General features: G+C 51.4%; 3 protein-coding genes across 3 annotated transcripts in view; 1 reads left to right on the top strand and 2 right to left on the bottom strand.

The window, feature by feature from the left end:
- Positions 1-45,741: 45,741 nt before the first annotated feature.
- On the top strand, positions 45,742-400,783 carry Sorcs2 (sortilin related VPS10 domain containing receptor 2). The gene is made up of 27 exons (XM_051200383.1): positions 45,742-46,334; positions 193,853-193,920; positions 266,847-266,946; positions 345,462-345,626; positions 351,256-351,329; positions 354,155-354,219; positions 356,538-356,656; positions 359,822-359,911; positions 366,415-366,594; positions 371,276-371,422; positions 373,379-373,481; positions 374,671-374,747; positions 377,658-377,749; positions 378,447-378,554; positions 381,141-381,261; positions 382,044-382,177; positions 382,735-382,863; positions 384,715-384,886; positions 389,438-389,624; positions 392,449-392,582; positions 393,150-393,273; positions 394,250-394,362; positions 394,649-394,774; positions 396,005-396,104; positions 396,565-396,667; positions 398,457-398,560; positions 400,381-400,783. Exons 1-27 carry the CDS (start codon positions 45,861-45,863, stop codon positions 400,443-400,445), a joined length of 3,474 nt encoding a protein of 1,157 aa, XP_051056340.1. The 5' UTR covers positions 45,742-45,860; the 3' UTR covers positions 400,446-400,783.
- Positions 213,327-215,082, bottom strand: Psapl1 (prosaposin like 1). The gene has a single exon (XM_051200382.1). The coding sequence runs from the start codon at positions 215,041-215,043 to the stop codon at positions 213,469-213,471; it is 1,575 nt and encodes a 524-aa protein (XP_051056339.1). The 5' UTR covers positions 215,044-215,082; the 3' UTR covers positions 213,327-213,468.
- An 11,021-nt stretch (positions 400,784-411,804) lies between the features above and the next one.
- Positions 411,805-438,935, bottom strand: part of Afap1 (actin filament associated protein 1) — a 66,901-nt gene continuing 39,770 nt past the window's right edge. The window contains exons 10-16 of the mRNA XM_051200429.1: positions 435,736-435,881; positions 428,421-428,538; positions 423,297-423,411; positions 419,457-419,621; positions 417,910-418,100; positions 416,501-416,665; positions 411,805-414,091 (exon numbers count right to left, since the gene is read on the bottom strand). Of these exons, the coding sequence (XP_051056386.1) occupies positions 414,065-414,091; positions 416,501-416,665; positions 417,910-418,100; positions 419,457-419,621; positions 423,297-423,411; positions 428,421-428,538; positions 435,736-435,881 (927 nt within the window). The 3' untranslated portion in view covers positions 411,805-414,064. The remainder of the gene's footprint in view (positions 414,092-416,500; positions 416,666-417,909; positions 418,101-419,456; positions 419,622-423,296; positions 423,412-428,420; positions 428,539-435,735; positions 435,882-438,935) is intronic.

The raw sequence follows: 438,935 nt of genomic DNA on the forward strand, positions 1-438,935 counted from the left end.
TCTTCTATGCCCAACATTTTGATAGTGTCCACCCTTTGTGTTTTTGTTTCTTTGGTTGATGCTAAATTCGAGACTACGATGATGCAACCCTATGTATTCTGTCTGCATGGCGTCCATTACTGGCCTGAAACTTGCCAATTCAGCCATGCTGGCTAGCCAGCAAACCCCAGGGATCCCGCTGGCCTTTCCTCTCCAGTGCTGATAGTATACACACACGACACCATTGCTGGCTTTTTTTTGCCCAGGTTCAGGTCCTTGTGTGTGACTGAGCCACCTCCCCAGCTCCCACCCTGTGTCTTCTATGGGTGGTAGAGTTTGAGCTCCAGGCAGCCATCTGATCCTATGTGAAGAAACCCAGCAGTTTGGCCTGGAACAGAGGGAATGGCCATCCCTGGGGCAACCTGCAGAGCTGTCAGGGGTCGTAGGGTAGAGCTGGACCAGTCAGTGTTGGGGAGTACTCAGTGAGATTGAGCCTAACTCAGTCCCAACAGTCTGGAAGCTCTGAAGGGCAACTGAAAGATCAGCGCCATGGGTGTTCCCTCAAGGGCCTGAGGTAGGATGGGAATAGGCAGCCAGGGTATAAAGAAGGAAGGTTTTCTGTCTTATGGAGGCTAGGCAGGAATTCTCAGAGTTGAGTCAGAACCAGCTCCAAGCCTCCCCTCCCCCTCCCCCCCCTCACCTCCACATAGGAAAGAGCTGCTGTAGGTTAGGGAGTGGCCCTAGTGGCCAGATTATAACCAAAGAGCCAAAGACTTACTGCCTATCCTTGGGCCTCTGGGGGCGTGGACTCTCCTGGACCACTCTATTTGGTTTGGAAATCCTGCTTCAGGCTCCTTTTACCTGGCTAATAGCAATGGCCATCTTTCTATTTCAGTCCCAATCTGGCTGTCACCTCCTTTGGGCAGCATTGCAGGATTTGCCCACTTTGGTTTCTGCATGTCCCCTCTCTGCCCCGCCCCCCTGGCATGGTCATGCTGGGAGATCTTTGCCTTCACCTGGGCTGCAGGCAGCTGTCCCAGGGCTCTGGTGGAGCTGTATTTCCTTCTGCCCTCCCTCCTTTCTGATTCCATGCTGGTAGCATTCACCCCCATGGCTTTGCTGATTCCCCCATGCTGGGATAATTGCAGAGCGGGCAGGGGGCTGGCAGAGCCTGATGCCCTGTTATGTTCAGCCTCCTTCTGGGCCTCTCCTTGCCTTCAGGTCCTCCAAGCCAGCCTGATTTACTGGACTTAGTGAGCCTATTTGCCAGGTGTCTGGCCCTGTCTAGGGTTTGCCTCTAGGTGATAAACGGGCACAGTGGGGCTCAGCCCGAAGCCAGCCAATGCGAGCCATGCAGCCTGGCTGCCTCTGCTCTTATTGCAGACTTCAGGCAAGAAAGCATTTAAAATACGAACTCCCGGCCCTAATTTTTCTTTGTTCCTGGCGTTCTCTTCACAGAAATCAATTCACGAAACCGTGTTCAATATGCTCTTTAGCTGGAAAGATGACACTCCTTTGCTTCCTCGATTTGTATTCCTCCTACCTTGAGGTGACCGTGGCATGGGGTATGTCCTCTCAGGGCTCAGGACGAACAGCCTTGTACCATGCTGCTTTGCGTCACTGGGGGAAGTCTGGTGTCCTTGGCTTGTGAATATTCTGAGTGACTAATATGGTTCCATGTGGCCTTTCTGGGGCTTGCTGAGAAGCTGTTGGAGACCCTGCCAACATGGTGCTGCCTGAAGAAGAGCCCAACCTTTCTGCTGCTCTGCACTGGAAGCCCAAGGCTGTTATAGGGGTTGATCAGGACCATGTTTGTGGCCCAAGGCTGATCAGCCAAGGGAGCTGGATAGGAAGGTGAGGATTAGATATTCCCAACCACTGAACAGCCTTCCCTAGCTGTCCTAGCCCCTCCCACAGGGCCCCTCTCATCCTCTGAGCTGTTTTTGTTTTGTTGTTTGTTTTGTTTTGTTTTGACAGGGTTTCTCTTTGTAACCCTGGATGTTCTGGAACTTACTCTGTAGACTAGGCTGGCCTTGAACTCAGAGATCTGTCTGCCTCTGCCTCCCAAGTGCTGGGATTAAAGGCATATACCTGACCTTCTGAGCCATCTAACTGGGCTTCTTTTGGGGCACTGGATAAGGCAGCCATAACCTTTTGAACCTTGGGCAATGCCTTGCGCCAAGTGAGCTAGTGCCCCCTTTCTATTCCAGTGGGTAGTCACCCTCTGCATGCCTTTGCCTGTAAGCATACATGTGAGTGCATGTGTATATGTTTTCAGTGTGTGCTCTGTGGGCATGTGAGTGAAGAAGTCCATATGTATGCTCTGTATAGGGACATGTATGTCTGAGGTCACATACATGTGTGTCCTGTTGACAAGGGGTTGTGATGGTTAGGGTTAGCTTTAATAAACAACATGACAGATTCTAGAGTCACTAGGGAGCTTCCTTTGGGCATATCTGGAAGGGGGATATCTTGATTGCAGTAAATGAGGTGTGAAGCCCCTCCCACCGTGGGCAGCACCATTCCTTGGCCAGGGGCTCGGGCTGTCTATGTAGACAAAGGGAGCTTAGTAGCAGCAGCATTCATCCCGCTCTGCTTTCCAACTGAGGATGTGAGATGAGCAGCTGCTTCAAGCTCCTGATGCCTTGACTTGTACCTTGATGGTACGAGACTCCATGATGGGCTGGCTGTACCTTGAACTGTAGTGGAAACAAGACCTCTCTCTCGGGTTGCTTTCATCATGGTATTTCGTTGCAACTGATGTGGACCCATCAGCTCAGACCCTGTGCCCTGCATCACTGTCTTGCTTCACTCCATATGCCTTCCATTGGACTGTGGGGGTGATGGGGATCCTTGCATATAGAAAGAAGCAGGAGCTGGGAGACAGCGGTGTTCTGAACTCTCAAGGTTTGGTGGCCTGCTGTGGCAGAGGAAAGGCTGAACCAGTCTCCTCTGCTGTAGCCCTGTACTCAGTAGTCACGTACACAGAGGACCATGCTGCAGCGTGGGCAGAAGGGGCTTTAGTGATTTAGTGATTTAGTGGTCCCTTCTCCTTCCTTTGCTCCCTGCTCTCTTTCCTTGAGCTGCGCTCAATATGCATTCAAGTCCCTGCTGTGAGATCTGCTCATACCTGTCCCCACTGTGGTCTCTCACAGGGAGCAAGGCCAAGGCTATTCCATTCATGTACATACATGTGTGAAGGGAGCAGGGGTGGGGAGGAGGCAGCCTGCACAGTCAGGAAGCAGCCCTGAGCGCCCATCATTTCCTCAGTTCCTAGCTGCATCATGGTGTCATCTCGCCCACGCCTGCTCCCCTCTAATCTGGACTCACCTGCTCTTTATAGCGCTGTTGAAGACCAGATGCAGTTGTGGCTGCCTGAGATCTTTGGAAATAGCATAGACCTCTTTGTATTTCTGTTTTTTATCGAATGCTTCTCATGTAAACAAAATGATCCTGTTTAAACATTAAAAAGAAAAGAAAAAAAAAAAAACCCTCACCAAACTAGAACTCTCGCACTGAGAAAAGTTGAAGCAAGTACAAAGTTATATGCAGTCTTGCTCTGTGTCACAGGGGCTGCTGCTTGCAGTAAGTCAGTTACAGAGGTAGAGACAAGACTAGGGGAGTCTCAGGCTGGGGAGGCTGGGCTCTTCCTGGGTAAGTCATGCAGCCCTCGGAGCTTGGTTCTGTTTGTTCATGGCCAGGCTGCCCGCTCTACCTACACACTGCTGGGTAGGGTGACTGCAGCCATCTCTCTCTCTCTCTCTCTCTCTCTCTCTCTCTCTCTCTCTCTCTCTCTCTCTCGGGGATTCATGATGAAGAGGCACTGGTCTGCTGATCTAGCACTGGTCACAGCTAAGGTTTTGCAGTGGCCCCTGTCAGGATTCCAGGGGCAGTTTTCATGGTAAATAAGCCATATATTTTGGGCTTCCCTACCTGGATTGCTGAAGGCACCTAATGCCATCCATGCTGTGTATTTCAAGTCATCTGTCCCGAGACTTTTAAAAGTTGTAATAAAATACACATAGCATACAATGTTCCATCACAATGTTCTTCTTTTTTTTAAATGTCAGTTCAGTGGCACTAATTACATTCATATTGCTGTGTGACCGTTACCACATCTGTCTCTAGAACTCTTTTTGTGCCCCCCCCCACCTCTTTTCTTTTGAGACAAGATCTCATATAGCCTAGTCTGGCCTCAAACTCAGTATGTAGCCGAGGGTGACCTTGAACCTCTGATTCTCTTGTGTATCTGGTTCTCCAGAGCAGTTCACCTCACTGACTCTTCTCTACACAGACAGGCTCCTCAACCATCACGTTCTGTGGTCCTGGCACCCACCATCACACTGAACTGTGACTCTGACCCAGATACGCTCTCCGAGCTCTGAGCATACTGTGCAGGGTCCTAAGGAGTAGCTATGAATACCAGCCGGTCTTTCCAGATGGGGAAACTGAGTCATAGGAAGTCATCCTGTTTGCCATGGAACGAGCTTGGAACTCAGGCATCTGTAGCCCTGGTTACTGAAATGCTCTTGACAGCTGCCTTGGCAGTGGCTTTCTGTATGGGTGCCAGGAGGCAGCGACTCTCGGTGGTCCCATTGCTGGAAGTGGATGGCTCATGTCATAGGGAGATGCGGACTGCCACTGGGTGCTGCTGAACTGGGCTTGCATCCGTCTCTCTTGCAGACCAGTGCTGCTGGCTTCTCAGCTTAGTTGCTTGTGGCAGTTTTTCCTGGCAGGCCAGGATCCAAGGTTCCCGGAACTCAGTTCGCGGAGCCAGCAGGCATCCCCCACCCTCGTGATCCGTGCACAGAATCGGGGAGGTGCTTTGGTGCCAAGAGCAGTCGTTCAGCCCAAGGATGGGCTGGTTCTACGTGGGGGGGGGGGCTGGCAGCCAAGGGGACTCACATGAGGGAAGAGAAGCAGGCTGGGTAGGGCAGGGGAGACCAGAGGCTTGGGAGAAGGTGGGACACAGGTCTGTATCTGCTGTAGGAGACAGAGGCTCCAAGTATGCTTCATCTGTTAACAGCTCGCCTTTGAAGAACTCTGTGAAATCTACCACTGAAGCGCTTTCCAGCAGGGAGGCCTCTGGTGTCTACAGGATGTAGTTTATACAGGCTTTCACAGCACACAAAGACAGCCTTCTGCCTGCTGCTCAGCACACAGGGCCCTCCCAGGCCTTAACTCTGCGTCTCCCACAGGCTGAGAGCTACGTTTGTCCCAGCAGTGGTAGGCCCTGGGCTTTGCAAATGGCCCAGAGCCAGAGGCCTGGCTGGGGTTCTGTCCTGGGCCAGGCTGCTGGCTTGTGGTTTGAAGTGGCCTCCACAGCTGGAGGTCTGCATGGGAGTGTTAATGAATAGTTTTTTTTTTTTGTATCCCCTCACATTTCATCTCCTTTTACTTCTCCCGAGACATCAGGACCCTGACTCTGTCCTACACAAGCTCTCAGGCCTTTATCTGGTTGGTGTCTGTGAAATTTTGAGCCCATGGGAAACCCAAGACCAGGTAAATCAGGTGGACTGAGTGAGCCAGGTGGATGGAGTGGTGGCAGCTGTGGCAAAGGCAGCTTTATTTGGAGATGGGTGTCAGGACTGTGGGCGGCATCCATGTATGAGCCATGGAGGGGATGCTGATGCCATACAGGGATTTCTTGAGCTGGCAACGCTTGTGCTGAGGTGAGCAGAGGTAGGGGATCCAGTACAGAGGAGGGGACCTGGATACCCCAGCAGGAGTGAAAGGCAAAGCAAAGCCAGGCAGCAGGCAGGCCTGGGCAGACACAGGCTGGCTTTGAACCTACAGTGCTTTGCAAGATCTGCCCCTTCTAGGAGCAAGATGGGCCATAATGGTTTCTTGAGGTTTAATTTTAGTCCTTTTATTGATATGTATTTCTCATACAGTGTACTTCACCCATTGGGAATGTGCAGTTCAGTGGATGGCAGAATGTTCATAATTATGTCCTCATTACTTTTGTGAATAAACTGGATCTCCTCCTCTAGGTTTGAGTTCCCAACCCATAGCAACTATGAATCTGCCTGTAGGTTTGCCTGATCTGGGCACATCATAGAACAAAGACTTCTGGGCATGCATGGAGTGTGGTCTTCCCCTGGGCCATGGAGTGCAGTCTTCCCCTGGGCCATGGAGTGTGGTCTTCCCCTGGGCCATGGAGTGCGGTCTTCCCCTGGGCCATGGAATGCGGTCTTCCCCTGGGCATGCCATGGAGTGCGGTCTTCCCCTGGGCCATGGAGTGCGGTCTTCCCCTGGGCATGCCATGGAGTGTGGTCCCTTTCTGCAGTGAGGTCTTTTGTGACCAGCTTCATAATACATGAACATCATATTTTCATGGTCAGTCCACACTGTGGCGAGTGTTAGAGCTTCAGCCCTTTCTGTGGCTGGCTCATGTCAATCACCCTGATACTCCTGAGGCTGTGGCAAGGAGGAACATGACATTGAGGGCATGGCGGGTGGGGGTAGGATTGCAAAGGAGAAGAAAAGAAAGGCAGACTTGGCAGGCTAATGAGTGGAAAACTGTACCTTTGAGATCATTTGAATGGCACAGCCATTTTAGAAGAGCTGAGTACTGGTTTCCCCTAATGTGTGTGTTGAGCCTCGTTTCTAGAATCATTACTTAGGGATTAGATAGGTAATGTTTGTGCAGGACACAATGTTTGAAATAAGCAAAGGAGAGCTCCAAGGGTCCAGTCTCCTCCTCAGCCTATCCCTGGCCATCAAGACCGTTTCCCTGTAGACACCTGTGGCTAACTGGGCCATGTAATCATATTTTCACCAGCCCAGCATCTCTCAGCTGGAAAGAGGGGTTCTATACGGTCTGTGGCTCCACCAGGCAGAGCTGAGTTCCACAGAACCTAGCACCTTTCAGCACAGGTATTTTTTTTAAAAAACCTGTGATGGGATCACGTCCTGGTGAACCTGTCTACATGGTCAGCTTTGTGTGGGGCTACTTATGAAGTGAAGAAGTGTTCATTTTGGCTCATGCTTCTGGGGGCTGAAGACTATGTGGCGCCATTGCTTTGAGGCCAACACAGTGTATGTAGAGTGAACACCCACATGTCAAGCCAGGAAATGAAGAGAATGTGAGGAGAGGTATCCCATGTTCTCTGATAACCCGAGGACCTCCCACTGAATCTCTCTTCCTAAAGATCCTCAGTGTCTCCCAATGTTCCCATCCTGAGGGACCAAACCTTTGCATTTAGACCTTTGAGAAACACCCACCCGAGGCTGAGTACCGTCAGGTCAAAAACATAAGCTGGAAGGACATTTACCACACCCTACCTAAGGGATGCCATGGCCTCAGAGCTCAGAGCTGTCGATCACTGATCATTCCCCTCAGGACCTGATGGCTCCCAGGACCTGCAGTATCTCAGGAGTGTGCCACCGCATGTCTCCATCCTGGGAAAGCACTCAACTTCCAAGGTGCAAGTGCAATTCCTATCCAGCATACATTGCTGCTGTACCATTGTGGAGACAGAGAATTTGAGCCATGGCAAAATGGAAACTGATGGTTGAAGTGTCAACTTACTATAAGCTAGAGGTCTGGAGGAAGAAGTGCCTGCATCAAGTTGGCCTGCGGTACTTCTGTGGGATTGCCTTGAATGCCTCTCCCGAGGTGGGAAGACCCATCCTGAATGCGAGTGATACCATCTCACAGACTGGTTCCTAAACTGTGAGCACGGAGAAAGCAAGCCAAGCGCAAGCAAGCAAGCAAGGACCCGTGCCTCCCCTGCCCCACAACAGCTTCTCCGGGCTGGTGTCCAAGAGTGCGGCTCTGGTTTTTGAAGCATTTCACTACTTCTTCCCCTCAAGGCCACCTGCTTCCTGTCGCAGCCTTCTCAGCTGGCTCTGCCCACACTGGGTCCTCTCCACCAGGGAGGTCTCTAAGTATTGTCTCCTCTCAGCAACTTGTCTTAATTGTCAGTGTCCGTCCCTCAGAGCTAACTACTATCCGATATAAGAAGCAAAGCACCCCTTGGGAAATACGTCACGGAAGTGGACATTTGTTTTGGGATGCACAGAGGCCCCCTCCACATAGTAGGTACCTTTTTACCTTGTCAGGGTTGGCTGTTGCAAGGCGGAGAAGGGATCTGAATATTTTATTTACGTGTATGCATGTGCACCAGAAGAGGGAGGGCATCGGATCCCCTGAAACTGGACTTACAGACGGCTGTGTGAGAGCTCTATGTGGTGCCGGGAACTGAACCTGGGTCCTCCGCAAGAGCAGTAAGTGCTCTTAACTGCTGAGCCATCATCTCCCCAGCCCCTAGGGCTGGGATTTGAAGTCAAGTAGTGCCTTGGTTAGGGTTTCTGTCGCTGTGATGAAACACGATGACCAAGGCAACTTGGGGAGGAAAGGGTTTCTTTCAGCTTACACTTCCAGGGGAATCAAGGCAGGAGCTCAAACAGGGCAGGAACCTGGAGTCAGGAGCTGATGCAGAATCATGGAGGAGCGCTGTTTGCTAGCTTTTTGTGACTTGCTCATCCTGTTTCTTATAGAACCCAGGACCACCAGCCCAGGGATGGCACCACCCACAATGGTCTGGGCTCTCCCTCATCAATCACTAATTAAGAAAATGCCCTACAGGCTTGTCTGCAGGCTAGATCTTATAGAGGCATTTCCCCTCTTCTCAGATGACTTAAGCTTGTGCCAAGTGGACATAAAACTATCCAGCGCAGTTAGTTTGAGCAATTTTGCATGCAGGCTACCAAATGGGCATATGCAAAAGTACTTGGGTGGTATTGGCTCCCAGTAGAAGCTTTAGAGATAATGTCCAGCGGAAAGTTGAAGTTGTTAGTTGAGGCACTCATCTCTTGATAGAAATGCCTTCCAGTTTAGGCCACTACGCGGGCCTGTGAGAATGTGTGTACAGCGCCAGCACACGGTGCAAGTGCACTAAAAAGGGAACCCAGGAATGGAAACATTGCTATCTCCAAGGAGCGCAGACTCCCATCCAGAAGGGCTCGGTGGAGCTTGCACACAGGGGCACCCGGTGGTACTCCTTGGCCTGTAGCATCACCCTCTGTCTTGGCCCCTCTCCCCAGTGCTTCCCCATGCTCTGCCTTCCTCCAGCGGTGTCATCCTTACCCCACCAGTGACAAGGGGCTATGAGCAGAGGATGGGGCAAGGCTGCTGAAACTGCAAGACTTGAAACCGGATGTTTCCACAAGAAAAGGAATGAAAAAACCTTGGGAGTTTTCTTTTCCAAGAGAGTCGGTCAGCTGCAGCCCTCCTCGGCTTCTCCGCACACCTTCCCTCTGAGATGTGGTACAGAGAGACTAAACTGGTCCCCAGAGCCCGAGCATCTGCAGCCCACTCCTTTCATCATTTTTCTATAGAGTCTCACACTTAAGCTCAGGCTGGCCTCAGGCTTGAAATGATTCTCCTGCCTCAGTCTTCCCAGAGAGCTGGGCTAAACAGAAGGTGTATGCCACCATGCCACCTTCCTTCCTTCCTTCCTTCTTTCTTTTTTTGAGACAGAGTTTTTTTTGTGTAGTCCTGGCTGTCCTGGAACTTGCAGGATGGCCTGGAATTAACAGACATCCACCACTGCCCAGCTACTTTCTGGTTTCTTTCTTTCTTTTTTTTTTCTTAAAGATTTATTTAGCTGGGTGGGGTGGTACACACCTTTAATCCCAGCACTCGGGAGGCAGAGGCGGGCGGATCTCTGTGAGTTCCAGACCAGCCTAGTTCCAGGACAGCTTCCAAAGCCACAGAGAAACCCTGTCTTGAAAAACAAAACAACAAACAAACAAACAAAAAGAAAGAAAAAAGAAAAAAGAAAAAAAGAAAAATAAAAGGGGGGGTTATGGTTTATTTATTTTTTAAAATGTATACAGTGTTCTGCCTGTATGAATGTATGCCTGCATGCCAGAAGAGGGCATGAGATCTCATTATAGATGGTTGTAAACCACTATCTGGTTGCTAGGAATTGAGCTCAGGACCTCTGGAAGAGCAGCCTGAGTATCCTTCATGCCCTGCCCAGAATTCTTTTTTTTTTTTTTTTTTGGTGGGGGGGTAGTAGTTTCAAGGCAGGGTTTCTCTGTGTAGCTTTGTAGACCAGGCTGGCCTGGAACTCACAGAGATCCACCTGCCTTTGCTTCCCAAGTGCTGGGATTCAAGGTGTGCACCACCACTGCCCAGCCAGAATTCTTTTTACTAGCATTTATGATTGCTATGAAGAGGCCTTGTGGATGATGTAAAACACGGCGGCTGAGGGCCTCACCTTCCCAGCCTCCTTCCTAGTGTGCTTGGGACCCTTCTCTGCAGGCACCTGCAAAAGTGGAACCATGTGGGCTTGGCTCAGCCTTCTAGGCTGGTGTGGAGAGTCCCCATTACCTCCTTGTCTCTGTGGTATGCAGAGACTGGGCATCACAGGTAGTAGCAATGATTTTTTTCTGGCTGGGTTTAATGCCAGGTTGTAGGGGCCCAAGATAGACTCTGGGTGGGCATATAAAGGGGGGGGATGCTGGAGATTATGTTATAGTCTTACCTTAACTTTCATCTGATAAACGGCAGGCTGTGGAGTTGAGCAGAATGAATGGGGACCCCTCACCTGGAGAGGCTCCCTAGACAGGTATTTTAAGAGAAAACTGATGCGGAAACACAGGGAGGGCTTTGAGAACCCCCAACCCCAAATACAGGGTCTGGAGTGCGCCTGCCTTCCTACACCAGCACGAAGCCCACAGCCTGTCTTTATGCACTGGCTTTGCACAGTCCCCTGGGGGCCAATGAGGCTGGCATTGATTGACAGCCCTAGCAGACAGGCTGCAGTCAGTCTGAACCAACACAGGACCTAATTTGAAATTCAAATTCTGCTAAACAGAAAATTAATATGAATCTCATGTTTTCTTTTAACAGGCCCAGCTGTGCCTCTGCCAGCCTGGCAGCCCTACACAGTCCTGTTGCCCCCACCTATTCACACTTTCTGCTGAGTGAGGAGGAAGCGTCTCCTGTCTTTGTATATGACATGCGAGTAAGAAGAATTCCAACTTGGAACCTCAACACAACCTCGACCCAGAACCCAACACAGACAGCCTCAACCCAGAACCCAACACAGACAACCTCAACCCAGAGCCCAACACAGACAACCTCAACCCAGAGCCCAACACAGACAACCTCAACCCAGAGCCCAACACAGACAACCTCAACCCAGAGCCCAACACAGACAACCTCAACCCAGAACCCCAGCACAACCTCAAATCCAGAACCCAACACAGACAACCTCAACCCAGAACCCAACACAGACAACCTCAACCCAGAACCCAACACAGACAACCTCAACCCAGAACTCAACACAGACAACCTCAACCCAGAACCCAACACAGACAACCTCAACTCAGAGCCCAACACAGACAACCTCAACCCAGAGCCCAACACAGACAACCTCAACCCAGAACCCAACACAGACAACCTCAACCCAGAACCCAACACAGACAACCTCAACCCAGAACCCAACACAGACAACCTCAACCCAGAGCCCAACACAGACAACCTCAACCCAGAACCCAACACAGAAAACCTCAACCCAGAACCCAACACAGACAACCTCAACCCAGAACCCAACAAAGACAACCTCAACCCAGAACCCAACACAGACAACCTCAACCCAGAACCCAACACAGACAACCTCAACCCAGAACCCAACACAGACAACCTCAACCCAGAACCCAACACAGACAACCTCAACCCAGAACCCAACACAGACAACCTCAACCCAGAACCCAACACAGACAACCTCAACCCAGAACCCAACACAGACAACCTCAACCCAGAACCCAACACAGACAACCTCAACCCAGAGCCCAACACAGACAACCTCAACCCAGAACCCAACACAGACAACCTCAACCCAGAGCCCAACACAGACAACCTCAACCCAGAACCCAACACAGACAACCTCAACCCAGAACCCAACACAGACAACCTCAACCCAGAGCCCAACACAGACAACCTCAACCCAGAACCCAACACAGACAACCTCGACCCAGAACCCAACACAGACAACCTCGACCCAGAACCCAACACAGAAAACTTAGCCCAGAACCCCAGCACAGACAACCTCAAATCCAGAACCCAACATATCTAGCCAACTTCAACACAGAACCCCAACACAGCCAACCTAAACCCAGAGCCCAACACAGACAGCTCACTCAAAGAAAGTACAGAAAGGGTACCTAGAGGCAGCCTCCTGGTTTTGCTTGGCAAGAGGCCTTGGATTTAGAGCAGCCTTGGTTGGGGCCCCTGGGGTTGCCAAGAAGGTGTGCTCTGTGGGCAGAGGGAACTATGGCCTGAGAGCAGAGCTGAGGAGGCTACTGGGCCCCCACAGAAATCAAGAGCTTCCTTTTGCTGAAGATTTTTAGTCTTCTTTGGTGCATACTCTGCTATCGCACATCACTCCTTACTCCTGTGGCACAAGGCTATGACTAGGTTTCTATCTCTGGTCGACCTGTCACCTCTCTACTCTGCCCCTTTTAGAACATCCCAGCCACCTCCATACTCAGTAACCCTCAGTGACTCCATTGCCCAAAAGGCAAGATGGCATCATAATGGTGCACATGGGCTGTGAGCTCAAATCTTGACTTGGCCATTTCATCAGCAGAACCACAGCTGCTTTGAACTTGTTTGCTAATCTGTGAAGGGGGATTGGAGAGCTGTTGGAGTCAGGTGTGGTGGTATATGGGAGGTACTGGAGATGCTGTATGTGACAAGCTGTCCTGCTTTTGCATTTGTTGCTGACCTGGGGCCTGGCCACCTCCTGGCACTTAAGACAAGGGCAAGGGCCCAACCCTGGCATTCCTTTGTGTCCTCCTATCTGGAGTGCCTGTGCTTGGCTTCCAGGGTTCTTCTCCGGGGAAGGGCATGTCCCCACCCAGCACTTGTCAGTCCCTCTTCAGCGCATGAGGACAAGGCTGGGCCAAGTTCATCTTCACTGTCATACTCTGCCTTAGCAAAAGCCTGCCTCATGTTGAGATGGGGAACCTTGGGGCTCTTAAGTCCTCTATAGCGAGCTTTTTGTTTGTTTGTTTGTACCTTTTAGTTTGTCTTAGGAGATCCCCCTGGAGATAGATGCTCAAATCCTAGCTTCCATGGGCCCTGCTGGTATCTCAGTCCCTAAAGCAGGGGTATGGTATTACCTGCTGCTCATCCATCCCATCTTTGGGACTCACCAACCAGGGCCATCCCTATTGTGTTTGGGCCCTGAGTGCTAGGCCTGGTATGACATGAGGACAGGTATCTGTTTTCCTTGGCAGTCTTGGTGCAGATGAACTGGTTGGAAGCAGTGTCTATCTGCCTGGAGGGCTTTGGGAAGCGGGGTTAGGACCAGAGCCTCCTTTTTTGCTTGTTCCCAGTGATGTTCCATGCCTGGCACACAGCAGTGCTCATTGATGAGTAGGTGACAGGTCAGCGATGTCTCTCAGAATCCTCCCTCACCATCACTCACCTGTAGAGGATGGAATGGGACCGCATAGTGTCTGGGTGTGGGCAGAAGTACCAGGTTGCTGAGACTTCTAGAACAGTGTAAAATGAAACTACTCTGGACTTCTTGCCTTGGTCCTTGATAGACAGAATGCCTCTTAACATTTCCAGCAAGCAATCAGGAGGGGCGGTGCTCTGAATTCCTGCTCACTTTGGTTGTGAACCATCCTTGCATTTCAAGGATTCTTGGCCATCAGACATTTGTACAAAGTAGGATTATGCTTGCTTGGCTATGCATTCTCACCCATGTGTTTTGGTATTGATATTGGCTGCATCGTGGTTGTAATTTTTCCCCTAGTGATTTATTTCTTGGGGACTCACTCCTTAGCGTAGTGATGTCAGGAGGTAGTAGGTCCTTTGAGAGGGTCAGTGGGAGGCTGATGGTGAGTGTACCCTTGGGAGAGATTCATGTAGTTCTGCTGGGGCCTTGAGAGAAGGCTGACCCCCCTCCGTTCTCTGGTTTCCTGCCCCATTCTAAATGCTCCCTCTCCTGCACAAGCTGCTGCCACGTGTCATCGGCTATGAGGCTATCACTAGATGTCAAATCAATAGTCACTTAACCTTGGGCTTTCCTAAATAAACCTTTGCTCATACCTAATTCAGATGGAGGTGTTTTGTTACAGCGACAGAAAACAGATGGATCCAAAGTTATACCAGTGTTTTCGGGGGTGGTAAATACTTGCCACAGGTGGCATTTTTATTAACCTGAAACTCCAAGTGTTTAAAAAAAGATATGCCTTCTCTGAATCATGTTGAACTTTGTTTTCCGGAAGAGGAAAAACTGGGGAAGTGCTGCTGGCAGGACACTGACATAACTCCTGGAAATGCCATTTAGAGGCCTCCGAGAAGGGGAGGGGCTTTTATTTTGTTTCCTTCTGTTATTTTAGTTTGAACTAATGCAGTTTTGGGGGAAGGGGCATGTGGCAGAACTCTGCTTTATGTGTTCACATGCAGTTTGAAAACACAAACTCATTCTCTGCTCTCTGTGGAGCCCTAGGTGGATAAAGGCATGTCCCACTGTAGTGTGGCTGGGGAGGGTGGAGCCTGGGCTGCTCTCATCCAGCAGCCTTGAAAAGAAAACCTGGGGCTTCCAAGCTGGCTCAGTGCACAAGGAGTCTGGCACGCGTCAGGTTCCAATCTGCATGTCCAGCACCCACAGAAGGCTGAACCTGGCAGCCAACAGCTGTACTCCCAGGCCTGGGAGGGTGAGACATGAGGACCTCCGAAGCCTGCTGATCAGTCAGGCTAGCTTAATCAGTGAGCTCCAGGTACAGGGAGAGACCGTTTAAAAACACCAACAACAAAAACAACAACAACAAAAAACCAGGGTAATGGCTGGGAAGATGGCTCAGTGGTTAAGAGCAATGGCTGTTCTTCGAGAGGACCTGGGTTCAATTCCCAATACAATTCTAAGGGATTTGATGCCATCTTCTAGCTTCCACAATCATTGTTATGCACATGGTACCTGGGCATTCATGCAGGCAAAACGCCCAGATACATAAAAAAGAAAATATGTATAGAAATAAGATAGGGAGCGATGGAGGAAGGGACCTGTCGATGACCTCTGACATCCCTATGCATGGGCACTCATGCACGCACTCACATGTACATACATGTAACATACACCTCGGGAAAGGATAGCATGAATTTGTTCTGATGGTTGAGTACCATGAATGTGTGGTGCACAGCTCTGTCAGAGTCAGCCTTGTGGGAATCAGGGTCAAAGGAAAAAGTACAGAAATTAAAGCCCAAACCAGGAGGAACCCTGAAATACCACCCTTGGGTACCAAGAGCTACAGAGGCCACTGGCAGCTTTTAGGTAGCTGTATTCCAGAGCTTCCAGAAGGGAGCTGCTGTTGTGTCTAGAACTTTCCTACTTGGTTCAAACATTTACTCTTGGGAGCTGGGGGAAGAAAGAGAGTTGGAATCACAGGGGTGGGTGTGGCGAGTGTGTTCTCACAGGCTGCATGCTGGAAGAGTCTTTATTTTCATAAAAATGGTGGTGATGAAAACTCTTAATTTAGGGAGATAATTATGGTAGAAACACAAAAGGAAGAAGTGTGCACATTGTATGATACAGGTGCAAAAATTTCAAATAAAAAGCTTCCAGGAAAAGTTGACAGAACTGTTACCGTGTCTCTGCTGGTGGTGGGTACAGCTGAAATATTTCCATAGCTAATATTTGTGTCTCATTCAAGAGAAGGGGTTGGGGTTGATAACAAGATGTTGCTTTCTCCCAAGTCCCTTCACATTCCTGTGAGGCAGGTGTGAGTCCCAGGTAGTGAATCTGGGCAATACCATTCTCAGAGGAGGGAGACATCTTTCTCTGTGAAAGGTCAGCAGAGGGTCAGGGAGAGCACCTGACTCCTCTGTCTGCTGGCTGTGACACCAGGGTACTTACTTCAACTTCCCACTAGGTTTACCTATCCGTAAAATGGGCTTTGAATGTCTGAGAGGACCTGTTTATTGCAAGGTGTTGGCAGGCAGTGTGCACCTACAGCTATGGTGCTGTAGGGTCTGTTCTGCAGAGAGATGACAGATAGAGGTAGACGCAGAACATTCTTTTGACCCTGCTTAGCAGGAGGCGGGGCAGGCCTTGGCAACCAACCCTGCTGTCACTTGGAGAGAGGATTTCTTTGTAGGGTCCAACTCCACACAGCTCTTCCCCACATCCTGCTCTGGCTGTCCAGAGGCCCAGTTTGAGTAGTAGCATTTCCACCCTGCGTAGAGTTCAGTCAACAGCCTGGAGAGATGAGAGATAGACTGTCCAGGAGAAGGGAGCTCTATTAGCCAGGCCTTGGGATATGGGCCACCGTGCAGCTCCTCTCTGTGTTCCAACCACCCTGCATAGTTCAGGGTTGCGGCCTCAGGGTGTGTGGGCTGCCTCCTTACAGGAAACCTCTGCAGTCCATCTCCCTGTCTCTTCTCATGGTGTCTGCACACCATCCTCCAGGCTATCCATGGAGAACTCCAGGACCTGAGGACCAGGGCAGTGTGGGTGCTTGAGTTCTTTATGACAGGTGGTGTGGCATTTGCACAGGGTTGTGCACCCTTCCCACAGATGGGAAGTCATCTCCAGACGACACAAACCCTGTAGCAATGTAAGTGCTGCACAGACATTTGCCACATTGCTTTGTGTTGGGAACCATGACCAGAAAGATGTCTGGATGGACATATTCGCCATAGAGGCAGTTTTCTTTTCTACATGTGTTTATTTAGTGTGTGTGTGTGTGTGTGTGTGTGTGTGTGTGTGTGTGTGTGTGTGTGATTAAACTCAGGTTTTCAGGCTTGGCAGCCAGCAATAATAATCCTTATTATTTTAGATCTTTGGTTGAATCCATGGATTCACTAGATGCAGAACAGTCAACTGTATACACATAAAGACACACACACACTATGCACACATACAATACACATACCATACACACACTGCACACTTATATACTATATATACACATGTATACATATACACACACTACACATATGCATACACTGCACACAAATATGTATACACATACACTACACACACTAAACGCACATATTCTACATATACACACTACACATATAACACCCACACATACTATGCACACTACACATATACTAAGCATACTACACACAGCCTAAATGCACACACACACATACAACACACAAACCATGGACATACACATTATATACACACACACACACCACAGTAAACATACACACACACAACACATACATGCACAACATGTCCACACACCATGTTACAAAGTGACCAAGAGGTGTAGATTATGTCATGGTAGGAGGACCACTTCAGTTCTTTCCTTACTACTCAGAGTCGGACCTAAAAGAACATTATGGATGTTGAGTTCTGGAAATTTCTGTTAAATAACTGGTCCGAGGATGACAGAGGGTGACTGAAGCTGTGGAAAGTGAACCTGTGGCTAAGAAAAGATTTCGGGCCACACCCCTCTGGAGAGGCCCCATCAAAGCCGGCCTGTGACAGCTGGACCTGAGAGGCCCCACACCACAAGAGTCCAGAATCTCTTGGCAAGTGTCCCCTGGATTCAAGGGCCTGGCTTCTCCTACTGTCCATCTATCTATTTGTTAGTGACCGCAAGGAGCTCTGCTCCTGCAGGAAATTCCATCCCGGAGTTGGAAAGCTGCATCTTACATTTCCAGTCACGTGCTCATTTCTGAGCCGTTCTCTCTTCTTCGAGCTGCTGTGGATCAGCCCTGTCCTGGAATTTCTCCAGTCCCTCCTGCGATCCCCCTCCCCCTCCCACCGCACCTCTGGCTGACACTGCTGCTCAGATCTGCCTTTCCTAATCTCTGCTCATAAATCACATCCCGCCATTAATCATGCTGTCTCTAACAGCAATCCCCCTGTTTCCTCCTGTGGGTAACAATGCAGATTCTCCCTTCCTGCCCCCAAATGGAGACAGATTCTCTGCCACTGGTATGGGTAGAGTGGCCATGGTCTGCGCTCACCCTGGGTGGGGCAGGAAGTCGCTCCAGCAGCCTTCCTTGCACTGAACCATCCAGCCCTGTGCAAGCACAGCTAGAATGCATATGCAGATACACGGGAGCAGAAGAGGCTTCCCAGTCAGTCCTTACCTGCATAGTAGGCCCCACTGTGTCCCAGCCCATGTCAGGCGCCCACTGTCTGAACCAGGGTCCTGTCATTATCTTCCTTCCCAGTCATGGACCCTTCCTACTTTAGTGAGAGCAGTCCTGCCTCAGGCACATTGACCTGCCTAACTGTGTGAAAGCTGGTTGAGGGCCCAATGCTCAGCCTGCCTCTTGGGGGCGTCCTCACCGCCTTCGTTTACACTCTCCCCCAGTCAGGTCTATAGCCCAGATATGCTGACCTGCCCCTTGCCTCTAGAGTCTGTGTGGGCTAGGCCCATTTTTGAGTCTCAGTTCATCCTGAAATAAACGTCAGCAATGACGATGACACTCTGTTGCTGCCTTGCCTCTCCTTTGTCTGTCTGGCACTGAGTTAAGTACACATTTGACAGTCACAATCTTGCCAGCCCTCTCTATAACCTCGGAGGACTTTTGTGGCGTTTGGCCTTCCTCTTTCAGATGGGAATACAGGTACAGAAGGTCTGTGAATGTCTTACAGCTCATACTACTGGGAGCAAAGGGTTGCTTGCCTGTCTGATATGGTATCTCACTATGAAGCCAAGGCTGGATTGGAACTCACGATTCTGCCAAGTACTGAGATTACACATCTGCGCCGCCATTCCTGGCCTGGCGCTAGGGTTTAAACCAGGCCTGCCAAAACCTGCGGTCTGTCTTCTTGCTTACTATATGTGGGGGCCAGCTATCTTCTTTTCCCTCTGCTGTGTCTGCCATTCACACCTGTCATGTCTTCACGTGGACAGTGTTGAGTGTTATCAGCCTTTAAACCCCTTACTGGTGAGTGTGGGGACTCCCTTGACTGTGACACAAGCCACCCTCAGGTCGGGAGATGCTTCTGTTAGGGTGGCTCTCTTTGGCTCTCAGTTCCCAGAGGACCTAAGAAGTAGAGCGCTCCAAAGGGTGGGTCTCTGAGGTTAATAATTTAGATGAGGTCATCTAATCCTCAAGAAGCTCGGGAGGGAGGGGCCAAGATGATGCAGAGTCAGTCCTACAGCTCACAGGCAGACCGCAGAAGGTTTTGCTGATGTGGTTTGGAGCCGGGACAGTCCTCGGGGCTCTTGCTTTACCCCTGGTCTCCTGCCCTGCCTCCTACTCCTCTGCAGAGGGAGCTAACTTGGCTGGTTGGATGACTCCCCAGCTACTTGCATCCCGATAGGAAGGTTGGACTTGGGGTAGTGAGGGTCATTCTTCTCACTCTCTGGATCAGTGACAAGGAGGACAATTGTGTTGATTGTCTTAGGTTTCCCCTAGACTCTGTCACTTGAGGCCATCTCCACCCAGTCACCATGCACTAATAGCTGCTATCTAGTGCCATCTCTGTGCCTAGTGAACTTGTGCCAGTGGTTGTCATTTGTGGCCATCCTTCTACACACTGACTGTACACCACAAGATACCAGCTTCTCATCTCAGACCTCTACTGGTTCAGAATCAGGGTAAGAATATGGGGTCTGTTTGATGGTCCCTCCGCATCCACAGCTCCCTGAACAGGCTCTGAGTCTGGACCTGACCCCAAAGGTCATAGAATGGGGTATCCAGAAGCATCCCCAGTCAGATGTGACAGGTCACACCTTTAATCCCAACATGGTACAGGCTGACACAGATGAATCTCTGTGAGTTCAAGGCCAGCCTGATCTACACAGTGACCTAGGGGCCAGCCTGGTATACATGTGAGTTTGTGGCTAGTCAGATCTAGAGTGAGGCCGTGTCTCTAAACAAATGAACAAACAACAACAAACCTGTCCACCACAGCTTGAATTTTTATAGTAAAACATCATCATCATCAACAATAACAAAAAACAACCCTGCAGACAGGTTGAAAGACTAGAACAGTGTGCTGGTGGGATTGATCAGCAAGTAAGGCATTTACTGTGCAAGCTTGATGACCTGAGTTCAATCCCTGGAACCTGTGCAAAACTGAAAACATGAAGCTTTCCTCCAACCTCTACATGCATGCTGTGGCTCATACTGCTTCCCCATCTCTTTTTCTCTCTTACACACACACACATGCATGCATGCATGCACGCACACACACATTCATGCAAGGGTGTGCTCTTGTCTGCTGAATACTTTGAGTCGGGCAAAGACATCATGGCACCTCCCTCGTAAATACTTTGCTGCAACTGCTCACAGGGTGATGGTCCCATGGCCACAGGCTGGTCATAGCAGCCAGCAATCTCCAGATGGAGAGAACCTTGGATGTGTGGACATGTAGGGAGGTATAGTAAAAGGTCCTGGTGAACCATTATGCTGTCTTCTTGGAACACAGGACTCTGCGGAGAAGGTCGGTTTGTGGGCTGCAGCTTGGTTGCAATACTGGCTGAGCAGTTTGTACAGCTTGTCCTGGGGCTGAGATACTTTCCCTCTGTGATGGTTCTGTGACCTTCAGCCTGGGTCAGCTGCCTTTAGAATGGCATTATTTTGTCTGTGTTAATAGTGGCCATGTTTCACAGGTAGCCCAGGGCCCCTCCCTTACCTGCCCTGAAGCTAACTGGTTTCCCTTTCTCCCAGAGTGTGGTAACCCGCTGCTGTTACTGTCTTTTCTTTATACTAATGATTATGGATCCAGCCTGGGGAGCCTCTCCCCATCAGACATCCTTGCTATTTTAAAAGTTCTTATTAATTAATTACACTCACCATTTAGTGCACTGCTCCAGATCCATGCAACCATGTGTGCTCAGTGCATTTCAGGCTTGGCTCTCCTTGGTGGAAGCGGCTTGGGGTCCAGGGTCTTGGCTGAGTGGTGAAAGGCCTGAGTGACCCACTATCCCATCAGAGACACTAAGCTGAGAGCAAATGGCTGGAGCCACAGCCTTCACTGATGCAGCTGAGATCCCCAGACCTGGCCTCTCTGGGGTGTTCTCCTTTCTAAAGACAGCCACCACCCCGTGCTGGTGGACAAGACAGTCTAACCACACACATTTGGGTTCCCACATCTAGAGGTGGACAGCCATTTCCCACCATGCCTCTTGGGTTTATTGAGCTGACACTGTCCCTGGTTAGGCCACAGCTTTCCCCATACTTGGGCCTCTAACTGGACCTAGCGATGGCTAGAACGCCCAGGCTATGTAGTCCCACCTTGCTTCTGTCCCTCAGGTGGGGCACTCATCATTCCCTGAGGGAGGAGAGCATGCCTGAACCAAGGCATGCTTTCGGAATGCTCTGGAATGAACTGTCTACTCTGGGAGGGGGCAATCTGGCCTTGTTTCCTAGTCCTTGGACCCCATCTAACTCATCTTGGCCAGAAGTGGCATTTAAACAGGGAAGAAGGAAGCCTGGAGGGGATGATTAGGAGGGTGCCTCTGGCGTTCTGGCTGTACACCCCTGCTTACGTGTTGTTGGGTGCGGGTTCCCAGGTAGCAGAAGGAAGCGCCAGGGTTCAGTGTCCAAGCCTTCCCATTGTGCTGTCCGGCTGTGTCACTCTGGATGAGGAAGGTCTTGGGGTCTAGTTTCCTGGTTCCTGGTGATAGTACCTGCCCCAGCCTTCAGGCTTAGCATGAATGAAGAGATGGGTAGGAAAGAGCTGGCCAGAATTTGCCATGTGCTTTGGGTTTGTCTTTGTTTATGTTTTTTGAGTTTTACCAAATAGAATAGTGAAATCCGCAGTACATGGTCACTGGACCCATTGTAAATAGCTAACAGAAGTGGGAGGGGCTTACCGTAGCCTTGCTCAAGTTTCCCACAGCTGTGACTTATATAAGGTCCACCTCAGCCACCGGGGACCTCAGCCTCCCCTCCCATGACACAGGTGTAGTTGTGAAGTCAGGGGTAACTTGAGGGGGTTAGTTCTCTTCTTCCACTGTGTGGGTCCCAGGGATCAAACTCATGTTGTCAGTCTGTCTGGCAAGTGCCTTTGCCTGCTGCAGGTCAAGGGTGGAGAGGTGTGGTAAGGGGGGTTGTGGGTGCCATGTGCTTCCTGAGACTCAAGTGGTACTGAGGGCATCAGGGCATGGAGGGACATAGCCAGACACTGAGCTGTCGGTGTGTGTCCCGAATATAGACTGAGCATGTCCCTTTTGGGTCTACTTGGAGTTGCTGTGGCATCGTATTCCAGGTAGGATGAATTATAAAGAGCATCTTCATTTCTTTTAGTTCTGGAGGCTAGGCAACCTGAGGTTAAGCGGCTGACCACATCTGGTGAGAGACAGACATCTGGTGAAGACCTTCAACCATGGTAGAGGACAGAATGACAATAATGTCCATGCATGAGAACAAGAGGGTGCAATTCAATTCTGTATCGAATCTTTCCTGCAGCCAGAGCTCGTGGCCTTCACATCTCTTCAAGGTCCTACCTCCTGGTCCTGGGGTCTTCAGAAGAGGTGGGCAGAGTGGATGGACCAGAGCCATCCCTAAGGGCAGACTGAATTGGTAGTGACTATTGAAGCCATGAACCTCTAGCTAGCACCGACTCACTTTTCATTTATAGGTGCTTTAAAAGGAGGATGGGGGGGGGGATAGAGGGATGGGGGATGGGCAGGCAGAGCCCAGGGAGGTTACAGAAAGGAGAGTCTGCCTCAGATCTCTCTCCAGCTTCTGGGGGTGGCATTTCTGAGCTTGGAGAAGCATCACACTAACTTCTGCCTTCATCACTACGGGTACTGGGTCAAGCTCTTCCTTCTATGTGATATCAACCCAGTTGGATTAGGCTCGCTTTTCCCCAGTATGACCTGTCTGAGTTAGTGACCTGCATCTACTCTGTCTCTCAATTCTGGGCTACCAGGGACAAAATTCCATCCATGACAGGCAATTTAAAACAGTGTGTATGGGCCTGGAGGAATGGCTTGGTGGGTAAGAGCCCCGGCTGCTGTTTTTCCAGAGGGTCCACGCTCAATTCCTACCAATTATGGCCTCCACACACATGCTGCACAGGCAATTAAAAACAAATAAACAAACATTCCTGAATAAAGAAACACTTTTTTAAAAAAAAGCAGCCAAGTGGTGGTGGTGCACGCCTTTAATCCCAGCATTTGGGAGGCAGAGCCAGGTGGATCCCTGAGTTTGAGACAGCCTGGTCTACAGAGTGAGTTCCAGGACTACTACACAGAGAAACCCTGTCTCAAAAACCAAACCAAAACCAATTTTTATTACACATATTTATTTGTGCTTGTGTATGTGATGGAGGGGCACATATGTCACAGCGTAGTTGTGGAGTCAGAGGACTACTTGTAGGAGAGTTTTCTCCTTCTGACTATTGACATGCGTGTTCAAGGATCAAACTCAGGTTGTCAGGCAAATGCCTTTACCTTCTGAGCCATCTCACAGGCCCGTGGCAGTTCCTGTGAGGAGCCTCAGTATTCGATGAGCATGTCACCTCTATGAAAATGGGACACTGCAGTGTCCTTGGTCTTTTCACAGAAGGAGGGAGAGGAAGGTGAGGTGAGGACCACAGTTCCGGTCTGTTGTTACTGCTGCAATTGGAGAGGCCTCCGATACCCAGAGTTCTCGTCTGTGGAGACTAAGTCCTTGGCAGTCACTACGGGTCCATCTTTAGGCCAAGTTAATTCACACAATTGGGAATGGACTTTGTATCATGAGTAGGGCAGAAAACCTGCTGTTACTGACCCAGGATAGCCCAGCCCAGGACTGGCTGCTGTCTCAGGCCGCTACTGACCCAGGATAGCCCAGGACTGGCTAGGACATGGCAGACCATGGGCAGGTGATGTGGCACAAGGGCCTGAAGTGTGGGCAGCTGCTTCAGGTACCGTAGGGAAGGTGAGGTAAGAGATGGTGCTTGTGGATGTCCTTCACTCTGGCAAGGACGCCACACGCTCCTGGAGTCTGATGGCTTTCACCACAGTGCTTCACCTTAAGAAGCCCATGGAAGTCGTGAAGGTCTAACTTAAACAGCAAGCAGGTACAGGCCTTTTGAACCCTTCACCTGCAAAGGGACTTACTCCGGACTGGAAGCTACTGGAACTCTAGGGGGGGGGGACCAGGTCAGGGGTAAGGGGAGGTCAGAGGCACAAAGTTAGCCTGGTTGAAGGTCATGTTTCCACCAGGAGTGGGGACTGGAGCTGAAATCTGGTCCCAGGGTGCCTTGTTTCCCATTAATTGGTGCTGAGTTCACCTGTCTGACCTGAGAAAGAGCAGCCGGGCAGGGCAGCTCAGATTCCACCCAAGAGCACATCCTCTGGGGACTGTGAGTCCTGTAGCACCTCTGGGGAGGGGCAGCCGTTTGCCAAGTGGACCGTGGTGGCTCCTGTGGCTCCTCTATGCCCTACGCCCATGTAGTGTGGCTGTCTGACTCAGCTCCCAGGCCTCATCTATAGCCCAGGAACTCATGAATCAATCATGTGGGAGTGGCCTGAGGGTGCAGTGTAGCTGCTGGAGAGCATGTGCCATGGTGATAATGTAAGGGGCGTGGTCTGGGGACAGTGAAGCAGTACTGCCCCCCCCCCCCTTTTAGTGGCTCTCTTTCCAGCATTTCCTCCTTGTCCTTGAGGCCTGCAGAGTTGGGTCTGAAAGTCCTCTGTGGAGATCTGAATGAAAATGGGCCCCATAGGCCCATAGGGATTGGCACTATTAGGTTGCGGTGGCCTTCTTGAAGGAAGTAAGTCGATGGGGATGGGCTTTGAGTTTTCAGATGTTCAAGCCAGGCCTAGTGTCACTATTGCCTGCGAATCAAGATGTAGAACTCTTACTACCTCTCCTCTCTAGCACTGTGCCTGCCTGCATGCTGCCATGCTTCCTACCATGACCATAATGGACTAAACTTCTGAACTGTAAGCCAGCCCCAATTGAATGTTTTCCTTTATGAGAGTTGCCAAGGTCACGGTGTCTCGTCACAGCAATAGAAACCCTAACTAAGACGCCCCCACTCTATCACCAATTTGCCTATCTATGTCTGGACCTCATGTAAATGTGACTGCTGGGTCCAGAGTTGCACAGGCTAAGTTCTAGTGTCAGGTCTGATGCACGACTAGGGAGTCAAAAGCAACTCAGGAAAAAAGGGACTCATTTGGCTCAAAGTCATGGGTAACGGTCCATCATTATAGGGAAGTCAAGGTGGCAAGACTGTGATGGGCAGGTCACATCTCCAGTAAAGGAAAAAGAATGAATGCTCAACTCACCTTATATATACTTTTATATAGCTCAGAATCTCCTGCCTAGGGAATGGTGCCACCCACTGTGGGCTGGGCCTTCCCAAATCAATTAATATCACTAACATAATCCTCCACAGACATGCTCAGTAAACTCCATGGGTATGAGGGCCGTGTTCAGGGGAAGTGCTCCTTTTAGGTAGGTCAGGGGGTAGTGAAAGCTAGGAACTGATGCCAGCTGTAGGCTCCCCAAATACCAACCCCCTAAAAAAACCACTTATGGAGATGGTCTGTTTCCATTTGTGCTCACAGTCTGAGCTTATAGGTGGGGACCAGCCAGACCATGCTGAACTTACTTCTACAAGAGCCTTCCATGCTGTCTGTGTGGCCACAAATGGGAGCAGCAGTTTGCAGAGATAGACAAGCACGCACCCAGGAACAGCAGAGCAACAGGACCTGTGTGAGGCTGCAGTGGGAATGGGGAACACAGCCTATGAGAGAACAGATGTCGGGGAGGACTTCCTGGAAGAATGGGCATCAGTTTTAAGAGACGGAGGGAAATATCCAGAACCAAGGAAACATGAAAACGAGCATTGTGCAAGGTAGGATGCATGATGCTCCAAGTGATGTGGTGGGAGCCCGTTTGGTCCCTTCTTGTGTCCCATAGGACTTACTGGTGGTCAGTCCAGAGAAAAGACAGTGTTTTCCCATTGAGCTACAGCTTCCTAAGGCAGATGGTTAGGGCAGGGCTGAGCCCGGAGGCTGCATTTGCACAACTGGCCTCTAACGTAATTTATTACTCCTAATGGGGGCTTAAGCAGCAGCAGCAGCAGCAGCAGCACTCTGGAGGCTAAAGGCTGAACCAAGCCATAGCAGCGGCCTGAGTCCTAAGCAGGAAGGCTCTCTCTTGAGCTTCTAGGTGGCTGCCTTCAGGGAGAGATAATGAGAGGAGAAATAGAAAGAGGAAGAGGGGGAGAAGAGGGAAAGGGGAGAAATAGAGAACGTTCTTTGGCGTCTCTTATTAAATATTTTTATTTTATTTTTAGTTATGTGTTCGTATGTGTGTTTGTGTCTGTGTGTGTGCGCATGTGAGTGCAGTTGCCAACAGAGGCCAGAGGGGGAGCTGTAGTTACAGGAGTTTGTGAGCTGCTCTCTGTGGGAGCTGGGAATTGAACTCTGGCCTCCTGGAGGAGCAGTGCTGAGTCATCTCCCCAGCCTGGTGTCTCTTCTTATGAGGGAGCTAATCCCATTACAGGGGCTTCACCCTTATGAACTCATCTAGCCCTGTTCAGTTCACTTGCCGGCAGGCCTACCTCCAAATGCCTCAGCATGTAGGATAGAGCTTCCGGGTGTGAGTCAGGAGACGTTGCCTCAGTCTTCGGCAGAGGAAGACCCTTCTGGCCTGCTTGTCTCTCAGCCTCTCAAGTGCATGAAAGTCAGCCTTCTTTCATACTTGTAAAAAATGTGTTGATTTTGCTGGCTGCAAGCAGCCTCTAGGAGACACAAGACCCCAGCTCCCCCTCCCCTGGCCCTGTCACACTGATCACCAGCATGGATGAAGGGAATTGTATGCCACGAAAGACCTGTGCTTTGGAGAGGATAAACCGCCCTCTAAATGCACATTATTGTTATTTTTATTACAGGCATCAGAGCAAAACCACTGGTTCAAAAGAGCTAATTTAGTTAGATCAGGAATAAGAGCTACTTGAGCTGAAAACTCATTCTCCTTGGTGATATTTTCTTTGGTTATAAATCAAGAGAAGGGCTTTTAAAATATTTTTAGTACAAATATATTTCAATCACCCGGTCAGTCACCTCTTAGCCCGGTTACTGAACAGGGGCTCCTGGGAAGAGAGAAACTGGCTGGCTGTGGAGTTCTGCCATCTTCCCTTCCCTTCACACTGTATTTGATTTCATTGATCTGAAAAAGGAGGAAGGGAAATTACTGGTTTCTGGCAAATGAGGTGTTCTGCAGGTGGCAGAGGGCTCTGTAACACAGCTGACCTCAACCTGGAGTTGGACATTATTCTGGTATATCAGGTGGGGACTCCATGAACGTTCCAGCATCCAGCATGACCTGCTCTAGCCTTGCATTAAGGTCAAGTGTCCAGGAGGAGGCTAAGGACCTTAAGTCATGATGGGTAACCATGCCACATGGCTGCTGATGTTCCTAAGTCCATGACTGACATTGCTAACGCAGGCACAGCTTCCCACCAAGCCTTGATCTCAACTGGGAGCTCCTGACAGATATTCCTGGTGGATCAATCTTTGGAATAGTTGATCTTCGTTGTCAACTTGATTGGATTGTGATGGTGAGACACCTGGGGGAGTGGTAAAGTACTTTTCTGTGTGCTTCTGTAAAGTTGTTTTTGAGCTGAGTGTGGTGGCACAGGCCAGAGGCAGGCAAATCTCTGTGAGTTCAAGGCCAGCCAGAGATACACAGAGAATCTCTGTCTTGATAAAAACAAAAAACCAAAACCAAAACAAACATGTTTCTGATGTCCACTGATGTCTACAGCACCGGAGTGGGCTGTTGGAGGAGGCAGAACTGTGGACCGTGGGCCTGGCTGGAGGAAGTGGATACAGGGGTGGGTGTTGTTGTGCTTGTGTCTTGCTCTGGCCCCTTCCTGTTATTCCAAAGTGTCTCCTGATGCCACAAGGCAGGGCCCCTTCCTGTTATTCCAAAGTGTCTCCTGATGCCACAAGGCATGCTGCTTCTCTGCCCTGATGTTTCTTCCAGCTGTGATTTCCTTTCTCACCATGGCCCAAGTGATGGGACCAACAGCCATGAGCTGAGACCTCTGAAACCAAGAGGCAGGACAAGCTCATCCTCCCCTGAGTCTGTGGTCAGGGAAGAGGCTGCCTGGTGCACCCATCCAGCCTGGAAACACAGTGGGACCAGTGAGGAAGAGCTGTGAGGACCATAAGGGCAACCCACCTGCTTTAGAAGGCTGGGGAGGAGGGCTGCCTGGCTGGCTGCTGCTATGCAGTAGGACTGCCTCAAACAAACAAGAAGCAACCCAAAAGTTATAATTAAAACATACACACCATAAAACCTTCCATCCAACCATTTTCCAGCAAGTGGTCCGGGGCATCAGACACATTCACACCGCTTGTGACCATCACCACCTTCTCCAGACCTCCTGAGGTGTGTGTAACAGCAGCTCCCCAGCCCCTCTCCAGGCCCTGGCATCCACCATTTTTTTTCTCTGTGTCAGATTTTGTCTCCTAGGAGGGGAATCCTGCAGAAGTTGTTCTTTGGTGAGCGACTGATGTCCCAGAGTGCAAGGTCCCCAAGCTTCACCCATTAGAGCCTCCTCTCTTTGCAAGGCTAGTGACATCCTACAGTGTGCGGGGGACACATTTCGGTTCACATTCACCTGTCGGCAGGCACTCAGTTGCCCTATGACTCTTCATTCTTTGTCCCCTACAAAGCCCCTCATGGGTGAAGATTAAGGACAGTGGGTTTTGATGTCACTGTGCAAGAGGGCACCAGAAACACCTGCTTCTGGCCTGCTCAATGCCACACAGTGGCGGCTCCTGTGGGATGATTCTGCACTTCCCCAAGAATAATCCAAGTGGGGAGTTCCCCAGTCACAGATGTGGGAGACATTGTCCACCAGAGAATCACAACAGTTAGTATCCGCTGTTTGTCCATCCATCAGTTTGTCCTTTAACCCATTTGTCCATCCATCCACATATCCATCCATCTGCCTGCCAATTCATCTATCCGTCACTCACCTGTTCATTTCTATGTCTGTCATCATTATCAACTTTTATCTGTCAATTTATCTATCGTGTATGTATGTATGTATAATATCTATCCTTCTGTCAGTCATCTATCTACCTCCTTACTTTGAGAATGATATTCATTACAGGAATCTGCTCATGCAACACAGAGGCTGTGTAGCTCCATGAAGTGCCATCTGCAAGCTGGAGTACTTACTGGAAGAGTCAGTGATGTGGGTGACAGCCTGAAAATAGGGAGTGGTTGATGTAGACCCCAGTTGGGTTCTGAAGACCTGAGAGGTAGGAGTGCCAAGGTCAGAATAGGTCACAGGTGGCAGGGATGATCATCCCTTCCTGGTCCCACCCATCCTATCCAGCCCCCTTTTCCTGGAATGCAGTCCTCCACCCTGGAGTGTGTGTGGCCGTAACCAGTTCATGCAGAAACACTACGACAGACCCTCAGGAACCATGCTAAACCAGCAGTGTGCATTCAGCAGTCCCTGTCACATGGACATGAAATCACCTGTCACAGGGGTTCTGTGATGATGTGGCAGATGATGTCCTGTTATCATGGAACTCTGTTAGGAAGTCCCACCAGGAGATGCCCTGCCCTGAACCTGGACCTCTAGTTGGCTGGCTCTGAAAAATACTTCTTCCAGCTGTGTGCAAACTTCTTAGGTTCTTTCAATTAAGGTAAGAAGCTGCCTCCATGGGAGGTTTGCCTTTTCAAAGATTATGCACACCATGGGAAGCAGGAATGGAAAGGCAGCTTCTGTCCATCCTGAGTCACTTTATGTGGGAGCGTGCCACCTTCCCGGTGTTTCCTGTCATTCTATGAGTGCATTCGCACAGGTGGCCTCTGCTGGCTGTGGTGACAAGAGTCTCTTGAAAAAGCAGCAGCAAAGAGCTTGCCAAAAGGAAAAGATGGCACAGGCCTGGTAGATGTAGCCCATAGCCCACTGTGCCAAAACAGCATTTCCAGAAAGGATAAAATCATTTGCCGTGAATGCCTGCTGGTCTCAGGGAGGATGCTCTAGCTGATGACTCAAAGACTTGCTGAGGTTTGGACCCCAACAGTCTGGTTCCTCTGCTAGAACCCACTGATGCTGAGTCAGCGTGGGGCTGGGGTGCAGGGTCCTACCTTTCTTTCCTGTGATTGCATCGCACATGACCACAGTGTTCTGTCACAGTAGAGAAGGCCACAAATACAAGGTCAAAGTGTGGGCAGGCCAGTTCCTTCTGCAGCTGTGAGGAAGGCTGAAGAGGCCTCTGTCCGACTTGTGCTGCGGTGCTGTTGAGGGCTGTCTGTGTTCCTCAGACTGTAGGCATGCTACTCCAGCCTCTCCTGCTCCACATGGCCTTCCCTCCAAGGCTGCTTCTCTCATGCTCTCCTCTCTTTCTGCATGTATGCCGTGTGATGTTCATGCATCTATTACAGGAATGCATATATTATGCGCATTTGGGGGGGGACATACCCTTTTGCAATTTCCATCTGCAAGCATCAGGTGATTCTACTATCCTTATGCGCATCTTGCTGTAGGAACATGTGGTGCTCTGAATAAGAATGTCCCTCATAGGCTCATGTATTTGACTGTTTAGTCATCAGGTGTGGCCTAGCTGGAGGAAAGTGTCACCTTGTGGGTGGGCTTCGAGGTTCTCAGTAGCCTAAGCCAGGCCCAGTGGCTTGCTGCTCATTCCTGCTGCCTGCAGATCTGGATGTAGAACGTTCAGCTCCTTCAGGACCATGTCTGCCAGTGTACCAATGCTTCCCACCATGCTAATAATGGACTCTGTAACTGGAAGCAAGCCCCAGTTAAACGCTTTCCTTTATTGCTGTGGTTATGGTGTCTCTTCACAGCAATAGAACAGTGACCAAGACCAAGGTCTAGGATTACAGACAGGTGCTTCCGCATTGAGCTTCATGTAGGGTCTGGGGATTCAAACTCAGGCCTTTGAGCTTGTGCATCAAGTGCTTCAACACAGTGACCCATCTCCCTAGCTCTTTCTTCTGTGTTTTATAAAGCTATGTGTCACGTCGGGGGTTTTGGATCCACCCTGAACCAGGCTGTTTAGATTTAACTTTGGGATCCCCAGCATATCTTATTCACAAGGACCATGCTTCCAGATAATGGCATATTCCCAGCTTTTGAGGGTCAAGGTGGGGATGCATCTTTGTGACGGACACATGCCAATCACTGTAGAAGACAATTGCTTAGAATATCTCTCAGAATTGAAGTGGTATGCCATTAGCCAATGACCAAGGTGAGACTCAGAGGGTAGATGTCTTTGCACAAGGGACCAGGAAGTTCAGGACCCTGGGCATGGGTTGTGGAGGCCGACTGGGAGATGGGGAGGCAGACGAGAGCTATCGTGTGATGAGGGGACTGAGGACCAGCTCAGAGGGCCAAGGATCAGGGTGAGAGTATGACAGAGTGATCCCAGCCGAGTCTTCAGCGACAAGCTGGCTCAGATCTGGAGAAGCTGAGGCCCTGAGCTACTAGAGGTCGTGTGAGGGTGGGGTGGCTGAAAGCTGTGGAGTTCAAGGTGAGACTGAGAGCTGGTGGGTTATGGAACCTGGCACAGGGTACGTGACGTCTTAGAGCCTGGCTCTTCTCATCTGGGGGAAGGAGTGATAGGAAGTGCCGAGGGCTACAGGAAGGCAGGGCCATGCTGACCTTCCAGTCACCAGGAGCTACTGGTGTGGTCATTCCATGCTGTCCAAGATAGGGCAGACCCACAGGAATGACAGTTAAACAACGGTGACAGCTGGAAGCACATTTCTGTCTCTAAAAAAGACTTTATTGAGATATCACTTACACACCATAAAATGCATCCCCTTAAAGTGTGCCCTTCACTGAGTTTCGGCCAGTTACAGCTGGGTGGAGCACCCCACAGTCCAGCTGAAGAGTAGCGCCACCCCACGTCATCCCGTTTGCGGGCAGCCACTGCTCCGGCCTGGCCCAGAGCCATACAGCACTGTGTCTGTAAATTTCAAATAGATGAATCATACACCGTGGGATTTTTCTGTCTCGTTTGTGAAGTGCATCCCTGCTACAACCTGTCCAACTAGTCAGTCCTTTTAGGTGGTACCCGGTACCTGGCACTTGACTGCATGGGGCTGCTGGGCTGTGCCATCCTCAGATGCTGCTTGAGGGTCTTTCTGAGCCATTGGGGATGACTGCTAGGACTCTCATGTGTGGTCCCACCATGCATGGCTAGTTTCTCACACCCCTTTAACAGGGGACTTTTAATGTCTCCCGCTTTACAGACAGATGAGCAGAGGCCCAGATACCACGTTGTGAGATACTCAATGTGAACTTTCTAAAAGCCACCATGCCTCTCCAAATCGCTTGTGCCATTACACGCTGCATCAGCCATGTATGACATCTTCCTTATTTCATCTCAGCAGGGCCAGGGATTGAACCCAGGGCCTGGTGCTTCTCAGGCAAGTGCTCCATCACTGAGCTGCATCCCCAGACTGGAAGTGCTGTCTTCACTAGAGTTACTTCTTGAATATGGGGACTTTGCAAGTACTAAGGATGTTATCATCTTTACTCTGTCGTTAGCATTTACCTGGGTTTCTGTCTTTTCTCTTGTGTGTGTATAGGGGGGAGAGACAGGGGGGAGGGGGAGGGAGAGAGAAGGGGGAGAGAGGGGGGAGGGGAGGGAGAGAGAAGGGGGAGAGAGGGGGGAGGGAGGGAAGAGGAGAGAGAAAGGGAGAGGGAGAGAGGGAAGGAGGAGAGGGGGAGAGGGAGGGAGGGAGGGAAGGAGGAAGGAGGAGGGGGGAGGGAGGGAGGGAGAGAGAGAGGGAGGGAGAGAAAGTCTTTAGTAGTGGTGGCTGTCCTGGAATTTACTATACTCTGTAGACCAGACTGCCCATAAACTCACAGAGATTGAGCTGCCTCTGCTTCCTCAGTACTGGAATTAAAGGCATACACTACCATGTCCAATTATGCTCATGTTTTGTTGAGTGAAATGCCCATTTAAATTTAAAATTATATTTAATGCATGTTTGTATGTGTGCATGTATGTGAGTGTGTATATGCAAGTGTGTGTGTGTGTGTGGTATGTTGTGCTGTAGGAGTTGGTTTTCTTCTTCTACCGTGTGGCTCCAAAAGACTGAACTCAGGTCATCAGGCTTCATGGCAGGCTTCTCTACTCACCGAGCCATCTTGCTTGCCTGAAATTTCTTTTCTTCTTCCCTTTTCTAAATCTTCTTAAGTTTTAAGAGTTTTCTGTAGAGTCAGGAACTATTTGGTCCTTTCTGCAGTGAGTTGTTTCAGCCTTGGCCAGAAATCATTTCCTCAAAACCCACCTTCTGGAAAGCCCACTGTCCTGACCTTCAGGAGTGGGCCACGGCTTAGGGGCCACGGCTTAGGGGCTTAGGGGCCAGCCTGCACTGGCCTTCCAGTTTTGCTTTTCTTTTTAAGATTGTTTTGACAACTCTAGATCTTTTCATTAACAATTCAAGACTAGATAACCAAGTAAAGAGCTATTAAACAGCCTACAAAACTTTGACAGAGATTGGGTTGGTTTTATATATCAGTCTGTGGGAATCACCATCTTCATAATACTGACACTTCTAACCCAGGAGCAAAGGCTGTCAGCCATCTCTGATTTCTCTCAGTGATGTTTGTGTATGTCCATGGGATTCCTGCTCTTCTTTTGTTAAGTTTCCTTCATTTTGATGCTGTATGAAAGAAAACAATCTCTGCACAGTAGCATGTTTGGGCTCGTTTTTATAAAAGCACAACTAATTTTCATGTATTGCTCTTATATTGCACAACCTTACTGTATTAGTCACTTTTTTTATTGCTGTGATAAAACACCACAACCAAGACAACTTATAGAAGAAAGCGTTTATCTGGGCTTATGGCTCTAGAGGACTAGAGTCCATGATGGCCAAAGAAGCAGCAGGAGGCAGACATGGTGGCTGGAGCAGCAGATGAGAGCTCATATCTTGAACCACAGGGACCAGAGAGAACGAACTGGGGGTGGTGCCTGGGGACAGAAACCTTAAAGGCCACCCCAGTGACTTCTTCCTGCAAGGCACACTTCCTAAACTTACCCAAACAGCACCCCAACTGTTGAAAGACCAAACTTTCAAATGCCCGAGACTATGGGGCCTCTATGTTACTAACCTCATTTAGTAGTTCTATTTATTTATTTTTTCCTAAATGAGGATCTTAGGATTTTCTATATGAAAGATCAGCTTAGCTATGAGAAAGATAGTTTAATTTGCTATTGAATATTTATTTTGCTTTATTGTCAAATAAAGCATCTCGTGGTTCATTGACTAAAGCTGATGAACACGATACACATGTCTGTTTTTGATCTGAGGGACTAATATTCATTTTTCTTTTCACTGGTGAGTATGAAACTGGCTGTGGATTTTTATCAATGCCCTTTACCAGGCAGAGGAAGTTCCCTCTGTAGATTAAATTAGAATATCTTTTGTCAACAAGAGCACTGACTTTTACATAAATCTTTTCTTTGAGATAGATGTTTCTTCTTAGTTGCTGCCCTAATGCTAAACATCCATATTTCTAGTTAACTCTCCCTGGGCAGAGTCCTGATGAAGTGCTCATTGGGTTTGCAATATTTTTTTTTTCAAGGACTTTTGTCTTCATTTAGCAAAGGGTTTTTGCTGGGTTTCCTGATGTGTGCTAATCAGGCGGTGATGAGAATGGTTTCATTTTTACTTCCTGAAAAGTTGCAGGTGTCACTATCTACTTTTTCCTTAGATATTTATCAGAATCCATCAGGGAAGCCATGTGAGTCTGGCTTTTAATTGTGGAAAGCGTTTAAATTGTCAATTTCTTTCTTACTTGTCATCTTAAGTCAACTTGGATACCTTGAGTAAGTCCAGAAATTCACTTGTTTGTCTTAAGCTGTTTAATTAATCAACATTAAATTACTTATAGAACTCGCTCTTCCTTTTTCTTTCTCTCCAGAGTATTGCTATGCAGCTAATGCTAGTCTCAAACTGACAATCCTCCTGCCTCTGCCTCTTGGTTGTGTGATTGCTAGCCTGCCTGACTGCCCTTGGCTGTCTTTATAGAACTTATGACTCACCTATTTTCTGTTGGGCTGGTAGTGGTGTCTCCTTTTTCAGTCCTGTTATAGATTTTGTTTGTGTTTCTCTTTCTCTCCCTTTCTCATCTGGTTAAAAGTTTATCAATTTTAGGATATTTGAATTTTAAACATTCCCCTTTGGTTTTGTTTTATTGATTTCTCTATTTTCTGCTTCCTGCTTCTGATACAAGTGTTTAAAGACAGAGATTTTTTCCTAAGCACTCTATAAAATTTCATATACTGTATTTTATATCCATTGAAATTTCTTCTAATTTCTCTTATGATTTTTTTTAACTTGGCAGTTATTTAGAGGTGTGGTTTTCATCTTTGGAATTGTGGCCCTTTGTGGCTGCAGCATTGTCAGAGGCCACGGCTCTCATGAGTTCAGTCTTTTTACATTTGCTGAGGCTTATTCACACTCTCACATTCTCAGAGGATGACCCATGCATGCATGAGGAGAATATACCTGCAGCCGTGGCTCAATTACTGTGGGCTGACAGAGGAAGTGCTCTACTGTTTTCTTGATGATTTTTCTTACTTGTCTCATAAGTTATTGAAGAGATAGTTTGATTTCGGTAAAACTGACCATGCCTTCTAATTCTATTAGTTCTTGCTTTGCATAATTTGAATGTGTTGTATTAGGGGTGAATGTGTTTATAATTTTTTTCTATCTTTTTTAATGTTTTGACCCATTGGCCATTGGAAATTAATCCCTTTGTGGCTAGTAGTATTCTTGTCTTTCAGTTTATTTTGTTAAATATTAGAATGATTGTAGTTAGTGCTTTTATGACATATTATAGTTCTATTCTGCTGTCTCTGACAGTCTTGTGTCTTTGAACACAGTACATGGCATTTTTAAAAAATATAACCTAGTAATACCTTATTTAATTTTCCAGCTTTACAATCTCTGCCTTTGTTTGGGCCATCCATATTTAGTGTGTGATTTGTATCACACTGTATTTATAGTCACCATTTTTGTATTTATATAGATCTCTTATTTTTCTTCTATGCTTTTTAAGCTGCTTTTTTGTATTAAACATTTTACAAAAGATTATACATACATACATACATACATACATATTCTGCTTGTTTGCCTGAATGCTAGAAGAAGGCATCAGACAGATCTCATTATAGATGGCTGTGATCCACCATGTGGTTACTAGGAATTGAATTCAGGACCTTTGGAAGAACAGTCAATACTCAACCTCTGAGCCATATCTCTAGCCTATATTAAATATTTTTTAATGTCCCATTTTACTTCTTGCTTTTTAAAAAGCTATATATGATGACTAGTTTTATGTCACTTTGGTACAAGTTATATATTTGAGGAGAGAGACCCTCCATTGAGGAAATGCCTCCGTAAGATTAGGTTGTAGGCAAGCCTGTAGGGCATTTTCTTAATTAGCAATTGACGGGAGAGTGCCCAGCCCCTTGTGGGCGGTTCCATCTCTGGGCAGGTGGTACCAGGTTCTGTAAGAAAGCAGACTTAGCAAGCCATGGGAAACAAGCCAGTAAGCAGCGCCCCTTGCATGGCCTCTGCATCAGTTCCTACCTCTGGGATCCTGTCCTGACTTCTTCTATGATGTATAGTGATCAGGAAGTGTAAGCCAAATAAACCCCTTCTCCCCAGGTTGCTTTGGTTGTGGTGTTTCATCACAACAGTAGTAACCCTAACTAGGACATTCTTGAATAATCTGTGAACTAAAAGCACTTTTAACGTGTCAGATCAATGCTAACTTTTAAAGGTTTGCTTTGGCGTGTCTCTCTTCTTCCCCTTCTATGCGCTAGACTTGTTGCCTGTCTTTAATTCCGGAGCAGCCTGGAATTGAGAGTATTTCACATCAGCTTTCTCAGTTACCATTCTTAGCGCTTCCTCTCTCTTCTTGTGGACTGCACTCAGCTCTCCCCAGTCTTCCTGTCTGATGGACTTTCAGCATTTATTTATTATCTATTTATTTGTTTTTGGCAAAGCATATCTACTAACAAGAAATTCTACCAATATTTTTTAATTATTTCTTTAAAACACTATTTTTTTTGTTTCTCCCCCCCCCACTTCCATTTTGATAGGATAGTGTTTCTGGGTATTGATTTTTTAAATTGAGTTTTTTTTTTTTTTTTTAAACAGCTATTCTACAGCCTTCTGTCCTGTCCCCTGCCCATGAAAGGTTGTTAATTATATTATTGTTCCTCAATACGTGATGAATTGTTTTTCTCTTGCTTCTTCATGCTTTTCTGTGTTTTTTGCTTGTTTGCTTGTGGTGCACTTATGCAGTCATTTATTTAGCTTGTATGGAGGTAGTAAGATTGCTTAGACATTTAAAAGTTAACATCAGCCTTAGGAAATTTTGCCTTATTTCTTTTATGTATTTTTAGCACCGTCTTTTCTCTCTGCTTATCTGGGTTTTTCTTACTTAATGTGTTTGTGTGTGGACACCACCTCACAGGCAGCCAAGGATGATCTGTTTTCTTTCCTGTTTGGTCATGGAAAGTCTTTATTTCTTCAATATTTTTTTTCTGATCTTTCAGATCTGTTGTTGAAGAAGTTCAGCGTGTTTTCCATATTACTATATTTTTCAACCTTAGAAATTTTGTTTTTTTAATATTGTTTTTCCTGTATTTATTGAGACCCAATTTATTGATTTATGGCTGTCAATAACAATCTCTATTTTTGTTGGTGTGTTTCTTGCGAAGTCCCATTCCCCCCTACTTTATCTTTCATCCATCCATCTATCCATCCATTCATCCCCCACCAACTTATCCATCCACCTGCCCACCTACCTTCTCATCCATCCATCCATCCATCCATCCACCCACTCAAAATGCAAGTATCTGTTATTGTGAACAAAAAGTTGGTACCCTATGACTCTATAGCCTCAGACTGGGGACATTTTGCCTAGCCTCCCAGGTGCAGTTTGAAGACATAGCCTATTCCTGTCCTCTACTTTTTAGTAGAGAAGTTGTTCTTGAGGAAAAATGAGTTTTAATCAATCCTCAAACTGAAATTGTTCAAGCTACGATTTTCCACCAAATTTTCATGATAAAAATTCTTAAACCTGGAAACAGTTTGAGTCAACATCAGTTTCGCTTAGAGTAATTGATAGCAAAACTTGTGATTTCTGAAACGAATCTCACAAACGAGCACCGAGCTGCTGCTCAAATGCCCATGAGAACGGAGGGTTCTGGAAGACTCCCCCAGAGAAATCTAGAGTGGTGGTGAGACTTGGTGGTGAGCTCCAGAGCTGTAGTGTGCCTAGACGTTGCCAAATGCTCCTGGCTGCCAGTGTGGGAAGCAAGAGGCTTTGCACTAATTCCCCAGTCATCTCCCAAAGTACCTAGACAGCCTCTGAGTCCTCCCTGCTTAGTCTTCCCATTGGCCTCCAGGAGTCATGAGCCCCTAGACACAGCCTTGAGGAGCTTAGTGTGTTTTCTACTTAGTCCTCTCATTGACGTCCAGCAGTCACAAGTCTTCAGCCATTCCCAAAGAGCTCCTGAGCTCTCCCCAGTGGTATCACCGCCTGCATGATGTCCCATGCTCTGTGCCTCTCTGCCTCCCATGCTAGCCCCAGCCTGTGCGATGGGAATGATGCATGGACTCCTAGCTTCTGGAACATCTTGGAGTTCACCGGCTCTCTTTTCTGCCATCTGTACACCACAGGTTCTAGAAGAGAAAGCTAAAGGTAGAGGCGGGATCCTTGTCTCTTTCATTGACACCTGACTTTGGGAAAGGATTAAAGGAGCTTGGGTTACACACTGAGACCTGAGGCCAGTTTGGCAGGGCAGTCTCCCCTGGCTGCTTCCAGCTTATCCCTCCAGGAAGACTCCCAGACACTTCAGGGGCCACAGAGACACACCGGCACCTTCTTCACATAGGTGTGCTCTGGACAGAGGGCGTCACCATGCCCTCAAACAGCAAAAGGCCCCCTGTGTGCTTTCTCATTCTCACCCTGTGTAGCTTAGGTTCCGGGGCTCCGCTACCCTCTTCTCCGCATGACTCTCCTGCTCACATCTCATTGTCCCTAGCCCTAGCCCTTGTCCTGACTACTCTGTTCTCTGTTCCCTCCAGCCTTTAGAAGCTACCAGAACTCACTTTCTGAAACGTAGATCTAATCGTGTGATTGCTATTTGCAAAAACAATAGAAGGTTCTCTTTGATTTCTGAATAAAGCCTAGGCACCTTAGACTGTGGAGACCTGAAGGCTCTGGGCCTGTCTTCCTGGAGGCTGCCCTCTACCAAGAACCCACTGTTGCTTCCTAGGCAGCCTAGAGCCTCCCTACCCACTCCTGTGCACCTGTGTGTGTGGTATAGTGTGGCGTGCAGTGTGTGTGTGTGTGTGTGTGGTATGTATATTGTGTTGTGTGTGTGTGCGGTGTGTATATTGTGTTGTGTGTGTGTGTGAGATGTGTGTGTTTATGTGGTGTGTATATTGTTGTGTGTGTGTGAGATGTGTGTGTATGTGTGTGGTGTGTATATTGTGTTGTGTGTGTGTAGTGTATGTGTGGTGTGTATAATGTGTTGTGTGTGTGTGTGCACAGTGTGTGTGTGTGTGGTGCGTATATTGTGTTGTGTGTGTGAGATGTGTGTGTGTGTGGTGTGTATATTGTGTTGTGTGTGTGTGTAGTGTGTGTGTGCGGTGTGTGTGGTGTGTATAATGTGTTGTGTGTGTGAGATGTGTGTGTGTGGTGTGTATATTGTGTTGTGTGTGTGTGTAGTGTGTGTGTGGTGTGTATAATGTGTTGTGTGTGTGTAGTGTGTGTGTGCGGTGTGTGTGGTGTGTATAATGTGTTGTGTGTGTGTGTGGTATGTGTGTATATTGTGTTGTGTGTGTGTGCAGTGTGTGTGTGTGTGTTTTGCTTCCACTGGGTCCTGACTCATCATCCAAGACCTGCACACTTGTATTTTTTTGGGCACCAGTACTTCAAGGGCAGAATAAACCCTTCTTCATCTTCCTTTGGACACACTCAGCACATATCTCCATAATGGCCCGTGTTCTCCAGGAACAATGGAATCAAGCAAAGTCAAATAGGGTTTTAAGTTGCAGCACCTTGCAGTCCTTAGTGTAAAATCACATGATTTCTTAAGATGGACAGAGAGTTGGCAGCAATTTCTGTCTGAAGGGGTCCCAGGGGCTGAGGGTATTTAGAACCCTAAGAAAACCAAGTCTCTTTTGACAAATGGGGAGTCAGAGACCCAAAGTATGCAGCCGGAGAGACTTGGAGATGCTGGAGAGATGAAGTATGTTTATGTTGGACGGTACAGTAGGGTGATGGTGGTAGTGGCAGGATGTGGGTATGAGTGTGGGTAGGGAGTGGCTACTCTTATGCAGAACATGGTGCCCAGTTACTAAATGCTTGCTTTGTAAATGAATGTGTACTGTGACGGCAGGGCGAGTGTCAAAATGGACTGACATGGACTCTACCTCATACGGACGTCAGTGGGACAACCTAGGGCTATCCCACTATTGTCCTAAAGGGGACATTTTAGCAGCCCACATGGCAGTTACTATTTTCTAAATGACTTTTGTAGCATGGTGCAGAAACTCATTTATATGCATAATAAGTGGAACTCCCCTGTGATTGGAGGCTGGGCCTCTTTAAGAGGCAGATCTAGTAGACATTCCTTAGGCAACCTGGGATGTGTCCTGGGAAGTGATGGAGGAGCATGTGTGTGTGCGAGCATGTGCGCACGTGCATGTGCATCTCTCTCTCTCTCTGTGTGTGTGTGAGCATGTGCATGTGTTGGAGGAGGGGCACTCAGCCCCTCTCTGCTTCCGGGCTTGAACTCTGTCCCTTACTGTTCTTCCTGGTCTGAGTGGCTGTCAGCATGTAAGCTCAGGAAGGCAGGGATTTTGCATGGTTAGTCTCCTGCCACCCTCCTGGGGCCCCAAATGGTGCCAGGCACACAACAGTTGCTCTGTAAACACTTGGTGAATGGAAGAAATGAACCTGTTCCCTTTGCAGTGTGTTAACCATGCCTCTCATTAGCACCAGGGGCTGGCTGGTCCACAGAGGTGTGTTCCAAGGGTCAATCAAGCCTTTTAAAATTCACCACAGCATAGAACGACAGGGCCCACGTTTCTCCTGTTTCTACTCTTTATTGGCTCACCAAGGTGCCTGTTCTGTGCCACACTCCGGCTCCTGATCGCAGTTAAGGATCTGACCCACTGCTGTCCCTGCTGCCTTGCTCTGTTGCCCCTGACAACCTGACAAGGAGATGTTACACTTGATCTTTCCGCCTCAGAGCTATCGCCTTTTATCCTTAGGAGTCCTAAGGAGATGTCTCTGCTACTCACTACTGCCAGAGACAGCTGAAAGATGTGGGCAGTGCCCTAGGGGCTTCTCCGAGGCCGAATCCCTTGTTTCATGTGGCACTCACTCCCAGGTCCCTTGCTTGTCTCTGAGATTGGCCCCACTTGAGGAGTTTCACAGTTTTAACTTCTCACATGTATGAAGACTACAATATCACCTATAGAGACCTTTGGCAACTTAAGACAGCTGTGACTTTTTAATGAGCCAGTGCAATGATTAGTGTACAAAAGAAATAGTATTCCTTCTCTTTCTGGGACACAGTGTAGTCACAGGACTGGCAAGGGACAGGGTTTGCCACCAGAAAGTCACTTTTTGGAGCACAGTAGAATCCCAACGAGAGTGTTCCAGGCCCTTAATATTTACTATCTCCTGAATCCTTTAGCCTTCTCAAGCTATCCTTTATTTTACCTTAAACTTTGTTTTTCTTTTTCTATTTTTCTGAGACAGGGTTTCTTTGTGTAGCTCTGTACACCAGGCTGGCCTTGAACTCAAAGAGATCCACCTGCCTCTGACTCTCGCGTGCTGGAATTAAAGGTGTACACCTCCACCATCTCCTGGCTTACCTTAAACTTTTGTTGTATTTGTCTTCTTTCCCTCATTTCTCCTTTGTTTTCTTCCCTTCCTCTATTTCCTACCCCCTTTTTGCTTTTTTTGGGGGGTGGATGGTTGGGTCTTTCTTTGTAGCCCAGGTTGACTTTAGATCCTCTATCCAGATTCCTTGATGCTGGAGTTCCAGGCCTATACTGTCATCCCCATCTCCCCTGACTTCTTATAAGAATCCATCGCTGGGACCAGTCATGGTGGTGCGTGCTCTTGATTCCAGCCCTTTGGAATCAGAGGGAGGTGGATTCCTATGAGTTTGAGGCCATCTCAAATAGTGAGGTCCAGGCCAGACCCGTCTCGAAAGAAGAGGAGGAGGAAGAGGAAAATTCATGACATTAATCAGGGTTAGATCTCATCATTCAGACCTAGGGTGTGCACGTGTCTGACATCCCATCCAGCCCTGGGGGAAATGGTGGGGACAGTGATCTGCACTGGGGACACAGTCAGATCACCCCAGGAACTTAAGGTGACTGAATACTGGGGCTCCAACCTCAGAAGACACGAGGCTGGAAGCCAGACCCAGGTGTTGGAATGTTCTTCAAGTTTCCCAGGCAAGCCTAAAAAGCAGCCTGGGTCACCGGGATAGGTTAGCTTTCAAGTTTGGGGTGTTTGAGACCTATCAGTGATGTGCTAAGACCTGGGCCTGGATCACACCCGGCTCTTTTGTTTTTTCTAGGTCTGTGTGGGGCCAGGAGCCTGCATTTTTCACCAGTGCCCTGAAAACACTGCCCGTGCTCACCCAGGCACTGCACTTTGAGAAGCTCAGGCTCAAGGCAGGCTGGGTCTGTTTGACAGCTGAGACATCTGAGGACCAGCTGCAGGTGGAGTACCTGGCGAAATGGGACACTGGATAATCAGGGTCCCCGGCTCAGTTCCATGTGCGCTTCCTGTGGAGACACGTTCCCTATGTGTGAGTTTGGCGAGCGAGTCCACCTGGAGCCAGGTTGGTCTGCAGTGGACATTCAGGACCAGATCTGGAGGTCACTGCTGGACCGACTCCCAGACTCTTCCTTCCCTTGGAGTACTTGCTTAGTGTCACTGTCGGTGAAGCTGTGAGGTTCCCGGAGCAGGATCAACTTTTGATCCTCTCTGGGGTGTGGAGCAGGGAACAGAGCTGGTGGTGAGGTGTCTGGGGAGGCTCCGTTTTAGGGCCTCTGTATTTTCAATACCAGCAGCCTTATGGCCCTGAAGAGAATTGCATTTCTCTGATTCCCTTGGAGGGCCCGTGCGGAATCATAGCTCATGTATGTGCTCGGGCCCTGAGACTCTTAGTAGGCTTCAGGAAAGGCAACCCATTAGCCCTTTGTGTGCTGAGCCTCTGGCCACCCTGACATACATTGCTGACAGTGTTCCCTGTTTACGGTAGCTGGGGACATCAGACTCGATGCCTAGAGGTGGCCAGTCAGTTCTCTCTGCTCTCCTACTTTCTTCTTGCATCTGTGAGCCCCCAAGTCTTGGCTCTGGGTCTCTGAGGAAGGTGAATGCAAGCAAGCGGGAAGTTCCTAGAAGTGGGTGACAGGTCTCTGCAGAATTTTTCTTTATTCTCTCCTCTGTTCCAGCCCCCACATCCTCTCTCTTAGCTCTCTGCGGCAGTTGCCTCGAGTCTATGTGCCTGTCTTCATGGCCAGTATGGCAGCTATAAATCAAACCAAACCAAACCCAAAGCAACCAATAACCTCGCTCCCCTGCTTCAAACACTCCAGCCACACGCCATCAGCCCCTGAATACCAATTGGGCTACTCCTGGGCACACTGTGGGATCACCACTCAAGGGCTTCCCCCTCTTCTGCTACGACAGGACAGCACCTGTCATGGCTGGGGCTGGCTCCATCTTGACACCTGCCACCTTGGTTGACAGTTCTACGTTACCTCAAAATAAGTGGAACATCCTCCACCCCACTCCCTTCACCCTTCATCACACAGCAACTTTCTTTTTTCCCCAGTGCAAGCTGGTAGCTGAGATATTTAGTATCTGTCAGTCCTGCTGGGCCTGAGCCTCCTCTCCTTCATCTTTGTCCCTGGGTCCAGCTACAGCTGTAAACTGAATGACCCCAACAGCTCTAGGTTCATGGAAGAGATGAACCAGCTATACTCTTCCAAATTCCTTTAGATTCTCTGGAGTAGAGGCAATAGATTGTTCTGGAAGGAGCACTGGCAGGACATCACACCTGTATTCCAGGCCTGGACTATCTCCTCTATTTATTGGGGGGGGGGCTTGACCAAATCTCTGTGACCTATCTCAGGTCTGGCTGACTCCATCCTCTGGATCTGAGTTCCTGAAGGGAGTAGTATTCCAGAACCCCATTCCCAGGTGATGAGAGGTATGGGTGGTTTGGAGGATGCTACATCGGATCAGAACACCTGGGTTGGAATCTGGCTCCTGACATGCACCGGCTAGGTGACTTCAGGCTGTAACTGAATGTCTGAGTGTGTTTCCTCATTTGTAAATGTGGACAGTTCTATCCACTGTTCTGGCCATGAGATGGCATATGATAACCTGCAGTGGTAACCTACCAGGCACAGAAGCCCCCAAGAAAATGCCCAACACACAGTAGGTATTTAGTAGTCTGTCATGGTGTGAGGTTTTCTCTTATTACTTAGAAGCTTTACAAAAATATTGAAATACAATAAAGCCAAACTTATTCAAAGCTGGAGGAGACCACAGCAGTGGTGGCTTACAATTATGACTTGCAGCCCCCTCCCACCAGCTGGGAAAGGCACCATGGGAGTCAGTGCATTCCCTGCTAGTTTTCCATCCTTCTCTGCCACCTTCCCCAGACACTGACAGCTTTACCAGCCTTTCTTTGCTAGGACCAAATGTTGACACAGCTGTGCACCCTCCCTTCTTGCCTGGCTTCTGACGTCAGCTCCTGAAAATTTCAGGTTGGAAGTTGAAATCAGGGTGCAGCCCGAGCACGTTCCACAGGAGGAGACCTTCTTGGGCACCTGACAGGGGCTTCAGTCAGGCTCACTGCTGGGCACAGGGGCAGCTCTGACAAAGTGGCCTCTGGAGAGCAGGAGCTCCTGGAGGGGGCGCTGGAGTTTCAGCCTTGCTGGCAAGTTCAGACTTTGCTGGATACTTTGTCCTCCGCTAGATTTGGTTCTCTGAAGTGAAGACACCCAGCAGGCAGTGGAGTATGACCTGAACCCTGAGCTTGAGAAGAGAGGGGGCAGGGCTCATCTGCTCATCATTTGGAGGGCTCTTGCTTTGTACCCTCCCAAGCTGGTCTGAGTGGCAGAGGGGCTGGCAATGAAGGCTGCTTGCCTGGACATCGAATTAAAGCGGCCCGATGACTTTGGCTGGGAACTTTGTTAGCCTAGGCTGTCTGGTTTGGACCTCTCTTTGTCCTTCTCTTCTGGCTACCCCTACACAGGTATAGTCTTCTGCTCAGGGGCTCCCCCTGGGGGTGGGAGATGAAGCCTGTCTGAGGTACTGCGTTGGCCTTGGGGTGACACCCCAAGTCACAGTCCTCAGCTGCTTAGAACATCTCTGGTTTTCATGACTCTCAGGTATCCATTCTCCCTGACCCTCTCCAGCAGCGTCCAGAGGAGACGCTTCTGCTGATGGGCTGCTCTGGAGTTGTTTGGCCTCTAACCAGGCTACTTGGGTGTGGCCTATCTCCCTTTGTTGCACCCCGTTGTGCCCCAAGTGCCTGGAACTCTGGCTGGCCAAGTGTAAGTGCTCCGTAAACGTCCTGAGAAAGGCAGGGAGGATGGAAAGAGGGAGGGAGAAGAGTATCTAGGGTGAGTCTGGGAGTCACTGTGAAGGAAGGAAGGGGTCTTGGAGGTGTGACTGTGCTCAGGACATCCTGGTCTGGCCCGGCCCAGCCCAGAGCTGCAGCTCGCGTGCGGCCGGCAGGTGGCGGTGCTCTCTTGGCTGCGTGGCGGCTTTGAGTCCCCTCCTCCCGCGCTCCCTCCCTCCTGGCTCCTTTCTCTGCGCTCTTGCTCGAGCTCCAAGCGCCCTCCCGCTCTCTCGGCCGCGGTGTCGCCCGCAGCGCCCCGCTGCTGCTTACCGGCGACCATGGCTCCCCAGGGAACCCCGAGCGCCCCGAAGCGTCCTGGCCTCACCGTGCCGGTCCTGAAATCCCATGCTCCGCCGCCGCCGCGCTGGCCGCGCTTGTGGCCGCTGGTGCTGGTGGTGCTGGTGCTGGGGACTGCCTGCGGGGCGGCGGGGAGCTCCCCCCAGCCCGGGCGCCTGGGTCCCAGCGTGCAGGTCACCCGGCTGCTGCACGCGGGGCACACGGAGTCCGGCGATCGTGAGGATCCTCAGGCACGAGAATCCGAGCCCAGCGCCCCGGGTCATGGTCCGGGTCTTGCTTCGGATCCAAGCTCAGATGGCGCCCCAGCTCCGGGCAAGGGGCGCTGGGCGCGGGCGGCGCCGGTGGCCGGTTCGGCTTCCCGCGCGCAGGTCTCGCTCATCAGCACGTCGTTCGTGCTCAAGGGAGACGCGACACACAACCAGGCAATGGTGCACTGGACAGGAGAGAACAGCAGCGTAAGTGACCTCCTTGCGCCCCCGGCCCTTCCCGGACACCTCTGGATACTCAGGGAGACCACCACAGCCCCCCCCACTTCCGGACCACCCGCGGTCACCCCTGCTGGGCATTCTTGGCCACTTGGGGGACTCGGGTCACCTCGGGGGCGCCCCTACAGGCTTCTGGCTATGGGTTACTTTTGGAAGGGTCCTCAAATTTGCGAGATTCGTTCTTTCTCAGGTGGCATTTCCGAAGATCTGGGTACCCCCAAGCGTCTCTGGGCTACGGGGAAGTCCCTAGAGTCTTCAGGATCGGGACAGCATGACTCCAGGTTCTTGAGGGACACCTAGCTCTGTGCCGCGTGGATGGTGGGTCGCCCACACACTGCACTGCACCCAGCGGCTCCAGCGTGCACCCCTGGAATTGCTGGTTCGGGAAGTCCCTACGACCCGATCTACCCCCATCTTGGGGGCCAGGATAACCCTGTCAGTTCCATACCCTGTTATAAGACTTTTAATTCTAGGTTTGTTCCTCCTCGTGTGTCCCATGGCCATCTTTGGTCCACCCGGACCTAGGACCTAGGGTGTTTAACGTCATTTAACGATGTGAGATCTTTAGCGCTGGGTGCCCACTCCCTGCCTTTCTCCCATATCTCTCCCTGTGGCTGGAGACCTCCAGTATCCTTACACACCAACATCTAGGATCTAGCCTCTCCCGTTCCTGTTTTGGTGGTGTACCTCAGGGGCTTTGTTCATCCTGGTTAAAAGCCACAGTCACTCTGTCCCCACTGGGCAGTCCCAGGTGTATGCACGTCAGTTCTGCAAGTTTGTGCTATCCGGGAAAGTGTGTTTCATGAAGAGGGAGGTAGGAATCCCTCCTCACTGGCAGGCCACTGTCCACTCACACTTTCCACGTGTCCCCCACCCCCAGTAGCTGGCTCCATCTCTTTATCTCCCAAGTTTGGGTGAAAATACATAGGACCAGAATTCCTGCATGTACTGGAGGTGGGGTGGGCAGGTGTCCTCTCTTGGTTGTTGGGGGCTGCAGACACTTTTACCCCTGTTCCTTCTCCTAGCACACTTGGTGACTGCTAGGAGGTTTCCATTTGTGCTGGAGGACGGACAACCAAGTGGCGTTGGCTGGCTCCAAGCCCAGTCCTGCTGGCCCCTCCCCCACTGGCTGTCTGCATCCAGGATGCAGGTGTTTTCACTTGTGCCTAGTTAATGGCATCTGGGGAAGACTAACAGCCCTCAGAGGGCAGAGCTAGTGCTGTGGATGCAGCTGGCCAGCAGGGGGCAGTCAGGGTGCTCCTCCCAAGGGCAGGGAGGTGCCCTGATGCCCCCTCATCTGAACCTTGAGCAAGGCCTCAGACTCTAGTTATGTCGCTGGTCCCAGTCATTCAGAGATGGCTAGTAACTAAGTTAAACGGTGTCCCCTGTGCCACAGGCTGTTCTTCAGAACTGAAAGGCAGCCAGGAAACCAGGGACTGAAAACGACTGCAAGGGACTGGGAGAGTAAGCTCCATGGGCTTGGAATGTTGAGGTTGCTGATCCAGCTAGCTTACTCTTCTCACTCTGTCACTTAGCTTCATGGGAGGAAGGTATGAAAGAAGAGTGTGAGACACTGGGTGGGTGGGGCTTGGACCAACTACCTCTAGGATAGCTTGGTGTCCAGTTGGACCCCTTCTAGGCTCAGAGCCTGGCTCCTGAGTGGCCTCCTTGGAGAGTTGAGGATGGAGAATGACTGGCCAAAGAATTGGGAAGAAGCCTTGAGGGACCCTCTCCTGCAGCCATTATGACGTAGGAGCCGGCATAAGATGTGGACAGTAGGGCACAGCCTGGCACTTAGCTGACACCCAGCTGAATGTGTGTGGGACAGCATGGACACAGTGCCTGGAATCTGACCTGAGCCTTCTCCCTCCTCCTCCTCCTCCTCACTCACTGCACTCAGCCCTGGGCGGTAAGGAAGATGGGATGGGATTCTTTCCAGAAAACCTGGCCACCCGTGGCTGGGATGCTCTGAGAGGTTTTCCCTTGCCTGAGAAAACCTAGGAATGGAAAAAGATAGGTGAGGGCTGCCCCTGAGAGCTGCCTCAGTAAACTGGTCCCTTTAAACATGGCTCTCTTAGGTCTGATTGTGCATAGCACATTCTTGGCTCGTGAAGTGTCTTGGAAGCGTGCTGCTCCCTCCATGCTCAATGTGCAGCCACAGGGTCAGAGACGAGAGCCAGCACTTGGCAGCTGGCTGTACCTCTTGCTTGAAGCACCACCTTTGCAAGCTTGGATGAGAAAGGAGCAGACCCAGGGACTCTTTGCTGAGTGCTGTCTTTATGAAGTTGCCTTTCTGCTGCTTGCCCCTGCCCTCTGCGGATTCTGATTGGGTCCACCGAAGAGCATTTTGCTTTATCATGTCAGGTGCTTTTCAAAATAAGAGCTCTGGGGGAGGGGCATGGGCTCTCAGAAATGGCAGGAGAGCACACCCCGATAAGGGATGGGCTGAGGGACTGCAGGACGAAAGCTGGTTCCCCGACAGTCCCTGTCGCTGCAGCTCTGGGGACATATGTGAGCTTCCCTTGCAAAGTCTCAGTTCTTCCTGCTCCCATGGAGATAGGGAAGGGGGCTCGCCTGGAAGTTCAAACAGGGCCTCTCCAGCTGACGTCTGGCTGTGGCAACACATTGTTATGTGTAAGATGAGTGCTTCATGGAAACGGTCTATGGTTGCCTCTTGATACACCCAGATTGGGCTGTGCATACAAAGCCCTGCATCTCCACTGCGGTTGGATTATACGAAGGCATGAAACAGGCCACAGTGCTGGGCTCCATCTGAGGGTGGCGGTTTCCTGTTAGCCTGGCAGGAGTGTGAGGTACTGTTTTTTTTTGGGGGGGGGGAGAATTCCCCCGGGCTCCTTCCCACAAGGCTCTTGCATCGCAACTTTGACTCAAGGTTCAACTTGGACGTGAGCTTCCCACAGCCGGGACCCATCTCTGTTCCTCAGACTGACCATTTGCCTCTTTCCCACCTGCCTCACCCTGTGCTGTGTCTCCCAGGGGTGGTGGTGAGTGTTCACAGCTAATTCTGGGCAGAGTAAGCACACCCCACCCCACCCCAGGCATTGGTTGGACTTCCCACCTGTGTCATTTTTGTGTAAACGCAGAGAGCGCAAGCAAGCGTTGGAAGGTCAAAGGCAGCCTATTTGCCTCGGTTCCTTGTATAGAAGTATCATGGTCTCTGCTTTAGTTGTATGGGCATTCTGCCATGACCCCTGCACATGTCAGATTTCTTGAGGGCAGGTGCATTTGTTTGCTCTAACTTTGTGACAAAGGACCGTGACAGTGTGGGCCATGGACAGCAAGCTCCTTTTGTCCCTTTGTTTGCACCTGGGATGGGATTATTCCTTCCCGTTGGAACATCAATTTGGGTAAGGCCACCTCGACAGATTCATTATGTTGGAATCAGTGTTAGAAACCCTACTCCAGATCCAGTCAAGTTGGGAGGTCCGGGATTAGGACTTCAATTTATGAACTTTCATAACACAATTTAGCCCCCCCTCACCCCCCAGGAGCAGGGGGTAGAGGTCACATCTCACTTGCCATTATCTGAACGTGTCATCTGGCGGGAGAGGTGAGACGGACTGATGGACGCAAGCGGGCAGACGGTTGGAGAGCATCATCAGGGAGGGCAGCATAGAAGAGGCGGCCTCAGGGCTGGTCCAAAGGGCAAGCAGGTGGAGCAGATGAGAGAGGGAGAAAGTGCTAGCAGGAGAGGCAGCCTGGTGAGACCTGTGAGGTAGGAAATGGAAGGTCATGGAGACACTGAATGCTCTGTGTGGAAGCAGAACCCTGAGGAGATAAGTTGGGAGGAGGGGGAAGTTTGTCCCTGCCCCCCCCCCCCACTCCCCAGGTACATGGCTGTCGAGCCTGTGGCAGTGTTGGGTTGGTGGATAATTAAGTTTGGAGCCTGCTGGGCTGGGTGTGTCTCGGGCTCGCCTTCTGGCCTTGGCCCCTAGGACAGATGGGGGAGATGCTCTAGGCCTCTGTCTTCACCCAGGAAAGATGGACTCGCAGGTTAGTAGGTTTCCATGCAAAATGCGTAGATCAGAGCATGGTGTACAGCTATGACACTCAGCCTGGGTGGGACCAGAAAGGCCACAGGAGGGGTGCAGGGCTGAGGCTAGAGGGACTATGTGCTGTTTAGGTCGTGCCTGGGCTGTGTTGGGGACACTGAGTCTGAGGGAGGTGCCCAGGTGAGGGTGAATGGGGGCCTCTCACTTTCTTCAATGCTGGGCTCTGAGGCCCCAGGTCTGTGTCCGCCACCCACTGGTACCTTCTGGCATCTGAATGAATGGGTCCTTCTGACTTACAGCCTTCCTATAGCTGTGGCTTTGTAGTGTCCTAGTAGAAGCATCTCAGTGGCTCCCGGGCATTGCAAATTCCTGAGTTCAAGGTTCCGGGTAGCCAGTCCCCCTTTGTTCTGGGGCTGGAGTCTGGCTTCCCATGGAAGCTGAGACTGACAGCTTGTAGGCGCTGAGCGTTTGTCTTTGCAGCCACTACCAAGGTGTCCCGTGGCCACCCAAGTGAGACAGTGACCAAGGATGCTGTGGCTGATGTTGAGTGTCTGTCACATGGGCTGTCAGGAGCTTGGCACTGGCATGCAAGCCTGTCAGGACCTTAAGTCTAGTGTCTGGATGAAGAATGAGGAGAGAGACAGAGATGGCTGTGCCGTGTGACAGGTGGCAGTCACAGAGCAGTGTACTGTGACACAGGGTCTGTGGAGCAAACCACAGGTGCATACTCTTGAGCCTCCTGCTCTATGGTGAGGATACCCCAGGGTCCTGTGCTGAGGGTGTCCAGGGTCTCGTGCTAAGGGTGCCCTGGTTTCTGTGTTATGCAGAGTGGCATTATATGGAGCGCTCACAGGTGCTGAAGGGCCCTTCTGGAATCTGTGCGTGAGCATGATCATTTGTATACTGTATAGCTTTCTTCCCAATTCGGTGGTGGTGGTGGGTGCCCTGGTGACACCAAGAGCCATTCTTGAGGGCAGGGGAGGGAGGCATGCTGCCTTTTTCCTTGGGCCCAGGCTGACACTCAGGAAAGCCTGTGGGATGACACCTTCCTATGCAAACAAGAGCCCCAGGGCCTGAAGTACATGGAGACTGAGTCGGGGAAGATGAAGAGACACGGATGGGGTTTGGGAAGGCTGGGACTGGACAGCTCATTTCAGCTATGGAGGAGCCTGAGGAAAATTAATTGACCAGGTCAGTGAGCCGGGTGTGGGGAGCAGCAGAGGTCTGGATGGGAGGGGCATTTGGGGCTGACGGGACTGCGGGGCTCCTCCACTCCACAGTGCACGCCACCTGAGCTCTTCACAGACCTGGCTGGGGCTTGAGGGGGGCTCTTGGCACTGGTGGCCCCACCCACTTCCATCTTCCCCACGGGCACCTTCTTTGACTGGAGGTCAGCGGCCTTCCTTTGCATTCTCCTCCAAGGTCACTGTGGGGTCAGGTTCTCCTGCACTTTGTGTCACCTTCTCTGGGCACCTCAGGTCTGATCTGTTCTTGTCACTTCTCAGAATCCCTTATGGTCCCAGCTTCACTTACCCAGTACTACCCATGGACCTAGTTCTCTGCTGGGCAACCCAGAGTCCAGAGTCTAGAAGACCTGCCTTCGCCTTCGTGTGTGTGTGTGTGTGTGTGTGTGTGTGTGTGTGTGTGTGTGTGTGTGTGTAGCATCTAGGGTGACTGGGATGAATGGAGGGTTCTTGCCTTCAGCTCTTGTATGCAGGGCATGTATGGCCAGTAAGGCCACAGGAGACATGTTTGGGAAGCTCTCATGCTCTTCTAGAATCACTGAGCTCTAAGAGTTCGAATTGTTTGAGAAGGGAATGCCATGTCTGCTCCAGGCTTTGCAGAGTGGGAGCTGGTGTGAGCCACCATGTGGTGGGCCCTATGGCAAGCGATCCCAAGGGTGGGAGGCTGAGGGTGTATTCACTAGTGCGAGCCCCTGTGTGGTGGGGCTCATGCCCTTCTTTCAGGCTCTGACCCCGGGAACTCTGCTCTTCTGTCCTCCAGGATGTCCACTTGTCCCCCGTTAACCCTGGGCTTTCATTCCTCTCCACCCTCAGTCAGAAGCCCATCCCTCCAGGGCCTGCCCTGCTGAAAGTGTTTACCCATGCACCCATGCGTTCTTGGGTCTCGGTTTCCTCATCTGTAACATGAGCAGTAGTGCCAGGTGAGTTCCAAATCACTACCAACTATGGGCTCTGTGTATACATTTAGTTTATTCATACTTTACATATGTGGAGCGCAGGATTGAAGAGAGGGAGAGCTTGCAAGGCCTAGTGCTGGTACCCACAGCTCCCTCTTCTCAATGTTGCTGTAGGTGCCGGCCTTAATGCTCTAAGGCTCCAGTGTGAACTCCAGTATCAGGCCCAGCCAGGCTGGGTGAGGATAGAACATCTCTGAACCTGCTTCTAGTTGATAAAGCATGGATAACAATTCATGTGTCAGGCTGGTAGTTGGGCCTGGGTACCTGTGTGGAGCCTGGGCAGCATGGGGGGGGGCAACCAGCATGTTGTCAACACCTTCCACTTTGCGGTTTTCAAAGACCTTGGACATCACTTCCTTGTTCTCTCTTTTCTAGCAACAGTGTCGGTCCCAGCTCCCAGGAGCTGTGGACTCAGCTAATATTTGCAGAGCATTTCGTGTGTACCTGGCAGGGTTAACTGCCAGGGCTGCCCCATGGAACTCAGTGAAGCAAAGGCCTTGCCTGCCGAGATGCTGAATTGGGACAGAATTCTGTCCAGAGTGTCCTCAGGGCTGTGTGAACACGTGGGCTGGGGAATTTGGTAAGACTTCCTGAAGGAGGCTCAGATGGAGCCACTCTGAAGGACAAGGAGACCTGGTCTGAGGTGGAGACTGGGAAAGTGGGGATACTGAGGCCGAAGGGAGGTGAGGACCTTAGAAGTCTGGAGAGTTTGTGGGTAGAGAAGGGACATGTCTGCCACCAGGAAGCCTGGCTCAGAGGTGCCAGGACAGCCCTTCAGCAAAGTTCCTGACGCACTTCACACACCCACTCCTGCTTTAATGAAGGGCCTCTTTAGCCTGTAGTTGCAGAAGGTTCCAGAACTCATTCTAAAAGGGTCATAAATTAGCTCGTCTGCACAGCCTCATAAATTAGCTCATCCATGCACCCCCTCAGGGTTAGAGTGCAGTCTGGCTTGCACAGGCCTCTCCAGAGTTGCCGTTACTCCACGATGATGAATTTCCAGTCAGGCCAGGACTTGCCAGGGGGTGATGTAAAGGCGCACGCACAGACTTGGAGGGCCTGGAGAATCAGCTGGGTGCCTGAGCTTACACACTGCCTTCTGGTTGGAGCCCTCTTGGACCCATTCTCTAAGAGGGGATTCTTTATTGACCTTGCCAAGCGCCCACTTCTGCTTTATCATCTTGATGGGTGCTCTGGGGGCGTAATGGTGTCACCAGGACTGCTCCTCAGGTACAGGGATCAGGGCTGTGCTCTGTCCCTCAGGACTTCTAGTCTGTAAAATGTAGATATCAATCTATGTGTGTTAGGCTGGTTTTCAGCCTGGGCATCATGGACATCAGCAGGGTGCACACTTATATTGGGTCATTTCATGGCTGCTTTGGCTATGGGAAACCCTTTCTGGGTCTTGGGTGGGTGTGATCTGGATTGTGGGTGTGAACAAGCCGAGGGATGGTGGGGATGAACATGCCCCACACAGCAGGTCCATGCAACCACAGGCCTTCCTGGATCTGTCCCACAAGGCTGGAAACTGAAGACGCAGGCATCTGGCTCCCAACCCGTGTAGGTTCTGGGTGATGGTGATGGCAGGTGCTGGGCCTTTTCCATGACACCCTGGGATCGCTGACACTTGCCAGTCCACAGAGTGCTCATCACCCTGAATCCAATTAAGCTCCATTCATCATTTGAACATCAACTAGTGCTACCTGAGTGAGAGTGGGCCCTGGAAAGCTAGAAATATGAAATAAGAAGTCCACCATTCTTTGAAGGTGGAAAAGCCCCTTCCTAGTTTGTGTTTCTGTAGCGGTTGGTTGCTTATTTGCACAGAAAATTACAATCATTTAATTAGTTTCTTCTCACTCGGGTCTCGGAGGTCTTAAAATAACAGCAGTCTCCTTTCCTTACTAATTTTTCTGCAGAAGCAGGTGATTTGCTCCATTGCTGAGCTAGCCTCAACTTGAGCACAGCACTGCTCTTGTGGACGCCATTTCCTGATGCTCGTGGACCAGGCCAAGTGCAGGAGTCGAGAGTTCTTTTTGAGTTTGCTTGCCCTTGTGTATTCGTGAAGTAGCAGACTAGATGCCATTGCCGGGGCTCAGAGGAGAGGTGTCCTCTGCTACTGAGGCTCACCTCCTGCCTCTGCCTCCAATAGAGTTTGACCTTATCGGCACATTCTTCTCTGTTTGCATAGAGCTCTGGATTAGGGACAATAAAATGAGCCCCTTAGAGCCCGCCACTAATCAGCCTGTGCCCCCTCATTGTATAGATGATACATACTACCATATCATTTACAGCTATGACCAATATGCATGCAGTTGTCCTTAGGGTTTGCTGGAAATAGCCAGTAAGGGTCCCAGGCATGGTTTGAATTTCACTAATCTTGAACACAAGCCTTCTGGCTCTTTCTCTCTCTTTTAAAAAAAATATAAGAAATATTTTGGGGCCAGTTGGGTGGTTCAGCAGGTAAAGGTGCTTGCTATCAAGCCCAAGGATCAGGGTGGGATCCTTGGAACTCATACGGTAGAAGGAGAGCCTCTGACCTCCACACATGTCACAGCACGCATGAATGCGTGCGTGTGCATGCATGGGCGCGCGCGCGCACACACACACACACACACAATGTAAATGAGAAGTGTGAACATTTTTTAAAATAAATATTTTTTATTTTTCTTTACTGTGGTTTGAATTGTGGTTATATAACGTTATCTCGTTGTACCTATTTTTAAATGAACAGCTCAGCAGCATCAGGGTACTTGTGTTGCTGTGCAACCATCCCCACCATTCATTTCTAGTATGTTCCCCAGCTGAGACTGTCTCTACTAAGTGCTAATTCCCCCAGGTCCAGTAGCCATCACTCTGTGAGTTTGAAAGCTCTGGACCTCGTTGGAGTGGGTGCTACAGTTATTTGTCCTTCTGTGACTGGCTTGTTAGCCTCATGCCCTATGTCCCCTTTTGGGGGCCATGTAATACTCCATTGAGTGGATAGACCACATATTGTTTCCATTCATCTGATGATGGATGTTGAATCATTTCCACCTTTGGCTATAGTGAATGAAGCTGTGAATGCAGACCCATAGTAACTAACTGTTTAGTCCTGGTTTCAGGCTCTTCAGGTATTTTCTTGGATATAGAACTGCTGGGTCACAGGGGGACTGTTTCGTTTCTGGACTGAGCATGAACTTGCATGGTCGTAGCAAAGACCCTTTTGTGCGGTCTTGAATTTTGACATCTGTCAGATTGGTGTATGGCAGCCATCTTTAGAGAACCTTGAGACTACCACGGCCTACCCGTGCCCTGGAAGGAGGATGGCATAGCTGTTGCTGGAGCCAGGGTATCTCTGAGACTCAAGACTGAGGCTGCTGGCGAGCCCAGGGAGTCTATGTCCATCCCTTGTGTGATACAGAACTGGACTGGCGTGGTGCTGGGCCAACATAGGCATCACCATTCCTGAGGCGGAAGTGACCTCCAGGTACTGTGGAACCTGCAGGCCACATTTCAAGTTCTTGCTTCTTTCTTTTCTTTCTAGCTTTTAGGCATTTTTCCCTATTGACTTGCTCATTGACCAGCTAAGTAATTCAATTTTCATTCCGTAAAAATAAAGCACTCAATAAAAATCTCTATGTTTTTCTCAATTTATTCTCATCAATACCTCTTAACCCTGTTGAAGTTTGTGTCTAATTTACCATTTGATGGCCTAGCAGGGCATTTGGGTGTTTGATCCCTGTAATCCAAATACCCCTCTCTGTGATTTGAGGCAGCTTCTGGGTACCCTCCTTTCTCAGGCCCTGAGGGGAGGCCCAGCACACAGTGTAGATTTGCTGTCTTGGTGGACCCCTCATCCTGGCATGGGGGAATCCTACCTCTCTGCCATGGATTCCACACACCTCATCTCTGGAGAAATGTGTGAGGGGCTCTCTTGAAATGTGAATTTTATAGTTATTGTAAAATGGATAGGTGTAAAGGAGGCCAACTCCTCGTGAAGTTATCAAACTACAACTAATTTCTTTGAAAACATTTGACAAAGAGGGTGGGCCAAGAGTGGGAATCATGGAGAACTGGGCCGGCTGCCCTCCAGTGCGTGGTAGATGCTCAGTTAAACCCTCCTTATGATGTGATGTAAGAGGAGACCACTGACCCAACCCAGAGGCCCAGCTACTGAGCTCCTGGAAGCACAAAGGAATCTCCATCTTGTGCTGCAAGGCCCAGGGTGCATCTCTGCAACGGGAACAGCCAAGAGGAGCCAGGCTGTGCAGCTGGACTACAGTACAGGCTGTGCCCATTGCTGGACAAACCTCAGTACTCCTGCCTGGACAGGTCAGCCAGGAGGCAGGGTACTCAATGGAAAGGAAACGCTGACTCCCAAAGAAAGTTGTGTCATTTAAATAGTGCCCTTGTTCTCAGCCCCATCTCACTTACGAAAGGCAGAGCCAAGCAGAAAACCCAGGGGACATTGCCTAGCCTTTGACAAAGAGAGTTGACAGAGATCGGAGTCTGTGGGCAGGTGATGCTGCTGGAGAGTTTTCTGGAAGGAGCAAATGAGAGGATGCGGGTCTCAGGGTTAGCAGGGAAGAGAGACCTTCCACAAAGAGCACTTTGCTAAGTCGATTACTGCCCACCTATTCAGTCACCCTCATTCCTTCTGGGACACTGTCCAGGGGATACCAGCTTTGGAAGTCTGGGGATCCCTCTGGGAAGGAGTCCCTCAGATGACCTCTGTGTTTGTCTGAGGCCTTGGCTTCATTCTGTATCTGGGAATTGATACACTATTTCTAAAAGGCAGAAGAGGTGACCTTCTGCTTGTGGGTGGGTGGGGGGCCCTCCTGCCTCTTCCGTCCTGGGAGTCACCCCATCTTACCAAGTAGCCTGGGTTAGGGGGCCTCCTGCGTATGCTCTAATGTGTTAGGCTGTGATGTTCCTGATGGCCTTCTTGATGGGAGTGGCTCTCAGGAAGGGTTCTCTCCCCTGTATTACTGAACATTGTCCCTGGAACATCAGGGTAGGGGCTGGCCACCTCGTTGCCAGAAATCATAATTTTCTGGCTTTGTAAAACAGGGGTCCACGCGGTTCCATTTTCTTCCCATTTCTGGAGTTGCCCACTTAAAACAAAGGCCCCCGGCCCCTTATGAACCACTCATCTCTAGGGCCCATCTCTGAAGAGAGCCTTTCTCGTTGACATCTGGTTTTTCACAAGTTTCCCTAGCTGAGTTATTGCTGGAATGCTACCTCTTAAGAGCAAGCCAGAGTTTCTCTCCCTGTCCTTGGAGGCGGGAGTAGAGGCCTGGCAGTGGTCAGGAAACCTGAAACCCCATGCTTCTGGGGCCAGTGTAGGGAGGGACAGGACCCCTGAACTTTCCAGCTCAGTGCTGCTCCTGCTCCTTTGGGCGAGGCTCTGGGAGGCAGCCACGGGTATAGAGGAAGCTGTGGCATTGAGGTGGCCTCTCTCTGGCCTGGCTGCTCCAGCCTGGCATTTGGTTCTGGCCACTTGTGAGCTGGTGTTGGTGGGGACTTGATGCTGTCTGTCCATGTGGTATGGCAGGGAGACCTGTTGTCCTTCTTTTCCAGGGCAGGGGAAAGTCCTGCTCCTAGTGTGTTTCTAGAAGCCTGTGTTTGTTGTCATTGGGACTATTGTTTGCTAGAGACTTTGAGCATGGACAGACAGGAAGAACAGTGCTAAGACTGATACACTCTTTCTTCCTAGATACCCTCTGTGTCAGACTTGGTTCAAGGGCTTCCTGAGCTCAGAGATGCAAAGACCCTCCCGGCTTCTTGCTTGATGCAGTCTCTCTCTCTCTCTCTCTCTCTCTCTCTCTCTCTCTCTCTCTCTGTGTGTGTCTGATGGGCTGGTGAGCCATCCACAAGAACATGGGAGGTTGCTCAAGGGCTCTGCAATGGGCTGTTTTTTAGCATACATGACGTCACAGGCTTCCTCTTGGATGTGGCTTTTTAGCTCTTACTGTGTGAGCTCCAACACAGGTCACTTGGTCTCCCCGCCAGCCCTGCTGCCCATGCTCCCCATGACTCTTTCTTCCTTCAGGAAGGCCCCGTGCTCTGCTCCCAGGCTTAGCCAGCACTGCTCACTGGGTTGGGTGAGAGGCAGTGAGTGGCGCTGTGCCTGGGACACTTGCTAAGCATGGCAGAATTGTATGTGTGTTGCTGCCTGTATCCCCACAGCCATGAAGCAGGCGACTAGGTGGCAACTCTGCTCTGCCTCAGTCCTGGGGGCCTGCCCTCACTTCCCCGGGTTTCCCTTCATCCTGGCCTTTGCAGGACTCGCCTGTCTTCCCTGGGAGCTTCTCTCTCTGATCTTGTCATGGAGCCTGTGGAGAGCTGCCTCATCTCTTGCTGGCTCTCTGGCTTCTGAGGGACAGGAGAGGGCTCTGAAACTAACGGGGAGCAGGGTGCACAGTCCGTGTGCCCGGAAAGGGGATGCCTGCCTGCCCCTGCAGAGACAGCCCATCTTCCTCCCTCAGTGGCCCTGCAGCCATCTTTGTCTGTGAGCACATTTTGTCACCCTTGTTGTGCAGTTGTGCAGCCGCTATGAGCTGTTGACCTCATGAACTTTGTCCTGTTCCTCAGCAATGTGACTGACCAGGCCTGGTCGACGTGGTGGAGGCCACCCGTACCTGGCGCTGTGCTGAGTGACCGTCGGCCACCGACACACTGCCCTCTCACCCACCCTGTCACTCCCAGTCCCCCCTCTGTGAGGATTTGGGCTTGTGTCTGTCACCTTGGTCCTCTAGGAGTTCTCTTAGGTTCTGACTGTTCCACCATCTGGGTGGCATATTCTGGGGTCCTTAGACTCTTGTGGTCCTGAAGAAAGGACTCTCTCTGGGAAGCCCTGAAACCTCCTTTGCTATCAGAGGGCTAGCTAGCTGGCCCGCCTACCCTATAGTGCTTAAGGGCCTCTGCAGTAGGGAGGCCGGCCCTTCATGCTGGAGCCAGGACGGACTGGCTCTCTAGGAGTAGTGGCTGCCTCATCCCTCTGGAGCCGGTCTGTGAGTTCTGAGACAGTACCAATCTGGTTTTTCTTGTCTCCTGACTCCCTTCCAATCTGTGGGGTCAGGGCTGGGCATGACTGGGGAGGGAACCCAGTGTCTCTCCTGACTCCCTTCCAATCTGTGGGGTCAGGGCTGGGCATGACTGGGGAGGGAACCCAGTGTCTCTCCTGACTCCCTTCCAATCTGTGGGGTCAGGGCTGGGCATGACTGGGGAGGGAACCCAGTGTCTCTCCTGACTCCCTTCCAATCTGTGGGGTCAGGGCTGGGCATGACTGGGGAGGGGCCCGAGTGCCAGGTGAGCCCTCCAAGCTGTTAGTCTGCTCATCTTTGTTATGCCTGGGCTTGACCTAATTTGACTTTGACCCAGACAGTAAGCGCTAGTGATGTGTTTGGAGTAGCTGATTCATCCATGAAGCTGTGAGGGATGTCCTGGCCAGACCCTTCATAAGGGGGTTGGTATCTTCCTAGCTGAGGTTACAGCCCAGTGGGAGGGGCCTGTGGTGACCTGGGCACAGGTCAGGAGGAGCTTCAGGGAGGAGGCTCTGGGGCAGAAGGCCAATGAGTGTGTGTGTGTGTGTGTGTGTGTGTGTGTGTGTTTCTGCAGAGGATGATGTTATAGAACCCTGCTTACCATAATTACCCACCTGCCTTCTGTCTGCTGGGGTCCATGTTGCTGTTGCTGACCTCTGTCTGCTGGGGTCTGTTCCCTTGCTGTATTGATGCTGGCTCACCGGTGACCATTATGACCATCCTGTTTGTCTGCATCAGGGACCTGGTGCCTGGCCTCCCTGAAAACAGGCATATGAGGTGTCCTCCTTATAGAGCTACTGTCAGGGCTGCTCTCCATTCCTTTACCACCTGTTTGTTGGTCCTCGTCTAGGAGCCCACGGCCATGCAGCCTTTTAGTGGGGCTTAGTGAGTCCAAACACCGTGGTGACCACAGGACATTGAGTAGACTGTGGTTAGCTACACTTTCTCCGAACCCTACTGGCTAATAGCAGAGTTGAGTCATGGCCACAAACTCTGCTCAAGAAATCTCGCGTTTCTGCCTATTTTTCTTAAGGCAATAAATTCAATACTGAGGCCCCATTCTATTGCAAGGAAAAACAAAACAAAACAAACAAACAAACAAAAAAAAAACAAAAACAAAACCCAAATCCCCTCTCTGAAGGAGTCTGGAAGCTTCTAGGGATGGTGGGGGTGAGGAGGGAGGAACTTAGAAGGGTGTTTCCTCAGGGCAGGCAGTGACTTGTGGTCATCCCCTTACACTCACAAAGGCAGCTTTTGAAAGGCTGTGGTTATTCTTGTGAAATTCCACCAAGTACAGACACATCCCAATGACCATTAAGAAGGAAGCAGGTGTGCTGAGGTGGGGGCCATTTCCAGAAGAGGCCATGTGTGGCTAAGACTCCATCCCTAATCCTCTAGTCCTTAATCCCCTTTATTCTCTCTCCTCTGGAAGAATTTGAGACAGGAATTTTTATGCCAGCGGAAGTAGATAATGACTGCTCTCTGTTGTTGGTGCGCATAATTCTATCAAGATTGTCCCGTCATCTGGGTGCGTGGCCCCGAGTTCCCAACAGCTTCCCATCCATGTGGTGGTGTCTGTGTATATATGTGTGCGCGCATGCCTGTGTGTGCGATTCTTACAGAAACTGAAGATGGATGCAGAGTGCCGGTTGCCTGGTGGCCCCTTCATCTCCGGGATGCTGCATTCTATCTCTTGGTTCTAGAACCTTCCTCTTCTTCCAGTGTCTGCATTCCACACTCTTGAGCCTGACTGGCTGTGTTCTTCCCAGTCAGGTTGGGTGCATACTTCCATTTCCTTCTCTGCTGGTGTGCCTTGTAATGTCCACAAGAGCCCTTGGTCACAGGAGTCCAGCCTCTGCTAGCTGAAGTGAGGGGTTGGAATTCTCTCAGAATGGAATCGCCCCCTGTGCTGGCTTCAGGCATGTCTGATTCTAGGGGCTCTGACGGAGGCTCCAGTCTCGGTCTCTTGAGCTTTCTGGACTCTGTCTCCCTGTGCTTTGCTTCCTTCTCTAAGCTCTAGGTCACTTTGTGGGACTCAGGCTAAAGATGGCTGCATCTCCCAAGCTTATCAAGAAGTTTACAACAGAAGTTCTGGCCTTGCTTAAGCCTTTCTTGTTGGCGAGAATGCTGGGTGAGCAGTCTGGACTCACAGACCCACCCTGAAACCACTAGCTCGGATTCGGGGGGTGGGGTTTTGTCTCCATACATAGATCAAGTATTCCCAGTGGAGCAGGAGGGTGTGCTGAGCAGGATACTCTGTGGGTAGAGGGGGGAGTCAGAATGATCTCAGTAACCACCTCTATTGGCTTGTTTACTGAGGGTCATTGCTGCTGTAAGATAATGCTGCCCGGCCCCAACTACCCTGCGTCAAGGGTGTCAATCCTGGACTGTGACTCTTGCTTGGAATGGTGACTCAGGAGGCCCCACAGTATCCTTCACACTTGCATTTTGCAGTGTGCCCTGGTGGTCCCCAGATGTGGTGTCTTGGGGTCACTTGGCCCAGGTTGAGGACATTGACAGGTAAAAGAAACCTGTCTGCCTGGTGTCTCTGTCCTTTGGGTCAGCATACTGTGGATGCACCGTGGATTCACAGATCAGAGGGTGAAGTGCATGTGAGATGACATGAATGCCCAAGGGGACCTCTGTTTTCTGGTCATGCAAGGCAGCCCTATCAGAAATCTTTGGGCAAATGTGGCAGGAAATGTGATTGTCATATCTCTGGATACGGGGACTTCAAGATCACCTCTGTTTATCATCATACATTGATGATGTATTTCAGCAGCTTTGGGTACACCCCAAAAACAGAATCCAAAGAAGTGGAGGATCTCTGTGTAGGGTTAGGGAAGAGTGGCCATAAGGTGTTCTGGAGCCTGACTGGAGCTCCCATTGCAGGGCTGAGAAAGGCCTGTTAGGAGATGGGGGGCTCATCAGGGTTCTGTGTTCGAGACTGAACAGGCCATCAACCAGGTCTGGTCTTCCCAGGCTAGCACCTCTCCATAGGGACCTAGAGAGTCTGGAATACCCCTAGGACAGCACTTCAGGCTCTCAGGAGACAGAAGAGCTGTGAGGTTTCTGCAGTGAGGGGTTGTTTCCTATGCCAGGAAGCTGCCTGGGAGGTTTTGTTTGGGCGCCTCCAGTCTCCAGCCTGGCATTAGTGATTGCTGAAGTGTTTATAGGAAGTTGGAGTGGAGGTGAACCCCAGATGGGGATCTTTATGGAAAGCCAAGAAGGCAACCAGGCTCTGTCCATGGCTCTGCATGCAAGAGATAGCTGGAAGGCAGATCCATTCAGCAAACACCATGTGGGCACTTGCTATGTGTGTGGTGGTTTCCGGAACAGTACCAGGGCACTCACAGGCCTTTAGAGTTTCCAGGGTACTTGGAGGGTGACGGCTGGGATACCCCCAGACATGGGCGGCTCACCCCCTGCTGAGTCAGCACATTCCAGTGTGTTTGGTCTTTGCTGAGAGGTGAGGTCAGCATGGAGCTGGGCTTGTGCAGGATAAGGAGGCTGCACCAGGGCCGCTTGCACAGGGGATTTGAGAATGCCTGGAGCTGGCAGGAGCCCACAACTCCTTACCTGTGAGCATTTCTATATAGGAAGGTCAAGGGAAGGTGGCATGGACTCAGTGCGTGATGCTGAACTCTGCCGAGTAGTTCTGGGAAGAAAGCAGATGTTAAAGAGAGATGGACTTGCTCAGCCTTGTAAGCCTTGGCTTCCCACCTCATAGAACACCTAGGTCATAGTGGATCCACCTGGAGCTGGGGTGTGAACTCTGCGGCTTGAGGCTGCTGTAATGGCCCACACAAACCACTGTTAAAATAATGCAGGTTTGTTCTTGTCTATCCTGGACAACACAAGTCAGCCATATTGAGCCAAGTGTGTGTGTGTGTTTATTTGTATGTTTGTGCTTGTGTGTCTGTATGCTTATGTGTTTGTGTTTATGTGTGGTTGTGTGTATGTGTGCATAGAAGTGTATATATATGCTTGTGTGCATGTGTGCGTACATGTATATGTATGTGCTTGTGTATATGTGTATGAATATATGTATGTGCGTGTGCTTGTGTGTATATATGGTTTTGTGTGTGTGTGTGTGTGTGTGTGTGTGTGTGTGTAGGATCTGTTCAGCTGCCTCATATACTCCAGTTTCTGACCTTTGACCTTTCCTCTTATTCATTGCCTCTCTGCTCCTAATGTGACAGTGGCAGGTCTCTTTCTCATGATAACCTTCCTGGATTCCTCAGGGAGGACCCTGTGCTGACAGTGGACAATCCTGCCTCCCTCATTAGAGGAGCAATGCCTGACTCTGGAACTTGGCTGCTGGTGTTTTTCTTTCTTTCTTTCTTTCTTTCTTTCTTTCTTTCTTTCTTTCTTTCTTTTTTTATTTTTTGGGTGGGGGGGGGGTTCCTGTCATCCTCCAGTACAGCAAAAGGGGGAGTGACTGTGGACTCTGGGCTCGTAGCTTAGGTGATCTGCCATCAACATTGCAGCCCCTGTGAGGCCTTGGTTCTGGTGCCGTGTGTGTCTTAGACTCCTCCAGAGGCTTCCTGTCCTGCTAGCTCAGGAGTGGGCCGTCCTGTCTCACTGAGGCCACCTTCACCCCTCTGCAGCCTCCTCCTAACCATTTCTGGCAAGCCCCTACCCTACTGGCTGTTTGTTTCACTTTCTAGCCCCTGGCTTCCCTGCTGTTGCCCTTCTTAGGTCCTCTATGCTAGAGACAGCATGGCCCACCTCAAGGTGCAAGGACCAGTTCCTGCCATGGCCATGGGCACTGTGGGACTCAGCACATGGCTGGGGCCAGGGCTGTGGTGAAGAAGGGGGCAGGTGAACCACAGGAAGGAGGCTTAAAACGATTGTAGTGTGTGTGTGTGTGTGTGTGTGTGTGTGTGTTTGGTATGTATGTATGTGTGTGTATGTGTGTGTGTGTGTGTGTGTGTGTTTGGTATGTATGTATGTATGTATGTGTGTGTGTCTCTGTGTGTCTATATGTGTGTGTATGTATGTGTGTTTGTATATGTGTATATGTGTATGTGTGTGTGTCTATATGTGTGTCTATATGTGTGTGTCTATATGTGTGTGTGTCTGTGTGTATATATGTGTGTGTCTATATGTGTGTGTGTGTCTGTGTATGTGTGTATGTGTCTCTATGTGTGTCTATATATGTGTGTGTGTCTGTGTGTGTGTCTCTGTGTGTATATATGTGTGTGGTCTATATGTGTGTGCGTGTCTGTGTGTGTGTGTGTGTGTGTGTGTGTATGTGTGTGTGTGCGTGCGCGCATGCGTGCCCATGGAGACCAGAGAAGTGTGTGAGAATCTGAAGCTGGAGTTGCAGGTGATTGTGAGCAGCCTGATGTGGGGCTTAGGAGCCAAGCTCAGTTTGTGTAGAAGAGTGGGAAGTACTCTTAACCATCAGCCATCTTTCTAGACCCGTGTAAAAGACAAAGCCACGGACTAGGCCTGCCACCTTGAAGCCTGTCTGTCCAGCCTCCACCTGTGGCCATGCTTCAACTCCATAGAACATGAAGTGCAGCTGGAGGCTCAGTGTCGCCTACTTGTCCACACTGAGGCCTTTGGGCTGCTGTGGCATGTAGAATGGCAGGTGGCTCCTGGGCTGGGGAAGGGAATGGCCTCTGCACCTGCCACAAACATGTCCAGAGCCTGTTGTGAGTGTCCTTGGGTTACTTCCTGCTCACTGTGTGTGATAAACATAGAAACAAGGTAATGAGACAGTACCCAGTTGTTAAATATGAGTCAGAAGGGTAGGGCCATTGTGGCCCAAAGGGTCAGAAGGGCATCAAAGACAATGGGGGTTTTTCCGTGGATGTATGTGCTTTGGGATGTGCAGTTGAGAGCCTGGGAGAGGGGACATCTGGCTGGCATCACAGGGACAGAGGTCAAGCCTTCCTCTGCCACAGTTAACAGAACGAACTTAGGCAGGTGATAGCCTCCAAAGCCCGGCTTCCCTGAGTTTAAATTGGGTCCTTGGTGATGTGTGAGCCACCCAACCAGCCTCCAGAAGCCAAGGTCTTGCCCTGGATGTTCCTGTTCCCAAGGACATGGCTAAGCTAAAGGTCACAGTGACAAATGGAGAAACCCTGGTGAGGCCAGGTGTCCCCCATCTGTGTGCCAGGGATGGAGCCTAATGGCTCTCCTAGCCTCTGCCTCAGAGCAGGGAAGTGTCAGATGCAAGTCAGCTTTCACTGTTAGAGACCAAACTATTTACCCAGAAAGCTGTCGATGAGGCTACGCCCTACCCTAAGTTCTTCTGTGTTGTGTAAATGTGAATTTACCGTTATTCAGTGAATTCTAAGATTGTGGAAGGGCACACACGTTCATCTGTTTCTGTCACAACAAAATCTCCGGAGGATTGGTAGGCTGAGGAGTTTTTCTTCCTTTGCCTTTAACTTTTCATGGGCATTAATTATAGATATTGACTCCAGCCCGGGAAAATAATTCCTCTCTCCAGAGACTGAAGGCATTTAAAGACAGTTCCCTGTTGAACCCATACAACTCACATCCTGTGTGGGGTGGGCACGTGGGCCCGAGGAATTGAGGACTGTTTGAGGACAGAACTGTCCCTGACCCCACCATCTGAAGCCCTGAATGTCCCGAGGTCCTTCTGTACTGCTCTTGTCCACACTCTTAGCAGATTACCAACACTCAGGGTGATGAGGCCACATCGTCGTGATAGTAAGGGCATGCATCTCATTCCCTGTAGCCACCCGAGACTCATCTGATGGCTTCAAAACAAATCCATCAGCAATATTTAGAGATCAGCTATCACCCCCTCCAATTCCAGAGGCAGAGTCTGAACTCACTGAATTGGATCCAGGCTGCACACTGGAGGCCCTGATGCTATTGGGTTCTGGTTGGTGGGGGGAGCTCTAATGTGGAGAGGCCCAGTGCTGAGGGCGCAAGCTCAGTGCTAGGAGCTGTCCTAAAGCAGGAATTAGAGCTTAGGGACAGTAGGTGACAGCCTTTGCTGCCCCCTCTCCTGTGTGGCACATGTTAGTTATGATGAGTCATCTGTCCATCACCTAATTCTGTTTTGTTCGCTGGTGCCTAGTTGAAGGTGCAGTGCATAGTAGGGCCTTGGGGACTGATTGAAGGTGGGGAATGAGTGTGGAACAGATCGTCAGAGCGAGAGGAGCCTGAGTAGTCTCGTGTTGCTACGTGGTGACTTTTCAAACCAGTTTTCTGGAATGATCAACTCATCATCCACTTAGATGAGTAGGTTTATTCAGGCAGGTGGATTGGCTCAGGGGCAGCAGGGCTGTGGATATTCCCCGGTTCTGGAAAGTTCAGCATGCAGAGACTTGAGTCAGGTGCTATTTCTGTGGGTGTGGTGTGGCTGCTGTGGACACTTGGATGTGTGTTCCTTCCTGCCGCAAGCTTGGGCTCCAAGCAGGGGCAAGAGACAGGGAGGTAGATCCAGTGACACCTTCCTGCACATCCTGGGTTGCTCTTTTTTGTTTCCAAACTGCTGTAGAAACTAAATGATTAATTAAGTGGCACCCACACAGATTTTTTTTTTCAAGAATGGTTTTTTTAAACAAAGCAATGCTCCAGTGGCTTAGGGGGTGGGGGGAGAAAAAGCTTTAATGGTCTTAATAAATCACAGTTACATGCACAGATGCATTAGGCAGAAGAGGTGCCTGATTAAGCATCTAATTGTGTTGACTGAGCTGGCCACGCCCCCAGAGGGGTGGCCATATTGCCAGGGGGGTCTTGTGAGCAAACCACTAACTCCTCTTCTTATTTTCCTGCTTGTGGCAGAACCCGGTGCCACAGAGGAGTCGCTCCTGACCTCTGGCAGCCACCGTCTGGTGGCTTCTCAGGGCTTTACACCAAGGTGGATGTGGAAACTGCCTTAGCTCTGTCAAGGGGTGGGGTGTGCAGCCTCCACCTCTGTAAGCATGGCCAGAGGCACAAGGACTCTACAGTGACAGTCTGTGTGGCTAGCCTTTCCTCACATCTCAGGTCTGTGATGATCAGGCCTAGCTGCGGTTGCCAGGCGGTGGAGGCGCACACCTTTAATTCCAGCACTTGAGAGGCAGGGACAGGTGATCTCTGCTGAAGTTGGAAAGGCAGGTGCATTAAGGGCAGTTTCATCCGGAAGAGGGCCAGCAGCTTTCTGGAAGGGGAGACTCTCGTGGAGCCTTGGGTGATAAGTGACAGCAAGCCCCCAGTCTCTTCTGAGGGAGCGCTCAGGCAGGGTCTGTCCTGCCTCCCTGGAGCCTGGCTCTCACTGGGAAGCACTGCCACAGACCTACAGACAGTGACATAAACCAGTCACTGCTGTGTGGGAAAATCTAGCAGTAACAACCTGAAGGATCTAGAGTAGTCAGGGTAAGATGTGGGAAGGGGGCATTTCAGAGCCAGAGGCTGGGATGCGTGCGTCCCACTGGGCAGTGGCAGTGTCCTGGTCCGGCAGTCACCCTCTAAAGCATAGCTCAAAGCTCATGCCCACATTGTAACTTGCACATGAACTCTGTGCTATATCTTAATAGTCCCAAGCTGCCAGCAACCCTAATGTCCAGCTGCAGGCCTGTGGATAAACTAAACGTTGTATAGCCACATAACAGACTCTTGGTCATGGGAGGGAGCAAAATACAAATGCTCACTAAAACATGGCTGCACCTCGAAAACCTTATGCTAAGTCCCAGGAAATCTCAGAGTCTCAGAAGGCCATACATTGTTGGATTTCCTCCTTATGAAATAACTATCCCGGGGGAAATCTATGGAGACAGGAAGTGGACTGGTGCTTGCTTTAGCCTGAAGGAGGTTGGGGGTCGGTAGCTAAGGGTGAGGCAGTGGAATGCTCTGAAGTTGGAGTTGTGTGTGGGGGGTCTGCAGGTGTCCTGAAAATCTTGGGCTATACCCTTGCATGGATGAGAGCAACACCGTAGTGATATCTCTACGAAGCTATGAAAAGAGAGGAATGAGGGGAGGTCAAAGGGTGGTGGGAAGGGGCCACCTGCCGAGAGATGCATGGGCAAAAGGAATGGGCAGAGTGGAGTTGGCATAGCAACAGCAAACACAGTGGTAGAGTACCTAGGGCTGCTGGGTCAGGGGCCCTGCCGAGGAACTGCGAAGACCATTTTCCCTCCATCTTACCTCTGCTGCAGCTCTCCGCTGGGAGAGCCCGAGTCTGCTGTGGCTGTCTGCCCTGGGTCTCTTGGCGTGGCTCTCCACCATGAGGTCCGTTCATGGCTCTCTGCTATGTCTCTGTCATGAACTTTCTGCTGTGGCCTCTCTATCATGGTTCTCTGCCTTGACCCACATGTGTGCTTTCTCTCAGTGCGGCAGGAGGCTTAGAAGTCACAGAGAGCCACTTCCCTTATCAGATGCCTGCCTAGGTTCCAGGAGGAGGATGCTGTTCCCTCGCCAGTAGAGTAATACCACCAAATTTGGGCTTCACCTAAATAACACTATAATGAAAAAGTGTGGCTGTGGCACGTCTGAACCACAAAGAGCTCAAGACCTTTGAGATGACAGCACCCCTGACCTCTGTGTGACGGAGATCTGAAGTGCCCTGTGGCTAGCCTGAGGTCACAGCTAGAGTCTGCCCCAGACCTGACCCCTTGGCTTCCACACATACACCCAGAGCTGGGATCCAGGGCAGTATGTGATGGGGCATGGAACATTCCCTGGTGCCGGCTGCAACATCTCTGCTCAAGGGTTAAGTCTGGTGGAGGGTCGCCTGGTACAGAGATTTATGAAGAGGATTTATTGCTAACAGGTGGAGGATGCAGGCATTTCTGGAGACCCAGAGACAGCCTGCTAGATGCCTTGCAGATAACGAAACGGAGTGACCCCTTCCCTTGAGACCCACTAATCCAGAGGCCATCTGTCCCATGAGTCATTACTCTGGTTAATATGCAGGTTGCAATGTGGAGCTGCCATTGGCCACAGCACACAGGGAAGGCAAGAGACTGGTCCTGAGTTCAGTTTTCCTCTGTTTGGTATTTTTGGTGGGAGTACCCCCACTCCCCAGGCCATGCCCTGGAGGACATCCTGGGACTTCCGGGTTTGGCTCTTTTCTGTTTCATTTTCCCGAGCTGGTCCTGTCCCTGGTTCTCAGAGGTGTAACGGAATGACATGCTTCACCAGGGGATGATTCATGGACAGGGGAAGGGAGTCGCCGTCACTCTGTTCAGGCTCAGAAGCCAAGCATGCCTGTTTGGCACCTGAAGCTAACCAGACATGAGCTGTATGCTCACTCCTTCAGACTGTACAAGACTGGCTCCAGCCCTGAGTCCATCCCCTGTCTGAGGATGTCCTCCACACCCTCCGTGCATGTCCTGGGCCTAGCTAGTGCTTACAAGCTGTACACCGTGCTGTTGGGTGGAGGTGAGAAGTGTCACTTTTTTTTTTTTCTCGGACTCTCTGGAAAAGTGCCCGCAGCACCCCACGGTGAGAAAGAAGGAGGGTGAGGGCCTGGTTAGAGTGGGTGGTGGCAGGGCACTTTGGATGTTCTACATGGCCATGGAGGAGGAACCTGGGACCCCTCACTGCAGGGAAGCTGTGGGGACAGGGGACAAGCCTCCTGTGTCTGCACCTTCCTCATTGTCACCCTTTCTGTCCTCGTAGTCTGGGGCTGATGTCCAAGACAAAGGAGAGGCAGGTCCAACGCCTCCCAAGGTCTCCTGACTTCCAGATGGCATCTTCTCCCTGGGCCCTTACAGCATCATCCCTTTGTCCTAGGCTTTTATGAAGATGTTGGTCACTGGAAGTAGGTGTACCCTTGTGACCCGTTACCTCAAGTCCTTGATAAAGACTCTGTCTGGTTCTGGGATACAGGAGAAAGCCAAGTCTCCTGTTGTCTTAGTTACTTTTCTATTGCTGTGAAGGGACACCATCACCAAGGCAACCTAGGAAGCATTTAATTGGGGGGCTTGCTTACATTTTCAGAGGGGGATCCATGGCTAGCATGGTGGGGAGCATGGCAGTAGCAGACGTGGTGCTGGAGCAGTAGCTGAGAGCTTGTATCTAATCCACAAATTGGAGGCAGAGAGAGCGGAAGGGGGGGAGAGAGAGAGAGAGAGAGAGAGAGAGAGAGAGAGAGAGAGAGAGAGAGAGAGAGAGAGAGAGAGAGAGAGAGAGAGAGAGAGAGAGAGAGAGAGGGAGAGAGAGAGAGAGAGAGAGAGAGAGAGAGAGAGAGAGGGAGAGAGAGAGGGAGAGCATGGAAAGGGCTTTTGGAACCTCAGAGTCCACCCACAGTGACACATCATCCTCAAGAAGGCCACACCTCCTGGTCCTTCCCAAAATAGTTCTGCCAACTGGGAACCTGTCACTCAAATGTCTGAGTGTATGGGAGCCACTCCTGTAACGTGTGAGCTGGGGCCCGGAGCCAGGGTGGGCCTGAAGCCTCAGACTTTCCTTGTCCCCACCACACGCTGATTCTGTGACCAGCTGGTCCCTCTCCGTGCTTTTCACCAAGCACCAAGCGGCAAAGTGGTGATGCTGCCCACGCAAGTTGGCAGTAAAGGGGTCACAGTGAAGGCAGGAGCATCACCCTGAGCTAGCTCGAGGGTGAGGACCCTACTCTATCACCTGGGGCAGGCAGCTGCTCATAGGCTGTGTGGCAGTTCTGTGTCGAGGGCTTTGGGCTAGCCACACTTTAGGCACACTACTTCTGTGGTGGCTACAGACTCACTAGGCTGGGGCCAACAGCTACCCACTAGACTCTCTGTATGACCCAGGGCTACCACGCAGGTCAAGAAGGCCCATGGATGCCTCTCACAAGCGCTGGCACCCATGCAACGGGCTGGATATCTACCTGCCGCTCAGGTCAGGGCCAGCCTGTGACACAGCATGCTCTGAAGGGGCTCGGGGTAAGGCCCACCCTGACTCATGCATTGCCTGTCTCCAAGCTCCTTGGGCTTTGTGTCTACTTTGGTTTCGTCCCTTGTGTCCTCGCTGGGCCCCAGGTCAGGTCTGCCCATGGAAAGTTTTTCCCTTTTGCTCTCTGGGATCAGGAGGCAGGGAGCCTCCTCTCTATAGGTGGTCCCATTCTGTTCCTCCTATTTCCTCCCTCCAGGATCTAGCAAAAAATGGCTACCCCCCAGTGATAGACATCCCCAACCTGGAAAGTTCACAGTGCCCATCTCCCCTGACCCTCCAGAGGGAGAAGGAGTCTTCTTTCTTGAATTGGGGCTGAGAGAATTTCTAGAAGAAACTTCCCTGTATGGGAAGATTTTCTTCCAGCTCAGACCACCCTGCCGAAGGTGACTGACTGGTCCTCCAGCTGCTGGAGGCTGTGATGGTCCTCTTGGGAGCCTGGGCTCCTCCTGGCCTCCAGGCTGGATCTCTTTGCTTACTCCAAGGGTACAGAGGATGGCTGGCCATCCAGGTAGATGGTCTAAGGGCTACTGACAAGGTTGGCTGTGGTGTGGCAGCAAGAAATGCTGTCTTATGGTCACATCTTCATTAGAGTGGGAACAGTGTCACCATGCATCAGTCAGGATCTCCAGTGAAATGGGACTTCTGGAGGTAGGCGGGCAGATAGTGTGACATCTACATCAACCAGAGAGTTGTCTGTATGGGCGTCTGTACACCACATGAGTGCAGTGCCTGTGGAGGTCAGAGAAAGTGTACGATCCCCTGGTAGTAATAGAGTTACAGATGTTGTGAGCTACTACGTGAGTCCTGGGAATCAAACCCATGCCGTCAGAAAGAACAGCCAATGCACTTAACTGCCAAGCCATCTCTAGCCCCAACACCAATGTTTTTATATTTGTGCGTGGAAACCTTTTGTGGGTAGTGCCATCCTTGGGCAGGTGGTCCTAGGGTATATAAAATGCCCCCAGAATCCCTCCCACCTCCATTTCCCTAGCAGTGGCTTGCGAGCATGTGGCATGCTGCTTGCCGCTTTTGACTTGGGTCTGGGGATGGCGCTCAGGCCTTCACACTTGCAAGATAAGCTCTTTAGCAACTGAGCCATTTACCCAGCCCTGTCTCTACTTTCCTATAGCCAGGTTCACAGGGCCTAGGAACCTGTGCTGCCTTCGTCACCCCACCCAGGGGCTGTTAGAGATGCCACTGCTTGGGTCCCCTCTGCACTCCACAAAGGTTTTAGGTGTCACAGGGACACTCAGGTTTGAGAAGCCGAGTTTAGATGCTGTGCTAGTTAGCTTTTATGTCAACTCAACACAAGCTAGGTCATTTGGGAAGAGCACTTTTTCTTTTCTTTATTTTTAATTAATTTTTATTTAAATTAAAAACCATCTTATTTTACATACTAATCCCGGTTCCCTCTCCCTCCCATCCTCCCATTTTCCCCACCATCCCTCCATCTTACCTCCCCCATCCACTCCTCAGGCATGGGGGATCATCAGAGTCTGGCACACCATTAGGAGCAGGACCTAGGCCCTCCCCCTTATATCTAGGCTGAGAGTATTCCTCTGTGGGGAATGGGCTTCTAAAGCCCATTTGTGCACTAAGGATAAATACTGGTTCCACTGCCAGAGTCCCCATACACTCCCTGGGCCCCCAACTGACACCCACATTCAGGGGGCCCTGGTTTGGTCCTATGCTGGTTCCCCAGATGTCAGACTGGGGACTGTGAGCTCCCACTTGCTCAGGTCAGCTGTTTCTGTGGGTTTTCCTAGGATGGTCTTGACCCCTTTGCTCATCACTCCTCCCTCTCTACAACTGGATTCCAAGAGTTTGGCTCAGTTTTTAGCTGTGGGTGTCTGCTTCTGCTTCCATCAGCTACTGGATGAAGGCTCTAGGATGGCATTTAAGGTAGTCATCATTCTCATTATAGGGGAAGGACATTTAAGGTAGCCTCTCCAATATTGCCTAGATTCTTAGTTGGGATCAACTTTTTGGATCTCTGGACATTTCCCTAGTGCCAGATTTCCCTCTAAACCTATAATGGCTGTCTCTATTAAGGTTTTTCTTTTCTTGCTCTCCTTCTCTCTTCTTCCCCCAACTCAACCTTCCTGATCCCTCATGTTCTCCTCCTCCCTCCCCTCGTCTTTCTCCTCCCTCCCTCCTCTCCCTCATGCTTCCAATTTACTTGGAATATCTGTCCCTTTCCCCTTCTGGGGGTGGGGGTGTCCTAGCTCTCTGTGGTACGTTTACCCGATGGAGTGCTACTCATCGGAAAAAAAAAAAACAATCAAACAAAAACAGTGCCATCTTGAAATTCGCAGGCAAATGGATGGAACTAGAAGAAACCATCCTGAGTGGGGTAACCCAGTCACAGAAAGGCAAACATGGTATGTAGTCACTCATAAGTGAATATTAGACCCAGAGCAAAGGATCACCAGCCCACAATCCACAACCTCGGGGGAGAGGTACTTTCAATCGAGAAAAACGCCTCTGTGTGATTGGCCTTTAGCTAAGTCTGTAGTGATGGATGTGGGCGGGGCTGTTCCTGAGAAGGTGGTCCTGGCATGTACAAAGGCTGAGTGACTCAGAACTGAAAGCCAGTAAGCAGCGCTCCTCCATGGCCCCTGTTTTAGTTCCTGCCTCGAGACCCTGCTCGGACTTCCTTCGCTGATACACTACAGCCTGAGAGAACTCTCTTCCTCCTCAGGCTGCCTTTGGTTGCGGTGTTTTATCAAACAGCGAGAGAACCCCTAGCAAGGCAGGTTCCCTAGCAAGGGCACAATGGTAGCTTGAGAGGGCCATGCTGGAGTCACTATCCCATGTGTCCTGGGATAGCTCAGCATGGAGAAGGGCTAGAGGGCCACGGGCTGTGGGCCTTGGGGGTGCCTTTGGGATGTCCTGTAGGGAGTCGTAGGGAGAGGCCTCTAGCAAGACTGATGGGGGATAAGGGACAGGGAGAACCATCTGATAGGCGGGAGGAGGGTGGGCATAGCTTGGGGAGGCTGCTGTGGTCTGAGGCAGTGCAGGGTCATCCTTCTGGGCTCCTCTCTGGGTGCTACTGGTTCGCTACTGGTTCCAGGGGCCCGTGTCCTGGTGCGCTGGTTAGTGAGTGGCAGGTGGCCTCATTATACCACAGCCTGGGCAGCTCTGAGTGCCATTCATTCTTTTATCATCTCCACAGCCCCCCAGGGTTCCCATCCAAGCTCTTAATTTGCTTCTCTGCCAAGCCTCATGGCCCATGACCTTTAGACTTAGCTGCTTGCTTGGATCTGGATCTGTGCTGGGGCTTTGCATAATGTGTAACCCCCCCCCCCCAGCCCGCACCAGCTGCCATGCCTCTGCAGGGGGCTGCTCCGTGGTGAGCTGACTGCCTGCTCTTCCTCGCCCAGCTCTGAGTCACCATGGGCCACCATGAACTCCATTGGTAGCAGTGCTATGGGTACACCAGGCACTGAGCCCATGCCCACCCAGAAAACCGAAAGGTATCAGCCAAGCCAGGTACAAAGTCCAGGGTGGGCAGGGTCCTGGTGACTCCCGCTAATAGGGCCACTCCTGAAATGGCTCTGTGCCAGATCCCACTCTGCTCCCTCTGGTGCAAGTTAGCTGAGCCCGGGGGCCCTGACTCTATTGCATCTCCTGTGCAATCATGGCCTCCCTGACCGTTTACCCAGCTAGGATCAAGTATGGCCCTTTTACCCCCGGCAGTGAGAAATGTCCCCAGGTGCCTGCAAGGAAACCCAGCATCAAGGCAGTAGGAATGGCCTGGCAGAGGCATGGCCAGGTGAGCTGCGGGCAAGGGTAGGTCCAGGCAGCCCTGAGTCTGGGCAGGCTTCTGTGCTGGTCAACACAGACACTGCAGTATTGGCTGAACTCTGTTCAGCCCCTTCCCACCTTCTGCCACTTAAAGAAGGAATCCCAGAGGTCTGTCCCTGAAGTAAGCCTGTCCATGGCTGTCACATGTCAGGGAAAGGGGGTACTCAGTGGGGAAGTGGCTGCTCTGGGCCAGGTGGGTGTTTGGGGACAGGCAGGTGTTTTCCTGGGAGAGCAGGATGTAAATTCTTAGGGCTGAGAGCTGGGCTGCATGTTGGGATAGACACAGGTCCTGCTGGCCTCCTCCGGGCCTCCAGTGACACATCTTCTCTGAGCCTCAGTGCCACTTGGGGATCTAGATTCAGAGTGTGGGGGAGGTGCTCACTGAGTGGATGGTGTCGCTGTGCTGGCCTTTCTGGTTATTGCTCTTGATTCTGCTCTCTCTACCAGTGCTCAAATGCATCTGGTGGGCTCTCAGTGGGTGGGCAGACATGGACCTGGTGAGAGGTCAGGCTCTGGCATAACCTGCGGAACAGGTCGTGAGTCTGGCCGTGGTGAAGACCTTGTTTCCAGAATAGGCAGTGAGGACTCCCAAGAGTGGTAGTCTTGCTAAGGTCACTCCAAGGCCAGGCCTGGTCCTTTCAGCCCCAAGGTCCATGTGCTTGCAAAGATATCTCTGGTTGCCTTAGACATGAGGTATGTGGGCAGTCCTCTGGGTGACTAGAGAGAGAGGGGAGGTGTTCAGGGTCTGGCCTTTGTTGCAAAGTGGGTAGGTTGCACCACTTGGGAGGCCACCTGCAAGGTGGAGCCCTTGGTGGCAGGCATGGGAAGCCCAGGTGGAAACAGAATCTTGCAGAGCCAAGAGGTCCCTGGCTGGATGCCACAGCCACAGTTTGTGGCAGGCTGTGTTGTCACTGCCGTAATTGAGTTTACAGACAGGCGTAGGCACTGCTGAGCCCACAGGAGTGATCACACATCCAGAATTCTTTCCCGGGCTCCTGTCTGTGTGAGGCATCCATCCAGGGTCTGAGGGTGTGGCAGCAAGAAAACCGTTAAGATCCTGTTCTACAAAGGATCTAAACAAGACGCTTCAGTAAACACACACTGGTTAACATGCACCTGTGCACTGTTATGTGTATGGAGCCACACATGTATACGCATGTATCCACACATCAGTGTGCACCCGTGTGCACAGTAGAGATGAACCAGGAAGCGAGTCTGTGGACATGGATGGAATTGCATCTGTAGGGAGTTTGTAGACATGGATTGAGTAGGCATTTTCAATAAGGGGCCAGAGGAGGTCTTACTCTAAAGAGATCAGGGGATTCTGTGAGGGAAGAGAGGAGTTGGGGGGGGGGACCTGGGGCCCAGCATTCCAGATAGCAGGTCAGCAGGTACAGAGACCCTGAGACAAGCATGCATTGTTGGTAAAGGCACCCAGCATGACATCACCGTTGTGAGCTGGTGAGAGTGGACAGCAGGGCAGACGGCCCAGGTGAGGGGCACTCGTGTGAGCATGCTAGCACCCTGGCTTCCACTGCTGCCCAATAGCCATTGTGGTTTAAACTCTAATCCAGGCTGACTGTCCCCCAGGAGGAAGATGCTTCTAGTATGGAGACCTGGCCCTGGGGAACCTGCACAGTTTGGCTAGGGGCCAGACTCATCCGTGAAGGGCAAGAGGGCTATGCCTGGTTCAGTTAGCTCACGACGCTAGTCTCTGTGACACACAGTTGCCTCTGTGACACACAATTGCAGATAGCTATATTTAGTTCCTGGCAGAGGCAACAGAGGAGTCCGGGGCCTCAAGTCCAGCCAGGAACAGAAATAGAAAGTTCTGCTGAGCTACAGATAACAAGATGATTTCCACCGTTCCCTTTAGTAAATCCAACTTTAACAGAATTGATTGCAATAAAAATAGATGGCCTTTCACGATGCTGGAGAAAGCCTGCCATCCAAAGGGATTCCTGCTTCAAACAGTTTTCCTTTGTGGTTGGGAAAAGGGCTTTTCTTCTAGCAGCTTTGTGGGCCAACAGCAGATCTCTCTAAAAGAGATACCCTTGGCTGCTGGCCTCTGCCCACCATAGCTCTTCCTTCCGGGAGGACCCCACCCACCTCTGCCTTTCACAGTCATGGCAAAGAACATCTAGCCTGAGCCCAAGACCCCATGGCCTGCTTCCAATCTCAGCACTAGGGCTGTTAGTGCATTATCTACCTAGCCAATTCTCACAAACACCCGCCACGGGCAGGTGCTTGCTCTGGGGCCTCTCCTGGACTGCATGAGCAAACCTGTGTTCATGTCACCATCCCTAGACTAGTGAGGGGAGCGTGTGTGATTCCGTGTCTTACTGTTGAACCTCTGCTTTTCCATCTGGGGAGTGAGAATAACCTCAGCATGCTGAAATCCTGTGCAGGAAGCCCATGATAGGAAGATGAACCCTAAAGGCAAGCCACTCATATCTTCTTGTAGGAGACTTTCTTCAAGGCTGGAATCTCTGTAGCCCAGGCTGGCCTTGCATCCATGATTTCTCCCATTGTCCAACCCATTTTCTTCCCTAGGCTGGGATTGCAGGCATGGGCAGATAGATCCAGCCCAACAATACATTTTCTGTCATTACTAGAGAGCTGGCCAGTGGAAGGAAGTAAAGGGGCCAAGACTAAACTCCATGTGGTCCCAGCCTCAGCATAGCTTCTCAGGATCTGCAGGAAAGGACGGGATGACTAGGCTGTGTTCGCAGGAGCAAGATGAAATTATCGTTATGGTGTCCTTCCATAAGCAAGATGACCTAAGAAGAATAACTGATTTTTATTAGGTTTTGGATGCAGGCACTTGAGAGAAAAGGACTCAATGAGATGTAACTGGAAGAGGTTTGAGGTGGAGGAGAGTTGCTGTGGAGCCCACACACTGGCCCTGGGCACCAGCTGCTGCCCTCCTAGATCCCAGTTTGCGTGTACTCATGACAAGTCACAGGTGTGTTGTCCATGACCCTCTCGGGAAGCCAAGGCCCTGGCGGAGGAGGTAGCCATGCAAGAGCCACAGCCAGAGCATTCCTCGCAATGGCCACTGAGGGGTGCCGTTAGCACAGACAGCTGGGTTGTACTTGGGACTGTAACCTGGTGTGTGTGTGTGTGTGTGTGTGTGTGTGTGCGCGTGCGCACATGGGGCTGGCCTTTGTGAAATAGACGTCGGGCTAGGGCTGGCCTTGTGTCTGCACCATTACATAGCTAAGCTAGGTGTGAAGGCTCCCTGCTGAGCCTGCCTGGATTTGACCCCTTTCCCTCTGTTCAGCTCTGTGCTTCAGTCTTTGGAGGAAGTGACAATCTGCACTCCATTACTAACAGCACAGACCTCTCAGCTTCCCTCTGAGGTCCACTCTGGCCCTGTGGCCATACTCTATACGACTTGACCTGAGGTTCTATACCAAGGCACCTCCTCTCTGGCAGTATGGGGTTCATGTCACAGGCACCCCATCCTTAGCCATCACCATCACCTTCTCTTGTTCATTGAGGGTCCTTGTTGGTGTGCTCAGCCTGCCTTCTTCCATCCTTCCTGGCTTCTTTCCTCCTTCCCTCCCTCCTTTTTTCTCTCTCCCTCCCTCTTTCCCTCCCTTCCCTCCCTCCCTCCTTCCCTCCTTCTCTTCCCTTTCTCCTCCCTCCCTCCCTCCCTTCCCTCCCTCCCTCCTTCCCTTCCTCCCTCCCTCCTTCCTTCCTTCTCTCCCTCCCTCCTCCCTTCCTTCCCTCCCTCCCTCCTTCCCTCCATCCCTTTCTTCTTGTCCTCATGGGCGGAACCCTTCTCCTTTCTAGGAAGTAGACAGAGAAGAATAGTAACATCCAGTTCACATTCTCCTCTTTATTCAGTCCAGAACTCCAGTCCATTGGCTGGTGTCCCCCACACTCAGGGTAGGAGGGAGAGAAGGAAGGAGGGAGGGAAGGAGGAAAGAAGCCAGGAAGGAAGGAAGAAGGCAGGTTGTTAACCCTCTCTGCCATACTCACAGGCACCTCAGAAGCTCATCTCCTAGGTGACTGTAAATCCTGCCAAGTTGACAATGAAGATGAATGATCAATAGCGACTCATCCTCACTCTCCAGAGCCCAGCACTGAGAGACCCAGGACAGGACAGAAATCACAAGGCCCCTTGCCTGTGAAGCCCATCTACCTGACCAGAATCCTCCAGGCTCCTAACCAATGGCCACCCTAGAGACCCGCATCTCCTTCTGCTTTTGTCTCTTGGGAGGGATCTGTTTTCTGTCAATCTTCTTGATCTGTACCCTCTCACTGTCTATCCTCAGGCTGCAGACCCTGAGGTTCTCAAGGGACTTAGTGAAGATAGTAAGAAGTAGAAGCAGCCACTTCGAGGGGCAGGGATGCTCTTAGGGCAGGAGCCACCCTTGACCCTGGAAGCAATCACGTGCTGCTTGTGAGCCATAAAGCTGAGGCTAGGCTGAGAAGTTCTACCAAGACCATTGGTGCTTTCCCACGGTAGGAGAGCCACAAAGGAGCCAGGAGACTGCCCTTTGACGTTTTGTCTTTTGAAGTGACAAGCTCAGAGACCCATCAAAGAAGGTGAGGCCTCTCTGTCTTACCCATCCCTGCCACTGAAACTGCTCTGATAAAGGTGGGTATCGTGCGGTTGGCTTTGTGTCTGGCCCCTATGGAAGGAACGGTGGCTTTAGTGCCATAAAAAGGGACCCAGTGTCCTGATAAGTGTGAGCTCTATTTTCAGCTTTGAGGCTTCAAACTATGGAGACAACATGTGTTCTGGATTGTGGTAGTGGTTCTGTTCCCATAGGGGGCCCCTTACTCCAAAGGTAGGTGTAGCTCAGTCAATAGAGCACTTTAGAATGTCTGAGGCCCTGGGTTCAATCCCCAGAACTGCATGAACCATGTCTGATGGAGCATACCTTTTTACTACAGGAAGGAGAGGCAGGAGGATCAGAAATTCAAAGTCATCCTTAGCTATATAGCTAATTTGAGGCCAGCCTGGGCTACACGAGACCTTGTTTAAAAAGAAAAGAAGACAAACAAACAAACAAAAAAGCAGAGAGTTAGGCCCAAGTACCTGTATGCATCTCTGGTACCACAGAGCTTCCTGTGTCCTGGGAGCACGGTGTAGTGGCCCCAGGTCTGGCCCACGGCCATGCACAGGCTTCACCTATTCTGGAGGAAGGAGAGGGGAAAGCCCGCCCAGCCCAGCCCAGCCCAGCCCAGCCCCCCTCTAATCAGGTTTTACCTCTTTAAGAAATGTTTCACCTGCAAATTACCTTGACGAGTCTTTCCTGGGGACTCATAATTTGTTTGATACGTAACGTGGTGTCAGTCGGAATGAAAGATAAACTCTAATTTGCTGGGAGCTCCGTGCGGCTGGAGTGAGGGTAATTAGAGTGATTTTCCTCTCACGATGCTGTGACACCCTCCCCCTCCCCCTCATCATGGAGGTCTGCATCAGGGCTGGAGATGCAGGGTGCTGCCTCCAGGTCTGGCCACTCCAAGCGGTCTTCCCTGGTCCAGGCTGATTCTGCAGCCTGAGGGGCCACCCTAATGTGGCCTTCACCTCTCAGTTGTGGCTCATTTAGACTCTTGAAGCTGCAACTTGTAAATGTCTCCCTGGAGGGGTCTCAACCAGGTTGCTGTTTGCAGGGCACCTCTATGGGTAGCGGTTGACAGGGAAAGAACATGTTTTACAACCGCCTTGATTCACAGTTACCAGATGCTCCGCTGACTTCAGTTTCAGATAAACAATGGACAATTCTTGGAATAGGAACATCCTAGATAATTGCCCAGGGACAGACTTAAACTAAGAAATTATTCAGTATATTTGAACTTAAAATTCAAATATCTCATGGGCTAGATGTTAAAAATGATTCATTGTTTGTTTAAAATTCAAATTCAAAAATCGCATGGGACACACTTACCTAAAAACAATTCTTAGGAATCTGTTGTTTGTTTGAAGTCCAGTTTTGCCTGTATTTCTTGTTTTCGTTGGTTATCCTTGCAGCCTGGCACTTAGCAGCCTGGACCCATTGTTCCCTCTGCTGCTGCCCCAGGGTGGGGTGGATCTATCAGATTTGATGCTCCACTACACCGATGTCCCAGGGTAGCTGGAAACACTGTGACACCGTGTGGGGTCCCGCTGGCCTCACCAGCTGGAGGGGTCCAGCTCGGCCCACATACCAGCCCTTCTCCAGTGCCGCCGAAGCCTGCCTCTTCATGACTCTTTCTTAGTGCTCTCTGTGTCACTCAGGCGGGTAGCCTGCTGTAGTCTGGCGGGGCCAGGGCTTGGTGAGCCGAGGCTGCCCAGCCTTGTCCCAGCTTCTGCCTCTCTTTGTATCTGTTGTGGGTTCTGGCTGGTGCCACAAAAAGAGCCATCTGTTCTGCCATGAGCTTTAGGGTTTCCTGGGCCGTGATTTTGTTCCAAATGCCTCTTCACGATGACAAGTGGATGGGGGAACAACTCACTCATGGGTCATCGGTGAGCTCAGAGATGCTTGCGTTGTCTGCGGGTCAACTGGGCTGAGTGAGGTCTATGTGGTCTACCCCGATACTCAGACGCAGCAGGACAAATGACAACTGGCTTCGGCGGGTTCAGCTGGGCTGTCTGGGGCCCCAGCAGTGCTGTTCTAGTTGACAAACCTGTTGCCATCTTGGGGTGATGGTTCCTTTGGGCGGTTACAACTCCGAGCCCCCCCACCCTGATCGTAGGTTTCTATCCACTCTCTGTGGCTGGGTCTCAGGGGAAGGTTAAATGCATGCTCCTCTCTTGAATGATCCCCGACTCTTCATGGACCTGCACTTCCATCCTGTGCACCTCTCCTCTGTCTCCTCCCTGCCTCCTCCTGCACCAGCCAAATGCACCTTTCCTTTCTTCATCCTGTCTTTATGGGCAGATGTCCTTTCTCTCTTCTGTTTCTGGAGTCTGCTCATGCTGGAGACCCAGTTCTGACCCCATCAACATGTGGGTAAAGCTTCCCCCAGCACCCCAACAGATTGCTCTGCTCTTCTGCCAGGACCCCAGCTGGTGTTTTCTTGGTCTTGTATCCGAGTTAGCTGCATATGTCTTTTTTGGCATCCCAGGAGGCAGGCCCATGCCGCATCAATCCCAAGTCACCTCAGGGTCACTTGACTTGAGCTGGAGCCTGATGACACCCGTAGGACAGGATCATCCAGGAAGCCCAGGGTAGTGGCAGCAGGCACTGTGAGATCCAGAAGATTCCACCCTGGGATTCTCTGAGCAATGCTGGCAGCAGCTTGTCTCTCAGCATCTTCTAATGTGTGATGTCTGAGGTCCTCTCTCAGGATGCATGTTGGAACCTTGCTCCATCACTGCATGGAGAGTTTCCATCCTGCCAAAGTGGAGGCTGGCCTGGGAGATGGCAGCAATTGGAATTGGTGCATGCTGGGAGGCTGGAATTCAGTGAAAGGGGTGTGGCTTTTCCCTAAGAGACACGTAGAGGAGGTGTATGATTACACTCAGGGGTTGGTCAACCCCAGTGAAGAGACTAGGATCAGCAGAGAGGAATCCTGTGTGGGCAAAGCCCAGGAAACCAGGCACAAGCTTCTAGAATCCTCTCACAGAGGAGTCACACAGGACACATCTAGTCCCCCTGGCCAGGGACTTCGGGAAGATGCTGTGTTCAGGTTTACCTTCTGTCCAAAATCTAGGCTCTTAGAAGGAAGCAGGTGCTGTCATTGTCTATAGAGCCAGCAGGAGCACAGACACTGTCCCCAGTTCAGGTTCTTATTGCCTGCTAAGCACCAGGGCTCCCTATGGAGAAAGGACACTTGCTGTGGCTGCTGAAGGCCTTGGTGCCCATCCATGAAGCCTGCTTTCCCATTGCCAGATGCGTGCTCCTTTCTGGGGCCAAGGCAGGGCTGGCAGAAAGGGGGATTCTAGTGTGTGCTGGGTGTGTGCCGGGGGGTTTGTTGGGTGTGTGGTGGGTGTGCTGCAGTCCATGGTCTGGAAGAAAACACCCGCTTTCTGCAGTGTGGAATTGACCCACTCTGCTGAGCCTCTGTTCCCACTTGAGTCCCTGTGTTGGAAACGAGAGCTTGAACGTCCAAAACACATGGACAGGACCTCGTGAGAGCCAGCCCCTCCTCTTGGCATGCAGAGCGGGCCCTTTGCTGGCCTTGGAGCTCGTGGCACCCCAGCAGTCCTCCTGAAGCCCTGCTGTGGAGGCCCTTATTATGCTTAGGGAGTCTCTCACTGGAGCAGAGATGCCCCATAGTCCCCAAGGACAGCCTGCCCTTTCCATGGTGCCGTGCTCCTCCAGTAATGACTCTCCATCCTTGATAGAGGCCCCATCCCCCTCCTTGCTCCTGGCCACCACACTGCATGTTAATTAATGGTGGAGCCGGAGGCCTGCCAGGCCCTTTCATTGCCTTGCATTCCCAGGGGTGATGGAGAGTAGGGCGAAGGCCTGGCCCCGCATTCCTGGCTCTGAGCCCCAGGGCCCCATTGAGGCGCTGGGGAGCTGTGAGCTCTGCAGACCCCCTTGGAGATGTTGCTGGGACCACCTCCCTCCTCTGCCCACCCATACCCACACTCTTGTTAAACACTCAAGGAAATCCTTTGGAGCAATTAGGGAAGTGTGGAGCCAACACAGGCTGCCCCGGCAGGCTTCATTCTTAGTGGTGGTGGTGGTGTGGGGACTGGCAGTGTTGGTAAGGGAACTGGGCCCTTTAATATGCAAGGCAGAACAACTAGGATGCCAGAGCCAGGCTCTGCCCCTCCTTGGCCAGCTGGGTGGGAAGCCAGGGGAAGAGAGGGAGCAGCCATGGGAACCCAGGTGGCTGCACTCGGGTCCTGCCATCTCAGCAGCTTTGGACAGGTGCAGATGGCCAGAGGGGGCTGGGCCCTGTCCCCTGGAGAACCTGATGAGGTCTCCACTGTGAGGTGGGCTGGCGGCTGAGCCTGTTCTTCACCTCACTTGGAACCCTACAGGTACCTGGGGGCAGCTCCCTTCCGGTTTGCCATTTGACCCCCTGGCCCCGTAGCTTCCCAACAGGGACTCCTTTCTGAGAAGTGAACAGAAGGACAGCAGTGACCCTGCTCCTGCTGGAGTCCTGCCAGAGTGGTGCCAGGGCAGCTCACCAGTAGCTTCACACCATACGGTTGTCACCCTTGGTCAACACTGACAGAAGCTGCGGTCAGGTATAGATGGCTGGAGGAAGTGCTAGCTCCTTCAATGGCCTGGCACTCTGCGGCCCAGCGCAGGCCTGTCAGGGTCTGACTTCTGAGCATCTGGTCACATCAGTCAGGGCTCTACACGCCCTCCCTTTCCCTGGAGCAAACTGCATTCCTGCCTCTACTCCATAGCTGCCAGCATCCGGTGTCATGTGACACTATCTGGCTCTTTCCTTCCTAGTTGGTACTCTGAGAAGACATGCCTGGTCTCCCCCCCCCCCCCAGGTGTTTCTAGAAAACCCATCTCACTTGCAGCTTTTGGTGACAGCCAGTCTTGCTAGTAGCTCCAAACCAAGGCACCGTGTCTGGGAGTCAGGCCTTGATGTACCCATCCGAGGACTAATGGGATCAGATGTCCCTTTGGGTTCTGGGCAGGGCAGAGACAGCCTGCATTCCCACACCCTTGAAGGTGCCTTCCCTAAACCCAATGGGAGGGCACCTCGTGTGTTCCCTGAGGCTGGGGCACCTAGCTCTAAGAGGGCCCAGAGGGTGTCGTGTTGAGGGTCAGAACTCTCCAGTGCTGCCCATCCCACAGCCATACTCCTTCCCTTCTGGCTCTGCCCCAGTGGAGATGTCTCCTGCCCCAGCACCCCAGAAGCCTGACACTTGCCCTGCACCAAATGGCCGTTCTGGGGATCAGCAGACCTACCTAGGGCAGAGCCATCTGCAAAGCTGGCAGAAGTCAAGCTGGGCCAGTGCAGAAATGACTCTGGTGAGGTGCCGGGGACCCTAGTTGTTATCTAAGCTCCTGTCACCAGTACCATTCATTCATACTATGGCAGGGGTGGGCAGAGGCCATGGTGTGTAGAATGGAGGGCATGGCCTCTCTGTCTGGGTCTTGTCTGATAAAGCCTGTCGTGGCTGCTAGGGATTACCGAGTGAACGCCGACCTCAGTTTGGATATACTTGCTGGTGGCTCTAATGTTTCTGGACAATGAAATCCTTACAGGTCTGCAGTGCAACACTTGAGATTCTCAGAATGAGAATGAGAAAGTCATATTCACCCCCAAACTTTTCTTCTGAATTTCACAAAACCCATTTCCTCCACACTTGCTCTGTGGGTTTGGGAACTGTGCACGGCCTGTGAGACAGAGCGAAGACTCAGACTCATGAGCCTTCAGCAGTCACTTCCTATGTGTGTTTTTCTTGGCACATTTGTGATGGGCACGGTGTTAGCAGAGATGGCAGGTGGCTCGGTGCCCCATTTTGTTTAAGTGTCATGGAGGCTGGAGAGGGAGCATGGCCTGGAGGCCAGGAGCAGTCTGGAGGAGTCAGGCCAAGTAGTAGACTTTGACCCTGGAGGACCATTGTGGGAGCACTAGATGATGGTGGGGTGGGACTTCTTGAAACTGAGGTCAGACAACCACTGTTGATGGCTGTGTTACCCAAGGAGGGTGTGACTCTGGCCGACCACCTGAAATGCTTGGAAAGCTAGCTTTTCCAGAGAACGTGCTCCCTGGGAAGGGTGCAGGACACGAGGACAGCCATGGAGGCCTAGGTACCAGGAAAGGTTTCAAGGCTTGTCCAGGCACAGTTCAGCAGCCCAATGTGTGAGAGCAGATTTTTTTTAAAAAACCACATCCTCTGAGTGAGGGCCGGGATGCACAGGCCTTGTTCTCGGCAGATGAAGTGGAATGCGTTTTCTACAAGAAAAGGCTGCAGGCATTTGGTCCCCTGGCCTCATGTATCCCTATCACTGTGGTCAGTAGGCTGTGGTATTCCTGATCCAAAGCTGCATGGACCCTTGGTTCTTCACAGTGGGGAACTCTCAGCTCTCCTGGTGAGGTTTCAAGAGCCAGCGTATTCCAGCCAGTGCATTGACAGTCTTAATAAAAACAGCATGTACGTTTGCCTGTTTCCATAGAGACCTCCCAGGATTTATGTCCTGGGGATGTGTCTTGGACCCTGTGGAACGGCTTCTTCCTGACATTCCCGCAATAGTCTGCAGATTTTCTGGGCAGATGTGGTGCGCGTTTGTATCACCGGAAGAAAGAATGGGCTTAGTGGGTACCAGGATGCTCGTGGTAAGAGTGCTTGGTGCTAAATAAAGAGGCCAGAGTCGTAGGCAGTGGGACCAGCAGGTTCTCTCTGTTTTGCTGTGGAATGGTGGAAACCTATGCTTCCATCCAGGACAGACAAAAACTAGGACGCCCGATCAGCTTGGCCTGTGGGAAAGCCAGGGTGTGCTGGGGCAGGAGCAAGCACAGAGCTCTTGTCTCTATAGCTGAAGACTAAGTGGCTGGAGAAAGACAGAGCTCATTGGACACCAGTTCCTTCATTTACAAAATGAGATAAAATTCTAGAAAACTAGGAGTGAAAAGTGAAAGAGCAGAGGTAAAGAAGAAAAGAAACTGAAACAGGAATCCACTTGTTGACAATCTTGGTTGTTACTCATGGAAGGGGCTGAACTGATTCAGTCAGGTAGAGAAGAGGCGGCTGGGAACCAATAGGAACCATGGGACCAAGGGACACACATTAACACAGAAGCAAGGGAGAGGCTCACAGGCTCGCTCACCACATCCCACTGTTCTGGATGGTCTCTTCCAGGGGAGAGGAAGAGGGGTAAGGCTGTCAGGAAGAACGGTTTGCAGCCTAACAGGTCGTGGATAGCCTAATGGCCAATGCAGCGCCACTTATAATATGCAAGAACTCACAAGGATTAGGTGGAGTATCAAAAGAGAGTCCCAACAAGAGAGGAAAGGAGGTGAAGAGTAGAAAAACCTGCCATGGGGCAATGTAGGAAAAATAAACAAGAATTCAAAGGGGAAACGTCACGTCACGTAAATCAAGTTTTGAAACTGTCTGCAAGCTTATACACATAAGTCAGGGATTCTGCCCCTGAGTGCTAAATGGGTCAGCCCTGGAAGGATGGCTAATGAATCACAGGCCACTTAATGACTCTAGTGAATTAGGGATCGCCCACGTTCAGAATCAATCTGTGGGCAGAAGCCAGGTGAGACTCAAACATGAGTGAACCTCACAAAGCGATGGCTACTAACACCTCGGGCACAGCTTGCCCATCTTCTCAATGGCACCAGGATAAAGAGGCAACAAAGTCAGCGGGAGCAATGCTGGCCACAGGCAGGAAGAGTTAATGTATTGCTGGGGGTCACATGCACATGGCAGACGAATAAACACAACATTGGAAATGTATTACTTAAACGCGCAGGACAAGTTCCTGAAGAATTACAATTTGAGCAATAAAGCCTTTCTGTGAACAGAGATGAATAATGAATATCATTATATATTCAATTGCTTTCTGTAACTAGGGGCATTTGTTACTTGAAATAATCATCTTTTCTAAAAATGTAAACAACTACTGAATTAAAAACTTTAAGGAAAAAAAAATGGGTCCATTAATGTGATAGACTTCCATTGTGGCTCACATTAGCCTTAGAGCAAGAGTGTGCTAGAGTTTCCAGGGGTGGATGTGTGGCTTCAGGTGTAGCTTGATCCAGGGCCCAGTGATAACTTTGAAGCTCTGTCTCTTTTGTTTGTTTGCTCAGCCTTTGGGGTCTGCTATATGAAGGACTTTTGTTCTGAGGGCAGTAAGGAGTCCACACACGCACGCACACACACACACACAACACACACGCACACACACATGCACACACACACACACATACACACATACACCACATACACACCACACACACACACACACACATACTCACACACACGGCACACACATACACGGCACACACACGGCACACACACACGGCACACACACGGCACACACTCACACACTCACACACACTCACACACACACACACATACACACACACACACAGCTGTTAGGGGTCCTGCTTCATGGAGTGCAGGGGTTCTTGTGATCTAAACACTGTGTTGGTGTGCTTGGGAAGAGAATTTGGCCTGAGGATCAGGGCTGATGGTGCTTCTGGGAGGGAGACCCCCCCCCACTCACCTTGGATGCCCACTGATGCCTTAATAGACAGCCGGCAACAGTGGGAGAGACCATCCAAACAGTTCTGGGATGTGGGGAGCCACCCTGTCAGCCTCTCCCTTGCTTCTGTGTTAATGTGTGTCCCTTGGTCCCATGGTTCCTGTTGGTTCCCAGCCGCCTCTTCTCTACCTGGTTGGATCAGTTCAGCCCCTTCCATGGGTAACAACCAACCCCTGGTGGTGAAGAGGGCAAGAGGTGAGGGGTGTATTTACCTTGAACCGGAGGTCATCTGGGACATCTGGGATCAGTTCATTTATACCAGCATGATGGCTTCTGTCCCCCTCACCTTCTGGCTTCCTGCTAAGCTCCAACATGTGCTCACACCCTTACATTTACAAGATGGCTGCCATACCTCCTGGCCGCATGCCTGCATTCCAGCCCTCAAACAGGGGAGGCTATGGAGGGAGACTTTCCCACCCAGCGGCCTTTGCTTATGTCTCATTGGTTGGAAGTCGTTACATGGCCTTCCTAGAGCAGTGTTGCAGAAGGCATAGTAAGCAGCCTGTGTGTTGCCTTTTGGACAAAGTCTGATTGTGGTTCATGGATGAAGGGCATCTGGGCACTTGGGCAGCCATACTCTTGCAGAAGGCTCACAGCACTAACAGTGTTATCCGATATGTCTACAGCCTGGTCTTGCTATGTAGAGCATGTCTCCAGTTGTCTGCAAGGTGGACTAAGAAGGCTTTGAGGTACCCTCTTCTTCCTAGCAGCATTATCCTCTGTAGGAAACCTGTCCTCCTCACCCTGAGACACCTTCTAAGATGAGACCCCTGCCTGGGAGGCCTGGCCCTTGTGGATGCAAAGGAGCTGACCAGCTGAGGCGCAGGCCCAGAGCGGGCATGGCATGGCCGCAGCCTTCCTGTGCTGGCCGAGGAAACAAAGGCCTTGAGCATGAAACTCTGGGGAGGTACTGTGTGGGCAGAAAATAGGTAGTCATGGAGACAGAGGTGTGATGGCAGGCCTGGGAGGAACAGGGCAGGGGCACGGGGCCTGCAGGTGTGTATGCTCAGAGTGTATGCCAGGGATCATGCCAGTGCTCCTCACCCCTGTCCTCTGTCGTGTATGCGTGTGGACAGGTGACTGTGGAGGCTGCAAGCCAGTCTGTGCTGTTGTTCTGCAGGAGCCGGCCACCTTGTTTGAGACAGGTCTCCCATTGGCTTGAAGCTCCTACCTGAGGTTCGCTGGTTAGCCAGTGAGTGAGTCCAGGGACCCATCCATGTGCCTCCCAGCACTAGAACTATAAGCACATGTCATCATGCCTGTCTTTTTATCCAGGTTCTGGGTTTCAAACTCAGGTCTTTATTCTTGTGTGACAAAGTACTTTACCTGCTGGGCCATATCCCCAGCCCTGGTTGTGAATAGCTATATGGATGAACCTTTTCATGGAATATATATTTTTATAACGAGAAGAAAGGACTGGAACAATTTTACTTTTGACACTAAATGTTTTCCCAAATGACCATGTACTAGGCAGTCCCCTCGTGTCCATGACAGCCCAAGTGACTGAGCGGTTTCTTAGCTGGGATACCTGAGGGAGATGGGTGTGGCTGGTACATGCGAGCTAAGACCACTGCAGTCATGCCAGGCCTTTCCTCACCCGTGCCCTGGATAGAAGAGGTTTCTATAAATCAAAGACAAAAGTCCACAGCTGGCCCATGGCTCATGGACATCATTCTGCCTGAAGACTTTGAAACAGGTGTATGGAAATACCCCGGTAGCGCTGGGTTTCAGCATCACTGGTCCTGACTTTATCAGCATTCTGGACATAGACTCCAGCAGCTTCAGCCTGGAGTCCCCCTTCTAGCTAAGACCTGCAGCTTTCCCAGGCCTTGAGACCTCTGGAGGACCGATGAGATGTGTAGTGTAACCCACGACACATGGCCTTCCCTAGCATCAAGGTCACAGGCCGGCCATCCCCAAGCATGAGCTATTCTGTACTCCCTGACAGGGTTCCATCTGAGTCTGTGGTGCAGCCTGGCCACTGTTTACCTTAGCAATGTCATGATAGAGGCACAGGGCTTCTGTCCAGGAAGACAGTAGTGAGGACCTCCAGAGGCAGATCTGGGAGCCATCAGAAGCTGACCACAGGTGTAGTGGGGAATGGCAGGTGTGTGGACATACCTGGGGACCAGTCAGGGCTACTCCAGGGGACCGTGGACCTGAGGTAGGGTTTCCCTGTTTTTGAATTTGTGGGAGATGCTGGAAAGCATTTTAAGGGGGGCGTTTTAGTGTGGATATTGACAACACATTCAAGTTAACAATACCCCAGACAGAACTTATCAAATCTGCGACCATTCAGCTTGAGCCCTGGATGGAGCCAGAAGCCATGGGATGTATTTGCTCTTCCCCAACTTTTCTGTTCTTTTTTGGTACTGCTTCTCTAAGGCAGGGGTTCAAGATGAACTGCGTATGGGGTACACCCTCTAGTTTGGAATCAGGGGTGGGGCAGGATAAGGCTTGAGTATTCGGAACTTCGCTTCAGACATAGTGGGGATGCTCATGGACAGGGAGGGCCAGGAAGAGTCAGCCCCTGGGGATGTGGGGGTGGAGGCTCCCTTACCTGGCATCTTACCTCACAGGAGATGGAGGTACAGAGATGTCTGGAATGGGGGCAGGAGTTGGAGGACAAACACCATGATGGTGGACTCAGGGTCCATTTGTGGGAAGAGTAAGCGGTTGAGGCTGGCCATCATGGGGGAATGTGGGAAGCCAGGAAGAGAGGTTGGGGTCTTCCCCTTGGGGTTCAAGTGGTTCTTCTGTTGAGGCCCTAGCTTCCCCCCAGGTTGACCTGCTCCTACCAGAACTGTGCCTGTCCTCAGAAGCCAAGGAAAGTGACCCATCTTTCATTAACATTCAGTAGGTAGGAGCTCATGGGGCCTGATCATCCCGGGAGACTTGAACTCAAACCTTTCAGAGTGGGACATAGGAAAAGCCTCTACACCCTATGTGGAGCTGTGTCCCTAACTTCCTGCCAACGCAGGCATGTGAGGAGGGCTGGCTGAGAAAGGATGGTCTTAGCCCATTGTCAGTGGCAGGTCCTGATGTGACAGACTGAGGATTGCGTTTGCTGTTGAGGGGTTCTGGCAATGTCTCTTGCTGTGTCCCAGACTGACAAGGAGGGGCTCATAGACTCCCCACTGAAGGACTTTTGCATCCTCTCTGGTCTCCTTTCTTCCCTAGACGCATCCAGGACCTCTCTACCAAGGTCAGGAACCAGGCGAGACAGCTTTTGGTGTGCTCCTGTGTGTCTCATGGGTTGAGACTGTGCAGTTGCTGGGACTTGCACCATAGCTAGGTCCCAAGGTCACTGTGGTGACCTTGAAGAACAATTCTGGAGGAATGTGAAGGCCAACTCTGTGTTCTGTCTGGGTGAATTCTCCTCAAGTTCTGACCCAGTGCCAGCTGCTAACTAACCTCTTCTAGAAACTTCTTTATGAATTCTTCTTTAAAAAAGATTATTTATTTATTATGTATACAATGTTCTGCCTGCATGTATGCTTGCATGACAGAAGAGGGCCCCAGATCTCACCATAGACGGTTGTGAGCCACCATGTGGTTGCTGGGAATTGAATCAGGACCTCTGGTAGAACAGCCAATTCTCTTAACCTCTAAGCCATCTCTCTGGCCCTCTTTATTAATTCTTAATCTATTTTTTTCCCCTAGAGACATCTTTTTTGCTTGTCATAAGGGGCTTAAGGAAAGGAGCAAGGGCTGACTTCCTGGACACAGTAAACTGAGCCACGGGAAGGTTAAGCAGTTTTCTGTGGCTCACCCAAATAGCAGTGGCTGGGCTGAGCTCTGAGCCCAGGCAGTTGCTTCTGGAGGTCATAGCAGCTGCTGGTGTGGCCAGCACCTTTTCTGAGAGCAGCCAAGGCTTTGGCATGAGTAACCACCGAGGGTGAGGTGACAAGGGCTTCCTTGGATCAGTCTGCCATATGGTTCCCCATCCTCGCACTGTTCCAGATATGGCTCATGTGGCAGGGTCTCCTTCATCTTTCTCATAACCACTGGCAACTTTCGGACGGCTCCGAGTGGGCCTTGGGTGTTTACTTGCTGAGCGAGGGTGCCATCTCCAGCCACTTCCTCAGAATCATGTAGGATGTGGACATCAGCGGAACTATAGAGACAAGACCTGGACTGCCACTCAACATGCAGTGTCATTTGCCCCTCAGAGCTCAGAAGAGAATGTGAAGGGAAGGAGCTGGGAAGCTAAACTCACTGAGATCTGAGAGTCCCTGACTAGGGACAGAAACGTCCAGCCTCAGATTCCGCATGGCCCAGGAAGCAGTGGAGGTCATTTGTCTGGCCAACACCTTAAGCTCTATGTTCTGTCCATTTCGGTCTTTTGTAGATAGAAGGTATCTATTCTGTTTTTGAATGCTAGTTTTTACATGCATCCCTTTCATCCAAACTTCAGGGGCCAGGAGAGCCAATGAGGCCTTTGTGATGAGCTCAGGAGGAGATGGGTCTCCCAAGTGGCCCCCATGGGGCGCCATGAAGGTCATATGTGTGCCATATTTAGATACTGGGCCAGAGAGACTGTGTGGCTTCTTGAGTCAGTGTTTGTTTTTGCCAGGGATGGCCCACATGGTTGAGACCCTGGGGTTGCACTCATGCAGTGCAAATCACGCCATGGAAATTTATTTCCTCTCCTTGCACCCCCACCTCATCCCTGGTTTATGAAACATGCGGTTCCTTCTTTAAACAATCCCTCAAAAGCTCTGACTTGCAAATTAGCTCCTTGAGTGATCAGCTGTATATATTCTGCATTTAATAAACTCAGTTATTAAAGAAGAGGCAATTGCTTATTCGATTACCATGGATGTGGAGGGAGGCTCTGCAGAACACTGCTGGAGACCCAGGGCTGAGCATTAATAAAGGAAGGAAGACACCCTTGAACTGACCTTGGCCTTGGCGCATTCCCTGGAGGCAGAGAAGGAGCCATACGGCCCAGCAAAGGTCCCAGGCCCTTGCAGGGTTTTTGGGCACCCACTCTCAACTTCTTCCTTTGTATGGCTGTCTGTGAGCACAGACTGAAGATGCTTCTATCTGACTTGTGCGGATTTGGGGGATTTGCATTGTGTATGAAATACAATTTGCATTTCACTCCAGAAAAAAAGAACATTGATAAATATATTTTATGTGTATACAAAATATATTTGGGCAAGGTATGGGGGTCCTTGGAAAGGAGGTGCTTGTAAGGAAAGTCGTTTTATAGAAATGGTGTTAGCAAAGCAGAGGGAGGTGATGCAGACTCCAAGATCATAGCAGGAATGCACGGTCAGGCATCTCCATCTGCTCCACCAAGCCAGCCAATGCTTTTTCCTTTAGGTCATCAACCAGCTCCCAAATCATGACACAGAGACTTATTATTAGTTTTGAATGCTTGACCTAAGCTTGGGCTAGTTTCTGGCTAGCTCTTTTAACTTAAATTAACCTTTTTCTCTTTATTTACCTTTTGCTGCAGGGATTTTAACCTCCTTTCTGTATGTTTTAGTTTTACTGCTTCTTGTGTCTGCTGGCCATTGTGTACCTGGCTTCTGGCCCTGAGCATCTTCCCTCACTCTCTCCCCTTTCTTCTGCCCTCTCTCTCTCTCTCTCTCTCTCTCTCTCTCTCTCTCTCTCTCTCTCTCTCTCTCATTCCCTCTCCTAGATTTCTCCTCCTATTTATTCTCTCTGTCTGCCAGCTCTTCCTATCCTTTGTCTGCCTAGCTATTGGCTGTTCAGCTCTTTATTAGACTTATCAGGTGCCTTAGGCAAAATGAAACAAATACAACCCATCCTTACATCATTAAACAAATGCAGCATAAACAAAAGTAACACACCTTTACACAGTTGAAGTAATATTCTGCACCATAAACAAACTCTTCGCCTAGTTAAAATAATATTTCACAATAACACACAGCTATGAAATCATCATTGAGGAGTGAAACACAAGTCCCTACCATAGCTATCATCTGTCTTCTGATTGGTTCTGGTTGGAAGCACGTGGGTCTTTCTATTCACCTGCTCTTCTATCATGTATCTTTTCATCCTTCTATTTACATATCTACCCACCTTTTCACCATCATCCATTCACTTACTTATACACCCATTTCCAACAGTCCATTCCTAAAATCCACCTGTTCACTCATCTGTCCACCTATTCATCACCTAACCATCCATCCTTCTAACTGTCCATCTATCTTCCTACCGTTTATCTACTCATCATCCACTATCCAGCCCCTCCATCCACTGTGATAGTGCCTTCCATGGTATTCCTCAAGGATGATTGCCTGGCTGTGTGTTCTGAATTTTATGTGCTTGGAGAAGGTTTGTAGGCCCCTTCTATGCTGGAATTGTGGGGCTGGTGAGACTCCACGGTGGACACTGTGAGCCATTGCTTGTGCTCAAGTCTTCACTGGATGTCGATGTTAGGCTGGTCATTGGGCTTGCCAGGGCCACCAGGACCTGTGTCCTTCCTGCTGTTGACCATGGTATCAGCAAGCTGGTAGAGTGCCTCTTGCTCCCATTCAGTTACTCACTAATTCTCACACATATACTTGAGAACTGGTATATGCCAGGTCTTGAGAACTGGTATATGCCAGGTCTAGCAGGGCTCAGAAGCTCCCAGGCATATGGGGGCAGACAAGCAGAGAAACATAACTACACGAGCCACACACCAAGACTGAAGGAAGCCAGAGAAGCTGTGGGGTTCAGGGATGGAATCAGCAGGCTCCTCTGAGGAGATGCCATGTTGGGCCTTTCAAATTGCTACCTAATACTGCAAGCATGCATCCCTTGCTACAGAACAAGAAGGAAACGGTCCCAGCTTTCCAGGCCGTTCATGTCCTTCAGTCTCATCCAGGCCATTGACCGTGAGGCTGTGACCTCGACTGTGCACTATGGCCAGCTGAAGGGTGTCCCTGAGCTCTGAGGGAAGGAGGCCCAGCGGGCAGGCTGGCCCTCAGAACTGAGGGGAGCTTCTCTCATGAGGCTTCTCCAAAGACCCAAGCAGGTGCGTTATGCAAAGAAGTTGAAAACAAGCATCCATGAATTGTACACCCTGCTTCTAGGAATAAGGGTGGGGTGTCAAAGGAACCAGCAACCCAAAAGTAGCAATGGCGTTTGGAGGCATCATGAAAGGACAATCCTCTCCGTCCTGCTTCTCACAGGTCCCATCTTGTCCCCAGACAGACATTTCCCAGCTGATGTGAGTCACACACTCGCAGCTTCGAGACCATCATCTCCTCCCGAGCACATTCCCACTACACCACTACAAGCTCCTACCGCCTTTCCCCTCTCAAGTGCAACAGAGAGTCCCGAGGCCTGGGGTTGCTGTTCCTTCTAAGACGCTGAAGCTGAAGCACCCATAGGGGTAGAAAACAGGAGATAAAAATGTCCTCATCAAGCCCCCTGTGGATCCTGGCTCATGGTTTAAAGGGCTTTTCTGCCTTTCAAAAGCACAAATTTCTTTGTTAGGTGTATTCATTCACAAAGCAACAGGTTTTCTCATGACAGTCTGCTCAAACGCCTGCTGCAGTTTGATCACAGTCACCTCAGCACCCTCTCCTGTCCTCCTCTTCCCAGTGTGTGTGTAATACCTAAGTTCCCCATGTGAGAGAAAACTTGTAATGCTTTCTGTCTGAGCCTGCCTTATTTCACTTAACATGGGGATCTCTCATTCCATCAAATAGAATAATACATTTTCCTCCTGCAAATGACATATTGTCTTACCTTGCTATAAAAATCTATTGTGTATGTATATCACATTTTGTGTTATGCATTCTTATGGCAATGCCATCTGTTCATCTTTATCTTCTATTTTTTTTATATATAGTGGAAAATGGAATTTATTTCAACTCGCAGTTCAGATTATAGACCATCATTGTGCAGAAACTCCAAACAGCTAGTCACATCACATACACAGTACAGAGCAGAGAGAAACAGCTGTACAGATGTGTACTTGCTGGCTCTCAGCTTGACTTCTCCACTATTATACAGTTAAGGACCCTGTTGCCTAGGGAATGGTGCCGCCCACAGTGGGCTTGTATTCATCCTTATCTTTGATGATCTGAAATAACAAGTTAGTTGGCTGAGGCTGAGTGTCTGGACAGGAAAGACACAGACAGTTTCTGCTTTTCTGTGTGTGGACCTGTCAGTGAAGGCAGGCCAGGGTTAGGTGTCGTCTTGGTTAGAGATGACAGTCGAGCCAGAGTGCTGTGAGTGAGGAAGCTTAGAGGGAACATAAAGGAGGCTCCACCCCATCCTGGGGGTGGGGTGGAGGAGAATCCGGGAGGGGGCTTCCAGAAGGAGGTGGCACTAAGTGCATCTCGAAGCTGTTGTGATAGTGTGACCCTCAGAGATAGCAGCCCATGGTCAGGGTGAGACGCAGAGTATAAAGTGAGGGAAGGGAGGTAATGAGGGCACATTGGGGCTGAGGAAGAGGGTGGGGCTGGGGGAGATCCTTCGGGGTCTTGAAAGCATACTGATGGCAGCTGGTGGTTGACGGGTTATTGGGACTAAGAGAGGAGGTGGGTGAGGTAATGGCAGCACAGTCATAGTTGCTGTCACTGGTCTCACCTCGGAAGAGTCCTGAGGGTTGCTTCTTGGTAGAGCTGACCCCCTAGTGTCGTGGGTGGGACAGGGAAGTGGCCTACTATAGAGGAAGCCAGCTGCCCTGGCTGGTCACAGCTAGAGGTGTTGCTGGGGGCCTGCTGTTGACCACAGTGGACACTTGATGGCGTTGTAGAGGATTTCAAGACACAGTCTTCATGCTAGCCCCTGCCACCTGTGAGAGGGACTAATGCTGAGATGTGGTCTTTACAGATGGAGTTAAGTTAGAGACTTTTCAGTGGCATCATCTGAGAAGGAAGATGGGAGAACCACACAGAGCAGGCTAGGTGGGGCATAAACCCGGGCATGGGGCTCCAGTCCTCAGTGAACCAGAGGCTGAGGAAACGTCGAAGCCCTGAAGGTCTGAGGCCTTTGATTTCCTACAGACCACTGCTGGTCCTTGATCTCTCTCTCTCTGTCTGTCTTTGTCTCTCTCTGTTTCTCTGTCCCTGTCTATCTCTCTCTCTCCCTCTGTGTCTCTCTGTGTCTGAGTCTCAGTCTCACTGTGTGTCTGTCTCTGTCTATCTCCCTCTATATCTCTGTCTCTCTGTGTCTCTGTCTATCTGTCTGTCTCTCTCAGAACATGACGCCCAGGCCCTGGTCCCCCTCCCTCCACCTCCTCCCTGAGTGCCAGGATTACAGGCTTGCTTCACCTAGCCTTGCCCTGCCCCTTAGTTTCTTCCAGTAATTCTGAGTTGAGACTCTGGGCTCCTGACCTGCGAGATAAAGACATGCCTGTGGCTCTCAGGCTGTGTGTGTACTGTCCTGTCCTCAGCCCCAGCAACTAGTGTGCTTTTAAATCACAGCCAGATATCTGCCATGTTCAGGGACTCCACCCACAAGCAGGGCTGCAGTACAGATTGTAGGGGCTGAGGGCATATGTGTGCATACCAGAAACACATGTGTACAGGCTGGCCTGTGGTCCTCAAGTGTGGGCAGGACTCTACCCTGCTCAGAATTGGGGGCAGCCCACCCCCTCAGCTAGGGTTCCACCTCCATCTCCTGGAGTTGGATATTTTTAAAGACACGTCTGGCAACTAATTGTTGCTGAGAAAATTGTGGCTTAGAACACTTAACCTAAAATTAAAATGTGCCGTTTCACTGGCAAAGGAATCTTCTCGGAGCCGCAGTTCCCCTTGAAGCCACTGTCAAGGAGGTGAGGACCAAAACAGTTCCCTTTCACTTTAACTAGGCGCTTACCAGATGTAATGTGAGCAGAGGGGCCTCCAGACTGGGAGGAAGTCAGGGAAGGAGAGGTTCCTTTCCTGAGTTTTAGTGCTAAACCCCATGGAAAAGGAAGTTCAAGGGCTCAGTGGTTTCCCTTCTAAACATAACATGCACCGAAGGGGTGGTGGTAACGTCTGTGCTCTCCGTCATCCATCCGTGCATCCATTTGTCCGTCCAAGCTAGATGGTAGGCTCATACATGGAGAAGTGAAAGACAGCCCTTGCTGAGGGTTGGGGCATTTCCAGGACTCCAACTGGTGGCCGCTGGACATCTTTCTAGTCAACATTGTCCCCACTTCGCCTTCGGGACATTGCTCCTCTGCTCAGAGCACATCCACCATTTTTCCATTCCCTCAGAGAAAGAGCCAGAGAGCCTTAGTGGCTTACAGGTCTCTAGGGATGGAGTCCCTGTATCTTTTTGTTGCATCTCTTTCCTCTGTCTTTCCTAGCCTCACTGACCTCCCCTCTCTACTGCTTCGTGAGCCGATGGGACACCTGTTTTTTCTTGGATCTGGAAATGTCATTTCTTACACAGCCCAATGCCTTCCCTCCTCATCTCCTTCAGGTCAATGATGCCACCTACTCGAGGATGTCCTCTGGCAATTCTTAAATGTTGGCACCCAGGACCTCATCTGATGCATCTTCCTGACAGTGTTTGCTCAAGACAGTTATTCCCAGCGGGACACTGGGTGCCTAATCGAACCTCCGTCTTACAAATGGCTCCTCTCCAGAGCTTATGCTCTTCGAAGGCAGGGCTCCCCCTGCCTGGTTTGCTGTGGCCTCCCCCACAGTGGCTTTGGCAAGTGATAGGAGATGAAGAGATGGCAACCCCGCAAGAGACCCGAGGTCTTGGGAGAAGGAGCTGAGTGTGGGTAGAGGTTGGGGAGTACATGTTTTAGGACCAGGGAGAGGTGGATCCTGGGTGAGGCCAAGATTGCTACAGAGGTCCAGGGGTGGGGTGGGCTCTGGGTGTTTAATGAGGAGTCCTGGTCCAGCCTGGTCCAAAAGCAGCCGGGAGGTCTTTGATCTTCTTCTTCTTCTTTTTTTTTTTTTTTTTTTTTAATTTCAAGACAGGGTTTCTCTGTGTAGCCCTGGCTGTCCTAGAACTCACTCTGTAGACCAGGATGGGCTCAAACTCACAGAGATCCGCCTGCCTCTGCCTCCTGAGTGCTGGGATTAAAGGCGTGCACCCCGCTGCCTGACTCTGGTCTTCTTTTAACTTATGAAAATTACTTTTTAATTAATTAATTAATTAATTAATTTTTGTGCGTGTAGGTCAGAGGGAGTCTCTTCTTTCGCTCTTGGGGGGGGGGTCCTGGGGATGGAACTCAGGTCATTGGGCTTGGTGGCATGTGCTTTTACTCAGTTCAGCTCTTTGGCCAAGTCTCTGGGCTTTCAAGCCTTTGGAAATGTGCTCATTAACAAGAAGCTGTATGTGAGCACGTGTGCCCAGGCTGGGGCAGTCAGAGGCGTTTGAGGATCGCAGATGACACTCTAGATAACTTTGGATGGGCCCTGTAATCCTAGGTAACGTGTATGGGCCCTTCATTCTGGCCACTGAAGTCCGTTTAAAAGTCCTCTGCTCTCATTTCTAGCTGCAAACGCAGTGGTAAGTGTGTCATGGCTAGGCAAGGGAGGGGGCCAACAATAGAGGAGATGTGGTCTTGCTTTACAGTTTTAACAACACCGGATTTCATCTTCACTGGCACTCTCAGATGTACTCTCAGACCACCATTATTTGACTGTCATCGAGGACTGGCATTGATTAAAAGCCACATCTTCACTTCAGAGAGATGAAACAGGAAAATAGCGCAGGTCCAAGAATCAATCGTCTGTGAGAATAATGGACCATGCAGATACCGCCTGGCATGATGGCTTCTTTGTAAATGTGGGCAGTTGTAGTTTACGTTCTGGAGAGCCTGGGGGACCTTGGCTCGTGTGCACAGGGGCCACCGTGGAGGCCAAACCTCTGTGTGTTTTCAGAGAGCTGGCCCTGAGATGGGACTCGAGACTTCCAGCTGATACACGCTTAGAGAAGTCCTGCCATCTGGGGCCCCCAGCCTGGGATAATGGCAATCAGATCCTGTGCGCTTCAGGGTGTAAGCTGAACTCCTGCAGAGGCAGGGAAGAATGCCCCCTCAAGTAGAAGCCTGCAAAAGTTTCCAGAGTATTCGAGAGTGCTTCCGTTCCAGTTTCCACCATGGCTGAGGTTCTCCAAGACCCTTCTCTCTAATCATTTCTACTCACCCCGAGGGCTGGAACTTCCCACCCAGTGAGCCCTGGACTAATGCAGCAGACTTGAGGGGCTGTGTGTGGATAGCCACAGATGGAGACAGGAGTATCAGGCCTCCTTTTTAGGATTGAGGAGATCTGTACCCCTACCTGCTGCTTTAACTGGCTGCTAGAACAAGTATTTCCAGGGTGTGGAGGAGGCTCGGTGTTTTAAATCGCATCTGGCTGCCAGCTTCTGATGAGAAGCCCAGCATCCCTTATGAATATTTAGGAGGATGCAAAGCAGATGTAAATGTACAATGTAAAACCATACCCTAGCTGACATGGCCTGTGTGGGGGAGGCCAGAGGGAGGTGGGGGGGGGACCACATAGGAGCCTTCTCTCCTCCACTCAATCCTCCCCCAGCCTCAGGAACTCCATAAAACCCCGTGCGACATCTTATCGCCAGTCTGATGGGTGGTGGTGTTTCCCAGAGCAGACCCTAGGATGAGACATGGATTTGAATGCAGGAGTGAGGTAGATGGCCAGCTAGCCCAGTGTACAGTGTCCCGTCAGCAGGCAGCTGCAGTTCAGGTCCAATGGAGACTGGGACGCAGTGGGAGACAATCACAGGCGAAGTTCTACCTGGGGAGTGAGAAAGTTGGGTTGCTTACCCATCTGCCTCCTTCAACTTTGCTGCTGGGAGACTGCTCCCCTCTGGCACTTGGGTCCTGCCCAGGAGGGGAGACTTGGAAACTCAAGGCTAGCATGTGGAGAGAATCTCTATATGGAGCCAGAAGCTTCTAGAAAGGAGTGGGGTCTAGGTCTGTGAGTAAAATAGTGAATCCATATTGTGTCTGTGAAGACCAGAAGAGCACACGTGGAAACACTGGCCGCAAATGCCCGAAGCCTCTTTCCCAGGTTGCCCTTGAACTAATGCTCTTTCTGCCTCCACCTTCCTGGTGCTGGTTTGACAAGCTTGCCTTGCCTTGTCACGATAAATGTCAACTTTAACGAGGGCCGAGAACCCACTCGTTCTGTCTGGTTGTGATTTTGTTCATGGCGTGTTCGCACCTAGGCAAAATACAAGGAGGAAGGGGCAGAGGCTGCTCTGGTGGGGTTTTGTCTTAGGACCCTGGCTCGCCCGTCTTGTCTCTGCCTCCATTTCTATTGTCACGATCATTTGTCGTAGGAGGCAGAGTCTAGGAGCCCCACGCAGGAGGTCTGAACTGTGCATTCTTCTGATTGTCATCTTCCACAGCCCTGACCTTCCTCGGGGAATGTCACCTGCAGCCCAGGGAGCTTGCCCTCCATATGGACAATGAGTAGATGGCCTGAGACTGTGAAGTGAGGTGCTTTTTGTGTGTATCATGTTCTGATTACATGGTTATTGGAACGGGCCCCTGTGAATGGGGTCTATGCACCTGAAGACGGAATGTTTTATTTTCCAACAAAGTCCCCCTCCCCTTTCCTCATCATGTGCCAGGGTGCCGTGGCAGAACCAGAGATGTGTGCCACGTTGGGCAGCGAAGCCATGACCCCAGGAACCTCAGAAGCTAACAAATGAGAAGATGTTGGAGTTGGGGTAGACAGTTCTAGCAAACTGCCCCTTCATATTAGCAGACCCCAGCTCTCATGGGCCATTCAGGATTTTCTGGGTGGGCTCGAGGGGGGTGCAGGTGGCGGTTATTAAAGGGGTTAATGTGGATTTGAAGTCATCTTGGGTGAAACTGACTCCTTTCTTGGGAACCATGTGGCTGGTCTCTGCTCTCTGAACTCCATGCATCCTATGCCCACAGAACTCAGAGTGGATCCCTCCATCCTCCAGCGGCCTGGAAAGATGAGACACAGTAGTGTTCTGAGCACTTGTTTCAGGAGTGAGCTTGTTATAGTAATGGGGGTCACCAAAGGGATGGTGTTGGGGTATCTAACACAGAGCCAAGATCTGGTAAGCGCTCTCCGTACATCTGCTCTGGGTAGAATAGACGTAGGCAGCATCCCTCACTCAATTTCTGAATGGAAGTGGCTCTTCCTTGCCTCCCCATTGACCTGGACTCCGTTAACTCAGCCCTGTTCCTTCTTGTGGGCTGCCATCTTCTCCTGGCTTCCCGGTACACAGTCTCTGCTGCCCAAAGACAGAGTGGTCAGATTGAAATGAGAATCCGTGTCACTTCCCCATAGGCAGCTCTGAGTTCCAGGCGTACTGTCTGTGAGCCATCAGAGTAGGGCCCCTTCATCTGTCCACAGAGCTGAAGGCAAGGGCAGGGTTCACTCATAACTGCACTCATACTCTCATAGCGGTTCAGCTCAGCCCACTTGTTCCCGATCAGGCTGGCTGCATGGAGATGCCGGTGGCATGCAGTCTTGGATCTGGGTCTCTGCTCCAACAGTTCTACGATTCCTGCTTCTCGTGTGTATTTTCCTGGTCTCTGAAATTGGAACTCTAGTGTGCACCTGTGGGTGCACACAGGGAGCGCTTGGGGAGCGCCAGATGCCTAACCCTGACGAGTTTCATTTCCCCCCTTTTTAAAGCCATGTAACACATGCTGGCCTCGAATTTGCAATAATCCTCCTGCCTCTCAGCCTCCTAACTGCTGGGATTGCAGGTGTGCATCACCACACCTGGATCACTGACATCTGTAAATGCAGACACATTGTGTTTAATTCTCACTTTTGATGGCGGCCTTTCCAAAACGAAGCATATCATTTTCTGGGGACAAAGGAACAGCTTCATCATGGCTATGTATGTTCTAGACTCTAGAATCTAGAGAGCCACGCTCAGGAGTGTGTCTTCTCATTCGGAAGAGAGAGGAGGACCACAGTTGGTAAGCATTTGATGGACAGTGTCCCTGGGAACCAGCAGGTATCCTAGAAACAGATAGCAGCAGATATGATTGTTGATCTCTTCTTAACTTGAAGTCATCATTAGATGCATGAGGCTGTAAGGATAAGGGATGCTGCAGATGGGTGTGACCCTGGCGTGTTTTTCTACCAAATGCACCCGAATAAAAACTAGCAGTCAACTGTTTGCTCAGTCACCCAGTGCCTGTCACATGCCAGGCACGTGCTGGGCTCCGGCCAGTTGCTGGAATTATCTGGTTGTCAGGGGCAACTGGGCCATGTCAGGGGCTACTTAGCCAGTGCCACGGGTCCCATGCTTCCTGGAGTCACCAGAGTGCTGATTACAGACATCTTTCCATGTACAGTGATGTGGCCATGCTTCTTGTTATCACGTCCTTATGCTGCTTGCGTACTGCTTTGAGTTTCTTCTGGTCTCCCGTGGCCTAGAAGCCTACACTGCTAAGTGATACTGTTGTGAGCAAAGTAGGGCATTGTACTCTCTGAGCCATCAATAATGGACACTTTCCAATGGTGAAGCTAGGAAGCTTTGGTGTAGGACTCTGTGACATGTGCTCTGCTTCTGGCCAGGATCTGATACCTGTGTCTGATCCTTCCTTCCCTCCCTCCCTCCCTCCCTCCCTCTCTCCCTCCCTCCCTCTCTCCCTCCCTTTCTCCCTCCCTCTCTCCCTCCCTCTCACCAGGGCAAACACTATGGCAAGAGTCTAGGTTACTGCAACCCATGCAGGTGGAAGGCAAGATCAAACATGTCCAGGTCGTTTTTGACCCCTAGGTTTAGAGCATGTGGAGTGTCAGGAAACAGCCTGGTTCTGGGATGAGACCTGCCTGCACAAGGGTGGTGACACTCGGTATTGCCAGCTCTTTGTGTGAGCCAAGCAGACTCTTATCTGGGCTCTTCCCATCCTGAGATCCTCATCGCAGACAGAGCTGAACCCTCAGCCACAATAGCGACACTGGCTGCAGGGGCCCTGGGCAGTGTAGACTGTGGGTTCTGTGAGCAGAACTTGCCCCGCCCTTTTCAAGAGAAATCAAGAAAGCTTTACGGAAATGTGAGATGGCATAGATAAAGCAAGTGTGGCAATGAGGAGGAATCAGACCACACTGGTGGGGACAGGCTCAGCGCATGTCATGTTGCCAAGGCCAGCCAGCCACAGATATGAGAGCTTCTTTGTGGCTAAAGCAAGGACAGGCAAAAGTGAAGAGTTGCTCAAGGAATGCTCCCTGGACCCCAGTGGTAACTGAAGGCTGTAGGCCCATCAGATAGGCCTGTGATGGACACAGTCTGTTCCATTGAGCTGTTACAGCACCTCAGATGCACTTTGAGGGATTAATTCTGGAACCTGCTTCATAGGTGGTGTCTGCAGAAATCAAGACCCCAGTTCAAGGCCATTCTTTTTTTCTGCTCCCGAGGGTCTGGTCTGTGCAGGCCTTAGCAGCCAGAGAGGCACATGGGAGGGGGTGGGCTCCGCGAAAGGCCACCCACGGAGCCAGCTTATTCCTAGAACAGGAAGCATTTTGAATACTCAAAACCTGTGAGTGACATTTGTATCCACAGTTGTTAGTTAATAGGAAAACTATCCACAGTTGTTAGTTAATAGGAAAAGATGAAAACAAAATTAGGAAGAAATATCTGTTTATGTGCATTCCTGCCCATTAATTTACCATGTTGTATATCGTGACTTTCAGCTGAATGTGTAATCTCCAATGCGGGACTGTTCTAGCTAGATCCTACCCACAGCTGAACTGAACTTCAAACTCCTTGCCTTTCTTTCCAAAAGGAACCAACCAGGCCCAGTTTCTGTAGCTGTGCTCTGTAGCCCAGCATGAAGTCAGTGCCTGACACCCAGGCTCTGTGCCCTATCTGACTCATAGAAGGTGCCTGACCAGGGCCTTAGAAATGAGCCAAGGAGGAAATAATAATTGAGGCCTCTCTTCCGTCTCCCAGGAGGCTGCTCTGAGAGCTTCATTAGTGAAGTGTGTAACAGCCCACACACAGGTCACTGGGCAAAATGCGTATTGTTCAGAACCTCAGTCACATAAAAGAAGGCATGTTGACCAAGACCCAAGAGGGCTGTGGTTTCTCTCTGCTTTTACCTGTCAGTCTCATGGGTGGAATCAGAACTTCTGGTCACTCTCATGAGAGTACCCCTCATTCCTGCCATCCAGCTGCTGATGCCATCGGAAGCCATTATCTTTACGTAAATGTTCCAAGGCTCTGTGTGGCAAGTGTGAATCTTTTTGGGGTGTCCCGATGCCCTTGTTCTGGGGACTTGGGTGCCTGCTTCCTCCAGCAGTCACCTGCACCACACCTGAGCTCATTTGCCCTCAACAGGCCCTTCCTGTCTCTCTGCCAACTATATCAGGCCACCAGGCCACCAGGCCACCAGGCCACCAGGCACAGAATTTTCCTGCACCCCCTTTCTTATAAACCTAGGGCATTTTCACTCCTATACTGAGCTGCCAGCAGGGAGTGAGGGAGTGACTCTACCTTGATGGCTGCAAGGAGTAGCTCTCAGGGATCTGGAGTCAGTTACTGTGTCTACTTCTTCCTTCTTCTGTCCTCCTGTCTGTCTTCTGGGATCTGTCCGTGTGTTCACCCTAGCCCTTCCCATATGATGAAAGCCAGCCAATGGGAAGGAAGCTCCCTGGTCAGAACCTACTTGACTCCTCCTCATCCTAAGCGTGCGTCTTCAGCAATGGGGTCTCACTGCAAATTTTGTTGGGCAACTCAATGTGATCTTAAATAGTGTCCCAGACTCCTGGAGTGGTCTCCAGGATACCCCCAGTGTCCTCATGGACTTGATAGGCCTCACAGGAACGTGGGGGGGGAACCTTAATTGTACTTGCCAGAGCAACAGAGGTCCAGGGATAGGCCCTAGAGTCGCTGAGGTCAGCGGGTTCCAGATGTGGCTCCAGGAGACTTCCTTGTTCTTCTGGGCCTCTGGACCCTGTGCTGTGCTGGCTACAGCTTCCTCCGCTGATGTTTTACCCATGCTAAGTGCAGGACTTGGGGTTTCTTGGGGGAATGTCACTCCTTGCTTGGTAGTAGACTCAGACTCTCATTGGGAGGAAGTACCTAGAAGAGGAGAACCTTCATTCAGATGAGGAGAAACAGGGCTTGCCGGGCAGAAATGATGGCTTTGGTTGCAGATCTTAGGATAGGACCACCAGGCCTTGCTGACTGAAGGGCCTCCAAGTGGGTCTCAGGCTTCCAGGAGCTGAGTTCTGGCCCTTCTGCACAGTGGGTGCTTAGGCTGCAGACACTCCTGAGCAGCAGGGACCAGTTCAGAAGCCAATACGCAATGGCTGATGCTATCTGAGTGTCAGGCGCAGAAACTTGGAGCTGTGTACCCAGGAACAGGCCAGAGGCAGTGACCTTTGCTCCATCCAGTTTCCAGGAGTCTGGGGGGAGGCTGGCAGATGCAGAACTCTAGTTCATGGTCTTGTCAGAAGTGGGTAGGTGGGTGGGTATATCCCATTCTCCTCTAGAGAGATGACCAAGTTTCACAATTTTATAGACAATATAAAACCAAAAATCTTTTAAACAAGCTACTACAGTGAGTGTGCTTAGTAGGCAGAGTGCTTGTTTTCCAAGTGAGGAGCAACCTGAGTTTGGCTCTCAGAGCTGGCATTAATAAATTGCATGTGTCCCATCTCTGTGCTGCGGAGACAGAGGCGGGCAAGGGTGGTGGTGGTGGTCACTAGGGCTCACTGGCCAGCCAGCCCAGCCTAATTAGTGAGGTCAAGCCAATGAGAGACCCTGCCTCAAAAATCAAGGTAGACAGCTTCTGAGGAATGAAAGCCCAAGTTGACCCCTGGTCTCCACATTCATGCTCACACATGTACACACATAGCCACCCCTTCCTCCCTGCTGCCAAGAAAGATTCTCTGACGCTGATACTGGCAATCTTTAATTGACACTTGACTGGGAGGGAATACAGTAGCCTGTTGGTAATTTAGGAGTGTTGATTCAACATTGCAGGAGGCCTGGATTTGTGACCTTACTGACTGATTCCAAGAGTCGAGGACATCAGGGCTTTGGTCTCTGAAGGTATGGTTGCTGCTTCTGCTGGCTTAAAAATGTTTTCTTGGGTGGCTCAGTGGTTAAGAGCACTGGCTGTTCTCTCAGAGGACCTGGGTTCAATTCCCAGCACTCACATGGCAGCTTACAACTGTTTGTAACTCCAGTTCCAGTGGATCTAACACCCTCACACAGATGTATTTGCAGGCAAAATACCAATGTACATAAAATAAAAATATTTAATTTTTTTTTCTTATTTGGAGGAAAAGTTTTTAAATTGTGCATCAAAGCTGTCGCTCAGCCACCTCCAGCCTCTTCCCACAGCTATGTGCATCCCTCTGGATCTGGTGAGGAGGAGGGGTTGTTGGGAGTGCTAATCTGGACCACGACAGCAGGGTGCCTTTATGAAAATCAGTCCCTGCAGTGGGCCTCATCTGATGGTTTTAGAGAGAGTCTTGAGGGTTCTGTAGTGCTAGAAGACTCAAAAGCTTGGGACTAATGAGTGGCTAATCTACGGAAATCCCTGGGAATTGGCCCAAATTATCTGCCATGTCCTCAAGATGCGTCCTGATGAAGAAACCAGCTGAGCCGTGAGAACTTGAACCTTTTGTGCTTGCCAGTGTGTTGGGTGGGGTCTTACAGTGTGATGTCCTGCTGGGATGGGGCCTCACCTTTTCACTTTGGATGTTGTTAGGGGCAGAGGGGACTGAGGGCTCTGGGCTGCACGCATATTCCCAGCTGCTGTGCACAGTGCCCACAGATGGGATGTAGACGGAAATGGGAATGTGGGTCCCACTCTCTCGAGGTTGGGGGTCAGAGCTCAGTGGTGGCAGGGCTGGAAACTGGGGACTTTCATCAGCCTGCCTTCTGCCTGTGCTTTCCCTTCTTCTGAGGTCACCGTCCCCTGGGACTGGGCCCTCTGGCCACTTCCTCATCAAGTCCTCACAGCCTCTTCATAGATCCCGTCTCTCGGCAGTCTCTTGGGAGTTGGGGGGCAGGGTATGGTTCTGTCTATCACAGGGGCCTAGGCCTAAGCCGTTCTTGAGGTCCCATTGCCCAGGCAGGTGCCCTCCTACTTCAGGAACCTTCCCTTCTCTCTCTGGGCTTGCATGCTGCTGTAACATACCGAGTGTCACTCATTCCTCCCCTCTGGGGGTGCCATTGACATTAGATTGGGAGATAGTGGGGTAGAACTAACAGTAGAAAATACCTGCCCAGTCTGTTTGTGTATAGGTGACATCCAGTGGTCTTTCTCCTAAGAAAACGAGATACAATGAAGGTAGCCTGGGGGGAGGGGGAGGGTGCAGTTAGGGACCTTCTGAACGGTAAGGTCCCCCCTGGGTCTTCACAGGTGTAGACCCCTCATCGGGACACCCTGCTCCTCCTCTGCACATGTCCTGGTCCGTAGCAGGCCGGGCCTGCTGCTCACCCTTTGTTTCATACACCTGCCACTCGCCCTGGCGCCGAGTGGAAGTGCAGTAAATATTCATTGGCGGAATGAAGCCTCCCGCTGCCTGGAACGGTGCCGGACACCGAGTGGGCACGTGATAAATGCTTGATGAATTGGATGCGTTGAAGTCAGCAATGTGGATCAGGGGCTGCAGTTAATAAAGCCCTCACAGACCTGGGACATGAGTGAAATATCACAATTTATGTAAAGCTTTTCATTATAACTCTGCAGGGACGTCCCTCCAGTATTAGCATTTTCCAGACTCTCTTATCAGCCGCACTTCAAGGATAAAAGCCCGAGCTGCAGAGGCAGCGTAGGAGAACAAACAAGAGCTATTTGCACATCCCAAATAGAGAGGGCAGTGGGCTGGATCTTTACCTGCCTCACCTAGGCAACGTTGCTGCTTAAAAGGAGGACAAACTCTCTTTAAAGGACCAGGGCTGTGCGTGTGTGTGTGTGTGTGTGTGTGTGTGTGTGTGTGTGTGTGTGTGTGCGTGTGCGCACATGCGTGCTGAGAGTGGATGTCCTGCTCTCTATATTATTTTCTTGAGACAGGGCCTCTCACTGAATCCAGAGCTAGGCTGGAGGCTGTCAGGGCCTGGTGATCCTCCTTCCTGTGTCCCCAACAGTGCTGGAGCTTCAGAGGATATGACCGTGTGTGTGTGTGTGTGTGTGTGTGTGTGTGTGTGTGTGTGTGTGTGTATACTGGGAATTCTAAGTCAGGTCTTCATGCTTGCTTAGCAAATGTGTCTAACCACTAAACCATCCCCTAGCCCCTCAATGGTATTCTTTTTAATGTCTGCTGTCCTTACATTGGGACAATCCTACTTTTCCCTGTGGCCATCTGGAGAGGGGTGTGTGCAGAGGAGGCAAACAGCATCTTCTCATCCTAGTATGTAGATTGTTTATCCTGGCAGTCCTGTGTTGATAGAGAATGCATTGAGTGACACATGCCAATCATCCTGACTGGCTGCCCAGTAGGGGTAGGGAAAGCAGCACTCAGGTATACAGCTGGCTGAGATGGGGACAAGGTGTTTGGGAGACAGAAGATATTTCTCAGGGGAGAACGTGGGAAATAGTTGTGCCTTGCTGGGGGAATTGAGGCCTGGCCTTGGCTCTTGCCATTGAGGAGAGTGCTGGAATCATTCCAATCTTTGGGGAGAGAAGTGGGTGGATCCCCTCTCATCTTGAATCTGTTCCTCTGCCCCCTCAAGGCTGCTGTCAGGGCACCTCCTGAGCCCTGTGGAGCACAGAGGTCCTGGCAGACTTGCCAGTCTATGGCAGGTTTATCCATAGTCAATTGCTTCTGGAGGTCTGGCTGTCCTGGAAGGGAGCATCCTTCTGTCTGTCCACAGCAGGACACATGGGAGAAAACCGCACTGGCTTAGGTGATTGGCAGCTCTCCAGCTCTCTTTCCTCCTGTTTCTGATCATTGTGGAGGGAGAGGAGGCCTAGGCTGCATGGGGAACCAACAACTAACAAAAGGGGTCAGGGTCTTTGCTGACGTCTTTCTGCTTGCTCACATCCAGCCGCCTTGGTGGAGCTGGGAGGACTGGATGAGGTCCTGCATTTGTGGCGGATGAGGTGATGAGGATGACTCTGGCACAGAGCCCGTGCCCTGCTATGAAGTTTGGCAGCATGCGGCATGGGTTTTCAGAGGCACTTATTAATTAAAATGGAAAACAAGGAGGAAGGAAGCTGGTCTACCTAGATAGCCATAGCTGGGTTCTCTGTAGTTCCTCCTCTGGCTTTTCCTGAATGGTGATGACTAAGGTTTTCTTGACCGCACACCTTTGTTTCCCTACTGACTCCTCTCTCAGCTTGATGTTACACACTTTCCCTTTGCCTTTCCACAGTCCCTGGAGAAGCAGCTTTTAGTCATGTCCCAGATTTCCACCGAGTGGATATTCGAGAATGTGTTGGGTTTGCTGTGGTTATTTTCAATTCCTTTTGAGTTGAGGTGGTGTTTCTTCAGCAGGTGGCCCTGGACAGAGGGATGAACATTTGGGGATCCAGGTGAGGCTTACCTCTTGTTTTCTGTAGGGTTGTTGGACAGCTGACTTGGCTGGGACAGCAGGCTTGTCCCCAAGAATGCTGGGCACAGGCCAACATTTTGGATTCTGGAACAGGCAGCCTCTTGGCAGGAGGCTGCAAATAGTGCACAGCACATGGCAATGCACAGCTGGCTTTGCATGCACCAGGGCTCACACATGCGGGCTCATTTCCACAGCTTATGGCATTAGCTTTTTGTGCAACGCTGGCACCCTGTCTAGCAGGCCACATTTGGAACATGGCCCCACTGGGATTTTCCCCTTCGCCAGCCTGGTCCTAGAATCACATCAGCCCCAAATAACATGCAGAGACATTGTACTAATTATGAAACTGTTGGCCTGTTACTAGTGTTTCTTATTGACTACCTCTGTCTTAAATATTGACTCATATCTATCAATCTAAGTGTTTCCACATGATCTTATAATTCTGGAGAGAGGGTCCAGACCATTTACTTCTCTCACATCCTACATCTTGACTCCTCTTTACTACCCCTCCCAGAATCCTCCTTGTCTCCTAGTCCCACCTATCTTGACTTCCTATTTGCCAACAGTGCTTTCTTTATTCATTAACCAATAAGAGAAACATATTTACAGAATGATATCTCCCATAATCTCCTCTTTTCTGTCTAAATAAAAAGAAGGGCTTTAACTTTAACATAGTAAAATATATAACAAAACAGTTATCAAATAAGAACTACAGTTAACAATATTTAGTCCATTAACATCAGGAATTAAAGAAATTATTCTATCACCTATCCTATCTTTGTGAGTTTAAAGTCTTATATGTAACTTATCTTTAATCCTAAATAAGGAAAACTATAACCATAACTATCTGTCTTCAACTCCATCAAAGACCACAGAAGGATAATATATAAATTCTAGAACTGACAGAGACATCTCACTACCTGGTCAGTCACCTGAAGTTCTTCTGTAATGTTCCATCTTCAGCCTATAGGCCATAGTGTGTCTGGAAGACTCCTCAGCAAAGCAGGAAACTTTAAACTGTCCATCTGTGTTGGAAGTTTGTCAGTCACTTTTCTCTGTGTCCTGCAGAATGTCTGGCAGACTCTTCATGAAGTAGGAACCCTGTAGCAATGTCCATCTTGTTTTAGCAGTCACTTTTCTGTAGGTCCTGCATGTCCAGTTTATACAGCATAAAGTCAACCAGTCCAGACAAGAGCAGTTTCTTGCCCAAATGGCTAGCCTTGCCATATTGGGAGTAAACTCCATAACTAGTTTCTTTGATGTCCATCTTCCTTTCTGACGCAGATGGTGTTGCCAGGAGCAGTTATGTCTCAGTTAAGAAAAACCCAAACAATTTAAATGCCATATTCTGTAGGTCTTTGAAAGGTTTGAAGAATGTCAAGCCAATTGAAATATATCTCCTAACCTGTGATCCTGGATAGTTGAGTCAGTAGAGCATCAGAAAACCTAACCAACCTAAGTATAAGTTTTGACTATTATAGGTAATAATCTATAATTTGTACTTAATTATACATCACATTTTAAAATGAGCTATACAAACACAATACCTAAACAAGAGGAGAAATATACATATCACAAAATTGACCTTAAATTTGTATCAAAAATGAAAATCTATTCCAAAGCAAAGTATTCACTTCTATACCATAATCTCCTTTTACCTTTAAAAAGAGATTGGTTGTGATCATTGACCATTTAATAACCAACCCCATTTAAATGACAACAAACATTTGTAAATAATATTTGGGAATGTGGGCGTTGTGTTCTCCAAACTACTTCCTGCTGTTGGGGATCCTAAGAATACCCAGAAATCCTGGCTGTAGTGGTCTGTAAGCTTTTCTTGTTCCAGCTGTTTTGAATGTTGGATCACCTGGGCCACTGCTTCAGGGGGTCTGGCTTGATCAAACCATGTTAGTCTGGAAGGAATCCACAACTTTTCATTTTCTATAGAAACATAAATAAAAATCTCTTTTCCAAAATAACATATCCTTATACTTAAATTTTGAAGTCAAGGCATTTTTAAAATATGTAAGTTGGATTAATTCAGCAGCATTGATAATCAAGTGTATTTTAGCAGTTGTTGCTCCTTCCTTAGCAACTGAGCAATTCAAAGACAACACAATAGCATACAGTACACAGACTTTTTGTGTACTTTCCATTTTCATGGGGCTTTTTTATTACTCTATTTCTTTTACTTCTATCTTTTTTTTTTTTTTTTTTTGAGACAGGGTTTCTCTGTGTAACTTTGGCTGCCCTTGAACTCACTCTGTACACCAGCCTGGCCTTGAAATCACAGAGATCTGCTTGCCTCTTCCTCCCGAGTGCTGGAATTTAGTGTCACCATACCCAGCTACTCTTCCTTCCTTCCTTCCTTCCTTTTTTTTTTTTAACTGCATTATCCTGTTTCTTTTTGTCTCCCAAGCCGTTGTAATATTTTAAACCTTTAGAGGTTTATCTTTATCATAATCTGTCTTTATGGTAAATCTTTATCTTTTTTTCTGGCCATGAGTCTTTTATCTGCTAAACAACAACATTGCTTTCCAACATGGCAGGGGTACATTTACCACCATCAGTGAGAGCTGTGCTCATTGCCTTGGTCTATGCTGCCATCAAGCAGCATGCTGTTGGCTTGGAGACATGGTCACTGCCACTGCCAGCTGCTCCCTGCTTGTACACACCTTTCTTATTTGGTAGCAGGGCCTGTTAAAAGAGCCCCATGGTTTTTAGTGGCTTATGTCGAGTCAGGAAAACTCCTTTAAAGGAGCCACACAAGGCTCTGCTTGTCTCTAGCAAAACAGAGCCCAACCGAGAAAAATGTTGCTACCAAGAAGCTTTGCTTGTCTCTATTCTTTTGTTTCTAAAATCCCTTTTTAAACTTTTGTCAAGTTTTAAGTGGAAGTTCTTAGTACCCACGTTGTAGGCCCCATTTTGTTATGAGCAGTTTCCTGCCAGCCTTGTCCCAGAGCAGCGTCAGCGCTAAACAAAACACAAAGAAACTGTATTAATTATGAAACTGTTGGCCTGTTACTGTGTTTCTTATTGACTACCTCTGTCTTAAAATATTAACTCATTTCTATCAATCTTTTCTTACCAGAGAAAGGGTCCAAACCTCTAACTTCTTTCATGTCCTACATCTTGACTCCTCTGTACTACATCTCCCAGAATCCTCCTTGTTTCCTAGTCCCGCCTATCCTGCTTTCCTATTTGCCAACAGTGCTTCATTCATTAACCAATAATAGAAACATATTTACAGAATGACATCTCCCATCTCTCTCTCTCTCTCTCTCTCTCTCACACACACACACACACACACACACACACAGAGAGAGAGAGATGGAGAGGGAGACGGAGAGGGAGAGGGAGAGGGAGACAGAGAGAGAGAGAGAGAGAGAGAGAGAGAGAGAGAGAGAGAGAACTGTAATGTGTGGGGCTGAGCAGGCCAAGGATGATATTGTGCTGTGATAGGAGAGGTACATGAGGACAGGGAGGGCTTTTGTTGGCAGGTAGGAGGTGGGCTTTTATACAGGAAGTCTGAGCAAAGGACTATTATTGATGGACAGATGGGAGAACCAAGGGTCCTCTTGGGTAACAGGGTAGTGGTGAGGAGTTGGAGGGAAAGAGGAAGCGTGGCCCAAGGGATAGCTGAGAGGAGACACAAGGGCCATGGGTAAGGATTTGTCCCGCAGGAGCATGGCTGTCTACTGATGATGTCTGAGAAGTCACTGCATGCAACTTGGCCTGATCCATCTTCGTTCTGCACAAATCAATAAGCAAAGCAACAACGCCAGCCCCATTTCCTGGTTGTTTATGTCCTACTATTGCCTTGGTCCTTGGCACTACCTGGCTGTGTAGAGCTTGGGCGCCTTAAGAGGGGTGCTGATATGTAACAGCCCACCCATCCTGAAATGCTTGCCCTATCTCCCTTTGTCTTACATCAACTTCAGCACCCTAGATGAAGACCCCAGAATGGGGTGCTTGGTTGTACAGCCTGAGCCTTTCTTTTTTATTTTTATTTATTTTTTTAAAGTTTTCTTTTACATTCCAACCTCGGTTATCCCTCCTACCCCTCCTCCAGTTCCCCCTCATACTCCTCCCATTCCCCATCCCATCCCTACTCCCATCCATTCCTTCCCATGGGTAAGGGCTCCCATGAGGAGTTAACCAAGTCTGGCACATTAAGTTGGGGCAACACCAAGCTCCTCTCCCATGCATTAAGGCTGAGTGAGGCATTCTACCATAGGGAATGGGCTCCAACAAGCAGTTCATGTACCAGGGTTAGATCCTGGTCTTACTGCCAGGGGGACCCTCTGTCCAAGCTTCACCACTGTCTCCCACATATGGAAGACCTAGTTCAGTCCCCTGGGATCTCCACAGCTTTCAGTCTAGAGTTTATGGGTTTCCACAAGCTTAGTTTAGCTGTCTCTGTCGATTTCTCCATCATGATCTTGACCTCTCTTGCTTATATATTGCCTCCTCCCTTTCTTCAACTAGATTCCTGGAGCTCAGCCTGGTGCTTGGTGGTGGATCTCTGCATGTGGGTCCATCAATTACTGGATGAAGGCTGAGCCTATCTTTCCATGTGTACTGTTAAGTGTGCCATGGTCCTAATGTCCCGTGGAGGCCTTGGGCTCTTGGTTCTTCTCTAATGAAGATCTCCTGTGTGCCAGGCTCATCCCAGTGGTTGGTGCACTGTGTTTTGTTCTGTGACATCTATGGATGGGAATCTGGGCATCAAAGCATCAAAGCCTGTGGATTTGCCCTCATGGCTCCCCTAGTGGCTGGCCCCCATGGGCTTTTCTTGTCGGTCTCTGCTCCTGGGATCACTTCCTTTGTCTGTGCTTGGTTCATTTGTTGTGTTCGTTTCTCTGCTGGTGTAACTGAAAAGGAGCCAGTGCACCTGCCTGCTGTTGAGAAGAACGAACATCAGAACTTGCCACAGCAGCTGGAGGTTATGGCTTGGCACTCAGCCCACCTGGCACTAGTTACCCTGGGGAGGACATGGTTGCACTGGGTCAGGAGCCAGTGAGAAGTGATAGGAGATGGCTTGACCACCTGCTGTGTTAAACCACTTGTCACCTTCTCCACCAGGAAGGTAAGAGTGGATGCCACCTCTCACTTGAAGGTGGGGAAACTGAGGCATCAGTAAGTGAAACCTCTGGCCAGGATCTGAAAACGGCAGGCCCAAGTCTGAAGCTACCTTGCTCTTGCCCAGCTGAGCTAAGAGGACAGATAATGCCCACATTGCTCAGATGGGGAGGCAGAGACTGGCTCCAGGCCATGTGCGCTGCGCCTGCCCCAGCCAGCCTTTGGAGAGATGTAGCTGTGGAGGTTTCCAGGCCATCATAGTAGCCTCAGCACTGAGCAGGGAGCACCTTTGTCAGGGAGCACTCTCCTAGTCCCCGGAGCCCACCAGCACCTGCTGTGGCTCCATCTTCCTGCTGTTTGACCCCCTTGACCCAAGCATCCTCCTCTGCATCTTCTGCTTCCTGCCTTTCCCTCTAACTACAGCTCCTCCCACCCCTTCTCATCCTTCCCTTTCCTCCCCCTCCTCCTCTCTTCCACAGAGCAGTCCTCATGGCCACCCACACAATGAGGCCTTTGTGAGCTGGAGTCCCAGTGAAGGGCAGGGACATGGCGGAGGCCTGATTTTCATGAATGATCAAATGCTCAGCCCTGCCCACTGCAGGCAGCAACCTGAGCTCGGGCGGCCAGCCGGGTGGTTTGCTTCAGGGCTTTGTGTAGGGATGAAGAGCCCCTGGCTAGAAGCCATGTTGCCTTGGCAGTGAGGAGGAGGGACAGGGATGGCAGTTGGGGCCTGTAGGACAGACTGAGTCAGCTGGGCCCCAGAGCCATGAGCCCCTCTGTGCAGGGTGGGCCAGGGGCCAGGACCCTGGTCAGAATCTATGGGTAGGAAAGGTCAGGCTGGCCTTAGGTGAGAACAGGCCTACTATGTGCCATTCACAGCATTCCCACAGCGGCCAGGAAGATATCGGAACCTTGTGAACACAGTGCCAGCATGCGGGGTGGGTTGTGGTTGTCCTTGGAGACGGTCTCTCCACCATCCAGAGGACTCATTTTCTGCCCAGGGCTTTGGTTTCCTTATCTGTCTGGTGGGCATCTCAATCCTGCTGTGCCTAGGTGTTGTGCAGGTTGGTCAGGGTGGGAGACATAAGGTCCCCAACACACAAAGCAGTAAACTTGAGCAAAACATGACAGACCAGTGCTGGTGACGCTGTGCCCCAGGGCTTCTCTGGGGGTGGTGTGGCCCTGCCCTCTGCAGGTCTGTGTGGGACTCCTCCAGAACAGCCCTTTCCAGCACTGGGCTTCATACTCAGTGCCTACCCTGTAGGCTCTGGCTACAGTGACACCTGCTGGTGGCCAGGCTGCTCCTAACCTTGTGGCTTCTGGATGCCCCCCCCCCCCCCCCAGCTACCCAGGAGATTATCTACTGAGCTCTCCACAGGGATGTCCCTGAGGAGCCAGGGCCTTCTGTCCTGAATGGGTGATGGTTTTTCTTTCTAATGGCTTGTCATTGATGGACCTCATCTAGACCATGGTTTCTCTCTCTGATAGTGTGTCAGAAGCAAGCCTTAGTGTGGAATGAGCCTTGCATTTGGCTGGTTCGCTCCAGTTGTTAACAGAGGCTTGTGAGCCAAGTGTGGGCAGCTATGGACAAGCTCTGCCTCTCTTTCTCACAGCCTGTGGGTGGGACCTGTAGACTTGGGGAAGCCCTGGGACCCTGCAAGACTCCCATTTCCCACCCCACCGCCTTTCTTCATCAAGGGCACCTGGCTCAGTGGTGGCTTCTACCTCTTCACTCCAGCTTCCATCTTGAATTGTCCTGTCTCATATCTGAAGGGTCATGGGGCCTCAGGGACCAAGCTCTTCTCTCTCTGAGTCAGGGGGTCACTGGGCTTTCTCCGCATTCCATCACACGGGCAATGATCTTGCATTCAGTGCCCATCACTCAGCTACTTGCTTACACCGCCAGTGTTGGCTTAGTGGCAGCTGTGCCAGGCACCAGACACAGCAGCTGCCACAGGAGGAGAGGCCCCTGTTAAGGTCATTCAGTTCTTAGGAAGCTATTTATGTGCCGCAGTCCAGGGTTCAAGGCTGATGCTGGTGGCCTGTGGGGCATGGAGTGAAGAATTCTCTGGATCCTCCTCCCCAGGGGTGGCTGGAATCCTGAGATTCTCAGCCTTGAGGAGCCCTGCTGTGTATGTGCCTTTCCGCAAGAGGAGGTGAAATGAGGCTTCTTCCCTCACATTCCGACTGGCCCCACTGGCTCTTGAATGCCCCGAGGCTTGCAAACACAGGAGGATGACAGTTCCTCCTTGCAGGGCTCCAGGCCTGTCTTCCTTACCTCAGTCTCTTCCCTCCTGGGCCCCTGAGACCCACAAGGAGCAAACGACCCACCTAAGAGATAGCTCTTGAGTTGTATAACAAAGTATGCGGGCAGCCTGATTGTGTACACTGCACTGTCCACACCGCCGTTAGGCTTTCAGCGTGAGGCGTAGTTCCAGTCACTGGTTCTCATGTCTAGTCACATCCCCATCACCTAGCTTGTGAGCTCTTCATAGCAGACACCATCTTGTGACCCTATGTGTGGGCCATCACCTGCAAGGGTGCCAGGTGCTGACACTGAGGAAAGACCATCCGAGTGTGGTGACGATCTTTTCGAGAAGCATCGGGTCATTGCCGAGTCTCCGTGGTATGGGCTTGCTGGGCACACTCCTGCCACAGGCCTTGATATCTGCCTTTTAATCAGCTCTCTTCTAGTAGCCAGGTGTCTGACTGGCTTTCTCCCCAACCCGTCAGCTTCCATTTTAAAATGGCATCCCCAGCCTGGCTGCTGCCCAGTTACCTTCTGTTTTTCTTCGTGATGCTTGTAGCTGGACCCGGCTGTGTCTTTTACTGATTGATTTTTTTTTTTTTTGTCTTCCTTCCCCAGCAATGTAAGCTCATATTGTCTGTTTTGTTCTCTCTTGTACCTGCAGCTTCTAGAACCCTGTCAGCACATAGTGGGCAATCAATAAATATGCCTTGTGTAAATGTGCACGTGTATGTGCTCCCTCCACCCCCAGTGTGTGTGTGTGTGTGTGTGTGTGTGTGTGTGTGTGTGTGTGTGTGTTCCCTTTGATGGCTATGATAGGAATCGTGTACAGTATTTCATAGTACCAGGGAACACAATTCCGTCTGACTGGCGCTTCTGAACTCCCTGATCAGCCATGACTAATCTCAGCATGTGCCTCCTGCTGTGAGAGGGCCCCAGACCCAGCACTGGGCCCTTTCCTTGGCTGGAGAGGGTCTCCATGCCCCTGGGCTGCGGAGGTGCCTTGGTGCCATGATGGGGTAGTACTGTAGCAGGTGCTCCTGGCTAACCCTCTGCAATCACACACGAGAGCCCAGACAGGGTAATAAACAGCAAAGCTAATTTGATTTTCCAAAATGAGTGTCCCCAGAGGACTTTTAAAAATGGAGCTGGCATAGGGTCAGGGAAAGACAGCCACTGCGGGGATTGGTGGCTCCAGAGGGAAATCCAATATCTCAGTCACCGAGGCAGTCCCAGCTTCATTAAGTGAGGGATGGTGACCTCTTAACCTTGTCAAGAACCAGAGGTCGTGGCTTGACTCATGGCTGTCCCCTGCTGGTGACAGTGATGATGGATGGATAGTGAAGGCCAGGGCTTCTCTGCTTTCTCTGGTTCTGCCTGTGCGTGTGTGCGTGTGCGTGTGCGTGTGTGTGTGTGTGTGCGCGCGCGTGTGTGTTCACACGCTTGTGCATGAGCACACACATGTGTGCTCTGCTGCATGTGTGGAGGTCGGAGAACAACCCTAGGTGTCAGTCTTTGACACTTTGCTTGAGGCAGGGTTTTTTTGTTGTTTGCCCCTGTGTACTCCAGGCTAGCTGTTTCAAGACCTTCCAGGAATTCTCCTGTCTTCCTTCTGTCTCCATGTTAGTGTTCCGGTATTATAGACATGTGCAGGTTACTGTGTCTAGCTTTATGCGGGTTGCAGGATCCGTATTTGTCCGCCCCTGGCTTTCCCTTTTCTTTCCTACCCTCTCCTCTTGTTTGTGTGTGTGTGATACATGTGTGTATGGAGGTCAGGGTTGACATCGGGTGTCCCCCTCAATCACTCCTCACTTTAGCTTTTGAGGCAGGTCCGTCACTGACTCTGCAGCTCACTTACTTGGCCAGCTTGACTGGCTGGCTAGTCCAGGGACCTTCCCATCTCTGCCTCTGACTCTGGGATCGCAGGTACATGCTGCTGCAATCCACTTTCTTGCGCAAGTTCTGGGGATCAGACGCAGGTACAGATGCTTTAACAAGAAGCGCTACACTTTCTGAGCATCTCCCAGCCCTGCCTTCTCTGGAAAGGAAGCAGTCCCGCAGCACGCACATCTGCTGCTTCCTCATTCGCCTACACACTCAGTTGCTTCCTGCCCTGCAAGGGGTGGATGGCTATCACCCTGGATGCCGCCGGTTCCCTCAACCAACACTTGTCTTGTTTTCCCAATTCTGTTTTTGTCTACCCCTGAGACCCAGTTCACTGCCAAGCTCAAGCTCAATGCAACTTACTTTTTTTTTTCTCTAGTATTTTGCATTATTTATTTAGGGATAGGATCTCAGAATGTAGTCAAGCTGACCATGACCTTCACACCACCTCCACCTCCCTTTCAACATTAATTTCTGCCATTGGTGGTGACCTTAGTGCTCATTAAGCTCCTTTGGGAAGTAGGTGCTCATTCATTTTAGGGGCTCTGTTAGTGGTGAAGGCACCCGCCAGGGCTCTGAGCAGCAGCATGCAGCCAGGATGGAAAATATCTTCCAAGACGGACAGCTCAGGCTGGACCAGAGCTCACTGTTTAGGTGGTTATATCCACTACAGTCCTGTCCTGAGACATGGATGACAGACACAAAAGGGGAAAGCCCCAAAACCCATCCTACACACATGGGTACGATCTTTCCAAGATGTATGTGCCTTGGGCTGTCCTCATGTGTAGATGGAATCTGATGCCAGGACAGCACACAGAACATTTACTTACTAATTCTCATTTAATTCTTCATTTGTTCCAGAGGCGCCTGTGAGGCGTCTCAGTGCTGGAGGCAAATGGCCAGAGCAAATCTTGCCTTTGTGTTTTGTTCTTTTGACCTCACATTCTCGTCTGTGTCAGATGTTTAAAAACCAAGAGTGAGGGCTGCGGAGATGGCTCAGGGTAAGAGCGCCTGCTGACCAAGTATGATGACCTGAGTTTAAAGCCCCAGCACACATTTTTTTTTTTTAAAGCCAGGTGTGACTTTGTAGAAAGCTAAAACACCATTGTTGTGGGAGTATGGAGACAGGAGGATTGCTGTGGCTTGCTGGCTGTCAGCCTAGCTGACAAAAAGCAAGCTCCCCCTCCCCCCAAAATGTAACAGAACAGGACCCCTGCCCTTCTTTGACCTTTCCAAATGTATTCATGGGTGAATGCACCTGCAAACACATGAATACATAGATCACATACATAGAAACACTCATATAATGTGTGGGTGCATGTATGTGTGCATGCACACCAAACCAAACTAAATAAAACACAAGAGGCGACTGAGAACTGTGCAGGAAATCCTCCAGTCCTCTGTGCCCGGGAGGGCAGGGTCCCAGTGGATGCGTGGGGAGGGGGGTCTTTCCCTAGTTCTTCCCTACCCTCTGTGTCTCCAGCCATTATTCGTCTTAGCATCCCTCCTAGACGCTGGAGGGCGGCTGCAGGAAGGGAAGCTTGCTTTTTCTGAGTCCAACCAGTAGTGCAGCGTGTTTATTGAGTCAATAGTAGTCAAAGACTGGACACTCACTGGGTCCTTGTCATACACATACCTCAGTCCCAACATGCATAGCGGTGAGTGGGAATGGGACGCATCCTGTGTGTGTTCAGGAGACAACAGTCCCTCTGAGCTTTTCTTCTTCCTCGGATAGGTGCACCTCCGGCTGAGAGGAGAGAGTGGGGGCCTGCAGGGCAGTGGGGCTGGGAAGCCTGCTTCTCAGGAGGCACAGAGCAAGCCGGAAGATCCCGGAGGCTGTTAGGCAGAGGTCAGGGCCCCGTGACGGACTGGAACTGCCGAAGTCAGCAAAGTCTGGGCTGGGTGTGGCTCAGTGGATGCCTGAGGTTTACATTCCCAGAACCACTCATACAAAAGCCAGAATGACTCACTGCTCATTGGATCCTTTTGTTCTCAACCTGAAGTCATACAGCTTTTGTGATGGTGCAGCTGAGTCAGTCTGCTGGGGAAATACATGGCTTTGCCTTAGAGACCTGATTCTGACCAGTGGAAACCCAGGAGGTGCCCCTGTCTCCGATTCTGTGACCCTGACTGGCAACGTGGGAATCACACTGACCCAGATAATGAAACGACCTTGTTTGTCCATTTTATTTTATTATATTGAGGCAGGGCTCGCCTTGTAGCTCAGGCTGGACTAGAACTCTCAGTCCTCCTGCTTCAGCCTCCTGAGTGCTGGGATGGCGGGTGCACCATCACACCCAGCTTCTTATCTCATTTCTACTCTGTTTTCCTTCAGGACTTCCTTCTGCTAGAACCCACCCTGTCAGGAGGGGTGCCTACCAGTTCTGAAACTAGATGTGGAGGTGGCCTTCCATGGCGCGCCGCTGCCTGGGGCATCTGTCCCCTTCTTCTCTTCCCTGTAGGCAGGGGTAGGACACATTTGTCTGCTCTGACACCCAGCACCTCGGGTTGGAGCAGAGTGCAAACATGGTTCTGGCTGGCATGTGTGGTCCAGAGTGGGTGTCTGCCTGGTGTCTCCAATCAGGGCTCTGGGTCTCATCCACTCTCAGGCCTTGGTGGCTTCTGGAAAAGCGGAAAGGGGTGGGGCAGGTGTGGAGGTACCCTTGGGGCAGGCCTGACTGTGCCCATGGTGTGTTTCTGGGTTGCGGTCTTTGACCGACAGGGTCTCTCATGGGTTCCCCAGCAACCCTTTGCTGGATGAGCGCTCATGGGTACAAAGATGGATAGAGGGATCCCTGTGTTCTGTTTTGAGGCTGACGCTGATGCAGTTCAGACAGAGCAGGCTCAGAACAGGGTAGCTGGGAGGTGATGGGAAACATTGACAGAAACACTGGAGGCCTGTGGCTCTGAATCCACAAAGGGTGACCACTATGTGTCACAAAGGATGTGTCTGGTGCTGTCCGAGGGTATCTCCCTTAGTGATACCTGTAGAGCTTCTGGCATACCACAGTAAGGTGTGGGTCCTGGAGGTGGTAGGCCTGTGGGTTCAGGAAAGATGGCAGGAGGACATGGAGGGACTTAGAGGCTGACTGTCCATGGGGACAACCAAGCTTTTGGTGTGGGGCAGCTGGGTCAGTGCGTTGACAAGACAGGATCTGTATTCTAGTGTGGGGACCTGAAAAAGCTCCGCTTGCTTCTGTTTCTTGAGACATCTGATTCTTAGCTCTTTCTCTGTGTAATGGGGAAACAGTCTGAGGGAGACTAAGCACTTTCCAGGCCTGGGTGAGTTGCAGGGGCTGGTCCGCTCTGAAGACCACATCAGCCGTACAGCCCCTGCATTCTCTCCCCGCCCCTCTACCAGAGCCTTTCAGAGCTAGACAAAGGCAGTGCTGTGTTTGGGAGGGCCGCTCATGGTCCCCAGGGTGCATTCCGGAAGACCCTAAGCTTGACCTTCCTCCCTTAACTTCCGAGAAGTCTGGAGGTTTCTTCCATAACAAATTCATCCAGAAAAGGAGAGACAACCCATAGCTGTGCTCAGTTTTCGGCCCAGCTCCCAAGCCATTCCCTGTGGGTCTATGCTCAGAAGCGTTTCTCCTCCGTAGTATACAAGGAGACTGAGGCCCAGGGTGTGACGGGCCTGTCTTGGCCACGAGGGACCAGGGCTAAGCCCTGGGCTGTGCAGGCAGGGTTCTTCCTTGGACTCAGCTCTCTAGCCTCTCCAGCATTTTCCATCTGCGGGAAGCAGCTGAGGGTGGCTGCTGACAACTGTTCTGTAAACAGCCAGGGAGGACAGCTTGGTGGGGGCTGCTGCGAGGCTGAGAGCAGGATCGTGTGTTTGTGTGTGCACGTCAGCCTGACTGTGTGTGAGGGAGTGTGTGTGCATGTTTCTATGAGTGTGCATGACTGCATTATGAATGAGTGTGTGTGTGTGAGCATGCGTGTGCATGCGAGGGATATATGCTTGCCTGTTGGTGGGATGAGAGCCTATGTGTGAGTACGTACATGTGCCTGTGCGTGTGCATGGTCGTGAGTAGGGGGAGAGAGATTTGACCCTGTCTTTGCCGTCCTGGGGTACCTCTGCAAGCAAACTGATGCAGCAGGACATGGGTCCTGCTCTGTTCAGGACTGTGGTCTCCCCCAGGCCCTTTCATCTGTATCCTTGGGGTCTGACTTGACTCTGACCCAGGCTGAGTCCCTGCCAGATTCCCTGATGTCGTTGTATTCCACAAGAAGAGGCCAGTGCTTACAGACCTCCTGATGGTGGGGTCCCTCCCAGGCCCACAGCTCCTGCTCTAGGCTTCTTAGCAGCCCGCAGCTTCTACATCATCTTACTCAGAGACCTGTGATGGTCCCTGGCGCCGGTGCTTGGGAGAGACTGGGTGATGTTTGGTAGCGCCGTGGCCTCCCTGCTCTGTAGGTTGTTTCCTCTTTCTTGCATGTAAGTGAGGAAGCTGCCTTAGAGAGGCGAAGTGATTCACCCAGGTCCCCCTGCACTGGGGGACCTGTGGGTGATGGCAGTGAACTATCGGGCTCCTAACTTTGCTCTTCTTTCTCAGCAATGGGAAACTTGGGGTTAGAGTGCCTTGGGGGGCACCTGCTAGCCACACGGCTGTGGCCCTTCCTATAGTAGAGTATATCTCCACAGGAGCCAGTGACTCGTGGTCTATGTGGACATGGGTGGAGTACCTAGATTCGCATAGACCTCAGGACAGCTGAGACAAGAGCTCTTCGTCAAAACTGTCACTATGGGTGTGGTTGAGCCCGCTACAGGCCTATGGCTCCAGCCTGTGGCTGAGCTCCTTCCAGGGTACCAGGAAAGAGGGGACCTTCGGTGGCTGCACCTGTCTCCTTTCCCAGGAAATTTGCAGGAAAGATTTGGCCCATCTGTGTCCTCGTACAGCAAATTCCCTGTGCTGGCCTGGTCTGTCTTGATCCATCTGGGCAGTAGCTCTGCAGGGCAGGGAGGTTGCCCTTGTGGAAGAGCTGAGGATCACACGCAAGAGAGAAAACTTCTATAGGGCAAGAGAGGCCATGGTCTTGTCAAACGCAACACCGGGCCTCTCCCAGTCGCTGGCCCCAGAGACCATCACCTAGGGGCTGAGGGAGGTTCTGGCTTACAGAGATTCAGAACACTGGGAATTATGGGGGGATTCAGGACACTAGGAAACTATGGGGGGGGATTCAACTCCAAAACCTGTGGTTTTCTACTTTAGAAGGAACGTAGACTTGGGGAGCAGAAGGCAGACCCTCAAATGCAAGGGTACTGCCTCAGGCCCAGGGCACATGCTATCCACACAGCCTGGCTTTAGCAATGGACTGCTGGTCTGCACAGGGGAGAGAGCTTGGGGAGTGGCTCAAGTAGGGCATGGCATGCCGCGCATGTGTGCCGTCCTGGGTGTTATACCCTTCCACAGGTAGAGACAGACGTTACATCGCTTTGCACAATGGGGAAAAAGGATTTCTATGCATTTTATAAGTTGACTTTTGCAGAAGATTCTATTGTAAGCCTGGGATGGGAATCCCTGCAGTGTACTACCCTCTGCCCCCCAATCCCACGTTAGCTCAGCCCGCTGTGCAAACCCTCCCGGAAAAGCCCCATAGCAGAGCTGGAGCTGAGCCCAGAAGCTTTTCCAGGGTCCTGACCTTGTATCTAGGTTAGCCCTCTGTGGTCTTGAGAGATATTAAGCTGCAAAGAGATTTTTATCAAGAAATCTTGGCCAGTCACCCCAGAGGAAAATGTGAACTGCTCCTCGCTGTGAACAGGGTATGGCTCATTGAATTTTGGGGTCACACCGCATCTTCCAAGACAATGTACTGGCCTTAGGCAGCTTTGAAAAAGAGGAAGTTCTTCTTTTTTTTTTTTTTTTTTTGAGGGGGTTATTGGGAAATACAACAGGTCAAATGTTCTCACAGCATGCAATGGGACTGAATGTTGGCACAAGCACATGCCCTGTAGCTGTCACTTCAACAGGATGAATGTGACACCCCGAAGCCCCTCTTGTCCTGTTGATCAGCCCCTCATCTTCCCAGGAGTTCACTTCCTGTTGGATTTTGCCTGTGTGTGTAGCACATGCTCCTTGTCTGGATCATGCCACCAAGCATCACTCTTCCATGTCATGGGTCATGACATGGACCCATAAACATGTGTCCCCTTGATTTTTCCCACTTGGAAAACTGTGTTTTCCCACTTGTGTGTGGGAGGTAGGCACTCGCACTATGGCCGGGCCTGGGCTGTTACAATTACAGCCACCATGAGTCTTCCTGTGTATGTCTTGTGGGGTCATGGGTCTTCATTTCTTTGGGTAAATGCCCAGGAGAGATGGCTCAGTCATGTTGGGACTCCATTTCATGTTATTAAAAAAACAACCAAATGGAGAATTTTACATTAGCAATACCAGTGGGAATTCCGGTCCCTCCCTGGCCTTGTCCTGCTGGGTTTGGTGAGAAGAGGAGAGAATGACCTTGCCCTCAGTGTTCTCTGTGGCTTTGTGCAGGTGGACAACAGGCTAAAAGTCTGTGAGGTGCAGGGGTGAGTGTTGGATGAATTTTGATTAATTGTTAAAACCTTACATGGCTGCCCGTACAGGATGCCACAAATCTGTGATCATAGCACTAGGGAGATGGAGGCAGGAGGATTGCCATGAATTTGATGCTAGCAGGGGCTACAGAGTGAGACCTTGGCTCACAAAGAAGAACAAGGGAAGACATTGTATGCAGAATGCAGGGCCTGGGGACCCTGTGAATCAGCCTTGCTGAGGCCTCACCTTGGCCAGCGTGACTAATCCAGCCATAACATCCAAAACCAGGAGTCAGAGTTGGGGATGGAGGTGGAGGAGCGGCTGTCCCCTTGGCTCCCTTGCTTTGTCCTCCTCCCCACCGCGGGAGGTCTAGGGTTTTGAGTGAGTGTCCGGGGCTCAAGCCAAACCTCTGCTAGCCCCAGGATGAGTGCTGGCAGGCAGGTTGCCATCTGAGAGCATCAGCCCTGACCCTGATAAAGGCACTGAGGGTGGTCTGCTGGTGCCTGGGGTGCAGCAGGTGCTCCGATTGTGTGTTCTGCTTCTTGTGTTCTCTTTCTGGGCCCTGGTTGACTCTCCTGAGGAAGCTGCCTGCCTGTCTGCCTGTCAGATGGAGGCATAAGGGTCCTTGACCTGGAGGAGCTCAGAGTGGATCAGGGAGTCAGATGAAATGACAAGGCAGTCAAGAAGGTGCCGGGCGCTCCCCTTTCTCATGCTTTTCTTCCTCCCAAGGGGCTCTCCATATCTCTTATAGCCATCTTTGCGGAGCAGCGTCCCTCTCTCTTGGTGAGCATGCGTTTTCACACCGCTCTACCTCTGTTGTTGTTAATGTTCATAGCGTCTCTCACCAGGGACTTGCTGCAGGCTCTGTGTTTGCACTTCTTTATCCCCCCAGTGTGGAAGAGAGAAAGCAGACCCCCATGCCCCCATCCTCCTGCATCACCAGCAGCCACCTCTCCACCCATCCACCAGCCCCTCTGTTATCTTCCCATCTATCATTCCATGCATCATTTTGTCCATTCCTCCCTTCTGCCCACCTTCTCTCTTTTCCCCTCTTCCCTTCCCCTTTTCCCTTCTCTTTTCCATCCTCCCTCCTTTCTTTTAATTCCCATACTCCAGCCCGCCCGTCCATCCACCCACCCACCCATCCATCCATCCATCCACCCACCCACCCATCCACCCATCCATCCACCCATTCACCCACCCACCCATCCACCCATCCATCCATCCATCCACCCACCCATTCACCCACCCACCCACCCATCCATCCACTCACCCACCCACCCATCCATCCATCCATCCATCCACCCACCCATCCATCCATCCACCCACCCACCCACCCACCCACCCACCCACCCACCCATCCATCCATCCACCCACCCATTCACCCACCCACCCACCCACCCATTCACCCACCCACCCACCCACCCATCCATCCATCCACCCACCCATTCACCCACCCACCCACCCATCCATCCATCCACCCACCCACCCACCCACCCACCCACCCACCCACCCATCCATCCATCCATCCATCCATCCATCCATCCATCCAGATAGTACATACTTGTCAGGTAGCTCTAGTATGCCTGACACTGTGCTGCAGGAAGGTACAAAAAGATGTGAGTGTTTTTGCTGTGCAGTGTGGATGGGTTACTTCCACAAACACAAGCCAAGGACTTAGAGCGGCCTTGGTGAGTGCTTGGGACAGCCAGCTCTTGACTTCTCATGAGTACCAGCACCACGGCCCTAAGCAAGTCGACTAGCTAACGTTCCAATGCCTTTGCATGGACTGGATGAGAGGGGGGATTCGAGGTACTTGTGTCAGCTTTTATTATTAGCTATGAGGGCCGACAGTGAAGTTTGAGTGCTGAGATAACCTCCCATAGAATGAAGGAATGTGTCTCAGAACACAGAGTTCATGCATGGCTCTCAGTCATTCCGCATGTAGGTACCAGCCTTTAGCCCTCAGGATCAGGAGATTAGGGGGATGTTACCCCCCCACCTGCCCCTCCCCACAGGCTTGTAGAGTTCCAGAGGACAGATGGAGAGTCACCACTGCCTTGAGGTGAATCTCCATGGCTCACAAATTCACGATGGCAGAGCGGGTAAAGGCACTTGCTGTCATACTTGAGGAGCTGAGTTTGATTCCTGGGGCCCACATACGCGGTGGAAGGAGAGACCCGACTCCTGCAAGTTGTCCTCTTACCTTTACATATGCACTGTGGTGTGTGCTCTCCTCAGAACACAAATGAAAAAGACATTGACTGGCCGTATATGCCTGGGGTTGAAGGGACTGGGGGCCCAGCCAAGACAGAGCTGCCAGAGGCAGGGAGGGCACCGAGTGCCACATGCCTGAGCTCTAGGGCTTCCTTTGGGGGCAGTGCATGGAGGGACCTCTAAACACAGACCTGGGGATAAGGAAGACAGTGGTGTGTGAACACAAGAAGATGGGGATGTGTGGTCACATCAATATGGCAAGGGTTTTAGTGCAGACTCGAGTCTTGCTGAGCCTGCTGAGGATGGACTGTGGAATGTGACTGCTGAGTTATGTTTTAGGCATGCCCCTGTGGAGGCTCCCAGCATCCTTTGCCTGCTGCCCTAGAGACCTCACAGCCTCTGCTCCCACACCTGGTCACCCACCTTCCACTCTGGCCTTGAAGCCTCTACTCTCTTCCAGTTTTTCCTTCCTCGTGGTGTGGCCCGTGGATCATCTGTCTTCCCAACTGTAACTTCCTCAGCCCGCTTTCCCCGGGCTCTGAGTTAAGTTCCTCTTTTTTTCATAAGCCGCCTGGGGGACCATGGCATGTAAATGTCACCTGTACCATCTGCAGTTTCCTGGAAGCACAATCTGATGGCGGGGTGGGCTATCAGACAGCAACTGGCAATCCACACACCCCCTCCATTGCCCAGAGGACTCACTGTGTACCAGTAATTATGAGCAGATCTGGGTCCCCCCAGCCCACAAGTCTGACCCCAGGACTTTGGCACGTGATGTACTTGGGGATGAGGTCTTTACAGAGTTGGTTAACTAAAATAAAGTCATTGCGGTGATCTCTAATCCAAATGATCTGTGTCCCTATATAAAGAAGAGTCAGGCTGCAGACACATAAAGAGGGAGAGGGCCGTGTGAGAACAGGAAATGATGTCATCTGCAAGCCAAGGAGAGAGGCCTCAGGAGGAAGCATACTCAGGGCTCCAGCTTCAGGCTGTAGGTGTGTGCAGTGTGACCCGCCCACTGAAGTGCTTAAGTGCTTTGTTACACAGCACTGCCTGCTGCTGCACCGGGGCCTGAGGCGTGTGACACTTAATGAAAGCAGCTGTTAGACAGCCTGACTGCACACCAGCCCCCCTCCAGAAGCTTCCCCGGATTAGCCTTCTATTCTTCACAACCCCCTACTGAGGGGAAAAATCATGATCCTCTCAACTTGCAGTGAAGAAACAAGCTCAGAGAACTTAGGTCTCTCCTCACAGCAGAAGGCCCAGTTCACCATTGCAAACGCCCCCCTGGCCGGCTCCTCACTTGTGTTCCCGGACACCCCACACTATTGGGTGCATGGCAACCCCGCTTGGTGTGGAGCAGCCAGTGGAGGCAGCCCACTGACAGCAGGTGGGTGGGTTGAGGGCTTCCTTCCTTCTGTGAGCTTCTGTGGGGAGATGTGCTGAGCAAGGATGTAGGTCTTAATTCCTAACTCAGCTGTGCTAGGTGAACGCCCCTGGAGTTGGCTGCATGGCTGGAAGTCTGAGAGATTGAGAAATGACTTGGGTGAAAGGGAATGTCTCTGCCCCACAGCCGGTTTGTGACTAGCGTGCAGGGACCCAAGCTGGGAGCGGCTCTCCATAGCCTGCCTTGAGCAGCTGGCTCCTCTGCCCCTCTTGCTCCTTATTTATACGTTTGCAAACACACACGGCTGCACATGCTTGCCTGTCCCAGGGGGAATTTAAGTCAGTGTTGTTGCTGAAGAAAGGTCATGGTCGTCTGGGATGATTCCTGCTATCTAGACACAAAACACCCCGGCTTCCTGCTAGGGCTCTGCTCATGGTTCAGTGCTTACAGGAAATTAACCTTTCTGTTTCCATCTTTAAAAGTGTCAGGATGCTGGATTCAGTCTGCATGGAGCCCTGGAGCCCAGGTTACCCTAAAGCCCCAGGCATTCCAGACACACAGCTGGGTACTGGTGCTTTATTCTGCAGGCACTCACGGAGTACCTACCTGCCTTGTTCTGGTTGTTGGTTAGTTGTGGGGACATGGAAGGGAGCAATCCTCCACCTCTGGAGTAGAGGAACAGCTGCTCAATAAATACCCAGCTGCCTATGAGATAAAAGCTCAGAAAAGAGAGGTGAGGATGGTATCTGTGACCCTGCAGGGTTCTTTCTAGCCACTGGACCGCTTTCTTCTGGTTTCTCCCCTTAGTGGGTTGCAGGTGTCCTGCCCCTTGTTAGGTCAGGGTATGGGGCTGTTTGGGGAAGATGCCTCCGGCCCGGTAGAGTCCACTGAGCACATGCACGCAATCAGATATGTCCAGCTTTCCTCTTGCTGCTGGAATTAGGGGACGAATTTTTCCGTCCTTGGCTCCTGCTTTGCCCAGGAGATGCAACTAGAACTGACCCCTCGGGTTGTGAGGAGGGTTAAAGGAAACCTTCCAGAGTCCAGCGACTGGCACGTGCGAACTAGGTGTTGTCTAAGACCATCCTGCACATCAGGTATTTACATTAAAAGCCACAACATAGCAACGAAATTAATTTTATTGTTGAGGGTTGCTACAATGTGAGGAACTGTATTAAAAGGTCTGAAGGGTCAGAGCATCAGGAAGGCTAAGGAGCACTCTTCTTCCTACCAAGTCTACTGAGCCTGGACAGCTGATAAGCAAGTGTGTGCAGTCACAGCACCGCCATGGTGAAACACAGGTCACTTGTGTTGTCCCCATATCTCTGTGTGACCCCCTACAACTAGTGACTTGGGGCTTGTCCCTTTGCAGAATACATGGAATGAATGGTGTGCATCACTGGAGACTTCTCTGACTGTGCTTCCCTGGAGACTTCGCCTTTTCCATAGTCTCTGCCTCCTTCATCTGTTCCTTAGTCGTGTGTGGAAAAGCCACAGTTTGTTTCTGACACTTGTCACCTGGTTGTTCCTGTTGCTGGGAGGTTGGTTAGGGGTGTGGTTGGTGTTTAGCTTGTGCTGTAACTGTTGCAACTGATTGGCTGTGTGCGGGAGAAATACCATCCGTGCCACACTTGGGAAGGATGGCACACCTCCCTACTTCATTGGCAAGGTCCCTTCTAAGTGGGTCAGGTTGGACCCTTTGATTTGTGTTGTTAGACTTGCATGGCATTTTTCAGAATTTACAAAGCAGCCCTGATGCCACCTCTCTCCTGTGTGTGCTTCTGTATACCTGTATGTACACACCATATGGATGTAGGGGCCAGAGGAAGATTCTGGGTGTTCTCTTCCATTGATGTCCATCTAGTCCCATGCGATGATATCTCACTGGACCTGGAGTTTGATTTTTTTTTCAGCTAGTCTGGTGGCCAGTAAGCCCCTGGGATGCTCCTGCCTCCACCCTCTCCCCAGGGCTGGAGTTGTAGACATGCACAGCCACACATAGCTTTTTACATGGATGCTTAGATTCAAACTCAGGTCATCAGGCTTCTGTCTTAAGTGCTTTTACCCATTGGGCCATCTTCCCAGCCTCCATTCTGGCTTCTCTTGAAAACAGAAGTGTGGATGGTTATGGAGGTTTGGCATTGCCTGAGAGGCCAGGGGTCAGCTGGTGCAATGTCTGGCTGCCCACCCCTGGCCTAGATCACTGCTAAACTCTTGCATTTCTCTTATTTCTTCAGATGGTTGAGCTGTGGCATCTGGCTACTCAGTTGTCACGGGGGAGATGTATATGTTTATTAAATATGGATTCCTGCCATAGCTGTGAGAATTAAACCAATAGCAAGTTTTGCTGGAGGACTCAGCTTCCGGGAGCTCTTTCCCACACATGATGGTGGCTCTAACAAGGGGTGGCTTTTTCTTGTTCCCACTGGACTATGGCTTAGCACAGGAGCAGGGTGTGCCTGTCACCAGCCATAAGTGTGGTTTTAAAGCTATGGACTGTGGCTCTCCTGGGAGAGGAGGCATTTTACCACTGTGTAGGAAGGATGGACAAGAGGCCTGTGATATTACCTGCTGGGAAGATTCACACTTGACATTTTATTTTGAGGCTGAAGCTTTTCTGTTGCCAGATGGCTGGAGCAACAGCTGACACTAGCCAGACGGCTGCGCAGGGACTGAGAAATGCAAACATCCACACATTTGCACATTGTGTGTGGGGGTGGGCCATGGTCGATGGAGTTGGCCAAGGCTTTGCTGACCCCTGAAGGCTGGGCCCTGGGTTACCATCAAGTGCTTGTGGAAGCTGGGAAGGGGCAGAGTAGAATTGTGAGTGGTGGGCCAGGAATGTCCTACATGGCTCACCAGGGTCACTCAATTCTGAGGGCAATTTTTGATCAATGGGCAGAAGCATGAAGACAAGGGGGCTGAGCAGGAGGCTAGTGAAGACTGCTGGCCTGTGTGTGTGTGTGTGTGTGTGTGTGTGTGTGTGTGTGTGTGAGAGAGAGAGAGAGAGAGAGAGAGAGAGGCTAGTGAAAACTGCTGGCCTGTGTGTGTGTGTGTGTGTGTGTGTGTGTGTGAGAGAGAGAGAGAGAGAGAGAGAGACAGACAGGTAAGAGAAAGAGAGAGAGAGACAGACAGGTAAGAGAGAGAGAGACAGACAGACAGACACAGAGAGAGACAGAAAAAGGGAGACAGAAAGACAGACAGGTAAGAGAAAGAGAGAGACAGACAGGTGAGAGAGAGACAGACAGGTAAGAGAAAGAGAGAGAGAGACAGACAGGTGAGAGAGAGAGAGAGAGACAGACAGACAGACACAGAGAGAGACAGAGAGAGGGAGACAGAAAGACAGACAGGTAAGAGAAAGAGAGAGAGAGACAGACAGGTGAGAGAGAGACAGACAGGTAAGAGAAAGAGAGAGAGACAGACAGGTGTGAGAGAGAGAGAGAGACAGACAGACAGACACAGAGAGAGACAGAGAAAGGGAGACAGAAAGACAGACAGGTAAGAGAAAGAGAGAGAGAGACAGACAGGTAAGAGAAAGAGAGAGAGAGAAAGAGAGAGAGAGGAACACTGTTATCACTCTCTATGATGGAGTAATATGGGAGCTCAGCCAAGGCCATGGTGAGGACATTTACATGCCCTGGAAAGTGTAGCATGAGTGATATTGGCAGATGGACCTGCAGCCAGGGCCAGGAGGGACTGTTGGATTGTCATCAGTGGGGCTTGGGAGGTTGTGGCCTGTCTAATGTATGGCTTACAGAGATACTGACCATTTCTTAGGCCCACTGACTTGTTCTGACTCCACCTGAAGCAGGTCTAGGACTCTTAAGCTAGGAACCATACAGAGCCACCAGACAGGCTGAGTTAGAACCAGCTGCCTAGTTTGGAAATCCAGCACTGTCTTCAGGGGTGGGGACAGACAGACATGGACACCTAGGCCCGAGACTGGGATGATGATGATGATGATGACGACGAAGAAGACACAGATGAGCTGGCTTCATACCCCACTCATCTTGGTGTCGTTCCCTCCCATCACCCCCCCCCCCTTCCTCCTTCCCTCTCTCCTGAGCACAGTGCAGCAGGGCCCATTCCTTCCTGTGTTCATTTCCTTTCTCTGGATCCCACTGAGATGCTGTCTGTGATGCAAACCTGCCTCCCCCAACTTGAGATGCTGCCTCCCACTTCCACCAGTGCTCTTCAGGGACCACTGGGGGGGGGGATGCTGCTGATTGACTGACTTACAAGAAGGATTCGGTGATGGCAAGAACAGGGGCAGTGGCCTCTGGAGGCACGGTAACCTGCCCATCTGCACACCGCCCTCTAAGCCCTGTCTCTGCCAAGGATGCCCCCTACACACAGGGGAAATCTGGTGCCCTGAGTTCCAGTGGGCAGGGCTGTTGACATTCACAGCGTGTGCCGAGGAAGGGCTGAAAAGCTGGCCCTGAACAGAGCAGGCTGGGAACATGAAGGGCATAGACTGGACAAGGCCATCGGCACACCCAGCCTCTGGCAGTGCCCCCGCAAAGGGCACGGGTGACGTCGTTTCTGACCTCCGCAGTGACCTTAAGGGCGATCTCCCTTTACTGTCCTCCTTGAGCTAGTTTTCTGGTGTTGTAGCAGGGGAAGGCCTTTATAACTGTGTTACTAGGCAAACATCACTAAGGAAAGAAGTGGACTATCACTTAGATATTCATAACAGTCTACCTCACAAGTGTATGTGTGTGTGTGAGAGAGAGATTAAAATAACAAACTGTGAGGGAATTAGTGCAAAGTGCACATCATGGCAGAGGGAAACCAAAGGCCGCTAGGTGTGGCGGTGAACACTGACCGTCCACTCAGTGGACACCCAAGAGGCTGAGGGAGGAGGGTGGCCACAAGTACGAGTAAGACTGTGTTAGTTATTGTCTCCAGGCTTTGGTAAACTACCTGGCGAAAGCTTCTCAAAGAAGGCAGGGCTTGCTCTGGCCCATGGCCTGAGGGTGTGGGCTAGCGTGGTTAGGAGGCTGCGGCAGTGCCCGGCTGTAGCTGTGGCAGGAGCTTGAGGTCCAGCAGCTGGGGGGTGGGGAAGATGACTGCTGGCACTCAGCTGTTCTTCTCTTCTTACTCTGTCCAGGTCCCCAGCCTGTGCGATGCCGTCACCCTCTTCATTTAACTCAATCTAGGAACTGCCCCACATGAGCCCGGAGGCATGTCTTATATAGGCAGTTCTAACTATAGTCTGGTTGACAATGAAGATTAAGGCTCACAGTGGTGCTGCCTCAGGAAAACAATAACAATATAAATATAAAAAAAAAAACCCAAACAACTAAAAGCAAATAAAACATGAGGAGCATCCTAGCAGCCCAGGGGATGTGAGCACTGACTTGGGGTGCAGCAGGCCTTAGCACCCTGCTCAAGCGGGTAGGTGGCTGAGCCATGGTTTCCTTTAGATCCCAGTGGGGAGTGAACTACACCCCTGGGCTTCAGTGTGCAGGGGCACAGGTGTTTTCACACCTTGGGAGGACTCCTGCTTGTCTACCTGTGAGGAGGCAGGATGCTGGGGCTGTGGGGAGGATCTGAGAGACTCTTTGAGGGAGCGGGAGAGACGAAGCCATCCCTGTCTAGGGGTCAGTAGAGTCACTGCTTAACAACTCCTGGTATCAAGAGCATGTTTGCCACTTCCATGCTAATTCTGCTCGGAAGGAGGAGCATGAAGCCTTGCCCCCTAGGATCACTGGGGGCCATGGGAAAACACAAGATCAAGGCTAGGCGGGATGTCATCCTGGCAGGGGCCATTGTTTGAAGGACAGTACTCTTGATGCAGGTGTATACCACATGGTCGGTGGTGAGAGCCGGGTAATAACACTGATGCCTCCCTGGGTACCACTTGAGCTACACGGCTCTGCCACCAACATCTTGATGCCTGTGTGGCAGATATCCAGTAGTGGCGAATTGTTGCAGGTTTGGGAAGCCAGAAGCACAGATGACAGGCTGGGATTCAAACCCAGGCAGTCTGGCTCTAAAGCCTGTTCCTTTTCCACTAAGCCAAGCTGCCTTGGTGTAGTCCTTGGTGATGGTGCTGGGCTCTGTTCTCCTCCTAACCGTGTCTCTCGGTGACAGCCAGGTGGATGCTGAGTGCCTGGTGGGGCAGCTTGGAAGTGCTGAACCTTGAGGGCAGATGCACAGCACTCTCCAAAGCATCCTTCCCAGTGGGTTCTCCAGTGCTCAGATGAGGCTAGCAGGAGTAGGAGGGGCTGTCTACTGCTCTCTACCCCGCTAGCCCAGCTGTCATAAGGGACAGTTGCTCTGAGTCACTTCCCCAGGAGCTCTTGACAAGAAGGGCGTGCTTCACGTCCTGGAGCTCTGTCTCCTGTGCGCTTTAATTACAATGGAAAGGAGAGTGGGTCCTTGGGACCTGGGCTGTCCTTGGGGTCCATCAGCATGCCGAAGTCATCAGGAAATGGTGGCCATCTCATCCAAATATCGAGTTCTGTTGTATTTAGAGGGGGGAGGGAGGTAAAAAGGCAAAGCTTCCGTGTGAAGACAGGCGCCAGCAGTGCGTGCCCTGTCTTCAAGCAAGGGCGTTCTTGTCCCTCTTAGGCTGTACCGGTCCCCCATGGGTAGCAGTGCGGTGACTGGGCCCTTGCACCCTCCCACAGGTTTGATGCTGCCTCTACGGAGTTGCTGGGCTTTGGGGAAGCTGTTCTCTGGAAATAGGAACATGGAGGGCCATATCCCTGTCTTAAACAAAGTGAATCTGTGGCCAGAGCAAAGGGCCAGACCATCGCCCAGTGCAGAGTGCAAGTGCAGTCTTGTGTGTCCCTCCCCTTGGGTCCTCTCAGCCACTCTGGGATGGCTGGGCCCCTTTAAAAGGAGCAGGTTCAAGAGGAAGAGGACTGGAGGGAAAGGAGGGGTCATCTTTGACTCTTCCCTCAAACACTGACCCTGTAAATGTGGATGGATTTGACACCTGCACCTCCATGCACCTCAGTATCCCCGTCTGCAAGACGAGCTTCTTGCAGTGATATGTAAATAGGATGACAAGGAAGAGAAAGCATGAGGCCCTGCACATACAAGGTCTACGAAATAGGTGGATGGATTGATTTATGAACAGATAGACAGATAGTAGTTGTGTGTGTGTATGTATGTATGTATGTATGTATGTATGTATGTATGTATGTGTGATATGTAAATAGGATGACAAGGAAGAGAAAGCATGAGGCCCTGCACATACAAGATCTACGAAATAGGTGGATGGATTGATTTATGAACAGATAGATAGTAGTTGTGTGTGTGTATGTATGTATGTATGTATGTATGTATGTATGTATAGATGTATGCAAACTGACACTAAGGGGCAGCCGAGGAGTAGCAGGATTTCTCTATCTGAGAAGAGAGACTCCTGCAGGTTCTTGGGGTCCTGGCAGGGCACGCTGAGCTTGCATGGGGCCTGATTGCCTGGAGATGACTTCTCAGTGTTCACTGTGGACGCAGTTGAGGTTTCCTGATAACTAGTGAGCTCACCACACTGGGCTCATGCATGCAGCACTGGAAGGCCCTAGGCAGAGCTTGTTGGTTCACTCATTCTTGGTAAATCAAGTGATCCTTCAGTCTCCTGCAGCCTGCATGCTGGGACTTACTCCCTGCCGTCCTCATAGACCACCACATCACCACTCTTCAGGCACCTGCTCCATGCTGGGTGGGTTCGCTGGAGTGGGGGCAGAGAGTGGGGACCTGAGCATCCCTGGGCGAGGATGGAGATGAACAGGACAGCCTTCTTAAAGGTTTGGTACACCAAGAACATGGGGCAGAGAAACGGGGGGGGGGGGAGTTCCAGGTAGGGAGTCAATGGTGACCGCGGCTCAGAGGCAGAGGCAGATGAGGAGGGGCTGTATTCTGGGAGCTTGCAGAGCAGCCTTTATCTCCTTCTCAAATCAAGTGTGGGAGCTGAGAGCTCTGCACAGCACGGCAGGTTAGCAGGGTGCGTATGGTCCCAGGGGAGGTCTAGCAGGGTGTCAGAACCCAGCCACAGTGCTTCCTGAACGGCTTCCTTGATTCAGTTTGCTCCTGTAAGATGAGGATGGAGTCCCACCCCCGTGTGACACTTCAGCACCCTCCCCCTTCAATGTAATACTTCAACAGTGTCATCCCCAGCAGAGCCCAGCTCCACCTGCCTGTGGCTGTCACTGGCTGTCACTTCTCTTCTCCTCCCTTCTATCTGATCTGGGTATGTCTTGCCTGCCCATGGCCAGTCTTTGGCACTGGAGTTGAGCATTGGCAAGTTACTCCATCAAGGTTTGGGTGGAGTCACCATCAACACACCTGAGTGGCACCAGGGCTCAGCAGGAACTTGCTGCCTAGGCTGAGGGGACACAGATCTACCAGTCAGGACAGTGGGTTTCCTCTGATGTGCTGGAACTGAGTGCAGGTTGGCAGGGAGGGGCTGGGAATGGTGTGCAGCTCAGTTCTGCTCATGCCCAAATGTCATTTCCGCCCCCAAAACTCTGCAGCCATTTATGCCCTGCGTGTTCCTCTGATCACCATAGCCCCCTCCTCTGGGAATGGGACATCAGATCTTGGTGGGATACAAGGACTGGCCCCGTGCTCTAGGTGACCTGGGCATCACGGTGGATGATTCTGTCTCCATTCCCTGTCCCCACCAGAAGTCATTGCTGACAGAGTGGACACTGGGCAGTGGTGGGGACTCGAACCAGGATCTGGGTCTCTGGAGTCAAAAGCAGACAGATACCATGAGACACTGCAGCCCTTCTGCTCAGGTTGTCCATAACCGAGGCCGAGGCCCTGGGGGGGGGCAGAGCCAGCTGGCCTCCAGCCAGACCCCCTGTGTGGACTGCCCTCTGTCTCTTCCCATTCAGAAAACACTTAAGGTGGACATCTTCATGCTCCACAGAACAATGTGGGGCCACCCAGGACCCCCACTGTGGGAGCCCATCTAGTATGCTTCCCTTACACTAAACCATATCCACACACCTTCTTCTCTGGCAGGTGCTCGGACAGGGTCTTCCTGAGGTCTAGTGTCCATGATGGGGTTAGCCTCCTCAACACAGGCTAATGTCTTAGTCACCTTTGAACGACCTCTAGATCTGGGACAGCCAAGGGGCTGGAGAGGTTAGACCTGGGCCCTGGCCAATGGCCCGTTGGACATCTGTGGACCCAGTGTTGGGCAGGAAGTGCTCTTCACTGGAGGTTGAAGGGCAGGGCATCTAGTGTGGGTGGGTCTGGCATGAGGCCAGCACATCCCTGCTTGCTTGTGAAGGGCCTATTGATGGGCAGTGCCCTGGGCTGGATGAAGGGCTTTCTGGCTGTCCCCTGACTCCCGGGGCTCTGCATCATCAGGACACAGTGGCCTCTGAAGGAGTGTGAGATCAAAGCGTGGGCGATCTGGCTCGCCCGGGGTTTGGGGCGGCTCCCTTGCTTCATATCTGTGTCACCCCACTCCTGGTACTGTCTTCATGTAGCCTCTTCATTGCATGTCTGTCCTCACACTGCTTTATAGTCTACACAGTCCCTATCCAGTAGAGAATGTCCTCACCCTATCTCACCACTCTATTTCCAATCGAATTCTCACTCTGGGATGGCGTGGGGGGGGGTATCCATGTGGGTGTGGTGGTTTGAAAGAAAATGGCCTCCAAAGGCACGGTTAGGAGGCGTGGCTTTGTTGGAGGAAGTGTGTCACTGTGGAGACAGGCTTTGAGGTCTCATATGCTCAAGATACTGCCCTGTGTCTTAGATCTCTTCCTGTTGCCTTTGGATTAAGATGCAAGGACTCTCCGCTCCAGCGCCGTGCCTGCCTGCATGCTGCCATGCTTCCTACCATGACGATAACGGACTAAACCTCTGACTGTAAGAAAGCCAGCTCAATTAAAGGTTTTCATTTAGAAGAATTTCTGTGGTCATGGCATCTACTCACAGCAATAGAAACCCTAACTAAGACAGTGGGGGACCTACCCGGCTAAAGGACTTAGCCCCCACCTGACATCCCAGGCAGGTCCCATTTGGTCTCTTCCCTTCACAGTTGCTTCTCCTGTGTCTCCTCTCCCCATGCTTGCTTCCCTATTCTGGAAACATCCAGTGTCTCTCCAGGCATGTGTCCTGGCAGATGCGGTCCCTGAGGTCTCCTCTTACTTCTGCTGGCCTCTAAATCTGTCCCCTCTGTCTTCTTTGGTGAAGCCTTCTAGGAGGGTTCCAGCGAGTACGATCTCTACTGTGGCTTTTCTGGAGTTGTTGATGACATTTAGTAGTTCCCTTCGAGGCTGGGAACTTTCTGTTCCATGTCTCAGCCACCTTTCTTCCCTACTGCAGAGGGTGTGGGATGCCATGTGCCAAGCAAGTGTCACCACTGCTTGCTCTTGGCCACTCTAGGAAGCAGCATTGTCATCATTCTTGTCTTAGGAGGAGGACAGGCTCTGAGAGCTAAAGCCACTCACCCAGTACTTTGCAGTAGTTGGAGCTCAGATCTGTGCAGGTCCCCATGGTGGGTGCTCCTTGGCTGTCACATGTAGAAGTCACAAAGCTGCTTGGCTCATCCTGGCCCTTGGCTCATTGGCTGGCTAAGGTTCTGGAGCCAAGAGGCCCTGGGCAGACTACCCTTGGTGATGGCAGCTGGTCAGTAAGGTGTATTCCCCCAGGCCCATGTAGACAGGGGGCACTGCATACAGTTAGGAAGGCCAGTCAGGAGGCACTGGAGGCTGCCACTACTGTGCCTGGAAATCTGGGGTCCTCTACCTGTCTAAGCAGGGGGCCCAGATTCAGCTTCTCCTCCACAGGGATTCCAGGAGGGCCTGAAATTCTGAGCTCTTTTGCAGGTGGCCTGGGGCTCAGAGGCAAGTCACCAGGCTGTCTGTAATTAGCCTACATGGGAAGACCCGCTAAGGCTGGAGGAATGGAGCTGGGAGGGGCATCAGGCAGAGTCAAAGGGAAGAAAAAACTTATAATGCGAAGAGGAAGACTGCTCAGCCATACTACAGCCCCCGGAAGTGCAGCCTTCCCAGATGCTAGGTGATGTAGTCTTTTGTAAAGACTTTCAGGTCAGAGCTCCTACCATCTCCATTTCGTGGAAGAACTGAAGGCATGAAAGGTAACAAGCAGCCCCAGACCCAGTCAGCAGCTTGGAATGTCTGTGTTAGTGCACAATGTAGGGCGGTGGCTTCTGCAGCTCTGGGAGATAGCCCAATCCCCTGCCTTTTCTATCGTCCATGGACCCCTGTCCTACTCATCACTCTAGCTACTGGCTTTGGAGGCCATGTGTCCTCTCTCCTCTTCATTTACTCTCTCTCTCCCTCTGGAGATGGAATTCCAACTTATGTGGATAATTTGAGGTAGTCTGCCTAGCTCAGACCCTCAACATGAGCAGGTGTGCACAGTCCCTTTGCTGGGTGAAGTGACTATTCAGTGTCTCTGGGTTAGTGCACATGTCTTTGAGATGTCCAGGATGCAGCCCGGGGACACTTCAAGCCTGGGGACTCTGCATTTCCCCAGAAACATGGCGCATATCTAAGTTGTGCCTACCACATATGCCTTGACTCAGGGAGCAGCAGAGACATCTTCTGCTAATGGAGCATCCTGGAAGCCTCAGCCAGGACTTGTCCCCAGCTCTCTCTCACTCCTCCTACTTGGCCTGAAATCTAGAAATGATGTCAGAACTTAGCAGTAAAATCAGAATTGGAAACACAGATGATTGCTATCATGGGTAACCCTGCTTGCCTCAGAACTTTGTGGAGGTTTCTTTTGGCTCAGGAAACAGATACACAGAGGGAAAGAATGCTCTGGAGGCTTCCCAGAAGTCTACAGTGATCTGTGGAGCCTCTCGGCCCCCAGATGTCCCCTACCATGTTTATTTCACTGGGCTATTCTTGGTGCGGGGGGGGGGGGGGATGAACCATGTTCTGTCTCTGTTCCCAGGGCTTGGGTTCCTTCCTGTGAGCGAGATAGACTGAAGTGGTGGTGAAGGCAAGGATATCTAGTGGTCGGTGCTAGGCAGGGCGTGCAATCAAGGCAAACTCTGACATCTGTGCTGGGGAAGCCTGTGACAGCTGTAGGGAGCAGGGAGGAGGATGGAAGGGATGGGTTTCACACTCAAGCCCCAGCTTAGCTCTTTAACACTAGTGCTTGGACCAGACTCTGTTTTCCCATCAGTAAAATGGGGAGCATCTTCCTGAAATGAGTGTTTGCTGAGGGTTTGAGTTAGCATGAAACTGCTGACAGGGGGCAGGCACTTGGAAGGAGTTGTTAGCATAGGGTGGGCAGTGCCATCAGGGCAGGACAGACACATAGCCTGAAGAGAATGCAATTGACAGGCAGGTGAGCAGCTGTCCTGTGGCGCCCACGTCCCTGCCCATATGGGTCCTGTCTCGAGTTGGCGTTTGCTTTGGGAGTTCGAGGAGAATTTGATCAAGACCTGGAAGCCCACATCTGTCTCTGGGATGTGTAACCCCTTCTTCTGGGGTTAGCATTAATTAGTAGCTAAGGTTCTTCCTCCCCCATGGTTTTTCTTTAATCTGAAGCTTAAAGGAACTGGCCATGCCTGTAGGTAAAGGTGTGGTAGTCCCAGGCCTAGGGCTTAGGCTGCCTTGTGGATTGTGTTTGGGTGAGAGACACTTGCCTGGGAGACTTGGTTCTGCCTCTATCTCAAGAAGAGCAGACTGAAGTCCAGAGAGAGAGAGAGACAGAGAGAGACAGAGAGACAGAGAGACAGAGAGAGAGAGGAGGGAGACAGACAGACAGAGAGACAGAGAGAGAGAGGAGGGAGACAGACAGAGAGAGAGAGAGAGGAGAGAGACAGAGAGAGAGACAGAGAGAGAGAGAGACAGAGACAGAGAGAGACACAGAGAGAGAGACAGAGAGAGGGAGAGAGAGGAGAGAGACAGAGAAAGAGAGACAGAGAGAGAGAGAGAGAGAGAGAGCCCCCTCGCGTGGCTCTGGGTGCCTAGTGGCTCGCTCAGCTCGAGCCCAGAACTTAGGTCTCCACGATGGCTGTTTCCAACCATCTGAAAGTAATAAGGGCGAAGCGAGGGATGAAATACCTTTAACATGAAGTTTTATCTTGTGGTTTGTGATTCTTTTGCTCAGAACACTTCTCAGTGTGGAGCTGGTGGGGGAAGGGCCAAGGAAGCATCCTCCTTGCCAGGACCTCACAGGGAGTGGCCAGCTTGAGCCTCTGAAGGCAGGCAGCTCACAGGAATGTTCCATGACCCCCCTGCCCCCAGCTTCTCAGGCTGGACTCCGTGCATAGCTGGGTGCCTTTCTCAGATCAGAGCTGCTGGGTTTAGCTCTGCTCCCAAGCCTTCTGTGACTCCATCACCTTAGGACCTGGTGTGGGCTCAGGAGGCTGCCTGGGGTACCGAGCTCCTAAGTGAGGGTCTCTTTGACCTTAGTGCTCCTTGTTTCAGCCCTGCTTTCCCTTCTTCCTCTCTCCCTGATGCAGCACTGGGAGAATCCTGTGGTTCTGTCACCTGCCCTTGGCACTGGCTACTCCTCACCCCTGCTCCTGCAGACTCCAGCACATTCTATGGCCCCTATCACCTCTGATAACTCCACATCCAGAGCCTGTGCAACTCTCGTGGCCATGCGCTCTGAGGTCCAGGCCATGATTGTTTGTCACTGTGTTCCCAGGTCTAGTACTCCATGTATGTGGCTGGTGGTGACTGGGTGTCATTGCTGAACCTTTATTTGAGGTCTAGGCTCAACTCTCAGATGGGTAGGATATTTGGATGGGCAGGGTCCTGGATGATGCTGGTATGGTGGAAGGCCCAGGACTCAGTGAGGAAGGGGCTTATTTTACAGCCGTTCTGGGGAGGCTGTGTGGAGGAGGCACCATTCGACATTTGGGCAGGTCTTGCTGCATGAGGAGGAGTTGGCCAGGGCCATTCTTGGCAGGAAGAATGGGAAGTGTTCCACTGCTGGGGATTTGATGGTAGCAGAGAGCAGTGTGTTTGTGCCTGGGTCACATGGGCTTCAGAGATGAGGAGAAGAGAAGTTCAGGAGGTGGACAGAGTTGACCAGGCCAAGCTTTCGGAGGGAGTGGTGAGCCATAGAGTTCACAGAGAGCACCCATCTCTCGCTCGGCTCCCGCAATGCTGCCGCAGCACCCAGCCGACTGTGGCCGGATGCCCGTTAGTAGTGTGAAGCTCCATGTGCCTTTGTCCAGGCACACCCTGCAGGTGTGGTCTTTTGTTCCTCTAGCTGTAGACCCTGCAGGTCTTTAGTTTGGCAGTCTCTTTTCAGGTCTCTACTTGTGCAGGAAATGAGAAAGTGATTTTGTTCCAGAACTTGCTTTGGGACCCAGGGGAATCTTGGAGGAGGGGAGCTTTGAAATTTTAAGCATTTTGCAGAGAACGCAAACTTGCCAGAGGACTGCCTCAGGTTCCTTCAGACGGACAAGTAGAACACTGCCTTCCAGGCCTGCCTCTGCTTTGTTCCGGGTGGCTGGCCCATGCTTCCCTCTTGTATTGGATCTTTGTGCTCTTCCTGGACAGACCCCAAGGACCAGCCTTTGGGCGAGACAGCTTAGTCTAGCTTCAGAGAGCTTAGATAGTCACTCTGAGCCCCAGGCCCCAAGTGTCTTTGACTTCCTGAGAAGCCTGCCTTAGGCCTTGTCCCCTAGGGCATCTAAGAGTGAAATGGGGCTGGGTTGTAGGGGGCTGAAGGCTTCTCAACTGCCAGGAGGAATACCTGGCCCGCCACGGGATGCTTTGGGAGGCCAGGGCACTTGGATGCTAACTGCCTATGACTCTGCTCTGCCCTCTCCTGGTGGGGTTTGGCCATACACTTGCTCTCTGATTTGTGACCTGTAGGCCTGACCAGGGCAGCTGTGCAATGTATGCTCTAAGGCTTGCTTGCCCACCGGGTGTCCCAGGCAGGTGGCGATTGCCTGGTCCCACCTCCCAGTAGTGCTGTTCCCTGAAGGAACTAGATGAAAGATGGTGTGACTCTAACCTGGGCAGCTAAAGTCCTCTACCCCTAGCCTGGCTGCTTCCTGACCTATATGCCAAGGCTGCTTCCCATAGCCCCAAGCCCCCTGCCTGAGATTCAGGGAACAGCTGTTTTTATTGTTGGGAGGTGACGGTGCATGCTGGTGAGTTGGTGACACCGGTTCTATGGGAGCTAAGGACCTGTTCTCTTTCCCCAAGACCCCATCTTCTTCTAGACATCTTCCTGGCACCAGACCTAGGCCAATAAGGATAAGTGAGCAGGCCATTGTCCTCTTTCACGCCAAGACACTACCTCCCTGAATCTGCCATCTTGTGCTGTGGCCGAGAGCAGACATGGTGGCTGCGCCCAGTGGACTAGTGAGGTTGGGCTCAGGCCTGGGAGGGCTGGGCACTGCTTCATAGACGTGTGTCTGAGTGTAGGTCTCATGTGATCTCAGAGCCACTCTGAGTGCCACAGTGGTCCCCATTCCCATCTCATGTGAAAATGAGAGACTCTTACTATTCAGCAGGGGCACGAGGGTTTGTGGATCCAAGTACCTGGTATACTGAGGGTTTAAGAAGTAATCCTGGCTCAGCAGTGAGCATCAGAGATCTATTATGCCCTCCCCTCGCCAGCCTGAAGGCTCCCAGGGGAAAATCACAGCCCCCACCACACAAGCCCGCAGGTTAACCAGCTGGTCCCTGTGCTCCTTCACGGCTGGGCATGCTCTGTGTTGGGCTGAATGACAAGAAGACAACCACGCATGGGTCCCCAGTCTGTCTGAGAAGTGCAGTCCAGTGGCACAGGGAGACGGCAGGGGGTTTGTGGTGACTAGAATGGCCAGTGCTGTGGGGGACATGCAGGACAGGGGAGATATACCTGAGACCGCGGTCTTCGGTCTTGGGTGCTTCTGGGAGCAGTTAGATGTAGGACTGCTGTGCAAAGGCCCCGAGACACCGGAAACCTGCTTTATAGGAAGAGCTGTGAGAGACCAAGCCACAGGGTGTGATCACACAAGAGACTGCACAGCCCCAGGAACACCAGGAAGCCCAGCTACCCTCAGTCAACATGAGGAAGGAAGACCTCGCTCCCTCTTGGGGGTCACACATTCACTGTGGGCCGCCCTGGCCTTCCTCACGGCTCCCTGGAGGCCCCTGTGTCTTTGCACACTTGAGCCCTAGCTCGGACCTCCCCTGAGCTGTAAGCTCAGGGCTCATCTGACTTCCAGCCTCTGAGGCATCCGGGCGATGGTTCTGGGGAACTGGGTCCCCCACAGCTGCAGATACACTGTTAAAGTACAGGACTCAGCACCTGGAAGACATTGGCGAATGAACGGATAGACGAACGAATGGCTTGCCGGGCTGGATGCCCCGTGACGGACAGAGCTGCCAGCACTCTGTTCCAAGTCCCCCTGTGCTGGTGGGGAAACAGCAGTGCCGGGTGGGATGAGGAGAGACACCCTGACTCGCCCTCCAGTGCTCACTCAGGGTGCTTCCTGCTCCCTCTGCTGGCCCCGCCCCCTCTCCCCCACCCCACCCCCCGCCGCAGCTAGCACATAAAATGGTAATGCTCTCATTTATTCTTTAAAAATTAATCTAAAAATATTTTATGCAGTGTCTCGATCACAGTTGGGAACCATTTAATTAATCCCAAGTGGTGGGACACCAGACAGCTGCCTTAATTGGTTACAATTCCTCTGGCCCACACGGCCTATTTCTAAGCTGCGGTTCCCACCTGAAAAGCATTTCTGCAAGAGTTTGGGGGCACCTGGCCCTTCCACAGGCTCACTTTTGCCTCTGCCTCCTGGGATTCCCTCTGCTGCTCTGGGGCCTTCCAATGGAGTTACAACTTACGCACCTTTGAAGTCTCAAATGTGATCCTGGGGGCTGGCAACCCCGACATTTGTTGGGGTCTAGATCTGAGTTGTGGGCTTCATGAAGAAGTGGAGACACCCTGCCGGGGAGGGAGCCAAAGTGTAACTTGTTGGTGTCCTCCAGGGGAGGGAGGCATGGATGATTGGCAGGTGTCTTTCAGGGGAAGGGAGAGGCATGGATGACTGGCAGGTACCTTCAGGAGAGGGTAGCCATGCATACACATCACTTGTGATATTGTCTATGTCCTACTTTAGAAAACACAGGGAGATTCTGGGGAGTACCCCAGCCCATGTTACAGGAGTCCCTGTCTGAGTGAACGGCCATGTTTACTATTCACATGGCCAACACCCATTGACCCAAACCCCTCCCTCCTCCTGGTGGGGCAGAGTGGGAGTCTGTAGTTGACCAGGGAATGGAGCCACCATCCATTTATGGACAGAGTGCTTCCTTCATGTCAAACCTTAGCCTAGAAATGAGGAGACTCAGCTTTCAGGGGCTGATGGGAGGTAATGGAGGTGGGCCTTCCTTTGCATCACCACCCAAAGGGATCTGAGCTTGGCTAGCTGGGTCTGAAGGCTCAGTGCAATCTCCAGAAAGGTTCATTGGGACTGGTGTTGGGCAGGGCCAAATGGTTGCATGTATGTGTGAGCATGTGAGTGTGTGTGTGTGTTTCCTTTTGTTTTAGAGACAGGTCTCTTGCTGGCTCGGAGCTCACAGGTTAGGCTAAACTGTTGGTCAGCTAGCTCCAGGGGTCTCCGTCTCCATCTCCCTGCTTCTGGAATTATAAACACATGCCATTGCGCCAGCCAGGCCTTTTAGAGTGGGGTTTTGGGATTGAACTTAAGTCCTGTCCTTGTGAGGCAAACACTACAACATGAACCATCTCTTGAGACCCCCAATAGTGTCTTGTGCCCAAAGCCTGGGGTTCCAGCCTCTAGGAGCTGCTTCCTGGTCCCCAGTGAGGATGGGCTTCTGCCGTTCCGGGGACCATGTGGATCTTTAGTCACTGCTCTTATCTTTGCATTTAGAGTCACTGGAGCTGGACCCTTGCTCCATTTTCCACATGGCCTCACATACTTTGTAGCCACCCCGAGACCCATCCAGCAGGAAATTGCCCTTTTCCATCCCTTGGTGGAGGGAGCCCAGGAGCTCTCATGCAGCCCTTGGAGATAGTGGGTCTGAAGTGGCGTGAGCCTGGCAGGAACTCTGGGACCCAGCCTGTTGTGCGAGCTTTGGGCCCAAGAAGAAGGCAATAAAGTTCTTTAGCCTTCCCTACCCCAAAGGGTTTCTGCAGTCCTGATAATAAGGTGTCCCTATCAAGTGTGGTATACAGTAATACGCCTTCAAGAACGGCCAAGTGGCTAACTGGCTGTTCATATGGTCGGTAATTATAACCATTGTCAACCTTCCCAGCTGTGGGCAGGTTTCGTGCTAATTGGATGTCTCCCATTGTCAAACACAGTTGCCAAGGTTGAAGCGAGTACCCTGAAGGTGGCTACACCATTTCCCTGGTGCCTATGAAACTTCTGCCTTCACTGACCAGCCCCCAGTGCAAGATCAAGGGATGTCAGGTGGATGTGGGTCTGCAAGGGGAACTGTGGGGCAGGGGGCAGAGTGACAGTTCTTTACTCTGTCACTATGGTCCTGGACCTGTGCATGTTGTGCCCTTGAGAAGGAGACGTGGGGTGGTGCTCAGCCTGCCTGGCTGTGCCTTTGCGGATAGGATGTTGCATTTGGACTGTGATGGGTGGATCTGTGGCCATGCCACTGCACCCAGGGGTTTCTTTGGCCTCACAGAGGCTGGGCACATGTGGTTGTATGTGGCAGTGCCAGCCTGTGGTGCCAAGGGAGGCACTTAGGCCTTTGGAACAAGACTTTTGAGGGTTCACTTCTGGCCTAAGATCCATTATGCCAAAGCAAGTGACACATCCGACCTCAGTTTCCTCTCTGCCAAGGTGGGGTATGTACCCCCACTCCACAGAGCTATCCAGTACGTACCTGGGCCTCTGGGTGGTGTCTCCATCAGCTCCTAGCTTCTCTGCCTGCATAGGGCAGTCACTGGGGGCTGAGACTGTGTGGGACTAGTGGCAGACTTCAGAGCCCAACATTGCTGTGGTTGCTTTCCATCTGGGTAACCTTGTTCTTAACCACCTGCCTCAGCCTCCCTGTCTGGAAACCAGACTCACGGGGTGTCAGGATGAAGTTCTGGGCTAGGTGACACCTCACTGGAATGCTGGAAGGATGTAGCTAACACACAGTATACATTAAGCACTCAGACCATGGGCTTCCAAACCAACCCTAACCCTAACCCTAACCCTAATCCTAACCCTAAGATTCTGAGATCCCCAAGTACAGTCCCTTGGTCCTGCACATGTGACAGCCACCTACCTGCCTTTAAGGCTCTTTGTTGACATGCCTTGGGATGGTAGTTAGGAGAATATAGCAGTTCTCTGGGGCCTAATGCTTATCACAGGTGCCCAGAGTTCCATTCCCAGGCTCCCATGTCAATGTGAACATGGGCATGAATGCATTTGTCTGTACATCCTGAAACTCCCTACCTGGTCCACGTACATGAAGACAGAACCATCTATATCCCTAACCATTTTGACCCAATTCAAAACCAGGCCTTTGCTCTCTCCTTACCCCCAGGATGGTCTGGGATTTAGGTCTAAGCACCCCACCTGCAGAGTCTAGCCATGTTAGCACCCCATCTGCAGAGTCTAGCCACGTGAGCACCCCACCTGCAGAGTCTAGCCATGTTAGCACCCCATCTGCAGAGTCTAGCCATGTTAGCACCCCATCTGTAGAGTCTAGCCACGTGAGCATCTCACCTGCAGAGTCTAGCCATGTTAGCACCCCACCTGCAGAGTCTAGCCACGTGAGCACCCCACCTGCAGAGTCTAGCCACGTGAGCACCCCACCTGCAGAGTCTAGCCACGTGAGCACCCCACCTGCAGAGTCTAGCCATGTGAGCACCCCACCTGCAGAGTCTAGCCATGTGAGCATCTCACCTGCAGAGTCTGGCCATGAGTCTTCTTTCTGATACTAAGCAGTCATTCAGACACAGAGGGCCATGGCTCCCTGACAGGCTAGCCCAGTACCCCATGGAACCTTCTAGAAATGAAAGAAAACCAGCCACCCTTTCTAGGCCTTCATTGCTGCTGGCCACTGATAGAAGAAAGGCTAGACAGAGAGTCAGGGACCATGGGCTTCACAGCAGTGGGCCTGTGCCTTAGTTACCTGGGTCCTCAGAACAGCACCATGTGGCCTTCCTTTGGGGACTGAGGGTTACAAGGAGGTAAGGGGGCCTGACCATTCCATGCACCCGGGGAAGTTCAGTGGGCAGAGAGCATTTGAAGGTGGAACTGTGTGACTTTGACCCACTGAACCCATTCCAAACTAGGGCAGGAAGCCAGGAGGAAAGGCCAGGCTGAAGGGAACTGGTTCATTTTTGGAAATGAGGCCTAGTTGGCAAAGCTAAGAGAAAATTCCAGAGTCTGCCTCCACTTATCACTACAGACAGACTCATTGCTTATCCTCATAGTCAACATATGGTCTGCCCAGCACTGTCCTGGAGGAGGCAGGAGCAGAGGAGAATTTAGAAGCTTGCGCTTCCAGACCCACAGGGGAAGTGGAGTCACGACACTCCTGAGTCTAGTTCTCTAAGCTCCCCTAGGCATCTCTTAGCTCCTCAATGAGGGTGGGGCTGGAGAGAGCCCCTAATTGCTGGCTGTTTATAGTGAATTTCCGGCCAGGGACTTGGATAGACATTGGGACAGGGATAGGTAAGACTTTTTACACTGTAATAAATAATAATAATAATAATAATAATAATAATAATAATAATAAATGTCATCACTTGCACTAGGGACCGGCTTTCCAAGCAAGTCCCTGAGGCTGTGGAAGCTTGCTCCCGAGGGACGACAGCACTGTATTTATTTCTTCTCTGTGCCTGATGTGAAACCTTAAAACTCCACAATGTCGTGGTACAGGAAGATTGAGTGGTGTGGAGCCCATATTGAGTGGAGAAAGCATGGGTTAGACACGATTTCAGAGCAGTGGGAGAGTACTAGCCTGCCTCTTCAATACAGAGTTATGTGTGTTTCGGGGGCAGTCTGCCAGAGCTTTGCCGGCAGCTACATCAGTTGGCAGAGGGATGGCAGCGCTCAGTAAGGGGGACTTAGGGTCCCCCTCCTAATGCTCTGCAGAGCCCCATCAATGCTGGTGGCTGGCAGGCTAATCTGAGGTGAGTCCCAAGATGTCTCCAGTCCTCAGTTTCCCATCCGTGACTTACAGTGACCTGAAAAAGTGGATGATCATGACATTGCTCTTCTTAAAATCTTGGAGTGATGACCTGATGCTCTCCAGGAATGCCAGCAAAGCTCTAAGATCTCCCACGGTCCTGTTCTACAAACCCAGGCTGCCCTCTGGCACTCTCCCACCCATGCTCCAGTTCCCAGCATCTTCCCATCTATCAATCCTCTCCCACCTCTCCTTCTCTTGCTCCCTCCACGTGTGGTGACTTCTTCTCCCTCAGCTCCAGCCAGTGCCTCTTCCTCAACAGACAGCCCAAGTAGGAAAGTCGTCATCTCTGCCGACAATCTCCAAAGATCAGCCTTTGGTTTCAGTGATTTGTCTTTGTTTATCTCTGTTCAGATCTTCATTTATTTCCTCCGTCAGGTTTGTGCCTCTTCTTGAGGCTTCTTGAGGTAGGCTTTGGTGGCTAGAATTCATTCCTCCTGTCTCTCACACGTGTCGAAGCTGCGCATCTCCCTCTCAGGGCTGCTGTGGCTGCATCCCAAACAACGCCGCCCGCCTGGCTGAGTTTCTCCTTCTAGCTCACTCTTTGGCTTCCTTTTTTGACATCTGGGTTTATTTAGAAATCTTTTGTTTTCAAATGTTTGAGGTTCCCCAACTTTCTTCTGTTGCTTGTTCTTATGTTAATTCTATTATGGTTCAAGAGCACCGTTTGTGTGATGTGATTTAACTCTTTTAGATTGATGGAGACCATGTGATCTGACCAAGAGATGGTCCAGGTGCACTTGGAGAGTGTGTTCTGCTGTTGGGGAGAATACTCTGTGAATGTCTGTTAGGTCCAGTTGGTTGATAATCTCACTCAGTTTTATATTTTTACTGATCTTATGTCTAGCTATTCTAAATCATTATTGATAACTTCAAATTGACAAGTTTATTTTTTTCCATTTTTTGTTCTGTCTACTGTGCTTTTTGTATTTGGGGACTATGTTATTTAGTGTATATGTATTTGCACTTACTTGCCAAACCCACAACCATGATTTTTCAAGGATTCTCCTCTGTTGTAGATATGAGGTCATGTCTAATCCGCTCAGTTTTTTTTTTTTCCTGGCCAGAACCTAACACAATGCTCCCCTCTTCCATGTAGTGAATCTTGTTAATCAAATGTAATCTCACAGTCATAAGGGGCAACATATTAATACTAGTTATTTTATTACATTTTTATTTGTTTGTTTGCTGTACTGTGCTCACATGTGGAAGTCTGGGGACAACTTACTGGAGTCAGTTCAATCCAGCATGTGTATCCTGGGGATGGATCTTAGGTTATCAGGCTTGGCAGCACACACCTTTTATCTGCTGAGACATTGCATCAGCCCAACATTGATTATTTTAAAGCTGAGCACGGATCCATGATGTGCTATGTACATGTATTTTAATGTTATTGGATTGGAACATCTATTTGAGGTGGATCACCTGTAGGAGGTGGATCACCTGTCTGAGGTGGAGCATCTGTAGGAGGTGGATCATCTGTCTGAGGTGAAGCATCTGTAGGAGGGGGGATCACCTGTCCAAGGTGGAGCATCTGTAGGAGGTGGATCACCTGTCTGAGGTGGAGCATCTGTAGAAGGTGGGTCACCTCTCTGAAGTGGAGCATCTGTAGGAGGTGGATCACCTGTCCAAGGTGAAGCATCTGTAGGAGGTGGATCACCTGTCTGAGGTGGAGCACCTGTAGGAGGTGGATCACCTGTCTGAGGTGAAGCATCTGTAGGAGGTGGATCACCTGTCTGAGGTGGAGCATCTGTAGGAGGTGGATCACCTGTCTGAGGTGGAGCATCTGTAGAAGGTGGGTCACCTCTCTGAAGTGGAGCATCTGTAGGAGGTGGATCACCTGTCTGAGGTGGAGCATCTGTAGGAGGTGGATCACCTGTCTGAGGTGGAGCATCTGTAGAAGGTGGGTCACCTCTCTGAAGTGGAGCATCTGTAGGAGGTGGATCACCTGTCTGAGGTGGAGCATCTGTAGGAGGTGGATCACCTGTCCAAGGTGGGGCATCTGTAGAAGGTGGGTCACCTCTCTGAAGTGGAGCATCTGTAGGAGGTGGATCACCTGTCTGAGGTGGAGCATCTGTAGAAGGTGGGTCACCTCTCTGAAGTGGAGCATCTGTAGGAGGTGGATCACCTGTCTGAGGTGGAGCATCTGTAGAAGGTGGGTCACCTTTCTGAAGTGGAGCATCTGTAGGAGGTGGGTCACCTGTCTGAGGTGGAGCATCTGTAGGAGGTGGATCACCTGTCTGAGGTGGAGCATCTGTAGGAAGCGGATCACCTCTCTGAAGTGGAGCATCTGTAGGAGGTGGATCACCTGTCTGAGGTGGAGCATCTGTAGGAAGGGGATCACCTGTCTGAGGTGGAGCATCTGTAGGAGGTGGATCACCTGTCTGAGGTGGAGCATCTGTAGGAGGTGGATCACCTGCCTGAGGTGGAGCATCTGTAGGAGGTGGATCACCTGACTGAGGTGGAGCATCTGTAGGAAGGGGATCACCTGTCTGAGGTGGAGCATCTGTAGGAAGGGGATCACCTGTCTGAGGTAGGCACCCATGCCTATACCAGTTTTGCTTTTTGTTTGAATTTGATTTGACAAAATGGCTTGTCTGCCTTCCTGCTTGGTTTCTTGGATCTGTTTGTGATGGACTCCCTAAATTCTATGTGCACCAGCTGTTGTGAATATAACTGAATAAAGCTAAAGTAAAAAGCACCTACTATGTGCCAAGCACTCTGTTGGGCCTTCTGTAAACCCCTGTCAGTCTGTCTCTATGCAATGACATTTTCTTATGCCTTTGCAGATGAGGGATTTGAGGTCCGGAGTGTGGCATGTTTGGCCAAGACCACGCATTAATCACATAACAGCTAGAAAGTTCATCTGGGTGTTTAGACCCCACCCTTAGTTCAGCATCTTCATTTCCCCTAAGCAACTCAGATGTCACTCTCAGTGTGTGTGTGTGTGTGTGTGTGTGTGTGTGCTCTGCCTTTGACATTAGAGCTCCCTGACTTTAAACCATGGTATCTAAAACAAGGAGAAACTCTGTAGTAACTATATTTTGAGGCAAATTAACCTTGATAAGATCTTCAGTGTCATGTATTAGACTATTTCCCTTAGTAATGCATGAAAACTGTCAAACCCGGTATGATTGCACAATTAGCGAGATTACACATGATGTAAATTTTGATTCATGATTACAGTGTCTGTGCTAATAGATTTGCGATTAACACCCTCAAACCATGCTGGTTCAAAAGGGCAGCTTCCTGTGAATCGCTCTGAGTGAGCAGCAGCACCAGTGAGCCCGTGACGCATGGTGGGCATGGTTTCTGCAACATCTAACGATTTCCCAAGATTAGCAGTGAAGAGGGACTTAATTAAGGATGGAGTAGGAAAGCTGATGTGAGCCTGTGGTGGGTCACCCCGCCTGCCTGTCGGAGTTCCTGGGGGAATGGCTCTGCGCAGGTTCCCGTCCTTCATTCTACCTGTGCTTCATTCTTCCATCCCTGCCGACTTTCTAGCAAGAATTATGAAACTGAAGTTCAGGCAGAGCTCATACTGTGAGAGGAAACGGTTCTGTAAACTTGAAGAATAAGGATGCTTAAATGTCGGCTTATTTGTGTTCTCACAAGATTCCTTGTGCTGTTTACAGGAGACCTTCTTTGTGTGCTCATTTATTCTGCTCTCCCCGTAGTGTGACTCTGTGCCACCCCCGTTTCATGGAAGAGGAAAATGACTTCCAGAGAACAAGCTCACATGGTTTGTTGGGAATAGTTCCCTGTGGGTCTCTAGCACATGTCCCCCTACCCTGCTGTCACACTGTGAGAAGCCAACTGTTCTGGTGTAACAACCTCACCCGGACAGAGCGTGTTTGCAGTGTGATCCGACATGATTCCTGGTTGCCGGAACTTCAGGTGTGTCCCACAAGTGGTCGGAATGTCACCCTTTCCGTGCTAGCAAGGAGTGAACCACATAGCTGTGGGTGGAAAACTGGCTTCTCACCCTGTGGCTGGGTAGGATGGGCTATCAGATGCCATACTAAGGGGATCTGACCATTTGTGTTGTGGTCTGTGCCTCAGTCCCAGTAGATGGGTCCCTCTGAGGGCCATGCAGCATGGCTGGGCATGTGGTTCTCACAGAGCCAGATGCAGAGACTGCTGGGTGAATTTTGAGGGGAGGGGTGTTCAGGTGTGATTCTGCAGTCTGGGATGTAGGGAAGCAGCAGGTGTGTGGGGGTGAGGGTTTCTTGCATGACAGTAGCAGGGGCAGCAAGGAACAGGCATTAAAGGACTTTCATTAAGGCCCCTTGGCAGCCTTTCTAATAAAATACCACCAGTCATAATTGCCCTTTTAAATTGGCCATGGATAACTCGTGACTGTTAATTGCTGCCATAATGGCTGTGCTCCCTGGCATAGTCAGGCTCACGTAGGAGCACACCCCAGGTGCGGCTCCCTCCACCAGGTTCTTTCTACATGTCCCCTGCAAGTTCGAATGCACCCTGCCCATGTCTACCCTTGGTGTGCTGTCTTTATCCCCATGGCTAGGGAAGTGCTAGAGTGACCTCCTTGGACGTGTGTGTGTGCGCACGCGCGTGTGTGTGTGTGTATGTATGTGCGTGTTCATGGCTGGTGTTCTGTGTCACTGTGCTCAGGACATGCTCAGGCTTCCGCCAGGAACAGATGGCTCTAATCCAGGTGCAGATACACCCCTCACCTGTTGGAAGTCTGCTGTGCCCACTCCTTACTTCTCCATGGTGTCTGACCCATGGCCGCGCAGGAGCCCAAGTGTAGCTGTGAGCACACAGCTTGTTTGCTGTTTCCTGACACATTCTCTGGATGTAGTACTTCAGGGGCATTCTCAAATGCAGTCTGTACTAAGTCAGCATTGGGGTGACCGTCGTCTGTCACCTGACTATGGCCCCGAGAGCTGGCAGCACCCCTTCCCTCCTTCTCCCTCTTCCCCAGCATTGTCCCTCCCCCCTTTCTCTGTCCTCCCCTCTCATGTCTTTTGGACTGGCGTATTTGTCCCTTTTCCTTTATTTCTGCCTGCCCGACTCCCTTGATAAATGGGTTCTGGGTCACAGTATTCTGACCAGGGCTTTCTGGGAGAGTATCTGTGGGACATGGGGGGGGGGTTTAAACCATTCCTATTCCTCTGCAGTCAATGTCCTGATTAGCTTTAACTGTCAACATGGCAAATCTAGAGTTACCTGAGAAGGGAGTCTCACCAGCGCAATTGTCCAGACCAGACCGATTGTGGGGCGTTGCCTTGTTAATTAATGTGGGTGGGGTTTGCCACTGTGGGAAGCACCATTCCCTAGGCAGGTAGTCCTTGACTGTATAGAGAGCTAGCTAAGCACAACCCGTGAGTGAGTGAGTGAGTGAGTGAGTGAGTGAGTGAGTGAGTGAGTGAGTGAGTGAGTAGGCATCATTCCTCCATGGCTTCTGCCTTCAAGTTTCTGCTTGAGGTCCTGCACTGTCCTCCTTCAGTGATGACTGTGACCTGGAAGTGTAAGCTGAAATAAACCCTTTCTCCCCTCAGTCGCTTTAGGTCAGGGTGTTTAACACAGCAACAAAAAGGCAATTCCAAGAGTCATAAAAGCCCGGTTCACCCTACCTTATCAACCCATTCACTTATTTATCTACTTATCTACTCAGCCATTATCTGCCCACTTAACCAAAACATTTATCCACTCATTGCTTATCTACCCACATGTTTATCCATCCATCCATCCATCCGCCCCTCTACACACCTATTCATCCACCCATCTATACACCCATGCATCCATCTATTTAGCTATCTACTCTCCCACCAGCCCTTCCTTCCTTCTTTCTTTCCCACCTCTACCACACACAAACACTCTCCCATCTACCCACCCATTCATCCACGAGCCCATTTATCTACTTGCCCATTCACATATCTACTTGTCCATCTAGCCATCCATCCTTTACCAGCCCATCCCTCCCTCCACACATCTGCCATATTCAACCACTGTTGCACCCATTCCACACATCCACAACCATCCCCACAACCCCACAGACCCTTCCACATCCACCTACCCATCCACACAATTTTCCATCCATCCAGCATTGCCCAAGCACCTGCTATGAGCAAGGTGCTATGGTTTCAGTGATGATGTGTGGGGTGGGGTCATTGCTCCTTCTTCTGGATTCTCAGCCATGGTTGTTTTAAAAGTTCGGTGTGTATGCAACTCTTTCTGCCTCATCAAATGCAGGGCACCTCTAGAGCTGGGTCAGGCATTTATCCCCTCAATTCAGTGCAAAGGTGCCAGTTTTTGTATACTAATTTGAGCAATGAATGACATGGCACCATATCTTAGCTGTTCAGTTTTTATGTGGCCTTGGAGGTGATCTACACTTTGTAGCCCTATCTACACCTTGGGGCTTGGACTCTGTCAGTCTCCTGGTTCCTCTTCCATTGTTATCCGGTGTGTCTTGCTATTTGCTTTCAGGTGTGAGCTAGGGCTTGGCATGAACATCAGCATCTTTCCTGGGCTTAGACTCAGGGGAGAAGCCAGTGGTGGGTCTTAGAGCTTGTGCATGTGGTCCCGAAAGTCTATGCTACCTCTGCAGTGGCCTGGGCACAGTTGCTTGTGTCCGCCAGTGAGGCCCAGGCAGATGGATACGGTGCATCCTTAGGGCCATTTCAGAGACTCCCAGCTGTCCCAGTGTGAATGGTAGGAGGGGCTGGGCTATCTTAGGGAGCAGGACACTGAGGTCTGTGGGTGCTCAGCTGCAGGACTGTGACTTCTTGGATTCTCTGTAGGCTAAGACAGGCACGAGGGCTGCCACATGACCTCCTTTTCTGAATTAGGAAGTGACCGAAACATTTAGCCTCTTGCTCATGTGGTTGGTCTCCTCCATTCTAGAGCCCACCACACAGTGCCAGCATGGAAGAATGGTACTGCAGTGGTAGTCCTGTTGGGAAGGGGTGGAGGGGGCATCAGCTAATACAAGGGACCTAAGGATGCAGCTGCTGACAGGCAAAGGCTGACCCTCAGAACAGGGTGTCCCACAGGTGTGCAGGGCCAGGGTGCTAGGCTATAATTTCGACACCTTACCAGCCACTGTGTGAGCTGGAACTTGGGGACTTGGTAGGGTGTAGGCAGGACCCTGGTTGGCTATGGAGGTCATGCACATCTCAGCCTGGCCTGTGCGGGGATTCCCTGGAGGGACACTTACAGGGGCTCTGGAAGTCAGCCCATTGGTCCAGCACAAGGCTTGGCAAACTCAAGGACATGGACATAGGCATGTGCCTCCGGGCCTCTGCAGTGGACTACTCTGAGCCTATCAGAGCCTTCTCCTTGTCCCACAGCACTGGGGCTGCAGGAGGACCTGGGCCTGGCAGAGCCTCTGGAGACTGCCAGGGGATGAGGAGTCAGAGCCAAGCAGGATGGACTTGCCTATGCTCTGAGGAGGCTGACACAAGTCCAAATGTCATCATTAGGATATTGGATGGGGAGTGTCCAATTGGCAGTGAGCCTATTCTGGAAGGGTCTCTTTGGTGAACTCTCCTCAGATAAATACTTGAAGTCTGTGAAGCTACTTAAAGCTTGCTTGTGACAGGCACCTCTGCTTCCTTCATGCAGCCCTGCCCTGTGCCACCCACCATGCTTATTTTGCTCCTGGAAGCTGTGACTTCCAGGGTCCACAGCCCTGCTTTCTCAGTGGGGACTCAGGTCTGGCACCAGCTTTGTGCCTCATCACTAGCATGATTTGAGGCCCTGTTCCTTGTTATTCTCAGCGTGGCTTCCTCTCCTCATGCCCTGCTGCACCGGGATGCTCTTGGGAGAACCCTCACAGTCCCACATGAGCCGAGGACAGAGGCTGCCCTGCCCTGACTCAGCACATGGACAGGCAGCAAGGCACGCCTGCCCTTGATCTGGACATGCACCTGTGCTTGTCAACCTGTGACAGGCACGGAGACCTGACTCTGCTCTGTGACCCCATAAAGATTTCAGAGGGCACCCAGGAGCTTTACAAGCTTGAGCAGAAAGGAACAAGAACAGATTAAAGAAAAAGCTTGTCTAGTACCAGCTGAGAAAGCATCAGGGTGGGGTGGGGGGAGAAAAAACCCTGTGGTCAGCAGCTGGAATCTCGGGCTGAAATCCCAGTTCCACAGTAAGCACGGCCCATACTCATCCTCATCCATAGGTCGCCAAGCTACTGGTTCCTTTTCCTGTGGGCTAGAGGCATTGCCAGGCTCTCTTACATTTCAGAATGACGTGGCTTTTAGAAGTTCTTTCTGGATCCCGATCTCATTATTTGTTTCTAGAGAATAAAAAAGTGATAGAAATACACAGGTTTAAAAAGTCTATGTTTTGCTGACAATACCGGGATCCAGTCTGTAAACACGTCCCCGGACCTGTATTTCATCCTGTTGGCGTAATTCTGGACCTGGAAAGCATTCTGGACTCAGAGGGAGGAGCTTACGCCCCACACTGATTCCGCCCCAGCTGTTTTCCCACCCCGTATGATTTGCAGGTTCTGGTGTACAGGGTCCCCTTCCTTCCCTAGGCTCAGAACACATTCCGCTAGAGCCCTTGGAGACACACAGTTCTGCCACATTTCCTGCGCGCCAGAGGGGGCTGCCCACGGTGACTAAAGGCCCCATGTTAAGTATAGAGTGTGAGTCTGGATGTTAATGTCTTCATTTAGGCTCCCACCAGAGCCTGAGCCTGGCGGGTGGGGCTCCTGCAGAGGCGATGATGTTGAGACCAGGCTGCCTATACCTTGGCATGCTGACATTCCCGGGGTTTCTGAGACCCACACGTGGGAAGGTCATAGCAGAAGGTTAGCAAGGAGGTGAGCAGTGAATTGCTGTAACCCTTGGGGACTGGGCCTCTCAAGTTCAGAGCCCAAGGCTGGGTGGTAGACCATCAAACCATACTCCGGGAGGCTGGAAAATGCCGTGTGCTGCCAGCCCAGGAGGACAGGAAGCAGCCGTAGTGTTGAACACTTAGTATTTCTTGACTCCTGTCTATCATTTCTGTCTGAAAGAGATCGGGAAGCCAGGTCCCAACCCTATCTGACCCTGCTTTCTCTGCCCCCCATCCCCCACTCTCTGGCTGCTGGATCCTGCCCATTCTGGACTTTATGTCCCAAAGAGTCTGCTGCTGCCTCCGGGCCCTTTTACTTTCTATGTTCCTGGACCACTGTCCCCAAACCTGGCAGGACTAGCCTCTTCTTGTCGTTCAGGTCTCACTCCTCTTCAAAGAGGACCTTTCTCATCTGTTAGCCTGAAAACACCCATCCCTGGCCCTTGGGGACACTCACCCAAGAGACCCCCTACTCTGTTGAGTCTTTCCCCACAGCTTGATGTTCTTTGCTATAGTGTGTGCTTTGCTGATAATTTGTTTTGGTTTTTTCATCTTGGCCTCTATTACTCTATTAAAATACCAGAAACTGGTATTTTACACAACAGGGAAGCTCTCTTTCATAGTAGTGGAGGGTGGAAGTTCAAGCTCAGGTTGTCAGCTGACTTTCTGAGTTGGCTAGTGCTCTCGGGCTTGCTGGCCACCACATTCCTGCTGTATTCTCACACAGTCTACTATGGTGTGGGCATGGAGAAAGCTCTCTTCTCTTCCTGTAAGGGTCCTGTCCTCATGGCCACAGCTCCAAAGGCCCCACCTTCAGATACCGCTGCATTGGGAATGAGGGCTTAAGCATAGGAAGGGGGCTGGAGCAAGCCTTTGTGCATAGCAGTTTTTCTGTGCCTGGGATAGAATGCAGGGCAGGGAGCTCATGTTTCCCCTGCAAAGCTGTATCTTTGGGGATTAACAGGCATTCAGTACATGATAATGGTCTGCTAGGGGAATGAATGAATGTGTCGATGAATGAATGTGCTGGGATCTCTATAGAGGCCCCAGCCTGCCCCAGCCTGGACTCAACCTACAACAACTGCTGGCCACCTGCTCTCTACACAACACTTGCCAAGCACCATACCACACGTTTATGTCCATCATTCTCCATCTTCCCAAAGAGTAGAGGAGAGATCAGAACATGACTCTGGTGAGGAACTGCTGTGGAGAGGAGAGATGGCCATAGGAAGGATCACAGGGCCCAGTGTGTCTCCTCTTCCTGTGACCTGAAGCAGACAGACCTGCCAGTTAACATAAGCTCTAACTAGATTGGCAGCTGCTAGCTTCTGAGTCCCCGGTGGGATGTAGGCTTTTCCTCATGAAGGGAAAACAAAGGGACCATTCTCCCAGGTCCTCAGAGTTTAACAGAAACAACTTCAGTTAATGGAGCGCATGTTGGTGACTATGGGCTAGAGAGCAAGCAGCACGGAGCTGGGATGTCTGAGAAGGGATGGAGTAAAGTCTGGTTCTGAGGAGGGCACTACCACATGCTTACTCACTAATGCTGCTGCTCCCTGCTGTAGTGGGTGATGTAGTGATGATGCAAGATAACAGAACGATGATAATAGTGATGATGAGCGATGCAGTGGTGGTGGAATGATGCACGGTAATGTTGCAGTGATGGTACAGCAATGATGCAGTGGTAATGGAGTTATGGTAGGGTGATGATGATGGGGTGTTGGTGGGGTGATGGTGGGGTGATGTGGTGATGGGGTGATAATGACATGATACAGTCATGTATGGTGCGGCAGTGAAGTGATAGTGTGATGTCCAGTGATGGAGTGATGGAGTAGTAGTGTGGTGATGATGGAGTGATGATGCAGGGATGATGGAGTGATGATGCAGGGATGATGCAGGGATGATGGTGTGGTGGTGGAATGATGATGAAGTGGTGATGCAGGGATGATGGAGTGATGATGGGTGATGATGGAGTGGTGATGATGGAGTGGTGATGCAGGGATGATGGAGTGATGATGGGTGATGATGGAGTGGTGATGCAGGGATGATGGAGTGATGATGGGTGATGATGGAGTGGTGATTCAGGGATGATGGAGTGATGATGCAGTGATGATGGAGTGATAATGGAGTGATGGTGGAGTGATGATGGACGATGCAGTGATGATGCAGGGATGATGGAGTAGTAGTGCAGGGATGATGGAGTAGTAGTGCAGGGATGATGGAGTGATGATGGGTGTTGATGGAGTGATGATGGAGTGGTGATGCAGGGATGATGGAGTGATGATGTAGTGATGGTGGAGTGATAATGGAGTGATGGTGGAGTGGTGATGCAGGGATGATGGAGTGATGATGGGTGATGATGGAGTGATGATGGAGTGGTGGTGGAGTGATGATAGAGTGATGATGCAGTGATAATGCAGGGATGATGGAGTAGTAGTGCAGGGATGATGGAATGATGATAGGATCATAAGATGATAGGATGACAGCTTCTTACTTTCAAGGTAGTCTAGCCTACCTAAGAACTTGGAGTAAGTCTAATCCTTGTCTTGGTTTTCAGTCAGGGCTTTCTTTCCCCTTGTACCCCGGCACCACTATAGAATGGTGCAATTCTTGTGAAAATCCAGATGGCCCCAATCCTTCAAACGCTGACATCCCCTGAGTGGATGGTTCAGCTGCAAGCAGCAAGTGAGCATCTGAACCAACAACAGCTTCCTCTAGTTTGGACATTCAAGGCCTGTAGAACCTCCATTGGTTCTCCCCGGGTCCCTGAGACAGCACCGTGTACTCTGTCCCCCAGAACAGAATAGGGGCTCTGTTTTCCAGGAACACACCAGTCTCGAATGTGGAGAGTGTTTTTCTCATATCTGTGAGGACATTGACTGTGATGTGGGGAGGAAGTCCTACAAGAGGAGGGCCTGATGGTGATGGATACTTACAGAGCACTTGCTGCATACCAGGCATTGTGCTCACCTGACCTCAGTCCTGAGGAAAGCCTTCTGGTAGATCTGAGCACTCTCATTAACCCAGTTGCAATGAGGAAACTGGGAAGCCCCAAAGCCACACCATGGAGAGGCTGATAACGTGCTAATTGTAGATAAAATCCCACCTTCCAGAGATGGGGTTGTGATGGGACAAATAAGCCAGTCTATCCTCACTCCTGAGTCCCCAAAGCCCTCCTTCCTCTTCACAAAGGTTGTGTTTCAGTCATGTAAGTGAGGGGCCCCATTGTACATGTCCTACCCACAGGTGATGGTTCTGGAAAATCATGGAGTAGCTCTCACTTCTGTGTCCACTGAACGTGTAAGGTGCTAAGAATAGCAAGTTATTGGGGCCGGGGTGTCTCTCCTCCTGGGCAGCCTCAAGTGAATCTTTCTTTGGAGATGGAGATGTCGAGTATCCTCTCAAGCTGTGAGCCAGCTTTGGGTCTCAGGGATCCTGGTCTGTTGCTCGTTTCTTGCCTACCAAGCCCTAAGAGCAGGCATGGTGAACAGTTGCCCATCTTGTCCTTTTCTTCGGCCTCTCAGGTTCCTGTTTAACGAGCATTGGGTTAATGGATTAACTTGGTGGCAAGTTCTTACCCGTTTTCTCTTCTTCATGAGTTACCTTCCAGGGTCAATTCCCTCTGTCCTCGCTGGAACACATACCTGGGGTTGTCATCATGGTGAGGCAATTGTTTGGGCTCATGATTTTCAGGATGCAGCTGTAGTTGACCCTGTTGCTTTGGGCTGTGAGGAGGAATCACTTCCAGGTGGGAGCAGGTAGCTGAGCAGAGCCACTTGTCACGCAGCCGGGGAACAAATGAGATTAGAGGAGGAGAGCAGGGCTCTTCAAGGCCCCAGTGACCTGAAGTGCTCCCTTCAGTCCTCACCTCTTAGTGGTCCATTTTCCTCCAAATGGTGGCACCCTGGGGCCCCAGCCTCCACTGATCAGGCCTGTGGCAGACTGTTCCAGATCCAGTTACTGCAGAGCACCAGTGGATGCCTCTGATGTCCTGGTGCTATGGTCACAGCATCACCAGGGAGGGGTCGTTCTTTGGGGAGCAAGCAGTTTTGAGGCTCAGAGCTGCCCAGGCTTAGATTCTAGGACCTAGTTGGGTGATCTCTCCCAGGTACCTTGGATCATTCTCCCTGGATATGGCTTGGTGGGCACGGGGCTCTTGGATGCCACGCCCATGGAGAAGAAGGTTCCTGTGTCTCCATCAGCTCTGTGTAGGATGACATCACTCACCATGCCGGGGTTTCCCTCAGGAAGTCAGCGCAGGACTGAGGCTACAGCCCAGATATGTCACTGTGATGCATGTCTGTCACGCAGAGGCCTTGAGACTCTTTAGATGAGCTTGTGTCTCACCCTGCCTCAGCAAGGAGCTGGAGGCTGTGGTTGGGCAAGCTAGGGTAGGGCGTCCCCCCCCCCCCCGGTGTGTGTGTGTGTGTGTGTGTGTGTGTGTGTGTGTTTCTCCCCTGGTTTTTTTTCTGACTTCATTCAGACTGGATGAAGGCCATCCTAGTGGCCTGACTTTACCTTACCTCAGAACCCACTGTGAAGCCCTATTGGGCAGGGAGGCACTCGCCCTGCACACAAAGTTTGGAGAGACAGGCGCAGTTGACCAAAGTTACTGGCAGATACGGGACCTCTGGTTTCTGAGTCTGGGTAAGGGTCGTTTTGACAAACTGGAAGGTAAAACCACATAGGGTCAAACACCACCTAAGTCCTGTCCACTGTGGTTGGCCCCTTTGACATAGCGGTTGAAGGTACATGTTCTTGGGTCCAAAGACTATGAACTCAAATTAAAGAAGCCCCACGGCCCGGTAGGAGACCATCTACAAGTTACAGCCTCTGGGAGGCTACATTATGGCACCGCCATTGCTCCTGTGCTCATCATGTTCTGTCAGAGTCCCCTGAGCCTATCCTGGATGAGCTAGACCTGGGGCTTGTGCACAGTGAGAACCCGATAGGCTGGCACTATTAGCAGTGACAGCATGTTCAGGTCCCAGGGTGGAAGGAAGGTCAAGGGCATGCAGTTCAGCTTCCAGGTGCCCCACGTGAGAGTCTCTTGGTCTTGTCCACTGAGCTGTGTCTGCAGGCCTTTGGCACCCACAAACTCCAGGCTCTACAGATGGCAATTTATTTTTAGAACAAGCCACTCAGGACATGGGCTCGGGCCGCTTGGCTTGTTTAATTGCCTTTGTGGAAACAGAGGCTGTCACGGGATCTAAAAATACTCAGTCCACTTCCTTGTCTGTGTTGCTGTGTTGGAAGGCTCTGTGGTATTTCTGAAGGCCTGAGCCGGAGGACTCCTATGGCTGGCAGAAACACCTCTGGCTCTGACCTCTGCCAGCCGCTGTGGGAGCCTCACTCTGCAGGAACGGATTTGCTTCCCTGCTGAACATACCCCATTTATGACTGCAAACATTAATGTAACTGGGATGGAAATCAGGTCAACAGGACGAAAAATAGCTCTTGAACCCGAGGGAGACAGAAGGGCCCAATGGGCAACTTCCACTGAGAGACCACTCCTCTAATGTCAGGATGACATCCCCAGGGGCTTGTACTGTGGCAGATAAGATGGGCCCATCTGGGCCAGAGTAACATTTGCTTCTGTGTGTGTTTACCCAGATAGGAGCCAGGCAACGCTAACAACAGTTGTAGTAATATAGGTAATGGTGGCTGTAGTTTGCAAGGGCAGGGCTATAACAGCCACGGTACTGCTTCGGTGGGCACACCATTTTAATGACTCCTCACAGTGTTTTATTTCAACCCACACTCATGAGGGGTGTAATTATCTTTTTAATATTCTCACCATTAATTGACTATTAAATGTCGCTGCTCTGCCTGCTGTGAGCCTGGCAGGAGACAATGTCAGTTCAGGCTTTCTTCACAGACCTGCCACGCCATTTTGTAGATCTTACAGGTGACTCCACAGTGTGAGACATGCCCCAGGTATCCCAGAGGGACGGCAGTGGGGAAGAAATGTGACCCTTCCTGACTGACACGACCGCCTCACTGTAGTCCTGTACAGCGCTGTCTTAGGGTTGCTGGGAAGAGACCCCATGGTCACTGCAATTCTTATAAAGCAAACATTTAACTGGGTGGCTCACAGTTCAGAGGTTCCGTCCATTATCATCATGTTGGGACATGGTGATGTGCAGGCCAACATGGAGCTGCATAAGTAGATGAGAGTCTTACCTCTTGCACAGGCAACAGGAAGTAAACTGAGTGTCACACTGAGGGAAACTTGAGCAAAGGAGACCTCAAAGCCCACCGCCACAGTGACACAGTTCCCTCCAGTAAGGTCATACCTACTCCAGCAAAGCCACACCTCTTAATAGCGCCACTCCCTATTACTCCCAATTACTCTAGTGGGTCTTATCTCCAGGTCCTTGCCAGGCCCATACCATCCTGAGCCACTTTCACGATCCCTAAGTCCTAAGTGGGCCTTGTGTGCTCCTGCAAAGCCACCATTATTGTCTTTAGGACGACATCAAAGTCACAGACTGTGGTCCGCCCTTGCCTCACTCCTTCCCTCCTCCTCTCTCTGAATTCCTCCTTAAGGTCCCTGCCAAAAGGAGCAGAATGACACTTCCTGCTCCAGCATCAGCCTCCCAGAGCTCCTAGTGAGTGGCCATGGGACTCTGATGTCAGTGAGGTCACAGCCCTGCTTGTAGCGGCAATACTCTCATGGACCAACTGTACCCCTTCTGGGTGGGTGGCCGGGCTTTCACCTGTACCTCCTGTTGTCATTTCTCCCAGATCTGTAAGGTGACAGCTGCGCAATCTCCCGAGCCTGGTGGACAGCCACATGGCCCCAGGGAGCATGGAGGCCTGTGCTGTAGAAGAGTTGTCCCATTTCCTGTGTTGCCTGCAACTCCTGCAGGAATAAAGATGCAGTGCAGAATCCATGGAATGGCTGTCCTGTGGCTTAGGAGGTAATCTGCAGCTCTCTGGGGATCCTGCCAATCGGAAAAAGGAAAAGGGTATAAGGAGTGGGCGCTGGCTGGCATCTATCACAGCTTGTATTGTAGAGAATCTAGGCTAAATCTGCCCAATGTTTAATCTCTTAGGCTGTGGTCAAAGCTCCCTTGGGGACAGGGCATACACCTTACTGATAGCTCATGGGTGAATTGTTTGTGACCTCTAAGACAGGAGGACAAAGGAGATGAAAAGCTCCTGACAGTCTTTGAGATGCCAGGCTCTTCCTAGATGATGCTGTCTTCTCGTGCTAAGATCTGTGGCACAGAGTTGTTGTCCATTCAGCTAAGCAGTAAGTGGATGTGTGTGGGTACCCGGGGCTATAAACCTGGGATCTGAGATCAGGTGGGTCTGGCATCAGAGTCCTTGAGTGCTAAATGAGAGCTATAGTCCATGGGCCCATGAACAGGAAGTCACAAGACTAACCTCAGAGTCACTGCACTCTTGTGGGCTTGTTCTGCTTTTGTCCTTGAAGGTGGCTCTTAGGTAGGCATTCAGTAGTACATGGTATTGGGGCAGTGCTAGATAGCATAGGTGTGTACATAGGTCTGTGCTTAGTGGGGAATGGTTCTGAGCACTTGTGTTTCATGGCACCTGATTCCATAGATGCTGAAGGGCATTCAGTGTGTGGTCTCCTGAGCAGCTCTCAAGGCTGTGGATGAAGGATGAGGACCCTGGACCCCAGGAAGCTGGTGGTGTATCATTGCAGCAGGGAGGGACTGAGCTTGCATGGGGCAGAGATGCTCCTGAGAGCCCCTGTTGACATCTCCCAATCGTCAGTCCTCAAACCTTAGAGTTTTGTTTTTTGGATTCGTTTTCAGTTTTGCTGGGGATATATATGTGTCCTGTCTGGATCTGATGTTTCATTTTTGTTCTCTGACAATGGGGCATGTGACCCTCTCCAGGCCTCTGGCAGTTCCTACTCTCCCTCAGTAGTCAGCTAGTCTTGGCAGGAGTCTTGGGTGGCTGCCTGATTGGGAGCCGAGGGCTTGGGTGAGTACAGCAGTGCCCTCTTTGGATGCTTGGCTTTGACCTTCATGTGACCTCATGGGTGTGGGTCTGTAGAAGTTGGAGGTCAATAGTTGGCAGAGGGGCTAGTGTCAGGCACACCTCCCCATGTGTTCCCAGAGTGAGCTCACTCCTGCCCATGAAGATACGGGTCCTGAACAACTCAGCAGTCAAATGTCTGGCTTCCTCTTCACTCTCTGTCTGAATAGCTGGGTACTGGGCCCATGGACGCTGAGTGTGGGATGGTGCTGACTCTCTGGTACCTCCTGTCTCCTTTGGTTTGCTTCTGACACTGTCCCTGAGTCTTTTTGACTCTTTTGAAAATGAGAGCACAGCTCCTGGACAGTTCTGTTCCTGATCTGTCTGGTTTCCATAGTTCTTACACCCAGATTCTGGACTCTTCTGCAATTCCAGCTCCCAGGTAGCAGACCCCAGTTAGCAGACCTTCTGTCTCTTTTCCTGGAGTGTTTTTATCTGACTCTTATCAAATCCCCTCCCTCCAACCCTCCCCCCATACTCCCCATCAGCAGCTTCATAATTTAGTGAACAAAATACATAATTTGGAGGTAACTTCATTAGGTTTAATTGTACCACATGGATGCCAAGTGGATTTTAAAAACGATGATCGATTATGAGTTCCCTCATGGAAATATCATCAACATAATGGCTTTGAAAATGCGTCCGTGTCTCCTGTGACTGCTGCCCCCATTAATGTCACCCCTTGTCAAGAAGGAGAGAGGTGCTCTCATTGCAAAGTGAACGCCTACAGCTGTTACCCAAATTAGCAGTGCCTCTTCCGGAGCACGCATAGTAGACAGGCCGCTGCCATGCTGAGGGAGGGCACATACCTCCTGTTCCACTGCCTGGCATGGGCTGGATGATGGAAGGGTGGTGGCTCCTGCCTCTATCGCTGTGGTACCCAGGAATTGATTATATGAGTGACATTTGTTTGTAAAGAGAAAACTGAAAGACTGCTTGTCTGACTCTGACATCACAGCCTGAGATACCCCTCTTGCCAGTCAATGGCTGTAAGGCTCCTTAGCCAGTTCTTCTCACAGGGAAGGGATCAGGGAGTACAGGGAGCAGCATGGGTGGAGGCCGGTGTCATAGTGCTAGCTTCCATGATGGACTGAAGCAAATGCTGGGACACAGACACTGTCGGAGAACAGGGCCTGCGTCCTTGGCTAGGAGTGGCCTTGTCGAGGGAGTTTCAGGAAATCCATGGCTCATCTGTCTAATGGGAGTGTCAGTGCCAAAGGAGCTCTGACCTGCATCCAGGTGTCTGGGTTGGTGTTTGTCCTTGTCACCAGCTGGGGTCTTGAATTGCATGGCTAATGTCTCTTGTCAACTTGAATAGATTAAGGATCACCCTTGGGCACTCCTGTGAGGATGTGGCTCTATCTCATGGGCCTGGGTGCCAGAAGGGATAAGGACAAAAGGGGGAAGACAGCTGAGCGCCTGTCTCCCTCCCCTTTCAGCTTGTACATCTGCCCAGATGTGAGCAAGCAGCCTCGTGGTTCCAGAGATAGGAGCTGGTCCCACAGCTAGGCCTTTTCCACAGTGATGGAGTATACGTATATTTAACTCCCGATCCACAAGATGAAACAAACATTTCCTTCCTTCAGCGGCTGCAGGCAGCTAACCACTCTGTCATCCTCCACCACAAATACCAGCACCGCTGTCACTACCACCCCCACCACAATCAATACTACCACCACTGTGGCCACTACCATCAATAACACCATCACCACCAATACCATTACCGTCACCACCACCGTCACCACGAACGCCATCACCAGGATCAACCATCAGTACCACCACCGCCATCATCACCATTGCTACCTCCGTGTCCTCACCATCGTTACAATCATGACCCATTACCATCCATAGCATCACCTCTCTCAATTATCATCGTCATCACCACTATCACCATCAGTATCATCAATACTGTCACTACTGTCATTACCACCATTATCATTGCTATCATCAGTACCGTTTTCAACACCACTGCGCTTGACTGTGAGCACCATTGGTACCATTTCGGCAATCAGCGTGACCATTTCTACCACCAGCACCGTTGTCAACACCATGACATTTACCAGCACCCCTGCCTGTCATCTTCAGTATTGCCACTATCGACACCATCAGTCAATACTGTCACCACCGTCACTACCACCACCACACCCTGAGTGTTCACTAAAGCAGTTGTGACCTATGTGCTGCCAGGTGTATGGCGCCAGCCGGTCCTGGGAGGTGTGTGGTTGGTTTGATTTACCTTTTGGAATCATGGCTTTGGTTGCGGCATGGCTGGTAGAAGGGAAGCCCAGATGTCCCTCATGACCATGCCCTGGGGCTGCTGTAGTCCCTGTGAGAGGGAGGGGCTCTACTGGAGTGGAACATCAGGTGGATGGGAGCAAAGGACTGCACAGGGCTGAGGGAACCCCAGTGTGCGGTTGGAGGGGTCATGTCAGGGGGGTTAGGGGTTTGCGGGAGGAATGAGATGGTTCAGGCTGGGATGAATGTCTGGTCCAGGGCATCAGGTGCCATCAGGCACTCTGCTTTTGATGTAGGAGGTCAGTGACTCTCAGACTTCCTGAAACCCACAACAATTTCACGCAAGGGTCTTGGGGAGTGCTGGTGTGTTAAGACAAGATATGGGGTACGGTGTGAGGTAGCTGCCTGCACGCCCTCCAGACTGAGCACGCGGGCGTCTGCCAGTCTCAGAACTGGCGTGAGGCAGCTTGCAGGCTGCAAGTTCCACACCCCTGTTTGTGGTTGTTCCTCTCACCAGAGCTGCTCTAATGAGAAACGCCACACACGCATTTCACAGACACCCCAGGAAGAGAGGCCACTCACCTTCTTGGCAGAGAGTCAGATCAATTCACAGCCAACCCTTCCTTCTGTCTCACTTGGCAGGGGCCAGGGGCACCACTGCTTGGACTGGGCTTTCCCCTCCCCCACCACTGAGACTGAACACCAGCATAATAAGCCCAGAGGCTGTTGGTGGCTTGGCATCTCCGGGTGTAGGATGTGGGCTCACCGACCTCATTCTGGTTGTCATGGTGGCAGCAGCAGGAAGTATACACAGTTCTATGTCAGAGCCCCAGAAGCTGGGTAGGGAGAGTGGGCAGGGGCTCCAACCCCTGCCGCCACCTTCTCCGGGTGTTTCTGTCATCTGTAGACGGGCAAGGGAAGCCTGGGAACCTTTCGGCACCTTCCTCTTGGTCCTTGTTCTCCTGCTTTCTCTTAACCTAACCCTCTTATTTTACCTGTGTGGACAGCACTAACCCACTCTAGGCTTCACCTGGGGACAGTGGTCTAGTCAGACCTTCTGAGGACCAGGTGGCCTCGTCTTCTCAAGCATCCGTCCCTCATGCCCTCACCCTGATGACCTCTGGTAAGTTCATCCCATGCAGAGACAGGCCTCCTTACTTGGTCCCATGAATATGTCTCACCGTGAAGAAGACCATATGTGGGCGTGTGTGCCTGTGTGTGTGTTGTCTACCCTGAAAAGAATCAGGCATCACCTCAAGGTGGAGGCCTGTCTGTTCTCTCCCGCATCTCTAGCAGATCTGGGCGCACCAGAAACGCTGAGGGGTTGGTCAAGAAGCAGAGTTATTTTCTCTCTCTATTCTCCCACCATCCATCTTCTCAGCATCCTATTGGGCAACCCCTCAACCTAGCCTCCAATGAGAGAGGAACCGGGGAAGTTCATGGGAGTTCATGGGCAGGTTGATGGGGGCCTGCCTTGGCCAGAGCCTCAGGAGGGAGCATCTTCAGAAGCAGGAGTAGTTCAGTGTATTGAGGTCCCTAAGGGGGACTCTGGATACAGTGGTGAGCACTGCCCAGTGTCTCAGAGGACACGCCCTAAGGGGAGCCTGGTGATGGCAATGACACCATCACAACTGTGTGAATGGAAGTATAGAATTTTCTGCAAGGGAGGTGCCATATTTGACACTGACCTGACAATTCAAGCAAAGCCATCGGGAACACCACAACCCTGAGTATGTTTAGAAATGAGAGATCCAGTCAACTCAGTAACAATGAAATGCTGGGTATCAGACCTAACAGCCTGAGTCTGAGTTCCCACTGTTCAACCTTAGGCAAGTTGCTTAACCTCGCTGGGCTTCAAGTTCCCCATGTAAGCATTCTTATTTAGGCCTTAGTGTTTGTTGTTAAAAGCCTGAGGTGGCAACTTTTCCTAGGGACGCCCACCATACCAGTGCATGGGTGAAGCAGAAGAGGGTGTCTAGGTGTGTCTTCAGGGTCCTCCCCTGGCTGTCCAGACTGACCATTTGCGGGGGTGACGCCTCCTGGCACAGGGAATGCTGCCAGCCTGCTCCTGAGTTGCTGCCCTTGGCTCTGAGTCTTGCTGGGAAATTGCTCATTACTGCAGTGGTGAGAGCATGCATTGGAGTCGCCGTTTATTTTTAAATAAATTTGGGGGAGTGGGAAAACATAAAGAGATGGTTTCAAAAGAAAGGCCTCCAGGCATAATGGAGATGCTGGCAGGGTCCCAAGCCCTGACCCCAAGTCTCAGCTCTGGAGATCCCTTCCCTAACAGCCCTGCTCTGCCTCATGTTGCCTGCCAGTGGGTTTTCACTCTGGGTGTGGGACTTCCCAGCCTCCGGGCTTAGCCTCTGGCCCCAGGAGGCTTGGGTCCTTTCTTCCCCAGGGTTCCTGGCCATCCTTCCAGTGCCTAGCTTCTGCGTCCCCCGGTCCCTGGTGGTGGCGATGGTGATAGGATGGACACATGGCCCAACTCTGGTCATGAGAACCAGGGACCGGCTCCAGGATGGCTGATCACGAGGACCACCTTGGACCCGGAAGCAGCTACTATGTCTGAAGGGTCCCAGCGTGTCGGCAGGAATATTACATGAGTCAGGCCTGTCCCTTTTCGCATAGCCAGAGTACTGAAAATGGAATTGGCTACCTAAACCACGGGGCACTGCTCACAAGCCTCCCTTGGGGCTGTGTCTGCTGCAGAGGTCACATTAACGATTTCCCAATTTCCCAGGGTAAGAGAGGTGGGTGGGAATAAACCCACTCTAGCCTTACCCCCTACAGGGCTTGAAATGTCCTCCCCTTTCAGCCCCTTCCCCAGCCTCCATCTGTCTGCTTTGCTTGGCCTCTTCCCCTGTCCATCATGCTCTCTACAAAGTAGCCCCCACCACCCCACAGTGGCCCTTACCAGGGCACAGCCCCTCGTCCTGCCAGGAGATATGGGTGCTGTGTGAGCTTGGGCAGTGAGCCCCCTCTCTGAGACTCTCCCGATTTCCTCACAAGTGAAGCTGGAGCAACAGCTTCTCAATGTGGGGGCAGCTTAGAGGCTCAGCACACCCAGGGCCAGCTCTTCCAGCTGTGATTTCATGGCAGACCCTCCACATCCTACCGCCCGCGAGCCTTCCCAATGTCCCGGGCAGGTCCTCTATTCTGACTGAGGAGCCAGGTTCCCGGCTCTTCCCAGAGCAATGTGCAAAGCAAGCCCTCAGCAGTCACTAGCTCTGCCAGCAGCTGGGCCATGTTCTCTGTAACCCACAGCCTGACCTCCGGTTTCAGCTCACCCTGACTGAGCAGGCTTCAGCCTCTCTGTAGAGTTCTCTGAGCTCCAGTGTGTGAATCCAAGCAGAGGCTTGCAACACCAGCCCTGGGGGACCTGCTTTGAGCCAAGATGGCTCTACTTGAGGAGGAGGAGGGGAGAAGTGTATTCAGGGGACAGCTGGGTTGCTTGGGAACCTCATCATTACAATTCCTCGATAATGAGCTGTAGAGAAGGTGAGAGCGGAATTAACTCCAGAAGACACAATTAGGGTCGTCAGCAGCCAAATTCTTATTGAAAAACAATAAGCAGATGTTGCTTGAGATTTTTCCAGAGAGAGAAAGAAAGAGAGGGAGAGAGAGAGGGGGGAGGGAGGAAGGGAGGGAGGAAGGGAGGGTCAGAGGGAGAGAGAGCACCCCTGAAAGAGCCTCTGTGTGTGTGTGTGTGTGTGTGTGTGTGTGTGTGTGTGTGTGTGTGGGCGCGCACCATGCTGCGCTCTGTGCTGAGGTGGCTTCCTGAGCTGTTTCTCAGGTGTCCCCTGTTTCCTTTGCTAGGGTTCCTCTGACTTGACACTGCTATTGCTCCCTTTATTCTCCTTCCCACATCCCAGCCCTTCATATCTCCAGGCTGTCTTTAGCCCCCTTGGCTTCCCAGTCTACTTGTGTTCCAGGCAGCCATGGCCGATCCCACCCCACCAACCTCAGGGCTGCCCATCCAGGAAGTTGTTCTCTTTGGGCCCTGGACCTCTGATGCCACTCTCCCCCATGCCCACACTCCGAGAGCTGCACATCCAAGCCAGGGTTTACCCAGATTGGTTGTGTAATGGGCAGGTGATGTCCCCTCCGGCCCTTTGGAACTAACCGCATGTTGGAAGCACCAGGGTTCTTACAGGGCTGCCAAACCCAGCATGGAGCCCTATCCTTCTCAGCAGCCCAGAGCTAAGGTGGCTCTGCCCTGCCCTCCCGGGGACGTGCCACGCTTGCCTGGTTTCCATGGAGATGTCAGTTTCCCATGCCAACTGTCTTTGGGAGGATTATGAATTCATTATTTCACATGTAGGTCTTGCACTCCGCCTCCTTCTGCTTCCGATTTCGATGTCTTGGCGAGAACTTTATTCATTTATCATCAGATGAAGAAAAGCACGGTTGAGTCTGAACCCAGGCTGTCCTTTCTCTTGTGTGTGGGCCCACAGATGGTCAGTAGTGTAGATCTCGGGGCTCCGGAGCTGCGGGTTTTAATGATTCTCAGTTGAACTGAGCTGCTGTGTAGCTGCCTACACAGAGCCTGGGGAGCATGTGACATGGAACTTCGTCACTTTGGGGCCTTGCACCCTGCAGAGGATGCTGTGTTGACTTCAGCTCATCAAGCCTCAGTTTCCGCGTGTGATGGTGCTCCTGACAGCTCCTTGCTCAGCTGCCGTGATGGTTGTGCAAGATGCCAGAAATAGGGTGCCTGCATGCTGGAGGGCTGTGGGGGAGCAGAGTCGGCTCTGGCTGGAGACTGTGGGGCTGGTGGGGGAACTGAGCACAGCTGCCCAGTGCTGGCATGTACCACAGGACAAGGGGCAGGAAGGGGGCAGCATATGGGCAACCTTGCTAAGAGGACATCAGAGGAGACATCAAGGAGTGGACTTGGGACTCTCCACATCGACACCTGTTGTTAGAGACCTTGGCAGGAAGACGTGGCTGGTTTGCTCCCGCTCTGGACACTGCAGAGGCCAGATGTGCTGAGGTGTGGGGTTTATAAGCTGGGTGTTTGTAAGTCAATGTTGATGCAATGACAGTACCCGTTATTTGATGGAGGTTTGTTGAGGTGTAATCAGTATATACTAAAGCAGGCCCTTTGAAGGTATTCCTCGGTAAGTTTTGATCATGTGACATGAGCCCTGACACCGTGCTTCTTCCCCACGGCTACCCCCTGCAGCCCAGGACCTCACCCTGTGTATCCTGCACCTGAGACTCAGTCTCTCACTAAAACATGCTGCCTTTCCCAGAATGCTGTGCAAGGGGACTGATGCGGAGTGTACTACCTTCTGAGCCAGGCTTCTTCCACACTCACCGCAATCATGCACGTTAGTCTGAATTTTATTTCTGTAGCAAATACCCCTTTAAGGAGAAAAGGTCTTTGTTGGCTTGTGGTTTCAGCACAGCTCAGCCCATGGAGGCGGAGCATCCTGGTGAAAGAGCTTGCATCATAGTCAGAGGACATGCATCATGGCAGAAGGGCATGCTAGAGCAGAGATGCTCATCTCATGGCCACAGACAAACAAGGATCAGGGGTTCTAGAATCTTCTTTGAGGGCATGCCCCTCAATAACTTCACTTCCTCCAACTAGGTCACAACTCCTAAAGTTTCCTCACAAAATGGCCCCACCAGATGGGACCACAGCTTTGATATCTGAGCCTGTGGAACACTTCATATTCAACTTGTGATGCTTGCAGACCACCCGTGTGGTGTGTGACAGGAGTTTGTTCCTTTGTGGTGCTTCATGATCTTCTGACACACAGGCCAGCGGTTTCTCCATCATTTCCCTGACTGAAGGACGTCTTTGCAGTTCCTATGTTCCTTCCAGTCATGTGCAAGCTGTATGTGAACCCTTTGTGTTGACATACATTGCTGTTTCTCTTTGATGAATACTGGGCGGGGTCACTCAACTTCATAAAATAATGCCAAATCGATTCTAGGACCGTTCAGTCCCAAGCCCGGGTCAGTAGAGTTCCAGTTAACCTCCCTGTAGCTCCCTGTATTGTCAACTTTTATATTTTGGACATTCTTGGAAGTGTGAGGTTTGCATTGTGGTTCAATTTACATTTTTCCAGTAACTAATGAAATTGAACACATCTTCCTGGCAGTATTTGCCATCTGTAGGTTTTCTTTGGCAATGGGAGCACTCAAACACGGGACCTTGCTATTCTCCCCATTAGACTGGCCTGTATGTATATCTGTGGGTGTATTTTCGTGATTGACAATTGATGAAGGGGGAGGTCCAATTGTTGAAGGCAGATACAGCCCTTTCCCTGGACGGTAGGACTGATGGACCGGTGGACGTGCAATGTATGAGAAAGGGAGATGAACAAGCTAGAGAGAATAAGCCAGTAAGCAATGACCCTCTGTGGTCTCTGCTCAACCCATGGCCTGGCTGTCCAATGATGGGGCAATGCCCAGTTACCTGCAGTGAGTAAACTCTTCCTCCCCAAGTTACCTTTGGTTAGTATTTTATCTCAACAAAGAGAAGCTAACAAAAATACTTCTCCGCCCACCCCCCCCACATCCCTTTGAGGTACTGGGGGTGGAGTTCAGGCCTCCCAAGTGCTATCTAGGCACATCACACTGAGCCACACCCAGCCCCTCCATCTCATAAGTACTCGTTATCAGGTCCAAAAGAAACTCAGGACCAATACCTAAATTTTTAATAGTGGTAGATCTAATTTATTCATATGTTTCCTATTGTGTTGTATGCATTGATGTCTCAGCAGTGACTCTTTGACTGACTCAAAGTTGCCTATTTCCTGTCCACCATACTCTAGAAGCTTGATAGTTCCACTTTATCTTTGGCTCTGGGGTGCATTCTGAGTTCCCAGTTATCTGGGATGTGGTGTGGGGACTGGGAGTCTTGTTCAGAGTGGAACATTTGGACATTTGTTTAGACACTGTGTCAATCAGCCTCACAAGATGAGGCAAGGCATGGCAGAGGGGCAGTATGGACTCAGCCAAGCTTCTGTTGGGGCCCAGGCTTTTCCAGTGTGTGTGTGGGGGGCTGGGGGAGACCTGTGTAGCAGTACCCCTTTCTGGACGAGGCCGGCTTAGCCTGGCTCTCTACTTCTTCCCACAGTGGTGATTCACTGCAGGCTACCACCAGGGCCCTGGTTTCTCAGATGGTCAGGAGTTACACTGTCTGGCCAAACTACCTTTGTGGGCCCCATGGTGACCTTGTCCCTGCCTGTCCTGAAGTCATGCATTCAAGAGCAACTTTTGACCCTATTACTCCTCTGACATGGGCTCAGGTTCCTGAAGGTTCACCAAGCCACACAATTAACCTACCTCTGCCTGCACTTGTCAGTTTAGACAATGGAGACATCCTGAAGGCCCAAGCTGACTACGGGCCTGGAGAGACTCTGTGTGAGAGAGGCTTGTCTTCTTGGGGGGATTTAGTCACAGGTAAATCTTCATCTGGCTCCTCCCAGAGAAATGTGCAGCCAGCTCCAACTGTCACCAGGGCTTCTGGTACAGTGACAGGGACAGAATGTGAGGAAGGCTCTCGTCAGTGCCTAAATACCTAAGCCAAGTGACTGTAACCACTTGAAGCCAGGTCAGGAAGCAACACTGCCTCAAAGCAGGAACACATCTTCGTGCAGCTGTCACAGATACCACCTCTTCTGCTACTCAATCTTTGTTCAGGTTGCAGGTAGCTTGCTTGCTGGAGAAAAGCAGGGATGCACAGAAGAGTGAGAAACTGACTCATGACAGCCAGGAGCCATTGCTTTCCGTGCAGAGGCAGATGCTATTCTTGCCTGTGCTTTTCACACTCATGTCTGTGGATGCACACACGCACACACACACACACACTTCTTTGGGCTCTGTGGATGTGTGCATGCATATGCGTCTGTGGGTCTCTGGGGAGGTGTGCACACACACACACATCTGTTGGGGGTTACTATGGAGATGTGTATATACATATGTCTGTATTGGTCCCTTTGGAGCCATGCAAGCACACATGTTTTTAAAGTTACCATAAAGAGATCATGTGCCACATTCCAGTTCAATAAGTACTTACAGCTGTCTGCTGGACCCTGGCTCTGCACTAGGGCTGGGAACGGACATGGTTTGTGTCTGCAGAGATCAGGAAACAGACAAGTAAACAGACACTTTAGAGTCCGTGTGGAAAAAGGGAGGGAATGCCATATATACCTCCAGACACTGTGGCAGTTAAGTGTTTGTGCTACAGTTTCTGGAATGGCCCTCAATTGGGCTGGTCCCTGGCTTGTTATTATAAATGCAATGTTGTTATAAAGTGCAGTGAGCAGACTCCAGCCTGGGATGCTAACGAGCAGATGTGTCGGCACAGCCCCAGAGCTGCGATGTGATGGCGGTGACGGCTCAGATCTCTGCCGAGGGTTCTGGTTCTAAGGAAGGGGTGCATCGGAAAGTCACATGGCCCTATGCCCTACAGGGTCTCCAGAGATGCCCATTACTGGCTCCCGGATGTGTGCCTCGGCCACATCTTGACACACGTGAAAGTAATTTTTGCCAAATTTGCACCATCATTAATTTTCAATCATGGCCAATTTTAGACTCGGCTCTTAATTCAGGTTTTTTGTCTTTGTCACAGTGATGGAGAAGGCTCTGTTTTTAGCCACAGGGGATGGCGATGAGGCCCTCCCTCACCCCCATGGAGGAAGACTCTCTGCCACAGCTGAGACAGAGCTCATCAACTCGGAAGCTTGCCAGGGATTTGATGTGATGTGTCTGCTCTAGAACAGTTTCCTCCATCCAGGGAGCCTGTGGGTTGATGGTCTTAGGATGCAGTTCAGCCACACACTTGGCCCCTGCAGGACCATCTGCAGTCCTTCCTCTGGAAAACGAGACACTGTGCACACCCTGGGGAGAGCTTGTAAAGTGGATTTCAGAAAGGAAAATGTTTCACGTCCAGAAACTTCCATCCTCCCCACAGGAGTTGTCACATGCCCCGTGTTCACTAAGAACATAAGAGCATGTTTTCTCCTGGCTCTGGTTATAACCAGATTGATATGAATGGCTTGCAGCAGCCAGGGTCACCGTTGTTGTTTATCACAGATGTGCTCTCATGAAACACACAAATAATGAAAGAAGTGGCTCTCTCCATTGTCACAAAAGGAGACAGATGTGGCCACTGAAAGTCACCCTCTGTACCCTTGACTTCAGCTCTGTGGCTGATGCCCGTAGCCGATGGGTCCTTCTGGGGAACTTTCTGGCTTTGCTGTCTCCCTGCTTCAGGCACAGCCTTCTCATGGAGTCTCTCAGAGCATCCCCAACAATCCTGGACACTCCCTGGAGCTACCCTTATCTCATTCCAGTTGCCCAGGAAGATGGGAGCCAGTCTGTCTTGTCCATCCTATATGGCTGTTAGAGGAGAGCTCACCCCATTCCCCTGTGCAGCTCACCATGAACAGCCCCAGCAATTCCAAACGAACCTGATTGAGGCAGTCACTAAGAAAGACCTGTGTCAGAGCCCCCTCTTTTCTGAACCTGGTACCCCCTTGTTTGTGTCTATTGTGTATGCAATGCACACGTCTCAACATCTGAACACAAAACATATGGTTGGCATGAGGTCCTGCTGGCTTCTGATCCTGTGCTAGGAACAGTGGCTGAGAATTCAGGCTTGCTGTGAGTGGAATCTCCTGTACTACTGCTTTGGGGTTCAGTGGTTCAGTGGTAGAGAAGATGACTGCCACAAGCAAGGCTTGATTCCTATCCCCAATAATGCACAAACAAACGTAAGGTTATTGCGACATGCCCGCCATTTACTTTCTGGCTTATTGGTTTATGACATCTTCACCAAGAGATGGAGCAGCCTAGAGGGAGGTCAAGGGTATTAGAAGGTTTTCATAGTGTGGACAAAGGTGCAGATGCAGCCTGTGTGGTTCCACAGGGGCTAACGGGTCAGCTAAACTGTCATCTGAGATATGCAAACCCCAAGGCTGCTTGGCTGGCCTGCTGTGGTGTAGAGTGGAGCTGTCTCCATCCATAGGAGAGCTGTAAGGGGCGCTAGCTGCCCTCTCAATCCTCCTCCCACCACGGGCAGGAGGATGTCCCAGCTGACTACTTCATAGACACATTGCTCAAGGCTCTGGGAGATTGGCGCTGTTCCCACAGCCACGTAGCCAGGGGAAGCGGAACCTTCTAAGCCTCTGGATTCCTTTTCTAAGCAGAGACAGGGGACTCAAAAGAAATATGTTGGATTTACACCAAAACCCTCTCAAGTGCTACATTCCTCTAGGCCACACTGTGCTTAGAAAACATGCTGCAGACAGCTGCGGAGACCTGCTCTAGAAATCACCAAATGTTGTTTTAAAAAAACGCCTTAAAATATCAAGTCTCGGGTCTTCAGAGCACAAATATGATGAGTCTTCTTCTACTGCCCAATATGCCGGCTCTGTCTGTCTAATAGGCTGCTCCGAGCCCCAACTGGGGACACGCTGGAAGATTACTAGGCCTCTAAGGCTCTCAGCATTGGTGACTTGCAGAAATGACATGAACATTGGTAGGACCCAGGGCCTCCTCCCTGACCATCCTCAAAGTGGCGGTGACATCGCAGAGATTGCAAAAGTCACACTGAGCAAGGACCACAGAAGTCTGTCCTCACAGACATACTCCATACTTGGCAAAGCCTAAGGGCTCAGGGCCTGGCTTCTCTGAGACTGGCTGCCTGGTTTGTGAGCCCTGCCTCTGACCCCAGAGATGTTTTGTTAAAATGGTGTCATTCTCCAGTGTATTAGCTATTTTGTTATTGTTGCTGTTGTGACAACAGCAGCTTAAGGAAGGAAGGAAGGGTTTATTTGGGTTCGCAGTCCATTGTTTCTGGGAAGGCGTGGTGGCAGGACTTTGATGTAGCTGGTCACATAGTGTTCACAGTCAGGAAGCAGAGGGAGAGATAAATGTTGGTGCCTGGTTCACGTCTCCTTTATATCCAGTCCAGGACCCCCACCCATGGTGTGGTCCCTGCCCATATCAGTCTGTTCTTCTCTCCTCAGATACGCCTCTTTGGAATCATCTTCACTGACACGTCCTGAGGCCTGTCTCCTAGGCGATTCTAGACCCCATCAAGTTGATAGTATTAAATACCATGCCCCGTGACTGGGCTTTTGGGGTGTCAGGCTTTCTGAAGGTGCTGACGCTATGAATGTTGAGTCTCCCTGATCTCTCATTGGCGGATTGGCTAGTCACACTCCTTTTCCTTTCTTGTGATGATGTAAAAGTTTCTTACTTAATGGAAAGAAGTAGCTTAATGAAGAAGAAAGCCTGACAGCTTTTTTGCTACACCCGAGAGTGCCGGCTTCTAACAGGAAAGCCTGGTCTTGGCTCATGATTTTGGTAGTTGCAGTCCATGGTCAGTTGGCATTGTTGCTTTGGCCTGAGGTGGCATCTTGGTGGGAGGGAGCACAGATAGGAACAAAAGGGCTCACCTCATGGGAAGTATCAAAAGACAAAGAGCAAGGGGCTAAGATCCCATCATTCCCTTCAGGAGTGTGTTCTAATATTGTGTGTGTTCTAATTCCTGAGGGCTCCTCTGCCCTTCAGAGGCCCACCACGGGGACAAAGCCTTTAATATGTTGGGCTTTGGGAGGTATTCAAGGCCCAGACTACAGTAAAAGTCCCACAAAGGTACCCCTCCTTGGCAGTTCTGCTACAGCTGTTCGTTTCAGGGTGTTTCTGAATGTCAGATTCTGGTTGAGCCATTTGTCACCCAGATGTGACTGATTCCGCTTGTGTGTGGACAGGATGGCCACTTTGATGTCCTGGGCAGCTGTGTGGGCATCCCCACAGAGTGGCAGCCAGTCAGACACAGGACGAGGAGGCGGCCTAAGAGAAGCATATTATTCCTGAGGCTGCAGGCAGCCTTTCCCAGGAAGTGATGTCAGGCCCCTTGTGTAAGTACAACTGAAATAGTCCCTCCTGCCAGACCCCCCTGTACCCATACTCCCCTCCTCCCGGCTTCAGGGGACATCCGTTCAGCCACCCCTACATCCACCATGGCAGCATTTTAATTTCCTCTTTGGAAGCTTTTCCCAGGGAGCAAGGTACCTCTAGCTCCCTCCCCCAGACAGCCTGGAGAGGCACAGCCGTCCATGGCTTTCCTTCCCACCGCACTGCATAGCTTCGGTCTCAGTTACATGCAGCCTGGGTACCTGGACTCCAGAGGGAAGACTGGCAACTAAGAACCACAAGAGAAGTCACAGAAAGGCCCAAAGAATGGGACTTTAGGGCCCTTTTATAGCTCTTACAGTCCCAGCCCAGACTGAGCATCTGCCTCAGTTAGTATCCAAGCCTCATCTTCCTGAGCATGCCAACGGCCGTTGCTTCAACTGACACTGCTTACCCCCTCCTGCCCCAGCAAGCTTAGCCTGCCACTATCCAGTGCCAGGCCCATCAGCTCTGACATGACATCTTGCTTTCAATAGAGACTATCGGAGGCAGTGAACATACGGCCGTCTGGTGGGATCTGGGATCTGGGGTGGGGGGGCACTGAGAGCTAGTTAAAGAATTTCTGCTTTCAAAGTAAGCTCAGCAACTAACCCACCTGCCAGAGATACCCCAGGCATTTCTACTGTTGAAGTATCTGAGCAGAACCAGCACCATGGCTTGTCCAATTACTTCTCATTGCCAGAAATAGATCTGAGAAACGCCAGCTCTTTCAGGTAGGAGCCCACGAGCGAGCATCGTGTTGAACAGCAGAGGCAAAAAAGAAAAGGGGGGAAAAAGAACCATGTAATTTCATTAGTAATTTTTGCTTACAGTGACTATTAAGAAAGAGTGATGGGTGAATTAAAACTCAATCAGGTTATGAAAAATGGAGAGTAAATAATGTTTGCGAAGGATGGCTGCGGTGGGAAAGCCTGCGGAGACCCGCCCATTAAAACACACATTATCCCTTAAACAGAGTCAATGTAGAAATGCAATTCTCTACAGATCAGTAACGCTCATACATTTATTTTCTGCTTGCTGATTTTGATTTATGGGGTCCTTTCCCAGCTCATTCTCAGCTCCTCTTTAAAGTGCTGGTTTTGTGCCCGTGAAAGGCGGGTGACTGATGAGGGGTTAGGCTCTGAGTCATCTGAGCTCCATGGCCTCCGCTGGACTCCAGCATCTTCCCAAGGGTCTGTGGAAGGAGCAAGAAGGGTCTGTCACTTCCCCTTTCATCTGGAGCCAGTTCTTGTTTAGGGACAGTAGAAAGGGGATGCAGATTTGGAGTTATCAGTTGCCAGTGGGGAGAGTTTCTGGGTGCATCACCTTGGCAAGGTGGGCCTTGGTGTTCCCGCAGGAGGCTATCGGTTTGTTGGGCTGACGCAGCAAAGTGCCCAGATGTGGCATAGCAGCAGGCGTGTGTCCTGGGTCTCACCTCACTGCTTGGGGGCTGGAAACCGGAGAACACAATTATTCGATCAATTCCAGCCTCCGTTGGCTGTATACATCACTCCCTCTGCTTGTCGTAGAAGGCAGCCACTGTTTTGTTTTGGATAAGGATGACTGCCTGTCTAGGAATTTAAGGTCATTTTACCTTGAGATCTTAAGTAACAAACACAAGGACTCGAGACCACACTTAGGTTCTGGGCCAATAGATTATTTGGAGGCATCACTGAGTCTACCCCATCTAAGCATTGCAGGACTCCAGATAATTGCACTATGTTGTCCTGGCAAAACTGGGGAGCAGGTCCCCAAAGTCATCCCAGAGAGGGACCCTGAAGTGAGCCCTAGGATTTAGAGAGGTGCTGGTGGGTGGGACAGAGGGAGCAAGCTTAAAGTTTGCTAGGAAAGAATCTCAGGCTTGGAAGGGTGGGTGTGTTCAGGTGAACGTACATCTGTTCATCCTCATGCTTGCATGACTGATCTTGGGGACTGTGCCCATGTTCGTTCAATTGTTCAGTCCCCAAACCTTTAGGGTACTTGTGTCGAACGCAGGGATGTCCCCAGGAGCCTAGCAAGGAGCTGAACAGGATAACCCTTACCTGTGCGGGAGGTGGCCCTTCTGCCATGCTGGCCTGCTTCTCTGAACCATGTTGCCAACAGTTTTGCACTGAGTTTGACTCGGAGGAACTTTGAAATACAGTCCCACCACCCTTTCAAACCAGAGCTAGCATCCATGCGTGCAAAGATGATGGAAGCCTCATTTAGTCCTCTTCTGGAATGGTTCATTATCACAGAGTCATCACAGGTGACAGTGTGGCCCTGATGCATACTCAGCCCGGGTTCCAGGCAAAGGCCACACAGGAGTGAGGCCTCCCGTGCTGCTCACCTGCATAGGCCGCTGTCTAGTGCTGGGGCTGAGTGGAGGCGGCTCTGCAGAGACTAACCCTTCATGATGGGAACATGGCCATAGCAGCCACTCAGTTCGTTACCACCTGTCCTGTCCTCAATTTCTCATCTGGCAGAGGGCACTCTTTCCCTTCGGCTGACGGCAGCCAAAGGAGGCTGCATGGTGGTGAGATGTCAGGCTAGAAGCCCAAATCTCCACCTCTGGGATGTGTGCCTTTGGCCAAATAAACCTCCCTTATTATGCCCAGCTTCGCACAGATGGGGACAACGTGTCTCACAGGGACGAGAGATGTGGAGGTTTAGGAGAGGTGATGCCCATGCAGGGGGCTCAGTAGGACCTCCATAAGGAGTTGGCATGAGGAGACTTGTCTAGCTATGTGGCAAGAAGAAGCATCCCTGATGTCCATGTTCTGTCCAGTTAGTGAGCAGAGCTAGAACCTGGTGTCCCAGCCACACCACCTACCTGGAGGCCCAGCTAGCTAAGCGGAGGGGCCTCTTCAACATCTCTCCTTAAACCCCTCTAAGATGAAAAGTGACCACAAGGTGAGTTATGATAAATACCAAGGCATATCACCTGGCCCGGTTGTGTATCTGGTGCTCCCTAAGACCTTGCCTGAGGATTGAAAGCTCTTTTTTCACACCAGCTCCTGGCTTCTCTCTGAGGAAGGGCAGTGAGTACCAGCTGGCTAGGTTACAAGGACCATTCCTGTTCCTGCTTCTCCCTTCCTCTTCTCTCATCTCCTGTCAGCCAGGGGAGACTGTGCTCCGAATTCCTGGAGACATATGTGATGGGCTGGGTCCTTGAGTGGGATGGATGGGGTCCAGATGGAGGGTGTTTTCCTGGCACACAGGGTTCAGGAGGCCTTTGAGGACAGAGCCCTCCTGTGTTTAAAGCACTCTTATTTTTCCATCTGACTGGTGTAGCTTTTTAAAGTCCCTTCTTACAAACATTTCTTTGAAATGATAAGAAAACAGTAACAAGTTGCCAAAACATTGTAACAGAGCAACTGAGCTCTCTTCTGTGGCTTTCAGTTGGTGAGCTAGCACCTCTGCCTGGCCTTCTAACGCGGCTGGATTGCCCCCACTCCCTCCGAAGCATGGCTCCTCTCCCTAGTAAAAGAATGCCCAGCTGATTTCTCTTCAGTAGAATTGATTTCTTCATAGAGGAGGAATCTTGGGCAGGTAGGTAGCAAGACCTATGCTGCATGGCTGGCTGCCTATTGGCAGAGGGTGTCTGGGCTGTTGGGAGCACAGGAAAGGGTTTCAAATGGGGTAGAGTGGTTGGTCAGGCTGGGAGAGCCCCAGGGCTTAATCCAGAAAACTGATATTTGCTTTCTGTGGTCTGACTGTAGCTCTGTGATCTCCTGATGGGGCTGGGATGGATTCTGTCTTGATGCCTCGGCTACTTCTGGGGAGTGGGAATAATAACTGATCCATGAGCTGGAACTAACTGCCTTAAGACAATGCCCACACCTCAAGCTTGGGCTCAGAAATCTGGGTTCTTCCGGAGGTTTCCAGTTGCTCCTACCTCAGCAGTCAAAGCCTGGGCAAGGTTAAGATGGTCCCAGAGCCCATTAGGCCACGAGGACTCCTACCTCAGTGTACCCTCACTAGACTGACCTCAGTTCCTCCCCAGCAGGCTTGCTTCACAGGCACACCAACAGAATTTGAGTTCTCATGTGACTACCATCGGGGGAGAAAGGAAGCTAACATGTATTGATTAGCAATGTAATGCATTAATCTAGACTGGGTCTCCTCTGCCATGGCCGTCAGTGTCACCAGTGGGAAAGAATGTCTTCTCATGCTTTGTAGACCAAAGAGACAGGCAAGAAAGGTTACTGCTGGTCTCATCCATGGGAGGACCATACACTGGAGGGTTCTTGTCTGTTACCTATAAGACACACACACACACACACACACACACACACACACCACTACCACCACCACCACAGAATGGAGCTGTAAGGGAAGGTCCTCCCTTCCAGATGCAATAAGATTGTTCCCAGGTGGTCCTGGGCCAGACAAAGATCACCTCTGCATCATCAGAGGCTTGCTTGCTAGAGGATGGAGAAATGAGGGTCGTGGAAGGAGGCAGCCTGCTGGTTTTATTTAGAATTTTCCTTTGGAATATGGGTATGTGAGTAGTGGAGTGTCTGCTTGAATTCTGCACACACCTCCAGGAGCTGCTTGGAAGGTTTTTCAAGGCCTCTCACAGTGGTCCTTCCTCGTCCCACATTTTAATGTAGAAGTGACATGGTTTGGTGTTCAGGGGTTGCCCACTCGTGCCCGTCTTCACCCAACCTATGAGTTCCCCTCCTGATGCTCCCTTGATTGCCAGAGGAGAGTGCTCTCTCCCAGCCCAGGGCTAGAAGTGGGCTCCTTCCGGTCTTCAGCTGGAGCTGCTGAGAACATCTGTGTTTCAGGTAGAGGGACATCTGCGGACTAGCTCCAGATGTGGAGTTAGCATGTCAGAGGACAAATGGGCTTGAGATTTCTTTAGCTGCTCTGGTTGTCCCCCGGCAGATGAAATGATTCCAAGAGAGGACCATTCGGTAGCTGTAAGAATAGCCTGTGTGGTTGAATATGGTATTCCTGATGAGTACTCTTGGATCTGGCCAACTCCTGCCACACTGAGTGGATGGGGACACTGAGGCACAAGCAGGCTATGCGTGTGTCTTACACCAGGGATGGTCATCTTTGACCTAGGACAAGCCACTGACCACGGCCTCATAGATACCAGAGTCAATGGCACACTAATGCCTCCAAGGCCTCCCACACGTGGGGCCTCCAGAGTGATGGCCAGCCTGCCTCATGCTGGAGGCGGGGGCTCATTCTGGGGCTGGAACTCTTGCTTCCTGTACCAAGCCGTAGCTACCTACCTGGCAGGCTGTGATCATTTGCACAGTAGATACTCTGCCATCTGCAGAGCATGGCTGTGGGCCTCTGTAAGCTTAACTAGGCTATGTCTAATTCCCTCTGGTCCAGAGGGGCCTCCTGGGAGCCAAGTAGTTCCAGAGTTTCTGATTTGCTGGGAATTTAGGGCAAGTGCTCTTGCTGGTTAGTGTAATCAAAATGGTCTCAAGTCTGTCCCTTCCCTAGGGACAACACTTCACAGGGTGTCACCGCTCTGCACAACCATTCTCTGAAGGTCCAAAACCTTTCGATGAAATCACCATGGAGCAGGAACTCCATTTTAGAGACTTGAGTTGTGGTCTTCTCTAGCCTGAACAGCCACAGCACAGAAGAAGTAAGCTTCAGCATTGTGGGACCTGGGGAACGTGTCCTGTTGAGGACCAAGAGAGCCAGACCTTTCTAGAACAGGGTGGGAGGTGTGGAGCCTGGGTCAGCTCAGCCCGAGAGAAGCGCTTGCTCCCCCAGGAATCAGGAGCTTGTGGCTAGTTGCGGGAAGCGCCCTCGTTAGGAGGGTTCCACAGCCTCTCCAGAACACTGTCAGGACTGTGGATGCGGTCACTACTCTGTGCCCTGTGACGCATGTGCAATCACATACACCCTGGCCAGAGCCCTGCTTATAATCTGCAAGTTAAATACAGAGGCAGAGTTGTCGTCGCTGGGGCCTGAGATTCAGGCACCATAGATGTGGCCTCTGGCTGCCTTTCCCTGTCAGGGTCCCTATGCCTGGAGTGTCAAGACATTTTGTTGGATGACTCCTTGAAGTTGTCCTGCCCTCATTGTTAATGCCGCCATCCTTTTCGCTGGTCCCCTCGCTCGGATTCCAGCAGCAGTCTTGCTGTGTGACCTCAGGGATGTGCTTTCGTCTCTGCTTTGTTTATTATCTGTGTGGTGAGAGTGGTTACCTCATCTGGTCATGGGCTGTGTGGGGTGCATGTCACACACGGAGTGGAGGAGACAAGCATTTACTTAATGGCGTTAGAAAGGGTTTCCCACAGCATGCTCCCCCACCCCATCAGCATCTTCTCTCTCTGGGTGTCTTCCATGGGGACCTGTGCATCGTACAGGAAGATGGGAGTGCAGATCCACCCGTGGCCTTGGGCTGAGCCTCTGACCCCGAGTGTGTGGGTTCTAATGGAATGGCAGGAGATCCCCTATCCTAGAGCCCGCCTCCACACCCGGGCAGGTTACAAGTAAGGCAGTGTGGGAATGCCTCACCCGGAGCTGGTCTTGTTCATCTGAGCTGGTTCTTAGGTGATTAATTTGCTCAGCAGTTATTGATGTACTGGCACCTGGCGAGGCTCTGGAGACAGTGTGGGCCAGAGGCAGATGTAGGTCCACCCCCTAGAGCACCCAGCCTGTGGGAAGTCTTCTTGAAGGAAGGGCCTTAAGAATGATGAGGAGAGGGAGGCACAGGCACAGAGTAGAAGGTGTGGGGCCTAAGGTAGTCATGGTAATGAGGTCTTGGTAGAGAAGCTGCCTGTCAGAGGCTGGTCTACCAGCCAAGCAGTGGCAACGAGGATGGACGAAGAGGACCAGGCAGGCTTCCAGGGAGACACGAGCTCTGACCCCGGTGAGGATGGATGGAACTTAAGCACTGGGACAGCTTCTGAATATGTGTGTCTGAGGTGTGGCCTGACCAGGATCTGCACAGACAAGTAGATCTGGGAGGCCTGGTGACTGATCTTGGGCTAGGGGGAATGAGACCCCAGGCTAGACCACACCAAGGCAGGCTGTTCTACTTGGGCAGGAGGATCTGCTAATTCATGGGGCCTCCCTGGTAAATGGACCACTGATCCTGGCCTCTTTTGTTGTGATTTCTGGTTCTGGATCCACAAAGCCCCTTTCCTTCCTCTTCTCCTTCCCTTCCTGGGGTGGGGGGGGGGAGTCACCCTTCTCCTCCCTCCACCTTCCTGGTGCCACATGGTGTCTGTTGATTGGCAGTGAACTGGGCCTGAGAATTCGTTGGCTTTCAACCCCCTTCCTTTGTGATTATTCTTGGCTCCAGGAAGGCAAACTGCTTCTGAACCCTGCTCTGCTAGCTGTTCTGAAAGTGTGGGGGGCAAGGGCCTCCCTGGTTTCTGGTCCTAATGGCACCGAGGAAGCAGCATGCACATTGACAAGCAGACAGGTGATGGCCACATCTAGAGCCGTTCTTAAGGTCTGTGGGTTCAGATGCAAAGTGCTGGTTTCTTGGTTTACTGTGTTGGGTGAAACCTTGGGGTACAGCGGGGACAGAGTCAGTGTCACATGACACTGAGACCCTTTCCTGATGCTCTGGGGCTTTCCCTGCAGCAATCTGAGAATAGCTGGCCTGGCAAGCCAATGCTGATGGGGTAGGAGGAAGGTCTCGGTGGACTTGCTGACTGACCCATGACAGCCACTTTGCAAACCCCAGAGCCTCAGTGTCAGGTTATTTGGAAATGAGCCCCATATTGGAGGTGGGGGGCAGGCTCATAGGGCTTAATATCTGGCTTGGGTTTATCCCTTAACAGCAATGTTGGCCAGGTGCTGTTCTCCATGGGGCTCCCAGATTGGTGGTCTCCAAGCCTCCGTAACTGGATGTCATGGTTAGATTTCAGTGCCATGGAGGACCACCAGAATCTTTATGGCCAGTGCTGGGAAAGTCAGGTCACTAGCATTGGGGACAGTGATGAACAGTGAGCCCAGGGAAGCCCTGGGCTTGGGCGTGATGTGCGTACTGTGTATGACGTCACGTGTGTTTCTTAGATTGGTATATCAGTCTCCTAGGCATTAAAAGGGATGATTGTAATCGTCTCTCCTGTGGTCAGTCAGTCAAGGTCAAATGGGCTCTGCATGGTCAGAAAATGAGGTACCCAGCATCCTTGAGATAACCACAAAAGGGGGCCAGTTCCTAAGACCCAGAAGATCAGAAGTGAGACGAGATGCAGGGTGACGATAAAGGTGACTAGTGACTGTTGCTCCATCGGGGAGCTGTTTTTATTTCCTGCTTGGTGGTTCCTGCCATCTGGGCAGGGCTTCTGTGGGCCAGGGGTGTGGACAGCCCCTGTCAAGAGAGCGTCAACATTCCTTCTTCCTTTCTGTGCAGATGAAAATGCCTGCAGTTGTGGGAACTCCACCCATGCTGTAGCCTGTGTCTGGGAGTTGTAGCCAGGCCCCCTGAAGGGTGTGTTACAATTCTGAGGTCCTTGAAACCACATCTGATAGAAGTTTCTGAAACTGCTTCTGGCCCGACATCGAGGAGCCTGTGCTTGCTTGAGAAGACTTGGGACTGAGACCCAGTCTGGACCATAGCATGGATGGTTTGGCAAGACATTTGGATTCTGTGTTTTGGTTTCTCAGTCTGAGTGACGGGAATACAAATTAGACCACCTTAGGGGCTCTGTATGTGAAAGGGTACAGCATTGTCAGGGTACAGCCATGCCTATGGCTATGGCTGTGGGCATTCTCCATTGTTTTGTCACCATAGAGCAGGAGACTGGGGTGGGTGTTAGGTGGTGACTTTCTTTCTTGCAGGCAGTCCCAGATCATCTAAGTAGCCTCCATGTTGCTGTCCCTAGCAAGATGATCCCAGGCTTCCAACTTGGAAGCCCAAACTTCCACTGGGCTATAAGGGGATGGTGGCACAGTGACTCAGTCCTCCAAAACAAGGATTGAAGGGCATGTCCTCTTCATGGAAGTGGGGGTGACTTGTGAGTATGCAGTCAGAGTTAAGAAGACCCCTGTCTGTCATCATTGTATTGATTTTTTTTTTTTTTTTTTGCTACTTAGGACCCAGCAGCATGGTGTTTACATAGTGTGCCCCATGACCAGTACTGTCCAGTGCTCACATTTATACACAGGATAGGACTATGAGCTTTGTATGGTGTATTCAAGGAGCTGAACCTAGTGTAGGGGTCCGGAAACCTTCTTAGAGGTGTTATGGTGCAGACAGAGGTCTACAGGCTAATGGAGTGACCAGGAGATGGAGTAGTATCTTATTTACTGTTCTATTGCTTGGAAGAGACACCATGACCAAGGCAACTTATAAAAGGAAACATTTAATTGGGAGCTTGCTTGTAGTTTCAGAGGGTCAGTCCATAGTCATGGTGAGGAATCTAACAGCAGGCAGGCAGACATGATTCTGGAGCAATAATTGGGAGCTTACATCCTGATCTACAGGCTGGGTGCAGAGACAGAGAGCGTGCAATCACAAGTCTGGGCCTGGTGTGGGCTTTTGAAACCTCAAAGGCTACCCGCCATGACACAGCTCCTACAACAATGCCACATCTCCTAATCCTTCCCAAATAGTCCACCAACTGGGGACCAAACATCCAATATATATGAGCCTATGCAGTCCATGCTCATTCGAATCACCACAGATAATGTAAGGGCAGAGGGTGCCAGGCAAGGCACTTACACACAGGACAGAGTTGTATACAAAGGCATGGGTATGGCATGAGGCGTAGTCTTGAGTAGAGACGGCCCCTAGGCGGGATGAGTGGACCCATCCCCAGAGATAGAAGCTGAACACAAAGATGGAAGTTCTGGGGAGACTGCCCACCTCTCAGCTTCTGTGCCTCCAGGGACCTGGTCCCAGAATGGAGGGTGAGCCCCACCTGGTGGCGTTGGGCTATGGACCAGGTCAGGGTGATGATTTTATCCTGGGCAAGTGGGTAAAACTGACTTTGAAGTCCCTTCCAGCTGTCACACTCCAGTTCCTCAGAAGCCCTCTGGGATAGCAGACTATATGACATATAAACGAATAGGTAAAGACCACACTTGTCTCCTGCCCAGCCAGGCCCTGTCACTGCCTACCTCTTCTGTATTTGGAGGATCATCTTTGACTGGGCAGGCCATGCGCTGACGGGAGGAAATCGCTTTGTTCAGAGGCAGAGCCAATCTTGCCTTCTTGACAAGGCTATGCTTTTCTCTTTAATCATCGCTGCCTCTTGGCTATAAGCTGCCCCAGCTCACCGACACCCTCTCCTTCTGTCTCCCCGCTCTAATCATCAGGGAAAAACAGACACCTGATCAGTCAGCCTCTTGGGACCCGTGCCTGGAAAGTTCTGCTCCTGATGAGGGAGGAGCAGAGGGGTGGACATGGCCAGTATGGTAACTCCAAATTAAGGAGGCTAAGGACTTCTGCCAGAACCAAAAGTGCCTAGGTTCACCTCCCAGGGTTCCCATGACAACAGGACTGTTAGGTGTTGGTAATATGGACTGGCAGTGAATGAAATGGAGTTTGATGTAGGTGAGAATCCAGCCACAAGCAGAGTAATTGCCAATCAATCTGACTCCCCCTGAATTTCCTTCCTTCCTTCCTTCCTTCCTTCCTTCCTTCTTTCTTTCCTTCCTTTCTCCCTTCTTCCCTTCCTCCCTCCCTCCATCTCTCTCCCTCTCTCCCCCCCCCTTGTCTTATATGCATGGGTTTTGAAGATCACCCAGCCGGGCGCTTTGCAACATATTTGTTTCCATTCTCTGAGTAGTTGTATTTTCTTAGCTACTCTGTCATGGGCCCCCTGTGTGTTGAATACTTTAACAAATAAAAGTGTCAGCTGGTGATTTATAGACCCCTCTGGGCTGTCACCCTCCCCTCCCAACCCCTGTCATCACTCTGCAGTCCAGGACAAGGAATGGCAGCACAGCCTCAGGGGCTGGCTTCTCTCTAGGTCAGCCACATCAGGCAGAGATTTCCGTGGCTTGCAAGGGCAGCACTGGTGCATTGGTGCAATACAGCCCTGCCTTCAACATCTTGCCAGATACACTTGGTGCTTGTTTTGTTTTACTTCCTTCATTGCTGTGACAAAATACCAGACAAAAGAATAATAACGGAGGGTGTGTTTCAGCTCACGATTGCCGGGCACAGTGGGGGGGCATCATGGTGGGGCAGGAGCATGAGGCAGCTGTGGTGGCTTTGCATCCACAGTTAGGAAGCAGAGAGATAGATGCTGATGCTCAGCTCACTCTCTCCTTTTTACCTAGTCCAGGGCCCAGCCCATGGCATGGTACCACCCACCTCATGGTCGTCCCACTCAGTCTAGAAAAACCATCATAGACCTGTCCAGAGACTGCCTCCTAGGCGATTCTAGATCCTGTCCAGCTGTGGTAATCGTCACAGTGTGCATACTGGGACCAGAGCTTCGCTGAGTGTTTGGCCACAGTCTGAGCTTGTCTGAGGCTGAGTTTAATGATTTCCACAGAGTGGCGGCTGAGTTGGGATGTCTTCAGACCCACTCTAAAGAGAAGAAGGAAGTTTCCAAAGCAGAAGCAAGGCCCTGTCTCAGTGTTATGATACACGGCTGTCAGGCAGTGGGTTTTGAGGGATCCTTAGCATTGGGGTGGGAAGTGTCACAGTCTTCCTGTCTCAGAACCTGGAAACCAGCTGATGTCCACATTTTCCTTTCTGTTGATACCACAGGTCATCTTGATCCTGACAAAGTACTACCATGCAGACATGGGGAAGGTTCTGGAAAGTTCTCTGTGGCGGTAAGTCAGCCCGATGGGTTTTTCTCTTCCTATACCTGTGTGCCATCGTCTCCCAGGCTGAGGATGGAGTCCCACCCAGGCTCCAGCAGCTCCCTCCCAGTATTGGGCCCACCAATTTTCAGTGACTGGAAAGACATAATGGAGACGTCGAAAGCGGATTAGGAGTTTCGTCAGGGGGACAAAGGGCTCTGGCAGATGGACAACTGTTTGGAAGGCTTCATTCCTGGCTCTTTTCTGTCTCTTGTTTTCTCCTGGCTCTTTTTGCCTCCTCCCCGGAGGAGGAGGCTGGCAGCGTGAATCCAGGTCACTGCACAAAATCCTTGGCTCTGTTCTGGACTCTATAGGCAGCTCCCAAGCCCCCCAAAGCTCGGGCTGGCCTCATTGTTGGGGTAGTTTGCTTTCTTTCCGGCTTAGCCAAAGAACTGTAAATAAATAACCCACCCAGGCGGGATATCTCTTTATATGTGAAACATGAATTGGGCCTAAGGACATCAGCCTGTCTTTGATGTCTGAGAGGAGAGGAGGGAGGAGGCTGCAGAGACCATTTTGGCCATTATCATCGCCAGCCCTGCTCGGAGCACGAGGACCTCTCTGGGCTTCGGGTGGGAGTCTTTCCTCCCACGGGAATTTTACCACTCCAGTCACTCTTGGTGTGGGATCATTTTGCCTTCTCTGTGTTTTTTTTTTTTTTTCCAGTAGTGATTAATTCATTTTAATTTGGGTTTGAAAAATACCTGCCAATTGGGGCCGTTTGTTTGTTTGAGATAGCGACTCGTTCTGTATCCAAGGCTAGCCTGGAAACTCATCATGCAATTTCCGGTCTCTGTCTCCAGAGTGCTGGGACCAGGCCTGCATCCCTGTGCCAGCCTCATCAGAATGGCTTGCAGGAAAAGCCACTTGCAATGCCTGCCATGGGATTCTCTTTTGTTTGGGCTTGCTTGTATCAGAAAGACTTGACACCCCACTTGTCACAGCTCTGTGGCATGTTAGGAATATGCTCTGATGGCGCCTGGAATTGTTTTGTTCTGTTTTCTTGTGATGGCAGTGTTTCCTAGGGCCACCTGTACTAAGACCCCTTGAGTTTTTGTCATGCCTCTCCAGCCTTTCTGGGCCAGCTCCTTCAGGTAGGAACTCACCTCTTCACACACCAATCTGTTCCTGCAATGCTGGGAATAGCGGTCAGGAACGGGCCACACTCCTGTGTGGAGGGTAAGCTCTCAATGTACCTTGCTGCTCTGGCACTTGAGGAGGGTGAATACTGCTGCAGAATGAATTAGACCTTAAATCCCATTGGTGGGGCTGGTGGGGTGGCTCAGTTGATAAAAGTGTTTGCCGCCAAGCCTGACAACCTGAGCTCAATCCCTGGAACCACGCAATAGAAGTAGAACTCTCACGCTGTCCTCTGACTCCCCGTACATGTCCCATAGCACACATAATAAAAAATGCATAGACGAATAAACACAAATTCTAGCAGCGTTGGCTTCCCTGGGGATTAACTCTAGAAGTCTGGCTTGGAGGTGTTACCTGGGGAGGACAAGTGTGGAGGACCTGGGGAGGACTTCTACCAGGTGGAGTGTCTCCTTTTACTGCCGTATGGTTGGAGGTAGCCTTCATTCTTCTTGTACGTTAAACAAAAATCCCCAGACTTTGGAAACTGGCAGTTGGGCTGCTCTGTTCCCCACCCCCTCGGATACCTTCCCTAGAGATTTCCAGAATGCTGGCTCCCTCCACTCTCAGCTTGGCTAAAGGAGCAGGAAGTGGAAGTCTCTGGAACAGAGTTTGGTGTTTGGAGAGCAAGCTGCTTTCCTGGGGGTAGTCAGGCTTTTGCAAGGCACTTGCAAAAGGTGTAGGTGTAGGTCTTACTAACTTTGGGACCTCTTGGGATATGGAGGACAGAGAAGGCTACCTGGGGTCAGGACTCCTGAGTGACAGGCTCTGAATTCTTCAGAAGCAGATGGGGAACCCCAGAGGCCAATCCACCCCCAGGGTCAGGCCACTTCCTTTACAGAGCCTCAGTTTTTTATCTGTCTGAGATGGGTGAAATGGAGGGGAGAGAGGTGGTGAGGTGGAAGGAGATGGCTTATAAAACATCCCTAGGACGATGTTGTCTAAATCTGGATTTCCCGCAAAGCAAAGCAAAGCAAAGCAAAGCAAAGCAAAGCAAAGCAAAGCAAAGCAAAGCAAAGCAAAGCAAAGCAAAGCAAAGCAAGGCAAAGCAAAGCAAAGCAAGAGATTTTAATTTTTCCCCTTCCTTTCTCCTTTCTCATCACTGTCTCTCCACGCAGACGTTTTCTCGGCTTGATTAAAAATGCATTCAGAAGCACTAGTCATTTCCAGAAACTTTCCCCATCTCCTCTGCTGGTGCAGTGACTTTCTGTGTTTATATTATGCTTTTTTTTTTTTTTTTTTTTTTTTTTGTGCTGATGCGCTTGCACAGACTTCATAGTCTAAGGAGACTTGAGCTGAAGTTTTACATTCCTTTCTCTTTGCTCAGAAACCAGGCTTCCATTTTGCACACTGTTCTGAAGCCTGCACTGCCATTACTTTTTCTGGCTGCTTATGGGCCTTTGAGCGGAGTCTGTCTTTGTGCTCTGATCCAGGGAGGGTCCTGTGCTCACAGCTGCCACCCGGGGAGGGGAGGGTCCAGTGCTCCAAACACTAGTCTGACAATATATCTAAACTTTGCCAGTTTGTCAGTAACCCAGCATGCACTTGATTCCTGGTGGTTTCCATGCTATTCTGGTCACATCTTCTCATTGGAGTGTCGTCATCTGCTCTTATCTGCTCCCACAATGGGACAGAGCAAGGAACACTGATGGGCCCATAGCATGCCCGCTGGCTCTTGACTGGGTGCTGCCTACCTGCTGTCTGCATTTGAGGCCCGTGGAATAGATGGTTCAGGTGCCAATGCCTGGGGAACACATATTAAATGGGGTTATTAAAGACACATTTATTGAATGCACACTGAGCCTCCCAAGAATTCTCCCGTGTAATCACAATAAATACATTTTTAATGGCAGGTCTGGTATTTACGTTCTGGAAAGGGCTCTGGGAAATCGAAGCTGAATGCATTTTTAATTGTTCTGTGTTTAATGGGCCTCACGTCAGCTGCATCTCCCTCATGGCTTCCTTGACCCATCATCAGCGCCCTCTGTCTGTATCCTCTGCCCATCTTGGGTCCTTAAACAGTACAATGGGTTGGGAGAGACATTCTCACCGTAGGACATGTTGGCAGGTGCCAGGAAATTGAAGTCACATGTCTCTTCCTCCTCTGGGCTCACAGGTCTGGCTAAGGCCCCCTCACTCAAGCCGGAGTCGCCCATCCTTCAAACTCCGGGCACATTGGCTACTGTGCCACCACTGGAACAGTTGGCCACCCTGGGGCACTTAAAACAACAGCCATGGGCTACCATAGTCCTGGAGGTCAAAGGTTCAAACCATGGTGTCAAGAGAAGCAAAAGGAAAGAGAATTTAACAGCAACATGCTCTGTGACTGTTGCCCGCCCTGTCCTCTGGGAGAGTGCTGTCCAATGCTTCAGGACCCCACCCCATCCTTAGGCAAGGCACAGCAGTCAGTGTGGTGAGTGGTTCCTGGAACTGAGTGGGTCCCAGGACTCTGGGTTCTGAGTGTTAAAGCTGAACCAACCCATTGGACAAATCTGTCCCCTGAAATGCACTGAAGAGCAGCCCCTCAGGAGGCCTGAACAGTACTGTTCCTGGGGCTGTGTGTTCAGCCTTCCCATCATCATTGTTCCCAGCCTTTTAAAGCTTGCTTTCCTAATGGCCTCCCACACACCCGTGGTTTCAATGGAGCACCCCGCTAGTGTGTTCTTAGCACCCCGCAAGTGCATTCTTTACGTGTGGAACACACACCCTTCAGGCCCTTCAAGAACCAGTATCGACCACCTGGGGGTGCTGTTTACTCCAGTGAATGTGCCTGGTTTCTCTGTCCAGGACTCGGGACCTAAGGGAAATGCAGAAGGATGTCAGGCTCTGAGGCGGCATCTTTGGCAGCATTCTTACAAGCTCTAGGAAATACTAATGCTGCCTGACCATGCCTGGTGGTTCTGGCGCATCCAGGAGGCCACAATGCTGAACAGCCCTCTGGTAGAATATGGTCAAGCTGGATTCTTGTCCACCTAGGTGTCTGTCTGTGTGTGCTGCCTGCTGTCTGGCATGCACTTAGCATTGCCCCTCAGTTCTGACTCTGTCCTCGTTCAGTTCAGCTCACAGTTTCCCCCTAAGAAGCTGCCCTGCCCTACTCAATGTACAGAACCCCTGCCCCAAGGGTGGTTGTTCTTTGTAACATCTCTCATTGATGTTTTTGTGTTCTTGCTCATATTACCTCTGCCATTACTAGAATCCAAGTCAGTTGAGCATGGAGATCTGTCAAGTCCATATGGTTGATCTCGGGATGCCATAACCGAGCACTGGCCTGAATGCATGGGTGGATGGGTGGACAGATGGGTGAACTAATGAATGGGAGGTGATAGATAGATAGATAGATAGATAGATAGATAGATAGCATGTAGGGGTGTGTGTGTGTGTGTGTGTGTGTGTGTGTGTGTGGCCAGCTAGATTAAATGACAGCTGTGTATGTAGGCTGGTGAGTGGATAGATGGATGAGCAGACAGATAAGGGATGACTGGATGAGTGACAGTTTGGCTTTAAGAAACCACTGCCGGGACCCTGGAGATTCTTTATGACTATGAGGTCACTATAGGAGAAGCCAAGAGCACTGAGTTGTCTCCAATGTAGTCAAGCAGGGAAAGGAGGTAGGGCACATTCTGAGCCAGGAGAAAGCTGACCATGGTCTACCTTCCCAGTCCTGCCCTCCATCCTGGATTACAGCCTCCAGGATCTACACTGAGGGTGGCTGTTGGGTCAAGGTGAGCTTGAATTAGCGGCACGTTTCCACGACCCAAAGGACTATGTACTAGAGCCACCTCTGTGGCATCCCAGAGGTGCATTTGACCTTGGTGCCTGTCAAAGGGGCAGCCAGGAGCAGCCTCTGCAGCTTGGGAGTGAAATGATCCAGGTTTCCGCTCCAGATGACTTGGTTGGAATCTGTCCTTTTTGTTGGGGGTGGAGAGCATCCCCTTTCTCCCGGCTTCTCTTTAATTATGGAATCTTTGACATATGGAGAAAAGTAAAACACCAGCCTGGGGACCGATGGCAGAAGTGGGCTAGGGCACATTTAGATGCTCCATCATTTCTCCCCTGCCTACCTCTGCTGTACTTGGTCTGATGTCCTATGTCAGGGGATGGGGAGCAGGCACACTGCCACAGGTAGGTAGTGGAATTAGGGTGTCATTTTCATCATAGCGGAGTCTCACCAGCTCTGCCAGTACCTAGCTGCCAATCGTTTCCTCTCTACATGAGAGCTCGCACTTAAAGAAAACAATCCTAATGAAGCCAACCCTTTGCCCTTCTGCTGCATCCCTTTCTCCTCGCCGCTGTCCACCTGGACGTTATCTCCATCTTGAGCTTGGGGTGGGCCATTCCAGTTTGCTTTATAGGTCACCTATAAAGCAAAAAATTCACCACACGCAACAACACATAAATCACAATTTATATCGGTTCAAGACAATGCGTGTGTCTCTCTATAATCAAATGCCTAACCGCTGAGCTTGTTTTAAAAATTGATATGAATGGCATTCTTTTGCTTTGGGCATTTGATTTATATTCTCAACTTTATTCTGGTAATTTCCCCATGTTGCACATGGATCCTCTCTGATGTGTGCATTCTCCATCATGGGATGGTGATTTTGATGTCTAGGGTGTTTGCTATTCCAGTCAGGGCCCCAGCAAGCCTGGGAGCCATAGTGAGTTCCAGCTGCCTCTCTAGGCAGGGTGCAGGGCCGGCCGGGTTTCTGCTCTCTTCACCTTCCAGCGTGTCAGTGGGGTGGCTAGCTCCTCTATACTTTAATGTCATCAGACTTCACTTGTTTGTACTCAGGGTCTACAGGGCTGTGACTCAGTGTCCTAAGGTAGCAGGTACCTTCCTGCGGTCACAGAAAAGCCTCTCTCTGTGACTTAGCTACAGAGCACTGCTGTACCCTCTGCTTCTGCCAAGTTGCTTAACTCTTTTCTAGCCCTGTTCTCTTCATGAGAGGGGTCCAAGCCATCTCCAGGCCCCCAAATGTCAAGATGCATCTCCTCTAAATGTGGCCTGTCCCTCATCGCTAGCCCTGGAGCCTTTGGTCTTTCCAATACCTACAAAGACAGTCTCTCCTAAGAATGTTTGTCTTGTCATTGGTTAGGTTTCAGCGTGCCAGTCTTCTGATAGTGAGCCTGTGGGTGGTGTGTCTCTAAGCAGTGTGCCAGTCCTAACTTAGGCGTCATTTTTACAACCCTGGGCCGGCTGCGTGTTAGTTGCTTCAGGCAGGGCATGGCGAGGGACCACTGCGATACATTTGCCATGTAAGTGACACTGAAGTTCCAGGAGCAAGGCGGCCACCAGAGCATGTCCCAGGATTTTGCTCACCGATACCTGCTGGAATTTCCTGGGCCAGAGCAGGTCATAGGGTCACTTGCAGCAGTGAGAGAGGGGCATGGGACCAAGTGTCACAGTGGCAGAAGACCCTGCTGCGAACATTGGCAAGCACACACAGGGGGAAGGAGGAATGTTCAGCATCTCTCTGCACACGTCCTGCATCCCCAAGCAAAGGTCTCAGGCAACTTTCCATCTTCCTTCATTTCACATCTTTCACTTTTAATTCACTTCACTAAAATGTTTTGTCGTTGATTTGTTTAATTTAAAAAATTTAAATGTAAATAATCAAGTTTTGTTATATTGTGTCTTTGTTCTGTTGATTGATTCCTGGGATGGGATCCGCAGAACACGTTGTGGAAATCTGTTCTGTCACTTGCTTTCGTGTCCCACGAGATCCAGGGTTCAGGTTCTTCAGACCATGTCTATTTCCCTGGAACATCACTTCATTGGTATATCATTACGTTTAAAGCCAGATTTGAGTCTATCTTTCCATAATATCTCCCTCACACCTTGTTTTCAAAGTCTGAACCCAGGCCTGACATACACAGCGCAATGCTGCCCCTGAGCGACACGCAATGTATATTTTCATAGTCTGTGCCCAGTGGGAGGGATCAGAGCTTTGAAGCTCAATGGTTGGACCAAATGCTCCCAACACTCTTCCCTATTAAGAAGAGTGAGTCTCTGTGGAGACAGAAGCCATGCAGTGTACAGTCTGGCTTGTTGGTCCCAATGGAAAGGTGGACAGAGCTAGAGACAGGGTATTTGACCTGCCCACAGACAAATGGACTCCTTTGCTATTTCTTAGTGATGCCAGGAATGCTGATGGGTCCTTGTTGGCAGGGAAGGCTGAGAGAGTGCAACCTCAGGTCCCAGGGAGGAGCACTGAAGGGCAGCCTGCTGTACCCTTGGTGGCATCTGGAGGGCACCAGTCTTACACTGTCGGGCTGGTGTTAGGTGTCTCAGCATCCTGTGTGCCAGGCTTTGGCGTGCTGTGTACATGCACACAGAAGTTGGTTTTGACCTTTGCTGAGTCCCTGTCTCTCCTGGTGATCTCAGGGGCTTCCTGTCCAAGGATCCCAGTGGTTCAATCCAGACCTCTATCCCACAGCCATTACATAGATGGCTTCTACCCCAAAGATGGCCATTGACACAAAGATGGCCTCTGAAACAGTTATTTATAACATTTATGAATTTTCTAGGGTTCAGAGATCCCTTCTGTCCCTAGTGGCTCCAGAATGTGGCTTCTCATCAGCCCCTGTGCATACAGAGAGCTGAGTTAAACAAGCCTCAGGGGCAGGTAGGGATCTCAAGACAGACCTTGACTTGGAAGCTTTTGAGTCTAGTCAATACACACACCTATAATCCCAGTACTTAGGGAACCGAGTTGGCATCCAGACTGAGTTGTGCTGTGAGGGGCTGACCAACCAGGGATGAGATTTGGGCGGTGAGAATGTATGAAACTTTAAGGATATCTTTCTGTGTTACCTGTCCCCCATAGCCTCTTATCCATCCATCCATTTACCTAACCTCCTTCCCTCCCTTCCTACTTCACTCCTTCCCTCCCATTCTGCCTCCCTCCCTCCCTCCTTCTCTTTCTTCTATCTATGCTCTGCCTCTAACATTGGTTCTCCATCCCTCTTATCATTCCATTAATCTCCCCTCTATCATCCCTCTACCCCTTTATATCCATTCATCCATCCATTTCCTCACTTATTCTTCCACACAGCTCCCCATCCATCCATCCATCCATCCATCCATCCATCCATGTATCATTCATGCATCTTTCTACCAAACTATTGGTTCACCCACCATTCTCCATTCATCCATCTAACGATCCACTCACTCAACCATCCATCTACTGTGGTTTGAATGTCAAATTTCCCTCACTGGCTTGCATTTCCTGTTAATTCTCTGCTTCCTGTGTGTGAATTCAGTGTGACCAAGTGGCCTCCTGCTTCTGCCACCATTCCTTCCCTGCCTACTGCAATGTCTTCCCCATCATTCTGGACTCCCTCTGGAACTGTAACCCCAAATATGCCCTTTTTCCATTAAGTTGCATTTGTAAGGGTATTTTATCACAGCAACAAGGAAATAGCTAAGACAGTATCAATTCATTATTAACTTTCTTGTCCACTCTCCCGTCCATTCACTCATTCGTCATCCATCTACTCTATCCATTCACCTACCCTTTATCATCAAATATCCATCTATCCCTCCATCATCATCTACCCATTACCATCATCCATTTCACACATCAGTCATTAATTTGCCACCCATCTACCCATCGTTAATCTATCATTGTCCATTCATCACCCATCCAACCATCCATCTACTTATATATGCTTACTCCACCTTTCCATCTACCCACTTATCCATTCATCATCTAATATCTACCAGTCCATCTACCATCCATCCAACCATCATCCACTCCATTCATCATCCATTCATCTTTCATCCTCCATCATCTATCCACTTACCCACACATCATTAATCTAATCTATTCAACATCTTCCATTTATCATCCAGCCAGCCACCTATTTACCTATACATATATATTTCATCTGTCTACCCACATATTCATTCATTATCCAGTATCTACCAATCCATTCAGCATCCATCTACCCACCATCCATTCCATTCATCCTGCATCCTCCATCTATCCACCCATCCCAGCATTAATCTGTTCATTTTCATTCATCATATATACATGCAAACAACTGTCCATCTATCCATGAATCCATCTATCATCCACCCTGCCACCCACTCATCCATTCATCATTTATCCATTTAGACTTTCAGTTAGAGTAAACCATAAGTGGCACCCAAGACTCCAAGTGTAGAGTCTGTAGATGAAGAAACCACACAAGACAACATGATACAGACCCCATCGAGGACTTAGGCAAGCATGGAAGCTCTAGACATGGCACTCTACTGGAGAAGATGGCCATTATGAAAGGCTTCCTGGAAGAAGATGGTCTTCTTCCCCAGGTTAGCCCTGCCTGTATAGTGCCCAGCCCAGTTCCTCCTCGTCCTCCCTTATGGCTCTCCTGCAATCTTCTGTCAAGTCTATGCAGCCATCTATTCTTCAGTTAGCTCAAACTACATCACAGAGGAATGCTGGGGGCAGTACTGGCTCTGGAGGGTAATGACAGCATTGTGCTGTCCTCTTCTGGCCAGACCTGTAGTACAGCCTCTTAGCAGGACCTGACCTGATGATGCTTTTTTTCACTGACTTCATCCTGGCCTTCAGGCTGCCTGTCTTTCATCCATCACCCTCCAGAATCCCAATATTTGACCTAGCTCTGGTGGACTGGGATGGCCACCCTAGAGTGGTGCTGTGCTGTGGCCATCCCATGTACTGAAAGAGCTCCCAGGAGAAGCTGTCCTGCAGATCAAAAGCATGCTCCGCAGGCAGTGTTTGCCTTCCTAGTTATTTGCAGGGACCCTGGTTTCTCATCTACTGAGATGGCAATTGTTCCAGGCATTTGAACCCCACATCCTCTTAGACAATGACTATCTTGAATGCTCCTTTGAGAAGAGAAGACAGTACTGGTGGAGAGGTCTTGGTGGACTGACTCTCAGACCTGAGTTGAGCCTGAACCTCCTTAGACATCGAGACGTTCCCCTCTGGAGTCGTCATTGCCTGCCCCCTCAGTTGGGGGTCTACCTGCAGCCTCTGTTTCTTCCCCAGAAGCCCTTCCCAGTCTCTTATCTCACTCTGAGTGGTCAGGCACCTCCTCCACATCTCCCAGGATGGTCCTCTGTACCTGGTCTTCCTGTGTTCTCTGCTCTCTGAGAATCTCAGAGCAGAAGTGAGTCCAGAGTCTTACTGAGCTGAACAACACCCACAAGGTGTCCCTCTGGCTTTCAGCAGCACCCAGGCCTCTCTGCTCCTTTACACAGGACACTGGATGAAGCTATGATCATTTAGGAGGTCTTTGGGCTGGGTGTTGACAGATTTCTCTCTAGAAAATTCTCCATCAAAAAAAAAAATTCCTGCTAAATATAATTCATAATCATCACAAAACTTCTGAAAACTATAAAAAAGATGAGGTGTAAAAGCAATCCCTGTGTTAGTTCCACCCCATGAGATTAAAACTATTAATATCTGAGATGAATATTCTCTCCAGGCTTTTAAAGATGCAAATATATACATGTTTTATAAATGTTGAATCCCAAAGGAATTATGTATTAAACATTCTCTTATGTGCCGACTGTTTTCACAGCCGCTATTTTTAATGGCCGTATAATACACCCTGATCCAAAGAAGGTATTATTTATGTGACCCAGCTCTCAGTTTTAGACGTCTTGAGTCATTTTCAGTTTTTACTAAGGTGAAGTTTGAAATGTGAAGAGCTGTGGCACCTTCCCTGCACGCATTGCCCTGCATCCTGGAGTCTGCTTAGGATAAGTGTCTGAGAGTGGATATTGTCTCTTGCATGTTGGGGTTCGGGGTGCTGGGGTTTCGATGTGTCTGAGCATGTGGCAGGTTTGTTAAGGTTGCTGTTAGTGTTACTGGGGGACCTAGAAACTGAAGATCCCTTTAGACATGAAGGTAAGTGCAGGCTCTACCTCCCTCCTGGTGTGGCTGCTATCTCCTAGCTAAAGCAAGGCTTGGCAGGATGAGGCGCAGTCATATTCACGGTTCTGCAAACCCTGCTTGAGGACAGTGGCTTCTGAGCCCGAGAACCTTCATTAGTGACTTTTCTTAATGCTGTGACAAAAGCAACCTACGGAAGGGCCTGTATCATAGCTTGAGGATACAGTCCCTCATGGTGAAAATTTGTAACAGGTGGTCACATTGCATCCAGTTAGGAAGCAGAGAGAGGGGTAGGAAGAGAGGCATGCTAATGTTCAGCTCCTTTTCTCCTGTTACTATGTCCAGAACCCCAGTTCATAGAATGGTGTTGCCCATATTCAAGGTGGGTCTCCCCTTTTAGTTAAATCTTCCTGGAAATTGCCTTACAGACATGTGCGGAATTGTGTCTCTTGGTGATTCTGGATCCTGTTGAGTTGAAAATGGATGTTAGCCATCATGCCTTGGCTGTGTCAGCAGCCTGCTGCCTACAGCACTGAGCTTGCTGCTGCTGCACGGGATGAGAGAGGTGACCCTTGTCCTCCATCAGGTTAGCCTGGGCTCACGCACAGACCTGGACCAGGGATCAGGAGGGTGGAAGGATGCAGGTTCAGAACTTGCACAGCATCACTTCTGTATGTTTTATAGTTAAAGTAACTCACAGAGAAGAAAAGCCCGAATTCAGGGTAAGGTTTGCTTACCCATGGAGACTATTGCAGATGGATTTCACACCAGGAGGGAACTAACTGGAGCCATTTTTGCCAGCAGTGCTGGGGTGTTAAGAACAAAAGGTGTACAGCAGTGAAAAGTTGTTTCTAGACTTCCCTGAGGGCCCAGGGATAGTGCAGAAAGGCCTGAATGGCAGAGAAAGGAGCTAGGACTCAATCCGGGCTGGTTTTTCTACTAAGCAGGGTTTCCTTATGAAGACCATCTGGCTATGGACATTGAAGGTCCAACTCTGAGCATTGATAGAGAGCAGAGGTGCTAAGACTTGGGTGGCCTCTGAGACCCACAGTAGGGAGCCCCCTATTGAGTCTAGACCAGGGATGGCTGGGTCTTGCCTGTCTCAGTTTCTATTGGAGCTTAGGCCACTGCTCTCTCAGACTCTAATGTGGTCTCCCTGGGGTGTGTGTGTGTGTGAATTTCTTGAAGGGCCTGTTCTTTGAGTGCACGGGCTGACTTCTCCTAGGGTAGTACTCCATCTCAACTGCTCTCCACAAAATCTACTGAGAAAAGTCTTGCTAGAACTGAGAGTAGTAAGCTCTTCTCCAGTCAAAGGCTGCCTTCACTGTCCTAGGTGCCTGACAAAGATAGGAGGGAAGGGTAGATGTGGGCAGAATAGAAGCTAGACTCAGAGGTGGCATGCTGCATCTAGTCCAGGAAACTGTAAACCAGCAACCCAGAGGCTTAGCCAATGGTGTTGTGTTTTGTTCATGTGGAGACCACTAGAGGAGTTGCCAGCTAGTGTTGTCTGATAGCTCTCCTCTAAGCATGACAAGGACCCAGGTTCCTTCCATATTGTGGCTCTACACACTTTGTACTCCCGACTAGGCCTGGGCATCTAGTCTCTGCCTGCCTCAGGCAGAGGAGTTCAGAATACAAGAAGGACAGTTCATGGAAGGCCCTGCCCTTTTGCCTCAGCCTTGGTCATATGTCTGCTCTAATGCAAGGGAAGGTCAAACACATAGAGCAGTGTGCACAAGGGGATGGACTTACTGTGATCCTCACCATTCCGGGGCCATAGTAGCCCTGTGCACATTTGGGTAAGCAGACCCATGTGCAAAGTAGTTGGTCTATGGACTGACTGTAAAGCACTGGGAAATTTCTTCTTTGGTGCCCACCATTCCCATCTTCACAGGGCCGCAACAACAGTCCCCTTCTCTTCAGGGTCCTATGACCTCTGATGCACCAGGCCTGGCTGAGCAGACCCAATACCTATGACCAACTTAGAAAAAGTGCCTCAGGCTCTGGTTTTGTTGATGAAGCAGGTCAATGGGTATCTGGAGGACCTGGAGAAATTTGAGAAGTTTCTCCCTTGCCCAACCAGAGGCAGGTGTCATGGGTCATAAGTGTTCAAGAGTGACTGGGACAGTGGCTCTGGTCTTCTCTAGACCCAACCTCATTCCTTCTCCTAGCTCAGCCAAAGCCATTGCTTGCAGCTTAGAACCCCTCACCAGCTAAACTCACAGCAATGGCACCCCAGGGAGGGTGTTGGAATTCAGAACTCGCCACCTGCCAAGCCTGTGTGGTATGTGTGATGGCACATGGAGCTTAAGTAGCTCACAGGCTTGGCACTGAGCCACTTGCTGTCTCTGTGCCCACCATTCTGATGACAGCAGGGGGCTACCTGAGCTTTGCAATGTTGTACCAGCAGATGGCCGCCATCACTTCTGTTTGGCATTGTCTCCCTCTGTGGAGGAGTCTTCTCTGGCCCTGTTCCTGGTTCTCTTACACATGCAGGCTCCACTGCTCAGTGCCTTCCTCATCCATGCTGCATTTGATTTAAGATTCTGCTTAGGTCCCCAGTGGAACTGCTGGCTGGAGGCCTCTGGAAAGCAGGGTCTTTGTTCCAGGGAGTCCACCCACAGCTCCTCCATTTCTTCCAGGCAGCCAGAGCCCAGGCTCTCAGATTGAAGATCTAGTTCAAGTCCTGACTGTAGTAATAATATGGCCTTGGGAGAGCTGCTAGTTGCTCTGCACGCATGTGTATGGAATGTGGATGAATGTATGGCCTTTGTTTGGGTTCCACTTAATGGGTGTAGAATGCATAGGCCAGTGCCTGGCTTCAGATGATTCTGACATCATTTTATCATTCTTTGAGAAACACCTGTTCCTTAGCGATGGGACAGAGGGACCAGGTTTCCAACTCTTGTAGATCTCTCTATATGGCAATGTATACCTCCAAAGTGACAGGATTGCTCTTCACTGGGTGCTGGGGGTAACATGTGACAGCCATAGTCCTAGCCCCCAAGTGATCCAGAACCTCTGCCACCATTTCCTGTTACCGCATTCCCATCACCTCTGTGGAGACAACTGCTATGTCCTATCCTTCCGGTCCTTTGTCTCCTCTTTGACTTCCTCACCACGTGCAAAGCAGGGTACCCTGTGGACTGGCTTTGGGACCCGTGGAAGTCTTTATCTGTTGGTGCTCAGAAATCCCATCTTCACTGGGGCACAGTGCTAGCCGCTTTTCTGCAGATTCTCACGTGTCACAGCTGGGGTTGGATCACTTTGTGATATGCTGAGTCCCATTTGTCCTGCATCTCAGTCATCAGCCTGTGCCAGAGGCTTTCTGTTCTGGAGCTTGGACCTTCCTGTCCAGCCCCGGCAACCCCCACCTGGACACCTGCCCTAGCCAGCCATAGCAAGGTCCTCACGCTCCCATCTTGCCCCAAGGCCAAATTCCAAATAACAAGAAAGCCCTTCATCCCGCCCAGCTTGGAGCTGACCCCTGACTCAAAGGTCCATGTGGCCCTTGGACACACCCCTTAGGACCCTGAACCTCCTGCCCCCAGTTAGTCCTCCAAAGGCAGGTCCCTCTCACTCTAGCTACTCCTCTTCCCTGCCCCTCCCCCCTCATCTCTGTTCCGAGCTCTCTCACCTCAGCCTGACAGCAACTCCTGAGATGCTGTCACCCGTGCTGTTTTTTTTTTTTTTTTTTTTTTCTGTACTGAGTTTCTTGTAGTCTCCTGGGATTTACATACAATGCTTAAGATTTTGTATTATTTTGACATTATTTTAATGTCATTTTCCTTTTCAAATGCCATCGTTGGCATTATTTCTCCGCATGTGGCTCATCTGCCTTGCATGCTAAGTGGCAGGCTTGAGGGAACAATAACCCTCCCCTCCCCAGGCCCCATTGTCCCCATCCCCACCCCCTGTGCTTTGAGGACTGCTGACCCAGTGCCAGTGCCAGTCTTCCCAGGTGCATAGAAAGCCCCACCTCCTCGCCCCCCTCCCCTCCACACCCTGGCGGAAAGCAGGGCAATGGGATACTTCCTTCAATCTAAGACCTGTTTTGTGTGGATAGCCCAGCCCTCACCCACACTGAGCACCCGGCTTGGGGCAACGCTCAGGAAGCCTGGGAATCCTATGGTTCCTTCAAGGTATGGCACTTTCGGTGGCTCTTCGTGCCTCAGGCCCTTGGGAACAGTGGGGGCCTGGACAAGTTGGAATCTCCCGCCTGCAGTGTGTAGCATTGGCCAGTGTCAACTCAGTTCCCTTGCCATGGTCAGCCTCAAGCTGTCACGCCCTGCCCCTGAGTGCAGATTGGGTTAGAGGTGCTGCCTTCATCCTCCCCACAACCACAGGACCACAGTAGCTCTCTGCTGTTTAGGAGTTCTGAAATTTCATAGGCTCTTCTAGATCTGTGGGTGGTAGTCTGACAGGGCGTGGTGGGTCCCATAGACTAAATGGAACCTTTCCAGCTTTCCCCACGAGCTCTGGCCTCCTGGCTTGTTACCCTCCCTAACCCTGCTATGGTCCTGAGCCATTCGTGAGCAGCTGCTGCTGGACACTGAGGGGCTGAGCTGGGAAGTGGCGCGTCTGTGGTTTCTGAGTGCCTGGCTTTAGAATGCTGTTAGCTCTGAGTCTCTGGTTCCATGCCCCCCGAAGAAAGCCCCAAGAAGAGGGGTTTCCCCTGTCAGGAAGGCTTATGGGGCTCCATCTCTGACTCACTCCCCTGAGCCTGGGAGTCCATTGACTCAGAAGTGTCCTCTGACCACTGTTGACTTCATACCTTTGTCTGCCCTTCCTGGATGCCACCTGATCTCAGGGCTGTGGACTGTACACAGTCCTCTGTGCCGAGGGAAGAAGGGGCCACGAGGGAATATTGAGTGGCTTGCTTTAAGTCTCCCACGGTGTTGATTACACCACTCCTGGTGGCAGGCCCAGCATGGGCACCTGCAGCAGCTCACACAGAACCTCTGTATTAGCATGACTTTCTCTAGGGGAGTCTCAGCAGAAGTCAGCAGGGCAAGGGGCATGTGTCATACACAGGCACCAGGAGAGGCAGTCTGCATTCAAGATCCTGTAAGTGCTTCTGCCATACTGTCACAGTGAGTGGCTCCCATTTCCCTGTGGTGGGTCACCCCGCTGGTATGTGTTGAGACCAGTACTGTAATCTGAGTTTGAGAGAATCATGGCTGTGAGGTCTCTGTAGAAGCTCACAGGGGATGCTGGCATGTGTGCTGTCCATGTGTGCAGAATAGATCTCTGATCTTCAAAGACCTTCTGCCACCCCTAGGCCCAACTCAGGCAACCATGGAACCTGGATGCACTGGTTCAGGCGTGGTCTCCGGATTCCAGGGCGGCGTGGGCCACTCCCTGGGCTTGCTTCATCCCTTCAGATGCCGGCACTGCATTCTGCCAACCTGTCAGTCAGCAGGTTTTCAGGCTTTGCTGTGTTCCTCAAATCCCTGACCACAGATCACCATGAAATGACCACAGTCTCCAGAGTCCCTTAGGGCTGGCCTGGGTGGTCTTGGGCAGTGTCCTAAGTGACTTTTCTGAGAAGGGATCACTGGATCCAGGTCCCAAAGGATCCTGCCTATAAAAAAAGGTCACTCTCTCTTCCTGCCCTTCTCATGACTTTCTCCCCTTGTGGCCTAGGGATTGCCAGCCCGAGAAACTGGTTTAAATGCAGTGTGACTTTCCCTTGTCTTCCAAAACTATTCCTGCTGTCCTCAATAAATGGTTTGTGTGTCACCTTCCCAGGTCAGAAGCCCAAGTGTGTCTAGTCCCTCCCAGTTCGGTGGAGGCCTCATGGGCAGCAGCAAGGCTTGCCAGCTGCATGTGGGTGCCTAGGCCTCCCTTTATAGTGGGTGGAGGGTGCCCAGGCCAACCCATAGGCATGTTTGCTCTGGCCAGCAGAGGATTTCAGACTTGCTTTATGGAGCCTTCAGCATAAACACACAGGAAACCCTGAGAGTCCAGCCCCACTGGAGGGCATTGGAAGGATCAACAGTGGTTCAGTGTTCTCACAAGGACATCCCTCTTGGGCTGGCTTGTGGCATGGGGGAACCCATCTCCATCACATCTACTTTTGCTACTGTCCCGCCATTTTGAAGAATGTTTTTTAGCAAATGAGCCAGTTGCCAAACCCTGATCCTACAAGGAGTTTGGAGGCCATGGTCCCTGACAGAGTTCCTATCTGTATAGATCTTTGCTTGGTGGTGGCACTTGATGGATACCCATGGCCTGTGTGGTAGACATGTCTGACATCTGTCTACCTGGACAGCCTACCAAAGCCCCTGCTCCCATTTTACCCAGGGCACTGTGGTCCCAACCTCCAGTCACTGTACCCTTAATATCTTGCTTCCCACCATCACAGAAAGGGTCTGCACCACTTTTAGGTGTGGTGAGGACAGCTGCTTTTCTTTTCGTGAGGTCCCTTCTGAAGCAAGCAGCCTACAAGGCTGTCCTGAGCTACCATTCCTGGCCACTAGGTGAATTTGTGGGTTTGATGAAAGCTGTTTCTGTCACCTCTTTCTCTTGTCCCTCTGCCATCAACTATGAGGTGAAGGAGTAATAAAGAGTCAAGAGAGTCCCTGTGACTGGGCATAGGAAGCCTGTGCCCTGCCAGCCACAGTTGGCCGTGAGCCTGTGGGGTTCCTGCCAGGTGTGCGGACCATGGGCATATGGGGACACATTTCATTAGTGGTCTGAGGAAGCAGCTGGCTCCAGGCCTGGTGGTTGTGTGAGAGACAAAGGAAGGGATAAGGAGAGGCCCCACCCAGCCTGTTACCAACTGCAGCTCTGGATTGGAGGAAGTGATATGGGCTCAGAAACAAAGAGGAGATGACACTTACCAACTCCTGGCCTCTGGCAGACCAGGCCTGTGTGACTGGTGATGTCTCTATGGAAATATCAGCTCAAGAAAGCCATGAGATGTCATATAAAACTAGCTGTTAGCAGTGTCCCTCAGGATCACTGCTGGGACAGAGGAGGGACCTCCACTCTGCTCTGGCCCAGAGTTCTTGGGGACATGAATGAGCTTTGAATGGTGACTATGGCATCCTCAAGCTGCTTTGGGGTCTGACGTTTAGCTTCATCCACAAGGCTACATCTGTGCATGCGCTACCCAGTAGGCAGTTTGTTCACTGTCTCCTACTCCCCCAATCAGTGAGGCCCAGGCCTATCCAGCCAAGAGTGCCAGCACACAGGATTCTAAACTTCTGGCTAGTGATGTGCATGATCCTGGATGATGGCCCAGCTCAGAACAGTTGCCTAAGAACCCAGGTGTGGCCCTCAGGAGAGAACCTACTCACATTACCGGGCAGCCAGACCAAGCTAGTCTTATCCCCACCCAGGCAATGGTGACCTCTGCACAGGAACTCATGTGCACATCACAGATGTTTGGGCATCAGCTATACACAAGTGTGGTTCTGGGCTTGAGGTCTTGGTGACTTCACACCCACGGGCTGTCTGTGAGGGACTCATGAGACACTGAAGAGGCAGGCAGTGGGTGGCCTAAGGGAAGCTTCCCACTGGACAAACACCCATGGGAGGCTATGAGGAGGGGATTTTGCTGCCCGGGGGACCACATTCTTCCATAGAAATAAGAACAGCAAACATTATTTGGAGAAAGCTTTTGGTTTATGTAACGCTTGCTTTGCCAGACTCCCCAGAGGCTCTATCAATTCCCAAGATAGGTTTTGCTAATCCTGGCAGGTCAATGGGTTCTAGTTTCTAAGGGAAGGAGCTTAAGGACATCTAGAATTGTCTCAACATCCCTATGAGGCAGGCATGATTCTCCCAATCTACAGGTTGAAAAACTGAGGCTCTGTGGACAAAGGTCCTGCTCACTAGGGTGGGGCTCTTACTGAGGGCTATGTCACAGCCATTCCACACCTCTCAGGCCTTCCCCAAAGCTCACCCATCGGGGCTGTTCTAATTTTAAGCACACCCCAGGCTACTAAGCACCAGGGTGTCTGGAGTCCGAGCAAGAGGACAGATTGAAATGAAGTCTAAATGCCCCTCAGAGATGGTGGCCAATAATCCAGACCTCTCCCCCAGAGAAGTCCAGAGTTGCCCATGTTCCAAGTGCTCCATTGGGAACCAGTCTGAGAACACCCGAGAACACCCAACCCCCACCCCAAGCTATTGATAAGTCACTGGCCTGATTAGTGACAGTCCCCTCTACCCTCCCCTCAGCAACTGCTTTGGCTCACAGCTGGGCGTTCACCCTGCCTGGGAGGTTGCTGACAGCTTTCTCCAGGCCATCAGCAGGAGAGGGCAGCTTCCTGGGGCAGGGGTCAGAGTGATAAGGGCAGAGATGGAGAGGTGAAGCTGTCCAGCCTTGGGAGAGCATGGCTTTGCATGTCAGCCCTGCTCAGCCCCAACTCCCTCCCCAGAGCCTCGGCTTTTCGTCTGTGACGTGGGGGTGGGATGGCACCCACCTCATAGGGTCCCCTTGGGAGGCAGAAGCCTGCAGGTGGGATCAGCCCTAGCAGGCTTTGGGTTCTGGTGGCCACAGTCATGGCTGCTCTTTGACTTCAGAAGCTGGCTTTTTCCACACAAGGCGTTGGCAGTGCTCCAGTGCATCGCACATCTCAGCGGCCTCTGGGCTCTTGCACCAAAAGCTGGGGCCCATGACACACTGATCCGTGCCTAGAAGTGGGACTCTAGGGCTGTGGCAGGCCCCCATCTTCTTGCACAGGTCGTTGGGGTCCATCATGAACCGAAGGCTCTCTATGAGCACAGGTTCATACTCTGCTACGAAGCGGTGGCATTGCAGCACGTAGGGCAGTGGCAGGATTCGGCAGCCTCCTTTGAAGGCGTTCAGGATGTCCCGCTTGGTGCTCTTGCGGTCCAGATTCTGGGAAGATACGCCCAGTATCCTTTTGCACCCCTGGCAGAAGCTGCCATAGTTTTCTTCATCCACCAGCAGGGACGGTGTGGTTGCTTCAGCCTTGGAGATGGACCTGGCCTGCCTTCTGCTGTTACACAGTCTGATGGTCTCACACACTTTCTCTGGGGTGATTCTGGACACAAGCTGTACCAGGTTGGGGCTGTAGGTCTCCACCAGGGTGATGCACTGCTGGACCAGAGATTCGGGCATTATGGAACACACTCGCTCTAGGGCGTGGGTGATGAGGGCTTCTGTGCTGTTGGCCGTGAGCCATTTGTCCACCTCCTGGATCACATTCAAGCACACATCACAGGTCAGGCCCAACTGCATCTGAATCTCATTCTTCCTCGGCAGCTCCAGCTCCAGAGAGGGGACTCCATCCACAGCGGCCACTTGAGCCAGCCGGTGCACAGGCTCTCTCCACTCCTCACAGAAGCCCCCTTTTCTACAGACCTCCTGTGAGGGGAGAATCTGCAGCATCTGCTTAGCAGGGACAAATTGCTGGCGGATGTAGTTCTTGCAGAGGGCAGCCAGGCCAGACCCCAGGGATTCACACTGATCCTGGACAGTTACCTCTGCCAAGGTCAAGTTAGACTCTAGAGCACCCTGGAGCCGGGAGATCAGCTGGATACAATCTTGGCATACGACACCCGAAGGCATCTGCGATGGGTGGAAGCTGAGGGCCCCGTTAGACAAGAATGGAGACGTCATTTCAGTTGCGTCCTCCTGAGTCAGTGGTCTCTCTGAGGTGGCAGTGGGTAGGTGCCTCTGTAGTGGCTCACAGAGGGTGAGCGCGGTACATACCGGAGCCGGGCCAGTGCCTGTGGTTCTGCTGAGCATGCCCAGGACAGCTGGGCTGTGGTTGTCCACCATCCACTTGCACTTAGCTGAAGATTCCGGGCTCGGAAGCCACTCACAGGTCTTCGTTACCGATGCCAAAATGTCAGCCTCTGTAGCATCTGGGTTCATCCCATTACCGGCGGCGGCTGCCACGTCCTGGCACACACTACAGGGCAGGGACCTGACTATGGGCTTGCTCCACACAGCGCTCTGGCAGTACCTCACAGCCTGACACCTCGCAGCTGCCTGCAGGTCCTGACACCATACCTCAGAGCCCTTGGCACACTCCTGGGGGCCCGAGATGGGGCTGGCCTTGGCGGCCCCCAGGAGACCAAATAAGAGAATCAGAGTACCCAGCATAATGCTCTTGGTTCCACTGGCTCCTACCCCTGCTCTGCTGTCCCTATAAAACTAGCTCTCCTGCCTGGCCTGCTCAGCAAGGGGCCCCGCCTCCTGCTCCTCCCCAGCCTGAGTCAGCACCCCACCTGCCTGAGCGCTGGCACCATCCTCTCTGGCTTTTGCCTCTTGACCTTTCCATCTTCAGGAAACATCTACCTCTCTTCCCCTGGATAATCACTATTTTCAAAGTCTTGCTTCTTTGAGAATGAAGTTTCTGTTCTGTGGAACAGAAATAGGGCTGGAATTGAAGAGTGAATCCTAGAGGGACTTTTGTCTGACTGGGCCTCATGGCCATGTGCCTGCCCCAAGAAGCTCTTTTCCCCGGGGCCCACTGTGCAGGGCCTGAGTGGACTGTTGACCCCACAATGCCTGTGTGAAGACTGCTGGCATGCACAGCCTTTCATTCTGGATACGTCTATGGTGGGCCGAGTGTGGGCTGGCCCCTAGCAGAAGCGCTTGAGCGCATGATGTTTGCTGAGGCTCACATACACAAAAGGGTTTTTGTTTCGCTGTTAGGTCATTTGTTATCTTCTGTAATTTTGGAAATAGGTATTAGGCAAGAGCATTGGCTCCAGGCAAACACACAGGTGGCCAGAGTCCCATCCTGTTGATTCTATGGAGGATTCTGGAGCCAGACTCACCTGTTATGATTGACATGCAGCTCACCACTCCCACAGGAGTGAGCAGATCAGGGACCCCGAGGGCTCTACGGAAGCCCTACATGCCTTAGTAGTGTGAGTCCCACACATGGGTATCTGTGGCTCAGATCCTGGGGCTTTGAGTACCCAGAGGAATTCGCTTCCCAGTTATGTGGGGCAGGCATCCCAGCTGCCTTTGCAACAGCTTTGCAAAGAATGCAGATGGTGCCTCCTGTTGCCCTCCTTCTAGGAGGCTGGACTGCAGAAAGAATATGGAATGAGGTTTGCTGAGCCCCTGAAATAACTGCCAAAGACTCTGCTTGCTTTGGACCAGGGGAGGGAACAACAGGCTTGGTGAAGTGGTGAAGCTAGGTTCTCTTAGCTGCTGGGCCACCGGAGCCAGCTGGGTGAGCTACCCAGAGGTGGGGTTGCAGACAAGGTGCTCTTATCTAGATGTGACTGGGCTGGCCCAGCTGACTCACCCTCCAGCACCTTACCTGGTTGCTGTTTATGGAACACCCACTCACTTTGGTTTTGGGGCTCAGGCATTTTTTCAACCCTACAATCAACTCTGTTTGCCAAATGTGCGACCTGCCATTTGACTCAGTTTTGACACCAACTCCCAAGAGTCCATCCAGACCCTGCAGTCAGGGGTTCAGACTGTGTACTGGCTTGGTCCTCTCCACCGGCATTTGTGTATCATGGTTCCTATGGCCCTCTACATGCTCAGGGACTGTTAGGGAGGCTCACAACATGTAGGCAGGCTCTATGCTACTGGTGACCAGCTGATCCCTCAGGACCCAGCTTAGGAATCACCAGGGGATGGTGCCAACATCAAGAGATGGATAGGACATGGGACCTCTGGGTCCTATCTGGGAGCATCAGTCTCCAGCCCCTCTGTGGATTCTCCCTGGACCACTGACTTTTCCCAGAGTCATGGGTGAGGGATGGCTGAAAGCCTCAGTACTACCAGCTTGCTGGTGGGCAGCACTGTCCAGAAGCTGCCAGGGATACTAGCTCATATCACCTCACCAGGTAAATACAAATGTGGGCCATGGAACCACTCAGGAAATACTCCAGGTTTAGGGCCTCTGTTGTAATTCATTTTGATACTGTTTCTAACTTACAAGGCAGGTGGAGAAAGAATTCAGAAATCCAGTACCTTCCCAGGTATACTGATATCATTTATTCTCTCTACATCTGTTTTCTTCTTATCCATCCAACCATCCATCTGCAAAACCAACCATCTATCTACCTGCCTATTCATTTATCCATCTGTCCATCTATCCATTTGTCTACCCAGGTATCTATCTACTTATCTGCTATCCACCCACACACCCATTTTCCATCCATCCACCTAAACATACATACATATATGCATATATACATCTGCTGTCCATCCATTCATTCATCCATCCATATGTCTATCTATTCATTTGTCCATTCATTTATCTGTCCACTTGTCCATACACCCATCTATCCAATTTTCTACCTGCTTGTCCATCTACTTGTCCACTCATATTAATCCAGCTACCTACCCATTTACCATCCATCCGCCTATCCATCCTTCCATCCATCCATCCATCCATCCATCCATCCATCCATCCATCCACCTACCCACCCACCCAACCATCAATCCAACTATGTGCCTGTCCATCCAGTTATCTACCCATCTGCCCATCCAATTTTCTGTATGTCTTTTTATCCACCTGTCCATCCATCCATCCATCCCATCTATCATCTACCATCCACATATCTGTCTGTCCATATGCATAAATATTTACGTGCAGTGTGTCACAACTGCTGTGGGAGGGTGTAGGTGAAGGCATTGTGTTCCTTTGCCCATTTCTTCCGTGTGTCATTCCTAAGAATGAGGGCATTCTCTCCAATAACCACAGCGCATTTATCGAAACCAAGAGCTGCTGTGTTGACCCAGTGTTATCCACCCAACACCCAAGTCCTAGCTTTCCAGGTGCCAGAGGTGCCCTGTTCTGAGAGCTTATCTCCCAGGCCTAGCTCTACCCCAGTCACATGATACACTCATTGCACACATTACTTTGCTCACGTCTGCCGGGAGTTCTGGTAGCCTGGCCTTATCTTCTATCACTCTGCGTCATAGACTGGTATTATTGCCTAGGCCCCTTATTGGTGATGCTTCATGATCGATCGTTCCAGCTGGGTCCTGCAGTGGCATCCTTCTGCACTGCCCTGAGTCCTCTCAGGGCATCAGACCTAGAGGCACTTGGAACACATGTTTCTCTGTACAAGAAAAGCTTTCTCCTTTCTCCATCTATCCCCTTCTGCTTTCGTTTTCTTTTTTCCTTAAAAGAAAGACTCATAGCTTTTGATTTTATTTTACTGTTCTTAGGCCTGGTTTATTGTGATTGTGAACTATCATTCGTGAGTCTTAATCCACTGCCATTGTTGGTTGCTCTTGATGCCCAAATGGCTCTAGTTTTGACTGGAACACATGGAGTTGCCTTTTGTCTCTCCCATTTGTCCTCATCATTCTTTGAGCCCCTCATATCCAGCTATTATATCATCCCGGGTTCAGTTTGTTCTTTCCTCAGCCAGCCCAAATTAATCTTTGCCTCCAAGAAGTATTTAGAAGCCATATCTGAAGCTAGTTGAGCCTGATGTGCCACTGTCATTTCCAGACCCTCATTAACACAAAGAGATACTCCTCCACTTATTAGTGAGAGGAACGTGGAAGGGTGTGTGCTTACGGAACCATAGACACACGTTAAGAAAGTACTATTCACCTCTGTGCACATAGTGTATGTGACATATTTATCCACCCACCCACCCACCCACCCATCCATCTATCCATACATCATGTATCAACCCATTCACCCACTTAACTATTCATATGTCCACCCACCTACTCTCCTCCCTATTTATCCATCCATTCTTCCATAATCCATCCCATTGTCTATCAATCTATCCATCCTTCCATCCATCCATCCCATCATCTATCAATCAATCCATTCATCCATCTTATCCACCCACCCATCTATTCATGTATCAACCCATCCATCCATTTAACCACTCAAGTGTTCACCCACCTACCTACCCATCCATCCATCCATCCATCCATCCATCCATCCATCCATCCACATGCACCCATTTTTGTGAGCCCATTTGCTCATATGCACACTTCTGTGCAGCAGAGCACGATCCAGGTGCCCTCTTTTCAATGTTTGAACCTCCCTTGCCAAGCAGTGAGAAGCCTAGCTCTTATTATCCTTAATGTATCTGCTCACTCTCATTGCTGAACCCCCAAGTGCATTTTAAAAATTCGTTTCAGAAGCACAATCCCATTCCATTGTGTAAAGAAAAATTTGCTAACTGGAATTCTACAACTATTGACAGTGGAGTTTATTCTGCTGAAGAGGAATTTATACACAGCAAAGTACATACATCTTAAGTGGGCAGGTCAGTAAGTGTCAACTGGCACATGTGCTTCTTTAAATCACGCCCCAACCAGGATTTACAGCCCTTGCTTATGCCCCTTTCCAGTTGTTCAGCTCTCCTCATTGTTTCCTACCACAGAGTCATTTCCATGGCTATGATCGTGTGCTCAAGCTTACCACTATGTTCTTCCCATCACATTATAAGACCTGTCGGCGCTGTCTTCGCAGCTGTCTGAAGTTAATTCCCTTGTAAGGTCATGCCAACAATGTGTTCCTACAGTAGTCTGTGTATCCACCCTGAGCTGTCGTTTCTGACTTCTGGTATGGGATTTCTGGTTCCCTGGCACTCTGAACATTCTTGGTGGGATGACGAGGGCAATGCAAGTTTCTATGGGTTGTGTGCCAAGGCTCCTCTCTATTGAGCATCAACTTTCCTGAGCTGTTCTGAAGTGGCTGCACCTGGTGCCCCCACCCGGCACCACTGGTGCCTGTTACTCTTTGTGACTTTGATTTCAGCCCTTCAGAAATGATGAACAAACACTCAACCGCTCCCCCCACCCACCTCACCCTGCAGTTTAACGGGCGCTTGCGGTTGTTGAGGATTTTTAGAAATACTACTTGCTCCCAAAGCTCCCACAACAGCATTTATTTTGTATTCACAAGTAAAAACTGGTCTGGTCTGGTGGCAGCGGGCATGTAGACATGTGGCTGGGGGCCACACTGTGATGAATCCCTGACCTGAAAGCTAGGCCAGAGGAGGCAGAGGAGGCAGAGGAGGCTCGGCTGCCTCGCCCTTGTGGAAGGATTGCTGTGGAATGGTTGGAACTTTCTTGTCACTTGATGAGTAAAGGGCATCCTAGGATGCTAAGCTGGGTGTGACTACATATGTGGCAAGATGCTCCAACTCTCACACTGTGCTCCCTGTGCTCTGTCCAACCCCTGACCTTTGTGGTGTCATTGCTATTGGCCTCCATGCGGAGAGTAAGAAGGAAAAGGAGCTGTGCCGCTTGCTCACTTGCTATTCCCACTCTGCTCTGGGATGATGATGCCACAGTCTATCTTCTTCTGGAATGTGGGTCCCTGGCCATATTGCCCTCCACTCCTCCACCCCAGTCACCCACTCTGCTCTCCTCCTCTCCTCACTTCCTGGGTCTCCCTGTCCCCTTCCCAGGACTGCCCTTCGCTGTCTAGTCACACGTGGACCAGAAGGTGGGATTTCCCCGGACACGAATTTCACACAAATTCCCAGATACCTGTGAGCTGGAGCGGGAGTGGGAGCTGGAGAGGGATGGAGGAAGCATGGACAATACCCCTGGATGCAGAGCGCTGATGAGCAGACACAAAAGGACCTATCTTCCCTCCTAGGCAGGGTGGAAGTGTGGACATGGCAGGAAGCCACGTGGGGTCAGTGGTAGAATGGGGTTTCCCTAGAGTAAACCTTCAGGAGGCCGCATCAGTGGCACAGTAAAGGCATGGGCCATTTGGCCGGGATGGGGATGAGCTGTCCCATGAAGCAGCAAGCAGGGGACAGGTGGGCTGGCTGACCATTAAGCTGTTGCTCTGACTCAGAGGAGTCACGGGCAGGCGAGATTCTTTAGTGTCTCTGTGGTGGAGGGGTTCTGTGGGAGGACAGCACCAGGTAGGAATCATGGCTAAGACCATGATCTGATTCCTCTGGGGATCCATGAGCAAGCCTGTGGGGTGGGGTGGGGAGGGATGCGGGAGGACAAGGAACCTGGGTGGGGTTGAGTGAGCGAGGGACAGAGCACAGAGGGATTCTGGCCTGTGAGAGCCTCTAGTGAGCAGGTCAGTTGAGGTCTCATAGGCAGAGCTGGACCTGTGTATCCACAGAGCCCCACTAACTGCCTACCAACTCAAAGACGGCCGGCGTATAGGGTCCTTACCCACCCCCAGAGGGAGAGAAGGTGAGGAGCAACCACCCCCAGAGGCCCCTTGACTCCTGAGGGAGAGAAGGTGAGGAGCAAGCTGGGATAGCCAGTGGGGTCTGGCTAGGTTACAGTGGAGGCCAGTGGAGGGCAGGCCTCATTGCTTTTGGAGTCTTGCTGCAGCTTCTAAGAGGTCCAGGCCAAGAGGCCCGATGTGAGGCCTGGATTCTTTGCACCACTCCCTCCCTCCCTCCTTCCCTCCCTGCCAGCTCCCCAACCACAGGGCAGAGTCTGGAGCCTACCAGTCAAAGCCTTGTACCCCTAGCTCCCTCAGGGATTGCCGGGCCAGGAGCAGAAGCGGAGGGTACAGGAGTTCCTGCGCCTGCCCGACTGGTTACCACAACCTGAAGTCAAGTATGGTCTGGCTAAGAAAAGAATGTCCATCCTCCCAGTTCCAAGGCCAGAGGCAGAGCTGTCCCTCCAGGCTCTCAGGGACTTCTGCAGATGTTGACTGAACCTGTAGCCAGGCACTCCATCTTTGGACCCATCAACAGCTGGCTTTCTTCTTTATTCCCAGTCATGATTAGAGCTCCAGTGGAGAATAACTCAGGTATGTTCTTCGGTGAAGAGCCCCCCCACTCCACTTCCATGTGGCTGGGACAAGCCCAGGTGCCCAGTACCAGTGAATTATCGTTGTGTGCTAGCTCCTAGGCGGCCACGCTGTCTTCCTCTGAGCATTAGTCTTCCCAGCATAGCAAGAGACTCCTCTAGAGTTTCCTAGGCCACCTCTGTACAGTTCCAGGTCTCAGGTCTGAGAAACCCTCTGACCCACCTTGACACTGAGCACTGGGGGCAACTGAAAGGCCATGCTCAAGAGAAGTAGGTCAGCACATCCCTGGTGGAAGGAGACCTGGGCCGGGCGGCAGGGTCCCTCTTGCCGTGTTGGAAGAGGGAAAGCAGCAGGCCTCAGAGATCATGGTGCTGGGCCTCGGGGATGATAGCCTTTCTCATGTGTGCACCCAACAGTTATTTATTGGGCCTTGATTCTGCACCGAGTGCTATTCTGGGTGCTGTAGATACTTGAGTTAACTAGATGAATGGCAATCCAGACTCATGGGACTTACACTTCAAGGGAGGGAATGGAAATCAAGCAGCAAACAGTGAGTGTGGTAGAGAGTGGAGAGTGGGGGTGGGAACAGAAAGAAATTCCACAAGTTGCAAGGGGATCGGAGAATTAAGAGTGTGTGTGGTTAGAAGTGGCCTTGGTGATTTGCCAATACTTATGTGAAGATTCCAGAGAAGGCGTGGGAGAAAGCCAAGAGGGAGTCTGATTATGTCCTAAGCAGGGAGCCTGGCGTGTACAAAGGTCCTGAGGTAGGTGGTGCAGGAATTTCAAGGAAGCAGAAGTCTGGGAACGCAGCGAATGGGAGGAGCAGGAGGAACCAGAATATTAAAACCACATACTAAGGATTCTGGCTGGGCCTCTGAGGGAAGAAGGGGGCACTGCAGGAATTCCAGCAGAGCAGCGACATGACCTGAGAGGGAGGTTAGCCTCGGGCAAGGGTGGCAGCTAGGAGATCCAGCAAGCAGGAGTTAGAGGCAGTAGGGCGCCAGGGGCGGCATGGGCGTGGCTGGTGACCTTGAATTCCAAATCTGCTGGTGGCTGAATTTGCTGTTTGGTGCTTTAAAACTGGGACAGGAGAGAAAGCAGCATTGGAGGCAGCACTAGGTACTTGGCCTGAGCTATGGAGAAAACTTGAGGAGGAGGAACTTAGGCAGACAGAAACACCTGTCCTGGGTGTGCCATTGCATCACCCAAGGGAGAGCAAGTGCCTGCTCGGGGTGTGGTGTGCAGGAGGATGGGGGAGCACGGGGAATGGGGCCACACTGTGGGAAGGAAGGGTGGGCGAGGACAGGCTTGCAGTTGCTGCCCCACCCCACAGGAGGAGCACACTGGACTAGGGCAGGAAGTGGGGACAGGGGGCTAACATCATATGGGCAACAGCCTGTGGGACATCAGCAGGAGCATGGACCTCCTCCCCGAGGTTAGGCCTCGGCAGGGAGCTGGGTCCAGAAACAAGTGTGGGATCCCAGTCTCCCGTGGCAGTTGAGGTCCGTCTGAGGCTGGGCTACTCAGGCTGATGACGGGGAGGAGCCAGATGAGGAGATGCCTGGGAGCCTTGGAGAAACATAATGCTGTAATACGGATGAGTGAGGGAGTGGAGGGCATGGTTTACCCTTGAAAGATGGGGGACCTCAGCCAGGTAGAGGTCAGTGAGCAGCCATGGTTGGGCAGCCTGGTGTTGCTGTAGAAGCCAGCTGGGAGGCAGAAGCCAGGGAGGCAGTGGTGGGCAGCTGGGAATCGGGAGCCTTTCTCCCAGATGTTGTGACTGCTGCCAACCACACACGTGCCTTACTCACGTCTCTCACATGCCCTCTAATCAGGGTCACACCTAGAAGTGCTGAAGTTTTCATTTCCTGGGAAGCACAGCATCCTGGGTGGGCCGGGCGGACCATTTAAACTTCCACCCTGGCCTGGGGCAGGGCAGGGATGAGACTGGCTTGCCAGGTGTTGGGAAGACACTGCGAGCACAATCCTAGGCCAAGAGCCAATGCTTGCCTCCCAACTCTCGGGGCTTCTTGTCTTTCTCTTCTGGCCTCTGGTCTTCCTGTGCCCCCCCCCCTCGGTCCTCTCCTCTTCTTTCTTCCTCCCCCATGGTTTTTAGTACTTGGTTACATTTTCCTTACAGCGAGAGAGGGTGTCCTGTTGAGGGATGACGGATGGAGAGCCGAGGCAGAGAAAGGCAGGCTAGGTACAGGTGAGCGGTCCCTGAGCATCCACACTGTTGGGCGAGGCTAGGGTACCATGGGCTACGCTGCTCCCAGCCTCCTGCCAGCCCCCTGTCCCCAGGTGAAAGGCCTTTCTTCCATAGAGCATGGGTGTGCTGTGACAAAGTCCATACACAGCTAACAAAGGCCTGTCTTCTCATTCTGAGACTGTGTCCCTGATCATGGTGACCATGTGCTTTCTTTGTCCCCTAGACTGCCATAGAGATCCAAAGCATCCTGGCATACAGAGGGCCCTGAAGATATCCCGGGACCCCTGGAGTAGGGTGTTTCTGAGTCCCAGCCCCATCTTCACCCAAACAGCTCTGCCCACGGGGCATGATCCTGCTTTGCAGCCTGCACAAACAATCCCTTGGTGGGACCTTGTGTCCGGGGCTGCTGGGATTGCAGAGGGGGAATCTGCTTCAGCTTTGGAAGCTATCCTGATGCTCTGGTGTTCTGCTATGGATGCAGCCTCATCTTCAGCCTTCTCTTCAGGCTTCTTCTCTGGCTGCCACAGCAGATACTGACAACCCAGCCCACCCTCCTGCCCACAGGCTTGGGAGGGTCTACCTGAAACAGGCATCCACTGAGGTCACCAAGGGAAGCCTCAAGATTGTTCATGCAGTCTGGGAGGGGGTTCTGTTGGGGGGGCATCAAGAGTAATCAAATGACCTCAGGCCCAAGGAGGCAAGTCCTGATCCTCAAGGTCCCAATCACACTATCCTTCCTTCATCCAGCAGGACCCAGAAGAGCAAGGACTTTCTCCAAGGGTACAGGGAGCCCCTGGGACTAGTACAGGTGTGCTGACCTGGCATGCAGGGCTTAGCTGGGAGGTAGAATCAGGATGGGGATCACATACCTGGGCACAGAGGTAAGGGGGCGTCCTTTATTGGCTGTAGGTGGCTTGGCTCTGTCCCCGAGCTAGACCCCGGCATACTCTACCCACATGTACACATCATCTGCAGAGTGCCTTGAAATCACTAAGAAGGTGCTGAGTTTGGGAGCAGAAGGTACCTCTCTGAGGAGAGGTCCCAAGCACAGGTGTGACAGTCATTGTGGGCAGAGCTGTCACCTTGTGGACCCTGGGAGACAGTGTGGGCGTTCTACCTGAGGGAGGAAGAGTTGTTGCTACCACACCCCAAGTCCTGTCCATCCCTTGACAAGCTAAGAGTCTGACTTTGAACCGCAGCAGTATTCATGGCTGGGGTACCTGAGTCAGGGCAGAAGGTACCCCGATTCTGAAACCATGCTTTCAGACCTTGAAACCCTGTCTGCTAGGCACCTCAGTTACTACCCCTGTAATCATGGCTTGGGGTCCCAAGATAATGTACCCAGAGAGGTCACAGTGTGACCTCTGCACAGGGTTGGTGAGCAGGAACTTATTAACAGGCAGTGTCCAAAAGCCCTGCTTTCTGCGAGGCTTTCTGTGGGACAGAGCCACACACCTGGCTCACCAGGTCACCAATGCATCAGTGGGACTTGGAATGGAAACTGTCCCAGCTCAGAGATCAATACTTGCAGTCAGGTGAGTGTTTGGAGGGCTTGGGTTAGCTCTGCTGCTCCCTCCACCCTGGCCTATAAAACCTTTTAGAAAAGCCAAGAACATTCCATTTCTTCTGACATTTCCCAGGAGGTCTCTTTGTTTTGAAGGCTGGCATGGCATCTGGAACAGCTGGACGGTCCTTGGAGGAGGGGGAGGAACAGAGGCTTTTGTCTGGGGACCTCTTTTTAGGGCTCCCATAAGGACTGTCACGGGGTGGTCCCAGGCAGGGCGGTGCACCTTGCTGGGGTTTGATGTCACCAGGCTCCAGCTCATGGGACCCAGCCTCAGTGTGGTTCATCCCCCTCTTTATCCATCATTTTGGTAAGCTACAGCTAGCGAAAGCCTTGTGCTAACTCATCACCCTTTCTCAGGGATCACTCAGCTCTGCATGAGCCCCAGGCAATGCCTCTGTGGGCCCATTTCTCAGACAGAAAAGTCCATTCCCACAATGGAAGCACGGCCCCACCCCTTACATTGTACCCCCAGGTACCCACATCTGCTGCCTCTGTGGCCTGTGCCTAGAGTGTTCAGGCTGCCCCCTGCTGCTCAGGCTTGTTCCTCTCACACAATCCTGTTTAGGACCTGCCCACTACAGGCTTCATAGCTCCCTTCCTGAGGGACTCCATACCCCAGCTTTCTGCTATTGTGGCCAGGTGAGCTGATGCCAAATGCATGGGAGCTGAGGGACAGCATCTCAGGAGCCCTCCAGTGTCATCTGAGCTCCACGTGGGTTTCCTCCTCTGAGTCCTGGTCTGCCTGGTCACCTTCCTGGGGCGCCAGGATTTCTTCCTCTCTCCCTTCCCTTTTACTTCCTCTCTCTTCTTTCTCTCCCTATTCAGAAGCTCAGAATAACGGGGCAATTTGAAGTAGGTCCAGCTGCTAGGGCTTCAGTTTCCATCCCTGCCTAGGAGGCAGGCCTGCCCCCTCCTTCACTTGTCCCCTCTTCTTGGTGGCAGTGGCCAGTGTTCGTATGAGTATGCATGTGGCTTGGGAAGAGATGCGGTCATGCTAGGTACCTGGGCATGGAGTCCACGAACCAACGGTCTCTACTGAACTGCCACAGTCTAGCTCCGTGCCAGCGCTGCCTCCCCTTCGCCTTCCTGGTCCGTCCCCTAAGGCCACAGAAGATCGGCCTTGTGATGTCCCCTGATATCTGTGGCATTCAGGTTTCCAGGAATCTGCAGCCATCTTGGTGGTTCCGCTAAGCCACTGCCCCTCACCTGGACCGGGATCCTCCATGCCTCCCAGCTAGGTTCCCCAGAAAGGCTGGCAGGGGCAACAGGAATGAGCAGGAACTGGGCAACCATCTGGGATCTATTTATTTATCGTTGATTCATTCAGTCATCTTTGTTATATCGCCCTGAATGGCCTAGTACTCGCCCTGTAGTCTAACATAAACTCAAACTCATGGCAGTCTTCCTATAATTGGGACTTCTGTGGGTCCATCATGGCGCTGGCCAACTGCTACCCATGGCCTCTGTAACTGAGCAGCGTTATGGACACTCCTGGATGGAGGGATCTTGGTGCCTCCTGCCAGGCCATGTTGTAAGCTTGAGTCTCAGCCACGATTCTATGGGGGTTGGCAGGGCCCAGTGAAAGGCACTGGGTCAGGGGCCCCTTGAAGGGTTACTGGCACCCTGGCCTCTTTCTCTCCTTCCTGAAACAAATGGCGAATGTGTTCACTGTGTCATGTGCTCCCACCATGATGCCCTCACTGCCCCTTTGAGGGGCCTAGAAGTGATGCTTGGATTGTGGACCAATACCTCTCAGTGTTAGCCACACAACCCTTTCTCTCCATAGGCTGCTCATCCCAGGCATTTCTTAGGGAGACCCAGAGCCGACTGACACAGCAAGGGAAAGCTGACTGTGGTTAGATTACTTCCCACCTGTGGTCCATGCCTCACTTGCTCCATGGTGGTCAGACCCACACTCAGCCACTGAGAAGCCGGACTGGATGATACTCACAGACCCAGGATTGGGGGCATGTTCCAAGGGCACCCAAAGAATGCAACTCTGTTTTATTAGGACCCATCTTAGTGGTGGTCAGTGTAGCCTTGGGAGTACACATCTGATGTCCAGACACGAGGGTGTCACCCCCTTTAAATCTCTGACATTTCCTCTATTAGCCATCATGGCCCTACTGTGGCCCACTCTGTGGAGATGCATTCAGGGCTCTCAGGCACCTCTGCCCATTCATAGTCCCAGGCCTCTGTTGGTGTCCAGTGTCATGGGAGCAGTTGTGGGCTTGCTGACCTTCTGTGTGCAGAGCAGTGTTTGGTGACTTGAGTTCACTGAGACTTGGGAGTTCAGATCTGGGAAGCAATACACTGCCCTCCCCGATTCTGGCTGCTACGTGTCATCAGTTTTCCATGGTCATCTGATAAACCAGTGAAACATGGTTGCATTTTCACATCCGCTGCTGTGATCCTGCTATGAACCTGCAGCAGCCATCCAACATCCACAACAGCATGTTTAACACACGGGGCTAAGCCTGAGCTTTGAACTTTCCGTGTGGTTCTCATGTGGCAGTCTAGCGAAGGCACCTCATTGTCACCCAGGGCTTTGATCTTCCCCCTCCCTCCTCCAGGCTGGAGGGATCAGAAATGCCCAGGCTGAAGGCACTTCTCAAGTATTCCAGAACCTTCTTCAGGATGCCCTGCCAGAAATGTCAGAGGAAATTAGCAAGAGATGATGTCAGGCTTAAGGGAGCAACATTCAATCAGAGGCATCATTCTCTCTCCAAATTGAATTATTCATCATTTCCCGGTCTTAATAAAATAATTACTGCCTTGACTTCGCCCTCCCTTCAAGGAGGTCTTGCTTCCTATCAGACTGTGAAAAGGGCTAAGGAGGAGCCCCGGGGGTGGGTGGGTAGCAGGGGGCCACTGATGTCTCCCCCATGACCAGCTCCTTCATCCAGACCCTCCACCATCCCCTCGTGACCAGATGTACAGTCGACTCCAGCTGCCATCCTGGACACTGAGACCCACCCCTGTATGATGGCTGCGAATGCCTAAGATGAACAGGGGAAATGTTGAATGGCTACAGTCAACGTTCCAGGAACTCAGGGACTGACGACGGATGGTGACAGGATGAGATGGAAGAGGGAATGGGATTCTAGTGCTATCGCATACCAGAGGGTCCTATCAGTGGCCTTGCTGGGGATGCTGTGGCACACACCCTGTCCCCATGGTTGTTGGCCATCCAGGATTACATCCCTGACACTCAGGCAGGGTTCTTAGGTTCGGTGCCTCTGAGTCCATGTCATGACCCCACCCATGAGTCCCCGGAGCCTCAAGTCCCATGCCCCATGTCCCCAGCCCATGTATTGTGGCCACTGTCCCTACTCCCCAGGACGACCCCTGGGGATGCTGCTCTACCTGCCTCCGTTTTTCTGTTTCTGGTGGCAGTAAGATACTCCTGGCATCTGCTGGGCTCCCCAACAGGCTCACCTGTCTGTTGTTCATGACTCTGGTGACTACAAGTGACCTTCTGGAAAGGGCAGAGCATAGGCTCGGGAAGACACTGAGGCCACCCCTGGAGGGCAATGGACTCTGCACCCTCTGGATGCAGTAATTGTGTGAGATGAGAGGATGAAGACATGGTCTGACCTCTCTCCTTGCTGTGATCAGAGACTGGAGAAGCCCCATGAGGAAGAAAGGCTTTATTTTACACTGCAGTCTGAGGGTACAGTCCAAAGGCTTGGTGGCAGAAGTAGGAGACAGCTGGTCACCTGGTGTCAGCAGTCGGGAGACAGGGAGATGAGCCCTTTTCTCCATTTTGTTCAATGTAGGATGTCAACCTGTGGAAGGGGACCGCCCACAATCAGGGTGGGCCTTCTCTCCACATAACCCTATCTGGCTGCACATGCAGACACCTCAGAAGCCTGTCTCCTAGCTGATTCCAAATCCAGTCAGGCTGCCAATACCGAACAGCCATCACAGGCAGGGAGCCCAGAGCAGCCAATGGGGAAATAGGGAGCCTACATTCATCCCAGCTCACTATCCAGGGGGAGGGTCGCGATTCTTCGGCCTCAGTTGCTTCCTTTGCAGAATGGGTAGAAGACTATTGTAAACTAAGGTCTAGCTTCGGTGACTGGCTGTGGGGCTGAGTGCCAGCCTTTGATTCATGTTCTTGCTGGATGGCAGTGAGATGGCCATAGCTGGTGTATAAGAAATCAAACAAATGTGGCCGTCCTCAGCATACCCCGGCATTCTGCCTTCCTGTGCACCGGATAGGTCCCTGCAGCTACATGCCTGCTCTTGCTGCGCCCTCAGAGACTCCAGGGCAGACCCATTTCTCCTGGGTCTTTTGGAGTGTGTTCAGTGACAGATCTGACATTGAGGGGAACTCAGTGAGTCAAGGTCACTGTTGATGCCTGTGTCTGCCTGGGACAGCTGTTGAGTGGATGGATAACTGCATGTAGTGGGCACTCACGGATTCTAAGGGCTCCTCACACTATCCTCATGACAACGCCTCATAGCAAATGACCTACATTCCAGGACCTCAGTTTCTCCCTATGTAGAATGGGCAGAAGGCAAGCATCATTACCTAAAGATGGGGATTTCAAGCGTGGCTGAGAGTGCTGGCCTTTGTGATTCTTGCAGGATAGCAGTGGGACAGTGACCCAGTGAACATTCAGGGAAACTGAGTCACTGGTAATAATTGCTTCAAGACTGAGAGACATAGGCCAGGTACCTGGCCAAGGATACTGGTCTCCAGACTCAGTCTTGACATCATGGCGGAGCACCTTTCTGAATGAAAGATCGTAGGATTGTGGGCTCTGAAGCCCTGGTCTCTGTGTCATTAGGATGGGCTGAACAGCCTGTTCATTCAAAGGAAATAAGCTTTCTGTGAGGGACCGAGGTTTGAGCTTAGGATGTATACTGCTGTTGCCTGTGGGGCAGTTATTTGGCTTCTAAAGCTCAAATCACATATTTTGAGTATGGATCGATTGAAGATATTCCCACACGCCGTGTGTGTGTGTGTGTGTGTGTGTGTGTGTGTGTGTGTGTGTGTGTGTGTGTGTTGGGATCCCTGGGGTGAGGTAGGGGAAGTCTTGGTCCAAGGGTTTCAGGGATGAGCTCAATGGGGGTGGGTTTACACCTTGTCCTAGCTGGAACAGTATACATTGGAGACTGGCAAAGCAATTTGTTGTTTAACTTTGGGGGATAAGATCAGTGATTTGTGCTTATTGAATTTAGAAATGGTGAGAAGGAGAGTTTGGCAGACCTGGGGAGATGCTGTCATTCTCATTCTCTGCCCTGGAGTGTGGCTGCATGAATACAAATGGCCTGATTAATCTTTCAGTGGGGGCATCATGCTCATCAGCCTGCCACAAAATCTGCCTCCCCATGCTGCACTAGAAGCCTGGGAACAGGCAGGAGAAAATCTCCAGCAGGCGTCCCCACCCCTAGGAGACCCAGAGCTCAAACAGCGCCATGTATGGGTGTCTAGGATCTTTATTCGGTGTTTTGAACCAGCATTAACTCATTGATCAATGATGCGTGCAAGCTTCTACCCTGAACCACAGTGAATTGGGGATGCCACGGTGAACTGGTTACGTTTGTACAAATTGGAACTTTACAGACTAGAGTAAAAAGGTGTAAACAGCTTCACTGTCGAGTGGCATTAGAATATTGTAAGCTGACCAATCCCCAAGGAATAGTCATGAGTGGGAAAGTTGGGGAAGGTTCTGCGGGTTGGGATAGGTGAAACTTTAGTGGCAGTCTACCGGATGTTCACTAGGGGAAAAGCGCCCTGTCGGAGAAGGTACAACCAAAACCCTTATGTCCTGAATGGCTGGAGCTGTTTAGGAAACAGAAACACCAGTTGGTTGGGGTGATGAGACAGAGAGTCTTGAATGCCTCACTTACAAGGGGGACCCGAGTCTTAACAGAAGGCAGCCATTGGAGGGTTTGGGGCAGAGGAGGGTCATGCAGGTGGATTGGTAGTTCGGTGTACGGGTTGTGTGGATTATTGTGGCACGAGGAACAGGCCTTTGTGAGAGTCACTTCCTTAGGAGTACCCAAAACTGTACTCTGACCATGTACTCTGGGGTTGGTGGGAGGCTAAAAGCTAAGCAAAACCTGAGAGAGAGAGGTAGATGGAGAGACAGATAGATAGACAGAGATAGAGGCTGGCCAGTGAGCTAGCCTGATAGCCCAGGACAGGGAACCTGGAGCTGACAGTGACCCACCCATGGATGTGTGTAGCCCAGACACACGATGGACCAGTGCTCCAGGTCGGAGTCCTGACCATGCCATTCATTTTCTGCAGGAACCAAGTGACAAAGGCACACAACCCTGGACTCGAGGGCCAGTAGCTTCTCATTGTGCGCCAGGCCTGTGTGACCCAGTTATGCTCTCTGAGGCCTGACGCATGGGCTTGTGTGTCTGTGTGTCACAGCGAGGCTGGAGGCGGATGTTGGCTTCCCTCCAGCTCAGAGCCCTTCCATCACCAGCATTTGCCCTCCCAGCTCAGTCTCTGCTCGCCCCACACGTCTCTCCTTTGAATGCAGCAGAGTGATGCCAATCTCTTCTCTCTTCACAGTGTAATGGTGGTGGCATTCTGGCTCCCCCAGGGTACCAAGGAAAGGTGTGACATCTCCCCAGACAACCAGCACACAGACTTCCCTCTGCCATCATGAGGATGGGATGGCAGCATCTTCAGGGAGCTCAGAGCTGGAGTTTTCTCATTTCCGCCGATTTTAACGTTGCTGCCATCCCAAGGGCCCTGTGCTCCAGATGAACAGGCGCTTTTCAAGTGTGTGTCTTGTTCTTTTATAAACACACATCCTCACTGTAGAACATACAGCAAACACTGAAAGTTTACCCACAATCCCACTCACAGAGGGGGAGCCGTGTACTTGAAATGACATTGGCACGCTTTCTGCAGACCTGGTGGGTGTAAGTCATATGGAAACATGGTTCTCAGCTGCTGAAGCTGTGTCCACAGGCCATGACCCAGGAAGGCCACCAGAGCTCTTCCTATCTTCAAGTTAGGACTCAGTAGAACAAAAAGGTCAATGCTATCCAACTCCAGAATCCCTTTGAAGAGTCCTTAGTGCCATCCACCTGTATGGGAATGTCATGACTATGCCCTGAGCTCAGGGCCCAACATTATCCTCTGGGGACAGAGCACCAGCTTGTGACATCGACTGCCAAAGTAGATGCTTCACCCCACATTCTTTTAAGTCCCTTGCTGCTGGGGCACTGGGAGCCTGCCCCTGGTGCCTCCCACTGTGAGGGTGTCTGTTCTGTGGGACCAGAAATTCCCTAGCACGGCAGGTGGAACAAAGCTAGTGTCAAGTGACTCTTTCCCAGAGCTGGCCCATACCCCTGGCTTCAGGAGCCAGGTCTGTGCCGCTAAGCACAGATCCATTGCAGTGTGAGCATCTTTCTATCATGTGCTCAGGGTCTTCAGTCCTCCAGGGCGCTGCCTCCCACCCATGGGCATCATCTTGAGTGAGTGTTGTATGGTGACTGGATTGTGGAAAGCTGGATTGTAGACTGTTCTCACAGCCAAGGATTGAGCCTGAAGGTTGCACCTCAACCTTGCAATTCAAAGCAATGCTATGGACCTCTCTCTCTGAAATTTGGCCTATCTCTGTTGGAATCCTTGATCTTTCACTGAGTCTCTCTGTGACCTGGGACAAGTCAGTTTGCTTCTCTGAAGTATAGTGTACTCATTGGTAAGATGGGAAATCGCCTACACTCCCTTGAAGCGTTGTGAAGGTATATTTGAGTGTTACCTATAAGTGAAGATGATGGAATCTGACAGTGGGTGTATCTTGGGCTTTCTGTTGCTTTGAAGATACACCTTGACTACAGCAACTCTTATAAAGGAAAATGTTTAATTGGGGCTGGCTTACAGTTTCAGAGAAGCATGGCAACACGCAGGCTGACATGGTGCTGGGGAAGGAGTTGAGAGCTCTACATTTTGATCCACAGGCAATAGGAAGTGAACTGTCCACCCTCCCAGTCATAGCTTGAGCATATGAAACCTCAAAGCCCGCCCCCACAGTGACACACTCCTTCCACAATGTCACACCCCCTCCAACACTGCCTATGGACCACACATTCAAATACATGGGTCTATGGGGGACATACCTATTCTGACCATCACTGGGTGTTACGTGATGCATTGATGGTGGCAATAACGGTGATAATGGTTATACTGGTGGGGAAGTGGCGATGATAGTGGTGGTAGTGGTGGAAGGGATACTGGTAATGAAAGTGATAAAGACAACGATGATGGTGATGTCGTGATTGTGGTGATAATGCGAATTAAAACCAGGGTCTGAATGATAGTGAATCTCACAGCAATGGTTCTCTCAGTGCCCCTGCTGTGAGGCCCGGAGAGAAGGTTCTGATTCTGAACTGCGGGTGCATGAGAGGGGAAAATGATGCATCAGACCCACCAAACAAGTCCTGTTCAGAATTCAGGCCCACCCTGCTCCCAATGCACCTGCGTTCCATCTCACTCTTCCAGCCCCAAGGCTGGTGAGTCAAGCACATTTCTCCCCAGTCCTGGCTGCATACTGTATCCCTAAGAGCTCTGAGTTTAGAAGACTTGGGCCTACCTGGTGACTCAGACAATGTCAGGTTACAGTGGGGTCCTTGTCTGTTTGCAAAAACCCCAGGTGATCATAGTCTTCATGAGGCTTGCAATTCCTGCCCAAAACTTGGCTTCTTCTCACAGGGTTGCCTGCCAATGGACCCTTTTCCTTACCCCATGTCTATGGGAAGATCACCACTCCATCACCCATAGACCATCACGGTCCATTCATCTACATGCCCATTCACCTACCCATTTGCCTGCCCATGCTCTCATCCATCCGTATGCTTTGTGGAGACAGTAGTGCAATCATATGGACTCAGTGCTTCCCTAAGCCTCAGCTGGGTGGGCTCTGTAGGCATCTCAGGCAGGGAGGCTGGTGAGGCAGAGGACCAAAGTGAAGCTATATCCTACAGAGGGAGCGGTGTGGCAGAGTGGAGGTCTGGGGTCCCGCAGGAAGTGATGAGCTATATTTAGGAGGCAGGTGATCCTGCCCTCATCAGATGGCTCCTCACACCTGCTCCCCCACGTCTGCCTGGCCACAGCTCATGTAGTACACTTCTGCCACAAAGGAGTTTCTCAGCCTTCCTTTTGAGAGGGTACAGCGTTTTCAGGGAGGGTCTGGGGCCTCTGCTCCCCAGGTGTGACCTTTTCAATCAAGTCCTGGCATTGCCAGGGCTCCACTGATGAATCCACGAGGCCCATCACTGTCCTCCTGGCTCTTGTGTTTAAAATAGTGATTGCGGCTGACCCGAAGTGGGCCAGGCAGCTGGGACACCCAAGGAGGGAGTGTGGGGTGAAGCTCATTGCTTCCTCCCAGGAGCCCTTCTGCCTTGAACTCGAGTTCCTAGAGCATCCCATACCAAGCTGGCAGCATCATCAGTGAATGAGAGGAAGTCTGTCCTCTCAGTGCTATGAAAGGAGATCTAGTGTCCCATGTGTGAGATAGGTGGTCCTCACATGCTGCTCTCCCTGGCTGATCACCATGCCCATGCTCTCATGTCTGGCATGTGGAATAGAAGTTGTCACTGTGCAGGGTCACTGTACAGGTCACCATCCAAATGTCACTGTCTCCCCCTGTTCCAACCCCATCCCTTGCAAGCTCCATAGACTGTAATATCCAGCCTTTGGAGGGAGATATGAGATCCTGGACCCTGAATGTATCTACAGCAAAGGGGTACTTGGCCTTAACTCAGGGCTACAGTCGCAGAACACTCTCAGATGCTGGTCCAAATTGCTACAGGGAACAGTAGGCCTGTGAAGTGTCCCAGGACAAGAGAGCAGGGTCTAAGCTGATTAACAGAAGCACCTTCCCACCCTGCCTGTGGGAACACTCTGAACAGGCTTCTAGAAGGAAGTGGCAGCCAAGTGACCTGGTCAGGAAAACATGGTAGCAGAAGTCACACAAGGTGGTGGCACGTCCTTCTCTGGTATGAGGGCCCCAGAGTACCGAGAGTCCTCTGAACTGGTTAGAAGGACAAGAGGTGCTCACACACCTAGGGACCTTGGCTTCATGCTGAAACCAAGCCAGTGCCCACCCAACAGCCCAATAGACACAGAGTTCTTTCCTACCCAACCTAGTTTGTGGGGGGGGGGGATGGTTTGATCCATTAAACCACACCATTAAAAGGGGCTGTGCAGAGAGTAGCTCTCTCTCTCTCTCTCTCTCTCATTTTCTCTCTTGCTCTGTGTGTGTAGGGGGGTGCTGAGGTCATTGCTGTGACCATTAGCCTCCCACAGTGAGGCAGTCACAGTCCAAAGCCAGCTTTGAAGGGAACTGGCTAGGATGAGCCAAATCCAACCAAGCTTCCTCAGCTCAGTCTCAGAGGAACTTCCCCTAGCTCTCACTAGTGATGGGGCCCATATGCTGACGAAAACATTCTAGCATTGCTATCAACTATAGATTTACACCCTTGATTCCTTTAGCAAGCATGGTGCTGAGCCCCTGGTGTGTGGTGTATACGGTTTTCATGCTAGGCTTGATGGACAGCTTGCCAGTCATGTTCCTCCAGCCTTGGGGTCAGCTGGCTGTTATTCTGGACCATAGTTATTCATTTTCATGCTGTTAATATATAATAGTGGCATGTGTACAATGGCTAAACAACAAGTACCCACTGACATTCTGCTAAGGGACTATAAAGAATGGGGACACAGCCAGGTGCCATGGCAAAGAGTCTGCAGGTGGTCAAGGGATGAGCAGGGAGGAAGGCTGTGTGTCCCACAGAGACCCAGCCTAGAGGGAGGCATGACCCCTGAAGAGATAGCATCAATGCAGGATGGGATGTCAAAGGGTGCATGTTGGAGAGAGCTAACCTCAACCCAGGGCATTCCAGACTATTGGCTTAGCCCATTGAAGCCAAACATTTGGCGACAAAGTGTCCTTGGAGCCTTCTAGAAGCTTAGAAGATAGGAGCCTAAGGCTTGTAGTGTGGGGATCCTGTCTAATAACACTGGAAGATAACGGGAACCCAGGGTAGAAAGCAGATCACCAAAGGCCCTGAACAGTGGTGCCATTCTAAAGGCGGTGACGGTGGATCTGGTATGAACGACGCTTCAAGTGGGACTGCTGGGTAGCAGGCCATTCTGCGGTGGGACAGGAAGGGGCAGATTCTGCTTGAGGACACCAAGGACCTGAAGGCAGATGGAGTAGGCTGGGCTCCTGGGTTTGGTGGCTTCCAGGGATGGTGGGTGTGTCACTACACCTGCTGTGGCTGCTCCCAGATGCTTCTCAAAACAGTACATGATGGTACCACTGCTTTATTTAAAATCAGGCATAGCAGTCCATCCTTGTCATCCCAGTGAGGATCACTGCCAGTTTGAGGCAAACCTGGACTACATAGTGTTTTCCAGGACAACCTGGACTACAGAGTAAGACCCACCTAAAAATGAGCAACTAAACCAGCAAAGCCCCCTCTGCCACTCCCCGGGAACTAGGCATTACTTAGGTGCTGATGTACTTTGGTTGGTTGATAGCTGCCCCTGGGAGGCTGGAGCTTCTAAGTGGTCTCTGCTCCACGCCCAAGTCTCTAGGTCCTTGGAGAGCTGCTCTGTGCTCGCTGCTCAGGGCTCAGGGCTCAGTGTTCCCTAAGCATTCAGCCTTGATGAGCATATGGTATTCAGTGTTGGATGAATGACTGAGTGGCAGAATGAACGGGAGAGGGACAGGCTTGCCAATGGATGGGAGGCTGTGTGGGAACTGGGTGGCTCTAGGGCACATGTGACTCTGGTTCCTTCTCTCTCAGCCTCTCATCGTGTGCTGAGGGGATCCTATTTGGGACTACCAGAAAGTGCCTGCATAGGACCCCACTCTTCACTAATGGATGCACCATTATTGGGTGAAGAGGCACAGAGGTTAGGACTGATGATGTGTTCAGGAGACACAGCTCTGACCACAATGTTCTTTTGAGAAACCAAGTGAACACTGGAGCAGGGCAGAGAGCATCCTAGCACCAGGGCTGGGCAGGTGAGCTACCCAGCAAGGATGGCAGGCTGAGGAACAGGGCCACATCCCAGGGTGCTGGGGTGCTGAATGGGCTGTCTGTAAGGGAGGCAGGTCCATCCATTTATGGCAGAAGATTCTGGCCAGAAAGGTGGCTCTGTGTGACAGCGCCGTGGGCTTTACCTGGAAACATAGGGTTATCTGTCACAAGGTGCCAGAGTCCCGATTAGATGTTGGCAGCTCCTGGCCCTTTGTCCTGAAAGGGTGACAGTGATAACAGTGGCTGAGAGAAGTCTAGGGTGGTATTGAAAGCAGGATTGGACACGGACATACTGATTTTGAAACCCTGCCAACCAGCCCTGGCCTCCCGTACCATAGAGCCAGGGTGACTGCACTCAGAGCATGAACCCCAGACCCAGCCAGCTGGGGATACCAAGCCATCCAGGGCTACATGCCAGTCATTCTGGCTGTGACTGAGACGGTGGCTGACACAGGGTGAGAGGGCATGATCCAGGCCTCAATTATTCAGAGCCGTCTGTGCCTTGCCAGACTGTAGCCTCCCTTTCAGTGGAAAGAAAAACACTTGGATCTGGCACATGGCAATAGGATTTTGGAGATGGTGTGGGTGGCATTCAGGAGCATGTGTTGCCATGGCTGCCAGCCCATGTCCCCCAAGCCAGTCTGTTATTAGCAGTAGAGCCCCTCTCCATGTTCTACTTGCTTTGTAGAGTACAGCTTTGATGTTTCAGTGTCAAACAAACGGTCCCTTCTTGGTCAACAGGTGTCATGTGGATAAGGAGAGAAAAGCTGAATCAGGAGAGGCCTTCGGAGCGAGACTAGATGACCATGTCCCCAGTCCCCTTTCTTTGAGACCTAGGGACCCACCCTCCTCCCACGAATAGGAGTTTCCATTGGTCCCCATGGAAGCCTGTGATCTAAATGGTGTCTTTCCTATCCCCACCCCCACACGCGCCAGCAGACATCAGAAACATCTCTCAGCTGTGGCAAGGACTCCTTTTGAGCCCTGATGGTAGAAAGGTTGCCATGGAGATGCTTAAGTCATTGTGGGTTGAGAGGGAGATTCCAGGGGTGGGGGCAAATGTAGGATGCCTCCCAGTGAGAGTGGTTTTCACAAGTGACCCATATCCCATGGTCACAGCCAGGTGTTGTGTTGGATCTGTCTTGTTCTCCCTTATTTACTAGTTACCATCCAGGCCCTGTCTTCCAATGAGAACTCACCTCGTTATGTGGAGAGGGTTGTTGTGAAAGCTCCTTCGCCATCACGGCCACCAGGCTGTCAGGACCCGGCCTCATCTGAAGCAGGCTCTTTGCAGTTGGAATGCACTTTACTGAGAAGGGTAGTCTGAGGTCCCAGGGCTCGAGTCCTTAGAAGGGGGACACTGAGATGCAGAGGGCATCTCACAGACATGCAGGCTGCCATGTAGCTCCAGATGACTGGATATAAAGACCGTTCCTCTTAGCTGAACACAGAATTGGACTTGCTGCTGCCAACCTGTGGCCTCCAGAATAAAGGTTTATTGGACTTGGGGGTGTTGAACCAAAGACAAGTTCTATCTCAGTTCTAAAGACAGAAAGTCAGTTGGAAATCAAGGTAGGTTGGGCTGGGCTCCTCTGATAGTCGTAAGGGAAAATATTGCTGTCTCCCTGAATCTTGGTGGCTCCTGTGTCCTTCCCTGTGGCTTCTCCTTTTCTGTCTAAGGACTCTGCTCATTGGCTATAGAGTAACTCAGATAATCAAGATGGCCTCACGGTTAAAGTTCTCGACTTCATGACACTAGGTAAGTTATGCACAAAGCGTCCCCTCAAATGCTCACATGCTGAGGGCCTGGTCCCCAGCTGGCCACACTGCTGAGAGGTGATTGGATCTGGGGGCGCTATCTTTATCATTAGGTCAATCTATTGACCAGCTCAGAGCTGAACGGATCCTTAGGAGTGGGACCTGGAAGAGTCTACCACTAGTGAAGACTGTGCTGGAAGGGTATGTCTTCACCTGCCTCTTCCTGTCTTGCCTTTTCTCTGCCTCCTGGCTGCCAGGAACTGATCATCTTTGTTCCCTCATGCTCTCCCACTCCCATGATGCTCTGCCTGCCTCTCCACTGGTGGAGCCGGCCAGCCATGCAGGGAACCCTCTGAGACTGAGTCAAAGTAAATCCTTCCCGCCTTCAGTTGCTTTTTGAGTATTTTTGTCACAGTAACAAGGCTGTGAAACACATGTTGGGAGCTGGGATGTGACTGCAATGGGCCGGGGGTCAGTCAGTATCAGACACATTCTAAGCACGGGGAAGGCCAGATACTGCAGTCTCTCTGTCACCCTGGGTCTTAGAGTGCCCTAACTCCTGCTTCCTGGAGGACCAGCACCAGGGTCTTAAAGCATGTGTGCTGCCCTTTGAGATGCCATCTGTGTGTGCACAAGGGGCCGCTGCATGAACCATTCCCCAGGCTGGAAGTTCACTTTTACTGTGGAGCCCACCAGTGAGATCCAGCGAGGCGCTGCCTCCCTTGCCCATTCCTCTCAGTCCACCCAAGTCAGCACAAGGGTTGGGGGGGGGTACCGCACTGCACACAGGAAATGGGACCTAGGTGAGCCTAGGACATACATGGCCCCCTCCCCCCAGGGAGTGGCAGGGCATGATCTAGAATTCCTGGGCAGGTTTCCTCTTCCTACACAGTGCTCGGTGCCCATCTGTCAGCTACCTGTGGGCAAATCCAAGGTGGAACCTCAGAGTAACTTCCCTTTCATTTGCCTCATTGGTAGAGAGCAAACTGTATACGGCTTGCTTCCACTGACTTGTGTCTAGAGACCACCACCCTGCTGAGATATGGCCTGCAGAGCAGCTTTTGCCAGTCACAGTGATGGAGTGGCCCTGCTCCATGCAGCTCAGAGCCCCTCTGTGGTACCCCCCTCCTTCCCCCCCCCCCCCCCCCCCCCCCCCGCTGCTAAGCCATACACTTCTCTGCATCTCTTTCTCTCAATTAAGTCCCAGTAGCTAGGAGCCCAGGGGCTCTGGCTGTGTGCGCTCTGAGTTTTAATTAGGGGTCACTGTGAATGGTGTTATTTTCCAGGCTGGCTTTGCTATGATTCTATTAAAACCTCCCTTTGTAGACATCAGGCCTTGCCCTAGTCTGTGCAGGGACAAAGAAAACCGGATTCCAGACAGAGCTGCTGGCTCAGCAGGGGGTTGCAGGCTTTCTTCCTTACTTCCTTTTGCCTCAGGTGGTGTAGCCTGGAGGTCATTGATATAGGTTTTGACCTTCGAGAATGCTTGGACTTTCTACCATGTAGACTCTGTGATGAGAGGGGTGTTAAAGTTAAGGTAGCAATAAGTACAGTAATCAATTAGTGATGCCTGCCCGGGTCCCAGGATAGACTTACAGGTCTGTTTACTATCTCGTATCAAATCCTTCAGTCCTGTCACCAGGAAATCAGTCATTTCCAGACCCCCCAAAATCAGCAAGACTGCAGAAGTACCACAGCTGTTCAGGATGGTGGCCAGGTCACACGTGGCAAAGGAGCATCAGAGTCCAGCCTGAGGCTGTGGGTAGAACCCTTGTATCAGCCCCAGTCTCAGAGCTGGAGGAATTGGGCTGGGAGAGGAAACAGTTGCCTTCATGCTCTGCCTTGTACCCTGTGTGAAGTAGATGCTCTACCCTGATGGTCAATCCCGCTATCATGACCTCTTACAGGCCCAGGAGCAGCTTTTCCTGGAACACAGACCCCCTTAGGGGATGTCCTGCCTCCCCTGCCATCATCCCCACAGCTGTTGGGGATGCTTCCTTTACATCTTCAGGGACCGAGGCTCCCTGGGGCAGTGGGAACAGTGGCAGGGGGAAGGCAAGGGCACACAGTGTCTCTGTCCCATGGATATTTGCTAATACCAATACCCTCTTGGGTTTCCTGCTTCCTGAGTTACTTAGGTGGCATCCTTGCCTCTTGTAAATCTGCTTCGTAAATGAGCCAGGAATGGGATGTTTAAGTCCTCATGCATTAAGTCCACTGAGTGCCACTTGGCTTTTTCATGTAAGTGGTCACTAGCTTCACCTACATATTTATGCTTTCCTTCCCATCCTCTTCTCTACCTACCATCCATCCATACACCTATCTACCCACCCCTCCACCAATTGTCTATTCCTCCATTTATCCATCCACCCATTTACCCATCCATTCATCCATGCATCCACCCACCCACCCATCCATCCATCCATCCACTCAATTATCTATTCCTCCATTCACCAATTTACCCATCCACCCACCCACCCATCCATCCATCCACTCAATTATCTATTCCTCCATTCACCCATTTACCCATCCACCTACCCACCCATCCATCCATCCATCCACTCAATTATCTATTCCTCCATTCACCCATTTACCCATCCACGTACCCACCCATCCATCCATCCATCCACTCAATTATCTATTCCTCCATTCACCCATTTACCCATCCACCCACCCACCCATCCATCCATCCACTCAATTATCTATTCTTCCATTCACCCATTTACCCATCCCCACCCATCCATCCATCCACTCAATTATCTATTCCTCCATTCACCCATTTACCCATCCATCCACATCTATCTACTCAGCTATCCATCATTCTCCTACCTCCTTTCAACTTACCCAGTCATCCATCTGTCTACCATCTATCCATCCAACATCTATATCTATCCACCCATCTGCCTATCTACTTGCCTAAATGTCCATCTATCCAACTATCTATTCATATACTTATATAACTATCGATATCCTTTTACTTCCCCCATACATATATCCATCCACTCACCCACCTGTGTATCTACCTATGTGTCTATCACTCAACCGTGTACACACTTATCTATTGACCCACTCATCCATCATTCACTCACCTACCCATCTACTAATCTTCACACACATCTATCCACTGCATCATCCATTAAACACTCATTGGTGTACCTACTCACCCACCTACCAACCCATTATCCCATAGCTGGCACCATGCTAGTGTAGTGATGCCCTAGAGCCTGGTCTTCTAGCTGGAGAAATCAGGCACTAATAAAAAAACTGCTCAGAGAGATGGGAAAAGGGGAAGATCAGATCCTGTGTTTCTTCTTGGGCTGGTAGTGGAGGGTAGGGGTCTCTGACATGTCTTTCTGCTGTGCCAGGAGTGTAGTTAAATGTGTGAGGCCTTTGTGGGCAATCCTCACCGTGGAAGACACAGACCAGGGCGTCCCTGAGACTAGGGAGCTCTCCACCACAGGAATACTCCTATCTCAGGATATGGTATTTAAAAAGCATCGCCCTAGGGTTGGTGCTGGCATCCCAGAATCAACACTGCAGGAGACTGCATTGGAAATCAGAGACTGTCTTTCCGGAAGGAGGAAGTGGGAAGGATCAGCAGGGGTGAGGGAGAGCCATGCAGACAGACTGCTTTGCAAGCTCTACAGCACCTAGCTTCCTCCTGATTCCCACTTGTTGATAGGCAGGGCCGTGGTTCTTTCCTCGGTCCAACAGCTTCTCTGTCTGGCTGTCCCTCTCCCTCAAACTGACTGTCCCTCTCCCCCCAGCTGTCCATCCCTCTCCCCTGGCTATCTGTCCTTCATGCCTGGTTAGCTGGACCTCCTTAATTCCCCTTTTTGCCCTTCCAGAAACTTCTGTTTTTCCTCAGCTTCCCTGGAGTATAAGCCAAGGCCACCTTCTCTGTGTACCCACTTGCTGTAGGAGGATTGAAAGGGTGTGATCTGGGGGCGGGGGGGGGGGGGTAGCAATGTGTGGTGCCAGACTTGAGCAGGGCAGGCTGAGTGTAGCTCTAGCCATTTCTATCTGGCCTCTGGCCTCTTGTGAAAGTGGACACCCCCAAACTGTGGTGGGGCTGAGACAGGGGCATGGAGGGACAGGAGTTTGGCTCCTATTCCTTGGAAGAACCAAGGCCTCATCCTCCCCCTTCTAGCCAGTCTGAAACATTTTTATGCTTCTAAGGGAAACTTCAGTGGTCAGGGACCTCTCAAAGAAGGGGTGGAAAACAGGCAGAGACTCTTGGCTTGGGTATTCCAACAGGGTGGCTGGTAAACTTGCCCTGAGTTACAGATTCCAGGGTCTAGGAACAGCTTGTTTCCAGGCTCTCCTACCCCCATCTCAGCCCTGAGGCCATGTTGTATCCATCTCTCTGGGGTTGGATGCTCAGATCCTATACAGCAGTGACAGTCCAAGGCATGTGGTTCTCTGTTCATGGCTTACATCAGCTAGGTATGTCCACATTGTTGTAAATGAAGGGGTTTCTTTATTTTCTGTGGCAGGGTGGTGCTCTTGCGTATTAGCGTCTCCCCCATGTATTTATCCGTTCACTTTCATAGGTTCCATGCCTGGCCCCTGTGACCAGAGTTGCAGTGAGGAGGGCTCTTCAGCACATGGCTTTCAGCTCCATTTTCCTCCTGCTTGTGGGGTGGCAGATCACAGGTGGCTCTATTTTTAATGTTTTGGGAGTTCCCCCCCCACACACACTGTTTTCCATAATGCAAATGGCTCTGTAAATAATTTATTAGGAAGCCCCTCCCCAGCTGTGGAGCGTGTAGCCTGATAAGCGACCTGAAGGAGCCAGCTCTCAAAATGTGCCTGGGTGTTTTATATTATTATATGGGTTCTGAAGGCTTTCTGCATAATACAGCCAGACTTTCAGAAGGTAGGGTACAGGAGAGAATGGATGTTGTGTGTCACCATCTTTTCTGCCCCTTGGATGAGGGAGGATTAAGGAAGTCCATGAACTCTCGAATAAAAGGATAGCATGTTTGTTTGGGGAGCACACAATGAAGGTAAATAATCTCCACAGCCTTCTTCCCTTGGAGGCGCCAAATGCTATGATGCAGGATGCTCAGAGCATCACCTGAGAGGGGGGGGGACAGGGAGAGAGAGACCCTTCCTTTTCCTTATAAGAGATCACATTCACTGAAGCCACACCCTAAGGATGGTACCCCAAAACTATTGGCAGAATGAATTCCCACTGCACCTTGGGGAAGGCATCCTGGCTCCAATAGCCAATAATCCTGGGTTCCATTGGCTCACGGTCTAGATGATGGAGGCTCCCTTAGGAGTCTGTCTGTAGCTGGGGACTCAAGGCTCAAGGTTCCTTCCCTATGGGGCACAGACTTCCATGGTCACTGTCACCTGTAGCAGGTATGGGGGGGGGGAGGCGGGAGGACTTGGGGCCTGGCTCAGAAGCCATGTGTACATGCCACTTCTGATGGTACGCCACTAAAAGGGACGCACTGAGTCCCAGGAAGCAAGCTCCATGAATTTAGAAAATTCAGCCACTGTGCAGCCCAGAGTGAGGGGAAACTGAGTTCACCATTGCTGTGCCAGGGGCTGTCTCCTAACACCACACATTTGGGAAGAGGCTTCCCTGCACATACCTGGGGACCCAGGATTCAATCTGTGGAAACAGGATAGCTGGACTTCAGTCGTCAGCTCCGGGTCTCTTGCCTCAGCCTGGGCTGTTGGAGCAGGACATGCTCAGGATTTCTCACATCGGCTGCTGCAGGGTTCAGGCCAGCATAGCCCTTGCACTCTGAAGCAGAGCTGACCTGTGGTACAGGGTGCTGGTGACAGGCAGACTGGAGCCACTAGGGCCACCTCCTTGTTTCTTGTAGATGCCATCTCTCTAGCTGTGACCCCAGGCCCCACCATGACTTTTCTTGAAGCAGACCGCGGGTTCTGTCTTGTCCTTTTCCTGAGGAACCCCCTTGGGTCTTGGTAAGAATGTGAAGACTCCGGGGTCAGGCAGGCTGGGTTCCAAAGGTCCCCACCTCCATGTGGCTGTGAAGCCCTGCACAAGCTTCCCTGCTTCTCTGGGGCTGTGTCCTCCATGGCCAGGTTGGGGGGGGGGATCATATTCTGCTCAAAAATGGGTGGGAAGTCTAGTGCCCTCCCTGTACCGACTTCCTGATTTGCTAGGGTCCCGCCAGGGCTTGCCATCACTTCCTCTGGGGGTCTCCAACACTGCCCCCTTGAGGGACCCTGCCACTCCCCACTCTGTTGTTTACCCTCCTCCCACTGGTCACTGGAGTGTGACCTCTGATCCAGCTAACTAGGGTGATTGGAGTCTCCCTTGCCCATGACCATACCTCACTTTGGCCCAGGCTGGCCGCTTTGTCCCCGATCAGCAGAAGTATAGGGAAGGCTCAGATCCTCTTAGAACCTTGGGTTATATAAAGCAGGAATCGTCAGGATGGCCACCATTTTCCCGTAGGGAAGGAAACTCATGCATAGAGAATCGGCAAAACACCAAGCCTTAGCGTAGTGCACCCTCCCCCATTAGCCCAAAGTACTCTTACTAGGCTCAGGGAGGGTGCATAATTTGCCCAAGGTCTCCCAGCTAACAAGTGGCAGACCTTAAATTCACACTCAGGTCCCTCTGACTCAGTGGCCTGTGCTGGTCTAGTCCCTAGGCTGTTGGCTCAGGCTGGCCATGGTAGTCATTTGAGATGATCTTGGGCTCCTAAGAACCATCAGTAATCAAACGCCACAGTCCCAAAGTAAGTGCCAGAGTGTGGGACACAGTAGCTGGTACGAACTGGTTCAAAGCAGTTTCTGTACCTGAGAGGCTCAGTGTTTTACTGAGGTCACCCAGAAAACCATGCAGCACCTGCCTGGGCCTGGCAGAGACAATGTGTAGACAGCAAATGCAGGAGCAAGGGCCGGAGTAAGACCATGGGTAAGGGAAGGGTGAAGCTGGCCATAAAGGAAGCAGCCAGACTCAGTCAGAGAGACCCTTAAGTTCCAGGCCAACGATCAACTCTGAAGTCTTGAAATGGAGACTGGGCAGCAGGTGGGTGAGAGTTTGGAGCTGTCTTGAGAGCATGCATATCTCGCTTCCAGAAGGTTCTTTTAGTACTGTGTGAACTGCATTCTGAGAAGGAAAAGGGGGGCATGGAAGCCATTGCCACATGGTATTGCTATGGCTGCCTGCCTCTGCACCCATACCTCACTTACGCTCCTGGAAACCCTGCACCCTGTCCTCCCTGCAAGCTGAGGTGAGGAAGTGAGAGCCTAATGGGCCACCAGATGTTCGCCATGGAGCTTATGCCCTGGGGTGTCACGTCTCTCACTAGTTTACCTGGAGGACTATGCCTTTTAAACCTCACACGGTGCACATGTGTCCAGCTGTAGAGCGACAAGGGCTGACATGTGGATGTTATGCTGAGGTCAAGCCCTTCTCTTCATACCTCCCAGCTCCAGGAATAGAACTTTCCGGAAAGCTGCCAGAGTCTCCCACTGTATCCCTGCCCCTGGCTCAGGGCAGCTGGCCAGTGGCTCTCTGCACGGGAGCTAGAAAATTAGCAACTTAATTCTGGTTGTCAGGAAATCAGAGAGGGAAATATGTGTTTCCAGGGGCTCATTTTCTTACAAACCCAGCATGATGAAAATAAAGAGAAAGGCCGAATCCCAGGGAGAAAGGACACTTGCTAAATTTATAACAGATTCATTATTCATGGGTTGGACCTGAAAAGGCCACAGCTCCGGAAAGCAGCTGGGCTGAGCGGGGAGGGTCCACGAGGACCCCATGAGCCTTCCCTGTGGAGCAGGGAGAGCGGACACGACCGGATGAAGGCCCTGCAGGCTGTGGATGGCACGTGGCTTTGAGGATGGCCCAGCTCCATCAGTGGGGTAAAAGTGGCTTCGAAAGGGATGGCCACATGCTTTGCATACAGAGCTTGTGTCCCCCCTGCAGTTTAGAATTTGTACACTTGCCTGGCACGGAATAGGGAAGCAGAGAGCTATGGAGTTAAAGTCACAACAGCACAGCAGCAGAAGACATGGAGAGGATTTGTCTTTGGATTGCCATGATAAACACAGTGGCCAAGAGCAACCTGGGGAGAAAGGGTTGTTTCAGCTTACAGCCATCATGAAGGGAAGTTGGGGAGGGGAGGATGGGGGGAAGGGGCCGGGGGTGGGGGGGACTCAAACAGGAACCCGAGACAGAAACTGAAGTAGAGGCCGGGGCAGAGCGCTGCTTACCGGCCTGTTCCCCATGGCTTGCTCAGCTGCTTTCTTATGTGCAGGACTCTGTGCCCAGGGTGGCATGGCACACAGTGAGCAGGGCCCTTTCATATCTAACATTAATCTAGATAATGTTCTACAGACTTGTCCACAGACCAGTCGGATGGAGACATGTTCTTAACTGAAGTACCCTCTTCCCAGATGAACCCAGCCCGTGTCAAGTTACCACTGTCTGAGGTCCCTTAGACTGCCCAGGCCTTCTAACTGAGACCCGTCTTCAGGGAGTCTGAGTCACTCCAGTGCTATCAGTCTGGGGGTCCATTAGCTCCTCCTTGTTCAGGTCAGCTGTCTTTGTGGGTTTCTGCAGCCTGGCCTTGTGCCCATTTTGCAGAGAGGGAGGAGTGATAAGAAAATGGGTTCTGTTTTTTAAAGGGGTCCTTTACACCTGCCTGCAGACTAGTACTCGTGGAACCCTGGGCTGACCAGAGTACTGCCTGAGTACATTCTGCTAGGTGACAGGGGCGGCCCAGCGTAATGCCTGAATCCTTACAAGACCTCCAACTCCTTTCAGCTCTGTTGACTGCAACACACTTCCCTTAGGCTGGTTCCACCCCCTGTTAGCGGCTCTGCTCAGCGGGTGTCCCGTGGCTCTGGCATCTCCAACATCTAGGGGTTCTCCAACTCAATGCTTACCTTCACAGCTTCATGCATTGGGCTCTAGGCCTCTATGCAGGTGACATCCTGACAATGCCTGGCCTCAGTGGCTCTCCTTAGTCAGATTCCATAACTCCTTTCTTGTACCCTTGACTCCAAAGCTAGAACCATACGGCATAAGCTGCCACAGTCTGCTGCTTGCTAGAGCTAGAATACAGTCTCCCACCCACCCCCACATACATTCCACCAGCTTTCCATTTTTGATGGTCTCCTTCACTGCCTAAGTTCGGCTATCCTGGAACTTGCTTTGTAGGCAAGACTGGCCTTGGACCTGCCTCTGCCTCCTATTGCTAGGATTAAAGGCATGCACCATCACACTCGCTTGGCCTTAAGCTTTTCTTTAATTCCTTTTACTGTTCTTTAATTTCTTTCCACAAGTTTGAAGCTTAGCTGGGTGGGGTTTTACCCTGAGGTCACCATTCCCTTTATTATATTTGGCATCAGGTTTTTCTTCAAAATTTTTATCCCCTTGAGCAAGGGGCTTGACTTCATTACACTTTCAGATGCTCCCTTTCTCTTCAAACTGTACCTTTTGCATTTTCCTTGCTCAGCTTGCTTCTTTTTATTATAGATCTCTGTAAGTGTAGCCGCTAATAACCGAGCAACACAGTCAATACTAGCCTGTCTGGAAATCTCCTCTGCCAAGGCTGTTAATCCATAACTCCTCAATTCAGCCTTAGGCAGATTTTTTTGGGACAAGGGCTGAAGCCACAGTCATCACCAAAATATCATAAGAAAGGTTTCTAGGCGACATACTCATATTCTTCTCTGAAACCTCTCGAGTCAGTGTCAAATCACCCTCAGTACCACTGTCGTCGCTCTTCTACTAGGATGGCCCATGAAGCTTCATGTAAAGCTTTCCTAATCCAAAGACCACATTCCTCCAAACAAAAGCACCATCTGGCTTACCACAGTGATACTTCAGTCTCTGGTACCAAGTTCTGTCTTAGTCAATGTTCTGTTGCTGTGGAAAGACACCATGACCGCAGAAACTCTTATAAAGGAAAGCATTTCACTGGGACTGGCTTACAGTTCAGAGGTTTAGTCATTACCAGCAAGGCAGGAAGCGTGCTGGGATGTGGGCAGATGTGGTACTCAGCAGGCAGCAGGAAGAGAGTGTGAGCCGCCGGGTCTGGCTTGAGCATTTGAAATCTCAAAGTCCGCCCCAGTGACGTGCTTCCTCCAACAAGGGCACACCTCCCGATATTGCCACTCCCTATGAACAAGGGGAGTCATTTTCATTCGAACTGCCACACCTGCCTTACACGTTTTCTCAGAACAATTGCAATGATAGCCCTGTCTTCCTTGCTACTGAGGTGGGGAGGTGGTAACCAGAGAAGTGGTCACTCTGCTGGCCCTCCCTGGACTGACACCAAGTAAAGGTCAGTCTCCTCCCAGGTGCATCAGCTCCTCGGATGGGCCAAGGGACTGTCAGGGGCTGAGACAGGGGTCTGATGAGTTGTACTGTCACTACCGAGAGAACGCAAAGTGAGGACTTCCCTAAAGTCTCGAAAGCTGAACTCCTGCCTTGTCACACACTACCACACATGCCAGCAGTTTTCATCTTCTCCCAACTTCCAAGGGTAGGAGGGACCGCATCCCCACTAGACAGATGGGCATAGTAAGCACACACCAGGGTGGCTGTCCCGGCTCAGGCCTCTAGCTGGAATTCCCAAAGGGAAGGATGGGGGCTTTATCCCAACCTTTCTATCCCAGATGCTGGGGACAGCAGAGCCTCTGTGTGATCACTGGGTGTGTGTGACACAGGTCTTGGCCCTGCTACTGCATTACAACTCTCCTGAGAAGATGAGGGGAGGCCTGCTCAAGGCTGTGTTCTTTGACTATTTACTTGACAAATAAAACTGCTTGGATAATATGGGGGTTGTCTGCGCCCTACTCTATGGCCAGGGCTTGAGGACCAAGCCCCTGGTACCTAGATGCACACAGGACATAGTATGTTACCACTCTCTGGGGCCCGGGCCATCTGCATGGACTGCCTGCCTCCTTGCTCTGAGCCACTGAGGCTCTGGGCCATATGAGGAAGAATCTGTGGCACGGGCCAAGTGTAGAGCCAGAGACACAGCAGGATGCACCCTGCAAGAACCTGCTGGTGCAGCCACTGCCAGGAGCTAGGGATGGAATAGGCCCCAGCCTTCCTCAGGCAAAGAGCCTACAAGCTAGTGTGATGCCCTAGATGGATACAAGCTGATAGGACCCAGCAGAGACCTTGTGCAGCTGGGCTCAGAGTGGCTGTGAGCAGCTCTCCCAGTGGGTCCTGAGGCTGAGATGAAGAGCCAAGCTGAGGCCAGGGCAGGGCACTGGGGAGGAGCTACAGTTGCTGGAAGGTGGACAAAGTAAGGTGTATGTGCCTTCATGTTCATGCATGGGTGTGTATGAACGCACGTGTGGATTTGTGTGTTGCAGGAGTAAACATGTAGCGAATACATTTTTGAGTATGTATGTGTATGTGAGTACTGTCCAAGAGTGACATTCTGTAGCATGCACCATGTAATTCCCAGGCTTAGTGGCAGAGGGAGCTGGGCCCTGAGTGGTTCGGGTGTGTCTTTAATCCTGGAGGCTGAGAGCGCTGTGGATGACATTGTCACACTGGTTTCTTCTCAAGACCTATGGACATGGCTGGTGTGCTGGTGGCCAGGTAGCAGCACCAGGAGCAGATGAGGACAGCATTAAGGACAGTGTGTCAGAGACAGGCAACAGATACCGAGACACATTCTCCAAGATGGAGACCCTGGGACTTTATCTGTCTGATTTCCACGCACCCATCTGGGATGCATCCTGAGTGTGATTGAAGCAACAAAGCCGAGAACAAATAGGACTGTGCTGGCAGAGGTGGCTCAGTGCTTCGGAGTCCACACACTCATGCCCAGGTGAATGGAGGAGGCAAGGGCAGGTGCCCTGGGTACATCTATAGAATCACAGTTCTCATGTAGCACTATCCTTTAGCCATCTTGTGAAGAGTTGTAAGGCCCAGCATGCACTGAGCATTGTAGGAACCACAGGGCACAGAGTGAATACCACGCTCAAGTCTATAGCTTCCTGTGGACTTAAGACCACCCTGCCAGTATACGGCAGACAGTGTCCAAGTGTGAGCACAGCATTCTGGGCCCCAGGGCTGCTCAGCCTGTGCGCAAGGCTGCCCTTGAAAGGCAGGGATAAAGCTTTGCCTTCATTACTTTTCTGTTGTGGGCAGCTTATAGAGGAAGGCCTTACCATTTCAGAGGGTGAGCCCATGGCCATTGTGGTGGGCAGTATGGCGGCAGGCAGGCAGGCGTGGCTCTACAGCAGTAACTCAGTTCTTCTGTCCTGATCCATAGGCATTTGGGAGGGAAGGAGGGAGAGAGAGATGGGGGGAGGGAGGGAGGGGGAGAGGCAGGGAGGGAGAGAGAGGACTTTGGGAATGTAATGTCATGGCTTTTGAAACCTCAAATGGCTATATGTGCCTATGCAGCCCATTGTCAATCAAACCGCCTCAAGCCTGGAGAACCTAGAGCAGCAGGGACTGAGGGAAGGCTGGAAGCCCAGGCATCCTTGACCATGGCGTTTGTTCTGTACCACTTATGAAAGGCTCCAGCAGCCTTGATCCCTGTCTTCGTGCATCTGTCCCTTAGGCTAACTCACCCTTCTCTGTCCCACCTTCTGACACATGCAAGTTGCCTTGTGTCCCTGGGGCCCAAAGTTCAGTCTTGAGATGGACGGTGATGGGGGAAGACCTGGTTTCCCCAGCTTGTATCCTGGAAGAGCCCACCGGGACACCGAGCTCAGTCCTTGTCTCCACCCGGAGGTAGCCCTGGCTCAAAGCAGGAAGGAAGTAGCATCTGCAGAGAATGTCAGGAGGATCCTAGTACTCCCTGTGTGCACCAAGGGCCTTCTCAGAGGCTGTCAGGTGCCTACAGATTTGGGCTAGGTATTAGCCTGATTGGGATGTAAGAGTGCCTGTAAGAGGGGCCCTTCTGAGCTGTGGTACCCTGTGATAACAATAGCAGGCTGCTGCTGGCAGCCAAGATGAAAACCAGGCCTCCTGCTGGGTCCTAGGGCACTTTGCTGCTGGCATGGTATTTTCAAACTGGGCTGTGAGCAAGGCAGCAGATGTGCCTCAGTTTCCCTGTGGATAAGGTGAGGCTATGGCATCTAGCACCGTGTATTTGGCCTCTGTGTGTCTCCAGACGGAAGTAGGGTGTAGGTGTTTTCCATTTTTGTTCTCCTATCTAAGTCTGTCTCCACTGGGGAAATCCTCCCCCACTAAGGCACAATTAAATTTCCCAAATTAATTATGTAGCCGACAGCAGGATGGGTGATTTCCTAATTCCCACTGTAATTACACGGCAGGAACCGTCACCCCAGTCTCCCTGGTGGGCGTGGGCTGTGCAGCGAGCATGGCATTTGGTCTGAACCTGGCTGGGCTGTGCACTTGCAGGGGGCGGTGGGGGGTGGGTCTTCTGCTTATGGACACAAAGTTCCTGGCCTGTCCCACACTGCTGTCTCAGCTCTGTCCTACTAAGGTCACATGGGTCCAGGCAGGGAGCTTGTGGAGCTGTGCTCATGAGGCATTCTGAAGCGGCTAGGATGGACCATCAGAAGTGGGAGATGGTCCCTAGGCTGTGTGTCGGGACTCAGGATGCACCTGGTGAGAGCCAGCGGGCCTGACCAGGGAATATGTGTTTGCAAAGCCAGGACTAGAAGCAAAGTTCAGATTCACGGCCAGGTCCCCTGCTTCTCCACTTATGGGGGTCCTGTGCTCGGAAACCAGCTAGGAAGACAGGCAGCCAGCCTGGTATTCAGTGGTAATGCCCAGATGCCTGGGACCTTCATTACTTTTGTGCCATTGGTCCAAGGACAGAAGACTGTAAAGTCATCAGGAGGTCAGTGCTGGAGAAATGGGACTGACTCAAATGTGGCTTCCTTCCTTTGGGGCATCTGGCTACTCCTCCATCTCCCAGTGTGTTTGTTCACAAAGCTCTACTTGACTTTAGGTTTAAAATTATACTGCTGGGACTGGAGAGATGGATTAGTGGTTGGGAGTGTGTACTGCTCCTCTGGAAGAACTGAGTTCGGTTCCCCACACCCAAGTAAGGTAGCTCACAAGTGCCTCTAACTCTGTCATCAAGAAGATCTGATGTCTCTGGCTTTGGTGGACTACTGTACGCATGCCCTCACTCACACACACACACACACACACACACACACACACACACACACACACACACACACACACACACCCCTACCTGAGAAGATGTGGCAAACACACACAGCAGCCCATGATCACCGTTAATGTCAATCAAAGGCCAAGCGTCAAGGGGCTGCGGGAAGTCCTCTGCCTCCTATCTCCAGCACACAAATCAAAGAATTGACTTCTCAGGATGGACAGAGAGCCACAGGACAGAGAGGCGGCCTTGAGTTTAGAACTGTGATGCTCCCTGCTGTGCTGGAGCAGAGAGACCAGGAAGGTGGGGGACAGTCCTGCAGCTCATGAGCCTGGCCAACAACCAGGGACCATACTCAGGGAGGGTTGTGTAGTAGGACCTGAAAACGCAGGGGCACCTGGCCCCTGCTAGGGATGCTTGTGTTTCCTTCTTCAGCCCTCAGCCTCCCCCAGAACCCTCCCTCATTAGAGCAACAAGAAATTCCCAACGAGTTGGTGGAGAGGTGGTGGGTGGGGTTCTCTGCAGAGCAGGGATGAGAGAAGGGGATGGGAGCGGACAGGCTGCTTCGTGGGGATGAATGTGTTGCTCACAGGACACTTCCATGTTTACTCTTCTGTGGCTGTTGTGCTCTGGGCAGATGTGAGACCAGCACTCTCCCTTGAGCCACACCCCAGCCTTTAAGTCTATTCTTGGCCACACACACACACACACACACACACACACACACACACACACACACACACACAGAGCCAGAGGACTTGGACACTGATGCCATTTTCCACATAGGAAACCGTGAAACTCCCAGAGCGACAGTGAGGCAGGCCAGGGGTGGTGGCAAAAGAGGATGGCATTGTAGGATGGCTCTAGGATGACGGTTGACACACTGAGCCTCCCATGCCATGGGCATCGCAGCATTGCAGTGAGTGGGACACACTGTGGCTCTGGTCTCGGGCAGGTCCTGGCAGGAGAGGAGCTCAGAGCAGCCTTCGGGAGGAATGAATGCATCCCCTAACCGCAACGCCACCCTTCCAAGCCACAAGCCCTGGCAGGCAGCACCACCAGGGACCATGGAATTACATCTCTCTCAAAACTCTCCTTTTTTTAATTTTAATTGCTGTGACGGGCATAATCCCGCTTATCTCCGTCCACCCTTGACGGTGGATTTACTGTAATGAACTGTAACTGTGCCTCCTCTGATCTCTGAAGGCTGTTTATTTTCCAAGTTAGCGTGGGTTCCATACTGGAGGACAGTCTGCTGCTGGCCTGGGAAGTGGGTTCCCACAGCGGTTTGCTTTCTTCGCAGTCACTGAAACTCAGGCTTTTCCCTTTCCTTGGAGCCCCGCGAGCAGGCGAAGTTCCCTCTGCTGTGTGGTCAGAGCCCTGCCTGAGGAGAGCCCTGCTGTTGGCCTCAGGACAGACAGCAATCCTGTCTTGCCTTGCTGCACACAGTCTTGCTGCATGGTGTCCTCCTAGCTAACCTCTCCTAGGAGGACATGGGACCCATTTTAAGACCGTCTAGGTTAAAGCACAGAGTGTGCCTAATCTAGATGTCTCGAACCCAGAGGATGATGCAGAAGGGTGGAGAGGAGCAGGGGCGGAGCTGGGGGGGGGGGAGATGCCCAGCTCCATCCGAAGCACACTCAAGAGAGGCAACAGGTGTGTGCAGTCCCATCTCCAGGGCCTTTACAGTTGCTGACTTTCTGCCTTGGTACCCACCATGCATTCCAGTCTCTGCTCTGTGTCACCTCCCTGGGAAGAGCTGTTCTAGTTTCATTCTGTTGCTGTGACAAATACCATGACCAAAGCAACTTAGGGGAGGAAAGGGTTTATTTGTCTTACAAGTCACACTCCAACACTGAGGGAAGCAGGCAGGAACTTGGAGCAGAAACCATGGAGGAATGCTGCTTTCAGGCTTGCTTTCTGGTTCACCCACAGACCCATGCTTAACTGGCTTTTTATATAGCTATCACTGTCTACCCAGTGTGCTGAGCCTTCTGTGTCGATTAGCAATGGAGACAGTCCTCCGTAGCGGGCAGGCATGTGTCCTGGGAAGTCTCTGACTGGAGGCTCACTTCACTCGGTCCACTTGGTGACTCTGGGGAAGGCATGGTTCTCCTCATTCCACAGCAGAGGTTCCTGAGGACCAGAATGCTGAGTGACCTGCTCAGGAACACTGAGGCCTCTGTGGGAGTATGGCATAGCCCTGGGATGCTCGTTTCCACCCAAGAAGTACCCCGCTGTCTTCATGCTGCAGATGCTGATAGGCCTTGGGCTTCCCAGGAGCCCAGGAATGTGTGCAGACAGTGCTCTGTGGGAAAGTGAGTGCTCCCTCAAATGAACAGGGCTGCGCTCAGAGGCACAGCCTTCCCTGGATGTTTCAACTCAGGCTGAGTGCTCCTCACTGTCTTACCTTCCCACGGGAATGTTAGTCCCCAACACTGTCTCCTCTGGGAAGTAAATACTAGTCATGAGTGAAGGCCATGGGAGGTAGGGATGAAGTTCCCAGGCCCAGGAGCCTGTGGTCAGTATGCTGTCTTTCCTCTTCCATTGTTGTGGGCTAGCCTCTGGCAGGTGATCACAAGCCTGGCCATTCCTAGGAGGCACTGATGTTGCCTTCCCTATCAAACCCAGAGGGGTAAGCACTATATACTTCTCAGCCTACCAGATCAGGGCCAATGGAGATAAACTCTACCTGGCCACTGGGGTCGCTGACACCCCCTCTTTGAGACTCTACAACATCTGGTGGCTTTGGCCCTGGGGGTCTGCCTCCTCCTGTGGGCTGGAGGGTGACATGGTCTTGGCCTGGGTCCCTGGAGGCATGCCCAGCTTAGGTTGGCAAGAACAGCTGTGAAAGCGGGGACACCACTGCGGGATGACGGCCCGTGTGCCGGTGAACAGCAGTAGCAATGTCTGTGCCAGGAAGACGAGCCAGGCGATTCCTCGGACAGGGCCTCATTCTGCAGAGTGCCAGGGGGCAGTGTCTTTATAAAAAGTCCCACGTGTGTCGTTTAAAGCCTGTGGGACATCACGGGAAGCTCAGACCCTTTCCCCATAGAGGCTAACTTCATCCTTGGTGACCAAGCAAGTGATGTCGCCTCCTCATCTGCATGGGAGGAACACACTGTCGGTCCTCAGTCACAGAAGGGGTTGGGCGGGGGACACTGTCCGAAAGGTCTCAAGCCATCACAGCAGCACTGGAGTTAGCTCCACTGGGTTCTCGTGTCTCCTCATTCTGCCCTTGACACTTCCTGCCTCAGCAGCTTCTTTCCTGCTGTTTCCGGCCGACACCTCTGCCCTTGTGTCCTCCTAGCTGCTTTTCCGGGGCAGCTAGCCTGTCTTGTGAGGCCCCAGGACCGTCCTCATTGGACCCCTGAGAAATGCCCACCCAGATTCCTGACCCATCCCCTTTCTCTCAGCCCCCGTGAGTCCTCTGCCAGGTCCCCAGGCCCCAGGTTCCTCATACACCTGAAGCATGTCTGTACGCTCAGGTAAGACCTTCCTTGAGCCTCTGGAAATACCCATACTTTCTTGAGGTCCTGGTAAGCCTGTGGTTCCCGCCTTTGGCTATGGAGAGTCCCTTACATCTCCCCAGGCTCCAGAGGGTCCCCACACCTTCACTGGGACCCTGAGATCTCCTCTCTGGCTCCATTTCTTCTTATACTCGGCCTGTACATGTGTGGCCCTGGAGGCACACATGTCTGTCAGGATGACAGTTGACTCTACTGAACAGAGGGTCCTTGAGGCTCCTGCCTAGCCAAGTTTAACACCCCTCCCCCAGTGCTGTCTGTGAGGAGGCCTGGGGGGGGCTGCATGGAGGTGGAGGGGCCTGGGTAGTGACGGCCACCCCTGAGATCTTCCCGCAATGTGCAGTCATGCCCAGTGGCACCTAATACCTCTTTGCCCGCTGCTCCAGCACAAGGTCTCAGCATAGGACATGCTCAGGAGGTCTGTGGAAGGGTTTCTTGCAAAGGATTGAGTTCTCAGAGCAAAGGAGGTGCCAGGGCCAGGAGCCAGACTGTCTGGACCAAGTTCACAACTGAGTTTCCATCCCCGGGGTGCTGTTTGGACTGCAGGCATGGGCTTAAAGGAGTCTGTGGGGTTGGTTAACCCAGCCCTCTTCATTCCAGAACTGTCTGCCAGCAAACCTCGTAGCACTCAGAGCCATTACAGATGTGGCAGGGGCCGAAGCCATAAGTAGAAAGCCTGGTCAGGTGATGAGGCACACAAGATGGAATCTGCCCCCTGGAATTTCAGACCTAAGAAAGCTGGAGTCCCCAGAGTCTTCTGCATCCTCTTTCCAGCCCATAGCAGCTCTGGCTGAGCTGCCTGAAGTTCAGTATTGGGCTAGGGGTAGCCCTGAGCCCACAGCAACTCTCCCAGGGAATGACATGCTGCTCCCATGTCAAGGTGTCCACTGATCAGTTGCTGCTACATTAGCAGGTATCAGGATGGCTCTGCAGATACTGTTGGGGTGGAAAATGATATCTGGAAGGCTCTGGGGGCCTGGGGGAGCCATGCCATGCTTCAGTCCCGAGTTGGTGGGACAAACCTGAAGCTGATACCTGGCTTTTGCTGATAGTCCTGGGGTTGCTATTCTTTGGGCCAGCGGGCTCCCCATGCCTGTTTCCTTATCTGCACATGGGAAGGCACAACCACGTTCCCATATGATTAGATAACTGTGCAGTTTCTCCACTCGGTTGCACAGGGCTTGCACATCTGGGGTTGGGGCAGGTAGGGAAGCTGTGTTCTCTCACTCAGAACACAGATGCCCTCCACATCAGCAGAGTCCAGTGGCCTCTTTTGTTGTGGTTTTTGTTTCATGATGTTGTAAAAGCCAGAGGCATTCAGTAGAAACCACACAGCAATCTTTGATCTTTCCCAGGCTGGCCATATGTAAAAGCCTCTCTGACAATGTTGGGTAGCAAAGAAAGGAAACATCCAGGATGCAGGGTTGGCTTGCCCATATCCTCTGAATCCATGTACTCAATGAGTTATATAAAGCAGTCAACACTTCCTTATAGTGTGGGCTATGTGGATGATTTTGTCAGTGAAAGTTAACGGGAGAGTGCTGAGCACACTTGAAGTTGACTGGGCTCAGCTTGCATATTCTGGGATGTTCTGCAGTATTTTCAATTTATGATTAGGGTTGTGGGGCTGTAGCTCATTGTGAGCAGGAAAATATGTTCGATGACCTGCCTGGCCCCATCCTTCCTGCACCCCTTCCTGTAGCCTACCTCACTAGCTGACACCCTATTCCCCGTTTCATACTCAGTTCACATTCCAGAATTTTTCTGAATGACACTATTGCCCTTAAAGATGCCCTGTATGGTAGTGACTCCCTGTCCCCAGCTGATCCCGGGAGAACTGATCAGGTTGTTAGGGCAGTGGAAATCAAACCTTTGACAAGTCCTATAGAACATCCAGGCCCATGAGCAGCCAGTGTTCTGTGTGACTGTCAGCATAACACCCATTCCTAATGTCACAGCAGACTTCCTGAGCCCCGGAACAGGGCCAAATCTTAGGACAGCCTTCTCCAGGAACCGTGCAGGCCTCACCCCTGCTCAGAGTGCAGGCTCAAGGCTGTGCTTGCTAGTGGGTGCCCGTATCTCTCCTATGCGGCCTCTATTTCTCTGTATACAAAGTGCAAGTGTTGGACCTTGTCTCCAGAGTGATGAGGGGTCACCTGGAAGTGCCTGCAGGCTGTCACACGCAGACTCAATGACTGTCGTGGAGCATGAGGTGCACACAGCCACAGGCACTTCACTGAAGGCAGAGGGCGGTCCATTGAGTGGCAGCGGGGCCGCCCTGGGCAGCATTGGCTTCTCTTGACGCTGCCTCTGTACCCACCCTCTCATTTCAGGACAGGCATGAGCATCCATCCCGGACCTTCTCCACACACATAGCATCCATGTCCCACACAAGTCAGGGCCTGCCCTGGGTCGGGGCTTGCAAGTAGCCTCACTGGGGGCTGGACACAGCTGCCTGGAGGAAGTGTGACTTGCCTTCCTCATACCTGTGTGTGTCCTTCCGGTTAGCAGTGGGAGCCACGTGTGAAAGCAGGGGCTCATGGTGGGAGGGAGTGGGAGAGTGTGCCCCACCAGTGGAATAATTATAGAATATGAAAATGGCCTAATGAAATCATTTTTAAGAAGAGAATGTGTACAAACACTCAACAATTAAGCAGCCGATTCGCAAATAGCAATTTTCAAACTGTGTTCACCTTCTGTGTTTCTACTTGCCCGGTTTTAGACTCTGGGTTTTTAATTTTTAATTTGAAAGGATGAAGCTTAGAATAGTCTCAGTATGGATGAAAGCGGGGAGGGAGGTGCGGACAAGACCTTGGGCAGTTTGGATAATGAGAACAAGGAAGTCACCTAGGGGTGTGTCCTGTTGTGGGGAGGGTGATACTGTGAGTTCTAGTGTCCCCTCCTTAATCCCCTCTTTTCTCCTTTATACCCTTCCTTAAGAACCAGATCCACTAGTGTCAAGACTGGTGCATAGACATAAATCCAACCACTACCACCACCGCCCTTTTGCAATGGCAAGCTTGACCAGAGGGGGACGCCTGCTAGCCTAAGGTCACACAGCCTTCACGTCTGGCACCCAAAACCCCACCAAAGGCTCCTGACAAGCATTGTCAGTGGTGTGCTTGGCTGTTGGACCTTTAGAGGTTCATGGTGACCTCTCTATCACCGGATCTGGCAGCCTTTGGAGGAGATAGGTCCAGCAGTGGCCTAAGGTTCCTGCCATTGACCTGCCCAGACTGCTTGCTGGGCACCTAGTTTTCACACATATCTGAGGTGGTAAATGTCATTCCTTCTCTTTGTCTGTGTTCAGCGTCCCCTAAGAGACAACTCCAGCAAGTAGATACGATGAACTCCACGTAGACAGGCGATGACATCCCTTCCTTTCTTCTGTCCACCCCCCCCCAACCGGCCCGGGGCAGAGGCTGTGGCCTGTGGCCTTTGCTCAGTGTCGCTGCCCGGGTGGTAGCTGGAGCACTCTGAATCATCACTGACCGCTGCCAGCAGACCCTCAGCCAGCATGTGGGAGGGGTTGGAAGAGCTCCAGTCACTCAGGCTCTGGACTGGCTCCAAGTATCCCTCAGCTGTTGCCCTCTCTGAGGTACCGCGGCCCTGTGCCTGCAAGTTCCTTCAGTGGTCCCAGCAAGGGGTTCCATGTTCCTCGGACCCTGGGCTCTCCTGGGACTTATGCATTTCCCTCCAGCATCGATGGCTGTCTGGGGCTGGTGAAACCTCAGACCTGTTGGGCATTCCGTTGCCGCTTTCTCTCTGCCTGTCCCTGTCATCATGAACCATGGCCATCTAATTAGAAATCACCTGTGTAAACAGTGAGTGCTCAATAACTAACAGCTGCCAATGTGAGTCGAACAAATACACTCCAAGTCTGCGTCTGCCCAGAGCCCACAGTATAGCCTTACCAAGTGTATGGGTCCGTATGTCACTCTGGGCTTAGGGCCCAAATCTCATGTGAAGACGGAAGTAGGTACTGGAATGACCACTGTCGGGTGTGTCTGTTTGTTTGACAAGCAGATGCCCAGGTGAATGGTGAGGGTCAGCATGGATAGAACTGCCCACTGGGAAGGCACATCCCGACCAAGCTCACCCATAACCCGCCTTATGTGGATGCATTCAACTGGTGCCTGTGCTAGAGACTCAGGGCTAGGGCCAGGTGACAGTTGCTGAAAGGTGTGGGGTACCTGCAGGTTAGAGACATTGGTCACAGCTTTTACACTGATGAGGACCTCAGAGGCTGCCGCCTCCAACCCTCAGTGTCTCAGAGGACAAAGTGATGCTGACTCCTGAGTTAGCAGCCAAGGGCCCTGGCAGCTCAGAGCAATGGGGACTGAGCCCAGGGTGGGACCCCTCCCCAGAAGAGGTGGCACAGAGCACAGGGCCACTCCCAACTCAGTCCCACCTCCAGCCTGGCCCTGTCCACAGCCACGGCTGTCCTGACTCCCAGCTTACCCTTCTTGAGAGGAACTTTTCTGAGCAGTGTCACTTGGCTCCCACGTCATCTGTGTTGCCTCTGTCTCTTCCCATATTCCAATCCTTTGTCTAATTCAAGTTACCACCTGACTGTCCCTCCTGAGGGTGGGCCCTGCCCCCACAGTCTGAACTCCTGAGTGATCATCCTGACACAGCAACACAGTGGCAATGGCAAACCCCGTGTGGTGCGTGCTGTGCCAGGCACCCTCTACGTGAACCCCACATGGCCACTCAGCTGGCCCACTGCGATAGAGCTTTCCTGCCGGATCCTTGGCCCTCACGGGCCCTGCCGCTTCCTCGGAGGTGCTCCCAATGTCTTCTGTGTCCAGACATGAAGTCCTGACAGAGCGTGTTAACCGTGTGAGTTGTGCAGAAGGCTCTGGTGGCCACAGTGCCAAGAGAAAGGACAGTAGTGGCAACAATGTGGAGGAAACCTGAGGGTATGGAGGAGAGAGAGAAGGAAGGCTCCTGCTGAGAGACTCTGGCCACAGAACATTCTAGAGGATGCAAAACTGGCAATCGTGAAAAGATCGGTGCTGCCCAGGGCTGGGGGTGAGGTGGGGAGGGAATCCATTCTGCCTGAAGCCTGCTGGGCCAGCAGGCCCTCATCAGAACTGTGGGCTCTGTGGCAATGGCCTGTACATTGGCTCATCCCTGGGACAAATGTGTTCTCTGAGGCAGGGATGGTAGCAGCAGAGAGGGTCTGTGTGTGGAGCCAGGGGCAGGGGGAAATGGAGCTTACAGCACAGTTCTGTGGTGATCTGGAAACTGCAATAAAGTGAAGTCTATTAACTAAAACTAGGAGCAGGTGAAATTAATTTTAGTAATGATTTTAATTAACTCAATACATCCAGAATATTAGTATGTCAATATGTAATCTACATAAAACTGACAATGAGGTATTTTACACTCCTTCTGGACCCTGAGCCTTAGAAATCAGTGTTTCAACGTCTTTCTGCCTTCTGACCAGATGGGCCATATTCCAAGAGCTGCGGCCTCAAGTGGCCAGAGGCTGTTGCATTGTAAAGCAGATCAAGTCCTCTCTCTCCCTCTCCCTGTTCCGCTCTAGTTACCCTAGACCTGGCTGTTGCCCAGAGCCTGTTCCTGCTCCTCGGCTGATATGTACTGTACCTATGATACTCCCACACATACTCCAGACACAGCGGCCACACCCTAATCCTGGAGTCTGTACAAATGTTTCCTACTTGGTGGAAGGGACTTAGCATGTGAGACTGAGAATTCCTGGGGATGACTCTTGGGATTGTCCTTTGAGTCCTGGATGATTGGGATATGGAGAGGAGGAGTTTTGTCCAAAAATGGTTGACACAGACCCTGGGGACAGGTTTCAAAGGCAGAGGCAGGCCACAAACCTTGCATTGGAAGGAGTCTTCCATGGTTCTCAACCTTCCTAATGCTGTGATCCTTTAATACGATTCCTCCTGTTGTGTTGATCCCGACCGTAAAATTATTTCGTTGCTACCTCATAGCTGTAATTTTGTTACTGTCATTAATTGTAATGTAAATATCTGATATGCAACATCAAAAAGGGATCACAACCCACAGGTTGAGAACTGCTGCTCTGGAGGGTGAAACAGTCAAGGTCATAGACTGTCTCTCAGCCTACAACAGAGACCAACACTTCCGCTTGAGGCCCACAAGTCCCATTTCTGACTTCTCTGAACTCCCTGAGACCACCACGTCTTAAGTATTGTGATGTGAGAGCTTCCTTCAGCAACCACAGGACATACATGCCCTCCCAAGGAAGGCTACCTGTGGCACCCTGCCCCCTCCCCCTGCCCAGGAACACCTCAAGGCATGTGGGCAGGAAGGACCTGGCCAGGAGCAGGGAGACTCTGGATGAAATGTGGGGATTGGGAGAGTCAGCAAGTCAGGCTAGGTTAGGTGATGCACAAGGCAGCGGGGTGTGATGGGCAGTGGGGGACTGTGGTGTCCTTGTTAACACCCCCTCTGCGTTTCCCAGGGTCCCTGGACCTTCCCTCCTTGTCTCCCCTACCCAACTCTTCATTTTCTGTCTGACTCCTCTATCTCTGCCTCAGTATCTCTCTTTGTGCCTCTGCCTCGTCTGTCTGTCTGTCTGTCCCCAGTCTGTCTCAGCCGGTGCCTCCTCTCCTCTCAGTCTCTTTCTCTCCCCTGTTGCTTGCTCATCTGTGAGCCTGTCCGCCCGCCTGCCTGTTAATCTATCTCTCCCTGTCTCCTCTCTGTCCCCCCCCCACTTATATGTGTGTCTCCGCCTTTGCTCCCCTCTCTCTTTGGAATCCCACATCTGTGTCCTCTGGCTGCCGTGTGATGTTAAGGAACGGAAATGGACCCCTCCACTGTTCTGGAAGCCCCAGCCCTGAGAACAGGCGGCATCCTGGAGCTAGTTCCTTTAGGGAGCTGGTGGAGAGTCTGCTTTCACCGCCCCCAGCTCCCAGGGGCTGTAGCATTCCAGCAGTTATGTCTGTCTTCATGTGACCCTCCAGTGTGGCCTTGTCTTAGCCTGATGACATCTGTGAGATCTACATTTCACTCTTGTTCTTGACTGATGTGTTTTCAAAAATACTGGTCAACTGGGGACAGGTGTCCTTCCCTAGCCTTGTGGGGACAGGTGCCCTTCCCTGGCCTGGCCAACTGGGTACAGGTGACTTTCCCTGACCAACTGGGGACAGATGCCCTTCCATGGCCAACAGGGTACAGGTGACTTTCCCTGACTGACTGGGGACAGGTGCCCTTCCCTAGCCTTGTGGGCACAGGTGCCTTTTCCTGGTCAACTGGGGACGGATGCCCTTCCCTGGCCAACTGGGGACAGGTGCCTTTCCCTGGCCAACTGGGGACAGGTGCCCTTCCCTGGCCAACTGGACACAGGTGCCTTTCCCTGGCCAACTGGGGACAGGTGCCCTTCCCTGGCCAACTGGACACAGGTGCTTTTCCCTGGCCAACTGGGAACAGGTGCCCTTCCCTGGCCAACTGGGGACAGGTGCCTTTCCCTGGCCAACTGGGAACAGGTGCCCTTCCCTGGCCAACTGGGGACAGGTGCCTTTCCCTGGCCAACTGGGGACAGGTGCCCTTCCCTGGCCAACTGGGGACAGGTGCTTTTCCCTGGCCAACTGGGGACAGGTGCCCTTCCCTGGCCAACTGGGGACAGGTGCCTTTCCCTGACCAACTGGACACAGGTGCCCTTCCCTGGCCAACTGGACACAGGTGCCCTTCCCTGGCCAACTGGACACAGGTGCCCTTCCCTGGCAGGCACAGTCCCCGCTTCTTCCCTCAGGTCTCTGTATGTATGTTACTTTGCCCATGCCCATCTATGATCCAGTGATCCCACTAACTCCCGGGTCTCCCTGGTCCCTGCATCTTCCTCTTCCAGTGTGATTGTACTTTGCTACCTTTCTTAGCATGTGCCTGCCCTCCTCCCTTGACGAGTGTCCTGGACCTCAGGGGTGGCTATTGTCCATGGCTAACCCACACCCACAGGTACCCTTGAGTTCTCAGCTTTGGGCAGCCCCTGTAGCGAGGAGGATGGAAAAGAGGCTGGGCTGGCTGGACTGAGGCTGAGGCAATGGGGACCAGGAGGAAAAGGGGTGGCCTATGGGGGGGTTTGGGAAGAGCAGCCAGAGAAGACCCAGCTGCATTAGGCTGTGGGCTCTGAGCTTATAAACAACCATTGCCTCTACAGGGCTCTGGGCCGGGTGGATCGATCTCTGCTAATGGGACCTCTCACTTCCCTTTAACCAATGAAAATCAATTCTCTGCGGTCTGGAGGGCAAATGTGCCTTGAGTAGACAGCAGGTGTGCTTGCTCTAGCCCTCCTAGGGAGGATGAGGAAGCCAGACCCTACCCCTGGCTGGGCTATCCTAAGAGTCAGAAGATGGGGGTTGGGCTGTCTCTTGTCCTGGCATAAGGGACCTCATGACCCAGAGGTTTATAAAGGACCTCGGGGACCAGTGGCCACCAAGCCCAGTGATAGTAAACATGGCCATCTCCTTAGCACTGCTTCACCTGAAGGTCTGAGGGTTGGGTGGGGAGTGAGCTCCAGAACAGTGAGTGCACACTGAAAGCTCCAGTCAGCAGGTGGGGAATTTGCAAGGAAGTGGCTCAGGGTCTCACTTCAGCTCTGGAGCAACAAGCCCTGTCCTCCTCCAGCCTCTCTGTAGGCCAAGAGGAGGGAAGATGTTGCTGAGGCCACGCAGCAGGTACAGGTGACAGGCAGCAGCACAGCCAGGGGCCAAGCCCCACCACCACTTGGTGCCGAGGTTTTAGGTGGAAACGTTGACCGAAGCCAGAGGCCCTATCCGGCCCAACTCCCCCAGTACTCTTGGCGTAGTCTGAATGCCCACATATTTCAGATGTACTTTTATCACGTTGGCATGCAGGTGTGTTTCTGCAAGAGGGTTTGTGCCCGTGAGTGCAGGACAAAAGCATCAGATTCCCCCAGAGCTAGATTTGCATACGGGAGCTGGGAATGGAACTCAGGTTCTCTGTAAGGGCAGCAAGTGCTCTTAACTGCCCAGCCATCTCTCCAGCCCCAGTTCCCACATGTTTTAGTGAGTTGTCATAGGAAGCCATTGTGACTTACACTTCAATGTAGAGGTGGTTCCATGGTCTGATACATCCATGAATCCCAGCACAGGCATTAACATGTCTCCCTCTCGTTTCCAGTGGCCTTGGGGCTTCAGGACTCAGGGAGCTATTGGGACCTTCCACTTGCATCTCCTCACTTTGAGGCTGAGGAAAAGGGGCTGGAGGTGGTGTAGAGTTATTGGCCTGTTCTCCCGTGGGAAGCTCACTGGGCCAGCTCCGGGTGACACAGGTCCTGGAAAATGACTCCCAGAAGATACCAAGCTTGTCCCTGCTATCCTGTGGTCATGTGATTAAGGCAGGGGTCACCCTGTGCCTGGATGTTCCCTCCTGCTGGAGCTGAGCTTTCAGAGACACAATGGATGAGCAGATGCGAGCGATGGGGCCTCGGCTCAGTCAGTGGCCATGCAGAATGGGCTGGGACCCGGCATCAGATGGGCCAGCGTTTGTACCCTGTGTCTGCTGCTTGTCAGCTGAGTGGTCCCTCATGCAGGGCCCCTCGGTGCCTACTGCTTGTCTATGAGATGGACAAAATGGAATAGATCTTGAGGGTTTTGTGAAGCATCATAAGATAGAAGAATCAAGAAGTTCTGACTTCTGAGCAGGGCTGGGGTGACACACACCTTGAATCCCAGCACTCTGGAGGCAGAGACAGGTGGGGCGCTGAGTTCAAGGCCAGCCTGGTCTACACGAGCTAGTTCCAGGCAGCCAGGTCTCAGAGAAATTCTATCTTGAACCCACTCCCCACCCCATGCCCCCCCCCTTCCCGCAAAAGCATTCTAACTTCTGGTTCTAACTCCAGATCTGGGCTGTAGACCTGAGCAAACCTGCTATCTGCAAGGGAACCCAGTCTCCTCTCTTGCACTTGGGGTGGAACATCCTTCCCCTGGGAAGATGGAGAGGACAAAACCTGGTACCTTAGTTATTCCAGTGTCGGCACACCACAATGCTGGAAAGCCTACCCATGAAGAACATGTGTTGACAATTGTCTCTGTTCCCATAGGTCCTCAGATTTTGGGACAACATACACCAAACTTACTCTCCAGCCTGGTGTCACCACCGTCATTGACAACTTCTATATCTGCCCGGCCAACAAGAGAAAGGTATGTACATACCATCCGGGGGTGGCCAACCCTTGGGATCTGTCTCTCCATGGCTGCCTGTACCACTGGTCTGGTTCTGCTCTGGAACTGTGGTCTGGTGTGAGGCATTTATCCCTCAGCTCTTGTTGCTTTGGTTAATTTTGATGAGTATATTTGAAGCCATCAGCTGGGCCTTTGGAGAAGAGCCTGCCTGCTTATCTAGGGCACATCCATCTTCCCTGTCCTGGAGGCAACCTCTAGCAGAATAAGCAGAGCTGGCAGCTGAATCAGATCCATCTGGCTCAGAGTCCTGGCGGCAGCTCTGAGGCCCCTCTCTAGGGTTGCCGTCTCTCTGGGGTTGCTTTGGCCCTGTGTCAGAGCATTGCTTGCCGTCTCTTGGTCTTAGTTTCCAGGTCTTCCTGTCTAGACGTAGAAAGAGGGAAGACTATGGGAGAGTGAGGCTATTTCTTGGCCCATGAAGTCAGCATGCTGGACTCAATCTAGAGAAGCAACCTGGGGTCACAGGAGGGGACTCAGACAGAGCAGAGTTCAAATCCTGCTTCCCTTCTCTGTGTTTTGGTTTCCCTGTAGGAAAGTGGGGTGTAGCCCACATCTTCCAGAGACTTGAGTGAGCCCTCCATAGCGCTCCCTACAAGATCAATATCTGGGCCCCAGAGGGTCCCTGGGTGGTGTCAAAAGAGAAATCCCAGTAGTTTGTTACTGGTCACAGGCCAATGCTCACAGAGATGAGGTGGGATGGAAATAGGGTTTATTGAAGTCCTTCCATTGAGAAGACAGGGTGCTCTCAGCCTCAGATTTCCATACTGGGGGACTCACGCATATGAGTCAGCTTTTATAGGGAAGGGGAGAGAGGCATGGACAATGGGCATGAAGACTGCATGCTGGGTGGTACCTTCACCCACCCATTGCTGTTATACTGTCCCCACTCCCAGTGCCTCCCTACATATTCTGACAACACTTTGTCATCAACCCTGACCTCCTGGGGTGCTTGTGTGCTTTGTGTTAGCTGATGCACAGAATGAAGGAGTAAGGAGGTCATACTCCTACAGGTCACCAGGGTTTCAGGTTCTAAAAACCTGAAGAGATGCCATTTAGAATGTACCCTATGGATCACATAGCCATGCCTTTGTGTTTGTTTGCTTGATGCTGGACAGAAGGAGAGGAAAGAGCAGGGCTGCCGAGGGCCAGCCCCAGAGGTGCATTCCTGTTAGAGCCTGTGTTTGAGCATCCTACAGAGGGTGTGGAAACACAGGACGGTACTACTGTGGGAGTATGCCATGCACTCTGGGGCTATAGTACTGGTGACGGTTCAGGGGCTCAGCGAGACACTGGAGCCTGGCCTGATCAGGTCCCCCTGCAGGTCAGCCACATAGGAGGACAGGAGCCTGCAGAACCCTCCCTGGACTGCAGTGGAACTCAGCTGCTCGCATAAGATTTAGTTTTATTTTGTTTTTCTGCATACAAGTTTTTGCCTGTGTGTATGTATGTATATAGCTGGTGCCCAAGAAGGCTGGAAATCAACATCAGATCCCTTGGAACTGGAGTTACAGGTGTTTAGGAGCCATGATATGAGTGCTTGGAATTGAACTCCGGTCTTCTGCAAGAGCGGCCAGTGCTCTTGGCTCCAGCCCCTCCCGCTGCTTTTTAATGGCATGCCACCTTGTCTGCTAGAGCAGGTCATGTGGTTTTGTACCTCCTTGACTTCTGCTCGTGTGACAGCTTCCTCCTGGGCAGAATGGGAACAGAGGTTAAGGGCTACTGCAGAAGACCAGGGCACCCTTGCCTTGGGGATTTGACAGGTAGGGAGGAGGAGGAGGAGGGTGAGTTGGTTTTAGCTTTCCCTGCCTCTTCCTAGACCCCTCCCTCGTGCCTCATACAGGGAATCTCACTCCATCCACAACTGTACACACAATGAGGCATTGCTATCACATTTTTCAGGGTAGAAAACGGAAAGGGAAGGTGAGTTACGCCATCACACGCCTCATAGTCGGGCCTCGTTTTCCCCATGTGTAAGTGAGGAATGCAACCTGAAGGCTGCACAAAGCCCTATTGGTTCTCTTGTCTTGGACTCTGCTGGCCTCCTCCCAGAAAGCCCACCGGCAGAGCACCCCCCCCCAGATGTCCAGACCTCAGCCATCTGTGACCTCTGCAGGAGGCAGCTGGGTCTTCACACTCCTCCTTGTCAGACTCCAGGCAGTCCACTCACAGATCCAGGCAAAGGTCTGACTACATGGGGCTGAACCCTGGTGCTGGGGACAGAACAATTTGCCCAGGCCAGATACAGGCTGAGCACTTACTAAGTCCCCATCCTTTGCTGGCTCTAGGATAGCTAGAATTTTCTAGAACCATTGAGAGCCTAATGGGGCCTGAAAACCTGGAGCCCATGCAACATGTATGTGAGAGGATTAAGAAGCCCCCTGCCCTCACATTGGCTGTGATGTGGGGTGGTAAGAAGGCCCTCTACTGCAGGGCACCTGTGTGAGCCACTTGTGTGGTAGGGTAATGGATAGCTTTGCTGGAAAGTAGGAATTCAATTAGGAGACCATTTAGTAACAATTACGGACCAAGAGGCTCTTTTTGGCTTCTTAGGAGACCACTTTGTGAGCTGTCTTCAGAACGAGCTCTGCTTGATTTAGTCTCGCCTGCAGTATAATCAGAGTGTGGCCCCAGGCATGACTTTCTGCCACCTCAGACATAACTCTGGCCTGTGACTTTCCCTTCTGAACTGTTGTGGTTCCTACAATGGCTTTCGGTAGCAAATGCGTTTCTGCATGGTCCCCAAGAGCATGGAGAGGTGTGAAAGCCTGGTCTTGAGGGGATGCCTAGTGAGAATCTGCTTTTAAGTATCATGTCTCGCATTAAAAATTCATGTGGATTGTCATCTCATACAAGGTATCTATGTTGGATTGAATGCTAAAATCCCACACATACATTGTCACCGAGAAAACCCTTACTGAGTAGATGGTCTGGGAGAATGTGATTCCTGGGTCCCCTGCCTACCCCACTGAGGCCCTCCCTATGGCTTGGGGCCAGAGCTCTTCAGTTTTTCGTCACTCATCGTGACCCTGCCAGGCTTGTGAGAAGCCACCTGTCAGCCTTACAAGGTTGGGGACAAGTGGATGAAAGCCCTATATCTGGGAAGCTGCCTGAATCGCCAAGAGTCGGTGCCTGCATTGTTCAGGCGAGCCAGTGGTGGCAGGGAAGGCAGTGTTCGCTAGGACTCAGTTGCCAAGCAGGCTGCTGTGTAGAATCTTGCACACGAGTCCTGCCAGACCTCCATGGCAAGGGTTCCTGCAGTCTTACGTTTTACAGGGGACAGGGAGAGGCCTAGGTGGGTCAGGAATCTTCCATGAGTTCACACAAGTGGGTCAAGAGTACCTCAGCCCCTAGTGCCCCATCAAACGTCATGCCCACAGGGACCCAAATAGCCGGGGGAGACCTGTGCAAAGATCCAGATGCAGAGCTACACATTAGCCATTGACAGCCACTGTGGATCTCCAGGGATGAAGTCACAAGGGATCCTCCAGCTCTACTGATCATCAGCTCTGCCACTGCCCTTCACCCCTGCCTGTGAATTCCTCTGGGACCTTTTGAGCTATGTGCTGTCCTTGCTGGACTGTGTGTATGGGCTGGCCTGCTGCCTTGATTGGCTCTCCCCACGCTGCTGTCTTCCTTGTCAGTTTGTCTTTCTCCTCTACAATCTTCCCCGAAGCTATAGTGAGTCTACAGTGCTCCTTGTCCCTGCTCCACCACAGCACAAGCCTCCTCCCTGCCCAAGCTCACAGAGGCCCAAATGGTAATCCAGAGTCTCCTTCCTCTCTTCTCCGGTGTGGGCCAGAGCAGTGTGCAATCTAAGATCCCTCCAGTTCTGTGTCCTCATTCTGTGCCTGGAGATTACCCAGGACAGCCCGACCCCTCCAGCCACTCCAATCCAGTCAGAGCATAGCAGCCTAGTGTCTCTTTCTGACAGTGTGGAGGGTTTGAGGAGCCCAGATCTGACCTCACTCCAGACTTAACTCAGATTGTCCCATCAATAGGTGGGTCCTTTCTCCTTCCCACACTGAAGTGCATGCCTACCTGCTGCTTTGAGGTCGGTCCTTCTGAGGGTCTTACTTCCTGCCCTGGATCTAACATCTGATCAAGAATGTAGCACAAGGACAGAAGACCTTTGGGGTGGGAGAATGGGCTTTTTGAGGACTCGGATCCCAGGATCTGTGCTTCCTAGCCCTCAGCTTCTGCTTACACATGCAGATCACGATATTATCTCCTCCTCGCGTTTACTGTGTATCATAGACGATGATGTGTGGCTTCACAGTGCAGTGCCAAGCACTGGCAGCTGAAATCCTCAGGACCATGGGCACTGACAGCAGCTAGTGACCCATCCCCCAAGACTGCTTTAAGGATCTGAGTCAGTGTGTGTAACTCGGAAGGGACCACATCCCTACTGTGCATCTTTTGAGGGTCTCACCATAGCTTGCATCCTCTTATTCTGTCACCAGCAGAGGCACTGACTCCCTGTGGACCAGAAATGGTCTGAGATGCACATTAACTTCATGTTCATGATTAGACTGGGCTTTGGTAGACCTGGCACATGGTACCTGGATCTTTTCATCATATAGAGGAATGCTCCTGCTATGGCACACTTACACATAGCTTGGCAACTAGAACTCACACTCAGTATACTTCACAATATAGCAGGAGCATGAAAAGCCGTGTGTGTGTGTGTGTGTGTGTGTGTGTGTGTGTGTGTGTGTGTGTGTGTGTGTGTTGGGGGTTCAAGCAGTCCTCAAGTTTCATGCTTCCTAAAGAGCAGGTGGAATGGTAATTTTCTCTGGGAAAATGACTCTGTCTGTGCCAGGGAGCACCGACAGACCTCAGTGTTGCTGCACATCTGCAAATCAAGGTCATTCTCAAGGATGCTCTCTATTAAGATGCCACGGGGGAGCAGATACCTGCCTCTAGGGACTGGCCCTGGCCAGTCCACACAGGATGCTTCCCCACCACCTTTTTGTTGCTGTTCCTGGTCCAGGCATGGAGTCACCATGATCTGCAGGGCTTGTCCATGCTCTCATCATCTTCAGGGTTTGTCCATCTCTCACCTGCAGGGCTAATCCATGCTCTCATCATCTTCAGGGCTTGCCCATGCTCTCATCATCTGCAGGGTTTGTCTATGCTGTCATCATCTGCAGGGCTAGTCTATGATCTCATCAGCTTCAGGCTTGTCCATGCTCTCATCATCTGCAGGGTTTGTCTATGCTCTCATCATCTGCAGGGCTAGTCTATTTTGTCATCATCTGCAGGCTTGTCCATGTTCTCATCATCTGCAGGCTTGTCCATGCTCTCATCATCTGCAGGGTTTGTCTATGCTCTCATCATCTGCAGGGCTAGTCTATTTTGTCATCATCTGCAGGCTTGTCCATGCTCTCATCATCTGCAGGCTTGTCCATGCTCTCATCATCTGCAGGCTTGTCCATGCTCTCATCATCTGCAGGCTTGTCCATGCTCTCATCATCTGCAGGCTTGTCCATGCTCTCATCATCTGCAGGCTTGTCCATGCTCTCATCATCTGCAGGCTTGTCCATGCTCTCATCATCTGCAGGCTTGTCCATGCTCTCATCAGCTTCAGGCTTGTCCATGCTCTCATCATCTGCAGGGTTTGTCCATCTCTCACCTCCAGCATCCCTCCCCTGGTCCATAAGTTGGATCAGAGGCCAGAGGCCACATTTTAAGGAAAGTTTCATGGCCTGGAGGAGTGGCAGGGGTGGTGGGTGTAAGGGAGCAGGAAGGGACATCTTCATCAGGCATCCTGGCATGGTGCCCATGAGTGTGCAGCACATAAGTGTGCACAAGAGAAAAGTGCAGCCAGGCACCGTGAAAGCAGGCGTGTCCTCTTTGGCCCCAGTGTTCTGACTTGAGTGTCCTGAGACACCAGCAGTGAGGCAGGGTCCCTGAATGGCATACCCGGGGCTATGTGCCTGTGGTGATTGGTCAGCCCTTGCCTTTCCCCGTGGTGGATGGCCCTGTCCCTCCACACTGAAGGTGAGGAATTGCCTTGGAAGACATGCAGGCTGGCGGCTGCTATCAGGCCTCAAGATAGAAGTTAGAAAAGAAATGTAACAGAAAAGGTGTTGCAAGTCCTTTATAGGGATGACCTATGACAAGAGGGAACTGTCATGGGTGCCATAGTGGGACAGACCCAGGGAAGGGCCTTCAGAGACATCCCCAAACAAAGAGGATGCCTGCCTTTTCTAAGTTTTGGGGGGGCGCTGGTGGGAAGTTTTACACTATGTGATTTAGTCGGGGCTAAGCCTGTGTGACAGAGGAGCATAGAGTAGCTAACTGGGTAGGTCTGTTAAATTACTGGCTGTAAGAATCACAGCATACATGGCTTTGGCTTTTTAATTTGCTGTCTCAAAGAGACAGACAGAGAGAGAGAGAGAGAGAGAGAGAGAGAGAGAGAGCGCTGGAGGGAGGGGATGGCCTGATTTCTTTAGTGTGTGAGATATGGTGAGATGTGGCCTCTTACAATCCCTGACATCTTAAAGAGACAGGGTGTGATGGCTTGGTCATGGCAGCCACTGATGCAGACAAAGCCGGGCATCTCAGTCCTCAGAACGAGGCTTAGTACTGCTATTGTTCACATCTGCAGCCAGAAGGCTGGAGCTCACAAAGTTTAGTGGCTGATAAAAGTTGCCATCTGGGATCTGGGGTCCCCCCCCCCACTTGCACATGGGCAGTACCCTTCTTCTGCCACGCCCCTCTTCCAGCCTAGAGTGGATGGAAGCAGGCACTGGCAGATCATCACACCTGCTCTAGCATCACTCCTCATCCTGTGGGTCCAGGTTGTCCTAAGCATGGGGAGATTTGACCCCTTTCTATGGGAACGTGGCCAGCGAGGACACAGAGTGCCTTTCCTTGTACAGTAGCAATTTGAGGGCCCTGGAGGTCAGGCTCAAGGACAGACAATACCACAGACTCTGGAAGCTTCTGCATGGGAGAAGGAAAAGATCTTGCCATTGATGTAGTTTTTAAGGAAGTCCTCTGGTTGGCATGTAGGACTGAGGAGCAACAAGAGCCAAGAAGAGGCATCTATCTATTCATCTATCCATTCATCTACCTTTCCAATTGTCTATCTGTCCATCCACTCACTCGGCCACTGTCCATCCCCTTACCAATGGTGCTGCCTCTGGTCTCTTTCCCCGTTTGATCCTGAGTTCTGTCGGGCCTAAGCACCAAAAAGGAAATAGTGATCCCAGTATGGTTCCCCTGCTTTAGGTAGCAGGGCTAGCATGGATGCACAGACTCTCATATGCCAAAGTGAGGGTGATGGGGATGAAGTGGAATGGAAAAGGCCCTGGGTCTCAGGGCAGCCACCCATGCCACAGTATACCCTCTCCTTCACTCTCATGGGTGACCGCCATACCTGTGGCTGATCCCCATTCTCTATCCTGATCCATGCTCCCACTGTCCATTCCTCCAGACTGATCCCCATCCCCATGCTGGTCCTCATTTCCATGGCTGATGCCTAATCCCATGAAACCTTGCTCCAGGACACATCATCTGATAAGCTGTGTTTGCCGCAGCAGCCTCAATTTCATCCTTTCCCATGTCTGTAAAAAAACAGTAGCAAATAATATCTTTATCCCTTGTGTATTGGGGCCTCTTATGAAGCTTAAAGGATTTCTGCTTGGTACAAATAGCCAAAATTTGTAAATGGGCCCCCACACTGGGCATCCCCAGGCAGGTGAGAGCACCCTGGGTGGTGGGGGAGGGGCTCCAGCCTCTGCCTATTATTTGCATCACCTTCTGTCTGCTTTCCCAGCCCCTGCATCCCAAGGCTGCTAAGCTGAATCTGACCCATGCCTGTCTGTCAAAGACGGACTTCTCCGGGCCCTTGGTACATGAATGACACCACAAGGGCACAGGGCCCATGGCTCCCAGCATCCCACATCCTGCCCCTCCCATGCCCCCATGACTTCAGCAGCCGCCTCCTGCTTGCGGATCCCTCTGCTTGCAGATCCCAGCTCTGCCTGGGGCACTCCTCATCCCTGCCACATGCTTGGAGCTCGTGGTCTGTCTTTAAGGTCTTTGCTTTCCAGCTGGGCCCACTCTCCTCCCCACCACAGCATGTGGGGCTGCCAGTTGTGCCCACTGCCAACTGACTGCAGAAATGAGCCCACTGACAGAGCCTTTGCTCGGGCCTCGCTTCCTTCCCTCAGCTCTCTAAGGTTCACCTACCTTCCCTAATGCCAGGACCCCAACATGGACCCTTCTGCCCTTCCCTGTACACAGCCTAGCATCAAAGATGTGCCTGTGTGGTGCTCTGAAGCTGCCCTCTGCACCGAGGGGGAACACCCACAGCAGGAGCTGCATCGCTTGCCATGTCCTCCAGCACCCAGCCTCGTGCCCGAAAGATGCCTTGAACGAGTGAATGTGTGGTGAACAAAATGACTTTTAAAAGTCCCTGGAGAATTTTAACGTAATAACACAGCACCCACTTGTGGCTATTTGTTTCGGCCCAGTGTCTGGGCATCATTCAGTTGTCACACTCTTTTCAGAAACAAAGGGAATGCTTTCCCTACAGGTAATCCGTGATCAGGATTGCTGGTTAAAAGATGGAATGGTGTCACCAGTGACCACATGCCTGTCACACATGTGACCACATGCCTGTCACACATGGGGAAACACACTGTCCACGTCTCCACGGCCCTTTGTCTATCAGTCTCATGGGGGGCAGTGGGTTAAAGGGGGGAGATAAAGCCACAATTGAGGCTGTCTGACACCGTTTTTGTCTATTAGCCATGTACCTGGGATCACTCTAGGAGCTACCTGGATCTCCGGGTCTTTGGATGGATAACACAGGCTACTAGGATCTCATCCTTGATGCTATCTCCATGCACTGTGGGGACTGGGTGATGTCCCTTTCCCCCAAAAATGTACACATCGGATCCCTAGGGCCTCAGACTTTCACCTTATATGCTAACCCAGACTTTGAGGATAGGTTCAAGTTGAGGATCATGAGACAAGGATACGACCTCCCCTGGATTGTCCAAGAGCCCCAGCGTCACTATAAGATCCGTAGAGGAGGAAGGGAGGGGTTTAGACAGAGACTGAAGATGCTGTGTTGTGGCTTTGAAGGCAGAAAAAGGAAGTGCAGCCCGGGAAAGCTGGTACCTCTAGAAACAAGACAGAGCAGAGGCTGACTCTCCATACCCACTCACTAAGGTTGTGAGTGACATAAGGAAACTCCATAGCCTTCTCCTCAGGAGAAGGGGTAACAAGGGGAGACATTGATAGGAGAGTTTGGTAACTTTCTGTTGCCCTACCAAATCACCATAACCCTGGTAGCTTAAGATACCATGGACTCATTGCCCTGCACGTCTGCAGGATGAAGTTTCAAGTAAGAGCCAGGACCAGCAGGGGCCATGGCTGCTGCAGGCTGGGGCCTCCTGCTCCCTACCTGCCAAGGGGCTGTGAACTTGCTGCACCTCTGCTTTCGGGTAGGTCTTCTGTAGACACCATCTCATTTCTAAGGCTGGCTCTGGTGGCTTGCCCTCACCTTTCCTGGCCAAGGTATATCTAGGGAGGACCTCTGTGCTCCTAAAAGTTTCAGTAGTACCTTGATCGTTTGCCGTCCTCCCTGGTGGAACATGCTAGAACTGCGGAACAGAACGTGATGTGATGGAGACAATCAAATACGATGACTTAGCTGTTCTGCTTCATGCCACAGTTGCACCTGTGTCCCACACTTCCAGAGGAGTCTCGTTTTATTTGTCGGCTGGGACTCCCCAGGGCTCAGAGCTAGCACATGCAGAGGAGCCTTGACCCAGCAACGAAGAGCTGGCGGCAGTGATGGTTTTGTGCATGCTATGCTCGCTTGCTGTATCACCGCAGAGCTGGGTCTGCTCAACCGTCAGGAACTTGGTGTTGGATGCTCACAACTGCTTCACCCCAGGGCCTTTGCACCTGGACAGTAACAGCCTGTTAGCCCCGATCCCCATCGCATGGTCTTCTGTGACTCTAAATAATTGATTGACACCTACTGGGCCAGGCCTATTCATGAAAGGAGACTGGTTCACAAGAGATTGGTGTATGAATAAATTATAATATACAGATAATACCACCATGTAATTACTGGGGTATAAGAGAGCAGTTACACGGCTAATTATGCCTCGTCACTGTGCCGCCAGCTCTGTACATTGCAGTCTGTAATGGCTACAGGCACAGAAAAACTGCTCTCCATGTGGGTCATAAATAGGAACTCAAGGACACGGCTGCGGCATGAATTCTAATTGTCACGTAATTAGAGAGCAATTAAATAGCTATTTGTCCCATATAAATTAGCCATTAGCCATCCTCTGTGTCCTGCTGTACTTTTAATAAGGTGTGGTGTCTCTCTTACTGACAGGAAAGTAAATACCCTGAGCTGATGGGAAGACCCACTAGGAATGGGGTGTGTGAGTCCCAGGAGCTCCTGGCCACAGGTCCCTGGGGTTTCTGACCTAGGGTTTCTGATGGGTTAGTTTTCTGGCTGTGGCCAAGAAGATAAATACCACAGGAGGGTGTCTCTATCCTACAGACACTGGCACATATAGTGAGCCAAATGGTGATGCTACCTGCCCTGTGGCCCTGTTACTATCGGGCTCTTCCTGGGAGGATCCTGGTTTCTCTTACATATCTGCTCCAGCCACTGCTCCCTAACTCCGTGTGTGTGTGTGTGTGTGTGTGTGTGTGTGTGTGTGTGTGTGTACTGACTGTGAAGCCATGCACCCACCAGATATCTGCAGGAAACCAAGACAGGCCTAAAGGAGTAGATTCCAGAGGGAGCCTGGGGCACCCTGGCCACCTTGGAGGCCCCACAGTGCCACCCGGTGGCAGTGGTGCACCTGTGCCAAGGCAGCAGGAAGGTTTGCCTCAAACACACCTGCCAACCTCTGTCTCTGAGCCGGAAGTCCATGTTCATACCTCCTCAGTGGCATGATTTGGGGTATAGTGGGAGCAGAGGCAGAAAGAGGGGCGGGGTGTAAACAGGACAGAGATGAAAGACAGCTGAGGGGAGGAGGCATGGGTGGGAGCCAGGGGGGCTCAGGAACAATCCTACAACAAGGAGAAGTTGAAAGACCACATGAGTCAATGAGGATTCATGGGGGTAGGATGTGTGGGGGAAACAAACAGATGAGCTGAGGGAGTTCTTGGATGGATCTCCTGGGGACAGGAGGAGAGTGAGGATGCAGGTGCTGGATACAAAGATAATCAAGCACCAGCCCCGGAGCCCCTGCATCTCTGGGTGGGTATTGGATGTGGCCCTCAGGGAGGAGAGCAAAAGACAATGCCATTGCTGAGTTGTTCTTAGTGTTCTGATGGTTTTCTTTAATTATGAGGTACAGATAACTTGTCGTTTTTCTCAAAAATAAAAAATACATAATTATCTATCAAAGATAAAAATATATTTTCAGTATTGAACTTCAAGATATTAAAATGTTTTTCAAAACTAACAGACACAGAAAGGTCTGAGCTCATGATTTTATACCCAACTGAACTGTCCTTGTAGGTTAGACTAAAGCATATTATAAATAGCAGAATATTACAGATTAATTGCCCAGGGATGGTTTTTAAGGGAAGATAGCTGGAAAATATTTGCTGCACAGGGACAGATGAGGCTCCGCATGGGTCAGGCAGAAGCAATTAGCAGTGTACAGTGGGGACAATGGCCAAGTGGACCCCACAAGCAACTGAGGATGGGAAAGTTGTATCTGTGTCAAAATATTTTCCCAGGAAGGAAAATTCCAGAATGTATCAATGAGGAGGTGATGTTGGGGAGTGGAGAGGAGAGAGACAGATGGCGGAGGGGATGGCATAAAGTGACACTTCCCTCCTTATATTAGGTCCTGGGAAAATCATACCTTGAGAAGTTTTGTACAACTTTAGATAGCCTTTGCTGTGTACAGTCAGGATGTGTGTCACCTATGCAAGTTAAAAAGAACAGAGCCGCGCGGGAGGGGACACGGCAGCAGGGGAGTGCTGACAGGGCACGTGTAAACTCAGCCACAGGATGTGGGGAGGTCAGATGACCAGGGGGCCTTCCTATAGGTTCAGGTTTTGACCTTGGCTTTGCATCCTGTGGGAGAGAGCCCAGAGAGAATGAGGCGGCGAGGGAGGGACACAGCACCTGCCTCAGGTCACTCCCAGGGGCACACTCCAGAGGCTGGAGTTGTCTGTTATGGACCCGATAAACCTACAAAATAGAGAATTTGTTTGTCAACTGGTGGATGACCTTGTGATTTCAATGCAGAGGTTATGATTAGGGCCCTACTGTGTCATCTCCATGGTGCGGGCCCCATGGCTCTACCTCAGCTGCTAGCCCAGTCAAGAACACATTCCCACGAGCTGTCTCTGGTGCTAGCTAATCCACTATTAATATTTCTGTGTGTGTGTGTGTGCACACGCGCGTGCGCGCACACGCCTCTGGCCACATGTGCCGTGGCATGTTTGTGGAGATCAGAAGCTGGCTCTGGAAGCCACTTCTCTGTTCCCACTTTTGCATGAGTTCCAGGATTCATCTTGGGCTGCCCGACCTATACAGCAAGTACCTTTACCCCTTGAGCTAATCTTGCTGCCTACAGCAGCAACATTTGAAGTGGTTGAGGTCAGATGTTCAGAGTATTTGAAGGGAGAAAGATGAAAAAGATATCCTCGTGCTCAAGATACTGCTGGGACCTGGCAAGATGTACAGGTTTTTACAAAATAACATAAATGCTGCCTTTGAAACTCTCAGTGTGCAGGAGCCCAGAGCCAGGCTATTTCCAGAAGATAGCCATTGTATGAGCCAGTTCCTGAAAGCTAGCTATGCAGAGGAGAGTGGAAAGCAGTTGCCTGGCCGGTAATTGCTGCAGCTCAGAGTGAGTGGTGGGAAGGGGCTTTACTCTGAACACTCTAGAAGGTTGCTTAGGAGCTAAGGCTACCAGTGGGCAAGAGTAGGTGCTACTACTCAGGTGTGAGTGTGCAGTCATCCTCACAGGTATAATCTGGGTCTGGGTGTGTAGCTCCAGCCAGGCCTTCACTTGGTACAAACAACAGGAGAACCACTGAGGTGCTCAGTGAGGTGTCTTACTATAGCCAGTTAGGGAAAGTTCTGAAATATGTGACGAATGACCTCTAAAGCCCCCTTCGGCCCTAGCACTTAACCATTTGAAAATGATGGTGACCATTCGAGAACCCGCAGCCCTGTGCACGTGGCACTGTTAAACTGTCTCATTTTAATGGCCACTTTCCTAGGGAGCAGTTAAGTGCAATCTCTCTGAAATTGCCTGTGGTTGACTTAGAGCAGGCAGAATTCAGATAGAACTTTCTAGAAGGCCTTTTCCAATAACACCCAAGCCTTGGCTCTGATGGAAACCTATAGGGACCAAGACAAGTTAAGCTTGTATTTAGTTCATCAGTCCTAGAAAATGACCCTGCTCATCACCTCTCCCTTACCCTCACAAAGATCATAAATCCTTCAGTTGAGAAGTGAAGTAACAAATGACTTCTTATACTTGAGCCTTGCTTACTCTGTCTGTAAAATGGGGGTGGATTTACAGTTGTACAGATCTCACTTCTGGATCTTGTGAGTTCCAAATGATGTAAAGATAAGAAAGGACCGTGACGTCTGTTGTGTGCTTTACAGACTGTGAAGTGTCCTAGCAATGCAGAGACTTATCTCTTTATCACACTTATTAAGTAGCTAGAGATTAATAACCGACCATGGAGACTGAGAATTGAATTAACTGCCGTAGGCTAGATTCTATTATCATAATGATAATCATGTGCTCATCCAATGAATATTGGCCAAGTGCCTTCCACAGTCAAGCATCTCAGGAAAGTCTCCTTCCTGTGTATGAACCACGTGGTGTCTTCTGCTTTAAGAAGCCATAGGAACAATACCAGGTTGTAGGGCACAGGTTCATGGAGAGGGCTGGATGAACCCCTGGGTATTGTTGATAAATCGATCTTGGAGCCTAGCATGTGGAAGAATCCCGCAAATGTGGAGCGCTCCATACTCTGTGGCCGTGAGTGTTCCTTACCTGTGTGTGCTCCATGTCTGTGAGTGCTCTGCATCTGTGAGTGCTCCATGTCTGTGAGCGCTGTATGCCTGTAAGTGTTCCCTGTCTGTGAGTGCTCTGCATCTGTGAGTGCTCCATGTCTGTGAGCGCTGTATGCCTGTAAGTGTTCCCTGTCTGTGAGTGCTCTGCATCTGTGAGTGCTCCATGTCTGTGAGCGCTGTATGCCTGTAAGTGTTCCCTGTCTGTGAGTGCTCTGCATCTGTGAGTGCTCCATGTCTGTGAGAGCTGTATGCCTGTAAGTGTTCCCTGTCTGTGAGTGCTCTGCATCTGTGAGTGCTCCATGTCTGTGAGAGCTGTATGCCTGTAAGTGTTCCCTGTCTGTGAGTGCTCTGCATCTGTGAGTGCTCCATGTCTGTGAGCGCTGTATGCCTGTAAGTGTTCCCTGTCTGTGAGTGCTCTGCATCTGTGAGTGCTCCATGTCTGTGAGCGCTGTATGCCTGTAAGTGTTCTCTGTCTGTGAGTGCTCTATGTCTGTGAGTGTCCCACATGTGAGCCCTCCATCCCTGTGAGAGTCCCACATCCGCAAGTAGTTAATTCCTGTTAATTGTCTGCCTGTTAATGACCCACATCCGCGAGTACTCCATATATGGGAGTAGTCTGTTTTTGTGTCTGTTCAATGGTTGTGAGTTCTTTACACCTGTGAGTGCTCTGGGTCTGTGAGTGTTACACATCTGTGGGTGCATGTCTGTGAGTGCTCTGAGCCCAGGAATAATCTCCATGTTCCAACTACTCCATTTGCAAATGAGGAAGATCAGACCTCGGTGACTTCCTATGACACAGAGAAGATAGGAATGGATTGAGGCCAGTTGCACCCATAAACAGGATACAGGGATATGTTTTGCTAGAAGGAGATCATCGTGTCCCCAGAGCCACCTGTGACCCATCACTCTTTCTCCAGCTGTCCACTTTGGCCAGCGCTTCATTGGGAGAAAGGTGAGTCAGTATCTGGGGAACTTCCCTCAATTTGGCTTGACTTCAGTGCTTGCATCTCAGGCCCTGCATCCCACTGTGGGACTACTGAGCCTACAGGTATGTGGAGCCTTCCTCGAGAGCCTTCACATCTATTCCAGGAGATTCATAACCTGCCCCCACACCCCATCTTTCTGGCCCTATGCCACCCACAGGACTCCTATGGGGGTGAAGCAAGGCTTGGCTTACTCCTGTAGTGTGGCCATTCAGGCTCATGGCTCAGCCCCCTAGGCCCCTTTGAGCTGCCCCATTGCAGACTTTTTCTATCATCTGTGCTGCCCTGCTCTTGGCATTTGACCTGACATATGTCACTCCTCCCCAGAATCATGTCCCAGTGCCCCTAAGCCCCTTACTCATGTTAAACCATTGCTCCTCTGTGAGACTTTATCACGGTGATGGGGGAAGTGAGCACCCCGGGGTGACACAGTGTTCCTGCTGCTCCAGCACACCATTGCCTCCCACTGAGGTCTATACAGCCTTGGAGCCCAGGCCATGACCCTACAAGCCTCATGGGTTCCCCGTGCCCAAGCTGTGTACCAGGCTGTGACTCAGACAGGTAGAACAGGGTTTGTTCCCACTGATTGAAGAGTGGCGAGGCTAAAGATGGTCAGAGGATGACACCTCTTCCCCAACCCCTCAAAGCTACAGTCAGGTACCAATAGGCCTCTTGAGGGTCAACAGGGACAGGACATACCTAGAGGCAGGTCACGGCCCTCCCAGTTGAGAGATCTGGTGGGCTTCCCTGGGGCTGCCTTTATTGGGGGAGGTACTTGGACAGATGAGAGCCTGTCCATACATATAGGATATTGGGTGATTAGGGCCAGAAAGGGCCATGGTTAGACAATCACAACACTTACCGACTCTCTGGTTCCTTAAAGCGTAGCCTGGCTGTGGTTAAGAAACCAGTTGCAAAGGTGCTTTAGGTATGAAGAGGCCTTGGTTTGTGCCGCTCCACTGTAAGGTCTAGTGAGGCCCATCCCACCCTTTCTCCTGGCAGTAGCTTGAGCAACAATAGGTCCACCTATTCCCCGTGAGAGAAAACCCTGCACAGTGACCACACACCAGTGTCACCCCAGCCACCACTGGTGGGAATGTGATGCCGCACCGTGAGCCATGCTTCCTAGGGCTCAGTTCAAGACAGTGTGCGGATCTGGAACTTTGATCCCCACCCTCTTAAAAAGTGTCCTTTAGATATTCCAATGGTAAGGCCTGGAGGCTGCTGCAGAGGCCGTGGCCAGAATTCCAGGACAAGCAATGGGTAGAAGAGACGCTCTAGTCCTTGTGGCTTGGGAGCACAGGAGGCAGCTGGTAATTGATCTGTTTGCTCTGCCTCACTCATCCCCATCCCCGTCCGCCTGGCAGCAGGCAGGGAGGCTGTGGGCAGGCCTCCTGAAGCCACTCTTCATTTACTCAGGTCCTCTGAAGGGAAGAGCTTCCATGCTGTGGGGGAGGGTTGGAGAATTGATTTCCAGCTGGAAGGGGTTATGAATAGCTGTTTGCTGGAGGCAGGCTGTGGGTGGGAAGAGTTACAGGTGGGGCTGGGGAGTGGGGTTGGTTGCCTCCCTAGGGGTCTAGGACCCGCCCTCAGAATCCACCTATATGGAGGAGGTGGCAGTGTACCTCTCTGGGGAAGATGTCCTGTGTCTGAGACCTTGATTGCTTTGCAGCCAAGGTCAAAGCACGGCAGCTGAGCTTCCCACATGTACATTCTCGCAAGGTCATCTGCTGGGCCCCTTGGATGGAAAGATTTATGTAGCATTTCCCTTCCTTCCTTCCCTCCTTCCTCCCTCCCTCCCTCCCTCCCCTCCCTCCCTCCCTCCCTTCCTTCTTTCCTTCCTTCCTCCCTCCCTCCCTCCCTCCCCTCCCTCCCTCCCTCCCTTCCTTCTTTCCTTCCTCCCTCCCTCCCCCTCCCTCCCTCCCTTCCTTCCCTCCTTCCTTCCTTCCTTCTTTCCTTCCTTCCTCCCTCCCTCCCTTCCTTCCCTCCTTCCTTCCTTCCTTCTTTCCTTCCTTCCTCCCTCCCTCCCTCCCTCCCCTCCCTCCCTCCCTCCCTTCCTTCTTTCCTCCCTCCCTTCCCTCCCTCCCTCCCTCCCTCCCTTCCTTCCTTTCTTCCTTCCTTCTTTTCTTTCTTTTTGTGGCATAATGAGGCCCTTAGTCAAGATGGGCAGAGGCCCTGGGAAAGGGGCAGCTGAGCTGTACCATACTGAGTAGAAATGTGGCCCTCTGGTTGCTGACAGAAGCCAGGGCAGTGACTTATATGTACATAAAGTAGTTCATGAGTGACGAGCTAGCCTTGAACCCAAGCCTTATAATTCTACATCTGTGAATATTAACTCTTTTCCAAAACCTCCAAAACCAGAAGCCAGCATCTGTCTAGGTCACATTCCTCCACACATTCTGATCCCAAGCTTTGAAGCCCTTCATAACTTTGTTAGTTCTGTCAGCACTCAGGGCTGCTATGAATAGATCTATCATGGGACTTTTGAATCTGTAGTCCGGGCACCCAAGAAGTAAATGTAGACATGGGGTAGATTAGGGCTATTTGGGGATTTCAACTATTCATCTATCTACTCACCTGTCCATTGTTCTCTGCCCATTCATCTATCTGTTTTCTGTCTTCCTGTCCCTCCATCCATCTATCATCCATTTTTATCTTTCTGTCAATTTGTCTATAAATATATTTATCTGTCTATCCATCCATCTATCCAACCAGGTGTCCATCCATTCATCCATTTATCTTTTCATACTTCTGACTGTCCACCCATCCACCCATCCATCCATCCACCCACCCATCCATCCATCCATCCATCCACCCATCCATCCATCCATCCATCCACCCACCCATCCATCCATCCATCCATCCACCCACCATCCATCCATCCATCCACCCATCCATCCATCCATCCATCCACCCACCCACCCACCCATCCATCCATCCATCCATCCATCCATCCATCCACCCATCCATCCATCCATCCACCCATCCATCCATCCACCCATCCATCCATCCATCCATCCACCCATCCATCCATCCATCCATCCATCCACCCACCCATCCATCCATCCATCCATCCACCCATCCATCCATCCATCCATCCATCCACCCATCCATCCATCCATCCATCCATCCACCCATCCATCCATCCATCCATCCACCCATCCATCCATCCATCCATCCATCCACCCATCCACCCATCCATCCATCCACCCATCCATCCATCCATCCATCCACCCATCCATCCATCCAATAATATTCCTGGAGAACATGCTGATCTGAATAAGGCACCTATGGTGGATACCAGTGGGGCTCCTACCCCAGAGAACTGACAACTTACTGTGGAGAGGCATTGGGAATATCTGAATTACTAAAAGTTACAATTAACTAATGCTTTTAATTAGTCACCAGTAGTAATTGTAGCAAATTACTCCTAGAATAATGCTGTGGGGGGGGGGGACGACAGTCAAGAGGCCCCTGAACAGGCTAGCAATGCTCCTGATCCCAGGCTCCAGGAGTCAGGAAAGAAGGCCCCTCGGAGAGTAGGAGATAAGCTGTGAACATGAAGTGCAAAGGCCCTGGGGCAGGAGAGATAAATATCCGGAATGTGGCTTGAGGTGGCCTTGGTGGTGGGTGGCAGGGGAATGAGGGGATGGCCTCAGGTGAGCCCGGACAGCCGGCTTTGCCGGTGACAGTGCTGATAGGATTGGGCTCAAATGACAGTAGGGACTGGCAAGCTTTTTCTATGAAGGACCTGATAGTGAATTCTCTATAGATTGAATGGATCACTTGCTGTCTGCTTCATATTCCGTTTTGTTTTGCATTATTTCATGTTGTGTTATTTCATCATCCGTCCTACATTACTGTTCCATGGCTGCTATGACAGAGCCAGACAGACAGGTCCTTAAAATGCCAATGATTGGCTGCCACTCTTACGGAGGCCTAAAGGCTGGGGGGGGGGGGAGGAGCAAACTAGAGCCCTCTGGCTCAGAGGAGCCTCCTGCCTCCACCAGCTCCCAAAGGCTGTCCAGGCCATGGCCTCTGAATTATGGCCACAGCCCTGTGAGCTCTGCCTCATCTTCATCTATGTGTCTGTAGTGACACCTCCTGTCCGCTGCAGGACGCGGTCACTGGGGTTAGGCCCCAGCCCATGCCAGGATGACGTCATCTTCCATGACCACAGCAGCAAAGATCCCATTCTCAAATGCGGTCATGTTCTGCGACTCTGGGCAGACAGAAAGCTGAGGTGTGGGGCAGAGTTTACTAGATACACAATTGCTCTCCAGCCACACAAAAATCCACCCCGGATCAGATCACCTCACCCCGCTCTTTGCAACAGCCGTGGAGAACATCTTTCCTTCCACAGTGATGCTGGGTAAGGGCGGGCTCTTGAGCCACTTTCTCCCTCCATTTATGGACAGGGTCAGAGTTTTCTGTTGTCTCCTCCAGACAGGAATCGCTACACTGCTGTGTGGGCATGCCCCTGGACCCTTGGTTGTGGAAGGGTCACTAAGATGGAAAAAGAGGAAGAGACCCCAGAACTCGGAGGTAGACAGCAGGAAGTCCCACCCACCCCATTGCTGAGAGCACTTCCATACCCCCACTGCTGCTGTGACTCAGCACAGAGGACAGTTTGCACAGAGCTGGTGCCCCCACCACGGAAGCGTGGCGTTGTGCTTATTCATATGACACGCATTCTGTCCTACGTGTTTAACTGTTATGAGTAGGGAGGGCCCAGAGGGGCACCCCCCCCCACTATCACTAAGCAACCTAAGTGGGAACAATTTGGCTAAAATGTAAACAACCTAACTCCAGAGAGAAATGGTACTTGCTAGAAATTACTCTGTAACAGAAACTGTCAGATTAATTCATTTGATGGCAATGCCTCCTTTGCCTTGGATGTTTGAAAATCAACCTGGAAGTAGCTGGCTGAGGGATCCCAGCCAACCACAGCATCCCCCTGCTTCCTGAAAAGGCAGCCTTGCTGAGGCCTTCTCTGTGGACTGTGAGGTCGCAGACCTGCCTTTACCCTCTGTCATCTACTGTCACAAGCTGAGGTCACTCTGCAGTGGATCTTAGCCTGCACCCTTCTTGACCTATGACCCCTTGCTGCTCAAGAAGAGCACCTTGGCAGCCCCAGCTCCTCCCTGTCCCCTGCTCCTGCAGGTGCTGGTCACTCTGTGACTTCACGGGCACAAGACACTCTCATAAGTGTTGTGCCCAAATCTCGTTCGTATAGTCTGGATTGGGATCCATCCTCATGACCTCACTTTTACAGTCACCTCTGTAGAGCTCTGTCCACATAAGGTGATGTTGCAGAAACCTGATGTCCTGGCTTCACTACTGATGATGCTAGCAGTCCTGGGTGGAGCTTCTCACATATCTATTGGGAAGCCAGGCTCAACCTGGGCAGGGTTTTTCTGAGATGATGGCTTAGGAAGAGGCCGTGACTAGATTTGAACCCAGCCCACTTGTGTGCCTTTCCCTGGTAACAAGCATGTTCTCAGAGCCCCTGCGCAGAAGAAAGACTTGCAGGTTGGCCTCTGGTGCAAAGGCTCTTAAGAGCATTCATTTTATTCCAGGAATGAAGCAGGCTCCCAGTTTCTGGGACATTGCTTCCCTTGGGAATCAACAGATCAGTCACCTGCATCAGTAGCTCCTGTCTTCCTAGTCTCCATGACCCTCGGAGCAGCCCTTGGTTCCCTAAACAGAGGCAGCAGGATTTGGGGATGAACTGCCCCCTCAAGTTTTCAAGGAGGAACAGCCTCCTGACGTTTTTTTGTTTGAGGTGGAGACTGTGCAGGCTCAAGTTGAATTGTTCCTCTGATCTAGGATCAATGTGACAAAATTTAAAATAAACAATTGTTTAAAAAAATTCCCCAGCCCACTCTTGAGACTTAATCCCTGTCTTCCTGGATCTACCGAGGGGAGAAACAAAGGCCCCAGGCTTCTTTGCCACTGTCACCGGAGGAGGGTACCCCTCGGGAGATTGAGGCTGTAATACACAAGTTCAAGGCAAGCCTTGAACTACATAGCAAAAGCCTGTATTGAAGAGGAGACAAGGAAACAGAGAAAACAGGGGTGATAGGGGAGAGGAGAGGGAAGAGAGGGTCGGAGCGGAGAGGAGCGGAGAGGAGAGAAATGAGGGAAAGGTCAAGAGGAGAGGAAAGGGGACAAGAAAAGGGGAGAGGGAGGGGAGGGGAGGAGAGGGGAGGGGAGGGGAGGAGAGGGAGAGGAGGGGAGGAGAGGGGAGGGGAGGACAGGAGAGAGAAGAGGAGAGGGGAGGGGAGAGGAGGGGGAGGGGAGGACAGGAGAGGAGGGGAGGGGAGGGGAGAGGAGGGGAGGAGAGGAGAGGGGAGGGGAGAGAAAAGGAGGGGAGGGGAGGGGAGAGGAGGGGAGGAGAGGAGAGGGGAGGGGAGGGGAGGAGACAGGGGAGAGGAGAAGAGGCAAGGGGAAGAGAGGAGGGGAGAGAAGGGGATGGGAGAGGAGAGGAGGGGAGGGGAGGGGAGAGGAGGATGTCATGCTGGGGATGCTGGAGGAGACAGGATGCTGATACAGTGCTTCTGGTGTGATAGTAATGGCGACTGGGAGGCTCTGTTGAGGAGGTGACGAAGATGGTGGCCGTAGAGATGAAATGATCAGGACAGCGATGGTCTTTACTGCTATAACTAATCTTCTAAGGGGAGCCACACATCATTCTCTCTGCCACCACTGCTGATAAGTGGGTGGGAGTGGTCCCCCAACAGGACAGAGCTTACAGTGACTCACGTGGCTCAGTACGTCCACACATCATTGTGCCTCTTGGCGGTGGGATGGGAACATACAGCCCATCTCTGGTCAGCATGTGGCGTGCATTCTTGCTCACTGGGTCTTGCTGAGTTGGTCCCATGGCCTGCCTTACCTCGGATATAGCTGGGAAATGTCAGGGAGATATTTGGATGCTCCCAAGTGTGGACTTCCCAGATGAAGAGTACCTGGAGGAGACTCAGGTTCAGGTCTGCCGACTCCAGCACCCATATTGTTTCTCATATGTGTTGTTTATTTGTGTTTTGTGTATGTTGTATGTGATATATATGTGAGTGTGTGTGTGTGTCCAAGTGCACATGTTCATGGTTATGTTGGGGACCAGGAGCATGGTTGGTATCTTCCTTCATCACTTCTGTGAGAGATCTCTCTCTGAATCTGATGCTCACCGTATTTTTCCTATGCTAGAGCCCAGCAAACCCCATGATGCTCACCTCTCTGACTTCATACAAGTACTGGGATTGCAGGCGTGTGGCCACTCTCAACTTTTTATACAGGCACTGTGGACTCAAACGCAGGTCTTCATGCTTGGGTAGCACGTGTGTGCTCGTAACACTGAACCATCTTCCCAGTCTGCCACCTGTCTCTTTCTGAGTTTCTTATTTATAGAATAATAGTGATAGTAGTACAGAAAACGCCATGTGTCTATGCCCAGCATCTCATAGTAGTGGATACTGGCTCCTGTGATTACTTGCAGACTATAGGCTTCAGTTAGATACCCAGGCTTTGCCAGAGTATCCCTCTTCATTCTTAGTCACTGGATTGTGTTCACTGTCTGAGTCTACTAAAGCCTTTCTAGGGCCTTTTAAACAGATTTTTAACTTTCCCTCTTTGATGACTGGCCATTTGATAACTTGAAGCATAGGTTAGGGTGACTTCCAGTGTCCCTCACTGAGGACTTTTCATGGCTTAAATGCCACTGTCTTCAGGATGTATCTCTGATGGTGCTGACGTGGTCCCTTGCCTGAGCAAATGTCCACCATATTTCTCCACTGTAAATGTCTCCCCTATGACTCCTTTTGGTACCACACTCCCTGGGGTGCACAGCCCCTGTTTAGGGAATGCTCTCTCCGTGGGACGGGGTCTGTGGCGCCCACATGGAGATACTCATCCCCCCCAATTATTTACTCTTTCAATCAGCTGTTTACATGAGGGTGGGCTCATGCATATTTATCTCATCCTCAGATGTAATCCAGTAATGCTTTATTTGTTTTATTGTTTAAATCATTCCAGCGCTTATTACAGGGAGCTCTGTCAGCTGGCTCTGGGTCCCTGTGAACAGATGCCTGTCGTTATGAACCTTATTCTGGCTTTGAGTACTTCTTTACTTGCTGCCACCACACCATGCTCCAGGCTCGTGTGTCAACCGCCTGCCAAGTCCAGAATTGGCCACTCCTCCAGTGAGCTTCAGTTCCCGTTAATGGAGATGGGTTAGAACCTGAGATCCACATATGAGGTGATAGACTTAGCTTCCCACCATGTCGCGGTGGGAGCAACTTGCCCACTCACAATGCCCTTAGCATCCCAGCACTCCTGAGTCACCCAAGGCAAATGACAACTTCCGGGTGGTGAGAGCATCCCCAGGACCAACTGAATGATCTAGGGAGGTTGTGGGGGAGGTGATTAGCTCTCAGAGATGGGAAGCCACTGGGGCTCAGAGCTTGCCTTACAGGCTCTGCATCTGGCAGACCCCTCTATCCCACGGACCTCATGTTTCCTGCTGAGGCCCACATCTGTGTCCTCTTGGCATCCACAGCTGTGACTGATGAGCTAAAGGGTCCCAGGATGCTGCTTGGGTTTCTAATTTATTCAAGGACACTGTGTCCTTGCTGCCCATGCTCCTGAAGAGAAGTCACAGGTCAGAAGGCACAGTCCTATATGAGCGTGTGTGTGTGTGTGTGTGTGCGCGCGTGCGCGCGTGCGTGTGTGTGTGTGTGTGTGTGTGCACGCGTGCGCGCGCGTGCGTACGTCCTGACTACTCTTCTTCATGAGTACCTTAGTGCCTGGCTCAGCAAGGAGTGGATATATTCCTAACCCCATCTTTCATCTTGTGCTGACATGATGTGAGCCAGGGTGCCAGCTGGCTCCAACTAGCTTTCATGATCTCCATCAGCATCTGGGAGAAAGAGATATGGTGTCCAAGAATCACCAAGAAGGGGCCACCTCATTACACCTTCCTTCCCCATGCCAGCTGTTTCTCCCAGAAGGCCTGCTGTTTGAGAAGCGATTACTACGAGTTTGGCCTTCAGCTGCAGCCTTCAGCCTTCCCAGAGTAAAGAAACATCTAGAGAATGTAGTCAGGTCTAGGGTGATCCTTGGAGCTGACCACTGAGCAATCTTGCCTGCCCTCAATACCCTCTTGGCCATAGTCACTCTCTGTGCCTGCATCTGGCTCAGGCTCTTCCCTTCATCCTGCTCTCCATCACTCCTCAGACTCCTGCTCCCCTCTAGGGAACCTGCCTCCTCCAAACCTCTGCCACATGGGCTCTGAATTCATGCTGCAGGGCTACTTCTCCTCAGTGTCCTCTGAGTCCACCCTGCTGTCACCAGGTGTCCAGGGAGAAGACCTTCACCACACTGCACTACCCACCCACTTCCCCCAGACCTGGCCTTCGGTTCCCTTGTCATTCTGAGAGGTTTCTGGTATATGGTATGCTGAGCTTAGGGACAAGAATAGCATGGGCTTCTGTGAAGAAATTGGGCCTGCTCTATCCTTCTGCCCCCTAGTGACTCTGATTGGGCGCTGGGCTGGCCACGAAATAAGGGTCTGCTGCTGGTGTCGCTCAAGTCAGTGTGAGCACAGAGTCCTTGTGCCTTAGTGTACTACACTGAACCGTGAGCATGAGTGTGGCACCCAAGCATTGGCTTCCTTTAACGGCGGGAACTCGGGGGAGTGGCGGTTTCTGGGGAGGAAAGGTGGGTGGCATTCTGGGAAGCAGGTTCTGGAGGGAATGATGGTGGTCACTGCTGCCACAGGGGAAGACCCCAGGGTGAGGTGGGACACTCAGCCCCTGCCTTAACCTGGGAGGCCAACATGAGGAACCAGTGTTGCATTGCTCCGCTCTACAGGGTCCCCTGTGCTGTCTGCTCTGAGCCACACTTAAACCACGCATGCCTGCACACACGTGTGGAGGTGCTGAACACACGAACACATACATGCACTAACTGAAATGTATGTGCGCCACACAGAACACTCCTCGGCCCTCTGTGGACAGCGTGCATGGCTCTCCGAAGGTCGTTTTTCTTTTCTTGAGACCCCACTCTATTGGTGACTCGGCATAGTGACACGGGTGTCATGTGACCAGAGAAGATGGATGTGTTAGCCAGGGAAGCACTGCCAGCTGTTCTCAGTCCAGACAGTCCCTTCAGTAACTGGGAACCTTGTTTTGGTGAGCTCATAGTGTAGCTTTTAGAGACGGAATGACCCACCTGTTAGTGGCTGGCCAGAGGGGCAGGCATTTGGTTCTCCAGATCTGCTTACGATGGGCCAAGATGTCCAAGCCACTCCCAAAGGCAGGTGATAAAGGTTGCAGTGTGGGGTGGGGGGTGGAGAGATACTGCCACTAGGGCTGATCGATTGTTAAAGATGTATTGATAGAGCATGCAAGAAACTCCATTCTCTTGGGTTTCTGGTGACTGGGAGGTGGCAAGGAGGCCCGGGTCAAAATGCTTGCTTTCTATGGAAAGTAGTCTTAACTAGTAGTCTTAACCTATGGATCCATTAAAACAGGGGCTGGGAGAGTGGGAGCCAGGATGGGGCATGTGGGTAGCTTGAGCACATCTCCCTCTGCTGCGGCTAGTGAGCCTTGTCATCCTTGGCCACCAACCTCTGGGGCTGGAGGCTGTGTCAGTGCCCACTTACCAACAGGGATGGCCACAGCAGCACCCTCCCATACGGCCAGCCATACCCCAATAGTGGAAGACTTCTACACACCATGGCTCACTTGCACCCTTAAAGAGATGTGAATTTGCTCCTGGAAATGATCTCTACTTCCCTGAGGCCCTGCAGAGGACGAGGTGACTATGGGAAGCAGGCCAGGCCTGGGGAAACAGGGAATGCTTGGAGAGGCCGGTGGACTTGGGAAGTGGCTGGCTTCCTGTGAGCTGCATAAACTTGCGGTTTTCACCTAAGGGTGACTATTCGTGGAGCAGGAAGCCATTGTCCCACTGTAAAATGGGTGAGGTGCAGAGGGGTTCACAGGTGGGGTGACTTTTGAGGAGAGAGCACAGGAAACTAGTTAATCTACGCCATGGTCTGGCTGCCTGAAGAGACACTGTCCCTTTGCATGCCAAGGAAATCGGGGTACTTCAGGAGCAGGTCCACAGCCCTGGGAATTTCAGCTCAGCTTTGATGAGACTCTGGCCATGGTCTCCATCTTCTCGGCTGAAACCCAAGCCCAGCATCTCTCATCCTAGCCCATTCTTGAGGCACAGAGGACAGGGAGCTCCAATAACACTTGCTCTCTGCCATCACACGTGGTCTCAGCCTAGCATGTGGCACTATGGAGAGATGTGACAGATGGCCCCAACCCAGGACAGGGCAAGTGAGTGACATAAATGAAAAGACAACCCAGAAGAAAGGTTATTACCTTGTTTGACGGGCAAATAGCAGAGGTGACCGGCCCTCGGAAGAGTCTATAGACACACCGGCCTCCCCATGTTTGAACAGTGGGTTCTGGGAGATAGTGGGAACTAGTCATCCTCCTGCCCCTCCCAAGCTCACAGGTGGTATCCTGGAGTACACCCAAGAGGAGGCAGTGCCCCCAGACTGGGGATCCAGGGGGGAGGACACCACCAGCAAGGCAAGTCACCCTGACCATGGCCCCCCTCACAGTCACAGTGCAGCCCTACCTGGTGTGCACCGGGAGACTCTCCCAAGCTTCTTGAATGAGGGACCCAAGACCTTGACCATGCCCTTCTAGGAGGTGTGCCCCATGAGCTAGGACCACCAACTTGGGCCTTAGTCAGGATCACACACGGACAATGGAGATGTGGTTCTCATAGCCACTTCTCTGGCTGGGTGGGCACCATGTCAGGTACCACTGCCTTCTACCTAATCACCATTAACTGTGCTACTGCCTACTTCATCATCGGTTTGCCGCCCTCCCAGGGCAAGGGTGAGCACGATTGGGTCCCTTGAATGGATGGATGGGAGGATGGGTGGATGCATGGATGGTTAGATGGATAGATTGATGGATAAGTGAATGTGGATGAATGGATGGATGGGTGGGTGGGTGGGTGGATAAGTCAGGGCCTGCCATGATCAGGGCCTGACTGAAGCTTGAGATGTTGTGTGTGTAAGTACCTAGGAAGATCTGTGAGGTGAGGCCAGAGCCTGGGATTGTGCTGGGCTTGGATAAAAAGGAGGACCCTGGCTTGGTGAAGTCTTCATACTGTGACAGTAGATCTGAGGTTTAGTGGGGCTTCAGGATGCATAAGTAAAGACAGAGAGTCAGTGAAGAGTGAGCTCAGTCACTCACCTAATCTACGGAGACCCCTTGTGACTAGGAATGCCTCCAACGCAAGAGACCTGTGTCCAGAGAGGCTTAGAGAATCCAGCTTAACTTAGGGCTGCCAACCAGGCATGTAAGACAAGTGCTATCATTTGACCAAAACTGCCTCATCTTTCCTACCCTGGACTCTGCAAAACTTAAAAGCAGCCTTCTCTGGAAGGCACCGGGCTCCCCATGAGCCAGGGTCCTCTTTCAGTTACTTACCCATTTCTGCAAGCTCGCGATTCTTATCTCTGCCTCTATTTATGGACGTGCGTAATGCCCATGCTCTAGTCACATATGCTGCTCCTTACGAATGTTTAAAAGGAGGCATTGAACATGCAGTAAAGCATGTTGACCCAAGCGTTCTCAGGTGAAACCCCATGTTTGCAATTGAAAATTTAATGTAAATAGTACCTGCTTGAGATGAATGGGATGAAGATATTCACTGCTCTGTCTTCTCACCCTTGGGAACAAGTCTGGGTCTGTATTGGTTTTTTGCATGTTTGATGATAATAGCCTTGAAAATGAAATGTGTTCTGCACACAGACAGGCAGCCTCACAGGGGTAGAGCAGTGTTGACATCACCTTCTAGATCTTGGCTCTCCCTTATCAATCCCAGGCCAGCGACTTTCCTGTTTGCCTTGATTAGCTTGCATGTTTTAAACACTCCTAATGAATAACCATAAACACACCAAGTCTCTTTCTTTGGAAGTTTCAAACAGACCAAGAATTTGTTTCTTAGATTTGAACTTCTGCTTGAAGGAGAGCCTGTCTGAACAGTGTTCATCCCTAGACCAGACACGGCTCCCAGCAGCCAACTTCAGACTGTCCCTCCCCAGCCCAAGCCCCTCTAAGAGATGGTTCTCATCCTTCCAAAGCATCTCTTCATCTACTGCTTGTATGAGTAGCATGTGGTTGACAACAGCCACCTCGGGTCCACACTAGGAGCCTGTCATCTCCAAGTTCAACAGCCCTGGTTTCTGAAGTGCAATCTGTCCTCACAAGAACACGAGCTCTCCACCTGTGTTCCCATGCTGTGGGAGTCTGCCACTGAAAGCTGTTGTCCTGGCAAGTTAACCTTTCCAGGGATGTCCCTTCTCTGACCTGTGTAGCTGGGTCACAGTGACCAGTCCCCCGGTTGTCGAGTGACAAGCAGAGAGCATCCAATGCCACTGGGTTCCTCAGTAGAAGAGTCAATCTCTCCCTGGTGCTCAAGCCAAGCAGAGTTCAGGGATTTCTAGTCCCCAGCTTTAAGGAGTTAGAGGTCAACCACGGCCTTCATACAAGGTACTGAAGAGAGGCAGATATTAGCCTGCTTGGCCTGGCTGCTCAGCTCAGCCTCCTCCAGGTAAACCCAGAGCTGGTATCTTTAGACTGTGCCCCGTGAATTCCTTGACCGCAGGCTGCGCCAGGATGGACAGCAGTCTCTCACCCTGGTCCACCTTTCTTCTGCAGCTCTTACACAGGCTTCTTGTTCTCCCTGGACCATAGCAAGGATTTCCTGTCAGTGCCGTCCCTATCCAGGCTGGATCCCGTCTCCGCTGGGACCCATCTGTGGCCTCTTCCTGTCACACACACCCTCCAATGCCAGCTTCACAGAATGCTGGCCCTGTGCACTGTGTCAGGTCTCCTGCTAGATGTTAGTGTTGCTTTATTCTCTCCAGTGTCACTTGGGAAACTGTCCCTGTGCGTTCCCTTGTTCCTAGAGTGTCAACCCATGTGGGCTCCTCCCTATGTACCTTCAGTGACCCAGTGGCTCTTCCTGGTGAGCTGTGCCAGAGGAAGGCCTGTCTCCTACCCCAGCAGATAGTGTTGGTGTCTGTCTGTCCCACCTCGGAGGATTGAATTAAAGGTAGATTCCCGGGAACAAGAGTCAGAGCTTCTCTTGGATAGTAGAGACATGTCTCCACCCACACCTTAGGTTAACAAGTCCTTCTCTGACTCCGGCATGCTTGCCTCAGTGTCATCTTGGGTGAAGGCAGCTTTTGACACTGGAGGGACCATGGCTCAGTGTGGAGAAGGGAATGAGGAAGGGTGAAGGAGGGAGGGAGAGATGGACGGAGAAAGGGAGGGAGAGGGAGGGAGGGAAGGAGGAAGGGAGGAAAGTAGAAGAAAAAAGAGAAGGTGGCTATCACTGGGGCACCAAGTAGAATCTATGATATTCCCTGGAGGCTTTTAGGGGTCCTGCAAAGCTGCTTTATTAATTTGAAAGATGGCGCTCCCAAGATGCCTAGGCACCCTACATCCGAGGTCCCTCCCCTCTTCACACTGTCCCCTTCTCCTATGGGGTTACTACCTTCTTAGACTCCTGTGTATCCCTCACTCTGGCCCAGTCCTCTTACATGTGACCTCCAGGTGCTGGGGAGCCCTGAGGCCTGGCATCAATCAGTGAAGGAACAGAGGGATGTAATCAGAGCGTGGAAGCGAGAATGTGCTATGAGGTCCAGGGGCTGGAAGTGGGACCTGGGGCTCCTGCTGTGAGCCTGCCCCCCTCGGTCTCTTCCTGAGGAATCTCCAGTAGATGTTCTCCCATCCACCCTACCCGTTCCATCTGACACCAGAGCAAGTGGACAAGCCAGACAAGTGGGGACAGTTCTACCATGTGTGCAATGTAAGGAGCCACAGGAGTGGCCATTGTGCTGTATATTCTGTGTAGCCCACAACGTCTAAAACACAGCCATGTCAGCACACAGCTGGGAAAACTATTACGTCTGTCTCCATTCTCTTCCCAAGCTGTCATTGAAAACCACTGTGGATTGTATGTGCGTGTGTGCATGTGTGCGTGTGTGTGCATGTGTGTGTGTCTGTGTGTGTGCGTGCGTGTACGTGTGTGCGTGTGTGTGTATGTGTGTGTGTCTGTGTGTGTCTGTGTGTGTATGTGTGTGTGTGTCTGTGTGCATGTGTGTCTGTGTGTGCGTGTGTGTGTGCATGTGTGTGTGTCTGTGTGTATGTGTGTGTCTGTGTGTCTGTGTGCATGTGTGTCTGTGTGTGCGTGATGTCTGTGTGTGTCTGTGTGTGTGTGTGTGTGTCTGTGTGCATGTGTGTCTGTGTCTGTGTCTGTGTGTGTCTGTGTGTCTGTGTCTGTCTGTGTGTGTCTGTCTGTGTGTGTGTGTCTGTGTGTGTCTGTGTTCATGTGTGTGTGTGTCTGTGTGTGTGTGTGTCTCCATTCTCTTCCCAAGCTGTCATTGAAAACCACTGTGGATTGTGTGTGCATGTGTGCATGTGTGTGTGCGTGTCTGTGTGTATGTGTGTGCGTGCGTGTGCATGCGTGTGCGTGCGTCTGTGTGTATGTGTGTGTGTCTGTGTGTATGTGTGTGTGTGTCTGTGCATGTGTGTGTGTGTCTGTGTGAGTGTATGTCTGTGTGTGTGTGTCTGTGTGCGTGTGTGTCTGTGTGCGTGTGTGTCTGTGTGCGTGTGTGTGTCTGTCTGTCTGTGTGTGTGTGTGTCTGTGTGTGTGTGTGAGTGTGTGTGTCTGTGTATGCGTGCGTGTCTGTGTGTGTCCTTGTAGCTGATTGGTTTTCGTTAGAAACTGTTTGGCCAGTGTTCAGATTACATCGCTCATGAGAAAGTAGGTACACGTTCCCAAGCTGTTCCAGAGATGCTTGGCGGTCAGAGGATAGCTTTGGGTGTGAGCCCTTGTCTTCCGTCTTTGAGGCAGGGTCTCTTTGCAGTTTCACCGCTTTCTGTCCAAGGCCAGCTGACCCGTGGGCTGCGGGGATTGTCCTGTCTCCATCTCCCATTTCGTCATGAGAACACTGAGATTACAGGCATGTGCTGCCATTCCTGGCTTTTGCATGGCTTCTAGGATTTCAAATTCAGCTCTTTGGGCTTGGAGGCAAGCACTTTTACACACTATCTTCCTGGTTTCCAGATTAAGAGTTTTAGCTCCTTGGTCAAACTCCCATGTTTATCATCACATAAACTGGGGCAACCCCTATTCTAGACAGAGGCTTTAGAAATTACGCAGGGTGCAGAAAAACCGGCGGGTCTTCAGGCAGGGGTTCAGGTCTGCCTATCCCAAATTCACAGTGAGCCAAGGGAGTCTCTGTTTCCCTTCAGTAATTTGACAAATGAATGATTCGAGTTCCTAATTAAGAAACCAGTGTTTTGAGAAGCTCTGTTGGTTTGTGGATTGACGAGTCTCATGTTTGGGGGTGGGGAAGTCACATTTCAGGGAGTTAGCAAGATTCGAGCGGCTTAACACAGCTATGTGTGTGCAATATGAGAGGTGAGGACACAGGGCTCCAGGAGCTGGGTGCTCCTTGTCAAATGCAGTGCTCCATGCTGTCTGCAGTGTGCAAGAGGACGGCATGGGAGGAAGGTAAGGTGACAGCAGCCTTCAGAAGCCTGCCAGGCACACCCTGTGTGACCAAACAGGGTCCGGTCACCCTGGGAGGATTCTTACTACCAAAGATACCAAAGGGCATTTCTCCTGGGTGTTGAGGGATGAATAAGAGTTGGGGGGGGGTTGAGAAAACTCAAAGACCTTCTGTTCACAGATATGTTTGTGTGAGGAGGGGTTACAGGTACACATGTGTGACACATGGGCAAGGGGTGTGATGAAGCAGGGGGACACATGGATCCAGAGCTGCTGTCAGAAAGGAAGAGCTACAGGGAGGGGTTGCTAGAGGGCCAGGGGCTACCCACGGAAGTGCTACGGACCCTAGCAGGTAAGGCGTTTAGTAGAGCTGCACAGCTGCAGGGCCTGAGCGTGTGTGTGTGTGTGTGTGTGTGTGTGTGTGTGTGTGTGTGTGTCCCACACAAGACAGCAGCCATCAGCTCTTGTGTAGCTCACCATCTGGGAACAGATGTCATCACAGTCCCCTGGGATTTCCAGGGAACCAAAAATGGAGAAAGCCTCTGAGCTTCCACAGCTGTGGAAGAGGGCTAGACTCCCAGCAACCCTGTTGATCCTGTTTTCTGTTCTCTGGAGTCAGTGTTGGTGCAGGGGTGGCTGGGGGTGTGGTGGGGGAGCCAACACCGTAGCATTAACCAGAACAGAAAGGAGCAGGCAGGGACAGCAGCTGGAAGTGAGGACAAGGGGTCCCCTTCCCACACGGCAGCATCAGCACTCAAGTGGGCAGGCAGAGGTCAGGAGGCTGGAGAGGAGAAGGGCTCTTGACTAGAGTGCTCTGGAGTGTTTCCTGGAAAGCTGCTGGCAGCTGCTGGCTGTGCTGTGAGCTGTGGACAAGCTCACAGTCACCCCCAGTTCCGCCATCTTTCTGTGTGTCATCTGACTAAGTGGGAATTACCAGCTTGTTATGCCTGTGGCAGTCAGAGCTGAGGGCAGTCCCCGATGGTGGAATCCAGCGTTGGCCCTTTGGTCCTACTCTAGAGCCACAGCTCTACCCAGCCTCATAGCCTTAGCCAGACACAATCTTCTCTGGACTCAGTTTCCCCATCTGTAAGATGGACCCAGTTAGTCTCAGAGTTTCTCACAGGGCTTGGGTTGGGGGATGGGGTCAGGGATGGGAAGGTAAATAAATCAAACAAGATGTGATTTTTACTTTTAACACTGGCAAACGTGAATGTGATAGTGGCAGCAGCAATGACTCCCCGGGTGATGAGGAGAAAAGGACACACATAGATGTCTTTCTGATCATCTCAATTGTACACATCACAGCCATTTTTTTTAATTGAATGATAGGGTATCAGTACTGGTCAGTCTTCTCATTGTGATCAAAGCCTGGCAAGAAGCAACTACGGGAGGAAAGGATGTGTAGGCTCACAATTTGAGGGCGCAGTCAGCCATGGTAGGGAAGGCATCGCAGCAGGAGCCCCTTGTGGCTGTGGCGGCAGGGACATCAGGCTGCTGGTTCACATCCCTGTGGAATCAGGAAGCAGAGAGATGAACACTGGCCCTCAACTCTGTTTTTCTTTTTATTCAGTCTGGGGCCCTAGCCCATGGAATGTGCCACCCACACTCAGGATGGGTCTTTCCACCTCACTTAAACTTCCATGGAGGCACCTCTCAGACATGCCCAGAGGCACCTCTCCTTAGTGACTCCAAACTCAGTCTTGTTGGCTATAGGATTAGGCACCACAGTGGATGGGCCACAGTGGGTCCATCCTAAAGGAAAAGAGATACCCTTCATCTACGCGGCTGTTGTGGCGGCTGAATGAAGGGCTCTCTGTTGCAAGAGCAAGGTGCTGACCAGCACACAGCTTGGCAAGCTCCTCCCCGGCTGCAGCCTGGGCGCTGTCCAAGGTGCTGTACCAGCTGTGCCTGGCTGGTCTCTGCAGGTCCTGTGAGAGCCTTTAATCTACCCTTTTGGCCTGGTGGATACCTGCTGCCAGGAACCTACGTAGGACTGAGTCCCAAGCCCACTTCTGTGGGAACGTTTGTTCTTCATAGGCGACACAAAAGCTGAGAGGTAGCATTAGTCACCTGCAAATGAGTCCACCTCCTAGTGGCTCAGCGAGTCCATCTCTTCCCTGAGTTTGTCCCTGAACCACGGTCACACTGTTGGGTTGTTTTATAGTCCGAATTTCCCTCATTTCCCCACTTCAGTTAGAATGTTTAGTTAGCTTCAAAATAGCCTTTGGGTGCTGGAGAAATAGCAGTTAAGAACACTGGCTGCTCTTTCAGTGAACCCATGTTCAATTCCCAGCACCCACATGCTGTCTCACAACTACCTGTAACTCTAGTTCTAGGGAGATCTGATGCCCTCTCCTGGCTTCTGAGGGGCAGTGCGTGCACTTGGTGTACAGGCATACAAGTAGGTGAAATTCCCACACATAAAACAACATGGAAAAACAGTCAATTGAAGGAGATGCTGAGGACTTGCCCATTTTTGTGGTTACCTGCTGTTGGGATGTGCAGTTCCAAACATGCCGAGCACTTCACAGCCCTTAATTTCAGCATCCCAAAGAACCTGGATTGTAGGTATTACCCCCAACCATACACACTGAAAGTGGAGCTCAGAGTGGGTATGTGTGCTGTCCAAGGTCACATAGCAGCACATCCCAATAAAGATGGCTGTCTGATGACAAAGGCCACAGTCTTCTTCATGTGATATGGTGACATAAGCCCTGAACATACCATGTAGTGTGTGTGTGTGTGTGTGTGTCCTTAGTCAAGCAGCTGGGCACCCAGAGTATGTGCACTTCAGAAGATGGTAGAGGATGAAGGGCCTCTCCTGAGCCTTGCCTTAGAGCCCGAATTAGCCCATAGGGTGGGCAGCTGAGACCTGCTCCAAGGTCCAGGACAGTGGAGATGTCAGGCCAGAATGGGTGTTGAGCTGGCTAGCAGAATCCGTCACTCAATGGTTCCATCAGAGTAAAAGATGGACATGGGCAGGAAGAGGCTGGGCTGTGGAGATCCCAGTGGATTCTGCATGGGGCAGAAATGGAGGAGACATAAGAACAACAATTTGCAAGGTCCATCACAGGACTTTACATGCAGGTTCTGGCTGGCACTGGTCTTGCCTGGTAACTAGAAGGGTTTATTAGGAAGAAGGCACTTCTGTGTGTGGAGGCTGGAAGCAGTACCCCTCTGTGAACACACATCTGGGCAGGGCTCTGCCAGCCTCCACCAAGACCCTTTCTTCTTATCGGAGGAATGTCTGGGGTCTGGAGAGTAGAGGAGATGGATAGACCTAACATCAGACAGACAGAAACAGAGTCGTGCCTGGGTATTCCTGGGTGGTGAGTTGTGTCTGCCACACTGGCTACGAGCAGCCAGACTGCCGCTGTGGTGCATGCATGGGAGCTGGGGTCTGCTCCCCTCTGCACTGCAGGGCTCTGCCTGAATAACTCCCGTTCGAGAGAGAGCGTTTGCAGGTAGGGCTCGAGGAGCACTGTGCCCTCGCACTTGTGAGTAGTCCAGAGTGACATGAGTTCCTCCACTGTTCAGATGAGCTCAGGGGATGGGTGGCTTCAACCTCACGGAGCTGCCTTGATTTGACAACTGCAGCCAGGGGCTGCAGCATTAGGGGAGATGCTGCTCAAGAGCTTCATCGGCTGTGACTTGGAGTGTGAGCCCATAAAGGGAGGAAGGGCTGTGCCCTGGATCCTGGTGAATTGGTGTGTTAGGAGTAGTTTTTCCACCAGCCAGTCTGGTCCCACTGCTGCGCCAGCCCCAAATAACACACAGAGACTCTGTATTAGATATAATTCTGTTGGCCTGTTGCTAGTTTCTTATCAGCTAGCTCTGTCTTAAATATTAACCCATTTCTATTAATCTAAGTGTTTCCACGTGGTCTCATCTTACCGGAGAGAGGGCCCAGACCTCTGTTCTCTCAAGTGTCTACATGCTGACCCCTCCCTACTACTTCCTTGAATCCTCCTTGTCCCCTAGTCGCACCTATCTTCCTTTCCCATTGGCCAACAGTGCTTTATTCATTAACCAATAAGAGAAACATATTTACAGAATGGCATCTCCCATCATTGGTGGCAATGTCTGGCACATTGCCTTGCTGGGATGACAGGGAGAAAAAGATCCCTAGCATTCAGCATGGCACTGGGCTATTTCCCTTGGGCTTACATCCTCACGGCCATGGGTGTGTACGGTGGGACTTAAGGCCTTCAGCAGCAAGGGCAGTAGCATTAGTTCTGGCCTCAGTGTAGTCCCATTCCTGCCCTCAAAACTTTAGAGCTTCAACCTAAGCCTTGGGGGCATGTGGGAAAGGAAACTGTCAGGCGCTACCTCTAGTATGTGAGGAGCGGCCTGGCCTTCACCTGCGTGCAGCCAGCCATTTCTCCCATGTCAGTGCCCCGCTCCGATGGAGTCTCCCCCAAAACACCAGGAGAAAAGGCACATTGGTTCTAGTTACAGACTGTTGTCATTAGATTGTCACTGCCAAAGTTCTTGCACGCCCATGAGTTAACTGCTCCATGATCGTGCTTTACCAGGGTTACTATAATGGAGGCGTCGATGCTGTATGCCCTCTGGTTCCATTCTTTGATCTTCCCTTGATTCATCCCCCATGGCTAAGGCATGTTTCCGGGCACTGCTGTGGGCCAGGGCCCTCTTTCTAGAATGTTCCATTTACTTATTCACAGCTGAAGGACTGGATCTCAAGAGGCCACAGTTTTATCTTCCTTTCCTCCTAAATGTCGCATGTACTGCTTGGTACCTCTCAGTCTGGCCCGTGACATGTCCCGCTGCCTGTTCAACCTTACGAGCTTGGGGCTGCTATGCCCTCAGCTTCCTCCCAGGGATTTATCTTAGTGTGGTGGCCCTGAGTGGCTGTAGTCTGGAAATCTCATCATCGTGGCTTCTTCCTCAAGAACTGCTGCTCTGAGGCGGGATCTGTGCACCTGCTCCTGCCATTGGTCCTTTTCCTGTGATGTCATCCTGACAGATTTGTCCTCTCACAGAGACTTCCCTCCATCTCTCAGGACAAGTTTTGGAGTGCCTCCTGTTCCCATGAGGGAGAAGCTCACATGTAAGAGGACTACGGGTTTGCTCGGCCCCACCCTGTCCTCCTGGGCTCCCATGAGCCCTCCTCGCCCCTAGAGCACGCCACTGCCAGCGACCGTCCTGTGTCTCGTCTCCATAGCATTCCTCCCTGACTTGGAGAACACAGGAAAGGTCCCCAGGTGCCACCTCTCCCTCCCAGGACATAACTGCTTCACTCCAGGGTCCCCAGCTCTGGACATGGTTTGTCTCTAGACACTTAGCAGGAGAATATGGCTGCAGGGTTCCAGAAGAGGGCTCAGCCACGTCCCTGCAGCCCCATGGTGAATGGTTCCAATGGTGCAGGCCTGTTGCTCAGCCACAGGAGGAATCTATGCGGCATACTGGGGCCCAGGTACCATGCAGTGTATGGTATCTGATGATTGCTTCTGACCTCTGGGACTTCCTCCTCAGGGGCTATCAGTCCACTTGGGCTGAGGGACGGTCCTAGCCCTGTGGGAGTGGAGGCTGGAGGCTCAAGTACACTCTCCGCCACGTCAGGGGAACTTGCCATTTTCTTGCTGTGTGGCCTGGGGCCAGCTGCGGCGCTTCCCTGGTCTCAGTTCACTGTCCGTAAGTGAAGATGTGGAAGCCTCTGACTCCAGGGTTGAGCCTTTGGAATGAGACTCCCACAGGCCATATGCACCATATGCCATGTGCACCATATGCCATGTGTGGTGTTAGTAGGAAGACAGACACCCCCACACACACACACACACAGTCTCAATCCCAACAGGGTCACCCGTGGAGCCAGGCGGGGCACATTGTGAGGCTGCTTCTACCTATTCTACAATCACTATTGAATGCTTACCCCAGCATAACCTGCCTGTGCTTCCCTGCTGATACCAAAGCCGCCCCGAGTCATTGGGATGTGACACCCAATACACAGACCAAGCTAGCCCCCAAATTTAGTCCTAGAGCCTTTACAACAGGCAATGTTCACTCACTGCCTAACAGTGAGAAGGGTAGAGGTACTGCTTGCCGGAAAAGCCTCCCTGACCTTGAGGATCCAGTTGCTCACTCAGTTCCTCCTGCAGGGTGAGCCATGCCAGGGCTCTGCCCTTAGACTCCTGCTCCCTCCACTCCGCCTCCCCACAGCCCTGACAACCACAGCTTCACTGTGTCCCCTTGAAGTGACTGGCTGTCCTTCCCAGCCTCCAGCCCCTGGCTCTTGGCCCTCATGAACATGCTGTTCCCTCTCTTATGGCAGAGCATCAAGTGATCATTGGCATTGTAAGCGGCTGGGGGATAAGTTAGCCATGTTCAGATGGCTGGGAGGACAGTGGTTAGTCCTGCCCATGTGTGGTGGAGGACAGCCCTATCTGTGGCAGTACCAGGCAGATGATTCTCAGATGCAGGTAAATATTCATTCACTGTACAGAGCCAGGCAAAGGCTAAGGAAAGTAGACTTACTGAGAGATTAGTTACCAAATTATGCACACACACACAGAGATACACACACACACCACACAGTCTCCTAATTCCCCACAACCAAACACACCCCTAAATAAAAATGGTCAAATGCGGTACCATGCCTTTCTAGCCTCTTTCCTGCAATGTCACCAATCAGCATGTATTTCTTCTTGTTGGAAATAAAGCGGCCAGTGGGGGTCAACACTGCCACGCACCGTCCAGCACAGTCCAGCATCAGTACATTCACAGTGTCGGTTCATCTTGAACTAGACCAGAACATTTGTGTCACCCCAGAGATACTAGAAAGCAACCCTAGGTTGTTCTCTTTGAATTGGCCAATTCTGCACATGTCACACACAGGGGGCTGGACAATGGGTGACTTTTATAGGTTCCTATCATAGTAGGAGGCATTCCTTTTCATAACCGGTTAATATTCCATTGTGGGGAAAAGCCACAGTTTGGAGAACAGCTCTTTTGAGTTTCTCAATGGCTCTTGGGGTGATTTCCATCTGTGGGTCATTGGGAGTGATGCTGTCAGGAGGGGGTGCATCTGTCTGAGTCCTTGTCGACTCTGGCGTATTGTTATGGGCTGAATTGTTACGGGCTGAATTGTGTCCTCACTATGGAGCTTTCCTGTGATACATTTGAACACTGGGACTTTAAGAAGCTGATTGACAGTGAAGGAAGCTGGGGGCGGGGCTTGATGGGTGGGATTAGTGTCCAAGTAAGAGAGGCCAGGCATGCTGCTGCAGGCCAGGCCATGAGTAGGATCAGCGTGAGAAGCAGCCCTTGCAAGCAGGCAGGGCACCTGCCCCTTTGGCATCTTGGGTTCAGACTCACTTATCCCTAGCACTCGTTATCCTTGGACACAGGGCTTTGAGCCCTAGAGATGGGAAGGGGGACTTTTAGAAGACACCTTCCTACGCTTGGCAGCGGGACATGGCCTCGCTTCCAGCCTGCTCAGTGATTGTGTGTCCTTACTGTGCCCGCGTTTCCTCTTCCGATACTTGGGGGCCGTGACCCTCCTGTCAGCTCCACTCTGGACACACAGTGAGACAACACAGACAAGAGCCCTGCTTTGAGGGATTTGGGGTCCATAAGACATGGCTATCCTGGCTGGGGAAGAGCCTGAGCAGCAGCTGATACAGGCAGGGTGCTTGGTTTTAGAGGGGAGCATCCAGTGGGCCAAGGGGGTCCCAGAAGCAGTAGCAGCATGGCCCATGGTTTCCATGGAGACCCAACTGCCTAGAGGCTCCCTTTTAGGCCTATAGCATCTTGCCTTCCTCCCGAGGAGGGTGGGCTCAGCTGCAGGCTGGGCTCCCAGGAGTACCTCCACCTTCTGCCACATTGACATGAGCTGGCCCGTCAGGAAGCTCGGTGCAGCTGTTCCTCCCACCCTGCTGCAGATGACTGTGCCTTCACTAGCCCCAGCCCTGCCACTACAGAGGGTAGAGGGTGGGGTGGAAGGGACTCCTGGGTGCAGGGGGCGCTTCTGGGTGGAGGCCAGCCAAGGTAAAAGGCAGGCCGCGGCATCAAGGAGGGCCATACCACCCAGGAACCAGGCTTGAGTCATTTTAGAGCTCGCCACACCTGGGCCACCCCCTCAGGGAGGGTTTTCTGAAGCTAATTTGTCATCCTAATAGCAACAGCAACAAAAGATAAGTTCTCTCTTTCATGCTGGGTGCACTTTATTGTGCCTTAAGGTCCTTTCTCTAACTGTGGAGAGGGGTCCTGGGGGAGTCGGGGCCTCTGGGGTTTCCTGTCCGTCTGACAGTCCTTTGTCCCTGCTTCCCTGGAGAGAGGTTAGTGAAATTGCCATTGGGTTAGGACACAGAAGGGCCCCATGTCCCCAGTGTCACACTGAAATGTCTCCAGCTAACATATCCCTGTCCTCAGTGCCAGAGAGGCTACAACTGCTGGTTCTGTCATTCATTAGAGGGAAGGTTGTGTCTTAATGTGCAGGTGGCCCCTTCCTTGTGAATGGAAATCCACCATGTCCTGGTAGCCAGGCCAGGCCAAGGTCCCCTCCGGCCTTGCGTGTTTGAGGAAGATCCTAGGGGCTGGCTTTCAGAACATGTAAAGAGGATTTGAAGCTGAGAGAGCTAGACTAGAAACCTGAGGGCAAATGAAGAATGATGGATGGAGCCAAGGCTGCCCTACGGTGCCTGCTGCTGGTACCCGAGGACAGCAATGCAGACCGCTGCCCCTCTCCACTGGTGTGGTGCACCTGGAGGCTGTGTTTAGGCCATGGGGCACCATGACCTTTACCCCATGGGGAGAACTGTGTCACTGGAGGGCGGGGTAGGTGGAGTGCAGAGGTCAGCTTGGAGAGACAGAGGGTGCTGGGTGACCGGCTGCAATCAGTTCTGGTGGTGGCTGGATCCATGGCAGTTACCATCATTGACGTTAGGACTGTGCCCTTGTGATGCCAGACGCAGAGGGAACTGTTATTCTCCCAATTTTACAAAGGAAGAGACTAGAGTCCAGAGATTAGCTGGGAAGTGGCAGGCATCTATATCCGCCAGGTATCTAGACCACCACAAACCTGGAAATGGGGGGTGGGGGTCCTGAGCGTGAAGCGTGGACTTGTGATTATGGGAGGATGGTGGGAACAACAAAAGAAGAAGACGGAGGAAGCCACACAATAAAACGGACTGGCTGTTTATGGCCATTTCCAAGTGCCTGCATGAGAACACGGTCAGGTTAGAAAAGGCAGACAGTGTGTGGCTGAGCTGTTTACCCTGCCCGGCGTGGGCCCCAGCGATTAAAAAGTGTACCACAGAAAACATGACCTTGTTCTTCGATTTGTCCCAACATTAAATAATGACTAATTTGAATTTAAATATGTGGCAGAAAACTGCACAGGGCTCCATTCTCTGGGAGGAAGGGTGTTTGATTACTAGCGGGGTCATGCATATTCATGGCCTCCTTCCATCCATACCTCCAGGCTGTTATTTGCTAAGAAAGAACAGTGTGTGACAGAGAGCTAGCCAGAGAGGAGTCCCCTTCTGGGGACACAGGACCAGAAGGCCTCTAGGAGGAGAACAAGCTGTGATCTGGGGTCTCCCCAGAGCTAGGGTGGGCGTTGGTGTCTGACATGTCTTCATAGGCTTGGTCAGGCTGACCCTCGTGAAATGCAGGGTAAAAGGGAGATAGAGGCACTGTTCATCTTGGTCATGTGGGAACCGAGGCCCGTGTGCAAATCAATGCAGACACATGGAGAATGGGGAACAGGCTCAGTGCCCCAATCCTGTGATTTCCAGAGACCTTCACTCAAGCCCCGTGCTGAGTGCCCTGTGCAGGGCTCCCCTACCCCCCAGCACAACTGGCTCCATTGCAAGCACTTGCAAGCATGGGTGATTTGCAAGTGTTTTTTGTTTGTTTGTTTGAAGACATCTCCTATAATAGCTGAGGTTGGCTTCTAACTAGCAATCCTCTCATCATGATGCCCAGCTCTTAACTGAACTCTACCTGGTTCTGTCCAGAAGGAAAGGCAGCCTATGTATGAGACTAGGGCTGTGAGCCTTCTGGCCATGTGCCTAGGAGCGGATGGAGAGCCTCAGGCTGGGCACTAGTCACCTGGGCACTTTATTTTATGCTTACATGGTATGTATAGAGGCATTTGTAGTAGGTGGCAGCACGTCTCATTTCCAGGAGCCTGTGTCATATGCAGAAAAGTCCTGGATGCCCCCATGCTAGTCTAATCACAGGCTCCCGCCCGGCAGCTGAGAGCCCTGCTGGACCCAGAGAGAGAGAGAGAGAGAGAGAGAGAGAGAGAGAGAGAACATGGTGGGATGTCTTTGAGCCACTGCTGGTTTTGCAAGAGGAAAGGGGTTCGGAGTCAAGGAGTGCCAGGAGTTGGAGTACCATAATCAGGGATGTACTGGCTGGTCCTCATCAACTTGGCACAAACCTAGGTGGACCTAGGAAGAAGGAATCTGAATTGAGAGAATGGCCCCGAGATTAGCCTGTAGTCAAGTCTAGGGGGACATTGTCTTAATTGATGATTGATGCGGGAGGGCCCAGCCCACTGTGGGCAGGGCCACCCTGGTGGTCCTGCGTTGTATACAGATGGTTGAGAAAGCCATGAAAGCAAACCAGTAAGCAGTAAGCAGCCTCCATGGCCTCTGCATCAGCTCCTGCTTCCAGGTTCCTGCCCTGGCCTCCCTCAGTGATGGTCTGTGATGTGGAGGTGTAAGCTGAAATAAACCCTTTCCTCATAAGTTGCTTCTGGTCATGGCATTCTGTCACAGCAACAGAAACCCCAGCCAAGGAAAGGGATTCTCCCTAGAGTTCCCATAGGGATCCTAGCTTCTGCTAGAGTCTGGCTTCTGACAATCAGAGTCCTGAGGTGATACACTTGGGTCTGAGGCCACCAAGTTTGCTATGCCTATTCTAGAAGCCATAGAAAAGCATCACAGCCTGTATTCCTGAAGGAGTCGGTTGCTAGGAGCTTTAAACCAAGTTATAGCTGTGGCTTTGCAGAAGCCACTGTGGTGCTGTCTGGGAGCCCTCGGAAGGCTTGGTGCATACTGATCCTCCTCTGCGAGCTGAGGATGTGGACCACAGAGCCCCTTCACACAGGAGGGAAACTGGGCCTGGGTCCAAACCCCACTCCTGCACCTTCATCCACCCTCATCCTCCAGCTCCACCACCCACTGCCCATCCGCTCTTCTCGTTGGACTCAGGCTCGCAGCCCAGCCTGACCCACTGACTGAATGGGAAAGCTGAGTTCTGGCTCTGGGAGTGAAGATAAGGTCCCTTATACTGGGTTCTACTGTAGACTGGCTGTTCCCAGGGAGCCTCTCCCATTCTTTGGAATTCAGGCCAGGAGGATTAATGATGATCAGGGGGCCTTTGAAGAAAACCCAGTCCATCCTCCCCCTCCCTTTCCCCTGCCCCAACCTCCCACTGTGGATTCCAGAGAACTTTCTAAAGCTGCACAAGAGAACATCTCAGTGCTCTGACCCAGCGCCCTGCCCCTCCTGGGGGAGCCTCCGCTCAACTGAATGGGTTTTTCATGGACACACTATTGCCCAGTTCTGCCCTGTTGGCTGTGTTTATCCGGGATTACGAGTAGGCCACTATTTGAGGACCCTCCCCAAAGCATCAGGGGCCATTTCACCCGACCAACACAACATCCCAGCAGGTGGCAGAAAATAAAATAAAATATCCCTTTTCAATTGGTGGAATAGCCTAGAAGCAAAGCAGCTGCCCAGCCTGAGTCGAAATTCTACTTGCATCCTTACGCCTCCTGCTGACAGGTTTCTTCCAGAATCTCACCTTTACCCTTTACCTGGGTCTGTTGTTCAGAGCCTAAAGGTCTCACCAACCAGTCACACCCACCCCTCATCTGCCACTCCTATAATCAGCTTAAATAAAAGTTAAGTACAGGCCCTGCCAGGATGCCTTGGCTTGTCTGCAGCCAGAGGTCAAGCAGGGCCTGTACTAGCCCCATGACATGGGATCTGACAGTCAGAGCCTGGTACCTGGGAAGGAGGACAGAAAAAAAGTCCTTCCCTAGCAGCCCCCAGGGGTCCAGAAGGCTTCCTAAAACAGCCCTGCCCCTGTTCAGGGCTCTTCAGGGGTGACGCCACCCACTCCACCTCCACCCCCTACCCCACCCCACTGCTAATACAGGAGGTAGAGACAACGATGACAAAGGCTTTTCTGCAGTTTCCCCTTCCCACCTCAACCACAGAGGGGGTCAGGTGGTTCCGAAAGCAGAGCCCTGGCCAGCCTGATCCTGGTGGTACAGGCAGAGCCTTTGGTGCCCGCTGAAGATCAGGCCAGCTTTCAGCAAAAGCTATGCATTCTTTGCATAGTGAAATCCTTGTATCATCATCTAGGGAGGCTTTGAACAAATACCACAAACCACTGAGCAGAACCTGGCCCACGGTGGGTGTAAATTCTGACTGTCACCCTTCCTGAAGATCAAGGCCAACAAGGGGCTGCTCATGCCTTTTGCCACCACTTCTCCAGATCTCCAGGTATCAACCATCCATCCCTCAAGCCACACGTGGACTGAGGTACCATGGCTGAGCTCCCATTTGCCATCTCTCAAGTGATCACTATCAGATGTCAGCTGGCTCTGCCGTCACATGATATTTCCTCTGGGATAGTCATGCCAAGCTGGACACTCCTATGCTTGGCAGTGACACTAACCCTTGACAAAGGCTTATCTGCAGCTCCCTTGGGACAGCCACAGGTTATTGGTAGTGTCCGCATGTGACTTAGATGTCTCCCAACATGGTGGTTGGGTTTATAGAGGAAGGTTTCTGAGTACACTCCCAGATGGGAGGTAAGTCTCCTATGATTGGCCCCAGGAGTTGAAGGACCTCTCCTCTGCTGCCAAATAGGTTGATGGGATCATCCTGAAAGATGGGATTGGAGGGCTAGGGCAGGTGCAAGGGACACATTGTATCTTCAATGAAAAATACAGTTTGCTGCAGGGCAACATACAGCACACATTTGCAGTCACAGTACTCTGTCCAGACAGAGAAAGAAGGACCCTGATGTTCTAATCTTCCTCCCTCCATGCAGGGATTCTGCCATCGTGACACCAGGACTCAGCACCCAGTGACCTGGCTGCTGATGACAGCCCATCCACAAATGGACCAAGTACTGGCCATGCCTACATGGCAGGGCTGGCCCCAGGTGGGCAATGAGAAGCTGGGACAGATGCTGGCAGTTATAGGCATGGGTGCCATGTGCCAATTAGCCGAGGACCATGGCAGCTGAGAGCAGCTGTAACTTATTTTATAGGGAATTGCTCAATTTTAAATGAATCACATTGTGGTTATGGTTTGACTCGTCAACCCCAGCAATTTCTCTGCCCTCTCGAGAAGCTCTCTTGTAGAAGGAGCCAGGGGCAGAGCCCCTGCGTGTACGTGTTGCTGTTCCCACAAGCAGAGGCCCAGCGGGCCATGCAGGAAGCTGTTGGCACACTCTGCTTAGGGCCCCCTAACGCCAGTTCTACAGCTCAGTATTTCTCTAGCCGCCTGTCTGGCTAGGACCTGGTGTAGGCTTGGTCACTCCAAAATGAAAGTGCCCAAGTCCTGCACTGAAATGTCCCCAAGTCTCCAGGACATCAGAGCCAGGGGCCAGAGACAGTGAATCGTGAAGAACCAAGTTCAGACACCAGCCGTGTGCCCCTGAGCATGTGCAACTCTGTTGTGAGAAGGGTCATTATGCATTTTGCAGGCTGTGGTTGGATCTCCTATTGTCAGAGCTCATTGCTCACTGCATCTGCACATGGCCTTTCCCCCCCAGAGCCCAGAGTCTCCCTGCATCAGCCCAGGCTGTGGGAAGATAGGTTTTACATGGTGTGTCTTTAACTTTACAAGTGTAGCACGAACTCTAATAGGTCTTAATAATAAAATCCCAGAGTTCAGATACAGGGTTAAGTGCTGAAAGATCAGAGACAAAGGAGCAAGCCACAGCCACACCTTACCTCACTAACATCCCAGCCAAAAAGAGACTGAGCGAACACCCCGTCCACAGCAACCCATCGTGCACCTCCGTCCCTCACCTGAAAAATCAGCAGGTCATCACCACAGTCTCTCTGGGCATCTTGAGGACTACAGGGAGACTCCTGTGGCATAGGCTGCTTTTACTCGCAATACTTCTGACATCCACAATGTTGCCCAACACCACCACTCTAGCTGTGATAACGATGGCTGCCTCCCAACTCAGTTCAGTCTTGATGCTGCCTGGAGTTAGTGTCCCACTGCACAGCTGAAGGTTCAGGCTGGAGAGACTGGACTACCCTACTCCATGGATCGGGAGCAGGCTGAGGACCCATCTGTGCCTCTAGCTGATGGAGCGGGAGTTCGGACGCTCCCTGTGTCTACTACTCGGAATGGGGAGTCTGCCTCTGACACAGGAGCTGGGGAAAACCCAGCACTCACACTCACTGGTGACAGTCGAGGGTACTGCTTAGGAACATTAAGTGGAGATGTGCAGAGGGCCAAGAGTGAGTCTGGTGGAGTTTCCCAGGCCCTTCGGAGTCCCCCAACACTAACACTTGGAGGGGATGGGAGAACCACTCTCTGTAGTGAGGGTGATCTTCAGTTACTCTTCTTTGAAAGCACTCGCCCGCATACCTGCCTTGTTTGTCTGGACCAGTTTCTTTTGACCCAAGGCTCTGGGAGCCCTAGTCACCACAGACACCAAGAGGGTTAGGGCTATGTGCCAGGAACAGGACCAATATTAAAGGTGCGTCTCTGGAAGCTACGCACAGCCCTGGCACAGCCTGGCAGTTTCCTGTATGCAGCACAGATGCCCTGCCATGGTTCTATGATGTCATCATCACATGGTAGAATGTGGGTTCCTTTTCACCCACCAGAGATGCACCCCGAACCTTTATGGAGCATTAACAAGCAGGCATGGCAACAGCTGGCTGTTCTATAGTGGATGGGCCTGTGGGGGTGTCTCTGCCCTTGGTGGGTTTTACGGCCCAGCATCTGCTTCTCCTGAGAAAGCAGAGATTCTAATGGCTGCCTCCACCTCTCCAGTCTGCCTCCCTGCTGTGGGATGTTTGGCGGGTAGCTGTCTGTATCCCTCTGAACCGGGTTTTAATTGGCATGAAGCAGCATCCCCCTTGTAAATCCAGCTCTGTGGCACGCCATATCTTTGTTCTCTGAAGACATAAAGAACAGATACATTGTGAGCCTTGTGTGGAGGTCTACAATAGCACAGAAATCAGTCAGGCATTCTGGGAAAGACATACAGTGGCTGCTGACAGGATGTGGAGGCAAGGTGGCCCTCAGAGGGACACGGCTCCTCTCCTCTGCTGAGGCAACTTCACCCCCAGTTGGAGCGCAGACAGCATTCTTTTGACTCATGTTGCTTTTTATAGGGACTTGCTAGACCTGCGTGTCGGATTCTGTCTGCAAAGTGCCCTTCGGGTGCCAAAACTCGGCTCTTTGACTCAGGGAAAATGCTGTTTAATTAGCAGGCTACAAAAGATACTCAATTACCAGTTAAATTGGACTGGAAGAAACTGTTCTTTCAAATCTCCTCTTCCATTGTGGTGATACCCATTTCCACCCCCGCCCCTTGCGCAAGCTTGTTAATTTCTTTTAATGTCGTTTTTTTAAAAGATGGTACAGAAGGAGTCTAGAGTCTTTTGGGGAAGTGCCTCATAGTTGGGGGGTGGGGTGCTGGACAGGGATGGTGTCTCTTCATGGGGACATCAAGGAGTCCTGAGGTTTACAAAGCAGGTGGGTGCAGTGGAAAGCTCTTGCAGGGTCCCACCTATACCTAGCTTGGTCAAAAGTAGAGTTTCAGGACAGACCCTTGGCCAAGTCCCCGCTGAGAAGGCCATTCAGACACCCAGGAAGCCACCATGTCAGATTGGCCAGGTTCCCTGGAAGCCCAGGGGACTTTGAGGACTTGAGGTCCCGTCCCAAGCTTTGAATCCAGAAATGGCCAAGTGGCGCTCCAACAGTCATCTGTGAGATGGAACTGTGAGTCTGGGGACTGCTGGCTTCCTCCCACAAAAGCATAAATCCGTTTTTGATGTGTGTCTACAGGGTGGGCTATTTCCAGAGGGAGAAGCTACCTCAGTAGGAAGGGGGTACGGCAGTAGCAGGGGAGGTATTGCAATGAGGACAGGCTGCTGTGATGGGAGGGGCTGTTGCAATGGGAAGGATCTGTAGAGATGGGGGAGGGGCTGCTGTGATGGGCATGGGTGGGACTGTCACAGTGGGAGGGGGCTATCACCATAGGTTGGAGCGCTCAGTTCCCTTAGTGACTGGGAGACCAGGCAGAGAGTCCCTCTTTAGGGAGAAGATGTGTATAGGTCACACGGTCTCTGAATAGCACCGATGCTCTGCTGTTCTGTTGAATTACCCACCTCATGGCGTTCCTCCAGTTCCCATGTGTGTCTGACCTGTGGAGCATGGAGCCCTAAGCCTAGCATGGTCAGGAGGGAGGGTGTGGGTTCAGACAGGTCAGTGGGATAACGCTTCAACTGAACCTCTATGGGATGGGATAAGACTTGGAGGCTAGGCTGGCTGTAATCCAGGTAGACAAAAAGGGCACCCAGGGGAGAAATGGTTCTGGAGTATGAATGGAAGCTGGGCTGCTGCTTTTCCAGGCACACAAAGTTCAGGGAAGGTCAACACTGTCCTGCTAACAAGAGTAGTAATTGTCCAGCAGAGTTTGCTGTGGCTCCGGGAGATTGCATCGCTGCAAGCACTCCTGGGTCCTTCGGGGATTGCGCTGCTGACCATGCCCTTGACCATGCCCTTGACGATACGTGTGCTCCTCAATAGGAAGGGCCCCCAAGGCTGGCTTCACATCCAACCGAGGTGGTGGGAAGTCCTGCATGCACCCAAACCACTGTCTTCATCTCCTTTTGTGGGACACTGAGGAAAAGTTCTCTCCTCCACTCCATGTGTAGGATTTCTTGATGTCTTGGGAGGTCCAGGCTCAGGCAAGCCGTTGTTGGGGGGCAAAGGAGCATATGGGATGAAAGGCCAGCAGGTACCATGCTTCCCATGGCTGCTGCATGAATGATTTCCTCCGCCTCCGCTTTGCCCTAACTTTCTTCACAGAATGGGTGATTTCAGACTCCTCAGATACCTGACACCCTCAAACTTCCACAAGTGGAGTGGGGAAGCCCATGCAACATGGCAGGGTCAGACTATGGGGACGCATGAATAGAGGCAGAGCACAGGGATGTGGAGATGTGCTGGGAAGTAAGGAATAGAAAACAGGGCCATGTCCTCTGGGGTGATTAGCTAGGATCCCCTGTGAGTGGGGAGGGGCTTTCCTTGGCCTTGGCTTTCATGCTGGTTTGGGAGGGGTGAGAGGGAGATGGGGGCCCTGAGGGGGGCAGCAGGAGAGGCAGGGAAAGGGCATGCAAGAAGCTTGTTGGCATCCCTCCTCAGGAGGCCAGAGGCTGTCAAGGCAGGAAGACACCCAGCCTCCCTTGTGCAATAGTCCCCATGGCCTCCCCAAGAGATGTGGAACCCTGGTTCATCCAGGGTCCACTCGGCAGTGAGGGACCACAGTCAGCCTGACTGCAGGACATGTCTGCCCTTCTGCCCATGCCTCCAGGTGTCACCCTGGCAGCCACCCTGCACTAAATGTTGGCCTTGGGAGATGGACATTTGCAGAAGCACAGTTTATCACTGGGCGAGAGAGTCGTGCCCAGAGCCTTCAGAACATTGGGTCACCCCGGCCCTGGATGTAGATAGAACTTGAAGCCAACTTAGCCTGTGCTTCCTGCTCCGTTATTTCCCTTGGCCTTGGCGCCTGAGCTGCCTGTTAAATTTTATATCTCCCCTCCACATCCAGGTCCATTTTAACATCTTCTTTGGTGAGTGGTACAGCCTGGGGCGGTGGCACCTGACAGCGTTGCTAGAACAAAGGGACTGTGAGATGTGGTGTGATGGTGGAATGGGCTGATAGGGACTCTGGGGCTTCCTCACCAGAGCGAGGGTTAAGTCATGGGTTTTGTAAGCGCCTAAATGTCTAAGGTTTGATTCAGCCCTCTCCCATTTGAAAGCTGTATTAACTTATACAGACGCATTACCAACTGACTGCAGACTTGGAACAACACAGCCCTGGAAGCTGGGTGTCTATCTTAGGGTGTCTATTGCTGTGATGAAATACTGTGATCAACGCAACTTAGGGAGAAAAAGATTTATTTGGCTTACACTTCCATGTCACTGCTCATGATTGAAGGAAGTCAAGACAGAAACTTAAACAGGGAAGGAGCCTGGAGGCAGGAGCAGATGCAGAGGCCACGGACCGCTGCTGCTTACTGGTTTTCTCAGCCTGCTCTTTTATAGAACTTGGGACCACCAGAACAGAGATGGGTACTGCCCACAATGAGCCCGGCTCTCTCCATCAATCACTAAGAAAATTCCTTACAGGTGTGCCCTCCGTTTTTACCTTTCAATTAATTACATATGTAGCAAAGTTGACACCAAAGAATAGCCATCACAGTGTCCAAAACGGTTTCACTGGCCCATGTCAAGGTGCCCACATGGCATACTCCCATCTGAGGCCAGAATGGAAAATCCATGTCTCATCCTTTCCTGTTCCTGCAGTTCCTCCCTCTGACTGCTTCTGACATCCTTCTCCTAAAGGCTGTGACAACCCTGGGCCTCCCCCGATGATCCAAAGTGACATCCCATCACAGGATTCCAACTCAGGCCCATCTGCCAAGGTCCATGGACTGTGAGAGGTTACATGGACATGTCTGTCTGCCTCCAGCAAATTGTGTGTGTGTGTGTGTGTGTGTGTGTGTGTGTGTGTGTGTGTGTGTGTGTGTGTGTGTGTAGGGTACATCTGGGGAATCTGCTATTCTGGCTACCCACACAAGTGATGTGAACATGTCCTTTGAAGCCAGGAGAAGCTAGTTTGTAACAGGGTGCGTATACTTCTATCCAGAATATTTTTGCCAGCATCTGAACAGACCTCCTGTGGTCCGGTTGACTGAAGAACCCCAATTGATACTGACTGGAGCTTGTTAAGGCTGTGATTTACATCATTGTGCTAGCTAGGTTTATGTCAACTTGACACAAGCTACAGTCATTTGGGAAGAAGGAACTTCAATTGAGAAAATGGCCCCCACAAGACTAGCCTGTGAGGCATTTTCTTGATTGATGATTCATGTAGGAGGGTTCAGCTTTCTGTGGGTGACCACTTGAGCTGGTGGTCCTGGGGTGTATAAGAAAGCAGGCTGAACAAACCAGGAGGAACAAGCCAGTAAGCTTTACTCCTCCATGGCCTCTGCTTCAAGTCCTGCCTACAGGCTGCTGCTCTGAGTTCCTGACCTGCCTTTCATGGATGAGGGACTGCAGGGCATAAGACGGAATGAACCCTTTCCTCCCCCGATTGCTTTTGGTCATGGTGTTTTATCACAGCGATGGGAATCATCCACACCCTTAGTAACTTTGTCTGATTGACTGTGGATTTCCAAAAGAGGAGACAAAAGTCAGTCTCAGATTTACCAATTTTTTTAAAACTAGTAGTTCTGCCATCTTTTAATCTTTTATTTTATTTTTAGGATAGTGTGTGTGTGTGTGTGTGTGTGTGTGTGTGTGTGTGTGTGTGTGTAACATGAGAGATTACTATAATATGCGTACTTTAACTACTGAGCCATTATGTCAGGCCTGAATCATATTTTGGAAACATTGCCTTAGTTTCCTTTCCTGTCGCCCTGATAGAAGAAGCTGAAGAGAGTGTTATTCTGCCTCACAGTTACAGGTGCCATCCGTCATGATGGGGAGATCAAGTCGGCAGGAGCTTGAAGCAGCTGCTTACATCACGTCCTCAGTCAAGAAGCAGAGATGGATGCTGCTGCTGCTGCTGCTGCTCAGCTCCCCTCCTCCATGTACACAGTCTGGGTCCCCTGCCAGGAAATGGTGCCGCCCACTGTGGGAGGTCTTCACAGCTCTGTTAATATAACCAAGGTGTTCTCCCTCCCTGTGCATGCTCAAGGGCCCGACTTCCAGTCAACTCTAGAGCCTCTCGAATGGATACTTAACAGTAACCACCACAAGCATTTGATTAGGGGTGTGGGGATGGCCTCATTGGTTTACTGACTGAATTCATTCAAAACCTGCACAGCCGTGTCACCTTACAATCCCAGTGCTGGAGAAGCAGAGACAAGGCCCTGGGGCTTGCTAGCCAACTGACTTAGACTAATTGACAAGTCCCATGTCAGCGAGAGAGCTCATTAAAAAAAAAAAAAGAGTGGATAATAGGGCCTAAAGAACAGTACCTGAGGTTGTCCTCTGGCTTGCACACGCACACATATTCATAATAACATATGCATACATACATACACACCTGTGTACATTCATGTACATATGCATTCACAGAGAGGAATGAAATCAGAACACATGCATGCATGGTTACACTGTCCTGTGAGTCAAAACTTCTATACCTGTTGGTCGGCTCGCCCTTGGAAATGAGATCACCTTTAAAATATTACCCTTACGTAGACGTGTTGGCTTGCTTTCACCCATTTGTGCCAGTTATAAAATCCTTTATTAAAAAATCCATTTACCCTTATAATTTAGACTCTTTTCTTAATTAATTGTTCATAGCCGGATTTTTAAAAAGACACATATGGTAAAATATATATATGGGTGTTTTGCCTGAATGCATGTATGTCCACTGTGTGTACACAATACCTGTGGAGGCCAGAAGAGGGAGTCATGTCATGTTCCCTGGAACGGTAATTACACATGGATGATGTGAACCACCATGTGGGCGCTGGAAATTGAACCCGAGGCCCTCTGGAAGAGCAGCCAGTGCTCTTAACCACTAAGCCATCTCTCCAACCCCTTATGGTAGGATTTGTAAAGAGCAGTCTAGCAGGCTTTGTAATTCACCAGGATTTTAGAATCCTCAAGTATGGATAATGCATGGGTTCTACATTAATATCTTAATTTTTATTTCTATTTTCACATTTTCTGTTTCTACATTCTTTCCTTGCTGTTGATTAGCAGTTTGTAACAAGAGCTTTCTGTCCTGGCTGGTCCCACAGCCCTTGAGCCCCAAATAAACACACAGACACTATATTAGTTGTAAAACTGTTGGCCGGTGGCTTGGGCCTCTTATTGCCTAGCTCTGTCTTAATTATTAACCCATTTCTAATAATCTAAGTATTTCCATGTGGTCTTATTTTACTGGAGAATGCCTGATGCATCCTCTCTTCCTGGGCTCACATGGCAACTCTGTCTGCCTACATTTCCCAGAATTCTCCTCATCTCCTAGCCCTGCCTATACTTCCTGCCTGGCTAATCAGTGTTTTGTTTATCAACCAATAAGAGAAGCATATATACAGAAGGACAACCCCCATCATCAACTTAGTACTGATATAAATTTGTACCTGATATAGACAATGTATAAGGCAGGAAGGTTGGCTGGTGCTCACAGTCTGGAAGTTTTTAGTCCTGGGTCAGTTATCTCTGTTACTTTGGGACTGATATGAGGGTGCACACTGTCCTGAGGGCATTGTGGCAGAGCAGGGCCACCCACCTCTTGGCAGCTAGGAGCCAAAGGTAGAGGAAGGGGCTGCATCCCAGTATCCCGTGAAGGAGACCCCCCCCCAAAGTCCTTGCATCGCCCACTAACCCCACCAAAGTTTCTATACCACCCCCATAGCATCAAACTGAGGGCCCACCTTCCACACACGGGCCTCTGGATACCTCCAGACCCAAGCCTTCCTGTGCCGAGCTTGGCACCCATGTCCTTCCATGGTGTCCAGAAAGTCTGAGCATACGCTCTTCTGTCATTTTTTGTTCTTTTCAATCCCTTCAATATCCCAACACTGCCATTGGCTCCCAGGTCATGGATGTCATCAGACTTTTTTCTGCTGGAGACTCCGTTTTTTGGCCGAGAAATGGTTATGTTACACTGGACCCATAGGTATTTAAACTAAGTACACAAATCAAACACTCACTGGCGATAAACCACAAAGAAATGAATTTCAAAACAGTTCTTGAATATACTTACAATTTTACCATATTAAAGGCTAAAGCAAGCTTGCACACTGACATGGTTAGGCTTGCGTGTCTAACATGATAAGATCCAAGGATAGACTGGTTTGATTTCTGCTGAGGAATGGTGTGGTGATATATTGTTAATGATTTGATAAAGCCACTGGAGATCAAAACAGCAAAGCAGCCATACATTAGCCATAGAAGCCAGACAGTGGTGGCACACATCTTTAATCCCGGGCCTCAGGAGACAAAGGCAGATGGATCTGAGTTCAAGGCCCCCCAGTGCACACAAGATTGAATCCGTCTAAAAGAGTAACAGAGCTCACACCTTTAATCCTGGGACTCACAAGAGATATTTAAGACAGGAACAGGGTCTCAGAGCTGGCATTCATTTTCCAACCATGTTGCGGGTAGGAAGGCATTCTGAGATTGATTCTCCAACATAATGAGGAGAAGCAGCAGTCTAAGGCTTGGCGAGAGTTTGTGGAGATAGGAACAGCCCTTTTAGCCTGCGGTGGAGGTAAGAGTTAGTGGCTTGGCTGCTTTGCTTTTCTGATCTTCGGTGGCTTTGATAAATCATAAATAATATATCACCACAGAATGGTGATAGGAAAATACCAGAAGTCTCTGTTTTCTGTAATTAAACCTTTACGTGTCTGTAAGGGCAGAAGCTGTGTGTGCAGCGATCAATGTGGATGTAATACACAGCGATCTGGAATGTCAGCTGGGATGCTCCAGGAGGCTCTGTTGGCATTGTGTGGTGTGGCATCATGAGCAGTGCACAGTGCACGTGTTGTATATTTAAAGCCAAGGCTGCAGTGAAGACATGTGTTACCAGCATGGCCAGGAACACGAGAGGTTTGTGACACATTTGACTCTGACGTTAGTCTTTGGCTGTGTCCTGTCCAGAAGCCTCATACCGTGGCCAAGTAATTATAAAGCATGTCCAATTATTCAGCCCTGTGTGGGGTCATGACCTGCAGTTGAAGCTTTGGTCTAGATAACGTGCATATTACCGACAGCTTTTCTCACCATCCCTCCTTGTGTTCAGACGGTCTTTGAAAATGGCCTTGTGTCCTGGTTCCTGATGCCCCAAAGCAGCTGTAGACCCAGAATCAATATGCCACTCACAGACGAATCAGGGCGCAGAGGGCAGCAGACTAAGCAAGTGTTCCGGGATCCCATGGTAAAGGAGTGGCCAATCAGAACTGGGTTCCCAAGCCCAGGGCTCAGAACTTCATGCTGCCTGTCTGCCCAGAGCTTCTGACTAGTGCCCTCAATCATGCATGGTGAGCTTGCCTCTGACCAGCATGGCCTTCCTGTGTTGGGAATGGGTTTCTACAGAAGTAGACCTAAGACAGGATCCAAAGACAAGCAGATGCTTAGTAAATAGCTCCAGAAGAGGTGGCATGGGAGAGGGACCTGGGACAAACAAAGGAAAGGGGTCACATGCTTAATTTGCTGCGAACCCCTGGGAGCCAGTGCAGGGTAGCCGACCTGCCCCTGCCCACCTGCCCCAGCCTCCTGCACTAAGCTGCCTGCCCACCCTCCTACACTAGCTGACCTGCTCCACCATTCTTAAACCCACCCTTCTACCCCAGCCCACCTTATCTACCTGCCCCCACCTTCCTGCCTCCTCTCTCCCGCCCCCGGCCTCCCTCCCACTCTGCAAGCTAGCTCCCCCAAATGCAAGCGATGGGAGCTGAGGCTGAAGAGGACTGTAGGAGCTGTTTTCAGTTGCTAGAATGAGAGCAGCGAGGGCGTAAGTGGATCTTGTTTCTTGTTTTCTCAAATCATAGTCATTGAATGACCCCATCTGAGGGGTCAAGAGCTGGTGTGCAGAAGACACAGTGCTTGAGGGAATTCTGGGCCCAGAGAGGAAGAGGCCCAGCGGGCCCTGAGCGGCCACTGTGAAGTCAGTGGAGGGTGTAGTGTCCCCTCCCTAAACACTCACTTCCAATGAGGAGACTGAGGCATGGAGATATGAAATGAGTCCCGGGGGGAGGGGGGACCCTGCTTTGTGCTTGCTCCTGAGTGGAGGGGAAGGGAGAGGAGTCCCTAGCCAGGGAACACCGTGGGAAACTGCCGATCTGCCCCTCAGGAGGCTGTGGCCTAGACCTGGAGACAGTGACAGCATAGGATGGGGGAGAAGGGGCATCTCCAGCCCCGGTTTGACGGGACCTTGAGGTAGGGCTGCCCCACCCACTCCTAGAAGTGTCCAGGCAGGGACAGGGCAGAAATGGGACGGGAAGCACTGAGCTACTTGTGCCCTGGGGCAAAAGTCCCAGTCTGTAACAGCCACCAGGGGTCAGTCCTACTCCAGGAGCAATTTAACTCCCCCCCACCACACACACACACACACACACACACACACATAACTGCCCTGCCAGAATCCACTGAATCTGACCCTTTCACACCCTCCTTAGCTCCACCCTCACACACCCAACCCTGCCACTCCCATCTGCCTCCACTCTGTGCCCCTCAAATGAGGCCTTTTGACAGGTGCTGGTCAGTGGACTTTTCTAGAAGCCCCGCCCTCTTGCTGGAGCCCCACCTTCTTGCTGAGCCTCTCTGGGAATATTTGCCTGTCCCTTCTCTTATGGTTATGTGGCTAAAAACATGGAATCTTCCTTCCTTCCTTCCTTCCTTCCTTCCTTCCTTCCTTCCTTCCTTCCTTGCTTGCTTGCTTCCCTTCCTTCCCCTTCCTCCCTTCCCCTCCCTCCCTTCCTTCCTTCCTTTTATTACAAATAAAGACAGCACCCCACATTTACATTTTTGTAGATTGCCTTATTTGGCTCCTAGAGCTTTCAAGCCTGGAGACAGGGTCCACATTCCCACTCTACAGTGTAAATGGCCCTGAACTTATGAACACGCTAGTGGCTAGTAATAGTTTTTGTTTCTTTGTTTTGGGACAGGAGTTCATGTAACCCGAACTAGCCTTGAGCTTTCTCTGTAGCAGAGGGGATAACCCTGACCTCTTTCTGATCCACCCGCCTCCTGAAAACTAAGATTGCATGCATGCATCACCACATCTGGTCTATGCAGTGCTGGGGATCTAACCCAAGGCTTAGTGCAAGCTAAACAAGCACTCTATCAACTGAGCCATATCCCCAGACCTCCACAAGTAGTTTTATTGCTGGTGGAACAGGCTGCCTGGGACAACAGATGCTGGGCGCCATCACAGCCAGGCCTCAGGTGGAAAAAGCTTACCTAGGGCAAATAGAGTCCCAACTAGTGGCTCTCTCATTGCCCCTCTCCGAAAGTGCTCCAGGAAGCCACCCTGGGCTATGTGATACACTTGACCATGGGTTAGCTGGAATAACAATGCCTGGTTTTGCTGCCCCCTTAACTTGGGATGGTACAGCATATTTTGTTCTTGAGAGCAGCAAGCAGGAAAGAGAGACACAGCCTGGAGCCATCCGAGATCTGGCCTTCACATTGCCAGGGCCCCAGCCTTCTACACCCTCCCTGCTCTCAGAAAAGTCTCAGTATTCAGCTCTGCTATCAACTCCTCCAGGAAGCATTCCTGGTACTTATAATTCAGACATCCCCTCTAGGACTCTTCCCATCCCCACAGTCTGGGACTTCTTCCCTTCTGGGCTTCCCTGGTCTTTGTAGCTTTCCAGGTTGAGCTTCCCGAATGACAGAGACCATGTCCTCCTCTGTGTCCCTGGCCCACAGGCCAGCATATGAATGACGGGATGACAGTACTGGGCAGAGTAGCAGCAAGGGTGGTTGAGGGCTCCTAGGAGCAGAAAAGAAGTGGCCCTGTGTCGTGCTGTGGGAGATGAGGGGCCTGAGTCCAGGACAGGCTCTGTGGCTTATCCTCATAGCACCATCTTTGTATCTTAGTCCAGTCTGTCACATGGAGTCCCTCCAGTCCCGTGAGCCAGCGCCATGAGCTAACCCTAGTCTTTGTGTCTGGCATTGTGCCGCTTCAGCTCGCATTGCCGTACCCTCCCTTCCTCGCTTATTGTCCAAGTGACCAGCGAGTGAGTCCCTGACCACAGTGACCTGCAGGCTGCTGCCTTGTAATCATGAGGTGGCAATTAGCTCGTTAATGCCTGCTCGAGACTGGCTTCTTGGGCCCAGGCTTATTACAAAGATGTGCTAAGTAGAGCTCACAATGTTAGAGGCTTTTTGGAGCACTTACCAGCGCCAAGATGACTGACTTTCAGATGCTTTCAGGGGAGGCAATTGGAGACTTGTCTAGGAAATTGTGGAGGAATGACTTAGATGTCCCATCCACCATGCCACCCATCCCTATGTGTGCCACGCTTCCAAGGTGCATTGCATCATTCTGCCAATTACATGACATCAGCAAAGAACAAAGGACAAAGGCACAGAGCTGTACTCTTCAGGGGACAGAGTCCTCTGTCCTCGCTCTGGTCCCGATGTTTACCCTGAGGTGTTGGGGGTGCATGGGCTGTCTACTGCTTGATCTCACAGGTAGCAGATCATTTCTTCTGTAGGCCTCTTAAAGGGTTTAAAACCCAGAAAGCAGGAATGACCAACTCTAAGGGACTGCCAGCGAAAGGGGTAGCAGCCCTGTTACCAAGCCTGGCATCTGCAACCTCAGGAAACAGCTTCACACTGGGTGGTGGAGAAAGACTACAGGGAGAAGTGGTCACAGGCAGTGACCCCCAGAAAGCACTGGAGCATCACTCATTCACTGAGTTCCCAGCAGTTCTTAAAGATGTCTAGCCTTCAGCCCACATATGCTCACAAGGTCCAGAGAAAACAGCAGCCTCACCCATCACACACAATAGAACTGATCAGCCTTCCCAGGCACATGTGTGGGAAGTAGTGAGGGGTCACAGAGGGATTAAGGGGCAGGACAAACCTTCCTGCAGCCTGGGGCCTCTAAAGACTGACCCCAAGGCCTGGGTAGATCACCTGGAGCCTGTGTGACAGCGGTGATGTTTGCTGAGTCTGCCAGGTGCAGATGGAGCAGTCACAGTCCGGGACAGAGCATCCCATTTCTGCCTGATTGAGAGGCCTGCACATCTCAAGCTGACGTGCTGGACTGCAGGAGTCGCATGGGGCACACTGAAGGCGGGGTTTAAAGAGTACACCAGACCCAAGATAAATGATAAATAGGTACTTAATAGGGAAACACTTACACAGGTAAGAGTAATAACCGCCATGGTCTTCCTGCTCCAGAACATGCGGTCTCTGCTCTTCCAATGCTCTCAGCAACTGAAGAGAGCGAGAGCCAGCCCCTCCTCTACCTTAAAATGGGCACCTGAAAAAAATCCGCATCTGAAACCACGCCCAAAGGGTGTGGCCACCACTACAAGTTTACTGGCAAGGCAAGATGCCACTGCAGGACACCCTCTCCTTCAAGTCCCACCCTGATTTTACTTGCCTTGTGAACTCTGGACTCATCATCCAAGTCCCCTCTGGAAGTGGCCTGGGCATGGGACATACATGGTTTTGCTCCCTGTCCAGATCTCTGGGCTTTATGTCCCTGTGGCTACAATCTGAAGGTGCTTTGAATGGTCTTGTGGAGAAAATAAAAAGATTCACAGTCGTCCATGGCACAGGAAAGCCATGGTTAACTCGGCACCCCACCCCCACTACTGAAACATAGTGCCCTGCAGCTTCCAGAAGCTGCTATCTGAGCCCACAGCAGGCACCCATGCACCAGGGGACAACTGTGGCAGAAGGAAGGACTCTGGCTTTGTCCTTGGTCCTGACTTCTGTTTGTGAGTCCATTATTTGATATGTTTGGAAACATGGGGTTTAGCTTAATGGGGCATGGCATGGATTGCTGAGGGATGATGGGTGACCTGTTGGGCACACGGGAGGAGGAGGAGTGGAGGTCAAGCTCAGCACCATGGGCAGGGACACTGGAGTTTTATCATGAAATGGTGAGATCTCCCAGACAGAACGTGACAGAAATCCGAGATGGCTTTATGGTGGTTGGCTACAGAGTGGAAGGGAAGAGGAAGGATGGAGATGGGGCAGCAGAAGAGGACAATGCACCCTGCCCCCAAATCTCTGGATGTCCAGGTGAGCTCCCACTGCCGCTCCAGGACAGGCCCCTGCCTCAACCATCATTCCCCCGTGTGTTTGGAGGATGCCCGGGAAGGACCCACGGTACTTGTGCCCAGTGCACTCACAGCTTCCAGCAGAAGTTGCCAGGAGTCCAGCCTGGCATAAAGGAGGTGTGTGTGGCAATGTGACACACCCCACTGCCACAGCATGTCCATGCCTCAAGGTTCTGTCTCGTGCATTTGGTCTGCCCTAGCCTTGTGGGCCCAGGATGATTGGGACAAAGCATGGAGTGCCCCATGACAGGCTTGTGAAATTCCTAGCTCAAGCACTGAAAGATGGGAAGGGAGGACCCTGGGGATAAGCTATTTTTGAAGCCATGCCCCTGGCCTGAACCAAGCCCAGCTCAGCACTGCAGGCTGCTGCTGCATTCTGGGATATCTGAGAGGGAGGGCGTACTATCCCTACAGCCTACTATCTCTACTCTTGCTACACTCGGTGTCCCTTTGTCCACACCTCACTCTTTCCGGCTCTAGAGTCACATTCTGCTAAAGCCACTTTCTCACAGGCTCCCCGTGCTCAGTGATGCTGGCATGAAACCCCTTTCCCTGGTGATTGACAGGCCCCTTGGCACCTCTCAGACCCAAATTCTCCTTTCACAATCGTTGTCACTTATCACAAGTACACCGTTGGCCTCACACTGGCCACAGGGGACTGGTGGGCACTGAACACTCTTCACATACACAACACAGTGCACGGCTGATGGATGTGACAAAAAAAAGTTTAGAAAGAACTGAGTTAAATTTGAATTTCACATAAGCAATGAACTCTTCTTATTGTGTCGCAAATATACACATATTTATACTAAGCATTAGTTCCTATTGACTGACAGCCCTGCTTCCTCTAGGCTCCGGCAGCTGAAGACATGTTTGGAGGGATAGAGTCAAGCCTGGCTAGTGGCCAGCCTCCAAGCTCAGTGGCTGAGGTCATGGCACAGCACCCCAGTTAGACACTGCGAGGGAGAGACTAACTTTCATCTGGAAGCATCCAGAGCCCTCCCCTTCCATGCTGAGAGCGATGTCTCCCCAGATGCCCTCCCTTGCAGCTCCAGCTCTGGCTCCTCTCCAGCTTCCTCATCAGACAACCCCAGGTAAAGCCCTCCTTGGGACTTCTGGGGCTAATTATGCCACATCAGGCCACAAAAGGAGTTTTGCAAAGTGGCCTCAGCCACTATGGAGCTGCCGTGCAACCTAATTATAAAACCCACTGCGCTAAACATCTCAAGGCAGAGTGACTTGGACATGACGGAGACATGCTTTATGTTCATAACTCAAAGAGCTTGTTTTAAAAACCGACTGTAAAACCATTTAATTACTTGGTTTTAAAACCAGCCATGTGGAAATTATGTTTCTTCAATGTGCATTTTGAATGTGATTTCTGGCAAGCAAACTCCTCCGTGGTTCATAACACTTCAGACTCCCCAAATCAGCCCTCCTGTTTCTTCCCTGAGGCTCTTGTATGACCCACTGCACCTCTCAGCAAAGGTGAGGAGCCAGGGCCCAGAGATGAGGACCAGCAGTGCATAGAATGGCAACTAGTGAGCAGGAGCCACAACAAAACTTGGGGTATTTGATGATAAACCTGGTCTTCCACTACCCATTCATCCACCTATCCATCCACCCTTCCACTACCCCAACCCACACACACTTATCCACCTACTTATTCACTTACCTACCCATCTATCCTACTCTTCTAACCATCCATCCATCCATCCGTCCATCCATCCAAGCATTCATCCATTCATCTACTCACCCATCCGTTCATGTTCACTCATCTACTCATCCACCCATATTCTCATCCATCCATTCACCCAGCCACTTATACTTCCATCCAAGTATCCACCCCCCCTCCCACCTATCCATCCATCTCCCTGTTCATGCTTTACCTGTCAACTCATTCAACCACCTTCTAGCCATCCACCATCCACTCTTTTACCTTTCCCCCGTCCACCCATCCACTCATCTACTCACTGTCTATTTATCTACTCATCCATACAACTACCCATCCACTCATCCATGTACTCATCACTCATTCCCTGCTATTGATCTGCATAATCAAAGCCAGTTGACTGTCTTATCTATTTGAGTTTTTATTCATGCATCTGAGTGTTTACTTAGGTACATACACTATGTATGTGTTCATCCATCCATCATGCATGTGCCATCTGTATAAATATTAATCTACTCACTGCTTATTGATATATACATATATGTGTACATAGACATATGTAATCCCTCCACCCGCACATACATGTACAACCCTTCTTGCACAATCACACAGCAAGCCTTTAGCCTTTAGACAACTCTTCCTGTACCTGGTTTCTGGACAAGCAGAAGTGGAGTGAACAACATCTACCCTCTAGCCCCAGGACTGTCAGAACGAGGAGACTGAAACCAATGTCCAGAAGAGCACGTTCTGAAGTAGAGGAGGGAGAACTTCTGGAACCATGATGGAGAATGCACATAAACAGTGAGTGAGAAGTGTTCCATGGAGGCAGCCCATTTGAGTTGATCACTGCCAGATGTGTAGGACTTGAGTCGTGAGAGACGACAAAGACATTTGCTCTGAAATTCAGGTCCACTGAGCTCAGGTTCTAGGTCCTCCAGTGCCGGATCCTCATCTGTGAAGGCAGGGGAAGTGACTTCTTCAGTGTGACCCATCCGCCTCCTCCGCTGTGCCTCCCTTCCCACTCATGCCTTCCCCCAGAGATTCCTGGGGAGGCACAGGGGTGCTCCCAATCTCCCAGCTTCCCTCTGTCCCTTGTAATCTCACCATTATCACTCCAGGGATGCCCAGCCCAATGCCCCCCCCCCTCAGATTCTAAGCTGCCTCGTGACATCTCCACCCGGTGGCCCCCTGGCATCTCAGGGTCTCCATCTTGTGACATCCTTGTCTGCTCCTGCAACCACCTCTCAAAGGCGACTCAGAAAGCCATGCCATGTGCTCTCGAGCAAAGGCTACTGTCTCCCTTCTCCCGATCCCTGCACCCCATATCAAGTGTGCCACGTTCTGCCCTCACTGGCCCTGTTGTCACCTGGGTCTATGCGTAGTTATACACATTGGAACGTGAACACCTCTGGCATCTGTGGCTGCCGCTGCAGGCCTGTGAGGGAACAAGGGGAGTTCTTTGCCTTGTTTAGAACCTAAGCTGGAACCAGGGAAAGGAGCTCGTGAGTGAAGGTCTCTTTCTCAGCATATACGTTCCTAGCTCCCAACTGGCAGCCACCTAGGTCAATTGTCTGGTGTCAATCAATTAATCTGATGATTCCAGGCCTCTCAAAGTATCTCCCCAAGTACCCTTCCCCTTCCTGTTGCCCCTGAAGTCACTCTACTGCTCTAACCTATCATAGGTGAGAGCTGGCATGCACATTATAACTCAGAGGTATGAATCTGTTCCAGTCTGCTGTGACACCATCCACAGCTGCCCATGGACAGGAGATGCTTAAGCAGTCACTGGAGGCTTTGCTGGCACTAACTGTGACCAGACCCTGTAGGATGTCAACAGATGCCCAGCTTGAGCCTGGCCAATGGAGGATAGTATGTGGGAGTGGACAGAACCGTTAACAGGTCCTTCCAGTGCCTACCTGTCACGGCTACTTGTAGTTGCCCCTCTCCCTTCCTCCCCCCTCTGTCTCTCTGTCTGTCTGTCTGTCTGTCTCTCTCTCTCTGTGTGTGTGTGTGTGTGTGTGTACATGCACTAGGGCAGTAATGATGAATTCGGAATTGTGAAACACGTTTTTTCCTGAATTGTAAAGCTCCTTTGCTGAACAAATCTTACAGAGGCACACAGTCAATAGATCAAAGGCAAGCTGAGCGGCTGTGACAAGGCTTGGGGATGGAAACATGGCTCTCTGGGCCTGTCACCTGCTCAGCCACACTTATGGAGTTGGGCACCCTCAAGGGCTGTTAACCTCTCGTGAGGTTCTGCATCTTAGCAGGGTCCAAGAGTGGACATGGTGAAGTACCCGGGTAACTAGTAACGGTGACTGACTCCTGTCACCTTGTCTTCAGTGTGTCATTATGGCTGCCGCACCCGAGTTCCACACATTGTCACATCTTCCCAGTGTCACAGCAGTCCTACAAGTCACAGTTACCATGATTGGGATTGATTCAGATGCCATTCTGGTAAAGAGTACTACGCCCTGCCCTGAAGCCTGGCCCTTCTGCCCCAGGGTCTTCCAGAGGAGAGGTGCCCAGAGCAGCCCTAATTAGGGGAGGGCTGCCATGTCCCTTGTCAGGGTGTAAACCTCCTCCCCCAACCCCAGCCTGACGCTCAGCGGGTAGAAGAGAGAAGAGAGACAGTGCCTTCTTGCTTTCCAAGGTTGGGGCTCCCGTGGACCACTGAACTATTCCAGGCCATGTGGACATATGTGGCTAGAGTTCAGCTAAGGTGTGCTGGCCACAAAGCTTTTCCTCTGCTGAGATGACACTGTTGAGTAAAGAAAGTTCCAGGCAGAGATAGGAAGCCTTCTGTCACCAGGAGCATTCAGGCAAAGCTCAGGGATACAGGTGATGATTTCACATAATAAAGAATGTGGTCCTGCTTGCCCTCAGTCAGCGCCATCTCTGCAACTCAGCCAGGACCTAGCTTCAGATGTCACCGCGTTTTGGAGGAGGTTGGAACCATTTTACCTAACTTCTTCTCATCCAAACCCTGCCTTGCCCTCTGTTTTATGCCCGTGGGAGAGGCCACGGCCAGGCCAGCACCAGGAGGGCTCTGGGCACAGAACAACACGCATCCTCTCTGTCAGGACACATCACCTGTTTGGTCAGAGCTCCTGTCTTGCAGTCTCCCTACAGTGTCTGTGGGCCCTGAGAAATGCCCTCCAGAGCGCTCTTCTTGGGAATGTTAATGATGTAACTATTCCCTTCCCAACAAGAAGGGTGAGAAGGAACCGACAAAAACACATGGCCACCACCGCTTCCATGTCCAAGGACTATGTAACATTAGAAGCCACATTTCTCTATGAACACCAGCACCCCATGGTTGACAGCTACTAACACACCACTTTAGTGGCGTTAGTATACACAAACCAATATACCAGTACTGACTAATGCCTTGAGACATCAATAGCCTAACCATTAATATTCAGTGGACTCAGAAGCACCACACCCCACCACTGATAACACACCCTACTGTTGACAACAGGCCTATGTGGCAGCACACAGCACCACTGACTCAGGGCTCAGACACCACCCCCAACACTAACAACAAGGCCCAGGGACACCACAACCTGCCCCCGACGGAGGGGCTCAAAGACGCCAGTGCTGAGGCTTAGACATAGTGACATATGCAGAAAGTCAGCAGGGCCTTCCTTCTATCCCCACCATCTTTGAGTTTTTTGTGGTACTGCCCTGTCCTGATCCAACTGGTACGTGGCTTGGTCCTTCCCAGCCCCTGTCCCATGGGAAGACACAAGACACACACGTGGCTTAGTGTTTCCCTGTCCCACAGCTGCAGCCTGGAACCTCCCACAGTCCCTCCCAGCAGACTCAGGCCGCCTCTCCCATCCTCTCCACAGCTCCTGACGCCTTAGCGTCCTCCCACGCCATGGCCTCACCATCACTTTGCTGCTAGATGGGTCCCCTGGCCCAGCCACTCTGTGTTTTGTTAAAGCACTTCCTGAGGGTGTGGCGCCTCCTGACTCCCCCTTTGTTCAGGGGTTGAGTCCCTCCTTTGAGTCCAAGGCTGCTTGTTTCTGCCTGTCTGCTCATTCCCTGTCTGTCTGTGCCTTGTGAAGCCAAGGATCAAGGCTTCACTTACTCTCTAGCTCAGTTAAGGCTGGACAGAAAGGGCGGCTGGAGGACGCCCTGTGCGTGTCCTTTGTCATCTCTGTAGGTGGGTGACAGAGTACTGCCTTGCTGACACCCTGCCTCCATATCGCCAGGCACTGTAGAGCTGGGATGGAGCTGCTGTCTCTGAGATCTGTGTGTTGCTGTCTCCAGATACTTAAAATCATTGGCTTTTAAGGAGGAAAAGTTCATGTGGTTCACAGTTCAGAGCTCCATGCCCCATTGGCTTCACTTCCGTAAACCTGTTCTGACTCAGCTGAGTCAGAGGTAGCTTGTTTGACCCCATGGTGGCCAGGAAGCAGAGAGAAAATGTAGAGGCAGGGCCTTTGGTCATGTCCCCCTCAGGGTCACCCCACCAGTGGCCTTCTTCCCACTAGCATCCCCTCAGGTTCCATTACTTTTACACAGGGTGGGTGTTATGATACTTCCAGAGATGGGGTCTTGGCGGGAAGCCCCACGGTGGGTGAGGCTCGAACACACCATGGGGACTGAGCTTGTGTGGGAAGTTTTATGGAGGGGAGGGAAGGGAGAAAGGAGAGAGAGAGAGAGAGAGAGAGAGAGAGAGAGAGAGAGAGAGAGAGAGGGAGGGAGGGAGGAAGGGAGGGAGGGAGGATGGGAGGGGGGGAGAGAGAGAGGCCTTAAAGAGAACTCAGCTAAACGCCTGCAAGGACTGGCTCGCTTCGCCAGAGCACCATTTAAAAGACACAGGAAGCATTCTGTCCCGACACACAGTAAATGAAAACGAGGAATGACTGTCCTAGGTGTGGTTGAGGAGAAGGCTTATGGTATAGATATAAGGGAGAACACAGCCAGAGGCATCTGGAAGAGTCCAGACTGGACACGGCCAGCGGACTAGATGAGGGATGTGAGGAGACAGGGAGAGAGGAAGAGAAGCTAGATGGGCAAGAGAGGGGACCAGGAGTCAAGGGTGCAGGGCCAAGAAAGAAGCCAAGGGCAGAACCAAGACAGCACATGGCCAAAATATCTGAGTTGTACAGGAATCAGAAGCTGGGGAAGGGAAGAGAAGCTCAGGGGCTGCAGATGTCTGGGGTGGGGTAAGAAGTGCTGAGAGGGGCCAGGACTCTGTCACAGACACTTCCTATGCTGAGAGGACCTGGCAGCCAGATTTGATACGGTAGCAGGGACCTCAGTTCGCCATGTGTCCGGGGTTTCTGTGGGGCCCAGGACACAGTAGCTGTATGCGCAAGCCTGATTTTTGTCACCAGTGTTGTCCACGCTGAGTGATCAGTGTGTCACTGCCATGTCACTCAAGGTAGCGGCGATCACTGGAGACTGGGGCTTCCTGTGTAAGGTTCTTTCTCTGTCACACAGGAAGCTGCTGCTGTAATGGCCAAACAGGAAGTGACAGTGAGGGTCTAAGAGGAAGCTGTGCTAAGAACCAAACAGGAAATTGTAGCGGTCAGGCAGGAAGTCGCAGTAAGGCTCACCCAGGAAGCTGAGATAAGAGCCTAATAGGGTGGTAAGGGGATACGAGGAAGCTTCAGTGTGGGCCACTTATCTCTGTCCGCACTGGGTTCTGGAAGCTTCTGTGTGGGCCATTTACTGTCTTCACTGGGTTCTGGAAGCTTCAGTGTGGGCCACTTATCTCTGTCCTCACTGGATTCTAGAAGCTTCAGTGTGGGCCACTTATCTCTGTCCACACTGGATTCTCTGAGCAGATCAACAGTTCCGAAGTGGACAGTGAATGTGAGGGCAATTGGCTCCAAGGTCCCCATCACCCACTCACAGGGACAATGACCAGCTCAAGCTCAAGCTGAGACAGCACTTTAGCCACCTGGACTACTGATGACAGTGCCATCTTAGCTGCTGGTTGTGAGTATTTGACTAGGAAATCTTAGGGACCGACCGTGTCATTCCCACAGTGCCGTCATTACCCATACACAGCCAGCACTGCAAAGCCAGAGTACTAACAGAGCTGCCAAGCGTTCCCTCGCCTTCCGTTGTTCAATTAGGGCAGATGAATGAACAAACTGTTCACTGATCTAATCTTACACAGTTAACACAACTGTCCTGATAAAAGACAATCTTGCAAAACACAGTCACTCCAGAGAATTCACCATCCTCCCTCTGCACTCTGCCCAGGCGAATGGGCTTCTTTGCATTGCCGGCGAAATGCCTTCAGACAGCCAAACAAACACAATTAAACCACATTCCCTCTAGGGCCTTCATGCACAGCCCCTCCGAGAACAGAAGTCTTAACAACGGCCCTGGCTCGAGTTTCATGTTATTGAAAAGATTGCCCGTAAATCAAGGTTGTAGGACGTGGGTGGTGAGTTGTTTTTATGTCTCCTGAAATATGTCTGCCTTCTTCCATGATGATCGATCAGGAGCCAGGTTTCAAGGCAGACCCTGGCCAAGGGGAAAGCAGGCTCTGCTTTCAGTTTACAAGTGTGCCCAGGGACTTTTCTTGGCATTTCAGCAATTGTCAAGTCAGTAATTAAAGCTGAACCAGCCCTTAGCTGACAATCAATTCCGTGATTGTGTTTGACTGGCTGTTTTACAAAATCAACACTGCGTGCTCATCGGCGCACGTGCTCACACAGAGGGCAGGATGGCTGGCTGCCACAGCAAGCAGAGACATCCATGCACCTACACGGGAGCTTACGGCTGTGTGGCACTGGGCAAGTCACTTCCCCGTCCAGGCTCCTGCTCTCTGTCTGGAAGACAGCCCAAGGTGTCACCCGCCCAGGCTGCTATGAAAGACTAGGATTTGTGTTTATGAATGCACCCTGCCCAGAGGATGGGGCTAAGGTTGGGGATTGTGTTCTCCTGGTCACTTTGGTGATCCCAACACCCGGCACAGCCCTTGCATAGATATGTGACAGGAATCCTGTGTGTAGTTCGCCCCCAACCCCAGCACCCTGCATCCTGTCCATCACTACTGGGGCCCAGCTCCTTCATAAGCTTTGAAGTGATCCCTTGCCAGCTTTGGTGGCTTGAAGGAGATTCTCTCCCCCACCCCAGTCTCAGGCATTTGAACCCTTTGTCCCCAGTTGGTGGCACGACTTGAGAAGGCTTCGGAAGTGGGACCTTGTTGGAGGAAGCATGGCACTGGGGAGGGCTTTGAGAGTTTAAAGGCTTGTGACGTTCCTAGCTCATTTTGTCTACTGCCCCTTGTGGTCCAGGATGTGAGCCCTCAGCCTCATCCTCCTGCAGCCATGTGTCATTCTGTCGTCAAGGACTCTAACCCTCCGGAACCACACACCCAAATAAACTCTTTCTTCTCATCGTTACCTTGGTCATGGTATTTATTACAGCCACAGAAAAGTCACTATTATACCAGGTAAGGACAGTCAGTCGGTGAGAGCCAACCTGCTGAGAGCCAACCGTGTCCCACATTCTAGATGGACAGGCAGTACCACCCACCCAGGCTTGCTGTAGTCTGCTAGCTCCTGATGGATTTCCTTCTTTGTTTATTCATTCCTGGTGGTGGTGGGCCCATGTGTGCCACAGGGCACATGTAGGGGGGTCTCAGGACAAGTTGGTTGGCTCTGTCCTTACATGGGGGTCCCAGGGATCGAACTCAGGCCATCAGGTTTGTGCACCAAGTGCTTTTATGCCCTGAGCCCTCTCATCTTGCAGCACTCCTGGTAAATTTCTAAGACAGTACAGCAGTTCACAGCTGGGGGTCGAGGGCACTGGATCCTGTTCTGATGTGTTCCACACAATGGGAGCTCAAATCTCTCGGGAATCACGCTGTGAACAGGTGTCATCTGCATCCTGCCCCAACAGATATTTCCATTTGTCGCCTTGGTGCAGGAGTGAATTCTGTAGCTCACAGCAAGCTCATGCTGCTGGAAGAGGTTGCTGTGAGGCAGACAAGTCCTAATTCTTGTAGGTCAAAGATGAGAAGTCAAAGACATCATCAGCACCAAAGACAGGGAGGGCTCTGTACAGAGAATGATCTAGATAAAATGTGCGTTGTTCAGTAAGCAGAGATGGAATGGACCAGATCCTGGTATTTGACTGGTAGTGTTATTCTAGATGTTTCCTGAGTATATGTCTTTTGCTCAGTGTTGCCCTTGCTGGTTGTAGGTTTTAATTTGTTTATGTTTTTACCTTTCCTTTTCCTGGAGTATACTTGACATTTGTTATCATTATATATAGTTTTTGCATCAGGCTTAAAGCCTTCTTTAGACTAAAAGGGGGAATTGTAGTGGCATCTAGCCTTGCCAGTATATTTGTGTTAGTGGCCACACTAACAGGAAGATGGGGAAGCCTAAGGTGGGCACTCGCTCACTCTCTCACACATAACACACACACACACGCTCTCTTGCTCTCTCTCTCACACACATTCTCTCTCTCACACACACACACACATACTCTCTCTCTCTCTCTCTCTCTCTCTCTCTCTCTCTCTCTCTCTCTCTCTCGGGTTGTGGATCAGATCAGAAGGGCAGAGGCTGCATCTTCTGGAGCCGGAACACTGCGGCCATTCTTTACTATTATCTGTGCAAGCTGCTCCCCAATAAAACACCCTTTTATCATTTATCTTTGGTCTAATGAACTCATTATTCCCTGCCTTCAGTTTTTATCATCAGGCCTTGATCAGAAACCACAGCAGGTATGGAAAAGGAATTTAATATTGGGCCCCTGAGGCTTCCCTACATGGTGGATGTGACAGCTGGAGTGAAGGTCGTGGGCTGAGGTGAAGATCACACGTTAGGGTGGCTGTCACAGGCTGGAGTGTAGGTCATAGACTGGGGTGAAGATCGCACGTTAGGGTGGCTGTCACAGGATGGAGTGAAGGTCATAGACTGGGGTGAAGATCACACGTTAGGATGGCTGTCACAGGCTGGAGTGAAGGTCATAGACTGGGATGAAGATCACACGTTAGGGTGTCTGTCACAGGCTGGAGTGAAGGTCATAGACTGGGGTGAAGATCACACGTTAGGGTGTCTGTCACAGGCTGGAGTGAAGGTCATAGACTGGGGTGAAGATCACACGTTAGGATGGCTGTCACAGGCTGGAGTGAAGGTCATAGACTGGGGTATGAGAAGCTTGGAAACTGCTGTCTGTTTTCCCATCTGTCTTCTCACCCTGTGCTGATCCTAGGAAGGATGCTGGGGACACTGGTGGCCCTGGGCCAGCCCACAGAATCTATGGAAGACCAGTGACCCTGCTCTTAACCTGTCAGCTCTTGTGTGAAGGCTGCTCAGCCCAGTATGTCATGATAGTGGCGGAATGGGGTGGCATCCAGGCCAGTTCTTTTGCATGCCACATTATCTCATTTCAAAACATTCAAGAGAGCACACTCCAAAATGACTTTCCCTGGAATAAGCGAAGCCACATCTGGCTCGTGGGCCCATGTGTAGTCCCCAAATGCCTCCCTGCAGGCCAGCTTCCTACCAGGCTCGCCCTGAGTATCTCTCCCACCACTGGGTATGTCCCAGGAGCCTTGGAAGCTCAGATTGACCCTGGTTGTCTCCCAAGCTAGTCATCCTGTCTCATGCCACATAAATGTAAATGACACTGCTGTGCACATCTTCCTTAGCCAGCAGATCAGAGCATTCTCTGTGGCCCTTATCACTCAATCCCTACTGAAGCCCCTGAGCCCCAGCTGTAAGTCATCTTTAGCACCCATCCATCCTGTGTGGCATGCTGCCTTTGTCTGAAGTCTCATTTAACTAACCCACCCGACTCCACAGTCACCTTCCTCTTGTATACACAAGGCCACATCTCAGGCAAACTATCTCCTAGGGGTTACCAAACAGATGACCACTTCTACCACTCCAGAGATCCCACCTGGGGGTACCAGCCCCTCCCCCTGCCATCTGCAAGCCTTGGGGGATAAGAAAGGTGCTGGGCTGGAGAATTCTTATTACTCATGACTCACTCGGGCTCAGATGAGATTCTAGCAGCTTCTAATTTCAGATCTGGGGGTGGGTGCCTCTGTGTTTGTCTCAACTGTCTGCATCTGCACTTGTCCAAACCAAGTCTCCTGAGTTCCCAGCTGGCTCCATCTGGCTGCCAGGAACAAGTTGGTGGGGGGGGGGAGGGGGTGTTCAGTAGACAGGTGACAGGAATCTTGAGGCATGGGCTGGCAGTCCCTGAAACACATACACACAATCACACTTATATACGTAGTAGAGAGAGAGGAAGATCTCTCTGTGAGGCAGGGCTCTGGCAAGCAAGGATGACACATACTTCCTTTGGTTTTCTGTAAGGCCCACAAAAATGATTGCAATCCGATGTGTGTCACTGGGGCAGGCTGGGTGTTAGCCCTACCTTTCGGAAGAGATGGGCTGAAAGCTTCATGGTGGGAAGTGGACCAGGGAGGTAACATCCAGCATCTGTTGATCAGAGCAACCACAAGAAACCTATAAGCAGCGGTCACAGGGACGCATCAAACCAGAAGGTCCAAATAGCAGACCGGAAGGATATCTGACTGAATCTGGAACCCAGAAGAAGGCATGTAGACCCTTAAGCAGTCAGGACTCCAGATACGGCCAAGGGATCAGGGCTCCAGCACAGGTCCCACCTGTCCTGCTCCTCCTCTGCCAGGAGCTCCCCTAAGCCCTTCGTGTGTGGCTGCACTGACCTTCCGTAGAAGACATCTGTCCGCCGAGGCGGGTAGTGGGGAGGGGTCATTGTGGTCAACACTCCAGGACATGGAGGTCCTCTGTGTCTCTGTAGGCCTGAGGAGCAGAGGTACTTTGGAGGAGGAGTTCGCTGCAATAGGGGCACAGGACATATGTGTGCCCTGACAGAGTGATCTTAACGGGACCCACTGGCCAGGGGGAGAAAGGTCCAAGGAGCCTTCATGCAATCAGAAGTCCATCCCCAACATTTTAGTAACTTATAGGCTTCTGGGAGCCACTTCTGGCCTCTGGAGTACGGAGGGAGGCCTTTCACACAGAGACAACCATGTCCTAGGCCTTGGCATTAGTTGGGTGGCACAGGGGAACGTGAAGAGAGGAAAGCTGGTGCAGCCAAGCTACCGGTGAGCTCCATACACCTTCTCCAGCCTCTCTGGCCTCAGCAGTCCCTCTGAGAAATGAGGACAATTGAGCTCCTTGGCAGGAGTGCTGTGAGTGTCCTATACAACTTTCCCTGTGCCATACCCCATACCCTGTACTGGGCCACACAGCTTACTAGCCTCTCCTGAGGCTCAGGCTTTAAGTTGCCCAACCATCAGTCAAAGGAATGTGTCAGATATTTCTACAACACGTTTGAACATGTTGCCTCTGATTTCTGGAAACCCAGCCTCACAGCCCCCAGGACCTAGCTCAGGTACCATATGTCTCCCCCAGAATAGTAAGCAGTAAAAATACGCTGTTGGAAATAGTCTGCCTCTCAGTTTGGAAGTGCAATCTGCCCACCTCCACCCGCGAGCTACTAATTGATTTGCTTCTTACCCCTTGTTCCCATCGTTGTCAGCGCTTTCTCTCCCTCTTTCCTGGCTCACTCTCACAGTCCAAAGGCTGAAATTAGACCCTGGTGAGATCGGAGGGCCCTTGGCACCCCTCACCTCAGGGTCGCCTCGGCGGAACCCTGGGCCCACCCGAGGATGTGGCTGGCGGCCCTAGCCCAGCGCTCTTACTCAGTAATGAGTCTCAGCACCTACTCAGTGTCAGTTGAGTTGTCTAGGCTGGGATATGGCTGTAGCAGATAGACTCAGATTTGCCAGGCTGTGGGGAGGCTCCCCTAGAGAGAGCATAAGGGACTGGCTCCCCTAGAGAGAGCGTAAGGGACTACAAGGTTCATGGTACAGGCCGTTCTGGGTGAGGGTCAGAGAGCCACACTGACTCTGTTCCAGGGATGGTCTCCTGGAAGAGGCAGCCTCTGGAGAGAGCCTGGGTGGACAGGAAGCCCTTTGATGAGCAGATGTTGGAGTGAGGCACTGCCCCCACCCATGGGTTGACTGGTATGGGGCTGCCTGCAGGTAGGGCTTCGTCACCTGGGAGTTTGCACCCAGAACATTTGAAAGGAACTATTTTGGTTTGCTCATATGTGAACATGAATCGTGGTGGAAGTTTGAGGTCAGCGTCGCAGTCATCAGAGTCAGGGTATCTCCATTCTCTTGTGTGTCTGTGCAAGGAGCAGCACATGCCCAGAAAGGCAAGGTGCCTGCTGTCGCAGCCCACTGCAGAAATACAGAATTGAGGTGACTGATACAGGAGCCTGGGATGGAGATGGAAGGTGGGCCAGGGACCCTGCTTTTGTGACCCTATCCCATTACCTCCCTACCCTGGTCTGCCAGTCAAATCTACCCATTCAAGGCTCATCAGAGAAGGCCCCTTCTTTCTCATGGTTCAGCAGCCATTGAAGAATGAATGAATGAATGAGTGAATGAATGAATGAATGAGCCTTCACTAATGTGTGCTACTGGGAACAGTGAAGAGGAAGAAGTGAATGGAACTTTCTGGCTGTTGGCCTCTGGGCTACTTGAGTATTCATGAGGATATTCTCCCAAAGAGAAAACTAGACACGGGATCCTATGGGAGTCCAGGTGGAGGTGGGGCTGGCCATCCCCTCATCCATGCTGGAGTTCTATCCCTTATCCACCCAGGATGGGCCAATTGCCAACTCCACCCACACCTGTGCTGGTGGTCACCAGAGGTACAAAATAAGAGTTGCCCAAGAGCATGCCATCCAAACAGGAGGCCCACAGCAAACAGTTGCGGTGTGGGAGTGCATCATGGGAAAGAGTCTTATGAGAGGGTTCTGGGAAGAGGATTTGGGCAAACCAGGGGTGCATCCAGAGCCTGGGGTGGAGAAAGAACGTCAGGTGGGTGTTTGGTGAGCCAAACACAGGATGTCAGGGTGGCTTGTGTCATTTTTCTTCTTGTCCAGGTGTGTCTACACATAGTTTGGATTATCTAAGGAAGAAGGGACACAGGGAGCCGAAAGTTCCCAAGAGCTACAGCTGGATGCTTTGAGCAAAAACAGTTTGTGAATTACAATGCAAAGTGTAAAATAAATATTCATGAGCCCCTGGTGATATAACTGGATGATTAAATCAATAGCAGGGGAGGCAGGCAAGACCAGTTCTAGTGCAGAATTCCAGTCACTTCCCTCAGGGAGGCAGGTGCCATCCCATTCCAAAGAGGGCAGAGAAACAAGCCACCCGCAAAGGGGCCACCTGCCAGCAGGTGACAGTACCTCCCTCTGTGATCTTAGAGCAAATACCATTGCAGCAGTGTTTGCTGGGAGAAAATGTGGGAACCGATAGCCAAGGCTCCCTGGAGGGACCCTTGCAGGAGCCAGTCTGGATGCCTCTCCACTGCAGGGGACGTTAAAACTCCCCAACAGGATCTCAGAAGACCTGACCAACTAATCGCGTGGGTGGGCTGTGAGGTCCTGGGGCAGAACCAGAGAGCCAGTGGCGTCTGAGCCCAGTGACGTTTGGATAATACTAACTGGCTGACATCGGCGCCCTCATTGTGACAATTGCCACGTCTCCCGCCTGCAAACACTGCGGATACGTTTATTTATTTAAGTAAAACCTGGAATCCTAACTTTCTGCTTAAAACTGACCTCTGCGCTGGCTTCCTCCGCGGCCTTGGGTGTCACTACTGTCCATCATCCCTGCTCATCACATTGCAGAGTGCCACATGCTTCTTATGACTCAGTCACTATACCACAGGGAACAGAGCCCATCCCCTGTGTTCCCACCCAGTATCCGGTTTTTGATGCCCTCTGCGGCTCTTCCCTGAGTTCCCCCGCGCCCCTGCACCCACAGGCTCATCTCTTTGTCCCTGTTAGGGAGAGTCTTTCCCAGGCCTTCCTGAACAGAGGTAGTGGGCATTATGCTGGAGGAGGCTAATTAATGTTTCCAGGGAGCTGGTTAGCGTTCCTGGGAAAGAAAGCTCACTTGGAGCCGAGCAAGCGCTCTCTGATCCTCTTGGGCCCTTCGTTGTCTTCTCCAGATAAGCTCTGAAAGGCCATCGCAGCAGCTTCCAGTCAGAGGCTGGTCTCAGTGCTCCGTGACCTCCAGGAAGCTGTGTGTTCCTCAACTACGCCGGTTCCCAGCCAGCCCTGCCCCAACTCCAGGCCCAGCAGAGGGTCTCTCCCACCACAGTACCCCACAGAGCATGTCAGCTGCTTAAACCCTGCCCCTGCCCCCCCAATGATCCATGTGAACTTGACATCTCTTTCCCTTCTCTGTGCCTCAGTTTCCACACCTGGCAAGCAGAGGTGGTATTAGGATGAGAATTCCCTTTGAGAGTCCTATCAAGGCAACATAGTTAACATGGAGTGCAGCTGGCCCAGAGAGGGAGGCTGGCCTGAGGACTTGAGTCTGCACATGAGGAGAGTGACTGCGGGCCAGCCATGACTACACCAGAGGGACTTCACTGATGCCAGTGGTGTGGGGGGGGCAGACAGTGGCCTGGGGTTGGAGAGTTCACGGCAGGGAGCCAGTCTGCCATCACTGCTCTGATCCAGGGATTGCAGCACTAATGACTCTGGCACCACTTGCCCAGATGCTGTGTGGTGAAGTCACTTTCCCAGCTTTCCCAGCCCCCACCCTAAGGTCTGACTTGTAAGGAGCCCCCCAAGCCCCCCTTTCAACTCTGAAACCCTCCTGTGAGCCACAGTGTGATAGCGGGGGTCTCAGCTCCCTTTCTTGACCATCCCATATCCCAAGCAGCCCAAAGGAGAAGGCATCCATGGGGACTCAGCAGCATACAATAGTTTAAGAGGTGGTGGGCCAGGCGGCCTCGCCATGCACAGGAAAGCCTCATAGCAAGGTTCTCCGAGAGTCCTGGATAGCACAAAGCTGGGTACTGTGGTGACTTCTCCTTGGGAGGCTTTGATGAGCACAGACCACCCCAGTCGTGGAGCTTCATCAGCTTCATCAGACACCTAGAACCTGGGGTGCTCATCCAGCCTGCGGGTCTCCAAAGAGGGGTGTGGTGTGCACATCGAAGGGATGTGGCATCACCACAAGACCAAGCTGCCAGAGTCTCCCCACCCCGTCACCCTGAGCCGAGCTTCGGCCACAGCTAAGGATGTATGTGACAGGGCTGAGTATGGACTGTCTCTCAGGGTAGAGGCTGAGCATCCTAGGGAGGCTGTGCTGGATTCCACTCCAGGAGGTCCAGGGGACCATTGTTCTCTGCCTCTTCTAGAAGCATGTGCCCTTGTCTCCTCTTACGAGGGCACAGTTGGTGGACTTATCCTAAACCCAGGATGGGCTCCTCTTGAGGTCCTGCACTTGTCACCAGTGACCATGCTCCCAAGTAAGGACGTTGCTGTGAGTGTACTGCATCAGGAAGATGGACGGACATGTTTCTGTCTTTCACAGTGTCAGAGTGTATTCAATTCACAGGCCACCTCAATCTGTTGGCTGCAATTACCAACTAGTCCGATTTCCTTGGTAGCTGGCCAAGGTGAATACTGGTTCTTTATTCCAATCTTAATTACCGGTATTCTCTCGGATCACAGTTGCATGGCACACAGAAGATGTTTGTGCGCGTGCGCACCTGTTTTTATGTACGTATCTGCCTGCCTATCTCTACAGGTAGGTGTTCTCATTTGTTTTTGTCATGCTGAGGAGAGAGAGCCTGAAGAGAGAAAATGCCCACACCAGATTGGCCTATGGGAAATTTTCTCCCTTAATGGTTGATGTGAGAGAACTCAGCTCGCTGTGGGGGGCACCAACTCTGTCCAAGTGGTCCCGGTTGTTGAAGGAAGCCTGGTCAGCAAGCCAGTGAGCACCACCCCTCCATGGCCTCTGCTTCAGCCCCTGCCTCCAGGTTCCTGCCTGTTTTGAGTTCCCGCTCTGACTTCCTTTGATGGCAGAGTGTGTGATCTGAGAGTTGTTAAGTTGAAAGAAGCCCTTTCTCTCCTAGTTGCTCTTGGTCACTGTGTTTATCAGCGCAACAGAAACCCTAACTAAAACAGTAGTTTACAGCATGGACACAAAGGGCTGCAGAGGCTACAGCTGAGATGGAGGAGTTTGATAGACCTAGCTGAAGACAAGCAGCAAGCTGATGGGGAGAGAAGCAAGTCCCTGGGGGAATAAGACGAAGCCTGCTGGTGGCTGTGCTTCCAAGTCAGCCTCGGGCTCAGAGCTGAGCCGAGCTTCCGGGTCAATCACGATTCAGGAAAGAGGCACGCAACAGTGGAGACTGTGGGATGGAGGGCGGGACCAGACCTAGAGGGATGAACACATAGATGAATGAATGTCAGGTCACATGGGCAAACAGGTGGGCAGGGAAGGGGACAGCAGTCAAAGTCGGCCATGTCAACCATGGAAAGCAAGTTAAGCTGACGTGTTCAAGGCAGCTGGGAATTCTCTGCTGCACGCTCCTCAGTGCACACACGAGGCCGATGCCAGGCTGCCATCATGGTGTCAGGTGACCTCTTCTCTCTGGAGTCCGGGTAAGGGTGTTGCACCCTTTCTTCGGTCTCCTGTGTCTGATAAACCCTGGCCTGTTTTTTCCTGGTGTGACAGAACACATCCATGTACTCAGAGGGGTCAGTTTACTTTGATCGCTCTCAAGGGTGAGCCCCTGTCTGCTTTTAGGAATAGGTCATTTCGCTGCACAGGTGGTCTTCTTTACAAGCCCACCAAGGTACAGTCATCCTGGCCTATGTTTGTGCCGAAAATGGGGCCAAACGCTGCTGGTAAAATGGACTCTTTGCAGGCAAAGAAGAGCCCCAAAGCCATTGTTTATGCAGCATGGAGGGGCTTAGGGCAGGGTGTGCTCCCAGCTCTCCCAGGGGCTTGGTGTATGGGTACGTCTTTTCAGAGGACACCCGTCAGCTGGCTGCAGTGACTTTGCAGCAGCCGCTCATCCTCCCCATGATTTCTAGGCGACCGCCCATCCTCTTCTTCGGGCAGACACCCCCACTCACATCACCCACTTCCCACATGGCCACACCTGTCCCAGCTCTCCCCAGAGCCTCCTCTCCCATACGGCAGAGACCTTGAGCTTTGGGATTCCATGCCAAGCCCTAGCTCTGCCTGCTGGGGTCCTCCATGAAGGAGTGGGGATGCAGTGAGGGACAGTACTCCTCTTAGCAGTCTCCCATTCTGTGTTTCAGATCATCCTTGTGAGCTCGTCTCTTGGTGACCGGGAACAGAGCCTCTTCCTCAGCACCGATGAGGGCGCCACCTTCCAGAAGTATCCTGTCCCCTTCCTCGTGGAGACCCTCCTCTTCCACCCGAAGGAGGAGGACAAGGTTCTTGCCTACACCAAAGACAGCAAGGTAAGAGGACATGGGATGTGAGGCCGCACGACCCAACCAGACAGACGTCAGGACAGAAGCAGCTTTCTTATCAGGGGTCTCTGCACCCCCAGCTGGTGAGGCAGAGCCTTGCTCGAGCTGGGAGGCACAAACCTCAGCATTGCTCTTGTTGACAAATGCATGTGGCCATCTATCACCATGGGGAATCTCACACCAATGGAGTGTGCACAGCAGGTAGAGGTGGCAGTGAGTAGCCCTTGGCACCCAGAGGCCTGTTAGCTGGGTCAGGAGATCCTAGATAATCCCAGGCCTCCTCTGCTTTAGGCTAGTAGATGCTCAAGGGGAGGGCACTGGATGCTTTCCTGAAGCCATGGTGGCCAGTGACCACAGATTTGGGAACTTAAATGACACAACTGTGTTTTGTCACAGACCTAGAGGCCTGTGTAAAATTAGTGTCCTTGGGCTGAAGTTGAGTGTCCCTGAGACTCCGGGGACAGCTGCCCCTCCCTTCCTAGTCCTGGCGGTCACTGTGTGCTTTGGGTTAAGGTAGCATTGCTGTGTCTTCTAGGCCAGCCTGGTTAAGTCTCTGCCCATTTTTAGAATGCCCCCTGCATGTGTACATGGACATGCTGGTGTACCCATGCCCATGAGTACATATCTGAACCTTCCCACAGTCCCTGTCTTCCATGAAGACAGAGACAACTCCACCTCAGGTCCACGAGGCAAACCCCATTTTCTAAAAAGCACCTCTGTAAAGCTGTTTGGAGCCACATGAGGGCATGGTCCCTAGTTTAAGGATCAGACTATACCATCTTGGAGTGGAAGGATTGCCTGCCACCATACCACACAGCAGGCAAAGCAAAGGTCCCAGGAATGGAGTCTGGCCCTGGTGATAGCTGTGCAGAGCCTGCCATACGTAGCTATCAGGAAGAGGAGCAAGAAGAAGAGCCACAGCCCCTCCCCTCCTGCTAGCCAGACTCTGCTCCTGTTCCTTTGGGCTCTCCCCAGCCAGAGGCCAGAGCAGCTGCCAGTAGAAACTGCTATTCATCAGCCCCTGGGACAGGGACAGGTGGAGGGCCAGCATGGATCCATGGATGGATGGATAAGTTGGTTAGGAGAATGAACATATGTAACTGAAGGGCAACAGCATGGGCCCACCTTCTTCCAGGGTCCTGTGCCTCTTTCTTGGTGCTAACATACAGTTTTGTGTTTCTGATAGTATTTGATCATAGTCTCCAGTCCATACACACTAGAGCTAAACTCTGGGAAGGTAGCCATGCTTGATTTATAGTTCACAGTTTTTATCTCAAGTGTTTTCTGAGAATGTATGCTGGCTAGATAGATTATAAATGAATATAAGAAATGGATGGATGAGTTGATGGATAGGTGGAAAGTTGGATGATTGGATATATTAGAGTGGACATAGGAAAGGATGGATGGATGGATGGATGGATAGGTAGTGGATGGACAGATGGGTGGATGGGTGGGTGGGTGGTATGGATGGATGGATGATGGATGGATGGATGGAGAGCAGTTGGTTAGATGAATGGACATATGGATCAATGACAGTTCCTACTAACAGGGATCAGCCAGGAAAGAGAGCCCCAAGTAGAGAGTGGTGATGGCCAAGCCCAGCTTACCCCCAGAGCCCAGCCTCCTTTGCAAGGTCTAACACATATTGTGTAGTGTCCCTGGCCTGTGGGTGCCTGTCTGTTGCTATCCCTTTCCCTCAGGGCTGCACACCCTTCTGGGTATTAATAGTGCTACTTAGCCTTCCATGTAATTAGACCAAAGCACGGCTACAGCGAGTTATTTTCCTGAAGAAATTGACTGTGTTGCAATTGCTCTTTAATTTATGGTGCCCTGAAAAATTAATGGAGCTGAAACCTTGGTTATTTTCCCTGGCTCTTTTCTGTGATGACAAGGAAAGAAAGGAGAGGAAAAAGGTTTAATTGCTGTTATAAAAGGAATGAGGGATTTGGGGAAATTAGTCAGTGATGACCATCTTGAGTTTGGGGGGGGGGCTTGGTGGTCTGTCAATGCCTTTAGATGCCCAAGAAGCTGGATGTATAATGGAATCATGCCAACTCTGACTCTACAAACTGACTGTGAGCCAGGCATCTGGACGCTGTGCTAAGAAGAGGCATCGCAAAGCTCCTTGGCTCAGAGCAGTACACTGGGAATTGGTCCTGGGTCTTCAGGTAGCTGGGACTCTGCAGGTTTTGCTGGAATCCACTGGATGTGGTTCCTGGCTACTAGCGTGCAGGCTCTCATCTGGGGATCATGCTGCTCTCACTACATGGGTAGAACAAAACACAGAAACTTTACTAGCTTCTTCTTTACCAGGCACAGTCATAGACTAAGTCCTGAGCCACCAGGGCAGACACAAATACCATATGAACAGAATTAAGCTCTTTACTCCTGCTCTGCCACTCCCCCATCTCTCCCTCTCCATCTTCTCTTGTCCTATCTCCTTCCACTTCCCAGGTGTCTGTCCTTGCTCTGACAAAGGTTCTACCTCACTTGGGGTATCTTGCCTCCCTCTGTTCCTTCCTCACTACGTCATGATTTGGACACAATCTGAGGTACCTTACTGCAGTCTGGCCAGGTTTTCTGAGTGACACCCAGTATATATTCCTTCCAAGTCTTGGCAATCTCGCAAGGCTCCTGGGACCAGGAGGTCCTTCCTATCCAGCTCTCTGGGGTCTACTGTTTCATCACCCACACCTTGGGTGTGAACTGTGGGCCTGATTTCTGGCAGAGCTGGGGTTACTTACTTATAAGACAAGATCAGATTCACATTGTTTATTTTGCTTTGTTTTTCCTTGCTTTTATTTCCCTTCCAGTCAAGAACCTCCTCTGGGTCTGGGGAAATGGCTCAGTCTGCAAAGTGCTTTCTGCACAAACATGAAAGCCTGAGTTTATATCCCCAACAGATATGTAAAAGCAGAGTGGACATTTGCCTCTGCACCCCAGAGCTGAGCATGCCCTCTGGGACATGCTAGACACTAGAAGTATTCCAAGGAAGGAAAATGCCTCATTTTGCTTTGGCTTTCCTAACCCTGTGAATTCATTCTGCCTATGACCCAGCAGTCTAGCTGCAAGAGAGTCAGCGCAATGTCAGCATTAGTGTCCCTACCTATGAAGACAATAAGGCATTCTGAGTAAGGGAGGATGAAAGCTAAGCATGCCGTCACAGCCCAGGGCAGAGCTTCTGCCCCTCTGGCCTCATAGGAAGGCCACTGATGTGCACTCCTAACCTGCACCTTCCCTATGTCATCTCCTCCTTGCCTTGGCTGCACTTTCTCAGGGCAGCAATGCCCTAAAGCACATTCCACCACTCTCCTGAGATACACCCTCTGGAGCTGATTCTGCTACAGGATACCTCAATGCAGATTTTAACTCTAGGAACTAGAGCATCCCTCTGATATTTGTTATCGTTTATTTTCGACATTTATCTTTTATTAAGCAGAAGTGTTCTATTTCTGCAGCAATTGATGGCAGATAGTAAAATCACTGCCCCCCATGAGAATGAACTGAAAAGGCTCCATAAAACTCTGGGATGGGCACCATAAACACTAGCACGTTTGGCGGTGATAGCAATGATAACACCACTCGTTTGTGTGGAAACTTTGTCACCAGGCCTGTCAATGCTTGTCTTCTTAACTGACTGGCTGTGGGTGAGAGCAATGCTCTACTAATTTGCAGATGGGTAAACTGAGTCATGAGATGGAAAGGGGCTGGCCCCAGTCATTCAGATGACCCAGAGACACTGCGTCACCACTGACATAGGACTGTGAACGGGTCTATGAGATGGGAATTGCTGCTATGTGTAAGTGCTGTATCACCTTGATCGATGCACTTAGTTCTCTCATCCTGTAAAGACAGAAATATGTTAATCTGACGATTGTGTTGGTGAGTTGTATTGCATGAGTGTGTGTGTCTGTGTGGGCATGAGTGTGGAGGGGCACGAGTGTGTGTCTGTGTGGGCTTTCAGTGAGATAAGTGTTTGATGTAGATCACAGCCACACTGAGCCATGTGCCTTGGTAGTTGTTGAGCCTTAGGTCATGCCAGCCCCAGATCCAGGGACTTCACAGAGCACAGGAGTACTTTGCCTGGCCTGCAGTCATTCCTAAGTAGGTAAACGTCCCCTTTTAAAGCCCTTTACAAATGGAAGGTGATGCTTTCTTAGCATGTGACCCAGAACAGGTGTCCAAGAATAACGTCCAGCTACTGTTAAGCTTTTTGGCATCTGGCCGTGCTTATGTGTCTAGCCCACAGTCTCAACTCTCCCAGTTTCTGCTCAGAAGGCAGAGGTGAGTGCTCCCGTGGAGACCAAGCCAGAAACACTTCATCTCCTGCCCTTTCTAGCTAGCCCTTGCCCCACGGCCAAGCGTGCTCACTCATTCAGAAAACTCACTGGCGTACCTGGCAGACAAGGATCCATTCAGCAGTGTTGCTGAAGGTGAGCCAGGCGGGTGAGTGCCCCGGGCAACCAAGAGTACACGGAGATGGGAAATGGAGTGGAAGGGAGTGAGCCTGAAGCTGGGGGCTACAAACTCAGGGCCGACTCCCACTGCACTGTTCAGAGCTGAGGGGCTCCCACCGCACATGCCCGGATGCTGCCACTTTGTCAGGGGATTGAGATGCCCCACCGCACCCCTTCAAGGCAGGCGTGTGGAGTCCTGGTTTTGAAAGTGAGAAACTGAAGCATAAAAGAGCCTGGAGCAACGGCACAGCCCTGCAGCTGTGAATGAAGGGCTCTGACAGAAGCCACACATACTGGAATCACTGCTCTCCCTTCAGAGTGGCACTGCCAAGGATGATGCTTGGTGGGTGAGGAAACCAAGTGCCATACAGGCACAGAGAGCAGAGGCAGAGCCACAGATGGGGATTCCCTTCCCATCCGTCCTCCCTAGGCAGCTGCACGTAACAGAGAGCATCACACAGTTCTAGACCTACTTCAGATGAAGACGGACTTCAACCTGCGGAATCATGTGGGACCACGTGTCTCCAGGAACAGAGGACGCGCACAGTCGGCACAGCAACCCAGGGATGGAGGAGACACCCATAAACCCACGGAATAATACGAGTGAAAGGGCTAACACACTGGCCACATCCATGCCTACTCTCTCAGTATGTGAAGGGTTGGCATGAAAACCATTCAGGGAAGACATGAGATTTCAGAGACATAGGAGGATGAGGGAGATGTGTGTTCGGGTTCACTGTATCTGTCATGCCTGTGTTATCGTCTACAGCTGGGCACCAAGGCTGGTCAGCTGTGAGTAAGACTGACTAGAGACAGGAAGCCAGTCTGCCTCTACCAGGTCCTTCACACCTCCCTGGCCCCATCATAAAAGTCAGAAGACCTGGGCCAGCAAGAAGCCAAGGCCACTCTACTCAAAACTTCTCCCTGACACAGCCTGGGAGGTGAAGTCATCGCCCACATTGCTGTCAGCCTCAACCAATAGCCTCTTCCTCGGCTGCCTGCATACAGCAGCATTCCTTGTGCAATGAGGTCACCAGGACCCGTGCAGAAGTGTCCCACAGAGGGGTTGAAATAAGGGAAGCCCTGGGAAGCCTTGTAGCAGATCACTGTCACTCGGACCTCCCCGCCAAAGCTCTGTCTCTCTTTTGTCTGCTCTGCAGCTGTATGTGTCATCCGACCTGGGGAAGAAGTGGACACTTCTGCAGGAACAGGTGACCAAGGACCACGTGTTCTGGTGAGATCCCTTTCCATGGGAACGTTTATCTTACCGCAGGCTTTGCCTCCTCCCCCTCACCCCGGGGAACTCTAGGGTCCTCGGTGTGCTCCTGGGGTGTCTAGGGCTCAGCATCCCTCGGGCCTTGTCCTCTATATCCACCTATTTGGGAGAGGTGAAACACGGGGACCTGGCACAGTACAGCTCGGGGTGGCTCAACGCTCTTGGCTACCCTCCTCCCAACTCCTCACCAGTTCACCCCCACCTGCTCCTGAGAAGTGCCCTGTATCAACATATCATGCTCCAGGGCTGCCCCGACCCTGTCTGCCTAGGCTCTCTTCCCTGTCCCACCACCACCCTGGGATTTACTCCTCTGGCCCATGAGATCACAGCGTTCTGTCCTGCTAGGAAACAAGGCCAGCAGCCTCTGAGGGCTGAAGCAGGGGAGACCGTGAATAGAGGTGGAATGGGACTCAGGTCCCTGACAAAGGCCAGGGGGTGCTGGCTCCCCATTTTCATGACCTTCTGGGAGCCCTTCTGGGAGCATTCCAGCCCCACCACCCAAGTCAGGCAGTTCTGAAGTTCAGGAAGCATATGCTGACTGTTCAAGCAAGACCAGAGAGGGCAGGCACCTGCTTAGGGTCTTAGGCAGTAAAGAGGGAACAGGAAACTATGGCAGCTGGCTCAGAGCCCACACAGCACCAAGCCGGCTGTGCCACGGGTCCCTTGCCAGACACGCATCTACCCACACAGGCTTTCTCTTTCATACACACAGGCACACACATACATGTGCTTTCATGTCCTTCCTGTCTTAGTGCAAATGGGTATAAAACTTCACACTGGTCCCCCAGCCAGGACTCAGTCCTGTCTCCAATGGGGATGCATGGTGAAAACAGTCCCTCCCACCCTCTCGTGACTCACAAGGGTCCAGTTCCCATGTCCTGGAAGTTGGTTCTGAACACTGAACCCTGGCATCTGTGCCCTCTGCTCCTGGGAAGAAGTGATGATTGCCTCTCCACAGCAGCCCACTGGAGTACCCTCCCTGAAACCAGAGGGCTGCTGTTAGTCGCAGGCCCAACAAGGATGTCCCCTGTCCAGAGCAGAAACTGTCCATGGAGTCACTCCCAGGAGGTGGGGACTGAGGTCAGGAAGTGTGACTTCTGAGCTCCATAGACATGAAGACGTCAGGGAGGCAGTACATCACTACCTGTCCCAAGCCAGGCTAAGGAGTATCCCAGCCTGCCTCATGGAGACTTTCCGGCTGGCTAGAGAAACCAGACCTGGGGTGCTCCTGTTATCTTGGACAAGTCAGACCGGCTCTGCCCACAAGCTTTTCCTGTGGCTGAGGGCTGTGCCTGTTATGTGGGAGAGTCATAGGATGCGTGGCAGTGTAGCTGGTTGGATCCCTTCTGGAATGTGGCGAGAGACAAGGGACACAACAGATAAAGCTGATTTGACATTCTTGTCCTTGGATTGGCAGCGGAACGCACCAGAACCTCTGCTCTATCTCAGGCCTGACTCATTAGCAGTGCTGAAGCCACACAGCACACAGGCTCCCTAGGGAGCTCCAGAGGGGTGTGTGTGCTGCAGGGTGCCTGTTATGGAACTGTGGCCTCCCTGAGTGGTCAACAGCCTTGGAGTAAAAACCACAAAGGCAGATACTGGCCAATGCCTTGATATGAGTGAGCGAGCGAGTGAGTGAGTGAGCGAGTGAGTGAGAGAGAGAGAAAGAGTGAGTGATGAGTGAGCGAGTACAATGGTAAGTAAATGAATGGGGGAATGAGGCAAATGAATGCCTGGGTGCACAAGTCGGTGAGTGAGCATTTAAATGGCTGCCAGAGCGCCTAGAATGTCCCCTGCTCTGAGGCCCTGCCAGTGTATACCGCTATTACCTGGTCTCTGTGCCTCTGCACCAGGAAGAGAACCCCTGCCCGTGTTCATATGCTTCCCCCTCCCCTCTTCTCCTTCCTTATCTCTTTTCTCTGCTTTTCCCATATAAATGAGCACATCTGGAGATTTGGAAGAAGGGATGTACTTTCCCGGGACAGGTCCCAGCCTGAGCTTCCTGACTCCTTAGTACTTATGACTTATTGATGTCTACCCCCAAAGCCTGGGATGGTGCTGGCAGAGTGGGCCCCCCTGGCTACTGGAGGTGCTGTGGGACTTCTCTGGATGTCCCGTGGCTGCCTTCCTCAGGCTTGACACAGGCATATGAGCTCTGAGAGGGGGGTGACTTCTGGGCTAGGCAGACCTGATGGGAAGCTCAGCCCAACCTGCGTCCTTGGGCAGGTAAGTCACACAATCCCTGACCTGTGAGATGCAAGACTCAGCCATGGCTGAGGGGACTCTGGTGTAGGCTGGCAAGGGTGAAATGGAAGAACACTGTTCTCACAGAGCCTCTGGCAAAACACAGAGCAGTTGGAACAAACGGAAGGGTTTCCCCCAGCAGAAGGTAGCCACTCAGATCCGGATCCTAGTTGGAATCCCAGTGAACCTGTTAGGGCTTTATGACCATGGGCATCCTCTATATATCTCTGGGTTTCCCCTCTGTGCAGATCTAGGCCTGAGGTCCCACCCTGTACCTCAGCTGGGGTGGGAGACCCTGGGGGAAGAGGTGAATATTATAAACAATCCTATGAACAAGCAGGTGCCAGCTTTACCAAGCTTTATCCAGCTTCATCCGGATTCCCGTTGGAGCTTGTAGGTTTAGTGGGGAGGGCTGGGTCTTCTGAACCCAGAGAACAGGAGCTGTCTCAGGCCCAGAGGGACGGTGTGGCCAGTGGGAGCCCAAGGGAAGGGTTTAGCCACCCCTTTGCTGATGCTAATCTCAGCCAATTCTTTTTCAGGGCTGTGTCTGGGGTGGACGCCGACCCCAACCTGGTCCACATGGAAGCACGGGACCTCAGTGGAGGTAAGTGAGAGATGGGCACTCACAGGTGTCCCTGAGCATCCCTGTCCAGCAGCGCTGCTCAGCCTAGCCCTGTTCACTGGTGCATCCTCAGTGGCCAGCCATGTGGACCAACCTCGCTAGTTGTCTGATGTGTCATAATTAGAAGCGCGCTTCTTTCCTGCTGGGGATGAATTGAAGTGGAGGAGCCCTGCTCTGTGGAAAGTCTATTAAAAGGGCAATTTGCTCCAGCTCCTGAGCATTGAGTGTTTACTACGGCATGGCCCCACCCAGCCTGGCTGAGGGCTGAGACAGCCCAGTGTCTCTGATACTCCCCTCCCACAGTCAGGGCTGGATTGCCACAGCCAAAATCTTCCTGTCATTTGCAGCCTTCACACTGAGCAATCCACTCACTTGTATATGCATGCTATTGTGTTGTGAAGGTGACAGAGGTCATTGTCCTTCCTGGCAGTCCTGGGCAGTTCACAGGCACTAGCCAGATGAAGTCCTGGGGGTCCTGGGTGGTAAATTTGGTTCTCCTACCTGTAAAGCAGGACATGGGGAAAGGAAGTATGTTGATGCATATGTAGTTTCTGTGTAAGCAGCTGCTGCCAGATGATGACTTATGCCATTTCCAAGATATCAGCCAGGGCTCCATACCTCAAAGGGTGGGACCAAATGTTTTGCAGCTACTGTTTTGGTAAGCAGGGGCCATTGGGTTGCCAGGTCTTAGCCCTAAGACCTCAAAGGGAATATAAAGAGGTGACTCCCAGCAGGTTCCATGTGGTAGCAGGCCTGGCAAGGTGTGCCGTGTCCCAGGGGGGAAAATGAGCTGAGGTCTGGGTCTTTCACAGAGCCTCCATCCTAGAGGAAGCAGAGCCTGTGTGCAGTAGCCTGAACTTTGCATCAAGAACCCCTGGTCCAACTCAGCTCATGAGTGGGACCGTCCCCAGCCCCTGAAGACCTTACACTCACCAGCCTAGAGCCCTGCTGGAGCAGTCTTCAGAGCCTAGCCATAGACCATTCAACGTCCTGAGGTCCCACCACCTAACCCGTTGTCTCCATCATCCTCCAGCCAGCTGGGCCTTCCAGAGGACCCTGCTCCAAGCTCACCACACTCCTGTCACCTGGCTGAGACTGCCTGTCCTCCTTATCCATCATGGGTTATTTTCCTTCACATGCCCAGGCCACCCTTCCACAGTCATTCCTCAAAACTCTGCAGCACCCAGCTTTCCCCTGCATTCCCCTGGCCTGGGAGCTCCTTGAGGCTGGGTGCTGACAGGCTCTCCTCAGCGTCTCCAGCAGAACTGTTAAATGAAGCCAGATATGCCGAGTACACCGCTGTGGGCATTCTGCCTATGTGACAGACAGAAAGATGCTCTCTGCCCTCAGCACACTGTAGTGGCCCTCATCTATTTGTCTGCCTCTCTCCAGAATAGCGGTTCTCACGGCTCCCAAGAGCCAAGTCCCCCATGACAGTCACACACTGCTTAGGACCTTCCTCCAGGCAGTTTCCTCATGAATGAGTGCATGAATGATAGTGAGAGTGGGTGAGTGAATAAATGAGCCAGTGAATGAATGAGTGAAGCAGTGAGTGAGTGAATGAGTTGATGAGAGTGAGTGAGTGAGTGAATGAATGAATGAATGAGAGAGTGGATGAGAGTGGGTGAGTGAATGCATGAGAAAGTGAGTTAACGAATGAGTTACTGGATGAGAAAGTGAAGAGTGAGTGTGAGTGAGTGGATGAGTAAATGAGTGGATGAGTGTGTGAATGAATGGATGAGTGAATGAATGTGTGAGCGAGTGAGTGGATGACTGAGAAAATAACTGAGCAGTGAGTGAACAATCCTGGGCTTGCACAAGTGTTACCTCCTCGGTGTGGCTGTTCCCTGGCCTCTCAGGTTGGAGACAGCAGCAGCTTCCTCACAGAACCTAAGTTCAGTTTGCTGTCCTGGAGCTTTGTGAGGACAGATGGGAGCTTTGGCTTCAAGTTAAGGGGAGAGAGTGCCTAGAGACACAAACTTCTGTCCAGCCAGGTGCCTGGGTCTGTGAGAAGGTGGCCTAGAGAGGTCCCTGAACTGTCTGGTTGTCCCTTCCTGTGGATAATGACTCTCTGACATGCCAGCCGACCCTCCCTAGGAGCTAAAGAGATCTTGAGTGGTCCCTGGCCCCACTGGGCTGGCAAGCATCATAGGAAACGAGGCCCTTTGAAAAGAGATGCTCTAGGCCAAGCCAAGGTGCTGGTGTTACAAAGTGGTGAGCCCAGGAGTCCACGCTGCTCCGACTCTCCACCCACGGCTCTCAGTGGGGTCTGCATGTCTGGCTGCTCTTGTCTCCTGCAGGCTGTCGGTACTTCACCTGCCTGATCCACAACTGCTCAGCTCAGCCCCTCACAGCACCCTTCGCCAGCCCTATTGACCGTGGCTCCCTGACTGTGCAGGATGAGTACATCTTTCTGAAGGTGAGTGAGGGGACCCTGCATGAGCCTTTTCCATCAGAAGAGGCAATAAAACAGCGCTTCAGCTTTCAAATGCCAGTTAGCAGGGTGTAAGGAGTAAGGATTTTCCTCCCGCCGCCAGTCTTGTCCCGCTGCCGCGCCAGCCCCAATTAACACACTGAGACTCTGTATTAGATATAATGCTGTTGGCCAGGTACTTGTTTCTTATCGGCTAGCTCTGTCTTAAGTATTAACCCATTTCTGTTAATCTACGTATTTCCACATGCTTTCATCTTACCGGGGAATGGGGCCTGCGTCTGGTCTCTCCAGTCTCTCCATGTTGACTCCTCCTTACTACTTCCTCTTTCCTCCTTGTCTCCTAGTTCCGCCTATCTTGCCTTCCTATTGGCCAACAGTGCTTTAGTCATTAACCAGCATGAGAAACATATTTACAGAATGACATCTCCCATCAGCAGGGCTCAGCATCTTTGTGCCACACTGTGGTCCCCAGGCACCAGAACCTGGGCTCAAGATCCTTCCTGACTCCTCCCTCTGCACACCAGGACTCTCCCCACAAATTCAAGTATACATATTTCACTTGGTGCCTTCGTGCTTTGCGTCTTATCCTGGGTACTCTGTGCCCCTGTGACCAAGATGCCACCGCAGTGCCCCCCAATACATATCTCAGGCCAACTGGGAAATGCAAGTGAATGCTATCAGGGGAGCTCCTTGACCCCTCTGGAGTGGGAAGCCTGGCCTCGTACAGCGCAGACCCAGGTTGTCTTGTTTATTTTTCTTATGCTGCAACCAAGTGCCTGACAAGAGCACCCTAAGGATGAAGGGCTTCTTCTGCTTTACAGTTCCGGGGAGACAGTCCATCTGACAGGGAAGGTATGACGGCAGGAGCATGAGGCAGCTGTTCGGTTACACACAGTCAGAGAGCCGAGAGTGAGTGCTGGTAGTAGCTCACCTTCTCCTCTTTGTACAGTCCTGACTCCAGCCCACAGAATGATGCTGGTAGCTTTCCCACCTCAATCAGCCCAGATAACCTTTTACAGCCAAGCCCAGGGGTTGGTTTCCATGGTGACTCTAAATCCCATCAAGTTGACAACAGAGACTGATGGTCACCATCTGCAAGTTCATCTACGGAGACAGGCCTGTTTCCTTGGATCCTACTGCCAGCCCCTCTTCTGCGGCCTGGAATCTGTGAGACAAGCCCAGAGCTTCTTGCAAGAAAACTCCAGCCCAGTGTCCTGTCACCTGGGGGTCCTCCAGGTTCCCATACTTCTCCCTTGCCCAGTCTCCATGACACTCCCTCGGCATGGACCATCCTCTCCCAGCTTGAAGGAGGCCCTGGACCCCACTGGTCCTAGCTGTATCACCAGTGGCCATGTCCACCAAGTCCCCCAAGCTCTGCATTTGTACCTAAGGGTCCCTGTACAAGTTCCTTTTGGCAGCCACTGGTTCTCACTCCGGCTCTGCGGCGGTTGCTATTGCTGGAGAGAAAACCAAACCCCAGAAAATAGAGTAGCCCTGTCAAGTATCACACCTAGGAACAGACAGCAGCCCACCCTCTTCTCTGGGCATTGTCCTGCTGGGATGAGATGGTCAGGTGGAGCTCCACTGTTTCTCCCTGCCTGGCTCACATCAGACCAGGTGACACACCATCTCCTTCCAACAGGGACGGCGGGCATCTGGCATATCTTTTGTCCCACAGTCACATCTTTGGTGTGGTCTGGCAGGACGGTGCTAGCTTGGGAATCAGAAGGACTACAGAACCTCTCTGTCAAGTCATGCTTGAGGCATACCTAGAGCCTCGCCAGTCTGGGTAGAGTAAACGCAAGGTTACCGCATAGGGAAAGTGTGGGGGAGGTGCATGGGAGGACACACCTAGGTCTGGCAGCTCTTTCTGGATTTGCCTGGAGCAGCAAAGGTCACAGAACTAAGGCTGAGCTGAGCTGGGCTGGGATGCTGTTGGTTGCACTATTCTGAAGCTGTGCCTTGAGAAGGTGATGGAAGATGGCAGAGGGGGCTGGCTATGGAGGGCTCTTATCAGACCATGCTGGTGTCAGGTGCAAAGTTGCCACTGCTTGCTTCAAATGAGCCTTCAGACCACATCTGAGCCTCTGCTTGCTGCTCCGTGTCGTGGGCTGATGACACCATAGCACTCACGTAGGCAAGCAGCCGTGCTGGACCCACAGGTGACACTGTGACCCCAGCCTTCCCACCAGCTCTAGCCTGTTAGCGGCTCCCCACCGCGTGTGGGGTCACTCTGGGAGGAATGAATGGCTTGAAAGGGGCCGGTTTTCTGTTCGGGACAGTGCAGTGTGCTGTGCCTGTCTCTAATCCACTCACCAGGCAAAGGGAAGTCTTGCAAAACCTCTGTGTATTGCCCTGCCCCCCAGCACCTGCAGGTTGGAAGGACCTTGAAGATGAGGTTCTCTTTCCCACGATGCCTCATGGAAGGCCCTGCTGCCTTCACAATCAGTTCCTGACAGGAATGGGGATGGCCATGCTCTTGAACACTAATCCTCCACCAACACACCCCACGGGCCTCCCCAGGGTATGAGAAGAGGCTGCCTCCGGCCCTGAGCTCATCTAGCAGAGAGGCTCTGGAAATGGGCCCACCAGCTTCTTTGGGGCCCTTTGGCAGGCACAGATAGCATCCCTCCCCTGTTGGAGGTCTTCTGTCTCAGTGAGTCCCAGTGTGTACAGGTTTCTGTGTATGCGACTGTCTGGTGTGGAGCTGGAGTTCAGCATTCAGCTTCAAATTCCAGCTCCCAGAAAGGCTGGGGGCCTGCTGAGGGTAGCACCAGGCTTTCTGAGCTCAGTTTCTTTGGAATGGGGTGGTGCTCTCAGAGAACCCCCTGGAGCAGTCCCAGAGGCTGTCTCCCCACCTCAGTGGGTAATTGCTGCTGTGGGGGAAGGGTGTCAGGCTTTCCCACCACAGGGATGCTTTCTCCAAGGACCTCTGTGTGTCCAGGTCATAGCAGCACTACAGAGGCCTGGATACCTCCAGACTGCCGAGTCCCCCCTCCCCCCTTCACAGATGAGTCATCTAGTGAGGTCTTGGCATCATTGCGGAAGAGGAACCACACTGCCATGGCCACTGCCTGAGTGGCCCGCTTTCAAACTGAGAGTGGGCTTTAACTGGAGATTCCGTCACTTGACGCTGTGTTTCTCCCCTAGGCGAAAGCAACAAACCGAACCAAATACTATGTCTCCTATCGCCGCAGTGAATTTGTCTTGATGAAGCTGCCCAAGTATGCCCTGCCAAAGGTGAGGTGGCCCTGTGCCAGATGTAAAGACTGTGAGGCCTTATACACTGGGGTTTGGGGTCCCAAGGTCAAGAGGGACAGAAACTAAGAATGGGTGTGGCCACGCTTCCTCAGCCTCTGCCTGCCCATCCACTGTTCCAGCCTACTTGGCCTCAGGTGAGCCAGCTCTGCCCCCTGGGCACATGGAATCTGGACAAGAAGCTTGGGAATCAAGCTTTGGGAGGAGCAAGAAAAAGTGGTTAGGGAAGAAGGCAGAGTATTGCAAGGGGCAGAAAGCTCAGCCAAGGTTGGTGTGGAGTGGAGGGACGACCGGGGCCTCCAGGGCCAGAGGCTGTATATCTCCATGCCCTCATTTTGAGAGCTACGAACTTAGGCACCTCAGACTCTTCTGAACCAAAGTGAAAAGTCTATTAGGCCTTTCTTGACCATCTTTTCAAAACCAGAGAAGATGGGAGGGAAAGTCACGAGCTCCCTAAATTAGCTGCAGGCCTGGTTGAGTAAGTGAATCCAGAACTAACTTCCATTTCAGCAAAGGCAGTTGTCCTGGTGGTGAGGGGCTTCGCTGGGCTTGCTGGGAGTCACAGCACAACTCTAGGAATGTGAGCCCTGGTCCTGGTGTGGAGAAGCCAGCACACCGCAGGGCTCTAACAAGGAGCCTATGGCTAGAAGTCATGGTTCCTATGACCTTGAGCACAATCTCTGTGACCTCCCAGCACCTGAGCCCTCTAGCAGAGGCCTGTGACCTCCTCCCTCCTGCTCTCCCAGCTCAGCAGAGTACAGAAGAGCATCTCATCAGCAATCCACAGGCCCACTAACTGGATTTTCTAATCAGGTTTTGTTTTACCATGGATTTGTAACTCATTCCCTCTTTTCCAAGCCATGCCTTCATTTTTTTTTTCCTAAGTTACCTGAATAATGTCAAGAAAATGAGTGTCTGGCACAGCATAAGGGGGCCACTTGCTTGAGAACCTTCTCCCATTCCCTCCCTGTCCTGGTCCCCCTGATCACGTGACAAAGTGACTGGTATGGCTGGCTCAGGAGCAGGGCTCCCCAGCATCCTGCTTAGCATGACAGTGTGTCTGGTGGGTTTTTCTAGGTGGATACATGATCCCCACAATAAGTGACTGGCTGCAGGGCTATGAGCTGAGAGGAGTCTACTCAGCCACAGCCAGTCTCTAGTCCAGACATGTGGGTGCCCCTGAAGTGCACCCCTACACTGTGGGGATTCACTGGTAATAGTTTCAGGAATGGACTGAGCACACAGACCCTCAGCATCTTAGTGGGTTCCTAGCAGAATCCCATCCCACAGAGTTAGATCACAGTCAGCACAGTGTGGCTTGGTTCTGTGTTGTACCTTGACTCCCCTGTTCTATGTCTAAGGGGGTAAACAATGCTATTCTGCCATTCTGATCCACCCACTCCTGAACTCCTGAACAGCTGTTGGGACGAGTCAGCATCCTCGTTTAGAAGTGTTGATTTGTAATGCCTGTTTTAAAAGCCCTGAAGCTCCCTAGCAGAGAAAAATGCTCACGAGAAGCATCTATAGAACCACAAATTACATAAAAAGCATTCAGGGGAGTAAGGTGAATGCAAATTTACTTGAAAGAAAAAATCGTCCTGTATTTGTAATGACTTTATTTAAAGTAAACTAAAATGCATATTACACATAATAGAGGAGAGAGTGATGCTGGGAAGGATGGCCCAGTGCAAGCTCCAGGACCTTCTCCACCCTCCCCCTTGGCAACAGCCACACAGCAGAGTGTAGGCTCATGATTATTCTGGGCCTCTGTGGTCTATTATAATGTCTCTAGCCTCCAGGCATCAGACGATATAGCAAAGTCAGTTTTGACAATTTAAGCTTTTGACCTAGGAACATTATCCATGTCTTCCCTTGCCTCACAGCAGGCAAACATGTGCTTTCCTGGAGCAGCTATCAAGTAGGCTGCATGGCCAGGGTGGACACTATGGGCCTTTCCCTCCAGACACTGAGAGGCCTGTGCCCTGATGTCAAGAGTCATGGTAGGTCCAGAGCCCATCCATCTCCCTCTTTTTTGCCTCTTTTCTTCTTTGGAGGCAAATATTAAGGACCAGTATATCTAAATGTATAGGAGAGGGACATAAAGTCACCACGGCCCTCCACACTTGCTGCTCTGAGCCTCAGTGCAGTAGGACCTTTGGTGATCAGAGGCAAAAACAGTCTCTGCAGAAAAGAGACAGTTGGATCTGCAGTTAGTATATCATATATTCAAATGGATAGTTTTTGACGGGCATGATGGGACATGCCCTATAATCCTAGCAATCTGGAGGCTAAATCAGGAAGATCATGAATTTGAGGCTGGCATGGACTGAAAAGTAAGACCTTTAAAAAAAATCCAACACTTGCATACACACACACACACACACACACACACACACACACACGATTTCCAGTTTCAGTCATCAAAAATCACAAGGCACACAGGAAAACACGATCCACTCAGAACTGAAATCATGCCTAAGAAAGGCCAGCTGGTCGACCTGCTGGATAAAGTAATAGAATTGTCTCAAGATGCTCAGAGAACAGTAGGGCACTATGCACAAAAGAATTGGCCACGAAGAGACAGGAAATGTTAAGGATGCCCAAATAGAAACCCTGGAATTTTAATTAGAAAGAAATAATAAAAGTAATAAGCAAAGAAGTCCTCCAGAAGGACTCCAAAGTAGATTTAGTCAGGCAAAGAATGAATTGGGGAACCTGAAGAGAAGACAATGAAAGCAAGCAGGTATAAGGCTCTTTCGACACCACCATCAGAGCAGCACATACACCGTGAGAATCCTAAAAGGACACAGGAGCAAGGGGCAGAGAGACTGATTAAGAAAGAGTGACTTACTACCTCCAGAATCATAAAACACACAGATGTGAATATTTCAAAGGTTGGCCAGTCCCAAGACAAAGATGCATCATGATCAATTGATGAAGCTCGAATAACGAAGAGGGCATCTAGGAAGCAGCAGGAGAGATGCGACTTGTCACAGATAGGGATTCCCTCTGCAGATCTCCTACCAGAAGCCGAAGAGCCAGAAGGCAGGGAGCCAGAGTTGCCAAAGTACTAATAAAATAGGAGGAGCTGGGCAGTGGTGGCACACGCCTTTCATTCCAGCACTTGGGAGGCAGAGACAGGTGGATCTCTGTGAGTTCAAGACTAGCCTGGTCTACAAGAGCGTTAGTTCCAGGACAGTCTCCAAAACTACACAGAGAAACTCAGTCTTGAAAAACAGGTGCCGGCTCATGCGAGTGCCTCATGAATTTCATATAATAATCTGTGCTGTTACCAGCACTCGCTTTTTACAGAAGACCAGAGTTAGATTTCCAGCACCTGTGTTGGCAGCTCACAACCCCCTGTAACTCTAGCTCTGGGGGATCTGACTTCCTCTTCTGGCTCTCTGAATGACATATACCCACACAGACACATAAAAACTTTTTTTTTTTTTTAAAAAAAAAAAGCTATGGAAAATTTCTGCTGAGATTCCATATGAAGGTCCATAAGAAATTTCTGCCATCATGCTTAATTAAAAGGTTCTAAAAACTTTTCCATATATGCACAGTATATTATAATTTATGATTATAACATGTTTTAATTTGTTTATGAGCCTGTGCAAAAACATACAAATGGTGTGAATCACACTCATATCACTTCCATATGCTTGCCCATCCCTTCCTCCATTTTTCATCTCTTCACTTCAAGATAATTATATGGAGAAGTCTTAGCGTCCATCTTGCCCTTTATTTTAATTTAGCCAATCTCACAGTCTAGCTGCATCTGGGTTACCCAGAGAAAAGGCTGCATCTCCCATCTTCCTCTGTATCTACATGTGGCCACATGTTTACTATCTGCCAATGAGGTATTAATGAAGTTTCCTTGTGTGACTTCTGGGGACACTGTGTAGAAGTCTAGCCTTCTCTCCCTCTTCCCCTTTCCTTAGTTTTATGGTGGAACTCCAACACCAGTCTCAGGCCCTGAAGACAAGCACCATGTCTTGGGACTATAGAATGATGATCCAGAAGAGCCCCTGTCCCTGGTGGCTTTGTAGGGCTTCTACACTAGCCTGCTCACCACTGGGTCTCTCTCCCAGGCAAGAGAGACAAGTACCTATCTTCCTCAAGCCTCCTAATCCCCTTGATAACAAATGTTATCCAACGAGTTTTCCTTCTATAGATCTTTCCAGGCCACATGTGCCAACATAGATGAAGAGTTCTGTGCATCTATTCACAATGGAGTTAAGGGATATTTTTAGTTGCTTCTCTGCTTCTCTGTAAATGGAGAGTAAGGAAAGTAAATGGGATTTTATGAAGGTGTGAAGTATTTGTCACATTAGTCATCAAGGCTTTTTGTGTGACCCCTCTCAGTGCTGGCCCACGGGAAGGGACATAAGCAGCCTGCTGTGGAAGGAGCCAATGTGAACATCACAGCAGCAGGTTTACAACATGCCACAAGCATTCTAGAAACATTCCCTGTCTCTGCTGTGGCAATCTCCCTCCTGAGAATTTATGGAAAGGAAACAAGCGGAGAGGCAGGGAGGGACCTGAGTCTGGAAACGTCCCCTCTGGTCCTCTGGAGCAGGGACAGGACTCAGTGAAATATGGCTGGGCCACAAATGCGTATCATGCAGTCATTAACAGTGGTGTTTATAAATAACGTTCATGGCAGAGGAAGAGACACCCACGCAGTGTGCAGAGCAAGCTATAAACCAGACGTGGAGAGTGTGTGAATCATGCTTGGGAGAGAGCCTGGACATAAACATGCTGAAGTGTTAATTCCAGGTCTCTCTAGAGGGGCACTGTGGATGGCCCCAAGCTGCTTCATAGCTTATAGGAAGCATTTGTCCAGGATATCTTACCAGCTTATGAAAGTGCCATTGGATCAGGACTGTCACCTGAATTACTGCACTCCTCTGTGATGGCGTGCTGGCTCGCTGTGCTGCCGAGCCTTCTTGTGGGAAAGACCCTCACTTTCCACCCGGTTCTGGTGAATCTGCTTATCCACCATAGCCCTAGCTGATCGGCATGGCCTCCCTGGAGGGCAGCAGAATGGCCAGCAGCCAAAAGCCGCATATCCTGCCTCCTGCCCACAGCTCACAGACTCGGGGTGGGCACCCCACAGGCCCCCATTACTCTGCTGGTCCATCTCACATATGGGACCAGGTCCAATGGACTCCTTCCTGGGTCACACACCTCTTAGTTCATCCTTTCTGTGTGTCCAGTGTATGTCTGTAGACACAGGACTCATGTGCCTATGGGGTCCTCCAGCTGGGAGGTACATGATAGGTGCTTCACACACTGAACCTCTTTTCTGCAGAATTCCACCACCTCTGCATTTCTTGAGGCTCTTGCTACATAGTCCAAGCTAGCCTCAAACTCATGACTCTCCTACCTCAGCCTCCTGGGTGCACTGCCACGCCCAGCTCAGAAATGCCCTTTTGGACACATAGCATAGGGACCAGTCTGTCAGTGAGGGGTAGGGCCAGGAGCCCCTCATCAAAGAGACACAAATAAAAATCACTTCCCCAAAATAAGCACACCCAACAGAGCATGAAGATGAGGAGGAGGAGTGTCTTCATGTGAGCGTACCCCACACCTTGCCTGTGTCAGGGGCTGGTGAGCTGCAGAGGGTGGAAAGCAAAGCATGCATGGAGGACTCAGAGTGAAGTCTGTTCAGCTGAGGTGGAGGTGTTTCGGTCCCTAGACACAGCCTCCCCAGCCACAGTTGCCCTGGTTGCAGCCTCTCTGGGCAGTCCACACAGGGCCTGGGCAACAGGGAAGACAAGGACCCGAGGTCAGCCCAGCTTTGCCTTTCACATGGAGGTCAGCCCAGCTTTGCCTTTCACATGGAGGTCAGCCCAGCTTTGCCTTTCACATGGCGGGGCCTTTTTTCCCTGAAGTGTGTATCTGTTAACAGATTCTGAAGGTCTGTACTGAGCCCCACAGAGCTGCCTGGCTCATTTCCTGGGGCCTGGAGCCATTTTCTGGGCTGCCCTCCTTCTAGCATTTCTTGTCCTATGGTGCTGAGGGCTGGATACAGAAAAAGGTGACCAAGTGGAGCTCATCTCTAGAGCATTGTGTGGGGCACCATGCCCTGACTGTTCAGTCAGCTTCTCCCTTTCTGAGCTTCAGGGCAGAGGTAAGGTTGGCAGCAGGCCCAAAAGGCAGATGTTTCGTGAATTGTGCTAGACAAACGAAGGGCCGCTTGGCTCCCAGGAGCCTAGCCCTATCTATACCTGCCACTCATTCTGACCACGTGGAGTAGGGGAGCCCATCCTCATCGTAGGGAGATGGATAAAATTGTAGGGACTTGGGGAAAAGGAGGCACCCCCAGGCTACCCCCTAACTTGGTGTCAGGGGTCTAAACATCACTCCCATTTGAGAGGTGTGACATTGAGGTTCAGGGAGGTGAAGTCATGACTTAGCAGGACGGAAGAGGTGCCTGTACTCCAGGCAACGGTCTCTGACAGCTCTTCGGCCCCCAGGACCTGCAGATCATCAGCACGGATGAGCAGCAGGTGTTCGTGGCCGTCCAGGAGTGGAACCAGGTGGACACCTACAACCTGTACCAGTCAGACCTGAGCGGAGTGCGCTACTCGCTGGTTCTGGAGAATGTGCGCAGCTCGAGGCAGGCTGAGGAGAACGTGGTCATCGACATCCTTGAGGTAGGCACCAGGCAGGGCGGGAGCAGCTGCTCATGCTCCCCTCCCCCGACTCCTTCCCTTGCTTCTTCCTTGCCCAGGGGTTACAGATACCTGCAAAGCACCAGATGTTTCAGGCTTTAGTGCCACAGAGGCTGAATCAGACGGGCTTAAGACAGAGGGAAGCTGGTTTTCTAAGGAAGTTCGTTGGGACAGTATTTGCTAACAAGAAGTAAATTCCTGGTGGGTAACATCTTGCAGAAGTGGGCTCAGTCTTTCAGGGTGCAAAGCTTTCCCTATGCAAAGGCAGCCACAGCTAGTATGGTCTAAGCAGCCAACCTTGCTGGAGCTGGGAGAGGCTCTCTGTTCCTCTCCTCCTGCCCATGACTCCTCCTTCCTCTCCCTGTCCCGAGAGCTGGAGTCTGTGACTTCTATACCACCTCTCCAGCCAGTCCCACCCCTCCAAGCACACTGTTCAGCCTGACCTGCTGGGACACAGCCTCTCCCCCTACTTACCTGAGATGACTAGGCAGGGGTTCTGGCCTTGTCTGGCCCCATACAAGTTTCCATGGGTTCCCAATCGTGCCAAGCCAAGACACTGATCCAAGCTTCTGGAATCCACATCAGTGTTCTCCACTGCTTAGAGTGGCCTGGTCCTCAGGTCCAATCCACAAAATGTCCTTTCAGCACCTGACGTGGGCCTGGCCTGCACAATCATCTCTTTTCTCTTGTAGATTCCACGGCCCAGGGGTGATAGTATTATTTAGCCACAGGACAGCCACAGGAGGCCTGCTGCCCCCTCTGTTGGATAGTGAGTCTGGTTCAGAGGGTAGCCCTTGGCAGACAATGGGCTTTGTCCCTGTGGTTGAGAAGGGACCTCCCAGGTGGAGGGGGCCTCAATGTATCTCTAGCTGTCAGCAGCAGCGGGGAGCCATTATTCCCAGCCAAATGATGAATGTAATCGTTTGTTTGCAAGGAGAGCCCATTTGTCAGCGCTGCCTCCCAGCTGGGGCCGCAGAGGGGCAGGGCTGCCCAGCAGCCCTCCACTAGTCAGGATATCTCTGGCGACATCTGGGCACTGGGACACTCATAAGCAGGGCTGTGGCCCCAGGCCAAGGGGAGCGGTGATAGATGGGAGGGTGCTATGAATAGGTCTGACAGGGGGAGGCGCTATCTACCCTCTCCACAGATACCTGTCTCACACACACACACACACACACACACACACACACACACACACACACACACACACACACACTGCCTGCTATACTTGGAGTTTTATCCTCAGTTCCGGCAAGGGTTCCTCCCATGCTGCCCCCACGAAGATCTCCTGACAGCGTCCTTAAGCCATGCTGTCAGTGGCCCACAGTGCAAGGCCTTTTGACAAGTCTAGGTAGGAGTCAGGCTGGGCCTCCTGGAAAAGGTGGGCGCAGCACTGAGATGAGGCAAGGCGGGAGTCAGCGAGGTGGGGAAGTGGTGAGCTGAGAGCAGGAAGCCGCTGCAAAGGCGGCATCCACTGCCACCCACTGGGCTTACCCTCTCTAACTTCACCTAGCGGTGGAAGTGTCAGCCTCAGCTCTGGTCCTGAATCACCTGGACTCCTATCTAGGCTCTGGTATGTGTCTGTTGTGCTGTGCTGTCTTAGGAAGGTTACTTAACCTCCCTGGGCTTGGTTTCAACAAGCACTTTGTTGAAGCCAACAATGTCCTCTTCTAGGGCAACTACAAGGATCCAGGGATGCTTTCCTTAGGAAACGGCAGGGCCCAGTCCAACAAGACTCCCTGTCCCTAGTGCCACCTACTCTGGGATTAGGGATGTGGATGGGAAGGGCTTGGCTTGGCAGCTGGATGTGAAAATCCTATATGTGGCTAGTATCGTCACTATTGTGGTCACAAGGAAGCCAGCAGCATATCCAGGATCTCTGCCTTTGAGTCTTACGGTGTTTTCGCCTGGTCTGAGCATCCCCAGGTTATGTGGCCTCCTTGGGTCCTATTGGATTTTGATGGAACTTTTTTCTGAGTTGCTATCTATGTTAGAGTGAGGAAGAGTGTTCAGGTGTCACAGGCCAAATCACCTCACTTCGTAGATCATGTGGTCACAAGGCGTGTCACAGGGGGTTCTCTAAAGTGCTTCCAGAGATGTGTCTGTGCTGATGGAGGATGGCGAGTCCAGTGCCACAACTCCTGATGATGTTGACAGGACAGACGCTGAGGTCCTGAGACACAGCAGTGTGGACAGCAGGGACAGAGAGATGCATGGCAGAAGGGTGTGGACCCAGGCTCTACAGAGTTGGGAAGGAAGTCAGAGCAGAGCCCTGGCCACAAGCAGCCATTCCCACCCGCGGCACCAAGGGGTGCTTCCTGCTGGATGGCAAGGTCACCTGGCAATGGGGCTTCTGTTTTTGCTTCTCATTCTCCATTTTCAGCTGGGGTGCCCTTCATAATCACCTTACAGTCGGGCTGGCATCGTGGTTCAGAAGCAGGTAGCTCACTCTCCGGTTTCACGGGCCCATGTGTATAATTATACCTATTCAATAAGATTTGCGGGCTTTGAGCTGATGAAATGTAGACAGAAAAATTTTATTATTATTTTTTTAACTCATACTGATGCTGTAAGAAGAGGGACGCTTCAGACCTTCAAATGGGTGAACATGCTTCGCATGACAGACCCATGTGTGTCTGAGGAGATCAAAGGGAACACTTACTAAACAGAATGAGGCTCACCCAGCCATCTATCCCTTTCCTGGTCCCCAAACCCATGCCTGTGTGTGTCACAACACCTGGCATAGGGGAGTCAAAGCTACAGGTTGGCTTGAGGCTGCTGCTCCAGAGACAGTGATGTTATATACTGTCCACACAGCCTTGTTATAGAGTCCTTGAAATTCAAACAGGGAGGCAGTTAGGGCTGGACAAAGGAGAGTTATGATGGCAGCCAGAAACTCTGCATTGCTGGCTTTGAAGATGAAGGGAAAAAGTTCAGGAGCCAAAAGCTCAGTGAGAAACAGATTTTTCCCTACAGCCTCCAGAGAGGAGCATACTCCTGACAATGAATTAGAGACTCAGGTCAGAGCTCTGACCACCATAGCTGTAGATGACAAGTGCCTTGTTTGAAGCAGTAAGTTTGGGATGTTGTAGGACCTGTAGGAAGTAGAGATACCATCCTCTGTCTACTAATTCACCCATCCATTCATCTATCCATCAGTCCACTCATTCATCTACTCGTCTACCCAATTAACCATCTACACATATACTCATCCATTCATCCTCATAGCCACCCATCCACTCATTCATCTACTCATTCATATGCCCATACATTCATTTGCTTACCAATACATCATTAATCCACTGTCTACCCATTATTCCACTCACTCATTCATCTATCTATGCTCCCAACCAACCAACCAACCATCCATTCATCCACTCATCCCCTAACACATCCTCTCATTCATAATCCAACCCATTCATCTACTCCTCATCCACCCATCTACCCATCTACTCATCCATTCATCCATGATTCTACCACCCATTTATGCATCAGTCCATCTACCCAGTCATCTAATTGTCTACCCATCCATCCACTGATCCATCAGTTCATCCACATATCCAACCTTACATCCATCCCTCTACCCAACCACCCATCTTCACATCCATCTATCAATCCATCTATTCATTCATCCACTAATCCACTAGGCCATCTGCCTATCCATTCACCCACATCTTTCCATCTGTGTTTCATCCAACCTACTCATCCATCTACCTACCTATTCCTCTCTCTATTCCTACATCTGAAGCAGTGCATCTCTGGTGGACCATCCACCTGCAAACAAGTACATGAAGAATAATGGCATCAACTTTTCAGATTCAAGTGAGATGATGCATTCTAAGCTCAGTGCCTATGTGTAGAGAGCACCGATGACCTCGGTAGCTGTGACAGCCTAATTATAATCCTTGGCTTTAAAGTTTTGAGTAAAATTCACAGTTGTCTGAGCCCCAGTCCCAAGTTGTGAGCAGTGACGTCATGCTGTATCTGGAGTAGTAGAGAAACCTCTGCTGTGAGTCTTGGATGAAGGAGCATTCCTGTACCTGTCACACTGCCCTACAACTGCTCCATGAATGTGACTTTAAGTCTTTGTCAATAAGGGGCCTGAATAGTGTGTTCCTGCAAGGGCACCACTGGGTTTAATGTGATCAAATGGCTGGCTCTTGGATTTTCTTATGCATCAACTCAGTGGCCACACTTGGGTGTTGCAATCTGAGCTGGAACTTTGTGAGACCTCTTGAGAAAGAGAAATAAAAACGAAGTGGAGTCCTGCCAGTGCATGCCAGGACAAACAAAGACCTCCCATTGTTGCAGGGGGCTGTTAGGGCCCCAAGGAAAGCCAAGGAGTGCTTGCTGTGGCACAGGTCTAAGACATAACAAGTGAGCAGATCCTGGGATCCAGAGTGGGGGTGGTGAAAGGGGGACCCTTTAGTCAGATACACTAGTTGGTGAGGGTACCGGGTAAATACTTCAGTGCTCTGCAGATCCCCTGATCCTGGAGCAGACAGAACTCTTCCATCCAAGCCTAGGACCAGTCTCCACGTGTCAGGCTGCATCCAGGATGAGGCAAAGCCCACATGCAGCATGCTCAGTAGGGGCAGTGCCTGGCTATGGCTGCTCTACATGATCTGTGTGGAACCTTATGGTCCTTCTTATGTCTCCTTAGGTCAGAGGGGTGAAGGGAGTCTTCTTGGCAAACCAGAAAGTGGATGGCAAGGTGACAACACTCATAACCTACAACAAGGGCCGTGATTGGGATTACCTGAGGCCACCCAGCACCGACATGAATGGGAAGCCCACCAACTGTCAGCCGGTAGGTACTCTACCCTGTCACATGCCTCAAAGAGACTGGCACAGATGCCATTTCCAGGGTACGGCTGAGACACCGAAGCCACCGATTTCTGCCAAGCATGCAGATGCACACAGCGGGAATCACGGACACCATTCATCTCCATGAAATTACAGTGTGAGAAACTGCCCCCAAGCCCCAGTCCCTCACTCACGCTCAGCTCCACGGGACTTCTCCAGGTGGCACCACTGACTTAGGTTGACATCTGCTGTCCATACCTGCGTGCCCAGCCGCCTAGTGCTGGAGTGACCCCATGGTGCTAGCAGAGGTCCAAGGGACAGCAGGAGCAGAGTCTTCCAAGTCTGCTTCTGAGCATTGCTGAATGTTATTGAGGGCTGGGGCTGATAGAGGAAGTGTATACAGTGGCAGGTGCCGCTAAAGACAGCATTTTTCCATAGCCACCATGTGGCCAGCGAGTATGAGCTGCCTGCCCTAAGGAGCAGCTCTGCCCGGGCAGGGATGGGCACTCTGTGCTGAATTCTATCCCACTGCACTCCCAGGCACCCTCTTCAGGCCCCGCTGAAGGTGCAGAAGGCTGGCAACCCCTGTCTACCTGCATGGGGAATGCATCATCTGCCACTTAAAAAACCCTTCTGGGTTCAAAACCGCTACGAAAGGCTAATTTTCGTATCATCTTTGGGGAAGTTAAGCCACATTAACCCAACAAAGCAACTTTCAGCTAAGAGAAGGTTCTTGTCTGCAATTACTGAGCTCAGTGAGGAGGCAGCCTCTGTGAGATTTGTGTCCGGGGTTGGGGTGGGGCCGTGCAAGGGTGCTGGCAGGAGGAGAAAGTGGTCAGATATTGCCCTAGAGATCAAAGCAAAGTGCCTGGAAGCCAGTGGGCACCTAGGACCCACCTGTCTCCACCGCCACTCCCTTGCACTAGGGCTTCAGGTACATGCGACTGTGCCTAGCTGTCGTGAGCATGCCAGGGATCAAACTCAGGTCCTCATGCTTACACAACAAGCACTTTTACCCACTGAGCCATCTTCCCATCCCTGATAAGATCTCTTCTAACAGGACGAATTTCATTTGGGAAATGGGTTGGAATCTGTTGGTGTCTGGGATCCTGACTGGAAGCCCACAAAAACCTATGTATTCAGAAGTACCAGCATGTCAGAAATACGTCTAGACAGAGCTGGGTTTGAGTCGGCCGCTTCCCTCTGCCTACCCAGTGATCCACAATTTGAGTTGCTGGGCAATTCTCTAGAGGATCTGCCAGCTCCCACATATGAGAGGGCCAGGAATGGGTAGCTCACATGCCAGCCACCTTATCTGGGCTTGCTGTACAAGCTCCTTGGGGATTCTGCTTGCCTCTATGACCTGGTTCTACTCTGGGCAGCTTGAGAGGAACTTCCACCTCTGGCCCATGCAGAGCCTAGGCAGGCCTGATAGGCCAGGACTATGGGAAACCAAGGAATTGGACCTCAAGACAAGGTGCCTAGTAAAGGTTCTGGATGGATGGAGGGAAGAAGAGCAGGAAGGAGGGCGGGAGGGAGGGAGGAAGGGAAGAGAGCTGGGGCTGCACAAGCCCCAGGAATCACATACATTCTTTGACCCAGTGACCCATGTAGGGAAGCCCATCCTGAGGGGACTCCAGGCCACAAGTCTCCTCCCTCGGAGAAGTTGCAGCCACTGGAGGCCCCCTCTCAGACTTCGAATCTCCAGCAGACAGTGTCTGGTTAGCCCCTTCTCCATTCCTCCGTTCCCTAGGCCCCAGGTAGCTCCTGCTGAAGTTACCCTCATCTTTGCTCCCATCAGCCAGCAGTCAGTTGAGCACAGCTTCCCACCCTCTGTGTATTCACCCAAAGGCACTCCTACCAGTTTCCACTGACGAAGACCATGGGGCACATCCGGCCACGGGACTCGTTTCCCTAGGATACTCCACCTGCCCATCATTCTTCCTTCTTTTCTCCACAGCCGGACTGCCACCTGCACCTACACCTGCGCTGGGCGGACAACCCCTATGTGTCGGGCACAGTCCACACCAAGGACACTGCCCCTGGCCTCATCATGGGTGCAGGTGGGTAGCTACAGCAGCCTTTACAGCCTGAGGGAAGCTCCTGTCTCATGGATGCGAATGGAAGGCCATGAGCCTGGGGCCATAGTGTGTCCATTAGAGGCAGGGTATCTCCTCTCAGGAGGCAGGAATTCCCTGGAAATCCTAACGGTGAATGTGGGATGGATGGAGAGAGGGTAGATAGGTGGGTGGATGAATGCATGGATGGATGGGCATAAATGGTTGGGTGAATGTATGGGTGGTTAGATAAATGAGTGGATGTATGTATGTATGTATGTATGGATGGATGGATGGATGTATGGATGGAGTGGGTAGAAGGGTGGGTGGTGGATAGGCAAGTAGATAGGTGGATGGGTGGGTTTGTAGGTAGATGGGTAGTTGAATGGATGGGTGGATGGAGAGGTGGGCAGGCAGGCAGGTGACCATTCTATCCTGATGCAGCCAGCTGGCTCCACAGAAAGCTCCTATGCTCCAGGCCATGGTAGGATTCTGGGGAAGCCAGGCCCAGGTTGTGAAGCCATTGTGTCCTGTGCTGTGGACCTACAGGGCTGTGCTCCTCACTCGAAGCCTCCATCTCTCCCATAGCAGCTCATGTGAGGTAGCTGCTCTGGACTGGGCTGGCCTGCATCTTGGATGGGATGCTGTCTACCTGGAGATGACCCAGGCTAGGGCTCAGCCCCTGCTGCCTGTTTCATCTTCCTCGCATCGCAATGTCCCCTCCACAGGAACTGGATGTGCATCTGCTGTGTGTGTGCCTTTTACCCAGACTCATTCTGGCCTCCCATGCACATGGCCTCCAGGATACTGTCCCTAAATACTTACAAAGTCCTCTCATCTCTCAGGATCCACAAGTCCATGTTCTTCAGCCTGACCCTGACCATCATCACACATTTCACCCTCAAGTAACACCTGAGGGCATTCTGAACCACTCGAGCCTGTTCACCTTGGACCTGAGGCTGGAGGCCTTGCACTGGACTCAGCTGGGTTGAGCTCTTTCTGCCCAGAGGGGACCAGCTTGAGCCCGGCAGCCACACCAGGCCACTGTCTGAAAAGAAAGGCAGCCAGGGCCTGCTGTAGGTGACCATGGCAGAAATATGGGCCTTGGCACAGTTTCCTTTTCTGGGGACCTCCAGACCTTGATCATCTGGGTCTGCCTGGTCTTAGAGCAATGCAACCTTTTCTGTTGGGTCAGGTAACCTGGGCTCGCAGCTGGTGGAGTATAAAGAGGAAATGTACATCACTTCTGACTGTGGGCACACCTGGCGGCAGGTAAGATGACATCGGTACCTGCTGCTCTTCAGCCCTCCAGGACACTTATCTGCTCTGTGACCCTCCTTTCACAGAGGCTCCCTAGAGTCCTGAGCCAGGTGTCTGCACCTGACTGCCAGCCTCAGGGCTCCAGAAACAGCTGAAGCCTTTGCTGTCGGGGGTGGGGCCCGTCGGGGTGAGGCCATCTGCCCAATGCTTTGTGGATTCTGCTGGGTATTATATATCCTAGAAGCACTTTCCACCCAGATGTGTCCCTGGGGTCAGCTAGGAAAGGGGACCGAAGGCCACATGAACACTTCCTACTTTGCTTTGAGCTCCTTTAGGCAAACAGGTAGAGACAGTGGAGACACAAATAGAAGAGGTTGTGGGAAGGGCAGATTTAGGGTCCTGGTGGATGTCCCTTGTCTTGCTGTAATGGGGGGGGGTGGCCCAGGATGGCAAAGGAAAGAAAGGAGAGCCTGCCTGTGGGAGTCACCCGCTCAACAGCAGCCCCCTGTGCAGCTCTGACTCACAGGTCCGCATGGATGTCATGGCCGGCCACTGGTTAGAGGGATACTGGCCGCCATCAGCCCTTAGCACAGGACAGTGAGGACACAAACAGGAGGGCTGGCAGGCCCACGACACACCGAGACTGCAGGTATCCACCCCACACACACGCGCACACTCATGCAGGAGGGCCCGTGAGACAGACACTCACTGCCTTCCACGGTGGGTGGGTTCTGGCTGAGTTGGTTTACCAACTTCCCAGAGAGGTGATTTGGCTGTAAGATGACCTGAGCATCCAAGCCCAACTGCCTGCAGACAGTCCTGTTCCCAGGTCATCTCCTCCACGCCTGGCCATGTAATCACATCCCCAGCAGGCATCAAACGCTCGTCCCTGCATACGGAGCTCACCTGCATCAAGGACTAAGGTCGCTGCCGTTTTAATAAGATGCACTGAGCACTGCATCTTCAAAAGGGCAGGAGAGATTTATCGCATTAAATATTTCTATTTTTCCAAAACCGGTGAAGCCTCTCTAAGGTTCTTAAAGGTCACCGTCTGTCCACCTTCACCAGTGATGGGCTTCCTCACTCGATAGACATTTGAGGCGTCACATTTGTGAAACAGTTTGCTTAGGTTTTGCTTGGAGGCCTCGGGGCCTGTGTTACAGGTTAAGGTTCCCCAGCTAAGGCTTCACAGGTGAGGTGCCTGATGGGGCAGTACCTGTGTGCTTATATGTGCACATGCATGTGTGTGTCAGGGAGGAAGGGATGTGTGTAGTGGTTGTAGGTGGTTACAGTTGGGGAAGAAGTCAGGGAAGGAACTGAATTCTCAATGGCTCCAGACCGGTGGGGCACTCAGGGCTGCCGTGGGGTTTCCTCCTTGGCCAGAGAGGCACTGACAGGTGGAGATGGGCCAGAGGGCAGAGCATCCCTGGAGTGACATAGCCAGGAGCCACCAGCCCGGCCTGGTGGTGCTCACCATAACCCCAGCATCTGGGAGGCAGAGGGAGGAGATTCTTGTGTAGGTTCAAGGCTTGCCTGGTTTGCAGAGCAAAATCTTGTCTCCAACCCTGGATAACAAAGACTGTGAGCTCCCTGGAATGACCCAGGACCTCACTAACCACATTCTACCACCTGCTAGGACTCTGAGGGGAACAGAGAAAGGCTGGGTCAGGGATGAGTCTGTGTCCGCTCCCAGCTCTGCACCCCAGAGGCTGCTTAAGGTACTGGAGAGCCAGTGTGTCACTGTCTGAGGCTTCCTTAGCGGTTTTCCTGATACTGATCTGGCCAGGTTACTGTTGGGCCTAGTTTCCTAGAGTTAAGACCTTTCCCACTCCAGCCAGGGCTGGTGTAGATCACACCCATCTGGAAGCAGCAGTTTGGCCCTTACCTAGCTTGGACTATGCCCATCTCTCTAGCATGTTCCACCATGTTTCTTATCTCTCTCCCGGCCCATGTCACCTTGCTGCAGATGAAAAAATTTACTGAGGTCTTGGGAGACAGCTAATAATTAGGTCCTTCTCTAACCTCCTGAGCCCAGGCGCCTCCAGTACCCACACCAGAGGGAAGGAGCTATGACCCAGGTAGCAGGGTCCTTACAGCATCTGGGGACATGCTCTATAGCCCGTGTGTGCCAATCCACTGAAAGGCTCACAAGGCCTAGTGTCCTGGAGTGACTGAGAGTCACATCTGGTTCTGCCGCTCCTGGCGGTGAGGCCTTGGCATAGCCTTACTGCTGTGAGCCCAGCTTCCTGTATGTGAGATGGTGCTGGCCCCAGGGTATCAGCAGATGGCGGTGGCTAACAGAGTTGTCCCTCCTAGGTAGCTCCTGTCAGGATGCCTTTGCCACCCCCCAAACCTCTCAGTGGTCATTCATTCATTTATCCTCAGAGTATCTGTTCATTAACTCATCTGAATGATGGCCATTCATTCAAGTATTCATCGACTTGCCCAGGTACCCAGCTCAGATCTCCACTGAGATGGCCCCAGAGGGCTCAAAGGTCACCTGCCTCCCAGTAGCTCCCTGGTTGTAAGGGAAGATGACACATGTGGTTCAGTGGGGCTGGAACTTCAGGGAGCCAGTGGTGGCCACAACCACCTGGTTTCAGAGGTATCAGGAACCAGGCTCTGTCACTGCACCCCACATCGGCCTGGGGGTTCATCCTGAACTTGCCTCTGAGTACACTGTGCTTCCCTCATTGCTAGGCTATTTGCTGACCTGGGTTTGGGGTGGGGGCAAGATTCTGAGAGTGCACACCACAGTTTTCTCCATCCCTCGGGGTAGATAAATTGCCACCATCCCCCAAGCCCCATTTATTCCTCACGCGCTAAGTCATGGGTGGATATGGGTGTGTTAAATAGAGCTGGCGTCCCTTCTCGAACAGGCTCTGTTGGGGTCTCACCTGAGAGTATGTGTCACGCCCACAGGTCTTCGAGGAAGAACACCACGTCCTCTACCTGGACCACGGCGGAGTCATTGCTGCCATCAAGGATACCTCCATCCCCCTGAAGATCCTCAAGTAAGATCATGGGCAGAAGGCACTGAGCTTTCCCGAACAAATCCTGGAGATCCTAACATAGGGATGACCCACACCTCCCAACCCTCCCGAGGTGCCCCAGGTGTACAGAGAGTACAAAGCCTAGTCAGGGTAACGTGAAGGAAGTTGAGGGCTGAAGAATCCAGGGGGCCACCCTAAGTGTCAACAAGAACCTCTAGTAGAGGATTGGGGCCAGGGTGTGCAGACAAGGAAGCCAGTGGGTGCCCAGGTAGGAGCGGGCTAAACTGAGGACAGGATAACATTGGTATTTAGGAGGCAGAGTTGGGAAACTGCCAGGCATCCAGTGTCACTGTAGTCCGAAAAAGAGTTGTATACCCTGGGAAGTAACACCACTGTAATATTGGTCATGTCACTGAGCTGGGCTCAGCATTGCATGCTATCAGTGGGTGTTTCTAAGGTTCAGATGTCCCTGCTATTCACACGGAAAGTGTCTGTGTGGTACCCTAACAATGTCTAGGGCAGCAGGCCATCGCCTGGTGCTGGAGGTATCTGCTATGGTTTCACCAGAGAGAGGGAGGCTGTGGTCCAGCTGTGGCCTGGTTGTGGCGATGGTCCCTGAGTTGGCCACTGAGTCAGGCCCTGAGTCAGGCCTGGGGATAGAGAGTCATAGAAAGGAGTAAGATCATGCTGCTCTGTGAACACTGGTGGCCTTCCACAGGTTCAGCGTGGATGAGGGTCACACTTGGAGTACACACAACTTCACCAGCACCTCGGTGTTCGTGGATGGGCTGCTGAGCGAGCCGGGGGACGAGACACTGGTCATGACGTGAGTGTGTGACAGAACGTGGGTGAAATAGGAAGGTGGGAGGAGACACAGGCCTGAGCCACCCCAGGCAGCCTGGGTCTGGTTTCTGAGTCCTGAGGTGTCCTCAGACTGGGAATGAATGGAAGATGGAATACAGCAGGAGGACATGAAGCAAGCCTTACACCCTTTCAGGCATATGAGGTGAGGAGTCGCAAAGCTATACATTCCTCCTGCCTGCCAGGACAGTGGCCTTGCTCCTCATCCCCGAGACAGAGAAGCATGCAGGCCAAGGCCCCTCCCCAGCCTTCTCCCTGGCAGTCACCAGCCAGTGCAGACAGCAGATGCACCTGGGCCAACGGTCCTTGGTCCCTGGTAGGGGTCACTTAGCCTGGCTATCTCTGACATCCCTCCTCGGTTCCTGGCACATGGGAAGTTGGCGCTGTGTCCTTAGCACCCATATGTCTGCTGTTGTGGCTTCACTGAAAGTTTGTTCACTGAGCTCTAACCACACATCAGGTGCTGCCCAGTCACACACATTAGTGACACAGACTGAAGGATCCTCTCCTTGGGGTCTCAGGCAAGGCAGGCCACACTGGGCAGGGCCCAGACAGGACAAAGCTCTTGCAGGGATGAGGAGCAAGGCACTGTCTGTGGGCGGTGGGTTGCCTTGAAGGCCATGGCTTGAGGCAGGAGGGGAGGTCAGAAATGTGGCGCTTGGTGTTTGTCAAGAGAAGGAGGTGCAGAAGCCTAGCTCCCTGGACTGCGGCGGACTCAGCTCGGTCCTTGGTCTTTTTTGCAAGGAGGTTGACCAGTTAGCAGGGCCGAGCCCATAGGCAAGAAGAGGGGCTGATCACAAAGGTGACAGCTCTGACGGGGCTCTCAGAGCTCCAAGCAAGCTGGCATGGGTCCTAGGCCTCAGTTTCTGCAGCCAGGCCCCACCATGGGAGCACTTTCCGCCCTGAGCTCCTCCGAGTCCCTCCTCTCTTCTCCATCTTGTCGTCTGCTTTTGGTGGCCGCTTTGGGCCATTAGTGCTTTGTGCAGGCAAGGTCCTCAGATCCAGGTCTGTCCCAAATGCAGCTTTCATCCCAGCAGATGGCATTTCATCCGGTGAAAGCAGCAAAGTTCACAGGCAGGCGCATTCATGTTTTAAGTTTTTAAAAAAGCTCCGTGAGATTCCTACAGAGCCTTTCACAGAGCTGCATCTTCAAACAGCTTTCCATCTCAGTGGACACGGAGATCATTCACACGCCTCGGAGGAGACACAGGCCGGCAGAATGAAAAGCGTTTCTGTCCCAGCCTAGAACAGGGCCCCGCCCACATGACACCTTTATCCCCATCCACCCAAAGGTCACGTCTAAGCCGACCACAATCGCCTTGTCTGGACATTGTTCACTGCACTGCCCACAGTTGCCTCCCACATGGCAGAGGGTCCCCAGCCCTGGGCAGTACTGTGAGGGCTCTCAGCCTGGCAGAGCTGTAGGGAGCAGCTAGCAGGCCACTCCACAGTATGGCCCACATTTCCTGTTCTCTGTCAAGCAGCCAGCGGCTCTTTGGTCTCTCCTGCTAGGACCACTCAACTAGATGAGAGATGCTCACAGTGGGAGCTGAGGTCTGGGCTTTCTTCACCAACAGGAACTGAAAGGCACAGAGTGGATTAGATGGTCCAGTCTGCTTCTCTGTTTGGGCTCAGACTACAGAGTATGGGATGTTCCTATACAGGGAGTTGCTTGTCTGTCACACTGTGGCTAATTGGTTATGCGTCCCAGGCCAAGCCTCAAAACATGAGTTGCCAGTCCCAGGTACCACTACTGGACTGCCATCCTGGATGGGTCCCTTCCTTAGTCTGTTTCCTCTCAGAAGTCTGGGGTAATCAGCTTGCATCCCTCACAGGCTGTGGTAAGCCCTAAATAAAGGGGAAGACAGAAATGGACCCATGATGATGGGTCCATGACAAAGGGAATGCCCATCTGAATGGCAGGCACCCCGAGACAAGGCCACCCACGGTCTCCAGAGAAGTTGGATGGGAGGAGTAGAAGCCAGTGTGGGATGCTGGTCCCAGCATAGGAAACTGAACATGCTTAGCCTCTGTGTGTCACTGTTCTTCCTGTATGTCTAGCCTCCCTCTCCTCAGTGAGAGATGCACTGCACTGTCACACTGACCCATTCATCCTACTGTCCAATCCACACAATGACTTGTTATCTCTTTAGAGTACCAGCCCTACCTGAGGTAAACAGCTTGGAGCCCAGTCCCACATGGCCGACAGAGGGAGGTCAGCAGAAAGGCAGGGAGACACCAGATCACACCAGACAGAGCAAGTGTAAGGCCTGGTGTGTGAGGCTATGGAAGGGCCTGGAGCCTACCCTCCTGGGAGCCAGCTCATGCAGGAAGGGAACTGCATGAATTAGGTGGATGACCTGTGCTGGTGCAGTCAGCAAGCCACACATAGGGACCACCCTGAAGATGATAAACATCAGGCCAGGTGCCAGTGGAGGGCACGCCGCATCACTGAATACTCTGGGGCAGGAGAGGCATCACAGGTGTGGGTTAGAGAGCCTGAGAGAGGGCATGTCTGCACACCTGAAGTGGTCTTTCTTTCTCCCCTCAGGGTCTTTGGCCACATCAGCTTCCGCTCTGACTGGGAGCTGGTCAAGGTGGACTTCCGGCCCTCCTTCCCCCGGCGGTGTGGCGAGGATGACTACAGCTCCTGGGACCTCACTGACCTCCAGGTGGGCCAGGCAACCTGCAGCCCCTTTCCTCCCCAGGGAATCTCACAGATGTCAGCCTCTGGGCATCTTTCCTCCCAGACATTTTCTGGGCCATCCTTGCGCCTGGTGGCGCAAGGGAAGCTGACCCTGCAGTGGGTACCCAGAAACTGTGAGCAGGCTGCTGTGTGCCACTAAATCAAGTGGAGGTTTGTAGCCAAGGAAGATCAGAAGCTAGAAGATTCCTAAGAAGAGACCCCTGAGGTCGGGGACTCTGAGCTTCTAGCTGGGACAGTAATTTAAATCATCCAGGGACCAGATATCTCTGTAAGTGGAGATCCAACATCAAGAGTTCACACAGAGCTAGGAGCTCAATAACTCTGCAGAGTCTACTTTACAAGAGAGTGCTCAGATGGGTCTAGAGAAGGTTACAGCACCTGATTCACTACAGCACATAGAGTTCCTGCCAGTGCTGTCCCAAGCACTACAAAGGGCCCTGTTATTGGGATCAGAGCAGTACCCCTGTGAGCAGTACTTTGTGTCCGCGGGACCCTGCAGACATGGCTCATCCCCAGATGGTCACACACCTGGCCCTGTAGGCCCAGATGTTCTGTGACCACCAAGGGGCAGTCATATGGCTGGGCCAGTTGACTGATATGTCACATTCTTTTGGACCCCGGTCTCCCCGTTTGTCAAAGGGGGCAAGTGGCCCGCCCCAGGTGCCACCAGGGCAGGAGCAGCAGGACAAGCCAGTGGTAACTGTCACCATCCTCTTCTGGTTCCTCATCCTAGTGTTCTTGCCACAGGGTGACCGCTGCATCATGGGCCAGCAGAGAAGTTACCGGAAGAGAAAGTCTACGTCCTGGTGTGTCAAGGGGAGGAGCTTCACGTCGGCACTCACAGCACGCGTGTGCAAGTGCCGGGACTCTGACTTCCTCTGGTGGGCGCTGCCCCTTCCTCCTGGCTGCTCCAGCATGTATACATCATGACGACCTTGTCCCCAGAACCAGGGTGGAAGCCCCAGTGTCCTTCAGGGCCCAGTCAGACTCACACTGCCACCTTAGAGCATCATGGGAGCAAGCCACACTCACCTAGTCCCTCTCCTCCCTCTGGGAATATATTTCACCCAGAGGCTTACTCCCCTTTGACAATGTAGCTCAGTCTCCACTCCAACCTGCCTCATCCTCTCTCCTCTGCATCCCATATGCAGGTCTCCTGCCCTTTCCAAGGTCACTGACCCCGGTTGCACAGCTAGCTACTCCTTGCTGCCCTTGATCTCTCTGCGTCCTTTGATAGTCACTCGCTTCCCCCAGGGAGCCCACCAGACTCTACTTCATTTCCATCCCCCTTGTTCTGGAATGTTCTAGTATGTTCCATCTGTTCTCTGAGACAAACCTGTGGATTTACCAATGTCCCCACAGATGGACCTGTGTGTAAGTGTCTCCACCCTAGCTATCATCTATGATTCCACCTTTTAACCCAGCTTTCCCTTCCCAGTGACTACGGGTTTGAGCGCTCATCTTCCTCTGAGTCCGCTGCCAACAAGTGCTCGGCCAACTTCTGGTTCAACCCCTTGTCCCCTCCTGAAGACTGTGTCCTGGGCCAGACCTACACCAGTAGCCTTGGGTGAGAACACCAACGCAGCCAACCTCTAGCCACCCAGCCAACCAGGCAGCCAGCATCTACCTACCTACTCACCCACACATCCATCCAACCCCTCCACCCCCATCTGTCAATCAACTCCTGAAGTGGGGCCCAGGCAAGCCTTGTACAGTGCTTCCTAGCAGCCCACAGCTTAGAAGGAAAGATTATGGTTCTGGTGCTGGGCTCAAGTATGCAGGGCTCAGCAAGTCATCAGACTCACCCGACTGACCCAGGGGCCCACATTTACCATCGAGCTCTTGGGGCCAATGTCAGGAGAGAGCTGCCTTGAGTTGGCACAGCTTAGAGAACAGGAGCAGAAGTGGTCCCAAGTCTTCTGACTACTGTGGGACTGAGACCCTAGAGCAACCTCATCCTTCTGTGGTCTTCCTGAGCCTTTCACACTCATACTGTGATGGTACCAGAGACATTCCTGAAGCCTGGGATATTCTGCTTACACCAGACTTCCCGGTAGAAGCCTTAGTGGAGCATTCTCCCAGCCCCCACTTCCAGGATTTCCTCTGCTGTAGGTGAAATCTCAGCCACTGGCATACTCATCTGCTAGGCCTAAGGCCATGCATGGCACACAGTGAGTGTTCCTACAGTCTGCTATGGTGGCCACAAATTTCGTGGGATGGTGAAGTGGCCGGCAGGCCCCTTTCCCCACCCAGGGCAGGCTGAACACGCTACATATAAAGTATTAACTTCATGTAGAAATACCAAGCTCTGAGTGACGGGCCCATTTCCCCATAATTTTGAAGGATTCCTTACCCTGGAGTGCTGGAAGAAACAGGCAAGACCAGGAACTTAATGCTTTAGTCTTAGCTGTATGTAGCTTGACATCTATCATCCATCTACTCACCTATCCAACCCCATCCATCCATCCATCCAGCCAGCCAGCCAGCCAGCCAGCCAGCCAGCCAGCCAGCCGTCTTTCATTCCACCCATCTACCCACCCACCCATTTGATTACAACATCTCCTATCTATATATTCCTTCCATATATCCACCCATTCATCTATTCATCTACCCATCCACCCATTTCTCTCTGTTATCCATATATCTCCTATCTATATATTCCTTCCATATATGCATCCTTTCATCCACTCATCTACCCAACCATAAATCATCTGTCCACCCACTCATCCTTATACCCATCTATTCCATCTATCACCTATTCATCTACCCATTTATTTATTCCATCAATCTACTCATTCATCCACCCATTCATTTACCTACCCATCCACATATCCACCCATCCTCCCATCAATCCATCTACCCATTCTCTGCCCCCACAAATACCCATCTTTCTAAACTCATGTACTCTTGACTCAGGTCCTGGCTGATACTTCAGATAAGAGCTGCTGCTTGCCAAGCCTTGGTGGGGCTGCAAAGAGGCCATTGTGCCACTGTGGATGAGTGGGTGGATAGATGGGTAGTGGATGGGTGGAGACAACCCAAGAAGAGCAACATGCTTGCTTATGGCCACCCAGGAAACCCAGGCCGAGCTCACCTTGGTCCTCCATAGTTCTCAGCAAGATCTTGGATTTAGACAGTCTCCTTCTGTCTCCTTAGCAAAACAGTTGTTATAACTATGGGTAATATGGTCAGGCTATCGATGCTTCAGCTCTCCAAAGCACATTGACATGCCCAGTCCCTCCATCCCCATCCTCAGTGCTCTCCACTCTACGGTAGACAGAAGCAGCCATGAGGTAGCCTGGGGAGCAGGCAGCAGATGGGGCTGTAGAGGTTGAAGCTGTGAGTTGCCTAAGGAGAGACCACTCCTACCCATCCATCCACTGTCCACCTTAAATCTGATCCTCCCTCATCCACCCAGGTACCGAAAGGTGGTGTCCAATGTGTGCGAAGGTGGTGTGGACCTGCAGCAGAGCCCGGTGCAGCTGCAGTGCCCCCTCACGGCACCCCGGGGCCTGCAGGTGAGCATCCGTGGAGAGGCAGTAGCTGTGCGGCCTAGAGAAGATGTGCTGTTTGTGGTGCGACAGGAACAGGTGAGCATCGACTGTGGATTGTCCCTGGAAGGGCGGTTCCAGCCAGGCACACAAGGTTAAGGTTCTGGACAGCTTGGAGCATGGCCACAGAGGAGGCCAGCCTGCCCCTGAGGCTGGATGGGAGCCACAGGACCAAAGTTGGTTCAGACCAGCATTTAAGAGCAAGTGTGTGTCAGATGATCAGCAGGAAATGGGCTCCACATCACACATGTATGTATGTATGAATGCATGGATGTGTATATATCTTGCGCGCGCGCGCGCGTGCGCGCGCGCGTGTGTGTGTGTGTGTGTGTGTGTGTGTGTGTGTGTGTGATCTTGTGGCTATCAAACACTGGTACAAAATTGATCCCTCCCGATAGGTGGCACTAACCCTGTTTTATTGATTTCTTTCTTCTAATGCTGAGGATGGAACCCAGGACCTTGTGCAGACTAGAAAAGCATTCTTCTCCTTAGCCACGCCCCCAGCCCAGTGCTAAAGCTATTTTAAATCTCTAATTATATTGATTTAGTTGATCTGGAATCCCAACAAAAGCATAAAGTTTTTTTTTAATGACTTATAATCACACATCCAGAGATAACGCCTTCTGTGTGTATATGGGGATAGATATAAATAAAAGTTTATATATATGCACACACAAATATATATATATATATTTTCCTCCGCCCAGTCTCCCACTCATTCTATTTTTACTTCAGAACAAGTGTTACATTTCTTCTGATTTTAAAAATAATATATGTCATAGTATATTTAGGAAATGCATTTATAATTTTTAAAAAACACAGACATAAATATCACCCAAAATTCTGTTCCTCAAGGGAACTTTTCTGTTTCCTTCTGGTTCACAAGACACATCCCCGTGTCTTTGCTTATAGAAGCAGCTAATGATCCCTGCAAGGAGTTTTAAAATGACTATTAGAAAAGCATGAACATTCACAAAACTTAGAGGCTGAGGGAGAGCCTCTTTCTCCCTGGGGTTCTGGGCAGGCTCCACTCACAGGCAGGGGAGGGCCCCCTTTCTCCCTGGGGTTCTGGGCAGGCTCTACTCATAGGCAGGGAGGGCCCCCTTTCTCCCTGGGGTTCTGGGCAGGCTCTACTCACAGAGGCAGAGGGAGAGCCTCTTTCTCCCTGAGGTTCTGGGCAGGCTTCACTCACAGATCAGCAGGAGTCCAGATCTTCAGCTAACAGATGTGAAGGCTAATATGAGTAAATCCATGATCATGCATGCTGTACTCAAACATCCTTTAAAAGGTGTCTGTCTTTAGAAGCAGAAATCTGGTCTCCTGAAAACAGAGAAACTGAGGCAACCGAAGACTCAGACTGGCCACACTGAGCACCTACCTGTACAATAGGCACTGTGACAGCCACTTCCTGTTGGAAATGCAATCTTACATTTAGATGAGGAAATGGAGGCATGAACAGTGATGCCATTCTCTCGGAGCTACATGGTAAAGAGAGGCAGAGATGACACTGTGTCCTTTACAGGCCTCTTGACGCTAGACACACAGTGGCCAAGTCTGAGGTCCCCAGACCCAAGCTGTGCAACTCTGGTGCGCACACACACACATGGGCATACACATACATACAAACACACACACACTCACACACACACACACTCATACACATACATACATACACACACTCATACACATACATACATACATACACACACACTCACACACACACACACTCATACACATACATACATACACACACTCATACACATACACACACACTCATACACATACACACACACTCATACACATACACACACACTCATACACATACACACACACTCATACACATACACACACACTCATACACATACACACACACTCATACACATACACACACACTCACACACACACTCATACACATACACACACACACACTCATACACATACATACACACACACTCATACACATACACACACACTCATACACACTCATACACATACATACATACATACATACATACACACACTCATACACATACACACACACTCATACACATACACACACACTCATACACATACACACACACTCATACACATACACACACACTCATACACATACACACACACTCATACACATACACACACACTCATACACATACACACACACTCATACACATACACACACACTCATACACATACACACACACTCACACACACACTCATACACATACACACACACACACTCATACACATACATACATACACACACACTCATACACATACACACACACTCATACACATACACACACACTCATACACATACACACACACTCATACACACTCATACACATACATACACACACACACACATACACACACACACACACCACCTCTTGCCCTCTGACTGTGACAGCACTGAGATTCACTTGAGCCATCAAGCAGCCCTGAGGCAGCCTTGGGTATCTCTGTTGGAAGTGGTGTATTGGAGTGACAGGACAGAGCCCCTGGTCAGCCTGGGACTCCCGGGCCCCTCAGACAGACCCAGCAGAGGCTCTCAAATTCCTGGCCAGACATCCCAGAAACATGGCTATCTGCTTCCCCCTAGAGCCTAAAACTGGAAACTACAGCACATCTACAGGTAGGCGCCTCTGCTGGGTCAGGACTAGAGGACCTAGCATCTTTGGAACCCTTGCTGGACTGCCTGTCAGGCAGGGTTGAGAAGAACCATGCCTTGAAATAGGGGATCCTGGGGCAACCCAGGCCTGGGAGGGACGAAGGTAGGGGCATGGGACTGCTCCCTTACACTGTGACACAAAATCCCTTACACACTCATAAACGCTTATAGGAAGAGTGTGCTCTCCTCTACCACACACCTACACATCACCGGGCTCGAAGCAGGGCTGGATGTGGGGAGCCTGCATTTTCTAAGTATCTAAGAATTCACAGCGTAGGGGGATGGAGACCAGGAACGGACCCATAGACACCTGCCTGCTCTTGACAGGTGCAGAACAGCCTGGGAGAGGTAGCGTCTCTCCATCCAGCAACAGCCTCCCCCCAGACCTCAGACACAGACCCAAAATAGATCACACACCTGCAGAGGACTTGGGAAAGTGTAAATTTTTAGGACTGAAGCCAATCCAGACACAGACTGGGAGTCCTCAGCATGGGCGCGGCTCCGGGCCACACAATGAAACCTTGATGTGTCAGCGCCATCTAGATTTGGAACTTTCAAGAAGATGAAGGCAACTGTGGGCAGGAGGGCGTTTGTGGGCGCAGCCCAGAGGGCAGCAGAACAGGGCTGTGCAGGGAACCTCCCGTCAATAGATGAACCAGCCCGTTTGAAAATGAGCAAAAGCCACGGGGAGACAGTGGATGCAGCAGGCTGCATGGGTGGCAAGCGAGCACACGGGGGAAGATGTACACGAAGGAAGGCATGCACTGCGAAGGATGGGGACCTCAAAACCACAGGCAGACACCCCCTTCCTGAATGCTACCCACAGCCGGCCCCCTCATAGAAATGAATTGGGTGTGGACATTCTCCTCAATCCTCACCCAACCCTACCAGGAGAGCAATGGGCAGAGAGCCTACCTCCAGAGCCTGGATCCCTGGAAGCCTCAGTCTTGCGGCCTATAAAATGGGCGCATGAAGCACCATATGTGCTAGGTTCTAGGAATGCCCCAACAAAGCCTTGGCCCGCTTCCAAGCATTCTGGGAGCCCCTTAACTCATGGCTGCACTTCCCAGGATCTGTCTCTGTGTTCAAACAGCCTTCTCCTGGTGGCCAGGTCACACTGTTTTCTCTTCAAGGATCCTGCCATGGGTTTCTTGCATTCCATGCCCCATTGTGACCTCCCAATGTCTTGCATCTGCAGACTTATTTCAAGTGTCCGTTTCAGAGGCTCCCAACAGACATGGGTTTGGGGGTGACTCTATGCAACCCAGTGTAGTGTATTCACAGAGGAAGTTAAATGAGCATCATTTACATACAAACGCTCTTGGCGTTTGAGGTCTGGATGGAGATAGGAAGATTGCTAGTGTAGGTAACCAGGGGAGGGGAAGAGGGAGGGAGGCAGGCGGACAGGGGAGGGGAACTTTAGTGTGGACACAGGACTCCATGCTGTCTGTCATGAGCTAGAGAGTCAGGGTCAGCCAGCAGCTTCCATGAGGAGTTTAATGGCACTTGGGGACAAAGTCACAGGAACCCCTCCCTGCCTGCTCCACACAGCTGAGCCTCTTCCCTGGCACAGTGTAGGATGAGACAAGACACAGGGAGCCACCTTGTCATAGAACGACTGTTGTGTTTTGTTTGCTGTGGTTCCCTGAAAAGACCTCATGGTGGTTACCAAAGCTTTCTCCATTGTCATGTGAGACTCACAATTTCCCTCCCAGCCCCATGGTCTGGCTCAGGCTCAGGCTTCCTCCCAAACCCCACACAGCCTTCAACCTGCTTTCCTAAAAGCAGGAAACATAAGTCCTAAATGCCCTGAAATCAGAGCCAACCTACCGTCTGTGGCCCCATAGAGCAGGGACAGAAGGAGTGAGCTGGACCCCACCTTGACAGTCACTCCTAAGTGACCCTGTGGAATTCCCCTACAGGGTGATGTCCTGACCACTAAGTACCAGGTGGATCTCGGGGATGGCTTCAAGGCCATGTACGTGAACCTCACTCTGACGGGCGAGCCCATCCGGCACCACTACGAGAGTCCTGGCATCTACCGCGTGTCTGTCAGGGCTGAGAACATGGCAGGCCACGATGAGGCTGTGCTCTTCGTCCAGGTCAACTGTAAGTCCACCGCTCCTCTGACACCGTGTGTCTCCACGAAATGGAGAGCTGGGGCTTTGGGGAAGCACAGCGAGTTTTGTGGGGTTGCTACAGGTCCTTGGGACAGTGAGGTCATGGACCTGGTACCGATATTATTCACAAAAGTAATGGTGAGGGGTGGCAATAGTACTGGTCATGGTGACACAAGTGATGGTAAGGATGTTAGTGATGATGGTGATGATGGACATGATGCTGTAGGTGGTGGTGATGATGAGGGACAACGATGGTGATGGTGATACGGACGATAATGACTGATGGTGACAGTTTTAGTAGTAATGATAGGCATAGTAATATAGTGATAGTGAGATTGGTGGTGGGGATGGTATAGCTGTGTTGATGATGGTGACAGCAGTGTGGCAATGATGGTGATGTTGGTGAAAATTGTGGTGTTAATGATGGTGGTGATGGTGATAATGATGATGGTGGCGATGATGGTGATGGTAGTTATAGTGGTTAATGAGTGTGGTGGTGGTTGCATTAGTTATTTTTCCATGGTTTTGACTGTACTACCCGCCAGAAACACCTTAGAAAGATTTAATTTGGCTCAGGGTTTCATACGACATCATGTCATTCATAGCAAGAGCAGCACTTAGGACCCGGGGCGGGGGGAGGGGAGGACTCCTCACATCACAGTGGTTCCAGAATCAGAATGAGGCTGGAGTGAGCGGCTGGTCTGCCAATGGCAGTCTCTTCTACCAACTAGACCCACTCCTAAAGGTCCCCCAGCCTCCTCAAAGAGTGTCTCTAGATGGGAAATGCAAACTAAGACATGAACCTAATTAAACTTTAATTGTCTAGTTAAATCTTAATTGTCTAGATGTGGCCCCCAGCGGCTCACAGCATACATTTCTAATGCAAAATGCATTCAGCACAACTTTATGAGTCACCATGGTCTCAACAGTCCCAATGTTCAAGCATCTAAGCCCAGAGACTCCATTACATGTCAAAAGAAGTCTCTTAGCAGTCCTTGTAAAAGGCAATTCTGAACTTCCTGTCTATAGTAAACATCCACTACCCCCCCCACACACACACACACCTCCCGGAAAACAGAAGAAAAGGAAGCATCAAGAAAAGATTTGATTGGAACCAGACTGAAGCACAGCAAGGAAGCACTGAGTCCCTTAGCTGTGCGTAGCACCTGGAGCGTGTGGTGGCATCATGAGGTTGGGCGGCCATGTCTCTGTTCTTCCCATTTCGGCCTTCTTTGTCTCAACACAGGCTCCATTCATTGCCCGCAGGCTTCCTCTACAGATGCCCCGTGTTCCTGCATCCCACACAGGGTCTCCAGTGAATCTTAGGCCTCACCCTCAGAATGTCATGAATTGCCATGTCAAAGTCCCTCTGCAGGAGTGTAGTGATATATTATTTATGATTTATTAACGCTTGTTTGAAGATTCAGAAAGCAAAGTCAGCCACAAGCCATAGAAGCCAGGCACACACCTTTAATCCCAGCAGCCAGAAGCTAGGAGGTGGTGGTACACGCCTTTAGTCCTAGGACTCAGGATTAAGAGTCTCTGAGCTCAAGGCCACCCAGGGATACACGAGATTGAATCAGTCTAAAAGAGTAACAGGTCACATGCCTTTAATCCCAGCACTAGAGAGCTATAAAAGATAGAAGCAGGGTCTTCAGTATTAAGTATGAGACATTCATTCTCCAGCCACACTGAGGAGAGGCGGCTGTTTGAAGCTTGGTGAAGGGCTAGTGTACGGGCAGCCTTTTCAGCCTGAGGTAGTGGTAAGCACTAGTGGGTGGCTGTTTTGTTTCTCTGATCTTCAGGTTGAATCCCAATATCAGCCTTTGGATCTTTTATTAATCCGTGTTATAGAGAAGATTCAACCCCTCCATGCACGCATTGCCTGGCTTGACAACCTTCCCTTTAAAATCTGAGTACAAGCATCTATGACCCTGTAACTCTTGCCTCCAATGTGCCTGAAAATCCAGTACCACTTTTCCAAATTATTTCCCCACAACAATAGCAAATTCTCCCCCTCTGAAACAGTTTAAACCTGCAGGGTCAGATTTAGTGACAGCGGCAACTCCACATACCTGCAACCGATTCTATTGCTTTTCTGGGGCCACAATACCTGACAGGAAGAACTTGAGGGAGGAATGGGTTACTTTCAGTGTTTCAGAGGGTTCAATCATTCATGGTTGGGAAGCGCAGTGGACTGGCGTGGTGCAGGAGTATGTGGCAGCCAGAGGCTGCTCATGCCATGGTGGAACAGGGATCAGAGATTGAGGTTTCCGTTAAAGAGCAAGCAAACAGCACCACCAGCTGGGGAACAAACATTCATAACGTGAACCAGTGAACAGTTTAGATTCAAACCTTAGCATTAGTGGGGATGGTAGTGGTGATGGGGATGGTGAATAGGGATGATTGTGATAGGTTGTAGTGAGTGGTGATAATGATTGGTGATGATAATGATGGACGTGGGATGCTGATGGTGATGATGGTAATGGGTTGTACTGAGTGGTGCTGATGATGGTGGTTCTTATGTTAGTAATGATGATGATGGTGGTGGTGATGATGGTGGTGCTGGTAGTGATGGTGACGGTGGTGGTGATGATGGTGGTGCTGGTAGTGATGATGACGGTGGTGGTGATGATGGTGATGCTGGTAGTGATGGTGACGGTGGTGGTGATGATGGTGGTGCTGGTAGTGATGATGATGGTGGTGCTGATGATGGTGGTGCTGATGATGGTGGTGCTGATGGTAGAGATGTAGCCACTGAAAGGTTATGTGCCTCACTGACCCCTAACCCTGAACTTTTGGGGACTCTTTAGTCCCACTGCAGGCCCTCTACCTTGAGGTTGTCCCTGTCATTGGCATCAATCAGGAGGTGAACCTCACAGCCGTGCTGCTGCCCCTGAACCCCAACCTCACTGTCTTCTACTGGTGGATCGGCCACAGCTTGCAGGTGCGCCCTACACCCCTTCTCAGTCCTAGCTCCCACAGATTGCCATCTGGTGTGTCAAGTGGAGCAAGGCGCTGCTCTCGGTACCTGACATCAGGGTACAGTGTGAGACCGTTAGAAGGGGCTGGTCCTGACCTTTCCCTCGCTGAGCATCTGAAAAACCCCTGGATAGTCCTGTGAAAGAAATGGAACAGAGTAGTTGATTATGTGTCACCGAGTAGGTACGACATGCATCGCAGGTGAACTCAGGGGAAGCTTTCTTTAGTGGAGTGGCCAGGGAAGGCTTCACTGGCCTCACTCACAGTGCTGTGTTGTGCACGGTGAGCCATGGGGTACCATGGGCAGCCTGTAGAAGATGTGCCATGTTATGGAGACAGGGCATGTTCCCGGTGCAGCTTAGAACAAGGGTGTGCGAGGGTCCCCCACCCCTCGCAGTCACAACCAGTGCAGAAAGCTCCAGCAGCAGCCTTGCTGATGAGAGCCAGTGCCAGCAGAGTCCCAGTGTGCTCCTGACAGTGTATCGTGGCTCGCCATCCTGCCAGACAGGTCTGACCCTGCTTGTGCCCACAGCCTCTGCTTTCCCTGGACAACTCAGTGACAACGCGGTTTACAGATGCTGGGGATGTGCGTGTGACGGTGCAGGCTGCCTGTGGGAACTCAGTGCTGCAGGACTCCAGGGTCATCCGTGTGCTGGGTGAGTTATGCGCCCATTCCCCCCCATACTGGGGACACCGCTGCAGGGGGCCTGTTCACTCCTGGATGGCAGGGAGGAGTCCAAGTGGATTTGGGTTCTGTGACTGACTGTGTGGCCTTATTGAAGAGCCCCAGACTCTCTGACAAAATGAATCATATGTCAGTGATTTAACAAGAACAGATGAGCCCCATGTTGCCATCTCCAAGGGCCTCTCCACTTTCCACTCTGAGGATGGTCCTTCAGAGGACCTGGGGATGGTGCTCCATTGTCTACTCTTCCTGGGGCTGTCAACCCCTCAGTAAAATACTGTGTCTGGAGGAGATTACCCCTTCTGCACACCTGAAGCTCATTCAGCTTCGGAACGTCTCTGCCACGGACCATAGCCATCAGTCACATTAGGGGCCTGCAGGCCGAGGGATGAGGCTGCCCTGGGCTGGTCCTCCCTTCACTGTGGATCTGGGTCTGCCCACACCAGAGGATGGTGGGCCACAAGTCACAAAACACTGTCCCCTGAGCCCTTTTCCCAGCATAGCTGTTTCCCACTGCAGAAGAGAGAAAGAAGAAGGAAATAGTGAAGGTGACTGGCCGGTCCTAGGGCTTATGTGACTCTGAAACAGACCCGTGGGCCCTGAGAAATGAAATGTGGGTGAAAGATGGGTCCCTTAATCTCATGTGACTGTTGATCTGGTGGGGTGGCTAGTGAGTTGAAGTCCTTGAGGAAGCAGATGACGTCATAGGGTATGTATCCCCGTGACTTGAGGAGTAGCTCTCATGAAGCAGGTGTGTGCAGGGCCATGCCCCTGTCCCCACTGTCATCATCAGTACATGTCAGGGTCGAAGGAAAGGAGGGCCCTTATGCTCCAAACACAGACCCATTGGGATAGAGGTGAGGCCGTCTGGGCGGTGTGGCATTGCTACCTTGTGCAGGGTCCTAGCCACACCGCAGACCTCACAGGCCCTACTCTGTCCCTTCCAGCTCAGTTCCAGGCGGTGCCTCTGCAGTTCTCCAGGGACCTGGACACCTTTAACCCCAACACTCCTGAGTGGAGGGAGGATGTGGGGATGGTGGTCACCCGGCTTCTCTCCAAGGTACCCTGTGACTTGGGCTCCAATTCTAGCCTGAGCCATGGTGTGCTTTGTGGGCTGAGGAATGAGGGTGGGACAAGGCTGGGGCTGCTGGGGAAGTGGTGGGTTGATGCCCTGGGTCGGATACTCGGAGGGAGGGGCAGGACTACAGAAACCCATGGGAACCGAGAGGCAGGAGTGTGGAGCAGGGCAGGTGGCCAGGAAGGGAGGGCAGGCGTTGCTGGAAATTTAGCTGCGGAAAAGGATGAGGAACAGGAAGAGGATCCAAGTGTTCTGCCTGTCCCTACAGGAGACCAGCATCCCCGAGGAGCTGCTGGTGACTGTAGTAAAGCCAGGGCTGCCCACCATAGCCGACCTGTATGTGCTCCTGCCCCCTCCCAGGCCCACAAGGAAGAGAAGCCTCACAAGTGACAAGGTATGTCCACGGCCACCCAGGCAGGCCACGGCATGGCAGGGCTGGGTGGCTGAGGATGTAGGTGGGGGTCATTCCTGGCAATCACATCTCTGTGGGACATCCCTTAAAGGCTTACTTTTTTCTGTAATGCTGTCTGACCCGAGGTACCACCATCTGCCAGCATCCAAGGTTAGTGAGATAGACAGCTTCCAGGGCGAGGAGGCTAGGCCAACGTGTGGGGATGGTTTCCACTCTCTCACATCATTGTCTAGGGTTGCCATGCGAGATCAGACTCACCGCTAGGGGTACTCGGACACACAGGTGAGCACTGTGAGAGACTCTGGACCTCAAGTGACAGGGAAAACTGGAAGTTAGATCAACAATCCTAGAATATCCTCAGTGAAGTGCCTTGACAGGGACACCTTGGGGACTGTTATCAAAGAGGCCCCCATACGCTGAGTGCCGAGTAGCCTTTGAACCAAATGGCTCCATTCTGAAGGCGAAGACAAGTTCACAGGGACAGTGGTAGCCACCCAGACACTCAAGAGGCTGTGGGCTGATCACCTCCTGGTGTCGGTGTGCAGGAGTATGTTCGGTGTGAGCCTATAATGAGTGTCCATGGCACAGGACGGAGGCAAAGATGATTCTGTGGCTGTCACAGCTTCTGGCTCTGCCTAGTGGATTTAGCAAAGGTCGTAATCCCATGTGGAAATGAGTGTCATTGGGCACAGCTGGGTTTGCATGCTAGGTCCTGGACAGTGACTGACGGGTGGTGTCATAATGATGGTGAGGCCTGGGCGAGCTCTGATGTGTGCCGTGAGCCTCGCCTGATAGCCATGTTACAGGGATCTTGAGCAGGGCTTTGTTTCCTCCCCAGAATTTCCAAATGCAGCAGCTCCTTCTGCCTCCCCTCTTAGGTGGGCTGGCCTGTCATGTCTCATCGTTGTGGTTTTCCCCTTGCTGGATGGAAGACTCACTGACTATACCAGTGTGGGGTCTTCTGGAGCACCCCAAGTCCTCCACCCCCACACACTGAAACCTGTGTCCTCTCTGTCTGTCCCGTGCTGAAATGATAATTTATTGGTGGCCGGGATACCTGCACCACCAGTGGCTCTTAGTGAACCCAGCTGGTGGGCTCGCAGACCATTCCTTGATGAGAACACAGAGGCATCAGGCAGCATCCCTTCCCAGCTCCAGGGGACTCTCCAGTGGTCCAGATCCCAGGATTCTCCCACTTCCCTTTGCTTACAGAGACTGGCAGCTGTGCAGCAGGCACTGAACTCCCACAGGATCAGCTTCATCCTTCGAGGAGGGCTCCGTATCCTGGTGGACCTGAGGGACACAGATACAGGTGACAAACCTGTCTTGGGTCTTCTCTGGGGCAGGGTGGGTGTGAGCCCAAGCCAGTGGATGCTGAGAGTGTCTGTAGGACTCGTCTGAGCCTTTATCTAGCTGCCAGCAACCCTTCTGGCTGGGGCATCCCTGGCTAGGTGCACCAACTCCTACACAGTCAGCCCTGGGCCTTTCCATCTTGGCATGGTTTGTATGGAAGCAGCCACAACAACCAGCAGGAACCTGCCAATTAATTCACTTAACACCAGTGCAGAAGAATGCTTCTCCCCTCTGCAGGAAACCTAGACAAAGTAGGCCCTACTTGTAGTAGGACTTCGCCAGGAAGAAAGGCCAGTCCTCCAGAGCCATATAGCACGTCCACGCAGCCACATGGGCAAGGCCCGCTGGACAACATGAAGTAGAGTCACCGAGACCAGGGCCGGGAACAGCCAGCCCACAGCTTCTCCTCCTTCTTCTAGGTCCTCAGAGGCCAAGTGGCAGTGGTGGCTACTGGGCTGTGGTGGTCCTCTTTGTCATTGGGCTCTTCGCAGTGGGGGCATTCATCCTCTACAAGTTCAAAAGGTAAGGCCTCCTGGCGTCCTTGACGTGTGACAAGCAGCTCACGGCCCCAGCGTGGCTTCCACAGGCCATGGAGTAAGGTGGTGTGAGTCTGTCCCTGTGCTGGTAGCCAAGAGGTTCCCAGTGTCCCTTCTCCTCAGCCTTGTTCTCTTCACAGGCTCAGGGCAGCCTTTCCTTTATTCATCCTCCCGGGAGGGTACACTGTTTGCCCAACAAATGAGGATGCAAGGTCCAAGGAGGCGCAGTATCAACTTCAAGGCTGGTGGGGCAGGATTGACCGGTTGCGGCTCTGTATCTTAGCATCCCACACCTCAGCTATGGCTGCCACAGCTTCTACAAGCTGTCCCAAGAGTGCTGCATGAGGGGCAGGTGGCCCAAAAGACAGGACACTCCCTACCATGCACCAAGAGGAGGAGGCCAGATGTGTCCAGAGTGAGGCCGGCCCAACATCCCCAGGGCCAAGGCCATCTTTCTGGACCAGCTCAAGCTTTGAGTTTGGAAGGGAGGGATATGTTGCCATAGAAACAGAGAGCTCAGGAAGGGGCCAGATGTCCCTTCCCAGAAGCTCCGGGCAGCCCCAGGGGGGAAGGCAGAGCAGGGCAGAGGAATTCTGAGTAGTCAGTGGAGGGAAACCAGAGTTCCCCTCCGCCCGCTCCCCTCCAGTCAGTCCCTTTGTCCTTTTACCCAGCTGGGCTTTAAGTTTTGCCTAGGTCATGGCAGCTGGGGGCTGGCTGTGTTCTGACTGGCAGTGTCCTCAGCACTGGGATGCTAGGTGACAAGCCATTCAATGTTCCTGAGTCTCACAGCCACCATAAGTCTGTTTCTCCCTGACACCGTGCCCCTTGCAGGGCCCACAGGAAAGCCACTGCTTACCCAGGAGTCTATAATGACTGACGGGGAGGGCTACCTCCAACATCTAAGTCCATCACTTGGATATCCCTTGCTGAAAGGGATACGGCCCACACGTCATCTGGGCACAGTTAGTTACGCTTTCCTACTCAAGGGAATGGATGTTCCTACCGCCTCGAGCTCCCACCACCACCACTCCTAGGCCTCAGTCTCCTTGTCTCTGAATGGGCCTATGACCTTTCTGCGTCTGGCTGGAGTTATTGTCAACACCATGGGCCTTGCCTGTGGCTCTGGGCCCAAGCGCTTGTGGGGCAGAGTGTGCTGTCTTCCTCTCTGCTTCCCCTGGGGCCCGAACTAGAAGTGGACAGCAGAGTCTTGGGAAGTCTGGATGGACAGAGTTCACCAAGTGCCCCTCAGGACTGAATCAGCGCTGAGAGTACGTGCGTGCACGCGAGTGTGTGTGTGTGTGTGTGTGCGCACACGTGTGTGCGTGCGAGAGTGCACGTGCGAGTGTGTGCGTGTGTGCACTCGTGAGTGTGTGCGTGAGTGTGTGTGTGCGCGCGTGAGTGTGAGTGTGTGCGTGTGTGTGCGTGAGTGTGTGTGCACGTGAATGAGTGTGTGTGTGCGCATGTGAGTGTGTGCGTGAGTGTGTGTGTGCTCGCGAGTGAGTGTGTGCATGTGAGTGTGTGTAAGTGTGTGTGTGTGTGTGTTACTGTCCTAGCTGTGAGGACATAGGTGACAAAGAGGACAGAGATTAAGCAGTTATAGCATGCCTGGATAAAGAAAAGGTAGGTGACTATATACGGTTAGCAGTAGACAGCAGAACTGGGTGGAGGAGCTTACCGGAGGGTGGGCTGTCTGGGGAACAGTCTTGTGTGGCACTGTCTCCACCATACCCCCACAAGGACCTTATTCAAAGCTGAGCTGTACCTCTGACCAGCAGGAAACGCCCAGGCAGGACGGTGTATGCCCAGATGCACAACGAGAAGGAGCAGGAGATGACAAGTCCCGTGAGCCACAGTGAGGATGCCCAGAGCACCATGCAGGGTAGGAGCTGGGGCATGGGGACCCTGCCTGCCCCCACCACAGAGGGGTCCACCAGAGCCATGAGTCCTGGACAGTAGTACAGGGTGAAGTCAGAGGGCATTCTCCTGGCAGTGGGTGGTCAGCTTGAAAAGCCCTCACAGAGGCAAGGAGCTCCCTCACAGGAGCCTGAAGCTGCCCGGCCCCATCTCCCCCCATCCCATTAGCTGTTTGTTTGAAAAGGCAGAGTTCAAAAGCATTGTGTGTGTGGACCCTCAGAACAGCACAGGATCTTTACCCAGGTGACCTCTTTCCTGTCATACCCACAAGGAGAGGACCAGGCCTGTCCCCTTGGCTGCGGCACCCTCCCTTCCCACCTCCGCCAGTACCCTTAAGTCGTTTTCCCCATTGTGTAGTTCCATAGCTGGAACACTGTCCAGGCCTAACCAGAGCCCTACTGCTCTGAACCTCTGTCCCACACAGGCCCTGCGTAGGCCCCTGTGGTGTTGGTGGGCACCACCGCCTACTCACCCTCAGTGGCAGTCAGCATCCTGCTGGGGTGTCCAGGCAGAGTGTGGCACACAGCAAGGCTTTGTCAAATGCTGTCACAGGCATTTGACCCTCACCTTGAGAATTAGTGACCCAACAAGGTCTTTCATCACCGGGATGGCACAGCTAGCTGTTGGTGGCTGAGCTTGGATCCCAGCAAGATCAATCAGACCCCATCCTGCATCCTCCAGGCCTTCTCCGGGCTAGGGCATCTCCCTACCCCTTCCATCCATTTCCCACATCTGCCAGCCCAGGAGTATTGATCAGGATGGACTTACAGCCTCTAGGACCGTAACCCCACCAGTGACTTACTGAGTGTGCAGGAGGCCCCAGACCTTAGACCTTCTGGTCATTGTCTGACCCCAGGAGCAGCCTTTTAAATCAATCATATGACAAGAGGGAGCTGGAGGAGCATAGCCTTGTGCATAGCTTTATATGTAGCCTTGGGCTATGCAGCCCTAAGCACTGCCCACATAGCCGGACCCTACTCTCGTGCAAAGAAATCATAGCCTGTGCTAGAAGGATAGGGGGTCTCAGGAAGATGGTAGCCCACTATCCCACAGCGACATGTAAATTCCTAGTAATAGTACCAGGGCACTCTTCATGGGGACCTTGGCATGGACTAATGGGGACCTGTGGCAGTTCTTTTCCATGGTGCCCCAGCAACTGATGTCACAGATCACATAGGTCCAGTGAGGTGGAGGCCCTAACAGAGAGTCACATGAATAGTCAGGTCCAGTCCCAGGTCTCACCCCCACAGCCTGGGTAGCACCAGCCCCTTCCCACCAGTACTGTCTCCGCTCATCTGTTTTGTGCAGACAGCAAGAGAGGGACACGGGCTCTACGGAGAACATCCCTGGTCTCATAATGCAACTCATACAGGGACATCTATTAACCTGTCTTTGACCATGGCTGTCTTCCCTCTCTCCCTTTGTGGTCCCCATCCCCCTCCTTGCCTCCTGGACCATACCTCACACCAGTGTTTTTTACCAAGAGGGGGCAGATCCTCAGCCCTTCCTGCGCCCCCTTGCTGCCGATGCCAGGGGTGGCCCTCACGCAGGTCAGTGGGTGCCTCACTGAACAGTCCTCTGGACCACTGCTTGTGATGGCACCTGGCACCTCCCTCCTGTCACCACCAAGGACACTGGAGACCCCACCCCCCACCCTGCACCAGGCACAGGGAATGTCACGGTGCCCACCGCATGTTGGCCCCACTGGCCGCTGAGGTCACTTGTGTTCTTCTATGGTCTGTTTTCCGCCATCTCCACTAATGGGCTGCTTCCTTTGTTCCCTAGGCAACCACTCAGGTGTGGTCCTGAGCATCAACTCACGTGAGATGCATAGCTACCTGGTGGGCTGATGGCACCAGCTGGCCAGGACACTCTCCTCCTGCTTCCTCCACAGAGGGTACAGGATCACAAGTGCAGCCCCTGAGACCCATGGAAAGGCCATCTCCTCTAGCTGTCCCCACTCAGAGGACAGACATCTCTCCCTGTCAGCCCCAGTTGGCCCACGGGATCCTGGGGCAGCCAATTCATGACCCGCCTGGACACAGGCCTGTGGTGCCATACAAAGTCCCAACCTTTGACTCTGAGGCATCACAGTCCTTAGACCCGAACGTGCGGCCCTGGCTGCTCCAACTTGCAAATGCAGCTCAGGCCGGGCCTGGCTTCTCCTGCCTGGAGCTGAACCTGGGGTGAGCCTGCACCCCCAGCACCAGACACATAGACCGATCAGCTCTGGCCCCACATTCTCTGTCCCTGCAGAGGACCCCAGAGCCAGGAAGTCTATGGGCCAGGCCTCCTCAGCACCACCCTCCAGATGGCTACTCACTCCACTGCAGTGTAAATACCTGCCTCGGTCGAGCTATTTGAGTTTGGGGGCTCTTTCCTTTACTTTCTGTTTTCAAGGCCAGGCGACAGAAGCCATCTAAATCCTGTCAGAATCCCACCCTCAGAACCCCCTTTTCAGGATGCCCAGGGTTGGGCTTAGAGGGGCAAAGATCCTCTGCTTTTCCCTCAGGGTTGTGGGGGTGGGGGTGGGTGGGGGAAAAGGAAGGAAGGGACCCCTACATGAAGTTCCTGCTCAGCCAATAGGAGCTGGCCTTCTACTGCCCCAGGTGGCTTCTGGCCAAGTCTGGGCTCTAGAAGAGTTCACAGGCCCCAGAAAGGCACATAGCTGCATACACCAGGCTTTGATGCCTCATGGTTTGAGAGACCCATGTAGAAGCAACCAGAGGAGGTGTGGATGGGCAGTGTCCCCTAGTGAAATGAAGTAGAGGACCTGGAGACTGGTGGCCTTGCTGGGTCACAGACAGAAGGCGACAGCAGTAGCTGGGGCCAGCTCTCCGCTCCTCCCGTGCAGGACGCCTGCTGCCTGCTCCCACTGTGCAGGGGCCCGGCACAGGTCGACACTGTGAGCTGGCACAATTCACCTTTTGCCTTGAAACTGAAGTTTTCCTTCCCCTCCTCCTCCCGCCTCCAGACTCTTGCTGCCCCGCCCCCCCCCCCAGGCTGGCCTCCAGCCAAGGTATCTGTACTCCCTCTGCTGCTGCTTGGCCCCACCCACCAGCATTCTTGCTAGTTCTCCCTGGGGAAGAGATGTGGCCTATATGGGAGGAGAGGTCAGGACAGACCCTCACATGGGACCGTTCCAGCTCTCGGTTTCTGTTAGGGGGTGGGCTGGGTGTCCGAATGTTCATGTCACAGACAGAATAGCATAGAACAAGGCAGCTGTGTGGGGCACCAGGATGATCTGTGGAGTCTCCCAACTGTACCCCAGCAACTCTCATTTACTGCCACTCTCTGGGGATTAGGGATCCCTCCAGAGGTGACTGTAGGCTGTCCTTGTGAGGGGCTACAAATGGGAACCTCATACCAGTGAAGGCGATGAAACTTACCTTCTTGCTGTCTCAAAAGAAACCTAAGCAGAGGCCTGCCCCCTGTACATGTCCCCACATCCCTGTTTCCCCGTGTCACACAGGAGATGCTCACGCACCACACAGTCCCAGGTCCAAGGCCAGCACAGAATCCCTGGACGTAGCCCTCCCCTTTAGCTCACCAGTGCCTGGAGTACCGACTAGAGGTCTTTGCCTGTTGTGAGTACTCCGTGCCACTTGCAAGGACACTTGGGTAGGCTTTCCCTAGCTATTTGGATTTCATGTTACTGTTTCTATTAAGAACATTCCGAGTGTGTAGACCCCAGAGCCTCAGCGGCTCTCATCTCCATGACTGCAGGCTGCTATGCAGGCACAGGGTTTCCCTGCTACCAGCTCAGGGGCCCTGTGCCACTCTCCACTGGGCCCTGTGCATACCTGGCGTGTGGGCATAGCAGAGGTGATGAATTCTTTGTTTCTCCTTTCTAAAAAGACCAATAAATCATTTGTGATGCTTTTAACAAAGATTAAATCGACAGGGTCCGCGTCTGCCTGAGTGTGAAGATCTGCTTCGTGCTTTATGTATGCGCATGCCTCTCACCACACACATCACCTCCTTACACACCATGTCACATGCACACCACACCACACCCCACAAACACTGTCCACCTTAACCTTAAAACGAAGGCATGCTTTGTGCCTATATGCACATACTCCACACCACACCACCTCCACCACAATTCACACCACACACAGTATCATACCACAGGCCGTGCACCGGGGATGATGGCAGTCGAGGGGATTTCTGAGTTCATTCCCTAGCACAGACACAGAACTGAACACCTGGGAAAGCTGTGGAGAGAGGGAATGTATTCCCCTGGAGGGCCTGAGGCTGCAAGTCCCTGAGCAGACGCTGACGGGTTTTGTGGGGCCCTTGGGTGCTAGCTGCCCTTTCCTCCATTGACCTGCTCAGAACCTGCCTCCCACTCTTTCCTCCCACCATGACTTCGGGGAACAAGATGCTGCCGTCCCAGAGAGTCTGCTTTTGATTTAGTAGTTTACCTATGCCCCTCTAACTCTGTTTTGTGCCCCGCCTCTCGGAGATGTACACCAAATGTTGTCACCGTGGGGGTGGGAGGGGACAATGGCCACTCTAAGTGGTTCATTCTGAGGGGAGGCAGGGCCTAGGGAGGCCTCAATCTAAAAGAGAGAGAAGATTCCATGGCCTCCCTGAACAAGAGGACAAGTGCCCGACTCCCTACAGATATGCCTCGAAGTCCCCTGAGACCTAGCTGACCGTGGACGGTGGTGGGAATATCCTCCCTTTTAAACCCTCTGCCATACATTACCATAGCCTCCAAGGATGGTTACTGAACACCTACATCGGTTACACTAGTCTGGAGCTGTGAAATATTCGGATAAACCTTGGTCAAAACCCAGACATTTAAACTTGGATTAGATGTATATTTTTGTTTTTAAGCCAGTCCTTGTAACTGTTACAGAGAGTAGCCAATAACCTTATTGATTCAAGTAGAGGTGTGATGTCAATGTTATGAACTTTGACCTTTTATGAACCTGTATAATGTTCGCAGACCTTCGTAACCTGCTTCCTCTCTAGATTTCTTTTCTACTCTGGAAAAACACCCAGCCACATTATGAGAAGCAAGGATATTAAAAAACCAGCACCGAACAAGCTCATCTGTGACAATCCTTTGCAGGTTGACACAGGCAATGTCATGACAGTTAATGGCTTAGAAGATAGTGCTATATAACAACCCTTTAGTAAAAGAAGGAGAATCCAAACTGCATAGGTATTAAATTCATATTACCTGTATACATACTGTCAAACTATGGTGTCTTAGAGTTTATATTTCTGTAAAGAGACACCATGACCATGGCATCTCTTATAAAGGAAGATGTTTGATGAGGGTGGCTCACTTACAGTTCGGAGGTTCAGTCCATTATCATTGTGACAGGAAACAAGGCAGCGTGCAGGCAGACATGGTGCTGGAGAAGGAGCAGAGAATTCTTACATGTTGACCCACAGGCAACAAGAAGTGACTGAGACACTGGGTGTGGCTTGAGCACACATGAGACCCCAAAGCCTGGCTTCACAGTGACACACTTCCTCTAGCAAGACCACACCTACTCCAGCAAAGCCACACCTCCTAATAGTGCCACTGCTTATGAGCGTATAGGGGCATGGTAAGTCCCCGGTAAACCTTATAGAAAACCCTAGGCAGTCTTCATACAGTACACAGAGTGACCTAGCATAACTATGCTTCTGGTTTTGAAGGCATGTAAGCAGTAGAAACAGAGTTTTATATTATATATTGCAGGAGACACAATGTCCTCGTCTGGCTGTTTGTGGCTCTCCTTTATCCCTGTCACAGAGTTGGAGGGTCATCTGACTCAGGAAAAGTGGTTGGGGGGAGGCACTGAAGTAAAACATGCATGGGTCTGATGGGAAATCCAGACTCCATCTCCAGAGCCACCTTTTGATGAGTTCAAAGAGTACACAGAAAGTTAATGTAAACACAAGAGGCATTTGCTCCTCTCTAAAACTGAACCTAGTGGTTTACACTGGACGAGAGACTCCCCGCTGAAATCTAGTGACAACTAGTTGGATTCAAAGTACATCTTCCTTATAAAGAGTACAGATCTGACCAGGTGCGCTTCATCCATTCAGTGGGTGTGGGGATTGACAAGCTTTTCTCGAGACTCTAAAGTTGAGACTCTAAAGTCTTTAAATTGTATAAGCTCATGGATTGGTGGCAGTGTGTATTGGTGATCAAGAAGAATCAAGCTGACAGATGTGTTCATATTCCCTGCATCTGACTTAAGTCCCAGGCTAGACTTGGGATGATCAACTGCTTGGAGACCTGAACACCCTCTTTTATCTTCCTGATCCACTAACGCCAAGGCTCTGTGAATATAGATGAGTCCAAATTCCTCTACCATCTCCTGCAAGGAAAACATCTCAGGGGAAGTTGGGGTCATGGCCCCTGACAAAAGAAAACAGGATTTTCTTGCCTGAGTGTCTAGGAATCTAATTCTGCCCAGGGTTTGAGAAGGTAACCAAGGGGTAACTGTGGAGGAATTTTGAAACCAACTTGTCCCATCTACAATGAGATGGAAGAGAGAGAAGTTTGGGGTCAGGACTGTCCTCTCTCTACCCAAATTTTCTAGTATTTGGATGGGCGGGTCCAGTCTGTCACCGAGGAGCAGTTAGTGCAGTCCAGCCTGTCCTGGGAGGAGTGTGGACTGAAGTTCACATCTGCTGATGGTTTAATCCCTGCCGTTTCCTGTCCCTCCTTTGGTCTTTAGCAGGGATGTACTGCCATTCTGTCCCTGACCATGGGGACTTGGGCCCGGATCCCTGTAGCCTTGAAAGTACCCAAGACATTTGATGCCACCAGTTCTCAAAACATTAGATTTACTGTAAATCACACAGGCTTCAGGAGGCATAGAAGCCTCACTTTTCATGGTCTCTAGCAGCTTCTCTGCTGATCCTATTAGCCATAGTAAAGATGTTTCCAGGGGTCAGAACCTCAGCTACATTCACAGAACTGGAAATAAAGTCAAATACAATGGGGAGGCAAGGGGTCCCCAACCCATCAGCCCATTGTACAAATGGCCAAGGGGGAGCCCAGAAACCAAGATTTGTGAGCCTCATTCTGGGACCCACCCATCTACCAATTCAGAAATTCCTCAGGCATCAATCATTTGCAGAAATCCCGGAGACACAATTAGCACTGCATGCATTCTACTTCTAAGAGGAAAGAGCCAGGACTCAGACTTAAAACCAGAAAAACTCAGTATTGCAGGAACAAATGGTTCCCATAGTCAGCCTGGACTTCCCTCAGAACTGCATAAGCCCGGCTTATTGTCAGCCACAACTGACAGACAGGGTTGACACTCCTGCACAGGTTGACCTCTGGTGCCCACCACATTCATATCTGGTCCCCAGATGAGCAGGCTGACTCACCGCACACACACACACACACACACACACACACACCACCACCACCACACCAAAATACAATACATACAGCACAATACAACACATACACACTGCAACATGCTCACACCATGCCACAACGTACACACCATATCAAACACCACACATCAAAATACAACACACACACAAACACGACACACACACACTGCAACACGTTCACACCATTCCATACATTCCATAGCATACATGATGCCACACCAAACACAACATGCACACCATACACACCACAAGACTCATGCCACTATACACACACCACTCACACCACACCAAACACACTACACTACAACATGCACACCGTACACCACCACACGCACAACCACAAATGCCTCTAAAAGTGTGGCCCCAGGGCAGTGCGTGCCCACAGTGGATAGTCCAGGAGAAATAGGATAGATGGAGGCTGGGAACATTGCCTGTAGTGCACAGCAGGGGAGTTTTCCAGATCAGTCTTTAAAATGCCTTGCAAGCCTTGGGCACCTCTGACCTTGAATCACCCCTCTGCCTGGGTGACAGAGTCGAGCAGGGCCAGGATGACAATGAGAGCAAAGCCCTGACCTTGAAGCTGACCCCAGACTGAGGGAGTGTACTGGCTGGTTTTGTATGTCAACTTGACATAAGCTAGCGCCATCAGAGAGGAAGGAGCCTCAGCTGAGGAACTAACTGCCTCCATGAGATCCAGCTGTAAGGCATTTTCTCAATCAGTGACCAACGGGAGAGGGCCCAGCCCATGGGGGATGGTGCCATCCCTGGGCTGCTGGTCCTGGGTTCTATGAGAAAGCAGGCTGAAGAAGCCATGGGGAGCAAGCCAATAAGCGTCACCCCTACATGACCTCCGTAACTCCTGCCTCCAGGGTCCTGCCCTGCGTGAATTCCTGTCCTGACTTCCTTCAGAGATGAACAGCAGATGCCACAGAGCCTCGTGCTCTCAGGTCTTGGCTGAGGGCACCACACTGAGTGCCTGGTGACTTGCAGAGGCACAGGATTCACAGGGAGAGGAGGAGATTCTGTGTGGGGATGTCTGTAGTCGCTCAGCGAGGCAGCACATGGATGCCTGGCCCAGCAAACCTCCCACGAGGGCTGTGAGAAACATCCTTGGTTCCTGTTCCTCATACCAGGATGACTGACCACGGAGGTACCTCAGGGTGCAGGGATAGCAGCCAAGCAAGGTTCCACCACGGTGAACTCCGTGGTGATGTTCCCTTGGATGAGACTGTTTGTCACAGGCATCCCAGGCCTAGCGTGTCCAGACCCAGGATGCCCACAGCACTTGGCCCACCGCTGGGCTAACAGCAGCATTGACAGCCTTCAGCTAACATCACTGCGGCCCACATGTTCAGCTCTGTTAATGACCTACCTAGATCTTGGCTCAGAAGGCAGTCTTGAGCTGTGCCTGCCAGCTGAGCAGTGATGGGGCAATGGCAACCCAGCCATAGTGACAGCTTCAGTCTTGGCTGTGCATCTATTCCTGCACAAGGCACATCCCACAGCTCCACGGGCCATTCTGGCAGTCGCCCTGAAGCGGATGTGCAAGCCACTCCACAGCAGAGGGGGACTCTGAGTTGCAGTGCCAGCCAGATCTGGGGATTCTCAGACCACCCATGAGCACAGCAGGTGTCTGCTTGGCATGGTCACTCAGCAGGGACCAGCCAGCGTGAGACACACATCCTCACTTCCTATTAAGAGCATTGGAGACTCCCAGCAGTTAAAGTGATGCGGTTAATTTTATGACCTCACAGAGTTGTGGGTCAGCCTAGAGAAAAGGCACAGATTTAGTGGGGGGGGGGTGGGAATGGTGACTACGTTCCTAATCACATTTCCCTTCCGCCTGATTCTTCCTTGGCTGAGTTCTTTAGGGAGGTACACTCTTTAATGGTCTAGTGTAATTGCTATCTAAACTCTCCATCTCTGAGTCCCAAGATTCTCCCATTTCTGCTCCATCACATAGCTACATGGAACTTTCCAACCCTAGGATAAACTGCGAGAGCCAAGGCAAGCGGGCACCAGCTGCAAGCTAAGGAAGACAGGGGCCTAGTACCTCCCGTAGCTGCAATTCTCTGGTGTGCTCTTTACATACCTCATACTTAAAATGGGGCATAGGGATTCACTTCTTACATCGGTGGGACCAGGAGGGCTAAGAGGTGAGAAGGGAGAGGGAGCCCTGGTCAAGAATGAGGTCAGGAAAGGGAAATGGCTCCCCCGGCCCTCAGGTCACTCAAGGTCAATAGGGGAAGCTAGGAAAGGAAGCCATAATCAGCTCAAGGAGCCTGGGCCATGTGGTTGCAGTGAGGACAAGGCCAGTGGAACTCAGCTGCGGCTGGAGAGATGTCACTTAGTGCCTAGCTTGGAGCCTGAAACCCTAATGGCAGGCGTTGTGTAGGGAGCAGAGTGCGTGATGTGCAGGGGTCAAGCTCCGAGGAATAGACAGGCTGGAGGCGAGATGTAAGTGCTGGCCCACCATTGCCCACTGCGCCCCAGATGTGCTCCTGGGGAGAGGGGAGCTGAGACGGGACAGCATCCAGCTTAGAAGTCACAGCACGGAGAGGCAGCGTGCTCAAGTGTGGTGTGGCCCAGAGCAGAGGGTGGAGGCAAAGAGAATAACGTGCCCAGCCCAGGACAGGGTACCACAGCAGCAGGCGAGAGGCGAGGGAGAAAATGGTCACTGAGGCAAATGGGGAAGCTGACAAAAGGCAGGAGGGCCCCTAGAGGCTTGAAGCCGAGTGGAGAGCATCCTCATCATGGTCTTCTGATCGGGTGCAGTGGCAGGAACGTGTCCTTGGGTGACCAAAAGAGTGCAACACCTCTGGGCCCCACATCTCCCTCCCATGGAGTATAGAGGAGACTTTTGGTTCATGTTATGGTGTCTCCTACACCACCCGTCAGCTAGAAAGTCCGAGTGCAGCTTCCAAATAAAGGAATAAAAAGGCAAGGTGGCCAGAACACCCACAGATGAATGCCATCAAGGGTCTCTGCCTTTGGCACCAGGAACAACCAGAGACGTTGACGTGGTAATTCCTGGACCAGGGTTAAGCATGGTCTTCGGTGGCCCAGCCTTGGTTCTAAGATGCAGGAGATGGGCTGTGATAATAGACTGTGGGTTTCCAATCACTGTTGCTAAGTGATTTCTTTCCCAGTGTGCCAGGAGGCAGGAGTCCAGCAGCCTCTGGACCCTCCTCAGGCACGAGCTACACAAAGTAAGCTTGCAATGAGTCTGTGCAGGTCCATGACTGCAGCCTGAAGTTGTCCCGTCAAGAGTTGACTGAGTACAAGGCCGCAGGGTTGACGGGACACTTAAGGTCTCTGTGGAGTGCTGATGAGAAGGTACATGTGGCTGAGTTTCTGTCCGGGGTGACATGTTTATAAAAGGGGAAAAAACTTGAAAAGCTGGTTTTTAAAGCTAGCAGATACGGATATAGCAATGTTCAGAAAGCAAGCACGCACCCGCAAGGGCTCTTCTGCTGGCTAAGGGGAATCCAAAAGCCACTGGTGGATCGCAGGGAGCAGGAAGGGTTTTGAGCCTCACGCACTCAGTGATGTAGCCACATGGACGTGGGAAGGGAACCGAGGGCATGAGGAAGCATATATCTCCAGGCTCTCCACCTTCATCAGGGCTCTGCAGCAGCTTGGGCACCCATCTCCAGCTCAGGAGGAATGCAGCACACCTGTGTTCTTTAGGCTCCCCGAGAGCAGGCACCCAGGGGATTCGGTTCTGTTTCCGGCACTTGGCATGGAGCTAGGAGGTGAGGAGGCAGTGACCATGTCTACTGAGTTAGAGACTCAGGTCCACAGACCAAAACTACTTTTTAAAAAAAAAATGCTCAGGGATCCTCTAAAACGGAGGGATTTCCCCTTCACCAGTGAGATCCAGCCCCTCCCACCTGTCCTGTGACCTCTGATACCCCCAGAAATGATGGTTCCGGCAACTGTGGATAGCTTGGACTGCACGGCAAGCCACTGTCAGGAGGACATGAGGCTGGGCCGCACAGCACAGTTTTATTAATACACAAACAAGTCCCGCCAATGGGCGCCAGTCGAGGGGTACATAGTTACAACAGTAGAAAAATCAGTTTGTAAAGCAGAAAAGTTGGATGAGGTGACTACAAAATGGGGGAAATGGGCTGAAAACTAGGATTTTTCATCACAAGTCTCTTTGCATAAAAATTTTACTTTCTGAATTAAATACATTGAGCGGCACAATCAAAATATATTTACAATTATTTCAAATGGGCTACCAACATAATTAAAAAAAGACTTTCTCTTTTCTTTGCCTGTGTCTTTCCAAGATTATTTTAAATATGACTTTAGTTTTTTTTTAAAAAATACAATAAGGAAATAATTACATTCATAATGTGAAAAACATTTTACAACTTAGAGCCACGAGCAATTCATTTGGAATACCTAAAATGTAGAAATGGTGTTAAAATGTAAAGTAAACCTTTGCTAGAAAATCAATTAAAAACATTGTCATGTCAGAAACACCTTTGGTCCCTACGAATTGTGAATTGAAGACCCCACTTGGAAAGGACAATCCAATCCAGTGTGTGGGAAGCCGAGGTTTCCAAAACCAGTATTGTTCCCAGCTACTGGCAAAGGATATCTCTCAAAATGAAGGGGTGGGTTTCCCATGCCATTGACGTGGCCACACACTGCTTCAACCTCTTCCTGAGGCCGAACAGAGTGCAGACAGTTACTTTCAGTTTATTTCACAGTAGAAACCTGCCCTCTGGTGTGGCTAGTGGTATGTCAGTGGGAAAAGGACCCAGACATTCAATTACTTTAGAAATATGTCACGGATTTGAAATGTTTCTGGTTTAAGAGTACTTTAGAAAAAAGAAGAGGAGGAGAAGAAAGACAACAGTCCATCATTTTGATGTGCCACACCCATAGAATGGACCATGGGGGTGTTCTGTCTGCTGGTGAGGGTGGGTGTGAATGGAGGACTCGCTTGCTTGGCTCAGATATCCCCAGAGCACAGGGTAGATGTCAGCTGCTGGTAGGCTGGTGCAGGTAGGCATTTCCCTGGTCTTTGGGAAGAGAGACCAGGGACACCCCTGTTGCTGCTTGCATGTGAATTCTAGCTGGAGGACTGCAGTCCCCCACACAGTGCAAGCCTTCCCTTGGGGACCTCGGGGCCAGGGACACTGTTTTTCAAAGTGGATTTTCTAAAAGTGCCAAGTCTCCAGTCCATCAGCATGGGCTTAGTGACAAAGAAAGAGTCAAAAGCAAATTGGGCAAGTGGACAGCTGAGGTGGACAGCTGGGTGAGGCGGTACCCAGTACAAAGCGTGCATAGGAGAGAGACAGACTGGGCAGGGACACAGCAAGGACTCTGGGAGATTCTGGATGCGCTGGAGCCAGACCCAGCTTGCAGGTCATCCTGGCACCTGGGATGAACTGACTGACCCATGCTCACCCTTGAAGAACACTGGTACGTGAGACTGTGTGACAGTGAGTGCCCCAGTCAGGGACCAAGCAAGCCCACAGGCCAGCGTGGTATTTGTATGTAAAGGATTAGTGAACGGACACGGAAGTGGAGGGGACCTGTGAAACCTGATGCCATCTTTGCCAAACTGTGACAAAAGTAGACCCCAAGAAACACTGTGGTCTCAGACAAAAAGAGATTCCAAAAGGCGGGGCTCCTCCCATGATCCAGAGACCCAATAGCTCACAAAAAGGAGCTAGCCTGGCCCTCTGTCCACCTGGTTCCACACAAAGCAAACCTGTGCCATTGACGGCTGGGGTCATGCCTGTAGCTTTGGGAGGGTCATAGAATGAGAACACTGTGAGAATCCTGACAGGATGTCTCATGGGTGTCCAATATGTACATATATAAATTAAAACTATATTTATTGAACATATACAAATAAATAACTTATTTTGAAGTGAATGTTTTAAACCAGCTTTCTGACCAAATCTAAGAGTGTGAAGGGGAACACAGGACAGCAGAGCCCTGTGTCAGGAGACTTGCCTTCCCTGGGGCCTACTTTATACCGCTCTGTGGAACTTCCAGGCTCCACCACAGCCGAGTGAATCACAAGCCTAGGTTTCTTAGCACAAGACATGAACACCAGGAGCCTGGAGTCTACCGTGTCTTCATCAGGACAAGCTCATTTGGAGCTTATTTGCTGGACATGGTACTCCGCTAATACCCCACTCGATTACAGATGTCCCTCTATGCTGGCCAGAACTGCGTGTTAAGTTGGTCATGTTCTCCTTGTTTTGGTAACAACAAAAGCCTGGAACAGCTTTCCTGGCAAAGCAGGCTGCCATCAGAGTGGCCAAAAGCGCTGCCTGAGACCCACAGGGCAGCTCAGGTGTAGGGCAGCTCAAACTTGTTCCTTTCAGAGCACTAATGTCACGTGACACGAAATGGTCACAGCTCCCTGTGATGACGCAAGGGGCTCCCCCAATTGCTGCTCCATGAACAGCCTGTATCCTCCTCCTCCTCGCCCTTCTACACAGTTTCATGGCAGAAACTAGCCCACACAGATGCTGGTCTGAGAATCCTAGCTGCCCTGTGGAGGAAGGCACGAGAGTGAAGCACCATCGAACAGCTGGCATGGCAAGCAGCCCCACACTGGACCAGTTTGACGAGGACCTCCAGCGGAGCAGCTTCAGATGGCTGGTGTGATGTCCCTGCATGCCGGTGACCACCTTGCTGCTCTTTGAGGACTCTAAGACAGCTACCTCAGGGCTGAAGCACAGAGCACAGACCCTAAGCATGAAGGCTGCTCAAAGAGCAGGTCCAAAAGGTACCTCTACAGACAGCCCAGAAAACTTGCTTGTGTGTGTGCAAAGGATGTTCTGGGCTGTGGCGGGAAGGCTGCCTCCCGCGTAGCATCACCAGGTCCCTGGTCTAGTGAAGGAGCCTATTGCTTGCGTAGAACTGTGTATAACTGGCTCTGAACTAGTCTGCAGAGTTGGCTAACTCACCCTCACTGCCTGCAGTTCTCCATGATGGAAAGGTCTAGACAGTACCCTGGAAGCCCAAAAAGTCAGTTTGACTCTGAGACCCCTAGGATAGAGGCTAGCTCCACCCATGAACATTCGAACTATCCAAGAAACAGTGCACAGAGGCAGGCATGCCAGTGAGGAAGGCCCACACAGCCAGAACCTTGGCTCGCATGGGAGTGCACCTGTGATCCAAGGCTTCAGCTATAAAAGAGAGGGACGTGCTCTGGAAGGATTCATTTCCATTCAAAGATGGTCCAGGCTTGACTATACGTTCTCAAACCTGCTCTGTTTTCCAAAGGAAGCTCTGGCCTGGGTTGTTGCATCCACAGGCAGAGGGTGACCAGTGTGCCTCCTGGGCTGAGGAAGGAGCCCCTGCCCAGCAGTAGGGGAGGCTGGGGTCTCAGGTCAGTGGGAAGGGAGAACTGCTAGCCAAGGACTGAAGGCTGCTGCCTCTCAAAAAAAAATCACAAAATGGGAAACGGGGTCTCTGAAAAGTCCCCCAAATCCCAGCAATAGCCACCATAAGAAGGGGCATTTTCTTTAAAAGAGAACAAACAAAAACACTAGTGAAAAGAATGACAACTTTTCCAACCTGGTGACAAAAGTACGTATCCAAAACCAAACCTCAAAAATGGCTTCACAGCACTGTCCCTCATGGCTTCACCTCCAGTGACAAGGGGCAGGCAGGGGCAGGGTGTGGGGCTGCAGGGACACAGGGAGTTCCTGCTGCTGCAGAGCAGGGCCCTCTGGCAAACAGGGCGATGCATGGGGCTCTGGCTGCGCCCGGGGAAGGCTCGGGCCACTCCATCTCACAGGGGCGCATGGTCCAAGCTAGGGTTGAGCTGAGGTCCCAGAGCCTTACTGCCCCGTCTGCCAGAGGGTGCTTCAAAACTGCTTGTCAACCCCTTTTGTTTCTGCTTTTTTAACAAGTAAATTTAGACACCAAAGTCTTAAAGTAAACTTTCCTAAAGGGCACCATCATACAGTAGAGAGCGTGCACACAGGCTGGCCAGGGGTCAGCGTCAGACTCAGTCCAGACTTTTGAAGTCAAGCTCAGGCCACTTTGGGAGGCACACGTGTCACACTTGAGGCTGGTGGTAGTATGCAGTCTCTGTTTGGGTGCGGCTGGCCTTCCTCTATGTCCCATTCTTCAGCTCCCACTCCTGGAGAAGAGAGGTGTGTAAATGCAGGGGTTTAATCCTGGCTGCCACAAGCCACATGGTCCTACACAGTGTGGGGGCTCAGCCACAGACAACAGAGTGCAAGCTCTGTCTGAAGCCAGTCAGAGATAAACACAATCCAAGTACCAACAGGGGCAAATGGGTAAACGTGGCCTCCAGACATGGGACACTCATAGCGCTGAACAAGGGAGTCCTGACCCCTAGGCCATTATGGATCTCCAGGATATCAAGTAAGTAAGGACCACTTATAAACGATCTATTTATGTGGAAGTCCAAGTTCATAGGGACAAACAGTATCATGGTGGGTACCAGGGGCAAGGGAAGAAGGTGGTGTTGGTGTTTTAGGGACAGAGTCAGAGAAGATGAAATTCTGGAGGTGGATGCCCCCCAAGAGGCACACTTGGAAATAGCCAACAGGTCAGGTTGGCTTTGCTTATTTTACAAAAAGAAAGTGAATGTTGGAAAGTGTGGATGGATGGGTGGATGGATGGATGGATGGGAGGGTGGATAGGTGGGTGGATGGGTGGATAGGTGGGTGGATGGGTGGATAGGTGGGTGGGTGGATAGATGGGTGGATGGATGGATGGGTGGGTGGATGGGTGGGTAGATGGGTGGATAGGTGGGTGGGTGGATAGGTGGGTGGGTGGGTGGGTGAGTAGGTGGGTGGATGGATAGATGGATAGGTGGGTGGATAGGTGGGTGGATGGGTGGATAGGTGGGTGGGTGGGTGGATAGGTGAGTGGGTGGGTGGATAGGTGAGTGGGTGGGTGGGTGGGTGAGTAGGTGGGTGGATGGATAGATGGATAGGTGGGTGGATGGGTGGATAGGTGGGTGGATGGGTGGATAGGTGGAGCAGCAGCAGCAGGTTCTGAATATTGCCCTCAGACATGGTCCTCTCAGCACCTATTCTCAGCCACCATGGAGGTATCTGGGGAGGTTGAGACAAGGAATCTGGCCAGGCATGTCCTTTGCAGAACCAAACCACTGGTGAGCCAAGTCTGCGGCCCCCCCCACCCTCACCCTCCACCCACAGTGCGTTTTGTTCCTGCCAACAGATCCATTAGTGCTCTTATTTCTGCCAGTGCTGTGCATCAGACGTTAATTACACTTGAACTTTTGATTCTAAAAAAAAAAAATCAAGAGACTTTCCAATCTAGTCAGTATGTCCCCAATGCAACCTCATGTCCAGTGGGGCCCCTCCAACACCAAGGCCATCCTGCTCAAGTCCACTCAAGGCTGTTTCAGAGAGACCAGTTACAGTGACTCTGCTGTGTACTGGCTGCAACTGGGACCACAAGCAGTGACCGCCTCCTGTGCTGCATGGGAACTGTCGGGCAGTGTCTGTATCTTACTCGGGTGGTCACAGGCTTCGTGTTCATCATCAGAAGGAGACAAGGCTGACAAGCCTGAGACAAGGGAGCCTTTTTTTCACAGCATGGCTTGGCTTCTTCCCCTCTTCCCTGATGGTAAAGGAACGGGGAGGGGAATCGCACAGCTCCATTCTAATGTGGCTCAGTCAAAGTGATCCTCTGCAAGGGAGAAACTGACTATACACTAAGGCCAGAGGGATGCTCAGGGAAGCCACCGGAATCCCAACTCAATAACCTTCTTCCCCAACTAGCCCGTGGAGCCTTCTAGAAAGCATGCTTGTTGGGGAAGCACACACACTGAGAGGCTGGGCAAGCACAATTGCTACCACTATCCCAGGACACCCTAAGAACATAGCAGAGTCCTTGTTCTGCATGCACTCTGTCCTGCTGAAAGCAATATGCTTCCAGTTCCTAAGAAACGGGCTTGGGCTGCAGAATGACACATCAGTGCCAGCACTATGAGGCCTCGAGACAGTGCAGGGTACATGATCAGCCCCCTCCACCTTCAGAACAGAGGGACACCATCTGGATTCACATCCCGTCCCCAGGCCAGCTCAGGTCAACCTACAGTTGTTTCCATCACCATGGGTGAGAAATGCTAGCTCTGTTCATCTGGAAACTATGTTCTGGGAATCCCTAGTATTTAATCATGGCAAAGACTGTTAATGGCTCCTCTCCTCAACTGCAGGGGAGGAGGAACCCTGGGCTTATGGCCAGGGTGCTGGGGACAGCCTGGAAAGAAAAATGCCTTTCTGGCTTTTACTTCTTTGGAGAATCACAGCATGTAAGCACTAGAGAGGACATTGTGGTCACTCTGCCCAATCTGCTGCCCAAAGGAGGACAAGCCCAAGGGATGAGTCTATCCACTTGTGAGGTGACCATCATGATGCTCTGGGGGTTCCGGTCTGATGGTTGTCTTTGAACCCAATCCCTAAGGGTATGCGTGGGAGCTGGAAGAGGCCGAGTGCCGAGTGCAGCAGGGCTCACTTTGAGCTCCGGTACCCACTCTGCAGGGACTCACCTTGGCCTTCTGCAGCACGTGCCCACGGCAAGGGGAGCTGCCTGAGGATGACTGAGTCTTCTTCAGGACGGCCGCACTGTTCACAGGCAGGGGACCCTCGGCATCACTTGTGTCACAGCTGGAGATGGGGGAATTTTCCAGAGTCCGATGCCGAAACACAGGAGACTATTAACGAGAGAGAGCCCTGTGTGAGGGGTGGCTCTCAGCCACTGGCATTTCTCAGAGAGAAACGGTTTGGTAAAGAAGAAATTGTGTCTGAGTGCTTTTAGACAATTCGTTTAAGAGAAGAAAGAAAAGCTGAGACCGAGGGATAGAAGACTAAGAGCTGGGACTCGGGGCCCACACTCCTACCCTCACTATCTCTCGCCAGTCCATCCACAAGGTGCTTCCTAAGTTTGCAAATGTTTCCTGGAGCTGCCTGCTACTGAAAGGGTCAGGCCTGTAACAGAAGCTCCAGCACCAGGCAGAATCAGCTTGGGGGTCAGGGATGGTGAGTGGCTCCCAAGTGGCCTGAAGGTCTATGACCACTCTCACTTTGCACATGCTAGAGAGAAATTTCTGCAAAATTAAGAAACAGCTTATCTCTTCAGCTGCCTTTGGGCCTGACTTGGGCCTGCTGGCGCTTCTACATAGGGTCGCAAAGTGCCTTTGGGAAAGCATGGCGCTGTGGAGACCAGGTTATCGTCAGCACTGAACACTGAAAACACTTGGGATGCACAGGGTGTCGGCTCAGAACCCCTGTGAGGGCTCCTCCCAGCTCAATATTTTGGTAACATAGATCTTTCCTTGGACATCTAGAGAGGCAGCCTTGACTCTGGGTGGGTGCGGTCGCTGGTGCAAAGGGGTTCTGTATGGGGGTGGTCAGGCAATAAGCTGGCTTCAGCAGAAGCGCCTGCCTAACAAGCTACTCTACTGCAGAAGTGGTCTGGTTACAATTATACAGGATGCTGCCACCAATGCCAGAAGGTGATGACAACCAAGTGCGTAGAAAGGACCCTCGGGAGACACAGGAAGCGGTACAGCACGAACACCCATTTCCAAGCCTCTGAAGGCCATGCTTACTGTTGGTCAGGGGACAGTTGGGGACAATGGCAATGTTCAGTGGCTGAATCGGGTGAGGATGAGGAGCCACGACTAAAGGGAAGGCTTCAGACTTGACAGGTGACACCCCCGTGACAGCCAGGTGCTTAGGTCACCGCAGCTTGGGTGACCTAAGTGGCTCATGGGAGTGAGTGCCTGCCTAGCAAGCTGGAATCACATAGAGGAGACACATGGACTCAGCACGGGCCTTTAAATACTCTGGTGAACATAAGAGAGGTTAATGTCTCCACACATTAGCCTGACACCACCCATGGTGGCCCCGAGGGACCAGGGGGCCCTTCCCTGTGCTGTGTCCCCAGGACACTTACCTGTGGGCTTGAGGTCCCTGACTTGGGCTCGATGGCCAGGCCCAGGGTGACGCCACCTGCCAAGGCCTTCTTCAGGCTCTCCTTGACCTCGGTCAGCTCCAGCTCCAGGCTGACCCGCTCCGCCTCCCTCTGCTTACACTCTTCTTCCAGCCTCTTCAGCTTCTCCTCCAGGGCCACCTGGGTCTTCCTGCCTAGAATCCCAGGGACACATGGTCACCTCACAGAGGGGCTGACATAGCTGAGTTCTGCCAGGTCTCTCCCATGAGCCTGATCACACTCACAAGCCCGAGGGGCCTAACGACACTCGCTTAAGGGCACAGTGGCCCAAAAGGACCCCTGGCAGGGACGCTGAACAAGGAGGTCTCAAATTCTACCAGTTATGTACGAGCTACTGTATATGCAGCAGCGGTGGTCAAAAAGCATGGCCCACACGTCTTTGTAGGACTCGGCATATATTTCTCCAGGGCTTGCCGGTTAACTTAATTGTTTGAAATTTGGTTTGGTGACCGACATGGGCAGCAAATGCACAGAAATGGACAGAGAAGTAAACCAAGTCAGTGAGGTGGGCAAGCCATAGGACACAGGGAGCCTGGCCTCTGAGGGACAGAGCTGGGGCCTCTCTGCCTCTCCGTCCTGTGCCCTGACACAGGCAGGAGAGAGAAGCTGACATGTACCAAGCTTTACATCTCTCCCAGGCAGCCTGATATCAACACCTTGCCCATCCCGGTCCCACAGACTACCCTAATGGACCCACCTGCACATCCCTTCCTGCTCCTAAAGTTACTTCCCTGAACAGCCATAATCTGCACAGAGTTCAGTTCTGGTTAACTATGATGGGCATATGCACCAGCCTCAGCCTGCAGTGAAACCTTCTGGAAACCAGTGTCCCCTCTGGGGCTCTTCATCTGCTGCACATCTCCCCTCTTCAAATGGCAGAAGTTAAATCTAAAAAGCCAGCCATGCCCCTGTGGGGGTGCTAGCGAGGATCAGAGGGAGATGTTAGTTTTCATCCCAGATCGGAAGGTCTGGCCAGAAGAAGGCGCAGCATGGGCCTGGATACTACTCATCTCCAGACACCACTACCCTGACAGCTGTTTCTTACTCACTGTCCCTTGTTCAGATCATGGACATAGTCTTTTCTCCTGATCCCCAAATCCAGGTACAGCCTTGCTTCCCTCCCCCCAGGCTTTTCTAAGAATAGAGAGTTACTCCTTCCTAGGCAGAGCCCTGTGAGAACTCCTCAGCCCTGTGCCTTGCTCCACAGAAGCCCCACTGAGTCATCATCTCAGACAAGGAACAAAACCTGCCGGCCTTCTTGGCTCTTAGCAGCTGAGGTTGAAACTGCCGGTGTCGCACTGTGCAGCTGGGGTCAGCCCCTGCCTATGGTGGCACTGCTCAACCAGCCCTGTGCTGCCCTGGGCTCCCCACAAGGCCAGCACCCCGGGAGGCAATGCTGCCTTGTGGCTCACGGGTCTGAGGGTGAGCCGAATGGACTCTACCACTCCAGGGGCACAGGTGCATGGGCGACCAGAGCCCACCCCTCCCACCTGCATTCACTTCGATGGCGGCCCTCAGATCCTTCCTCTCCTTTCGGAGCTGTGCCAGCCTGTTCCGCAGGGCCTCTTTCCTCTTCAGCAGCTCCTCCTCTTTGGACTGTAACAGCTTGGCGTCCGCCTCCACCCGGTTCTTACCATATTTGTACTGATCAGCATCTAAGTAAGGAACACCCAGAGTTAGTGCAACCAGAGGGGTCAGAGCTCTTCAGAGTACCGCAGAGCTGCTCCTGGCTGGCTCTGAGGGGAAAGGGGGGCTTGGAGCAGGGACCCCAGAGACTTGCCTCGAATCCTCCAATACTTTGATCTGCACCTTCACAAACAGAGACAAAGACTGGAGAACCCCTTCAGGGCCCCTCCCTTCTGTGCCCCTCCCCTCAGCTTTCAAGTAATTGTCAACAAGGCTCAGAGTGAAGATGCGGGAAGCTTGGCAGGCAGTGACCCGGGCAGTTTTAGCTGTCAACCCAAGTCAATCTGGAGTGGTCTGGGAACAGCACCTTAATGAGGTATTATCGGGTCAGCTTGGCCTATGGCCATGTCTGTGAGGGAGTGTCTTGATTATTAGTTGAGTTGGGAAGACACACCCCTCGATGTGGGTGGCACCTGTCATGAACTGGGGCCCAGAATGTGTAAAAGTGGCGAGAGCTGGCTGCGTGCTAGACATCAAGCAGGTAGCCATGTGTTTATTCTCTCTGTGCTGGAGTGTTCCTGCCTTAACTTTTCTACAACAACACCCTATATATAACCTGTAACTGTAAGCCAAGTAAACTCTGTCTTCCCTAAACTGTTATTTGTTGCAGCAAAAGGAATGAAAACTAGTAAAGGTTTGTTACTGACAATAACAGCCTCTCTCGGGGCTGGAGGGATGGATGGCTCAACCTTTAAGAACACTGACTACTCTTCTAGAAACTGGAGTTTGAGTCTCAGCAACCATATGGCAGCTCACAGTCATCTGTAACTCCAGTCCCAGGGGGTCCAAGACCCCTTTCTGCCCTCCTTGATTGTCAGGCATACACAGGGTGCATGGACATACATGTAGGCAAAATACACAAAGTAAAATAAATCAATTGTAAAAAGCCTTTTAAAGTTTATGCAGTTTCTCTATGTGCATAGCCTCTCCTCACTCCCAGTTCTGTAATTACAAGAACGCCTTGCTCTGGCTGGAGGGAAGATGTCTCCTTGGCCTGAGATTCTGCCCTGGAAGAAGCAGATAGGAAGGGCTTCTCCACTGAATGCAAAGACAGAAAGGCAGTACATGGTGCTTGGAAACCTACTATTCAGAGGACAACCTTGGAGCCCTGGGATCTAGAACAAATCTGTGCCCCAGTTTCTCCTGTGAAATGGGGATAAGAGCAGGTCATTCATAGGCAGCTGGAAGAATTTAATATTTACAAAGCGCTTAAAGTGACTCCCCAAATGGGTCCTCTACAGATAGCTGTTACATTGAATGAATGAATGAGTGAGTGAGTGAGTGAGTGAGTGAGTGAGTGAGTGAGTGAGCGAGCGAATAAGTAAAAGCTTCCGGGGAAACCCAGCACGCTGGCCACCAGCACGTAGCAGCAGTCCACACTGTTGAACCCAGACCCCACAGTCTCTTCAGTATGGTCCACAGTTTCGGGCTCCAGTGTGTTATTGTGGGGAACTCAGAGCAGCCAGATAGGAATTTAGGCAAAGCATCTCTGGAAAAGATGCTGAGGGGCTAGAGCATCTTAGAGCATCACCTGCCAGCTCTAAGGGTGGCTGCACCCCACCTGCCCCTCTGTCACGGCCTGTCTACATGTCAGTCTGTTTCAGGGTAGAAGACATGGAGGGACAAGGGATGTGTGAGTCTGTAAACGTAGACGCATATCTCTGAAACAGATAACTGCGTGCTAAGACTCCTGGGATGGAGTAGATACTCACGGGCAGCCCCCGTGACCACCAGAGATGGCTGGCTTGTCAGAGACTTGTTCATGCAGTACATGCCCTGAGCTAGGTCTGCCATCACTTCTTCCATAATATGCCACATTCATGGGGATTTATGGATTTCCTATATCCAGTCAGCATTCCCTCCCTCACCCAAAAGACCCCAGATCCACAACCTAAGGATAACCACCCTGTCTCATGAAACCAAGGTACTTCTAGAAAATTCCATGACAAACTGCACAAACTCCACTGTCTACACCAATATGTCCCCTGACAAACCTACAGATGACAGCTTATAAATTTCCCCACCATTTGGTCCCCATGCAATAAACTCTATACAACTGTAATGCAATTGGCTGAACTCCGAAAAAGCACAAGATGCAATTATTTTTCTCTTTTGTTTCCATTAGATGTCACCAAAGTTAATAAAACATTCCCTACAGAAGGTCCCACCAGATATTGAGATAAATCATCCATAAAATAAAATCAAGCAGAGGGCTGTAAGAAACGCCTGGCTGAAGGAGCCCGCATGGGATTCAGAGCTTGCTTAACAAGGCATTTTAGGCCGACTCATCCCTCTGGCTCCCACACCTCCCTGAATGAACAACATGAAGAACAAGAGTGTGAACACACCCAAGGCATCGGGGAACGAAATTACAGAGAGGGAGCCAAAGGAAGTCAGTGACAAAGAGGAGGCAGCCTGGCAGGCTCCTGACCTGCCTATTTGAAAAGCAGGTTTGAAGGCAGAGGCATAGGCAAGCTCCTGTCAAGAATCCAAAGGTTCCCTGGGGCTGAAGCAGCCAAGTGTTGCTGAAGTTCCAAGGCTCATCAATGCTTTGACTATGGAAAAAGATAGCTTTGCTGTGCCCTTGGGCACTCTGACTCTAAAGAAGATGCCAGCATGTGCAGGTCTGAGGCCTGTTCTCTCCTGTACCAGGTGGCTGTGGAGGTCTACCAACTGCATGACCGCAGACTGCAATGGTCAGGTAGGAATCCCAAGTGACAGTGGCTTGTCATGATTTGACACGGACACTTCGCTGCTTGGCTCAGACTGATGGAGGAGCCCCGGGACCAGCGGAGCCCCTCTCAGTCCCTAGGCCTGCTTTTCAAAGCTAGCATGGTCTTCTTACTACACCCCCAGCAACAAGTCCTGAGTGAATACGTCCTGCAGGCTGGCTGGCTGGCTGAATGGCTGACCACCCAATGCAATGAGGGCAGGACAAACAAACTCAAGAAGCCAGCACAGCCAAATTTAGCTGCACGTGAGGGAGAGCTGCTGAACGCCCAGGCAGGCTGTTTGGTCTGTACAGTTGGCTCTGAAGTCTGAGGGCCTAGTCCATGTTCCAGCACAGTGGCTGGCCTGCTGTGAGACCAATGGCTGTCCTGTTCTACCTGGGGTGCCTCCCTCACTTGCATGATGGGGTGGGGTGCACAGCACCTACCCTGAGAGCACAGATATCTATCGAATGCCAGCCGGGGTGGAAGGTGCTGGCTGCAGGCTGTGACAGGAGTCTGTGAGGAGGCAGGCAGTGAGGCCTCCCTCCTGTGCTCTTGAGCATTCAGGGGCTTTGCTCTCACTACCCAACATCACCCTTTCCACTGCATCCACCACAGTGGTCAGCCATCTGCACGTCTGACAGAGGAAGAGGCTGCCTTCAGTCTATGTGACTTGTTAATGGTGTGTTAGGGACACAAACTGGAATCTCCTGGACCAAAGCCTCAGTGTCTCAGTGGTTGAATGCTACATCGAAAAGCCAAGCAACAGTCACAGAGTCTGGGTTAAAGATCTTGGCCAGTAGGGATGGACGCATGTTGCACCCACCACCCCAACACTCATCCCAGCCCGGCCTCTGGGGTAGGAGTGACTCAGCCAGTCTAAGCTGGCAAACTATACCAAAGCAGAAAGCAGGGAGCCAGAGGGGAACTCACTGGATGCTGTCCGTTTCACACCACCTGCTGAATCCATCTTTTTTTGCTGGCTGCTCGGAGCCTTCCCTTTTCCAGGAACCCCATTAGATGCCACTGGAGGTTTTTTGCTCTTCAACTATTGAAACACACAGAGAAAGTTAAAAATACTCAAACAAAAGCAACACCCTTTTGCCTAAAGTTAATTCTTTTAGTCTTTGACTCTAAGTATAACCTACTAGCATGGTCAGAGGGCAAAGGAAACCAGCTCAATTTCCAGCTACTAGTCTTCTGCGATGTCCCTATGTCAGCTGGGAAGCTTCCAGCACTGAAGGCTGGACACCCAGGACTACCAGGAAGCCTGCCATGGGAAGGATGCTATGTTTCTGCTGGGGCTCGGGTGCTGATAAGAAAGCAGCTGAGTATCCATGCACAGTTATGCAGCAACAACCTCTGAGAGCCTGTGTTTCTAGAGCTAAATCAATTTTCCGTTACTGGGCTTCTTCTGAGGGAAGAGCCTGGCTCCACAGGGAGGTTCTTACTCATAACTGAGTAATGATACAATAATGGGATGCATAGCCTCTTTTCAGATCACTGATGGGTCTGAGGAAGGATGCAAGAGACACATAAATAGAAGTAGCAGAATCATATACAAAGTAAGCCTTGACCAGCTACAGGCTTGAAAAAATTCAACAGTCCCCTGCTTACCCTGCAAGCCACAGCTTCATATCTGGCAGGTGACACTGCATGCCAGGCAGTGAGCTCGATATAAAGCGGACTTGACACTCAGGCCCTGTTGCTCCCCCGCAACCCCCACTATCTGCCTCTTCTGTTGGAGGCACAGTGTGAGCCTGCACACCGATCTAGCTGCAATTCTGGTTTGTCATTTAGGGGACTCTGAGCCAATCCTTCAAGGCTTCCTGAACCTCTGTTTGCTCACTTAAAAAAATGTAGACACTGACACCTCCCACAGGAGGTGCACAGCCATGCACAAGATGGCATCCGGGAATTCTCTGAATGTACGGTCTCGCCATGAACAGGTTTCCAAAAGAATGGCCACACAAGGACATGACAAGCAAAGGCACCAGAATACAGCCTGGGACTGTTCCCTGTTTGAAACAGAAACTAGGCTGAGTAACAGTGGTACCACCAAGCCATGCCTCCTGTGATCCCTGACTAGTGTGGGGACAATCCAAATTGCACAAATGGCAGATTTACTAAGCTAACCAAAGACCAACAGATAGATGCATAGGTGGACACAGTGGCCAGATCTGGGCAGGGATCATCATGATACTGGTAGCGGCCAATGGTGCTCACACTGGTCACTCAGCAGTCCACACCCCTCAGACACCTGGAGTCAGTCTGGCAAAGCAACGGTGAGTCACCGCTATCTGGAAGCCTAGATCCTGCTTAGTCTGTTATTTTCTCAAAACTACCCAAAGAATGGACTGGAATGTGGAAAGCCTGGCCTCTTGCTTATGTTCTCAGAGTGTTCTTAAATGAGGTGCCTAGGACTCCAGGCAGAACATTGAAAATGCTTAGGTTAAAATTTATGAAAGCAGTTAGTGTCTGCTCTGAGATGTGGATGGCTGTCACAGAGGGTGGGCAAACAGGAGTTCAGCAAGCTTATCTGCCACCCAGAATCAGAGCCCTCCTGCCACACAGGTGCAGGACACATGTTACACTCTCTCAGACAACACACTGGCTCTTGGAATGGTGCTGGCCACGTTTACAGACAGGAAATAACCACTCCCCGGGGGCAACCCTTGATCATTTATACACAAGATAGACTATTCCAGCATCCTGTGGAAAGTTGCATGGCCTCTTTTCATAATCTTTGACATAATTTTCAAAGTGCACTAGGGAATTCTCCAGGAGTGGAGGTGGAAGGATCCAGACAGGAGCCAGACAAGCTGGGAGCTGGTCACAAATGGCTCTCTAGCCCCTTAGTGGCTAACTGTGAATTAGGCTATGGCTGAAGACTGTGAAACTCCGATGTTTGAGGGGTCACGGCAGGTCCACTGGTGGATGTCAGGGAGTTTGGGAACTCAATCTGTACCTGGGAGTGCGGCCCGAGAGATGCCCTCCCCACAGAAGAGGTGTTAGTGACAGGTGGGGAGCAGGGTGGGCTGCAGGAGGTGGGGGATTTGTAGTGGTTAGAGGACAGCCTGTCAGCGGGTGGCCGAGATGCCCTCCGGTCAGCAGGAGAGGATCGAGCAAAGATTGTCGGTGATGGCAAGTTATCGTAGAGGCCCGCGTTATCATAAAGCACCTCTTCCGCCAGGCCTCTGCTCCCACAGCCAGGAAAGCCGCCATCCATGTCCCACTGCAACACACACAGCTTGTTCGTTAGTGGCCAGACGAGGACAGAGAAGATCAGCATAGCGAGATGTTAGCAGCCAATGCTCTGCACGTCACTCATACACATGTAGGGCAGAACCACTCTCACAGCTGTGGGCAGCTTCCTAAGGGCCCCTTTGCCTTTGGAGTCATAAGAAAGGTTTCTCTGTCTTTAAATTGTTCCAGGAATCACTGGATTGTGAGGGCTTTGTCCTGTTGTTCAAAATGAAGAGTGCTGAGCTCGCATTGCTAGCTCTAGAGAACCAGAGTTTGGAAGTTCGCTGATGCACAGAAAGTGAGATCAGGAGAGTTGGGCAGGGCCTGGAGCTCTCTGCTGTACAGGAAGGCATGTGTGAGATCATCGTCAAGGCCCATGGCACTTGCTGTGCTCGGCACACACCTGCTTACGTATCACAGAGTCTGCTTAGCAAGCAGGGGAAACTGAGGAAAGGCAGAGCTGGGCAGAGTAGAGCTCATGGCCACACACTGTGCTGCCACAGAGCTTCAGGCTCTGATGGGAGGAACATGACTGATACCAAGAACACCCTGAGTTCACCTACATTGCCTTGTGGCCAACAAATTCACTACCAAGGTCAATAATCTAAGTTCTACACTTGAGCACCCGGAAAAAAAAATTGCCAGGGCCAAAAAAAAAGTCTGCTAAAGGCAGAAGTCACGTTGTCGCAGAACGCAGGGTGCTTCAGAGGTTGGTGGGACAATGGCATTATGCCAGCAGAGGGCCTGAGCAAAGAGTTAACAGTTCAAAGCCACTTCTCCGGACACAGGGAAGTATAAAGAAACCCCAAACTCTTAACTACTGCCAGGTCCCTTCGGGGTTTAAAGGTCTTTGTAAATTGCCCTGTGTTATAAAAGGAAATATTAATTCATATATTCTGCCCATTTCAGCCTGTTTTTATATTCTCCATGCAGTGTTCCTTCCTGCCAGACTATAATTACAGGCTTTTGTTATAAAAATAGGAAAGGCCTAAAATCTCAGGGTGGGGGGGTGTCTTCTTCTGCAGCCACATCAGTGTCTATTTTTGCGATGCTGGGGACGAGTGAACAACCTAAAACAATGTAGAAAAGCCAGGATGGAGCATTTCAGTGACAGCCACACAGATGTACAATGCTCTACACTTGACTCTCATTTTCCCAAAATAGCAAGGATCGAGTCATGCAGAATACTTAGTAAACAGTGACGAAATCTCACAGAAGTTTCTTGAATAAAAATGAGTGTGTGCAGAGCCCTTCCTTCTCAAAGAATCAAAGGGAGTACAGAATGAACTGAATTTTTATAGGGGAAACAGTACTGACACTCTGAGCCGTTGGTCATAAAGTGTAGACTTTATGGAACCCAGAAACAAAGCCCCCCAAATGCAGTCATGTAGTAACAGAGGTCTGCACACAGAAAAAGAGGCTGAGGAAGCCTGAGCAGGGAAGCCGAGAGGAAACAAAAGGGCAGGGCACATTCACAGGGCATTATGTTGCAGCTCCTAAAGCGCTGCACATGCGTATGGAGGATTCCTTAGCACAGAGCAATTTATTTCCAAATACACATAAAACCACGGGTGAACCTGGGGAGGAGTACTGAGGGAGCCTGGCCAGCATGGTGTCTGCACTGCCCAGGTGACATATGAGCATGGCATGGCTCATCAAGCCCTGCAGCACCTTGCTCACCAGCTACTTGTGTGTGTGGTGTGTGGGTATGTGGAGGCCTTGTGTGGAAGGCCTGTGGGAGGCTGCTAAGGCCACAGGCTAGGAGGGGCAGCGGGAGTACAGAAGCAAGCCATGCAGTGGTGCTGAGGCTGCATGGATACAGGGAGGCTACATGGATACAGAAGCCAGGTGCCCCCTCGAAAATGATGCCACAGCGAGGATGGGGAGGAGGGGGCTGGGAACCATGATGACACACAGGCTGGGCTGAGAGCCCTGCACACAGCACTCACCAGACGTAGTCCCTAGGGTAAGCACAGATCTGTCCACAGGGCTACAGAGCAAAGGACAGAGGGCACCAGGAGGTCTCCCTGCCATCAGAATATTGGGGAAAGAATGGAGTCGGGAACAATAAGGTTGCAAGTCTAAAACGAGGTTGAGAAACTCTAAAGAAACACTGGCTCCTGTCAGCACAAGGCTTCCTGCACATGCTCTCCACACCTGCTCACGGCACAGACAGGGCACAGGCCTGGCCACCAGAGGTACACAGTACACAGCCATCAGCCAAACAATAGAGACCCAGCAGGGCTCTGCTAATGACCTGGGAACACTGGACAAAACAGAAAAAATAAAAACTAAGGGTAGACAGACACACCTAGAGGCTGTCTTGGCAATGGTGCGGCTGTGGAGCATCCCCACATTGACATGCTAGTGCTCCACACCAGCCATGCCAGGAGACACCCAGGTGTGCAACGGACAGTCACTCCATGGCACCATTTCTGCCGAATGGCCGGATGGCAGCTGCAGCTGTGTTGGGCGTAACTAGTCAGGGTAAATTACAGTGTTGTGTCTGACTGATGTAAGTTGTAAAATTGAATATTCTTTCTGCTCCATCTATTAAAATTGAATATTCTTTCTGCTCCATCTATTTATTTTAACTTAATCCACTGTCATCTGTCTTGGGCGATGTGGTGGTAACACGAGTAGATGAGCTGTCTACTAGGGATCACACGATCTGCTGTTCATGTCAGAGACCAGGGTTTGGAGGAGAATCTCAATTCATTCAGATTTCCAGAAAACTAGGCAATCCAGGACAGAACCAACTAGCAATTTGTCTTCTAACAAAACTGACCATGACTCTTGAAGGACACTCACCGAGCCGTTGACACAGGGGACATCATCATAGTGTAGCGCTGTCCCACTGGGGTGGGCGTAGCCATTGGAGATGCTCCCCAGGTATGGGCTCGTGGACACTGCCCGCCTGTTCATAAAGCTGAGAAAGAGAAAGCGTGGACATGTCAGTTAATCAGCAGGGACTCTGTGAACCTTGATGCAACCAAAGGCTACGTCAGGCTCAGCAGCAGAACCCTTAGGACCCTTAGGCAGGAGCAAATGTCATCTCCAAGAGGCTGAGGCCAATCCTCACCCAGAGCAAAGACAGACTGCAGCACAGACTATGGACAGCATGTATGGGGATACACTACAAGGGGAGGGACCCAGTCAGGTGCCACCTATTTTCACCATGTTCAGAGAAGGCACAGCAGCTCTTTCTGAAGGGCTGGTCCTCTCACACTATGAGCCAGTTTCAACCTGTCTGCTCAGTCTGGCCACTCCCAAAGGCAAGGGACAGCATGACTACAGCATTCCCTGGCCTTCTGTGGGATGTTTGTGGCTTTTCAACAAGCACTCACTGAGCTCTGACAGCCACAAAGCATACCTTCAGCTGTCCCTGATCTTCTGAAGGCCCTTAAAGTAGCCATGCTAAGGCTTCAGAAGCCTGTGCTGCTGTGATACATATGGCATACATGCTCAGGTCTTGGTTCCTATCCTTGGCCAGAGCCCGTACAACCTTGGAATCTCCTAATGAAATAGGAAATAGGCTGCCTTTGCCCACCACAATGAACTGCTCACTACCTGGAAAGCCTGAAGGATTTGAGGTTGGGGCTGCTAGTGGCTAAGGAAACAACTATATGATCAGAGTCGGGGGCTTTCGGCTCTGAGAGGACAGGGTGGAAGAGCTCCTGGATGGGATGCACCAGGAAGGCACTGCACCCAGAGGAGTGAACCAGGAAGACGCTGTGGCCAGGGAAGATGCTCACTCTGGAAGGGCACTGAATCCAGGGAAAGTGCTGTACCCAGGAAAGTCACCATGCTCAGAGAAGGCATGCACCCAAGAAAGGTGCCAGATCCAGGCAGAGCACTGTACCCAAGGAAGAGGTGGCAGCTCCTATACCCTATAGCTGACCCTCTGCTCCCCCTACCCAAGAGGTCCACGCTGGGGTATTCCTAACACACCAGTGACCTAGCAAACAAACATCTTCCTGGGGTCTAAGAAGTGTCTGCGGGTTTGTGAGAGTCTCGTGTTAACATCTGTTCTTTAATGAGCATGGGTGATGAACTGGATTTGTGAATGACGTCTGAAATGGACAGAGTCCTGGGGACAGAGCTTTTGATCTTCGGGACCTGACACTGTGTCCTGATGGACAGTGTCAGAATTGTCCTACAGCGGCCCCCTGCTGGAGTTCACAGAGAACTGGGGTGTCACCTGGTGTGAGGAGCCCATACCTGCCGGCCAGACTAGGAGAACAAATGCACGTATAGAGAAAGGGCTGTTTGTCTCTCTTCTCCACCCATGTTCCCCACAGAGCCAGAGCACAATGGCCCTCTGCCTACCTCCACCCACAGGCTTCCAAAGCCAGAGAGAAAAAGCAAGAGAAGCACTGTCCAGGGCAGGCTGCGTTCACCAACTCCAGCTCCACCCTGGCTCCTCCAGCTTCCTCCTTCCCAGCCTGCACACTGGGGGCTCTTCAGCATCTTCCGACTCTTTGCTGTCCCTCTTCCCACCCAGGATGCTGCTCTCACACCCTGCCTGTGCCAGAGGGGAACCTGGCCCATTCTGTACCTGCTCCTCATCTGCCTCTCCCCTCCAGAACACAAGCCAAGTGTGCTGCCACTCCAGTCTCCAGAGCACAATGAGACATGGGCCGGCCTCTCGGGAAGCTGGGCTTGTTTCAGGAGAACTACGAAAGCCTAGGTAGCATTTGCTCCTAACTGGGGAAGCTAAATTCAAGCAAAGTTGACACCCAAACTTTGTATCTCTGAGGATAGTAGACAGCCAGTCACCCATGTGGCTCTGCACACCCTAATGGCCAGTCTCTCCTAGTGCACTGCTGCCCCCTGCTGGAAGAAGGTAGCAAGCACAGCTCCTCTGGTTAATGCAGTGACTTCTTAGCTTGTGGACAATGATATAATTATTCTACACTTACTCTACATCAAATCAAGTCACGGGAAGGAGAAAATGCGAGACGTAAGGATTTACTAGTCACTTAGGAGTTCCTGCATGCCTCACATACATGTTTAAGGCGTCGACTAAAAGACTCAGTTGAGGGCAAGTGAGACAAACCGAAGAATGGCAGCACAGACACCAAGGGTGCCTGCACCTACTGGTGCTGAACATGGCCACAGTGGGCATGTGTGCTCACATAGCCCTCTCCCCTCCACGCAGCAGGGAGCTCATATTTGCTCTGGGCCATCAGGTTCTGGCACCATGCCCAGTACTCACACTTATGCACAGTTATCAGAGAGGATCAAGGACAGTCAACAGAGAACGTGTACCCTAGCTGGGTACACTTCTGCTTCCCTCAACAGGGATGCCCAAAACATTCAAGAAGCATATACACACACATCCTGATTGGCAGAGGCCTTCTCCACTGACTAGAATATTCTAAAGTTTACGGAGGGGCACAGGCCAGTAAAGAGAACTCATGCAGTGCCCAGAGTAGGCAGGGGCCTCACGCTGCCCCCTAGTGCTCACTCCACAGTGACTTTCAGCCAAGGGTCTAAGTGGAAAAGCGCTGAATGGAAACCTTAAAGGCTTCCAGGGACTGCTCTATGTAAAAGCAGAGACTTGCAGGACCTGAAGACGGTGGCTGGAAGGTGGCTTTCCCCACACTGTTGCCCTTTAGTCAGGCAGAAGCAACACTGCCCCCACCCCATTCTGCTAGACCTGCAATGGGCAATGCTTGTGAGAGGTACAGGGTTAGTGGCGGGGCACTGTCCTTCTGGCACCCGACCTGGTCAGCCTCAGGACGCGTCCCAGTGTCCAGCACCACCCACACTCCTACTTGCCAATCTCCTGGGAGAGCCCTGCAGGGTTTTCCCTCCGTTTCCTGTTCCTTTTCAGAACATTTATTACCTTCTTTCCTTCAGTCAGACACAATTGCTGATAATTCTCATAATTGTTTGGCAAAGAATCACCACACGCCCGCCAAGTTGCAAGAAGCGAAAAATTAACTTAATCCCAGACTATCTATCGCCTTGGCAAGCTACCACATTTTGAAGGCTGTTTCCTTGTTCAGTCTCCTCTCTGTTAAGTTTTATGGGAATGTTTGGCTAGAAAACTAAAACATGAAAATTAACTTTATTGCTAACTAACATCCCTAAAAAGATTTTAATGAGGTTAAAAAAAAAAAAAAGATTCCTAGGTTAAGTTTATGGCATGAGCCTTTTTAATGAAGAGAGTTTGATACAGAAACCTGCATTCCTTTCTCCAGGCTGTGGAGAATATAAAAACATTTGTTTTATATTAAAATTCTGCTCAGTTATAAAGGAAAAGCTGAGCGGTGTGCAGGAAATTCAGGGTTTCTCCTGAATGTGATGATCTGTTTGCTGGTTGGAGTCAACATGAAGTGAGTTTCATTACAAGGATTTTAGTAACTTCCACCCAAGGACAGATAACTGTTAATACATCAAGCTAAAGATCCCCCAAATATTGCCAGTGCTGTTGGCTACTTCCACAGCTTGATGATGGTAAGATCCTATTGCTGAAGACAGCACTCACTTATTCCCTCAAACCCGGAAAAATAAAGCTGGTGCCCAAAGAGAAGTTTCACCACTGAGTAGTGTTCATAGTGCTGGAAGGTACTGTACACGCCACAGGAGGAGAAAAATAATCATGAATATACCCAACAACAAACCCCAATCACCCACAACAGTCATCTGTCGGTGTCCCGGCGCAGTAGTGGCACAAGTGTTATGGTAGTAACCAACCGTTTTTTTTTTTTTAAAAAACTGGCACCAAGGCCCAATCTATGAGGTGGGACTCATGCCTACCACTGCTAAAGTGGTAGAACCTGAGAGTAAACGGGTACTAGGGGGAAACCTACAATTATTCTGTTAAAGGGATACAGCAATCAAATGACTCCTAATGAAATACCGCTATACCCAAAGATCAGAGCATTGCTCCACCCTTATCAGAGAGGCTGCTTCTTACAGTAGATGGTAATCAACACAGGGATGTGCAATTGGACAGGGTGCTGAGAGTGAGAGGCTTTGGAGCACTCAGTTCCAGGCGGAAAGTTTTCGCCACACTCCCTCAAGGTTCAGGATCTATGAGGAAGAGACGGAAGACTGTGGGAGCCAGAGTTGGTGGACTCCAAGGAAATGGTGTCTGCCAGAGGCAACAGAACTGATATGTGTATGGACTCACAGAGACTGTGGCAGCACACTGCACACGTCTAAACCAGACAAAACCGCATCACGGGGGGAAGGAGACACAGGGTTCCACCATGAACCAAGAGGCTATTTGTACCAGGTATGGTGGCTCATGCTTTTAATTTCAACACTCAGGAGGCATGTGGGTCTCTGTGAGTTTGGGAACAGACTGGTCTATATAGTGAGTTTTAGGGCAGCCAGAGGTAAGTACAAAGACCTTGTCTCAACACCCCACCCCCAAAAAGAAGCTATTTGCAGTTTATAGATTCTAGGAGAGGGAAAATCCATTTTTCTCCAATGGAGAGTCACCAGGCATGTCAACCACATTCTACGCCTGGCCCAATGCCCAGGAATAGTTGCAACACAGAAAGGGCACCAGGTGTTTTTGTGTGTTGTGTGCTTTTTTTTTTTTTTTTTTTGGTTATGGTTTGGTAGTTTTTGTCTTTTGGGCTTTGGGCTTTGTTTCGTTTTCTTAGTTTTTTTTTTTTTTTTTTTTTTGTTTTGGGAAAGAGAGAGAGAAGTGGGTGGGAAGATCTTGGAGGAGTTGTGGAAGAAAAAAGAATACAATCAAAATATATTGCATACAGCCTGGCGGCGGTGGTGGTTCACACCTTTAATCCCAGCACTCAGCAGGCAGATCTCTGTGAGTTTGCGACCAGCCTGGTCTACAAGAGCTAGTTCCAGGACAACCTCCAAAACCACAGAGAAACCCTGTCTCAAAAAACTAGATATATAATGAAAAATATTTTTTAAATACTTTTAAAATGAAAAAAAAAAAAAAGGTCAGATGCAGAGACAGATCTATGTGTCTGGGTACATTTGGGCAAGTCATATCTAGCCCGGAATACTTTGTTCAGAATTCCTAGTGAATGGTTCCAACTCTTCTGTTACGAGTTCCTGTCCATTACCTACTGAACTTCAAAGAAAATGTGAGAAATGTACTCATTTAAAAACAATAATCACGACTCTATCATGTTTTAATCAGCAAATACATATTTGTGCATATATGTATTTGTGTGTATGTATATATACATTTACACACGTGTGTGTGTATATCTCTTTGTTTGTGAAGCTTTTCCAACATAAACTATTAAAGAAGGGGACACCAGTTTTCAGGTCTGTATATGTCTCTCTGAGGTTGGTAACTGGGTTCCACTCCTGTTTATGCAACCCTGGACACCACCACTCTGCTATTTGGGTGACATGTGAGAAAATGCAGCCTCACAGGGATGTGATGCTGGGAGTTAGGGACACACACCCACAGCTTCTCAGGTAGCTGTTGACAGTCTTCCGCGCTATCCCAAAATGTAAAGAATGGCAGTCTCTTGGTGACTGGCTATTAGACACTCTGTACCCTGACCTGGAGATCACAGGCTGACACTGCCCTAAGGAATGGGCCTCACCCTGTCACACCAGCATCAAGTACATCAGAGTGGTCCCACTCTGTGATCCTGCTACTTTATCATCAAAGGGACCCTGTGAGCTGAGGAGCTGTTGCGCTCACAGTGCTGGTACAAATTTAGAACCCACCTTCTGAGTGAGCCACCCTTTACTAGCACCAGACTGCTAACTGCTTTCCTACAGTGGCAGGGGCAATGGGTCCATTCTAAGGTAATGTATGTCTGAGAGGGGCAAAGTCTATCAGTTGTCCTATTTTTTGAGACGTAGTTTCATGTATTCCAGAACAGTCTTGAACTTAATTGTGCAAACAAGGACGATCTTAGCTTCAGATTCTCCTACCTCCACCTCCCACATTAGAGATGTGCATCAATTTGTGTGATGCCTGGGATTGACCTCAGGGCCTTGGAGATGCTTAGGCAAGTACTATACCAACCAAGCTACATCCCTAGCCCATTGGTTGTCTTTCAAAGTAAAAACAAGGGGTTGAGGAATGGCAGCCAGGCAACCCATGGGCAACCCACTGCCTGGAAGCCCCCCCTGTGTCTGTGCGGTTTTGCACCCCTGGGGCTCACTGTGGCACTCAGAACACCAGAGCAACTGGAGTCTTCCCAGCCCAAGGCCACCCCAAATGCATTCAGCATTCCCTACTGTCCCTGTGTATGAAGGGGACGCATGTCAGGGACACAGCGCTGTGAAGGAGCCTGTTTGCCGCAGTAGCCTGGCAACTGTCACGTGTCAAAATGCTGGGAAAGGAGAAGGCGTCTCGGGTAGTATGAAAAGAACTTGGGCCTTGTGGAACAGCTGATGATGCTGGATGTGAGCACAGGCTGAGGGCCCCACAGGCCTGCTGCTACAAACCCCTCACTACTGCTGTGCCCAGGAAGCATTCTGGCTCAAAAGTATGCTTTTGCACAAAGTAGCATTAATTGCCACAACTTACATTTAGAAACCGCTGCACTGATAACCTTAAGATCTTAGGCTTTGCTCATCAGTGGTGGTACACGCCTTTAATCCCAGCACTTGGGAAGCAGAGACAGGTGAATCTCTGAGTCTGAGGCCAGCCTTGTCTCTAGGGAAAGTTCCAGCATGGCCAGGGCTATACAGAGAAGCCCTGCCACAAAAAAAAAAAAAAAAAAAAAAAAAAAAAAGTCGGCCTTATTTCAGCATCTCAGCATCACAATCACACAGACTCCTTTGTGCTTTCCTTTCTAGAAGGCCCCTGTCATGCAGGAGCTGGTAACAGCTTCCCAGCTGCTCACAGGACAAAACCAGGACTACCACCTGTTGGTGCAAATTAAAACAGCCACAAGCCCTTATTGTCTCTGGCTGCAAAGGCAGAGCTCAGCAGCTGTAACAGGGACCATCTGGCTACCAGTACTACCATCCTCAGACAAGTTTGACAAGCCTGTTCTAGCAGAAATCCTGGAGGGCTGACATGACCAACATCAGGACCATCGGGGTCCGCACCCCACCAAGGAAAAGTCCTCAGATGTGCTTCTGATCTGCACGCTCACCCAGCACCTGTTATCAGTAGAGGATGTTGTCAGCCCTTCTCCAGGGTATGCATGAGTCTTACCAGAAGGTCTGTTTGGCTGTCTGTATGACATTTGCTGACATCTCCACGTCTATGTAGTCATAGTGCAGGGCTCCTGGGTCTGTTGATGACCCTGTCTCAGCCAGTAAGATACCAATCCATCTGCCCATGTCTTCAGAGGACGATGCCTGCCATGGGGAAGAAAGCGGGATTCATTTAACCAAAGATAAAGATGTGCGACAGGAAGAGAAAGAAAACATGCATCACTGAGTATGGCCGAGAAAAGAGCCACATCCATGGCCTGAGTTAGAGGATTGGCCTTCTGTCCACACTAGGCCAGGGAGCTGGAGGATAAAGGATAATTATATAAAGAAACTAGAAGTCTGAGCCACCAAGGTGCACCAACCCTGCCCCCATTGCCCAGGAGAGGGCACAGAGATTCACAAACATTTGAGTCATAGCAAGTTGTTCACAAACTCTACTCAGGGTTTGGCCTCGAAATCACGAGGGAGCTCCACCCCACGGCTCCCAGATGTCCTGGACTGTAGCCGGTGTGGTCTGAGACGGTGAGCATGTTTCTCCTATCAAGATACTACTTGGAAATAAAACAAGAAGGTAACTTTCTTCACGTCACTGCATCCCTGCAGGAGTGGCACTGTTCTGTGGTCCTCACCAGCTCTGTACTTAACTGTTTTTAAGACACTGAAGGTGCCAGACCTTGTAGCCTCTTTAACATACCTCTCAGACTACCTTTAAAATTATCCTTATTAAAATTTTAAGCCATCTTTAGAAACTCCATCACCTTTTAAGATGGCACTTGAAAAATTTAATTAAATTTTATTTAAAGACAGTGGAGAGAATTTTTGTTTTGGAAAGTATTATTTCTATAAATAAAGAATGAGCTCTAGGTTAAGCTTAAAGAAGGTCTGGCTTTATAGTTTCCTCCAGGACACATGCATAAGTCCGAGCAGAGAAAGAGCCCTTGTCAGGAAGCTGCATGGCTGCCGGCTCTCCATGGATGCTCACACAGCACAGCACAGGTACCCATGCATGCCTCACTGCAGGAACAATCAAGGTATGTCCAGGCAACACAAACTGCTGTGAACATTTACATTAAAATAGAAACCATCTTCCAGGTCTGTCACCCTAATACGAGCTGGGGGCATGGCTCAGCGTGCAGGCCTAGTCTACAGTATGTTGTAGAATAATCCCTAGCCCAGTGACACAGACACACATAGGAAATCATCAGCTTTGTGACTAACTCTCATCTGGGTGTCTATAGAGACTTCATGGAAGTGTTTAGTATTTTTTTTTTTAAGATTTGTGTATGTCATGGGTATGAATGTTTTGCCCACATGTATGCATGTGAACCGTGTGAATGTGTGGTGCCCAAGAAGACCAGAAGAGGGCACTGAATCCCCTGGAAATGGAGTTCCAGACGGTAGCAAGCTGAAATGTGGGTGCTGGGAATCAAACCTGAGGTCAAATCTCACTGATGCATAGCAGGTACAGGGTCACAGCCCCTGAATCCTACACACATGGGTAATGGGTAATCACCGAAACGTGTGGGAAGAAATCTTGCCCCTCAGTAGAGGCTCACTACTTCAGGTAGAAGGAACCGAGGAATGAATGCCATCACTCAGCCACCACCAGCAGCAGCAGCAGCACTCAAAACATGCGGGCCCTGCCCACATGACAGAGGGCATGTAGTGACTTTCAGCTGGCCCAAGGTATCTCTGGTGGCTTAAATGAGAAATATCCCCCACAGTCTCAGGCATGTGAGCGCTCCATCCCCAGCTGGGGGTACATTTTGGGGAGCTTGTGCAGCCTGGATGGAGGACGGAGGAAATTTGTTACTGGGGACAGGCTTTGAAAGAAGAAAGCCCCATAAACTCCTAGTTTGCTCTCTCTGCTTCATGCTTATGGTAAAGGATGTGAGTTCATAGTTTCTACTCCAGTTGTGATGTCCGCTGCTTGCTGCCATCCCTCTCTGGCACGATGGGCTCTTGTTGCTCTGGATCCCTTAACCAAACCTTGCTTCTATAAGGTGCCTTGGTCATGGTGTTTTATCACAGCAATAGGAAAGTAACTAATACAGTGTCGAGACGAATCCTATCACAAGTGAGACAATGACAGGGAGCACCTCGCTACAGGACACACCATACCACTTCCGTCTGGCTCCTGCTGAGGGTGCCAGGATAGCCCGGCAGCAGCAGGAGAAGGCACACCCCAAAGAAAGGATCTTCTATAATATATCAGGTCTATGCCCTGAGGGGTATCAGCATCGTGAACTGGATAAAGAGACTTGGGGAATAAATAGCCACAGGGTTTTCAGATATTCATCAGGAACTAGGGGCCAAGCTAGCATAACTGGAAAATTGAGGTTAAGACCTAGGCATCGTGGCAGAGCACGGCATCAGTATTAACTTCCATTCTTGCCATCACTGTGGTTCTAGCAAAGTGCTGTCCCTTGCTTTTGTTTTTATTTATTTTTTTTCTTTTTTACAAACACACATTGAATTATTTAAGAGTAGAGGGGGGAAATGCACAAAAGTGTGTGGAAATCTGTGTGTTGGGACATCAGGGAACACCACTATAGGAAAGTGCAGTGTGTGTGTGTGTGTGTGTATGTGTGTGTGTGTGTGTGTGTGTGTAATCACTTTTTTGTGTGTAGTATTGGGGATGGAATCCAGGGCCTTGTACGTGCTAGGCCAATGTGATATATCCCTAACCCTGTGTGTGAGCGCTAAGTCACCTCAGCCCCACAGCCCTGTGTGTGAGTGCTAAGTCACCTCAGCCCCACAGCCCTGTGTGTGAGCACTAAGTCACCTCAGCCCCACAGCCCTGTGTGTGAGCACTAAGTCACCTCAGCCCCACAGTCCTGTGTGTGAGCGCTAAGTCACCTCAGCCCCACAGCCCTGTGTGTGAGCGCTAAGTCACCTCAGCCACACAGCCCTGTGTGTGAGCGCTAAGTCACCTCAGCCCCACAGCCCTGTGTGTGAGCGCTAAGTCACCTCAGCCCCACAGCCCTGTGTGTGAGCGCTAAGTCACCTCAGCCCCACAGCCCTGTGTGTGAGCGCTAAGTCACCTCAGCCCCACAGCCCTGTGTGAGCGCTAAGTCACCTGAGCCCCACAGCCCTGTGTGTGAGCGCTAAGTCACCTCAGCCCCACAGCCCTGTGTGTGAGCGCTAAGTCACCTCAGCCCCACAGCCCTGTGTGTGAGCGCTAAGTCACCTCAGCCC

This window comes from Phodopus roborovskii, unplaced genomic scaffold, assembly GCF_943737965.1.
Source record: "Phodopus roborovskii unplaced genomic scaffold, PHOROB, whole genome shotgun sequence".
Classification (NCBI taxonomy): domain Eukaryota; kingdom Metazoa; phylum Chordata; class Mammalia; order Rodentia; family Cricetidae; genus Phodopus; species Phodopus roborovskii.

Excerpts from the sequence above, each read along its gene's own strand:
- Sorcs2 (XM_051200383.1), top strand. The coding sequence starts at position 45,861 with ATGGCTCCCCAGGGAACCCCGAGCGCCCCGAAGCGTCCTGGCCTCACC. Across the intron at positions 392,583-393,149 it reads GGATCGGCCACAGCTTGCAG|CCTCTGCTTTCCCTGGACAA; the intron begins GTGCGCCCTACA and ends TTGTGCCCACAG. Across the intron at positions 394,775-396,004 it reads GAAGCCTCACAAGTGACAAG|AGACTGGCAGCTGTGCAGCA; the intron begins GTATGTCCACGG and ends CTTTGCTTACAG.
- Psapl1 (XM_051200382.1), bottom strand. The coding sequence starts at position 215,043 with ATGCTGGGTACTCTGATTCTCTTATTTGGTCTCCTGGGGGCCGCCAAG.